We start from the raw sequence: 576,716 nt of genomic DNA, 5'->3' as shown, positions 1-576,716 counted from the left end.
GTGCTCTGAAGTTGCTCCCACCTAATCTTTAAAGTGACAAGCTCTGACCTTTGAGTTTCTGATAATCCCCATTTGTTTTGCTGATATCCAGCCAAACCTACCCAAGTTTTCACTTTGGGCCAGCTGACAGGACCTGGGTTAGGCTGTGGCTGGGGAGTTCTCAGACCTGTCAAGTCCTGTATTGAATAAGAGACTCCTCCTCATGGTCCCACTTTGTGTTACCCAGCAGCCTGGCTGGTGTAAATCTCTGTCCCAGCATTGTCCTGCTCTGCCCTGCAGCCATCCTGAGCCCCCAGATGATGGTGCAGAGCAGGGGGCAGCTCTGGGTGCAGCAGCTGGCAGGGCATGGTGCTCAGCAGAGCCTTTCTAAATGTTCATCCCTCCCCTGCTGCTGCTGAGATCCTCTCTGCATGCACAGCTGTGCCCTTCTGCCTTGCCTGCAGGAGAGTGGGATGGACAGCAGGAATGATCAGACATCCCTGAACACACGTTTTTTCCTCTGTGCTAGGGCTATTAAAAGCCCCAGGGAGCCCTGCTGAGGGAGAACCCAGCAGCTTGGCCAAAACCCCTCCCTTTCAGCCCCTCTGTGCAGCAATGTTTGCTATCCCTGCATCTCCCTCCCCTCCAAAGAGCAGAGACAAGGCTGATAATGCAGGGCTGTCCCTTCAGCCCTCTGCCCATGGCTGTCCTCCTTTCCACCTTGTTTCCTGGAATCTCCTCTTCAGCTCTTCCCAGACCACTCATTATCAGTCAGAATAACAACCTTTGATTTTGGTGAGGCTTTGGCACAGGTTCCCAGAGATGCTGTGGACTCCTCATCCCTGGAAGTGATCAAGGCCGGTCTGGATGGGGCTCTAAGCAAGCTGGCAGGTGTCCCTGACCATGGCAGGGGGCTGGAGCAAGATGACCTTTAAGGTCTTTTCTAAGCCAAACCATTCTATATTTGATGTTTTTGTGATTTTGCTCACAGTGCTCAAGCAGATCAGTCTCTATCATGACTATTTTCCGTGGTGTTGTAGCAATGAAAATCTAGAGAGAAATTCTGATTCCCAGGAAAGGTAGCTGAACTCTGGGCACAGGACACAAACCCTTCCTTCCTATAATCTTTTTTTCCCCCTGCCTTAGGTCACTGAATGAGTCTCACTTTGCATCAAGGCAAATCCTGAAGCCCTCAATTAATTTTTGAGCAGTTTTTATCCAGTAAGCTGAACTGTTTGCTTTAAAGACACATGAAAATGAATCTTCTCAACAGTCAACTTTGCACCTCATTAGGAGTAGTGCAAATCAGAAGGAAAAAGAGACAAAAAAAGGACAGCAAATTTTTATTTCCAAAATAGTACTCAGTGCTTTAATGGATTCATACACACAGCTCCAAAAACAAATGGTTGATTAAATTAAATCAGATTAAATAAACAAAAGAAGCAAAGGGAAAGCACAGATAAGAATTTGGCTCAGTGACTGGTATTATTAGGCGGGGAAAAACAGTTAATTTAAATTTTAAGAAGGATGCTGTTTGTCAGGGTGGTTTCATTTAAACAGATCTATTCTACCCATGACACATTGCCAGATTTTCTCTTTGTGAAGCCAACAGGGAAAATCAGTGTTATTTTGCCAGCCCTGTACTATGGAAAGTTTGGGATGTACTGACATGAAGTTTTCCTATCAGGTAGAACACTTTGGGCAGGATTTATTTCTGCTTTAAAGCATTTTGTGCATGGGCAGCCCACCAAAGCCTGCTGAAGCCACCTGTATCTTGGTGTCCATGTTCCAGAGCCAGGGATCTATCCCAGCACCAGTTCCCCAGCAGAGCTTTCACTGGTACCAGTGCAGGTCAGGGAACAATCAGGAATAAAGTGAAGCATCATCTGAGTCATACAGATTCACTCAACCTTACAATGCCTTTTTTTTTTTTTTCAGTATTCCTGGTTTAGTAATGTATCTTTACCATTTTCACATGATGACTCTGGGTTGTTTTTCCTCTTTTCTGGATGGAAACAGGGTCCAGCTGAAGGTTTTCATTGTATGTCCTTGATGATGATTTCTGGTTGGCAGTTCTGCCTTTCCCCCCTTAAACACTCAGCCATGGGGGAATGTTACCAGTGGCCCATTTTATTCTTTCTCCAGCTCATCAATATTAATTAAACAGGAATCTACCAGCATTGATTAGGAAAATGCTCCCATTAGCTGCACAAATGAGCACCAAAGGAAAACCAGCAGGGACATCCCTGTGGAGAGGATGCTACGGTCAACACAGGGATCAGTTCTGAGAAGGGAACAATGAATGCTCTTGCTAATCAGCCACCCAGATATTCATAGCAGCAGAATTAAAAGAAGACAGATTTTCTACAGAATTGTGAGCATAATATTTTGCAAACAATCCTGCCACCACATCCCCAGCTTTCCTCTCATGAACAGAACCCTCTCCTCCTACTGAGATGCAAGAAGGACCTTCCAACTCTCAGGTCTGGCAATGCATCAGCTTTGCAGATCTCTACATCTCCAGGCCTCCACAATCCTCAAACTCCCCAAATCCCTTCAGCTCATCCTCAGAGCCCCTGAACTCCCATCCACACTGTCTCCAGTGCCTCTCAGGTACCCTCATGATGAGTTTTTAAGGAAGCAGAAGAAGCAGCAACAGACACATAATGACTGATATGCCATCAGGGCAAGAGGAATGGGTCATTCTGATTTTCATGACAAGGCTAACAGATGAAGCCTTCTGTTCATTTCTAAGAGCAAATTATTGGGGATTTGAGTAATTCTTTCAGTCTCATTGAAACTGGCAAGCAGACAGAAACAGTTCTAGGAGGGGGAAGCAAGACTGACAGTCAGCTAAGACAGACGGACAGTTGCAGTGTGATCATGCTAAAAATGAAAATCAAGGTAAAAACCCATTTCTGAAATGTATCCAGAGGTTAAAGTACCTGTCACTCCATCCTGAAGTGCAGTTAAATGGTTTTGAATCAGTTAAACCTCCATTGGGATTGGCTGGTGTGATCCCTCCAGCTTCAGGCAGTGAAATGTGCAGCCCACTCCCACAGAAGGATCCTCTCAGCACATCTCAGGGGAAAGGAGGGATTAAAACAAAAGCAGCATTTCAAAGCTGGAAATCTTTCAGGTGGCCATTGGTCACCCAATGGTAGCATTTTTCATGGTGTCATATGAAAGAGGCCAGCCCAAGATGTCAAGTGCTCTCTGCTCTGGAGTCATTCCTGGCTGAGCTGTCTGAGGTCCCAGATCCAGATAAACATCTGATCAGCATTCCAGAAAACCTGGGGGTGAAAGCTGTCCTCTGGAATAGAGCTGTCAGGAACACCTCAGGAAACAGAGCAAGGCCAAATGCAAAGTTCTGTACCCAGGGCAGACCTCAGTATCAACACAGACTAAAAATGAATTGCTTGAGAGCAGCCCTGGAAAAAAAAGGATTTGGGGACACTGGTGGATGAAGCACTGGGCATGAGTTGGCAATGTGATATTTCAGTCTAGAAAGAAAATTGTAACCTGGGCTGTATCAAAAGAAACATGGGCAGCAGGTTGAGAGAGGGAATTCTGCCCTTCTACCCAGCCAGGAGTGCTGCATTCCAACATAAAAGAGATGTGGAGCTGTTGGAGCAAATCCAGATGAGGCCACAAATGTGATCAGAGGGATGGAGCATCTCTTATATGGAGACAGGCTGAGAGAGCTGGGATTGTTCAGCCTGGAGAAGAGAAGGTGGCAGGGAAAATTTAGACCCCTTCAAGTGCCTAAAGGAGCTCCAAGAGAGCTGGAGAGGGATATGGGCATGCAGGGATATGACAAAGGCTTTCTACTGAAGGAGCATGGGTTTAGATTATCAATTATTAGGAATGAATTCTTGACTGTGAGGGTGGTGAGGCCCTGGTACAGATTGCCCAGAGCAGCTGTGGCTGCCCCATCCCTGGAAATGTCCAAGGCCAGGTTGGATGGGGTTAGGAACAACCTGGGATGGTGGGAAATGTCCCTGCTTATGTCATGGAAGTTGGACAAGATGATCTTTGAAGGTCCCTTCCAACCCAAACCACTCAACCTTTCAATGTGAGTGAGTCACCTCGTGTTCCCCATGTAGGACTTGGAGTGTGGGGACAAATTGTTCCTACAGCTGCCTGTAACAGCTCAGGTCACTGATGAGCTTCCCCAGAATCCCTGATTCCTGCATGAGGAGCCTTGACCTGTCACTGATAGACAGACCAACATCCCAAACACAAAATATGGGATTTTATCACCTCTGCATGGACATGTTCAAACTCTTCAAACACTGGTGATAACCCAGAAGAGAACAGGTCCTCTGTAGGTTCTCTGTCACCTCTGTCACCCCTGTGAAGATCCCTTGGACACCCTGGGAACTCCCAGAGTGCAAAACTTCCAGGCATTTGCAAGCAAAGCCCAGCTCTGGATGTAGGTGAGATGCACCTCACATGTGGCACCCGAAGTTCTGATGGGTTACAGATGTTTTAGGCAGGGATAAACCCTCCCTGCACTTTGCACAGTGGGATATAAGTTGGGAATGCAGACCTGGCCACAGTATTTTTAGTTGTGATAATAATAATAATAATCACAAGGACTCAGATGTTTAAGTTCAGCCCTCGAGAGACTGTGACCACAGAAGTCTAACAGCAAGAAACAGCCCCATCTGCTTTCCCATCTGAAATTAGCTGGAAATAGTCTTGTTATCCACTCGGCCCAAGCATGTCATCCCAAAGCACTTCTCAGCATATGCTTTTCAAAATACATTAGCTTGGTTCTGCAGGGTTTTGGCAAAACATTTCCCATCATGGTTTGCAAAGTCATCAAAATCTCAGCCTTCCTGAGGAATGTGCTGATTTCATTTTGACGTTGCTTAAAACCAGCTTTTACATAATATATTTCAGCATTTAGTTGGTGCAGTTATTCCATTTGAAATATATATTTAGGATGCATTGTTTATTCTGATTTATTTTATGTTAGAAGCTTATTTATTATGTTCTCTTTTATTCAACATTTATCTTCACATTTAATTTTATATTCACTTTCTTATTATAATTCCATATTCCACAGCTTTATCTAGTAAAAATGAAATACTAGAAGTCAAACAAAAATAAATGTTGGAATAGTTTCAGTGATATATTCTCATTGACCAAAAAATGTGATGCTTTTTTAAATGCACGAGAAGCCAAAATCAAAATATAGCATTATATTACAGACTGCAATGAAAAAAAATATCAGAACTACTGAATTTCTCATAAAGCTGAGTCTCAATAACTCTCCTGGCTCACTATACATGCTGATATATTTATTCAATCATGCAAATATAAAAGACTCTTTTCCTAATACTGACATTACTTGTGTCATTAAAAATTGATTTACAAATATTTTTGTATTTCTGAATAAACACTCCCCTTGCTGTGATTTTTTTTTCTTTTTTTTTTGTTGAATTACATCATTATTATTCCTGCATATTTGACGTTGCTTGTTTACACTCGCTGGGTTTGGATCCTCTTCAATCTGACTCTAGATACATCCTGCTTCTCATTAGAAGAGCTAAAGAGCACACAGATCCTGCCTAAGCATATGTGGCATGTGCTATTCCTTATCCCCAGGCTGGAAACATTGATTTTCACAGTGAGGGACAAGCAGCAGAACAGTGCAGATCTTGCTAATTATCCCTACGCTGCAAATTCAGAAGGAGAAATAAAAATCTGAGAAGGACCAAGTCCTGAAAATTGTGTGAGATTTTCCTCTGCCTGTAATTCCTCAGCAAGTTTTCAGCTGACAAGTGCATTTGGTGAGAGCCAGGACTCACACATCACCGGTTTTTTAACCAAAATATGTGTGGTAAACCCATCTCCAGTTTATCTTTCCTCACCCTGCTCACAGCAAACACCTGAATCACAATAACCTTCCTTCCCCTCTCGCAGTGAACAGAGCATTAGGTAGAGATCTGCTTTTGTTTGTGATTGCTTCTTAATGTCTTTTCACTACAGCAGATAGGCCTGACATCATTAAGGCTGCTGTTGTTATCTTTTGAGAGGATTACTGAACACATAATTGATATCAGTTTCCTTTCCATTAGAGGTTTAGGAAGTTTGGTAGTATTTATACAACTGGGTTTGTTTAGTAAAAGTATCCTATGAGGCAAAAGAGCAAAAGTGTACGATTTCATGATGTTCCTCAGTGCTGAGGGGTTGTTTTGGGTTGCTTTGCGTTGATTTTTGCTTTCATTTTATGGATATTGAATGTTGTTTCATGTAACACTAAACTTTATGCAGATATTGAGAGGCCAATAAAGTTGAATGCTGAGAAGAACTGATGCAGAAAGATTGTCCAGGAAAGCAACTTCCAGCAGACAAGGGCTCTCCTGGTCTCACTCTTTTAATTTTTTTATGCATTAATAAATCCCCTGTTTATTTTCTTCCTTATGATGAAATTCATTATTCCTAAAATTGCTGAGTAGAGTAGCACCCAGTCAGTCCTCCAGTGAGGATCTCAGACAGTCAGAGAAGCACAGACAACCACCAGAGACATTTTGTAGGGCCTCACACAGGAATTGCACAGCTTTTTTATTGAGCCTAAACCAGTAGCAGCATCCAGAGCTGGAACTGATTTGTCTCAGCTCCTGCACCCACAGCATGGGGAAAGGGACTTTGTCTGACTCAGAGGATGAGCATGGGTTGGATGAGAGGGCAGAAGGAGGCTCTGATACACCCACAGTAAATCTCGGGCCATAACCAGACATTACTTTTCAGTTTCTCCAGCAAAGCCCAGCTTCCATGTAGGGTTTAACTTGTAACACTAAGCTGCCTCTGAAGTAGCCAAATCCAATTACAAAAATGCTCCTATTCTGCTTGATCTCTTCTTAAAGATATTTAGAAGGGGGTCTCTTCTATATTAGACAGAGAGAAAAATGGGAAAAGACAGAAAAAATCATAAAAAAACAAGCACCAATCCCTCAAGGCAGGAGTGAAATTGTACAGAACCAGATGTGCCCACTGCAGAAACACCTTTGCAGAGCTCCAAGGCTCATCAGAGGCTGTCTGAGAGAAGCAGCAGGAGGTTCCAGCAGCAGCAAGAACTGCTTAACGCAGAGGTTTATTTGTGTCTCCTCTTTCAATCTCACTTTTTGGCAGCCTGAGGAGTGAAGCCCCAAACGTGTTTGACGCATTTCCATTTCTCAAAGCCAATCTTTTCCTACCAGCTGCTCTTTGCTCCTCCTGATCCACTGGCAATATTTCCCCAGGGCAAACTGGAGTCACCTGTCCAAGGTAACCCAGGAGGAGTCCTCACAAAAGGCACTCAACTGTGCTTTAATTTGTGGGACTGCTCCCTTTGGTCCCAAGCTGGACCAGGCTGGTGCCCTGGACTATAAAAGACCAGAACAATTAACACTGATTTACATCCCCCCTCACCTTACAGAGTTGCCTTTCTCTTTGCCCCAGGATGGTGGAAATTTCTTGTGCTTTGAATCACATTGATCTATTTTTCCCAGGAAGACTGAACCTGCTTTTGAATTCACCACAGCGGTAATTTCATGGATTTTGTGGATTTGGTAGGTGGAGATCTTGGAGGTCTTTTCCAGCCTTAATGATTGTATGATTCTATGGTCCTTTAAGTGTTTCCATTGCACTGAGTTTATAAGAACACTTTTGCTGGTTCTTACCTCCTCCTTTGCTTTGGTTTCCCACACCTTTCAGAGTATTTGGATCAGGGACACAGCCAATCAATCTCTCAGAAATACTGAGCTTTCAGGTTACTCTGCAGTCCTGGTCCTTGAGGTGCAATTTGGATGCAGTCTTCTCCAAAGGAAATGGATTGGATAACAAGGCAAAAATCAAAGAATCATTTAGGTTGGAAAAGACCTTTAAATTCATCGAGTCCAACCCCAGCACTGCCTAGTCCACCACTAAGCCATGTCCCCAAGTGCCACATCTGCAGATCCTAAATACCTCCAGGGATTTAAGCCACTCTTCTGGACCACAGTGACCACAATGAGGTCCTAACCCAGCAGAGAGCAGGGACAGCCCCTAATACCTTTGGAAAAAGTAAAAATTCCCTGATGTGGTGTGCATACTGAGTTTTAAATCATATGAGTTGGGGACTTTTTCACAGCTCACCAGCTTCTAAAAAAGACCCCAAGTCATCCATTCAGTGCAGGAGAGTTTCATTCCTGAGGGGTGAAGCTACAAGTAAATCATCTGTTTAACCAGGGAGAGGATGCCTGTTTGAAAAAGGTGATAAATCATCCTGTGATTTAAAATCTGAATTTAATTTCAGACACATACAGCAGAAAAAAAAAAGGTGGAGGAGGGGAGATGGAGCATTAACAAACTGCTATTTTGTCTCTAAAGCAATTGAGCAACGTGTAATGAGGACCAGCAGGGACAGATATTCAAGGATGCAGCGTGGTTTCCTGAAACAAGAACAGATGGAAAGCATCTCCTGTGTGTTGCTGATGACTCCACCCAGATGCCTTTGTGCTGCTTCAGTGTTTCCACTTCCAAATTCACCATTTCCAGGGAAGGACTGATGCTGAAGCCCCATTTCATCACCTGGGAGAAGTTCTTGGAGGGAGATATTGCCTGAACTACATGTGGGAGGCAGCAGATGGGTTGTCTCCTGAGAGGAAAGTTATGGAATCATAAAATGGGTTGGAAGAGGCTTAAAGATCATGGAGTCACAACTTTCTGCCATGGGACACCTTCTGCTATCCCAGGTTGCTCCAAGCCCCATCCAGCCTGGCCATGGACACTCCCAGGGGTGGGTCAGCCACACCTCTCTGTGCCAGGGCCTCAGCACCCTCTGGGAGTACAGCAAGGTCTGGAGGTGTAAATCACCTGGGGTCATAGGATTCGTTCTCCCCTACCAAACTACTGAGCTCCCCAGTTTACTCCCAAGTCCTGATATCTCCAAATCTGTGCCAGCACCACCACAGATGAGCCAGGGGCAGGACTCAGATTGATTTTTCAGAAAGAAGATCTGCAGGTAGGTGAACATGGGCTCATGTATGAACTGAAGAGGTTTCCCCTGCCCTTGTCCTCAGAGGAGAAAGTACTGACCTTGAGAACAAGGACACTATAAAACTCTAACATCTTTACCTGTCTTTTTAATTCTTTTTTTTTTTTTTCCTGTGAGATGTAACATGAAACTGCTCGTATTATTATTTTTTTTTTCCTCCCAAAATACCCTCTCCCTGCCAAAGTGGACTGGAGAAGGCCAAGGCTGGAACAAATTGAAATCTCCATGTATCTAACAGTCATTTCAGCTTCTCCACATGATTCTTTGCGCTGCTGGGGTTTCTGCAGTCTGGTTGTTATTTCAGTTGACATCTCCAGTTATTTCTATTTCTTGAAGAAGTGGAAATGCTGAGCCCTGTATCCGATGGGTGCTGATCTGCAGTGCCATGAGAACAGGACCTGTCTGGGCAGCCTTTGGTGAGAAAGGCAAGACAACCACGAGCAAAATATTCCTTGAGAGTCATTTCTTTTTAACACATTTCAGTTTCCTGGCCCTACTGCTTCTGCATGAACTGCTTCCCCATGAGTAAATGACAAAATTCTAGTTCACGAATTACCACCGACTAGTGGATGGCTCCTGTGCTCAGCAGCTACCCACTCACATGATGTCTGAAGCTGTGTGTATATTATTCCCTGAAGTACCAGGAATGTTCTTATACATCTAAATTCAGCTCAAGATTTGCCGTGGTTTGTGCAGCGATTAATGGAAGGTCTGAGCTTATTTTGTGCTGCCGGCACTGTAATCAGTTTACTTGGGGATTCACGTCGGGGATTAACAATTTTGCAAAGATTGTTACATCAGATACAGTTCCCAGAGGTGAAAATGCCATTTTTGACATGATTAACTGAGTGAAGTTGCAGTTATAAATAGACATTCATGGGGCTGGCAGGAACCAAGAAACTGAGTTGCAAGGGGATGCTCAAAGCTGGTTTTTACCCCACCTGATGGTTTCTGTCACTCTTCATGAACACTGTGGTTCTTGGGCATTGCCCCATACCTGTTGAACTCCTGGGACCAGGTCTTTTGCCATTGTAAATTTAAATCTCTGCCCAGTTTGCATTGGGAAGGGCCAGTTGATGTCTTCACACCAAAATATTGCACGTTGCATTGCAAATTGCCCGACACTTAAAGCAGAGAAGAACTCCAACTTATTTCATTGCTGTTACACCCACTTTCATGTGGTGTGAAGTGCAGCAGATTTCAGGATATTTCAGTTTAAAGGACTGAATTTTAATGAGAGTATCTGTTAACCTCTCCAGTCCCAGCTATTTCAAACAGTCTGCAATTCAATGCAAACTCACTCTGACAACTATTTGGCCTCTTCAGAGAAATCCCTGCCTTTTGAGAGGTCTAAGAAGGCTGTAAAATGTCCTTCATTGTTCTTTAAGCACCATATAAAGGTGTCTTTGTCTGTTGCTTGCTGGATAACACTGTGCCCATGGGGATGGACCCAGGTTTTGGATTAGCTGGGAACATGGATCAAAGCCCCCTTGATCCAGCACATGTCCAGAGTGATCTCTCATCCTCCCAGAAATCTCCATGGATAGCTTTGGGATGGAAGGATTTATACCAATCCATTTTTGGGAGCCCTCTCTGTGACTAAAAAATAAAAAGTCCTCAGTCATTCTTTTATGAAAAACATGTCACACGATGGATCTGAGTGTTAGATGAGCTTCCTTGCTCTCCTGCAAACAAAAATAATGGCATCTTAAACACAGATAAAAGGAAATGTAGGGGTGAAGAAAGCTGCCCAGCCCCTGTTTGAGATCCAATAATTTCAGAGCCTTTCTTCTTGCTTTTTCACTTCCAGGTCGCTTCCTGGACCTTTACGCACATTTTCTTCCATCAGCTTTTGCTTCAGTCACTGAAAAGAAAATAAAAAAAACAAACAGAAACTCGATGGCCAAGGGTGATGCTGTTGAGCAGAGCCCGCCCTGCCAGCTTGCTATTTCTGGCTGGATCCTTTTAAACTTGTGGATGGCTCTGTAAGCCTTATTTACACTTATTTACCAAACTGCATCTGACAGAAAACACAGCAGCCTCCCTCCCCTCCTCTCCGTCGCTCTGCAGAAGGACTCACGCAGGCAGAGCCACAGTGCCCAGTGCATGGCAGAAAATGTGATGGGAATGGGTGTGAATCCTTGCTGCTACAGGAACAGAGGAGGAAAAGGAGCAAGAGAGACCTCTCTAAGTGACCCCTGCAGACTCAAACGAGGAGAGCAATGTTTCACACTGGGTGAATAAAACACCCTCTTCTGATTCAGGGTTTTTTGTATTTTTTTTTCCGAGAATGGAGGGAGGCCTGCTTAGATGTGGGACAGAGCAGCTGTTTAGCAACACAGAGCAACACCCAAAATCAGTTCCCGGCAGAAATTCTGCAGAGACATGAAATGCCTGGAAAAACTGAAGCAGGTAGGATGTGATTTCTTGGCAGTGTGTGATCACAGCACCTCCTGGAACAGCACTAATCCAGTTTAAAGCACCACCAGCTTTGCTGAGCTCAAGAGCACCCTCAGCATCATGGTGGGACCTTGGAGTGAAAATAACCTGAAGCTGCTGTACCTCCTAGAGCAGACCCCTCCAAACTCTGGGTTTTTCTCTGCAGAGTTCATCACACATGGGTGAGCTTCTGCAATATGGAAATCCATGTGTGATAAATTCTTCCAACCCATAGCAGGGATCATTTTTAGCCTTGAAAATAAAGTTAAATGAACATGGCCTAACCAAATCACTAGAAAAGGGACAAGTTGTGCTATCACTAAGTCTAGAACAGCCATGAATGAACCTGCAGAAGGATCATTAACATTTAAAAGCTGGGCTTTGGAACAAGATGATCTTTATGGTCTTTCCAACCCAAACCATTCTAAGATTTTATGATTCTATGATTCATGGGTTCATCAGCAATTTCCTTGCTAAAAATTCTTAGGTCTTTTCCTTTACAGATCAACATCATCTTCATAACTCTCCCACAAGGGTTTTAGGCTTCCTTGTTGCTTCAGGTGGGTGTAAACTCAGAGTAATGATTAGGGCAAGGAAAAGTCACAGGAGATTCTATGATTGACTCTTCTCTTCTCTTCTCTTCTCTTCTCTTCTCTTCTCTTCTCTTCTCTTCTCTTCTCTTCTCTTCTCTTCTCTTCTCTTCTCTTCTCTCTTCTCTTCTCTTCTCTTCTCTTCTCTTCTCTTCTCTTCTCTTCTCTTCTCTTCTCTTCTCTTCTCTTCTCTTCTCTTCTCTTCTCTTTTCTCTCTCTTCTCTTCTCTTTTCTCCCTCTTGCCTCCACAGCCTGATCATTGGAATTTCAGCCAGAGCTGGTACTTACCTGCATTTAAAACATGATTGCTTTTGGCATAAGGGGCTTTGGGAGTTTCAGAGCAACTTTTGAAATCAGAAAGATGCTCTTACTTTTATAGCAGAGTGACTTTCAAAGGGAAACAGTGGCTGGTGGATTTTGAAGCAGCTCCGCAGCACCACACACAAGGATGGGAGAGTTGATGATACACAGATACATTAACCAGTGCAGGGAAGGCTGGAGGACACTGAAAAATAATAATTATGGTCCCTGGCATGACTTATTCCCTCTCTAGAAACTCTAGGAACTCTTGCAACTACCTCAGCCCCTCGAAGGTCATTCCTTGCACATGGTGCTCTCTCTAGGAGACCGTGTGGGAGAAGGACTTGAAGGATCAGGAGCTCCCTCTGCTCTCCTGCTCTGCACCCACCTGGCCAAGCTGAAGGGCTTCAAACATGTCACAAATCATCTCCCTGGTGAGATCCCCAAGGAGAGCAGACAATTGATTTAATTTGAAAACACCATTGGATAACTTTTTTAATAACCAATAACTAACGAAAAGTGCACTGGCCAGGAAATCGTAAAATCACAGAAACCCCTGAAATGAATGAATAAATAAATAAATAAATAAATAAATAAATAAATAAATAAAAGCCCTGCTTTACTGGAAGTGTTTCTGTAGTGAAACCAACTGCAGTGAGACGAGGAACAATCTTGCCAGTAATGGATAACATTTATCACATTCACGGATTCATGGAGCCATTCTGCACACCTGAGGCTGCTAACAACGTGGGGGACGGGAGGGAGCTGCACTAAAGGCCAACATATGGCAGTAAATCTGGGACAGCTGAACACTGGGATAAATTCACAGCAATATTTCCAATTTTTTAGGGCCATGACTTCCCAGTTGCCCTGTAAAGAAATATCAGTGTAGGGGATTCAAAACATCTTTTCATCTGTGAGTTACATGGGGGAAAAAAAAAAGTGAAATTCAGTTTTAAGAGCAGATTTCCTGCAGCTAATTCCAATAATTTGGCATCTACTGTAAGGCAGGATTCTACAACAATCAGGAAAAATAGCCACCTCTGCACAGCACTTCCCACTTCACCTTCCACTGGGAGCCTTTTTCACCCATCACACAGGGAAACAAAGATGTGTGACCATCATGAGGCTGGAAAAGGACACAGGGTTTAAATTACCAGATCGCAGAAGAGAAAACTGATGTCTTAATTTTCATTTTACTGATTATTTGTACTGGCCCTCTGTTTGCCTTATTCCTGCAATTCTCAGAGGCATGTGAGGGAATAATTAAGGCATAATCTTTTTGCTTGGTAAAATATGGAGCAATAAATGGCTGCTCAGATTGATTAGGGGCTGAAGCAAAGCAAAAGCCTGCGGTAGATTTCACCTTGCTGTTTCTCAGGATGATGCAAAAGAAATTGAAGTTGAGCCTTTTGCAGGTAAATCACAGGCCCAAATTGAGAAAAAATAATCCCTGTGTACAGCTCCTTTCTTTGAGGTGACTGAATTGTTCTGTAGCATTTCTGCTTTTTCTTGTCCAGAAAAACTGGAGCAAAATCAGTTTCTTTGAATGGATGACCACACTTCAAAGGAAAATATACCTGAAAAGCCAGTGTGAAAACCACATATATAGGAATTTCTGAACCAGCTGAGATGCTGGAAAACAACTTCTCTCTTTCCCAAAGCATCACCAAAGCGTTGTGGGGCCAGGATTGATGCCAAAAATCAAAATTTAGGTTTAAATTCCGGGCTGAAGTGAAAGTGGGGCCATGAATAACCCAGGAGGATGCAGAGGACACAAGGACGCTTGCATGGGGCAGAAGTGGCTTCCCAAAAATGCAGAAGCAATCACTGAAAATGGGAAATCCCTTCTCTAGAAAGATGCTTTATCTTGCAGATTAACAATTAATGGTGCCCTAGAACCAAACTGACTTTTCCTCTTTTCCTTTTCCCTTTTATTTTAATTTTTCTTTCTATTCCTTTTGATTTTCCTTTTTCTATTTCCTATTTCTTTTCCATTTTCTTTCTCTCTTGATTTTCCCTTTTTCCTTTCTCATTTTCTTTATTTTTTCTTTTTCTTTTTTTTCCTTTTCCTTTTTTCTTTTTCTTTTTCTTTTTCTTTTTCTTTTTCTTTTTCTTTTTCTTTTTCTTTTTCTTTTTCTTTTTCTTTTTCTTTTTCTTTTTCTTTTTCTTTTTCTTTTTCTTTGTTTTAGTTTTCCATTTTTTTCCTCCTTTTTCCCTTTTTTTTGGTTCTGTTTTCCTTTTCTGCTTTAAGCAATTACAAAGTTATTTTAGAAAGTGGTCTATGTTAGCTCATCAGCTGTCTGCCCACATGGCTGAATACCTGCTTACCTGATTTCTCCTCCCACTCTTGGGTTGACTCTTGCTGCCCAGCTCCCTGCCTGAAGGCAAAAATGTAAATGACAAAGATTGAGGAGGTTGGCAAGCAAGGAACACCACTTCAATTTTTGCTGATAGACAAACAATGCTTTTGTTGCAAAAATAGGTGTAAGAAATGGTCACATGAAAAGTTTGATGTTAAAAACACAAAATGTTATTTTCATTAGAAAATCATTCCAGGTAAGTTTTTCCCCCATTGCATGGATAACAGGGAATGATTTGTCCTCTGGGCAGAGCCAACTGCAGGATTGGCTGAGGTTTGACTTAGATTTAGACTTAAAAATTAAATTTAGGGATAGAAGATGCAGGAGCTGAATCTGAGCATGGGCATGAGTGTGGCCGAGCATTCACAGTCCCCTCTTGGTGTCCACTGATGGCTCCACCCCTGGGTGCAGCTGAGTCAAGGATTTTGATATGATGATCCCCATTCTGTGATTTTGACCCCATGTGATCCACGAGTCAGAAATTTGGAAATGTAGGGACCAGTGAGGTGTAGAGTGAAAACAAACTCTGATCAAAGTCATGCTGGTAGAGCAATATTAGTGAGTGGCAGAGACCTACAGCTCTAAAAAGTCATCATGCAATAAATAGTGACACTCTGCTTTTGCCCTTCCTTGATCCCCCAACAACCATAAAATGTGCTCAGCTGAAATATTTAACCCTTTACTTGTGGATGGGATGATGCCCAAACCCAGGGAATATGGATGCTGTGGAAGGTGAACATTCCAAATGTCACTTATGGCTTCACACTTCCCTCCCTTATATTCTTGTCACATTTTCCTTCTTATCTGTAGGTCAAATATTAATATGAAACAATGAAGACAGAGGTAACTTCCTATTGATCTGGAAAATAAAGTGGGAGACACAAAGTGGAGAGAACAAAAAGCCTTGCTGCAGTCCTTTGAAAATTAACTCAGCATCTGTGTTTGAACCTCCTCCTGCAGATTGTGGCAAAGGAGGAAGCTGCAAGAAGAAAGATGTGCAAAAGTAACTTTAAATATGGTTTTGTCCCAGATCCAAAAGGATGAAGACACCAAAAAGAGGGAGTTTCATCTTGAAGCCTTCCTGGAGATTGATGGAAGCAATCTTTTTTAACACAAGGAAAGCACTTGGATTTGATCAGTGGCAACTTAGAGATCACCAAACTGAATCAAATCCCTTCAATTTTTGTGATTTTGACTTCCTTCTCCTCCACCTCCTCCCATTTCTGATTCCCAGGAGAAGCCCACCAGAAGCCCACCATGCTCCCTGGAGGGGAACATGACCTGAATTGTGAGATTGGGTTGCAAAATCTCCAACCAGAGGGGGAGGATCAGAATTCTGAGCTTGTGAATTTACTCCCTGAGAGGAGGGAAAAGCCTTGGTGAAGGGTATGGAGAGCTTATGGAGAGCTTTTTGTAACCTGTAGATTTCTACAGACTCCTGCCACACACATCTATGGCTCCACCTCACTGAACAGCATCATTTAAAAACTCTTAAGCTCAGGGGTTTTTTAGTCCATAAGGGGTGAAATTTAGCATTGACTTCCATTAACTTCCAGGGAGCTATACAAATTGTGCCAGCTGAGAGATCTCAGCCCTCAATTGTCCATTAGCCCCCTAACCCAGGCAGGAAAATATTCCTTTATCAGACCCACTGCCATCTCACTCCTCATCTGCCCTCCTTTTATGTAACACCACTTCCACCATGATGGATTGACACTGTTGTGCCAGAGGAAAAAAAAATCATCCCTCTACTTGAAAATCAGGATTTGTTTTCTCTCCTGCTTTTCTTTCCCTCAAAGCCCCAGCTCTATCCTGGCATTCTGAATTGTGGATGATAAAAACCAGTTCAGGTGTAGGGCACATGAGGAAAAGACAGCAAACCTGCAGAGTATCAAAGAGATCATTTCTCACAGAAGCATCCGCAGAAATGAGAAGTAATGAGCTGACACTCCTAAACAGCTTTTCAGAATGCAAAGCATTGGGCAGCTGGTCAGGTGGAGAAAAAGAAATAACCAACCAACCCTCTCTCTTCCTTTTTTTTTTCTCTTTCCTTTTCTTTTTAGCCAGAGGATGTGTTTAGTCCAGGGTGAAAATATCTGTCATGTTGGTGAGAATGTCCCCACCACAGCACCACTCTGAAGAGGACAGCTACTCCAAATGGGTCACTTCTGCCATCAACCACGGGGTGAGCACAGCAGTGGCTGATTAACAGCGTGGGGTAGAAGCCATGTAGGACAAGGATGAGGTGGAAACCTTGCTCTGGAATGAAGCTGTGGGAGAAATGAGGGGGTTTAGGTTGTAATCTTCCAGGAGCTTGCAGCAATGAGCCCTTGAGTTCACAGCTCTGGGTTGTTTTTATTCTGCTGCAACACTGGGCATATCTGCCCTAAGATAGTCCAGGCTTAGGCTCACAGCTGAGTTCAGTTAGCCTCTGAGGGTGGCAGGTGTTAGGATAGACAAGTGTCACTTGAATTGAGAGTCCTCAGAGAGAAGGGTGTCCCTGCAAAGGCCACTACACTGGAGATTGTTTCAGCCATATCCCAGCTGAGGGAGGAGTATCCACACCCACAAGTTTTAGATTTTCACCTCTATCATAGAATCATAGAATGGTTTGGTTTGGACAAAATCCTCTTATTCCAATCCTCTCACTAGATCAGGTTGCTCCAAGCCCTGTCCATCCTGAGATTGAAGTCTTCCAGGGATGGGGCATCCACAAATTCTCTGGGGAACCTGTTTCAGTTTCTTACCACCCTTTATTGACCTGAATCAACAGATTTTCAGTTTCCTTCTACACCTGACAGTGAGAAAGTGTAGGTGGGATTTGTCCTGCCTGTCTTCAGGTGTCTATGTCTGCATGGGATTTCTGGCTTTCTGTAAAAGTGGATGTCAAGTCACCAGAGTCAGTAATGTCACAGGTCTGCTCATGCTCAGACAGATTCCCAAATTCTGTCGGACAAATCATGCCCTGAACTTGTCTCAGTGAAGAGAACCTGGGGTGATTTGTTTAGATGGAGACACCTGTATTGAAGGTATCCATGCAGGTCAGATAGATTTCACCCAGAGGGGAGTGTTTGGTGAAGGTTTCTGTCTTGGATGTAATTTATTGGAGTTCACTCCAATGACTCTGGAGAAGACCTTGTGTGATCAGTTGGCTTCCTGTTCTGACCACAGGACTGTCATGCAGACATCAGTCAAAAATCAGAGCTCTTCTCACATCTGGTCTAGCACAGGCCATCAAAAACCTGTCAATAATGATTTTACTGGGAAAAATTATCACAGATCTCTCTTCGCAAATGGAAATGACAGTGCTGCCTAAATTTTGAGGCATCTGCCACAGCACCTTAAAAGTTTCCAGACTCACAAATCTGAAAGGGAAGACTTTTCCTCCTGAAATTAAGTTTTTTCTTTTCTCCTTAACAAGACATGCAATTTATTCCAGTATGACCCAACTACTCACCACACAAATGAGCAAGAGAGGAGTAAATATAATCATTCAAATGCAACTTTATGTAGATCAGTAAAAGAAAACCAAAGGAGAGATCCAATAGAAAACTAAACTCTGAAATTTGAAGTCTCATATGAATCTTGAGGTATCCTGGGACTAGATCTGCATGGATGGAGAGGATGATTTCAGCTTGCAGCCTTTATTTAGAACTGAGCCCTGATGTCCAGCCAGCGAGATGTGGATTCATGTTTACGAGCCGCCTGGCAAATACTTACGCACCTCCCACAAAAACCCTCTAATTAAATGTTAATTAAATGCAACACATTAGGCTTAGCAGACTCTCTGCTGCTGAGTTATATACATACACTGCAGACACTCTAATGAAATACTTGACTTTGATTTACGAACATGAATGCAGCTAGAACTGGGGCTTGCGCTGGTATCTAATTTTGCACAAAACAAAGGAGGCTGCCTTGCCTCTGCTAATGGCTCCAGCTTTTTAATGAATACTTCCAGCCATGATGTGATTACGCAGTGACTTACAGGCAGGGAAGAGACACAAGCAGAGAAATGCTTTGCATGGAGGGGACCTCCTCTCCTGGCAGTGGGGAAGGATTTTTCCGGGTCTCCAGCTGCAAAAGCCCTTCAAGCCACCACAGTGATCTCATTTCAGCCCTCATTGCTCTCGCTGCCATCACAAAGCCTTACTTGATCTGAAGGGATGGAAGCAGCAGGTGAGGCTCAGATTATGTCATGACTGTTACAGTCAAGATGATGAAGGGCCACGGGTGAAAATCATCAAGAGAAAATTAGAGGTGTCACTTCAGGAGTGAACTCGTTTATGCAGATGGCTCCTGATAGAGCTTCTCAATGCCGTATTCACTCGTTTCACATACAAAATAATCAACACATTGTTAACCTTTATTCAGCTTCAGAGTAAGAAAATTCCACAGAATCTTGAAATTCTGTGGTGGAAGGGACACTCAAGGATCATTGAGTCCAACTCTAAAGTGAATGGCCCATATAGGGTAAAACCTACAACCTTGGTATTGTCAGCACAGTGCTCTAACCAACCTAATTCTGGCCTGAGTATGGAGTTATCTCAAGTTTTCCTCCTTTTTATTTTTATTTTCCACCTGGCCCCCTACATTTCCAGTGCAGACACTGACTGGCAAATTTAGAAACAAATTCTTAAGTACTTCTTATTCTCAATAAGCAAGGTGCAGCCTGGCACACAGGACAACTGAAACTCTCTAGGATTTATAGTATTGTTCATTTTCTCCTAGGTTTTTTGGTAGAATTCTCCTTTTAGTGTCCAGAAATGGAGGCAGATCCTGTCATGCCATGTATTATAGCTCCTCAGTGGTGATCAGCACCTAGCACAGGGTATGAATCCATGTGGCATCCACAAAATACACTGGTAGAGGAACAATATTTTTTCAGTTTCCCCAGAGCTCTGAGACTACTGGAAAGTATCTTCCTACCAGGGAAATTTTCAGTCATCCTTCCCAAGGACTCTTCTTGGCTCTTGGGCAATGGCCCACCCAGCAAAAATGCAGATTAAATTGTCCCATGAAATTCTGAGGCTTTTAATGACCTCAGGCAGAGTTTGTGGTGCTTCCCTGATGTCAGTAGCTGGGTTGGAGACTTTTAATATTGGCTGAGATATCTCCTGCCTCCACTGTGACTGAGTTCTTTTTAAGCCCACCTCTATTTCTCCTTAAAAATGGGTAGATTATGTCTCAATGTGAAGAAAAGTATTCCTTCTCCAAGCAAACCAGCAATACAGAAAGAGAAACTTGAAAACAACAGCCCTTGCTGAAGTGGCAGAAGGCTGAAGTCACTTGTGTTGTGTAGTACTTTGAGATTCCCAGAATGGAAGACATGGCTGAAATGCACATTACTGTCTCAGGGACAAAAAAAGGAGAGATCAGATGAAATAATGATAAGAAAAGGCAAAATAAATGAGTTACTCACCTCCCTGAGGGCAGGCTGTGCCGGTTTTATGAATGTGAGAACCTATTCTTGTCCTTGCACAGGCATCTGTGAAAAATGTGCCACTGTTTTATCCCTCTGTGTACCCTGCCAGAAGGAGCGAGCGCGGCGGAATTCGCGCGCCTGGCGCGTCCCGCAGGAAGGCGCGAGGGACTGACCACGTCCTTCTGGAGGGCTCCGTGTGCACCACAGCTGACTAAAGGACCAGCAAGGTCAGAGACTACCTTGGATGCAGTCCTAGAAAACCATCCAGGCGCACTAAATAAAACAGAAGCCAGCAGGCATCTGGGGAGAAGTGATCTTAATGCGTTCGGATCAGAGATGTCGCTGGCAGAAGGCTCAAGCAGCAAAGCTCGAAGCATAAAGACCATGGGAAACTTTACCTTAAACAGAGGTCCTTACCTGTGAGGAAATAAAAACAGGTGCTTGAAACGACTCATTATTCCATATTGCTAAGTGGGAGCTTTCCTTTAGAAGTCCCAGACACGACAGAAGAGGCTGCTGTAGGAAGAAGCCAGAAAAAATGGACATTCAGGCACTTTATTTGTTAGCACAGAGCTGCAGAAGATCTGAACACTCCATACCCATGGAGAAAAATTATTTTAAAGATATCAGAAAAACCTGCTCTAGACATCTTCTCCAGGATGGAGAAGGTTCACACCAGGCAGTGCCACTACTCTGAGTTCAGAGTGCAGAGAAATTTTAGCCCTCAGTCCCTATAAATAACTTACTTTCTTTTTGGCAAGACCAGGGGGAATTTTAAGGACTTGTATTCTTCAAGGGACACCATATGCTACTTTTGGCTCCAAAAGAAGTACAGAATGTAATTTTGGGGGCTCAAAAGGCACCTTAATTAGCTATAGTCACCCAGGAGTGGAACATATCATTGAACTCAACTGATGGGCTACAAAAACCAAATGATGCTGGTGTTAACAAATTATGCTGTCTTTTGAGGAAATTGAATTCTTGTGTCAGCCTAGCCTTTGTGGGTTAAACTGTTCCCCAGCCACAGGAGCTGAAAACATTGAATGTAGCTGACATAGCTCCAATCTAAAACCTATGAATCCTGAATCTGTGCCTGTTTCAAAATATTCTTTGATTTTTGAGATTTTTTTCTGAATTTTCAGAAATTCCATTAAGTTTAGGTACTGTTTTTTCCCCCTAAAAATCATTAGATCTTTCCTTCTCTGCATGGAACAACTAGTAATTTTTTCCCTTTGAAAACATTATAATTTATCACTGGATCTCTGTCCTGGTTTCAGCCAGGGTAAGGTTAATTTCTTCTCAGTAGCTGTATCTCGGTGGCAGATTTTCCTTAAAAGACTTCAAGAGAGCAAGATAGAGTTTTAAAACAGGTTTTAAAACTGGCTTGTCCTCCTGTAGCCTGGACTGATGTACTTCCAGGGTGGAATGAACTGAGAGAAGCAATTAAGGGTGATAAAATCAAGTTAATTCTGATGAAACCCAAATGTTAAACACTGCAATGCAAGTAAATGCTGCTTATCTGTTGTTTGAGGGGGACAGTGAGAAGTTGAGCAGAAAACTACAAAACATGTAAGAAAATGGACAAGTGACTTGTCCACTCTGAATGAATCATGTGAACAAATCAATGGCCACCAGGACTTCAGGCTGGCCACCATGAAGTTAATTTTATAGCAGCAGCAGTGACCCCAACACAAAAGAGACAAGAGTTGGATTAGGCTGTCCCTGGCATGAGAGAACAGGGCAATGTGGATCTGTGGATCTGTGATCATGGTCTGTGATCCACAGGGAAGAGTAATGGTTCCAGGGGGTGGAAGTAGATGTTTTTTAAGGTCCTTTCCAATGCAAAACCTTCTATGATTCTTCTCCATGAAGAAAAAAGTGTATTTCATAAATGAGCAAACTCAAAACTTTGTATGAAGAGAAAGTCACTGGTCCCATGGATGTGGGAAATATTAAAACCCGGTTTCTTGGGAAACTTCATCTCACCCTGTCTGTAGAGGATTATACTAAAATTGTAGTTTGGATTCAACCCTATTGGATGTCAGACAGAAAGATTTTCTTAATGCCCAGCAGAAGGGAGCAGGAGGGAAAAAAAAAATAAAAATCACACTTTGATGTCTGCAATAGTCAGGACCATTCTCCCAGTGGAACCAGTCTTCGTCTCTTTACCTGGGAATCCAATCATTTTCACCCAAGCTTGTGGCAATTTAATATTTTCCTTCTCTCAGGTTTCACTTATATTAGCCACCAGACCCAAAAGTCATGAGTAAGGAACAACTGACAGGCTTAAGTGTGCAGCATCAGCTGACTAAGTCCACAGCTCATCAGTGCTGAGTTATGACATGCAGAGCGGCAGAGGTTGCCAAGCCAAGGGAGATGCACTGAGACAGAGCTCATATTTGGTAAAAGAAAAAATAAAACAGAAATATGTGTGTAAGTAGTTTGAAGTGCAGGGGAAGATCTGAAAAGGAGATAAGTTTGAAGAAGACACAACTGGGAGGAATGGCTGCTACCTCATGGGACAAGAAAGTCATGGGAATTTTTGTAGGTGTTAAAATTGTCTCTCCCATTTTAAGGGAGTAACTAGTGGTCTGCTCTAACAATAACACACTGAATCTTTCATATTGTCCACAACCAGTTATGCCCAGAACTGGGATCATTTTAATAACAGAGGTGTCAGCTGCCTGCAGACAACCTGTGATTATGCTTGGTTCTGCCGCACCTACCTAGAAATGGGCACCCACTAAACCTGCTGGCCTTGGCTCCTCCCTCAAGATCAGCACCTAGAGAGGTGACTCATCTTCCTCTCTCACCACACCTGATCCCCCTCCCAGACTATGGTGGGATGAATCACCCTATGGAGGTATCACTCAAGCCCTAATAGATATTGAGGAAATCTACTTCATTGTCTTAACAAATGGTACAATTCTTAGTTGGCTTAAAGTATAAATCCAGCCTACAGCATGTCTTGGTCACTGCTGTGGCTTCTCTCCCTCTGGGGCATGAGTTTTCTGGGTTTATGAGATGGGATTTCTCCATCACAGCAGTATTCCAGGTGGCAGGAGCAGCCTCCAATTCAAAGAGAGCCGCATCCCTGCAGGAGCAGCACAACTTTATCCAACTCCAGCTGGAAGCTCGCTGTCACAAATGATCAAATCTCTTTATATTGACAGGAAATCGTTTAGAGCTGCAGGAAAGAAAAAGCCATCAACATTTTCCCTGTGAAAGACACTGCTTGTTTTTCCAGTGGTTGCTGGTGTGTGTTATGTGGATATCAAACTTTGAGGAATGAGGGAAGACACGGATGACTTCGGAGACTCATCTTCACCGCAATTTGCTTATGATCTGCATGAACAAATTCCATTCAAATGACCTTGAGGAAAATATTAATAATATGATAATGGATCATTTGCATACACTGCTGAAAATGTTGTCAATTCAAACAGAAGTGTTTGTCCAGAGCTCTGTCAGCAAACAGAGAAACAGAACAAGTCACTCTGAGAGTAACTTCTGCTAAACCCCCAGTAAACCCCCCAGCTGATATCTGAAAATATTGGTCAGAAGCTTGACTTTTTGGTGAGATTTTTTGAATGCCAGATCACAGCCAGAGGCAATGGGACTTGGTATTTTAAAAATATTTCACATTGTTCAGAGCTTGATTTCACTCTGTTTTCATGTTTTGTCTCCTAATGATTTCTTACGTGCTACAGAATTCCCTAAACATCAGAAAAAATGTTACCTGACTGTAAGAAATGACAAATTCATTTCAGTTGTGCATTCCTTAAAATACATTTAAGTTTTAATCTAATTTTATCATCAACGAGTTATACACAAAGAACAAAACACGAAACCAGCCTTGCCCACACAGTTTTAGGTATTTTTACTGTGCTGTACCTTTCCCTGAAATAGAGCTCTGATAATTTCTTTTAGATGATTTAGAAACTTGAAAATTTCATCTCAAGTTGAAAAAAATCCATTCTGTGGACTTATCATTTTCATCTCCCTTCGTGGTGTAACTTTCCCCATGGTGATCACATTTATTATGGGCATGGAAAGGACAGTCTCACACATGAAATATGTGCTTTGTGTGCTAACAGGGTTCATCCTTCAAAGCTGAGAAAAATTTTGAGAGAAATTGACATAAGTATAGAGAGGAAATTGTGAATGAAAATTGAGAGTCTTTTAGGAATAATTTATTAGATGGCCCAAAGCCAAGCTTCTGCAATCAAGACAGGATAACTTTAACTAAAAAGCCATTAGAATTTCCTGATAAAGTGAAAGCCTCAAGTAGAAGTATCTATATATAGGCCTGTTATCTTTGTGGGCATTTATTATGGCTATTTGTTTCTTTACTTCTTCTGTATATACTGGTCTTTTTTTCATGCAGATGAAAAAATAAAAAGCTTTTTTTTTTTCATAGAATCAGAGAGTGGTTTGGGTTGGGAAAAAACCTCTAAGATCATTGAATCCAACTGTTAACACTGTCATCTTCACTACTAAACTGTGTCCTAGGTGCCACATCTGCATGGTTTTTGAACTATGAACAGAGACCATAATTTCACCACTTCCCTGGGCAGCCTGTTCCAATGTTTGACCACTCTTCCAGTGAAGAAATTTTTCCAAATATCCAACCTGAACCTCCCTTGGTGCAACTTGAGGCCTTTTCCTACTGTCTTATCACTTGTTACCTGGGACTTTGTTATCAGCTTGCTCTAAGTCTCAGCAAAGCTGGCTCTGAACCCTTCCCATGATGGGGCATCCCCAGCTTCTCCAGGCAGCCTGGCCCAGGGTTGCATTGTCCAAAGTTTCATCCACCAGTATCCCCACGTCCTGCTCCTCAGGGCTGCTCTCAATCCATTCATCCCCCATTCTTTATTGATAACACAACTGCAGTACCTTGCACTTGACTTTTTATGCACTTTTTTTTTTCATTATTTACTTGGTATTTCTGAGAAATCCCAGATGGGAGGGCAAACAGAAAAGGACAAAGTTTTAAGAAAGAACAAGTAAGGTGGGAAAACATCAAACTGTCAGAAAATTGAGATGAGAATGAAGCCAAGACTGTGAAAGGTCAAAAATTTAACTGTCTCCAGGTAATGCCATTATGGAATATCCTGAGCTGGAAGCGACCAACAAGGACCATCAAAGTCCAACTCCTGACCCTGCACAAGACACCCCCAGCAGTCCCACCATGAGCCAACACTATCCAAACACTTCTTGAACTCTGTCAGACTTGGAGCTGTGAGCTCTCTTTTCCCTGGAGAGCCATTCCAGTGCCTGACCACCCTCAGGGTGCAAAACCTTTTCCTGATATCCAGCCTAAACCTCCCTGACACAACTTCAGGCCATTCCCTTGAGTCCTGTCACTGGTCACCAGAGAAAAGATTGGTGTCTCGCCTCATGAGGATGTTGAAGACCACAATGAAGTCTCCCCTCAGTCTCGTCCTCTTCAGGCTGAACAACCCAAGTGACCTCAGCTGCCCCTAAAGCCTTGAATAAACATTTTTTTATTCTGTTTTAGGACATCTCAAAACTTGCGGAAATTTTCAGCCTTGGCAAGGTTAAGTTTCCATGCACCTGGGGATGCCAGAGACATTTCCAAAGGCAATTAGGGCAGAAGTCAGTAGGGGTTACAGCCACAGCTCTATCCCCCATATCATGGGGATGGAAAAGTCCTTTAGGACAACCTGGGCCAATTCCAGCAGCTTCATCCAGCCAAATGCCAAGAACAGGGAGCACGGCCTGCGCTCATGAAACAGAATGTGAATTTCCAGCTCACAGGGGTTTGCAAACAGGAATTTTGGAGCTGAATAGCAACCAGCCATGACCTCCCAACACAACATTGTGGCAAGAGCAGCCTTTGGCTGGCTGACCAAGAGAAGTGAGTGGGAGTGAAAAGCAATTCTCTATTTACAGAGAGAGTTGGTCAAGCTGGTATTGCTGAATTTGCGTCACTTTGTGGCTGATCTTTTCCAAAAGGTCATTGGAGGTTCTGGAAAATACTGCACTAGAAGTTAAGATGAAGAGAAAGTTTCCTTATCAAATGAGACATAAAGAGGTCATGCTGCTTATTGAAAAAAGAATGAAAACAAAAAAGCAGTGCCTAGGTTGTGGCACAGACCTACCTGCACCAGAGGAAATTGTGGCTGTTCAAGCTTTCAGTCTACCAGAGAAAGGCAAAACAAATACCACAAGCAGAAAACTGAAGGCAGAAAAATTCAAATTAGAGGAAAGACACACATTATTAACGGTGATTAATCACTGAAACAAACTATCCAGGGAGGAGAACAGAATCTCATCTCCTGATGTTTTCAGAGCAAATGTATTTGCTTTCTCAGGCAGGATGCTTTCAGTAAACATATGTTATTGATCTTGATACAGGAAGGACCAATAGAATTTAAGAAAGCATTCAAAAATGTGACTTAGTGACCCTTATTCTCTTATCTCTTCTTGTAAAGATTTTATGAGTCTATGAATTGTAGCTAATTAGCAATGTTCAGTCATTACAGAGATAATGAGAACACCCTGGTTACATCAGAACCATGATCATTTGCATAAAACACCTCCAAACAAGCACAAAAGTCTGCCAGACAGAAATTTACTATTAATTGACAATGAGAGGAGTGAAATAATCCTTTTTGTTTGCCCTATTGATCTTTATTCTCATTTTGTCTCAGGGAATTTGTTCTGGCCTGGAGATCTTTGGTGTGGGTGTTTCCATCCCTGTCATTTTGCTTGCAAACCTTTTTAAAAAATTGATATTGTCTCAAAATGTACAGTCTCCCCAGCTTGCTGGTTGTTGGAGAAGCTGAAGGCAATGCCTGAGTTCCTCTTCAGTCTGAGTGTTCAACACTGCTTAAAAACATCATTTAGGAGGTGTCCCATATGGCCACCCAAAAGTAGTGGATATTGAGATGACTAAAGGAAGAGAGTCATAGATTGGTATTTGATAACAGAACGAATATTAAGGGCTGTCATATAATGTCTGTGCAGGAGTTGGTTTATGTTAACATGATCTCAGAGAGAATTACACGGTCCAAAATTATAGCATCACTGTGTTATTATTGTTATGACATTATTAAAAAATGGCAAAATTAGCATTTTAAGCCATTTTCTTTCCTTAACTAGCTAATCTTCACCCAGAACAATGCCCTGTAACAAAATATAATACAAAGTCTATCAGGCTGGGAACAGAATGATTCTAGGAGCTGGAACATTAATTAGGAGTAACAGGATTCTGATTTATTCTATTCCCATTCATCAACACAGCTTGGGTCCTCTTTTTCTGATCTGGTTTCTGTTGTTTACCTGCTTTTCTTTGGCTTGTTAGTAAAGCATCAAGGATTCCCAAGCAGTCTCCCACCTAAATACTGCCAGACTTTGAAAGGGTTCATTTCCAAGAGGAGATGAAAGCAGCACAGTTGTTTCAAAATGGGCATAGGCCAAAACATTCAATGCTCACAGCCAACTGCTCATGAACTGTCTACACACCAAGAGTTATTGGCAGGCAGCGTATGGCAAATGTGCTGCTCTTCAGAAAACTGTGATCTCTTTGTGAGCCACTTTTAAGTAGATAAACGGACCAAATGGCTTGTTATGAATTATACACTCCATTTCTATATGTCACCAGATGTGTTTCAGTGTAAAACCACCGGTCTGCAATGATTAGTTATCAAGTTGGAGATGAGGAGAGCTTGGACAGGCATTTTTAGCTTGCTGGCTCTTAAACCCTTGCCAAGCTAAATCAAATTATGCCCAGATATCAAATTGTGCCTAATGAACTCCTGTGCTGATAATGAGCACCTGTGTTTTTCACTGCTATGTCCCAGTGTTGCAGCAAAGATTCATTGGGAAGAAGAATTGTTGTGTGTGGGCATAAAAGTGACCACTGCCATTGCTGCTGTAATTGCTGGCCACCACAATGTCATTGATGGCGAGTCAGATGAGGAAGAGTGGAAAAAGGTTTGTCCCTGTGCTAAATACAGATGTGGATTCACATCATCCCTTGCCATGCTTGGAGGGTATCCTTGCTCTTGTGATGGAACTTAGCTTTCCATCACAATACATTTCTGCAATTTTTTTTTTCTAGATTTGTGTTCTGTAATTCACTTCAGATCAAGTTTTACTCCTTCACTCTTGAATTCAGGGAAGTATCCTACAATTTAAGACTATGGATGAGCAGTCACACATACACTGTGAGCTTTTGTCAGCTTCTTTATGGAGCCTTCTCTCTCCAACAAAAATATTCATAGAATAGTTTAGATTGGAAAACTCATCTAAGATCATTGAGTCCAACCTTTCCACCAGCAATTCCAAACCATCCCTAAAGCATGTCCTCAAGTGCCACACACAGAGCTTTAAATCTCTCTGGGGAATGGGGGCTGTACCACCTCCCTGGGCAGCCTGTTCCAATGCTTGACAACACTTTCCATGAAAAAATATTTCTTAATGTCCAACCTAAACCTCCCCTGGTACAACTGAAGGCTGTTTCCTCTTGTCCTGTCCATTGCTCCCTCGGAGAAGAGATCAACCCCCAGCAGCTACACCCTTCTGGCTGGGAGTTGTGGAGGCTGAGGACTCCCTGAGCTCCTTTTCTCCCTTATCAGACTTGTGCTCCAGCCCCTTTCCCAGCTCTGTTCCCTTCTCTGGCCATGTTCCAGCACCTCAATGCCTTTCTTGTAGTGATGGGTCCAAAACTGACCCCAGGACTGGAGGTGTGCCCAGCAGAGAGGGACAGTCACTGCCCTGGTCCTGCTGGCCACATGAGTGCTGATCCAAGCCAGGTGCCCTTGGCCTTCTTGCCCACCTGGGCACACGCTGGCTCATGTTCAACCAAACCAGCATCTCCAGATCCTTCACCACCAGGAAGCTTTCCAGCCACAGGAGTCTTTAGACAAGGTTTATCTTGGAGGGGACTAAGTTCAAGCAAAACCTACCTGGGAAGTTCCTTTGGAAAGGGCAGTGTGGAACCCAGTCCCTGAAAAGCCTGCTGTATGGAGCACAAGAACATGTAAAAAACCCCATCCTTCCCTCTCTCCCATGCCATAATTTCTGCTTGAATAGCAGGCTGATTGATGCTGGGGTGCTCACCCAGGCTGGAAGGTGAACCTTGCCTTCGTGCTTACACAGCCTGATTTTAATTTAACGTTTCTCTTTCTCCCTTGTGGGTCCCTGTCCCTGCCCTGCTCTGCGAGTTCACAGGGTTTTATGAGTTATGTGCTAATCATTCTGCCAGGGCTGGGCTCATCCATCATCTGGGCTCCAGTGGATGGATGGAGCTGGGTGTCTGTCCTCCTCACTCCACACCCCAGAGCCCCAGCAGTCTGGAGGAACAGGCTGGTGGGAAGGGCTGGACCTGCTGGGAAAAGGAGAGGAGAAACTGCTTGGTGGAGTAGAAAGGTCAATGGGATGCCCATTCCTCTCCATCATCCTGGAAGTGGATCTCCTCTCTCCACACAACTTTTCCTCAAGACAAAACGATCCTCCAGAAGTCCAGTGTGAGGATGGGGTGTTGGGGAGCTCCAAAAACAGCATCAGTGTCAGTAAACCGTCAGGAACTAGCCTTGCTCATCACAGGGTTTGGGGAACTGCCAAGGACCCTACAGTAATTCAGGTGAGTTTCTTCCCTGCTAAATGAGTTTACAGTGATGAATAGTGTTTTCTGGGTAATTTAATAATATTAATGGGATCTCATTAGTCTGGCATTCATTAACATTCTTGAAGGTGTATCCCCTGCTGGCAGTCTTTGGGAAGACTGGGAAGGAAAGAGAAAGCCAATATCCTAATTCGTTCACATCCCTAAATACTTCCAATGAGGCAAAGGTTTTAAAGCACTTTATTGGTTTGGTTTATTTAATTTATGTCGCTCTTTGTGTACTGTGGTTTTATTTCCTATGCAGGCAGTAAAACCAATATTGTTTAGCTGAAAGTGCCCTCAAGAAAAATGATATTAGAATTAGAAATAGATCTCAAATGGCCAGAATTATTATTATGACCATTATGATGCAAGAATCAGATGATGGAAATGCAATAATTTACTCAAAATAATTCTGTCTTCAGAGCTCAAGTAACCTCTCTGTATGAGATAGCTGAGCTGATAGCACTGGTAGCTGTCATCTCTGCCACTGCTCCAGCTATTGAAAAGGGACTGGCAGAGAAAAAGTATTCACTGAGTTTGTTTTGATCTCTCAGAAGGAGATTGTCTCTTTGATTTGCATTAAATTACACCTCTCACTCTGTGGAACTCTCTTCTCTTTTTTTTTTTTGCTCTGCAGGACACACAAAGGTAACAATCACCACCAACAACAACCAGAATAACAGGATCAGGAAAAAGAATCATTCCAGAAATTAATGTACTGCCATGGTGCTCCAGGAGATCCATGGTGGCAAACTGAAAGGGAAATTTAGGTTAAAATTTATAATCAAAGAGGAATCTCTCAAAATATATTTCTGTGCTTCATGTTCTCAATGGCTAGATCATAACACTGGGTGCAGTTAATTTTTCTGAGCAGATGACAGTTTTCTGCAGAATTTTTGCTTGCAGACCAGTGCAGGAGATATTAAATTAAACTCATGTGCTCCCTGATATTCACCTTACTGAATTTCTTCCAAATTTTCCTATTCATATCATTTGTCAATACCTTTAAAGAAACCCTTATTCCAAGAAGCTCATACAGTCAATTGAAACATGCCTCAGCTTTGAGAGAAACTCTTATTTTCAGTAAATATTTACTTCTCTTTCTGAAAAAAACCTCAAACAACTCATCCTTTATAAAATGGAAATTTGAACTTTAAAATATTTTTATTTCTTTTTATGCTGTATGGCGATGAATATAATTTTGGATGGTGAAGATTTAAACAAGCTGTTTCTGTGTTAGAAAGCAAAAAAAAAAAAAGTGTAGACAAAAGAGGTGATATTTTTAATAAAATGTGTTATTCGATAAAAACTCTCCCACATTTTTCATCACAAATTTCAGATAGAATATTTTTTTTTTTTTTAATGCCAGCTGTAGTTTACCTCTGGTACCAGAATGAAATCCCTATCATGATAAAAGCCTCCAGATCCTCAGAGCTCATATTTCATGCCATTTTTGCACCAGAAGAGTGAATAATTCAGCAGATTGGAGTAATGAATCATTTTCTCATCCCAAGGTGGCTGCTGCTCACGATGATTAATACTGATTTATATATTACTCATGACAGTCTCAACCAGGTCAGGGCCTCGCTGTGTGACATCCTGGATGGGAGACACTGAATAAACACTTCCTGCCCCAAATTGCTCCCTGTGTAAGGTTTTGTTCTTTTGGGCCTCACCAGTGGGTGGCTGACCTCAGTGAGCAGCCAATCTTCACCCACACCAGCCTTGGAGAAGAGTGGGGAAGAGAGAAAAAGGGAGGGAAGAGAGGAAAGGAAAACGGAGAGGAGAGAAGAAGTAAAAGGGGAAAGGCTGTCTGATTGCATAAAAACCTTACCAGTTTATCCTACCTTTGATAAACACCAGTTGCTTGCTTTTTTCTTTTTTTTTTTTTTCCCAGCAGCTTTACCTCATGTCACCTGGAAAAAACTGGATGATGAGATGTTTTTGCTAAGAAGGTACCCAGAAAAAAGCATTTCCAGGCTTCCTGACAGTGTTGTTGGGAGTTGCAGTTACATTATTCAGCTCCCCATGCTGAGATGTGTTTAGGCTTTTTGACAGGCTGAAGTCCCTGGCCAGCAAGGGGCAGAGAGATGATACACAGGTTATGCACAGCTCCATTTCTGTGCCTTTATTAATCATTTTGAAGGAAAAAACCAATATATTTTCAACATAGCCATGCCACCAGTTATGTGATTGTGGCTCTGCACAGGTAGCAGGTTGCACCCAGAAGGAGAGGTGAGCACTGGACAACTGAGACACAATCACACAAGCATTGCATCTTCTCAAAATAGCAAAATGGACTGGACTTTCTGATAGCAGGCTCTCTAGACATTTAAAAAAGGGAATTAAAAAAAAAGAAAAGAAATCATATATTTGCTTGTAAGTGGAGATCATGGCTTAGGATTTCCCATTTTCTCACAAATATTGAAGAAACCTGTTGTTGTTGCTACTGTTATTATTATTGCTGTTGTTTAATGATTACTACTAGAAAATAATTGTGGTAATATTATTCAATTTAGTATTATTATTATTATTCTGTCCCAAGCACAGATTAAAAGGGCTATTTCCAAACAAAAAGGATAAAGATATAAAAAAGAGGAAGCCTGTCTCTGTCCCCTGCTTTGGTCCATGGCATGGGACTACCCTGCTCTCCCTGACATCCCTCCAGCCCCTCCAGATGCTGTTTCCACACTGAAACAGGAGAAGGATGGGGTGGTTGGTACCTTTTGAAAAAGTGCTGCTTCCCTTCTTATCCTTATACTGTGCTCAGCTTTATCCCTTAACTCATCCTGCCTCACACATGACACCTGGCAGTGCTGTACTCAGCAGTGTGTGATAGTTTTTAACCCAGAATCTCATCCCTCTGCCTTCTTTGACAGGTGTTTTTACCCAGTCAGCTTTGGAGGGGTAAAAATTAAGCTCATGTAAATTCAAGACAGTGGAGTTTACCCACAATTCTCTTTCTCATCCCTGTCACTCCACAGTGAGGAATGGGATTTCTCTTCAGGAATCCTCTGTGATTTTCTCCCTGAAGGGAAAAATTAACTCAAGGGAGCCTGACTCATACATGCCCATCTCAGATGTGAAGTGGTATCTGCAGGCTGGGATCAAGCCTCATCTATAAATAGGACAATGTGGCAGTGGAATAAACTCCTCTTATCTGTGGGTGATGCCCCTGTAAAGGCATCACCCTGGAGGAGTGAGATAACTTTGTGATTCAAGAGTATCTGTCCCAAAATATTCAGGAGCTGCAGCTGCAGGGCTACACCCGTGGTGCATCAATACCAGCAGTGTCTCCTCCACTGTTTCCTGCTCAAACAAACATCATTCATTATGTTGTCCTACACCAGGGAGGAACAACCCAGCACTGCAATTTCTTCCAGTCAGTGATTAGAATAACAGGGACATAATTTTTTTTTCTTAAAAAAAAAAGTAATCTCAACCTGCACCTTCTGCCAGAGAGTCCAAAAGCAGTGGTGTCAATTTATCCTGATCAATAATTTCTCCCCAAAAAAAGAACTGCTGTTCCAAGTTCATGTGCATATTGTAAACTTGGAAAGTCTCATACCTTTTGGGACTATTGGATAGGTCTGAGATTGCCTATTTGTTGTTCTTTATCATCTGTCTCCTTTCTTTGCACTGTTTACAGTGCAAACTTTGCAATTGCAAAGTTAAAATCTCTTCTGTTTTTGAAGATTTTGTTTCTTCTCAGTTTCTAGAATCTGATCTTAACTTCTGGGATTTTTTGTTTTGTTTTTTTTTTCTGGTAGTGGGTCTCCAGACCCCTTGTCACTGCTTTTCTCCAGGAAAATTAACCCACAGATGCACATTTATCCATAATTGTCATGTAAAGTTCCCATGAAAATACTCATCCTTGCCAGCTACATTCCAAATGAAAATCTCATCCTTTCTCCTTGACACTGACCCATAAATGTCCTGATGTCTGCTCAAATCAGCGCTGCAGACTGCCCCCTCTCAGTGGTTGGAACCAGATGACTTTTAGGATCCCTTCCAACCCAAACCACTCTATGTTTTTATGATTCTCTCCTTCCTTCCTCTCCCAAATGATCCAGATTAAAACTCAAAACACCAGCAAGCCAACACAGCGTTTTCTTTTGGCTCCTTCCTCGATACATTTCCTTGACTGCCCTACACACCCTGAATGCTCATCAGCTCCAGAATAGATTTGTCTCCGATCCACCCATCCAAATCATGCCTGGGTTTTGAAGATTCACCCTGGAAAATAACTCTACAACCTCCCCTTTCTGACCCCTCTGCCAAACCAGTGGGCTGAGGTCTTTTACATCTCCCCTGGGCATTTTTCTCTGCATCCCTCACAGGTAACATTGAGAAAGTCACTTCCCCAGGCTATTTTTACACATCTCTGTTGACTCCAGCAGTTCCCTGTGTACACAGAGGTACTGTGCAGTTTCTTAAACACTGTCTTGCTTCCCACCTCCCTGATCTTCTGCTGTCAAGGTGCAAAACCTTCCTTTTGGACAAGATTCCTCCCTACTCAGTAACCCTGTGCCCTTCCCTGGTGTGAGCACCAGCTCGAGAGCTCAGCAGACACAGAGCCCTGAGATTCAGGGCAGGTTTCATCTCACCAACCCTGCTAAGCCTATCACAGAAACACCTATACCACAGCTCCTTGCCTGGAAGTTCCCTGTACAGTCAGTGGGAAAAAAAGAAGAAGATACTCCAGGGTTCAGCTGACCCACTTTATTTTGGGATGACTGTTCCTAATGACAAAAGGCATTGTACACAGCTGTACAATGCTCTGCTGCCTGAATTGACTGGATCTCTCCCAGTTAGCTGAGGGCAGGTGTTTCCTGTGAAGATATCACACTTAGATGAAACCTGTTTATATTACCAAGTGTAAAAAGAATTTGCTGCTGTCAAGTGCACCACTTTTTTTTTTTATATTTTCCACAGCGAGGTGAAAGCATTTAGTTTCCTTGCAGGAACAAGCCACTGGCAAGGTGTAGGCTCTGAATACCAATCCAGAAATAACACTTAAAGAACTGACTGCTTCCTTGGGAATGAAAGTGCAGACGGAAAATTTATGGGCATTCAGCCTGGCCCTTTTATTCAGAATCTACTACAATTTCCACACAGGACATTTTGGGTTAATTAGGTCAGCTCAGATTAGTCACAGCTCTCCTAACGAATATTTTTAAATAGGTTTCCCTCCTTAGGGCTCTGTGGAATTAGTAAGAGTCTCGTCAAAATACAGGGACATAATAGCCTTTTCTGGGCTAGGGCTTCACAAAGTTTATTTAGAGAAAGCTATTTAAAAAATCCAAGTTCTAGTTCAGCTCCCTGTGAGCACGAGGAAATAAATAGTGTCCCTGTAGTGCAAAGATGTGTCCCTGGAAATAAACAAAATAAGGGATACTTGCCATCTCTGCCCTTTGACTTCAGAGCTCCAGACCAGACTGATGGCAGGTTGCCCACAGACTCAATAAAATGTGTCCATTATTGCAGTCTGTAAAGTAGAGCACTGAGGTCACACTGCCCTGCAGAAAATACTCAGAGGAAGGGAAAAAAAAAAAGGTCTCTTTTTTTTCGTTTTGGTTTGGTTTTTTCCATTTTTTGCTTTATGTGAATGCTGTTTGATGTCACCCATGCCAGCCTAGATCAGCCACCCGTTGTCCACAGCTGTCACATTGACCATTGCAACTCAGAAACCTCCTAACTGATGGAAAAGGTTTTGTGGGATGTTATAGGCCCATGTGTAGTGGTGATCTCTGTGTGTGTTCCCCAGTGCCATGGCCTGTAAATCTGGGATTCCAGCCACCACAAATCCCTTTGGAACCATCTCTAAGAGAGCTCCAGTGATCCCCACATCCATGGTTGGGCACGGACATGGTCGGGAACTATGGAATATCCTTCAAACCTGGCTGTTATCAAGCCTGCATCCATCAAATATTCTCAATTATAATGGTCCTCCTGCTGCTTGAGCTGTTCTTGAGGATGTTTCAGCATGGCCAGGAGTTTGCCAAGTGTGCACTAGGGCTGGGTGAGGTTGTTGTCCTCATGGTACACTCTCTTGTGGTGGCCACACCAGCTCTGGCCAGCCAGAACTCTGCCCTACCTTGCTGTGCTTTGTCTCACCCCCACAGACACACGAGCAGTGATGGCCAAGGCCATTCCAAGTGTAATTGATGTGCCTCCAAACATCTTGTGTATTATTTGGAGGAGAAAATGAGAAGGAATGGGGCTAAACGTGTGAAGCTTTGGACACTATTTAACCCAGTGCCCATTTCAGTTCCCTCTGACCCTTTGGGTCACCCATGTCTCTGACTCCTCTTTTTATCCTGCTAGAGATCCTCCAGATTCCATTCAGCCTGACATAAGAGATCCAGAAACTGCTCCCAGGGCTTTGCCCTTGTCCCTCAGCATTGGCCTGAGACAGTCTGGTCCATCTCATCCTCAGGGATGGAAATAGGACATGAGGCTGCTAATGCTTCCTGAGGTAGTGGTTGAGGAGACCATCAAACAATCCTCTCCCCTGGGGCCTGCCAGTCCACTCACAGTGGCAAAACACTCTAGGGAAGAAGATCCCTCAGCCTGAGAAGGAATTGTCAATCTTGGCCTCACTGTAGGTCTCCTTCTGATGTTTAACTCCAACCATGTGCTGGTTTCAACCTTTCCAAGACATTCCTTAATGTGTTCTCCTCCAGTAGCTGTGATCCTGTGAATATTTTTGTTCCCAAATGGAGAGGAGTAGAAAAGTATCCTTCTCCCAAATGCAGCCTGAATTACAACCTCATCTGATGGAAATGCTAGTGGAGGTGAATAAGAGAGATAAAGGTGTTGCCTTTACTGGGGAAATTTGAAGTGACTAAAGATGAACAAAGTCAGAACCACAATTTCTCAGGAACAAGAGATCCTTGGGATAGAGAGGGGGAAGTGCAAACCCTGAGTGCAGCTCTTCCCTGCTGCTTCCCTGTGGATGGACACCTGTGCATAACATCACAGGGAAAAAAAGCTCCAAGAATTATTTCTGCTTGGGGTCTCTCCCAGAGTAGAGTAGAAGCATTACTGAAACCATCACTGGGAATGATCCCTCTAGAGACTGATGTTCTGGGATTGTATAGCTCTAATCCCCAATATCTCCTAGCAGGAACACTTCAGACCCCCAGTGTTTATCTGAAGGTGATTTATAACATCCCAACCACTCCTGAATCCTGGAAGAGAGCTGGATGTGTCCCTTTCTCAAAACATTACAATGTTTTGAATGAGAGAGGGGAGTCTACCAAGAATTATGTCCCCTTCCAAATGGATCAATCCTTGTTCCATCCTCAGTCCATCCTTGAAAGAACACAAGGACAAATATCTGCCTTTAAATCAGCCTTTTTATATGGATTCATTGCAGCAGGGAAAGGAGCCCTCTGGAACTGTCACTGCTCCCAAATCCACTACACACCTCAGAGGTCATTTTCACAGGAGGGAGCCAAAGAATTCAGATATTTCCACTCCTTTGTGCTACAGGTGTGTTCAGCACAGTAAAACAACATAAAATAAAAAGAGAAAGTAAAATGCATAAATAAAATGCACAGAGATAACATGGTAAGAAGTGTTGTTTCAAAAATATGTGGCATCATTTATGCAGCCCTAAAATTTATGGGCACTGTTATTTTGAACTGAAGTGATTCTCTGAGTTTGTTTTACATCTGCCTTGTTTAATGGTGGCTACTCCTATTGCCTGCAGGTAATGGTGCTAAAACAGCTTGGGGGGAGTCCTGGGGAGCAGAGGGTGGGGAGAAAAGAGGGATATATCCAGAGGTACTGGAGTCTTTTGCCACTTTCTGGCAAACAGAAATGCTGTAACTTCTAAAATAAATTTCTGCTTGTCTCTCTGGATCATGCACTGACATGAAATTATACAAGTTTAGGGCAAAGCTGGGTAAACACAGACAAAATACCACAGCTCAGCAGCTGTGTGTGAATCCCTGGGCAATGGGCACACAGGTGTCCAGGAAAAGGCTTTTGGAGCAGCCCCCACCTGAGTGGTGCAAAGCCCGTCCAAGGTTCCTGAAGGGATCAGGCACTGTGTGCCTCATTCCAGCTCCTGTTGTGAATCTAACACTGCCCAGATCCTGTCTCAGACCTGGGTTTTCAGGGTGGGCTGCCACCAGGAATGACAGCTTTTCCCAAAGCTGAAAACTTTGGGAAACTGATTGGAAACATCTCAGGAGTGTATTTGTTAGCTGGGAAATTGGCCATGGGATTTACTGCTTGGAAGGCAAAGATGATGCCTTGAGAAGACTGACCTAGAACAGAGGCTGGACATACAGAGTTAAAGAATAAAGTAGGGATTTATTAAAAGGCCTCCATGGATACACCTTGGGCAGGAAAAGAGCCCAGCCAGGGCTACACACAATATCAACCTAAAATGGTCACAAAATGCATGACTGATCATGAGGTCTCACACTTTGAAAAGTTTTGGTCCATTTGCATTTTGGTGTAAATTGCCCAGTTACACCTCCAGATCATGATGTCCCATCCTTCTTGTTTTTCTCCTTTCAGCCCACATTGTTTATGCTTTTGGTCCTGAAACTTGTAATGGTTGTCCTTGGTCCCAAGCTAGAAAAGGAATTGTTTTGTCTCCCTATTCTGTGAACAGATCTTGCCAACACTTAAAATGAAACTCAGAATTTCACCTGGCAGAACAGAATCTGGAAAAGGTGAAAGCTAAAAGTTAAGACATCAAAGGAAGAATGGAAGCAGGGAGGAGAGAAAGTGGAATATGTCCTGGTATGGAAGTAACAGACAACAAATGATCATAATTTGGGTACCTGAGCCCTGATCCTGCATCTCAGCTTTAGCATCTTCCTCCCTTCTTGCATCAGCAGAAATGAGAAAAGTCTGAAGTGACCTTCAGGGCTGCTGGACAGAGAAATGGACATTTTGGGGAAGGATCTTTCGTCTCCTTAGATTCCCTCATATTCTCACTCTGAATTTTCCAGCAAGACTTCTGCAAAGGGGAGTTCCTTCGTGACTGTCAGTTGTAAAGGGAGTTTTTGAGATGGGGCCTGACCACTAAAGACCCTCCAGACACCAACATTTGGATGTTTCTGGCAAAGGACTGATGGGCTTTGAAGACCTGGAGGGCTTTACACAATGGAGTGAGGTGTCAGTCACCCAGAGAACAGCCAGAAGAGTTTGAGCCCCTCTTGGATGTGCATTGAATACTCTGAGGTCTCACATGTAGATGAAAGATAGGGAGAAACTCCTAAAAAATTATCTTGATACCAAGCTGGAATAAAACTTTGAGCTTGTTGTAAACTGAAAGTCCCTTGAAATGGCTTGATGACCTTAGAGATCTAATGGATTCAGGTCAGCCTAAATGATTCTGATTGTAATACAGGCAGTTTTTGGTGGGTGTTCACAGGGAGTGGCCCTGTCAGAAAACCAGTTTGGGGACCTATTTTAAGTGGTGGAATAAAGCCTGTGATGAAGACAAGACACAAGGACTGGTGGGGATAGCAAATGGTCCATGAGAGACACTTGGGAAAAAAGATTTACACTAAATGGAACTGCCAAAACCTCCTGTGAAAACTGGGTGTTTCTTGACTTTGAGAAAAAAAGCCCTGCCAGAGCCCTCTGTCTTCCTGTCTGCCTCCACTTCTACTTGGTTATTGATCACCCCTGGGGAGTTTGGGAAGTCTTCTGAACACCTGCACCTCAGGCAGAGAATTTCAGGGCTTTGCATGTTATAGAAAAGTGACAGGAGGGGTGTGAAAATGAGCCACACATGCTGTTTTCATGACTGAGACTTGATGTGCCTTGGATTCAGAAGCAGCTCCGATTAATACTCATCCTGCACCCAGCAAATTAAATCAGGCTGCTTAAAATTAAAAATACATATTTATTTTAGCCAGCCTGGGTATTCTGAATGAAGTGAAAAGGAAAAAGGACAGAATATTACAAATGAGACAATTAGGCAAAGTGAGCAGAAGAAATTGTATAAATTACAGTCCTGTGATGAACACAGGGCTTTGATGCAAGGGAGGGGAGCTGGCAATGATTTCAGAGAGGGAGAGTGGTGGGGATGGGTGGTGGGAAAGAACTGAAAGTAGAAAGAAAAAAAAGAAATTAACTCTGAGAAAATCCATTAGTATTGATTTAGGGAGGTAATCAAGGGGAAAGAGTCTCAAACAGGCAGGATGGAGTGTTAATGGTAACACATGAATGCTGTGATGCTCAGGGCCTCACACAGCTCCTTCATCTGCACATCAGCACTTCTGGGAGAGCCTTGATCCATCCCTGGCACCTCCTGACCTGGCTGGATTCCCAGCACCTGCCAGGGGAGATCAAGCTCCTAGGTGTGAAAAAGGATTAGATCAGAGCTGAAGCCTCTTCCCTTGGACAATGCACAGGATAGAACCAGGAGCAAGTGGAAAGGGAGGGAGGGAGGGTGGTTGCTGCAGTCAGAGGGAAGCCAATGGGAGAAGAGACAACTTCCAGAGCAGCATCTTGCCAAATTTTGATGGTTTTGGAACAAGTAAAATTCCCAAAAACTCTAGGAGAAGAAGACAAAGTTGGCCATGGATATAATTCACAGCTTGTTGGAAACTAGAGATGCTCAGCATATTGCAGAATCTGGTCCCAGGCAGGTGAACTCCTCCTGAATGCAGAGCAAACAAGATTTTCTAATGAATACACTGAAAATGTTTCCAGAGCACACAAATTTAATGATGTGAAGAGGATCCTGGTTAATGTGGCAGGGACACCTCCCACTAGGCCAGGTTATTTCAAGACCCATCCAAGCTAGCCTTGAACACTTCCAGCCACAGTTTCTGTGTGCCAGGGCCTCACCACCCTCACAGGGAAGGATTTGATTTCCATTGTATGTGTGTGGTTGTGCAATTTCTATGCATGTTTAAAATATAGGGTCTACATTTTTTTCCTTGAACAATTCAGCACAGTAATATTTTGGTCACAACCTAATCAAATCTCTTTGGGATTAGTTTTTCAAAGGGAAGAATAATTTCCATGCAGAGGCTTGGGCTGTCAGTGGGGGAGATTTAGAGACTGTTGAGTGAGGCATGAGCTGGGTTAAAGCAGTGAATGGGCCTTCCATACTGATTTTTACTTCATCCACGTGTCAAGCAGGCATTTTCACCTTTCACAAGACCTACTGTAGCTACAAAATCCTAAAATCACATTTTCCACTGCACCCAGTGGCTGCCCCATCCCTGCAGGTGTTCAAAGCCACATTGGAGGGGTTGGAGAGGCATGATCTAGTGGAAGGTGTGCCTGCCCATGGCAAAGAAGTTGAGATCTGATGGTCTTAAAGGTCTCTTCCAACCCCAACCATTCTATGATAGTCTTACAGAAACCCTTTTTAATCCTCCATATGAGTGTTTAGTGTTTGATTTTTGATTTTTTTTTTAATCTTGTGGATCACTGCCTTGGGTAGATCTGATTGACTCTGATTGTCTTAGGAATGAAGGGGAATTTAGGTGCTCCTTCAGTATCTCTTGGCCTGTGTTCCTTTCCAGAGCTGTTATCTGTACATCTGAGATCCAAGATCTGCTTGATCACTGAGTACCAGTGCTCTTGAATACAGCATTCACTTTCCTTGAGAGCTTCCTGCTAACCCCAGTTTAGCTACGTACTGCAGAATTATATATCTAAATACATCCATAACTACTATATAAATGCAAAGTGGTTATTATTAAGGGGAGAAGAGAATTGCTGTATCCATCTAAATAATGCGCTGGTAACTGTCAAAGAGCAAATACACTTTCTGCTAACAGGGTTTTCTAATTCTGAGAGAAAGAATAACAGGGCTGGAGGCTGGAAGACATTTAGCAGCAAATATGAAAATGGGTTTGTTTGTTCCCCTCCTTTGTTCTGCTAAATTCTCGGTGCTTTGCTGCCTGCCTGTTTTCCAAAGCTCCAAAGCACTTTCACCCTGCAGCAAGCTCTGAAAGCAATTTCCCATGGCCAGCAGAGCTGAAGGAGGGAGTGAAGGGGAAACAGATTGACTTTTCAATCCAAGAAAATGGAACAGGGCATGGAGAGAGACCTGAGAGACAGGCAGGTGTCATGAACCAAGACAGCAGCCACAGATCTGCATCTCATGAGGCCTGGCTTTCCCTCCCTTTAGCTGCTTTGTGCTGATATACATACATATATATATATATATGTTCATTTGGACATTTGGGTGTCTTTTGGGGACAAATACTTTGTGGAAGAAGCATTCTCCCATTCCAACTCCTTCCCCTGAGTCCAAGTCTGAGTCCTCAGCACAAGAAAGGTGTGGACTTGTTAGAGCAGGTCCAGAGGAGGCCATGAAGATGATCAGGGTTTTGGAGCTCCTCTGCTCTAAAGCCAGCCTGGGAGAGCTGGGGATGTTCACCTGGATAAGAGAAGGCTCCAGGGAGAGCTCAGAGCCCCTTCCAGTGCCTGAAGGGTCTCCAAGAGAGCTGGAGAAGGACTTGGGGCAAGGGATGGAGTGACAGGGTAAGGGACAACATTTTTAAACTGAAGGAGGAGAACAGGTTTAGATTAGATATTAGAAAGAAATTCTTCCCTGTGAGGGTGGTGAGGCCCTGGCACGGGTTTCCCTGAGAATTTTTGGATGCTCCCACAGATCCCTGAGAGGGTCAGGTTAGATGGAGCCTTGAGCAATCTGATCTAGGGAGTGGCATCCTGCCTGTGGCTGGGGATTTGAAATAAATGATCTTCAAGATGCCTCCCAACACAAACCATCCCACGATTTTATGACTCTATGGCAAGGGAATTATATTTGATGCAACAAACACCCCTTGTTGCTCAGGCAGGTTTCTGCCCACCCTACATGCCAACAGAAGGTAGAGGTTTTCCACACTGCTCTGTCTCCATCAGCTGAAAGCCACACAAGAAACCAGCTGAGACTTAAACTCTGCTCAACCTGATGAATGGCAATGTTTTCTTCAGGGTCTGCAGTGCACACTTCTATTTTTATATCAATTTTTTTCTGTTCAGAAAAATACATGGTGTTGATCAAGAGGGAGTTTATATAATTTTTAAAATACTTTTTTATTTTTATGCTTTACTTTTTTTTTTGTTGCTTTGGTGGAGTGTTCAGGAAGGAATAGGAAGCAGAACTGCAGTGGAGTGATGTGTGTTTACAGATTGAGGCAGATAAAAGGTGCTGTCAATCACTTTGCTTCATGAGCAACAGAAGGCTGAATGAGTGCTCAGGAGAATTTATGGGTGTTCTCTGTGATTAAATTGCCAGAGCTACGTAAGAGCACTAAAATGAAACAACAATAATGAGAAGGCACTCCAGAGATGTCCTGCTCAGATCCAGACATGGTCTAACACAAGTGGTCAGTATTGCACCTCATCTGACACCTCCTGGCCCTTCTTAGGCTGTTCTGTCCTCCTCACCACCTCTTCTTCCCCATGTTTCAGCACCTTCCTGCTGTTTCAGGCAGGGATATCCCAAAGGTGAAGAGTAAAAGGAAAGAATCAAATGTGACATCCTCTGACACATGCAGGACTTGTAGGGATGTCCAGTTTATATGGAAAAGAGAAGTTCCATGGGAGAACTGAGGTGCTGGGATGTGAGGATCTGCAAGGTCCCAGCTGGGGGTGATGCTCATATTTTGGATGTGGAGGATTTGCAGGATGATGATAACTGTCTCTAAAATGCAGCCAGTGAGGAGGGTTGTGGCTGAGAAATATTTCAAAGCTTTGTTTTGGACATATTAGACCAATTTGAGGTTAGCCACCAGGAGATGCCAGAGGGAGACTGCCTGTGTTACTGTTTTGGATATAAGGGTCAACATTCTTCTCATTTAACTTCAGATTTCTGTACTACAGACTTCCTTCCTCTCAGTTCAACACTGAGAATCCCAACAGCCACTGGAGAGACACAAATATTTCTCAGTGTTTTTCACCACATCTTTAGGGAGATCCTGAAGAACCATGTTCCAAAAGTACCTGTTAATTCCCATTAACTACAAAAAGAATTTTCATCAGTGGCTCAGATGCAGACGTGTCTCTTGTAGCTGTATAAAACCAGGCAAGAACAATCCCACCCCAGGAGACATCTGATGAAAGGGAAACTCTTGAAGCAGCTGCACAGGGATGGCAATTAAAGGGGCAGATGACACCAGGAGGGCCATGAGCTGGTGGGAATCCCCAGCCAGCTGGAGGATAAGGAGAATCCCTCATGAGTGCCATAGGAAGGGTAGCAGACACCAAGGATGGAAATTAAAAGAGAAAAAGGAGAGTCATGGTGAGTAAAGAGAAAATGGAGTGCTGATCTTAGCTTTGGCTTGGGAACAGCCATTGGAGATTTCTGAACGAGCAATTCCAGTGCTTGGGGCAGGCACTGAAATACAGATTAGCAGGTGGAATTGGCAGAGGGGAGATCCATACCTTGGAAGCAAATGCTCAGGGAGGTTAAAGAAGAGTGGTGACAAATGAAGTAACTTTTTCTTTTGATATAATAAATAAAATAAAACCTTCCAATCAATTATCACAAATGGTGAAATAAGTAAATAAATAAAAGTGGGGTCAGCTACGCATCATCTTTCTGTTCAGTAGCTCACCTTTTGAAAATCACTGATACCACACAAGAGGGACAAACTCTGGAATAATGGCTGGACATGAGCAAGGACCAGGCCCAAGTCTTGTCCATAAACTGGATTTTTCAAACTTTATCAGACAGCTTTGTTCATATGTCCCTAATGTGGGTGACATCAGTTGTGTCCCATCTCTGGGGGTGTTCAAGGCCAGGCTGGAGGGGGCACTGACCAACCAGGTCTAGTGGAAGGTGTCCCTGCCTGTGGCAGGAGGAACAAGAGGATCTCTACCTTCCCTCCCAGCACAAACTGTCCTGTGATTCTATGATTCTGTTTTAAATAGTTTGGGGAGACAGTTTTTAACAGTGTCCTTGTCATTGATGACCTTCTTCAAGAGCAAAATTATGAGAATCCACTCATTGACTCTGGCACCAATTCCCCCTGTAGAATCAGCTTAAATTTATCCAAAACCACCTGCCTCAGTTTCCAGTTGCTAAACAGGTGTAAAACTGTCCTCTGTCCTGCTTGCTCAGACTAGAATTGTTTTGGGTTACTTTTGGATGTACAGAAGTACAACCCTGACCTCTTCCGAGGTCCTGGAAGCACCTTATTACAGCCAACAACCATAATTTTTTGCAATTTTACTAAAAAGATTTTTACTCCTTCTGCCTGTCTCCATATCCATACACATGAATATTAATCCTGCCAAAAGAAAAGGGGGAGAAAAAAAAAAGGCAGAGAGAGGGGTGATAAAAATTCAGTACATCAAACTGACTCTTGTTGATTTACAGTGGGTAATTATCATTCTTCACACATGGCTGGTCTCCTGTTGTGGGAAAGCAGAGCAGGTGGAGCAGTGCTTGTCCAAATTCTTTCCTCCACCTGCAAACTCCCCACACGCCTGCAGCAGAGAGGAATTGTCAGGACCAGACAGAAGGACAGGTGGGAAAAATAGATGGAGGTAGATGTGCAAAGACATCTGGAAAAGTTGGGTTAGTCCATACTTGAAATCTTCCTAAACATCCACTTTTGCATTTAATGTGACATGGCAATGGTTCTGTCTTGTAACTGAGGGGGTAAAAAAAAATAGCAGTAAAATTAAAGGCCGTAAAGTAGCATGAAATGATAATTGGAATTATTCAGGTAATGGATTAAAACTATTCCAAGTACTCAGATCTAAATCTGAATGGTGAGGGAGGGGGGAAGAGGGGAGTAAACTAATAGAATTTGGAATTGATTTTCAAAGAATACAAAAAATTATTACTGGTAAAATTTACAAGCGCCGTAGATCACGCTTGCTGCTGCCTTGTTTGCAACAGAAATATCCAATTCCAAAATGAATTGGTCTCTGCTCAAACTAACTCTTGCTGATGGTGGCAAGTTGTTAATTAAATGACACTTTTGCACTGTTCGTTTTTAAAGTCAATGGAAAGATAACCTGAGGTTCTCAGTTTCAGAAATGAGGGGGAGAGGGAAGCAAGTGCAGACTTTTTAAAGACTTCAGGAGTAGGGGGAAAAAAAAATCCCTTCAGAGATATGCTCACCAGGACAGGATTTTATCACATAAACTCTCCATGGCAGGATTTTAGCACAGAGCTTGAGTTTGGCTCAGGCCATGTGGCTGTGGATGTCTACAGAATTGAGACTGAACATGTCAAAGCAAGTTGTCTCTATAATTAATGAAGAGATATAGGCACTTTTAAGCAGTGAGTCACCTGACCTTTTTTTATAAATCTGTTTCATGATCCAATGAATCATGTCCTAAATTCCACTGTCTGTGTTGACTAGCTGTCCATTTACTGACTCAATTTATTCCCCATTCATTTTGACAAATATGTTTATTTAATCAGATGTACTCCAAGCCAGGAAATGTAAGAAATTACCTCTCTATGACTCCCATTTCATGCTCTTAGCCTAACTGTTCATGAGATCCAGCTGTCACGGACAGGGGAGTGGGGCTGATGGATGGGCTGATCCACTGGAACAGGTCTGACAAACCTCTTTAAGTCATGTTTATGAGTAATTAGCTCAATTTCTACATAACGAGGTCTAGGGGAAGGTTCCCTGCCTATCGTAGGGAGTTTGGGATGAGGTGATCTCTAAAGTTTGTTCCAACCCAAACCATGCCATGATTTTGTGATTCACCACCAAGTCATCTACATTTAGAATCTGGAAATCTGATACTGTGCCAATGAAGAGACAATTCCATCTCTGTAGAGAAGCAGAGAAAAGGATCCCAGTTTCCATTTCCACAATTGCTCTCTCTCAATTCAAATCCAAACCAAAACTGTGCTCACAAATACCTCATCAAAGATATTCCACAGAACCATTGTGGAATCACAGAATCTTCAAGGTTGGAAAAGAGCTCCAAGATCATCAAGTCCCACCAATTCCCAACAGTAGCTGCAGGTTCCTGATGGGATGATCACATTGACTAAACTATCTCTACTCATTTTTCCCAAGAGCATGAGCAGAGCAAGGCCACCTATCCTGGAAGGCTTTACTGCAATTAGGATGAGTCTAGTGGGTGTTTTCTTCCCACTCTCTTTAGAGTCTGAGCCCAGGTTTTGGCAGCAGGAACATGTGGTCATTCACTCTGTGGGATAATCCCTCGTGGGAATCTCCACTTCAGATACTCTGCAGGTTTACTTTGATGTTCAAAGTGGAATTATAGAATTCTAGAATCATGGAGTCATTTGGGTTGGAAGGGACCTTCAAGATCATCTCATTCCAATCCCCTTCCGTGATTAGGGACAACTTCCACTAGACCAGAACCTGACCCAGCCTGGCCTTGAACACAAGTAGAATTGGAATGATCTTAGTGCATTTTCTAATGGTCACAACTCCTCATCCTTCAGAGGCCTTCCTTCCCCATCCAAACAGCCAAAAGAGCAGGAGAGCCAGCTCAGAGCAGAAAACTCCTTGGAATGTGGGACTGGGAAAGGAAGAAGGGGACAGTTTCACTCATAAACCTGACACCCTGAATATTTTGTGGCCAGGACCAGTCCAGCCGTTCTGTTGAGAGCCCCATGCACAGAAGTGTGGGGTGAGGAAAATAACGAGACACTACCAAATGTGCCACCTTTTGAGTGGTGAGCAGCAGGGGATGGATGCAAAAGGGTGAGAAGAATTACAGCATGAAAAATTGCTTTCTTTGACAGAATTATAAAATTATTGGGTGAAGGGAAATTTGCAGATTTAATATGCCAGTTAATGACTTGACATTTGAAACAGTCTCACACAAAGCACCGCTCATGATATTAATTGATACTGTCTGTGAGAGGACTGCTGAGTTTAAAATTGGTGGGAGCATAGAAAACAAAGGATAACCTTTATCCAGGCTGGTGTGCACCCACAGAGGGGTCTCAATAAACTTCAGTTTTGGTAAAAAGGACTAATAGTGTCTTTAATTAAGTACTAAAATCCAAGGGGTTCTTTTGCCTTTTTTTTTTTTTTTTTTTTTTTCAAACCAGATAGAAAAATCAAGATGCTGGGAACTTAAAGTAATTCACTGTACACAGTATTTGCAATATTTGTCCTCTCTTAGTGACTGAGGAAACAATCACAGCAGAAGATTGGTGGAGATCCCTCAACTCTGGTCCCTTTAGCTCTAGTGACTGGAGGAGATGCCTCACACAAGTACTTGGGATGACAAAAATTCATATTTGCCATTTCCTGAGAAATCACAGGATAACAAAATCTCTGTTTTTGTGATATACAAAATCAACTTCAGACTGGCAACCAGCTCAGCCAACCAGAGAGTCCTCAGTGTGGATATCTTCCTGTGGCCATAGGTAACACAGAGCCCATAGCAAATTAATTAGTACATCCTAAAAACTCGTCCTTGTCGGAGGGCAGTGACCTTGTGCATGCTGTACCAAAGGAGAAACAGTTCAAAGGAAATAGATCCCCTGTGCAAACACTGCAAGAAGATAAATGAGAGAGAGATGGACAAGAGCCAGACCTCCAAAATCCAAATCCAATGCTTTAATAGGAGCATGTCCTGCTTTGGGATATAAGGTACATGTGAGTCACAAGGAGCTGTCACTTGGATCACAATGTGAATCAATGTCAGATCAATCTGCTTAAAAGCCTTATTAGCAGTATGGAAGACAGAGTTGGAGAATCCTGATGGCTGCTGTGGATTGGAAACTGGTACAGAAATCAAGACCGCTCACAAGGGAAGAAGCACCAAAATGGGTTTAATTTCTCAGGAATTAAAGTCCTGTCATGAGGCCTGTTAGTGGAGGAGGTCATGGAATTGTAGGATCACAGAATGGTTAGGGTTGGAAGGGACCTTAAAGATCATTTAATTCCAATCCCCTGCCATGGGCAGGGACACCTTCCACTATGCCATGTTCTTCCAAGCTCTGTCCAAGCTGTCTTTGAACACTTCCAGGGATGGAGCTGTCACAGCTGCTCTGGACAACCTGTGCCAGGGACTCAACACCCTCACAAGGAAGAATTAATTCCTGATATCTAATCTAAATCCACCCTCTTTCAGCTTAAGGCAATTCCCCCTCGTCCTGTCACTCCAAGCCCTTGTGTTAAATCCCTCTTCAGCCTTTTTGGAGTCCTTTTAGGCATTGGAAGGAGCTCCAAGGTCTCCCTGCAGCCTTCTTTTCTCCAGCCCCTCTCCCAGCTTGCCTCCATAGCAAAGGTGCTCCAGCCCTGTGATCAACTTAGTGGCATCCCCTGGACTCATTCCAGGAGGCCCAAGTCTTTCTTGTGCTGGGGAAATGAAAAAAAAAAGTGAGAAAAACAAATCTCTGGTATTCTGCACAAGAGTTACGGGTGAGGTGTTGGGGTCATAGGGAAAAAGATCTCCAGGGAAGAGCCCACCTGGAGAGTCTTTGCAGAACATCCCCAGAACCTCTCTTTGGAGAAGGCAGAGGCAGCAATCCAGGAGAGACTGAGAGGCTGAACTGCAGGACAAGTCAGATAACAGCCTATTTTTTTTTTTCCTCCCAATGACACAGCATTGTAAAAGCCACTGCTATTGCACAAGATGTTCAGTAAAACACAATAAACCCCTCATAGTGAGAGACCTGAAAAATGCTGATTAGAGACTCAAAAGCAGTGTAATAACTTGTGATGAAAGAGGAAAGTGATAACAACTGGGCTGAATTATGATATCTGAAGTGCTGAGAAGCCATCCAGGAAAAATGAAGGCATCAATTAAAAGGCCATGCACTTGGGGATAGAAAGGGAAAAATAGCAGTTATATGTGACCCAATGATAGAGGGAGATGGCTTATGATGTCTAAGAAAGAGTGCACAGTGTTTCTTTATATCCCTTTGGAATAGCAATAACAGTGGAAAATTAATATCACCTTTGGGTGTCAAAGCCTTTGCAGTTGTTCAGAAACCAAGAGCATTGAAATGCATATCTGCTGACAGAAATACATTGGATGTATAGGCAGAGTGACCTGCACCCTGAAATTCTGAAATGCAGGGGCAAATGGCTGCTTTACATTTGGGGTCAGCCTTGGAGAAACCTTTAAATGTGGGAGAAAATGCAGAAAGCGTGAGAGTGTGGATGTCACATGGCTAATGAAGTGGAATTAAACTGATCTGGGGTTGCAAAGCTGCCTTGTGCATTCTTCTGCAGAGGAACAAACCTTCCCAAAGCATTTGATGTAGCAGTGATGACAAAAATAGCAAATGGAGATATTGGTAAAACACATGGCAAATAGAAGAAATTGATAATCAATAACAATTAATCCTCAGTGGGGAAAAAAGGAGTTTTAGAGGGATACAGCGAGGTGATTTCTTCACCTGATCTACACAACATGTACTCCACCAACAATGGCATTAGTAAAAATAGATAAACAACAGATAAATAATAACAAAATTACTCAGTGAAATGTTCCTTGAAGAAGAGCAGCCCAGCCCTGGAGATTGTTCCCTCCATGTCTGGATAAGACACTGACCATGAACTCCCAAAGCAGTACTGTGGCAAAAAGACTCAATTCAGTTCTTGCTTTTGGAGTGGTGAATATGAATAGGAATTTATTGATGTCTCGTTTCTTTCTTGCTCCTCTTTATTTTAATTTTTTTAATCTTTCATCACAGGCAAAAAAGGAATTCAGAAAGAAGGAAAGGATGGGTAAAATGCATATTGAATGCTGATGGATTTTTCAAAAGGTTTCACCAGATATCACTAAAACCAGGAAAATGTGAAACTTACAAACAGCCGTGTTTTGTGTTTGTTTAAGAAAAAAAGTAGTTTTTATCTAAAAGAAAACTTTAAAAGAAAATATTACAAATAGCTTTATTTAGGACTGTGTAAGCAAGAGTGAACTTAATGCCAAGGAAGGCTCTGTAGAAAGTAAATGAGGCACCAAAAGACTTTCTAGCTGCTCCATTAGCCCTCTTTCATCTTCTCCATCTATGACAAAGCCAACAGAGACACCCTGAGAGTCTCAGAGCAGGGTTTTTAGTGGCTTGCTGGGGGATGCTATCAACTAACTGTGGTACAAACCATCCAATTTGCACTGAACTCTCCCAGCCCAGTTAATTTCTGCTGTAATGGGACAGGCAGAAGCTTCAGAGAGATTTATCATTTCTTTCCTTCCATCCAGAAAAACACAGGAATGAAGGGCACAGAGCCACTGCCAAGAAGTTGGACGGTTGTCATTTAAAGTGTAATTCACCCAGAGCCACTGGAGAAGCATCAGCCTTGGTGGGCCTGGAGCTGCAGGATTAATGGAGCTGAAGCAGAGCTGAAGCTTTTTGCATGCAATTCAGGAAATGTCTAGACTTTGTGAGAAACCTGCTAAATTAGAGTGGCAGGATTTCGGGAACAGGGAAGCTCTTCTTGCTCTTGGCAGGAGGATCGGCTGCTGGAGGCGGGGGAAGCTGTAGGATTGATGGCTGGGGGGTGTCTGTGTTTGGAGAGTTGGCAAAGGGAGGCATTATCTGACTCAGGAATCCTGTCTCTAAATAAATTGGGGCATGCCCAGGAGGAAAATTTGGGGGCATCCCTTGTGAAAGTAATGGCCCCATGGATAAACTGCTGTGGAGCCCTGCAACAGCTGAGGAGTGAGGAAGGAGAACTGTTAAGGCTGATGGATCAGAGAAATCATTTTAAGGTTTCCTTTCCACAGGAAACCATCCTGCTTTATCTTAATTTCTGTTCAGGCTTTCTTCAGGTGAGATTTTCTAACAAGCAGCAGAAGTAGAAGTCCCCAGAAGCCATCTAGACCAAAACAGTGGTACAAAAGGCTGCCCTAGGAGATCTGGTGGTGGTTTCTATAAGAGAGCATGTGTAGTAACCTTCCAGGTGAACCTGGACAGGAATTTCTGCTGCTTCAGCCTGTGTTTGTTACTCGAATTCCCTCACTCTTTCCCCTCACCCCAGCTTATTTCCCAGACATGTGTTATTATCCTGGCTCCTGCATGAGCTCCAAATCTTCAGTTTATCAGAACCAATCATGTCAGTCAACTGCTGCTGTACTCCCAGGACATGGTGATGGGTCTTGGGAGCAGAGGAAAAGCAGCAGAGGTTATGAGCTGGCAGTAGAAAGGCTCTGGATAGTGTTTCACATGACTTTTTCCTCAGGAAGGCAAGGAAGCTGTTGAAGATGGACGTGGAACAGCTGGTACTGGCAGAGGGACGATGCTCGTCACGCTGTCACAGGGAATGTGTGCATCCAAGGGGAACCTGCAGGAACCTGCCAAGATATCCATGCAGGAACAAATCTTGCACAACTCACCCACTCAGCTTTGCCCACAGATTCCCATCCAGTTTTTGAGCCCTGGAAAGGTCTCTAAACCAGCCATGGCTCTGAGCATCTCACTCCAGAAAATGTGGAGCATGGCAAAGGCTGATTAGGGGAGAGCAGGGAGAAGAGAGAGGCCTTAGAGCACCTTCCAGTACCTAAAGGGGGCTTACAAGAAGGATGGAGAGGGACTTTCCTCAAGGTCATGTAGGGATAGGGATTTGAACTGAAAGAATGGAGATTTAGAATAGATATTAGGAAGAAATGATTTGTTATAAAGGTGGTGAAGTCAGCTTGGTCAGAGAGATTGTGGACTCCATGGAAATGCTCAAGGCTAGGCTGGATGCAACTTGGAGCAACCTGGTCTAGTGGAAATTGTCCCTGCCCATGGCAAGGAGGTGGAATGAGATGATCTTGAAGGTTCCTTCCCACCCAAAACCTTCTGTAATTCAATAAGAATTAAGTGCCATAAAATTGCCTTCAAGGTGTAGTGGCCATGTGATGCTTGGCCCTCTAACAGAGCGAAATGATGAACCTGAGATGACCCTGTGGTTGCCAGAGCTTCTTTTGTGGGGGTGGGAGAATAAAGTGAGAGGGAAGAGGATGGGAATGGGGGTTTCTGTGGAGCCTAAAAAAGAAGTGAAAGATGTCATCACACCCATTTTGGCTGCTTTGCACAATTTGTGCTCTGGCTGGGGGTGGGAGCCCAGGCAATGCAGAGATTAAAGCTGATATTCACAGGGAGGAGAACATCTGAGGGCCTGACAGACCCACATAGTCTCATCTACCACAGAAATTGGTCATTTCCTAAATCTTTTGTAGAAGACACCAGAGAATGGGTCTCTTTTTTTCACTGCCTGCTCTCATTCTGTCACTGCTCTTTTAATTTTCTTTATCTATAACATTAATAATCCTAAAGGTATTTTTAGTGGGTTCCCTAGGAGATATATCTCTTCCAGTCTATGTGTTTCCTTGAATACCAACAGTTGAATATCCTGATATCATAATTATCTGCTAAAAATGATCTAACGTTTTTTCCCTATAAAGAGTTTCCCACTAAAAATATCCAATAAAATTTGTTTTCTAAATTATCTCCATCCTGTGAAAGTGCCTGTGACAGAAAATAGTTTTTAAAATGTCATTTGTTGCTGCTAAATTTTCAAATTAACTGCAACTTTAATGAGAATTATTGCTCCAGACAATCCCATATGAGATCTTCCAAACTTTTATCTGTTGATATTTGCCAGCTACGATCATCTTTCATAAATCAGAGTGCAGAAGTATTCAGTAGTTTTAAGTGTGAAAGCTCATTTGCTTGTTTGTTTACCAAAAATATGTGAAGAAGAGCCTCTTTTTTTACTGAACAGGCATTTATTCAGCAAAGCATTCCAACCTTTGATGTTCTTTGCAGTTTTTTTCATCGAGCCCAGCTTGAGCAACTGCAGATTTTGTCACATTGCTGGTACCTATTTTTGCATCCATCTTCTTGAAGCCCACCCCTCGTTAACACAGCATTCACAGCTGGGCACACTCACAGCCAGAATCATAGAAGGGTTTGGCTTGGAAGGGACCAAGATGATTTGCCATGGGCAGGGACACCTTCCACTGTCCCAGGGTGCTCCAAGCTCCATCCAGCCTGGCCTTGGACTCTTCCAGGGATGGGGCAGCCACAGCTTCTCTGGGAAACCTGTGCCAGGGCCTTCCCACCATCCTAGGGAAGAATTTCTCCTCAATATCTAATCCAAGTCTATGCTTCTTCATTTTAAAGCCATTCCCCCTTCTCTTGTCACTCCACCCCTTGTCCAAAGTCCCTCTGCAGCTCTCCTGGAACCCCTTTAGGCCCTGGAGGGGGCTCTGAGGTCTCTCTGGAGCCTTCTCTTCTCCAGGTTGGACTCCACCAGCTTTCCCAGCCTGGCTCCATGGCAGATGTACTTTCTTAGGCATCTTTGATCCCATGGCAGGACCACAACTCCTCTTCCAAGGCCACACAAATTCTTAATAATCTCATGCATAACATTACCTCAAGGCTTCAGCCTTTTTTTTGGTAATCCAAATAAATTCACCAGGACTTCATCTCACAACCCTTTGAAATGTATTCTTGCTGATTATTGAGATAGGGCTTTCCTCTCCAGAAGACACTGTCTATTTTCTCTATTGCACCACTGCAACCAATTTTCCTTCTATGGAAATTATACCTTCCTGGACAGCTCCTTTGATACCATTTTTTAATGTGGTGTTTTTTTTTTTTTTTTTTATTCTGTATTTAATTTAAAAAAATTTGATACCAGGGTCATTTGATACCGTTATAAAGCTAAACCTTAATACTGAAGTTACACATTTCATAAAAACAGGAAATCATAGAATTAGAGAATGGTTTGTGTTGGAGGGGACCATAAGCATTATTCAGTACCAGCCTTCCTGCCATGGGCAGTGAACCTTCCACTGGACAATAATCTATGCCAGAATAACTACAATTAGTAATTCCAGGGGCAAACTGGAACCCAGAAACATTCTTTCAGTGTACTCTGCATGAAAAAAAGTCTATTGCCTCTCATTGCTATTATATTAATTCATTGCATTCAGACTGCAGCAGCATCCAGACACTATATCAACATCCTGCTAAAGGACAAACCCTTCCCCAAAGAGCTTAATACTGTACCAGTTTTATCATATTGCTGAACATCAATTATGCTCCAGCTGCTCTCTCCACAAAGGTAATAACTCTGTTCTTTACAGGCAGGGTCTCAGGCAACTTTCTCATATCTCAAATAAAAAGTCTTTAGAAAACCGATCTGATTCCAGATTATTACAGGACTGGGGAAACACTGACCTTGCACTTTTAAGTATATGGCTTAACTAGGAGTGTGAAATAACACCCAAACTTGTTGTCCAGGGAGAGATGATCTTTGCTCTTCCCTCACCCCCGTTCAACAAAGCTTTTCCCACCTGATATTTCCTGGGCAGGCAAAGACTTTCAGGAGAAGGAAGCAGGAGCAGGTAGCATGGGGGAGATAAGACAGCAGTGACATAAAATGAAGGTACAAGGTGCCCCCAGCCCTGCATAATCAATGCCCTAAATCAGCCAAAACATTCTGCCCAGGTTCAGAAAAAAGCAGCAGTTTCAGGAGCTGCTTTGTTTGCCTTCTGCTTGGCCAGAGAGAAATTTGACAGTTTGGAGCAGTAGCTCAAACTAACAAGTGTCTGTGTCCTCACTCTGCAGGAGAGGCAACAAGCAGGCAGTGAATTTATGTGCTGGTGAGAGGCACCTTATTATTTTCAGCAGTAAATTCGACTCTGCAGAGGAAGAGCTCGCACACTTTGGCCCACAAGCATCAATGCACACTTGCATGTCAGAGTGCAAACATGCCAATATTGAAATGTTTGCAGAACACCAGAGATAAGCCCTGAGAAGTGCATTTGTAGAAAGAGACACCATCAAGATCATCTTGTTCCAACTCCCTGCCATGGGCAGGGACACTTTCCACTGTCCCAGGGTGCTCCAAGCCCTCTCCAGCCTGGCCTGGGACATTTTCATGGATGGGGCAGCCACAGCTTCTCTGGGCAACCTCTGCCAGGGCCTTACCACCCTACAGAATTCAAGAATTCAGTTTCAGAAGTCGAGAATTTCTTCTTAATATCCAATCTGTAAATGTAAACCTGAACTCTTTTGGATTAAAGCCATTGCCTCTTGTCCTGTCATTCTCAAGGCCGTGTACAGTTAAGGGTAAATCCCTGGATAAACATGGAAATCGGTATTGCAAAATCTCAAACAACTGCAATGCAGCTGCCAGGCTGTGAGGAACCACCTTCTTCTAATAAAAATAACCCAACCAATGACTTCCTCAAAACAGGAGATTCGTTAAAATATGGGATGGTTTCTTTCAAGAAAAGTTATTATTTATTTCTCCTAATAACTATTCAGGCTTATTCCTTCAGATGTCTGCAAATTCCAGAACAAGAAACAAGATGCTCATGTCTGGACAGCAGTGGCTATGTCCTTCAACTCACATAATTAAAGGAAATGCTTATTTTCAGAAGCACAAGGCTCAGATCTGTGGCTCTTTCAGCACAGTCCCACCTGTCAGCTGGCTGTGGTAGCTATCAGACTGTATTGTTTCTGTGCTCACTGTGGCTCAATCACAGAAAATCCTAGTGGATTGGGCTGTGAACACACTTAAAACCACTCCCTGCAGCTGAGCTCTTGGGCTCTCTGCTCTGGGACCAGGCCTGCTCAGGGCCCTCTGCTATCTCAGATTCCTGCAGTGGTGGAGGAGATGCTGGAAGGAGACTCAGTAAAGGAATTGTTAATTTCCAAGCATACAGATTCCATTGTCTTCACCAGCACTCAACTCATTCAACAACGCCCAAACAGCCAAAAAGGAGTTGGTGGCTGCAGAAGGACATATTAGCATCAATATGTGTCTGTAACTGCTTTTTATGCTTTGTTTTGCACCAGAACAGCTTTCCTACATATGGCAGAGCTCATCCCAGTGATTGATCTGCCTCATTTGACTTCCCAGTTCCACAGCTGATGAAGATTTTGGGGAGGAAGTCCATGCAAGCATCAGAGAGAGGCAAATTGGGTTTTCATGGCCCCATGCTACTTTATCCAATTATGCTTCCCCATGCAAGGGCATCCCACTGGGGGCTCACCCTTGGATTCACTCTTCTTAATGACATTCAATCATTTTGTGCTGAAGACAGTCATTTTCATAGCTGCTTGCATAATAAATTCAGAGTTACATGCTCACTGGTTCTCTAATTACACCCCATTCCTGCAAAACAAAATGATTGAACTGAATTTTCACTGAAAAATTTGTGAGTCAGCACTTTTATTTTACTGATAAAGTTTGGCCATGTTTGTGTTTGATATTTTCTTCAGCAAATTGAAAGTTTGAATTAAAAGGTTAGAACATAGAAAAGGATTGGGCCAGTGGATAATCATTTATTGAGTTTGTAGGACATTCTGAATTTCGCTCCTGGCCTAAAATGACCTCAGTGACCTTGGGAAAGTTAACCTGCATTGAGTTTGGAGTTTGTGATACTGGGTTATGCAGAGACAGCAGGACTCATGTAAACTCAAGGAGTTTCAGACCTGGAGACACCAAAAAATATAAGGAAATCATTCAGTAACTGTCTGGTAGATAATGGAAAATGAACTATTCATCTATATTTAGATCAGTCCAATCACACACCTTGACATCAGAGAAGTAAATCTGGGAAGCTCCAGAGGAGGTGGTGGGAACCATCAGACCCACAATCACAGTGATTAGGCTTCTTCTATTTTAAGTAACCAGTGCTGAGGTGTGCAAGTGGCTGCTGGCTCAGAGCTTTTCTGGGCCTCTTGGGCTGGCAGATGTTATTGAAATTGACTCTGCAGTGGGTGATAATGTTGAGGATACAATTTTAGGTGTAAAACCACTGGAATTGGTCATCCCAGGTATTGATTGTGCCAACAAATTGCAAGGCGTGAGATTAACACAGTTCAGATTCTAAATACAGCTGATCATGGGAAAAAATAACAAAAGGGATGGGCACAAACAAGAAAGCTCCATAGGAGGGGCCTGCCAGCCTTCCTAATAAACTCCCCAACATCCTACAAGCCTTCTGGAAATGGCCCCAAAGCCTTCCAGCTCTGCTGGCTACAGGAGCTTGGAGATTTAGGATTGTGCCAATGGAGAAAATACTCCCATGACCTCGCTGTGGTCACCCAGCCAGTCCCTACCACTGCCCTCCTGTCATGCAAGGGAATATTTTCATTTAATTATTTGTGTACACAACCAAGAGACTAGAAAAAATAGAGGTGGATCTATAATTTAAAGGTTTTCCATACATAACCAAGTGATAGGTTTTCCTGTCCAACTCGAAAATTTTGGTTAAAACCACCTGAGCAATCAAAATTATAACTTTTCCCAGCCACAAGCCACACATGCCAACTATTTCAGATCAGAAAAACTTTTCCAAAACATCATTAAATTATCCCATGTGGCTACAGCCAGGAGTGTGTCTATGGTAACAGGGAGCTCAGTGAGGGGTTTATCTTCTAAAATCAATTTGGTTTTTCCAGAAAAAAATAATACTGCAGTGTCTGTACCTGAGCAAGACATTTTTGGTACAATCTGCTGCAAAGGCTTGGCCTGAGGTGGGATTAATCCCACCTGACACATGGGATGGTTTTGTTTGATCAAATAAAGGTAGAGATGAGATGATCAATGTCCTAAGCCCCTGGCTCTGCTGACTCACTCTTCCTTGCCCTTAAAGGGAGCACTGATGGTCTCAGACATTGGCACTTCCAGAACAGACACTTTACTCGCCCAAATCCTGCCCTAAGCAAGTCCAGCTCACTTCACCCAGCTTCTTTCCACACCCACACAGAACTTATCTTCCCTTACACATCCATTTTGCTTCCCTCAGCTCTGGCAAAGGTGTGGTTACATTGGTAGACATTAACATGGAAAAAACCACAAAAAATCCATCTCCTCCTCCTGCTGGCAGAGAGCTTGATCTCTACAATTGTCATCTGTGGACCCAGTGAGCATAAAGTGAGCTCAACAAGCCTGGCATAACTCAGGCAAATGGACCAAAATGCAGGAGGTTTTCTTCTAGAAGGGCAGTTGGTACACCTGCTCTCCAGGGGACATCACCCTGGGCTGCAGTTGGTGGTGGCTGCAATGCTGAAATGGTTTTGCTTGTCCCCTCTGTGTCACACTGCTGATCTCCTCCCCAAACCTCACACTCCCAGCTCCTTCATTTTTAAGGCCCTACTGGAAAGCTCTGTAGTCCTTGAGAGCATGTCAATAAAGGAACAAAGCGAGTGTGATCCTTGCTGTGTGGATGGAGGATTTATGCCACCACTGTTTGTTTCCTACTGCTGGATTCTGTCACCTCCCATCCCTCATCTTTGCTGCTTTCCGACGCGGTAAATTCTTCCCAGCACAGAACTTGCTCTCTAATTTTTCTGTTAAATGTCTACTCTACAAATGAGTCCCAGCCATCCTCATTAACAATACTTTGTACTTATTCCTTCATAAACTGATGGATGAAAAGCTCCATAAAAGCACAAAAAAAAAAAATTTATTTCCCCCAAGAGGAGGGTTTGCAAAGTCATTGCTCAAAGGAAGTCAGCAGACTTTCCCATCTAACTCAAATCCAACACAGCACAACTCTGTTGCCAGAAGCATATCTTGTTTTCCTTCCTTTTTTTTTTTTTTTTAATTTTACTTTATCTGTTGGTTGATTCACTTATGAAATTAAAGGAGATTATAATTTTAACTCTTTGGTTTTAGAGCCACGAGCAAGGAAAGCTACGAGAGCTGCCATCTGTAAATTGCAAGAGACATAAACCAGTGTAAAATAAAGGGAAAAATATGCATTTTCCACTTAGCAATATATTTCAGCAGAAGATTAATTTGCTGCCTGACACTTGATGCTTATTGTTTGCAAACTCCAGATCTGCAATTGCAAATCAAGCTGGAAAGCATCATCTAATCAAAGAGGGGATAATTTAGCAAGAAACCACTCAGAACTGTCTTCCTTCCAGGTTACCCATGTGCATGCACATGAAAACAGAGATCCTCTAACCTGGTGCATACCTGTGTCCCTGACAGCCTCCTTGGACAAACTGTGACTCACTGACCTTTATTTCAGGTGAGGGGAAGAGGTGCTGGTGCCCTTTCACAAAGACTCAAAAAAACACCCAGTCCTTGAGCTCTGCCAACTCACATTTCAGGGAGATGCATCCAAATGGAAACAGAAGAGAAAAATCTAAAAGAGGGAGCAAGTGAAAGCGAGATCCTTTACCTGGTTTTTAAGGTGGTTCAGGTGAGAAGTGACTCAGTGATCCAGGAAATTCCTCTTCCCCCACCTTTCCATACATGTAAGATGTTATTAGAAGTGTGAACCTGCAGTATAGCCTTGAGCACACTGCAGAAAAAGCACTTTAAAAAAAAAAAAATAGACTTGTTTGAACCCTATTAAATCTTTGCTTCACTGGTTCTAAGCCTGTCCAACTCAACCTGAATGATTATTGTTATTATTAACAGAGTGCAAAGTGGGAAAAGAGAGGATTTTTTATTTAAATAGGTTATTCTGCCTGCAGCTGGCTGTGCTGCAGAGGCCTGGCACCAGTTCATATTACAGGCATTACCAATTCCTTGGATCTTTTCATGGGAGAAGCTTGCTCTGACATTCTCATTGACTCTCCTCTCCCCTATTTATCACCCAGAGATTGGATGATGTCCTCTCACAGCAATATCTGCAGTTTTAGAAGCCATCTATGCACTTCTGTCCTCGTGTTGGGACTTTTCTGTGGGATTTCTGTTTCCTGCTGCTTACCAAATAAATAATTTTTGTGATTTCAATGAGACTTTCCTCTCCTTTCCTACCTAATAAAGTCAGCTGTGGCTATGTAAATCTGTAAAAATTCAGCAGGAAAACCTCAAATAAGAGTACACTAAAATAAAAATACTGTGTCTGATCAAAAAACAATTTCAGCCCATGTTTTGACTGAGAGTGGTTACAGAGTGCAGAAGAAAGGCAACCAGACTCTGAAACTAAACAGGGTGTGAAAAAACTTCAACAGATTTTTTTTTTTCCATTTTTGTTTCCCCTGGAAACAGCCCCATTCCATGGGAAGGAGTGCTACAGCTCAACCACACTGCCTGTGAAGAACCTGCTCCATTTCCCCATCCCTGCTCCACACCCATTGTGACTTCAGCCTGCAAAAAAAGCTCCTTAAAATGTCTTTTCCACGACTGAACTGTGCACATCTATTTAATCCTTTTCTGTGCTGCTGCAGCTGTTCCTTATCATCCTTCTGGCATCTTCTCAGAGCCTTTTCCAGGGCCACTAAAGCCTGTTGAGAGGGGACGACACGCACCAGACACAATATTCAAGCTGCAGGTCCAAAATGCATTTCTTCAGTGGCATTATGATGATTTCTGTTTGGTTTTCTATTCCCTCCTTAATAATCCTTAACATTCAATTTCCTCTTTTGATTGCTACAGAACAATGAGCTCATAATTTCATTCAACTGTTCATTATAAGACCCAAATGCCATTCCTGGGCAGCAATAATCAGCTCAGAGCCCATCACCATGCACGGAGTTGGAACTGTTGTTTTCCTTGTGTGCAATGCTTGGATTTAATGCCACTGAATTCCACCCAATGTTTTATTACCCAGCAATCAAAAATTCTTCATGGGTGGTGTCAGGAAGCTCCAAGTCTGGGCTGATCCACAAGGGAAGGAGGAATGAAACACAAGGGCAGCAGCAAGGCAAGGCAAGGAGTTCTCCATCAGGGTGAAGGAATTTTGTAGAATCATAGAATTATTGAGGTTGGAAAAGGCCTCTAAGTTCATTAATCAATCACTAAACCATGGCCCATCACTAAACCATGTCCCTAAACACCACACCTACACATATCCTGAACACTTCCAGGGATGGGGATTCCTCCACTTCTCAGGGCAGCCTGTTCCAATGCTTGACCATCCTTTCAGTGAAGAAATTACCCCCATTATTGAAATTAAACCTTCCCTGGAGCAAACTGAGGTCCTTTCCCTATATGTGAGATTTTCTGAACAGAATTCACTTCCCCCTCACTTCTCCCTTGGGGAGAGAGCTGGGGTATGATTCTGGTCCAACCATTCCTTCTTATTTTCTTTGCTAGTGCAGCTTTTTTTAAAGGTGGGTGTTTGAGCCTTGCAGCCTAATCGAGCAGTTTACAGCCTGCCCAGCTGACAGCAATAATTTGGCATCATAAGTTTGCAGCTCCTTGCAATGTGATGTACCAGATCCCAGAGTGTTTCTCCCAAAGTATCTCAGAGATACTTTCATATCAGAGAACGTTACAGAAAAAAAAACCCTGAGTGCTCACAACTCTTTAACCAAGACAAGTAGAAAATCCTCCCATGTAGCCAGCTAAAGTTATGTACAAATTTATTCCCTACAAATTCAACCACTTGAGGCAGGTTATATTAAGTCTTTTACAGTTTGGATTCCAGGAATCCTTGAAGGTAGGGCTATGCATGAAATCTTCTTTATGACATGACCAGAGGTCCAAATAAAATCTTCACTTGGAGCCAGAACCATCTGAAAAACTGGAAGGTGTGGTTGGTATGGATGCCAAAAGCGAGGTACAACCAAGACTTCCCTCAGGCTGCCCAGAGAGATTGTGGAGTCTCCCTCACTGGGCATATTCAAGAAGTTCCTGGATTCAATCCTGTGCCATTTGCTCTGGCATGACCATGTTTCAGCAGGGATGTTGGACCAGGTGACCCCACTGTGGTGCCTTCTAGCCTCACCCATTCTGTGATTCTCTGCTAACAGGAGCCCTCTCAGCTTTGGTGCAGGGATTTCAGACCAGCTCCACCACTCCAGACCAGCAGGAAAAAGCTTTAGCAAACAGAGGCACAAATAATGGTCAGAGCTTCTGCTATGGGAAAAAAAGTGCCAGTGAGATTTGCTTCTATAAAAACCTCATGGTGTTCCCACTTTAGTAATAACGCAAGGTTCACCCCAGGGGAAGCAGAACAACATTGCCCCAGCACTGTTTAAAGTGCTATTAAAATACTGTTTAAGGGCATTTGGGGGAACAGGTAGGGAAATTGTTCTTATCATAGGAATGTGCACAAGGAGATGGGCATTTGGAAATGTGCTGAAAGCTGGGTTATTGCAGTGCTGTTACTAATGACTACAATACATCATTTCAACTCGTTGACTTTTCTTTCTTTAATTTCCAGATTATCCGGCTGTTGCTTATCCTCCACCCATTCTGGGAGTAAACAGAGACATGTGCTTGAGCTGCAAAAAAGTTACTTTCAGCAGAAATTAACTTGTATGGGTTTTTCCTGTTTTTTCTGTTTGTTTGCTTGTTCTGTGGTTTGTTCATTGCTTGGTTTTTTAAAAGAAAATAAAATTTTTCAGCTTTACCTGTTGGTTTTACCTTTCCATTTTCTTTTTCAATTTTCTTTTGCAATTTCACCTTTGTAATATTTCAAGTATTTCAGAAAGTATTATATCTATTCTAGAAATACAAGAAATGCTGTCAAAGGGTAGTGAAATCTCTTGCATAAAATTCCAGGGGAAGTCTCTGAGAGGTCTCAGAGGAGAAGCTGCTGCTTGGGAGGTCCAGCTCAGAGCACTCAATGTGACTGAAATGATGGGTTCTGACCAGGTTCCAGCAAGAAGGGAGTTTTTTTTTCACACCTTACTGAGATCTCAGGCAGAGGAATCTTCTGGGATTGCTTTGGGAAATCTGACTTTCTTTTCCTTTAGAATCACAGAACAGTTTGTGTTAGCAGAGATCTCAAAGATCACCCAGCTCCCACCCCCTGCCATGGGCAGGGACACCTTCCACTATCCCAGGTTGCTCCAAGCCCCATCTGACCTGGCCTTGGACACTTCCAGGAATGGGGCAGCCACAGCTTCTCTGGGCAGTCTGTGCCAGACCCTCACCCCTCCCATAGGGAAGAATTTCTTCCTGTTAATTAATCTAAATCTACCCTTCTGGAAGGATCTTGAAGAAGCCCTGAAATGCACTGCCAACCTCAACTGCAATATCTGTGTGCAACACTTTTTCAGATGAATAGTTCAAGGAAAGATAAGAAAATCCCCCAGAAAATCCCTGTAAGAATCCAGTGGTCTTGGGGAGACTGCCCAAAGTTCCTCTGTGAACTATACAGAAAGTCTGGGTCTATCTGCTATTTTTTCCTTCTTTGCTTTGGAGGACGCCCCAGAGGGTTGAAGCAGGATGATCTTCAGGATTCCTTTCCATTCTATGATTTTGTGATTCTTTTTATCTCATAAGAGCTCTCACTTTTTTTTTTTTTCTTTTCCCAGGGAGCAGCTCTGTTTTGAAAGGGCCATGAATCACATCCATCAATCTTCAGGAGAAAAAAATAATCAACAGATGGTTATTTAAGATCACATGGTGCCACTCAGATCAGGAGATGCAGAAAGAAACAAACTCTCTTTCCCCCTTGCTTATACTTTACTGAAGTCTAGTGTTCAGTCATATCCAGCCTGGGAGGAAGCACATGAAACCAGCAGTGCTTTGTGTGTGGTACCAAAATCAGGCTACAAAGCTCCAGCCTCAATCAGAAAACAGATTCTACCCCTTCTAAGTAGAAGATGAAAGACAGGAGTGTTTTCAGACCACATTAAAGAAATGCTGGATTGCTGAGGAACAAATAGTTTGATCTCAATATTTGGTACAACCTGCAGCTGTTTCTTGGGCTGGCATCTTCCATTCCCATCAGCAAGGCCACATCCAATTTTAATGCCAACAGATGTGAGAGAGAATCCTCAAAATGCATATTAGATGTCTCTTATGAAGGTATTTAAAATTAGCTATTAGAAAAATTTTATTATATAATTTATGTTATTTTATTATTATTTATATATTGTATGTAACCATATTATATTTTTATATATTAATATTTATTTATAATACTATTTTAAGTTAGATATTAGGATGAAATCTTTCCCTGTGAGGATGGTGAGGCCCTGGCACAGGTTGCCCAGAGAAGCTGAGGCTGCCCCATCCCTGGCAGAGTCCAAGGCCAGGTTGGGTGGATCTTGAAACATTCTGGTCTAGTGGAAGGTGTCCCTGATCATGGCAGGATGTTGGAATGAGATGATCCTTAAGGTCTCTTTCAACCCAAACCATTCCATGTTTCCAGATATTTTTGTCTGAGCTTGAAGTGAGCCTCAGAGGTGCCAACAAACCACCAAGGGTGGTTAGAAAATGACTACATATTCTGACTATTTTTTCTTTGGACAGCTTATTTTTAAACCCCAGACCACTACAAAAGAGGGATTTTTTTTCCTTGGACATCTATTATCCTCCTTTGGTTTATGTTTATACAAAAACTGGAACTATCCAAGAGGGGAACCCAGGGCACAACAGAATTTTCTCCCTGCCTTGGAGCCAGCTGCAATTCAAGTTGCCAATGGGCCCTTGATGTCCTGGAGAAAAATGTTTTTGGGGTCTTTTCATGTCAGAGCATCCAAGTCCAGGCAAGTGAATTCATTCTCCATGACAACAAGAAGCCACTTGATGCTATTACAACAACTGAAAATTGAACTGTTCAAAAAGTGATGGTCCTTTGTTGAAAAACTCTTAAGCAGGTGGTAGGATTTGAGGTAAGCATTTTTGTCTCATTGGTGTTTGGGGTTTTTTTCTGGGAAAAATGGAACTGTAGCTAGAAAAATTTTCTCTCAAAGATATTTTTTCAAAGTTCTTTTCTGAGCTGATTTCTAAAGAAGGAAGAAGTTCATGACCTGGTAAACACAGACAAGGTCCTGTAAGAACATGTCACTGAAATGTTCTTAATGTTGCATGGAAAAATACAACAATTCTCCCCAACACACCCACCAAAACCCCCCAAAAAACCCAAACCAAACAAAAATACAGTATCTGGAAGACTAGAAGGAGATCTACAGAATTGCTTACTTGAGGGAAATCAAGAATGTTCAGGGGATATTTTTGAGCACTTTATTGGGAAAATAATCTTTTAATTTCCAGCAGATCTTAGAAATTTATGTATGTCCTGCAATTCCATGTCCTTCATTTGTTCCACTACTCACATGAAGGATGAGGAACACGTCCTGGGTACATTGTTGTGCCTTGGCCATTTGTTTCAGCCAGTTTCCTACCTGAGTATGGAAAACCTTCAAGTTTCACCTGTTTAACCCCAACCTGCCACCTGCTCTTCCCACAGCAGTGGGGTGAAGACTGAAATTGCAGAGTTCTTCAGAACTTTCCCACCATTTCCACCCTGCTCTTGTGAATGACGTTTTTGTTTCCTTCATGCTTTATCTCCACTCAGTGACCCTCTGCTTCAAAATGCACATTGGAACAGGACAAAAATTCATTCCAGACAATCACTCCCGGTTCCCAAAGCCCACCTGAATCACCCCAACATCAGTGTCTGTCATGAGTAATGCATGGGATGGAACCACACAGTCTGTTCCAGGCACTGAAACCATGGAAACGCTCCTGACGTGAGCTGCTCCTTGGGATCATCAGAGGAAATGGTGGCTCAAGGAAGTTTGTCTGGTCTGCCTCTGTTGCCCCAGGCCAGATCATTGTGAAATATGAAGGATTTCAGGTGTCAGAATTGAGCCCCACGAGGTTGTTGACAGTTTTGGTTAACAGAAAAATGTAAACAAGTCCAGAAATGGGCAACTGTGGAGTTTCCTCAATGAAATCCAAACACTTTGAAGAGGGAGCATGGATATTGGGACAAAATTCTTCTCTGTGAGGGTGGTGAGGTCCTGGCACAGGCTCTCCAGAGAAGCTGTGGCTGCCCCATCCCTGGAAGTGTTCAAGGCCAGGTTGGACGAGATGTGGAGTAATCCAGGCTGGTGGAAGGTGTCCCTGCCCATGGCGGGGGGCTGGAATGAGATGGTCTCTAAGGTTCTTTCCAACAGAAGCCATTCTGTGACTCTGTGATCTCTTGGTGTGACTCCATGGAACCAAACCACCCTCACAACCTTCAGCTGACCTTGGAGGCACAGGGAAGAAGTTCTTCCTCATGTCCTTGTAGAATTTCCTGGAGATCAGTTCCTGCCCATTCCTCTTGTCCCATTGCTGGGTCCCCCAGAGCAGAGCCTGGTCCCTCTCTGACCCCTCCCTGCAGACAGGGACAGACAGGGATGAGGGCTCCTCTCAATTGCCTCTTTTTAGGGCTCAAGAACTATGCTCATGATAATTAGACCAGTAACAAGTACAGCTTAGATTTAATATCCCATTCCTCAATGTCACACTCCCCCCCCCAGTCCCAAAATCAATCTTTCCATCCCTTAGGCATCATCTTTTCCATGTTTAGAGTAGAACACCCACTCCCAGTACACCTGATACCTCTCCTATCCACTTGGAAGTGTTTCCTCTGCCCCCTCTACTTTTGGGGCACATTTAAATGATCCAGAGCAGGCAGTGCATCTAAAATCTGCATGCTTTGGCTTGGAAGCAGCAGCTAAAATTAGTTCTGTACTGTGAAAGTGTAGAAAGGAGAGAATCTCAGGATAGATATCCAGTTATTTTACAGCTTCTCGAGTCATCCACGTGGAAGCAGCAGCAGCTGGGTGACACGGAGTGATGCAAACACTGCAGTGGAAAGACCCCAGTGCTAACAACAGCTCACATGTGTGAGGGTCTTTCACTATCCAACTTCAAAAGGTATCAAAAAGAAGTAAAGCAACTCCTTGGAGTGCTTCATCCACCCCTTAAGTGATGTGGAAGAAAGGTTGGATGGACAGATTCCCAAAACATTCCCAAACAGGCTTTGAAGGACTTTCCTACTCAACAGTGATGAAAGAAAACCTGGAGTGACACCAAAGCCTGAGTTGGTGAACTCTGGAGTAACTTTGCTCACCTGAATAGGTCCAGGAGAAGTTGAGACAGAGCTTTAAATAAATATATTTTTAAATGAGTGGCTTCCAAAACCTTCCTCAGCTATGCAGTCTGGTGATGTGTCTGAGCACAGCTGGGAATAGACCCAAAATCTGGATGTGAACCAGTGCCTGGTCAATATTCCTTGGTTATGTTTCATTTCTTACCTCTTTCTTTACCTTCTGTCATGAGAAGGTCATGTCTGGTGTTCATGAGCACAGCTCAACTTCTGATCTCACTCTAGCAAACAAATTATGCCAATTTTCAGTGTGTTAAACTTGAGATGAAGCAAAGCAAGACACAACCCTACTGAATAATAGGCATGTCTAGCAATCATCTGAAGTTTCTGCTCCTGTGTAGTTACCTAAAACCCAAAAATCTCCACAATTCTTCATTCAGGAGAGGCAGCCAAACAGTGCTGCAGGTTGCAAATTAGTCTAACACAAAGATGTTTTCTAGGTAATTACTGCTATTTAAATTACCCTGCATATACAGCATGAGTGGCAGATATTAAAATGAAGAGATGACTTAATAAGTTCTAGTTATCCAGATGTGTCATTCTTGTAATAGGATGAAAAAAACCACTGTGGTTATATTTCAGACTTACCAGGTGTACAGTAATTAAAATTAGTTTATTGTATTTCAAGATCCTCATAAGCAATATTGCCCCTGCTAGAATTAAGACAAATGGCACCAATAAAATAAGCAGATTAGGATATATTGGTTTTAGGTGTTGAATCAAAAGTGTGTGTAACTTGTTGACATGAACATTAAAATTGTTGTGAATGAAAAAATCAACTCCCATTAAAATCTAGTGGAGGGTCTCCCTGCCGTGGCAGGGGGGCTGGAACTAGGTGATTTTTAAGCTCCCTTCAACCCAAACCATTCTATGATTCTATGAAAATGAATGATTAAAGAGGGAAAATCACAGCAAATGAGAATTGGGCAGCTTTGAGATAATGGAGAAAAGAATTTCTGGTACCTGACTTTCTGTTGATGCTGCACAGCAAATATTTTTAAAACAGGGTTTTCAGCTGCTACTCAGATACACCATAGCTGATCCACTGATAGACCTCAAGCAAAGCAAAGACCCAGGGAGTAATGGCAATTTAAGACTCTCTCTTGCAGCTAGAGCTGAGAATTGATCTTTTTTGATCAGTCATGAACACAAGAAAAATAGGGGATTGCTCCTGTGCCTCACAGCTGAGGCTGAAGCTGGGGAATAACCAGACAAGCTGGGTTTATCCCAGTAAAATGTGCTTAGATTTGTTTCATTGCGAGGTCAGGTTTTAACAAACAATGACAACAATAGACAGGGAAGGGGATTGGGCCTTGCAAAACACATTCAGCCAGGCAAGCAGAGCCCTGCTGAAATGGGAAATGCAGTCTTGGATGTCTGGGCAGGAAAACCCTGAGTGAGGACAATTACTAGTGCACCCAGCTCTAAAGCACTGTGTTTACTCCTGCTGTTCCCCACTGCAGAAGAGGCTGAGAAACAGCAGTGGGCTCAGGCTGAGGGTCTTCACAGGCATGACCCCAAAAACTGGAGGGATCAAAGAGTTTGGAAGAAAAGAGGGATTGGATCATCCATGTTTGGGAATTGCAAGCAAACCTGCACTCCTCTTTCAGATGAGATGAAGAAATTGTTGTTTTTAGGCAGCTGAATGGGTTAGGCAAGACCTGTTGCCAGGCTGTGCATGTGTTTTAGGGATGGTTTGTTAGAACCATGGAAAGAATCAGAAGGGCGTCTGATTCAGCACATGGACATAAAAAGTGAGTTTATTTCTGCTTTCTCTGTCTTTTGATGCAATCATGAATGTCCGGACTAAGAACTTTTAATAGTTTCATTTGAAAAGCTGGATTTCCTCTTGAGTGGTATTGAAAAATCTTCATATACATCTTGCCCAGAGGGATTGTGGACTCCCCATCCACGGAAGTGTCCAAGGCCAGATTGGGTGGGGCTTGGAACAGCCTGATTGAGTGGAAGGTGTCCCTGTCCACGGAAGGGGGGGGCGGAACTGGATGATCTTTAAAGTTCCTTGCAATTCAAAGCAGTCTATGATTCTATAAATGTAATAGCAGTATCACTTCCACTTAATGCACTGGTTTAGAATATATATATATATATATATATATATATATATATATATATATATATGCAAATTATATTTTCACAAGATTTTTTTTATCTGAGAAAGTAAAGTTATAGAATATTAACTATTTTACTCTGGGAAAAAATAAGCAATTTTCCCCCAACTTTCTGTAACATTGTATTTGGCTTTTATTCAGCATTTTCAGGACTCTTTGGGTTCCCCTCTTTTCCAGAGCTGGCAGTTTGGGTTTCAGGCTCCTCAGAGAGCTTCTGACATGCTTGAAAAAGATTTAGAGGGAATCCCTTCACAACTTCCTCTAAACTGAGTGTGAGAGTTCCCATTCCACAGGAGATTAGAGTTTCATTCTATCTCAGAATAATTATCTCTAAAAAAGAAAACAGAGGGGATTTTTCAGTGGAATTCCCAGGGAGTTCCAGTTTTGAGCCAAATCTATAGATAGACTCAGTTTATTCCGTGACCAGAAATAAACTGTGAATCTCTCTAGCCAGTATGGAGAATCCCTCAAGACTCCGACTTCATACAGGAGTCCACAGAAATAGATGGGCTGCTCCTCTCAGTTAAATCCTTGGCAGAAATCCCACCCTTATTCCAAAAATGTTTGTAGTGAATCCACCCCTTTCTAGATCCCAGCCTTCTCACGAGGGCAGAGCAGATCTGGCTGACAAAAAGTATGTGTGTGTGTGAACACAACTTTCTTCCATTTTCAATGTATTTCTTGGTTTAACAAAGGGTGTCACCTCCACATGCAACTTATGCCTTGTCTACAACAAGGATGGCAATACTGGGATACCCCACTTGGGCAGGGAAGTGGCTGGATTTGAAATTTGGGGACTACAAGACATGGAGAAGAAAGAAGTCAAACTGAGCAGTGCCATCTGCTTCCCAAACTTAGCAAGAAAGAGAATAGAAGCTTAAAATCATTAAGGCTGAAAAGAACTCTGAGATCATCAAGTTCAACCATTGTGCTCGTAAACCGTCAAGACATTACAATTTAAAGATTTAAGCTTAAATAGGGTAGACTTAGGTTAGATATTGGGAAGAAATTTTTCACTGTGAAGGTGGTGAGAGACTGGAACAGGTTGTCCAGTGATGCTCTGGGCCCCCAATCCCACGAAGTGCTCAAGGCCAGGTTGGATTAGGATTGGAGCCTGGTTTAGTGTATGGTGTCCCTAACCTTGGCACAGGCGTTGTAGCAACGTGATGTTGAAGGTCGCTTCCAACCCAAACCATTCAATGTTCCTATAATTTTATGAATTAAAACCACCAATAATAAGCTCATGAACCCTAACACTTCTGTTCAGAGAGCTTTCTGGGTTGCTGGAGGTGGCTCTTCCACACAACCAGATTGTGTGGTGGAGGGAATAGAGCATGAGCTCTTTCTGCTTGTATTTGTAGTTGGTGGTGTAGCTGAAAACATCCTAGACCAGCACTGTATGTAAGTTTTGAGGCCCATCTCAGGAGATAAAGACCCAAGATTATGTAAAGCATCATGCTGGTGTGGCTCCATGCTCCTCTTCCCCGTGTTGCCTGTGTGTTGTATGAAAGTCTCCTTCTGTGTGAAGGCACTTCCTGGGACGGTTCAATTCATAGAATCACAGAATAAATAAATGCCTTGGTTGGAAGGGACTTTAAAGATCCTCTCATTCCATCCCCCTGACATGGGCAGGGACACTTTCCACTAGACCAGTTTGTTCAAAGCCCCATCCAACCTGGCCCTGAACACTGCCCCAGAGGGGAAGTCCACAACTTCAAATTCCTTTGAGTATCCTGCAGCCCTCAGCACTAAAATTATCACCTCAATGCCTTCAGTTGCTCAGCCCTTCTCTGAGGGCCTCCAGCCCATTTGTTGCCTCCTAGGGAGCTTATTTGTCTCTCTACCTCAGGCAACAACAACTTCTGCTCTCAGTGAAGCCTTGCTCCAGCTCTCAGGTTTCTTCAAAAAGGTCTTGGTAAGGGAAAACAGAGCAAATCAACAGGGCCTCAGTTCACCTCCACAAGAACCCCACCTGGCTGCTTCTCTCTGCATTAAAAAGTCATGGAATCTTAGAATCAAACCATTCTTTATTCCACGCAGGCAGCAGGCCTGAGTCACGCGGCCATGCCCGTCACGAGCGGCAGAGCCGGGATGGGATGCAGAGGCACAAACCATCCCTCTGTACTGTATGATAATCAACAAAAATTAGCTGCCTAAGGGAACCAGGAAACTCTGCCATGAATGCAGCAGTTAGAGACTGAGCCTATTTATTTAACAGGTGTCCCCTGAGCTGGGATGCCAGGCTCTGTTTGCCAAATTTGCAGAGAGGGGAAGACAGCTTGAATAAATACGGGCGAGAGGAGAACAGTCCTGAAGCCATTTTCTTTGTGGATTGTTGTGTTGTTCTGGGTTGTTTTTTTTTTTCCCCCGCAGCAACTTTTTATTGTAAGAAAGTCTATCCTAGTTCTTGGCTGGGAGTATTTAGACAGCAGGAGCTGTGCCAAAATCCAGTTTCTCTCCTCATAGTGGTGCAGAGTCCAGCTCAGCCACAAAGCAAAGTTAGCTCTGCTGGATGGCTTCGTGATTGGTTTGTTTGTTCAGTTTAATTAAAATACAGTATGGGGTACATTTTGGATGAGAACCCATCCCAGGCTGTCAGGGACCAAGAGCCAACAACAGCTGTGCTGAAATGATCTCCTTCCCCATTCCTGTGCAGTGGAAACACAAGTTTCTGTGTCTGGAGCTGCAGCACCGAGAGGCCTTGGATTGCATCCGATGTCACAGCATGAAACATTCCACACAGAGCATCTGGGTGGTCCTTGTTCAGTTTTTGGAGTGTTTTCACACAGTCTGGAGGAAAGGGATAGAGAAGGACATAGAGGAACTGTTTCAGGAATTAATTCCAGTATAAAGCCAAGCAACTCATAAATGGGTTTTCACAGAAGACACCAAATGGGTCAGGCTGGAAGGGACCAGAGTGGGGTTGTCTGGTTCAACTTCTGCTCAAGCAGGGCCATCCCAAGGCACAGGATTGTGTCTCCAGACAGTTCTGGAATGTCTCCACACCCTCTCTAGGGTCTGTCCAGTGCTTGGTCACTGCACAGGGAAGAAGTTCTGCCTCATGACCAGGTGGAAGTTCTTGGGCATCAGCTCCTGCCTGTTCCTCTTCTCCCATTTCTGGGCACCACAGAGCAGAGCCTGCTCTATTCTCTGACCCCTCCCTGTAGATATTTTAGGCATTGACAAGTTCCTCTCTCATTTGTCTTTTCTCAGGGCTGAACAAGCCCCACTCTCTCAGTCTGCACTCATCAGAGAGATGCTCCAGTCTTTTGGGGATGCTCAGGACCAAGTGAATCCTGACCCTCCTTCTGGCAGGTCTTCTCAGGGAACTATTTTCCCATATATTTCCTGTTGCCTTTCAGTCATGCCAGAAAGACAATGCAAGACAGAGGAATCAGCAGACTCATGGAGAGGGGCTTGCAGCAGCCCTGCCTGACAACACAAGCTGAAGGCAGTGAGTAGAGTAAACAATCTGCTCATCTGGCGAAAGATGCACATAGAACATCCCAGACAACCACACCAAAAACTCTGTGAGCAGCAGGGGAAAAAAAAAACTTTGTCCAACCAGATGTTTTGCATGAGAAAGGGAGAATTTCCAGACACTGTAGAAATTTTCACTGACTGCTCCTTGCAAGCTGTAGTAAATATTTGCTAGCTGCACTGAGAAATAATCTGATAAATAAACAAGATTACATTCTTTTCACTTAATTTTTGTATACAAGGCATTGCCCCAGCAATATCAGCTACATAAAGCACACAGATCTGGATGATCACAGCCATCTCCTTGCTGATTTCTATCATGGACAGGGCTGACATTTGCATCTTACACAGCCAGGTCAGACATCTGGGAGATGTTCATCCCCATGGTAAGACAGAGACGTGAAGGTCCTGCTCATTCCTCCATCCTCCAGCAGCTGTGAGCTGAATGGGCACCAGTGTGAGCCAAAATCTGCCTCAGGTGTCACTCGGTGGTGGCTGCAGTGATCAGGGTCTGACAGAGGGCAGCTCACTCCAACCCTGCACCACAAACTTTTGTGCCACCAGGTCACCCATGGCAAAAGGGGATTGAAAGGCATTTTCCATGGTATAAAATGAAGTAAGAGCAGATTTTGTCTTTCAGCTTTGATTGGGACACAAGCTTGAAGGACAGGGCTGGATCCCCTCTCTGGAGAGTTTGGAAAAGCCCAGTGCTGCTCTTTAGTGGCTGAGTTCATCCACACATCCATTTGTGCTGCCTCCCACGCTGTGTTGCTCTGAGCAACCTCTGCCACCACCTCTGTGGCAGAACCTCCTCCTCTCTAATCCCCCAAAACAGCTTCTCAGGGGTGACCATGAAATCTTTACCCACCCTGTTCTGGAAGGACTGAAGCCAGGAGAGGGAAACTGCACCCTGTGCTCCTGCCAGCTGTGATTAAAGAAATAAGGATTGAATTATTTGTGTTGCTCCTTCAATTTCTTCCCTGAAAACCCAGCAAAGCCTGAATTCTTCTTGAACCCTACTGCAGGGAAGAGAAATGAAGATGTCTCCATAGGAATAGAAAGCTAAAATAGCTGTGTTGCATGGACCTGGCTGGAATGACATTGCCAGTCCCAATCCACAATCTAGTAAAGGGCTCTGTAATTAATTCAAGACACCCAAAGTGTTTTCACAAAAAATTATCAAGCCTACGGGAGAGGTTTGTGACAGCATAACAAATTCATAGGTCTGGGAGAGAGCTCAAGAGGTTGCATAGTTTATTTTCCTGTCCCAAAGCAAGACACAGTATTTCTAGGTCACTGTTGATGGATCTTTGTTTAAACTTTTTTTTTTTTTCCACAAGGCTTCCCATGATGGAGATGTTGCAGGCAATTAATCTCAGTATTTTGCAGTCCTGACCATTGGAAAATCTCTCCTGATATCACAGAATCACAAAATTATTTAGATTGGAAAAGATCTCTGAGACTGATCCCAACTTTTGACCCATCCCCACCTCGTCACCCAGCCCAGAGCTCTGAGTGCCATGCCTGTTTGTCCCTTGGACACCTCCAAGGATGGGGACTCCTGGCAGCCCTTTCCAATGCTTAACAATCCTTTCCATGAAGAAATTCTTCCTGATATCCAACCTGAACCTCCCCTGGCACAATTTGTGGCTGTTTCCTCCTATTCCCTTGAAGCAGAGCCTGAGCCCCACCCTCAGCTGCCCCCTCCTGTCAGGAATTCTGCAGAGCCAGAAGGTCCCTCCTGAGCCTCCTTTTCTCCAGGCTGAGCCCCTCCACTTCACTCAGCTGCTCAAACAACCCAACACAGCCCAAAGCATCTTAAACTCTTCCCCTGGATTTCTTCTCCCATGATAAAAAATCCCTTTACATATTTGAACTGCACTACCTTGTTCCACTCAGGCCTTTGAAGGAGATAATTATTTCAATATTTCCCCACAGGTAGTTTTTCCCTGATGGCTACTCTCTTGGTTCCCACTAGGTACTCCTGAAGTAGGACAAATCTTTCTGGAAATGGAGTGCCCCACTTTACATAATCTCCTCCAAGTGAGGGCTCCCAGGGGCGAGCAGAGCATCTCTGGCAGGTTACACAGCCTAGAACTGTGTTCATCTTTCTCATGGCAGCCCAAGGTGTTGACTTAGGGCAGGTTGTGATTCATTACAGCCTCCAGATGTGGGTTTATTTATTTTTTATTTTTTTCTGAGAGCTGATGTCTGATCAGTTATTCCCAGCCCTGAAATTAATTAGGAAATTACTGAAGTAAAACTTCCTGACTAAGACCATGCTGGAATGAAACCAGGCTATAGGGTGAGTGTAGGAAGATTTGTTTCCTTGCTAAAAATTTTACCATCATGGTTAAGACCTGAATCTTCCTTGCCCAGTCACAGATCTACTGATAATGGGACTTTGGGGGAAAGCAAGAAAGAGGTTATCAAGGGAATTTCATCTTTTCTCAGTGTTTTTGCCAGATTATTCTCAATTAGTGACATTGTTTAACTCCAGCCAGCAATGAAACCCCACACTCATTTACTCCTCTCTGGTAGAAAGGGGTAGAGAATTGGAAAGACAAAAGTGAGAAAACTTGTGTGTTGGGATAAAGACAGTTTAAAAGTTAAAGCAAAAGCCACATACATGCAAGCAGAGCAAGAGAAGGAATTCATTCCTCACTTCCCATGGCCAGACAAGAGTTCAACCATGCTCAGGAGAGCAGGGCTCTGCACAAATCCAAACCATAGCCCCGCATCAGCTACTATGAAGAAAATTAAATTATTGACCTAAAGCAACACCTTCTCCGCCCATTATTCCATAGCATTTACAACATGCTCAGGTCCAACACAATCCAAGACATTGTGTTACCCTTCACTCCTTTTCCCATCACTTCATATAATACATAGATATCATTCCTCTAATCTATGGAACAATCCTGTAAAATGTTCATAAAATGCCCCTAAAACGTCCACAAATATCCACAAATGTCCACTGAGTTCACTGAGTCCATGACTTTGGGCTCCAGCTGTGATGGTGGTCACTCAGGAAGGGAAAGGTGATGTGTGGTGTGGAGTTTTTGTGCCCCAAACCCAATTCACTGCTGGACTTGCTGCTCATAAAGCTTGTCCACTGATTTGGGTGGTTCCTGACATAATTCCTAAAAACATGCAGCCCAAAACACAAGTCACAACAATTTTAAGGCATTTCCATTACAATCCCCATCCCTGGTCCCCTTAAGCCAAGTTACAGGGTTTAGTATTGAAATGAGCTCCTGCCTTTTGCTCTTAACCCTGCTTGGATTTATCCCCAGGCTGCAGCCTTTAGGAATGTACCTGCTCCAGTGGAACCTTATCCATGAGCTATAATCTCTCCATGGTATAGATTTATCCACACCACAGTCCCTTTGGACAAAAAACTGTTCCAGCACAGGCTGAGCTCCATCCAGGGATGTTTCTGCTCCATCATGGGCTTATCCATGGCCACAAGCTTTGAGGTGCTCCAGTGTGACCCCGTGCACAACCACTGATGCTTTGGGATGCTCCTTCTCCAGCCTTGAGGGTTTTTTTGGCCACAACCCTTTCAGAAATGTGGCACAGAAAAAAACCCTGCCTTGGACCCTTCAAGAAGAACCTGCTCTGGGGTGGCACAATCACAGCCACGGATGTTTCAGAGTGTTCTTTTCTCTCATGGACTCATCCACAGGTCGTGTTTCCTTTGGCTTGAATTCACTCTGGAAGTCCAGAGTGTCCAGTGAAGCAGCACAAGAGCAGCAGTGACTCCCTGGCCATCTGCTGGGGCAGGCACATCCCTGATGCTGTTATCAGAGCATTCCCAGGCACAGCACAGGCAGATAAGGAGCAGAGCAGTGCAAGAAAAGAGCAGCCCCTGACAAGCACCAGACTCAAACAGACACTCTGGCAAAAACAGGGGCTGCCAATTAACAGCTGAGCAGTAATAACAGCCATACATTTAGTTCAGCACATCCCAGTCAAATCTGGTGTTGTCTTGAACCCTTCCTTGGGTGCCACCCAGCCACTCACTCACTCTGCCCTGGTGGGAGAAGGCATCAGAAGGGTAAAAGTGAAAAAAAGAAAGGGTTGTGAAAAAAAGACAGCTTAACAGGTAAAGAAAAAGCCATGCATGCAAGGAAAGGAAAACAAGGAATTCATTCCCTGCTTTCCATGGGCAGGCAGGTGTTCAGGCATCTCCAGGAAATCTGGTCTCCAGAACACACAGCAGTGACTTGGGAAGGCAAGCTCCATCACTCTGAATGCCCCCCTTTCCCTGTTTTTCACCCCTTTATATGCTGAGCATGATGTCACAGGGTCTGGAATCTCCCTTAGCTCATTTGGGGTCAGCTGTCCTGGCTGTGTCCTCTCCCAAACACTTGTGGATCCCCAGCCCACTTGCTGGTGTGGTGAGGAGCAGAAAAGGCTGTGTAAGAATTGCTCAGCAATATCTAAAAATCTCTGTTACATCAACACTGTTTGCATCACAAATCCAAACCATAAGCCCATGAATGCTACTGTGAAGAAAATTAAGTGTATCTCAGTCAACACCAGCACAGTTTGGTCTTTAGTTGTTATTCCTGAGACTTTTCACTCCTGATTTTTCTAAAGACTTCCTGAAAAACATTGTATTTTTAACTCCCATGACAAGTTCCAGGATGTGTGTAAAGTTCTTTTTGTTTGCATTAAACCTGCTATCTGATCACTTCATTAGAGTCCCTGGGTTGTCATGGCATGAGAAATAATGAATAACTTTTCCTTACTCAGCCTTTTTGTGCTCCTCATCACTTTGTAGATGGCTGCTGGTGCACAGAATGACTCTCAGCTGCAATGAGAATTACTATTTAGCCATTCCTCCTATTAAAACTACTAAATTTCTCTGATCATCCTTCTTTTAACCTTTCCTAACTCTACTACCTGCTTTTTTAATATGGCATGAATGGAAGTCCACACAGTGCCCCAGATTTAGGTTCACCAGGGATTTATGTACACACACTCTTTTAAACAGGAGCTCTGTTTTCCATCTGTTTCCTAGTAAATTCTATGATTTTATTCACATATTTTGCTTGTGCTGACCACTGAGATAACACAAAAAAGCATTATCTGCAGTGACTTCAAGATCTCTTTCCTGAGAGGTCAGTGCTAATTTCAAGAAGATTATTGTGGATGCAGTTATCACCTTTTCATTTCCCTCCTGGCTGCTCCTTGGCATTAGCTCAGGCTCAGAGGGGTTGTAATAATGTTCTGAGTCACCAAACATCCTGGGTCCAACCCCAAAAAAGGTCTCATGCCCCCAGCTGGAGCTTCCTAGTTCATTATGTGGGCTCAGATTGAGCAGTTGAAAGGTAGACATATGCTGGGTGCTTATGTGCATCCTTTTTTCTGTCATTAATGGAAGGTGAAACCCAGAGACAAGAGAAGGTGCATCTGTCCACAGCCTGTGCCTCTTCAAGTCAAAACAGGATCAATTTGGATGATTTTCCACTGAGAGGTGGTACTTCTATTACCACTTTCTCCCAGAGATGGGAGAAATCCCACCATGCATCCTGTGCATTTTCTAGTCCAGAGGCCATTTCATACAACTGGGGAGCACAGCAGGAACAAGCACAGCAAAATTTCCATGACTCCGAATCACGCGGCTGGCGGGGATCTGCTTCTCCTGGCTCGCATCAAAAGAGGAAAAAAGCCTCAAGATGTATTCCCTCATTTCCTTACAGTGTCAGTCATAGCCTGCAGAGGTGAGAAACTGGCTGTTAGATATTATTCTGTCACCTCTGAGGAGGTAGGAGTGATGTGGAGGAAGAGGGAGCAAAGGAAAGGTCACATTTACCCAGCAGTCGCTCAGCCCCAGCCTGACAACTCAGAACCACTAACTCCTAGACAATTTCATCATCCCACTTTTTCCTCTGAATTCTCCCTCTCCTGTGAGGAATTCAAGATCAGATGGATACTTTTCTCAGCATTGAAAAGGTATCAGCCTTTTTGGCTTCAAAGTTCACCGAGTTTTTTCCTGAGCTCACCAAGTCCTGCAGCACAAGATTTGCTCCTTCCTGGAGGTTCATTAACCAGCCCCAGAGCAAGAAGCCAAATTAGTTGCCACTCCTGGGGATGTCTGTTCTCACAGACACCTCGTCACTAGCGCTGTGACATGATGCCCCTTACCAGCACAGCCTGGCCAAGCTCTTAAGTGACACCAAGGACATGGCAAGGGACACACTGAGATGGACATACAGGACCTCCACCAAGCCATGGAGCCATGAACCCCAAGACTGTTCTGGATGCACTGGGGTGAGATGACTGTCCAAGAAGTTCAGGTCTCTTTCCCAAGCTGTCAGAACTGGCATGTGAAAGGTCCCTTCCAACCACGTTCCAGTTTTAATGCTCATGCTACTGCATATTGCTGTCTTAAAGACAGCTCCTGGATCACTGATTCCTCTCTGTAGCTGCTGCCAAAAGTGGAAGAAGTTCCTTTCTCCATCCATCTCTTGATTGCATTTTTGGACCTTTTTGGAGTGGAGAAGTGAAGCTGAACTCCATCTGTGGTTGTTCTCTGGGACTCTGTGTCTCTGTGACTTTGGGTATTTTTGCCCATCCACCATGGGGAAAACAGTCAGTGTCTGATATTTCTACTTCTCTGAGAGCTGAGATCCACACCGTGAAGACAAATCTCAGACCTAGAACCTAGAACATGCTGTTGCTTTTTTAATAGTCATTTCTGTACTTTTGCAATGTTTTTTGCTTCTAATTGCAAACAGATGGGGAAAAAAAAAGTGTGTGTAATGCATGTACAGCAAAGCAATGAGTCCTGATAGAGCCAAGGTCTCCTCTCTTCAATTGTATGCACATCCCTAAAAGCATTTAGACAATGCTCTCAGGCACATAGTAACTCTTGAGGTGTAGGACCAGGAGCTGAGTTTTGATGATTCTTGTGGTTCAATTCCAAAGCAGGATATTCTATGATCCTACATTTGATTTTTTTTAAAGAAAAATCACCATGTTATTTCAATTTCTGAGCATAAGATCCAGCCATGAATTTTGAAATGCCAACACAAAATCTACCAGTGTTAAAAGGATGTTGAACATCCCTCACTGCCCTGGGTTTTTGTATGCTGAGAATCTCAGCTAGGATGTTAATGACCTCATTTGCTTTTGGAAATTGGGCCTTTTTAGCCAGAATCCCTGGAGCTCTGCAGAGATGCAGCAAGGATGTCCAGGGAAACAACTCTATTGTTTAGGAACAGAAAATTGTGTGATTCCTAGGATCAGAGAATCCCCTGAGTCAGAAGGGACCCATGAGGATCATCCAAGTCCAAATGCTGCACAGGACAATTCAAAAAATCCCACAATGAGCCTGAGAGTGTTGTACAAACACTTCTTGAGTTCAGGCTTGGTGCTCTGACCACTTCCCTGGGAAGAAGGGACAGCCTTCTGGGAGATGAACCTTTTCCAAATATCCAACCTAAACATTTCCTGACACAGCTCAGACCCTGCCACTGTTCAGCAGAGAGCAGAGATCTGTACCTGCCCCTCTGCTTCCCCCTCTGAGGGTGTTGAAGACTGCAGCGAGGTCTCCACTCAATCTCCTCTCTTCCAGGCTCAACAAACAAAGTGTCCTCAGCCACTTCTCGTATGCCTTCACCTGCAGACCCTTCACCATCTTCATAATCTCCTTCTGATGCTTTATGACAGCTTTATAGCCTTCTTTTATTGTGGTGTGGAATCCTAAAAGGTAACTTGGGTCCAAAACAGGATCCCTAGCTGGGAAAGAATGTGGACACATCACAGGATTGAATTCTGGGAGCAGATCAGAGCTCAGGGAAGAGAAAGTGACTGGAGTGTCCCAGAGAGACAGGAGGGGATAAAATTTGCAGAAGTACTTGAGTACCTGAGACAGGAAACTGCTAATGGGGAGATTAAGCATCTCCTCCTAACTCTTTCCTGGCAAGAGGCAGTGAGCATTAATCAGACACAGCATTCATCCCTCCTGTGCCTCTGCATCCCTGCCTGGCAAAAAGGATGGTGCTGGTCTTTTGGGGACCTCTGCTAGCTCACTTTTCCCCAGATGGAAAGCTCTGTCAACAGTCTCAATGTGAACCTGAGGGATCTCTTTTCCTTTTCAAACAGACAAGTTCTATTCTCTACCCAGACTGAAACATCACAGTGATATAAGACAGCAGCAGCACAGAAAATTAAGTTAATTTCCAGGCTGAATCCAAAGAAAAAACAGTTACAGCTGTGCAAACCTGAAGATGAGCTCCAGCTTGTGTGAAGACTCCGTTTTCTGGAGGTGAAAACTCCCCTGTGCAGAGCTTGCAAGCAGATTTGTATTTCTCACCTTTTCTCTGTCAACAAACACGGAGAAACCTACATCCAGATCTCTCAAAAAGTCAATTTTCCAGGGCTCCACATTACAAGAACCCAAGTGCATCTACCCGTGGGTGTGTGGACGTAGGTGGTAATTTAAGGGTCTCGCCATGATCAACTCTTCTGAGAAAATTTAAAATACCATCCTGCTGTGGGTGGGGATTGGAGGACCTTCTCCAAGCAAATTAGAAGCTTTTTTTTTTTCGATGCATGAGTGGGTGGTGAAACTGGGCTCACCTTTGGCAACTTTGATGCAAAAATAAAACTTGTAAGACACTTAAAATCTTCAGAGAGGATTTCAGACCTTCCTGCAGACAAATTAGCAATGAACATCTTATGCATATGTGGAATACACAGAGATACAGAGCTAACTATTATTAGCACAACATTAACATCTCTGGAGGTTCAAACTTAGACAGAGGTGTTGGCATGCAGGACATTGCAGATGCCATAAGTGGGATTAGCCAGTTTTTATTTTAATTTAATTTGGTTTTAGTTTTTTTATTTTACCTACTGATTGGCTTTTTGCTTATTCTTTGTCCCCATTACACATTGCCCCTCTCACTTTTGGTCACACTGGCAAGCTTTATAAATCTTGATCAAGGTTCCAGATCAATTTTAAGTAAAATAAATAAGTAAATTAGAAGATAATGAAACTGCCAATCTTCTGCTCAGCAGCTTGCTGGGAGGGGGAGGTCCTTGGGGTCTGGTCCTGGGGACATTTATTTCAGTAGAATTTCTTTAACTCTTGTGCTTGATGATGTAGACATGGCCCAAGTACAAACACAGAGCCCAGATGGTGGTAAGTTAGAAAGAAAATAGAGGAAATATTGAATCTATAAGCTGCAATTTTAAATAATAACTGAATTCAGTCATTACTGCATCACACACACCTAGGGTTAGTAAAGAATCCTTCTCCCATAAAACACTGTTATTGGAAGTTATTTTTCCATTTAAAAATTCCGAATTATTTGTATTTGAGTCATGGTGAAACAGGTGAATCACTTTTTGCGTGGCTCTGGTGCAGCTTCTTACTGACTAATTTTGGTATTTAAAGGTTTAGAATGATAATTTTGAAATATATCACTGATAAAAGTCATGGCTGAAAGTCATGGTAATCTGAAGAACACGGTAAAAGCAACGTTAATTAACGTTGATTTCAATAATAGGAAGTTGGCAGAACATGTTTTAGGAACCAGAATTGAATTATAGAAAGATATCCTTAAAGGGTTCAAATCAAAATTTCAAACCCAGCCTTCATTCTCCTTTTGGGGATTTTAAACTTTGGACTTAAACTTCCTATTGAAGATCCATTTGCAAAACCAGGAACAAATATTCCTCAGTCACTGGTCAAAATTTAATATGGCTCTAGATCAGTTCCTAAGTGTGGAATGTGTTATCCAGCACCCTGGATGAGACTCCCATGCAGTTTTACTATGTAGAAAATCCTATGAGAATTGAAAGCAATGCAATGCTGAAAACACAACCCACTCCTCCCTCCTAAGCACAAACCCTCTGCCCATAAAAGTGCAGAAATTCCTTTCTAGAAGAAAAAGCTCACCCAAGGCGGATGTTTGTGCAAAGAGAGGGCTGGGGGAAGAGGAGTGGGAAACCAAAGAGCTTGGATTGTGTTTTTGGAGACTTCAATCATAGAATGGTTTGGGTTGGAAGGGACCTTAAAGATTACCCAGTTCCATCTCCTGCCATGGTCAGGGACACCTTCCATTGTCCCAGGTTGCTCCAAGCTCCATCCAACCTTGCCTTGGACACTTTCAGAGATGAACAGCCACAGCTTCTCTGGGCAACCTGTGCCAAGGCCTCACCACCCTCACAGAAATTTCTTCCTAATATTCCATCTAAGTCTTCCCTCTTTCAGCTTAAAGCCATTCCCACTTGTCCTGTCACAGCAAGCCCTTGCAAAATAAATCCCCCTCCAGCTCTTGTAATGGAAGGGGCTCTAAGGTCTCCCCAGATGTTGGAACCCTGACTGCTGAGAATTTTATATTTTCTTTGCTGACAGGCACTGACCCCCAAGAGAACACTGCATTTGAACTGAGGCCACAGAGAGGGCTTCCAAAATTGAATGATAGAACTGAGATTATGTGTGCAGTATCACATGGTGGAAAACTTAGAGTTTAAGGTTTTAGACTATAGTAATATATATAAAACAAGATGGAGGTTTCAGGGCAGAGGCTGGTCCTTCTTCACCTTTTTCTCCATGGGTTTGGGTGGTTTTGTGTAATTGGATAAAAAAGTCCTCATTTTGGGCCACTGGTGGTTGGTTATTGGGTTAAAAGTAAAAATAATTTAGGTGTCATTTCTTAATTGGACAGTTTTTCCCTAAAAGGCCTTGTAGAAAGAGAGATAGGTCTCCATTTTTAGTTTTTTAGAGTGAAGTGCTGTAGAACTCATGGTTTGTGAGACTGTAATACAGATAAGAACTAATAAATCTCTGAACCTGAACAAGAAGTACTGTCTCACACATTTAATCCTGACCCTGGCAAAAAAAGAAGATAAAACTCAACACCCAGAACCTTCTCTTCTCCAGGCTGACCAATCCCAGCTCTCTCAGCCTGTCTCCAGAACAGAGGTGCTCCATCCCTCTGCCATTCTCATGACCTCTCTGGACTGATCCAAGATTTTCTCTGGGGGCCCCAGAGCTGAGCACAGCTCCAGGTGGGGTTTCACCAGGATAGAAGGGCAGAATCCTCTCCTTTGATCTGCTGGCCACTCTGTTTTAGATGCATCCAGGACACAGCTGGCAAATGACACCCTCAGATTTGTTGGCAGACTGCCTTTCCCAATTCCCAATTATCCCAAGGTTATTTCAGAAATGGAAATCTCTCAATGGCACAAGACCCAACATTCTCCACTGCCCAGAGACAATTTGGAAAGTTTAAACTCCACTCTCATTCTGGAGATCATCCTGTTGACCCCAGATGAAATTCCCCTTGGATAGACTGCTGTCAGTGCTTCTGCTTTATTTTGCATCAGCCCTTGCTGGGATTCCTCCAAACAGTCTTACATTCTTAACCAGCCACTCTTTTTTATTGTATTTTTTAAAGCTAAAGCAGACAGAGATGTTTTCCAGTGGGATTTGCAGTTTCTGATGAGTAGAAATGGGCAGGCAATGGGGCCCTTTAGTCTGCCCAACTCTTCTCCCTGAGCACACAAATGTCCTGTAGCTATGTGCTGAAGCTGAGTGCCTGAGTCTGGCTACCCAAGGTGACTCCCAGCTTTGTGAGGAGATCATTTCAAAGCAAAAGGCTTGCCTAACATTCCTGTGAACTCCAAAGTCTGAAGCCAGAAAGGAAAGGAAAGGCATTTCGTTGAATTTCAATGGACACTCTGCTAAGCTCCAGAGCTTATCCTGGAGGATTGTCAAGGTTTGCTGTGTCTTTGAGGTGCAGAAGAACGACAGTGCCTCAGCTTTGTCCCCATAATGTAGCTTCCAGTAAAATCAGTTTGAAATTCAGGCGTGCATGGCATGATAAGGTCTATTTCTCACCGTTTATTTTTCTTCCAGATACATTCCTGGCAAATACAATTAAATAAATCAGCTCCTCCCAACAAAGAGAAGTATCATTAATGAAGGCAGTTACGACAACTGTAGGAAAAAAATGGGATTTCAGAGGATTTACTTCATTGTTAAAAAACCAAACAAACAAACCTCAGAAAATACTGGCATAAACAATGTCTCAGCATTTGGGAAGGTGGGAGAAGGTAGGGAAGGAGGAAACAGAAGATGATATTGACTCTAGAGGACAATAACACAACTTGGAGCAGGAAATGAGGGACAATATGATAGTGCAGATGGCTTGAAAATTATAATTTTCATTAAGTTCCCTTAACTTTAGCTCTGTTATCCAGGTCTGCATTAAAAGCAGTGTGGGCAGGAGGCCAAGGGAGAGGATTCTGTCCCTCTGCTCTGTTCTGGTGACACCCCACCTGCAGAGCTGCCTCCAGCTCTGGGATACCAACACTGGAAGGACGTGGAGCTGCTGGAAAGAGTCCAGAGGAGGCACCAAGATGATCAGAGGGATGGAGCAGCTCTGCTGTGAGGAGAGGTTGGGAGAGAATTGGGAATGTTCAGCCTGGAAAAGAGAAGGTTTTGAGATGACTTAGTGCCAGCCTTCATGTACCCAAAGGGAGCTGACAGGGAAGAATGGTTTTGTCCTGTCACTCCAGGTTTTTCCAGAACCTGGAGTGACAGGACAAGGGGAAATGTCAGTGTAGGTGGGATAGTGGGAAGAAATTCTTCCCTGTGTGGGTGCTGAGGCCCTGGCACAGGTTGCCCAGAGAAGTTTTGGCTGCTCCATCCCTGGAAGTGTCCAAGGTCAGGTTGGACAGGGCTTGGAGCAGCCTGGGATAGTGGTAGATGTCCCTGCCCATGGCAGGGGGTGGAACTGGATGATCTTTAATCTCCCTTTTCCAAGCTATTCTATGATTCTAAGTATGAGCACCACTTAACCACTCCAATATTGTCATTGTCAGTCCCTATTCCTTGCTCTACTGGGCTGCTTGATTGTACAATTGTCTGTACAATCTGTTCTCATGCATCCAGATGAGAGACTCCTGAGGATCAGGATGGCTCTTCTATTTTTCTGAGCACGCCACTGCTTGTTTATCACATCCCTTACCTACCTGGTTTCCAGAAAAATGTCTGGAAAATGTTAATCAAAAACCCCAAAAGATGCTCAAGAGCTGTTATTTTCCATGACCTGTTACAGACAACTTGGCATCCAGTAAAATAGTTGAGCTTGTTTGTTAAAAAAGAAAAAGGATTTATTTGTGCCTACTAAGATAAGCCAAAATTGGATAAAAAATAGGTATTGAAAAGAATTTGAATTATATTGCTAAGTATGTAAATCACTTTTGAGGCCCCATGCTCCTAAACCAGCATCAATTTAGGATACTTCACATAAGTCAGCCACCTAAACAGTGAGCTGTTCCAAAAAAAATCAGCATTTTTTAAATTATTGAAAATCCCTTGGACAACCCAGTATAAGTCAAAGTTAGAAGCAGGGGAGATAGCAGGGAGTTTGTTCAGGACAAAAGATGAGGTTCAGGCAGAAGAAATGAGGAGCACAATTCATTAATATTTCCTAGGACACAGAACACTCTTCAGAAGTCAATCTATAACAAAAATATTTTGTTTTCATGTGTTGGCAACTTGTTTCTTGTCACGAGTCTGTCCTGTTACACAACAACCTCTTCCACAGGTTTTCCTTCTCCAGGATTTCTGACCAACTCCTTTCTACTCCAAACTTGTTTATCCCTTCATGTTCCCTTGTTTTATTTTTATATTCTGGAGAACCAGATGTTTGGAGAGAGAGCTGAAGTGTCTGCAGTGCTGCATCATCTCATCTCACCTCCACAGGCTTTTTTGTCTCAGGAGAGTTTTCCCATTAAAAACCCCAGAGTTTTCCTCTCCTTCTTCTTCTCACCATTTTATGAACCCGATGTGCACAAGCTCCAGTGAACGAGGAGCCTCTGCCCAGTTCAGTCTCAGAGCATCATCCCAGTTAACCCTGGGTAAGGAATGGCCCCAGTGCTCCTGATGTGGCAGCCAAGGTGTTAAGATGGAATCATGGAAATGATTTTCCAATCATTTAGATTGGAAAAGTCCTTTAAGATCACCAAACCCAATCATTTACCCATCACTGCCAAGACCACCACCAACCCATGGTTCCACATCCATGGAGTTTTAAATTTTAAGTCCCTCCAGGGATGGTGACACCACAACAAGTTTGGACAGCATGTTCTAACATCTGACAACACTTTCAGGGAAGGATTGCTTCTTAAGATCCAATCTAACCCTCCTCTGGAGCAGTCTGAGGCCATTTCCTCCTGTCCTATCTCCTGTTATTTGTGTATGGAAAATAAAAACCCCACTGCACCCACCTGGAGGATTTTACGGAGCTGCTCCTCAGGTACCCCCTCCCTTCCTAATTTGCATATTTGTGTGTGAACTATTGGTCCCAACTTCTGTGGAGCCTGTTTAGAATAATGAGTTCAGCAAAACTTGTCTGTAATTACATGTTCTAATCAATGCTCCAGACAAACTTTGAGCATAAAGGACGATGCTTTGTTACAAGAGGTATTTTAGCAGTTTTACAAAACTGCTTCTGTTAAAGTATCAGGTATTTTCCTCTAAAGTGAACCTTATATTGCCCTGAAATAGACCACTGAATGATTACAAGCTTCACTTTTCTAAATAACAAAAGGTCTGTAAGATACTTCATAAAACATTAATTTCAGAACCTATTATAATTTTTTTTTACAGAAATGATGGATTTAACTTTAATAGAATATGTATTTATCAGCTTCAGGAACTTGTTTTCTTGCACAAAGAAAAGATGCTTTTCGTAGCTGCTGTGAATAAATCAAATTCCACAATATTTAAAAAAATGGGAAAAAAGGTTATTTGAAGAAAAAACATTATTATTTCTGAGTGGATGTTTCTTGAGGCATGTAAACACACTCCACTTGATCTTTCACTTCATTCTATCCTTTTGCTGATCCCACTTATTTCATAATGTTTATGACATACTGAAACAGCAAACGTTTTTTCTTTAAAAAACATCAATAAATTAGGTTAAGAACATAGTGTTCCATGAAAAATAAACAGTGGGTATTTCAGAAGTAGTTTATGTTGTTGAATAAAACTTTATTTATTTATTTCCTGTTTGGCTATCACAATCACTGCAGGTAAGATACAAATATATGACCAATTTTTCAGAATAATTCCTAAGTTTTCTTTTAGTTCCCATGTTCTGTCTGAACTTCAGTGCAATTCTAAGCTTTAATGTTGAATTATAAAACTCAGACAGATTTTTAACACATTTCAAAAGACACATTAAGAGGGACTATGATCAAGCCCGTCCTCACTTTTATCTTCTTTAAAGAACTTAGAAAATTAAATTAAGCAACTTTACCCTAACACACAAAAAAGGGGGTTTATGGCAGGCAGCACATTGAAATGTATTGTAAATAATGAAAAAAACTCATTTTGTGGATGTATGTAAATGTTTTCCTGGTTTCAAGAACCACACGATGAAATATGTCCTGTAAATTTTAAACTGCTTTTGAAGAATTGAGAAAGGTCATTAAGAAATCCTGTTCAACATTCAAGGCCAGGTCGATGTGATTGAAAATTAAGTGATATGGGACATTGCTGATAACTGAAAAAAGCTGATCTAATAAATCACCAAAAGTAAGTAAAACACAGCAACAACAATAGATACTATAATGAGGAAAATATTAGAAAGTATAAGTCACTCCAAGTCACTCTTCTCTTTGGAAAAATCAAGGAGTTCAACAGGAAGGGCAAAGTGTGATTGAGGGCCCTAATTGCCTTCTATGACAGAATTGGATGGCTGGTGGGTGAAAGAAGATTGGTAAATGTCATGTCTTGTGCTTAATATGACTTTAGATATCACCTCCCACTGCATTCTCCTTCGGAGGCAGTGGTGGAAGAACAGGCTGTCAAGTAGGTTGAAAATTGGCTGGATCACCTTGTTCAAAGGACAGGGATCAAGGGCTGAGTGTCTGTCAGGCAGCTCATAACAAGAGCAGACAGGGCTGATGTCATCCTTCCCCTTCCTCAGTGTCCCTGGTGGTGGCACACTGCACCCTCAGCAAATTTAAGGATGGCACTGAACTAAGAAAATCATTAAATGGTTTGGGTTGGAAGGAACCTTAAAGATCACCCAGTTCCAACCCCTCTGCCACGGGCAGGGACACCTTCCACTATCCCAGGTTGCTCTAAGCCCCATCCAACCTGGCCTTGGACACTTCCAGAAATGGGTCAGCCACAGAATTCCTGTACAGAATGTGCCAGGGTCTCACCACCCTCACTGGGAAGAATTTCTTCCTAATATCCCACCTAAACCTACCCTGCTTCAGCTTAAAGCAATTCCCTCTTGTCCTATCACTGCATGGCCCTCACTAAACCCCAAATTAACCATGGGATGCCTTGAGAAGGCTGACCTAGAACAGAGGCTAGACAGAGCTAAAGAATAAAGTAGGGATTTATTAGAAGGCTTTAATGGATGCACCTTGGGCAGTACAAGAGCCCAGCCAGGGCTACACCCAAGATTAACCCAAAAAGGCCACAAAATGGATGACCAGTCAGGGATCTCACACTTTTATAAGTTTTGGTCCATTAAAATATTGGAGTTAATTGTCCAATTACAGCTTTAGCCCATGAAGTCCCATCCTTCTTGTTTTTCTCTCTGCAGTCCACGTTGTTTGTGCTCTTGGGCCTGAGATTTGGATTGGTTATCCTTGGTTCCCAGCTAGAGAAGGAATTATTTTGTCTCCCTGCTCTGTGCAGAGAGCTCACCATCCCCTAATATGAAGCTCAGACCCACACACTAAAGCAGCACAGAATCTGAAAAATATAAAAGCTAAAACTTGAGGCATCACCTGCACTAAAAAAGCACAGAACCTGTTTGCTAGAGAGGTCAGTGAAGTAAGATCTGACTGTGAGAAGTCATTGGTGACTTGATCTAATGTTGTCAACAGCCCTGTTCAGGCAGGAGGCTGCATTAAATGCCTTCCATGAGTGTTCTCCAAGCAACATTCATGTGAAATTCTCTGGCAATCCAAGACTAAAATGAAGGTGAGAGCCTTAAAAACCAATGTTTTCCCAAAAAACTAACCTAGGGATAAATTTCACAAGTGTGGCTGGTAATGCTGTTGAATATTCACTTGACATATCATACTAATTGCTGTCTCTATCTTCAGAAGTTTCACTGTGTAGGAATTTTCTAGAACTCAACCTTCAGCATTTTCCATGAATTAGGAACACCCTCTCCACATGTCCTGGAAATGCCAACCACTTTATGATCTGTCCTGCTTTCCACATCACTCTGGTTCCACTGACACTTCCAAGATTTTCATCCCAAAATAGGTTAAAAATAAACAAATTGAACTTTGAATAATGATTCCCTCCTTTTATTGAGCTTGGCAGGCTTCTGATTCTACTCTCAATTTGAAGGCTTGGTGCACAAAAAGCTCATGGTTTTTGTTTCTTTAGTTTTTTTTTTTTTCCTCATTTACATCACAGAATCACAGAATCATTAAAAGACCTTTAAAATCATCAATTCCAGCTGCCAACCCAGCAGCACCATGTTCAGCACTAAACCATGGCCTCAAGTGCATGTTTTGAACATGCATTTCCAGGGAACACTCCACCACTTGCCTGGGCAGCCTATTCCAATTTTTTTACAACTCTTCCAGTGAAACATTCTTCCTAATATCCAGTCTAAACCTCCCCTGGAGTAACTTGAGATTGTTTTCTCTCATCCTGTCCCTTGTTCCCTGGGAGCAGAGCATGACTCCCACCTGGCTCCATCCTCCCATCAGGGAGTTGTGCAGAGCCAGAAGGTCCCTCCTGATCCTCCTTTTCTCCAGGCTGAGCCTCCCCAGCTCCCTCAGCCATTCCTGGTGCTCCAGACCCTTCCCCATTCCCTTCTCTGGACACTCTCCAGCCCCTCAAAGACTTTCTTGCAGTGAGGGGCAGAAAAAATACCAGCTTGTCTAAGAAGAGATTTTGCCTCTGACTAAGAACTTTGTTTATTTCAGATTTCCCTATGACCAAGGACCAACAGCAGCACTCATTCCATGGAAATCTGCGTGAGCTTTGTCATCCACAAACGACGACACGTTGTGAAGCCAATTAACTCTAATACACTTCTTGCAATTTCAAGCATTTCTAATGAATTTTTACTCTGTTATTAAAAATAATTAAGCAGACAATAAATCACTTCTCTTTCTCCTGTATAGGAATGAGCATCTGCCAGGAGCATTTTACCATTTCCATGGTTTAAAGCACCAGTGGCCACAGAGGAAAATACACCCTTTTCAACCAAGCCTTTAATGATTCTTTTGATTGAAAATGGAGCTAGCATATCACTTGAAACAGGCAATGCTTTTATTCTGCCAAGATATATTATTTAACAATGGGTGAATTTTTCAGAAGAACTCGTTTTAATTTGTTCTTTCAATCTAATGACCCATAGGAATGATGGTAGATACAACTGTATCACACTAGCTGCTCCTGTCAAAGTGAGAATGTGCAATTTTCTTCACATCTTCATTAGGGAAAACATTTCAAGTGTTTCAGCCCCATACAAAAATTGTTTATAAGTTGGTTTGTTTTCATGTTGCCTTATTTATGATGGTCAAGTAAGGAGAATTTTCTCAGTCACAGGAACACGGAACCATTAAGGTTGGAAAAGACTTTTTAGATCATCAAGTACAGATATCAACCCAGCACCATCACCATGTTCACCACTGAATTGTGTCCTCAAGGGCCACATCCACACATTTTTTTTAACACATCCAGGGATGTTAACTCCACCACTCCTTTGAACAGCCTGTTCCAATACTTTACAACCCTTTTCATGAGAAAACAAACAAACAAAAAAATTATAATAGTTTATCTAAACCTTTTCTGGTACAACTTGAGGCTATTTCCTCTCATCTTGTCACTTGTTCCCTGGGAGAAGAGACAAACCTGGCTACACCCTCCTCCCAGGGAGTTGTAGAAAGCAATAAAGTCCCTGAGATTCTTTTTCTCCAGGCTGAGCCCCATCCCCAACTTCTTCAGCTCAGAGTTGTGTTCTAGAGTCTTCCCCAGCCTTGCTGCCCTTCTCAAATTGTTCATGCCAGACCTTCTGTCCAGACTTTCTCTGATATTTGAACCAAGATCACTTCTTGATGTAGTTCAGAGATGTTCCTGCTGATCCAGGCTGGAGTCAGACACATCTTAAGTTGCATCCACACTGGAATGAAGACCCAGAAGCTTCTGGGCTAGGGAAGGATGTTCTCACACACAGCACCCATCAGAAAGATCTCACTTGCCATCACCTCTGGAGGCTTTAACCCACAGATAACCTCACTGCAGCCCTGCAAAGGGACTGATCTGCACCTCTGGTGAGCATCTGCTGCCTGCTGAGCTGTTAATGGGCCTTCCACAGATCTGCTTCCTTGCGTGCAATTTCTCTACTTGACTAAGAAGTGAAAAGGAGGAGTTTTTATGGGGTAATAGCTCATTTTGACAGGCAAAGTCCATTATTTTTATTTCAAGTGTGTAATTCAGGATTACTGAGGGCAACATGAATGGGCTTTTCTGAAAACTAATTTGTCCAGGCTTGGGCTCACTTTTGTTAAAAGGTTTCTCAAGGCAGGTTTTGCACTGAAAAGTGCCATAAATGGCCACTCTGCTTCAGTTCTGTCCTGCAAAAATGTGGTTGATGATTTAGCTGATTTTTTACTAGCCTAGAAGAAATGGATGAAATAGAAGCTTTCCCTGCCCATGGAACTAGAAATTCTTTAAGTTTTCTTCCAACACAAACCATTCTGTGATTCCATGATTTTTTCAACAAAGGAAGAGATTGTCATGTTTAGATTTTTCAGAAATAAGGGATAACCACTTAAAAACAGGATAGTTAGTCAAGTTAATGTCTTTCCCCTTACTAAAGTCTCCCTAAACCTGTAACAAAGTCTTTTATTCTCAAATACCATCTGTCTTGGAGGAGTAGCAGAAGGCTCACAGCCTGTGTGATGTTTTGTACCCACATGTTTCTCACAAGAGTCCCACCTCAGGGGGCATTCCATAGTTGAAAATATAGAATCACAGAATCATGGAATGGTTTGGGTTGGAAGGGAGCTTGAAGGCCACCTCATTCCATCCACTTCCACTGTCCCAGGTTGCTCAGAGCTCCATCCAACCTAGCCTTGGACACTTCCAGGGATGGGGCAGCCACAGCTTTTCTGGGTAACCTGTGCCAGGGCCTCACCACCCTCACAGGGAAGAATTTATTCCTAATATCCAATCTAAACCTTCTCCCTTTCAGCTTAAAATCATTTCCCTTTCAAATATCGTGCTCTTGTTAAAAGTCCCTTTCCAGCTTTCTTAGAGTCCCTTTAGATACTAAGAGGCTTCAACGAGGTCTCTCTGGACCCTTCTCAACTCCACTTTGAATAATCCCAATCTCCTCAGCCTTTCCTCATAGGAGAGGTGCTCCCTTTCATCATCTTTGTGGCCCCGACCATCACAGTTCACAGCTTCTCTGGGAGGGCTTTGAGGATGCAGATTCTCCTTAAGCCCTCCTCTTCATCAGCAGCTTCCCACAGATCCCTTGAAGCATCAGGGAAGCCATGGAGCCTCTCAGTAAGGCCCTAATTCCCACTGATGCCTCAGGTTTTAGCTTTTTTATTTTTCAGATTCTGTGCTGCTTTAGTGTGTGTGTCTGGGCTTCATATTAGGGGATGGTGAGCTCTCTGCACAAAGTAGGGAGACAAAACAATTCCTTCTCTAGCTGGGAACAAAGGACAACCAATCCAAATTTCAGGCCCAAGAGCACAAACATGGACTGCAGAGAGAAAAACAAGAAGATGGGACTTCATGGGCTAAAGCTGTAATTGGACAATTAACTCCAATATGTTAATGGACCAAAACTTATAAAAATGTGAGACCCCATGACCGGTTGTGCATTTTGTGACCATTTTGGGCTCATCTTGGGTGTAGCCCTGGCTGGGCTCTTGTGCTGCCCAAGGTGCATCCATTGAGGAGATACTTTTATTCTTTAGCTCTGTCTAGCCTCTGTTCTAGGTCAGCCCTCACAAGGCATCACCAGATGCAGCCCTGGCTGTGTCTGTCTTGGCAGTTCCTGCTCTGTTTGGGAGCCCCTGGCTCCACTGGCGTGGGATGAGATCATCTCTGTGCCTTTGCCATATTCCAGAGTGCCTTGCAGACCACCTACACTCATTGCCAAGTTCTTCCAGTGACTGATCTGTAGAGGAAGGCACTGAGGAACCCTGGGATGACTAGAAACATTTTGATTTCCATCCAACAGGACTAAAAACCTCTGATAAAAGGAGCAACAAAAATAAACCTTCTTCAGCTTCTGGGTTTTTTTTTTCCCTTTAGATTAATTCAGGTCCCACCTTCCAGCCTCTTTCGCTCACAATTAAAATTACTGGTTTTGTTTTTATTTTATTCAATAGAAGCTGAGTATGTAATAATTTGGTTTTGAATCTCACAAGAGGCAGCATTTTATCTCGACAATTGGCAATGTTTTTATAATAAAAGCCCCTGTGCTCAATGGGGTTTGGATCTGATTCACAAATAAGATGGAGGATGTGAACATTTAAATTACAGGGCATCTAAACTTTAAGTATATTAATAATATAACAGGCTCAAATGAGCTGATAAACAGTAGTTTGGTCCTTGTTCTTCTAATCAGTATAAAAATATATTTTTGAAAAAAATGATAAAATCTGAATGACTTCTTTATATTGGAGCTAATTAATATTGTAGGTGGAATGGTTTGGCTTGGCTTGATGTTTTTTTTTTCCCTCCTTCTGTCAACAAACCAGCTCATATGCCAACTATGATTCCCTTTAACAAACTAAAATAGAAGCAAATGCATTGGTATCATAAACTATTCCGTTCTGAACATGAATAACATAGCCTTTAATCTGGGGGTGTTTAAAATCTCTCATGGACAAAAAAGATCACACAAATAACCCAAACATTGTCACTTTAATCCCCCTTGTAGTTGGCACAAGAATGTGCCATTCTTGACCCTCCTGGATCTCAAATTTGGGTGGAAATTCCTCACTTTGGATAAAAGAGATCCAACAGGTTGGTGTTGTGGTGGTAGCAGCTGGATTTGGACAGGTCCTTCCTGGGTCAAGATTTCCACAGCTGATGAAATGATCAGGAATGAATCCAAGCAGGGCAATGGAAAGTTTAATGTGTGAGGCATTGGGCCTGGCAGAAATGTGCAGTCACGCCCCAGATAAAGCTGATACCCATGTGGAAAATAATCATGATGAGAAATAAAAATATTGTCAGGTGTTAAAAAGCCATGTTTTTATAGGAGGGAATCGATCTAATGCTAACATTTAAGATCAGCAAATACTGCACGAGCAGAGAGACAATGTGAGTTAGAAAGATGAAAATATGTGTTTCACAAGTTTTTTTTTTCTTAACTGATATCATCTTACCACTGAGTAAGTCATTCTGATATACATCAGTGCCTATATGTGCTCTCTGAAATGAAAATTTTCTAGACACCCTAAAGAGATTAACATCTTGTAAAAAAAGAAAGGAAAAATGAATTTCAAGTATAAGTTCAGTTTCCTTTGGATTTCCAGGAAACTAATTAACTTACATGGAAAATGAGAGCCTGGACTGGAGGGTCAAAAGTGATGGATTGGTGTGGTAACACTTATTAATATGAGCCAAGGCCAGTGGCACAATGGGATAACCTTAAACTGAAGAGACCTTTGCTTTTTATTGCATTTGACCACTGCAGTTTCAAAATACTTTTTTTTTTTCTTGATATGAGTTTGCCAGAACAGTATAAATATGAAATTTCTGTGGCTGGGGAAGCTGGAAATAGATGATCTTTAAGGCCTCTTCCAACTCAAACCATTCTAGGATTTTGTGATTCTGTAAATTAACTGACCAGACTTTTATTTGGTGACTTCAGATGACAGAGGGGGTGTCAAAAATAAAAAACCAAAAAACCCACCAGAATGAGGATGACAGTGCTTGAATTGGCAGGAAATGGCATGTGCTGGCATGAAATTCTCTTTGCTCGAGTTGTAAAGATGAAGATGAGGTTGGGACAGCATTTTTGGATGGCTGTGTAACACTATATTGAACTGTCTGGGAACATCCTCAGACAGCAGAACATGATCCATCCAGCTCAGCAAAAATTTGGAGAGGCCCTTGGAGTGCCTTTGTGGCTCTCCAAATCCCTCCCAGGCCCCACTCCAGCCTCAGTGCATCCCAGGGTTCAGGCCCACTTGGCACTTTGCATCTCAACAAGTTCCTAGCACAGAGGCAGCTCGGGAGGTGCCAGCTGCCCTCATTGCACAGGAAATTTTCCAAGTACATTCAATTTTCGAGCACAGACAGAGTCTCCCAGGAAGAAGAGCACATTGCATCTGCAGCTTCTGCCTCTGCAAACCAAGGGGAATTTCTGTTCTTGCTTTGCTGGTTGCAAATATCTGCAAGGGGCCCTAATTCAGGAAAGCCTCTGTTTATGTGCAGCATTAAACCCCAGCCCAGAGCTCGTACAGGTTAAAGCTCTCAGGCATAGCCTAACCTTTTTCTACATATTAATGGCAACCTGAATTATTTTTCCCCCTGCAAGAGCCAACAGTAAAACTTGAGGCGTGAGAATCACAGAATCATGGAATGGCTTGTGTTAGAAGGGAGATGAAGGCCATGTTTTTACAAACCCCCAGCCATGGGCAGGGAAAAGTTCCACTAGACCAGGTTGTTCCAAGGCCTCTTTAGTCTGGGCTTAAACACTTCCAGGGATGAAGCATCCACAGCTTCTCCAGGCAACCTGTGCCAGGGCCTCACCACCCTCACATGGAAGAATTTTTTTCCTAGTATCCAACCTAAACCTACTCTCTGTCAGTTCAAAGCTGTTCCCCCCTGTCCTACCACTCCAGGCTCCTGTGAACAGTCCCACCACATCTTTCTTGCAGGCTCTCTTGAGGTCCTGAAAGGACACAATGAAGTACTCCAAAGCCTTTTCTTTCCCAGGTTGGAAAAACCCAATTCTCTCAGCCTTTCCTCACAGGAGAACTTCCCCATCCCTTTAATCATCTTGGTGGTTTCCTCTAGAAGTGTTCCAACAGTTCCATGTCCTTCAGAAGGCTGAGGATGGTGGGTACAAGGGACACTTGCAGACACACCTTTTACTTTACTTATTTTGCTTATTTTACTTATTTTACTTCTTATTTTACTTATTTATTTATTTATCTTGCTTTACTTATTTTACTAATTTTACTTATTTAATTTCCTCCAGTGTATCACAATTAGAAAGGGTCAAATCCCAACACTATCCTGGGGTTGAGCAGGACTTTAATTATTTCCACAAGACTTCTAGGAATAAAAAGCACCATTCAGTGCTGCATGCAGCTAAAATAAAGCACAGGTGTGTCTGACCCAGAGCAGTGGTACTGAAACTTCTTCAGAGGTAGACAATCAGCTTTATGAGAGGCCAAGGCTGTGGTTTCCATCCTGGCAGAGCCCTGCACGTGCCAGCTGTGACTGACACACACAGTGGGTTACAGGACTTCCTCTGAAAAGAGAAGCTGAGGTTTCCCAGCCTGCAGTGGCAACCCACCCAAACTAATGAGGGAGATTTGCTCAGCATGTGTAACATTTCTTGTTCTGTGATTAAAGGAATGATTTGGCAGTAAATGTGCTGTGAATGAGCTGACAAGGCTCTGAACCAACCAGCAAATGACTGCAATATGCCGTTTTTATTAGAGCATGCGTCAGCCAGCAATATTTATTTAGAAGTGAATTTCCAAGGGATGCAATGGACATAAAGGTCATCGACTCCCGAAGCTTTTGGACTTTTTAATTCTGAGCTATCCTGCTTTTCTAGAGTAGATGAGTAACCTCTCTGCTTCACTCTTCTTCCCAAATTCCCTTGAAAATTATTTTGTTCTAGTCTGGCTGTTTGCATTGGTTAAAAGAAAGGAGGCTGGAGGTGGCGTATGTTTGTTTTTCTTCCTACGGCTTCAAAAATAGAGGCTTTGGGCATAGAAGCAGCAAGAAATAAGGCTGAAAGTTATTTTCTGGGGCTTCTCACCTTGTCAGGTACCTTCTTCTTCCCCAAATTGTGAACCTCTGTCCTAACCCCCTCCTCTGCACCAAGGCAGAATCAAGGACACCTACACCACTCCACAGCTTATGTGCCTCAGGTCTCCTGGTAAACATCCAAGGAGTTTTCACAGCCTCTCCAGACAACATTCACTCTTCATTTTCTTTTATGGCATTTAATTTCTTTTCTTTGCTGGAAGTGGAACAGATTTCATGTTGTTTTAGTCACCAAGGGCACAGAACTATTGATCTTCATAGCCGCCCTCTCCTTTGTTGGAAGAACACACACCTGGCTTCCTTTAGGTTTCTCTTTTCTAGGCTAAACAAATCCAACTGTTTCACTTTCTCTTCACGTTGTTTTTACATCCTCTTCTCATTTTCGCTGTTATTCTCCAGAGGTTTCTGAGTACCTGTGGACTCTGTATTTGTACTGTGCCTTTTCAGCCACTGCTGAAATTCATCAGCTTACTGAAGTCTGTGGCTTTTCCATTATCCAGTGAAAGGAGCAAAAAAAGGCCTACTGACCTCCAGGGAATTCTGAAGCTTAATTCCTAGAAATCACCTCTAAGGAAAGAGAAGATGATTCCATCTCACTGGCCTAATTGAGCTGGAAGGGACACACAAGGGTCATTGAGTTCAGCTCCTGGCTCTGCACAGGACAGCCCCAAGAGCCCCACCATGGGCTTAAGAGTGCTGTCCAAACACTTCTTGAACTCTGGCAGACTTAATGCCATGACCACCTCCCTGGGAAATATGGAAATTAGGTTGAGACTGCAGAGAAAAGAACCTCTAAACTCCTAAAAACTCAAGCTGTCCCATCTGCTTAGCTCAAGAGTCTTGGGGAAATTCCTTGCCCCTCTCCAGCAAGGAAGCAAAGCAAAGCTGGGATGTGGGCAGAGTTACCCCCACTGCCCAGTGCCCATCATGAATTCTCCCAGTGTCCTCTGTGCCCAGTGAGTAGGATGGAAATTCTGACCCTCCTCCTGGTTCTGCCCTTCAAGGTCTCTGTGTAGAGACTTTTTTGCCTTGAAAAAGGTCTTCTTTGCTGAGGGACTCACAGGAATTACTAAGCCAATGACCTGAGGTCTTTGGTGGGTCTCATGTGAAATAGAACAGCTATCTGGGCCATCAGGTCAGGTAGTGCAAGGAATTATTCTGCATTTTGATGACCAGGTCCATAGCTGCACTGAGGCAGAGATATCAGTCTCTGTGGCATTTGTCCAAATTTGAAGATTCTCTTCTTGGCAGCAGCAAAATCTGGGTAGAAAGTAGAGTTACTTGGCACTCCAGCCTGCATCCACTTCTGCTTCTAGACCCAGGAGGCAGCCCACAACCCATGGGAGAAAAAGCTGATGCTTTGCCTGTTTGAAGGACTTTAAAGGGGAAAAGCCAACTACAATCTCATCCTGCCACTGTCAAACCCAGCCACACCTGTGCCCATTGCCCCGGTACCAACAGAAGCCTCATCTCACAGTGGGTTCAGACAAGCTGGAATGACAGGAAATGAGAATTTTTTTCTTAGTAATCCAGGTTTAGAAGAAATCTTTAGGGGAATAAAAGAAAATGTTGAGGATAAAAAAAAGAAGACAATTATTTTTTCCAAGACAGGCATCTTTTCTAGAACATCCTGTATGGTACTGCCTTTGAGATATAATGGAAGAGTATCCATTTAAAGTTAAAGCCCTGAACACCTTTTGCTGGTTGTTGGCTCAAGCCCACCCCTTGTATTCAGTGTCTTTTTTGAGTTATAACCATCTATGTAAGAGGAGGTCAGTTTTAGAAGGGAGATTTTCAAATCCCATCCCTACCTTGAGGGGGAAAAAAAAAATAAAGAAAAACAGCTTGACAGAAAAACCTGACCATGAGTGGCATGAAGATTTTCTTCAACCATCTGGAAAAAAGAAAAAAAAATCAGGTGTGCCAGCTGTTTTAAAGTATCAGTCTAGCATGATGCTATTTACAGCACTGAAGACAGTCTTCCTAAAACTTCTCTCAGATGCTGACACTGAGCAACATTAATAGAATTCCTTGCCCAGATAATTTTTCTTTGATTTCCTCCAACCTGACACAATATTTCTTCTTATTAAGTGCCTCAGAAGTGAGTGCTATTATCCAGGTAAAGTCAGCCTTGAGGTATGGAGAGGAGGAAAAGCTGTTCATGGAGCTGTTGGTACAGGCAGTGAACCATGATGGAGATGTTGTGTGCCAAAGTCTGAGATATTTATTATTCTTCTAATTAAATCCAGATATGCTCTGCAGATACCATTTTCTTCCTCTGATTACTGGACACAGATTTGTGTCACAGGCATCAGGCAGCACTAAGGGGGGGATGGTTTCCAGCACAGCCATTTAAGCCAGCAGGGAACATCTGGATCATGAAAGTTTTAGGGAGATAAAGATCATGAAAAGTGACAGAGTTGGAAAATAAGTGTACATCCCAAATTCAGAGATGACAAGCCCCAGTCACAGCCCAGGGCTGTGATTCACAGAGATGCAGGGATTTAACCTCCTTCTCTCCACACAGCACAGGGCAGTGGGGCTACTCAGGTCTGGAGGTTATGGAGGTACTACAAGTAAGGGACAAAAAAAAAAAGGAAAAGAAAAAAAAAATAGAAGAAAAACCACCACATTTTTAGGAGTTATCCATAAAATGTCTCTTTAAAAAATTGGGGTGTATCTGCATCTGGTATAAAATTCCTGTTCATTCATTAATGGCTTTGCTAATGGGTTTAAACTGAAAGAGGGTAAGTTTAGATCAGATATTAGGGAGAAATTCTTCCCTGTGGGAGTGGTGAGGCCCTGGCACAGGTTACCCAGAGAAGCTGTGGCTGCCCCATCCCTGGAGGAATTCTAGGACAGGTTGGATGGGGCTTGGAGCAACTTGGGAAAGCAGAAATCCATGGCAGAAGATTGGACCTGGATGGTCTTTAAAGTCCATTCCAATCCCAAACCACTCTATAATTCTATGAATAATTCTGAATAAGAAGTGATGTCTTACTTATGTGAGACATCTTATGTGATGTCCATCAGTCACCTGAGCTCTCAAATGCTTCTCCCAGTTTTTGTGGCAATTCCTACAAAATCCTTTCCCAGAAACAAGAGCTGTATTCCAAGTTAGAGAAGTTAGTTTCTTTTTGGAGAACTTGGACTGAGCTGTAAACTTTTAATGGGAATCTAGAAACAACCTAAAAGGGGAACTGATAAGATTGCTGTTCTGGGAAAACTTTCTACTCACCTTATAATTAAAAAAAAACTCAAAAAACCAAAACCCAAAAAACCCAAAAAAGAGCACAATTGAAGTCAAGCAGTTCTGCCCCCTTACGGAGCACGGAGGACGCTGTTATTATAATGAAAGATGAAGTCTTAAGCTTTCCAGCAAACATATAATAAATCAATGTCCTTTCCCTTGTTTTAATTTCTCACACAAGATTTATGAACCTGTATATTTAGACTGCTTATTTAGAGCTCTGGCATGCAGGCTACTCTTGGCACAATAAGAGAGCTTTCTCTGAATGGATTCTCAGAAGCTGCTTTGATTTGGCTTTATTTTAATGATTTAAATTTAAGAATCCATCACTGCTTCCAATGATCAGCTCAAAGTTACCAAGGGCATAGGCATGTTTTGTGTCAGTCTCAATTCTGCTGCAGCATCATGTTTGAGCTATATTATGCTATGAATGGAAAAATCTCTCCTTTCTTCACCACATCCCTCTGTTTCTTCACTAAATCTCAGACCTCTGTTGGTCTTGATCCCCTCCCTACCCTTTGCTCTTTTTTCTCCTCTTCTGCAGAGAATTCTTGGCTTGCAACCAGGTGCCACCTTGGAGATGAACCAGGAGAAAACAGAGTTGAGCTCTTCAAGTCCTCCCACCAAAGAGCATCTCTCACCAAAATCAGAGTTTGACTCACCAAAACGAGAATAAATATAGATGTGTGGACAGTTTTTGAATCACTTTTGAATTTCTATCATTCCCTTTAAATTACTAAAACTCTCTGATAGTGGCTCTCAGCATTTTGTGTATCATGAACGTTCCTTGCTCACACACACCATGGATACCAGCAAAGGCTGTCCTCTCCCTCTGTCACTATGGGAATACGAGGCAGTTATGACGGTTTTGTCCTCCACAAACCTTCTCCTCCAAACAAGGGCTGATATTCCTCATTGTTTCCAGCCCCACTGCTCAGTGGATCACTTCTTTCCATGTGACATGTCCCAAATACAGGCTGTATTAATATCACCAACTGTCACTTGAGTGTGGGCTTCTAAAAAAAAAAATAAATTGATAATTTCTAAATAAGGAGTAAAATTTATTATTTTCCCTTTTAGCGTTTTTCTGTTTTGCACTCCACGTTAAAAATACATCCTGATTTTTTTTTTTGGCTGCTCCTTAAACCCTTCTCAGATCTTCCCAGGATAACTGTGCTATCACTCTCCCACTTCACTCCCCCATGGCTGTGTCTGTCAGGTCACAGTGACCTGGCAGCACCCGGCTTGCAGAAGCTACAAGAGAGATAATTCCCCTCAAGAAGCCTCAGGTAACACGGCAGAGTATTCATTAACATGAGTCAAAAAGTGACACTTTGATTTCTGTAACAGGGGGAAGCCTCCTCCTTTCTCACAGCTGATCCCACACAAGGAGGACTCCTCGACTGGGATGAACTGTCAAGAGCAAGGAACAGCACATTGCTCTTAACTAACCTGTGGAATATATCTTTGATGTGGATAAGACACTGCAGTGTAAGGAGGCATACATTTTAATGATCTAAAAGAGAAAAAGAAGTTTCTTTTATAAAAATTCTGTGCTATTGTTACATTTTACTGTTGAGCAAACTCTCAGAGCCTTAAAGAAATGTGTTTTCCCTTTATCATTGCAGGGATTTTTGTAATTTCAGGAGGGCAATAAGGAGCTTTGTATTTGGTTCTAGGTGAGATATTTAACCTTCTATTGTATTTCACTCACTCAGTAAACTGTGTAAATTATCCTTTACAAGAAGCAGAGAGCAATGTCACTGCTGAGTAAGGTGTCCTGCCTGGTTGTGAACATTTCTTGGGATACATGGTGTGAGCGAGCATGTAAATGGTTTTGTGCAAGTACAGCAGGTTGGCCTTGTACTGAGAAACTTTGTGTTCTGCTAAAACATTTACTCAGAGGAGCAGTGAAAGGACAGCTCGATAAGGACATGTCCTTCCCTCTCGACACACAAATGTCCCTTCCAGTTGCAACTGCAGTCCTGTAATGCTTTGTCTCAATTCAGCAGGTAGAAATGCACAGTACAGAGAGATTTTTTTCTCCTTCCTTACACAGGCCTGGTCTGGTCATTATTGATAAAATCATGGAATGGTTTGGATGGGGGGGACATTATTGGTCCAGCCCCTGACCCCCTGCCATGGGCAAGGACACCTTCCACTATCCCAGGTTGCTCCAAGGCCCATCCATTCTGCCCTTGGACACTTCCAAGGAAAGGGTAGCCCCAGATTCTCTGGGCAACCTCTGCCAGGCCCTCACTGCCCTCCCAAGGAAGAATTTATCCCATAAATCTGTATCTACTCTCCTTTATTTTAAAGACGTTCCCCGTTGTCCTGTTGCTCTGCGCCCTTGTGAAAAATCCCTCTCACACTTTCTTGCAGCCCCTTTAGGTACCAGATGGGGCTCCAAGGTCTGCCTGGAATCTTCTCCAGACTGAACAACTCCAACTGTCTCAGCCTGTGTTCATGGCAGAACTTCTCCAGCCCTCATGGTCTCCTCTGGACTTGCTCCAGCAGATCCACACCCTTCTTACTGTGGATCTCAGGCCTGGATGCTGTGCTCCAGGTGTGGTCTCAGAAGAGAACAGTACAGGGACAGAATTCTCTCTTCACCTACTGCCCACACTGCTTTGGAAGCAGCCCAGGACAAGGCTGACTTTCTGGGCACAATTGCCAGGTCATGTTTAGATCCTCATCAACCAAGATATCCAAGTTGTTTTCCTCCCGAGTGGCTTTGATTCATCCTTGCTCCCTTTTGGCCTGAAGGTAGTCTTTAAACAAAAATAGGAAGCATTCTGGGCTCCCAAGTTTCTCCACACAGAAAAAGATTCGTCTTGAGAGCATGGCTTAGCTCATTTAACCTCAGGATTATCTCCTTTACCTAAAGGTGGGAAGAAAAACCCTTGATGCCAGGAGCCAGCAGTAGACCTCAAAGTCTCACTCAAGACTCATCTAAGATGGGTTTGCACCATGCAACAGAGAACAACAAAAAGGCCCCAGGTCTGCCAGAGTGCAGGAAACATTTGGACAAAGCTCTCAGAAACAGGGTGCGATTCTTGGGGTGTCCTGTGCAGGGACAGGAGCTGCACTCATGACCCTTGTGGGTCCCTCCCAACTCAGGATATTTTTTGATTCTGTGATATCAGAGACACATAACTGTCAGTGCAGCATCTTCCTATTTTGGGACTGAGGGTGACACAGCTGAGCTCAGAGCATCCAGGCTTTTTTCTGGGCAATCAAAGCTCATTCTGTTACAACAGCTGGTGATATCTTCCAGTTTCTGCCTCATAAATCTACCTGTAAGTAAGGTCTTTTGTTTCCATTATTGGCATTAGGACACTGTCCCAGACCCTTCCATCTTAATTCTTAAGACTTCCCAGAATAAATTAATCCATGTCCAATATATAACAATTTATCCTTGCATCACTCTTGCACCATTCTTGCATAAGGGCTCTGAGCATCCTGATCTGTGGATGGCATCCCTGCCCATGGATGGGGTTTGGAACTTCAACATCACTTCCAACCCAAGCCGTTCTATGATTGTATGGTTCTAAAATCGCAGTTCTCCCTCTGCTTAAAGAATCCTTCTTTGTTCCTGGAGTTCACTTTTATTAAAGTATAGCCATATTCCGTCTTAGCTGCCCCCACCCCAGGCTGTAGAAAGCACACACACTCCAAGATTTTCCTACCTGGTGACCTCAGCATGCCGCTGGTGGTTGGTCCTTCAGGATCATCTTGAAGTCACATTTGTCGTTTGTGGGAGCCAAGGATTTTGTACCCTCTAAGAGGCCTCATTTCAGTCTCTCCAAAGGCCTCTCCTGAGACCCCCTACACTCAGGCAGCCCTGGGATGTTTGCTTTTCCAGGGCTGTATCATTCTGTGATCAGCAAACACAACGTGCCCTTTTTACTCCCTCATTTTCCACTGCTCCAGCTTCAGAGCTGATTATCTTGTTATTAATCCCTACACACACGACCTTACTCTTTGTCCCATTATATTTTTCAGTTCTCCATCCAATTCACCTCACTAATACTCCAATCCTCTCCTGAATTGCCTGTACCTCCCAGCTTTGTGCTGTCTACAAAAGTCATTAGTAAAGCTCTATTTTTAAGGCAGGGTCACCAATGGCAACGTTAAATAAGATTAGTCTGAAGACAGAGCATTGTGAAACTCCACTAAAAACTGCCCTGCAAACTACAAGTTTTCCTCTCCAGAATCCCAGGTCATTTCTCTTTAGTAGTTACTTACTACATTAGTATTTTGGAAATGATCCATATTTTCTCCAGTTAATAATATCCCATGTGGCACAATATTGATATTCATTGAAGTCTAAGTGGATTATGTCTAAAGCATTTTTCTCATCCATAAGAATTGGTTATCCTTTTTAAGGAAAGATATCAGACACAAACAGCCTTTGATAAATCTGTATTTCCTCCCATCTTGATTTATTTTCACCTCCTCTGGTCGTGCCTTTTCTTTAATTATTCATTCATTTTTGTTTTCGGGAAGATTTATTCTAAAGCTTGCACATTTCTGGGTCTGGGTGGTTGCTTTTCTGCACTCATATGTATGGACGCTATATTTATTATTTGACACACAGATGGAGCCACCCCCAAATTCATACATTTATTAAAGAGCTTTGAGATGGAGCACTGATTTCCTGAGCCAGCTCTTTCAAATATCAAGGATGCTGATTACCCAGCTCCGTATCTCCTCCCTTCTCCCTGGCTAAATGAAACTAGTTTAGAGAGTTTTGTTTCCACTTCGGTAATAGAAATTTCCATGTCCACAGTCTTCTTCCCATTAATCATCTTGTCTTGTCTTAGCAGGTTCCACAGCAGAGTCCTTACAGAAAACAGAGCTGAAGTAGACCTCAAACTGCATGGTCATATTTCCATTATCTTCAATGTCTATCCTGTATGTCTTATTCCATGTTTTCTTTCTGGTTTCATGTTTAAGTGCTGAAGAATTCTTGTTCCATGTTTTAATTCTCCTTGTGAGGATTAATCTGAATTAACTTTTAGGAATGCTTGTGCTATCCCTGCACTTCTGAGCTCTAAAATGCAGTTTCCTCTTCTGAGCTTTTTGCTTTTTGTAAGGTCTCTGTTTAATTCCACTTCTCTATTAAGGTGACTTCAGAAGAAGCAGTTCCCCTTTTGAGGAGCCAAATAAATCTCATCTTTGCCAAACACAGGTTGCAAAACACCTGTGGTGGTTTTTGTTTTTTTTTTCTACTTGCTAGGAAACAGATTTTGCTGAACCTTGAAATTGTTGCCTAAAGGACACATCTCCATCCTCTCCTATTATATTATCCCTTAGATTTCACTAAAGTCTTATTCAAATGTTTAAAATAGAATCAAAGAATATCCTGAGTTGGAAAGGGACCCACAAGGATCATCAAGTCCAACACCTGGCCCTGCACAGGACACCCCAAGGATCCCATCCTGCTCCTGAGAGCATTGTCCACATGCTTCTTAAGCTCTGTCGGGCTTGGGGCTGTGACCACTTATTTGGGGAACCTATTCCAGTGCCCAATCACCCTCTGAAGAACTTTTTCCTGATATCCAACCTAAGCCTCCCCTCGGTCAGCTTCAGGCCATTTCTTCAGGCCCTGTCCCTGGTTCCTCGTCCAAGCTGAACAAGCCAAGTGACCTCAGCCACTCTTCATATGGCTTCACCTCCAGACCCTTCACCATCTTCATTGCCAATGAATTATTTCAGAAGTAGGAATCACCTTGAAGACAAAAAGAAAGCAATCACCGTTTTTTACTTATGAAAGTATCATTTTTTATTTTCCCTGAAATAAATTACCACTGAACCACACAGGATTTCCTAATTCATGAAGTTTCCATAACGACATGGGGCTATGGTGCCATTCAGAGTTCAGGTTTCATGTCACTCTCACTGGGTCCAGCTCCAGGCTGCTGCTGGAAGTGATTCCCGTCCTTTCTGCTGGCCCCCCCTACAGAACTATCCAGACAAACATGGGAAGGCACAGGAATGTGCAGCCAGGGCCAGCTGGAAAAGGGAAGGAGCAGGACCAGCTGCACTTGTGGTGGCAGCCCACGCTGAGATCAGAGTGTAACACAGATCTGAACACAAAGTCAGGGGCATTTAAAACACTCCCAGGTATTGTATTTGCTGGGTGCCCCGCGGCAGGAAGGAATGATGAATCTGACTCCATGTTCTCAGAAGGCTAACTGATTATTTTATGATACTATATTATATTAAAGAATACTAAACCAAACTATACTAAAGAATAGAGAAAGGATACTTTCAGAAAGCTAAAAAGATTATAATGAAAACTCGTGACTCCTTCCAGAGTCCTGACACAGCTTGACCCTGATTGGCCAATAAGTCAAAACAATGCACATGAAACCAATGAAACAACCACCTGTTGGTAAACAATGTCCAAACATATTCCAAAGGAACAAAACACAGGAGAAGCAAATGAGATAATTATTGTTTTCATTTTCCTCTGAGGCTTCTCAGCTTCCCATGAGAAAAATCCTGAGCGAAGGGATTTTTCAGAAAATATAAATGTGACACCCAGCCATATTGTGGGAGTCTTGGTGTCCCATGCAGGGCCAGGAGATCGACTCAATGTTCCTTTCTGCTCAGGGTCCCTTTTACTCAGGATATTCTATGATTCTATGATATTCTATACAACCAATAAATGTATTTAGTTGCCCACATTTAATTCTGTTGTGTTTGAAATTATATCACTTTAAGATTAAGAGGTCTGGCTCATTTAAGCACCAATTCATTAATATCTTAAGCTAGTAGACTATGAAACACATTTTCCAAAGTTAATCATTCTCCTTTTTTCCATTTATCATACTGATGAATGCAGGTATCCTCTCTCCATTTCTCTAGCCCAGCACTGTATTATCTCAATGGCCTGCAGGTGTGCAGATTTGTATCTCATTTTATCAAATCTGTCTGAGAAAAATAAAAAGAATACACTAACTCATTAAAATTAGAGTGCCGGCCTCACTCTGATTTCACATTCTTTAATCAGGCTGATCAATAGACTTCAGCTCCAATCTCCAAACAGATAAATAACCAAGTAAAACTATTTCCAAAAAAAGTTTTATTCTGATGATATGCAAGTAAATGAAAACACTAATTTCGATTTTATATAAAGCCTTCAGGATACATTATTCAAAAGCACTTTGTGAACTGACATAGGAAATTGATCCAGGGATTATTGACTCAGTAGGAGTTCTTCCATTGACTTCACATTAACTCTGGACCAGGATTGGAATGCAGCTGATCCTGGACTGAGATGAGCCAATTCTGATCCAGGGTGGAGGTGCTACCCAACAGCATAACAACAATTGCTCGGTAAAATTTTGGGGTGTGTTGTGTTAATGAGTTATGTTGTGATTTGAATTCTTGGTGAAATTTACGTGGGCAGAATAAAACTCTTTAGCTTGTCACTCAGCCTAAGACTAAGACTAAAATGTCCATTCTCAACTCTCCTCATCTGTTCTACTGACTGTCAGTGAATATAGAATAGTTTGGGTTGGAAGGGACCTTAAAATCTTCCAGTTCCAACCATGGTCAGGGACACCTTCCACCAGACCTGGTTACCAAATCCCCATCCAGACTGGCCTTGAACAATTCCAGGGATGGGGCAGCTTCTCTGGGCACCCTGTGCCAGGGCCTCACCTCCCTCACAGGGAAGGATTTCTTCCAAATATCCCATCTAACCCTGCCCTCTGACAGTGGGAAGCCATTTCCCTTGTCCTGGCACTCCATGCCTTGTTCACACCAGCCCTTTTGTAGCCCCTTTAGCTACCGAAGGGTGCTCTAAGGTCACCCCAGAGCCTGGAGGGGTGGAAGAAAGGTGTTTTTAAGATTTGGGGTTTTTTCTCATTATCATACTCTGATTTCATTGGTAATAAATTCAATTTTTTTTTTCCAAGTTGAGTCTGTTTTGCCCATGATGGCCTTTGGTGAGTGTTTTTTCTCTGACCTTATCTCACAGCATGAGTCATTGCATTTTATCTCCCCTGCCCAGTTAAAGAGGGGAAGTGACACAGGGACTTTGGTGGGAACCTGGTGTCCACCCAGGGTCAACAGAGTGCTCTAGATGGGGTCTCACCAGAGCAGAGAGGGAGAATCACCTCCCTCGACCAGCTGGCCATGCTGCTTTAGACAGAGGGAACTTTAACTGATTTGGGATCCAGGGATTGCCTTTAATGCAGCATCCTTCCAGCCATAAACTGCAACATCTGTTGAAAGAGAAAGCTTTACCTTGTGGATGCCTCTTTTGCACCATCCAGCCTCTTCCTTGGAGATCTGCCATCAATGACAGCTTTGAAATGGCTGAATAACCAGGATATTTTAAGGAAGTAAACGTACTGAAGGTGGGGATGAGGCACTAAAGATGCTCAGAGACCACAGCACAGACCCAGGTGTAATGTGCCAGTCTCAGTGCTGCTCTGTGTCCTCTCCAGTCAGAAGCACTTCACAGACCTGTGCTCATCTCTCCCACTCACATAACACAAAGAACAAAGCTGTCCTAATGAGAGCAGGGTTTAGTTGCACTTAGCATTTATTTCCTTTTAGAAAAAGGATGCTCAGGCTGAAAAGAATCAGTGATAAAACCTCTCCTCTGAAACATACAGCTGTAGCTCTCTACAATAGTTAGTAAAAGCTCATTTTTAAGAAGAAAGGCAAAGTAATTTTCCAATCCCTGGGCAATCTATTTGAGAGTAGGGATGAGGCTCAACAACATTACAAAGGCCATCCACTGAGGGAGGTAAGCTCTATTATTTCATCGGACACCCTCTAGGAAAAAGCTCTTCCATATGAGGATTAGGGAAATTCAAACTAATTCCCTCTTCTTTACCACATCAGACATGAGTGTTTTGTTTAACCTTAAAGGTCCTCTGCAGTATATTTTTTACACCCTTTTGATGCTCTCCCCCAAGAGGTTGCCTAGGATCCCCTCTTTCATGAGCTGCAATGTCATGTTGCTTTTTTGGCTGTTCCTTCATTGGCTTTATGGAGCTTTAGGGCCCTTTTTCCACACAAAAGCACAGCTTTGCCTAGCAGGATAGAAAGCAGCTTTAACCCAGCTGCATGATTAGCACATTTTTCTAGGACATGGGAATGGTGGATTGGAAACTTCCCAATCTGCGAGACTTGAGTCCAAACCACCCACTTCCAAAGCAAGGAAGATAATCTCTATTACACTGCAAAAAGGACAGATTTTGCATTACCAGACAGTCAGGACTGTGTCATTGGCGATCATTACATGCACCCAGAACATGAGTTTGAGATGAGCTTTCCCGGGGTGTTGGAGAAGAGAACCAGAGTCCTGAATCTCATGAAGGGCTGGGAAGGAACTGCTCAGCTCTGCAGAGCGAGCAGCACCTCTGGATAGGCACTAGAGAAAATTGTAGATATCAAACATTTAAAACTTCCCATTCCTGGAATCCCTGTCCCTGGGACTGTGTAAGATCAGGCTGGATGGGGCTCTGAGTAATCTGGTTTAGTGGAAGGTAGCCCTGCCCATGGATGATCTTTATGGTCTTTATACCCCCTAAATGAGATGATCTTTAAGGTGTCTGTAGAAGCCTAGAAGATAAAGGGGGCTAATGTTTTTCCCTCCAACACCAATAGATGCACAGCAGTGGAGCCAGCCAAGGATTTTTGTGGCTGGAAGAAGGGGCTAAATGGAGGTAGGGAAGCACTTTTGGGGACAAACATCCTTGTTCTGGGTCCTGGAAATCAGCACAACGCAGTAAAGCCCAAGCACAGGAATGAGGTTGAGAATTGGTAGGAGGACCAAGACCATCCAAGATCCCAGAAGCCGCTAACCCATTTCCAGATAGGTCTAGAAGAACAGGCTGTGGATGACAACTGATTTGCATAGAAAGTGAGAAATTTCTCTTCAATATGGGGAAAATTTATCTATAAAAATGTACCCTCATGAAGCCTGAGACCATGGGCACCCCAGGACTCTGGCCATCCTATCAGCTTGATCAGTGCTAAAGACAGGACTGATAATTTCCTTCCTTCCTTCCTTCCTTCCTTCCTTCCTTCCTTCCTTCCTTCCTTCCTTCCTTCCTTCCTTCCTTCCTTCCTTCCTTCCTTCCTTCCTTCCTTCCTTCCTTCCTTCCTTCCGCCACTTCCTTCCTTCCTTCCTTCCGCCACTTCCTTCCTTCCTTCCTTCCTTCCTTCCTTCCTTCCTTCCTTCCTTCCTTCCTTCCTTCCTTCCTTCCTTCCTTCCTTCCTTCCTTCCGCCACTTCCTTCCGCCACTTCCTTCCTTCCTTCCGCCACTTCCTTCCGCCACTTCCTTCCGCCACTTCCTTCCGCCACTTCCTTCCTTCCTTCTGCCACTTCCTTCCACCACTTCATTCCGCCACTTCCGCCACTTCCTTCCGCCACTTCCTTCCTTTCCTCCTCCTTCCCTTCCACTCTACCCATTTATCCAGAACCCACTGCCAGTGATTACACAGGAGGCCAGGGAGTAATTTATATCAATTTCCACACCAAGTCTGCAATTTACCTCTAAAACTTTGTAAACTTTGTGTGACTATTGCTGTTCCTTTTGCCCAGGAGCATCTACAAACACTGAGTCAGTGCTCCCTTTCCCTTAAGGATGAGATGTCACAGTTCCTTCCAACATTAAACCTTATACAATTCTAATAGGAAAAGCATTGGCATTTATGGACACAGGTGCCTAAAAAAATCCTTGAGAAATATTTTCTCAGATAGTTTTGCAGAGTAACCATCCCAACCTTCTTCATGAAACAGGACCTAATTGCTAAAATTTCTTCATTTGGATCTCATTTCCAGTGTTAGAAAGCAAGCAGAGATCCAATCAGTATTGGCAACCTGTACTACAATCACCTTGTTAGCCAAAGTGCCTCGTGTGGGTCTGGGTGATAACTTGTTGTCTGATTTCTTGCTCCCACTATTGCTATATGCAGTCACGACACTGAGAAATTTTAGGAGGAATTTTAGCAATGTAAATAAGGGCAAAGGAAAGCATATTTTCCTGATCACAGACTATCTGCCAGCCATTCAGATGGGAGGGGAGGAGCTGATTTAGGCTGCTAAATTTAATTAAAGCATATGTTCTTGGGCTCTGCAGTGGGATATCCTCAAATCTCCCTTACCTTGTCTCCTTTACAGGTCAGTAAAAAGTTTAAATCACATTGAAAGGTTCTTGTTTCACTACAATACAATATTTTTTTTCTCTACTTCTTCCAGAGAAATCATACAGAAACCCCTAGCAATAAGATATTAAGACCATTTGCAAGACGACAGCAAAATTAAGATGCTTGTAGGAACAATCAGGAAAGCAGTTATCACTTATTAAAGGTATTAAGAAATATAAGATGATGCCATTTATCGTTAGAAGTCATAAAGGTAGATGGTAGATTAGAAGAGACACACAAGGAACAGCCTGCGGCCACAGCCCAAATGGGCATCAATGACACAGGTAAGGGAGGTCCCGTGTGTGGAAACAAAAATTAGAAACCAAAAGGAAGGTGATGTTCTATGAAGTGCCTCCTTATCTCTTGCAGGTCCAGAGAGACTGGTGGAGAGGCAGAGTATGAATGTAAGGCAATTTCAGGCTCAAATGACATGTGTAGAGTGTCAAAATCCAGCACAGGAGAGACATAATTCACCTAAGGCATGGTCATTTAAAATCAGGGAGGCTGTGATGGAGCTTTTAGAGTGGGGAGTGATAGAAGTCAAACCAGAGCATACGGCTTGGGATGACATTTCTAAAGATGAAGACACAAATGTAGGTGCCTCTCAATGAAGAATAGGTCATGGGAAGTAAGTACTCAAACAGAAAATGGAAAACAAAATGTTTGACATTTGAAAAGGTTGTCAAGACAGGAGCTAACGTGACAGTAGGTGTTTTACTATGTAAATGCTGGAAACCTCAGAAATGCAGGTGATGGAGCTGGCCTTTCTGAGCCTGAATGAGGAGATGGATATACACGGATCAAAAACTTGGTGGAGGGAAAACAATCAAAGGGACACTGTATTAAATAAGCCAGATGCTGGCAGGAGAGTGGAAAACAGATCAACAAGAACCTCTATGAACTGAAACTCCAGGCCAAGATGGAACAACACACCTTTGGGCCAAAAAACCTTCCTACACACATGTACAGTGGTACTGACTGATGTCAAAAAACCAAAAATGTAGGAATGGCAGGAAGGGGAATCATAAAATCATAGAATGGGTCGGGTTGCAAGGATCATCACATTCAATCCCTTTGCCATGGGCAGGGACTATCTTCTACTGTCTCAGGTTGCTCCAAGCCCTGTCCAACCTGGTCTTCAACACTTCCAGGGATGGGGCAGCCATAACTTCTCTGGGAAACCTGTGCCAGCGCCTCCCCACCTTCACAGGAAGAATTTCTTCCAAAAATACAGTCTAAATGTCTCATCTTTTAGTTAAAAAGATTCTACCACCATGGGCCCTGGTAAAAACTCTTTCCCATGAGCCCCTTTAGGTACTGAAAAGGGCTCTAAGGTTTCACGAGAGGCTTCTTTGCTCAGCTGGGCTGAACAATCCCAACTCTCTCAACAGCAGAGGTGCTTCAGCTCTCTGGGCATCATCAGGTCCACATCCTTCTTATCTCAGGGTCCCAAGAGCTGGAATCAGAAGTCCAGGTAGGGTCTCACCAGAGCTGGGTAGAGAGATAGAATCCCATCTGTTGACAATCCAGCCACACTTCTTCTGCTGCAGCCCAGGACATGGCCTCTCATCCACGAGCATTCTGGGTGATTTCAGGTCTCTCCATGGAGACCGAGCAAAGATCACATCTGAGACTAAAGCAGCAGCTGGTGACTGATCCCAGAAGAAGATACACAGCCCCTGGGCTGCTATAAAAATCTAGTTCAAAATCTCTTCATGAAGTCAGCATCCTGCAGCAAATTCCACTACATACCTTGCATCAACATCCCATCGGGAGAAAATGGGCTGAGCATCCACCAAAGCTCTGCTCAAATCCAGCAGCAGGACTGAGTAGAAAAAAAGCTCTTAAAGAAAAGTTTAAAAAGGGAAGTTAAAGGAATTAAATCCTTACAGGTGCTGACAGTACCATCAGAGTGTTGAGCAGGAAACAAGTCACTGGCACGCTACTGGTTTGCTCCTGGAGAAAAAATTGAGTGAGCATGGTTGAACAGGAGGGTAAAACTGATATTAGAAATAAGAGAGAAATATAGAAGAAACAGGGCTGATAAACATCCCAGACCTGCTTTAAAAGGATGCCTGAAAAAAAGAAATTTGGATTAAAAAGACAGAATAACCACAGACAAAACAGCAGGGCTGGATATATTTACCCAAGAGTTTTAGAGCAAATAAAAAATTAAATATCTGAATTATTAACAACAATGTGCAATGTTTCACTTAAAGTGTCCCTGGTATGTGAAGACTGGAGAGGATCCAGGACAGATCCAGGGAACTGCAAACTTATAAACCTGACATCTGAACCTGACAAATTATCTGAAACTTTGATGAAGGAAGGTAAAAAGGCTTCACTTCTGGTTAATTGCACCTTAAAGAATTCTTGTTTTTTTAAAATGGATTAACAGGGTGTCAATAATCCAGAAAATAAAATTATTTTGGATGTCCAAAAAAAGTTTTAATAAAAAGTATTTAAAGGAAATAAGCAGACTTGGGATAAGATCATCCTCTTATCTGGTTTTGAGTGATATAAATAATCTTTTAGAGGCAGGATTCAAAGGGTGGGAGCAACAATTTGGTTTATTTTGGTTCAAGGACTTGTGTCTTTAAATAAAGGTAATGGAAATTAAATCAAAACAAAGAACATTCTTCAAGGAGCAGGTGTCAGTCACGAAAAATATAAATGGATATTTTTATGGGCTAAAATCTGTGTGGGAGCTGGAGGAAGGAATTAGCAAGGATCACAATAGGGCCAGGAAATCTCAGAACTGAAAGTGGCTGGAGATTGGCAGAGTGGTTATAAGAATCATCCTGTGCTCTTTCAGGACCCACTTTTGATGAGGGGAGAAGAGGGATTAAATGTACATGGGTCCAAAACAACACTGATTTTTTAAAAAAGGGTTTATTTTAAAACAGAATGTGTTTGAATTTCTTATGGGCCCTAATCTACCCAACCCATCCCACTGAAGAGGGAATTGATTGTCCAACAGAATAGATTGTCCTACAGAATAAAGAGGCTTCAGGAGACTGTTTGGTCCATCCCCAAATCATCTCAACCATCACAAAAAAAAACACTTTCCACCGGTGATTTGTGATTTATTCTGGTTTTGAAAACTTTCAACAGCCAAAATTCCAGGCCATCCCAGGTATTTTGTACAAGTGCTTTACAAACCTTAATACCAGATAGTGGCTTATCATTTCTAAATTAAATCTTCTCCCACCAATCCAAGCCAATTTAAGCCAATGGCTTCTTGACCTGCCCTCAGTGGGCATGGAGAACAGTTTTTCTGTTTCTTTTACCAGCAAGGCTTCATGTATTAGAGAAGTTATTCCCATTTCCCCAGATCTTCAATTTTCTAGATTCACCAAGCTCATATCTTTCAATTTTTGTAAGTAATTACATTGTCTAGATCTTGGATCATTCTTGCTGTTGTTCTTTGTACTTTCACTGTCTTATAGTGTGGACAGAAACTTCAACATAAGTTCTACTCAGGCCTTATAAACACTGGAAAAGGCACTTTTGCTTTTGGCATTGAGTTCCCAATACTCTGTTTTTGTCTTCAGGCATTTTTAAAATTTTCTTTAGGAAATGGAAGATTTTCTCACACGTCTCAGACCAGTGTTACTATTTAAAAATGATTCTGCAGTGGCATATGCAGTTTGAACAGAGTTATAATCTGTTGTGAGACATGTATAAAATCACAGAATCATTAAGGTTGGAAAAGACCTCCAAGATCATAGAGTCCAAGCTTCGAGCCAGCATTGCCATGTCCATCACTAAACCATGTCCTTAAGGGCTCCATTATGTAGCACAAATGTGTAGAAAACCTTTTACCTTTGAAAATGTGTAATTCAGGGGAAAAAAACTATTAACTGGACGAGAGCAGAGGCAGGAAGAACAATTCCTGACTAATGAGTGATAGTAACTGCAGCTTTAATACCAGTAACCAAATAGAGACTTGATTCCAGTAGAGGTAATTCAGCCTTAAAACCAGATGATTAATTAAAGCAGAATTAGATGTTTTAAATCCAGATGTCTTTCTTAATTTTTTTTCTCTATTTTCTTATTTTCTTATAGACCCATTTATATTTCAGGTGTTCCTTTTTCATTATTTCACAAGTGCAGCACAAAAGGAGGTTTTCAGTTATGCTCTGGATACTTTAGATGCCCCAGTGTCACTATAGGACATGAAACAACACGACACACACTGTTGTTCTCAAGGCAAAAAAGGGAAGTTTATTTTCTGACTCTAACATTTATAGATTTCTAAAAGTGACAGTGGATTGGAGGGTGAAAGTGCCACCTCTCCAATGACACTGGACAATCTATCAGTCTATCAAATTTCTCTTCTTCTATAAAAGAATGCAAAATATTAAGTTATTTAAAGAAAGTGTGTGAGAAAGTTTGTTACAAGAATAGAAACATAAGAAGGCTTAGAAAATCTTAAAAAATCAGGGCAATACCCCAGAATGGTTTGGGTTGAAAGGGACCTTAATATTATCCCATTCCACCCCCTCTCCCATGGGCAGGGACACCTTCCACTAGACCAGGTTGCTCAAAGCCACATCCAGCCCAGCCTTGGGGAAGAATTGTCACAGGGAAGGAGGAGGCACTGAGATTTTCAGAGCTGAAATCTCCCTCCATTCACTCTTTGTAGTGCTTTCCTTGCCTCCTTCATACCTGCAGCTCCTGGGCCACAGCTCCTCTGTTCTTTCCAATTTTTCCTCCTGATTATCCAGGTGCAGCACTGCTGAACCGAGCGAAAGATCACCGGTGTTGTGTCATGGAGTTAAGTGGAGTGAGGGATTTGTTCCGACCTCTGAGTTTTCCTCGCCACCAGCCCGGCTGAGCCCCGTTCCCTCACTGTTGTGTTACATCTGTTGCTCTCAGCATGGACTCCTTTAGCTCTGTCAACATCACTTTCAGTTGCCACTTGTCATCCCTGCTCCGAGCTCAATTTAATATCTCCAGCTTCCATAAGCAAAACTGATCACCAGGATTACTGAGAGTATTGGACACGCTTTATTGATGAGGTGATTGACTTATCACTGCCTCGGAGACAAAGTTTTTTACATTGCCTTGTGGCTTTTATTTTCCTAATTCAGATGCAGTCAGATGTCTCCAGAAAAGGAAGGGTCAGATGTAGCAACGCACAGATAAATCCAAGTGAAATGCTACTAAAATCCACAGCTATTGCAGCTATAACCAGATGTAACTGATGCAGGAATACACAAAGTATTGAAAATCATTCCTTCATGGCTCGTGATTCTTCCTTGTGATGTACCAGACCTGCCAGGTGGTCACTAGCTTGGGACATGTAGTGCTGTCACTGCAGTACTTGATGAAAACATCTGTTTTATGCCAGATTTTGCTCGGTCCTGGAATTTGAGTCTCTCTTGGACTTTAAATAGACTGAAATAAGGTTGTTCAGGGATTAGCTGGCTTTTTCCAGACTCCTTTTATTGTTGCTATAATATCGTTTTTATTAAATTGCTCACAGGTAGCAACATGCGGATGTGCTGTGATAAGCTCTCTGAGCTGTGCTGTTTTCAGGGAATCTTAGGTCACTGCATCAGTGTCTGGAAATAGGAAACAGGAGTCAGCCTTGGCTTTGTGAAGCATTCAGGCCGACTTGTGTTTGTTGCTGTGCTCCTTGCAGTTGACCGGCTTCGTGTATAAAGCATTTGAGTGGAAAACAGCATTTTTATCAAAGAAAAAAGTGCTTTTCTAACTGTGTGGTTGAACAATTAATTCAGCATTGAAAAGCTGAGCACTGCTAAAAAAACATTTTTTTTTTTTCTAGCAGTCTTCAGGAAAGCCACAAGCCCAGCCTAATAGCTGAAAAAAAGCAGGAAAAAAGAGTAAAAGAAAGTAGGAATCTGGGGAAAGAAGAGAAGAATAATTTCTTGTTTAAATCTGAAAAGAAACTGGACCAAACAAAGAGAGAAACTTCTGAAAAGAAGTTTAGTGGGGTTTTGTTTGGGTTTTTGTTTGTTTGTTTTGTTTGGTTGGCTTTTGTTGTTGTTTTGGAGGGTTTTGTTTGTTTGCTTGGGGTGGGGGTTTTGTTGGTTTTGCTTGGTTTCTTGTTTGTTTGCTTTTTTTTAAGAGGAGACTCCTTAAGCACAAATGTAAAACTATCCTAAATAAATAATTCCTAGAATATTTTAAAATCTAGAAAAATTTATTTGTACCTACTCTGGACAAATATCCAGGCTTTCTCCTTCATGTGATTGCAATGATAAGTAGTTGCTTTTTCTTCCCCGATGGTTTTGCTGCCGTGTTTACTTTTGTGTCCTAATGGGATAAATTAGGCACTAACTGATACTTTCTTGTGACATATTTTTTATTTACCTCACTCTTCCTGAATTTATCAACACTTCTAGTCAATCCAATACGGGAGAGAAGTAAATAGCACCTTAGACTATATACCTGGTGTTAAGAACATAATCCAAATTATAACCTAAACCCCACACTTTATTTAATGCAAGCTATTTGTCTGGGTTCTCCTCCTTTGTAGAAAAGTCCTGTAGTATAGGAATGAAACCCCAGGGAGTTATTTGTAAGGATGTAATAAGGTGTAATACAAATTGTTACAGGGAAGCCAAATCCACACAGTTTAGGAGAAAAGTAACCAATAGGACAATTGGATTACCTTTCCATAAATACTTCAATAACCCAGCTATTAAGAGGTTATGATTTAAGATGATTCACAAAAGAAACCTGTGAGCCAAAAGGAAACTCCTTCCAAGGAGTGGAAGAAATCCCCTAAAGACACAGCCAGCCTTAGTGGGTAATCATCCCAGCAGGGATGAGGTGAAAGCATCACAGCTGAGTTTATTTAAATGCTGTTAGAGATCCTCCATTTCATCTTCATGGAGGAATAGGGGAAGTTTTCCAAAGGAGAAACACACAGACAACTTCACCCCCAAGTCACATTTCCCCAACCCCTCCAGGTTCAGGGTCTGATCTCCAGGAGTTCTGTTCATGTGGAATGAAATCGCTGCTTCCACCTTGGGAAAGGCAACACAGCATCTGCAAAACGGGCACCTTCCTCCCACTCAAAGATGAGGAACATGAAGATTAAGCTGTTTTAATAAAATTTTGGCCCCTGGAGCTTTCGGTTTCCATACAGCTGACTGTATATTTCTCAGATTTATAGATGTTATCACTGTGGGATGGAACAAAGCTGTTAATTATATGGGTTTTTTCCCTGAATTTAGAGAAAGCAACATCTTAATGACGCACAACGCCTTGCTTATGTAAAAGACCTGACTTCCACACCGTGCCAAAAACCCACCCTCGGCCTTTCTAAAAGCTGTTACAGATCAATAAGCAGCTGTTAATAACAAGGACCAGCCCTGCTGCACACAATGAGAAGGTTTGCAACAGCTCAAATTCCTCAGAAGAAAAATGTCCCAAGAGAATGTGCAGCATTATTATTGTATGAATAACGCACGTATTGATTAAGCAGTATTTCTCCAGCTCCAAAATGCAAAACCAGCAAGATGCAGCCTGCAAACCAAAGCAGTCATATGAGATTTATCCCCCTGTAATTTTTATGATTGCTGTCCCTTGGAATACTTGGGCTGTTTTATATTGGCACGTGTTTATATATTTCTTTTCTTATTTACTTTCATGAGGCTCACGCTGGAGGTAAATATGATTTGTACTGAAAATTACTGCAAAATTTTCACAGTGGTTTTTGAAATGTAATCCATGCTTCTTGCAGGATTAACTCTCTCTTCCTCCCCCCTCAAAATACCCACCCGGCAAGACACAGGGCTTTGCACATGTAGCTGTAGTCAGAGGATTTTGCAGACAACAAGCAGACAGCTGTATTTCGTTATCAGTATATTTTTATGTCCCTTCTCCTAAGGGATTTTCCTCAGAGTCCACACAAATAAATGATTATCAATGCAGCAAAAGATGGAGGCAACTGCTCCGATAGCAGCTCGGTGCTGTAAAACCCTGAAGTTTATGGAGGCTCAGGTGGCCCTTCAGCCCTTTTAAAGCTTTTTTTAGCAGGGCTACTGGTGCAGAACTCCATTTCTGAACAGGCAGCTGGCTTGTCAGTCCCTTGTTAAAATGAATTGTTGGTTAAAGGCCCTATCAAGAAAAATCCTCTTTATAACTCCTTTTGCAAGCCAGCCACCACGTAAAGCTGCTGTCACTTGGCAAATAAAAAGCAAACTCCTCGCAGGTATAGTTGTACTCCAGACTGCTCTATCAAAGCACTTGGGCTGGGTGAACCTTCAGTCTCGGGCTGCAATTTGTGGTGGTTTGGAGAGAATTAGTGGCTTTAGTAGCAGTGGGTTGGTTGGGTTTATTAATTTATTTCTGTAGCAGTGCCCTGGGCACTGTGAGGCTATGAAGGAGGGCATGGACCTGTCAGGGAATCACAGAATCATTAAGGTTGGAAAAGACCTGAAGGATCACTGGGTCCAACCATTCACCCAGGACTGCCAAACTCACCACTAAACCCTGTCCCCAAGCACCACATCTATACTTTATTTGAGCATTTCCAGGGAAAAGGTGAATCTACTACTTGCCCTTTAGAATGCTTGACCAGCCTTCCAGTGAATAATTTTTCTTAGTATCCTACTTGAATCTCCCCTGGTGCAACCTGAGGTCGTTTCCTTTTAGGCTATCTCTTATTATTTGGGAAAAGAGACCGACCCCGTCCTGGCTACACTCTCCTGTCAGGGAGCTGTAGAATGATGAGGAGCCCCCTCAGACCCCACTCTACAAAATAAGCACCCCCAGCTCCTTCAGCTGCTCCTGAGGAGGGGGAAGGTGAGGATGAGGAGGGTGTGGAACAGAAAATATGCCCCGGAGCGGCAGCAGGCGGGCAGCGGCTCCTGAGGGGCGGCCCCGGGCCGCGCCCTGAACAGGGAGGTGCTCAGAGGTGGGCGGGGCCCCCTCGGGCCATCACCTCCGCCGATTGGTTGCCGGGTGAAGGGGCCGGGACGCCGCGTCGCGGTGCGCTCTGGGAGTTGTAGTCCAAAGGGGGGGAGCGGCAGGCGGCATCAGCAGGATAAGGACTACAACGATGGGGGGAGGAAAGGACACGTGGTTGTGGTGGGCGGGGCCGCAGCGGTCACGTGATGTTTGGGTGCCGGCGGTGACGGGTGCGCGGCGGCAGGTGAGGGGCGCGCGGCGGTCCCGCTGTGGGGACAGGGGGGTGACACGGGCTGGGAGCGTGAGACAGGGCTGGCACTGGGGCTGTGTGACACGGGAACCGGGCTGGGCTGGCACTGGGGGTTTGTGTGGCACGGGGACAGGTGTGTGTTTGTGTGACATGGGGACAGGGATGGCCTGGCACTGTGTGTGGGCGTGCGACATAAGGACAGCGCTGGCCTGGCACAGGTTGGATGGGGCGGGCGTGTACATGGGGATGGGGCTGGGCTGGCACTTTGGCACTTTGCGTGTGTGTGACATGGGGATAGAGCTGGGCTGGGTGTGTGTGACACGGGCACAGGTGTGAGTGTGTGTGTGTGTGTGTGTGTGTGTGTGTGTGTGTGTGTGTGTGTGTGTGTGTGTGCGCCTTGTGGACACAGCTGGCCTGGCACAGGGAGTGTGTGACATGGTGACATGGGAACAGGGCTGGCACAGGGGGTATGTGTGTGACATGGGGACAGGGCTGGCCTGGCACAGGGGGTGTGTGACATGGTGACATGGTGACAGGGCTGGCACAAGGGGTATGTGTGTGACATGGGGACAGGGCTGGACTGGCACAGGGGGTGTGTGACATGATGACATGGGGACAGGGCTGGACTGGGACAGGGGGTGTGTGACATCGGGACATGGTGACAAGGCATGGCACAGGGGGTATGTGTGTGACATGGGGACAGGTCTGGCCTGGCATAGTTTGGGGTGTGCATGTGACATGAGGACAGGGCTAGCACAGGAGTTTGGGGTGTGTATGTGACATGGGGACAGGGCTAGCACAGGAGTTTGGGTTGTGTATGTGACATGGGGACAGGGCTAGCACAGAGGGATGTGACAGGGGACAGGAGTGCCCTGGCACAGGGGGCAGTGTGTAACATGGGGACAGAGCGGGGCTGGCACAAGCTGGGGGGGTGTGTGACATAGGGACGGGGATGGCACAGAGTCTCTGGGTGGCAGTTGGGGGCTGTGGCTGCTGTTTCACAGCATTTTTTGTGTGTAATGAGTGATTTGGGGACAGAGCAGGGAGGAACGCTTGTGAGGGTGCTGTGGACCACGCCTGTGTCCCATGTCACCGGTGACTGGGTGAGGATGGGATGTTCCTGCGCCCAGTTTGCCACTGTCCCACAGCTGCTCAGGGAGAAACCCCCTTTTATCAATTTCCAGCACAATGACAACGCTGGGAACTGCTCCTGGCTTGTTACCTGCCAGGTTTTTGCTCAATTTTAACCTCACAGAGGGCATGATGTTGTTTATTTATCACTTTTTCCTCCTTCCAGGCTAATTCAGCAGCTTGAGGCAGTGGGTTGGCTTTGGAAGTACAAGGAGAGGAAATAAAATCACTTTTAAATGTACAAAGCGCTGCTTTCTGCGGTGGCCCTCGGCTGACTGCAGAAACTTTTTTTTGGGTTGCTTTTGTACTTGGAAAAGTGTTTGTGGTTTGAAGCTTTTAATAAAAGCTCCCCCGAGCTGTGGGGTACAATTAACCTCCGGCATCTGGCGCTGGAGTGGACTTTGCTGGGGAAACCTCGCGTTCCCATGGAAGTGCTCGGTGTCTTTGTGTGCATATCAAAAGCAGAGCGTTTGGAAAGCTGAAAGCACGTTTCATTCTGCCACCAGCATGCTGAATACGCCCTGCAGAACCCTCTTCTTGTTAGCATTTGAAGTTGTCTGTGACATTTTGGAGCTTGAGGTGCATCCTTGTGTCTGGGAGTGTTGCAAACAAGGAGATGTTTGTTTGCAAACCCTTGCGTGGGGTGGTGGCTCTAAGTTTTGCTTTGTGCTTTATTCTGCACAGAGGATTTAGGATTCAGCAGACTGAATACTAAATTTTTACTGGCTGTGTGCTGTGGAGTGGGAAGGATTGATTAAAATATGAGGGTTTTTCCCCACCCCCTTTTTTTTTTTTTTTTTTTTTTTTTAGCAATAAGGTTTATACTTTATCAAGCATTTATCCCTTTTTCCAGGCTGATTTTTTCCCTTTGCAGTAGGGCTGTGAAAATACAGTGCTCAGTCCTCCTCTGCTGGCCTCTGCTGTGGTCCAGATGTGCCTGTCCAGGTGTTTCTGGTCTTAAAGTCACCACTGACTCAGCCCAGATGCTGTCTGACCCCTTGATGCCCTCCTGCTCTGCTGTCTGCTCCAGCTGTGATGCCCTTTTCTGTCTCATTTCCAGGCTGAGTTCTGGGAGTGTTAATCATAGAATCATGGAATGAGTTGGGTTGGAAGGAACCTTAAACACCATCCAGTTCCACCCCCCTGCCATGGGCAGGGACACCTTCCTCTGTCCCAGGTTGCTCCAAACCCCATCCAACCTGGCCTTGGGCACTTCCAGGGATGGGGCAGCCATGGCTTCTCTGGGCAACCTGTGCCAGGGCCTCACCACTGTGTCAATAAGGAATTTCTTCCTAAAATTTAATCTAAATCTGCCCTCATTTAGCTCAATGATATTCCCCCTTATCCTATAACCCCATGCCCTTCTGGAAAATCCCTCTTCTTTGTGATGATGCAAATTCAGGTTTTTAAATCCCTGATGTGTCAGGGCATTGCTGTCTGACCCCTTGCTGCCCTCCTGCTCTGCCATCTCTGCCAGCTGCAACATCCTTTTCCCTTTCATCCTCAGTCTGGTTTCTGGACTTCTTCTAGAGTGTTAATTAAATGCACTGATTCCCACTTTCCAATGGTCATCCATGCAACAAATCACCCTCCTTGATCTCTCCAAGGCCTCCCACCTTCCTGATTTGCTTTTGTTTAATAATGCAACTAAAAATTAGCTTGACCACTAATGCAGCTTTGATGGATGTGGGAGAGGCTGATCAGTGCAGCCACGTGTCCTGCCTCATCTAGGCTTCTGATTCAGATTCCATCCCTGTTTCCTTCTGTTATTGTGTCTAAAGCAAGAGTTACAGGGTAGTGAGGCAGTGAACCAGGTTACCCAGAGAAGCTGTGGATGCCCCATCCCTGAAAATGTTCGGGGCTGGGTTGGATGGGACTTGGAGCAGCCTGGGATAGTGGAAGGTGTCCCTGCCCATGGCAGGGGTTGGAACTGGATGAACCTAAAAGTCCCTTCCACTCCAAAGTGTTTTGTGACTCTGTAAGTTATTTAGTTGAGATTGGCTAAAAGAGACTGGTAGAACAGAGATTTCAATATTACAATATGTTATTCCCACCCTCTCTTGTGCAAGCAGCCTCATTCATTTTCTCACAGCTGTATTGATTTATTGGTTAATTTATTTATTTATTTATTTTAAATATTTTAAACTTCTTATCATTTACTCCTCATCACACAACCCTCTGGTGTGACCAGGTCTCCCTGCCTGCTCTGGGTCTGGAGAATCTTTACCAGAAGTGGCGGAAAAATAAATATTCAGTGTCTTGATAAATTTGCACATTGATATTACAGCCCTTAAAATGTAATTGAAAAGAAAAATAAAAGAGGGAAGCTGAAAATGAATGAGTCTGTGCCTCCCCTTCCATATATATATATATATATATATATATATATATATACATATATGTATATAAAATGGTATTTTGAATTGTTGGTTCTTCTGGGATTTCAGGAATACTTAAATACCAAGTGTGAAAGGGCAAATAATATCAAGATAAAAATAACACTTTTGATTCCGTGCCTGTACCATAAACACATTCTGCTTGATGAAAGTGTTAAAAACTTGTAATTTGCTTTCCCATCTTTATTATCCTCATTCCTACAGTTTACCTGCTTTGTGCAGTGGGATGAGCTGGGTGACTCTCATTTGGGTTTTGATGGACCTTCCAAGGGTTGCTGGTGCTTCAGAGGACTGGAAATTGATGACACCTGAGGGTTTTAGGTGGACAGGAGGAGCCTCTGTTTTATTTAGGGTTGGAGTTGTCATTGTCAGGGCAAAGGCTGATTGCACTGGAAAGGAATTGTGTGTCCAGGTTTGGTCCCAGTGAGGATGGATGGATGGATGGATGGATGGATGGATGGATGGATGGATGGATGAATCTTTCCACCCAGGGCATGGATGGTCTTGTGTTTCCACCTCTGGTGACTGGGCTGGGGGATGAACAGATTGAAGGCAGTTCTGTGGAGAAGGACTTGGGGGTGCTGGTGGATGAGAGGCTGGACATGACCCAGCCACTGCACTTGGAGCCCAGAAATCCGAGTGTGTTGTCCAGGGCTGCATCCAAAGCTGGGTGGGCAGCAGCTGAGGGGGTTGTTCTGCCTCTCTGCTCCTCTCAGGTGAGACCCCACCTGCAGAGCACAGGAAGGACTTGGGGCTGTTGGAGCAAGTCCAGAGGAGGCCACCAAGGGGATCAGAGGGATGGAGCCCCTCTGCTCTGGAGCCAGGCTGGGAGAACTGGGATGTTCAGCCTGGAGAAGAGAAGGATTCAGGGAGGCTATAAAGTCCCTTAAAGTGCCTAAAAGGGCTCCAAGAGACTGGAGAGAGACTTTGGACAAGGGCCTGGAGTGATACAACAGGGGGGAATGTCTTCCCACTGATAGCAGATTTAGATTCAATATTAAAAAGAAATTCCTTATTGTGAAGGTGGAGAGGCCCTGGCATAAGTTTTCCAGAGAAGCTGTGGCTGCCCCATCCCTGGAAATGTTCAAGGCCAGTTTGGATGGGGCATGGGCACTTGGGATAGTGGAAGGTGTCCCTGCCCATGGAAAGGGGGTAGGAACTGGATGATCTTTAATGTCCCTTCAGCCCAAACCATTCCGTGACTCCTGACCATTAGAATGTGTGTGTTTTCTTATGACATGATCCCCTCAAGTCTAAATTTAATCCAGCTATTTAAGCATGAGCCTAACTCCCAACTGGAGTATCAGTGTACCTACATGATGGTGTTTGTGGGGGAAATGCTGCAAAACATCTTCCTCAGCAGCATCACCAACCTTTCAAAGTGCATTGTATTTTGCAGAACACTTTTTGCCATGTGCAAATCCAAAGTGTGGCTCCAAACTGGCGTTGGTGTTTTTGGCACTGCCACTGGGCACCACAAGGCTGGAGGAAAGCTCTGCCCTTCACTTGATGCTGAGTGAACAGAAAGCTTCATAAAATATTGGTGCTTTTTTCCTACTGCAAAATAGCCAGAAGTTTCTGTATTTTGCTGTCAGAAAGGCTATTTGTGGTTTTTAATAATGCACTGTATTTCCCAAAGAATATGGTCAAGATAAGAATCCTACTCCCTATTTTTTTTTTCTGCTTGCCTTGCAAATGGTGGCGTCTAAGATTAAATAAAGCAAGAGTTAAATTAATCTGATTTAACACTTGCAGGGAGGTTTCTATTTAAAACTCTTTTTCTTCAAAGTGTCACTAGTCAGGAAATTCAGTAGGCAGGTGCCATCTCTTTGTTGCAGTGCATGGGCACATCTCTGCAGTGTTTCTGATGATGGAAAAAATAGCATTTAACTAAAATAAAAAAGAGGCAGGATGGATTATCTTTTTTATTTTTTTATGTCCATTTTGTGTGTCCATTAGAAAAGCAAAGATTGCACTGATAATCAGTTGCTTTTTAAATATATCCTGAAGATTGGTACAAAATAAGAAGAAATGGTGTATCAGCAGGTGGTTTTGAATTTTTTTTTTCTGAGATGCAGAGCTGTGGGGAAAAGCTCTCTCAAGGGCCATTTAGGTGTGTTGTCAGTTCATCTGCTGGGATGCTGCAAGAAAAATCTGGAAAATATTTTCCAGCTACTCCTTGAATGAAGTCAAACTTGGCTGCAATACCTATACTTACTATTTTTATTTTTTGTAAAATGCCTTTTTTTTGGAAGTAAATACTGATGTTGGGTTAGGTGATGATCTCTTCACTCTGTCATCTCTTTCTTAAATAAAAGCAGAAAATAACTGCAAAATGTTTGATGCTCTTCATTGTGTAGCATTTGTTTTGTTCTTGCTCTGCTGTCCCCCCTGCTGCAAAGCCAGGCATTGCAAAAATTAGATTTTTTGAGGTTATTAAGGACTTTATTAGTCCTCCTTCTCCTCTCTGCATACATTTATTGTCATTCTGGTCTTGAATAACTTGGCCATGTATTTTTTTTCCCCTTGTAGGACTCCTCCATCATCTGGTGCATGGAGTAAAGGAGTGCAGGAGACAGCCGTGCTGTAGGATTTTATTCCAGAGCTGTTGCCATAGTTCTTATTTCTGTAAAATAAAACATTTTCTTCTTCCACGAGAGACTTTGATCATGCTCATTGCTGAAACCTGTTGCTTTTTTTTTCATTTTTAATGAATCTTCTTGTGATGCTTCTGCGTGGAGGAGGGAGGTACCTCCTTTATTTTTCTACATGTGAAAACCAGGCAGATTTGGAGGTGTTATGACCCAGATTTTTGGATTAACCCATTTCTGGGCTGTGTGAGATGCCAGAGACTCAAATATGGTATGAGGGAACTCCCAAACTTGCTATTAATGGCTGCTTTGTAAAAAAATCCCATACAAAGCCAGGAATTCTGTTTTCTTCATCCTTCTTCCCCCACTTTAAAATTCCCTTATTTTTTGTGATAGGAAAAGAGGGAATGGCTTTAAGCTGAAGAAGCTGAGCTACCTGCTCTAGTGGAAAGTGTCCCTGCCCATTGCAGGGGTTTGGAATGAACTGATTTGTAAGGTCCCTTCCAACCCAAACCATTCTGTGATTCTGTGATTTACTGACGTGTGACATCTCATGACTGTCACTACAATCCTCATGCAGTGCTGCTGCCTGCCCAGCTTGTGTGCCCCAGTTTTTGGGGTGTCTTAGAGGAACAAAATCCTCCTGGGTTGTTCAGGGAAGATTTGGATGATGTCTCACTGGGTCTACAAGTTGTGGAATAGTCACTTCAGTTTTAGATTCATTGGACCATAGAATGGTTTGGGTTAGAAGAGGCCTTCAGGATCATCTCATTCCAGCCCCTGCTATGGGCAGGGACACCTTCCACCAGACCAGGCTGCTCAGAGCTCCATCCAGCCTGGCTGTGGACGCTCCAGGGATGGGAAATGCTCAGGATCACAGGTACCAGTGGTTGCAATTCACTGTAGGTAATTGCAATTTGGTTTGAGCTGAATTATTAGCAAATGCTTTGCAGCATCCTGTATCCCAGCACAGAGATGTGCACCGTGCTCCAAGTTCTTCTGATTTTGGAGATAAAAATGTGGCTGTGCATCTGGAGATGGGGGAGGTTGATGAGGCTGCAGAAGTGCTGGGTAGCACCTTGTTTCATATAACCCTGTATGTGACAGAAATTCTTGTTAGAAGCTGCAGGGCTTTAGATTTTCCTTTGTGTCAACTGTATCAAGAGCTAAACCTTAATACAGCTTTTTACTATATTTTTCCCCACAAAAACAATTGATTTGTGATCCTTTGTGACACTATTCACTTTCTAGACTCTCATGAGAATCTCCTAATTTCTAAATACCTGATTTATACAAATTTAGACATAGTGTTACATAGCTTGAGATGTGATTTACCTTCCCCAAGTGTATTGATGTCTTCTGTTGTGTGCCTGGTAATCTCCAGCTGCTCCCTTACCCAAGGGTCTGTCGCTGCTGCTGTGACCCTGATGTCTGTCCCATCAAATATTCTCCTGCACGTTCTGGATGCTCAGGGGAAAAGTATGAAAAATTAAGCTTACAAATATACATATGTTATTAAATTAACAACTAATTCTTGTAATATAATGCATAAGACCATATATATAAAACTCAAATATATATAATAATACTGGATGTGGTTTTGTTTGCTTTTTTGTTCTGTTTTTTTTGGCCTTTGTTTTAAGAAATTTAAAATTTTAGTCTTTTCTCTGCCAAAAGTGCTGTGGGATTGATGTGGGCAGGATGAGGCCATGGTGAATACTTACAGCTGTGATCAGGAAAGTTTGTCCAACTTCCTGATCCTCCCCATCCTCTTGCAGACCCTCCCATGCTGGTTTTAAAGCGATCCAGAGCTGTAGTGATGGTGAAAAATCAAGTCCTTTTACTAAATCTACTTTTACTAAATATAAATATGGTAAAACTCTAAAATAATTAAAATAGTGGTGCTTAAACTGTGTTGAGGTTACTGCATGTTAGATGTTCAATTTCTCAGTGTCAAGGACCTCCAGCTTCCATTAACAGCAAGTGCTCAAAGATGGTAGTAGGTGGCAAAATGTGGGTGTGGAAGCCTGAGAAATGCTGTCCAAAGCTTTTTGACACTTCTCTTTTGGAGAACAACTGTGTGCTTTCCAAAGCCCTTCCATGTTTTGATCATGCACCATAGGGAGGTTTCATAGCTACGGGTTGGTTTTCTAAAAATGTAATGGATTCTGTCCTAGCCAAGTGCCCAAACCAAGCCCTTCGAGAGACGTCTTAGCAAGTGGTGAAAACAGGATTGCAATATTTGTGTAAAACGGGGCACCTTTGAATTTGAAAAAGCAAACTGAGAGTTTCACTACAGATATTTTCCTGTTGATCATCTTCAGAGCTGAAGCAGGTGGGTTTCATAGGATCCTAGAATGGTTTGGGTTGGAAGGGTCTTACTTCCAATCCCCTGCCATGGGAAGGAACACCTCTCACTATCCCAGGTTGCTCCAAACCCCATCCAACCTGGCCTTGAACACTTCCAGGGATGAGACATCCACAGCTTCTCTGGTTTTCTCTCATTTGTTCCAAACAGGACAATCATGAGACTCATATTCTGGTGGGTTGGGATTTTTTTCCCTCTTAAGAGAATACTGGCAAATTAATTGTCAAAATCCTCTTCCCTGTGCATTGAAACCAAGGTCTGCTTTTTAATTTTCTTTTTTGAATTTCTATTTCTTTGCACACTGTTCAGGTGTACCTTTGTTTCCTTTCTTATATAAAGATATCCCACAGGCTCTGAAGTCTTCAGGCTTGCTCTTCTCTCTTTGGCCAGTTCTTTTCCTACTGCCCTGTGTTTGCCTTCCATATAAACAATTATTATAATTTAGGTATAATCTCAGAAACAGAGTTGTGCATCCTAGTCCTGTTTGTGAGGCATTTGAGCACAGAATATAAAGAGTGTGCAGAAAATAGCCTGGAGATCCTGCTATCCCCAGGGGCACACACTGCCTCTCTGCGTGTACTTCCTGAATTTGGCCATCTCTTTTTGTTTCCTTCCTGGTGAGACAAAGAAGACTTTTTGAATTTTCCTCGGTCGCTGTTTTGTGGGTTTGCTCCTTCAGCCCCATCAGGGTGTGAGATCCTCCTGCTGGGACAGTTTGGCTTTGGCTTCTTTCTTCCACCAGCAGAAAGGAAATTACTTTTCAAAATTTGTGGTTCTTCCTGGGTTGGGACAGTAATCCTTGGAAGCAATTGGTGGCCTGCAGGGTAAGGGGGTGAGTGGTCTCCACTGGTCATTTACATGCAGATCATAGAAGGGTTTGGGTTGGAAGGGACCTTCAAGATCATCTTGTTCCAATCCCTTTGCTGTGAGAAGGGACACCTTCCACTAGACCAAGCTCCATCCAATATGGCCTGGAACTGTTCCAGGCAGGTGAGTCCCTTGGCTGCTTTCCTCTGCAACAACTTGGACAAGGGACACTTCTGGACTTGATGTCCTCCTTGCTCCTCTCCCACACCTCAGAGAGGCAGTTAGTTGTCATGAGTGGATGTCATCTCGATGGACATCATCTCAAAGCATCATGATAAATCCCTTGTTATTGGCTGAAGCAATGTTCTCTGGTGGTTCTCCACCCTCTGTTTCGATTAACTCACCATCCTGGGCAGACTGAGCCTGGATATTTTGCCTGTCTGTCTGAAAATCACTTTGTAAAGTTCTCCTGAGCAGACCAGGGTGACCTTGCGCTCACTGATTTGGTAGCCGGGCTCCGATGCCAATTCCCTGCGTGGCATCTCATAAATAGCTCCAGTTTTCAGTTTCATCTCCCAGACCTGTTTACACCTTGCCAGAAATAATTACAACCTCTGAGCCTGAGGTTTGCTGGGCGAGGGGGAGGAGGGCAAGGAGAAAAACCTGCAATCCATGTTTTTTCATGCGTTGTCGTCAACCTGGTGCTGCCAGCGGGATTGGGATCTCCCTTCTGGGGCATGAATCAGGCTGTGCTCGCGTCCGCCCGGCATCGCTCCCCTTCTGTGCTTGAGAATTCTTCCCCTTCCTCTGTTCAGCATCATCTTAAATTCATATCCCAGGCGGTGCCTCCCTCACCTGCTTTATTACCTCTGAATGTGTTTTCCCAAGAATGTCTCGCACGCAGATAAACCTCTCCTGCTGCCCTTGTAAAACCAGTTCTTTCTGCACTCTTCCTCCTCCAGAGCCTGTGCATTTTTCCTCCATCCATGCAGAGCTACTTTTCTTCTTCTTGCCATGTTTTTTTGAGCACCTTGGAGCCTGAGCATCCTCCTGGAGAGGCGGGTGGATGCCATCACTGCCGGCTTTGCATCCGAGCCGGCGCTCGCTGTGGTCATGTGTGGAGCCGGTGGGGAAGGCAGGAATATTTTTAGCCTGCACTTCTGTGAGCTGCTCAGGGGGCCGCCCACAGCAGAGTATTAAAATAATAGCGGGGACATTGGGTAAGCTCTGCAGCAAAATGTTGATATGCAAATTGCCATCTTAAGAGCAAACCTCAAGGCGATTTTTGGCAATGCATGCAAGGCTCCAGAGCGGTGTGTTTTGAATAAAGATTACAGCAAAGGGATTTTGCCTGGAGGCCACGCTCGTCTCGTTTATTCTGAAGCTTAGCAGAGCTGGTAATTCAGTGTTGGAAGCCAACAGGGTGAAACGTATGCACCTTTAAAAAGGTATTAGATTAGCATTGGTGAAACAAAATGTCATGTCACCTCTGTAACTGAAATTTCCAGGCTTGCAGAAGCAATAAATTTGGTTGGATTTCATTTGCGAGCAGTTCCTGGGCGCTGTCCAAGGAAGAGGAGGCTCTGATGGCAGCAGAGTTGGTTTGGGAGGTTTCGAGGCATTACCTGGTTAAAAAATGAGCTTGTGCCAGCTGATTCCACACTGCTTTGACTTTTCTCTTCAACTTGGTGATGGATGGCTTGGCTGTTGGAAACCTTGCAGTAAGAAATCAGATCACACATGAATTCCTTATTTTTGTTGGGGTTTTTTTTATTTTCTTGGCTGTTGAGTTCGTGTTGGCACAACTAGGAAGGAAACAGCAGTAAATTTGTAGTATATTAGAACAGTTTGATTTGGAAGGGATCTGAAAGATCATTTTGTTCTGACCCTCTGCTGTGGGCAGGGATGCCTTCCAGTAGACCAGGTTGTTCCAAGCCCTGTCCAGCCTGGCTTTGGACACTTCCAGGGATGGAGCAGCCACATTGCCATTTATAATGTCATGTCAAGCTTCCCATCCACCAATATCCTCAAGTCCTTCCTCTCCTCAGGGCTCTTCTCAACAGAGGATTTGAATGCTTTCATTTATTCCAGTTCTTGAGGAGCAAGGATGAAATTGTAGGTGTTTTCATTATTCTTTGTTTCCTTCACCCATCAGTGCCTGGGCATTGATAGCTAAAGAAAAGGTTCATATTGTAACAAATATATTGCTCTAGAATTGAAAAGAGGCAGTAAATTAAATAACATGTGAATTTTGGGGTTTGTTTGGAATTCTTTAATTCTTGAAGACTGTTACAAATCCATCCCTTTTTAGAGGCAGGAGAGGGATGATTTTGAGTGGGATTAAAAGTAGTTGGTAGCTAATTTTTCTCACTTTGAATGAAGCATGGAAGAACCAGGTGGCTGAGACTCTGTGGGAACACATTCTGACTTTGATACAAGTTTGTGTTGATCAGATCTTAGTTCACTTGTATCCTTTTACTTTAATTACATGTTCCAACATCATGAGACTTTTAAATATCAGATTTTGAGAATGTTCTCTGCCAGAACTGCATGCTTTAAGTGCAGATCCTTTTGGCAGGCATCTCAGGAGCTGTTGACTTCCCTCTTTTGTAGCCTCATCCTCTCTTGCTGAGTTTTTTTCTCCTTAAAATTCTAACATCATTTTATAAAATAGCAAAGCTCATAGGTGTGTAGCCCTGTAAAGATCATTGTGTCCTGCTTGCATCCCAACAGAGCCAACTGAGAACAAGAAAAAAGTCTTCTGAGTTTGGTTAAGGCACATCTTGGATCTTGTTTGTGTCTGTCCTTTGGTGCATCCTGCTTCTCCCTGGCCTTAAACACAAGATTCTGGTTTAGTCTTCTCATGCTGCCTCGTGCCTTGATGACGTATTGATTCTTCGCTCCAAGGTGATGAAACTCCTGACTTTGAAATGCTCCAGGTCTTCACCTCTCCATTATTCTTCCTTCTTGATTATTTCATTTATAGGAATGTTCTTAATTTCCCCCGAAGCTTGTTTTTTGGTGATGTATCAGGGAACATCACAGCTGACTGTCATGCCAGTGTTTTTGTCTTTCCAGATTGTGTTTCCTGAAATTTCCCATCAAATCTGTGTTCAACTCCTGCGTTCAGTCTCCTATTTTAAAGTCTTTATTGCAGGAATTATCTCCGTAGTCTGTATTTATACAACATTTCATGTGATGCAGATGTGATTCCAAAGTGGAGCCTTTGATAATAGCTTTAAAATTGTTGTCTTAGTAGTTAACAATCTTGAGAATGATGTCATCTTATATAAGCATTTTTATTTATATAGGTCAGAGACAAAAAATAAGACAAATTAAGACATTGTAGATGTTAATACTTTAAAATCAAATACAAACAATTAAAATATACATGTATTTTTTTTCTGGCCCTACCTTAGTTCCTTGGGTAGCTACGACATCAGCTGCTTTCTGTGGGGCAGCTGGAATGCTGAACTCTGATCTCAGCAGATAAGAAATATTTTTGTAAAGCTGTGCATTTAGACTAATTCTGTCTGCCGTAGAATGTGCTGAGGATTTGTGATCCTCAGCAAGCATTTGACAGATCTTAACTAGTTCTGCTCTGTCTTGTCAATCAAAATTAAACGCCCACCTCACTCCTTCCTACTTTCTCTCTCTTCCAGCCTTTTTATTTAGGTTGGTCATTAAAATTGCTCATAACCATAGAAACGAGGAAAACCCGCCCCTTACTTTCCAGAGCCTCAGTGTGATATTCCTGTACTGACATCATGTGAGTTACATACACGATGGCTTAAAAAAAACCCCCAAATCTGCAGGTGGGCAGAGTTGTCATTAATTCCTCCCTATAACGGAGTTGTCCCAGGGGATGCCAACCAAGGATCACATCCCTCTATTCCTGTATGGAGAATGCAAGAGGGACACAAAGGAGAGGCCCTGCTGTGGAGAAACCACCAGAAAAAGATTGAATTGAAGAAGAAAACATTAATTCATGGGATGGAACTGGTGGGACAATGAGATGAGGAGAAGATGGATGGGCAAGAAGTCTCATGTGCAATGTGGTGTGGATTTGATCATTCCAGTATTGGTTTTTGTCCTCCTAGGGCTGCCCTAGGTGCTCTGGGAGATGGGCATAATGATATTTCTGGGAAATTGGACCACCAGGTTTCTACAGTTAAGAACCTGAACCCCCACTTGGCAGGATGGGGTGTGCCATGGTTTAGCTTGTGCTGAAAAATTGAAATTACCACTGTTTTTTTGCTTGTACAGGCAGTTTAAAAATGCTTGTCCCAAAGCTACATGAGGTTGATAAAAACTCCTACCTTAGCATCCAAGAACTTCCTGAAATTTCAGTGCTGGACTTTGTGTGCTGCACAAATAATTCTGTTTTCAATTGGAGCAGGACTGCCTGTTTGAGACAATTTTTTTCATTTATTTCTCCCTGCCTTCAATTGCAATAAATCATATGTAGGAAAGTCTCCAGGATGGAGATGTGGATTGTTCCTGAATTAGTTGGATGTAAAAGTTTCACCACTCTTTTAATCTGAAGGCTTGTCTCTTGGGAAGAGGAATTTTGACCTTTGGCCAGAGAAATAACAAGGAAGAAGTGTTGTGTGATGTGGCATGACAAGGTGCTGCTGAGCAGCGTCTTAAAATTTAAAGGTCTTCCTTATTTACCCTGTCTTTGAAAGCTGGTTCTGGGTACTGTACTTTAACTTAAAGGCTCCTAATCATTATTTTGTCCCCATGTTTTGGAGGTGTTGGCTTTTGAGGGTGTTGAAGTCGACTGTGTAATCAAAGAGGAAGAAAGGGTAATTGGATGGTTTTTCTAAGGGTAGAAAAACTCAAGGCAGGAGCTCCTTTGGCATCCTTTGCTGCTCTCTTTGGCCCCGATGTCATCCCATGTGATTTTACTTTCCCCACCATCCCATCGTAAGGAGGGATTAGAAGGCTTTCATGGTTAGTCTGGAAGGCTGTCTCCTGTGTGGTGATGCTCCTCCTGCTTAAAACAAGCCCAAAGTATCAGCATTTTCATTAAAACACTTTCTTTGAGGATTAATTGCTGTAAAAAGTCTGTAATATTTTTATTTCCATACTTTGCCCAGTGTATAAGTGCCTCTACCTGAGTTGCCTAAGCCATTCTTTTTCTTCTTTTCTCTTTCATTTTTTTATTAAAGCATAATAGACTGCATTAAAAGTGTCTTAAATTCCTTCTGGAGCATTGGTTTCCAAATTTGGGCAAAAAACCCCACAAACAGTTGTGAAAATGTGTGTGGGAAATGAGTTTATGATATCATTACAGTCTCCAGAGTTATCTGAGTTTCTGGATCCTTATAGATGCTGTTCCTGATGAGAGGAAATGGCCTCAAGTTGCACCAGGCGAGGTTTGGATTGGATCTAGGAAAAATTTTGTCACTGAAAGCGTGGTCAAGCATTGTACAGAGTGCTGAGGAAAGTGATGGAATCACATCCCTGAAAATGTTTAAAAGTCCAGTGCTGGGTCCACTTGGTTGTCTCAGTGGTGTGGTTCTCTCTCAGCAATCCCTATATTTGCAGGGGCTTTCTATTTGTTGGAAATGTAGTAAAAATGTAGTGAAAACATAATAAAACCAGTTTAACTGGCTAACACTGACTATGAAACATGACATGGCTAAACAGGGGGAAATGACAATAATGTGAAATCACAAATTGCAGAAAATGAAAATTACTTGCTGTGTTTCACTAGACATCCCCTAATGTTTGCACCCTGAAATGAAAGGGAAGAAGTGTTCTTTTGTTTCCTTTTTTTTTGTCTGTGTATTCCATTGTCAACAGACATTGTGTAGGCCAAAAGCAAAGCTTTCCTAATGTATGGATATGTTTAACAAATTCACAGGGTGTGAAAACTCCCAGTTGAATCTAAAGATACAGCTAAAACCTCAGTCTTGGGAATCCCTGAGCTTCAGACTGAGGGAAACAGAGCAGATAAAAGCCTGTTTGTGCTTTTCACATCTGATTTTCTTTTTATTTTCCCTTTTATCTAAACAGGAACAATACTGCTGAGCTGGGCCTTGGGTCCATTGGGTTATTGCTGCCAAGTTCCCAAAAAGTGGCTCCACAGTGCAGCAGAATAAAATTGTGGGTGAGGTAATTTTTGCTGTTTCTTTCCCTGATAATCCTTCTCATTTCATTTTTTTTTCTTTGATTTTGGTTGGCTTTCTCCATATCCTTTCAGCTCATTGGAGGTGATGCTGCATGTTGTGGAGGAGGCTCTGGAGCTGGGGTGTAGGAATGCTGTGGGCTTTCATCTTGCAGATGTTCACCTTTGGATCACATTTTCTGCTCTTGCAGTAGTTTCTTTGTTTTAACTGGTTACCACTGGGTGATCTCCATCCAAATTTTCCCTCTGACATCTGATCTTGGCTGTACATTAAGCTCTGGGATGTCCCCTGCTCATGCTATGTTGACTTTGAGTTGGGCTTTCTGGCCAAAGCCAGAGTTGCTGGGTGTTCTCTGCTAGGAACAGATGGTCAGTGAAAGTTCCATTTTTCAAGGTGCAACAGACTGTGTCTGTAAAACCTATGGAGTTCTTTAACAGCAATAACAGTTTTCTTAAACTGCATCTGGTTTTCCCACCTGGAATATCGTTAACAGTAATTTGTATCATGGCTGGAATAGTTGTTTCATGGGCTCCAGCTTAATAGGAGGAAATAAGTATTTTCTTAGGTATTTTTGGTTTAGTGTCTGTTTTTTCCCTGTTAAAATGTTATTATAGAATTAGTAAAATGGATGGATTCTGATATATCTAAAATGATATATCTAAAACGATTCTGATATATCTAAAATGGATATATTTATCTGAATTGATTGGTTATCTTTCACGAAGAAAATGAAGATACTGAAGAAATTTGAAACAAATCCTAAAAAGGTTTCCTAAATTTTTAAAATATTTTTCATTTCTCTACTTCCATTTTCCACATCACTTAGAGCACTGGCTTGTTCCAGCCCCGATTGATACACAGAGCTGAAGAGATTTGTAACATTCAGTAAATAATATACATAAATTGTGCCTATTTACATTCTGAGTAATTACCAACAACAGAGTAAATATGAGGTTAATGAGATTAATGGGGCAGAGGAAGGAAAGCTCTGAGTGCCCCTCCCGGTTGCCCCGTTTCTGTTGACGAGCCCAGCACGGCTGGAGCTGCAGCAGTGATTTTGCTGCTGTTCCCCATGCAGAGCCTAAGGAGTTCCTACTGCTGGCATTCTGCTTTAAATGCTGTATAATATTATTAAATCCTACTCCTTGTGAGGGTTGTTTTTAATAGTTGTGTTTAGTAGTTTTGTTTTTTCCCCTGTTTGCTCTGGTTCTGGGGCCCAGTCATAAGGTGCCTGGTTAGCTCTAGTTCTCTGACATCTTCTCCCAGACATCTGGTACCCTCCTGGATGTCTCCTCAAAGCCACTAGAGGAATTGGCCAAAGTCTTTCATGTTACTGTCAGAATATTGAACTTGGAAGTACTTTGAGATTAACCCTTATTTTCTTATCCTAAGATCCATCCTGGCTTGATTTCATTTGTCCTATGCCTTTATCCCTCTAAGAGCTCTTCATTACATGCACTCCAGCAAGTCTTGCAGGGACAGAAAGTCCAATTTCCAAACCAGACATGATCATTTTTCTACTCTAGTATCTCTCAAGCCCTCTCTCTTTTCCAGGTTAGTGGGTTTTCCGCTCTCTGTCCATCATCTTCCAGCATCCTCTGGCAGTCTTCAATGTTTTATAAATGTCACTACCTCAGAATTGTTTATTTGAGTTTTCTCCACCCAAAACTGCATCTGCGTGGTTCCCTCAAAGCTCTGGGCACCGACTCCCCTTGCTGGTCACGTCACAAACTGCAACCTATTTTTTTCCTGTTTTAAATGAAAATGCCTTACCCAGAGACCTATTTCGTTTATTCAAGATTATTAAATGTTGTACTTATGACTCTGGTTTTTCTTATTCCGGCAATTCTGATTAAACCATGAACTTTCCATGTAAACAATTCAGGTAGAATAGTGGCACTGCACATTGCCTAAATGAATTATTCACCTCTTAGCTTTTGTTTTCATTTCTTGGATATTTGTTTTTCTTTTTCATGTGGGCTAATTTTGTAGATTTATTTTATATTGCAAGTTGTTCTCCTCCTGTTTCAATTGTGTAGAGCAGTGATTTTTCTGTCCTCTCAATTCTTTCATGTTTTGTTATGAGGTTGACTGGATAAGGGATCAGGAACACACATAGTGTTCTCCTCTACCCTTTCAGTTGTAGGGAATGATGAGGAGGAGCCAGGAAGATTCAAAAGACCAATACCTGGCCCTGAGCCTGGTGTCACCAGCAGATTTTTGGGTTTTCTTGTAATGGGATGCTGTGTGAGTGAGGCCCTTTGTTCTGCTGTCTCAGTGGAGGTAGGGGATGGAGATTCCTGCAGCAGCAAAGGCACCAGGGTTATTGATCTGTTTGAAACCATGAGAATGGCCATGTAGGAATTAGGGCTCCTTCTCCAAAAAGAGGTGGTGGGAACAATAGCCCAACTGAAGTGCATCTGCACCTGTGCCACAGCATGGGCAACAAACAGGGGGAGCTGGAAGCCCCTGTGCATCTGGAAAAATATGGCACAGTTGCCATGAGGGGAACATGGTGGAATGAGTCCCACAGCTGGCGGGACAGGGAGCAGAACGAAGCCCCCATAATCCAAGGGGAAATGGTCAGTGACCTGCTGTGCCACTTAGGCCACTACAAGTCTCTGGGGCCAGATAGGGTCACAGAATCATAGAATAGCTTGGGTTGGAAGGAATCTTAAAGATCATCCAGTTGCAGCCCCCCTGCCATGGGCAGGGACATCTCCCACTGTCCCAGGTTGCTCCAAGCCCCATCCTGGCCTTGAACACTTTCAGGGATGGGCCATCCACAACTTCTCTGGTCACCCTGTGCCAATGTTTCTCCCCCCTCAGTATAAAATATTTCTTCCTTAGAACCTATGATGATGAGGTTTTGATGGGAACAGTTCCTCCCTTGCCCTGTGCAGACATGATAAAGGGCATTGTGAGGGAGAGTAAAGTAGATCTTGAGTGTTTTTGGTGAGGTGATTTCTCTCCCTGTTCCCCTGCTCCCCACTGGTAACTGGGTGAGCAGTTGGTCTGAGTGTTGTCTCTCCGTGCCAAGGCTGTGGCCATGATTCCCATTGCTGCTCAGCCTGTGGGGAAATTGTGCTGGTACTTCCAGATGTTGCAATGCAGCTGGACAGAGAGGTTGCTGAGTTCCAGGACAGCGAGACCTCCATAAGGCAAGGAAGGTGTTAAATCATAACATCTTAAACGCTCGTAATTTTATTGGGTTATTTTTGCAAAGAGAAAAGTGATGGAAACAGCAAATGTGTGTGTGTGAGTGCAAGGGAGGGACTTGCACATATTTCTGTGTGAGGGCAGGGGAAACAACTCAGCTTGCTGCAGCTTGTTGCTAATATTTGTGTCTGAGCACTTAAAATTTCACAAGAGATATTAAGACTTGAGAAATGTGTTTTGCTGCCTTGTAAGTGTATGATTAAACCTTCATCATTTTCTTCTTTTTCACTGTGGGAATCTTTAAGTCGTTACACTTGTTTTCTTCAGGCATCATATTGAAAGCAAAGAGTGGCATTGTTATTTATTTATTTTTTGGAACGTGCTCCTCTCTGCCTGTTTTATGCAAAAGCACTTTAATTGATCTTGCAGACAGTGGAGAAGAGGACAAAGAAGAAAATATTTGATGCAGCATAGAATTCTTTCTGGTTTTGCCTCAAAATAAAAAGGCACTTTTCAAGGATTTATGTATCTAAACACATTTTATGTAGACGGAACAGCTACATTTTATCTGCCTACTGCAGGAGGCTGATGCAAAGAATGCCTTGATCAAGGGTATGAGCTGGTTCTGGGTAACTCCCAAACTGTTCCAGTGGTGAGCACATTGCCAGTTTCTTGCCACCTGCATTGCAATTGTTGTATTTTTTCTTTATTTGTGATTTTTTGGACTGTTTTAATTTAATCTTCTTGAATGTTAAGAATGAAAATTATGCAGGTCCATTCCTTGCTGTGCTGTACTGAAGCACAGTAACATCCCATTCAACCAGGAGTCCCTCCTATTCATTTTGCAGCTCCAGGATGCTTTGGATGAGGTGAGAGGACTGTGGCTTCTTTAATTCTCCTACTGCATCCAGAGCTTAGTCAAGTCTGGCAGTTGAGCACAGATTGGCTGAACTGCAAAGCATCACTTCAGGTGTCAACTTCTGTCCCTCCCTTCTGTCTCTTTAAGGTGAAACAACTGCAGGGATTCGATGCTGTTGTTTGCTTCCCTTCAAGGTTTGAAGGCTGAACATCTTCAGTGCTGGTGGAGTCAGGAATATTTATGGGCTGGAGTCGCCTTGCTTTGGCTCTGTCATAGTCAAAGGTCAAATTAAATAGTGTGTGTCAGGTCCTGTTCTGTGTTGGTGATTCGTTGTGGCTGAGATGTGGAATGCACACATGAGTTAATGCACACTCCTGTGGTTTGTTCCTTCAATACTAAAGATTTCTGGGCATATCTGGACATGGCCTGCAAGAGTCAGCTGAGAGACTGCCTGAAAGCTCTCCCTGAAACAGTGAGCTTTGGAAAGCCCTCTGTAGCCTGGGAAGACTGAAATGTGGACCATGGTTTTGTTGTCACCTTCATGTGCTGGAGATTTTGTCAATTTAATTGAGTTAAAATACTTGGAAGAGATTAATCTTTTTAGAAGTTGTGTCAATGCCTTGAATGTCTCTAGTAAGTGAAAATCCCTTATTGAAATAGCTTTTTGGTAGTTTGGAGGTTTTCATCTGCATTCATTTGAAATGTGCCTTGTGCCATGACTTAAGAGGGCATTTTAAATATATTTTTGGGTTTCTTTTATTTAATATTGAGCTTGAGAAAGAACAGCCCCTGTCAGTCACCCTCCCCCCAAAAAGAAGGACGAGTAAAAGCAGGAAATAAGCAAGAGGAGCTTGTCATTAAACCTAAATCCACTTACAAACATCTAGTAAAAAGGCATCTTTAGAGGCTCATTCTGTACTTTTATTGCAAGGATGGTGTTATACTGCTGTATATATCAGGGAACTGGGTAACAGCACGTCCTCTGTCCTCAACAATTGCTCAGAGCTGAAGGTTTTTGTGCTCAAGCCAATGAATATTTTAGCTTGATGTCTCCAAGAGTAAAATGAAGGAGTAACTGTTCTGAGGGATTAATACAGAGTGAATTAGATGTTTGTAAAAGGCATTAAAAGTTGCAGTGGCTGTATTGAATCCCGGCATTGGAAATGCGAGGCGAGATGCTGTGGTGCATCCCCCTGTTGCAGAGGGACATCCATCTGGATTGCAGGATGAAGACATATGTTTTTTTGTTAAGTGGTGCTTAGATGACATGAAGAAAGGAGAAAAAAAAAACTTACTCCCCACTCCCTTTCCTCTTTCCCAGCATTAATCATAAAAATAGTTGTAAGAAACCTCGGGGATGTTGCTTCTCTTTTCCCTCACAGTTTCAGCCAGCACCACAAGCTGAGTGCTTGTGGGTACTACAAGGATGATGTTTCTTGACCCCAGAAGCTGCATCCCAGCTTTTTCTCCCTGTCTACCAGCTACAAGGCAGGAATAACATAGCCCAGTGGTCAAGGAGATGCCCAAGGAATAGCTCACAATAGTGGATGGTGGTGTCCTCTGAATGTCCTGCTCCTACAGCATCACCAGGATGTGAGCCAGGCACCATTTTTGACACAGGTAAACCCTAACTGTGGTTATTGAGACCTGTTTTCCCACTGCCAGGGTTATTCTGGAGCCCCAGCAATGCTTGGAGCAGCTCAGCCTTTGTTCTGCTGGTTGGACTCGGGGCTGTTTATTTTGCCACCTTCTCAGAAATCACTGTCAACTCAGCTCGCTTTTTTTAGAAATGTGCTTTCATCATTTGTGATCCAAAAGGCTCTCCTGCAATGGAGGAGGTTTGGGCTGTTATTTTTAACTGAATGTTTCATTGATCTGATTTATAGCACTAGCTGCTGTTCCCTGTATTAGCAAGAGAGCAGAGAGGCAGCCGTGGTGTGGGGCAGGGAGGGAGCACTGTGGGGAGGTCTTGAGTTCCCTCCCTTGTCAGAGCTAATTCATCACAGAGCTGCAGCCTAGAGATGCCTTTTTGCATGGTTTTAGGCCACTAAAAGTCAGGGCTCCACTCTCTTGGAAGTGGATTCATGGATTTCAGCCCCATCCAGCATTTTGGCCTTGGTGTCTTAACCCAACATCAGAGTCTAATGCGTTGCAAACAAGACCCTACCAAGAATAATTTTTAAAAAATGCTTAGATTTTCATAACAGTTTCAACTGTTGTGAAGCAGCTTGTGCTTTCTCTTGGGTTAAATTAATCTTTCTGCATTCCCAGCTGAAGGGCCTGAGTTTCAGCCACTGGGACATGGTGGGACCTTGGCTGATGTGGCAGGATGGAGGGTGGTTTCTTCTGGGCAGTGTAATTCTCTCCTGGAGAAATGGAGGCTCACCTTATCACTCTCTACAACTGCCTGGAAAGAGGTTGTGGTGAGGTGGGTGTCAGTCTCTTCTCCCACATGACAAGTGACAGGATGAGAGGAAAAGGCCTAAAGTTGAGCCAGGAGAGGTTTAGATTGGATTTTAGGAAAAGCTTCTTCTCTGCCAGGGTTGTTAAGCTTTAGCAAAGGTTGCACAGGGAAGTGGTAGAGTTGCCATCCCTGGAAGTGTTCAAAAAATGTGGATATGACACTTGAGGATGTGTCTTAGTGGTGAACGTGGTGGTGGTGCTGGGTTAATGGTTGGAATTGATGATCTTGGAGGTCTTTCTCAACCTTAATGGGTCTCTGGTTATCTGTGTTGTGAAGAGCAAAGCCTTCATGGAGTGTAAATGGGAGCTGGGAGCACCTGAAACCTTCAATGACAGGTTTGAGTGTTCAGCTCAGTCCTAACCAAGTGTGTAAATAAAGCTGAAAGCCTCAGGAGTGGGTTATTTTTCTACTTGACGAGCCAGAAAATTAAATACAAACAGAATATTTGGGGCAAAAAAGTGAGAGCAGATGAGCACCACTGGGTTGTTCACAGATTTTTTTTTTTTTTTTACTTTTTTGATAGTTTGAAGTACTCTCTCTCACTTCCTTTAAGGCTTTCTTCTGTCGGTGTCTTGTCTTCCTCTTCCGCTGAAGTAGGTTGGTTGAGTTAATCACATCAGAGGGAAAAAATACAGTTCACTGATTTTCTCCTCCACCCAACCATCAATGTATGTATTCACCAAGCACATAAGGACTTAATATCTCAGTGTCCTCAAGGAAAACTCAGGCAAATTCACTGACTCTCTGTTTTTTTGGTATCATGCAGTCAATCAGTTCACATGTGTCCCGGTCTAGATTACCCATGTGGGTTGTTTGCTGCCTCTCTGGATGCTTTGGAGAACAAATTGAGGCATGGATGGGTCCTGAAGCTGAGGACGGGGAGTGTCCGTGGATACAGGGAGGGTGTGGAGAGGTTGTGACAGATTCCTTGGGGATTTGGAGTAGGGGAACATGGCAGGAAGCTTTTTGTCGGGGACATAGGTGGGGATTCACTATTTCTGCAGTACTCAGTGCTATACACGACAAAGATGTGTAGGTTTATCACTGCTAAGCCTTGTGTTGACCAAAAAAAGAGTAGAAGGGATGTCTTTTTTTTCAATAAGTTCTGAAAGTCGGGCATTTAGGACATTGTCCATAATCTTCCTGATGCAAAATAACTGATTTGACATTCCATATATTTGGTGTATGCCCTCTCCTCCCCTGGCTCTGATGAGAATGTTAAGGAACTTGATTGTGAAAGGTCAGGGTTGCTACCTGTGTTTTAGAGATCCTAGGTGTTTCAAGGCAAGTGTGTCCGTGTGGATAATCCAAATTTAGAAAGGAAAGAAGGATGAGATTCAGCCTGTCCTGCTAGGTTGAGTTTCTTCATATATTCACAGAATCACAGAATCTTCAAGGTTGGAAGGGACCTCTGGAGTTCATCCAATCTAACCCCCTGCCAAGGCAAGGTGACACAGAAGCACATTCAGGTGGATTTGGAATGTCTCCAGAGAGGGAGGATCCATGCGCTCCCTGGGCTGCTGTTCCACCCTCCGTGAAAAGAAGTTCTTCCTCAGGTTGAGGTGGAACTTGCTGTGTTTTAGTTTGTGGCCATTGACCTTGTCCTGTGTCTGAGCACCATAAAAAGAGCCTGGCACCATCCTCTTGACTCCTCTCTTGGAGATATTTGTGTGGATTGATGAGATTCCCCTCTCTGTCTTCTCCAGACTAACCAGGCCTGGTTCCCACAGTGTCCCTCGCAAGAAAGACCTTTCTCCCTGCTGGACTTTGAACCACGGAGAATCCACTGAAGCCATTGTGTGTCAGATGTCTGCTGATGACATAAAATCATGGAATCATGGAATGGTTTTGGTTGGAATAGACATCAAAGACCATCCCATTCCAACCCACAGCCATGGGCAGGGAACCTTCCACTAGACCAGGCTACAGGCAGTGCAGACTTCCATCGTGTTCTTCCAGAAAAACAACTTAAAGAGCCTTTCCTTTACTTGAGAAACTGTGTTTTCATCAGATGGTAGTGTTCAGGAGGGAAGAAGTGAACTCTTTACATTGCTTATCTCCTGTATCTCAGTGCTTATCTCCTGGAGCATTCACAAAAAGGCTGAAAGCTGAAGTGTAGCCAGCTCAGGGCAGCAATCCCCTGCACTCTGCTGCAGGGAGATCCTGGCTCCCCAGACTTCTGCACCAACAGGAATGAGCCATCTGGGAGGCAGGAGATGACTCCAGACTGTTCTGTTGGTATGGATGACTTTGCCAAGGAGGAGGTTCCTGTCACACTGGGTGCTACTACTGATGGCACTGATGCAGATCTTGTGTTCTCCATGATGAGCACTGGAGATGAGCTCACTCCTCTGCCTGGAGTGAGGAAGGCTCTTTGCACACCCAGACTTCCTCTCTGGTTGCTCTTTACCCTAAATGGCAAAATAAGCACATTTTTTCATCTTGAAATATTGTTTGTAAACTTTTCTCTTATCTTCTGCTGTCTTCAATTTACTAATGACCTTTCCTGCAGCCTGAATGCAGTGCTCCTGATACTGTGAGCAATGTAAACTGTCTTAAATTATACCCCTTGTCCTCCATCCATCTCAGTTTGGTTTTTCAGGGAGATTGTGCATTGTTACTTGGAATTTGCTTTCAGGATTGAGGATGATGATAAATAAATGCTGCTGGTAGCAATGGGAGAACGTGGACTGCTTTAACCAGCTCAATTTGTGGAAAAGAAAGAAGAAGGGCTTTTTAATTTTATTTATTTTTCCTTCATGCATGTCTTGTATAGAACTCTGTATCTTCTTCAGCCTAGGTTTTCTAGGGTTATAGGCAAAGATGCTCCTGTCAGCTGATTTTCCTGCCTCACATCTGGAAATGCCAATTAGGGTCATTGCAATAAAGGCAGCTGCACTAATGCCAACTCTGCTATCTGTGCCTTCCTTTGCATGCTTCCTCTGCACCTGGAATTGTTTCCCTCTCCATGAAATAACTTTTGATTGGACACCTACAGGTGTGTTGCTGAATTTTCCTTGGTAATCTCTGACACTCCCCTGATTTTTACACGGCAGTTTAGCGGAAGAGCTGTTGAGATCCAGCTGTGTTGGCATTCATCAGTTTTGCTCTGACTTGACTGCAAACAAGACCCTATGCTTTGTTTGCAGTCAAGATGGTGAAAAATCCTTAAAATAGAAAGGCAAATTCATGCAATGAATGATATAGATCTAATTTTTGGATTAAAGTGACTAAAATCAGGCCACTGTTTAACTGAAGGACACTTTTCTGTTAATTATGGTCCAAATTTCTTCAACAATGTTTAACTGAAGGACACTTTTCTGTTAATTATGGTCCAAATTTCTTCAACAATGGGAGAGTAACGTGGCAGATCCATTTGTTGGAGCACAACAGATTTATGTTGGAAGCAAACTGTGGCATTTGCTGGCTGGGCACAGGATACTTAGGAAGCAAGAACTGAGTCTTTGGGCCTCTGGTTGTGGGACACCTGCTTCTCACAGGGGGTTTTGGGATGCAGTACATTGATATTCTGGTGCTTGACAGAGTATGTATATAAAAGTTGGGGAATCACAGAATGGCTTGGGTTGGAAGGGACCTTAAAAATCATCTTGTTCCAACCCCTTGCCATGGGCAGGGACACCTTCCACTAGACCAGATTCCTTCAAGCCCTGTCCAGCCTGGCCTTGAACACTCCCAGGTTGTGGCAGCCACAGCTTCTCTGGACAGCCGGTGCCAGGGCCTTACCACCCTCGCAGGGAAGAATTTTTCCTTCCAAATACCTAATCTAAACCTGCTCTTTTTAAGTTTGAAGCCATTCCTCTTTGTTCTATCACTACATGTCCCTCTCCAGCTCTCTTGCAGACCCCCCCTTCATGTACTGAAAGGCCACAATTTAGGTCACCCTGAAGCATTTGCTTCTCCAGGCTGAACAATCCAGATTCTCTCAGTGTTTCCTGACAGGGCAGGTGTTCCATCCCTCCTCATGGCCCAGTTCAGAATTATAGAATCATTTTGGTTGGAAAAGACCTTTAAGGTCATCAAGTCCAACCCTTAACATTGTTCTGCCAAATGAAAGTGACTGGAGAACTGGAGCATTAGTGGTTGACTCCATTACTTTTGATTATCACCAAGACTGGCCTTGCTGTTAATGGGGACACCAGCCAGGATGTAACAGAAGAAATGGCTAAAACACGATCCTGAGAAGAAACATCTCCATCTGCTCTCCACACTCCATCTGCTGAAGAGCAAGTGGAAGGCCCCTCATTTTCCACAGAAATGCCTTTCACCTGGCACTTCATCTACCACTTGCTGTGTCTACTTGCCCTTCCACCTCAGGAGAAACCATAAACCTGGTTGGTTTCCCATTTGTTTACTCATAGATAATCCACTTACTGGGTATTTGCTGCAAGTGTAGTGCTTTGGTCTATTTTTCCACCCTGGTGTTTAATTATCTTTCTTTCCTTGATTCATAGAATCTCAGAATAACCTGGTTTGGAAGGGACCTTAAAGACCATTTTATGTTCCAAACCCCTGCCATGGGCAGGGACACCTTCCACTATCCCAGGTTGCTTCAGCCCCATTCAGTCTGGTCTTGGATGCTTCCAGAGGCATCCACAGCTTCTCTGGGAAATCTGTGCCAGGACCTCACCACTCTCACAAAGAGGAATTTCTTCCTAATAACGAATCTAAACCCACTCTCCTTCAATTTAATTAATTTTCCCTGTGTCCTATCACTTCATGCCCCTGTGAAAAGTCCCTCTCCACCCTTCCTGTAGGCCCCTTTTAGGTATTGGGAGAGGCTCTAAGGTCTTCTGGAGCCTTCTCTTCTCCAGACTGATCAGCCCCAACTGTCTCAGCCTGTCTTGATAGCAGAAGTGTTCCTACCTTTGATATTTCTCTTGATTTTTAGGCTGATACTATGATTTAGGATTTTTTAAAATTTATTTTTCTTTTTTCTCTGATTTGTTTAAGCTTTCCAACAGCTTTGAGTTACAGCAGCAGCTGAAAAGGCAGGAAGATGGGACCAGTAAAAGGGAAGTTCAGCACAGGCCTCTGATGATTCTTGTATCACTGTCATTCTTTGTGATGATCATCACCATGTTGCTGGAAAAGGCTGAAAAAGTGGCATCTGTCACTCCACAGCCATGGGGCCATTTTGTTTAAACATATCAGAAAATTACAGGATGAGTGTCTGGAGGCAATGCCATGGGAACAAGTAATAAGGGCTTCTCTCTCAGCTCAAGAAGATCTCTTTCCTGGAGGGCAATGTCAAGAAATGCTTCTCCTGTGACTTCTGCATCCCTTGTGACACAGCATCTCTCTTGACTTTTGGTAGCCTATTTGTGGAAGTATTCAGAGAACATATTCTCCTACATATTCTCCCATCTGTCTTTTTCCCAAACTCACTGGCCTTGGTGGATGCTTAAGAATAGATGTGCTTTCTGCGTTATGTTGAGAAGGCAGTTAAGAATTTATTTTTTGACCTTTCTGTGTTTAGATGATAATATTTTTAGTATCTTCTATGATGGCTGCTTCTGAGTTTATTTGGACTCTCTTTTACCATTTAAATGCAGAGGAGAAAACTTGATCAGTGTCTTAATCCAAAGGATATTTTGGGTTGTTCTGCCACCTGGGCCAGGCTGTGCAAGAAACCTTTTCATAGCCCTGAATTGTTTTTTTACATTGTCTATAAAACTCTTCTTTGGGAATGGATGAACTGTGCTTGTAGCATTTACCAGTTCCCAAGAATGTGCAGTTCCTTGGCTGTACAGACCCTGAATAAACATGCAAAAAAAGGGAGCCCAAAATATCATCCAACCATCAAAAAAGTGTGAAATAGGAAGGAAGGAATTGTTTCTCCATGTAAACGTTATAATTTTTTTTTAATTGGCTTCCTCACCACATCAATGTCTTTTTTCTTCTGTTTGCCACTTACCTCATCTTAAGCTTGCAGGCAGATGACTCTGGATGGTCTTTTCTAAAGAAAAGGGATAATACAGGCGAGAAACTCTCAAAGGATCTTAAGACTGTGAAATATGGAAAAAGCTTTCTATAAAATGACATCTGTTGGGGATGTGATGTATCTCTTGAATTCAGTGTAATTAGACCCCGCTCAGCTGTGTAACTTTTGACATGGATTGGCATCTGCTTCTCTGAAGGCTTAATGGTGCCTTTAATTATAAGTAGTCTAGGAATTGCCTAGAGAGCCACAGGCTTCATTTAGTTCAAGAATCTCTCTTTTGGATGGTGATCAGTAATAATGTGCTGAAAAAAAAGAGCAAGCAGAGTCCTTATATGCAAATGTGGTGATGAATCCTCCCTGGGTTTCTCCTGATGGTAAATCATTAAGTCTTGGCTTCAGCATTTCATGTTGCAACTTAGTTATGACAACTTTGGCTGGTCTCATTATGTGCTTCCCCGTGCCTTTGGATCCTGGAGTTCTTGGCCTCTAAAACCTGTGCTGTATGTCAATTATTCAAAACATTCACTTATCTCTTGAGTATTTCCTGACTTCTTCTTTTTTTCTTGAGGGAGATTTCCTCTTTTTTTTTTTTTTTTTTTCCTAGTATGTTGTAGGAAGCTGACAGATTCTTCTCTAAACTGTTCCTTGTTGAGGCTTTTTCTGCTGTGTTTGGTGCAGTTTCCAAATCAAACTCACTCCTTCAGTGCATCTCCTTTCTTCTCCCCAGTCTCCATGGGGCAAGAAGCATTTCAGGTCTTCATCTCTCAACATTTTCTGAACTGTTTCTCTCTTAAAAAGATTAAGAATCAAAATAAACTGAACAACCAATTTTACCTTACAATTTTCATAGAATTCTACAGTGATTTGGCTTGGAAGGGACATGAGTATCACCTATTTCCAAAGCCTCTGCAACCTTCCAGGTTGCTCCATGCCCCATCCAACCTGGCCTTGGACACTTCCAGGGATGAGACAGCCACAGCTTCCCTGGGCAGCCTGTGCCAGGGCCTCACCACTCTCCAGGTGGTGAATTTTATGTTAGAGTGATCTATAATAATTCTATTTTTCCTTAAAATAATCTTGTTATTATTCTGTCTCCTTTCCTATGCATCCCATTGCTCACCTGAAAGGATTAGCTTTAGGCAAAGTTTCCTTTTGAGGTGCTAGGGGTGACATTCACTTCCATTCATTGGCTTCAGCTTCTGTTAGGAGTGTTCTTGCTGCAGCACTTCCTCTCCATCTTTGTTTCATATTTATTGGGCCTGGTGTACATAATTCTAAGCCATATTGAAGTAAAATTCCTGAATAAGAGAAAAAAAAATCAACTTGCATGCTCCAGAAGGCAGCGAGTTGGAATTTTGGGGACCATGAGCTGCTGTGAGGGTCTTAAGGTGTCGTTCCCCTTCTTTGCCCATCAGTTGATGTCCCCATGATCACAGCATCACAGAGTGCTTTGGGTTGGAAGGGACCTTAAAGGTCATCTAGATCCAAACCCCTGCCGTGGGCAGGGACACCTCACACGAGACCAGCTTGCTGATCCTGGTTTTGTTAATTTGTGTGGTCAGACAGTGACAACAGCAGTCCCAAAGGACTTGAAGAAGTTCCTGGAGACCTGTGACTCCTTCCATGGTCAGGGGAGCACCTTTGGGCTGGCTCTGGTCCCTTGGCTGTAGAGCTGGATTCATAGAAATGACACTTCAGTTACATGGGTGAACTTGGCTTTTTCTCCCTTCCCTGTTCTCTAACACATTCAGGGAATTCAAATTGAATCCATGTTAGTGTTTACCATTTTCAGATGTGCTCAACTCAGCACTCTGGCTGCTGTTCATACCCCTGCAAGCCTCTTCTTGCACATCCCAATCCTCTGAACGATTGGAAAATCTTTGATAAAGTATTTATTTCGGTGTGTTACAGCCTCACTGCCCAGACTTGGCAATATTTGTGATTCTGCTTGTGTTTGCTTCCTCCCTAAGTCATGACTGGAGAAAAGACAGCCATGATTCCCAGTCAAAGCTCACTGGACCTGGGATCCCTCTGAGCTCATGCATCACCTATCTGTTTTGAGCTTTCATCTCTTGCTGTTCATGGTGTTTTTACCACAGTAGAGAAACTGAGGTGAAATTTTTCCACCACTGGAAGCCCTAAAATCGAAGCAGAAGCATTAACTGCATTCAAAGTTATGACTCAGAGCAGGTTGCCATTGTTTTAAATCTTGTGTATTTAATTCTTTTGCAGAAACATCCCCTTGGTCGGTAATTCCCAGCCCAGATCCCACCTAGAAGGGATCCACTTTGGGACAAACATTGGGATTGTCACTTGAAGGATCCTCCTTGTTTCTTTGGTGCCCTTTACTTTGATCCAGGAGCACTTTTTTTTTTTATTCAGCCTCCTGGCATCTTTGCAAGGGAGGGAGGTATTGAGAGAAAATAATTTACAGGGCTTGGTGGCATGGTGCCATTTTGTTACAGTGTAATCACGCTTGAAATATTCAATAGAACATCGTTCTGGAGTTAATGGGGGAGATTGTTGTTGGATTATATCCCATGTGATTTTTCTTTCTGTGTGTGGAGAGGTTTCTTGCTGCAAATGAGATAAATAAAGGATTATATCTACATTTTTAATAGCTGGTATCAGAAGTGAAGCGCTTCCAATAAAGTGTTCCTATATTTTCTTCCCACATAAGACTGTTTTACAAGCTTATGTCCTTCTATTTTTTTACCCACTTTAAATAATCTTAAAACCAGGTTAGAAACTGTTTCCCTTTGCCCAAACTCTGGCTAAAACATTCTTCACAAAAATAGCAGAATGATGTTGCATTTTATTTGTTGCAGGAAGAAAAGCAGTGAGTTGGAGGTGAATAGAAGAGTGAAGGTTCTTTGGGAAGATGGGAATTGCTTTTCCTCTTTTCCTATGTTTTGGTGGTGGTTTTCAGATCTGCAGCAGTGACCTGGTGATGCTGTGCAGGTGGCAGCTGCTGGAGGGACAATAGACAGAGGGCTGTAAGAGCATCAGCAGAGTATTTCTGGGTGTCAGGAGGCTGCAGGATTCATCTTCCCATCAAAGCAGGGCTGAGAGAAATTGAGGCCCTTTAGAGAACCATTTCAGGTCATTTTCAGTATCAGTCTGGAAAAATCAAAATGTCCTTCCATATGGGCAAGATAAAATAAAGATAATTCAAGGCAGCTTGAATCTCTGTTTTTCTCAGAGGCTTTCAGAAGATATTGGGATCCTAGGGTGGTTTGGGTTGGAAGGGAACTTTAGGACCATCCATTTCCAACCCCCTGTCATGGGCAGGGTCAGGACCAGGTTACTCAAAGCCTTGCCCAACCTGTTCTGTTTTTAAAACTGGTGATCTTCATGGTTTTCTTTGGAGATGTGTGTACAGCACCCACTGCACTGTTACTCTCAGATTTAGTATTGGCAGCAGTTTCTTCTTCAGTGTGTTGTTCCTTGTCCTATTTTCTAGGGAAGAAAGTATTCTTGACAGTCACAAAGGACACTGGAGTAGATAAAGTGTTATTGTATGGTAATTCCTGTACTCCAAAGTTACAAGGAACCTTTGATCAGTCCTCTGCATGATTATCTTAATATCATGAAGGCTGATAATGTAAATGGAGATTTCAAGCTTGACCTGATTCATAAATAGGATAAGTTAAAATGATGAACGTGATTGAGTTATTTGCTGCAGCTGCTTCCAGGGCTGGATTGATTTGAATTTCTGCTGACAAGGCATTGAGACCTCTGGGAAGGTCATCCCTGAGTTTATTAGCAGAGTGCTGGGAAAGGAGGAGTTTTGGGGATGTGGAGAGTGGGTTGACTGGGCTCTGAAGCCTTGGGCTGATAGTGAAGTCTTTTGTAATAATTCTGTCGGGTTTTAGCAACTTTATATAATAATTTTAATGGAATGGTGTGTTCCTGGTACTGCCAGTGCAGTCAGTGTATCTCAGTGATGGTTCTTGTTTTGCCTGGTACTGTGGGCTCCTGATTGTTGCTGATTTGGAGTTTGGGCATTTAAACAAATCCTGACTTGTTGATCAGGGGTTCTGTTCTGGTAAAAGCTTCTAATGGCAAAAGATGCTCTGTTCCTTGTTGAGATTTTGTCTCAGAAGCTGTGAAATCAGTGGGGTGAAGGACCCAGGCCAGATCTGTGCTTTGAAAATATCTCTTCTGCAGCATCTCAGTTGCTTTATCTGAAGGTCAGTCTCAAATCAGTTTTTCTTCCTCTGTCATAAGATTTCACCTGTGTATAACTTCCATCAGAGTTTAAATTGGGTCTGTAACCTTAGACATACAGAAATTTCTGGTTGTGGATCTGTCTATAGAGTTTCTTGCCTCCTGGCTCTTGATGAAGAAGGAGCATCTCAGTGGTGTCACTGTAGCACTTCCCACTAAAGACTTGAGGCAAAAAAATCATGGAGTTCAGCCTGGAGAAGAGAAAGATCCAGAGAGAGCTCAGAGTCCTTTCCTGAACCTAAAGGGGCTCCAAGAGAGCTGGAGAGGGACTTGGGGCAAGGCACAGAGTAACAGGGCAGGAGACAATTGCTTTAAATTGAGGGCAGACTCAGATGGGGTATTGGGAAGGAATTCTTCCCTGGGAGGGTAGTGAGGCCCTGGCACAGGTTGCCCCATCCCTAAAAGTGTCCAAGGCCAGGTTGGACAGGGCTTGGAACAACCTGGGGCAGTGAAAGGTGTTCCTGCCCACGGCAGAGGGTGGAACTGGATGATCTTGATTCTCACCCTTCTGCATATCCTGGGTGTGGGCAGGGAGCTGGCTGTGTACTCTCCTGTGCTCTCACATCTCCATCTGGGATGTGTTTGCTCTCTAGATATTCACCCCTAACCACATATCTCATCTACCAACTCTCCTTTACTTTACCTGTAGAGATTTAAGGCACTTAATGGCTGGAGGCTTTGGCAGTTTTGGCAGCTTTTGAATTGAGAGCCTTTTATAAATCAGTGTTTGGTGGTCTTCACCTCTCTGTTTAAAGGTAAAAAGTGACTGTGTCTCCTCCTCCTGCTGCTTTAGGGCTCTGTCCTTGTGTTAAATCCTCCTTCTTACTGTTTTTCCTCTGTAAATCCTGCAGGTTGTAACAATCTCCTAAATCTTGCAGATTGCTGTAGAAAATATCTTCTGTGTTTACTTGTTTGTTAGTTTTAAGAGAGTCATTTGTATTTGGCCAGCTTTACATAACTCTCTCTCTCTGTGTATATATATACATGTACATAATATTTCATTCCTTGCACAAATCCCTATATAGATTATATTTTTTAAAAAATTCTAAAGTGCTGGGTTAACTTCCTCAACCTGTTGTGAAGTGATGGCTTTTTTATATGCGAGTCAAGATCTCAGTGCACAGCAGATGACCCCACAGAGGCACTGCAATACCTGTTCCCATTTCTGCACCTCATTTATACAGCACCTGAGATCATCTTATTGTCTTTAACTTCTCCCACATCCCAGCAAACCTGGTGTTGGCAAATGCAGCAACTCAGCTGATGTGCACTGATTTTAAAAATAAAAAAAAAAAATAGGTTTTCCTGGTGCTTTAGCTTTGGGAAGGGGATTTTAGTGCATCTGCATTTCTACAGGCATCTGAATTATAGGCCCCTTTTATATTTTGCTGTTTTCTCTACGTTTTTCTCCAGCTCTGCTGCTTTTTATGGAACTTTTTAAAAACAAAAATAGTGATTTTTTTTTTTCCCTACTCAAAAATCAGTGTCTGGTGCTAGAAAGAGCTTTTAGAAATGCAGCACAGTGCTGCTGCTGGGAACAGCCTCCCATAACAACCTTCAGCTGAAAGCTGAAATCACATCCCCCCATACGACAGCTTTATTATTAGATTGGCATGGGAACCCTTTGGAAGGGGTCTAGGTGGCAGCAAAAAAGTTCCTCTAGATTCTGTATTTAGGAGGATTCCTAATTTATTTTAGATTTTGTGGGGGCTTTTGTCACTCTTCAGTTTTGCTTTTGTTTTTTTTTTTTTTTTTTTTTCTGGTTTAAATTTTGTTTTTCTCAGATTGAATAAATGCTAGAAAAGTGAGAGACACCATTCTAGGGAAGATAGAGGATCTCTGCCATGGGGAAAGACACATGATCATGGCTGTCATGATCATATGCGTGAGCAATTTCACAGAAAAATAGAATCATAGAATAATTTGGGTTGGAAGGGACCTTAAAGATCAACTCATTTCATCCTCTGCCATGGGCAGGGGCACCTTCCACTATCCCAGGGTGCTCTAAGCCCTGTCCAACCTGGCCTTGAACACTTCCAGGGATGAGGCAGCCACAGCTTCTCTGGGCAATGTGTGCCAGGGTCTCACCAGCCTCACAGAGAAGAATTTCCCCAATATCTATTTTGTCCTAGTATTTATTTCAAGTTTTCTACTTCTGCACAGGGACAAGATGGGAGTCCTTGCTGGAAAGCTGGCAGCAGTGGATTTGGGGTCAGGTTGTGCTTGTTTGGGATTTGTGTTTATTGCAGTGACAATTCCATGTGCCCTTCCTGTTGTTCAGCCACTTTGCAGACTTGTGTCACACCTCTGTGCTGGCTTTGCTTCCTCAGCACTTATGGTGGGATGGCTCAAAGGCCCTGGAAAGCCAGGGGAAACTCCTGACAGTAGCTGGGAGACCAAACCAGGATATTCCAGATCCAGTCTGAGATGAGACTGATGATGGGAGAGTTTTTCTCCTGAGCTTGGCATGTCTGATGTGATTGATTGGAAAGACTCTTTCCTCTCCACTGGAAATCCAGATTGGGTGGAGCTTCGAGCAACCTGGTTTAGGGAAAGGTCTCCTGCCCACGACAGGTGACTTGGTACCAGATGATCTTTAAGGTCCCTTCCCACACAAACCCTTCTGTGTTTCTGTGAGTCTCAGAAAAACAACTGCAGAATAAATCTGAGCTGGAGGCTGCTGGGGCTTCTCTGGCTGCCAGGGTGAGAACCATAAAATGCCCTGTGCTGTTGATGATTCCAACTGGTATAAATCTCCCCGATCATACTTCACTGGTGCAGGGAAAGCCACATCCACACTTTTGATCCAACAGGTCCATGAGAGGAGCAGCATCGCTCCTGCTTCAGGTTTCTCATCCCAAGCTCTTCTGGGGAGGAAGAAAGCTCCGTGGAGGAGAGGGGGTGGTTTTCTGTGCTGGCTGAGAGCAGGAGACAGCCAGGCTTAGACCCTGGGAAAGCTCTGGGGATAGAGAAAAGGGTTTGGGGTCCATGTGAGGAGTTGCCTCTCTATCTGCCATTCCTTCAAAAGCCTTTCAAGCTTTTCTAACAGGCTTTGTGAGTGTCTCCATCCTCCATTTAAATCCTATTCCTTTCCATCCCTTTGCACTTCATAGAGAAGCAAGAAGTGACTCATTACACAGCCTACGAGGAAGCCTTAATGAATAAATGCATTTAAGAAAAAGAAGAAAAGAAAAAATAGAGTTCTGTCTGGGGCAGACTGGTGCTTTTGCTGTCTTGAACCCTGAAATAATAAGTTAGGCTGCTTCTTTTTATTTGCTTTTAATTAATTGAGTCACTTTTGTGCTGTTGTTAAGACTAATAGGACTTTGTTGGGACTAGAGCTGTGGGTTTGTGGGTTGCTTTTTCTATTTTGGGGTTTATTTGGTCTTAATTTGCTTGAAACATCAAAAGCAAAATTTGCAAATCTCCCAAGCTTCTTTCTTTTCACTTTCCCTTCTCTTTCAAACCTTGTTGCTGGCAGCATTGCATGGGGAGAGGAGCAGTGAAGTGCCCTGTGGTGCTTTCTGCTCATCTTTGGCACTAATTGGGGCACAACAGTGTTTTTTGAGGCACCTGCAGTGTTTTGGAGGTTGGTGGGCTCCCCTTGCCTTGCTGTGCTTTCCTGCCAAGTCCCTGAAACAATTCTGTTTATTTACCTTTCTTCCTTCCTTCCTTTGCTGCTCCGATGGAAAGAACCTTGGTGACACTTTTTGCTTTTTCTCCATCAATAAAATCACCACACAGACCTGCAGTTTTAAAGCTAGAACTTGTGCTTCCCCTTTTTTGCTTCTAAATGTTCTGTTCAGGCTGGAATCTCTGCTCGGGATTCCTGAACAGAGCAGGACACAATGTTTATATATGTCCTGCATTGCATGAATTAAAAATAAAGATTAAAAAAATATAAAATGTATGTAATTCATTCAATGCATGAATTTTGGAGCAACAGGGGCAGTTGGCTGGGTCTGGTGGTTGTAACTGGGAATTGCTCCTGTTTTTATTTAAAACAAGTGAAAAATGTCCCTGCCCTTGCCAGAGGGGCTGGACCAAAATGATCTTTAAGGTCCTTTCCAACCTAAACAATTCTTTGATTCCATGATTCTGTGATTCTTCATTTTGAAGACTCTTCTTGAATTCAAAAGCCAATTAGGGCTCCTCTTCTCTATGAGCTCCAAATCTGGGCTGGTTTGTTTTTTTTTTTCCCTATTGTTTAAATACAGCAAAGCAATGTTTCCAAAGGGAAGGGAGAGAGTGAGAAAGAAGTGTGGGTGCTCCTCGGAGATCGAGCCGATCCATTTTTGTCTTGTTATATATCATTTTAACTTAATGCTGTTATATTATTTCAGCTGTGCTTGGTTTTCAGATTGGGTGCAGATATGAAGTTGCTATAACAACATGATGATTCATACAATGAGAGCAACAATCTGCCTGGATTTATTTTTCTATCATGACGACTTAGATGTTTTTGATGGGGATTTCTGTCTATTTTCAGATAGGCCACACCATTATCTCTGCAGTGATTTGTGTTGGATTGCCTGGACTTGAGGTGGTAACACCTGAGCTTGTGTAACAGACCCAGAGGTCTTAAAGCACTGCCCAAAGGTCAGGGCTGTGGTGCAAGATTTAGGGTGGGAGATGGAGGCATGGAGCTGCATGGAGGTGTGGTCCACAGCACCTGGCACCTTGTACCTGTGCTCAGGTGGTTTTCCATCTCACTTCTTGCAGTGATAGAGCTGCCAAACTGGTGATTTCTGAGAGCCCTCTGATCCTGTTGTTTAGAAAGAGAAGCAAAATTAAGGTATTTTGAATTTCTCCTAGAAACATTTTGTCAATGCTTCTGTTGCCACCTAAAGGTCCTCTAAAATCACTGGAGAGTTCAGGGGTAGATCCAAAAATCATTAATGGAATCACAGAATGGTTTGGGTTTGAAGGGACCTTAAAGATCATCCAGTTCCACACACTGCTGTGGGCAGGGAAACCTTCCACTATCCCAGGTTACTCCAAGCCCTGTCCAGCTTGGCCTTGGACACTTCCAGGGATGGAACAGCCACAGCTTCTCTGGGCAACCTGTGCTGGGGCCATCCTCAGGGTAAAGAATTTCTTCCTAAATCTAATCCAAATCTTTCTGCTTTCAGCTTAAAGCCATTTCCCCTTGTCCTGTCACTCCAGGCCCTTGTACCAAGTCCCTCTCCAGCTCTCTCAGAGTTCTTTTAGGACTGAAAGGGTGCTCTGAGTTCTGCCTGGAGCCTTCTCCAGGCTGAACATCACCAGCTCTCTCATCCTGTCTTCATAGCAGAGATGCTCCAGAAGATTTAATTAATAAATCTGTTTATTTTTAATTTTTTTTTCAAGTGCAGTCTGCAATAACAGAAATGCTTTATTTAGGTATTTTAATAGAAAAAAAAATAAATACCTAGAATTAGGGATGATTGATTTTCTGTGAAAGATGACAAATTATATAGAACTATCTACTTCCTGCCAATTTCACAATTCTTCTCCTTTGAAAGAGCAATCATAATGGGAAGTGTTTCAAGGTGCCTCCAGACACTTTTTCAGCTTCTCAGTTTTGAACCTTGAGCAATGGAAATGAAAGCCTTGAGCTTCCAGAAGCCTCACACTGAGAGCTTTCTCCTTTTCTCTCTCCTCTCTCTTTTCTGTCCTGATGTTGGGAGTTTCAGATAACACAGAGAATCACAGAATCATGGAATGGTTTGGGTGGACAGGCACCTTAAAAATCATCTTATTCCAGCCCTACTGCCATGAGCAGGGACACCTTCCACTACCCCAGATTGCTCCAAGCCCTGTCCAACCTGGCCCTGAACACTTTTAGGGTTGGGGAGTCCTCAGCCTCTCTGTGCAACCTGTTCCAGAGCCTCACCATACTTACAGTAAAGAATTTCTTCTTAATAGCTGATCCAAACCTGCCTTCCTTCATTTACTTCCTGCTTTATTTACATCTGTAAATGGAGCAATGTACCCTGCTCAAGCAAATTTCTTGGAGTTTTGGTTTTCTCCAGTTTCAAAGATGAGGTTTTTTAAAAATTAATTCTTAATTTGTATGTTCTTGCTAACAAACACAGGATTACTTGATTTTTTTTTTGGCAATTTTTTTCCCCCTTGTAGAGCTGTAGCAGGGCTTGATGCCTTTTGGAAAAAGGCTCTTCCTCCTTGCACTGTCCTGTGCTGATCTGAAAACCATCCAGAGATGAAAACAGGCTTTTGTCCAGCCTGCCTGTTGAGCTGGTGTCTCTTTATTTCCCCTGACAACTGGAATGCAGTTGATCCTGTAAAATGTCTGGGCTTTCTCTCCTGCCTAATTGTGTTAAGCTGCATTTGCATCCTAAAGAGAGCGGCTGCGAGAGGATGTTGAAGCCTTATATACATTTTTAAACTCATAAATGCCATCAGTGAAGTCTAAAACATCAGATAACTGACTCTGAAGGCCTTGCTGAAATGCACTGATGCCTTTATGAGTTGTCTTCCCCTGCACAGAGTCTCCAGATCCTACACGTGTTGCTGTCAGCTGTATTAGGGATAAGGAGGAACCATAACTGTGAAAACAGCCCTGGGGGCTGTAAATATCTGCACACCATCAAGTGAATTTTGCAGTTTTGCAGGGGATCACGTTCTTGTTCCTATGGCAAGACTTTTGTTGCAGTTCAAGAAGCTGTTTCAGACCTCTCTTCCTGTGTCAGAGGAGCAGTCTCTTCTCCTGGTGTTTCGCAGTGTGTGCCCTGCCAACCCTCACTCCACCTTTTCAGCATTTAAATATCTGGGCACCACAATAAAAATGAAGCAAAAGTGGAGACAATGGAAAATATATTCCAGTCAATCACAGCTTTTTCTGGAGGTGTGTTCCAAAAGTTTAAAGCACGTGAAGAAGGAAAGTCAGCATGGTAGATGAGAAACTGTGGGCACCACAGTGTTGTTGCTTTCATTTTGCTCCTGGGCATGGTTTTTATCCCTTGACCACATTGATCATCCTGACCTGATCCCTCACAGCCTCTTCCATGCAGAAAGTTGTAGATTTCTCCTCCTGTGACCTCCACTGCACATGGGATGAGGACTTTCATGTTCAGCTTGGTGATTTCTTGGAGGAAACCTCTTTCTGTTCATCATGGCCCTGCAATTTTAGCCTCTGACTCTTGGTGCTGTTGTTTCTTCTCTTGCCTGTGTTTTCTTCTGGGCACGTGACAGAGCTTTGCCAGTCTGATACCATGGCCTGGGACAAAAGACTGTGTCTCACCCAGCTCCTTGTGTGCATGTGAGCATTTCTGTGATGGGTAGAAGATGATTCTCCCTCTGAGTCATGCAATTACTGTTTTCTTCTCTAAGAAATCTGGTAAAATCAGTAGAAGTAAGGGGAGGGAAGAAATGGAAAGTGTCTCTGCGTTTCAAGAGAAAAAGCAACAGCTCCCCCAGGGTGGTTGTTTTGGCAGCAATCTGCATCTCAATTTCAACCCCAAAATTGCCATCAAGGGCAGGCAGCTGTGTTTGCTCTCCCAAAAGGTGTCTGAGAGTGTGTCAAGTTTTCTTGCTGTGGTCCTGATGGTGTGATGAGCCCTGAAGGAAATATCAGCCACATGCATGAGGAAAAGAAAAATCATTTGGGGTTTGCAGCAGGACCTTGGGAATGTCTTGCCATGTCAGTGCCTGGCTGCTGAATGGGGTTTTCACAATGATTTCAGGGCTGTGAGTCAGTGTCTGTCCCTCTGATAGAACTGCTCATTTGAGCTGGAGTTGCAGTGTAAGACCAGCTGTAGCTCAGATATCAGGGGCTTGCCCTGGCCTGGTAGTTCAGTGTTAGGTCTTTGCCCCAAACCTCTCTGTTGATGTTGCATTGAGGGTAGAGATGTTTCTCCAGGTGTTTCAGATGGAGGGCCACTAATCTGATCATCGGACTGGAGTTATGGAGACAGGCTGAGGGAGTTGGGGCTGTTCAGCCTGAGGACAAGAAGGCTCCAGGGAAAGCTGAGAGCCCCTTCCAGTGCCTAAAAGGATTCCAAGAGAGCTGGAGAGGGAGTTTGGACAAGGGCATGGAGTAAGGTAACAAGAGGGAATGGCTTCAGACTGAAAAGAGGGCATGTTTGTATTAGATATCAAGAATAAATTTTTCCATGTGAGGGTTGGGAGCACTGGAACATATTTCCCAAAACCACTGTGGATTTCCCATCACTGGAAGTGATCAAGGCCATGTTGTACAGGGCTTGAGCAACCTGCTCTGTTGTCCCTGCCCATGGCAGGGGCTTGGACCAAGATGTTCTTTAAGGTCCCTTCTAACCCAAACCATTCTGTGATTCACAGAAGCTTTTTCTCCTTAGGGATGCCCAGCCTCATGAGGTGTCATTGTGGGGTTGTCCCTGAACTTTGTGTTTGCTCCCACCTGTCCCCTGAGATTTTTGCAGAGTTTGAATGAATTTTCTTCTGGTTTCTGTTTTTTACCTCTCTCATGTCAGTGTGATGGCACAGCCAGAACACTCATGAGCTCTTCAGCAATTTTTTTCCTGAGAAAATCTCATGGTTACCTTTTCCTTCTCCAAAACATCTGGAAACCACCATTCCCCTGGTTCTCTCATAGCCATTTTTAATGGAGGATGATTGTCAGCCCAGTGATGGAGGAAGCTGCTTTAAAAGCAGCTTTGCTTTGTCTCAGGCAGGGGTAGGTCTGCTGGAACAGATGTGGTGGTGGGGCTGGAATCCTGCTCTGAAGTCTGGTAGCAGCTGGAAATGCAGTTTTCCATTAACCCCTTCAGCTGTCAGAGTCTCTTGACGTGACACAGCGAAGATTTTGCCTGGTAGATTTCAGGGAGTGAGGCAAGGGTGGGTGTACATTTTAATTTTAGTTTTGCATGATGGAAGATGCTTGAAAGCCCATCATACTAATTTCAAAACTCTTCAGGACTGTGCTTCTTTTGCTGTAATAGTGCAGTGGGTTGGGTGGGGAATAAGCAAGCAAAGCAGGAATTTGGGGAATGGTAAAACCAATCATGCAGACATGAGTTAGTCTGCACAGCCTCTCAGTAACCACCTGCATGTCTTCCTTGGCCCTGTTCCTACCCCTAGGAAAAAGGTTCTGACCCTGAAGGATCTTTGCCTCTTCTGTCTTTTGGGTGGGTGTTACTGGATTGGAAGGACTCCAGTTGTCCAGTTCAGCCATCTTCCACTGGTCCCATCTGCTCATTCATCCTCCAGGAGAAGCAGGGTGGATGTGATGCCAGCAGGAACTGTCATCAACTATCTTCATGTCTAGAGCCTGGGCATGGAAGAGGGGAGGGCATGGAGAATTCCCAAAAAGGAGCTGAGTAATGGAAGGTGATGGCTCCAGCTGGAGCAGAGGTATCTCCACAAAAAGGCTGCTCTTTCTCCTCTCTATTTTCCTTGCAACTGAACTTTGACAGCATTAAAACCTCAGGTGACCTCCATGTGAAAGCCTTTGGATGCTCAAAAAGTGGGAGCTGGTTGCAATCCAGGGATGCCATTTTTGGGCTGGGAGGAGGAATGGTGCAGGACCATGGGTATGGATAGGAGGTGGCTCAGCAGCAGGGAGTGAGGATGCCTGGATTAATCTCTCCATATCAAAAATACTGGTACAACAGAGGTGTTCAGAGGAGTGTTTTTGTTGGTTTGGTTTGGTACTGTCCTGGTTTCCACCGCAGAGGCTCTTTAGATGTTTGGAATATTGGGTACATCATGGTTGTGATGGAGTTTGGGGATATTCCTGGAGAACCCAGGAGAACCCAGCAGGGAAATTCCTCCAGACAGCAGTTGATTGTACATTGTAAATCTGAGATGCAATCTGTGCCTCCACCTCATGAGTTGTGTTGTTGCTATTTTTATTTTTTTTAATAAATACTGTGTTTGTGCACTTGGATGACATTTCCCATTCAGAAATGGAGGGGAGGAAGGAATGTGTCACCCACACCCAAGGTGCCAGGCACATAACTCAGGAGAATTACTCATAAAGCCACAACCTCATTATCCAGCTATGAAGGATTTCTGCCACCAATTTCCTCAGTCTGGCCACAATCCTGAAATTAATCTCACCTAAACAGTCAGGAGTGTTTCCTCTCTCAGTGCAGGCAGAGATTGTTTTGTCCCATGGTTAAATGCTTCAAACAAACACGAAAATAGGAAAACCCCCCCCAAAATGGCTAAAGTGTAATAATTAAGCTGGTGCATTTAGGGTGTTAGAAAAGGATGCTCCCATCCCAGTTCCAAGCAGATGATGGAGTGCACACCATAGATGGAGCAGGCTGGGGAAGACTCAGAGCACCAGCTGGGAAGTTGAGGTGGTTTTCTGTAAGATTGATCTCGGAGTTTTCCCCTTGTAAACATCTCGAGAGAAGGGATAACTTCTTCTTTTGGGGAGCAGATGGGATCTGGAATTTCAGTGTCCTTGTGGGCACTGGTAGGATGAGCTGGTTTTTGGTTCTTCTGAAGTACCTACTGCTGTATTTCTTTCTCCTGCTGGAATCACCTGGTTTTTGGCTACTCTGAGTGATATCCTGCAGGAAACAAGGACAGTGAGCTTGTGATGGTTAAAATCCAGACCTAAATACACCTCTTGCATGCTCCTCATCATACTCTTCCTTTTTTTTTTTTTTTTTTTTTTCTGGAGCAGAAAAGAATGGCCTGTGAAGTCACAATTCCCAGCTCTCAGCCCCTTGGTTTTTTGTTTTTTTCCTAAAGAAACAGTGAAGGAAAGGGGTGCTGGGATGTCCAGGAGAAAAGGCATCCTTATGACCAGGGCAGTGATGGGGTGGCTCAACAGGAAACTGGAACCAGGATATCCTGGGCCAAACAAGGGGACTGGCAGGCTGCACATCACCATGTCCTGCCCACTCTTCCCAAGCAGCAAGTGACAGGACAAGAGGAAACAGTCTCAGTTTGCACCGGGGAGTTTTAGATTTGATCTAAGCAAACATTTCCTCACTGAAATGTTTTTCAAGCGTTGGAAGAGGCTACCCAGGGACATGGTTGAGTCACCATTCCTGGAGGTATTTAAAGATGTGTGGATGTGGCACTTGTGGACATGGGTTAGTGTGGCCTTGGCAGTACTTAGTAGTTGAACTAATGGATCTGAAAGGTCTTTTCTAACCTAAATTATTCTGTAATAACTTTGTTGAAGCTGAGAGCGTATCTTCTGTCAGCTGCTGGCTATGACTGGTGGCTTTAAAAAGTTTTTTTTTGCCTTTTATCTTGCCAAAGGACATGGAGGTGCTGCTGGGCACGTCCCAAGTGTGAGACACTGAAGGATGACGTGGATTAGCACTCATCTGCTGACAGAGACCACAGCAAACAAGAAGGGATGGAGTGGGAGGATTGAGCTGAGTTGCCCCGTGGTGATTTCCATAGGTTAAACAGGCAGGTCAGTGGGAATTACATCCTCCAGATGTAACAACTCCATAAGATCAGTGTTTACAAAACCCCTCACACAACTGGATCCAAATTTTGATTAAACCTCGAGGCTGGTTGTCCCCAGCCTGCTCAGTAGCACACACTCACTAGTTGCACTACCTTTAGATGTTTCTCACTCTGAACAGCAAGAAGCTGCAGCTCTGGGAGGGGAAAATCCTCTGTCACAGTGTGTAATTGGCTTGGTGTGGTTGCACGGAGGTCACCAAGGGCTGGGATTGCTGCTCTGCTCCTCTGGGCAGATATAAATCAGTGCTGCAATTTTATCTCTGAATTTTTCTCTCTGGGGAAATTGCTTCTTTTTTTTTAGATTTTTTTTTCTTAACTGAGCTTTCTGTAGACAGCATGCATGTAGGAAGTATAAGGCATTTGTATAGGAAGTATTTATAAATGCAAAGGGATTTTTAAAGTGTTCAGCCCACAGTGACCAGAGCTGAAGGAGCTGAAGGCAGTGTGTGAAGGGCTTCCTCAGTGGTGTTAATTGAGCAAAGCAAGTAGGAGTATTAATTAAAAGGCCTTTTGTGAGCTCTTGAGAGCTGCCTGGTGCTAGTCTAATGCAGGACCTGCCCCTTGGGGTTCTACCAGTGCTTTTTCCTGGCAGCAGAATTGGCTGCTTTTGTAAGCAGGGGGTGTTGTTTCTAGAATAAAAGCTAAAATTGGAAATTTTTGGAAGGTAGGAGTGTGTGTACGTGTTTGAAGGCCAGCAGGAGAGAGAAACAAGCAGCTGGTGAGAAATGCCAAGACCTTGATTCAGCAGGGTTCTCCCTCTTCTTTCAAATCTGACACACTGAAATGCTTAATTGGATTGTGGCCAGAGTGCTCCTCCCACAGCAGGTCTGGGATCTTAAAGAAGACAGGACACTTAAACAAGTGATTCTCCTTTTCCGTTGAAGGTTTTGATTTGTTATTTATTAATTTTGCAGGTGTTCTGCAAACAATTACAACTCCCTACTTTTGTACTGTTGGTAATCTGGAAGTATTGAAACCTTCTAGGAATTTTAAAGATTCATATCAGCTTTCTTTGGAAAAGGAGGTGCTGTTCCCCATGCTCAGCAGTGATGTTTCGAGGAACCAACAGTTGCTTTTGTACCTGTTCCTACAGCTCAGTTCAGGATGTGCCTGGATATCAGAGCTCTTGTGTGCTGATGGTTGCCATGTCCTTAACCATGAAAGTGAAATAGGTTTTTTTCCCAGTACTTACCAGTTGTCTTGCTTTTTCTTCCAGATTAGAAGAAAGTTTTGTGTGCCCAGGAGAGCAGGACTTGGGAAGCACCTGGTAAGAGCATCTCTTCAGGAGAGGGTCACCTGAATGTGGAATTATGGGGCTCAGGCCGATGCAAATAAAATTTTACCCTTGAGAAACTTTTTTTTCCCAGTGACTTTGATTTTATAGGAGTTTCACTCCTTTTTGGAATGAGTTGCCAAAAAGGAAGAGCTGGTTTATGGAAGTTTTTGCTGGTGAGGCTGGGGAGGGAATGCTTTATCTTCACTCCTTATCCAAGCAACCTTATCCATGAGTTTTCTCAGAACTTTGGCCATATTTTCATGTTCTCCCTGTGTTCTCATTGTGCTGATCCTTTGCTGGTTCCATGTTTTTGATCTCTAGAGCAAACCATGCACAGGAATAAAATAAACACGGAGAATGCAGTGCTTTGACACTTGGGTGCTTAAGGATGCCAGGCTGAATTTGAATTATGGAATAGGCTGGGTTGGGAGTAACTTTTAAAGGTCATCAAATACAATCCCCTTCAATGAGCAGTGAGATGTCCAATGATGGGACATCTCCATCTGGTTGCTCAGAGCCTCATCCCACCTGACCTTGAATCTTTCCAGGCATGGGGTACCTGCCACCTCTGTGGGCCACATTTTTGTGTCTTACCAAAATCTTTTATCTCACACGAACCCCTACCCTCATTCAGTTTGAAACCATTACCCTGAAACTACAAGCCCTACTAAACAGTCCATCCCCAAATTCCCTGAAATCACTGAGAACTGTACTGTTCTCTAGGTCTTCAGGTTTAACTTTATGTTCCCTGTCTTGGAAACTCCTGCCAGGGTGGTAAAGCCTTGTTGGTCTCCTGGGCAGTGTGAAAAGCAAGCAGGGCAGTGCTGGTCCATGTCACACTGGTGGGATGTTCATGTGTCCCTTGGATGCTCAGTGGATCCCTCCCAGGGAAAGTGTTTCTTGCTCCAGCAGCAGATCCAGCTGTGGCATCTCCATTCGTGGGCAGCACAGCCACAGCCAAATTCCACTGGCTTTTTCTGGGATTATTCTGTCCATCCCACCTGCTTTCCCTCCCCTTGGAGGACTAGGGAGATTTATAGGACTCCTTGGTGACCCTGGAGACAGAAACTGATTCATCCCCTGCAAGGCTCGTGTTTGGGGAGGGAACAGTGCTTTGTGTAATTTTCCTGTCACCTGTGGCAGCCCTGGTGCTGAAGCAGTGTGATGGGTGTCCCCTTTGATACAGGTGGTGTTTCCCTAAATACCAGTGCTCATTCCCCTGGATCTCCTCGCTGCAGGACTGAGCAGAGAGCTTTAGTGGTGTTACTGCTGTCCTGAATAGTCCCCTAGCACCACGTCTGGCAAGAGAGAGAGAACACAAATTGTCCTCCCACGAGGGTCTGGGCTGAAAACCAGAGGATTTGGCTTTCAGTACCAGCTAGTCATGCCTTAAAACAAATATTGCCAAGGGCATCTTTTCTCAGCTTTATGGCTTTCCCTTCCCATCTCTTACTTTCATGTGCAATTTCTTTTGTGTGGCAGAAAGGAGTAGGTGCATGGGAGTGTGGCCTCTGGGAGCAACCTGGACCGATGGGTTAGAAAGCTGTAATCATCCAGGTGATGGAGCAGATTGTTTCAGCAGTGAGGGGGGAGATAACTTTTGTGGCATCTCTGTGTCTGAGACTAGTCTTGCTCATGCTGGACCTGGAGTCATCCAGTACAGGGCATTGGTGGTGGTGGAGTGAATTGTAAAGAACAGCAAGTGTGATGAATGTGAAAGTCCTGTGGTGTTTTGGGAGCTGCACTGATGGTGTCAGCCAAGCTGGGCTCTGGATCTCTCTCCCCAGCTGACATGTGGTCCTTGGCTGTATTGACAACATTTTTAGCCCCTGTCAATTTGTTGACCTGTCAGTCCTGTCACTGTCCCTGTGTTGAATTTGTGCCCTTGCACACTTGTTGATTGTCCTCTCCCCACCCCATGTGTACCAGGGGTCTGTTGCTCTCACTGCCTATCTGCTGCATGATGAGAAAAGTGGATGGAAACCCTTTGGAAGAGTCACACACTATAAGTCAGGTGTGGAATGCTCTTGAAAATCTCGCTCTTTGTTAGCCACTTGTGGTGCTTTGGGAGCAAAGCTATAGAAGGACATCATTGCAGCAGAGAGTCCAAATCTCTCCATGCTCAGATTTGTTCTTCTTCACCTCCTGATACCCTGGAAGTCCAGGCAGTGGTGTTGTTTTTCGCTTTTTCATGGTCTGTGCTGAGTGAGCAGTGGTGAAGGCACTTTTGCTGGAAGGGCTGCACAGGGCACAAGCACAAGGTGCTCCCTGGCCCCAGCCCTTCATCCACATGACCAAAAGTTTGCCAGAGGCTGCTGAGGTCTGGAGAGGCCACTCCTTGCTAAATGGACCAGTAGGTTCCCCCTGGGGACTTTGTTCGACTGGGCTGACCCATGCTTCAGCCATTCAGGTGATGCAGGTAAGAGGCTGATTGGGGCTAAGCTTGTGCCTGGATTTGTGTCCAGCATCAGCTTCACTGCTCAAACATTTCAGTGTGTCACTGAGTGGTTTTCTGTCTTTGTCTCTGGCTGGTCATTGTTGCTTTCAGTTACAGGCACAGTAATTGGACAGGTTGTGTTTTTATCAGTCATAAATGTACATCTGTGTGCACACAACTATCCATAAAATAACACTTTAAAACAAATGGAGATGTAACATCCATGTGTTGATGACCTCATTGTGCCCAGGTCCTTGCTAGATCTCATTGCATTTTCTCCTTGTCCCCATCCTTCTGGTCTTTTCAGGTGTCAGTGCTGAACCTCACAAATGCTGCTTTTCATGAACTGTTCCATCACATGCTGATTTTGTCTTCAGGGGTGTGAAGGACCTGGGTGCTTTGTTTGCCCAAGGGCACATAGAAGGGCTCAAAGTTGGTGATGGGACGAGGAAATGGCCTCAAGTGGTGCAAGGGTGTGGTATTTTCTGAGTTCCCCAGACGGAGGAGGAATTGAGAATCTGACTCCATGTTCAGGCTAATTTATTGTTTTATGATCTATATTATATTAAAGAATGCTATACTAAACTCTACTAAAGAATAGAGAAAGGATACAGACAGTAGGCTAAAAGATAATAATAAAAAACTCTTTACTCTTTCCAGAGCCTTGACACAGCTTGACCGTGATTGGTCATTAAGTCAAAACAATTCACATGAAACCAATCAAACAATGACCAGTTGGTAAACAATGTCCAAACCACATTCCAAAGCAGCAAAATACAGGAGAAGCAAATCAGATAATTATTGTTTTCATTTTTCTCTGAGGCGTCTCACTTCCCAGAAGAAATCCTGGCAAAAGGATTGTTCAGAAAATATGATGGTGACACAAGGGGAGCTTTAGATTTGATATTAGGAATAATTTCTTCACCAAAAGAGTTGTCAAGCTACCCAAGAGTTGAACAGGCTACCCAAGGAAGTGTCGGAGAGATTTAACAGGTGTGCAGATGTGGCATGTGGGGACGTGGCATAGTGGTGGCCTTTGCAGTCAATGCTCAGTTAATGGTGGAACTTGGTGATGTTAAAGATCTTTTCCAACCTAAACAATTCCACGATTCTTTGTGAACTCCTGATGGACTTGGCTCGCAGTGAGCTGCTCCGTGTGCTCACCACACACGGATCCCTGGTTGTGACACTGCTCTGTGGGATGTCACTGAGTGTTTGTGGAAAGGAAAAAGAGCCATTATGCAACACCCTCGTGTGGCTCTCCCAGCTGCCAGCATGTGATGTGAGCACTGTGGTGACCCAAAATCCCTTCTCCCTGGGTGGTGGGTTAATCTGATAACTACCCACGCCTGCCTTCATTGGGGTGTCCTGGCATTCAGTGCACCCCTCCTCACAGCAATGGGCAGTGTCATCAGGCTGCTGGCACATTTTGTGTTTTCTCAAACCACTTTCTTGGCCAGCATTCCAGTGCTGGGGTGGTTTCTGGCTGGAATTCCTCCATGTGGTGGTCCCTGCTCAGTGAGCAGAGCTGGCTTCGCCTCCACAAAGCCTGCGGCTCCCGTCTTGCCGCTTTTCCCCTGCATCTCAGTCCTTGCATTCCTGCAAGGGAACAAGATAATCTCTGTGCTGGTTTTGTAGCAAACTCTCCTCAAAGTGACAGCCGTGGGCAAGGCTGTGTGGCTGTGATGTGCTGGGATTGCTGATTCCCTGGGCCGCCGTCCTAATCTCCTTAGCACTGAGAGTTGCTGCTCTGGGCTCCCTCAGTTGTCTTCCTTGAGAAATGCTGCCTCCAAGTAACCAGGGATCTGCACAAATTCCCTGGCCTTCCCTGAACAAGTAGGGAGGTGCTCTCCCACTTGAGCAGCGTGCTTTGTTTTTGGCAGAGCCGAGCATGCAAATAGAGGGAAAGTTTCCGTTGTTGGATGCCAACACTGCTGTCGGGCTGTGGGAGGTGTCTGCTGTGCACCACATGGGAAGAGGGCTTCTTGTGATTTGGGAGTGCTCCTCAGATGGGGAAAACCTGGATGTTGAGGAAGGATTTCTAATCAGAAGGCTGGAGCACCTCTCCTAGGAAGATAGGATGGAAGAGCTGGGGCTGTTCTGCCCGGAGAAGAGAAAGCTCCGGGGAGACCTCAGAGCCCCTTCCAGTGCCAAAAGGGGCTCCAGGAGAGCTGGAGAGGGACTTGGGACAAGGGATGGAGGGACAGGACAAGAGGGAATGGCTTTAAATTAACAGAAGGGAGATTTAGATTAGAGATTAGGAAGAAATTCTTCCCTGTGAGGGTGGTGAGACTCTGGCACAGGTTGCCCAGAGAAGCTGTGGCTGCTCCATCCCTTAAAGTGTCCAAGGCTGGATGGGGCTTGGAGCAACCTGGATAGTGGAAGGTGTCCCTGCCCATGGCAGGAGGTGGAACTGGGTGATCTTTAAGGTCCTTTCCAAACCAAACCCTTGTATGATTTTATAATTTTATGATTCTTTTTTTTTTTTTTCTATGTGATGTAGGGGAATACAGGGAAGTGAAATTACAGTTATTGCAGTAGCTAAGGGCAGCTCCTGGATGTTTGTAATATTCAAAAAATGAGATTAATTTCCACTGCATATTAAGGGATTGATGGAAGCTTTCCTGTGCTGTGCAGGTGTTTGGATCAAGCACCAGCACCTGAAAACACATGGATATAGAAATTAATGAGACATTCCCACGTCTCTCACTATGGCAGCAGCTCAAGTGACTTCTCTTCCAGCTTAAAAATATTCTCTTTTTCTTCTAAAGTATGGTGGGGGAAAGATGAAACTGTCCTTGCCCTCCCTCTATCAAATGGCTGCCAGTTTATGGTTGGGATTCTGTGGTAGAGTTGAGGATTTAATTTGACTTATTTATGCATCAAGTTTTTAAAGGATGGGGATTAAATTTTCTCTTTTGACCTGGACTTTACAGAAACTCAGGTCCCAAAATCCAGAGCATGTGCCTTGTTGTCTTAGGGCAGAGACATCTGTGAAGCCACCTCCATTTCTGCAGAGAGCTGCCAGTGGATCTGTCCTGTGTCAGGCCAGACCTTTTGGCTGCAGCCTCCATTCTGCAGGGCATGTCAGTATATTTTGAATTATCTGCATCCTTGGGCCTTGCAGCTTTCTGTTTGCTGCCTGTTGCCAGATTTGGATTTTTTTGGTATTTATTAAAAACATCTCCCCCTCACACACGCAGGTTCCTGTGCTGGTTTGGGATGACAGCCTAGAGCTGGTGTTGTGCAGGGTACCAGCAAAAGAGGTAAATCCAGATGTCCCTGTATTTTCCTGAGCAGAAAGGAAGAAGCTGATGTGAATTACTTCTGCCTTTAGAGATCCAAAAAGCTGAATGTATTTCTATTTCAGCTGAATGAAATGGCAGCCCTCCAGCTTGCTTTCTGCAAAATTGAGGGTATTTTATGGAGCCATGGTTGGGATCTTTCCTCTTTTTCCCTGTCCTCTCACAGTATTTAAAGATGGGGATGCTGTGTAAGGGGTGGTGTTAGAGCAGCCAGTCTGGGAATCACAGAATCCATGAAATGCCTTGGGTTGGAAGGGACATTACAGACATTACAGATCTTCTTGTTCCAACAACAAAATGCTCTTCCAGACCTACACACAGTTCAACATTGTGATCAGCATCCCTTGGAGATGGATCACAATGTTGAGCTGTGTGTAGGTTTGGAAGAGGATTGTGTTGGCAGCTACAGAGCAGAGGGAAGGCAAACAAGCAATGATTGCACAGGAATGATCTCCAGAGCCCAAAAAAATACTCACCCAGCATGAAACAGTAAGAGGAGGAAACCCTGTGGTACTATCCAAATCTGTTGCATGAATTCCAAGGGAAAGGACATCACTCTCTTCTAAAATGACAGGTTTTCTATAAAATTTGAAATGTTGATGAAATTTTGAAATTCTTCGTGACTTCCCAATTCAGTTCTGCTTCCCACTCTCATTTTCCAGATAGCTACAACCTATAGCAGGGCAGGAGAGGTCATAAAGTCAAGGAAGGTCAGGATAATGAAGGGCAGAGGCCTTGGCACAGTGCCTGTCACTTAGGGAGAGCATTTCAGCATTTTGAGATGTTTTGAATCAATGTTTGTGTTTTAAAGTTGTTTCTGCAGGTTGGTTTATGTCATCAATCCCAGTCTCCTCAGCAATGTAATTGCCTGAGATGATCTGCTCTGGCTCAAGCTGGCCAGGCAGGAAGGATCTTGTCCTGGGAACTTTGGAGTTAGGACTGTATTTTAAGTTAGAAAAAAGTTTCTCAGTCTGTTTAGAAAGAGCAGCTGGGAAGCAGATAAAGAAATCTATCAATTTTGTTTTTTAAACAGAACATGAAAATAAATAAATGCAGAAATAAATAAAGGAAACCTGCAAGCAGAGAATTGAAAAAGTTCAACTTCAGTGCTGTTCTGTGTGAATATTATTCCAAAGGATCAGAGCACCTTTGCCAAATGAAAAATAATGTCAGTGCCTGCTGGCATTGCTCATTCCCAATAAGGTGCAGTTGTTCAGTAAGTGGTTACAATTTTGGGGGTGAAATATCTAGAAGTGATTAAAAAGCAATTTAAAATATCTGTGCTTTCCCATTAAGCTGTTGCCAGGGGCATTGAACAGTCTGTATCCTCCCCTGCACTTAGAACCAGCCTTTTGTCACAGTGGAGGCATTTTTATAATAAAAATACATGAAATTACATCGTGTATTGACCAAAGCTCAGTTAACTTGAGCACATGCAGGGCCTCTATTAGGAAACAAAAACCAGAGGCTGGGGACATTGATTTTTGTAGGAATTAGTAAATTTGGCATATCACTGTATTTTTAAATAGCTCCATACCCTCCCATTGCCAGTTGGGGAAAGATGGTATTTCCATTTTTTCTCTGACCCTTAAATTGGACAAGAAAAACTCTGTGTGTTTTCTCTTTGCCTCTTCCATTCCTCATCCATTTCCCTGTCCTTTCCCTTCCTTTTCCTGTTCTTTTCTTTTCCTTTCCCTCGTTGTCTACAGATTTGTCTTTTTTTTTTCCCTTTTCCTTTCTTCCTGCCCTTCCATTTTTCTTTTTTTCCCCTTCCTTTTCCTTGCCCTACTGTGTCTACAATGAAAGCTGGCTAAACAAAGAAGCTCAATGCTGGAAATCTTTACAAGACACAAATCATGGAACAGTCCAGGTTATAAGATGTTAAAGGTCACCTAGTCCAATGATCAGGGACATCCTCAACCAGATCCCCTTGCTCAGAGCCCCATCCAACCTTACCTGGAATGTTTCCAGGGATAGGTATCCACCATCTTTTCCAGTGTTTACCACCAATACTGTAAAAAATGTTGTCCTAATATCTAATCTTAATCATCCTTATTTTAGCTTAAAGCCATTCCCCCCTGTCCTATTGCAACAAGCCCTGCTGAAAAGTTTTCCCCACATTTCTTTTCAAGAAAGTGGGGGATTTTCAGAAAAAAGGGGTTCTTAGATTGTTCAAGAGCTCTGAGCAGCTTGGCCTGGTGGAAGGGGTTCCTGCCCATAGCAGGGGGTTGGAACTGGATGATCTTGAAGGTTGCTTCCAGCCCAAACCTTCCATGGTTCTAAGTGCTGTTCCTTGGCTGAGGTGAAGTTTTCCCAGACCTGCCCTGCAGAGGCTGTTGGCCTTGACTGGACTAAGTGTTTTGTTTTCTCTCACAAATGACATTTCTTATAAACAGCTCAAATTGCCTTTTAAGAATTAAAATTCTGTATTTATAATACATTACATAGTCTCTGCTGCTGCTATAGGGTAGCCATAATTCAAAGGAAAACTTTACTGTCTAATTTAGCAGATACTTAAATATGGTGAGAGATGGACATGGGTGGGGGGAGGACATTCTACAGGCTGATGGGATATTTGCAATGTACTCTAAAATTTTGTGTTTATAATTATTTATTAGGCAACAAGGGGAGGAAAAAAGTTGGGTAGTAGAGAAGTTGACTCATGATATTGAAGTGATAAACAATTTTCTCCTTAAAAAACCCAAAAGACTGTGTTTTGCAATAGCTTTTGAAAGTTAATATTTACAGGACTGGAAGTTGATAGACTTTCTCTTATGTCTTAACTGATTTTGATGGGGGAGAGATTTCTGACTCTGTCACTCCCAGTTAGATCAGCTTTGGCAATGCTCTGACAGGGTTTGCAAGGATCTGATGTTATCCAAGGAGAAGTGCACTGGCACAGACATGAGCTGTGAACCCACCCATAATTTTTCCACGGTTTCTGCAGTAGCATTTCCCTCTAATGAGGGCAAAACAAACAAAATCCCAACTTTTGGAAAGTCCTGACCTGGATAAAACTAACCTTGACTTTTCTGTCTTTTATGATTAAATTCTTCTGTGGCTTTTTTTGTCCTGTTTCTGCATGCAGATGTTCTGAAGAAATCCTTAGCTTTGGTATAAAACACAACTCTGTGTTTTAAAAGCTCTACCTCTTTTTACTTAAAGTAATTGCACCTTTGTTTTAAGACAATAAATATCTATATGTCCTGCAGACCTTCAGAAAACATAATAGTTTTACTGGTGGCAATTAATCTCATTTCTGAGCTGAGGTGTAGCTACAGGGCTGCTTTGTTTGTACATGAACTTGGTTGTATGAGCTTTTCAATCCTGCTGCTCAAATGGAAAATTGGGAGGGTTTGTCCTCCATGGAAGGAAACCAAGGAGCATGTGAGTCAGAAAAAGGAATTTGTGAGATTTAGTGAGTACCCACTTTTATTTTTTAGTTGGCAAGAATTTGGCACTGTTTGGAATTGCGGTTGGGGAATTTTTTAAGTTGTTGGCAAAGTCTCAATTTCCCGCGTGTCCTCAGCCAGCACCTTGGATATCCTGTAGTGGGGTTATGATGAAGAGAGAGCTATTTCAGCTTATGCTGGTGGGGCTGCATCTCCAGCTCCAGATCTTCATATCTTTCTTTTTGGTTTAGCCCAGCTCATGGGAAATAATTGGGCTCTTAATCACAGAATGGTTTGGATTGGGAGGGGCCTTGGAGACTGATCTTGTTCTGCCTGTTTTTTTGTGGCAAAAAGTTATTTAAGAGCTCCTTTGCCTTTGGCTTGTGGCATTGAAATTTGCTTAGCCTCTGCCATATGTTGGCTCCATATCAGGAGTTTTTCATCTCCTCCACCTGAGGAAGAATAGGCTGAGTGAAGTGATTGGAGGTGCTGAGGGAGATGCTCCAAGCTGGACATGCAGTTGGACACCCAGGAATCTTTCCAGTGCCTGCTGGAGCCAGGAAAGACTGCCCAGCCCTAATTCTTTCCTTCAGACACAGGCACAGTGCACAGTGGTGTCTTACTGGCTCAATTTCCTCCTGCATATCACAATTTGGCCACTTCTGCCTTGCAGCTGGACACAACATAAATTTGTACAGAGAAGGGAAGAACTCAACTCCTGCGGGAGGTCTGAGGCTGTGGATTTTTCTTTTTCTGAACAAATTCCTGGTTTGCAATCCTCTAACCACTGTCCAGTCTTCCCTGTGGGCTCAGCAGAGATGTCTGGACCACAGCCTTGTTTTTCTTGGCTCTTCCCTCAGAGTAATTGAGGAAGTAATATGAGTCTCTAGGGTGTCTGGGAAAGAGAAGATGGAAGCTGCTACCCTAACTCTCAGTGCTGGCTTTTTAGGACTGGTGTGTGTGTGTTCAAGAATGCTACAATACATCTGTAGGCACGCAGTGGGATCCTTGGAGTGTCCTGTGCAGTGCAAGGAGATGGATGTTGATGATCCTTGTGGGTCCCTTCCAACTCAGGATATTCTGTGATTCTGTGGTTCTATTGCTGTGGCTGTTGATTGTGTGGCCCAACCTCCCCATCCTTAATTTCCTTTATATCCCATTGGTTTAATGTGGAATTTGCTCTTCCCCTTGAGTTGGGGTATGGGGGTTTGCTGACCCATTACACATGGGAGTGCCTGCAGCAGAATTGTTCCAGGATATCAGGTGATTGTTCATGGTTGGGTGTTTCTCTGGCTATTAATAGGATGAGCTTTGGTGTTTAATCCTGCTTGAGCCCTATTTGAGACCTTTCTGAAGGACTTTGGTCCTTTGGTCAAGCCAAGGGTGTAGCTTTGCTGCTCTCGTTGTGCCACACAGCTCTACTGTCAGTTGTTGATGCAGCACCTTTTGAAATATTCCCATTTAATGGCATGGCTGAGCTCTGAAATGCCATGGAGAACCAAAGGAGTGGAAATAGATTGGCAGCAGAGCTTAACACTTTTTGGCTTTTGTTTGTGTTGAGCTATCTGGGTTTTGTGCATTGACTGATCTGCTTGCTTGGGCTGCTGACATTCATCTCTCTTGACTGTCAAATTCAGTGTAGTGGAAATGTTAATCTGGCCACATCCACAATGCAAAGAAGCATCTTCAGGTGAAAACACACATAGAAGCCTTCTTAGGAATCTGTTTAGGTCTGAAGAACAAATCTGTACATGATGCTGGTCATGTTTGCTCATGTTGTGCAGTGAAGTCCCATCCCAGCAGCCTGTGGAAGCTGCTTGGTGATGTCTCCTGCTGCACAAGACAAATTCAGGGATCCTCCTCTTTCTTAGTTCGTGGAACTGGGCTCCCACTGGGATCAAGAGGGTGTTAATGGTGCATATCCTACCACATCTCCAGTCTGGGCTAACCCACATCCCAATATTTAACTGTGCCGAAGGCCATAAACCTCTTTGAGATTCTGCTCAAAACTTTGGAATATGGAGATGTCCTTTATTTCCAGGCCATACCTGTGTAGGATTTAAGCCATAATCACAATCCTTTGAAGTTTTAAGCTTCTGTCTCCTTCTGTCTGATCTCCTCTCTGTGCTGTCACATCTGCCTGTCAGGCTGTCTCCTGCTGAACTGGGGTTCATGTTGATACAAGATTTTGAGGTCCCCTTTCAAAACACCTCATCTCCTTCTCCCTTTGCCATTTGCATGAAATTAAAGTTATTTCTTTTTTTGGTGGATTTCCTGGAAGCTTGGACTCTCCTTTGTTGTTCTCTCAAGTACAATTCACACTGGGTAAGGCAGACCTGGAGGCAAAGTTGCTGTTGGTTTCTGAATTTTTTGTCCTTTTTATCTAAGACATGTTTGTAAATGGTGGCATTCTGATGGCTTCATGCTATAGAGAGAGCACCAGAGCTGTTCTGCCTGGGGGATTGTCCATGAAAATTTAGCTAGATAAATGATACTGGCATCATTTATCTGTTCAAAGCAGTTTGGGAATCACTGTGTGGTCCACAGGGCAGGACTTTGCTGGAGGAGAAAAGTCTCAATGCTGCAGAGATTCCTATGCCAGAGGTGAGCATGGAGTGTCCAAAAGGACAAAAGCCCAACCAGCATCTTGCAGGATGGTTTTTCTCTTGGTGCATCTGGTGGGGGTGCAGGGAATGTTTTTGGTTGTTTAAGTGAGGGACCATTCTGGTGAGTTTCTGCCATAGGGAGGGGAACAGGGGCTTGACCTGCAATATCATCCAGGGTGGAACTTTATTTTTTTCCCTTGCATTTTTTTTACTGCTTTTTGGATGGATGGGCTGGAGGACAATGAGTCAATGGATACTGTGTGCTTGGAACACTACATTAAGTTTGGATATCTAATTGGGAAATTAAATTCTTCCAGTCCCAGGACCCATTCGTGCTGCTCTAGTTGGGTGATGATCTGACTCCCAGGTGATGCTCCAACTCTGGTTCTATCCCAGAGAGGTCACAGCCTATAAAACTGTCTCAGCTGCTCTGGATGGCGCCTGAGCACGTTGGAATAAAGCTTTCCCCCCCAGGGAAAGCATGCCAGGCTCATGGTGGCACATTTGATGTGTGTGTGGGACATTGAGCATCCGACCTCTGCTGCTCTTCTGCAGAAATATTTTGTCAGGATTTCTCCCCCTCCCTTTGTTTGTTGAACAGTGTGTGAAATTCAGCACATTTGATGGAATGATAAGATTTACCTCTGAAATGGAGCTTTTGTGTATGAACAAACCTGTGTGGGGATAGATGGAAGGAAAGCTCATAATACCACCAAAATCTTTAAAAGCTACGAGCCTGAGCCTGCTGTCCTCTCTTCACCTCAATTTCTCAGGTGTGACAAGCTTGAAAGCCAGAAACCTGTCTTTGACTGCACACTAGGCATGACACAGTGAGTATATTTTTGGAAAATGAAGAACAATTGGTGTTACTGAAGGAAAAATACAACTGATGCTACTTTACTGGAGGAAATCCCACTGCTGCCTCTTTTTTTCTTTTTTTCCCCCGTGGAAGCTACAGAATTTACTACACTGTTTATGTGCTGAAAGAAAAAGGTGATAAATTAGTCCCTGTAGCCAATCCTATTTGTACCACAGAAATAGTTGTATTTATGGAAGTGGTCAAACATGCAGTAGTGTCCAGAGATGTATGGCAATGTTTACCCCAGACCACAGTGCTGTGTGATTTATCCCAGGGCACAGAGGAGGCCGTAATGTGTGTCCTAATTAGTGTAATGTACCTTGTAATAGCTGTGAAATAAATTCTGCACCAAAGCTTTCGGCCCAAAACCACAGGATCTGATGCAGATTCCATGAAGATAAAAGGGGAAAAAGAAATGACCTACTGCTCTAAAGGCCTTTGGGTGAAGTCTGAAGTACATCTGTACATAACATAGAATCACAGAACGATTTGGGTTTCAGAAGGGATTTTAAAGACCATCCAGTTCCAACCCCCTGCCATGGGCAGAATCACCTTCCACTGGACCAGGTTTCTTCAAGCTCCATCCAACCTGGCCTTGAACATTCCCAGGTTGGATGGGGCTTGGAGCAATATGTAGGTCTCAAGTTTGTGGGCAAAATGTGTGTTAACCTTGTTATTAAATGTGTTAACATAAAAATGTGTGTTAACCTTGTTATTAAATGTGTGTTAACATAAAAATGTGTGTTAACCTTGCATTGCTAACCCTTTTCCTTCCATGACACAGAGCTTTCCTCTGTCCCATGGGCTCATTCTCCCTCTGTCAGCCCAAGCAGGACTGGGAATTGTTTATTGATTAATGAATTAATCAGCCCCACATCTTTGCTTGCACCCTCTTGCTGTGGCTCTTTTTAGCAGTTGGTAGTTTTAGAGAGAGAGGATGACTGATGATCGTGTTTTGAAGCTCTGTGAGTGTCTTCCAGTTCCTTATCTCTCTTGCAGATGGTATTTAAGTGTGCTGCAAAACATAATTCTCATGTGGGAGTGGATCTCCACATGGACTTGTAGGATTTCTTCTGGTGTATTGCTGAATGATGCAACCAAAATCAGCTTTTTTTTTCCTTTTTTTTTTTTTTTTCTCATGGAGCTCCTGGAGGACTGTCAAGTACTGATGTTACCAATTCATGGAGAAGGAAACTGGCTCCCCAAGGATTTTTGCTGTGAAGTGCTGTCAGAAGGACTGAGCTGCGACCTTTGAGCTTTGCTTCCCAGCTGAGATGCCCTCCAAGGGCTTGGGGAAACAGAGTTTCTTAGTTGGTGTAGGATGAAATTTCCTTAATTACTTGCTATCTCCCTATCTAGTGTAAAGGCTTTTTTTCTTATTTTTATGTTTGTAAAGAACTTTCATTATTCAGGTCTTTATTAGGACAGATTTTTGTTTTTGGGGCTGGTGCTGAGGTGGATTTTTTTTTCTTTTCAGTTCTCTTTCTGTTCTCCCCTTATCTGTTTTTTCTCTGTAGATCATGAGTATTTGATTGAGGGTGGAAGAGTCAAACCAACACAAATTTATTTGCTCTGTCAAACTTCCTCTTTGTAATATTCTTCTCTGTGTAAAAGATGACACAAAATCAATCTCCTGGTTGGCGTCGTCATTCCTCTTCTGGCAGCTTTTGCTCAGTGATCATTATTTTTTGTTTGGCTGCATTTTATTCTTTAATGTGTTTTCAAATACATCATCAGATAACAATTGTTGAGATCCTCCCTCCCTTTGAAGGTCTGAGTGCAGATGGGAATTTGTGTGGCCTTTTCCTACCCGTCTGTGATCATGTCATGCTGTTCTGTTTTAGAAGGGATACCAGGGGAAGGAATTGAGTGCCAGTCAAGAATGAAGAATGAGGATATTTTGTTGTGGAATGGGATGTGACTTCCATGATCTTTTTCAAACAATGCATTTGTGGAAATTTCTTCCAAATATTTTTTTTTTTTGGTGCTCCGATTCTCTCAACTCTTCTCCCCCATCATGCTGCTCTTCACTTTTTCAGGTTCTCCATCATTTTTGTGGGTGACTGTGAAAGCAGCTGCCTGATTTTAAGTGAAGTGAACCAAAATATGGATTTTTAAAACTACTATTCCGGTGGTGAAATTATTTTTCTTCCTGAATACTTTAATTCCATACAAGTTCTTTCATACTCTATTTTTTTTTTTTGTTTCAATAGACTTTTTTTAGAACCTTTATATGTGTAGAATTCTGGATTCAGAGGGGGAAAAAAAAGAATATAAAAACATATGGACACAGTTGAGCTTCTAATCTGAATTGAATGAACTTTTAATATTTTTTTTAGTCAAAACTTTGCAAGGCTTTCTCTTTCCTCCCTCCCACACAATAAAGATGATTTATGAGTTTCATGATCTGAGGAACTGGTCTGTAAAGACTGGGGAAAGTTATTGTTGTTGAGAGAGTATTGAGGATGGCAAAGAGTGATGACCAGGAGGACTCAGAGCCAAGGTGAGCCCCAGCAGTGAGAGGACAGAGGCTGGTGATTTAACCTCCAGCTGATTTACTGGGGGAGCATTCTTTGCCCAAAACTCCACACTGGAGAAATTTTAAATCCAAATTTAGTGATGAATGTAAATAGAAATCTGAATGTGATTCTCTTTGAGTTTGTCTTATCCTAGGGGAGAATGTCAGGGAGTTCCTTCCTACCCCATGAAGTGGATCTGCACAGATTTACCCCGTGTTCAGTAGGAAATTGCAGGTCTCCAGAACACCTCTGATGGCAACTGTGAAATTACCCTTGCAGTTCTGCCATTAAGCTGCTGAAGAGATTTATTTCTTGAACAGCTGTTCTCAGATGGGAATTTTCATTTCTTTAAGTAGGATTGGAAGCTGGGAAGAAAATTTGGCTGTTAGGTTGATGAGGCAACAGTCAGAAAATTATGAACAAAAAAGGAGATGTTTTATTCCAAGAGTTTTGCAGTAAAATTATCTTTAATGCTGTCTTCAGTTGTGTCCCATTGATCTTTTTGGTGAAAGCTGTTTGACACATTTGAATTTATCTGTCTAAACAGTTTCTTTTAATGGTTTGTTGGGTTTTTGTTTTGTTTTTCCCTAACACAAAAGAGTGACAGCAGTTTCTCTAAAAAGACAAGCTAAAATCTTGTAAGTTACCATTTTTTCAAGATGTCTCAGCTCCTGAGGAGACAAACTGCTCTCCTAAAGGTGTTACAACTCATTTCTGAAACCTCAAGATTTTCCTAAGATGCCTCCCTTCTCCAGCAGTGAATAATTGCTGCTCCTGTAACCCAGTGGATGGAGTGGCCTGGTATAAATCCAGACACATGGAGACCTTTGCTCAGCTTTAATCATCTGCTGTCCAGTGCCTCAGTGGAATAAATTATTATTGTTGTTATAAAAGCTGCAATTTATATTTGATCAGGCCTCATGGCTAAATTTTTATTTTGTCTTCCTTGAGGCTTGGTAGATTTTTAAATTTTTTTAATGTCTACCAATATAAATGAAATTAAGAGCATTTTAATATCTATCAATATAAATGAAATTAAGAGTATTTGCAGAGGTACTGTGGCCACACAGTCACTGCTCATCACAATCTGATTGCAGTGATTTCTCTTCAAACTGACCCAGAATAACTCTGGGTGTGTTTCCTTCTGCTCTTGAATATTTGATTCCCAGGCACACAGTCCTCCTTTCCCTTCCTCACATCACTTCACTTGATGCATTGGCAAGGGCTGGGTAGAACAAACAGGTATTTTGTCCTCATGAGATATTTGGCAGCTCTTTATTGGCTTTCTCAGCGCCGTTCTCCTGATGTGAGCCGAGGATCAGAAGCTGGGTTTATTTTAGGCGACTTATAAGACAAAATATAAGCTGCTTCAGCTCCTTTTCTTCCTCTGTGTAGGCACAGGCTACACTGTGGGAGCCACTGGAATTATATCTCTGAACAATGCAGCCTTTCATCTTTCTCAGACTGCAGTATATATATATAATCCGACTGGTTGGTTTATTACATTTTCATTGCTGTCAAATTTTTCTGAAGATTAGACTGGGAGGAAAAAATGCCTTCAGAGTGAGATCTATGGAAGTGTGAAATGGCCTCTGAGGAGGGGCACTGGGAGCACCACAGCTTGAGTTATTGCCAGGCAGGCAGTCCAGAGGATGGGACAATCACCCCTGGAGGTGATGATGCCTGGGTGACCTGGCTGGGATGGATTAGCCCATGCTGGGGGTCACCTTTCCACAGGGTGGGTGGGTCCTGCTGGGAGCAGAATTGGCTGCTCCCTATGAGTCTGTGGGATTTAAAACATCTCTGAGATGCATTTCCAATGAAACAGCCAAAGTTTCTGTGTGTTACTGGACTGCAGACTGTGTTTCTTCATACTGATGGCTTCTGAATGGTTAATTCCAGGTATTTTCTCACTTGTTTAAAGCTTTAATTGCCCTCCCCTTTATTGGGGCCTTTCAGTACCTAAAGGGAGTTTATAAAAAGGGGATGAGGGATGCATATTGTTAGGAGAAGGGGTAATGGATTTAGATTAAAGGAAGGTAGACTTAGACTAGAGATTAAGAATTTCTAGTCTCCTTTATGCTGAGGCTGGTGATGCCCTGGCACAGGTTGCCCAGAGAAACTGTGGCCTCCCTCTCCCTGGAAACATTCAAGGTGAGATTGGACAGGGCTCTGAGCAAACTGCTCTGGTTGAGGATGTCCCTGCTTCATACAGGGGACTGAAACTAGGTGACCTTTAAAGGATCTTTCCAGCCCAACCTTTTCTATGATTCTGTGATTTCATTTTTAGGTCTGAATAGGACTTCTGAAGAAATACAAAGGGTTGAACAGGTGGTGGTCTTATGGCTGAAATGAAAAAAGGACCAAATGCTGATTGGTGCAATAGAGCGCTTGAAATCAAGAGCTGATGGTTATTTTCACATTTTGAAAGCTTTCTTGATGGACCTGCTATCTTTATCTCAATTTTTTCCTAAATTTTTTTTTTTTGGTAATCTGTGCAGTCACACTCCCATTCTGATTACAAAGCCCCCATCCTGCAAAGATTGACTTTCCATACCCATTTTGGAGGAAAGAATGTCTTTTCATAGGCAGTGGGAATGTGGGGAGGAACTGCTGCAGCAGAAGATTTGAAAACTTGTCTCTATAAATGGTAAGGGCAAATTCAGCATTTTGAAAAGAAATAATAATTTTAATGTACATCTTGGTGGAGGCTTGAGCTTCATTTGCGTGGCTGTACGAATGCAAGCAACAAACCAAGTTATTTCTAAAATACTGAGCAGCCCAACTTTGATTTTTCCCCTAGAAAAGCTAGATACATTGTGCAGTGTGCAAGACCTTTTCTTCTCTCCACTAGGGAAATTGCTGTTCTTTTTACATTCCTCCATTTTACCACACAGGGCTTCCTTTGAATCACCCAAGACCTGAATAATTCCTTATCCCATATAGATGTGAATCCTGGCTGGATCAGCTCATCCTTGTATTTTAAGCTAATCATTTGAGCTCCATGCAGGTTATCTCTTGGGGTTCTTCCAGAGAAGAACCTTGCCACCTAAAGAAGTTCATTTTGCTTTTTGTGATTATTAAAACATGTGAGGCACCATTTGCAAGAGTATGTCCTGAATACTTTTTAGAAACCTATTTTCAAAAAAAAAAGAAAAATATTTTCCAGCTCTCTGTATTATTTGATCCCTTATCTGTTACCTTCACTGTATAAAGTGCCTTGCTGCATTTCAGTGATAACCTTATTGCTTTGTATCTGAGGTAGTGTTTAGGTTTCTGTAGTGCCTTTCATTGTGGCATCTCCAGAAGCTTTGCAAGTGTGCTGGAAAGTAGGTCAGTGTTATCCTCGTTTATAAAATAGAGGCTGAGTCTTTAGGTTTCTCTGTAACCAATTTTTTGTTGCTCACAAGTGGTTCTGGCTGTGGAGAAGTTGCTGACTTTTCCTCTTCACTTTGCAGTTCTGAACCTCCCCCTCCTTTCCCTGTACAGCTACAAAACCACTTCTGGGATTTTGAGAAAGATCTGCCAGCATTGCTCATCCCAAACTTCCATGTTGAGCTTTCCTTCCACCCATAGAATGGTTTGCGTTGGAAAAGACCTTAAAGCTCATCTCATTCCAGCCCCCTGCCATGGGCAAGGACACCTTCCACTGTCCCAGGTTTCTCTAAACCCCATCCAACCTGGCCTTGAACAAATCCAGGCACTGAGCAGCCAGAAATTTTCTGGGCAACCCTTCCAGTGCCTCACCACCCTCATTTTTGTCCTTTCCAAAATCCCTTTGTCTGTGTCTCCAGGAAAGCTCAGCACTGCACACAGTGGGAAGATGAATGTGAAAATTTATCTCCGGTACAGTAATTCAACTTGACCTTTTCTTGTGTTTTAGTTTAGCATTTTACAATTATTTTTTATTTTACAATACCATTATTATTAGTTTAGCTTTTTCCAGTTATTTTTTTGAGTTCTTAGAGTTTCCCAGGAGAGGCTGATCCAAGAGTAGGAGGCAAAAAACCATCAGTCCCTGTTATGCTCTTATTGAATTCATTGCCTTTAACAAAGTGTTCCAAAAAATAATTTTGGAGGGTTTACCTAGAAGCTTTCTGCTTCCCTCACGTTCACACCTTGAGGTGCTCTTGTCACAGAGTCATGGAATTGTTTGGGTTGGAAGAGACCTTCAAGGTCTTGTCAGTCCAACCTCCCTGCCATGGTCAGGGACACCTCCCATCAGACCTGGTCATCCTTTGAGTGGTCTGCTGCTAAATTCAGGTGTTCCCCTATGTCTCTCCATCCATGAAGTAAACCAGTAATTGCCTTTCCTTGGAGATCACAAGTGAAATATTGGAAAATAACATTCTTGTGGCAGATACCATCCCTGAAGGCTTGGTGTTCTTGAATTTCTCTTGGATCCCTGCAGCTTCTGTGATCCCTGAATGTTTTTTAATCCTAATGGATGTGTGTAGGAGGGCTTTGGTTTATTGAAATATGAGGTTTGTGGTGCACTCTGCAGTGGTCTCTGGGATGAGCAACTGGAAAACAGCATTTTTGGTGTATTTGGCATTTGGCTAAGCAAAATACATGGTGTTTTGAGGAGTAGTTTTGAGTGGTCCTTGACTATGCAGACAGAAAGACTTCCAAGCAATTTGTAGCAGCTTAGTCTGATTTTTGTAGCAGATTTGGGTCATTGTATCCCATTTTAATCTCCTTTTATGACATTTTGTAGACATTTGATGACTTTCTATAAGAGCCATCCACAATATCATCTACTTCTGTGGCTCTACACTCATTCTGTCCTTTTCCCACCCACTAAATGCTACAAACCACCCAGTTACCCTGAGAAAGGAATGCCAAGAGCATTTCTAAGGGTCCCATGGTTTTGTGATAACAGATTTTGTTAGATGAAGGTGTTCAGGTGAATTTAGAACATGGGTTGTGCAATCAGCCCACCCATCTCACACTGTCTGTGAAGGGTCTGACTCCAAATCTGGCAGCCAGAGAGGATTTATACCTTTGGATACCACCACTCTTCTGTGATTGAACTTGGGATGGGATCTAGAGGAGCTGTGTGGAACTCCCTTGGAGTCCATGATGCCTTTAAAATGTCATGTTTGGCAAAAAAACCTCAGGGTTGTGATGTCCTCAGTAAAAGTCAAAGTCCTCCATAGGCTACAGGCAGGAAAATGCTGAGCAGGAGGAATTGGAAATGAAGGGGAAAGCATCAAGTGCTCTCAGTAAATTTTGGTGTAGGCCCCTGGTGCCTGTAAATAACTCTGTGCCACTGCTTGCAGCAAGGTTGGGAAGTTGGGCTCCTGAGAAGCAATCTGCTTTATTTTCCAGCCAGAAGACATCAACATCTAATCCATTTCTGGTCCATTTCTGCTGCTCCTAGAAACAGTGATGATGTGTTGATTCCCACAGCTTATATTTACTGTGGATTCCAAAGGTGTGACATCTATTGATGCATCAAAATGTCCCCGTTAAGCATTAAAATGTGCTTTGTTTGGATGTGTGCATTAAATTTGGTCTTCTCCCCTTTTCCCTCAATATCAAAAAGCTTCAGGGAGTAGCAGAGTTGTAAACAGCTACAACTCTGTTCATGAATTAAATGACAAATAATTAATTCTAGAGAAGTTTGCTTTTCTATGCCACAGAGTTGTACTTGCTTTTGGAGTGGGAGCTGCCAGCAATGTAAATTAAGAAGTTTCCAGTTATCCTTAAATTGTTTTGCAAATTAATGCATGAAAATAAAAAATTAGAAGCATCAGACTCTTTTGAGGTGGGAACTACCCACAGTCCTCTCCTTCTATGGTGCGGAGTTACAGTTTTGGTTGGGAAAAGTTGTCCAGAGTGGTAGATCTCAGCAACAAGGCTAGAAGAGATGTTTAATGAATGTAATATTATATGTGTGAAGGTCAGCAGTGCTGCACTGAAAAGAATTCAGGTCATGCTGTTTCGAGGGGCTGAAAGAGATGTTGCAACCTACAAGCTAGGATTTATTCCTCTGAAAATAATTATCATCCTTGCAGGCAAGAGAAGGTGCCTGCAGAGAGCTTTGTCCATGGCAAATGTGCTGTTTAAAAGACTCTGCACTCATCTCAAATAACATCATTCCATGCCAAAAAGCTACTGCTCTTAGGTAGTTCAAAAGTTGATTTTATTTTTACCTCTTTTTTTAATCAATTAGCAGAATAAAAATGTCACTGCTATATCTGGGCTGTAGAAAGTTAATGTTACTTTTTGACAGGATGCTCTTGTAGGAGAGCACAACTGAGGAACACAGCTATGGATGCTGAGCTGCCTGTTGGAAATAGCACAATTCAGCTTTTGATCATTATTTTTCACCATATTACGTCATTTCTCCACAAAATTCAATTTCTCTGTCTTTTGTATGCTGCAGATTGTCACTGGATTTAAATAGCATCCACTTTGTGCTTGGGGAAAGGGGGAGGTTGAGAGAGACCCTTTGAGTTGTTTCTCTTTTTTAGAGCAGGGATGTCTGTCAGGAGGGAGGTGGGTGTGGTGGCTGACTATAGTATATTTTAATTATAATATATTTATTTTTAAATTGGTAATACAAAAGGCTTGTTCCTCCAGTTAAACACGTGGGGTTTTGGCAGTTTTGGTGTGACAGAAGGCAAATAAACCTCGAGGGTAGGTAGTGAGGCTTTACTGCAAACAGATGCTGCTCTCAACTCCCCAGAATGTTCTCATCCTGCAAAAAATAATGGAATCACAGAACAGTTTGGATTGGATGGGATCTTAAACACCATCCAGTTTCAAACCCCTGCCATGGGCAGGGACACCTTTCAGTGGACCAGGCTGTTCAGCTCATTCCAACCTGGCCTTGGACACTTCCAGGGATGGGGCAGCCACAGCTCCTCTGGACAACCTGTGCTGGGGCCTCACTACCCTCTCATAAAGAAATACAGAATTTCTTTCTAATATCCAATCTAAATCTCCCCTCTGTCAGTTTCAAGCCATTCCCCCTTTTCCTGTCACTCCACCCCTTGTCCAAAGTCCCTCTCCAGCTCTCTTGGAGCTGCTTTAGGCACTGTAAGGATCTCTAAGATCTCTCCAGAGCCTTCCCTTCTCCAGGCTGAACAGCCCCAGCCCTCCCAGCCTGGCTCCAGAGCAGGAGGGCTCCAGCCCTTGGAGCATCTCTGTGGCTTCCTGTGGACTGAAATTTCACTTGTACTCAAAATGTGATCCTGGGTCTGTGGGTGTTCACATGGGGAAGGTTTTGTTTCCCACTTGGAAATTAGATATCAAATTGGTAATGGATGGGCTTTGGGAGATGCAGCTCTTGAGCCCTTCACCTGCTATTCCACCACTCCTTTGCCTTGTCCCTTTTTTCCTTTGTCTTTTTTTTTTTTTTTTTAATATCCACGAGTAAATAAATATAAAAATGGGAAATAAGTAAAACGGTTTACTGGAGCATAGCCAGCTGTTCTCCACAGCAGAAGGGATTAAAGTGCATCTAGCTCTTACCCCCTCTATGGTCTGGAAAATGATTCCTTTTATTCTAAAGCAGATACCCTAAATAAGGTGCTTGACTCCATCAAAGGTTGCAACCAGTGGAATCAAGCAAGGAAAGCATGATTTAAACTACCTGATACTATTCACCTTCTACTCTAATGTTTCTATATTTTTTGTGCTGAGTGGTGCACGTGAGGGGTTATTCTGTGAAATAGTTCCTTGATAGAAGGAGAAAAAATGTCTGCAAAAAGAATGTGCTAACGCTGTTTCCATGTAGGATATTTTTGTTTATCCCACCCCTATCAGCACACACACACATGCAGAGCCCCAGTGAACAACCAAAACAAATGATTTTCAGCTTAAAAGTCAATGTGGCATTTATCAACTCTTTAGGGAATAAGGAATCTGAAGTTCTGGTTTTGGGCGTTCCTATTGCATCAGTATCCTTGTTACCCCAGAGATAAAATCCAAGTGGAATTCACCTTGAGGAAGAAAAATAGAAAACGAGTTTTCAGTTTATGTTTTTTAGGTGGTATAACTGCTGCCTTGCTGGGAAAAGGATCTCAACTCCAGGGCATCCATTCCAAGTCAAAATATTTCTGATGGAAATAGGATTGAGGCCAAGCATGTGTCCTCTGATTGCCATGACTTTCCAGCTGGGTGGTGCTCAGGGACATCAGCTTTTCTCTCAGGGAGATTCCAGCTTGGTTTCTGCTGCCTGTGGGCAGTTTGGTAACCATCAGCTGTGATGGTGCCACTGCTGTTCTCACCTGGTGGAGCTGTTGAATGGCCCCTGGGGTAAATTTTGTCCAGGGAGAAGAGTCTTGAGATGGAATTGTAGAATCGTGGAATCATTAAGGTTGGAAAGGACCTTTAAGATTGTCAAAGTCCAACCTTTGAACAACCACCACACCCCCTAAACCATATGGTAAAGTGGCACATCTGCTCATTTTTGAACACTTCCAGGTATGATGACTCCGCTGCTTCTCTGTTCCAATGCTTTACCCCTCTTCAGAGAGGAAATTTTCCTTTTCTCCATCCTGAACCTCCTCTGGCATGACTTAAGGCAAGTACCCCTTGTCCTGTCACTGGAAGCCTGGGAAAAGAGGCTGACTCTCACTTCACCACAGCCTCCATTCAGGTTGTTCTAGAGAGAAATTAAGTCTCCCCTGAGCCTTCTTTCCAATTTAGACACCAGCAAGATGATGGTGATTGCTGGAGGTCAACATCATGAGCTTTCTTCAAGTCAAAATAGGGACAAGTAGTGCATATGATTGGCTGGGTGTATTTATTAAGTTATGGTTTGTTTGTTGTTTTCCTGAGTGTGAATTGGCAGGATTTTTCTTTAAGCCCTTTTTGAACTTGGTTATCCTCAATTGCTTCCTCTAAGAATTTCTCTGAGCTCATATCATGATCCATTATTTGTGAGCGCTTCACTGCTGGTAGCAGATATCTGAAAAAGGAAACATTTTGCCTGGAAATGAGAGTGATGCTGCACACTTGTGTTGCCTGGCTGGACAGACAGGAATTGCAGTTCTAGGTTGCTCTTGACCTTGTGGTAGGATGTGCTTTGCTGTTTACTGAACCTGGGTGCTGCCATGCATGACCCCGCTACTAAATGAATTTGGGAGAGTGTAGCAGGAGGCAGGGTGGCAGGAAGGTTTCCAGAGTAAGGCAGCAGCCCTTGGGGATATTTGCTGAGAAATTTTGTCCTTGCCTTGCTTTTGTTGTTGACTTGTTTGGTGTGTGTTTTTATTTCACTCAGAGTTCATTGAAGGCTTTGCTGGAAGAGCCCCTTCAGCCACAACCTTTAAAGCTGCCACGTGAAGTACAGTGGCAGTCAGAAAAGCCTCTCTCTGGAAGTGACACAGTCAAGGATTTCACCCCTCTCCCTTCTTTTATTGTGCAATAAAAATCTGAATTTGATTTGTAATTTCCCCACTCCTTTCTATAATGTCAGTGCTCCACATCCCTCCTGAGATCTTGGGGCTTCTTCCCATGAAGTTCCAGGCAAAGCACCTGGAACTTCCCATCTCCTTTGTGGCATTCACTTTTTTCCTGCCTTTTTTTTTTTTTTTTTCTCCAAAGGAAAAGTTAATTTCTCTGTCTCAGAGGAGGGGCAAGTGCAGTTGGTAAATATGTTTTACACAGCCTTGCCTTTGGTCACATGATTTGAGTGGCAGCAGCATCCAACCAGCCCTAAATCCTGCAAAACTCACCTCGGTGTGTTTATCAGTTCTTCTCTGATTGTAGCTTGGCTCTGCTTCATCTGCATCTCTCTTGGCCAGGGGGAGCAGGACATCTTTCCATGGTCCAGTCAGATGGATGCTCAGGACAGGCAGCTCCTGCTCCTGGTGCTGGAGGTGTTGGAGGCTGGAGCTGAGCTGGTGAAGCCCTCAGGAGCAACAGGAATTATTCACGACAGGATCTCTCTGTCCTTGTTCCCTGCAGCTCTGTAATAGATTGGTTTAGGTGTTGTAATTGCATTACACCTCCCTGCCCCTTCTTCAGGGTTTAATTTATGCAAGCTCTGCTGCAAAGGAAACTCAGAATAAAAAAAAAAAAAAAAAAAAAAAAAAAAAAAAAAAAAAAAAAAAAGTAGTGATAGAAACAGGAAGGGAATCCCATTGCTCTTTGCATCATTTCCACCCATATTTTGAGAAAGGATGTAAAATCTTGCAGTTAACCTTGCTGATTTTAGCTGCAGAGCAGAGCTGTCTAAATGCAGCCAGTGAATGGGGTAGGAAGAGAGCTGGGATGTTCCCTTGCTCCATGGGAACATCCCAGGTGACCAAGGATGAAGAGGAGTGGGGAGCAAGGATCTGATCAACCTGGTTCTCAACCCATCAAACCAAACATGTTCAATTGGAAGTTAGCAAATTATGTATTTCTATTTGCAGACATTTTATTTGTTATATATAGGGTATCATAGAGTGGTTTGAGTTGGAAGGGACCTTAAAGACCATCAGATTCCAGCCCCTGCTATGGGAAGAAGTGCCATGCACTAAATCAGGTTGCTCAGAGCCTCATCCAACCTGTCCTTGAACACTTAAAGGGATGAGGCATCCACAACCTCTCTGGGTAGTAACATGGCTTGCATTGTTTCTTCTGTCTCGTCAGCAGGTTTTTAATTAATGTGGAAGAGGTCCTAAATGATGCTTTTATCTTTTTTTTTTTTTTTCTTTCACACTCCCCATTTGTCAAACTAAAACTGGTGAAAGCTTCAGGCCATGAAAAACACCCAGATAGGGTGTTTGGGATAGCAGCAGGGCCAGGGATGGGAGCTACCTCTTTATTTACCTCTTTTCCATCTCCAATCTTTTGCATGTTGGTCCAGCACCTTTAAGAAAATTCTGCGGCAGTGTGTTTATTATTTAACTCAGAATAACCTTTAATAATCTCTATCATTTTATATTTATGTGCTACATTTTATCTGGCAGCATCCTGCAACTCACGTATCACATACAGAAAGGGTGATTTTTGTCACGGAAAGAAACAACACACCAAAAATTGGATTTTCTTTTTAATTGAGGTGTCTAACCTTAATTACAGCAGGCTGTTGGTCCAGCAAAGTTTTTGCTTGAGGAAGAAATCCATCGACAGCATTTTCACCTCATTGAAAGACATAAAAATGAAACCCTGGATATTTTGTTCTTGTTTGCTAATGCAGAAAAATAACAACTTGGAGTATGAATAATGTAAAAGGCATGCAGTAATTTGTGGGAGAAGTGAGTCAGTTCTGCTTGCTGAAGAAGGCTGGAAGTTCACCCAGAAAGAAGCACCTCTTGCTATGAATGAATGAAGGAAAAAGTGTTTGGAGGTTATTTTTAATAACAGACGTGACATTTTTGAGCTCCTGGATGGCCATGTGGGAATCCAAGGCTGACAGAGACTGTGAAATTGAGCTGTTCAGTAGTAAAAAGCAGTAGTAGAGGTGGTCTGAAGTTCTGGAGAGGTTCTTATGGAAATGAAATTGGGAGATTTTGCTTTTTTTTTTTTTCTGGTTATACTGCTTCTGCATCTTCCCACCAAATACAGTGGGTTGGTTGGATTTTTTTCCTGGGTAACCAGGGTACGATACATAGAAAGGCTGATAGTTTTATAAAACCTTAATTTATTGAGTATGACTAAAACTTGTGATTTTTTCAGGGACAGAGAGGAAAGAGGGATGGTGCAGTGACAACCGGGGGAGACTGGAAGGTTGTTCTTTCTCTTTTTCCTTTTCCTTTTCCTTTTCCTTTTCCTTTTCCTTTTCCTTTTCCTTTTCCTTTTCCTTTTCCTTTTCCTTTTCCTTTTCCTTTTCCTTTTCCTTTTCCTTTTCCTTTTCCTTTTCCTTTTCCTTTTCTTCTCCTTCTCCTTCTCCTTCTCCTTCTCCTCCTCCTCCTCCTCCTCCTCCTCCTCCTCCTCCTCCTCCTCCTCCTCCTCCTTCTCCTTCTCTTCCCCTGTTCTGGAGTGCTTAATCCAAGTGAAAGCCTTTCTACAGATTTAAACCATTCACTTTAGCTGAACATTTAACTTCCACAGTGCTGTCTTGGGTTTCTTTAGAGCATTAAAGGATGCTAAAACTACTAATTTTTATGCATGTGCTTAATTTTTTTAACTTCTGCAGTTAAATTAGTTTTGATTGAAATGTTGTTGTACATGTGGTGTTGTTTGGTGGCATCTTCATAATCAGAGTTAACGTTAAATCCCCTTTTCCTTCCCGTGCTCTGAGACCTGGTTGGTGGCTCTGGGATGGAGACAGACAATGTTTGTAGGGCCAAGTGGGAGAGTAGATAAATATTGTCAGGGGGATTTCATCCTGCTTTTATTTTCCGTTTCCCTTTCTCTTTTGTTCTTCTTTCCTCCATGGGAAGCCAGATGTAGACGGAGAAGGCTGTGCACTTATAAGCTCTTGGTTTATGTGACATTGGATGGAGCCATGTGTCACACATCCGTCAAGCAAAAAGGAGAGAGGAAACAGCCTCAAGTTCTGCCAGGAAACATTTCTATTGCATATTAAGGAAAAAAATCTTCATAAAAAGCCTTGGAAGAGGCTGCCCAGGGAAGTGGTGGAGCCGCCATCCCTGGAGGAATTTCAAAGACACCTGGATGTGGCACATGGGGATGTGGTTCAGTGGTGTTTAATGGCATTGCTGGTTTAATGGTTGGCTTGATGATCCTAAAGGTCTTTTCCAACCTAAATGATTCCATGGTGTGTCTGTCATGCTGTGGTGGTGTATGGAGGCTCAATGTGGGGAAGAGGAGGAATTGGGGAATCCTATTTTGACAAGGAATTTGGGAGGATTGGTGTTAATGGATGAAACTCCTGATGGGGATGTTAAAACCACTGCACTCATTTACTCAGCACAGAGTAAGCTGATAAAAGGTGAGTGGAAGTTACCAGGTGTCAGAGAAATCAGAATTTTTAATGGAGTCTGTGCTGAAAATTGCAAGGTTTTGGTTGCTATGAGCTGGGTTTTTCAACCTTCCCCTTACGCTCTTTCCCATCTGGAGATTGCTGAGGACAGGGAAGTCAAAACAGGCGATGAAGATTTTTTGTGGTGTGCAAGAAAACAAACAAACAAACAAACCAAAACATCCAAAAAACCCTTCTCCAACCAGTCAGCAAAAAAAAAAAAAAAAAAAAAAACAAACCCAACCCAAAAAATTATCTTCTTGTAGCCAATAATAATTTTCAGTGGTTTTTGCAGACTGTAGGCTACCACATTTAATAGGGAAAATGTGTTACAACCCACACATGTAATCATGTGCTTCCTCATGCTAGAGACATAATCAAAGCATAAAATTACACAGAAATATGGATTCAGAAAAATAAAAAAAGGTGATGGTGGTATCTTGGAACAAGAAGACAATAAATTGCCAGGAGAGAAAGGTATGTGTGTATCTCCAGCAAAGGACATGAAAACCAGTAGGACAAATTGCAGGAGGAATGAATGGATTCAGTAATTCCTGGTACTCTTGCATGGACATGGACATTTCTTTGGGAGATACCTTGTGGTCACATAAATGAGTTATTGACAGTAAATGGGAATTTGACACCTTTTTGATGTTCTAGAAGAGAAGAAACTTAGTTCTTTGTTTTAAATTCATGAAATTCTGGAGTTTAAATGCCTGGACTTACTTCTCTGGAGCAAAGGACATTTCCTGCACATAGCTAAAATGGCACTTGAATAACTTGTTAAATGTCCATGTCTTAAGAATCCAAAGTGGTGATTTTGTGTGCATTTGTATCATGGCCCATATCATCACTTACAGGTAAATGTAACTGAGATGAATAGATGAATAATAACATTTTTCTCATTAGCTTCCTATTTAAGGTGAGTGAGTCTGAACTTGAGCAATTTGCAGCACAGCAGATCTGAGCAGTCATCATTTCCACATTAATAGCTGAAATCAAAGCTGGGGTGAATGCAGATTGGTGGAATTAATTTCATTGTTTATCATATCTCTGCTGGTTTCTGCTGTTACAGTCTTTCAGGGGTTGGTTTTTTTTTTTTTTTTTTTTTTTTTTGGTGTCCAATTCTTTGTAGCTCCATTTTGCCATATATATTTTTTTAATAGGCAACTTGGGGATCCCAGGTGATGCACAAACACAGAGAAAAAAGAATAGAAACAGGTTCCATGTGGAATTATTAATTTCAGATTGTGGAGGAATGTTTTAAAGGATGCTCATCTGTTGAATATTTTGGTGTAGCAAGAGAGGAAAGGATAGGTTGGAAAATAGCTCTGCAAGAGGGAAATACTGTCCTGTAAGGAAATGTGGAACAAGTGGAAGAACAGCAGTGTCAAATCTCAGGATAAAGGAAAAACTCCATGAATGTGTGAGGCCAGGAGCAGGTCAGGAGAAGAGTTATAGGAACAGGGCTAATCCTTTGGATGTGGTTGAACCTGAACTTTCTAATTTCGCTTTTGAGCTGCAGTGTTTTACACCTCTTGCTGCCTGGGGTGGATCAGCCTCTGCAAACCCACCCAGCTGCTCATTCCCCCCTTTCCCAGCTGCATGGGAGGGGAAAAATGGGATAAGGGAGCTGGTGGGTCAAGATACAGACAGGGAGATCACTGACTAATCACCCTCATGGGCAAAACAGACTCGACTCGAGGAAAATTAATTTATTGCAAATTAAAATGCATTTGGGTAGTGAGAAATAAAGATGAAGTTAAACCCACACTTTCCTTCCATATCCCAGATTTTTTCCCGTAATGAAGAAACCCAGGAGCTGTTTAAAAAACCATGATCTAGAATAAATCTATCTTTCCAAATTTTATTATTTTCTATAGATGTAAATCTCCTATTCTAAGATCTTGGTTTGGGGTTTTTTTTGTGGTTGGTTTTTTTTTATAATTTTTTTTCTTTTCCCTCCAAGTGCTCTATTTACTTCACTACATAATGTTAATGGTCTTGTGTATTCTTGCCTTAAATATATTTCTTTGTAGTTCTGCTTTCCTGGAAGAAGTACCCTCCTAGGTGAGATATTTTGAACTCCCATTATCAAACAAAATTTTGTGCAAAGACAAGAAATGAATGTTTGTAATACAATAATTTAGGCAGAGCAGCACTAATGCAAAGTTGAGCATGGTTGTTTCCTTGCATTCTTTTTCTAAATTTAAAAAAAAAAAGATCAAACAGCAAAAAAAAAACCATAAACAAACAAAAAATTCCTTTTAATATTTAATGGAGAAGGGTAAGGCTGTGATGTATCTGTATAATTTAAACACTTCCACAGAGAGAGAAACAAAAATGGAATGTAAATAGCTCCTGGGGAAGAGGATGATTCTTTTTTTAAGGATCTCAAACAGCAAAGCTGTGGTGTTGGTGACACTGCTGTGGACTCCAACCACTGGGTCAGGACAAGCCTCCAGATGAGAGGTTATTGATCCAGGGAGGATGGCTTGGAAATCCTGAGAACCTCAGTGCCAAAAGAGAATTTTTTTCCCTGGATTCATGTGATAAAAACTCATCATTTTCTGCTGACATCAGTTTTTCTCTTAAATTGTCTTTGGTGCTGCTTTCTTTCAGGAGGTTCAGTTTTTGCATGCCAAGGGAGCAAGTTCTAAGGATCATGGAATGTTTTGGGTTGGAAGAGACCTCAAAGATCATCCAGTTCCATCCCCTGCCATGGGCAGGGACACCTTCCACTATTCCAGGTTGCTCCAAGCCCTGTCCAACCTGACCTTAGGCATTTCCAGGGATGGGGCAGCCACAGCTTCTCTGGGCAACCTGTGCCAGGGCCTCCCCACCCTCACAGGGAAGAATTTCCCCCTAATATCCAATCTAAACCTTCCCTCCTTCAGTTTGAAGCCATTCCCCCTTGCCCTGTGGCACTTTTCCAAAGTCCTCCCCCATCTCTCCTGTAGGCCCTCTTTCCTCTGGGCTCTCTTTTGATGCTTTGTTAGTGTTTCATCAAACCTGGCAGTAGAGTAGAGGGCAGACTATTCCAATGCCTAATCTATCCCTGTTGGAGTGTTTTGGACACTCACCCCACCTCTGGAATTGCCTTTCATGTAATTATAGCCTGATTCCTTGTGGTGGCTGAGTTTTTTAACTCTGGGACATATCCATTTTCTTTGGTGACTCAAGGTGATGCTCTGTCCCACAGGTTTCATGTCATCCGTGTGGCATGGTTTTGTGGATGAAAACATTTCCTGAGGTTCAATAAGCCACAGTTTCCATAAATCCATACTGATTTGAATTTTTAATAGCTGTCTCTCATGGCTGAGGCTTCCAACAGATGAAGAACCAATACATTGAGCTGTCCCTTCCTTGCTGGTGAGAAAGGAAGTGTTAAATTGCCCATTGCAGCCCAAAATTAAATAATTCTTCTTTAATAATTTAGTCCAACATCAGCTGTTTCTTCTTCTTTTTCATCTTTCCTTTCATTTATTTTTTCCTCTTCTTCTCCTGGATTTGTTGTTGGGCTGGCAGCCCATTAATGAGGCCAGCATTGCCTGCTTTACCCTTTTACTTTGATTCCACGTTAGCTTTTTTTCTGGAATCCCCTTGATTCTCTCCAAATGGTGTCACAAATCAGCACTAATGAGCCAAATCGCTGCTTGCCCTGCTCTTTCACAGTGTTTGGTGCTTGTGTTACCCAGGCTTGCTGGATTTAATCACATCTGAGCTGCTATTTTGGGCTTTCCTGAGCAACCGATGGGGTGGACTTTAATTTCCACTGAGTTCCAGGGAAATTTTGTGTTTGGATGTTTTTCAAATATTTTCCAAAGGTGGAAATAATTTACAAACATTCCTGATTTATCTGAATTGTTCCCGAGTTCAGTCTCCTGTCCTGTACCAGCTCCACTGTGAAAATTAATTTTTGCCTCCACCTTTTTTTCTTTTTTCTTAGTTTTTTGGGGTTTTTTTTGACTGTAGATTTCTTGTTTGTTTTTTTGTTTTTTAGTTTTTTTTTTTTTTTTTTGGTGGAGACAGGGTAAGATTTTTCTGGATTTTTTCTCTAGTGGATTTGTTTTCATTTTTTTTCCCCCAAGTACATATGCAAACATAAAGTTTTGGAGTGTTTTATACAGTTCTTTACCCCCTGTAGGAAGGGCTGCCATCTTCCCTAGCTGAGAATTGTGGATATCCAGGAAGGGATACCTTTGAAATTCCTACATGTTGTTGTTTTTATCATCTCTTACACCCTTCTATTTTTATAATTAAATACCTTTTTAAAACAGGCCTTTTAAAACCAGCAAGGTTCTAGACTTAATTCTTCTTTAATAGTTTTCGAGGTTTTTTGTTTTTGTTTTTGTTTTAAGTGAATGAGTCATGATTACCCAAGCAGCCACTAATTTTCAGTTCTTTGATCAATTCCTCTGTATCAAGATGAAGTCTATCACAAAATTCCCTGGAGTGAAGAACAACCTTTCTGAGGTAGGAGACTTGTCAGCTGTAATGTTTAATAATTCCAGGGGTGTTTCAGCACTGACAGCAGGAGGCTACAAGCAGATGCCACTTAGACTGAGGTCCCTCAAGAAAGAATTTTTCTTTACATTTAACAAATAAGTGCTGGTCTTTGGTGTGTTTGTCAGTGGTGTGGAAGTGCTGTCATGTGTGGGTTTTGATTCTCTTGCTTTGTTGGTCACTCTTGAAGAGGTTAAAATATGGAAAAGTCATATCCCAAGTATGCAAAGGCCTCTAGGGGTTTTCAGGCATGCAATTATTGAATGGTTTGGGTTGGAAAGAACCTTAAGGACCATCTTACCCAACCCCCACCATGGCAGGAACACCTTTTTTGGTGGTATCCTTCCATATGTGGCAATAATGTGAAGACTTTGAATATTTTGACCACCAAATGCTTTTTGAGAAGCTGGTGGTGAAATAACTCCCGTCAGAAAGGCTGGCACTGATACACTGAACTTTTTATGAAATTCTTTGCTTTTCTGGTGGTTGTACTGAGCTGTAATGAAGTTTACATCCCTGTCTTCCTCACTGCCTGAAAAAGTCTGGGTTGATTTGGTCATGAAATGCATCAAAGAATTATTCAAATGCTATTAAATTTTACTTCATTAAGTATAAAAGTTTGACAGGTTTCTGCAAAGGTTGGTGAATGTGGTTTCTGGGCTTTCCCATGGGTAAAACAGCATGAGAGGCTGGGCTGGACTGTGATAGTCAAGAGTTCTGACAGATTTAGGAAAGGAAGAAGCTCTCCTGAGACCACAGCTTGAAATTACTGATTGGTGTTCACCCTCTCCAGAGGATTTGGGTTGAGGTTGATGGTCCTTATCTTTATTTGAGAATCTGGTGCCTCTGTTTGGTTAATTACAACTTGTTTTAGAGAGGATCAAATAACATGGAATTACATATTGAGACTCACTTGACAAATCCATGTATTTTAAAGAGATTCTAGAAGGTGTGCAATCTTTGAGTTATTTTAAAAGCTAATTAAAATATAGAATTGAAATTACTGTAAAGGGTGTATGTTGTAATTTTCATGGAATCACAAAATGGTTTGGGTTGGAAGGGATCTTAAAGATCATGTAATCCCAACCCCCCCTTTCCTTGGGAAGGGACACCTTCCACTATCCCAGGTTGCTCCGAGCCTCATCCAGCCTGGCCTCGGACACTTGCAGGGATGGGGCATGAATTTAAAATACAGAGACTGACATACAAAACTGAAATGGTTTTTTGCTGACAAAGAAACCTCTGTGTGCAGAACTCCTGGAGAAGAGCTAGAGAATGAAATGGCTGAAAACCCATCAGGTCTTCTTGCAGGAAATGCAGCTTTCTCTTTTTTCTCCTTTTCTTCTTCTTGCAGGAAATGCAGCTCTCTCTTTTTCCTCCTTTTCTTCTCCTTGCAGGAAATGCAGCTCTCTCTTTTTTTTTCCTTTTCTTCTTCTTGCAGGAAGTGCAGCTTCCCCTCTCTGCTCCACCCTTGTGAGACCCTCTTGAGTAATTTATCCAGGTCCAAGGTCCCCAACATAAGAAAGACATGGACTTGTTATGTGAGTCCAGAGGAGAACATGGAGATGCTCCAAGGGCTGGAGCCCCTCTGCTCTGGAGCAAGGCTGGGAGAGCTGGGAATATTCAGCCTGGAGAAGGGAAGGCTCCAGGGGGACCTCAGAGCCCCTTCCAGTGCCTAAAGGGGCTCCAAGAGAGCTGGAGAGGGACTTGGGACAAGGGCCTGGAGTACCAGGACAAGGGCAAATGACTTCAAACTGAAATTGGGGAGATTTAGATTGACTACTGGAAAGAAACTTTTCCCTGTGAGGGTGGTGAGGCCCTGGCACAGGTTGCCTAGAGGAGCTGTGGCTGCCCCATCCCTGGAATTGTCCAAGGCCAGTTTGGATGGGGCTTGAAGCACCCTGGGATAGTGGAAGGTGTCCCTGCCCATGGCAGGGAGGGCAGCGCTAGATTTCCAACCCAAACTATCCTATGCTTTTGAGGCTTTGTTGTTTGGTTGGTTTTTTCCCTTTGTTTGTGTTTGGGTTTGTGGATTTTGTAGTTTTTAATAACTTTTGAGGCTTTAACTTGCAGAACCATCAGCTGAGCTTGAAGAGTCTTCTATGTATCCATCAGGCACTGTTAGCTCTTATACCTGTTTTTGGTAATTAAACACACACTGAAGGAAGGCTGTGCACACTCTTGTGAACCACTGTCTGTAACACACAAAATATCTTGTTCTTGTATTCTTGCTCGGACCAGCATCGAAAGAAACACCTTGAGGGTTTATCTGTGTTCTCTTTATTCCTCTATATTTATAAATACATACACGACTGGGAAGACAGAAAGAAAGAGGAGATTTTTTTCCAGGGAGTGAACTAAATCACAGAGTAACAACACCAGGGAGGAACATGAGCAGAAGCAGCAAGGGTCAGCCTGCCTTAATGAAATTACACCGTTTGAGGTTGTTATTTTAAGAGCTTTTCCATCTCGCTGTACCTTGGCACCAGTGTCATGCTGTTAAATCCGGGAGGCTGAATTGCTTCAGTGTGCTCTGGGACAATGTCCTGATACAGGAGGGAGGCTGTAATGGTTCAGGTTAACTCATATCTGCTGTGTTTGACAGCTGAAGTGCTGTTCCCCATGCATGTCCTTCCCTTGCATGGGGGAATATCAGGAGCTGTGGGTCTGTGGTGGGGATGTTCTGATTATTGCTGTGCTTTACAGTGGCTGTTGTGTCTGGGCATGAACCAGAGTGTGCCCAGGTGGGCACAAAGGCCAAGGGCATCCTGGATTGTATAAAAATAGTCTGGCCAGAAGGACTAGGGCAGTGATTGTCCATCTGTGCTGGCCACTGGTGAGGCCACGCATAGAGTGTTGTGTCCAGTTCTGAGCCCCTCACTTCAAGAAAGACACTGAGGAGCTGGAGCATGTCCAGAGAAGGGAAGGGTGCTGGAAAAGGGTCTAAAGAGTAGGTCCTATAAAGAACAGCTGAGGGAACTGGGGTGGGCTCAGCCTGGAGAAAAGGAGGCTCAGGGGTGACCTCCTTTCTCTCCACAACTCCCTGACAGGAGGGGCTTCCAGGTGGGTGTTGGTCTCTCCTCCCAGGGAACAAGGAACAGGATGAGAGGAAATGACCTTGAGTTGCATCAGAGCAGGTTCAGGTTGGACAGCAGGAGGAATTTCTTCATGGAAAAGATTGTTAACTGCTGGAAGCGGCTGCCCAGGAAAGTGGTGGAATCCGTATCCCTGGAGGTGTCCAGAAGCAACTGGACATGGCACTCAGTGCTCTGGTCTGGTTGACAAGGTGGAGATCAGTCAAAGATTGGACCTGATGATCTTAGAGGTCTTTTCCCACCTAAATGATTCATTGATCCTGTGAATTATGTTGTTCATAAAGTACTTAGTTAAACTTTCTGCTATATTTTTCCTCCCCCCACCACTGCTTTTTTTTTTTTTTTTCCTCTCTGAGTAAGTGATGGATTTGAATAAGTGCACTTGAATTTGGTTGCCATGGCATGTGCCTGAAATCTGGTACAGCTCCTAGAAAGCGCAGGCTTGACGTTGAGAGTGGATGTCACAGCTGAGATCCTGGGTGGCTGATTACAGTCTGCATCTGCCTGGAGCATCCCTGGGAGCAGGATGCTCTCCTGAGGACATGGTGCACTCCAGAATGGGATAAAGGATATCTCTGTGCCTTCCTGAGGAAAGCCAGCACGGGGAGACATCTCTATCTCTGTGTAATGCCTTCCTCAAGATAAAGGCCATGGAAAGCCAGCAGTGCTGGATGAATTTGCTCTGCCATATGCTTGTGGAGGAGTGTTTTTCTGAAGCTTTTATGTATGACTGGTAATCATAGATTGGTTTAGAGAGACATTTCTGAAAGTGTGAAGGGAAAGGAAGGGCACCATGGTAATTTGAATTAATTGTAGTGTTTATCAAGTCAACATCCAGTGGAGACCAAATCATTATGTAGTCTCTTATTCTGCTTATAAAAAGCATAATAACTGAGTAATGAATCCAAGGTCAGATTGAAAAAAAGGGATACACCTCCAACATCTAAAACATTTTAAGTTCTTATCTCATAATACGTGAAATGGCTTTGGAAGCAGACCACAGTGGGGTGGGTTTTGCTTGTTTGCTTGTTTTTCCCTTTTAATCTGCAAATAGATATGTGGAGATAGTTCTTTGTGCTGCACTGAGCTGAAAACAGCCAACAAAGACAGAAATTTTGGGCTAGCACATGCACCAGGAAAAATTTCTTCACTGAAAGAGCTGACAGGCATTGGAACAGGCTGGCCAGGGCAGTGGTGGTGTCAGCATCCCTGGAAGGATTTAAAAGATGTGTAGATGTGGCACGTGGGGACATGGGCTAGTGGTGGCCTTGGCAGTGCTGGGTGAACGGTTGGACTCAATGACCTCAGAGGGCCTTTCTAACCTAAGAAAATTTATGATTCTGTGATTGTTGTGGTAGAAATTCAAGTTTTAAGACCTTTGGCTTCCTTTCTGGTGGTAGGGAGAAGAGCAAAGATGCAGAGCCTTGAGCAGGAAATCTGAGAGCCATGACCTGGACCTTCATCCCCCTGGTTTCAGCCCATTGTTATTTTTAACATCAAATCCAGACCTACCAATCCGTGCCTGGATCCACACCCTGAAACAAAGGAGTTGAGTTGCTGGTGTTCAGTCACATCCTTCTCCAAAAATCCTGCCAGGACTGATGGGATAATTGGCAGTTTAAAGGATTGCTCTGTTTCCCTCTGCTCCATCACCTATGGGACCACAGCGAACAGAAAGTCAATCAGCATGTCATGTACATATAAACTGCCCCCTCCTCCTCAGGGAGCTGAGCTCTGTCAGTCTGGCTGCTGGAAAATGGAATGTACAGATTTAGGAGCAGAAAATTTGGCTGGTCTGAAATGAAAAAGTGGGTATTTTATCCCTATGACACATGATGAAGTATCTTTTGGTATCTAGAGACAGCACTGTCAGGGGACTAGGCTGTTAATTTATTATGTGAATGATGGTGGTATTGGGCTGTGCTTATCCAAGCTAAGCCTATTTTAATGATCAAAACCTTGAACCTGGAATTTAGAGAAAAATTTTGGACTAAATTAAGCAAAAGGACAATCTCTCTTTCGTATAGGATTTATAGAATCAACATTGATTAATTGGAGTTGCAGTAATTATCCACTGATTAAAGTCAGTTGGGTTTTGGTAGTTTATTTTGTTTGTCTTGGGTTGTTTTTTTTTGGTGTTTGGTTTTGTTTTGGTTTTTGTTTTTTTTTTCCTAAATAACTTTATTATATCTTCCATGAGAGTTTAAAACCAAAAAATAAAAATAAGACAGGTGGAGAGCCTTTGGCTTCCACCTCATCAAAAAGAAACGTAAGTTTTGGTGACAGAAGATCTGTAAATATTTTATAGAATTCAGACGGGAATCCATCTGGACCAGATTTCTTTTTTTAGCGTTTCATTCTCTTATAATTTGTCTTAATTTTATCTGCAGAGAGCAGCTACCTCAACTTTTTGAATTTAGTGTTTGAAGATGGATTTTAAAATGTTTCCCTGCAAAATAATGTCCTGGAAGAGGCATGTGTTTCCTGAGAGCAATTTAAAGTGGGACTACCCCTCCCTGCTGGGGCTGTACAACCCTCTGTTTTTGCAGTGAAATGATTTATTCTGAAAGATCTGCAATGTGTACAGTGCCTGGCAAAATTTAGTTGATGCAGTTTATGACACCTACTTGAAATAACAGCAATACCTTCTGATTTTTATGGGCATGTGATCATTAGGGGTCAGATTCTCATCTTTTTCACGGAAAACATTTAATCCTTGGATTAAAGCAGCACAAAGAAGCAGGCACTGGTCAATTTGAATAAATATTTCTGGTCTTGTTGTGGAACCATTAGACACAGCTCCCTGCACCCTCCCAGTGCTCCCATGATCTTAATTGCCTGAATTGTTTGTGATTTTATTTGACCTTAAACTATTTCTTTTATGCTCCAGTTGCAGTGTTTTTATTTTCCTCTTAATAGTTAAATTAGTGGTTGATTTGAAAGGTACAACAGAAAAGCTTTTCTATCTTCTTTAAATTTAAAGACAGTTTGCATTTTTACATAGCTGATGTGATTTTTGAGCATTATTTTTTTTTTTCAAGTTAAATGTCACTTAATCAGGTTATTTACCAAGGGGAATGCAAATTATGGAATGGTTCTGTTTGGGTTAAAAACTCATCCAGTTCCAACTCCCTTGCCACAAAAAGGGACATTTTCCACTGGACCAGGTTGCTCAGAGCTCCATCCAACCTGGCCCTTGGACACTTCCAGGGATGGGGCATCCCCAGCTTTTCTGGGTAACCTGTGCCAGTGCCTCACCACCCTCAGAGGGAAGAATTTATTCCTAATATCCAATCTAAACCTGCCTCCTTCAGTTTGGAGCCTTTCCCCCTTTGCCTCTCACTACATGTCCTTGTAAAAATGTTGCAGAGGAGTCATGAGCTTGTGAGTGGTTTTGGGAATAGAGAGGTGTCCTTAGACTTCCCGTGATTTTTCTTCTTCTTCTTCAGAGCTTTATGTGCTCAGGGATTTAGCAGCCATCACATCCCCTCCCCTCATCTCTCCTAGACCCCTTGGATCCTCCAGTGACATAGGAGGGGAAGCAAAAACCTCTGGACAGGACAAAAATTCCTCCAGTTTTGTCCAACTAATTTTTGCACAGGGCTTCTTTCACTGTCTTTGTGACTTTATTTTTTGGAAGTGACTAATCTCCTCAGTTCACCCTTTATGTTTTGGACATTTTTCTTCCTCCATAAGCTGTTTCATGCTTTTCACCTCATCCTTCAATCTTCAGTTTCATTTTCCCCATCAAAACACTTTTTGCTGCCCCTGGCACCTTGCAGCTGTAATTTCCATGGATTATTTTGTGCCTTTGCAGGTTTGGATGGCTTCCCAAAATTCTGGATGTAGCAGAAGTAAATGGTGCAATAGAACATCTGAAATACAAGTTCTTTTGGTCTATGTCCCAACTCCATTACAGAGGTCTCCTTCCTTTTGGGTTTTATTTATTTTCAGAATGGCGCTTTCTTCAAGCTGAAAAAGGTTTTTGAGTCAAAAAATATCAGTTAAAAACCTGGCTGATGGCTATAAAGGGCAGGAGGAAACAATTCTCAAATGTGGATCCTGTTGTTTATGTAGAGTCAAGTGGCTAAAACCACCACCAAACAATAAAATAATGGGACCAGTGAGATTTGACATATGTGGATAGAGGATATAAAAAATCAAGTGTGGGTGTCTGCATTTCTGCTCAATATTGCCTCTCTGTGTAATGATGTTGGAACAGGAATTCCTGGGTGGTAGAAGTTCTGTAGGAATTGCTGTCACCAGCTGAGAGCAGGTACAGCAGAGCAGAGTTTGTCTCTCACCTCACCTCACCTTATTGGGACTTAAATATTTTTATACCTTATAACCACCTTAATTCACATTCATCCCTAACAGGGATGCAATTATATGACATAATTGCAGTTCTCCTGTACAGAGCAGTAAAATGAAGCAGAGCACAGATGCATCTTTTGCTTTTCATCAGGTGTGAACTTGGCAGCAGTTAGTTCCTTGTGCCCATTCCTGCCTTTAGTCTCCAAAATGTGTTTACCTTCATAAACTCACAGATGGATTTGGATTTGATCTGCCTGGACACAGAAGGATGCTCAGCCATGAGCCCTTGGTATGTGACAGGCCTCTGTCAATGCTCTTCCTTTCTCCTTTCTTTCCTCTCTTGGGTGATGGAGATCTGGTTATCTTCACACCTGGCTCTTGGGGCTGGGTCTAACCTTGTTTAATAGTCAAGACTTCTACCAGTGTTTTCCCATGTTCTTCAGTCAGAGGTGGTACATTTAATACCACACAATGTATTTTTGTTCTCCCTTTCTTCCTTCCTTCTTTTCATAGTCCATTTGTATTTTTAAGCCTGTGTAAGGTTTCAGGATGCACAACAGCTTGTGGCATGAAGTTCTTGCTCAATTAGACTTTACATGAGGGTTATCTTCCTTCTTACTTTCATTCCTGTCTCCTCCTGGATTTACTTCATTACCCCACAGTTCTTGCACTGGAAAAAAAAAAAAAAAAAGGGGGGGAGGTTTGCTTTTTCCAGGTGAATCAGGAATTCATGGGGTGTTATTTTATGGGAATTCCCTGCACTCCAATATTCTTTTCCCAGTCTGATGAGACATTACATTTTTAGTTCTTCTACTGTATTGGGAAGTAAGTGGTAGAATTGGATAAAACATTGAAAAGACTGATGAAAATGATACATTTAAAGGTAAATTTTCAGGGATTTAAAAAATCTGTTATATATTTAAGGTTCCCAGGAGCTGCAGGCTTCCTCCACTCCCTCTTTCTACTGAAAAGCAGGCACCTCCTGTGTATTTTCACTGGGTCTCCACTCTTCACTGGCTGTACTGACCTAAGTCTCTCCCAGTAGCTCTGGGGGCACACTGAGAAGTGAGGGTCAGTCTCTTCTCCCAGGTAACAAGGGAAAGGAAAAGAGGAAATAACCTCAAATTGTGCCACGGGAGGTTTAGATTGGCTAAAAGAGAAAATTTCTTCACCAAAAGGCTTGTCAAGCATTGAAAAAGGGTTTCCCAGAGTAGTGGTGGATTCAACTTTCCTGGAAGAACTTGATAGACATGTAAATGTGACACCTGGGGACATGATTTAGTGGTAGCCTTGGCAGTGTCTGGTTGGACTCAATGGTCTTAAAGGTCTTTTCCAATCCAAAAAATTCCATGATTTAGGTGCCTTAATTTTCAGCTTTTTCCCACTCTTCTGCCAGCCCAGCGGGCTGTGCCTCACCAGCCAGGTGTCCCAGCCCTACCCCAGCCTCACAGGACATCTGAGACAGTATCTGGCACCATCATTTTGACAAATGCACCTCGCACTGCGCGTCCTGTCTTCACCAGGATCTTACATACAGTTCACAGTGTAAAAATACACCCTCTTTCTTGGTGGAAAAAACAACAGTCTGCATTTTTAAGGGCAACTCTTCTCTCCTGTGCAGGGTTTGCCACTGAGCTGTTTTGCCTCGTCTCGCTCGGGGCTTGGCGTTTCTCTGGCATGAGTCACGCACTGGAGCCGAGCTGCTTTTCCTCCTTGATACTTGCTCTCGGTTCCCTTTGGTGCCATCATGTGCTACAAGAGCTCCTCAACAGGAAGGAGAAGTCCTCCAGTGCCTGCTGAACTGTGAAATTGGCTGAAATGGGGCTTTTTAGGGTCTCTGGTTCATAACTGATTAGAGGTTGTGTCAGAGCAGACCTGACCGATGCTTTTTCCATCATGAGGGTGAATGTACTCCAAAATATCTGTCTGTCTCAGTTTGAAATGACAGGTGTCTGCTGAGAAGGCAGGAACCTCCCTTGAAATGGAAAATTTAAAACCCCCTCCCTCCAAATTATTATAACTTCAAAATTAAGAGACTCTCAGGCAAAGATATGGGAATAGGAATAACAGTTCTTTGCTAGCAAAACTAAAAATACAAATGCAATAGTAAAAAAAAAAAAAAAAACAAAAAAAAACCACTGACAGTCAGGATACAGCCTGACACCCTGTGGGTCAGGGTGGTGGCACAGTCCCATTAAATGGTGGCTCCAGCCCTCCTGCAGTGCCAGCTGTGGTTCTCTTGGAGCAGGGATCCTGGAGAAGGGTGCAGTTTTCTTCTGAAGGTCCAGGGGTGGCGTAAATGGGCCAGGTCTTCCTCTGGGAATCCAGTGGAGAAGAAAGCTGCTCCTCTGGGAATCCAGTGGGAAAAGGCTGCTCTGTTGCACCAAATCTCTGATTATATCCAGGTAGGAATGCTTGGCTCCTCCCCCTGGGCCGAGCATCTCCCAATGTGATGATGGGCTTTTATCAGCCATGCAGTGACACTCACTGGCCATGAACAGCAGATATCTCCTGGAGGGAGGATTGGTTAGAAGAGATAAAGAGATAAAGAAAAATGTCACTGACATGTTTTATGAAAAATCTTTTTCTTAGGTTTTTTCCTCCTGAGAAGCTGAAAGGCCTCAGGAACAAAATGTAAACAATGGTTATCTGTTGCTGTGGAATGCAACAGGTGGATCTGGGATTGGTCTTTTTTGGTTGTTTCTAATTAATGGCCAATCACAGTCCAGCTGTCCAGACTGTCTCAGTCAGAGACAAACCTTTGTTATGCATTCCTTTTCTGTTCTTAGCAAGCTTTCTGATGAAATCCTTTCTTCTATTCTTTTAGTATAGTTTTAATATAATATATCATAAAATAATAAATCAAGCCTTCTGAAACATGGAGTCCAGATTCTCGTCTCTTCCCTCATCCTAAGACCCCTGCGAACATCGTCACAGAAAACTGCCCAGTTAACAAAGATAACTGCCCCACCTCTAACAGATGGCAATAGAACACACACCCCCAGCCACATCTTTCAACCTAAGACACTGTCATTAGGGTGAAAGGATGATGGGAAAGGGATGAATTTAGCTCTCCACAGACTGCCTCAGGCTGGTAGCTGTCTCTGCTGTCTCACAAATGCTTTGTGAGTGCAGCTGGTCTGGAGAAGACGAGCTCCTTTGACAGCACATATTTACACGTCCAGATGTTCTGTGTTCGCTGTCTTGTCATCCTGGCCTGTAACACCTTCAAATGAGGTGAAATCTCTTTTCTCTTGCTGTGCTACTACTGTGCTCTCCTACCATGTTCTGCTGGAAGCAGGAGATGTGGCAGGAGGCTCAGCTCCATTACAGAGCATCCCCAGCTTATGAGGGTTGGTTGTTAGTGTGATTTCCAAGGATTTGTTGCTGTGTTTTTCTGCTTTGTCCCTCTGGTGAATGTCTGTGGTGAAAAACATCTCTACTGCTCGTTCCTCTTCAGTCCATGTTAATACTCATCCTGTTGCCTTGCTGCAAAAAACCCTAGCAATTCCTTGCCTCCCTGTGACTTTCCTTCTGCTGTGGAGCATTTATTTAGTTTACAAAAAAAATTGTAAAAAGTTTTTTGTTTGAGGAGAGGGAAAGTTGAAATAATCATGGTGCTCACCTTCCCCCCTGGCTCAGAGAGATTGTGTTGTGGTTTAAAAGCACAGGCAGAAAGTCTTTTTGTGAAGATCAGATTGATGGAATATTAAGAACCACTTGAAATAATTAAGGGATCAACCACGTTCTTTGACAGGGAGAGGTTGTGGCAAAACTGAATGAGTTGGGAAATTGACCATGGTTGTGTTTCCTCAAATATGTGCAATGGCACGTTCACTGTAAGTTTTTTAGCAAACTCACCTTAGTCTGGTAGGAAAATTGGCTCACAGCCACTGCTGACTCTGGGCTATGGTTCATGAAAATTTCTTCACCAATAGAGTAGTCAGGCACTGGAGCAGGCTGCTCGAGGAGGTGGTGTAATCACCAACCAGGGAAATGTTCAAAAGGCTTGTGGAAGTGGCCCTTGGGGGTTTGAACACCATGGTGTTGGGTTAATGGTTGGACTCAATGATCTTAGAAGTCTTTTCCATCCATATCCTGTGATCTGTTGATTAGATTTACACTGGACATAACTGACTTCAATCTTCTCCCATGGTCTTGGTAGGAAACCTGAAGTGAAGATACCAAGTTTTTTTTTGTTTCTTGATGAATCACAGCCAAAGGTAGAAGTAGATTCTTTATTTCCCACTGGGCACTGTGTCCTCAGCAGACCATGCTGCTTCTCATTTACTCTTCTGCAAGGTTTATTTATAATGTGACTGCTAGTAAGCACTGGTGGAGGTGAGAGCATATTCTGATTGTGTGTATTGAATAACGATATTTCTTCTTTGGGAAGTGGAAATGAGTTATGTTTGTTGATGGGGGAGCAGGATCCTGGGATTTAGGAATCTATTACTTTATTAATTCACCCATTTTGCCCTGCATCTTCCTTCCCTAAGCAATTGCAGCTCTGTCTATCAAGATGTTCCCGAGAACTCAGAATTTGTTGCCATCCTCAGATGCATTTTTCATTATTCTGTTGAAATCCAATATAAATTTATAAATGCCATTTCTAATTTTGTTAAGCTGACCTAGTGTGGTGCAGTTGGTTTCTGTCCATTCGTGCGTGTACATGTTTTATAATTAATAAGTTTACTCTAACGTCAGAGTAGCAAACTAGACACCAGTTCCTTCTTTCCTGTGTTCTTCATCCCTGTTTTTTATTACAGCAAATATACATTAATATTCATCTTTTGTAACCAGTGAAAAGGCGGATGAAACCTGGATTTTGAACTGACTGGAAATTTAATTTTGCTGTTCAGTGAAATATGTAATACTTCTGTGTTTGTCTAGCGTATGGATAGATTGAGACTGTTCTACATGCAAGGTTCACAAGAAATAGACAGCATAGCACAAAACAGCAAGTAGAAGAAGGCAATATAGGTAAAAAATAGAAAGAAAACCTTTGAGGTAGAAGCAACAGAGTTTTGGAGCATTTGTACTCAGGCAGTCCAGGGTTTGAAACTGTCTAGATCATCTTCTGCAGGAGCCAGAAGAAATGTTTAACTGTTGTATTAATGTCAGTTTAAAAAATAGGAAGGGTGACATCACATCTTGATCAAAATGAGCTCAGAGTGACCTGGCACTAAGTCATGAAAGCACTGCCATGGTATGGCCTGGAACAGCAGAGAACATTACACACAGCTCAGTGCCCAAAAGACTCAGGAGGCTCCTTTTCTCTTGATCTGAATTCCTCAGTATCAGGAGAGCCTGATTGCTTCTCCAACAGTAAAGATATTTGTGTCCTGAGGGCTGGCCTTGCCTGTACCATCACGCTGTCATTTATCACCCTCATCTGCTGCTTTGGGGAACCAAACTGTCTCAGGGTGTGCTGCCTTGTGCTCTGAGGGTGGAAGGCATCCTTCTTTCCACAGCATCTGTAATCCTTTTGATGGAAGACTTTTTCTAGCAGGTAGTTTTGCTCTCCAGAAGTTTACATACCTTAAGCGGGGGGGGGAGGAGTGGGAGGGTCTATGAATCTGAGATTCCCAAGGTAAACAAAACATATTCAGCCCTTTTTCTTGGCATTTGCCTAAGGCCAGCCTGTCTCTGGTGCAGGATTTGAAGCCTGTCTTCTGTTCTCTTGTGAGAAGATGTGAAGATAGGTAGATGTGGAAGGAGAGTCTGTTTATTGAAGTGGCAGCTGGGACTGACATGAAAGGAGGACAGCAAACTTCCAGATTGCTTTCCTTGCCTCTGTTCTTTGTGTCTGATGTGCAGACATTGGTGCAATGTGAAATGTGTGCAGACAACTTGCATCCACCCCTTCTAAACTCTATTGCATGTGGTTTCCTTCTGCTTTATGTTTCATGTCAGTCCATCAGATCTGAAGCCCTCTGACATCAACAGGAGGTCCTGAGTGAAAGAAATCCAGAGCTTGCTGGGGTTGGAGGTGCCGTCTGATGGCAGGAAAGAGTCTGTTCTACCTGATGGGTGCTGCTATGGCTGAAAATCTTGGGGATGATTGAGTGATGAAAGAAGGGGCTAGACAGGAACTGTTCCTGTTGGCTTTGCGTGGTGTTGCTGAGCTGAGTGAAAAATGAGCTTGAGCAAAGGCTGCAATCAGATGTGCTGAGAACAGCCAGAGCTTTTGAGGCACAGTGAACCAGCTGTCTCTGCTTGTGGCTCGGTGTATATCTCCATAAAATGTCATGGGTGTCTTATCTCGCTGCCTCTGACTTCGCAGCCTGTCCTGATCCTATCTGTTCCCGGGACAAAATGCTCTGCTCCTGGAGACATCTACAGTGGCAGCTGGGAAGAGAAATCAAATCCATTGGGAAGCAATCAGGTGCTTTCCTCAAATAAGGACTTTGATGAGGAAGAACGCAAAAAGAGAATTTTTGTCATTCTTTCTGAGGAAATCAAGAGATGAGCAGGAACAGCTCATTCCTGAGATAATCTCTGCTGGTTTTACTCTGCATCTACTCCACGATGCCTCCGGGCCGTGGGCGTTCGCGTTGCTCTGTCGTGCGCTTCAGTGGAGGAGGGGAGACAAGAGCACAGTTCAAGGGATTGAGTCAGGCTGTTCACAGTCATTGGTGATGTCACGCCAGTCAAGTACCACAGAAGTGTCTCTAGAAGCTTCTGGAAGCCTGTTTAATTTGTACAAGATTATGGATATGATGCCCTGGGGGTTTTGTTGTTGTTGTTGTTGTTTTTTTTGTTGTCGTATTTTGTGTCTTGTCAACCTAGGCTAGACAGTGAGGTCCTCAGGCTTTGGGGACAGAGATGACTTCACTCTCCAAGGACCTTCCATCAGCTTTAGAATTCAGCTGGGAAGCAAAGCGTGAGGAAATATCTGCACTGCTGCACTCCCAGCCCTGCTGCAGGCTAGGCATTGCTCCTGACCACCCTCCTGCCTGGCATTTCTGCAGCTCCTGAGCACTGGTCTCCTCTCCTTGCCTGCCCAAAGCCATCCAGGGACATTACACTAATATTACAAACTACACAGAAGATCCAGAAGGGAATAAATTGCCTCAAAGGCCCAGGGTGACAAAGAAGAAAGTCATCCCCTCCATCTACTCTGATTGACCTCTGACAGTTGTGTTATGAGGCACCTGGGGATTTGTGCAATGACACCAACTCAATGCTAAAACCATTGAGTAAAAACCCAACAAAACAAAACAAGGTGATCCAACAGCAGAGCTTGTTCATAAGTTCAGGCTCTGGGAGAAAGAGGAAAAGACATTTTTCCAAGTAAATTCCAGGTTTACCAAGTTTTGGTTTTTAATAATTGAGAAAAAAATCTAAGAAAATAATCTGAAAAGCAGTACATCTATGTCATAAGTGACAGAGTCAATCCTAATCAGAAGGCTTTGCAAATATGCCCTCTGATCTCATGACTTCAAAAAAACCTTCATATTAACCAAGTTATTCCTGGCTGAAGATGTCCCTCCTCATTGCAGGAGGGTTGTTCTAGAGCTTTAAAAGGTACTTTCCAACCCAAATTATTCTGTGAGCCTCTGATACTCTGCCAACAGGAGAGCTCTGCATCTGTCCATCCATTTTGCAGGTGGGGAAGTGGAGGCAGCTGTATGGAAACCAAGGAAATGCTGAGTATTCTTCCTTGTGGATCCTGTGTAAAAAAATCTCCCAGTGAGAAATGAAAGGAGGTCAATCTGTTTAGTGCATCTGAGGGGGGGTTTAAAAGTAAAAGAGAGATCAGCAGCAAAGTTCAAGAGTTCAGAAGACACAGCTCTCTTAACACAGTGGCTGGGGATGGTCCTTCATTAGCTGGAGCCTCAGGGAGGCTTTTATGGAAAGAGTGACCTGGACTGACCAGAGGCTGTAGGGGTTGATGTGTAAAGATGATCATGTGAAATTATCTGCTAGCTCTTTATGAAGGTCAGGCCAGTTGGTCAAAGGATTTTATCTGGTTGAAGAACCTCATAAAAATATGTCTCAAGTGGGTCATCCAGAAATAGAGGTGTCATCATCATGAACGAGTTCTGAAGCCCCCAGTGAAGGCACTTCTCCATCAGCAAGGTGGTGTTAGAGCTGGGAATGGAGCACCTGGACAGGACAGGGAGGTGGGGCTGTGTGAACCCAATGAAGGTCAACAAGTGTGAGATCCTGCACCTGGGTCAGGACAATCCCAAACACAAGCACAGGCTGGGCAGAGAATGGATTGAGAGCAGCCCTGAGGAGAAGGACTTGGGGGTGTTGGTGGATGAGAAGCTCAATGTGACCCAGCAATGGTGCTCTGGCAGCCCAGGAAGCCAAACCTGTCCTGGGCTGCACTGAAAGCAGGGTGGGCAGCAGGTGAGGGAGGGGATTCTGCCCCTCTGGTGTGCTCTGGTGAGAGCACACCAGAGGGGCAGAATCCCCTGGAGCTCTGGGACCCTCAACATAAGAAGGATGTGGATGTGCCTGAGTGAGTCCAGAGGAGGATCAGAGAGCTGGAGCAGCTGTGGAAAGAGGCTGAGAGAGCTAGGGCTGTTCAGCCTGGAGAAGAAAAGGCTCCAGGCAGACCTCAGAGCCCCTTCCAGAGCCTAAGGGGGCTCCAGGAGAGCTGGAGGGAGACTTTGGACAAGGGCTGAAGGGACAGGACTAGGAGTGATCGCTTCAAACTGAAAGAGAGCTGTCTTAGATTTAATATTAGGAGGAAATTTTATATTCAGAGGGTGGTGAAGCCCTGGCACAGGTTTTTCAGAGAATTTGTGGCTGTCCCATCCCTGGAAGTGCCCACATGCAGGCTGGATTGGGCTTGGAGCCACTCCTCTGAGTGTGATGGGACAGGCAAACTTGCTGAGGATACACTGCCCCATCATTCAGGTCATCAATGAAGATGTTAAACAGGACTGGAGCCGGTGTTGAGTGATTTTACCACCTCCAGGTGCAGAAGACCTTTCTCCATGGTGCCTGTTCCCAGAGGTGCTCTATCCTTCCTCCTAGGCTCTCCCAATGTCTCAGTTCATCTTTCCAGCTTTGGTTTAGATTCATTCCCCTGTCTTGCCCAAAAGGAATGAAAAGAAATGTTTTCCTCCCTGTCTCTTTGCAGCAGCCTTGCAGAATTGAAGGACTGAGTCTTCCCATCAATCTTCACTTCTGTAGGAAAAGCAACCCCATTTACTCAATCTTTCCTATCAGGCTATGTTTTCTTGACCTGTTGTCATTCTCCGAGTTCCCTCCAGACTCTCTTCAGTCACTGACAAAAAAATCTTTGCAGCAGCTTGTTGCTTACAGCTGAGGAGCCACAGTGTGGGGTCAAGCAGAAGGTTTGCTTCTCTTGTTGAGAAGATTGTAATCCTATTTACACATCCTGTGTTACAGGAAATGTCACTGCAGATCCGTGTTCAGCTGGAAGCCTGTGGCATCCCTCCATCCATCCCTCTCTGCAGCACTGGCCAGCTCCCCATCCCCTGCTGGTGCTCTCCTTTGCTCTGTTTAAATTCAGGCCCCTGCAGTTGACCTGGATTGTGCAGAGCCTCATTTTCTTTGTTGAACATTACTTCTGGTTTGTTAAGATTGTTCTGGAGGCTGGAGCTGTCATCTAACTCCCCTGTTGGGTGCTGTGTGTGTGTTGGATGAGGATAATTCCTGTTCCATCACCCAGCTCACTGCTCAAAATGCACTTGGAGAGAGCAGAGCTTGATGGACACCACCCAGATTGTTCTTTGGGTATGGCAAAAATCCACTGGGAGTGTTTAACGGTGGAAGAGAGAAGGTTTAGATTCGGTATTAGAAAGAAATTCTTTACAGTGAGGGAGCAGAGGCTCTGGCACAGGTTGCCCAGAGAAGCTGTGGCTGCCCCATCCCTGGAATTGTTCAAGGCCAGGTTGGATGGAGCTTGGAGCAACCTGGTCCAGTGGAAGACATCCCTGCCCATGGGAAGGGGTTGGAAGTAGAGGATTTTTAGGGCCCTTCCAACCATTCTGTGATTCTATGATTTTTCTAATTAAAAAAAAAAAAAAAAATCACTGCAGCTTTTATCAATTCCTTTGGCCCTGCAAACATGAGACCATAACAGGTACCCACTGCCTGCTAACTTCTATAAAGAGTTGAAGCTTGGTTTGATATGACTTCTTGCCAGCTGCATAGTGGCTGTCAATTCTTGTTTTCACCATACTTTCAGTGGCTTTATTCAGCTGTCTTTACAGGAAATTGGAAAAAAAACCTGGTGGGTTTGCAATTTTATTACTCTTTTCTCCACCTCTTTAGTAAATAGGCACAGTAAGGGCCCTCCAGTCTGCCAAGAGGGCCATCAATGGCTCTGATACTGTTTCAGGCATCACAGGAGGAAAATTGCAGAATCCCACAGGTAGGAAAGAACATCTGAAGGTCATCTTGACCAGCTCCCTCCTGAGAGCAGAGCCACCTGGAACAGGTTTCTCAGGCACATGGTCAGTCAGGGCTTGCATATCCCCAAGGATTGGGACCCCACAGCCTTTCTGTGCAGCCTGTACTGATGTTTGATGACTCTCACCATAAAAAAAAACCTACAAAATAAGCAAAAAAGACACTCCAACCCCAAAACAGGCAGGTTTTTCTTTTCTTTTTTTTTTTTTTTTTTTTAAGTGGAATTTCCTGTATTCCAATCCCTCTTGCCTCTTGTACTGTCACTGAACACCACCAGGAAGAGTCTGGCTCCATCATGTTTGTTTTCACTCAGATATTGAGACACCTTAGTACCACCACATTCTTCTCTTCTCCAGGGTGAAGAGCCCCAGCTCCCTCAGCCTTTCCTCATCCCATCCTTTGACCATCTTTATGGTCCCTCAGTAGATTCTCTCCAATATGTCCATGTCTGTCCTTCTCTCCCACTTTTTTCCAGTATTGTCTGGAAAGAAATGTTCCAGCTCATGTCTTTCTCAGCCAATCTCAACTTTAAATATAAATAAATTGTCTAAAGTGCTGTCGTGGTTGAATTCCAGCTGGCAAATAAGTTCCACACAGCCACTCCCTCACAGTCCCCAGGAGGTTGATGGAAATGAAGTGGATGAGTAAAAGTGAGAAAACTTGTGGGTTTAAATAAGAACAGTTTAATGATTGAGATGTAATAGTACAACAACAACAACAATAATAACAACAATAATAAACAACCTATTTCTTCCATGCTGAAATCTCAGCTTTCATTCCCACCACTAATGCTGCCCACCCAGGTGTCTCTAAATGGAGACTGATGGGTTTAGATCTCTAAAATTTAATTTTGCCTGCATGGTTTTACTTGCCAATATCTTTCCCAGTCCAAGAGCTATGGACCAACTCTTCCCTTGAGATTCTACATTCTGCTATTCTAGTCAGGCATGATTGGCTTGTACAAGATATACAAAGCAAGCACTTGATTTCATTAAAATACAAATCCATGCTCCTTTTAGTCTGGCTTGGATGTGGTTATTTTTTTATTTCTATTTCAGGTGATGAGGATAAAGCTGTGATAAAATGTTTTTTTCTTCTTTCTTATTCTTTTTTCTTCTGTGTCTAGTAGGTTAGGAAATGCTTGTTCCAATTTGTACAAACTGCCTTCACAGTAAATTGGACAAGTTTCCCTGAGGAGCAGTAGACAAAAGACTTGGGAAGTGCCATGGGGATGGGGAGGGAAATGCTTTTATTGCCAATCAAATTAAAGGCATTTAGATCTGCTCTTAAATTTTCCTGTAAATATATTACCGTGGGGTAAGAATTTGGCTCCAGAGCTGTATGAATAAGGGATATTTCAATAGCTTGGTAGGATGGGGTGGGAGGTGGCTGCTGCTAAAAAGGTTTGGTTAAGCTACAACAAAATATTTCATTTTCAATTCTTTCTATTTTTCCTCCCTTACAAGGAGAAAAAGCGTTAAAATGGAAACACGTCCTGAAAATGATAAATCAACATTAAACACTTGGAGTGCTCCAAAAGCCCCCTTCTCTCCCCCTTTCACACCACTCTGTTGGAGAAAAAACAGATGCATTCACTGTTTGCCAAAACAACACTTGCCCAGTTGTAATCAAGGCATTTTTACAACAGGGTGGAGGCTTTCACTCCATGTTTGTTGTCTGTGGCCTTGGGGAAGTCATGGCAAGAAATGTTTCCACTTGCTTATCTCCGAAGAGAGAGGGTGGGTCAGGGAAAATCTCTGTACAGAGCCTGTTTTCAAGCTCTTTGGTTGTCCAAAATCCTTGCAGTGGTCTTAAACTGTGGGAGATAAAGAAAATAATTCTTTATCTCTGCCCAAAGACTTTCTGGTAACTGTCTTCAATGTGCCCATATTTTCCCAGGTAAATTTTGGATCTTGAGTTGCATTTTGTAGTGAAGCTTGTGCTGGTAGTTCTGAGCTCACCTGAGACCTGGGAGAGCTGAGCTTTGTTCCCAAGTCCATCACAGACTTCCCAGCTGAATCTTCAGCTGAATCTTGTAGGTTTTAGTGGTTGTGATCAAGAATTTCCACCAAGACACCACAGAATCACAGAATGGTTTGGGTAGGGAGGGACATTAAAGATCCTCTTGTTCCAGCCCCCTGCCATGGGGGGTTCACCTTCCACTATCCCAGGGTGCTCCAACCTTGCCTTGGACACTTGCAGGGATGGGAGAGCCACAACCTCTCTGGAAAACCTGATTCAGGGCCTCACCACCCTCTGAATATATAGTTTCTTCCAAATAACCAATCTAAACCTTCTCTCTTCCAGTTCAAAGCCATTACTCTTTGTCCCACCACTCCATGCCCTACTAAAAAGTCCCTCTCTACCTCTCTTGCAGGCCCTTCTGAGCTACTGGAAGTTGCTCTAAGGTTTCCTGGGAGAAAGTACAATTGTAGGTTGTATTTCCCTGTAGCTCATGGTTTTGCAGTTCTGCACAGCTGACACGATGAATTGTTTTGCTGTTGAGTGTCTTGGTTTACAAATTTGCCCCTTGCTTCCTCTTGTTTGCTCCATTTTCTGTCTCCTTGAAGCGCACTCCAACCTTCACCTTTTCTCTGGCTGCTCAGGCCATCACAGCTCAACTTCCATAAGTTTGGGCTGAAGGCTGTTTCCCTAAAATGAAGGATTTCTGCCCTGGGGGCACCTGCAGCCTGGGATACCAATTATGTGTGTACGTGGTACACTGAGGCTGGCAGGGGAAGCTGCACTCTGGATTTTCTCCACTTTAAATGGATTTAGCTCCCAACCATTGCTCTGTCAAGGCAGTTGCACTTTCATCCTCTTTCATGTGTCTGGCCCAATTAAGGGAGGATGGTGAGTGATTTCTTTTGGTCCTGGAGTTCTGCTGTCTGGTGAATCTCAGCACTGATTTTTTTTTTTTTCCCCTCAGTTTTGAAACTCTGAAAGAAAAAAAAAGGAGAATGAAGTACAACAGGTGCCTGAGGCCATCAGGCTGTTCCCAGTACAGTGCAGAACTGGGATTTTCTGGTGCTTTGCTTTGCAAGGAGGACAAACCAAAAGAATAGCTGCAAGTGTCAGTGTCAGTGTCAGTGCACCCCAAAAGAGACTTTTCCTGAGATATCTGTCAATTAGGACATCATGTGCCACAGAAAGTGGAGGCCATTGCCAGCTCTCTGTCAGAGGGATAATGTCTGGTCCAGAACATGAGAAATTTGAATATCCAAGCCCAGAATGAAGCATCACAGCTCATGTCATCCAGCCTAACACCCCAACATCTTTCCCAGTACAAGAAAGACATGGAACAGTTGGAGCAGGACCAGAGGAGGCCACAAAATGATCAGAAAGATGAACCAGCTCTGCTGTGAAGAAAGGCTGTAGAGCTGGGGTGGTTCAGCCTGGAGAGGAGAAGGCTCTGGGGATTCCTTAATGAGGCCTTTCAATACTTAGTATAAGAAAGATAAGGACAGACTTTTTAGCAGCACCTGTAGTGACAGGACAATGGTTTTAAACTAAGAAAAAGAGTAGATACAGAGTAGCTATAATGAAGAATTGTTTATGGTAAGGTGAGTAAAACACTAGGCCAGGATGCCCCATCACTAGAAATATTTCAGGCCAAGGAGGTTGGACTAGATGACCTTTAAGGGTCCCTGCCAAGCCAAACCATTCTGATTTTGCCATCACACCAAAAGTGTTGCTATTCTTGCAGGACTGTAACTTTTTTTTGTGGTAGAAACACCAGTCTGGGGTGATTTTTTCACAGCCTTGGTGTAAGAAAGCAGCAGCTGGGTTTGGTCCTGTATAATCTCCCAGCTCATGCAACACCTTTACCTTCTCTCTTCCTTTGCTGCCATCATCTCCATGCCTTTGAGCTGAACTATTTTGATACCAAAGCCCTGGACGCCGTTGGAATGCTGGAGGATGTCTGGGTGAAGCAATTCTGTGGATAAGGAGGAAGTTGTCTTTCTATGACTGCTGCATTTATTTCATTCTGCTTCTGCTACCTCAGGCCTTGCAGATTTTTAATTTTTTTTTATTATTATTTTTTTAGCCAGCAAGGCAAAATAAATCTGGCTCCAGTATTCCTGCTGGAGGCCCAGGAGCTTATAACAGCAAACTGTCTCTTTTGAGAGCTCATCAGGGCTGCAGTGTGATGGATAAACTCCAGCCAGCTGTGTACTGGTGTAGTTCCAGAAGACAGCATCACCTTTTTTTTTGATTGAGTGCTTAAGTCTTTACCTTCCAGCTCAGGATCTCAAAGCACTTTGTGAACAGTGAGGAATTAAAAGTTGCCCTTTATCAGTGGAAAAAATGAGACACAAGGAGGTCAAATGACTTGCTTGCCCTCAAAACCATTTGTAGTCCAGAACACCTGGATTTTAGTGCTTTCAATTTTTTTGCAGGTGGGCATCCTGAAGTCTGGAGATTGCCCTGTGTCTTTTATTTTCCTTCTCAGTCCTTTATTTTTCTTCAGCTACTTGGGTTTAACTGACTTTTAACAGGGCTGTGCCTGTCTTTTTTTTTTTTTCTGTTTTTTAGGTTTGAAGTGTAATCCAGCATCCATCACTATCCAGAAAATGTCTTATGGATCCATTGATGGGAGTGGATTTGGGAGCAGGAACCCATTTGGAGGCCCTTCCAGACAAGGCTATCAACCTCTAGGTGAAGTATTGATCCCCTGCTGTAATTTATTCCACCTGGCTCCCCGAGGGCTGAGGTTTAACTTGCTCAGGTTCACTGTGCCTGCTGTGTAAATATCACACCCTCTCCAGGGGTCATTCCTGACACTGATTTTCAAAGGTGAAACCCAAACTTTTGCAGTTTGATTTGCGTGATTGAGGCCCAACATCTTACCAATCTTATCATGCTCAGCACTAATGAGGGTTTTGGAGGAATTTTGAGGAACCAGGAGAAATGCAGAATATTCCCTAAAGTGTCTTGTGTCTTTTGTCATCTCCCCATCACCTTTACAAGAAGTTTGTCTCAATGGTTATTCTAAGGCAGGAAGATGGAGGGAGTAGATGAGAGGATGTGCAAAATGCAGTGGGCTGTGCTTTCCCAGAGGATAACTTTGCTGTGGAAGCTGCTTGAATTTGGGAAACATGCTTGGATGTGGCAAACAGGATCAAAAACTCACTCAGGAAATGCTGAAACCTTAAACAGTAGCTTGAAAATGGCTGTGGATTTTCTCTTTGTGTCGTTTTTTTAAGCAGAGGCCAGACCAGCCCTAGGGCTGATCTGGGCTTATCTAGTCTGGCTTTGAGCAAGTCTTTTCATCTGGAACACATCCTTCATTTTGTTCCCAGACCTGGCTTGCTCTGGTAACATGGCAAAGGGATCTCTTTTCCTTTTTTCACCAGGGAGGAACGTCACCACTCCCTCCACTTGCCTTTGGTTTCAATATTCACTAACACAGCCTGATTTGGTGTTCATGTTCTGAGGATTGCAAATGTTCTTTGGGAAGCATTTTTTTTGTTTCACAATTAGTGATTCTCCCTGGATGGAAAAAAATACATATTAAAAAAAAAAAAAAGACAAAAAGCAGAGGTTTCTCTCTTCTTAGAAATTTGGGTTTAATTTTGATTTTTTTTTCTTTGAATAGGAAGAAGGTATTGAAGTAAGTACAAGTTGTCTGTTCAGTTGTAAATACTGATTTTTAGGCTGTTCTGCAAGGCAAAATAAAAAGCATAAAAGCAAGAAAAAATGGGGTACTTGGGCACAATCAAAGAACCATAAGAAAAGATAATTGAAATGTGGATTATACAAAAAATGGATCTCAATGCATTGCAGCTTAGATTAAAAAACAATTAAAAAAGAATATTTATTGTGCTGTATGAAAGAACCCCTGTTTTTAATGCAAGTTCACAGAATAACTCAAGACACTTGAAATCTCTAAATATTTGAAGAGATCCCTTATTGTGCCCAGCTTGCCTGTGGCTTGGCCTTTGGAGCTGTGATGCTGAAGCCACCCTCTGTGGATGGCAAAGAGGAGCTGGTGTGGAAAATTCAATTATTTTGAAATGCCATGGTGTGTTGGAGGCCTAGCAGAGCCTGTTGATGCTCTGGGTTATGGCTTAGACTTGAGTGTTGGTTTCCCCTGCAGGCTTGCACACATCCTGTCTGGTGGCATTGCCATGGATACATCTCCAGGGTTCTCCAGCATGGATTTTCCCAGCCAGCCAAAATTGGTTGGTCCCTTAGCTAAGCATCCCTGTGGAAAAGATTGCAAGGGGAGGGACCTGTTTGCATTGGCCAAGGCACCTTGGAGAAGTTTCCTTTCTCTGTGTCTCAGTCAGAGGTGGGATTGTTCAACCTTGAGAAAAGAAGGTTTAGGGGAGACCTTTTCATTTGTTTCCAGCATTTAAAGGGTGGCCACAAATGACTCTCTTTTCACATGGCAAAGATGTGAGGTTTTGGGTGCAAGTTACTCCTGGGGAGATTATCAGAGACTCAGACAAGAGGAAAATGTTTTGCAATGAGAAGAATCAGCCTTTAGAATAACCTCCCCAGAGAAGTGGTGGATTCCAGAATGTTGAACAATTTTAAAGTTCATCTGGATGGAGTGCTGGGCCATCTTGTCCAGGCTGTGCTTTTTCCAAGAGAGGTTGGATCTGATGATCCTTGAGGTTCCTTTCCAGCTTGGCATTCTGTGATTCTGTTCTGTGCTCATCTGAACCTGTGTCCCTTTGCCACAGAAGATGGACACTTTGGATGCCTTTTGTCACAGCATCCCCAAATATTCCATTAATTAAGTGCCAGGAGAGGGTAATGCAGCACTAATTATCTGCCTCCTGCTTCTGGACAATGGATGACTGGCTTGCTAAGAAAAATTGCCTTTTGTATTAGATCATGGTGTGGCTGGAACAAAGGAGCGTGGCCTTCCCACCAGCATTTGTGTCTCTGCTCTCAGCAGGGACAGACCTTAATGGGAATGTTCTGTGTGTGCTTTAAACCTCTCCCTCTCTTTGTAGATAATAAATAAATAAAACCAGGTATCCCTGCAGATAAATGTCCAGCAGTGGTCCAGTGGTAATATTCAACATCCCACAGAAAACCCTGAGATACAGCAGCAATAAAGGTGTTGGGGGTGGAACTGCTTCATCTGTAATACAGAGAGAAAAAAAGAAGGGAGGGCTCAGGTTTAGTTTGGTTTTGTTTAATGAGGGGTGATACTGCCATGGGGGTTTCCTCTGTGCTTATGCATCTGTTTGCCTTGGCTCTGTTTCCTCCATGCTCGATCCAAATGTGCAGCCAGGATGGAAAAGTTTAATTACTTGATGGTGATTCCCTTGGCTCTGGGCTGATGTGATGATGGATGGACTCAGAGCCCGTCCTCAGGCCATGTGGAGGTTAATGTTGCTGACCAGCCTAATTAGGGAGATCCACAAACTCCATCTGCAGAGTTTGGGGAGGATCCTGAGGCGGTGTTTTCAGAAATCTGGTTTGCCCTGGTCACCTTGGTGAAAACTAGTTCAGACTCTGGTTTTGATGGTGGATATACAGGATTTTTTGGGGAAAAACAAAAACAATTATTTTTTTATTATTATTATTGTTATTTTAATATTGGCAGGTTTTAGGAGGAGGGAGAGAGAAGCTCAGCAGAACTCAGATGTTCTGTGGCCTTAACCAAGGAGCACCCTGAGGTGTGTCACAAGCAGGATCACCAGGATTACCTGGACTAGAGCACTTTGGGAGTTTGGTTGTCCCACAGCCACTGAGGGACAGCCAGGAGTGGCAGGTGGAGGCATAAGCCATGTCTCTGCTTTGCAGCTGGGAGTTACAACCTCCTCCAGCAACATCTGCTTCTCATATCCTCATTCTGATCCCCAAAATCATTGTAAACTGAAGTGTTACACTGTTTCTTTGTAGGAGCTTATTTGGGCTTCATCTGGGAATTGGTATTGCATGGACAAATTAGAAAGCAGGTAGTAGAAAGTTATTGTTTTGTTTTGGGTTTTTTTTTCTTTTTGTTTAAAGTTTAAACCTGAGAAATGGAAAAGATTTATTTCAAAAATACTATTTTTTAAGTAATGTGATATGTCTAAGATAAACAGAGAGCAAACACTGTATAGCAGTAGGGAACTCTGGATCCTACAGTGTGCAACCTGCACTCTCTACCGTGCTCAACCTACCTTCCCAAAACCATCTCTTTGTGGGGAAAATGAACAAAACCTGCCTTACACAAGGAGGCATATAGGTCAGGGAATTTAAATAGCTTGGATTAAAATGCTACAAGACAGGAGATTTTTAACACTGCTTTTATTAACCTTACTGTAACCTGGACATTAAATGCCAGCTCTGAAAAGGTAAGGTTAATTTCATATTCCAGCAGTGCATTGCTTCCAGGTGAGCTCAAGGGACTGCTGGGTCAGTGCTTGATTTGGCTGTGACTTCATTTAGACCATTTCCCCCTCAGTTTCTCCTGAAGATTTTGTGTGGGACTCTGGCCAAGGTTGTACTCAAGATCTATCACATGTGAGTGTTTATCCTGGTTGGATAAGGTTGGTTATCTTGTCACTGAACAAAATGAGATTGGTCCTGCAAGTTGTCCTTGGCAGTGTTCTCTGGTTGTAAATCACCTAATTACCATTTCAATACTTAGCAATTGTTAAATGATTTTTTTCTACCTTTTTTTTTTCCTGGAATCTGGTCTATAATTTTCTTTGCCCTCCCATCTCTACCACTCACCTGCCTCTGTGCTGCACCAACCAGCCCTTGGGTGGAAAGTCATTTGCCAGAGCTGGCAGTGCTGTCACTGACCTGTCATGGAATTTTTTAGGTGGGAAAAGCCCTCTGAGATCCTCAAGTCCAGCCATTAATTCAACACTGCCAGGTCTACAACTAAACCAAGTCCCCAAGTGCCACATCTACACACCTTGTAAATCCCTGCAGGGATGGGGACTCAGCCACTTCCCTGGGCAGCCTGTTCCAGGGCTTGAAAACCCTTTCAGTGAAGAGTTTTTCCCAAATATCCAATATTCCTTACAGATGAACCACCCTTCTGTCCTCTCCAATCCTATTTTCCTCCTTTCCATCAGTTCAGGGAAGTGATTTAAAAACACACCATGGAGTTCATGGTTGCCTCCAAGTTTGGCAGACTCACAGAGCTCCTGTGCTCCATGGGAGGGAGATGTTCAGATGGTGGTGACCCCTTTGGTGGGATGAGGCTGGCAGAAACTCCCTTTTCTGGGCAAAACTCACTCAAAAGCTTGGGTGCAAACCAGCACCATGGCCATATGGGAAATAGTGAAGGTAAGAAGTTTTCTAGAAAGGTGGTCAATAAGCAGCAAAGTTAAGAGAGTTTCTTTGTGGTTGCACCAAGAGGAGGAAATGTGGGAAATAGTAAAGGTAAGAAGATTTCCAGAATGCTGTAAAAGCAGGCCTTAGAAACAAAGAACAGAAAACTTAGAGCTAGCTGCACCTGCAAAGTCTGAAAGTAGAAAAAGTTACAGTAATACAGCAAGCAAGGCCATGAAACAATAGCTTGAGTTTTAGGCTTGGCTAAGGTAGACCTTAAGACTGCAGAAAAATATATTTAGCAAGATAGTAGACAGTTTTAAGCTTAATAATGAAATATTGTGAATTGTTCATAGAAAGCAGACAAGCAAGCATTGTGTGAAACAGGTGTATGTGTACTTTTAGTGATTGGCTACAACAATTGTCTGTAGGCTTTAGCAATATGCTGTTGGCTGGAAAGTTTTTAAAATGCTCTGTAACAAAGGAATCTTTGGCTGCTGCTGGCAGGATGTGAACTGCTGCCATCTTTCAATAGTCTCAACCATGTTGTGAGGCTGATGCTGCAATAAAGCTCAAGGAAGGTGTCCCAACAGTCCCATCCCATTGTGAAAAACCCCAACACACCTCACCACCCTGTGGCCTCACTCAGCCCCAAGTCTGGTGTCAAACCATGGGAAGGAATCCACTGCCAGCCCCACATCTTGAGGCTGCAAGAGCTGAAGCACAGAACAAACTCCTGAGTACACAGGGAGTCCCCCTGGGGTTGATTAACACTGAGCAGGTGGGTAATTCTGCTGCTCTTTTGGGGTCTGAGCACTGCTTTGGTTTTTCTGGCTTCTTAAATTAATTGCAGTACTTGGAATACTGGAATTTGCTGAAGGGAAGTTGAAACCCATGGTGGTTGCAGTGCAGGGCATTGTCCAGAGGGGCTGGTGGGAGGTCCAGGTCTGGTTATGGCAGCTATTCCTCACTGGGGCAGTGAGGAGCACTGTCCATAGTCATGCATTTAAATGTCCTCAGGAAAGAGTGCTAGAAAGACATAAAAACAGTGAAAGAAAGCAAGAACAAAATTGTTGATTTTCTGGGGGATGTTCAAAGCTACTATGCAATATTAAGAGTGGTTTTTTCAAAGGCTGAAGTCTCAAACTGAAGGGCTGGACCAGATCACATTCAGTAATTTAAACAAACTGCTTTTGGGATGGAGTCCTGTCAAGTGTGGAATTACAGAATCATTACAGTTCAAAAAGACCTCCAAGATCATCAAGTCCAAGGTTCAAAGGAGGGAGGACTGAAGATGTGACCTCCTGTAGCAGCTTTTCTCTGTCATGCTTAGGTGGGTTCACAAATATTGCTCCAAGGTTTCCTCCTGGACTTGTCTCTAATTTAGAAAGCTCTAAACAATAATGTGGCTTGTCAAGTGCTGTGTAAAACATTTCTGAGAGTCTTAATGATTGATTTTGGCTTCTAGGTCTTGGGTTTCATCATATTTTCTTAAATTTATGGTCCCACAGAAGTTGAGGAGTTGGGTGTCATATTTAATAAGTCACTAGTAAAGTGCAAGTTAAAGTCTAAGTGCAAACAAAAAATCATAATAAGATTATCTCTCTCACTAGACAACCCCCAAAACATTCTTGTGGCATCTGCAGAATTATTTCATATTGTTTCTCTGCTATTGTGCAAAACTTCCAAAAGTTATATATTTATTTTCTTAGTCCATTTTCACTAGATTTAGAAGATCTTCTCTTCCTTACATCCAGTTCTTGGAGATCTTAGCAATGATTTAATGAATTAATAAGACTAAACTTAAGAAAACATATTAAATAATAATGAACAACATGTTCTATAGCAAAAGGAATTGCCAGGAGAATTAACTTTCAAACACAAATTGACTTTGAAACTGTTTGTTTTGAAAACCTCTGCCCTATCCCTTTTGGCATTTTTAACATTATAATGAATGTTTTGCTATAATTTCAGTATTTCAGGAATTGGAAGTGGTTATGCATTTATTTCTATTGCTAGCAAAACCAGAAGACACCATTGGAATAAATAAGTATTTTATTGAAATATGTGATGGTGAGCTGACAACTTCTTAGCAGGAAGAAAAAAAAAGCAACAAAACCAACAAACCAATACAAAAACTTCTTGGGTAAAAATAAGCTTTTTTTTTTTTTCTTTACCGATTTTATTTGCTATTCCTGATTATCCAAAGCAATTTTAATACAAACATATAAAACTCATGCTGGCAGTCCCAGTCTTTGACAGAAAATCAGAAATCAAAGACACTCACCTTTCCTTAGGCATTTCAGCTGGAAATGCATTTAAATATCAGAACAGCTCAGAACAGCTTGCTTCATTTTCCACTCAATTACAGTGGAATTAGAAGTAGTTTAAGAAGATCCTCTGCCCAGAGCTGGCTTGTTGTGTGCTAGAGGTGCCTTGGTAGGGAAAGCAGAACAGAATTAATGTTGCTGGTGGAAACTGTCCAGTGGAAAGTGTCCCTGCCCATTGCAGATGTTTGGAACCAGATGTTTTTTTAGGTCCAGCCCAGGCCATTCTGTGATTCTGTGATTCCATGAATGTGTTTGTGTTCCTTTACTTTCCCAATGTGTGCCCAGACCTGGGGCTGCCCTTCTGGGATGTCTTCCCACATGAGTGTATTTCCTAGAGGAGAAGAGACTGTGCTTTAGTTTCAGTTCCTGAAATGAATTTAGCCCAATGTCTTTTCCCTTCTGGCTGCTCTTTCAAAGGCTTTTCTTCGTCTTGCAGGCAGAGGAAAGAAAGGTTTTATTAACAAAATAAAACTCAGCTACTGGCTCATTCAAACTTTCTACCAGCTCTTGTCTGAGCTGTTCAGACCTGGACAAGACATCAGTGATTTTAAAATGAAAGAGAGAAGATTTAGATGAGATGTGAGGAAGGAATTCTTCCCTGTGAGGGTGGTCAGACCCTGGCACAGGGTGCCAAGAGAAGCTGTGGATGCCCCATCCCTGGAGGTATTTAAGGCCAGGTTGGATGGGGCTTGGAACAACCTGGGATGGTGGAAGGTGTACCTGCCCATGGCAGGGAGCTGGAACAGGATGATCTTTCAGGTCCCTTCCAACCCAAACCATTGGAAGGGACCCGAATCAATGCTTCCAAGATTTTTTAATTCTGTACATTGAATCCAGTTGTGTGGTTTTGAAAATTTGAAAATTGAAAAGTTTCTCAAGAGCACTTTTCTGGTCAGGAGAGCAGAGTGCCCCCCCAACGAGCCGTAAGGGAGTGCTTGGCTCTGTTATGAAATTCCTGCAAGTGCTGCAAGTCTTCTTCAACATTTTCTACACCACTGGGCTTCCACCCTGTGCTTTGCATCCTGTTCTTTCCATCCTGGCACTACCCAATGCTCGGATAGGATCTGCAGCCTGTTTTTCTTGATCTGTGCCTGCAAAAAAGTCCACCTGAAACAAGATACAGCTGAAATTGAGCAGTGGGATTGCTGCATGACCTTGTGTGAACATCTGTCCATGTTTGCTGAATGGGGATCCATGGGAAATAGGATGAGGCTGGAGCAACCCTTCTGCAGCTGTTTGATTTTCCATCAGAGCTGTCTCCACCTGCACATCCCAGTGCTCCCCAGTGTCCTGCTGTGCCAGGCAGATGTGCTGCTAGGATGGTTTCATTCTTAAATTGGGGTAGAGCACATCAGAGCTTATTCCAGGTTTGCTGGAATATTTCCAGTGTCTGGAGTGGTGGCTGCATCCCAGTTGGGTTCATCGAGCTGTCTCCCCAGGGAGGAAGCAGAATCAGCATCCAGACAGGCTAAATACTCCAGCCAGCATTATTTCCTGAGGTTCTGCAACTCCTTTCCTGCAATATGAGTGGAAGAAATCCCAAACTTCACTGGAAAAGGTGGTGTCCAGGAACAGACTGCCATTTCTAACACAGCTTTATCTACTCCATGTTGTATTTCCTTCTTGTGAAGGTGCTGACACTTTTTATTGCCATTATGGCTGCTAAAAGGTCTTTTTTTTTCCTATTGCTTTCTTGGCTTTTTTATTAATGTGCTCATCAGGAAACCAAATGAGGTTGAAATTGAATTCAGCCTGATCCGTCCTAGTTTGGATATCCATGTACAGTGATGCTCTGTCTCCTGCACTATTGCTGTAATAACCCCAGGAAATTTGGGAGTGGACATTCCTGGGCATTGGAAGAAGAGCTGCAATTCTGGCAGGAATTTGCTTTGTCCCAGGCATTGCCCAGGTGTGAATCAGACACTGACACAGCTCAGATTCTTAGCCCAGGTGAGACTGTGCTACCTCACCCTGATCTTTGGCTGCAAACCAAACTTGATATTAACTGAATTGCTCCAGAATTGGGGTTTTTTGGTTTTTTTTTCTGCTGCAGAATTTCCACTTGGGTTTTGGCTGTGAAAGGGAACCAATCCAAAAAGTCTAAAACCTGGGATAAAGTTTAGGAAGGAAAAATATCTTTGTTGCCTGTGCTGTTGTGGTATGGACAGTGGGTGCTGCAGGACCTGCTGGGTGAGATGGAACTCTGCGTGTTTGAGATGTTAATGTATTATTTGTATATAAACTATTAATATTTAAAGTCATAATATATAAGCTTACAAAATCTCTGTGCATGAATGCAGCTGGTAGCCTACCAAGTGTCTGATCTTTTGGAGAGCACATCCATGTCTTGGTTCCTCTGTTACTACTCCGTGGTGTGGCCAGGTGCAAATATCTTAACTTCCCTGTTTTCTTGTTTCCTTCCCCTCCTAGACTTAGTATTATCCAATTAATTAAATTTTTGAGGACATCGAATTTCTTAATTGAAATAGTTTTCTAATTAGAAATAAAAGAATTTAGCATCCTCTGTGTGTGAGTGAATTTTCCTTTTTCTCTTTGAAAATGCAAATGGAGCTTTATGGCATTACCTTCTGCCAAGAAAATGGGGATGGAGATTTATAGAGATACTGAAAAAAAACACATATTTTGGTTTGGGACAAATTTGGAAGAGAACTTTTAAAGGGATGATTTTTTTAAAAGGCAAAATTTAGTAGCCTTTACTTTCACTTCTTTGAGAGAAAAAGATTTCTTTTGGGAGAAGTGTAAAAAAACTGTTTATTTAAAAAGCATTCATAAGCATTAAAAAATAAATGATATTAAACAATAAAACCTTTTGTTGTTTTGAAGAGATGGAAAATTCAGAAAGTCTTTTTGTGGATTGGAGAGAGAGTTCTTTTTGAGTGTGTAAAGCAAAGGAGAGCTCCTTTTCTTTCCCCTTGCTTTTGGAACCAGTCTTAAAGGTGCAGGACTTAATATCCAGCATAGACAGAACAGATGAGTGTGGATACAAGCATCATAAAGTCACCCTGGGACAATACAGTTGTGGATTTCTGTTCTGCAGCCCCACTCTGAGGATGTATTTATTTGCAGAACTCACACAAATCTCACTTCTGTACATAATGGAGGGGTAGACACAGCTGACCCAAATCCGTATGACACAAACAGAATTTGAGTGGAGGAGGGAAAAAAAAAAAAAAAAAAAAAAGAAGTAAAGCTTTTATCCACGCTGTCAGCCCAGAAATATTATTTGTGAATATCTCTTCTTCCAGGTGATGTTGGCTTGGAGACTGACAATGGCAGCTAGAAGTGGGCAGGGATTAAAGATCAGCAGGGGAAGGACTTGACAGATGTAAGCAGGTAGATTGGGGATTAGGGTGAATTAGTGTGGATGGAAAGCATTTAGGAGCAAGGAGGGGTTTTAAATTGGATGTTAGGATGTATACACTGCAGATCTTCCCCAAATTTCTCTGTTAAACTTGGATAATAATGGCTGGGATTTATGAACACGTTCAGTGGCTGTTGGTGTGGCTGAAGGTGGTGGTGCTGCAGTGGTTGGGTGGAAGAAGCAGCTTCAAGAGGTTCTGAGATGCACAAGTGGTTGTGTAGGTGTTTGTAAAACCAATTTCCCATTATTTCTTAATCCCAAACTGGAAAAATGTTTTGGGCATATCTCTGTGTTTCTCACCTTTTTTTCTGGCTGCTGAGGGCTGCAATGGGATGATGATACTATTATTTTTTCTATATGAGCACATGCTAAGTACATCAAAAATTCTTTAATTCCTTCTTCTGAAGCCAATATTTTTAGTGGAAGTCAAGCTTGACTTGGTAGGCAGGTGATTTTTGGGATACAGTACCAGGATTAAAATATTCCCAATGGACTTTTTTACACTTTATGTCCTATTTTCAGAATCTCTCTAAGGTCTGACCTCAGAGATCTCCAGATACCTGATGATGCAGCCGTGGGTGTGGAAGTGGATCATCCAAGGTTCCCCTTTCTGCTCTGGAAGGTTTTTAAGAATTTCTTGAAATTTCAACCAATGTGGCTTTGTTTTTTTGGTTGGTTGGTTTTCTTTTGCTTTGGTTTTCTTTTTGTTGTTGTTGGGGTTTTGTTTGTTTGGTTTTGTTTGTTTGGTTTTTTTTACAGCCAGTCAAACCTGATTGCTCTTAAATCCCTTGGTGCCCAGCAATGTGCTAAAGTGGAATATTTCCCATGGATACTTCTGTGTTTGGCCATTCCTTGCTTTGAAACCTTCACTCAGAGATTTGGGAGTGGATTTTCAGAGAGACCAAGAATATTCCATACATGTGAATGCACAGAGCATTATTTGGTTAGGTGGGGAAATGTATTTTATTTTCTTTTCTCTAAATGCTCTTCTCAGGTCCTTAGTGGAGAGCAGAAGAATGAAGAGCTGATCACAACCATGCTGCATAAAACACAATGCTCTCTGTTCCTTCTCCTCTACTAACAGAGATACAGAAATGGAAACAGGGATACAGCTGGCAAAGTAGAGGGACAAAGTTATGTAAAGAAGGTTTCTTTAAGTCATAAATCCCTCTGAGGATTTTTAAAGTCATAAATCCATCTTTTAGGGCTGGAAATAGCACTGGACTTGAACTTGGCGTGTAAAACAGGTCTGTTGCATATGGAGCTGTGTGGAAGCAAGACCACTGGGAACCATCCCATTCTCCCCTATAAAAGAACTTTTGAAGGGAAAAACCAGTCTTGAGAGTCTGGAAATTTCAGACCTCCTATACTTTTTCACCTGTGTGGAGGCAACCAAAGTAAAGGGCTGAGCAAAGTAAGATTTTTGTATCACTTTCTCCCACCTGTTCCTCTGAGTTCTTTTTTATTAATAATTTCACTTCTGCAAGATGGTGTAAAGCAGAGATTTAGAAAGGGATTGCTGTAAAATATAGTTTGTAAAGAACTTGGGTTTATGACAAAATGCAGCAAAAAAAAACCCTTTTACTGCACTCCTGTAGTAGTCTTTTTCTTTTAGGTTTGTTTCAGGTACTGCAGGAGTTAACCAGGTGGGGTAGGAGGAGATGTCAGCTGATTTTCCTGAAATGCTTTACCAGCCAGACTGTACCAGATGGCTGGGACTTTGAACAATACACAGATAATTCCAAGCCAGGATCTAACAACAATAAAATCACTAAAAAAATACAGGATATGTGTACCTGAGGGGAATGGATGTGCAGTGTGGGTGTATATGTTTTTTGAAATACAATTTGGAGCTTTCTGTCATATTGTCATTTCATGCCTCTCCTTTTATAGTCTTACTGCTCAACCAAAGTGCTGTTGATTCATACTTTTAAATTTTGCATCTGTTAACACAATTTCAGTATTTTCAGGTTTGTTTTTTTTTATTTTCAATGGGTTTTTCACATTAATTGCTCGTTAGTGAAGAAGAAACCTGGCCATATTTACATCTTGACAGGGAGAAAAAGTTCATGTTTATGTACAATAGGAAAATAGCCACCACTGTAGCAAACAAGACCTTCCTTTTGGGAGACTGAAATTCCTGGAGATAGAGAGGTTGGACCACTTTGTATTTGGGGAATACCTGGAGCCCTCTGCTCCCACAAGATGAGGGATTTTAACTGACTTGTTAGTGTGTCTTAATGTCAGTGCTTCTTTTTCCCTCCAAAAGCTCAGATTTGACTTGGTATGAATCCAGCTTATTTTATTTTATTTTATTTTATTTTATTTTATTTTATTTTATTTTATTTTATTTTATTTTATTTTATTTTATTTTATTTTATTTTATTTTGATGATGTCTAGTTGGTTGGCAGAGGGCTGCTTGTCTTGCTGCTGCTCTCCAACTCTTTTGTTTCTGGTAGATCCTGTCTTTTTTGGTCTGAATGGACCATTCCCCCTGATTTTTCTTTTTCTTTTTTTTTTTTTTTTTTTAATTGCTGTGTTTTACTTTTTCCAGGAATGTCTGAGATGTCCTCGGAACTGAGAGAGAGGGGTTGAGGACAAGGCCAGCATTCCAGCATCATCCTAGATAGTGGCAGTAGAAAACCTTAGAAAAACTCCTAATAGCATCTCTTCTCCTTGGCATTTGCATCGGGAGGGCTGTGAGTCAGGCAGGAGAGGTTTCACTGCTGGAACACCCTGTGAATTCCTCTTTTGGCTGAAAATAAAAGCCAGCCTTGCTTTTGGGAAAGAAATGTTGGGTATTCCACTTGATTTGCTCTATTTCCTATTTCTAAAAATCCCACCCCCTCCATATCCAATGGTTTAGACACAACAGGAATTCAGCTTTATTCCCCTTGCCATCTTTTTCTTTCTGTGTTCTCCCCAGTTCTTTTCATCCTTCATCTCTCAGTCCCTCTCTTGCTCCTGCTGCTTTCCTTGACCAGGTTTCCCAAAGCGAAGGCAATGCCATTGTTTATTCCTTTTTTTTTTTTGTGCTGTATAAATACTTTTCCTAGTTTGGCACAAGCATATTTAAATCCACATCCTGGTCAGTGCAGACTGAGGAATGGCTTTGTACTAAAACCCAGCTCTCACCCTGAAATTCCCTCGAGCTCCAGCTCTGATCTGCATGGGAACCATGGGCACACCTCTCAACCACTTTGCTGGGCATTCTGTTTCAATGCTTGACAACTATTTTGGTGAAGAAATTTTTCCTAAAATCAAATCTAAACTTCCCCTGGGGTTACATGGGGCTGTTTCCTCTTGGCTTGTTCCTTGTTCCCTGGGAGCAGAGCCCAGACCCCGCCAGGTTCCTCCCTCCTGCCAGGGAGTTGTAGAGAGTGAGAGGGCTCCCCATGAGCCTTCTTTTCCCCAGGCTGAACTTTCCCCTCTCATCCAGATCATCAATAAAGATATTAAATAGGACTGTCCCCAATACTGACCACTTGTGATCAGCCACCACCTAGATTTAACCACATTCACCACCACCTGGATTTAACCCCATTCACCACCACCTGGATTTAACTCCATGCACTACCAGCCAGTTTTTTACCCAGAAAACCTGTCCAATCCCTGAACATCCAGTTCCTCCAGGAGAATATTGTGGGAAACAATGCCAAAGGCTTTTCTGAAGGATCCTCATGTGTGTCTTGCTTCCTTGACATGGAAGAGGGGAGGGAGGAGAGTATTATCACCCCTTCCTTGGAAGGTTTCCTTTCTTGCCCAGCCTGCAGACAGGACAGCACTCAGGAGACCAACTCAGGAGTCAGGATAATTTTTCTTCTGTTAAATTTCTTCTCCTGTTGTTTTCTAAGTCATATTTATTCACCCAGGATGAGTTTTGGGAGCTGATTTGCATTTCAGCAATGACTGTGTCAGATCTAAGTGAGGCAGGAAAGGAGGGGAAACCTCTACAGTGTGTCAGAAAATGAAGATGATTTAGTGGCTGCCAGTCCTAAAGGATTTTAATGCAGAGGGCCTGAGAAATCCTTAAAGGAGAGATGTCAGATTCCAGCATGAGAAGTAGCTCAGTTCCTGGGAGGAGGCTCTAACAGGCCTTTTAATGACCCCCAGTGGCCGAGATCAGTTTCATCTGCAGCTTGGCAGAAGCACATGCCCACGGAGGAAAGGCTCTGCAGCGAAAGTCGTGCACAGACCTTGGCCAGGCGCCGGGGAATGAAGTCGTGATTAACCCAAGCCTGGGACCCAACTGGAGTTTCCTTGTGGCAGGGCTGGTTCCTGGGCTGCAGCATGTAAATGCTTCCCCCTGGACTCCAGCTTGGCTTCCTCTGGCTGTGCTTGCATTTAGAAGATCAAAAAATAGATCAGAATATTGGCTTTGCCTTCTGGGAGGAGCACCACCAGGTTTGAAGATGAATCATTTAAAAATAAACAAATTTGTGTGGGTGTGCTCTAATGCAGGAGCTGCTCTGCACCTTTTTTTTTTTCTTTTTCCTTTTCATTTCCCTTTTTTTAATATACTTGATAACTGGCCTTCAAACTTCAGTACTTCACAGGAAGAATAAATGTAATTCTCCATTTGGATGTTTTGGTGGGCTAAATACTTTGCTTTTTTTAGAGAGGATGTTTCTATTTCTAGATTTAAATTTAGAAAAGGTAAAATGCTTATTGATATCAAACTTGTGACTGCTCTGCTCACAGATAACTTGTAAAACTTGCTGCTTCAGTACTGAAACTACATTTGAGCTGGAGCATGGAGGCTTGAGAAACAGATCAAGCACTTGAGTGTGTTTGTAGAAACCTTGATTTTCCTTCATAGTTTGCACTGATGAGGGTGCTTAGAACACAAGGCTCTGTAACCATGTATTTTGATTCTAAGCTGTGTGGATAGCTTAGATTTTATGCTTTGGCATATAGAATTAGGGAGTTTTTTTGATTGGTTGCTCCAAAGTTGGTCCAGCTACCCATCAGTGAGTGAAAGTTGCTGTGGGAAGGCATCACCATGGCCAAAAATTCATCTGAGCAAAAGAGGGACCAATTATTTCTGTGACCCCAAAGCATATACACAGCTCTAATGGTTGTGGTAAAGGGTAAGGAGATTAAACCCTTCTCCTTTTAATTATAAAAACCTCCTAAAAAATGAATGCTTTGACAGACCATTCCCTTGTGGGTTATCTTTCCATTCTGTAACTTCTCCATAGGTCCTGGAAGCTGGTGTTGAAACATCAATTTCTGTCCTGATCCATTGGCTCAGGTCTTGTCTAATATCTGTGCTTGCCTTGGGAAAAAAATTATTTGGAGAAAAGTCTCCTGAATTTTCTGCTGGAAGAAGTTTTGGAAGGGAGGGAGTATAAAGAGGATAAAGAATCAGTTGATGTCTATAGAACAGCACTGTATAAATTTAGAGAGATGAAGGATAAGGCAAAAAAACCCCAAAATCTCTTACAGGTGTGGTTACAGTATCTGGTTGGGACTTTATGATTCAATGAACAGATTCATAGAATCTATAGAATAGTTTGGGCTGAAAGGGACCTCAAAGATCATCCAGTTCCACCACCCAGCCATGGGCAGGGACACCTTCCACTATCCCAGATTACTCCAAGCCCTGTCCAACCTGGCTTTGAACACTTCCTGGGATGGGCAGCCACAGCTTCTCTGGGCAACCTGGCCAAGATGAGACTCATTGCTGTCCTCAGAAGGAGGTTTTGGAAGGATTTCACATCACTGCTGCGTGCGGGAGTGGAAACAAGTGGGGAAGGAGGAGAGAGATGGAGAGAATGGGTGTGGCAATCCCACATGGCAGAGCAGTCCTAAGTTCTTCACTCAGAGAGTGGTGAGGCCCTGGCACAGGTTACCCAGAGAAACTGTGGAATTCCTATTCCTGGAAGTGTCCAAGGCCAGGCTGGACAGGGCTTGGGGCAACCTGGGATAGTGGAAGGTATCCCTGCCCATGGCAGGGGGGTGGAAGGAGTTGATCTTGAAGGTTCCTTCCAGTCCAAACCATTCTGTGATTCCATGATAAGACTCAGGAAATGGGGCTGCCATCCTCAGGGCAGAAGAAATGGAGAACAGCAGGTTGCCCCATCTGCATATTTCGATTTCTTCCAAGTAATTGGGGACAGGCCAAGGTAAAGCTGCAACCCCACTTGAGTAAAAGTAACTTTCCTGGTGGAACTCTTCAAACATTGCCCAGTGTTAGTGTGAGATCAGAGGAGAAATGTTTTGTGCACGGTGAGTTTCCCACTCCTGAGACTGGAGCAAGGATATGTCGCTGACTTTGTTAATAGGAAAACAAGATCATGGTGGAACAGAGCAGAGTGCTCACTTGGACACGATCTCCTGACATTCCTGGTGATTGCATTTTATGCAGGATCAAATACTGACTGTCTTTTGAAGCTTTCATGGTAATTCTTCAAGGTCAGCTTCTTGTGTTCCAGAAAGGACCCAGGTGAATGGTAAATTCTGCCTGATTGAAATCTGCAAGGCAGAACCCGGGTCCTTGCCTCTGCAGTGACATAATTTTGCTCTGGGATTTTGGAGCAGGCACACACAAATGGATTGTAATATAGCAGGCATGTTTGATGTCCTGTCTTAAATCCCAAACTATTAACTTAATTAATGTTGTAGGCTCTTAACACCTTTCCCTACTTGTGAGCTACCTTGTGTGAGACTGGAAGATGACACTGCTTCACCTTTCCTGGCCTTGTTGAGGCAGAAATTTGTGCTTTTTGGTCTGCATTATTCATTTCCCTCTCAAGGTCCTGATCAGTCTTTGATGGAGAGCTCCATGTGGGCTTTTAGCTCTGGGGTTAAGAAGCTCTCTCACCTCATGCCAGGGGCAGGTGCACTTAGCCAGTTTGTGTAAGGGTACATTTGTAGGTACACAAACCAAATTCCACTTTCTTAGTATTTCAGGGGTATTTTAAGGGGCAAATGAGCTTCTTTTCCCCACTGTAAAGGTGGATAATATAAATATGAACTCTTTTTATCTCCCGTAGTACTGTCCACTGACACAACCAGCCTAGTATTGTGCAAGTGTTTGTTCTTTTAGGGGTATACTGGTGCAGAAAAAGGTGCAGAATTTTTCTATTTGATTTGCTGTTTGTGTGGACAAAGGGGAGGATGAGATGGTTTAGCTGCCATCCAATGTGGACAGTAAATTCTGTTTGAGCAGTGCAGTGATGTGTCACTGAAAATAAACTATTTGGAATGGGTGATTCCTTAATCAGATGCTTTTAGGTATTTCCAAAGTGTTCAGATTAGATCTGAAGCTTTTCTGAAAATAAATGGGGCCCAGAAGTCCCCCAATTTTTCAACAAGAAGGTCTCCACCTTTCTTCCATAGGAAGAAGGGATGTGGGAATTGTAGGAACTTGTTTTTTCCTAGTGTTCGGGACAAGACTGAAGATTTGGATACCCCAAGGGCTTACCTCAGACCTGATACTGATTCCATCAACTTTTCTGGGCAAAATCTGACACTGCACTTCTTTCTGTAATGATGTTGATAATTGTGTTACATGTTGTTCTTTCCTTTGTAATTTTGAAGCATTTTGAGGATCTTGCTGTGATTACAGAAATTGCAAAGAAATAACTTTTTGTTTCCAAGCTGTCAGACTGGGCAGCAAGGAAGGTGGAAAAATCTTTCCCTCTTCTTCTTAGGGATCAAAATGCTGGTAAAGGATGGGGAAAAGCTGGGGTGTCCAGTGTCCTTCCAGACAATTTGCCTCATGTTAATTCCCTCACTCCCGAGTGCATTTCATCATCGTAAAAGTCTCATTGCAGATTTTGCTTTGAGTGCTAAAAGCTTTGCTCCCCTCTGCCTTCCTCTGTGATTTAAAAGCCCCAGATGCTGATACATCTCCGAGGCAGAATCTATTACACTTCTCCTGCCAAGCAGAGCTCTGGCTCTTGCTTTATTTCCCTCCTCCTAACACTCAATTTGCTCTTTGTCAGTGCTCAGCTGGCCCCATTGCTGAGCATCAGCAGGGCTCCCTCCATGCACTGCTTCCCATTGGCTGTCTCCTTCTTAATTTAATTATCCATTTCTAATGGATATTTAATGTCTGAGCTGAATTTACAGCACCAAGGTCTTCCTGCACCTTCTGTTTCTCCAGGAGTGTTTTGGAGAGGACATGACTGACCATCCACCACCTGTGCCAGAGAGAAGAGCTGTTCTCCAGGGTGGGAAAGGCCTTTATCAGTGTTTTGTTTTCTTTTTTTTTCTGGAATGTGGATGCTTGTGAATTCACTTGTGTGTACTGAGCTTCCTGCCACTTTGTAGGAATTGCCAATGTTCCTGCTTTCTTCACAAATTATGAGATGTGTTGAGAATGTCTTTGTCCACTTGGATCTATTCAGGTGTAAGGTTGCCCAAAGAGGATTTCCAGGTTGCCCAGAGAAGTTGTGGACTCCCCATCCCTAAAGGTGTTCAAGACCAGGCTGGATGGGGCTTGGAGCAACCTGGTCTGGTGAATGACATCCCTATCCATGGCAGGGGGTGGAATGAGATCTTTAAGGTTCCTTCCAATCCAAACCATTCTGTGATTCAGTGATTGTTGTATGGCATGGTGCAGGGATAACTTGGTCTGGGATTCGTAATGGAAGACAGAAAAACCTTCAGATTTCTGAAAAAGAGATAAAGACAGCAAGACCTCTTGCTGCTGGCCTTCTAACAGGTACCAATTGCAGTGCATCATTTCTTCCCTCTCTCATCTTTTGTCCCACATGAAGTGAAATGAATGGCAAAGATGTAATTTCTCAGGCATGAAACCTTGTGTGGGTATGTTCTATAGGGTAAAAACAAACAAAATCACAAATGAAAAGTGTGAGCTATTTGCTTTCTGGGAAATTTCTTGCTTTTGCATCACAGCTTCAGCTGGGAAATTCAGGTGTAGTTCAAAAGTGGAAAAATAATTTCCTCAGAGGGGTATCTGCCATAAGGTGGGAAACTAGTAAATGAAAACTGTTAATATTTATGTGAATATCACTTCCAAAAGCTAATGGAGAGGGATCAGTATTCTTTCCCTGGAAAATAGGGATTAAATCTGTCTCTGTCATCCAGTTTCAGCTGTGGTTCTGGTGCATTTATTCAATGCTTAATATTCTCAGAAAAACTTACACTTCCAAGTTGTGTTTTCCCACCACAGAGGGACAGGCAGTGCAAATAGAGTAGGACAGGTGGTGCTGTCTTTTGGGAAGGCAAGGACAGAAAACATCTTGCTGATGCTTAAGGTGTGCTGTTGTGACCCTGGGGTTTGGGAAAGCAAAGCCTGGGAATGCAATATGTGTGATCTGTTCCACCAGGTATTTCTTGGACCATAGAGTGGATTTAGCTGAATTCCTCTGGAGGGAATTACTGTTTCTCTCTCCCAGTATAACTGATCCTCGTGTACTGAAAATAAGTCTTCCTCCTTTTCAAGGACAGCTGCAGTAAAGAGAGCTTAGGGATGAATTTACTCTTCTATCACCTCCAGTGCTGCTCCATAGCAAGAGGAGATAGAAGGGTATTTTTTTTTTCTGCTTTTCAAACACTATTTATGTGGGCTGTAAATATGTTCAGCAGAATTTTTTTAACTCTTAAGAAAACCAGGGGTTTTAAGCACTCCACCAGAGCAAGGCACTGTGTTGCAAATGCATCTCTCCCTCTGGAGAGAAGGGAACAGGGCAGTAAGTGGCTTTGTGAGAAGCCATCTCAAGTCACTTTGTGCACTTTGCTGGAGGGTTGCTGTAAGAAATGGCAGAGCCTACAGCCCTCACTCTTTTTTTTTTGTGTTTTTAGCCACTGGAGAGGATAATTCAATACATTCTCCTGAAGGGGCACAAGGCTCTGTGAGCCACCAGCTCGGCTGACAGTTTAGGATGGCTGGATTTAGTTTAGTGCTGCTCCTAAGCTGATAGTGGCAGGGCTATTTAGCTCAGACACCCTGTCCTGGTGTGGCTGCCAGCCTTCAATCTGTGCCTGGCAGGCTTTGGTCTCTTGGGCTCTCTGGCCTAGTGGAAGGTGTCTCATAGTGGAATGAGATGATCTTGAAGATCCTTTCCAACTCAAACCATTCTGTGACTCTGTGATTTTTTTTATAATCTAAAGAAAGAAGGGATGGGGTAAGAAAAGTGACCAGACAGCTTCCTCACAATCTGTGCCAGAGCTGACAATTCAATTCTTGCCCTTGAAGCCTCCAGAGGATTCCTTAGAGCTGGGCAGGGTTCTCTCCCATGCTTCTGCAATGCAAAAAAATGGTTAGACACTAATCACAGGAATCTGAAAAAAAAATAAAAATACAAGAGTCCAGAAGAACAGCTATTTTTTTTAAATTTATTTTCAGCACTGGGGGAGGAAAATTTGCTGCTACTTGCAATTTGCCCACATCTGACAAATGCAAATAAATATATGTAGCTGTAGAATCATAGAGTGGTTTTTGGGTTGGAAGGGACCTTAAAAATCATCCAGTTCCACCCCCCTGACATGGACAGGGACACCTTCCATTACACCAGCTTTTTTAGAGCTCCATCCATGGAGCCTTGGACATTTCCAGGGATGTAGCAACCACAGCTTCTTTGGCCAACCTGTGCCAGGGCCTCACCACCCTCACAGGGAAGAATTCCTTCCTAATACCTAACCTGAATCTCTCCTCTTTTAGTTTAAAACATTAATTCCTTGCCCTGTCACTGTCTGCACGTGTAAAAAGTTCCTCTCCCTCTTTTCTGTAATCCTCCTTTGATGCTGAATGCACATATTTGGGTCTATCAGATGTAAGTATAATGTTTACCAAGCTCTGTTCTTTGCTCAGAAGGACTGGTAGGACTTAAATCTGCTAAGAATAGAGAAGGTCTCTCCCTTCTTCCAAACCGTGTTTTCCCGGTTGTATATGTCTCCTGCCCAAGGACACCAGTGTGGTGTGAGCATAATTTCCATTTTGAGACAGCAGGATTCATGGGCTGGATGGAAAAGACAGGCCTGGCTGCCTGAAAGGAATGAACACCACAGTGCTGAACTCCTGCCTTTCATCCCATCCCCTGTTTTGGGGCTCCAGCCCTGCTTCACACTCCAGCAAGCTGGTTGTTCTTGGAGGGGCTGTTAATAGACACATGTCTGTGGGATCAGGCCCACCCCTAATGAGCAGATTTAATTAATTAATATGCCTGGCAAGTTCATGTCCTGGGCTTGAACAAAGAAACGTCCAGAGTGGGCTCTTGTGGGGAGGAAGGGTTTAATCGTGCGTGTACACGTGATGGAATGTCAGGGAGCAATTCACTCCCAGCAGAGGTGCAGAAATGGTGATTAATAAAATTATAACTGTTTATCCTACTAATTCTAGGGTTTAACCAGGCTGGTGGTGCCTTTCCCTGATTCTGGAGATGGTGCAATTATTTTCATTTATGCAAAACTTGGATAATGTGATAGCTCGAGTGCTTACTCCGATATAATTATATGAAATGTCAGTTTAAGAAATACTTGGGGAAACCCCTACCTCTGTCAACCAGGAATATACCAAATGTTTCAGAAAACAACTTGTTCCTTGCTATTAAAAAAAAATCAGGGCAGAAAGCAGCACTGTGTGCTGTGTAATGTATCTTGAATAATATAGTAAATCTTGAGTATTATAGTAAAGTTGAAACAGTAGATGTGACTTTCCTTTAAAATTTGGAAAGATGAATAAAACAGCTTTGTGTAGTTCCTGGTGTGACTCACAGATGCCTTTTTATTCTGCTGAGTCTCAAATATGGTGAATAAAGGTAGAATAAAGGTTGGGGGGGAAAGGTGTAGTTAACTCTTACAGTGTGGATCCTCTGCCTCAAGGAAATAGACTTCTGATTTAGAAGGAAGGCCTGGGTGAATATAAGGAATGGATGAGCTCTTAGCTGAGATCAAAGAGTGTGGGATTTTATCCCCTTGAAGGCTTTGAGGCACAGAGAAGCCACATCAGTGTAACAAGTTGCCGTGGTTTGTCCAGTGAACCTGACACAAATGTGAGATAAATCCCACACACTTCAATCTTTCACATGGGTGTAAGAAGGGCAGATTTATCTTGGTGTGTTGTTGACTGAGAGCACATTGGTTTCATGGTCTCAGTGCTGTGGTTTGGTTGTGCATCGCCGTCATCGAAGCAGTGACACCAATCACTCTCACTTCTCACCAAGAATTCAGTCTAAAAGTGCAAAATGCAAACATCCCCGCTGAATCTGATTGACCAGGAGTGATTATTAAATTTCAGACGTGTGTTTTTGGTGGGATTACTAAATTTCAGATGTGTTTTATGCTTGGATATATCCTTGTTCAAAATGTGGATTGCGCATCCTTCTGCAAGAGCCAGGAGATTCCAGCAGCCTTCAGAAGTTTTCTTTTGATGCAAACTACTTTTGAGATGCAAAATATTTGGAAATCTTTTTTGAACATAAGGCTGGATTTAGCAACAGCCTTGTGGCATTATTGGATCAACAAGCACTTTTTTCGCCAGTGTCATAAGAGTGTTTGAAGAAATAATTGGCTGCTATTTTGGGGTGCAGCTTAAGTAGAAAAATATGAATACAAAGTGAGGAACTTTGTCTGTATTTAAGAAATACTCTGCTAGACTTGGGAAGATAAGTGTCGTGTTTAGAAGAACAGACAATAGCTCCTTCTACTAATTATGGACAAAGACTGCCTGAATTTTAAGGAAGCTATCTAGAAAAAGGAAAAAAAAAACTTTTACATAGGCATTGAGAGTATTTTGGGTAGTCTTTGAATAACAATTTTTCTTCCTTGGTAGTTTTCTGCAAGACCAGTAATGTCTGTATGGGGACTAAATATAAGGAATAGCTGCAACTTGATTAATGGTGGAATTCTGCATATGTCCTGATACAACATCCAGCCAAGGTTAGATGGGGCCCTGAGAAACCTGATCCAGTCAATGACATCCTGCCCATGGCAGTGGGCTGGAACCGGGTGGTCTCTAAGCTCCTTTCCAACCCAAACCATTCCATGATTCAGCTCCTCTCTTAGGCAAAGGTGGTTACAAGGCTTGTCAGTGTGCAGGGATGTTCTTTACATGGTATTGTAGACCCTAAGACCAGTTCTAGGTGGATCTTGGAGGTCTTTTCCAACCTTAATGATTCTATGATATTCCATTCCAGTCAAACCTCTGGATGAGATGTTACAAATTCTACTGGTAAGGGAAGAAGTGTGTTTTTTATAATAAGCTACTGGTACTATTGCTGCTCCTCTGAAGCCTCAGATTTATTTTTGGGAGCTGAGAAGCCCAAGTTTCTTTTTCTCAGATTTTTGATAGACATCCAAATTCAATCTTCCAGGTCCTAAATGGGGTCTACAAGACAGCTGAAGAGGGACTTTTTACAAGCATGTGTGGTGATAGGACAAGAGAGGTGGTTTGAAACTGAGAGAAGCCAGGTTTAGATTGGTTATTAGGAAGAAATTCTTCCCTGTGAGGGTGGTGAGGCCCTGGCACAGGTTGCCCAGAGAAGCTGTGGCTGCCCCTGGAGGTGTTCAAGGCCAGGTTGGACAGGGCTTGGAGCAGCCTGGGATAGTGGAAGGTGTCCCTGCCCATGGCAGGGGGTTGGAATTACGCAATTTTTAAAGTCTCTTCCAACCCAAACCAGTCAGTGCTTTATCCTATTTAATAAATTCTGAAAAATGTTGCAATAGAAAGGATCAAGAGTCTCTTCTGGTTTAAAATATTGGGTTCTTCATCATAACAAAGAAATTTAAGGTGAGTTGTTTAAGACTCTGTAATAAGAATGAATTTGTCTTCCTGGACTTGTGCAGGAGTTTGAGTGGGAACTTCAGTTCTGTAAATCAGGGTTAATTTGACCCATTTATGAGAAAGTAAGTTATTTGTAGGAGCACAATACCCATCCCTCTTGTTTCTGCCAGCAAAAGATGTTCCCAGCAGAGAAGGTGCCTTTTGCAGGTCTGGTCTCAAGTGGAGCTTGATTTACTTGTTGTTGAGAACTGCTGGGGACATTTCTGCTGCTGGGTCGGTCTGTCTGTCTGTCTGTGTGAGATGTTGCTGTTCTCCCTCTCCTTACAGTTCTTAAATCATGAACAAACAGCTCTTTTTGGTGATTATCTCCTTTAATATGTGTAAGGTGCTCCCAGTGAATCAGTTCCCAAAACTGACACTGCAGAGCATTTCTGTGGCTATATAATTCTGTGTCATGCATATATGATTTTTTCCCCTTTGTCATACATTTTCTGGTTTTGTGAATTTTTTTAGGTGCAATTCCTTGGAACACTGTATAAAGGCTCCTGTTTTTAGTCCTGCAGACCCTGGCAGGACTTTGATTGGGCTGAGTCATCCTCCCAGCCTGTGCCTATGTCCAGCACCATGGAATTCAGCCTATTTGTACAGGCAGCTTCAGGGAGATAAAAACTGCTCTACAGCAGAAAAGAAAAAAGAAAAAAAAAAGTCTGAGGTGATAGGCAAACCTATCAAAAATGTGCTTTTCAGCTCTGAAGTAATATGAAATCCTTTGAAAAAAATCAAAGTATCTTTTTATGCTTAGGCTATACCTACATAATTATTTCATAGGTAATCACCTGAGTTCAATCAATGAAGCACAAAAGAAACTCTACAACTTCTATTAACTACTTTCCCTCAGAGCTCTTTCACTCCTTTTCCCATCAGGTCAGTTTTCTTGGTAGCTGAGCACATGGTTAATAACTTTAGATATTTCAAGCCACATTTGGGGATCTGTGTGTGTGTCAAACACCTCTGCTCCCACAGCCATGGACATTCCCAATTTTGCTTTTGTTCTGCCACTTGGAGAATTCATGGTAGGCACTTCCATAGGCTTGAAGTACATTTGGGATAGGCCTGCAAACCCTTGGAGGAGCCTGGAAATTTGGTGTGCTCATCACTGCCATGCTCCATAATTAATTGAATGACTCCCAAATGATGTAATTTTGAGCTTGACTGACCTCAGAGAAATTTTGCCCTGATTTCATGCAGAAGTCCAGCTCAGATCTGGAGGTTGCTCTCTCCCAGGTGAGCACTGTAACCTGTGTTATCCTAAAGGACCAATAAAAAAGAGTTTATATTAATATTTTTGTCAATGAATGGCATCACCCATCAGCCCGGGGGAAAACCAGTCTGTGCTCCTGCCACTGTTTGATTTAGTCCTGGTGAGTCAGAGCCTTTAATTCTCTCTGCTACAGCTCCCTCTGTAAATTGAGGATAATTATTGCCTTCCTCAAAATTCTGAGGTATATTGGAAAGTGAGGTTTGGAAATATATTTTGTTTTTCAGACATGGATGTGTTAAGATTAGACTTCCACCTACTTTTTGTCATCATTCCTGCAATTATATGTGTTGCATTTTCTGATAATCCACCCTGGCAGTGTCTGTGGGTTTTGTTGTTTGGGGAAGGGTATCTTCATTAAATGGAGGAATTTATGGGAAGGTTTTGGGCAGAATCTGATGTGGAAAGCCTGCTCTCATGTTCCTGGGATGGTGGTAGCATCACAGAATGGTTTGGGTTGGAAGGGACATTAAAGATCATCTCACTCCAACCCCCTGCCATGGCCAGGGACAGCTTCCACCATCCCAGGTTTCTCCACGCCCCATCCAACCTGGGCTTGGACACTTCCAGGGATGGGGCAGCCACAGCTTCCCTGGGCAACCTGTGCCAGGGCTTCACCACCCTGACAGGAAATTCAGTTTATTCTAAAATCTAATCTAAGCCTCTGCTCTTTTTTTTTTTTGTTGTTGTTTTTTAGTTTCTGGCTTTTAATTTATGGCTAAAAACATAGGCACACTGATAAAGATGAGGTGGTGATTCTCTCTGCCTTGGTGATTTCAAACATTTAATTAATCAATTTAATTGCTTTTAAATTCTTTAATAATGATAGAGAGAAATAAAGCTTTCCTTGCTGTTACTGCAGTTATTCTCTTGTGGTAGCAGAACCTTCACTTTGTCTACTATATATATTTATTTTATTTTATTTTATTATTATTATTTATTATTAATACTTGTTCTTTGGATCCAGCCTTACAGCAGCAGAGTTCACCTTCATGTGTCAGGTGCAGATCCCTCTGGGGGGACCAAGTCAGGAAGAAGATTCCCTGCCAGTGTCTGAGGAATTCAGCAGGGGTGAGCTGGCTCCAGCAGATCCCTTTCAGCAGGCAGCAGCACCTCCAGTCCTGCAGAGCTGTCTGTCCTCGAAGTGGAAATTTAATGTTCCACAGCACTTTCCATTGCATTAAGCACAGCCCATAAAGGTACTGGAGTGCTACTGGCTGGGATGGTTGACATTGGCTGGATGCCAGGCTCCCACCAAACCTCCTTCTCACTCCCCTCTTCAGGTGGGAAGGGGAGGAAAAAAATATTAAATACTTTTGGTTTGATATAAGGGCAAGGAGAGAATTTCTGATATAGGCAAAACAGTCTCAACTTAGGCTAAATGAATTTAGCTTTGCTGTTCAAGAGTCAGGTAAGGGTAATGAGAAATAAAAACAAATCTTAGAACACCTTCCCACCACCCCTCCCTTCCTCAGCACTTTTATTACCTCCTCCCCTCCAGTGGTGTGGGATCTCAGGGAATGGGGCTTATGGTCAGTTCATCACAGGTTGTCTCTGCTGCTCCTCCTCAAGGCTTGGGCTTTTTACACTGTGGTATTTTCTGGGGTCCCCCGTGGCAGGAAGGAAATGATGAATCTGACTCCATGTTCATAGAAGGCTAATTTATTATTTTATGATATTATATTATAGAATGATTTTTTATTTTAATATAATATAATAAAGAATGCTATACTAAGCTATACTAGAGAATAGAGAAAAAATTCTTACAGAAAGTTTAACAAGATACTAATGAAAAACTCTTGACTCTCCAGAGCCTCGACACAGCTGGACCATGATTGGTCATCAAGTCAAAACAATTCACATGAAACCAATCTAACAATGACCAGTTGGTAAACAATGTCCAACCACATTCCAAAGCAGCAAAACACAGGAGAAGCAGATCAGATTGTTATTGTTTTCATTTTTCTCTGAGGTGTCTCAGCTTCCCAGGAGAAGAAATCCTGGCAAAAGGATTTTTCAGAAAATATGATGGTGACATTACACTCTTCCCCTGCTCCTCCATGAACATATCCAACACCAGTCCTTCCCATGGGCTACAGTTTTCATGAACTGCTCCAAGGTGGGTCCCTCCCATGGAATGCAGCCCTTCAGGAAGAGCTGCTCCAGCGAGGATCTCTCATGGGATCACAATTCCTGCCAGCCATCCTGCTCCTGGGCTTCCCATGGATTCCAGCCCCCTTCAGGCCTGTCCCAGAACCACTGTGGGATTCTCCATGGGCTGCAGGTGGATCTCTGCTCCCCCCTGTATTTGCAGGAGGACAGCTGCCTCACCATGGTGACGATCAACATCTGAGAGATGCTCTGCTGAGGAGTAAAGCTGAGCCCTGCTGATCTGCATCTGGTGACCGCTGAGGGTGGCATTGTGATCTGATAATATGATTTTATCAGTAAGGAGCCACTAGACAAAGCGTGAACAGAAGACCAGCTCCAAATAATGCCATGGTGCAGAGTTTGATTTTCCTTTTGCTTTCAGCTTTTCTCCGCCACCCACTCAGTGTCCTTCGAGCTCTGAGTGCTGGGAGCTGAGTAATGCTCTGGTGTTTATCCTTCATTATGTCATAATGAAAAGTGGCTTTGGTTCTATGAATGTGTAATTTAAGTTCTCATCAGAGACCTGAGTGGTCTCAGCCTCCCCCAAAGTCCTCTCATTTGCACCATCTCATGCTCAGGTGTTGGTTTTAATAAATAGACAATATTTCACAACACAGGGAGGATGTAAAGCTATTGACAGGAATCTAAATGAGAGCTGCACAGATGGGGAAGTGTCTGGAGGTGAAGCCATATGAAGCATAGCTGAGGTCACTTGGTGTGTTCAGCCTGAAGAGGAGACTGAGGGGAGACCTCATTGTGGTCTTCAGCACCCTTGTGAGAGGAAGAGGAGGGGCAGGCACTGATCCCTGCTCTGTGTGACAGGGACAGGACCTGAGGGAACGGCCTTGAGTTGTGTTGGGGAGGTTTAGGTTGGATTTCAGGGAAAGGTTCTTCCCCCAGAGGGTGGTTGGACACTGGAGCAGCTCCCCAGGGCAGTGGTCACAGAGCCAAGCCTGACAGAGCTCAGGCAGAGGGTGGGATTGATCAGGGCCAGGAGTTGGGCTTGGTCCTGTAGGTTCCTTCCAACTCAGGATATTCTATGATTCCATGATTCTCTTCTGGGCAGCCTCCAGTAAGGTTATTTGTTGCCATTTTTACACAGGCACTGCTGTTTTGCAATACGATGACAGGGGTGGGATGGGATAAAGTGGCTCAGACAGCTCAGAAAAGGAGGATTAGTTTTGCAGAATGCTTATTATTTGATTATTTAGCCAGGCAAGAATTGTCATTTGGAGAGAGAGAGATGAGAGAGATGGTATCAACAAAACTGACTGGATTTTTTTACTTTTATGCTCTCCTCTGTCAGAATAAAATGAATGTCTTTCCTTGAAGAAATATGTATTTTTTTTTATTTCTAGAGGATAAACTTGAAGTTTAATTATATTCAGCAATGCAGTATTACTTCTCATCTTCTGATCACTTTAATTAAATTATTGCAAGGATTGCAAAGTATTAATCTAGTGGTTGGAAAAGTGAGCAAGAGCTTGGGAAGTTTTGTGCAGTGATTCTTACCTTGAAGCAAATTCTCTGTAACCATGTATGGCTCCATAATTCTGTTTTCCTTCCTAATAATCTGCTAATAATCTGTTTCCCTGGCTTATTCAGAAGATGGTGTAATACCTAGAAGTGCATGAAACATGTAAGACATTATGGAAATTATGTTCTACATTCATCAGAATGACGTGTACATTAAAACCTCAACAATTTCATTAACAGCACACTTCAAATTTTCATGAGAAATTTGGAGGTTTTAGCAAAGATTTAATAGCAGGTGCTTTTAATGTTCTTGCCTTGTAGGACATCTCTAGAAAATATTTACATTGGAACAGAAATATGCTATAAAATGTGTTTTATGTGCATCTATAGCCATATCACATCTATCTAAATACTGTAAGGGGAAGAATTATCACTAATATTCTAATGGTAACAAATGTACAGAGGAATTTAGATTTTTTTTATTTATTTACCTGCTTTGACATTCATAAAATAAAGTGTTTGGTTGGTTTTAGGAGGGTCTTTGATATTTTTTCATGTGTTTATTTTGGTTGTGGGCTGGAGGTTTTTTTTGTTTATTTGTTTTTTCCTTTTAAGCAGCAAGGGATGAACAAGTGCCTACTTCATAGTGGTAAAGTTTCAGTCTATATGGCTGAATATTCTTATGATGCATCCTGCTGTGGAATGTGTCCTGTATGTATTAAATCCACTGAAACTAATGGCAGTATCTCCAGGGATTTCCAGGTTTATCACAGTATAGAGCCTGAGAGCCTGTGCAATGCCTGCCTGTGTGCTCACCCAAACCAATTTGCCACGGGTTTCTTTTCAGCCCTTCACAGATTCTTGTGCATATTTGGTAGGGCACACCAGTAGGGCAATGGTGTAATGCAGAATTCTATTTTATAGGTTCCATGTAATGCAAAATGATGCATCTTGGTTACAATAATAATAATAATAATAATAATAATAATAATAATAATGCATTTTTGGTGGATTTTCTCTCTTGATATATTTTCTGCTGAACTCAAATTCCCATAGTTTCACTTGCTTTCCCTCATGTCTTACAAGCAGCACTGTGTTGTGTTAGAGGCAGATTTTGTCCCTCCCAAAGGAAGCTGTAGCTCACCAAAAAAAAAATCTTCTCTTGTCTCAGTGAAAGAGAGCTGCACCTGTAAATGAATTATTTTATATCTATTGATGTCAGATGCCAGGAAAAATTTATTAGTATTGATTTGGACTAAACACATCTCCAAGGGCTGTTCCCTCAGAGCCCTTTGCTGTTTCCCACTGGCAGGTTCCATGGACATCCTTCCCTCACTGATGTGCAGCCAGGTGGGAATGACAGGCTGTGAGACAGCACTGGGAAGTTTTCCTCTCTCTGCGGTAGCTGTAATTAGCTCATTCCCTTGAACAGGTTGCCTGACAGTGAATTTCCTACATGGGCTTGCCTCCTGAGCTGTGTTCATGTGGACATGATGGACAGACTGGCTTGGCACAGCAGCACCTTCCCAGCAAAGTCCTGGGTTGGGCTGTGCAGCCTCATTGAGGTGTAGGCTGAGGAGGATGTGTTGTCCATGAGGGAAACTGCCTAATTTAGGAAGAGCATGGATGGGATCTTTACTTAATACTCTGTTGGCACACAAAGGACCATTTCCCTGCCCACGTGGCAGTGGGGCAGTGGCCTTTCCTCTGTCCCCACCCCAAGGGCTCCTGGCAGGGCTGGGAGCTCCTCTCAGACAGATTGATTGCTCTGTCCCATCCTCAAATCAGGCTCGAGTCAAAGTTGCTTTATTGACTTAACCATAATGTAAGTGTTGCCAAATCTAATACGTGGGAATTAAATGGCAATTATCCATTTATTTGAGCTGGCTTCTTCCTCCCTGTGTGTTTCAGCTCTCTCTCAGCTTGCAGGGAGCTCTCCTAATTGAATGCTGCTCAGTGCAGTGCTGCCAGCTCTGGCTGGGTGAAGGGATGGGGGCAACTCTTGATCCCCTGGGAGAGGGGAAAGGCTGGCCAGACCAAGTTGGAGCACTTCCAGACCCAAATCTGGTGTGAACATCCTGACTCAGGAAGATTTCCCTTGTACTGCTTTCCACAGCTCAGGTGTGTCTTCCATCCCCTGATGGGGATCCCCTCCATCCCCATCCTCCATCCTTGTCTGAGGTGAGCTGTGTCTGCAAGAAAATTGCCCTCCATGAGATGGGTGAAGAGGTGGAGCAGTCAGATGGGAGTTTAGCAAGGAACAGAAAATATTTGCAGGCTTTTTAGGGTTTTCTCTATAAAACCAGTAGGTTTTGTAGAGAAATCCCTATAGGTTTTCTCTTAGAAAACCAGTATTTGATGCTCATATTTGTGTGGGCTGTACCAGGTCTCTGCATTTAGGCTGTCCAACACTGGCACAGCTAAGATCTGACCTGGGTTCAGATCCCAGCAGGGGTTACAGAGACCTTCTGTGTCACTGGGTATCTCAGAGCTCACCAGCTGCCAGGAGTTGTTTTCTAGCACACCCAAAATGCACCAGGGCATGGGGGAACTGTGTCTCCTTCATACATGGAGCAAATGTTTTTTTTTAAATTGTAAAATCCTAGAATGACCTGGGATTTTAAATATCATCCAGTTCCAACCCCTTGCCATGGGTAGGGACATATTCCACTATCCCAGGTTGCTCCAAGCCCTGTCCAGCCTGGCCTTGGACACTTCCAGGATGGGGTAGCCATGACTTTTCTGGGCAACCTATTCATACCCAATGACCAATATCATAGAATCATAGATTTTTTAAAATTGGAAAAGACCTTCAAGTCCAGTTATAAACCCAACCCTGTCAAATCCACCACAAATGCCCCAAAGTATCATCTTAGTGTACTTTCAATAGGGAAACAGGGTAAGAACAAAACAGTCTTCAAAAACTCTGTATATTGCAACCTTCTGAGTAAAAACCTACATTTTGATGAAAGAGAAAAAGGATGCTAATGAATTATTAACAAGATGAATCTTGCTAATGTCCTTTGAGCTTTGTTCTTTAAACAGGCCAACTATTGTTTGAGAGATGGAAGCCTCCAACTTTTTAATGGCAGCACAAGAATTTTAAATTTCCATGTCTGTGAAGCTTGTTTTTTTAAATTTTTTATTTTTACAATATTTCAAGACAATGGCATGGAAGTCCCCAGACATATTTCCAGCCCATTTAGACAGAGAGTGCTTTTAGTGATGCAAAGATGCTCCTTTTAAAAGTGTTGTTTTCCACCTACTCAGTCTATAGGTGCAAAACTTCACTGGAAGTTTTGAAATTCTGTTATTTAGCCATCTCGGGTGAAAATACATCTAACCTTGGCATTAAGAGTTAAGTAGCATTATATATTTTTTTTTCTGGCATGCCTTTCAGCTCTCACAATCATGGATTTTAAAGCTGGAAGGGATCATGAGATTATTTTGTCAGTCTTTTTGAATTACCTGTATGCGAAGAACTTCCTGCAGTATTATTTGATGTATATTCAGCTCCTTGCATCATCTTGGAGACTGAGACCCAAAGTTGCCATTTCCCCTCAGTCTTGCAGGCAGGATCACAGAGATTTTCCATAGAAATAGGGGACAGAGTTCCAGTGGAGAAGGGAGAGAGCTTCAGATGTTGCAAGGTCAGGACCAGGACTCAGGACCATTCCCCTGCTCTTGCCCCCAGCCTGCACAGACCATGGCCCACAGTCTGGTAAGGTCTTGTGCTCCTCCTGTTTGCAAAAATAACCCAAAATCTCTTGTGTGGTGGCCCAGAGACCGGGGTGGTTCTGCTTAATTGTGCTGTGGGTGCCTGCTGTGGGTCTGTGGGGAGGGAAGGGGACACAAAAGGAGCCACAATGACTCAGGTGAGACCCCAGTCAGGGCTGTACAGGTGATTTTTAGCTGCACCAAACCAGCCAACAGCCTTGGGTTGGCTGTGGGTGGGAACATTTTCATGGGGTCATAGAACCATGGAATCCATAAGGCTGGAAAAGACCTCAAAGATGATCAAGTCCAACCTTTGACCAAATACCACCATGGCCACACTGACACCTTTTTTTTTAATCTTTTTGATCATGGTGGACTCCTCCACTGCCCTGGGCAGCCTGTTCCAATGCTTAACCACTCTTTCAGTGAATAAATGTTTTGTAATATCTGATATGAACCCTTTTTGGTGATCCTTGAGGCAGTTTCCCATTTTTCTATCATGAGTTTCCTGGGAGTCTAACCCCACCTGACCACCACACCTGCCTCCAGGCAGTTGTAGAGAGCAGTGAGGTCTCCCCTGAGCCCCCTTTTCTCCAGACTGAACATCCCCAGTACCCAGCAGCAGTTGGAATATTTGGGAACAGAAGTGGTGTGGGATTTGGTGGACCAAAATGCTCTTGCTCTGGATCAACACCAATACCAGCATGGTGCAAAGCACCACATACTCTGCTGTTATAGATCTCAACCTGTATAGATTTACCCCAGGTTTGTTCCTGTAGGTCTTGTGCCATTGCACTGCAAACAGACCCACAGGCACAGTGCTCAGCATGTTGTCTGATTTTTTGGTTATTTTGTGTGCATCTCATCTTTGACTAAGCACAGGTGACTGAGGGGTGTGTGCAAGTTTTCACCTGTGTGTGCCTATGTGGGGTTTTGTTTCTTTTTTTATGACTTGGGACTATTACACAGTGAGAAAAAAACCCCAAACAATTAGCTTTGTAGCTAATGTCTAGTGGGCACCAGTACAGAGGATTTCCTCCTGAATATTCAAGCTTTTCCCCCCAGACATGCAGGCAGCACCTTTCTGAGAAAGACACATTTTAGAGATGGAATTCTCCTTACAAACTGCTTTTCTCTCTCGGTGTGCTCTAATTATAGAAGCCTCCACGGCGCTTGTGCACGCACCGAGGTTGCAGCAGGAATTTCTGATAAAATCAACTTGCTCAAAGGAGCTGCTGCTAACTGCTCAGGCTGCTGGGTAAAATGAACTGGAGGAGAAGTGCTGATTGACCTCCTCACGTCTCTGGGGGAGGTTAAACCATCTCAAGTGTGGAATTAGCACAGCACAGGGAGTGGGATGGGAGAATGAGTGAGGCTGCCAAGCTCCTGTTTCCACCTGTTTTGGGAGAATTCACCTCATGCTGAACTTTCCAACCAGGCTTTGAACTTGTTGGAACTGGATGGGTGTTAGGGGGTGATCTCCCCCTTCTTGACAAGCCTTCAAGATGTCTTTTCTTTGTGTCCAGTGGGAGATATTTTCTGTTTTCAGGAGGAATTGGCTACCATGACTTTTACATACCCAGTGTGGCTTTCTCGGTGTTCTCCTTTACTTCATTCCTCCGGTGCAGACCAGCAGTGGAGAATTTGACCTGCAAAGCATCTCCTTCCCCACTAGATCTATGTGTCCCACCTGGTCTGCCTGATCTTTCTTGTGATTGCCCAGCTGGGATAACACCTGGGAGCTGCAATATGACAGGAAACCTGTGGGAGGCAATTTCTGACCACTTAAGGATCAATGGTTGCCCCTAAAAAGCTCCACTTTACCTGTTTCAGCAGCAGTGCAGCACATTTCCTGCAGGTTGTTTTGCTGCCCAGTGCCAGTCCCCTCTGAAGAGGGATTTGGAAATAAGAAAGGCAGGATATGACCACAAAAGAATCACAGAATCATCAAGCTTGGGAAGGACCTTTGAGATCATCAAATTCAACCTTAGACTAGAAAATCATGGCACTCCTGCTCCTTGGATCTTCATCACTGTTTATTTTAAGGAAGAAGAGGAATGGTCTGTTGAGGAGGTATAGAATGAGGGAATGTTGGGAGGAACCTCTGGAGTTCATCAAGTCCAAGATCTCTGCTCAAGCAGGACCAGGTTGGATGGGCTGAAGTTTGTTGCTGATGAACACAATCCCTGGGGATGCACCATCCTGGCAACAGAGATGGAGGCAGTTTTGGGCACCCCTTAGTTTCAACCTTCTCTTCCTAAGAAGCAGCAAGGAAGGAATTTTTCCCAGGGAGGAATGTGACACATCTCAGTCTCCCTGAGCTGCTTTGTGAGCTCTGCATGGCAGCAGCTGCTGCTGACTTCCAAAGTGGTGGGTGGGAAAAGCAAGTGAGAGGCTGAGGGAATGAAGAAAATAAAAAGGAGGCAAAAAGAGGTAAAAAGACAAATAGAATAGGTTGGATTTGAAGAAACTTTAAAGATTATCTGATTCCAGTCCCCTGCTTTTGACAGGGACTCCTTCCACTAGACCAGGTTGCTCAGAGCCCCATCCAGCTGCCTGTGAACACATCCAAGGATGGGACACCCACAACTTCCAGGAATGGGATATCCCCAGACTCACATCCAGGACAGCTCCCCATTAGGTGGCCACTATTGGCTCATGTGTGAGTGAGTCCCCTGTCCCAGCCAGAGGCTGTCCCCACCTTTTGACCTCACCATTTAATGCTGGTGGATGCAAAACCAGCACAAGGGAAGGTGGTGGAGCAGGGATTTGGCAGCAGTCCTGTTCCTTCTGCTGGAACATTATATTTTCTCATTGCAATCCCAACGCCGACAAAAATCCAGAGAGCCATTGCTGGCAACACCCTGCTCACATGTTCACATTTGCTATTTATAGAGGTGTGCACTGAAGGGAACGTTTGTAGGTGTGCTGGAAGTCAGGTGTTAACCCTTTTATGGGCATTTGATAGGGAATCGTGTGGGAAAGGGTTTTCCTTGACCTCAGCTGCAGCAACATGTTCAGAAAAGTCTTGGCTTCCATCCCTGGAAGTGTCCAAGGCCAGGTTGGATGAAACTTGGAGCAACCTGGTCTGGTGGAAGGTGTCTCTGTGCATGGCAGAGGGCTGGAACTGGATGAGCTTTAAGGTCCCTTCCAGCCCAAACCATTCTGTGATTCTGTGGTTTTTGTGATTCTGTGATTTGTTATGGAAAAAGTGTCGGAAAATTCCTGTAGCACTTGGCGAGAATGTTTGAAGAGAGGCTACAGGAGGAAAAGAGACATGAAATAGTTCAAAATGGCATTTCTTGGATTCTTTGACAGAATTACTTCCCTGACCCTTAAATGATTATTTGCCTTGGGATTCCATGGCATTTTCCAAAGGGACTAAAGGATTCCTTCCTGTGGGGTTGTACATCTGCCCAAGCTTTGCTTTTGGAGCCAAAACCTTCAGAAATATTTTGGTTTCACCTCTTTGCTACGTCTTGTACATGCATTTATGCATTTTTCTCTGCATGAGCAATGGTGCTGGTACACAGGGGGGTGATGCAAATGATTTTTATTTACTTGTTAAGCTTTTCATCCTTATGGCTGCCAATTATGTTTAGAACTTATCTGCAAATGAAAAAAAAAAAAAAAAGAAAGGAGACTTGCACTAACTGAAGTATTTGGGGGAAACAGTTTTTTTTTTTTCTAATTTTCTTGCTATTTCATTTTTTTTTAAATATGGGCAAATCATGAGAACACAGTATTTCAGTTCAAAATGTCAAAACATTTCCCTTTGAAAGCTTGTAAGGGTATGGTAAAGGGAGGAAGAAAAAAAAAAACTTTCAGCTGAAACCAGCTTACCGGGTTTGGCATTTGTATCTGTTGATCTAAACCAGAATGCTTCAGCTAATAAACCAGTTGTCTAAAAAATTTACCTCAGCCTTTTCTTCATCAGTTTCCTGTCACTTCCACTTTCTCATACTCATCAGTATCACAGTGCCGTGGAATTTTTTTTTTTTTTTTAGGCAAATACTTCAAGCCACGTCTCAGTTTTGTTTTGAAAGAAAGGGAGAAAGTCTGCGTTCAAGTACATAATAGAGTCTTTTCAATTAAGATGGAGAGCAAAATCTGTTCTGCAGATATTTAATGACTCCTGCTGAGAATGAGGAACAGAACAAAGTTCTGCTGAATTAAACAGCAAAAAAGCCACTTTTTGTCTTGGAGATGAAGGCACAGTTGACCCTGAGGATGGATCAGTCCTCCTGACCATGGGGCTGAGCCCCAGTGCACTGCAAATGCTACTGGTCTATCCATGAGGAAGGGAGATTTTTGCTTTACAAAGGTGCAGAGAGCACTATAATAATGTCTAATTAATGCTACTGCCTATACAGTCCTTTTCTTTGATGTACAAGTGTCAGGGTTAAAGTTCATTGTCCAAATCACATCACACATGGAGAAACTCCATTTCTGCTGTAACTTTGCATAAACTTCCAATGAACTTCTCTTTTACTTGAATTTTATGTTTAGCTCTGTCCTCTTAGGGCTGTGTTGCTGTGCTGGGTTAGAGGTAACAGGTCTGTGAGATTGCTTCTAATAAGGGTGTGTAGAGGACGAGGGAGAATGGATTTAGATTAGATATGAGTAAGAAATTCTTTCCTGGGAGGGTGGGGAGGCACAGGGTGCCCAGAGCAGCTGTGGCTTCCCCATTCCTGGAAATGGCCAAGGCCAGGACTTGGAGCAACCTGGGACATTGAAAAGTGTCCCTGCCTATAGCAATGGTTTGAAGAAGATGATTTTTGTCATCCTCTCCAACCCAAACCATTCTACAACTCAATATTTATACCTGAAATTGTCTGTGGAACCACAAAGTAATTTTTTTCTGTGTAATACATGGCAGTCAGAGGATGTTCTCCTCTACTCCTCCCTTGGTAGATGGGGACACTCTGTTCCTGAGTAAATGTGTACAAAAAATAAATGACTAATCCTGTAATGTTTCCCCACATTGACCATTTCACTGTGAGGAACAATAAAAGGGCTTGCCAGTAGCAGGCTCAGGGTCTGAGAAATCAAGATTTGGTCCATGTGAATCCCAGGGAGAGGCAGCTGAGCTGGTGCCTTCTGTGCCAGTCCTCCTTTCCAGGGACTAACTACAGCAGGAGCTGTGCAACAAGAAACAGGACATTTTATGGCCACTGCTACAACCTCTGCTGACCAGCTGCAGATTTCATAAGCTGTGGGTGACCAGATCCACATAAAATGTCCCACAGAAACAAGCCCAGGAGACTTCCAGAAGCTCTAGCAGATGGCACTTCATCTTTCTGAACGACGTTTGGGGTCTGGTACATATGGATTATAAAACCCTGTATAGGTTTTATGATTTCTTCCAAAAGAGCTGATTCTTGGAGCCAGATGGTTTCTATTATGGTTAATCTTAAGCAAACAAAAGTAATTTTCCTTCCTCTGTTCAGTAATGCTGAGAAGGTATATAAAGTATGATGCATAAATTAGCAGTATAGTTTTCTTATTTAAACATGATAAAGATTCCCAATAAATGGCAAGGGATCTATTAACATTTTTAATTTCTTTCTAGAATGTCTAATAAATCACATTGCTCCTTTTTTTTTTTTTTTTTTCTTTGATGGAGAGTTGAAGCTCTCCAGAAGAGGAGGGTGCATCAGTTGGAACTTTTACTCTGAGTTGGGAATTCTACTCCAGCATTTACAACACTACCCATGCACAAACCTCTTTTTCCCATAGATCGGTGCCAGCTGTTGCATTGCTCCATTGCTATTTTCCATTGCATCCACTTTGTCTCTGTTTCAGTAATTTCTGCTGTCCTGTCATCCCAGATCTCACTTCATATCTCCAGGGCTTTTAGTTTGTAAAAACTCTTCATGCAGGTCTCAAGTACTTTGCAAGGTCTTTCTGAGATTTTTGTTTTACTTACTGTGGGAGCAGTTTTTCTTCTGTGTCCTTGAAATGGCCTGAATTTTGAGTTATGAAGAAAGTTATGAAGAGGAAGAAAATGGGAAGAAAAGGCATTTTCTACAGTTGAAATTCTACAGCCTCATGCTGCAACAAGTGTTGGCTCTGGAACAAGCTTGAGAATCCAGCATCACATTTACAAGGAATGTAGAAATATCCATTTACCTGGATCATGGAATGGTTTGGATTGGAAAGGAATGTAAATCATCCAGTTCCAATCCTGCCATGGGCAAGGACACCTTCCACTGTCCCAGGCTGCTCCAAGCTCTGTCCAACCTGGCCTTGGACACTTCCAGGGACGGAGCATTCACAGTGTCCCATCCCTATGGGATGTCATTGTTCAACTGGAAAGTCGTGGCAAGGAAATACTTTATAGGGTTTCTCTCTTTTGTTCATAGGGATGTTTTTTTCTGCTACCACTCACTTGCATCACATGGACTTAATCAGGAGAAAAAACCATCTCCATCTTGTCATTAATAGCCTGAATCTTTAAAAAGATGTTTTCTAAGCCAATTAGTGCTGAGTTCATTAATAAGACCAGTGAAGAGGCTGATTAAGTACCAGTTTAAAAATAAAAACAGTATTTTGTGATTTATATCACCAATAAATTTTTAAATAACGACATTTCAAAAATATTTGGATTCTTCATCTTTTTTGCTGGCTGTTTTCACATTACATTCCCAACAGCTCGGGCAGTAAGTGTAAGATTAACAATTTCCACTTTTCTATTCCAGTCAATTCCTTTACATTTTCTCATCCTATTGGTGCTGTTGTTTGTGCTTGCATTAACACAGGACTGCAGATATCCCAGGAATATGGCAGTACAAACAAAACTTGCTTTCACTCAGGTTTTGTTTATATCCTTATACAGCATCAATATTAAAAAATGAAACAAACTGTCAAATACCTTAACTTGCCTTTTTTTGTTTTTTTAATGACTTAGGTATTCTTTAAAAAATACAGGCAGACACTGCCTTAATGCTAGCTTTTGCCACTGCTTTGGAGCATGAAGGAGGGAACACGATAAGACTTTCCATCTTGGAAAGCAAGAAGCAATAGGATTTGATAGGGATGTTTTAAAAATTAATTGGTATTTTCCAGTACATTGATTAATTTCAATCAAAAATGAATTGTCCTTTTAACTCTATCCTAATCCACTACCAGCAAAAATAATAAAAAAAAGAAAAACCAAAACCAAAAACAAAGTGGGTTTTTTTAATTTAGAAGGGACTTAATTGCATCTTGGAGACACATCAGAATTATGCAAAATCTTTTAAAGTTTGTCTCCCCGCTTAAAAATGGAGAAAAACTCTTAATTGTAAAACTGCCCAACCAAAACCACACCACCAAAATTAGCAGCTTCTAAATTCACTACCCAGCTCTTCTCTGCATTTATTCTTCATAAAATTTTGCTTAAAATCCAAAGTCTATTTTGCATTTAACCACCACAGAAAATCAACTTTTTCCCCTAATTCTCCTGTCTGGAGAAGAGCGCCGCAGCCTGTGTGGACTCCTGTGGTGAAAGTGGGAGTTCTCTGAATTATTTTGTTCATTTTACAGAGGTTTGAGCAGGTGGAACAGGGCTGAGGACCCCACCAGCTCCTTTCCCATGGGCTGCCAACCTCCCCTGACCTTCAAATCACTTTTAGCCATTGTGCTGCCCCCATGAAGTGATGGGCTCTTTATTTTAGTAACAGCCTCGTGAGTCTTTGACATTTCCTTCTACTAAATCAACAAGAGCTGCTGTTTTTTCTTAGAAATAGAAGGCAGTGTGTTTGTTTGTTTGTTTGTTTTCCATGCTGGTTTGGGTTTTTTTTTTTTTTGCTTTTAGTTTTTTTTTCCCTGCTGCCTAAGCAGGAGCATAGGATGAGAACAGGTTTCTCTGGCAGCATTAATGCAGATGCAGGGAATATCAGGTTTTGTACTGATGTTGCTGCTCTCTGACATCTTTAACAAGCTTGGGAAGAAAAGAGTGAGAAGCACAAACTGTCACTTGCTGCTGGGGAAAAAAAATCTGATATATTTTTTGTGGTTTTTGAAAAGCAGGGAACTTATTAATAATAAATTGAAATAAACTGTTAGGGTAGTAAAGTAGCAAAGTTTGTTGGTTGGTTGGAACTTTTTTTTTGAGTTTTGTTGGGTGTTTTCCTCCCCATCATGAGTTGGAAGGAGCATGTCTGCTTTATCCAGCACTTTGCTTTTACAGCAGAGCGTAGCTCATCTTCTGAGTGACACCTTGTGCCATCAACTTTCTCTTGTTTCTGATCCTCTCTGGGAGTTCTCTGCACCTTGTCAAGACTGTACTTGCTGACTTTCCAGGATTTTGGTCATGGATTTGCCGTTCACTTGCAAAATCCACCTCCAGAAATGGAGGAAATTGGGGCAGGGCTGCTAATTGCTCACTCTGGGTACATGGAACATGTGATGCTCCCCAAGGAGGAGCCTCTCCACTTGGCCAAGAGTCAGTGCATGGTCTGGCAGAGTGTCTCAGGGCTGGCTTCAGGAACAGCCTCTCTTTGTGGACAGTTTGGATATTTCTCTTTATTCCCTTAGTAGCATATGGGTGGATTTGGGAGGCTGTTTGTGACTACTGCTGCTGTGAGAAAGTTGGAGATGCACCCTCAGGTTTGGCAAAACTGAACAGTGAGTTGTTGACACATTTCTCCAGCCATGGCAGGGCGGTTGGAACTGGATGATCTTTAAGGTCACTTCCAACTCAAACCATTCTATGATTTCTATGATTTCAACAGTTGTGGATTTCCTTGGCCACACTCCTACCTGAGCTGAGACTCTGGCACTGTCTGTGCTGTCCTGGACACACCAGCTGAGGTGCAATTCACTAGAGAGTCTTTTCCTTTCTTATTCAGCAGTTTGTTATTAGCATCTTTGCTAAACAAGGATACCAAAGTGAACAAAAACACCTTAACCAGAAGCAATGCAAAGCAAATCTGATTGAGTCTTGATTGCACTGTAGAAAGAGAATTAATCATAGAACTATGGAATCTTCTGAGTTTAATGGGACCTTCAAAATCATCTTGTTCCAACCCACCTTCCACTACAACGGGTTGCTCAGGGTCCCATCCAACTTTTTCTTGAACACTTCTATGGCTGACACGTCCACAGCTTCTCCTGGCAACTTGTGCTGGTGCCTTATGGATCTCTGATGTTTCCTAATGTTTCCTTTTCTCTTTGAACCAGCTCTTGGGGACACAAAGATTTGTATTTTTGTGGCTGAGGACTTGGTGCTGTGTTTGGAATAGCATGGGGCTGTTTCCCTCACGGGAGTGATGGGAATATGGCAAAGCACTCCTGGGTTTAATGCTCCTTCCAAGTGGCTTAGGACAAAAATCATCTCTTGGCTGACTTCAATGGAAGTGCAGGAATTGTGTGCAGCCTTTTTCCTCAGCTAGGTTGTGGAGGACAGACTTTCTAAATTCTGTATCATCTTTAATTTCTGAAGTTTAATTTTACTGCTAATTAATGCTCGCCCTTTACCTTCTTTAATTCCATAAGGGATAATTCTCCATGGCTGGAGTGTCCCTTGCAGTGCCTGCTGTGCCACCAAGGGCACAGACACTTGCCAAGCTGCCGAGTTTTGATCCCACTTCCCTAGGCCTCACTGACATGAGAAACTTTTGCCTGAATAGCCTTTTTCCTCGGCTTCCTAGACTTCCCTTGGGATAGGCAATGTATTTACTATTTCTCTCAGAAATATGTATTGTATCTGTATTCAAGGCTTCTTTTTTATTTTATTTGCTAGGCTTTTCCTAAGAAAGAACCATGCTGAGCTCTAGTTAAAACTTGCAAGCTCTACCAGCAGCATTTGTTCTGGGGACACTGCACTAACTTCTCTGGGAACGTGTTAATTAAGTGTAAATTTAGAGGCTTGGAAAAGGTTTAGGTATTGAAACTGTTTCAGAGAGCCCAAGACAAAAAAGGGACCCGAGGTAGGGTCCTTACCAACCTGAAATGATTCTCCCTGCCTCCTTGTTGAATTCCTCCTTATCCACTTGTTGAATTTAGGCCCTGAATTTAATTTGGTTTAGAGATTGTGAAACCTCTGTCTCCTCTGGCCAACTTGCTGTAGCTGTGGTAGGACTTTTAAAGTAAAAAAAAAAAAAAAAAAAAAAAAAAAAAAAAAAAAAAAAAAAAAAAAAAAAAATTCTGTTCTGTGGAAGCAAATGTGTTGGTTTTACTTTCATTTTCTCTCTAATTTTTCTGGGAGTGTTACCTGGTGGGGAAGTGAGGTGGGAGCAACGTCCTTGAAAAGGAAGGGCAGGCACTGATCTCTGCTGTCTGGTGACCAGTGACAGGACCTGAGGGAATGGCCTGAAATTGTGTCAGGGGAGGTTTATTGGATATTAGGAAAAATTTCTTCACCCAGGGGGTGGCTGGGCTCTGGAACAGCTCCCCAGGGCAGTGGTCACAGCACCAAGCCTGTCTGAGGTGAAGTTTTTGGACAATGCTCTCAGACATATGATGTAATTCTTGGGATTGTCCTGTTCAGGGCCAGGAGTTGGACTTCAATGGTCCTCGTGGGTCTCTTCTAACTCAACCAATTCTGATTCTTGGTTTTCCCTTAGGGAGAGGAGGAGAAGGCAGGTACTTCACTACCTAACTCCTCTCCCTTTTAGATGGGTGGGATGAAATGTGTTCTTCCAGCTGAGAAGAATTTTACCTTCAGGTAAAACTTCATTTCTAAAACCAGGAAAAATGTATTTTTCCAGGAAAAATGTGTTTTGTACGTTCAGGAGAACTTGGACAAATCAGAAAGCTAATTAAAAAGTAAAAAAAACAAAAAAAAAGAAAAAAAAAAAAGAGATAACAGGAGTTTATAATTGTTAATGCAAACAGAGACCTTGAGTAAACCCGTAGGGAATTGAGTTCTTGAACACACTGTCCCTGCTGTGTGAGGAGGGCTTTGAGGAAGGATTGGTGCAAACACCAGCTTCATCCCAATTTTCACACCTATAATTCCAAAGGTGCTCCCTCTTTGTGCTGTGGCCGTGCTGAGGAGACCCAGGCCCTTTTGGACAAATCTGTAGCATTGAGCCTCAGAGCTTGTCCATGTGAAACAGCCTCACATTTTACAGCACTGATGAAAATCACATTGCCTGATGAGTGTGATTTTTGCTTACATTTCCCTTTATCACTTATTTCACTCAAATTTCATCAGCAGGAAATAAAAACCTCCCCAGCTTGCACGCCAGGAGCAACTTCACAGTACACATGATTCTTTCTTTCTCTTCCATCTCCTTTTCTATTTTAAGCTCTCTGTTTTGAGGAAAGGAACTTTGTTCAAACACGTCCTTGGCCAATCTTTTCTGTCCTGGTGTTTGTTGAAGCTTTTTTTGACCAGCGTCAACAGGAGAGCAGAGGTGATGAGGAGAATCAAGGTTCCTGTGTTTTGTATGAAAGGGGAAGGCAGTGGAAGACCAAAACAGTGTTCTAGGAGTGGAAGAAACCAAGGTCTGTGTGGAACATGGGATCAGACACCAGAGAACCCACAGGGTAGAACACCCTGGGAAGCTTTTGAGTGCTGGGGACTAAAGGACTTGTCTGGGATGGGTGTAGGTGTCCCTGCCCCCACCACTTCTTGCCTTTTGCATTTTCTTCCTTACATGACAATTGGCTTCTTTCTCTTTACTCTTTCTTGTCCTTGGCCTCCTTCATCTTCTTCCACCTTTTCACTTCAATGCCAACTCTTGGGGAAAAACTAAAATAAAGACATGAATTTTCCATTTTTTTCCAGAGCAAATCTCTTTTCCTCTCTGGCTAGCTGCCAAAAATCAATCTCTTCCTCTCCCTGAAGTTCATTTCATGCCTCTCATTGTGGATCTCAGTCTTCAACGAGGAATTAGCCTCTTGGATAATGGTGTGAAAAGGGGGAACTGAAGCTTTGCAATGGCTTGAGTGGCCCTGGAGGAGGAACAAGGTGCTGGATGGGTGAGACTCCTCCACTCAGCTCAGCTGTAAAAGGGTTAAGCCACAGGGCTGGGTGTGGTGAGACTTAATCCATACTGCTGGAGGCAAAGTGAGGATTTGGGGTGGATGGTTTGAGATCAGAGTGAGCAGGTTGTTTTCTGCCTGCTTTTTTTACACCTTGCAGGTGTTTCTTGGCAGGAGAGAGGAGTCTGGAGACCAAGTAACTTTATGTGGGAATTTCTTCAGCAAAGGATGATGTTGTAACCTCAGTTAAAGCTTTCAAAGGAGAGGAGCTGCAGGAAATCTGTGACTTTCTTTAACAGACCACAGATGGAATTCTTGGTGGTGCTTTGGGGATAAATCCATGGGAATTTGAGGTGCTGAGTTGCTTTGCTGCAGCCACATTAGGTATTTAAGTAGAAAGATCAAATTCTTGTCCTGTTTTTCTTCTTTTCCCCCATTTTACCCCAGTTACTTTAATTACTGCCGCTTCTTCTCTGCAACCTTCAGGTTATTTTGAGTTTGCTGCAAAATTGAGTTCAGGGAGGGAATTGACTTCACCTGGCTGAAGAAAAGCCATTAGGAGCTCCAAATTAGTGTGAAATAATTAACAGGAAAGGAAGATTAACATGGCAAACATGGGTGCTTTTCATTACCATTAGGTGAAAGGATGTTCCTGTAGGTTCCTTTTCCATGAGTGTTGTCCTGGACCTCCAGCAATTCCCTTTTACATTAATTTTATCCAGCTCACTCGAGACAAGACCTTATAAGCCTGGTCAAGCATCATATTTGGCTTGTCCTGAAGAGGAACTGAAATAAATTCCTGCTGGGATTTCTCCTTCCCTACCAAAGCTGCTGGTGGTGGTGCTTGGAGCTGTTGATTGTCCCAGCACCTGAGAGCCCCAGGGATGGCCAGGTGCAGCAGAATTATTTTCTCCCTCCTGAGCAAGACTGGGGGAAGCAGCACAGGAGTCCTTGGGTTCTGTTTTGCTCCAAGCACAGACACCACATCCCTCCACTGGCCAGTCCTCATCCACAGTTGTCTCCTGTAGACAGAATTGTGATGAATTAAAAGATTATAATTGCTCTGGATCGTGGAAAGTGATGCACTCTGAGTGTTCTCTGAAACAGAGGCTGCAAAAATCATGTGTAAGGCTTGCATGGATTTTTAAGCTTCTCAACCACTCCTTACATTTCCCTGGAGGGATATTGCAGCCAGGCTGGGGTCTGTCACTTGTCCCAAGTAGGAAGTGGTAGAAAAAGAGGAAATGGCCTCAAGATTCAGCAGGTGGGGTTTGTATTGGATGTTAGGAACAATTTCTTCAATGAAAGGGTCATCAGTCATGGGAACAGGATGTCAGGGGAAGTGACTGAGTCACCATCCCTGGAGATATTTCAAAGATGTGTAGAAGTGCCACTCAAGGCACACAGTTTAGTGGTGGATTTGGCAGTGCTTGGTTAATGGTTGGATTCAGATGTTTTTTCCAACCTCAGTGATTCCATGATTCAGTTTTCTTTTTCTTTCCTTTTTTGTTTTTTTCTTTTCTTTCTCCTTTTTTGCATTGATCCAGAGTGTGACAGGTAACACAGAGGTCTCAGGCCCAACCCCTGCACAGCAGATGAGTGTGAGGTGATGTTGCATGGCTGGATTTAAGCTTGCTGCAGCCTCACAGATTTTTGCCCAGAGGAAGCAATTTCTGAGCTAACACTCCACTCCCAAGTCACAAAGTTCCTCAAGGTCCCACTCACAGCTGAGGTCTCCCCCTGCAGAGTGTGCAGTGACACACTTTGCTTTGGCAAAGTAGGTATTAAAAAGCTCTTTTTTCCATCTGTTGCATCTACCTGGGTGCCCGTGGGGCTTTTCAGGCAAAGGAGAGAAGAATTAAATAGGCAAATATCAGAAATGCCATTGTTTGCTGCTGCTTTAGGAGTTGGTTGGTGGGGGTTTGAGTGACCTGGTTTGGTGGAAGGTGTCCCTGCCCATGGTGGCAGGACCAGGTGGTATTTAGGGTCCCTTCCAACCCCAAGCATTCTATGACTTCTATGAATACAAATAAAAAAACAGCAATAAATATAGCAGGAAATCACCATATGCTAGGCAAGGAGGAGGCTGAACTGATAGCAGAGGAAGTTGGGTCTTCCTGGGGTCCAAGGGGATTTTCCTGGAAAAATAAATGGAAACAGTACAAATGTTTTTTTTTTTTTTTTGCAAATGTCCAGTTAAAGAAATGAAGGAGAAACTATTTGCATCTGGGATTCTGTAACACATCCACTGCAAAACCTTCTCAGTCTTGAAGGCCCACAGTGTAAATAAAACTCATTTTTTCCCAGCTGTGGCCCTGAACTCTGTTAGTGTCAGTATTTAATGCATGACATCATTTAATGCATATCAGAAACCTCCTAATCCTTCTTGGGAAATCATAATATTTAAGTGCTCACTTGATGTAATCAAAGAAGTTTAATTTTTTATCTGACTTCACATCCACTTCTCAGTCTGGGTTTTTCTTCCTTGGCATGGTAGTACAGAGGCAGTTTGGCTTTGCTTTCTGCTGCTGTTTTTAAATTGTTCTGCTTGTCTGCTTGAACTGCTGCATCCTCCATGAATAGTTACAACATCTCGGCTTGATGTGTTGAAGCTTGAAATTGGAGTAGTTAAAACAGCCTCCTTGTTACTATTTTCTTTTCTTTTGCAAAATAAAAGCCAGAACTGGCAGCATGCTGTGATGTGAAATAAAAAGTCTAGGGGCAGGAAACTGCAAGCCAGATACAGTGCCATTTTCTCAGAAAAAAACATTCTCCTTGAATTGCATTTTCAAAGTAATTGTTTGGAAATTTTGGACAAAGGCTTCATTTGCCTTGGTTTTTTGTTATTTTTTTAGATTTAATTTGCTTTTTTTTTTTAGGTGTGAGGGTGATTGTGGGTGCTGCTAGGTAAATGTGGACTGAGAGGCCTTTTGAGAGGAGTTTATAACTTCACAGTCCTCTTCCATTTATATAATTTTGACTACGATGAATATGTGGAAGAAAAAATGAATTATTTCCATGATTTCTGAGTATGATCCACATTCATTGTCTCTTTCCCATCAGGGAATTGTGGCACAGGGTGAGAAAACTGGTCTCCAACCAATAAATAGAAATAAATCTCACCCTCCCAAATTAGCACCTGAATTTTTGGGTAGTTTTAAACTTCATGGAACAACTCTGGGCTCTCAGTGTTGCTCTGTGTTTTCTTCTCAGTGAAATTTGTGCTTCTCCTGCCTTTTGCAATCTTTGGGGTATTTCATCTTGACTCTTGGTGTGACTTTGGCATTTGGAGTGACTCCTCAGAGGTACCTGCTGGAGGCTGTGCAGGAGTGTCCCCGTGTTGGAGTGCACTGGAATCTGCAGTCTGGATTATTTGGGGATTTGAAGCAGTGCTGTTCCCAGCTGGGTGATTCCAATTCATCTCCCAGCCCTTGGTTTGGTTGCTTCATGGTTCATCTGAGGCTTTATTCAGTACCTCAGTGCCTCAGGATCACTGGGCCAGGACAAAAATCTTTTGAGGCAAATTTAGTGATTCTAAGGAAAAAATAAAAAAAAGAAGTTAACACCCCCCACCCCCACCTATCCAAAATTACTTCTGTCCCAAAATGTGCGGATGAGTTCTGAAGCATGAAACTCCAAGAAGAAACGCCTAAGATGAGGGTAACAACACTCTGTATAAATCTGAAAATCTTTTCCTGTGCTGCTCTTTTGCCAGTGATTTCATGAGAGCTGGACTTTGTTAGTAACAAGTGAAATTCCTGGGGGACAGGGGAGCCCAGACTAATTTCTGCTCATCTGTAGCCTCCCCTGTAGAACAAAGGAAAAGAGTGTCTGGGACAGTTGATTTAGGAGAAACTGCAGGAAGAGAAGAGTGGGAAAATCTCCAGCAATGAGGCTCTGTGCATTTGGATTAAACAGCAGGATTTGTGTCATCCCGACAGGCTGATCCATGACTTTATTTACAGCTGTTACAAGCCTGAACCATCTCAATGAGTGTGAGGAGCAGTGGAAATTCAGCTCTCTGGATATGCAGCTGCTCCTCCAGCACTGGGAGATACATCCTCAGCCCTAACCTGAGCAGTGCATCCAGCAGGCTTCTTGTTTTGCCCAATTTTCCTCATTTTTGCCTTGCTCCACCATTATCTTTCTGCTCTGCCAAGCACAGGTTGGGTGTGTGGTGCTTTAGCAGCTTAGGAAAATCTGGTGAAAGGATGAAGAGTAGGTCAGAGTTCCAGCCTGCTGACTTGCAGAAATGAATCTCAGCTCCTGTTTGAGTCTGAGATGTTTCACCTCAGAGGTGATAGCAGGGGCTGTTGGACTCTGCTGGGTGGAAAAGCCCTGGGGTGCTTCAGGATGTGACCAAAGTTTCAGGTGAAGCAGCCTCTTGGAAAGCTTACACAGGTGGGAGGCAGAATAAAAAAATAATCTGCTGGAAAGCTGCTGCCATAAAACTGGTGACAAAGACATCATTACAAATGAGTTTCTCTGGTGACTGTGATCAATTAAAATTGAAATGCCTGGTTAAAGCTTATTTACATGATGTATCCTTACTCTGTGAGATGGACTCAATACAGCCATAATTAATGGTGTAAAGCTGAAGGAAGGCAGATTTAGATAGGATATTAGGAAGTAATTCTTCCCTATGAGGATGGTAAGGCCCTGGCACAGGTTGTCCAGAGAAACTGTGAATTCCCCATCCCTGGAAGTGTCCAAGGCCAGGCTGGATGGAGCTTGGAGCAACCTGGGACAGTGGAAGGTGTCCCTGCCCGTGGCAGGGGGATGGAACTGGATGATCTTTAAGATCCTTTCCATCCCAAAATATTCTGTGGTTCTGTGATTCTCTAGTGTAGCTCATCACTCCTCTGGGGATGACGAAACTCTGGAGAAGCTGGGGACAGTTTCAGGGATTTTAAAGTTGGGAAATTAGGCTAAAAAACCAAACCAAAACAACAATAAACAAACCCCCTAAACAGACAAACAAAACAACAACAAAACAAAACCAAATGAAGCAAAACACAAACAACAACATAAAACAAATTTTAAAAAAAACAACCAACCAACAAAACCCCCACAAAACCTGAAACCCCAAAATGTTCAAACCCTCACTTCAGTGTTCTCCTTTTAGGGCAGATTTGAGCACTTTGGCTAAAGTGGGGGCTTTGGGAATGAAGTTGTGAAAATTTTTCTGTGCACCAGCAGTAGAAATTCCTGGCACTGACTCATTGTCCCTTGCATTTGAGCTGTCAGGAAGGAATGGGAAGAAGAGGAACCTCTCTTGGGGGTCAGGAGAGGAATGTGTGGAGATCCCACTGAGCTCCCACCTCCCTCCTGCCCCAAAAGCTTTGACCCCACAGAGCAGGTGCCCTCTGCTCACTGCTTTTTCCATAGACATGACCCTGTATGGGCTCTCCTGCTCTGGAAAGTGCTGGTTGGCCATCACTTGGCACCGTGGTTTCTCCTTCAGTCGTGGTTCTGATACTCCCACTTGGTAAATGAGGTGGAGTTATTTGTATTCAGGTTGCTGATAATCCCTACAAATGCCATCTCAGTCCATGTGGGCTGTATCCACTGTGTTGCAGCAGCATCTTCACTGTCCTGGTGCTGGATTTGTCTGTCCAGTGCAAGTTCCACCACCAGGCCCTGTGTAAATCTGCATCAGACCACCCTACCTGGGCTAAATTTCTGCAGCAAGCAGGAATCTACATCCCCTTTCAAACCACCATCCCCCTTTCAAGGTGATTGGTGGTGTCCAGTTTTAACACTCTTTTTTTTCTCTGTTTTTCTCTTCACAGCCACCCAGATTGATCCCAGTGAACTGCAGGAACTTTTTCAGGAGACTTCAGCCAATGTCTTCCGAATTAACTCCAATGGTGAGTTAAATGAGAGCTTTCCTGGTGCCTTCTGTGCTGTCCTGCTGATGATTCCTGTGCATGGCCACGGCCCCTGGCAGCTCCTCTTGTCAGGGGGCAAATATTAATGCAGCTTTTCTGCTGCTGCATCTCACGAGCAGCAGCACATGTCCAACACACAGCTCCTTAAAAGATGTAAAAATATTCCACCATATGTTCCATCCAACAGGCACAGATACATTCCAATCCTTGCTGAGACCACATCCTTTTTTTCTATTTTTAATTGTGTCATCTGTTACAATAGAGAGCTAGAGCTCAGAAAGGTGGAACAAACCAAGCTCGTTTTCAAATCTGTTGCAGCACTACTGTGTTCAGAGCCTGTCACATGAGCTTGCAAAACATCTATCTCCCTTGGAAAAACACCAAAATTCTGCTTTTCTTCACTCTCTAGGTTGGGCAGGGGTATCTCCCCAGTCCCTAGAGATGCAGAGTCCTCCCTCCTTTGAAACAAGCTCTGGCTCATCAGTTTTGTTGGGTGAGGCTGGAGGAATTTATCTTGCAGACAAATATAAACTAAAATTGCTGATTGGAAGGCAATGCCATCGTACCCCAGTTCTAAAACATACCAGTGGGATCTGAAATTATCAGTGCTGATTTTACAGTAGACCTTGAAATTACTTTGGAATCATCTGGACAACTTCTGTGTCTGTTCTTTCTGTGTCTTGGATGACAGAGAGACCTGGCCTAGGTGTAGGAAAAGTATTTTAGTGCCTCCTTATTTGTGTAATTCTTCCTCAGTGTGTCCTAGGGGTACAGCTCTGGTTGCTGTAGCAAGGAATCCTTCTTAGAACAGGGATGGGAATTAAAAACTTCTAAAATGTAGTTGTCTCTACTTTTGATGAGTTGTGTATGCTCCATCTGCCAGGAAAATTCAAGCATCAATTTTTCTGTAACTACAGGGGATTGGTGACCCTTGAATTGGTGACATACATCCCATATAAAAAAGGGATTTTGGCCACTATGGGAGCTTGAACCTCCCAGCTGTGATACTTGGCTTTCAAGTGGGTGAACAATCACACCATAACACACAGAAATACCTGCATTAGGACCAGTTTTGGCTGCTCCAGCACCAATAGTTTTAATTTGACCATGCTAGTGATGAGTGGTAACAGCACTTCTCCTTCCAAACTGAAAGCTCAGACTGAAGTTGTGCAACCTTCTCATGAGTCTGTGTGTGTTGTTCCTGTCCAAACTGGCCAGATTAGGGCTGACTTGATGTGCCCCTGTGCCTCAATCACCATTACCTCCACAGTGGAGTTTTATCCTGAGAAAACCTAAAGGTGAATGGCACATCACTTTCGAAATACCACAACCCAACTTCTGTTTTTGTTCTTTGTTAGAATTGCCTTAACCATTTCAATTTGTGTTTGACAACCACTGTTGTTGTTATTTCTCCTCTTGAGATGGTGATGATGTGTTTCCTCTTAAGAGTTGCCTGAACTGAGAGTGCTCTGTGAAGCAGATAATGACAATGCCTGCACTTAAAACTTTTTTGCAAAAATGGAGAGGGTGCAGAGAAAAGCCAAAACTATTTGATGTCTAAAAACCAGACTTGAAAATTTGTGCCATCCAAATTTCTGTTTGAGACATCCAAGAGGACTCAGTCTTGGTGTGTAAGTACCTCTCTAGCAAGAAAGACATCAAATAGATAGCAAGGGGCTCCTCAATCTATTGTTCTCATGTAGGAGGAGATCAGGAGATCAGAGTTAAAGCCAGACAAATTCAATCCTTCTGTATGAGGGTAACCAGCCATTAGAACTTCTTGTGGAGGGGGCTTGATGGATTTGGCTTTGCCAGGAACCTTTAAATCAAGATTCAAATGTCTTTTTTATAAGATATACTTTAGTGCAGCTGCAGTCCCCAGTCTTGATGGGGATTGGGGAGTGATGGGACAAAATTTTATGGGAGGAAATCAGGTTGGATAATCAGAATTGCTCTCTCTGGCTTTTAAAATCTATGAATCAATGAATCTGTAATGCCTTTTAAAGTGCTCTCAGGTTGAAGACATGCCCATGAGATACTCTATGGTTGTTGCTCTGTTCACTTTCCGTATTATTTTTGGTCTGGCAAAATCAGTTTCATTCAGTTTATTTTTTATAGTCTTTCCCCCAAAAAGTGGTTAGAGATTTACAGGAGAAGGATGCTGAGTGTAGTGCTGAGATTTGACAGAGCTAATTCTCTTTAGGTTAAGAACTTTTTAGGCTTAGAAAACGGGGAAGAATGCCTATAATTCTTTCTGTAGCATAAAAGCTCTTCAGGAAACTCAGGAAGCTCTGACCTGGAGCATGGAAAATAAGTCAGTGATGTTGTTTGTGGCTGAGCAAGGAAGAGGCAGCTGCATTACAGATGCTCACCAGGTGATGGTTTTACTCCTTTTGTGCTGGGCATGGTGTGCTGAACATCCTACAAATTGCATAAATCCTATCACAGCTCCTCTTTCCTTCCTTTTCCTGGCATGCTGCAACCTCTCTGGGGTTTTTCAGGTTCCCCGTTGTGTTTGGAGATCTAACTGTGCACCTGAAATGTTCTTGTCCCATTTGGGGTGCTGAAGATCATAGAATTGTGGAGTCATACAATCACTAAGGTTAGAAAAGACCTCCAAAATCTCCAAGTCCAAGCTTTGACTGAATACTACCAAGGCCACTAAAGCTTGACAAGTGCCTTGGTTTATTTTTCAGCACTCCCAGGGGTTGTGACTTCACCCCTTCCCTGGCCAGGCTGTTCCAAGCTGTCAGGAGTTGGCCATGTTATGATTTTGTTGTTTAGATTCTAAAAATCCCAGGTAGAGGCCAATCTCAGCAAAACCTTTTATGTCTTTGGGGAATGACTGTTTTTAATGAAACAAGGAGTCAACTTTGTACCAGGATTTTAAAGCACCATTGAATTTTATTGAGTAGCACTGCAGAAGTAATAAACACAATGTGCTTTGTCCCTCTTTGCTGTCCTTATTCTTTTTACTGAATTCTTAGCCTTTGGGGTGATTTAAATTCCTCTTGGGCACTTCAGGACTTGCTTCCTGACCAAGGGGGATTTGATAGCTCTGAGTTGATTGTGATTATTCTCACCTCTAAATGCTTCCTGCTCCCTTTTTTGCCATGAAAATGGAAATCTTCCTCGTTTGTTAAATACAAATTTTAGCCAGGACAGCTGGTTCTTTTTATATGCTGCTGGATCACTCTCCTGCCAGGTTGTGAGCTTATAGACTTCTTTTAATGCCATCTATTATAGAAGTATGAAAGGGTAGAGGGAGATTTTTCCTAATCTTTGCTCCTCCTTTCTTTCTCTTAATCTCTTGGGGCTGTCCCTGCTGAAAATAAGGAAGGTTCATAGAATCATAGAATAGTTTGGGTTGGAAGGGACTTTAAAGGTCATTTTGTTCCTACCCCCTGCCATGGGCAGGGACACCTTCCAATAGACCAGGTTGTCACATGGTGCCTTGACTTTTGCAACTTTCATGTTTTGCAGTTTTTTAAATTTAGTTGATTTTCCTATCAGCACACAAAAAGGAGCTCAAATACTGCTGGAATTTGTCTCATTTATGGCATTTTTTTTTTTTTTATCATTATACTTTTATTGAGACCTTGCATCTTTTTTCATGTGCAGATTTTAGCTGCCTCTTAGTAAGTATCTTATAAGTACAATAAATAACACTCCTAAATGGAGTTGCTCTGGTGCATCTTGGCTGGTCAGTGGAGGATATACTGGAGGAATCAGGTCTGTGCTGGCCAGATGGAGAACCTGAACTCTCTAATGGGTCTCTTGCCTCTCTAATTTCCTGCTCCTCACTCTTTAATGACTGCCCATAACTGGTTGGTGCCATGTGCAGTTCCATTACCTCAATCTTAAATGCTGAGAAAAGGATTTTCCTGTATCCCTCAAGTGTGATAGAGTCTCCATTGCCATCTCAGGATGGTTTCTCATCCTCCATTGATTTAAGGATTGCAATTGCACAGGCAACTGGGAGCCAAGCTCTCTGTGTAGTAAATCAGTGCAGCACCCACATCACTGATGCCTTGTGAATGTGCCTCATTCTGGGGGTCTTGGGCATGCCTTTTAATAATGAAAATAACAAGACTTTTGAAATAAGATTCCTGTTCTAAGAGTGGCTTCACACATCCCTCCAGCAGAGCTTGATGTTTTGCTTCTCTGGTCAAATTACTGCTCACATGACCAGAACTGGAACATTGAGAGAGATTTTCCACATTCAGCACGGGAGCTGCAGGGATTTTGATAAATTCATTCTTGGTTGAAGCAAGTTAGATTTAGACCAGAGTAGCTCAGATTTAATTATAGATTCATAAAATGGCTTGGGTTGGAAAGAGCCTTAAAGATCACTTTGTTCCAACCCCCTGCCATGGGCAGGGACACCTTCCACTGGACCAGGTTGCTCAAAGCCTCATCCAACCTGGCCTTGGATACTTCCAGGGATGGGGCAGCCACAGCTTCTCTGGGAAACCTGTGCCAGGACCTCACCACCCTCACAGGGAAGAATTTCTTCCTAATATACAATCTGAACCTGTAAACCCTCTCCCTCTTGTCCTATCACTTCATGCCCTTGTCCAGAGTTCCTCTCCAGTTCTCTTGGAGCCACTTTAGGCACTGGAAGGTGCTCTAAGTCCTCTCTGGAGCTTTCTCTTCTCCAGGCTGAATAAACCCAGCTGTCTCAGCCTAGCTTCAGAGCAGAGCTGCTCCAGCCCTGTGGTCATCTCCATGGCCACCTGGATTTTCTTCAACAGGTCATCATCCTTCTGGATGGGGGCCCCAGAGCTTGATGCAGTCAAGGTGGATCTCCTGGGAGGAGATTAGAGGGGGAGAATCAACTCCACTGAGCTTCTGGCCACTCCTCTTTTGATGCAGGGTTCTTTTGGCTTTCTTGAGATTTAGGAAAGTCATGTTGGAGTTTTAGTCCTGCTGTTTTCCACAAAAGAGCTACTAAATGATAGCCTTTGGCTCCTCCAGAGTGCATATCTTGTCATTTTGGGACAACTGACATTTATTTAGTTTTTTAAATACTGTGTTTGAATTGGAATATTAGGTAAAATTATTGGATAAGAACCTAATCACAGATCACTTTTTCATCTAACTGATGAACGCTTTCCTCACCTCTCACGTTCATGTCTCATATTCTTTTCACCTTTTTGTAGGTTTTCCAAAATTCTGAACAAATCTGACAGCTCCTGGGTTTGCCTCAGTGTAAAATTGATTGAGAGTGAAGTCTTGAAGTGTTTTGTTCAGTAGCAAAACTGCTTCCAACTCCAGTCTTCTTCAAAGCAGGTGGCAGTAAAACTCACTTTGAATTGTCCTTATTTTTGCAGGTCAGGTTAGAAAGGTTCAGGGAGGCTGTAGCTGCTGGTTTTGTTCTGGAATTGCACACATGACATTAACTTGTTCTTACAAATTCAGTGTCCACACAAGTCCTTTATTTACCTTGGCTTGCTGTCCTTTCTCCAAGGACCACACTCTGCTTTGTTCCAAAGGGTTGATGGGCCCAAAAGTATTTTTAGTTGATGCAAAATTTTGTATTTCAACTGAACAGTATGTGGATTCCAAGGGAAATTGATTTGTTAGGATTGTGGAGAGGAAAAGAGGGAATTATAGTATTCATGAGATCTCTGCAGGGTCAGTGGTGTCCTTCTACAGAAGCAAATGGTTATTAGTGAAAACTTCCAATTTATTCCTTAGAACACTGTGCTTCCAGCAAAGAAAAATAATTATTAGCTCAGTTACAGACAATTCCTTGAGGCTTTATCTTACCGAATCTCCAAACTCTGCAGTAAAATCTGTTATTGAAAACTAGCATTGACAGAAATATATGGTGGTATTCAAAGATTTTTTGAATATTCATGTAGTTCAGGCACATTAGTTACTTTTTATGCTGTTTAGTGACTTTTGGTGTCAAGCCAGCAGAGCCCAGAAGAGAAGAGAGGATTTTGTCTGACAGTGGAAATATAATTAAGTGACTTGTTCAAAATTACAGGCCAAGTCCAAGTCTGCAGAGTCATTAAAACAGAGGATTTCTTAAATTTCTGCAGAAATAATTGAGCCATGTTTTTAATCTGGTCTTCTTTCTATCCTTAAATATTGAAGCGTGACTGATAACGGGTTATGGGTTTTTACAATTGGAAATGTCCTGAAAGAAATCCCACATGTAAATATCAAGAATGTAATTTATTTAGCATGTTCCATTGTGGGAAATCTTGAAGTGCTTTGCTTGTTGGCTGTGCTAAATCCAAAAGTAGTGACCTGTTGTTAGTTTGAAAGTAAATTGAGACAGTGAAATTAAAGGGTGGAAAAAGACAGCAGTACTCCTATATTTCTGTTTCTATATACACAAACATCTATATAGATATTTCTTAAATCTGAAGTAATTGCAAATTACAAAGCAAACCATGTTTCCACCTTCCAGCTGCTTTTAGTGTATTTTCTTCTCCTGATGGAAAAGCCCAAGAAATTGTGAGCACAAACACAGGAGATGATCACATCTCCATTTTTTCTGAGCCAAAAGATAGAAAACATTTTGAGTTTAAGCATCTCGAACAAGAAGATGGAAGATATCAGAGTAGACATCAGTGTTCTGCCTCTTAATTATAATTCAGAGCAATAAACATTTATTATGCAATTTCTTGCCTCTTCACCAGGGGCACATTTCCAGCTGGAAATGCTCAGTGCACAATTCCGTGTTACCTCAAGGCTGGAAGAGTCAGAGATCTGTGCAAAGTCCTTGGAACTGAGGTTTTTCTGACAAGGGGTCATATTCCATCATGTCATAGCATGCTATACATGGGTTCACCATTTAAGCTTCAAAAGAACCCAATTTATCATTCTGTGGCAGTGGCCACTGGTAGATGTGGTCCCCTTTCTCTCATAGCTGGCTTGTTCAGATACTTAATTATATTTTTAAAAAAATAAAATTAAATTAAAAGACAAATATCTGAACTAAGATCCAGTAATTTTTTTTCTCTGAAAAGGTGTGCTGCTTCTTTATCTTTTCTTTCTGTGCTGTTGACAGTGACCTCTCTGGAAAGAAGTCTTCGATCCCTGGGGACCTCAAACGATACTCAAGAGCTGCAGGATGGACTGTGAGTTTATTTTAAATTGTTGCAGATCTTTCTTTGTCCCAGCCTTTTCATTTTTTCCCCTCATCTATCCTCACCTTTTTTTCAATCCTTTTATTATAGCTGGACACCTTTTTTGTCAGGATTACTTTGGTTTTTTCCGTTCCTGTTGGTGATTAATGGTGGTAGGATGTGCATTGATCATATAAAGCTTTGCTTGTGTGGTCTGATGTGGCAGAGAATGGTGTGGAGATAACACAGAAAAGATGGCCCGTGGTGGAAGAGGGCATTCTGTAGGTTTTGAAGGAGTTTTTTTTTTGTTTTTTTTTTTTTTTTTTTTTTTTTTTTTTTTGTTGTTGCTTTTTTGTTGTTGAGGATGGTGGTTGTTTATTTTTAAAGTGAAGATGGAGTAGGAAACTGTGCTGGTTTTGGCTGGGATGGAGATAGTTTTCTTCACAGTAGCCAGTATGAGGCTGTGTTTTGGATTTTTAATGAAAGCAATGCTGATAGTCCAGGGATATTTTAGCTGCTGCTGAGCAGTTCTTACACAGAGTCAAGGCCTTTCCTGCTTCTCACCCCACCCCACCAGTGAGTAAGGAGTGAATGAGCAGCTGTGGGAGGTTAGCTGCTGGCTGGAGTCAAACCAAAACAGATGTTTCTGTAACTTTTTCTTGTTCCTTTCCTTTTATCCCCCAGTTCTACTTGGACAAGGTCTATGGACCCAAAAGGAAAGAGAAAAGAGACTTGAGACAGAGACATGTAGTGACAGAACAAGGGGGAATGGCTTCAAACTGAAAAACAGTAGATGTAGATTGGATATTAAGAAGGAATTCTTCCCTATGAGGTGGTGAGGCCCTGGCACAGGTTGCCCAGAGAAGCTGTGGCTGCCCCATCCCTGGAAGTGACCAAGGCCAGGTTGGAGGGGGATTGGAGCAACCTGGGACAGTGGAAAGTGGCCATGGCAGGAGAATTGTAACCAAGTGATCTTTAAGGAACCTTCCAACACAAACCATTCCATGATCCTATGAAAAAATAAAAGAGGGAGAGTATATTTTATAGGAGGAAAAGTATGTTGTGGTGTTGGAAGCTGCATCACAGCATCACGTGGCACAGCACTGACAAAATGAAACTTGATTTGCAGTTGCAGGAGACACAGTTCATTAAACTCCCTCTTCCAGGGCTGTGTACACACAAACACGCACAGTTAGCTCTCCTTGTATGTCTGCTAATTACAGAATCCAAATGACTTCTCCAAATGTAGCACAATTTATTAAAGGTGCCTCCCTTCAAGCAGCTTGCAGGCAAAAATCAACTGGTTAGGATATGTCTCTGATTTCACGTGTGTGACTGCTGTTCCTGCTGAGATTTGGCTGTGAAGAAAGAGGAGAATTTTGGGTTTATTTCTTTATTTGCCTGATGGACTTGAGTGACCTTCTCTATGCAATATAAGCTCTCAGACCTGTTTGCAATGTCTCTCCTTTTCCCTCCAATCCATTGCTTTCATCAGGGCATCAGATCTGCCCTAATTCACATGTACTGTTTTGCAAACCAGAGGATTAAAATTAGTAATAGTCAGAAGATTTGAAAGTAAATTTAGGAGATTGGAGAGGATGCAAGAGTAAAAAGTCAGCCTGTGGAGATTGATGTGATCAGGAAAGATGTTTACACGTACAAAATTATTTGCAGCACAAAGCACCTTAATAACTGCTGGAGATCCTTAACCCAGAAAAGACTCTGTATAATGCAGATATTGTGTTTGCTCTCCTAAACAATTTTTAAAAATAAATTTTACCTAAAGAATCAATTCCTCGACTCTTCAGAGCACTCTAGAAACATGCCTAGATAATTTTCCTCTTTCCTGAGCAGTTACATAAATAGTTGCATAAGGCACTAATTGCACTAATTATTTTTTGATCTCGGAATTATTGTTGATTGTCCAGATAGTTAAATGCATTTTTTTAAAATTTTAACTGTGCTTCCCTACCCCTGTCACCAGCCCCAGAATTCTTCCAGCTGTCTCCTGCTTCATCCCCTCTCCCCATGGTCTAATGGCTCTCCCACTTCTCCCATTTGGCTTCTTGTAGCTCCATACAGAGCAGTACCAGGGTGCTCTGCTGAGGAGGACCAGCAGCTCCCTTCCCTTCAGTCCTCCCTGTCTGTCATCCTGCCCTAACACTGACGTGTCCTTCCACTGCCCCCCTTTCTCACCACCAGGCAAACCAGCCTCGAGTGCTCTACAAGAACTTCTGCCTGTCTCTCCTGAGAGCTGCACCAGCAAAAAAGCAGCGTGCCATGAATCACTAGAGCTGGCAGGGCTGCATAGATCTCTGCTCAGGAGGGTCAGCTCTTCAGGTGAGACCTTTGGGGCAGTGCTTTCTGCTTCCATGGCTGCAAATCATGGCTTAATCTTCCTCCTCTGCCACTTGACCCCTCTCCTTCAGAGGCTGATGCATGTCTCTCCTTGAACATCCTCTAGCTTTGAAGATGGGAGCAGTGAGGGAACATTTGGCAGGTTTATAGCCCTGGCTGTTAGGAGAAGGATAATGGGTTTGGGTATCTAAGTAGTAAAATTGCCACAATTTCTGCTTTCTTGTTAAGTGGCTGTCACTCTGCCTAAAATGAGGCTGCCTAAAATTAGGCAGATGAGGGAAGGCAGAGTGTTTGGGAATAGGGATTAATGGTGAATTGTTCTGCCACACAGGACATTCAGCTGCTTTGGACTGTACACTGCAGAAGTGTTTGCTTACCTTGCTGCAGGGTCCTGATAAAACAGAAAAAAAACCCCAAAGTTACCTGCTTCCTTGCCAAATTCAGGCAGACTTTCTGCCTCTTAAGCACAGGACTCACAAAGGCATCAGATGAGGGCAGGATTTTTACTGTCAGCTTGGTCTCTTCCCTTTTCTGAAATGGTTTCTCTGCTTTTGAGAGCTGAGTCTTTCAGAATAAGGATTGTATCTGTGGCAAGTAAATTTGGGAGAGTTCATCCCACAAGGAGTGCCAGCTCTAGTCAGTGAGACAGACTTGGCTGCTGCTGTGAGCAGGGTATATATCAGACCCAAAGTGAATAATCCTGGTCGAGGCTCTTCCCAGAGCCAGCACAAATATTTGTGGGCTGCATGCTTGGAGCTGGATGTGCTGGCAAGTGAAATGTAAATGTCCATACAAAGCTCTTGGCTGAATGCAACTGACCCTGGATTAATTGGAAAGGGAGTGGGAGCAAAGGGAAAAAAGGTGGATGGAGCTGGGATGAGGAGCTAAGGCCAGGAGGCAAAGCTGAGGCTTTCTCCAATGATGCAGGAAAAATCGACTGATTTGTTTTCTCTCTGACCTTTGGTTTAATAATCCAGGCTTCCAAGACATTTATCTGCTTCCTTAGCCAGAGTGTGTGGGATGAAGGGGTTCTCCAATGTTAGGCACTGAAAGTAATGAGTTTTTAATTTAGGCAAATCAAATTAAACACCCAGGTGGAGCACTGTCTCCAAAAGACAGTGAAAACCAGTCTCCTTTCTTTTGACTGGTGCAGCTCTTTGGTCTCCCAACATCTTCCACAAAGTGGAAATGAAAATGAAAGCCTCCCTCTAACCTGGACAATGCTGTCTGAGAGGTGTGTTAGAAGAAAAAAAAAATTTAAAAGTCTTTAATTTTCACACAACCTGACCCTGTCTTATTGTGAACTCAAGAAAAGCAAAGTGGCCATGCAGAAAGTGGCCATGCAGGATGCAAGAGGCATTTGCTGACTACCTGGAAGCCATGAAACTGAGCTTGAAGTGGCAGTGAAAGGTCCTTGATGTCCTTTCCTTGGAGGCTGGGTGGCTGCAGAAGTGATCCAGGCTTTCCAAACCAGGCTCCTGCACTGCTCACCCCAGAGAGGAGTTTGTCACCTTATGGGACATTTGACCTTGTGTCATTGCAAGGTCAAGAGGAATGAGAGCATTGAGTCACAAACACAGCTTTTTACCATTTTCAGGTGTGTCTGGGATGTAGCCCATGAGTCTTCACTCCTTGAAGGATTTTTGCATCCTTCACTCGTCACTAGCAGAAGAATTTACCTGTTTAAGAAGGACTTATAAGAAGGATATTTTTGGGGCTTTTAGCACTGATGAGATTTTAGTACTGATAAGATTTACTAAAAGAAGTGTTGGTTTCTCCTGATTTGAGGGAAAAAAAAAAAGATTTTTAGCTTTCACCTCACTTTTCCCACTGGCATTATTTTTTTTTTTTTTTGAAGTGCTAATTGTTGAAATATGTAGGATTTTTTCTTGCACCTGACAGAAGGCTCAGCTCTACATCTGTACAGTGTGAGAGAACAAACCTGCTTTTCTGATTGAACTGATACAATTCTTGGTTAAGATGGTGCATGGCAGATAATTCCTATGGCCACAAAGGAGTTCCAAAGCATTTTCCAAGTGGGGAAGCTGAGTTTGAGATCTGAACTGCTTCATGGTGGGACAACTCAGCAGTCCTGGAAGAGACTGAAAGTGCAGCTTTTGCATTGCTGCACTTACCTGTTTTTGGGTCAAATATTGACTTCACTGAGCATCTCTTTTCCTTGGGCATGCATACATAGATTGCTATATTCTTTACTGGGATTGAAGGGAATTCCATCTTCCTCACCCTTCCCCAGGAAATTTGCATCCTTATCAGCAGAATTTTTATGTAGCAGTAAAATAAATTAATCAGTTTATTTTGCCACCCTAAAACTGATGGAAACCTAGGGTGAAGTATTGTCAGTTTGGGATGCTTTTGGGAGGAGAGGCATCCCTGTCAAAGACTGAAGCCACGAGCTCTTCAGGGCTTTCAGGCTCAGTCTGAGGTGCTTTGCTGGATTTGTAGAAGCATTTTTGACACATGTGTTGACATTCAGGATAGGATCAGTAAGTTTGTGACAGATTGGACTCATCTGTGGGTCTTGCCTGGCACAGGTTGTTGCACCCTCTTATGGATAAGAACCTAAAGGTGGTTTCCTACATTTTCTTGGTCTCTGGACTCTGTCAAGGTTCAGCTCATCCTGGCAAGCATGAGACTCATGGAATGGTTTGGGTTGGAAGGGACCTTGAAGGCTGTGTAGTTCCAGCACTCCCCTTTCCTGGACAAAGACACCTTCCAGTAGATCAGGTTGCTCAAAGTCTTATCCAGCCTGGCCTTGAACACTTCCAGGGATGGGGCAGCCACAGCTTCTCTGGGCAGCCTCTGCCAGGGTCTCAGCACCTTCACAGCCAAGGATTTCTTCCCAATGTCCAACTTCTCACTTCAAAGTTATTCCCCCTTGTCCTGTCCCTCCATCCCTTCTCCAAAGTCCCTGCCAGCTTTCCTGGAGCCTCTTTAGGCTCTGGAAGGGGCTCTGAGCTCTCCCTGGAGCCTTCTCTTCTCCAGATGAACACTCAGCTCTCCCAGCCTGGCTTCAGAGCAGAGGAGCTCCACCCCTCAGAGCATCTTTGTGGTCTTCTCTGGGCTCACTCCAATAGCTCCACATCCTCCTGGTGTTGGTGACCCCAGAGCTGGACACAGCACTGCAGGTGGGGTCTCACGAGGTCATAGCAGAGGGGAACAATCCCTCCCTTGACCTTCTGGCCACACTTTCTCATGATGCAGCCCAGGATGTGATTGGTGACTCTTGGAGCTGTTGAGGTGCCCCAGGGTGTCTGAGGCTGGAAATTTTGGCACAAGACTTAGGTGTGGTGGCACACTGGGACATCTCAAGTGACACTCCCTGATCCAAAGGAGGGAACTGGCACTGGTATTTCCCCTTCAGGGTGAATGATTGAGGTAACTCAGTTTTTGTTCCCACCCAACTCATATTGCACTGAGAAATGCAATAACCCTTTTTGGGGGGAGCTGTGGGGTCATTTGTACCTTAGCTGGACCAAAGGGCCCTTTGGACATTCCCCTGTTCCTCTGGATGCTCCGGGGAGGCTGAATAGTTCTCCTCATGGCTTGAAGCCTCACCAACCTGCTGCAGAGGTGGGTGGATCCATGCCCTTCAGCTTTTCTGAATTGACATGACCTTTTTTCCTCAGTTACTTTTATCATTTATGTGTATTGTTTCCTTCTTCTTGTTTCACCATTATGATTGATAAGTTAGAGGTATAGCTTAATTTTTTTTTTTTTTAAAGCATCTGTAAAAAAGATTTTAATTCCTCTGGAATACAGATTCATTTAGAGCAGAATGATGTTTTAAAGTCATAATTTACAGAAAGAAGATTTGTTAAAGTAAATCAGACAGAAGCTTTAAAGTGTCAGCATGTTTAATTAAGGGTAGAATTTAATAATGTTTTATAAGGTTTTGTTATACCGCTTGTAGAAGCTTTGAAAAAAAAAAAAAAGATTTCCATAAATATTTTGAAATGTCGTTTTGATTCTGTTAATATGTTAAACCCTTCAAAGTAATACCTTCCCTGTTCAACTCAAAGCAGTCGGATTAACTTTATCTATCCCCCATTTATCGCTACTGGCATCAATTTCTGACAGGAAAAACCTTCTAGGTTTTGGCAGTAAAAATGGGTTGCCAGATTGCAACATTTGCATTTAACTGTATAATACACTCGCTGCCTTAATAACTGTATTTATGTGACAGATCTCACCCTTAAGAATCCCAGAGCTCCAGATATGTGACATCCCTGTGATAAATTACAAAAGCTGGTGATGAACTGCAGAATCCTCCAATGATGATAAATTCATACACTTTTGAACTGCCTGCCCTGCTTAGAGAGGTCCTTGGAGTATCCCTTCACATGCTCGAGCAGTTCCTAATGGCCACTACAAATCAATCTGTCAGCAAAGTTTTGCTTTTCAATGTTTTTCTCCCAAAATTGTCCTTGCCAGAGTTCTGAGGTGGCCAGAAACCTTGGTCAAAGCAAAAGTGACTTCCCACATCAAGATGGGTTGTGGATGTAGGCTGGGAATTTTAAACCCTTTAGTAAAGGATGAATGAATTTTTGTGGCAAGGGATGGATCCTCCTGGAGATGACAAGGAATGGTGGCATCTGGGGAATAAACAATAATCTCTTAAAGGTCTCTTACTGCTGCTGCTGTTTATGTAATCTTTTTATGCTTTCATGTCTCAGCTTATGGTTTCTGTCCTCTCCTCAGTGCAGTGGTGGGTCAGAGAACCACAGAAAATCCCAGCCTGAGTGAGGCTGGAAGGCACCACAGTGAGTTGTGTTGTTCTTCCTTGTGTTCAGGTGGAACTTCCTGGGCATCAGTCCCTGCCTGTTCCTCTTGTCCCACTGCTGGGCCCCCCAGAGCTGAGCCTGATCCATGCTCTGACACCTCACTGCAGACACTGATAGAACCTCATTTCCAGCTGCCTTTTCTTGAGGCTGAACAAGCCCACCTCCCTCAGCCTTTCCTTGTAAGAAAGATGCTCCAGTCCCTTGATTGTTTTTATGGCCCTGCACTGGACCCACTCCAGGAGCTCCCCACGTCCTGAAAAGCCCAGAACTGGACAGGGCACCCCAGATGTGCCTCACAGGACTGAGCAGGGGGGCAGGATCACCTCCCTTGACCTGCTGGCCATGCTCTTCCCTCTGCACCCCAGGATCCCATTGGCCTTCCTGGCCACAAGGGCATTGCTGGTTCATGGACAGCTTCTTGTCCACCAGGATCCCCTGGTTTTCCTTCTCAGAGCCCTGCAGAGTCAAGGGAGGAACAGCACACTCCATGCTGGTGAAAACTGCATTGATTGCAGCCCAAGCCTTCCCACATATCCTTGTTCCCATCTCCAGGTTGCAGATTTGCCCACTGGCTCTAGGTCTAGCTGGTTGAACACAAGGGCTGTGAGGTCTCCAAGGGGGATGAGGAGCAGGAGAAGTTACCATTGTGTGAGCCCATGTCCTTGCACATCTGCTCCAAGGATCTGCAGCAGTGTCCCATGGTCTTTGTGCCATCTGTAGCACAGATCTGGGTAAACAATGGGATGATTTTTTGTCTTCTGCCAGTGATTAGATACTGTAAAAATAATTCTTCTCCTCACCCCATTCCCCCCTTTGGTGCCCCAGGTAAAAAATGTTTGTTCTCATGGCATCCCACCCTTTAGGGGAAGGGAACATCTGAGATTTGTGGATACTTGTGGTCAAAAGGAATGGCAAAAGTCAGACAAGCTTAAAGATTCCTTAGTAAATTGCACATTTAGCATGGAAATCAGGATAAATTAGTCCCTGGCCTCCTGTCTAAGCAAAAGGCAGTGTGTTTGGATAAGGGGGTGGGTGAAAAGGAAGAGAGAGAGATGGAATAAACATAGGGAGAAAGAGAAGGAGAAACACAGACCACCAATCCTGGCTCCAGTGTTGATCCAGCTGATGGGATGTCCACGGTCCTGGGGTGTGTCCTAGCTCAGGTTTCACGGAATTACCTTTTATAGATAAGTTTTCCCTGCTATTTTCTCTCTTTCCATGCAAATCAGTTGTCTGAACATGCACAGCCTGTTCTTCTAGACCTGTCAGAGCCTTCAGGGATCTTGGATGGTCTTGATCCCTCCTACAATTTGTCCCCCATTCCCAACCTCATTTCTGTGCCTGCACTGTGCTGAGTTGTGCTGATCTCCAGGAGCCAAAGCCAGGATATTTTTCCCAGAAAAATGCTGCCCTACCTCTGCATGGCCCCTTCTGTGGCCACATCCTTTTCTTTCTCCCAGCATATTTTTACCAACAATGCTTGCTTGGCTCCACGACCATCCAGCTATCAGTTTTTGAGACATTCTCATTATCCCCCTTATCTTCTGTGCTCCTCTGTTTTGCATTTTGGAAGCCAACTGCATCCCCCAGTGAGCACTCTATTTGTAGCTTGAAAATTTTACGTTACCAGAAGTGTGGCTAGATATTGCAATGTGTAAAAATATTGTCATGTTTGGGGATTTTTCATAAATTTATTCTTAGATGTTTATCTGGGAAAAGCTGATTTCACACTGATGTTGTTTTTATTTTTTTGTTCTCTGAGTGACAGAAGGACGAAGAAATAAATAGAATAAAATGTTCCTTCTCATCTCTTGGGCCACCACAATAGTTTTGCTAATTTTTCAGAAGCCTTTCTGAGATGAATCATTAAAAAGTGTGCAAATTTCCCTGCTTAATATTACCAAAATAGTAGCTTTTTAATTTGGAGTAGACATCTTTTGATATTTTCATGTATTAGCAATGAAATGTGGGATATGATTAGGTTAAAAATTTGTGTTTCAAGGAACAGAGAAAAATTCATCCTCCCTCACCTTGAAAAACAAACCAACTTCAGATATTTTGCCTCTCTCCTCCTGCAAAGTTGTAGAAAGTGCAAGACAAGATCACATTCTGTTAGCATAGCCTGCAGAGGGCAAAAAAATTTATATTTGGGTTGAAATATCCACAGGCAGGGAGTTTATCTTTTGAGATCCTGATTGGAGCCACTTCCCTCTGGTTAAGTATTTACAAGTTTTGTAATTTAAAAAAAAAAAAAAAATCTTGGAGGGGGGATAGAACAACTGCATCTTTATGGTGGGTTTAATGCCATCAGTTCCAAATTGAACCACACAGTTCATGTGGATTGGCCAGAGGGACCTGTGGGATGAGGTTTGTTTGGGAATTCCCATGTGGAGTGAGCAGTTGTCAGGGCTGAGAATTTCCAGGGGCTCCTCCAGGGCTCTGGCACAGCAACCCAGACATCCCAATGATTGTTGGAATCCTTCTGTTGGCTTTGGGTAATAATGGTTGCTGGGATCCTTCTGCTGGTTTTGTGTAAGGTCTGGTTTATCCTTGAGCCTGGTGCTGCCCACAGAGCTGGGAGCAATGGGAGAGTGATGTCTGTTGTGACCCATGGCTCCAGCTGAGCCATCCCACATTTCTGCAGGATGTCTTTTGGAGCAATTGGCATCCTCTGGATGGTCTGCTGGGCTTGAGGGGGAAGAGAGAGAGAGAGAGAAAGAGAGACAGAAAAAAAGGGAGAAAGGGAGAAAAAGAAAGGAAGGAAAGAAAGGAAAGAAAGGAAAGAAAGGAAAGAAAGGAAGAAAGAAAGAAAGAAAGAAAGAAAGAAAGAAAGAAAGAAAGAAAGAAAGAAAGAAAGAAAGAAAGAAAGAAAGAAAGAAAGAAAGAAAAAGAAAAAGAAAGAAAGAAAGAAAGAAAGAAAGAAAGAAAGAAAGAAAGAGAAAGAAAGAGAGAAAGAGAGAAAGAGAGAAAGAGAGAAAGAAAGAAAGAAAGAAAGAAAGAAAGAAAGAAAGAAAGAAAGAAAGAAAGAAAGAAAGAAAGAAAGAAAGAAAGAAAGAAAGAAAGAAAAAAGAAAAAGAAAATATACTCCAATCTCAGAGCAGAGTACAAGGATTTGCCAATCTGTTGCTGGTTGGGGAAGTCCCTCTGGGATGAATATCTGCATTTTTTCTGCAGTGATTTAATGGGTGACTCCTTTCACACTCTGCTCCATCAGGAATAAACCCCAGGAGCAGACACCCCCCTCATCTGCCCACTGCAGGAGGCACACCAGGGGTTAGGCAGATTTTGTGTTCTTTGTGTGGACATTGGGTGCTTAAACCAAGTAAGCAGGTGGGGTTTTTAGCAAATAACACTTCCAGGTTCAGCACTACTGTGAGATCAGAGGAAAATCCACAGAATGGCTTGGGTGGGAAGGGACCTTAAAGATCATCCAGATCCAACCCCCTGCCCTGGGCAGGGACACCTTGCACTAGGGTTAGAAACTCACAGGGGATTTGGTTTAAACCCCTTTTCCTGACTTGTTTGAAGTGAAACTGGGTAAGGCACATAAGGATGGTCCTTGGGAAAATGTCTTGGAGAAATAGAAGTGGATAATGCCAGGTGAAAACAGAAAAAAAAAGAAGAAAAGAGGAAAAGAGAATGAAAAAAAGGAAAAGAAAGGAGAAAGGAAAAGGAAAAGGAAAAGGAAAAGGAAAAGGAAAAGGAAAAGGAAAAGGAAAAGGAAAAGGAAAAGGAAAAGGAAAAGGAAAAGGAAAAGGAAAAGGAAAAGGAAAAGGAAGGGAAGGAAAGGATTTTAATGCAATATTGACTGGTTGTTACTAATGGCACAGCTTTTTGTCATATAACATGTGAATTAACAGATTTACTCCAGAAAATAATTGTGATCAGCCATGGGTCCACAACATCTTGAATAACAAAGCTGAAGGTCAAGTGTTCAACAAGCAAATGTGTTTTATTTTGAAATAATTGAAACCTCAAGGGGATTATATCTGTTTACCAGGGTATTTTATATTGCTGTCTGCTTATGTTCTTTGTTCACAAAACACAGATGCAATTTGTGTGAGACTTTCCCTGCTTGCATCTTGTGATCTTCATGCATTCAGCCTTGCAGAATAATGAACAAATAATGTCAGGCTTCTTTCCTAGATTGCAGTGTCAAAAAATGGGAATTTTCTTTCTAGATTGAAGATAATGAATGGGAGAAAAAAATTCTTACTTCCCCAGTGTACATCCTTAGGGATTTCACTAGCTGAGGGAGAATTTTCAACCTCTTTTTGAAGATATTTTTTTAGTATTGATACAGTAAACAGTTACAGAGGGTTCAAACTGCATACTTGAATCCCTGCTCTTTGCAGCAGTAAACAGTTCCATGAAGTTTGAGTGGTTTTGAGTTTTGAGTGCCATGAGTGCTCTGCCACTTGGTCCCATGGCAACAATGATGCTATGAAAGGTGCAGACAAAGCAAACTTGCTACAACATTCAACAGTGTTTTGTTTCAGCTGAATTTCTCCTTTTCTTTCCTTTAAGCTGCAGGAAATGTTAACTCTGTGAGCCAAAGTCTTGTCTAACACCCTTTTGGAGGGTGTTATAAATTATAATATACCCCCTTTTGGGCAAAAAATGGAAAAATCTGTTGCCTTGAGAGGAGGTGATTATGGCTGGAGTCCAGTCTTGCTTCTTGGAGGCAAAACCTGGGGAGAAATACAAACACAGCAGCAGGAGATGGAGCAGCAGCTTTTGTTTCTGGTGCTGAATCCCAGGAGGTGCAAACTGAAAAATCCTGGCTGTGGCCAAAAATAGAATGTTGCTGATCTGGTGAGCTTGTACCACCCTTGAGTCAAAATTCTCCTCCTAGATGTGTTTCTGAGCATGGCTTTGTGCAGGACCTCAGGGTTCCAGAGGAGGCTGATGGAGGGGACTGACCAAAAGGTGTAAAAGAAAAAGGGGTGGCACAAGCTGCTGTTTGATCAACACAAAGGATGCTGCCTGTGGGATGGGGGGAGGTAAATTGGTGTCACTTTTTCAGGTGAATTTGTCCCTGGTGGAAAGAAGGGGATGAGAGCAGAATGAGAGCCTTGCACTGCAGGTTGCAGGCACAGATGCAGATTCCACAAATTCTGGGTTTATTTCTGAGTCCTTCACAACAAGAAGGACATTGAAGGGCTGGGATGTGTCCAGGGAGGAGCTGGAGAAGGCTCTGGAGCAACTGAGGGAGCTGGAGGACCTCAGCCCAGAGAAAAGGAGGCTCAGAGCATATCTTGTCTCTCCACAACTCCCTGGCAGGAGGTTGTAAACAGGGGAGAGATCTCTTCTCCCAGATAGCAAGCCACAGGATAAGGGGAAACAGCCTCAAGTTGTGCCAGGGGAGGTTTTGATTGAATATTGGGAAAAATATTGTGCATTATCAAGAATTGGAACAGGCTGCCCAGGACAGTGGCCTTGTGGGGATGTAAAGGACACACAGATGTGGCACTTGGGAATTTGGTTTGGTGGTGGGCCTGGCAGTGCTGGGTTAAGAGTTGGAGTTGATTATTTAAGGGATCTTTTCCAACTTGAATTCTGTGATTCTGCAGCCCTGACAATGCAAAGCCCTCTGAAGCAGGAGAAGCTGGGCTTGTACTGCAGAGAGCAGAGCTGACTGGGGCAGAGCAGAGTTTAACTGATTGTCTGTGGATGAGCTCCCAAGAACTGAAATTTTTCTGAAATCACCACTTTGGGTGCTTCCTGTTCAATGCAGGATTGCAGTGATTTTCCTGCATGCAGCTCTCTGTGCACTTTATTTTTCCTTTCAGTGAATTACCCTGTAGCAAAGGCTTGTGCCTGAAATTTTGGCTATGTCCATGGTACTGCACACGAGTGCAGTTGTGTTATTGTACAGCCAAGTTAGAGACAAAATCACCTCAACTATTTCAGTTGGTGCTGATGGATCATTTCTTTATAGACCACTGAACCTTCTGAGGTAGCAGATTGCAAATGGGATTTAATATGGGTTGGTATTAACTGCTGGGATGTTTGAGAAGGTGGGCAAGACAGCTGAGTTATTTGCCAAAAAGCAGGTGACAGCAGCAAGTTGACAGGAGATTTAGATTATAACATTGATGAAGCTCCTCAGTCTCTCCTGCTTGATTTGCCACTGGAGTATGAAGGAAAATCCAGCTATGTCACATTGTCTGGAGAGCAGAAATGAAAGCAAGTGAGATTATTGAATTGCTGAGCATGGAAAATTCCCCCAAGCCTTAGAGAATAATGTATTTTAGTGATGCTGTACAGTTTATAAAGGTCAGTTTGCACTTCAATTACAAATCCAGGTTTAAAGGTTTTAAAGGACACCAGAAAAAATAGTGATTTTTTTTATTCTTTTGTAATTACCTCTTGGATACTGGTAATATTTCAGACTCATTTGTAAAAAGATTTCACAGCACTATAGCAACAGGCATTTTAAAAGCCTCAGTAGAAATGTTGAAAATCTAGGTCCTAGTTTTATTTCTTCATTTTACAGATGGAGAAAGAAACCTTGTGAATTTTTAAGGTTCTACAGTGAATTAATCACAGAGTTGGGGAGCAGTCTGTTATGAAAGGTTCAAAGTCAGATACCAAACCAAGTTTAAATAAAAGGAAGCCCTGATCCTTTTAATATTTTATTTTTTTTACCAGCATTCTGGTTGTTAATCATCTTTATTGAATATGATTTCACTCAGACCTGGGAGTGCAGGCTCTTTGCATCCTGGTTAATTCTAGAGTTGACTGAGCTGACAAGAGAAAAGGTTTCCTGCAATGAGCAAATGACAAGGGTGAAAAAAAAAAAAAAAAAAAAAGCAATAACCTTTTCTCCTGCATAGAAATGCTCTGAATCGAGTAAGAAATGTTAGTTTTAGGTAGGTGAGGAAATGCACTTTACCCAGGCACTCCCATCCCTGGGTGGCAGCAGTCCCATGGCTCCATATGAACCTGCTTTTCTTGGCTGTGCCTGAGTGACCACACTGCTAACAAGCCATAAAAAGAGACAGCAGGGTCACAGGGTAAAGGTTGCTGCATTACAGGGCCAGAACATGCTAATTACGGCCCTGAAAAGTGAATTTGAGTGGATCTCTGTAAATTACTACATTCTCAGGCTGGGAGAGGGAGATTTTTTCCCCTCTCGCCACAGCTGAGGAAAGCTGCCTCCCTTGACACGTGTGCTGCAGCCTATTTTATGTGTTTCTTCGTTCCACCAATTATGCCTGTGAGATGGACAATTAAAAAAACATCTGTTTTTACAGCAGAGCACGGCTGCCTCTGGCATTTTATGTGCCATAGCGGGTCTGTACCTAGGGGAGGAAGATGAGGGATGGAAAACGTGGTCATAAGGAAATAAAAAAGGAAAAGAAATCTTTGAAAGGGCTCTTCTCCAAGTTGTTGGCTGGGTGTGCACCCCCTGAGCTGCCTGGCTGGTTTTAACACAGCAAAATGCTGGGCAAAGGGGTGGACAGCAGGGCTGGTGGGAAGCAGGTCCATTTGGGACTGGTGCTCTTGGGATAAGAGGTGGGGTCGTGGCACTGGAAATGTTTCTGGGCACCAGACCAGGCAGGTGTCACCCAACACAGTTCCTGTAACAGGCACACAGCCTGAGGAGGGAAAGGATCCTTTCAGCCCTGGAGAAGCAAGGGCTGAATTGATGCTTTAGATAGAGGTGGTGCAATTCAGGGCGATGTGCTGCATTGTAGGAAATTCCACATTGGAAATGGCTCATTGCTATGGAAGGAAAGAGAAGCTAAAATATACAGGACAATATTTGTTGAGTATTTTCATGTGTCCAAGCCTTTGGGCTGGGGGGTGGCACATGAGGCACCCTAATTCCAGGAGCTGATCTCAGCTTTATCTGACTCCCCACAAAATTCATTCCCAAACCCACCCACTTCCAATAATGCATCACTTCCCACCATGACTTCTTCTGCATAGGCAGGTGTGGGCTTTTGGATCACAGCTCTTCCCAAATCTGAGCTCACTTTGCATGCTGAGCCAGGAGGATTTGGGAGATGGGCTGTGGTGCTGGCACCCAGTAATCCCAGTCACACTCAGAGCCTTGGCCCCTGCCTGAGGGAGAAGTGCCCCAGTACACGTCACTTCTGCTGCTCTGAGCTTATTAGTCACAGCCAAGGAAATGTCAGCTATGTTTCATCCTAATTTTTATGAAGCCACTGGGGCTCATTTTCTTTCTGCTCAAGCAGTGCAACCAACAAGAATTAGTTTAGCATTTACCTGTTTTTTTTTTTCCCAGATATATAATTATCGATACGTTTTTTGTGTAGGGGTGTACATATATATGTGTGTCTAAATACACTACACAGACATTCTTAAATAAATATGTAGGACATCTTGTTATCCATATAAAATAATAACTTTGTTGTTGGGTTTTTTTTTCTGTTTTTTTTTCAAGTGTCTTGTGTGTTGGTGTGTCTGTTAGAAAGACACATAAATTGAGGCATGGAAAAAGATGAAGTGAAAAAAAGATTGGGATTTTCATTTATCTGAACCCCCATTCAGGGACACAGTTTTGTGGCCAACAGAGCACTTGTAGTTCCTGGTGCTGCTGCAGCAGTTCTTGCTCCCACTGAAAGGTTTCCTCCTGCTCCAGCTTTCAACACAGAGATAACAGATGTAAGAATACAACCTGCTCTAGTGGAAGGTTCCCTTCCCGTGGCAGGAAGGTTGGAAGTAAACAATCATTAAATCCTTTTCAACCCAAACTATTCCATGATTCTACGGAAGAGATAATTAATCAGTTATACACCTCTATTTCTATTTCTAGTATGTAAAGTTCATTAAATATTGAATATTTTAGTATTGGACTCTTCTCTCATTCAAGACTGCTGACCAGTTTTTTTTCTTCATTGTTTAGAAGTGAAATGAGTATGTAGTGAGTACTCTTCTCACACTTGTCAACTGGCAAAATGATGAATAAAGAGGAAAAAAAGGAATGCTTGGTCTTGTCAGTGACACTTATATTCTGTTGAAAGAAAGCCATATTATATTTTCTTGTGAAGATATTCTTGAATCCAGCTTCTAGACCACAGAGTCATTGTGTAGTAGGAAAAAAATTAAAATTAGTGTATGTATATTAATTATCATTATGGTTATACTCAGAAATCCAGAGCATCTCTTTAATGCCGTTGCCCAGATTTCCTTTTCAGAGAAAGAGCTTTTTCCCTAGACTGGTCCAAGCAATTTTCCCAACCTACCCATCCAAATAATATACACAAAACCACAGCAGCACCTGCTTCCCTCTCTGCATTCAGCAGGGGCTGCCACATGGAGAGGGCTGGGAAGATCTGGTTTATGCATGAGCTGCTGTGCCTGCTCAGCAAAAGGAGATTATTCCTGTGCAGATGGGTAGTGCTCCTGAAAAATGCACCTTGGTGGATTGCCTCTCTCATCCCTCCCTTTCCACCTCAAGGCAGGTGACAGCTACCCAGGATAAAAGTCATTTATTGCTGGTAATTGCACAGAGTGTGGTTCCATTATTTACAGGTCTGCTGCTTATGGGGGATTTTGCCTTGGACTGTGTTCAAGTGGATCTTTTCCCTAGATTTTGGAGGGAATTGGTCAAAATCAAGGTGTAGTTCTTTATTGCTCAGCTCTAACTTCTTATTATTTTCTAAAGCATTAAGAAATTATTCAATGCTGATTAGGCTTAAAAAAAGAAACAACAACAAGCTGTGAGAATAAATCTGTGGTGCAAAGAGCTGTTCCCTTTGTTGTATAAAGCAGGATTCTCTGAATAGTTCACCAGGAACCCTCCTGGCTGGACCATGGCCAAATCTGCTGCTTTTGCATGGTGATTAACACCTGGACAGGAGAATTTATGGAGGGATATTGGAACTAGATGATCTTCCAACCCAAACCATTCTGTGAGAGGCTCCAGAGCTGCTGGTGTGACATCCCTCTGTGAAGTTTCTCTGTACAGAGTCCTATTAACATCAGCAGGAGCTGTTGGACCTATGGAGAAAATGTGGTAGCTTAATAAATGATGATCCGGGCAGCCTTTTATTCGTAAATGATGGTGCAGATGAGGGCACAAAGAGGGGAGTAGGAGCTGAAGGAGGCATTAAATCTGGCATTTGTAGAGTGGGAAAATCATCAGCATGAGGGGGAGCTGGAACATGATGGACTGTTTATTGTGAGAGAGGAGAGATTTATGATGAGCGTGTGAATGGCTCACTGTTTTCCCCATTGCCTTCTGTTTTTGTGGAGGGATAGAGTTTCTAGCTGAAATCAAAGTTTGCCTAAGCAGGAGCAAAACAGTGTTCAGAGAAACCAGGGAAAAAAATAAATAACATGAGTAAAGAACCTCATATGACATCTTAAACTACCCTTGGCACAGTGTAGGATGATTGTAAAATTGCAAAGATGCCTAGAAAACACAAACTCAGAATAATTCCTGGGTGAAACAAGAACAGGATTGGCTTCAAAAGAATGCTGTACATAATGAAGTCAGATAAACCACAGAGAGCTGACACCATCCTTTTGTTTGTACCCATAAGCATCATATTTGCTCTTTTCAGACCCTTCCCTCTCTCATCAATGGGGTTAATAAAAATCACTCCCTTCTTTCATGACCTTTCCTATGGCTTTTATAGCTCAATTCCTTCCAGGCTGGTGGATGCAGCAGCAGATTTACACTCTGGCTTACTTGCTGGTATCCTGTGCATCCTTATTTATTGTGCCTGTGAGTTTGCTGTGTTTTCTGGGGCACTCTTCTGAATATTTTGCTGGCTCAAAGATTTGGTCTCATGAGAAGCAGCTGAAGGAGTTGGGAGGGTTTAGCCTGGAGGAAATGAGGTTCAGGAGAGACCTTACTGCTCGCTACAATTAACTAAGGAGGTTGTGGTGAGGTGGGTGGCAAACTCTTATCCCAGGTGGCGAGAGGAAATGGCCTCAAGTTGCACCAGGGGAGGTTTAGGTTGGGTATTAGGAAAAAATTCATCATGTAAGGGGTTGTCAAGCATTGGAAAAGGCTGCTCAGGGAAGTGGTGAGGTCACCATCCTTGGAAGTGTCCAAAAAGCAGGGGATGTGGCACTTGAGGACATGGTTTAATGGTGAACATTATGGTGGTGCTGGTTGATTAATGATCTTAAAGGTCCTTTCCAACATTAAAGATTCACTAGTTCTGTGATCTAATATAACCAGATGTTATGACTTCCTTAATTAAATGCTGATTTCATGGACACTTCAGTTCCTTGTGACAACAGATGACTGGTTTTATAAATTGTTCCTTGAGTGGAGCTGTAAGATCTTAGCACACACCCATAGGCAGGAGTCTGCTCACCTGGGGATTGTCTGATGTTTCTATGTAGATAATTGTATATTTTTTTTCAGCATTTAAAGAGGTGCTGCTTGATACATAAATGTCTGAGGGCTTGGGGAAGGTGCACTGCATTTGTGATGATTTGTATTTTCCTTCAGTAGTGGGTTCAGGCTATTTTGTTTGTAGGGGCTTTTTAGGGACTGGAGTGATTTTTAATTCAATTTACTTGTCACAGCTGTAATTACTCAATATGCAAAATAACAATGAACAGATTATTTTTAATCCTTTTAAAATAATTTTGCCTGCTTTAGTTTTTTGCTATTAACATGTGTCTGTGCAGTCTGAGCTGTGTCTATGGTGGAGCACGGAACATTAAACTCTGGATTTTGAAATTCACTTTGGTAAGAATAAGGACAGACAAGAAAAAAAAAAAATATAATCTTTTATTTCCTATAAAGCCTTAAGACTGGCTCCACAGCCGTCCCAATCCCAATTTTATTCAGAGGAGAGGCTTTAAGAAAAAAGTGTTTTGTACATCCATGGTACTGGAATGTGGTAAAACAATTCCTCTGAAATTTTTTCACCTCATGCTTCACATATAACCCAGAGTTATTTTATTATTAAACAATTTGTTGCAATATCTTCAGGGTGCAGTAATGCAGAATGACTAATTTGGTTTTCAAAGGGTGAAACAGAGGAGCCCTGAGCACCCCATGCCCCTAACAAAGTATGTGACATGGACAATATTTGAGGCTTTAAGCTTTTAGATGATGTTGGCACATGTCTTTTTAAAGATCTAGGAACAACTGCCCAAGGTATTTTAGCCTTCCAGTCTCCAAGCACCTGTGTAAAAGGAAAACAGGTATGCTTGGATAAAAAGGATGTGTCAAGCCTGTTGTCCACCCCCCTGCTCATTCCCAGTCTCCAGGTTTGTCCTCTGACAGAAGCATTGCTGCACTTCCTGGGTGTAGAGCATTCCTTAATGGGGTAATTAGGGGATGCCTGATTTAAACACACTAAAAAAGGCCTGCTGAAATTTATTTACTTTTTGTTATTCATTTCTTTGCTTTGATAAATAACCTGACTTGTTTGAAAATGCATAAACTTAAAGCTTGTATTTCTGCAGCCCTCCTGGGGTGTCATTGTCCCATTATGGTTCTTATTGGTTTTATTCCTCAGATAAAAACCTCTGTTATTGCCAAATAGTTTGTTCTGTAAATCTACATTTCTGCAAGAAACAAACAAAATAAATTATATTATAACATGACAACAAATGTTCTATAAAATTAATTTCGTTTACCCTTCACCCTGGGGAAGTAGCCAGGCTTAAATTTGCTCTTTGACTTGAGTTCTTGACTGAAGCCAATGTTTCTGGGTAAAATATTACAAGTGAAGTTCCAGGCTTAATGTAATTTTTCACAGCCTGAGCATTTGGTTTGGCACACACCTAAATTTATCTCCACGCTGCCTCCATTGCAGGGATGTCCGAGCTGCTGGTATTTACTGTGGTTTTAGTCAGCAGTTCATTGAACAGCAAAACAAGGTGTGCAAAACTCCCCCAGTGCTTGCTGTGCTGGGGCAGCAGCTGTGCCAGAAGCAGCTGTGGCAGTGGTGAGGATGAGAGAGGTTGCAGGGAGGTGTTTGGTCACTGCCAGGATCAGTGTTTCACTTCCAAAGCAGGGCTGTGTCTCAGGGCAGGTCTGTAGCAGTGGTCTGGGGACTGGAGGATCCAGCAGGTCAATCCCATCCATTTTTCTTGCAGTTTTCTTGACATCTTCCAGTCATCCCAACCTTGCAGCACCACAGGATGGTGCATTTTGTTATTCCCCAAAACTTGTTGGGGTCAAAAGGGAGCACAATGGTTTTACTCTTAGTCCAGTTTTATTGTTAATCTGATGAATTTTTTTTCACACTCTTATTGTCCAAATTATCTAATTTCTACAGCTGATTAATTAACAATAGAGTTAAAATTGTTATTGCTGGTACTTTTGGTTTGTTGGTTCCCAGTTATTCAGGTTTTTTGTCCTTTTTTATCCATAAAAAGTCGTTACCTTCCCCAAAGTTCTTACCTGGTTCACAGGGCAGTGCTGCTGTGTTACAGACTGGGATTGCTGCTATTCCCCTCTGCTTGCACTCAGCCACACCTCATTTTAATCCAGGCTTTACACAGAGCAGCCACCTGTTATTTCTGTGAGCTGACACAAAACCAGAACAAGTTTGGTCAGTGGCAATCATCCCGACCATTGCTACTGCAGCTGAAATAAGCCCAGATGAGCTCAGGTCAAGACAAGTTCAGTCCTTGAGGCCCTGCACTATCAGGTCAGGCTAAAAACTGTGATTTTTTGCTAAATGATGGAAAATCATATTTTCTGACTACTTTTCTGGTCACACCAGCAAGCAGAAACAACAAATTTTGATGTGACTAATAATTTAAAAAATGTGACCACTCATGCTGTCCCAGGAAACAGGATTGAGGCTCGTTTTGAAATGTGTTAAGATCTAAGGTCACTGTGAGAAATGACCCTGTGTTATGCCCAGTCCTTCCAGATTTGGGAAATTATTTTGGAATAGGGAATGAATGATGCTGAGGGACCTTAATTAGAAATTACTTTTGAGGACCAAGCATCACAGTTGTAAAAAGGTGCAATTCTGGTGACAGGTCTGGAGTGCAGCCCCTCTTTTCTAGGATTGCTCACTTAATCTGAGGGCAAGCAACAAATGGTACTTAATATTCAACGTGTAGCACAAGCTACCCAGAGGTCTTCTATAAGTTTTTATGTGGGCAAAAAACTCCTCTTCTTCTTCAAGTGAGTATAAAGAATGCTGAATATTTGCACAGGTGTGTGTCCCTGAACAAAAAGAAAGATGTGCTCTAGAGAAAGACTGTTGAGGACTTGCATAGTTTAATTAAAGCTGGATTTATTTTTGTTTTTTTAATTCATGGTGCAGGCAATGGCCACTATTTTTTCATGCCTGATAAATTCGAAATTACTCCCATTAAAGGGAAATATCAAACAGAAAACATCAGCTTCTTTTTCCATGCAAAGAGTCTCTTCATCCTGCCTGTTCTCCTCTTAATAAAAGATTTTCCTCCCCAAAGGATTATGCTGCTCATGTGCAGCTTTCAGCAACACAGATTTAACTTGGTTTATCCCCACCCCTTTGTTGTGGATTCAGTTTTGTGCTTTTGTGTGTTTTGTCCCATCTTCCCACACTGGGTTTTGCCTTTGCTTTTGTGAGTGGTAAACAGACACAAAGTGGTGGAGATGATTGATGGGGGTGTCAGGGTTTTGGGAAGGATAATGCTCCCCTTCCTTTCACAGCTTCTAATCCACCCCCTTTTTGTGGGGGGGGGGGGGTTGTGTTGGGGTTTTTTTGGGTTTTTTTTCATCGGTTTTGTTTGGTTGGTTTTGGTTTTTTTGTTTTCTTGTTTGTTTTTTGTTGTTTTGCTTTCATTGGTTTGTTGGTTTTTTCGTTTGGTTTGGTTTGGTTTTGTTTATTACCTTCTGGGAGTCTCCTGGAATTTCCTTCTTTTTTTTTCATGCTTCTTCCAATTCCTCCTGCATTTCTTGATTTGCCTCAAAAGACCTTCCATTGTTCTGTCCTAAGCCTTTTGCTTGCCCTGGCACTGAACTGAACTATTTGGTGATAATTAAACTAACGAGAGTTAAAACATTTTGTCTTTCTCTGCCTGGCAGGGTGGTATTCCAACTCCCTATTATCATCTGAATCTTAAATTCAATATAAAAGCACAATTTGTTAATTAAACTTTCTCCGTCACGAACATTGGATTGATGCTGGTGGCTCATTACTGTCTGAGGACAGCCTGGGTGGTGATCAATCACTTTGGGATGTGCAGATGGGTTTGTTGGGGCTGACCTCCACAATCCAGTCTTTGAGGGAGATGGGAGGAAAAGGTTTATTTTTTTTTTTCCCCAGGGGCTACTTCAATACAAGTGTGAATTAATGTGGTGTTGAAATGGGAGCTCTGGTGTTTTCACAGGAGACAAAGAGCATGGGGCTGATCTCTGAGGAGGAGGGAAGAGGGACACTCCTGCAACCCAGTGAGTCACTGTTTTCATCCCATGAAAATGTCTCCTAGGAAACCATGGATTGAAAACAGCCAGCTCCAGCCATGGGAATTCTGTTTTTTACCTCAACAAGCCCTGGGGGCTGAACACAGCTCTTGGTTGAGCAAAGCTCTTTTGATTTGAGGATGGTGCTGAGGATTCAGAGTGGTCAATACAGCAAAGAAAAATCAGCAGGGCTCAAGCAACCAACCATTCCCTCCTCACATTCCCAGGCTGTCTCAAAACATCTCTCACCATCTCCCACTTCCTCCAAGGCTGTGACAAGCCAGCAGGGGTGGACATAAATTTCATGGCTCATCCGGAATGCCGAGGTTTTGTGGCCTTGCCTTGTGGCTCTGCCTTTCAGAGACCAAATTAGAGGTCCCCAGCCTGCTGTGCCCCTTCCTCCCCTCCACACATGGCTGTGACATCCCTGTGGCCACCTCCTCCTACACAGGGGACAAGGCAATGAGGGTGACCTGCCAGTTTTGCAGATGAGTTTCCTCTGATGAGCCTCAAATTAGAGGTGGCTTTTCTTTTTCCTTTAATTTTCTTGTATTAACAGTAAGGAAAAGAAGATTTGTGATGCAGCCTTGCAAAACAAGTCAGAAAAGCAGCACTTTTTGTCTGGGGCTATAAAATGAGAAGGAGGAGGGTGTATGAGCAGACCCAGCTTAGACTTTGCCTTGTTAAGACAGGTTTTTCAGCACTGTGCTACTCAGAGAAAACCTGGCCTGGCTCAGTCTGGGTGTTAAAGAGTTGGCATCTTTTATTAGACCAAGTGTTAGTGTTGTAAAAATAAATAAGTTTCCTTCAGCTGTACAGGGACTCATTTGTAGGCCTAAAGCTTCTTCCAGCTCTACCACTTGTTTTGATGAAAAAAGGTTACCTCTGCCCAAAAATGTCCTACATTTGTTCTCAGACCAGAACAACTACAGCAATTTACTCTCTGTTACCTGGGGAAAGGAGGAAAGTTGTCCAGAGCACACTGGAAGAAAAAACTCCTTTTTCTGCAGGAGGTTGGGGCTGCTGTGGTTCCTGGATGGGACTGGATTGCAGTGCAGGAACTTGCAAACTGCTCTGCAGAGACATCCCTTTACTTGAAAATGCAACTTAAAGGGTGGAAAATCTAAGCAAATTTTAGATTTTAAGGCTGTCAGCTGAAGCACTGTCTGCCTCTCTCCTTTGGCACTAGGTGGTTGAAGCCAAGAGGAGTAGGACAATAAATTACTGGGGAGCAGGGGTTACTAGAGGGAGAAAAGGGAGATGGTCTCATGTTAAATGACAGAGGGGAAAAAAAAGAAGCAGCTGAACCTTGTTTTGTTGAGCAGAGACAGCTGAGGTGTGTTTACAGGGAGTGGTGACAATTGTAATAAGCAGTTGGAGGTATGAGTCCTTCAGTCCAGCATCACCAGGATATTGAATAGTGTAAGAAATAATAATAACCATAGAATGTCATCATGTACATCCCTTCCCTTCCCTTCCCTTCCCTTCCCTTCCCTTCCCTTCCCTTCCCTTCCCTTCCCTTCCCTTCCCTTCCCTTCCCTTCCCTTCCCTTCCCTTCCCTTCCCTTCCCTTCCCTTCCCTTCCCCTCTCCATAACAATGTGGAACTGAAAACCAAAACCCAAAACATCTGGTATTGGTTTAAGACCAAATACCAAAACCAAACAAACCAAACCCCAAACCTCTACATCTGGAATTGCACTTTCCCTGATGCCTCCCACCCCATTTCCATTCAAAAGCTCTCAGGAATGTCTCAAAGCCATCCCAGCTCTCCTGAGGCACCATCTGATGGGAGGAGCACTTTGCAATGGTCCTGGAATTGAGCAGGAAATCTCTGGCTGAAGGCTCCGTGTGGGTTGGTGTGGGAAGTTCAGGCTCTTTCTTGCTCCAAGGTCAATGTGAATAAAACTCAGGAGATGTTATTTTTGAAGTCCCACTCTGAAGTTTATTATCCTTATCTATTGCCAACTCACGAGATGTGAGGTCTAACAAGTCAAGAAAGTGAGCTAAAATGGGGTCTGTTCAAGGCTATTTAAGTCCCAATTATCCAATTAACAGTTGACATCTATATTATTCATGCTTCTAACCCAATTATTATCACCCAAAACCCTCAATGCAGACATCTTTCACCCAATTAGAGAAAACTGCCCAGATTCATGAAGAGAAAAGAAGGTGCAGAAAAGACATCTAATCCACACCAAAAATTCTCCATCTTGGCTCCCATATATCACCATACACTAAAACCTCAAATCTAAGTTTTTTCACCCTGTGAGATCACACAATACTATCTACACATACACACACACACACACACACACACACACAGTTTCCATGCTATCACTTAATTTCTGAATCCTTTTCCAAGGTCTCAGGTCAAATGAGGTGTTTACTTAAAAGTTTACTTAAATTCAGAAAGCTCAAACTTTTCAGCCATCGGAGTTCCAACAAGTTGTCAGGTCAGGAATGTGAGCAGAGGTGGCTCTTCTGTGGGCAGCCATTGCCAGCATAAAAGGAAGACTGGATGACACAAAATCTTGGTTTTGAGCTGGCAAAATGTGGAGGTTTAGAGAAACAGTAAAAGAATCAAATTGGAGAATTTGGAGTTGGAATTGGAGAATTGGAGTTGTGCTTGGAAATATGGAAAAACTGGAAGTGTTTGTGTTTAGTAGCTTGTATTTCCTTGAGTTCTCCAAAGGACTTCTTCAAACAAAGGATTTGGTGGTTTTGGGCCCCCAGGACAAGAAGGACTTGTAACTGTTGGAGCAAGTTCAGAAGAGACCACAAAGGTTCTCCAAGGGCTGGAAAACCTCTGCTTTTAGACAAGCTGGGGGAGCTGGGGGTGTTCACTATTATTTTAATTATCTCTTATATCTGAATCCTGGAAATATTTCTCTCTCTCACCCCTCACAACCTTCCAGAGGAGAGTGCAAGGGACAGGCAGAGCCATGAACAAGAGGAACTCATGGAGCTGATAAGTCTGGTTTGTTCCTCACTCTCCATCTGTTTACTTCCATTATCCCATATCACATTTTATGTACCTGTTGCCAATTTTAACTTTTATTGTGGGAAATTCCATGGGTAGTATTTGCCTGGTTTGTGTAAGAACGTCAAAACATGAAGAGTCTCTAAAATACTGTATTTGCTTAAAATAAGCAACCTAAAAAAAAAAAAAATTAAAAAAATTCAACAGAGGAGTTGTGTGGGGGATTGAGAAACCCTACTGATGTTGCCAAAGCTATTTTAAGCTATGAGAACACAATACATTTGAAAGTTTAATTGCTTGCTGAATAATGTAAACTGTCAAAATAAATACTCAAGGTCTTGCATAAAGGAGAACATTAGGGGGAAAAAATAAAAAAAAAGACAAAGCAGAAATGTGAAGTCAGTCAGAAGTGGAATCACACTTCACCCCAGCGTTAGTAGCACCTTTATTTCAGCACTCAGTAATTGCAGCAACAAAAAGCCAGCACGGGTTCCAGGGGTAACACTCTGTTTTCTAGAGTATTTAGAAATATGTGGCTGGGTCCCACAAGTGCAACTGCTCAGAGATAATCTCCCTCTCCCAAAGCTGATGGGATTCAGGCTGCTTTTTCCTCTGACTAACCAGAAGGAGCAGTTAAGCTCCATTATGCAGCTGATAGAAGCTCTCACCCTGCAGAATGCAGAGGAACTGGACTGGAGGGGTGGCTGGGGGAGCACTGGGATGGACAGGGGGCTTTAGAATCACAGAGCTTCCCAGAGGGACAGCTTGAAAAAAACCTGCTGCTTGGTTTAGTATTATTTGTTGGTGCATTCTTTCTTCATTTTACTGAACTTGAGGATCAGGTCTTTGTGCGTTTTCTTTCTAATCAACAGGATTACATCAGCAGCACGGGAGTTCTTCAAACCATCCCTTTTCAGAAAGAAGAATAAGGAAACACTTTCCCTGTCCCTGCAAAATCCAGGGAAACACAGACATTCCCTCAAGGGGAGGTTTTGTGTGGGTTTTTTTGACAGATCACTCCAATTTTGGCTGAGGTTGGTGAAGAAGCCAAGCAAAGTTGGCAGGGATTGATACTCTCAGCTAATGGGAAGTTGAGCTCAGAAACATTTAGCATAAAAAACTCAGAATTAATGAAGCTTTTTCACCACTGTTCTGCAGGTGGATTTTAATACCTAAGGTTTTGAGTGGCATTAATTAAGATTCTTAAATTGCTTTAATTGGGTTGAGCTGGTGATCCATGGTAGCAGTTTTTAAACAGTGAGCTGTGCACTATGAGATGTGTTGTGTGTTCTCATGTCCTGGTGTTGCCCACAGCAGACACTTCCACTTTCTTCATTAGTGCCAGGAATGATAATTTGTCTGTGGAGGGGACAAAGAGCCAATGCTCCTCACTGCCAGCTGCAGGTGAAGATGCATTGTCAAGGTGTTAGTCCCTGGCTCCTGTGGAGGCAGAAGATGATTTCTGTGAAACTGAGCCCTGCTGAAGGATGTTCAGCCAATCACACCTGGGCAGAGTCATTTCAGGGCTGAGAGGGCATTTGAGCCTCATGGTGAAATGTGTGTCAGGAGCTGGCATGGATTGTACAGGTGTGATGTTACAGAGTCAAACAGTTCAGAGAGCAAAAGAGATTTTATAATATCAAACCCAGCTGCCAATCCAGCATCACCACCACGGTCACCACGTCCTCAAGTGCCACATCCTCCTCTGAGGTGGTCACTCCACCACTGCTCTGGGATGCTTTTACCAAAGAAAACCCTTCTGGTTAAGAAATTGTTCCTGATACCCAATCTAAATCTTTACTGAAACAATTTGAGGCTGTTTCCTCTCATCCTGTCACTTGTTACCTGGGAACAGAGCCTGACTCCCACCTGGCTGCATCCTCCTATCAGGGAGTTGTAGAGAGGGATAAGGTCCCCCCTGAGCTTCCTTTTTTGCAGGATGAGCCCCTTTCCCAGCTCCCTCAGCTGCTCCTGGTGCTCCAGACCCTTCTCCATCTCCTTTGCCCCTCTCTGGGCACATTCCAGCCCCTCAGTGTCCTTCTTGTCATGAGGGGCCCAGAACTGCACACCGCTCTCGAGCTGTGCCCTGGTCCTGGAGCCACACATTGGTGACACAGAATTCCAGGGATGTGGCTGGGATATCCTGTGTCTCCTCTGGCTTATACAACCTGCTTCACTTTTCAAGGAAGAGGATACTCGAGGGAGGAGGATGGATGCCCAGGTCTCACTCTGATGAAGAACTAACCGCTCCCTTGTCACCTAAACCATCATTTTTGTTACCCAAATCTCTCTGCTCTTCTCCCAGCACAGGCACACCTAAGAGGAGTTTTCCTCCTCGGTTTACTGAGTCTGAAAGGCAGGATAAGGAGTGTGACAGCTCTCTGCAAAGTTAACTGGAATCAAAACTGAGCGTTTCTAATGGGTTTTCTCTGTGCTTGCTATCAGGCCTGATCCTCATAAGTGATTTCTCTTGTCAGCACTAAGTGGCTGTGAAAATATTTCCACTGGAATTCAGAGCTGGAACAAAGACCAGGGAAGTCTGGAGGAGCTGAGTTAGGCTGAGTCCTGCCCAGCAGCACATTCCTGTAGAGCCAGGCACAAAGTTATTCCAAAAAGGAAATTATCTGAACCATTTTTAAAACAGAGATTCACGTTGCAAAGCACTCAGCAGGAATTCCCAGGAATGGCATTCCCAGGTTTGACCTTTTAACAAGTCAGTTTGGGGAAGGAAAAGGAATTTTTTGTCTCTGTTTATAACTCAGGAATTATGCAACAGGACAGAGTGGAATATTTTCAGTGTTCACAATTTGTGGTTAAAGTATAAAAAAGGATCCTCAGAAAACAAAGCCATAATCGAGATCTATTAAAAAAAAAAAAAAAAAAAAAAAAAAGGTGTTTCTCAGTGAACCGTGTAACTGTCTGTTTTTTTTGGGTTTTTTTAACTTTTTTTTTTTTTAATAGGCTGAGAAGTGACTTGTTACAGAGCACAAGCCCCTTCAAGGGGAGAAAGTTCTTAAATCTATCAGGGAAAAGAGTGACAAGAAGAGAGGGTAAGAGGTTGACACCAGAAAATAATTAAAGAAAAAAATACAATTAACAAATAGACTTGAGTGTGTTTAACTGGGGAAACCCATCACCAAGGTTTTGCTGTGCATGTTTGACTCCACTTGTGGAATGAGAGAGAGGCTGAGCAGGTGTCTCAAAGCCTTTTGAACTGTATTTTTCTGAGGAGATGCTCCCAGAACAGGTGGAAATGCTCCCACCCTGTGAAGATGGGCAGAGGCTGGAGGTGAGAAGGTCTCCTCTCCTCCTGAGAGGGATTCTCACCTTGCAGCAGAGGTGTTTTCACTGAGCTGGTCACACAAAAATGCTCTGTAGTCAGCCAAGACATAGAGCTGCCTGTACTTAATTGGAATATTCCCATTTGGTGACTGCATCCAGATATATTCATTCCTTTTTTTTTTTATTCCTCCACTTTCTTTTTAATTTGCAAAATCTATCCACCACTACATTCCTGAATAATTTAGTATTATTTACAGTGTGTGGGCTAAATAATGTTCTTTGATGATGAACTGAAAGCCTTTTTCCCACCTCTCACTTTGTGATCACCCACCAAATCAACAATTATGGTTTCCCACCTGGACTGAACTAAAAACTGGATAGTGTCAAATGTCTCTTTATGTTTCTGCTACTTCACAAATTATCTGCAACTCCTCTTTGGATCTTCCTTTTGTTAGTCACAAGGTGGGTCATGGGAAGCTGTATTTAAAGGACAGAACACAAATTTCAGGAGGATAAAGGAGAGGCTGTAGGCAGGGAGCAGCTGGAAAAGAGTAAGAAAATTTGTAAAGAGGCCAGAAAGGTGCATTCTGGAGAACTCTGCCCCCTTTTGTTCTCAGACATCTGGGTTTATAAATAGGAGATAATGGAATGCAAAGTCCTGCAGAAACCGTGAATAATGAGATGGATGATGTACAAGAGCAAGTGGAGGTCACAGAGATAAACTGTAATAATGCCTGAATTTATTGGGGAGGGGAAAATGAGTTGGAAATGACTTTGGCTGGCTTCTTGTTTTAAATGGTAGGAAAACAAGATCTATAAATCCTGAAAAGCAAAAGTTCAATTCAAGACACCGGTGCAAATCGAGAGTAATTCCATTAAAGGTAATGGAATTACGTCAGGGTAGGACCGGAGGGAAGTTCAGACCCAATTACATCTTGGTCCTAAAATGAGATTTCAATATTGTTTGCCAGCATTTGTAGTGCAGTGAGAGCCCAAATGAGAGCATCACTTTGCTGTGCTGGGTGAACCTCCCAGCCCCATGGACAAGGCACAGAAAACAGGAGAAAAGAAGCAGAAATTAGTTCTGAGTACAACAGAAAGGAGAACTGAAGCAGGAAAGAAGCCAAAATGTTAAAACAGAAGTAACCTGGCTCATTAATGCATTTTAAAAATAGTGCTGTAAAAGGAAAAGCAAGTGCTGTGCTCTCTGTGGGAGCAGTGTGCACCTGGCCAGTGCTTTCAGCACGGAGGAAAAATTGTCCTTGGAGTCAATTGTGGAATAAAAAACAAAGCAAAACAAAAAGTTTTGAACAGGGCAGCTGATGTGAGACAGTTGGATTGTTTGGCTGGAAAGGAGCAGTCTTGGGTGACCTCTGTTTTTTGATCTTAGCAGGAAAAAATAAGAGACAATCCAACAGAAAATGCGGGGTGGAAAACATCTCCTTTTTAAGGTTATTTCCCCAAGCTTTTAAAAGTCTTTTTGCTCCTCCAGTCAACATCCGAACAAATATCAGCTAGTGCAGTCACAATGTTAAATTTCATCTTCTTGTGCAGGGAAGGATTAGTTATTTTCTTCAACAACAAAAGGAAAAATTGATTCTGCTGAACAGGAAACATGGAAAAAGGCAGCATATATGAAGTAGGCTTTGGTATGGTCAGTGCTTTCTCCTGAATGCACAGTTTTATTAGTTTTTTATTATTATGACTTAGCATCTGTGTGGTTTCAGAGATGGCTTCTAAGCTGCTTTGAATTTTTAACAATTAACTGAAATACCTTGGATTTTCCCCAACCATCCCATCTGCAAACAGATTTTCTCAAGAGACAACAGCTGTTACTGAACTGCTGGGCTCTTCTAACAAGGCATGTTGTCTAAACTCTGGTAAACTTTTTATTATCTCCAATTTACTGTCCTGGGCAGTGCCAGGCTGGTTGGGAAATAGTAAAGGAGTGTTAAAAATCAGCTCTCCAGGGAGGGAGGGCAGAAGGGAAGAAGGATATTTCTGCAATATTTTCTTTCTATTAAGATGAAAGTTCCCTGATCTGATTCTGGATGTGACCTGACAAGCATCCAGGCATTTGACAATTTGATTTTCTATCATTGTTAGAAAGATGCTGCTATGGATTGCTGGTTTTATTTTCTGTTCTCAGTGAGACATCACCAAAGACCTTTCTTTGTAATTATCTCTGACATCTTCCAGCTTCCAAAATAATAATAAAGCACACTTCTAAAGTAGCATTAAATTAATACATTTATGCAAGAGATTGATGTGGAGTAATCAAAGGAATACAGCTGACTCAGCAAGTTCCTTTATGGGAGTTTTTAGGGTAGATAAGATCCTGCACCGATTGAGATTTTTTTATCTTCTGTCGGAAATAGTAAGAGAGTATGGCACAAAATTTTATCTCACCAAGGGTGTAAAATCTGCTGAAATCTTGCTGAACTGAAGCTGTGGCTGCCTGTGACAGGGACAGGCAGGGCTGGCAATGGCTGCAGCCATGCCAGGACCATTGTGGGCACTCTGGTATGATGGAGCTGCTTAGAGAACCCCAAAATACCCAGCTAAATGTTGGTCTAATGGGGTGGAACGTATGGGCAGAAAATTTCTGTTTGGCAATGCAGCTAAAAGTATCAGCAGTTCTCTTAGCTGTTCCACCCAGTGATGACTTAATTTCTTATATTTTTTTGTCATTAATGAGGAAAAGTAGATCATCAGGAAGCAGTAGTTTTATTTTAAAATTTTATTTTATTTAAATTCTGTGGATGCTTCAGGGCTTTCCAAACGTTTTGATAAACTCTTGGATTTTTTTGACCAGAGATATCCTTCACCCTTGGAGTGAAGTGGTGAAAAGAAAAGGGTGATAAATTCTGGGGAAAATCATCAATCCAGTAATCTGAGCAGAGCTAAACACATCACAAAATTGTGATGGTTGGGATGGTTTTCTGGTTGTCACCCGGGAACAAGGCCAACTCTGATCGGGCTTTTGGCAGCCTCAGGTGACTGTAGACCTCAGTTAAGGGAGATGGTGGGACTCATTTCTGTCTTACCACTTACCCATGCTGACTTCAGGCCTCCAGCTTGCTTATCTTTGTACCTCCTCAGCAATTTTGGGATAAGAGGAAGGGATCCAGCAGAATGCTCCGGCCAGAAGCCAGAGCACAACCTGTGGGGTGACAGCAGAACTGATTTGTGGCGTTCTCTGTGCAGAAATCATCAGCCTGGAGAGCAAAAGAGCTTTAAGGAAAGGAAATCTGCCAGTCTCCAGGGAGCTGGTGTTTTTAAACCCATGGAAGGAACAGACATTCAATCCTACAGGTTTTTGAGTAACTAGAGAGCCACACTCTGTGTTTTGGTGCCTCCAGGGTGGTGCAGTCCTGAGAGGAGGTGGTTGGAAGGGTGGCTTGGATGTCACATGCATCAGTAGTGATGGGTCTGGATCTCACCCAGTGTTTGTGATTTGTTCAGCTGGGAGAAGTCCTGAAACAAAAAACCAAACCAAGAATTGCTTTGGGATGTGGGATATTGGATACTGACTGTTTTTTTTCAATTAAAGAATTAGCAATGGCTAGTAAGGGATCCCTTTCCAGCCACTCTGCTCCTAGCCTGCAGCACTGCAGGGAATTGTTATGACCCAAGGGCAGGACTCTACATATAATAAATTATCCCAAAATTTTAATTCCAATGGTTTCATTCAAAAAATTATTGATTCAAATCAAACAGGGTTATTGATTCAAATCACTCAAAAGCAGCTCAGAAGTTTGGAGTTGATGTGTGCCTTCTCTTGCTACCGCAGTACACATCAACAAAGAGATTTTACTGAGCTGACAAGGAGGGGAAAATCTCTTTCTGCCCTGTAATAGCTGATCCATCATCATTTATCCAAGAACTCATGTGTCTGAAATTCCCCAGATTTTCACTGTACTCCAGAAGTCCATTTTCAGGTGAACAAACTCTTCTGTTCATTCAGGAAGGAAAAGGAAAAAATTATATTTAGGATTACTCCCTTTAGCTTCTTGCATTTCAACCTGACCCTGTTTTGATGTAAAATCCTTTTATTTTGAAAAGGAAGGTCAGTCACATGCTTCAGTAGCATCTCTCCTGTGGTGCTTTGGTCCTTCAATGGATATTGCTGCTGAATTCATTTAGGGAACTTGTCAGCTGGATCCATGTGCTCGACTCTTTGGCAGCTGTTGCATAAACTTAGCACACTTACCCATTTTGTATGAAAGGCTGTTTTTAAGCACTGAGGCTGCAAGGAAACACATTTGGGCTGCTCCATCTGGTTTTACAGTGCACTGAGTGTAACTTTCTCTGTTTTCTTCTCTTTTTGGGTCCCTATCTGCACAAATGAAATGTGATTTTCAACACGTGATTTTAAATATGTAATTTCCTACCCTGGTTACATTTACAATGGCTCATGTTGAAGCAAGGGAATAGAGATTCAGTCTCTGGAATTTTTTATTCTGCACATGAGCCTCAATTCAGGGAGAGGAGAAACATTATTGATCTTTCATCAGGTAATTTTCTTTTAAGCACCTGCATTGGACTCTTAACAGTGGTTCTTAAGCTGAATCCATTTTCCCCCTAGAGAACAAATTTGCTATCAGCAGCAGAGGTTTCTGATAATGGGGCTCAGGGTTTTCACATATGAATGGATTGGAAAGCTTGGATATTTCCCTTGGCCCTCCCTGTAAACAGAGAGTTGCTGTATCTGAGTTCATTAAATGCTTCTGCCAGCAGAAAGAGAGTCTTGCCTTACCTGAAACAAACCTCAGAGCCTGGTGATTTGTAATAGACTTCCTCAGGTCTTTTAGTCTGTTTGTTTATCCTTTTATTATCTATTTGCACTCGTTTCTTACTAGGGCAGGGTCTTTTTGAAGTTTAATTTTTGGACAACCAGCGGTGCATTTTAATTGTTGTGGAGGCACAAATCATCCTGGCCACAGTCTGAGGGTTTTTTGTCATGGACCAGGGATGGTGATTTGCACAACTCCTGTAATAACAGTGCCTTTTGGGTGCTGGTGCAAAATTTATTGCCCCACAAAATGGGGTCTTCATTCACATGGCTGCTCTAGCGGGTGTTTTATGGGCCAATAAAGTGCCTTGTGTTTTTGTAATCTAAGTGCTCGTCTGCTTTATGGTCTGATGTCACTTGCAGGGTGGTGGGGAAGAGTGACTTCTGGCACGCTGGAAATTATGCATTATTGTCACCTGAGAGCCTGAAGGATCTTTAAAGTAATGAAATGTGGGGCTGATGAGCAGAGGAGTCTCACCAGTGGCATTTCTTTGAAGATTTTTGCCTGTTTTGGAAAGGTAATCATTCCTGAAAAGACAGATACATCTATCTGCCTGCTAAATTAAAGTGTTGCTCGAAAAGCACTGCCAGGCAGAGAGAAATGTAAGGTGAATGGAAAGGACAGTGAAGGAGAAAGAAAAGTATTTGGAGATTTAGACTCTGTGTTTTGAGTGCATTGCACTCTGTGCGGGATAAATATATTAATTTGCCTTGTACTTCACAGCTTGCCCTTATGCTCAGAAAGTTGCAGAGATGTCAGATTTAAAGAGGCATATGAAGTATAAGGGATAGAGCAATAGGTGGCAAGTAGGCTGCTGAGATCCATTTCTCTTCCCAGCACAATTCCTTCCAGTTATCTCTGTGCTTTTGAGAATAAAGTGCGATATGAAAACAAATAAAACCACAACAAAAAAATCCTGCTCTCAAGCAAACATATTTTAAAGCTGATTCCTGCCTTATATTATGTTCACATTTTTCTGTTCTCCTGTCTTCTGCTCAAAAAAAAAAACCCCAAAATCAGAAAAAATAGATCCTGGCACAAGTGCCTCAAGGGAGTGTGTTCAGAAAGTGCCAGCATTGTTACCAACATCGACTTTTACGCTTCACTTTGTACTTTAAAATGTCTCTTTCCTCCCGCTGACCTCCCTCTCTGCATAGCACTGTACTCCAAATCCCCTTCCAGCAGAGGAGGAGGTGGAGGAGAGAGAAGAAACAAAGTTGTGGAGCATTTGGTGTTTGCTCTTGCTGTGGAGTTGAGGGAGCTGCTCAGGAAGGCACAACAGGTTCAGAGCGGGCAGAAATGGCTCTGGTGTGAGCAGAGAGCCCCAGCCCACAAGACATGGAGCAGTTAAAGTCATTCTCAGCAGCAGTGGAAGTGATCACCTTCAGAAGGAGTCAGAAGGTAATTTTTGATCTGTCTGAAGCAGCAGCAGTTTGCAGCTTCCCATTCTGGTCCCAATATTTTTGCACCAGGCAGGCTGAGAGCTTCAGGTCTGGCTCAGGACATGGTGGTGTGGGATGAATTTTAGGTGGGTGAGGAAGTGGTTTGGACATCCCTTATCTGGGAAAATGTGACCAGAGGACCAGAGTGAGAAGTCCTGGTATCTTTCCTCAGTTTCTGGAGCGGGACAGGTGAGAGTGGGAAGTGGCTGTGCTTTATAAAAGTGTGGAGATGTCATGGGGCAGGAGGTCCTGTCCTGGCTCAGGTGGTGTGGCTGGGGAAATGTTTTGGAAATGCAGAATCCCAGGATGGGTCAGGCTGGAAGGCACCACAGTCGGGTCATCTGGTGCCACCTCCCTGTTCCAGCAGGGCCATCCCAGAGCACAGGCACAGGATTGTGTCCAGAGGGCTCTGGAATATCTCCAGTGAGGGAGACTCCACACCTCTCTGGATGATCAATTCCGTGCTCAGAAAGAAGTTCTTCCTCTTGTTCTGGGGGAACTTTCTGGGATCAGTTCCTGCCCGTTCCTCTTGCCCCATTGCTGGGAGCACTGAGCAGAGCCTGGTCTCTGCTCTGAGCCCTCCCTGCAGACACTGGCAGGGATGAGGTCTCCTCTCAGTTCTCTTTTCTTGAGGCTGAACAGCCCCAGCTCCTTCAGCATTTTCTTATCAGTGATGCTCCAGTCCCCAAATCACCCTCATTACCCTTCACTGGCCCCATTCCAGGAGCTCCACGACTTTCCTGTACTGAGGAGCCCAGAACTGGACACAGCACTTGAGATGTGCCTCACCTCCTCACCACTGCTGAGGAAATTTACCCAGGAATTTGGAATTGAGCATCTGAGTTTAGGGAGATTGATATAAAAAAAAAAGTTTTGGTGAAGTTCATATTTTTGGGAGTGTGGAAATGATACAGAGAGAAAATTTAGTTCCTTCTCTGTAGGACATGTGAGAGAGAGGGTTGGGACCAGGGAGGTGAAATGTGGGACATAATTAAGCAGAGTAAGACTGTTTTTTGGGGAACAGAAAGGGGTCTGTCTGTGTAATGAGAGGTCCAGAAGATGCTTTCCTGTTTAGAAGGATATGGACTCCATGGATGAGCCATATCTGAAGCAGGACTTGTTTGTGAAGTTGCATTTAAATCCTGGATGAATAAACCCAAAATCATCTTGTCCCACCTGAATGGATTTTCCAGATGGAGAAGAAAGAGATGCAAGGAGAAATCCAACAGGTGGGATCCATAAACATCTCTTGGAAGCCAAAAGCTGTGCCATTGCCTCTGCCAGTGGTGGTACCACAGCAAAACAAATAGAGCAGGAGTTGGCTAAATATTGGATATCTTTGCATGTTGTGTCACTGTTAGTGGAGTTTGCATCATCTTCAACGCCTGTTGTAAATGCCAATCCATTTGCATTGCACAGACAGCTTGAATAATTTATATTTACACTGCACTATTTATTATCATCAGTGTGGAGCTTTATGAAGCCTTTTTATAATGCCTAAAAAGCGTATTTCTAACAAACCTGTTGTCCCCAGTGCTGTTGTTTTGAAACATTGTCTTCATATTCTCCATCAAGAAAACCAGTGTTAATCAAACCTTCCTCCAGTTTGGTCTGTGAACTTTATGGGGACATTTCCTTCATTTATAACCTGGGATGAAATTGGGGATCAGGGCAACAAATGTGTTTCCCTTGCTGAGCTGCTTCCTCCTGAACCCCTCATTCCTGCCAGGGCTGTGCACGAAGCCACCGTGTCCCTGCAGTGCTGCAGGGCTCTGGATATTTGTCTGCTGCTTCTGAAAGCTGACTTTCTTGGAGATGATAAACCACCTGGCTTTGCTCTTTGGACTGCAGAAGAATTGCTTGGTCATTGCCTTTCTGTTTAGATTTCCTGCTAGTCCAAGGGTGGACATTTTTCACAGCTGTATGAGACAGGCTGTTTGCTCCACACTGACAATTCCAGGGGCACAATTGCTGCTAATGCCTTTTTCTTCTCACTTAAATCCTGTTGGAGGAACTGGGTTTGGGCACATCACTTAATTTAAGCATACACAAAGGAGCATTTGTGCTTTAATGCCCCTAACTAGAAATACGCAAATAACCACAGCCAGCTGAAAAGTGCCTCAAGCTGTTTGTTTGCCTTTGATTTCTTGCTCACTTCACGAAATAACAAAACTCATCGCAGTCATTTGAGTGAAATGGATTCATTTTTCAATTAAAATTGCCTGGGTTTAAGCAAAGTTGTTGTTTTTTTTTTTTTTAAGGAAACATGTATTTTCTGGGATGAAAATGCCTACATCTCAGAAATTGATGTGATTTGTTCCCTTTTTGCAGATGTTTGCTCTGCATGCTCTCGCCACTGAAAAAAATTGGTGGCAAGAAAACACATGAACCAGCAAAAGCAACTTTTAAAATTGAAATAAAGCCTTAAAAAATCTACATCTCTCTTTACCAAAACTTTTCATCCTCCAAGTACTGGCTCTTTTATTAATGATGGTTCCATTGTGATTTCTCAAGGAGAGCTGAAGCAATCATTCATTCACATCAGTAAAGAACCCTTCATCTTTGCTTTTCACAGTGCCCTGTCGAGTATTGAATGCATGTTAAATGCTAAAACCAAGAGAGGGAGTGTGGAAAGTATAATAGACTCCATTAATCTGCAGTGTAATTTATCTCCTGTCCATTTGTCTTTCCCACATACGTGTCTGTGTTTGTGTGCAGATTTGTGCACCCTCAAAGCAATATTTGTGGTTCCATGCTGAAGCACACAAGCTAACCCACAGGAGCATGAATTATGACTAGAATTGTTTCAAAGTCATCATTTTTATCTTCATGAAGTCCTTAGGATTTGTTATATTTTGGATTTTGAGTCAGTAGCTTCCAGCCCACTTTCTGCAATAAGTATGTTGTTAAGAGGGAGTTTGCATTTTTTGGAGTCCACACACAAACAGATTTGAGGATGAAATTAAGACAACATCCACATCTCTGCCATTCCAGGGCAGGGAGATTTTTCATCACAGAGTCATTAAATGGTTTGGGTTGGAAGGGACCATAAAATCACATAGCTCCAACCCCCCTGATGTGGGCCAGGGACACCTTCCGCCAGTTTCTAAAACTCTTTTACCATATGTAATTTTTTCTCTGTTTTTCTGGACTACAAGCAGGACTCAGAAAGTCTTTAGTTCTCCCCTTCAAGTTGACTTAACTCTTTCTACAGAGCCCTAAAAGAGGCGATCCCGAGCTTTCCCTGCTCAGAATCGGAATCACCAAATCATAGAATGTCTTGGGCTGGAAGCAACCCTAAAGATCATCCTGAAAAACCTGGAAAGGCAGCTCCAATCCAAGCTTCAGCAAGGAGCTGCAGCAAATCACAGAAAGGAAGGCGTGATAACAGCTCTGTAGGTTGAGTGTCGCTCAGCTGCTTTCGATGATTGCTGCAGGCACCGCCGGCTCTGCCGCTGAGAAATGCTGCAGGAACACATCCCCGCATCCCGGTGACCTCCCCGTGACAGATGTTGAGCTGCTGTTCCCTGGTTAATGCAGGAATGTGAAAGGCAGGACAGAATTAGAGAGCACAGGCAAAGCAATCAGAGCGGTCGCAGCCTTGGTGCCGTTTATCCCGGGGCGCTAAAAGGATTTTCGGGGCAATTTCAGAACTTTGGGTGAATATTTAGAGCTCACAGAGGGCAGCTGAGGTCCTTGGGCTGGGAAGGGAGGGATCTGTTTGCTTTTTGCAGAAATACGGTGCAGGAGGATGGTTTACCTCAGCATAAGCGAAGTTGCAAGAATAGGTAAAAATAAATAAGTAGTTTATCAGCACCTGGAGGGGAAAAAAAAATATAACTATCATGATCAGTAGGCATCAGGGTTCACCAAAATGAAATTATGACAAATTAAATTAATTTCTGCCTCTCATAAGCTAAGAGGCTTACTGCATAATGAGGGAGAGGGAGGTGTAATATATCTCAAGTGCTAGCAGGGTGGTTACAAAGGATTCAAGGGGCTCTCCCATTGGGAAAGAAGGTTAGGAACTTTTAAAATTAAAACTTCCTTGGGAATAGTATGGGTGGGAGAAAGAAAAACAGCGTGAGAGGTGACTAATGGCAGTGACATTGCTGAGCTGCTTCCCGTGGGGTCCTTTTTGAGAGCTGTCAGCAATGACTTGACAGATGGAGTCTGAGGCGGTGCTGAACTAATCTGTAGGTGATGCAGGGTTAAGGGGGTGTCTCATAAACTGTTTGGCAGATAATTTCATTGAAAAGCACAAATCTGAATTGCTGGTAGTGGTTAATGAGTAACTAGCTGCCTGCAGCTGGTCAAATCCCGCAGGGGAGCAAGCGTTCTCCTTATTTCAGTAATAACTGCTTCTTTATTTATGATTATTTAATTTTAAGAGGCCATGATAAAAAAGGTATTTAAAAATAGGTATTGAAAAAGCCATGAAAAATTTTGCTAAGGTTTGCCCTTCTGTGATGAAATTTGTGAGGGCTGCTGACAGAAATTCCTGCCTTTTAATGCAGAACCACTGAACAGCAGAACTGCAAACCGTGTTCCTCTCTAGACATGGTATTTCACCCGTGTCAGGTGGGTGTGAAATACCTCCCCTCCTTTTCCCACACAGCCACAGACCATCCCCTAAGCTCCTGTAAGAAAAATAGTGCCACGTCTCCTAATACTTTCAAGTGACAGGTAAATTGGAAATCCATGATGCTTTTATTTTAGAATATTGTGTGGCTTGAAACCTGGAAGTAGCAGTCCATATTTCTCCTGACTTTTACTCTACTGGATGATTTACACCTATGCAAAAGGGTTTGCTGACAGATCAGAATTAGAGCTCTTATTTTGCTCTGTTGTAAACTATTCCTCAAAATGCACAATTAGGCCTTGAAGAAGAAAAAGTGGGGGGAAAAAAACAGCTGAGAAAGTCAGTTTGGAGCCAGAATAAGTAGATTTAACTGTTCTTCCTTTGATGATTGTAACAACACAGTAAATGTACTTCAGGGCTTGGTGAGAATTAGTGCAACAACTTAGGCCAGGTTGGATGGGGCTCTGAGGATCCTGATCTGATGGGAGTCATCCCTGCCCATGGCACAGGGTTTGATCTCTGAGGTTGCTTTCAACCCAAACCATCCTGTGGGACTGTGACTCTGTGATTCTAAAAAATAACCTTTCCTCCTAGTTTGTCTTCCTGCTTGTTTACATCTGCAATAAATGCTTAGAGGTGAGAGATGGCCCCTGCATTTATCATGCAGAAACAGAGCCTCAAGTCCTGGATAGGGAACGTGTGTGCTAATGTCTTTACAAACAGTTCCATAGATGAGAGGATAGATGTTAATGGCTTTGGAATGGGTCTTAATGTCTCTATTAACTTCAAGGATTGCTACAGAACTGTGACACTGACTCCTGAAACAAGTGGGTTAGCACAAGCCTGAGTTTCTGAGTTTTGGGGTAAAGTGCCAGGTTCAAGGGAGAATATGGGGTAGGTGGTTTGGGAAGGCTGCACCTTCCTGGTACCTCAGGCAATGGGGAAAGGAGGTATCATGTGGCCAGGAGTTTGGGATGAAAGGAGGCTGCACCCTCCAAAACCCTGAAAGAGAGAAAACCCCACAGGTGTGCTCCTGTGGACTCTCTCCCTTCATTTGAATAAATTTGCAGGACTCCTCTGTCACCTTTTCACAGTGTGATTTTCCATACATCCTGGCATTTCTGTGATTCTGTAAAGTGCAGTGATCTAAGGCAGAAAACATTTCCATCCTATGGATGAGTGTTTCATCTTCCTCATGATGGGAAGAGGGGAGGCAGACACTGATCTCACTGGTGACCAGTGACAGGACCCAAGGGAATGGCTGGAGCTGTGTCAGGGGAGGCTTAGGCTGGGTATCAGGAAAAGGTTCTTCCCCCAAAATGTCACTGAGCACTGAACAGGCTCCCCAAGGACTTGTCATGGCCCCAAGACTGCCAGAGCTCAAGGAGCATTTGGACAATTCTCTCAGGGTCAGAGTGGGATTGTTGGGATTGTCCTGTGCAGGGCCAGGAGTTGGGCTGGGATGATCCATGTGGGTCCCTTCCAACCCAGGATATTCTCTGATTCTCTGGTTCTGCTGTGGGATCTTCCTGGCTGTGTAGGATACCCTGCAAGGCTGGGCCACCTCTCCAGTGAGGATTCTCTGCATCATTTTGGAGGTGCTGTTGAAGGTTGGATTGGGAGCTTCAGACAAGGTTTGAGAAGCTCCCATTGAGTCACGAGGTGCAGAGAGGATCTCTTTGCTTTCTAAACTCCTCAGAGAGGAGCCTGGGGCAGCTGGATTCAGGCTTATCCCCAGACTTTGTCAACAGTCTAACTTTTACAACTTTGTCCCTCAGATTTTAATGGTGGCAAATCAGATATATGTCTATGAAAATGGATTATTTCTTATGATAAATGATTAGAACAAAGTAACTCAATCAGATTTATTTACTACACAGAATAAAAGCTAAAAACTACTTACTGTATCAGACAGGATAGTGCACTAAATCAAAGAAATATTAAAGAAATCATGTTAAAGCTACCAAAACAAACAATTATTAGAGATTGATGTAACTCACCCAGGCCAATGACTGGAGGCAAATCTTTTTCACACAGCCTTGAGGGACGTCCTTGGGGCACATCCTTTACCCAAAGGATGAATGTCCACACATACTCCAAAGAAGAATATGTTAGAAAAACCCACCCTGTGAAAACTGGACCGGACTTTTGTAGTTTGGAGGGGCTGACTGCCAGTCATGTGCCAAATCTCTGCCTCACTATCAGGGCTTTGGTTTGAGGCTGGTGTGCCAGATGGGTTTTAATGCAATTCAACACCAAAACCCAGCACACGGTGCCCCTCTCAGCCCACCACTAATAGCTTGGACAATAGAGCATTGTGTAAGGTTTTTGGCCACATTCCAGGGCAGAACTTTGTGCTACAGGTGCCCCCATCTCCACAAACCACAAAGAATCTGTGTTGGATTTTCTCTGTAGTTAAACAGCTTTATTAGGTGGAGAAATGGGAATAGAATCCTTAGGATCCATTCCTGTCCATGTGGGCAATGCATGAAGTTTTATCTACCTGTATTTGAGGTTAGCTGGGGGCTATCAGTTCCCACAGCCACCAGTCCTTCACAGAATCCATCTGTATGATAGGAAGGAGATATCCTGTGGTGCCAATCTCCCTCTGCATATTTGATACTCCCTTTTGCATCTCTGTCTCCAGCAGCAATGGAATAAATGTAAATGCAGCTGCTCAACCTACTTCTGCTTAAGCCACAGATCCTGCAGCTCAGTGCTCTGCTCAAAGTCCTCTGATTTTTACGTCTTTTTGGATAAGAAAACTGCAGTAAATTTTATAGCAGCTTGTGAAAAAGACAAGTTTTGAGTTATGCTGAGCTATCTGGTTTAATTCTTGCCAATCCTACTTGACCACTCTTAAGTGCAAAAACGACTCCATTGCTGTGCAGCTGCCCTGTGCTAAAAAAGGGGATTCTGAATCTAACTATATTCAAACCACTCCAGCAAAGGTATCTTTGATCTGTACCCAAAAAACCACATTATTGCTCTTCCATTAGGGATCAGATGAAAATAAAATGAGCTGTATCTTGTTTTATGAGTGGAAATGGCATTTCCTGATGGAGCTGGAAAACGAAGCTCTTTGGGATCATTGTAAGTATCGTCAGGCACGGTGAGGCAGAGAGAACTCCCTCCCTTGCTGGTGTTTGCTGTTGCACTTGGGGTCTGATTATTTTTCCACTGACTTGGCCATTCATCAAGTGTCTCAAAGAAGCAGCAGAGGCAGAAGTTCAGCTCCTTCCCGGTGTCCCTGTGGATGGAGGGGAGCAGCCGCCGCCGCATCTGCCTCTTGGCAGAGCTCCTTTTAAAACTGAATAAATAAATTAGAGAGATGATCATTCAAAGAACAAACTGTGAGCAGCTGGGGATCAGGGATTCACTGGACCATGCTCCTCCAGCAGAGGAAACAGCAGCCACGGGGAACTCGTAGGCAGCAGTTTGGCATCCCCTGGATTATTTAGTGCTTTGTCTTTGCAGCGTTTGTGCACGCAGAGATGCTCAGCAAGGGATGTTACCCCTCCTAAGAGATGCCCTGTCTGGGGTTCACCCTGCCAGGGTTTGTTTTCAGAGCAGAGCTGTAGACAGGTAAATCTTTTACTGAATTTCTATTTTAGGTACTTGGCAGCTCCACAGATGGAGTATAAACTTGCTGCTGTGTGGAGGACTCTTTTGAGAAGGAAATTTTATTCAGGAGAGACACCCCTTTAATTAACTTCCACACTTCCATGGGGAGCAGAATATAAAGACAGATAATAATACTAATAATGCTGTTAATACTACTAATAAAAACAACAACAACATATCTTGTTACCATTACAAATTAAAATAAAATACTGCAGGAAGTAATGTTTTGAGATGGCTTTTTTTAAAATTGAGATCTTAATAGCATTTAATGTAAATTAAATACAATCATTGTCTGATTCCTGAGCGCATCTCTCAGACTGAAGAATAAGAAGTTAATTGTGCTGACAACATAGCGGGAAGTGCCAAAATCAAGCACCAGCAAGTTGTTTAAAGTACATTTTGAATTAAGAGGTAGAACTTTTATTGTTTGTACTCTTGCTTCCACTTATTTTTCCAGCAAAGTTCATGCCCAGCACGAATTTATTACGTAAGATATCTAACATAAAATTTACATTACAATGCAAATGAAGAAGGCTTTATCTAACTTTAGAGATTGGGAAGGATCAGATGCAAGAGCCTAACAAGCCATTTTACTTTGGGGATGGGGAATTAGTGGTATGTAAATCCCTGAGTTATTCTGTGGGCAGATAATTTCATGAGGTCTGCAAAATGGATGTCAACTCCAGCATCTTGCTTTCCATTAAGAGGAATTAGGTATAGAAATCTGAGATTTGAATCTGCTGCTTGTAGAATTCATGCATTTGGTGGCAAGATATACTTGATTAAGAGACTGGGGATCAGACTGACTGTGCACTCCTCAATGTTAGCAGCGTGACAGGATTCAATTCCCAGCTCCTTCTCTTGCAATGGCACTGAGGAATATGTGTCTGTGATAGATATGACCTCTTCCATCTCAAATCAAAAGTGATGTTTTTGCTCAGCTGACGTGGCGAGTCCTGGGATCATCAGTAAATGAAGTGCATTTTGATGAATTAACACAGAAATTGTATCTTAATTTGTATCTTAAATAGAGGTAATAACTTGTTATTGGATATGGTTTTGTCTTTATATGGGATTATTTCTCCTTCTTGCATGGTGCCAGAGGAGTCCATACCTTCTCTATGTGTGTTCAACCCTTGACACACACCTGAATTCCTATTCTGCAACTAAGAGATGTTCTCTTCATGTGTACTAAGCTTTCACTTGCAGGTACCTTGTATGAACTCAAGTGTAATTTTATTTACTTGTGAGGCCCTGGCACAGGTTGCCCAGAGAAGCTGTGGCTGCCCCATCCCTGGAAGTGTCCAAGGCCAGGTTGGATGGGGCTTGGAGAAACTTGGTCCACTGGAAGGTGTCCTTGTCCATGGCAGGGGGTTGGAAATGGATGATCTTGGAGGTCCTTTCCATCCCAGGCCATCCCATGGTTCCATGATCCTAAACAGCTTTCCCAGCTGAGCTGTTTGCACAAAAATATCAAAGTGGGGAAAAAACTGCAGAACTTTGGACTAAGATCTTAACAAGAGAGGTCTCAATGTTTTTGTAGTTAAGGTTGTGTTTGATAAAAGCTGTTTGTGGAGTGGCCTTAATCTTTAAAGGAGGTGCTGCAAGAGCTGACCCAGCTCTCAATAGAAGTGCTCTCCATCTGAACTGACAGAAAAAAAGGAAGGAGCTGGAGAGACAAGCCATGGGTCTTCAGGACTAAAGGACCATGAATAGACATTTTGGCATTTTTTTAATCAAAGAACCTCCATTCACTTCAAATCTCACCACTCTAAAAAAAAAAAAAACAACCACTGACAAATGAGTCTTTTTGATACAACTGTGGCTCATGCTTATGTGTGTCCTCTAAGGGAGAAAAACATCATTTTCTCCAGGTCTTTTCCAGGTATTTCTTGAGGTTTTGAATGAAACCTCATGGAAAACCACTTCTTTCTGACTGAAAGGATATGAAGTGCTCTCTGGAGAAGCTTAGAAGCTGAGAGTGCTCTGTTGACCTTAGAAAGCTTGAGAACTACTGGACTGAGCTAATGAATACCTTTGGGAAGCATTTATGTCTCTTCCCATTCATTTGTATGGTCCCAAAGAGCAAGGCCAGCAACCAGTGCTTATGAGGAATAATGGTGCTGGAATTTAGGGTGTAAAAGGGAGGGACACCTATGACTGGAGGGGTGACTGGTTTGGCTCCATTCCTGGCTGTTTCAGTGCTGGTGAAGCAGCTCTGCACCTTCACATGCCCAGTGCTTTCCTGCAGATACTGTGTCATTGAGGGGTAGATGACCAGGGTAAGTAAATTTGTCCTGCTCAATTGCAGATTTCTTTCCTGAGAGCAATATTTTTCCTGTGCAAGCCATCAGGCAACTCCCCAGTCCTGTCTCCTTTTGCTGTACAGCCTTCTTTGAAAATTTGCAGTACCAACCATCTGTGATGGCCTTGTTCCCTGTCCACCCTCCTGTTTTCACCCCATCACTTCCCTTTGAATGGCTCACAGGCATTGTCTTTGTGCTGACAGCAGGAAGAATATTTTGGGCAGCTCCTTCCCAGTATTTCCTTCTGGCTTCCATTGCTGGTCAACACCCAGGACTCCTGCAGCCCTCCTGAGCCTCCATGTGCTGCTGATGTTGTGTTGTCTCAATTGCTCCGCAGCTTGATAGATTTCTCCAAGTGTCTCATTATGCAATTAATTTCAATTGCAATTCCCATCATCTCTTCTCTTCTGCAGGCATGCCACCCAGCAGGAGACTAATAAAACCATCACGACTAGCACCAAAGCCATCAAGCAGCTGTCTGAGGTTGTCAGAGGCTCATCCAGGGTATGTGTCAGTCAAGATGCTGTTGGGGGAGAATGATGGGTTTTGTGGAAGGAGGAATAATGAAAATAAAAGTGGTGGTGGGTGCTCTAAAGCTGCTAAGCTCTGTGTCTTGCTATAACTTCCTTTCCTCTCAAACTAGTGTAGTTTTCACTTATAAATGACCCAGGGGAAAGCAGCTGCAGACACCAGTTCCCCTACCAAAACTGGATTGTGTTGAATTGGAAATCAAGAATTCAGCAGCAAAGCCTGTGGCCAGTTCATATCTATCTCAGGGTCTCAGTTTGGGTGAAAATATTGCAGAAATCATCTGAGTCACATCACATGAGTTTGGCATAGGTTAAAGACTCAGTTCTGGGGTGCAGGTGAGTTTGGGAGGGTGTTAAGTGTCTGGAGAGGCCAAAGCCATGGAATAAATCTGGATATGATGCTGATTCAGTGCTGTGTGCTAGTGCAAAGGCAGCTTTGGGGGTAGATAAATACAGGCTGTGGCCAGATCAGAGCAGGATTTTAAATTAGAATGTACTCCACTCTGAATTCCAGTTTATCCCAGAAAATCCCATCTGTTTTGTGTGCTGACTGGGCCGTCATCTCTAGGTTCAACTCAGCATCAGTGTCACAGGGTAGGAATGATCCCCATCCCATTGTTCCCAGTGCAAGGACTGGACAAACAGAAGGTTTTGGACCTTCCAAAAATGATTTTAAACCCCAGATGTTAGAGCTGACTTGGCCCATGATGTGCATTGTGGCAAGAACACAAGCAAACACTGGGGACCAGAATCCAGATAATGTGAGAGTTAAAGGAGAATTTTCACCCACATAACATTCAGCACCTGAAATGAAAATAAGGACAATCCTACTTGATTTCTCTTACACTCTTGCTTCCAGAATCCATATGGTTTCTAAGTCAGGAACTTTCCTGAGTTCATGTTTTATACTCACTCACTACCTGCTGTTTTCCAAAGTCCTGTATTACTTCACCTCTGTTCTCACTGCCCTTCCATCTAGAAATAAGGCTGCTCTAAACACACAACTCATCTCTGACCAAGTGGATTTTACAGCCTGGATTTATGGCACTTGCCAGCAGGCAGTTGGGATAAGGATTTAAAACTTGGATCACCCAAGGCCGCCTTGGTAACCTGTGAAGGACCATGGGCAATTCAGCCTGCATAAAAAAAAAAATCAATGGGTGATGGGCTACTCCAGAGGATGGGGAGGGAAGCCTGGAATGACTGTTTCCACATGTAGATATTAAGATTAATACAAAAATAATTTTAACATATTGCTTTGAATAGTGATGGATGGCAAGGACTGGTTTTTTTTTTTTTGTTTTGTTTTCTTGCATAATTACATCTGAGCTTGATGAAACAGAAGATGCTGCCTTGGAGATATGGGGATCTGGGCTTTTTGGTTTTTTTTTTCTTTTTTGTGCTGATCTCCAGGCTCTATTTTGTGACATAAATTGGGTCCAAAGGGGAATCAGGCAAGGTCACATTAAACTCAATTACAGTGCCACACAAGAATGTCATTATTTGGCCTTGAAGCCCATGGGGACTCTCAGGAGAAGAGGTTTTACTGTCATGGGGAGGAAAATGGAAAGTTGAAGGGAAAGTATTTAAGAGCTAAGGAAATAGACACATAAATAATTTCAGTAATATGAGGAATAAACTTGCTGATCTCTTTTACATTGTATAATAACTTTTTTCTGCTCACTGGTCAATTAATTTCTTTTTTTAAAATTTTTCTTTTTAACAGTAGAGTTTTAGTAATTAAACCTACACATTTTGATAGAAAGCCTGTAGCCACTGTCCCTTACACAGAAGAAATTGTTCTGGTGGATATTGGCTGCTGGTCAGTAAGTCCCTCATGGGAATCTGGGTAGCACTGCAAACTCTCCTCCCATAAAATTACTCACAGCATGAAAAGCCTTACAGAATTTTATAGTTAGTCCTCACCAATCCATTTTTCTGTGGACTGCTTTGCATCCACACACAGAAAAAAAAAAAAAATAAGGTTTTTTTTCCCCCTTTCTTCTTATTTTCCACCAGTAACACACTGCCAATGAGATGCAATATGGGACTTTCTCTGGCTTCCCATAAATCTCCAAGTGCTGCTGGAGATATTGGAGTCAGGATGCCCAGCTGAGCAAATTGATAGTATTGCAGGAGCAAAGATGCTGCTCTAAGTGGATCAGTGTGCCACAAGGCAGGAGACTGATGGAAAAAGGCTCTGTTAGGGCTTCATTCCAAACTAACCTCAAAGGATGTAAATAGAGAGGTAGAGCTGGAATTCCATTTTTTGGAAGGGTGAGTGCTGGAGCATAAGATCTGCTCTCCAGGGTGACAATCTTATCTTATTTTGCATGTGGAACAAACATAAGGTTTATGGACCTTTATCTGTAGAATGGGTATAATGACACTTGCCCTGCTCTAAAATGGTTTTAAATCTTTAGATGAAGAACTGGGATGTTCTTCTGTGTGTGAAAATACTGCCATTAAAATTAAAAATGTTTATCCCATGTTTTATAAAATCTACTTTTCTAATCCCAAGCAGTTTTCTGAAACAGCTGAAATGGCTGGAAAGTGAACATTTCTGTTCAGTAGTAGCTTTAGTGTAGATTGGGTTTTGCTTTCCACTTGTTCTTTAAAGTGACATCCCACATCCTTGCAGCATTTCCCTCTGTAAAAGCTGGCCATGTGAGCTCCTGCATATGTGAAATCTGAAATCCAGGGTGTAGAACACCCAATCTGAACCCACCAGGAGCACTGTTTGGGTTTGGTCATTCCCTCTGAGAGCAGAGATTTGGAAGCATGTTGGATACTTACATCAGGCTGTGCTCTTCCTTCCAAGAACAGGGGTTCTAGCACTGAGGGGGTTTTTAAACATAGATTAAAACCTTGCTGGAGCAAGCTCCAGGCATAGAGGCAGTGACTTTTGGGTTCATCTTTTGGAAAACATGAAGATAAGCTGGTTTCTCACAGTCAGACCAAGGAGAGAGGATGCTGTGGCTGTTTGACTTTTCAAGTCCTGTAAATTTCCCAGATGAGGTGATCAACTCCATCATGATTTATCCTGTGGAAAAAGAACTTTTTATGGAAAGATTCCTTCAGATATTTTCTCCAGTGCTATCTTGAATATCCAAAGTGGCAATTTTTAATTTAACCTGGCCTGGAAGACCAAAGCATCACATTTTCTAAAATAAAATCTTAGTGCATCTGGCTGCCCTGGTGTGACTGATTCTTTTAGGATACTATTGGTGCCCACCTTATTTGTTTGGTGTCTCCCACCAGGACAATTTCCCATGGTCACAGACAGAGCCTACTACAGGATTTATCTCTGACAGACCTGCTAATGAGCCTTCTGTTTTTTTCCCAATACAGCAAGAAAGGCTTCAGCTGGACAGGCTGAAGAACCAACTCTCAGATGCCATCCAGAGATACGGAGCTGTGCAGAAAGTGAGTGTCCCTCCTGCTTCCTCTGCCCCATCTGGGAATCTGGGAATGTGTTAAGTGCAATTCCTCAGAGCCTGGAGCATCTCCACAGAGCTGCTAATGAATGGTTTCCTCCCTCTTTTCTTTCCTTGTCAGTCAAGCAATCATAGTGTCATAGAATTTAGGCTAAAAAAACTTTTAAGATCATGAATCCAACCATCAACCCAGCAGCACCTGATCCATGTCCTTAAGGGCCATATCCACTCATTTACTCAACACTTGCAGGGATGGTGTCTCCACCACTTCCCTGGGCAGCCTGTTCCAGTGCTTGACAAGCTTTTCTCTGCAGAAATGTTCCCAAATATCCAATCTAAACCTCCCCTATGCAGCTTGAGGCCATTTCTTCTTGTCCTGTCCCTTGTTCCCTGGGAATGGACATTGACCCTCACCTGGTTACACCCTCTTGTCAGGGAGTTGTAGAGACTGAGATCTCCCTTGAGCCTCCTTTTCTCCAGGCTGAGCCCCCCCAGCTCCCTCAGCTACTCCTCATCAGATCTTCCTCAGCTCCATTCTCTCCTCCAGCCCCTCAATGCCCTTCTCCTTGTGGGTGGCCCAAAACTGACCCCAGGATTTGAGGTGTGGCCTCCCCAGTGCTGAGTTGAGGGGGAAGTATTTCCCCTGGCTAAGCCATGACATTATTTTGGTGTTCCTCCCCTCTCAGGGGAGAGGGGATTGCCCAGTTCCCCTTTTCTGCTTGCAGAAAATGTGCAGGCAGCACGGATAATTCAAGTGTTACCCCACCTTCTCTCTCTGCTTTGCTGTTTGGCTGTGCCAGAAAGTTTCCAGGCACATCTTGTGGTTGGGATCTGTTGGAATTTTATGGAAGATTTTTTCCAACAGGGATCTGTCACCAAGATCAAGCTGTTTAATAAAACAAACAAAACCTGAACTCCAGTTCCTTCATTTGCTTCTTGCTCACCCTCCTTACCCTGGGGAGGCTCTGCTGATGAGCAGATTTGCTTTGCTTTTAAACACTGTAGTAATGACTTGAATTTAGCATCCCCAAACTGCCTCCCTCCCTGGCAGAGCACAGGAGATATATCTGGATTAATGAAAATACAACCTGGGCAAACTCTGGTGGCTTTGGTATATCACTGTAATGAGTCTGACGCATGCCTGCAACAATGGGAAGGATATATTGTAATTATAGAGGTGTAATGAAATTTGGCTGGCAGCATGCACTTAATAATGTGTCTCTATTAGAAACACTCTGGACTGATTGATTTCCCAGCACTTGCTGCCTGTGCCTTAAAAATTAAATAAATAAATAGGTGTACATGAAATTGCAGTTCAACAGCATGTCTGTTGTGTAATGGAATTGCATCATCTCTAGTGCTGCCTCATATTTTAAATTATTTACCTGTTCTATTCAAGCAACTGAGTGTGGGGTCTTTAAATAAAATTATTTTATGTGTTAAATGAGAAGTTGGAATTATTTGGGTAAAGAGCTCCACCCACATGCACACACACACACACACACACACACACACACAGACACACACACACACACACATCTTTTTTATGCTTTTTTTCCCCCCTAATGTTCATGAGTACAATAATGTTCATCTGAACTGTACAGGATTGGATTTCTTTTATTTTAAAAACTGTCATCAATTCAGGAGTGCCAAAATTAACCACTGCAGTTTGTGAATGCCCGGCTGCCTCAGGAAAACAATCTGAGTGATAAATTGCTACTTATCCACGTCCTGGCTGTCATTCCCTAAATGCCTGTTTCAGTTTTGATAACCTTGTCATTCTGGAAGCTTTGAAGACTTTTAATGCCTGCAAGACTGAAGTTTTCAATGCTTTTATACTGCCTTGTTTTTTCTAAAGAGTAAGAGCTTTCTCTTTGTCCTTTTCTTTAGAAAGTGGAAGAAAATAGCCTCATATGACTCCTTCCCTAAATATTTGGACTCTTCTCAGCCATTTTCCCTCTTTTTTTTTTTTTTTCTTTTCCTTTTAACAGAAAATAGCAGAGAAATCCAAATCTTTGCTTCCTACTGGGCAGAGAAGCACCAAACAGGTGAGTTCACATGTGTGTCTGTGTTTGAAGGTAAGTACAGTGCTAAAAAAAAGCTGTTTTCTAACCCCACGAATGATGCTGAAGAGCTTGGAGCTCCTCCACTGCCCACACTGGAGCCAGGGAGGTGATTTTCCAATAGAGATGTGTGATGTCTTTGGAGGGGGAAGATAACAGGACTCAGGAAGAAAGACTTATGTAAGACCTGTTTAATTATTCTCTGCTTTTCTGTCCTCGTGGGACTGTTTTTCCTTTCTTGAGGGGAGTTTTGTCTGCTATGAAATATATCAAAAAGCAGTCCTACACCCCCTTTTCCTGGAAGCTGGGCTTGTAGGTGTGGTGAAATCACATCCCAAGGACAATTTTATAGAAGAAATTAAGAAGAGTTTTTATCAAACCTGTCCCCAGTTTTAAGAGGGATTAGGTATTCTGCTTTCTTTGGTTATACTGCACTGTGGTTAACTACTATATGCATTTGCAAATTGAGCCTTTTTCTTCTTTTTAGCCCATATTAGGAAATTTTTCAATGAACAAATACTAAATAGAATCAGAGTATATGTATTTATTCTAATTTGTGTGTACATGTTCATATATACCCTGATTATCCATATATGATGCAACTATTCAGTTTCATATGTATATGCGTGTGAATATATATAAAAATATAATTAGATGCATCTGTGCCAGTGAACATATGCAAATTATTAAGACTATAAAGATATTTTAATGTAAATGTATATGTATATATACAGAAAAATGTGTAGTCTTTCATAAATAGTAATGCAAAATACTATAGATTTATTATCTATAGTATGTGTGTATGTGTTTAAGAAATCTCCACAGATTTCCAAGAGGGTTTTGATGCCAGGAGATCCTTTGGCTGAAGAAAGGGTTCAACAGAGATTAGTTTGGCCTCTTAAATCTTACATGCTAAAAAACTTGTAGGCATTTGCAGCTGAAAGTGTGCCACCAAAACCCAGAACACTGTCTAATTTCAGTGATTATTTCTGATATTTTTGATACTTTTTATCATTTAAGGGACAGTCAGCAGGTTGTCTGCTTTCCTAATGAGTTTTCTCTCCCTACCTTGTGCCACCTGGTTTTCTTAACTTCTTCTTAACAACTTCCTTTAATGTATGTAAGAAATAGTTGTACTTTGTAACTTTGAATTTTTGATTCTCTGTAAAAAAGAGTGAAATGGTGCCACTGAAAACCTCATCATTAGTGCAGATCAATGGACCAAAGCTTTAATATTAACTACGTTTCAGGCAATTACAATTCTGCCTTAGACCTTGTTGCTTAGTAGGTGTCAGTGAAATGAAATTTAGGTACCAAAGGGCTGATGAATTCCTTCATCCAGAGTGAGGGTTCCCTCTGCTACCTGTGGAGAGATTGTGCACAGATGTTGCTTTTCAGCTCTGTGTTTATAAAAATTAACAGTCTGGTTTTGTCCACCAGCTGGTGATCTGTGCTGAGCAGGGGCATAAATAACACATCTTGTAACTGTGGTCAAATCCTACATACAATAAACATTTATTGGGTCATTTTGTGCTAATTAACTTTGATTTGTTTTCATGCCATCTGTATTGCATCACTTCTTGGGCTTTTAACCAGTTTTGTTTGACAGCTGTTGGTGGAGTGGGTTGCAGGGAAGGGAACAGCTCTGTTCCTGCCTGGACTACCATGGCTGGAACTACCATGGCCATGGCTGCTCCACAGGATGTGGGACACTGCTGGCCATTAACCAGTGCAAACAGAATGAAAAATGGTAATTACTGCCAGTTGTTGGCACTGGGAGCAAGCCTGGATGAAACCAGCTGGTTTGGTGCGTTGAAATTTCTCGATGACTCCAAAACCAACTTTCTTTTGAAGCAAACAGAGTTTTAATATGGGAAAAAAAAATAGGATGGCAGACAAAAAATACTCAAATCTTTATGTCACTAATGGTGGGGTTGGGGAAAAAGGAGGTGGAGGAAGAATGGGACAGAGACAACCCACTTTGCCTAAACCAGGTAGGAATGCAACCACTGGGAGCTTGTAGCAGGATCAGTTTGTGGGGGTCAGGCAGAATGAGTAGAAATTGGGTTGAAGTGGATCAGCTCAGGTTGTTTCTCCTTGTAGCTGTCGCTTGCAGGTGAAGTGGTTTTGGTGCATTATGAAAAGGAGGTTGTAGCATGTCCTGGCTGAGAGGGTTCTGACTCAGAAAAAGGCTTGATCACACCCAAGAGCAAATCTTTTTCATGCAGTGGCATTTTCTTGGGCTGGGGACACATGAGCCTTCATGCAAAAAAGGGATGAAAATTAATTCTCATCTGCTTCAGCTTCCCTGTATGTCTGCAGCTTCACACATCTTCTCTTCTTCCTCCCTCAAGTACAGAAATGAGAAAAATGAAAGGTATAAAACCTGCTGAAGGCAATGTGGTTCTGTGGATAGTTTTAACTTATTATTATTATTTTTCCAGCAGCAGATTGGCCAGGACATACAAATATATTGTTCCCACAGGAACTGTAACCTGACCACTATGTGAATATATTAAGGCATTAAAGTTAACACCCTATAGAGTAATGCAAAATACTACATATGTTCAGGAGAGCTGATTTATGAGCCTTGTGAAGCTGCATAGTGACTTGGTGCAGATCCAGCCTTGATTCAAACACTGCTTGCCTGCAGGGCTTTGTTCTCTTTTATTTATACTTTAATTTATTACAGAAAATTGTAAGAGGTCTGAAGAATACCCGTTTTCCTGGATGCCTGTCCCTGTACTTTTCTCCCACTGGTGAGTGGGAAAGGTGAGATGTTGAGTAACACAAGCCCTAATAATTTCCCTTTAGGGAGTAATTGATTCCCTAGACCCATGTAACAGGTAAAAATTGCCATGGCAAGCCTTGGGAAAATTAGTTTCCTGCCCATTGTGGCTTGTTGTAAGTACTCTTTAATTGAGTTTATTTGTTTATAAAGGCAAAATAAAGGCATTGATCCAAAACTCCTTGAAGCCTGAAGTTATATAAATTCTTAATCAAATATATGTTTGTAGGAATGTGTTTGTGTATAGACAAATCAATGGAGTTCTATAGGTGCATATATTGGAAGACATATTTTTTTACTACACTAAATGATGATTGTTGAATGTGTCTTGGGGCAACAATTAATAAAAAAAGGAAAAAAAGCCCTTTCCCTTGAATCTGTGAGAGTAATCTCAAATTTTCATCTACTGGTGACAAAAGGAGACCACAAAAGGCTCATTAAGGGGAATTTTGAAAGCTAGTTTCCAATTTATGGGAATTGCTGGTGCAGCCTACAGCAGAGACAGGATGTGGGGATATGGTTGCCTCTGCTCCTGGTTATTTTTGGGGCAGATGGGATTCAAATGCCACTTCTTCTCCTGAACAGATGCACCAAGGTGCAAACTCCTCCTCCCAGGCAGAGCCCAGTGTAGGAGTGTGAGGATTTCAGGTGTCCCCTGGAGCCTGGGACAGTGTGGTCAGTGAGGGAGAGGCTGGACAGCTGACCAGACATGTCCTCTAGGGTGAAACCCATCCCACAGTGCAACAACTGGATATAATATGGAAATCTAATAACACAGAATTGATTATCCATAGAATTAAAATGATTTATGGTAGACTGTGAAAAATCCACAACAGAGCAAATAATGTCTCTGAGCACAGGAGATGAAAAGAATCCTTGGTTTTAAATTTTTAAAAATATAGCTATTGTGCATCCAACATCATCTGCTTCAGATAAAATCTGGTTTTGTGCCCATGGTTGAGCAAGTTCAAGTGATGGGGCTTGGAGCAACCTGGGGTAGGGGAAGGTGGCCCTGCCCATGGCAGGGGTTGGACAAGATGATCTTGAAGGTCCCTTCCAACCCAACCCATTCTGTGATTCTCTGCAATTCTCTCTTCTCACTAATGGGGAGGAAAGTGGGTTTTTCTCACCCTGCAGACTTTGTGGGTGGCTCCCCCAAGTGAGTGGGAGGAGGGGAAGCATAGCTCTGTGTTAGCTGGGGAATGAGTTTTTATCTAAAACCACATCAAAATTCTGAACAGATTTTTTTTTTTTTTGAGGAAACTTTCCTAGCAATATTTAGAAATTAAAATTACAGTAATTGTCATGGTGTAATGGCATCCCTCTTCATTTCCTGCTGCTCATGGAGGGAGGAAAGGATAATTACTACTTTGGAACATGGCAGTTGCCAAAAAGATGCCTTTGTTTCTTATTCTATGGGCCTATTTGACCCATCTCTCAAAGGTCAGTAAATTATATTTCTTAGGAGTAGAGAAATGGGTAATAAATGTCTATTTGCATATACAAGTTGTTTTTTTTTTTTTTTCTTTTCCTCCTGACTGCATTTATTTTGTCTTTAAATGGACTTCCTTCCCACAAGAAGCATCATTTCTCCCTTTCTTCCTGTGTTTATGAAGTTGTTCTTTTTATGTGATTAGAGTAAAATTCTCATTTTGGGGGCAGCAAGATCCAGTCCTTGGCTTTATGGAAGAATAACTTTTTTTGGCAGTAATGTCTGCATAAGCTGCATATATCTATGTGAGTGTGTAATGACTTTGGTTATTTGGGCTTCTATTTTTACCAGGCCCTTGTCATGGTAGGTGTTGTATAAGCACAGCTACAAGACTGTGCCACCTTGAGGATCTCTCAGGCTAAGCCAACACCAACAGCTTATTTTGAACAATAATTAATGACGAGTTTTTAAATAGATGCTGCTGATGCTCCTCATGTTTGAAACCAGCTTCCACATTTGTGAGAGGACGTGGTGTGTATTTCCCTGAAATGCAAAATCTAATTTCTCACGATTGAAATACAGCTTTTGCCCCAACAAATGGAGCTTTTTATTTACACATTTGTCTTATTGACTCTACCATCTTATCTCAGAACTCATCCCAGTTCCTAATGTTCCAGTCTGGCTGCTGTATCTCAGGAAATCAAGCCTTAGCTTTGGTGATAATTTATCTTGCATGTGTGGTAGTAATTGCTGTGTCTTTTCAAGGTCGTTTGGGATGCAGCTACTTCTGTAAAAAGTGTTATTTCAATAATGTCAACTTTGTTTTAAATGACTGTGCATCCTTTAAAAGCCATATTGTAATCAACCCACTCCCCTGTTCCTAGGGTTGTCAATATGGAGCATTTAAATCACACAGTTATTTTTTTCTTGACTTTACTCAAGTGTGGGCTTTTGTTTGGTTTTAAAGGGTTTGGGTTTTTTTAAGGCAGTCATTAAAGCAATTTTCTTAAGAAAATTTAAGTATTTTCTTTTCTTTTTCTGCCTCTTTGGGGGTAGATAAATAGATTCTCATAAAGGGATTTAATAAGTGGATGGAAATAGATTCACACATAATCTTTTAATTTGTTCCCTGTATTTTCAAGGGAGGTGGAATCTATTCTGAATGTCCCAAAGTATTCTTGCTCTGCTTCCAGTGTGTCTGGGAAGGGAAGGTCTTTTCTTCTCATCATGCCTACGATCTTGAAAAAAATTTCCAGTGGGCTGTTTAGGCACAGAACTTCTCTAAGTAACCATTAAACTCCCCTTTTGTCAGAGAGGCAGCATTTTTGAGCTGTAAAACTTAAAATGAAGAATCCTGCTCCAGAGCCCTTGGGAAAACACTCGGGTTCTGGATGCTGGTGGTGCCGGGTTTTATGGGACACCAGGAATGCTCTGGGCTTCAGTAAACACATGTAAGAGCCACCCCAAATGCTACTGCAGCTTTACTTGAAGGAATTGTCAAAAGCTGGAGGTATGAGCTTCCAGTAGCATTCCAATCTCCTTATCCTACAAGAGAAGAAAAGTGAGAAAAGACAAAACCTTTTTAAATAAAGGAATATATATCATCAGGCTTGGGGGGAGCTTGCCATTTCCTAAATTGCCTGAACAACATGAACATTGTGGATTTTCCTTGGCAATCCTCAACCAAGTGCCTTTCAAGGGACCAGCCCACTTTGCCTGTGTCTGCTGATAGAACCAGAGACTGCAGCTGCCCCTATCAGCACACAGGCAAAGAACTGAGTTTTCACTAGCTGGGTTTTGGTTAGTTAAGGGTTTTTTTTTTTTCAGTTTGTTTGTTCCCCTGTGTGTTTTTCTTCTTTTCATTTTTTTTTTTTTTTTCCTTTTGTGTGAGTGAGAAAGGACAGAGGCTTCTGTGTGGGCAGAGGATGAAGGAGAGGGAAGGGGCTCTTTTGTACCAAGCCTCCTCCAGAGCAGCTCCGCTGGCTCCTCTAGCCCAGCTCTGACTCACTGCTGGAGCCACAAACCAAAGCCTTGTTTTGTCTGGAATGTGCCAGCCTCGCCCCCAGCCCTGCAACCACTTGCTTTTATGCTCCCAAATCCTGGCAGACACTTTGCTGTCACCCCTCGCTGGCACAGCCCCTGCTGGGAGGGCTCTGCTGGGGGAACGGTGACACCGGGGTCGCGTGGAGGCGTTTGGGGCCACACGGTGAAAACACAGCCATGAGCCAGCCTTGCTGATGGGAGAGAGCACTTTGACAGGGAAAAAAATCCATATTGTGCCCAGGGGCTGGGACAGATCACTCAGCTGGTGCCCGTGTTGCTGCTCTTCCGTAGCCAGAGACAGCTCTATAATGTATTTTTCCCCACTGCGTGAGGTGGCTGCCTGAGTGGTTGCTGTGCTTGTGTCTCCTGGAGTAACAGAATGGTTTGGACTGGAAGGAACATTAAAAATCATCTGTTTAAAACCCCCTGCCACGGGCAGGAACAACTTCCACCAGCCCAGGTTGCTCCAAGCTCCATCCAATCTGGCCTGGAACGTTTCCAGGGATGGGGCAGCCACAGCTTCTCTGGGCAACCTGTGCCAGGGCCTCCCCCACCCTCACAGGGAGGAATTTCTTCCAAATATCCAATCTAAATCTACCCTTCTTCAGCTTAAAGCCATTCCCCCATGTCTTACCACTCCATACCCTTGCAAAAAATCCCTCTCCAGCCTTTCTACCCCCTTAAGTACCGTCAGCCCCTAAATTTAAAGAATGCTGCAAATGCACATCTCCTGCCACATCAGGTTCATTCAAAAAAAAGCATTTCTCACCCATTATATGAGATTCAGACGTGGTCTCAAGGAATTCTCAATCCTCTTTCCTCCTGAGCATTGCTTTTTACCCAGTGAGTGTGGGCAGTTCATGGTTGCAGTCAGCACTGCTGGCACAGATTTGTCTATCTATAAATATATATGTGTACTGATGTATGCTTACATCAATATAAATAAATACAAATAAAAAAATAAAATTAAATATAACTGTAAATGCAGTGGCAGCTGGATGGACACTCACCTTGCTCAGAGAGCTTTGTCCTTGCATGCAGCTTTTCTGGGCAGTGAGGGTCACCTCTGGCAGCTCTGTCAGATCTGTGTGACAGCAGCTGGAGAGGAGAGCAAGCACAGGCCAAGATCCCAGAGCTGATGAAAATTAGGCTGGATCTGCAGGACATGCATGGCCACCATGGCAGTACTATAATTATTAAAAAAATGAATTAAAAGCTTGAATTTTGTTCACTTTATGGGCTTGACTCCCTTGTATATGACTTTTTTTTTTAAGAAGCATAATTATATAGTTCTGCCCAGTGGAAGTGGTTTCTGCTGGAGTGAGGGGGCTGCTCATGTAACCCCATCCACCTCCCTTCCTTCAACCCCACCCTCCCTAAGGTGCACTGCAAGAGTCTAAATTGACTTTTGCCTTGGCAAAGATCACATGCAGCAACTGGAGTAACAAATGTGAAATCTTACTGAGTGTGTCACCTTGCTCCAAAGTGAGTGCAGTGTTATTTAATACATTTAAACCCCCCTGTGGAGATGAATTATTGAAAGGAAGGAAATTGTATTCTTCTAAACCCACTTTGATGGCTGCATTTATCACATGATTAAATGGGGACAGCAATGGTATTTTCCCACTAAAAAATGTGTTTGGAAATAGATTAACCCTTGCTGCACCAGGGTGAAGACAACAAGGATATTTATTGACCTTTCTAGGGCACATCTTATTAGTTTTCAAGGTCTAAATAAACAAAGTTATATTCACTATAAAACCAAATAATATAAACCCCTTTTCCTCCTATGTAGAAGGCAGTGATGTTGCCTCCCCTATACCTCATCTCACCAATGGAATCTTAGACTCATGGATTTATTTGAGTGGGAAGGGACCTTAAAAACCATATTATTCCAACCTCCTGCCATGGACAGGGACATCTTTCACCAGACCAAGTTGCTCAGGCTCTTTGAATTGGTCACAAATATTTCTGGTTTATGAAAACATGAGGAAACACAGAATCACACTTTTAATTCTGATTCTTTATTCTGTTCCTTAGCTGAAAACTGTAACCCAAATTTGTGGGTTTTTTGCCAAGTGATGTACTTCCAGTGACGTGCTGGTTTGTTATAGAGTTTCATCCTCACTTTTAATGATAATCCAGGAAATTCCTTTGGAGCTAACTCATAAAGCTGGACATACATCAGAGACATCATTTATATATAGTGTCATTATAAAACACAACAGGTTCTGTAGGATAAGCCATGTGGTGCAGATAACATTTCAAGTATTATTTCTGAGCTGATAGCAACAGCCTGTGTGATAAATAAAATAAATGTGTTCACCTAAACACAGATGGAGGTTCTCCACTGCAATCTCACAGACTTGTTGATTTGAGAAGATGCCTCTAAAGCAAACAATTCCCTTAGATTTAAGAGACTTTTTCACCCAATTGTCCCAAAAATGAAATGAGATGATGGTTCAGAGCCATGAGCAAACCCTGATGAAAATTCCCTGATATGCTTTTGTGGATAAGAATGGCAAGGTGTTGGACTTGATGGTCCTCAGGGCTCCTCTCTAATTTGAGTTATTCTGTGGTTTCTATGAATGAAAAAACTGAGTTATGAGTGTTGCTCGTCACAGCCACTGTTGGGAGCAGATCCAGCTTGTGTGGTTGGTACCTGCTGAGCATCACCCTTGTCCCAGCTCATCCCTGTAAGCTCTTAATTAATCCTGGGGGAAGTGTTGCAGCCATGCCACCACAGATCTTCTCCTCCTGTGGGTGCTCAGATGGGCAGTTTGTCACTTCAGCAGTGACTTGACAGGACTGCATCTCGCTGTGGCCCCTGCAGTAAAACACAGTAAAGCTTTGCAGTGTTCCCTTCGTTAATCTGCTTTAATTAAAGCTGTGCTACCACGTGGTACCCTGGGATGAGCATTAGGTCACTCCAGTGGATTAATTTGGTTTGGTGCAAGAGGGCTTTTTCCCTGCTAAGGTCTCAATCTCACCTCTTGTCTCACTCCTCTCTTCTCCAGATGCTGGAAGGGAGCTGGGAATGGTAGAGCAAGGAAAGTTCTTCCCCATGGGAAATGGAAGTTGATCTTCTGCTCTGTTTTGTGCAGCTTCCCAAGTTGTTAGCCAGACTCACAGATAAGGGGTTCCCAAGTTCTTCCTTGGCACGAAGACTGCCATGGAGAATCCTACAGTGGCAGTGTGGAAAAACTGGATGGAACTGTGAATGTTTCTTTCCATGAACCCAGTTTTCCATGGGGCAAAGCCAGAGATCATTTCCAATCCATGCAAGCCCTGGATTTTTTGTGAGCTGTGGTTTGCACACCTCACTTGGCTGAAATGAAAAGTCTCAGTGTTTTGTTTTCTACCTTCACTGAGTCTGCAAAGTCCTGAATGAGGTGATTCCTGAAACCTTAACTCAATATTACACTTGAAGCAATTGAATCTCTTAATCTGCTACATTTCTTGCTTTAAAAAGGATTTTCCCTTCCCTTTCTCCTTTCTGTATTGGGTTACATTCACATGCAGAGCTCAGCAGTGATGTGCTGAGAAACACAGATGATTGCCCTAAAAAAACCCAAAAAAACATCCAGCAAACAAAATTTAAAAAAAAATAAAACCATCTTCTTGTTTATTTCTCGTGAGTAAGGAAATCACAGTTGATTTCTGGTGAGTGAGGAAGGTGTTTTCTCCCTTTCTGTGCCCAGCAGTTTGTAACTGGTTAGATGATTTAAGGAAAGAGAATGGGAATGTGGCTTTTATGTGCAGCAGGACATAGTGACCTCTTCTGGAAGCTGATCACTGGGAAGTTTCATGGCCCTGTGGCGGGAGCTCCTAACTTGACCCCTCTTTTTAAACATGATTAAAAACACCACTGAAGAGCCAGGCACGGGGAAAAAAAACCAAAAGAGCACCTTTTCCAGCAGCTGCTGGGAGTGGGGTGAGGGAGGCTGTGGATGCTGCACGCTTTGGAGTGCCATCTGCTGGCACAGGACTGGTCGGATGCAGGAGCTGGGTTTTACACTGCTCGGATGAAAACGGTGTCAGGGAAGCCCTGATGAATCACTGAGATGAGAACAGACTCTGTAAAGAGTTGGGGTGAAACAGGATGTTTTGTGTGTCTGTTGAAGAGAGAATACCTTGCTCAGTTGTGGAAATTTGTTCCACGTCCCCTTCTCTGTACTAAGGAGAACAAACATTAAATAGAATTTAAATAAGTATATTATTAATATAATATTAATGATTTTGTGTATAAATTTTGTGTATAACTTCTGAGGTTCCTAGGGAGGAGGAATTTGAGTTTTAGGTCACATCTGCTGTGATTTTGGCAGGTTTTAGTCTGGTTTTGATCTTTAGTAAAGTCCACAGAGCTGTGCAGGTCCTCTCCCTACCCAGTTCATGTAATTTTGGCACCCAAAGGTGAGCACAGGTCTTGCTCATCAGCACATCTGCCTTAGGCCCAGTAGGGTCTGGAAGGCCATCTATAAATAAATGGCAGAGGGTGACCCACTTCTGGTGTAGCATGGGGTAGTGTTAATTTGCTATTTTGGAGTTTAAAAGGTTCAAAATTATTTAAATGAACAAGAAACCTCAGCTCATGGGTGAGAGCAGGTCAAGGTGATAGCAAATGGTGGAGATCTGTTGGACACCTGCCTGCCCGGTCAGAGCTGCCAGGCAGTCCCAGCCTGGAAAAAGTGGGGTATGAGAGAGAGTTTTTCATTATAGACAACTGTATTTTTTATTTAAATATTTTGGCATCTGCCTTTAATTTTTTTTAAATATGTTTTTATATGTTTCTACCCAAAGGGACTCATTTTACCGAGATGCGTTCTTCGTATATGGGATGTCATTTGTTTCCTTGTCCTACACCAATCCTGTTTATTTTGAGGTGCATTTTATTTTGAGCTTGATGACATCCAGTGTTAGAAAAACCTTTTTCTTCTCCTTACACTGCTTGTTGCTTCCAAGCCTGCAGGCACTGACCCATTGTAGACTTGAGTTCACACAAAATCCCTTTAATCATCCTTTTGCCTTCTTGACTCTCCCCCTGTGCCCTCTTCAGTCCCAGAGCTCACCAGTGCTGTTTTTTCCTCTTCTAAGCTGTGAGGAGCTGGAAAACATTGCAAATTATTAACTGACCACCAAAACAAAGGTTTTTGAAAGTGTTGAATGGAGCTGTGTGGGCTATTTTTGGAACTGCTTTATTTGGAATTGCTTCTTTGTTTACAAACTGGTGATTGTACATAAGGCTTGAAATAGGAGGTGAGTTGGGAAACCTCACAACGCTGAATTTTAGTAGATGCCCCTGCAGATCACAAACATTTTGCAAACTGAGGTGTTTCTGTCTATAGGGGAAAGAACCCATCCCCATTTGTGGCATGTTGCCCCTGGCTTGATAGCAGTGCCCACCAAAGCTGCTCTGTCACCCCCTCAGCTGATCAGGGGACACAAAATGTAGTGAAAGGCTTTTGGGTCAAGATAAGGACAAGAAGAAATCACTCACCAGTTACTGTCACAGGCAAAGCAGGCTCAATGTGGAGAAATTAGTTTAATTTCTTACCAATTAAATCAGAGTAGGATAATGAGAAATAAAACTGGATCTTAAAACATCTCTCCCGTACCCCTCCCTTCTTCCCAGGAAAACCCACTCCTGAATTCTCCACCTCCTCCCCACCAGCATCATGGGGGGAAGGGGGAGGGAAGTGGGACCAGTTCATCACAAGTTGTCTCTGCTTCTCTTTTCTTCCTCATCCTCCTCCAGAGTGGGGCCCTTCCACGGGGTCTGTCACACCAGTAAAACTGATCCAGCACAGGTTCATCTCTCCACAGTTCCACAGCTCCTGCCAGGGCTCTCTGTCTTCCTCTGTCTTGGGGTTTTTGTTCTGTTTTTTCTTTCGTTCTAATTTTTTTCATGATTCTCAGAAGGAAATGGAAATTGGTGGTTCTGGGTGTGTTTATGAGGAGGAATAGGTTGAGTAGCTGCCAAGTGCAAGGACTTTTTGCATGCAGAATTGATGTGTTTCCTGGGTTTGTTTGTCCACTGTTCATCATGGAATATGGGCTATGGGACTGGGAGTAGACCAGGCAAGTGAAGTCGGACACTTTTGTGCAGCCCCTCAGTGAGTTTGAACACTCCTGTCTCTGAGGAGAGGAATTGGGCCAGGGTGTCTTCACAGTGGGGGGATCTGGGGAGCATCCTGTTTCTTTCAATAAGTTTGTGTTGTCATTTTCCTCACTTATAGAGCAGGAAAGGTGGAAGGGAGAATGAAAGTATTTCAGGGAGATTTCCTCTTCAAGAGAGTCGTGTAGTCATTGCCGAGGCTGACAGGAAGTCATTTTGCAAAAGGAGTGATGTGGCACCTTCCTCTGTTCATTTCCCTGAGTTTCTACTGAAAAGCCAAGGAATTGGTGGGATATTTCATATTTATCCACATCATTACATTTAACACCTCAGAGCTTTCCTTTTGATATCCTCTGTTAATTCCCAGCATCACAGCAGGAAACAAATCAATCTCCTCGTTCTCTGCTGCAAATATTTGGTGATGAGGTTACTGATAAGCTCTAAATTAGTTTTCATAGTTTCAGAATGCAAAGTTGTAGATGTTATAGCCTTACATACCATGGCAACTGGTTCCTCTTGGCAGGTTGCTCCACTGCCTATGATAAAGATGACTTTGGCTTCATTTCAGGACCAGTGATGTGAGAAGACTGCTTGTCTGCAAAATCTTTTCCATCAAGAAAATTCCTTGTGCTATGATTCACTCATACCATATGTGGAGGAATTTAATGCTGGGTGAGACGCATGAAGGAAACCCCATGGGAGGAGAAATGATTTGACAGCTGATCCATAGAGCTCTTTCAGCCACCTCTAAAGAAAATGCTGTGATGCCAGTATGAGTTTCATTACACATCTGGGTTTGACTCATCCACTACAGTGAAAGAAGAAAGAAACCCAAAGAAATAATTAAAGCTCATTATTGAGTGTATATGAAATAGCATTATTAAAGTATCTCCCTCACATTTATTTATAACCCTTCTTCCTGACAGAGCCTGACGTGTTTCGCAAACACCACTGAATGATTATATGTTCTTTGCCCAAAATCTGAGGATGTTGCTCTGAATTCTATTCATCACTTGCTCAGTCAAAATTTATGTTCCCGCACAATCTGTACGTTTCTGAGATCTCTTTGTGTAGGTGCATTACTCATGAGACCTACCAGGCATATTTAAAATAAGTCAGGGTGGAAGGGCTCAAATTTCTTTCAGAGACAGCCAAGTTCTTCTGAGGAGTGTTGGACTGGGCACTGTCACTGCATGACAGGATGAGACTGGAAGAGAAGAATATCTCCATCCTCACAATCCACACATTTTGGTTGGCAGGATGGAGTTGCCAATGATGACACATATCCAGGACAACTGAGCCATGATAGCTCCTCTTGGAAAAATGCCTGTGACTTCAGGATGTGTGCAATGCTCACAACCTTTTGTAAAACTCAGCCAAATGTAGTTTCTCTTTTTGACCATGGCAGTGATTGTTCCTCTGTACTCAGCACTGGTGAGGCCATGCCTCAAGTGCTGTGTCCAGTTCTGGGTCCCTCAGATCAGGAGGGGTTGGAGCATGTCCAGGGAAGTTCACCAGAGCTGGAGAAGGGTTTAAGGAGTCAGTCCTTGAGGAAAGGCTGAGAAAAGGCTGGGGGTGTTTAGCCTGGAGGAAAGGATGCTCAGGAGGGACCTTCTTGCTCTCTACAATCCCCTGGCAGGAGATTGTAACCAGGTGGGGGTTGCTCTCTTTTCCAAGGGAACAAGGGACAGGATGAGAAGAGATGGCCTCAAGCTGTTCCAAGGGAGGCTCAGGTTGGACATCAGGAAGAATTTCTTCATGGAAAGGATGGTTAAGCATTGGAAGGGGCTGCACAGAGAGGTGGTGGAGTCACCATCCCTGGGAGTGTTCAAGAAGCGACTGAACATGGCACTTGGTGCTCTGGTCTGGTTGACAAGCTGGTGATTGTTCCACATTTGGACTCCATGATCTTGGAGGTCTTTTCCAACCTCAATGATTGGAAAACATTGAGGTTGGAAAAGACAACCTTTCTCACAAAACTAAAGCTTGATCAGTGTCCTTGGGAGACTTGGCCAGGACACACCTCAAGGGCTTGTTTCTCCTCTGTGTTCCCACTGGTCTCCCCCCGTTCCATTTGCCAAATGAGACCTGAAAATAGATCAGAGAGGTATGGATTAGCTGTGTGGCTTTGGTGTATTAGCACAGCTGTGTTTGAGCTGAGCAGCAGCAGGGGTAAAAGCACAGGCAGAGGATGCAAATAAAAGGACTCCAGCAGAAAGGTAATGTAAACTCATCAGGGACTTTAAAATGCTGAGCCAGATCGATGCTCCTTTGCTGATGGAAAGTGTCACCTCCCTCAGCAGGCAGTGTCAGTGGCTCAGGGAGAGCTTTTCATGGAGAAGGCTGGTGTGCAGCCTCATGATTATGATAAAATATGCAGGGATATTGTGGACTCAGTCACCTTCCACAATTTGGTGTGGAAAATATATGTCCAGCACTAACTGTGCCAACAGTTTCTTCACTCAGTCTGATCTCAGATAAATGCAGGGTTTAGTATTTATCTGGAAAAGCATTTTTTTCCAATTCTTCTTCTTTTTTTTTTTTTTTTTTACCTATTTTGTCTTTATTATTAGAAGTGCCCTGTGTTCAATTCTTTTCCAGAATGTGGGCAGAATGTTTCTTATCTTCAGAAATTATTGACAAATATTTCTTCAAGAGAAGATAGATATTTTTGTCTAAAACTGAGATTTCCTTCTCCCCAGTAGTTGGTCTGTGTATGATAATGAAGGAGAAACAACAGGAAAGTGTAGATTTTTATAATGGCTATTCTGTTTTTGGAAAGATTTTCTGCCTTCCTTCTCTCACCCTTCCTGCTGAAATATATCAGCAGTAGTGAGGGTTCCAGTCCTTGTGAGGGTCCTGTCTCAGCTCCTGTCATACCTGACTGGGAGATCTGTGCATTTTAGGTAACCTGGATCTGCCTTTGGCTTCCTTTCAATTCACTTCCAAGCTTTCTTCCCTCTTTTTCCCCTTTCTGAGCACATCTTGTGTTCTTCTTTCACTCTTGACAGTCCCTGCTCTATTTGTTTGGGTGTCCCTCTTCCTTTGTCACCTTCTCTTATTTCCCCCCGTATTTTGTTCATGTCATTCCCCTCTGTAAAATTCTTGACAAAACACGTGAGAGCAAACAGCACTGAAGCCATTTCCTTGTGACGTGTTCCCCTTCTATAGCATATGATATGATCAGTTACATTTCTGCCCATAACCATAGGATTGATATTTAAATTGTGCTTATTGACATAATGATACCCACTGTGAGGCTAACAATATAAATATGCTGGAGGAACAGCTAGGAAAACAAGATAAGAGAGTCTCAATGCCCAGGGGACATTCACAAGGTGGAGAGTAATAGGGGAGCATTATGTATTTTGCTCATCAACAATTTTACAATGAAAGAGGATTTAAAAACTGCTGCAGTTTTCTGCATATTAAGAGTGTGAGGTGAATTGGGATTAGCTTTTGTAGTGACTCAGTGTTGGAACAAACTACTTGTGACTCCAGCTTAGTTTGTGAGGTTCCTCACCTCCCTGGAGCCTGTGGAAGTCCAAGGTGTCCTCAGCAAATATTGCTCTCTTCTTATTTGAAAATTTGAAGAGATGTGAAACGGGGTTGATCCAGTTTTGGGAGTTTGAATGGTTAAAAAAAGTCTGTTTCTGCCTGATTTCTGCACTGCCCTTTAGAGTTCTCCTTGGAGAGGAGAGTAGGGATCTTCATAACTCAGAAGTACAGTGTCCTCCTGGAAAGTAACCATCTGAAATGAAACAAATGCGTTCAGTACAGGTGTCACTGGATAATTAAATACCAAAAGCCAAATAGAGGTAGAAATAACTTTTGACAAGACATCATGGGAAAATAAAGGATCAAAAAAGACAGCATTGATAGACAGGAAAATTTTGCTATAACCTTCACTAGGATCAAAATTCTACCCTCATCACAAAATCCCAGGAATTACAACTCTTTTCTTGATGATATTCTATCTCTTGGTCTGGGTCCCTCCTTGTAACATGAAAGCTCAGCCAGAAGTTTGGTAGAAAACAGTGGGTTTTATGAGGAAGCAAACTTTTTACACAGTGGTTTCATCACTGCAGTACATCCTTCTGGGTCTATCTTGGGCCTCCCTTGATTGATTTAAATTGACCTTCAGGATTCTTCTTGCTCCTGAGCACTAAATCCTGGAGAAGCAGAGACCTCCTGTCTGGCCTGAGCCCATTTCATGGATTATCTCTGTGTCTGTTCTCTAAACTCTGTAGCATCTTCAACAGACACAGCACCGAGCGTCTGCTTCCTCCTCTCTCCCCACCACTGGTTTGTTTCTAATGAAATATTTATTAAGTGAATGATATTTGCAGTCAGAGAAGGAGATAATTCATGCAAGCAATCAGCTCTGGGTTAACTGGAGAATGAAAATGTCTTGGACCGTAGCAAAAACTCATAATCAAAGGGCTCCCCAGCTATCCATCAAACAATCAATTACTGTATCCATTAGTCCCCTTTCACCACACATTAGAACAATTTACTAGACATGCTAATGTCCAGGTCATTGCTCCTTAAGGATGAGCAAACAGCAGGGGCATCTATCAAAGTTTTGATGCAGTCTGATCTCATTCAATGTGAATATATAGCTTAGATCACTTCATATTCTCATGGTGTTAAGTCTGTTAAAGACCTGGTCTATGAGGGAGATGCCTCCTGTTAGTTGTCTCCTGTTCTCACCAGCTGAGGGAAACTCGTCAGAAGAAGCCGAACTTTTCACATGATTCTGCCTTCTGTGTGGCAGATGAATAAACAAACTGCACATCAGTAAACCAGAGGTGGTTTTGTCATTTCTTTGTCACACTGGTCAGGTAATTGCAAACATGTTTCTGCTCTTACATGTGCCATGTGGGAGAAAACAGGATTTCTTCATGAAGAGGGAATCCAAGAGGCAGCTTCTAGGGCAGCACCCCAGACCTGTCTTGCCTCTCTGTCCTCACCTAGTTCCTGGGAATGCAAACCATGCATGCTGAAGGAATCTCTGTTAATTCCTCCACAGTGTAGACTTCTATCTCTGAAGGCAACAAGACTCTTTCTACAGGTAGCTGGGAGAAACAAACACATCTTAATGTACTTAGCTGAGCTAAGTATGATATATTGTTTTCAGTAAAAAGAAAAAAAATTTATGTGGCTTTTGGACACGGTTTTTTGGGGAAAAAAAAAAATCTATGTGGCTTTTGGTCAGGGTGTTATGAAAAAAAAAAATTATGTGGTTTTTTTCATGTTGTTTTGGATTGTTTGGGGTTTCTTCCCCATAGTCTCCCTTGGCCACAGCTGAGCATGTGTAGTGTAAATCTCTACTTCTGAGCCTGACATTCAAGGCTCCCTTTATAGTCTATGGCACAGTCTTGTGTTAAGTAGCTGTCAATCTTTTTTATCTGGAGAGCAGGGCTCTTATCTCCATTGACTTTATTGACCATGTCTCCATTGATTATAGTGGGAGTCTTAATCAGGAGCTCGAGGTCAGTGCCTCCACTGTGGGTGTGCAAAGTTGGAGAGGTGGATTTCTGGCAGTTCAATTTGCCTGATCAATTCAAACAGAGATATCCACTGTGCAAACATCTCAAATTGATGTTAAGAGGGATCCCACTTACGTGTCAATACCACCAGTCCTGAACCAGCATCTGCCTAATTTATCCCTCCTTCTCTGAATGACACTTGATATCTGATGGAACAAAGTGGCAGCTCTGTTAACAGGGTAAAGCTCCTTGTCTCTATTGCCAGTTGGGAGAAAAGGCCAAAAAATGAAGGGCAGAACTTTATTGGATTGAATCTCCCACTAGAGAAACCCACTTCTCAGTTTTGAGTAGACAAGGAAAAGAAGGAAAATTCCCTGCAAACACCCTTCCTGTAGTTCACCCTTTTTCCCTCCAGAATTCATGGGTTCAGTGACAGTCTGCACCCATTTGTGTTAGCAAGAAGCTTCTAGTGCAGTGAAAACCTGGGTTTGTGTGATAAAAATCTCAGTTTCAAGCACACAAATTTTCAGAAGAATGGCAGAAAACTGTTGCCTTTCCACGGAGAGCATCCTGCTCCAATGTGGGCTTGCAGACAGATGTCTCTTTCAGGGAATGAAATATGATTTTAATTCAGTGAGTGTGCCCCAGCCTTTCAGAATCAGTTCATTACTTTTTTATTACTGTAGGGGTGGAAAATTATCAGATTTGAGTCCTTTGGGAGTGGGTCAGATAGTTAGGAAAATTATCAAGATGCAACAAGTCAACCAATCAAAGCCCCATGCAGCAGTTTTGAGAGTGGACTTGAACATGTGACAAAATTTCTCCTGTGTTTGGGTGGAAGTTTCCAACAGAAGTATGATTTTATGGCACAAGCAATGAAATCTTGGGGTTTATGGCTTGAAAAAAGCTTTGGTATGTACAGAGAGAGTAAAAAAGAGCATGAACAGGGCAAGTAAAATAGCGTGAGGTATATAGCCTATAAATATCAGATGAGAAAATGAGGGAGCTAAATTAAATAGTCTTGAAGAAAGTATCAATAGAGACATGATTATATGTCTATAAATATTTTCAAGGTGAAAATACAAGTGAAGACCAGGTGAATTATTCAGATTTAAATGATAGAAGCCAGGATATTCTAATAGTAGGAAAGAAACATGTTGGTTAAGTGCCAAAACTAATAAAGAACACTTGTGTGGATGGTTAAACCCCCATCAGTTCGCAAAGTCAATAGCACAGTTAAGACAGAAGTAAAATAAATAATAATGATAGTGCAATAAAAATCTGTGGTAGAAATTATCTGAATGTTTATCTGTGGCCTCTCCTGCCTGTGACACAGTTAAGATATTGTCCTGATATTAACTGGAAAAATGGGCAGATTATGGATGATTTTGTTACATGTCACGTTCTGGAGGCACTGAGTTGAAAACCTTTCAGCGTTTTTTTTATCTTAATCCTTTTGCTGAATGCTTTATTTTGGAAACAGTTTAGGTAGCTTTTCAATCCTCATGAAAGCCTGTATGCTAATGGGGTGGTGTGGGACTGAATGAGGAAAGGTTAACATCTCTGTGAGTGTATATCACCGAGACAGCACCGAGCACCTGAGGATAATAAAGCTGCTCTGCACCACTTCCCTTCCTGAAACTTTCTATTTCTTGTCACCATTTGGAAGGTTAAATTCACTTCATCCTGCTCTGTAAAGAACTCATACAGGATAAATTAGCAAACTGCCAAATTCTCCCTATTTCATTCTCCCTGGACAAACTCAGAGCAAGATTTTGTTCCCTTTAGCAATGTTTACACTTCATATTTTCATTATTTCACTTTGCAGGCACTTTGGTGCCAAATACACCTCTGTGTCCTAATTTCCCTAATAGTGTTAGTTTCTCTTCCCCAAGACATTGCCTAGATCTGTAATAACTCTATCACTATTCTTGAGGAAGAATATAATTTTCTTTCTGCTGTTCTTGTGTTTTTCTATAAACCAGTAAATGTTCTGACTTGATTTGACTTGAAATTCAACTTGTCACTCTTCATTTTTTCTGAAGATTGAAGCTCACATCCTCTGAATAAGGTTGTCTGTTGTTAAATATTTCCAGTAAAACAGTGTCCTCTTGTCCATGTCAGTCCTTGCTGTCAGAGCACACAGAAATCAGGGCACGCATTTCCTTCCCTTCAGTTAAACTCATATTTTAAGATTGTTTGCAGGTCAGGAGATTAGACAGAGATGGAATTATCACTGGCCAGGAGAAAGAGCCATCAACCCCTCCTGTATAGACAGGTGGGCACTGGGAAAGTTCTACTGATGTTTTGGGGCTTCAGTGGGAACACTTAGCAGGACAGAAGCCATTTCACCAATTTAGTTGAAAATGTGATCTCTGTTTCTCTGAATGTATCTCTTTAGGAGCAAATGCTACAGAACCTTTTAACTGTAGAAGTTCCTGTCTAACTGGGCTCTGCTGTGCAGTGCTCTTCCATAATTGTACACTTAAAAAGACAACACTTTAATCAAATCCAAATTTCCAAGTGTCTTTATTTCATCCCAGGATTGCCACTTGGATGATCATGTCCCTTGAGCTGCAACATCTGATGTTTGGAGGAAAAGGGAAAAAAAAAAGGTTGGTTTGAAGCAGGGGAAGATTATAACAGGAAATCAGTTGTGTGTCCCCCCAACATGAAAAGGTCATGGATAATTTTTAGTGAGTCCCCAGGAGGCCACGAAGATGCTCAGGAAGTTGGAATACTTTTGCTCTGGAGACAGGCTGGGAGAGCTGGAGGTGTCCAGTCTGGAGAAAAGAAGAATCCAGGGAGACCTTAGAGCCCCTTCCAGTTCCTAAAGAGACTCCAAAAGAGCTGGAGAGAGACTTTGGACGAGGGTCTGAAGTGCCAGGAAATGGGCAAATGACCTCAAACTGAAGAAGGGGAGATTGAGATTGGATATTAGAAAGAAATTTTTAGTATGAGACTGGTGAGGCCCTGGCCCAGGTTGCCCAGAGAAGCTGTGGCTGCCCCATCCCTGGAAGTTTTCCAGGCCAGGTTGGACAGGGCTTAGAGCAACCTGGGGTAGTGGAAGGTGTCCCTGCTCATGGCAGGGGTTGGATTCAGATGTTCTTTAAGGTCCCTTTCAACCCAAACCTTACTCTGGTTCTATGGGTATTGAAAATGAGACTCTTTTGTGGATGGTGCCAAAAGTTGTGGGGGGATGACAAAGTGTTGTCCCATCCTGCTGCTCAGAGCTCAGCTCCTGCTTTCATCTTTCTCTCCCACAAAGAGGGAACCTGACTCTCACAGGGAGGAACTTTGTCACTTTGTCACTTTGTCACTTTGTCACTTTGTCACTTTGTCACTTTGTCACTTTGTCACTTTGTCCTGTGTCCCCAGCCCCATTCCCATCCCCTGACCTCCCACCCCCCGCAAGGCTCTTGCAGATGTGTGGTGACAACATTACTCAGATTTTTGTCCTAACTTGGGATCAGGCTTTTGGGCAGTAACAGAATCATCCTGGCAGTGCAGGGTCTGTAAAATGGGCAGATATTTTTTAAAGAGTCACTAAATGAGAGTGATTCTCAAGATCAGGCTCTGAGTATTTGCTTGGACACTGAACAGTCCTCTGAAATCCTGCCAAAGGCCAGGAACAAAGAGAGATTAAAAAATTGTTGCCAGTGGAGTTTTGTGGAAGTCAAACATGTTTCTAAAAATAAAACTGGCTGAGCAATCCAAAACCAAAATGCAAAATACAAAAGCAGTCTTTTTTTTTTTTTTGAAAGAAAGGGACATATTTTCATTTCCAGCAGCTTTCTGCTTTTCTACTGCTCCAGAGTGGCACTGTGCCTGTGCTAGGGGTTGTCTCTGCTGCAGGAAATCAAGCTGAATTTGGTTCTTGACTCTGTGTGAACGCAGGAAAAAAAAAAAGACTCCTCACTATTTTAATTTTTTTGGTACTAGATGGGTGTTAATGGCTTAGCCAGTGACTCATTCTCCCTCTTGTTTGCCTTTCTAGCAGGAACCTGCTCACCAGCTGTGCAGCACATATGTTGGGAGGCAGAGACAACACGATACTTTCTAGAGAGTCTTGAAGTGTCTGTGAGCTCTTTCAAGCAGGAGCCAGTTCCACAAATGCTGGGGGTTTCAGCTGCTCAGAGAGGGAGCTGCGAGCAGGGGGTCTCTGCCTTGCATCAGGATCCAGGGACAAAGCAGAGCTCAGCTCTCAGACAGCTCTGCCAGCCAAAACGTGGTGCCAGCAGAGATGTGCAGAGACAGAGAATGCTGAGAATACAACACAGACAGCTAGGAAAGGGCAGGAACAGCTTGAGGAATGTGTTGTGATGCTATAAAAACACCAGTGGATGCCCTCCTTCCTGACAGCCTCAAAGGAATGTTTATCCACTTGCTCTGTGTGTATGGAGATGCCACCTGAAGGTGGTGGCAGCCCAGGCAGGTGGCTGTGGGGAGGATGGGTGCAGTCAGGCTGAAGTCATTCAGTGAAATGGGTTTGAAAAGCAGAGCATGTTGGGTTACAGAGAGGGGAGATGTGTGCCTCTCTTCACTGATGCTGTTTTCTTTCACTCACATCGCCGTGGGAATGTCTATTTGCATGGTAGATAAAGTTGCCAAATCAAGAGGAAAAAAAAGAAGGAGAAGGACTGGAAATAGGAACAGAACAAGCTGCTCCTTCCTTCAATCAGACAGGGTGAAAGTACATGGCAAAACGTAGCCCTCATGATCAACTGAAGTTTGACCTAGAAGCTGATGATCTCCACAAGCAAAATGTGAGTGTCAGCCCCACCATCTAAGCCTGGTAGGAAGGGCATTCCTCCTAAATTTGGTCTTCACTGTGGGGAGAAATGTGCTGTGCTTCTTAAAAGCACATCAGTTATCAGAGAGCTAAACCTCGGGCCCCTGGCTTATTTTCTTTTTCTTCATCTACCACAGACAGGTCATTTAATTCTCCCACCCTGAGTACAGTAAGATCGACTCTGAACTCAAGCAGCCCTGGGTGATGAGGTCAGGATTGCTTAGAATGAATTTGGTGAAGTAATAAAGTCTTGAAGGCAAGCTAAAGAAGAGGAAAACAGTAGGAGGTAGGAACTAGGTACTCTGTTACTAAGTCTCTTCCAGTTCCAGGAAACTGAAAAGATTTTCTCAGTCCTCATGACTGCAGAGACCTGAATGAGTAAATTTAAAAATGCTGATAAGCAAAGTAGCAAAATACTTTCTGTTAATACATTTTCCCTAAAATTAATAATTTCTTGCAGATTCTGTAGTAGGAAACTGGTGGAAAGGGTGGTTTTCTTACTCAATTTCACATTCCTTTCATTCAAAAGCAAACACCTTGATTAAGAGTGAAGACAGAAACACATGAAGGATTCTAGTTAATTTAAATAAAAATGCACTTCAGCCCTTCCCATTATGCTGATTTCCCCATCCTGGTTTTTCTCATGCTACATTGGTGCAGAGTAATCAAATTTGCATAAGTTGAAGAAAATGCTGAATCCATTTCTGTATTTGCCCGTGTCAGTGATGCATGCAGGAAGGGTTCGATACATTTCACTTGAAAGTTGTCCTGGTTGTGGTAGTTTTAAATTTGGCCTTTTTTGAGTGAAAAGGAAGAGCAGGGGATGGTTAATTTGTGATTTCTTGTGATGCATTTCTTTCCCAGTTGTTGTGGGAAGCTCCTCTCCTAAGACAACAGAGCTCAGATTACGAATCACTGCTGTGATCTTCCGTGTGAAAGATAATGCCAAATTGTAATATCACTGTTTCTCTCCTCTAAAAGATTTAGAAGTCCCAGGCTGCTTATTCTGTGCCTGCCTGAGGCCTTTCTACCTGTAATTGCTTTGGGCTTTTGCTTGGCATGGCACAGCTCTAAATTTCATTGAGCCTGCAAGGTTAGTTGTTTTGGAAGGATGGTTTGAGTGACATCATTTAATCCAATTTATCTGCCAGCCTTTACCTGGCTGTATTTTGGGGATAGTTGGGCCAAACTGGCTGCTCTGTGTCATTTTTGTCCCAGGCAGCTTTGCAGTGCCAACCTGCCATTAAAAATGTGTCAGGCAGAGTAACTCCAGCAGTGCTCTGCACTGTGGCCCTCTCTGCATGGTGTTTTATTGATCTCTAATGCAGACACTCCAGCCTCATTATTCTACACGCAATAAAATGTGAATCTCTGAGCCTGGATGCTGCTGAGAATAGGAGATCCTCATAAAGGCTGTTTATGTGTCTGTGTGTACTAAAAAGCGAGAGATAAACATCTCTGCATTTGCATTCAGTTTGAAAGCCAGAGCCAAACGTCACCCAAGGAGATGTGAGAGCTGGCAGGAGCTGTGGGAGGTGTAGTGGTTGCTGCTGGAGCTGGCCATATCCCTGCTAGAGGTGCAGGAGGCTTCTGGAGGTTGGGGAAGATAGAGCAGCCTTCCTTGGTTTGCTCCCCGAGTCATGTAAAAGCTCTGAAATGCTCTTTTTTCATGGTTCCACAAGATTTCCTTCCTTGGAACTGCCTGCAGTCTGAAGTACAAAATTAGCTCAGACAAGTGAGGCTGGTTTTACCTGTGCTCATATAAACTGGGAGTTAACAAGAACTTGTGAATGGTGCTGTGCTTATCAAAGGCATCTCCAGGGCCTTACAGCCCCTCCATGCTCCAGATGCCTGAAATGTGCATGTGAATGGAGCAGTGGTCAGAGAAAAAGGAACTTGTGCTCCTTCTTATTCTCCAGAATTAGTTTTTCAGTCCAGGTGGGGGACTGCTGGCTCAGACTGAACTTGCTGTCAACCAGGAGCCCCATATCCCTTTCCAAGGACTGCTTTCCAGCCTCTTGTTCTGCTTCCCCACTCTGACAGCTCTGCCACATCCATCCCAAGACACTGTGTTTGTATCATCTTCCCAAACCTTCACACACAGAAATTAAACCCTCCTCCCCAGGACACAATTCTGGTAGAGTTTGGAGTGGAAGTGGAAGGAGGTAGAAATGGGTTTATGTTTTCTCATTCCAGGCTTAAACAAGTTCCCTTCTCAACTGTCTCCATGCTGAGGTTGAAAGGAGAATTTGTGAGTGTCTTCCTCAGCCCTTCATTCTCCTGTCCCCGTGGTGTCACTCACCTGGTGGGCAGTCTGTAAATCCAGCTGAAATAAATCTTGGTATTTACATCAATCCTTGCAGTTATTTTTGACAAGATTGTGAGAGGCCCACCTTATTTCTCACCTTTATTATCCATCTTGTACTAACCTGAAGGGACAAACTCCCTGGAGGGAGTTGTTTTTTGTCCTCTGTTGTATAATTTTTTGTCTACATCCTCAGGTTTTGGGGGGGGATTGGAGAAGAAATTTTCCTTTGAAATCACTAAACATTTCTCTGTCACTTAAAGACACTTCTCATCAGACTCCAGTCAATATTTTATGCCCTGAATTTATGGGAAGGGAACAGTTCTTGTAACTGGCAATCAGGAATGTCATCATTGAAGTTAGTGATGTAAAAAAGAGCTGCAGGAGGTGCCAGGACACTCTCACTGCTTCAGAAGACTCCCAGCTCTCTGCAGATGGACTGTGAGGGCTGGCTGGTGTCATGTTAGCTGGAGTTCCCATCACATTTCTGCTTCTCTGTGGAATAAAGACCATATGGGAGCCAGAAGAGAGGTCATTTCAATGCCTTGCTTGGTGATTTTGTGTGACAAGAGTTGTCAAATTTGTGATATTCTGTCCCTTCTGATAGACAAATGGGGAGTGAGGCAGGACCAAGGTTGGGAGGGGGTTATTTTTGGAGGGGTCTCAGACATGCAACTTCTGAGGCAACGATTTTACTGCTGATAAAGTACAGGCACTGACAGAAGCTGTCACCATCCAGATAAAACCTTTTTTTTTTCCCCCTATCAGCAGCTGCATATAGCATCTCCCCATTGGTAGAATAAATCTGATAAAAAAATGTAGTTGTAAGCAGCAACGATTTTATCCTGGTGAAAAGATTTTATCCGACAAGAAAAATGTTGTGCCTGGGCATAATTTTTTAGATATGATGAACAACAGCATGGTATGACCCTCAGTCCTAAGGATTTTGTGTTAAAAGAACTACTGAGCGTATCAGATATACTCAACTTTTTCCTCTGCTATAATTTTTTTTTTTTCATTGGCAGAGCTCAGTTTATAGATACATCTTGACAAAAGTCTGCCAGAGGCAAATTTCAACAAAAGAACAACTTCAAACACATCCAATTAACAATTTATGAAAGGAAATCCAACATAAAATTACACAGAGGTTCACAGGGCATAAAATCTGGCACTAAATCAAATTTATTGTGGAAATGCCTGTACAGGGAGTTATGGCCCCTTCTAGTGCAGTGTCAAAGGGAACTTTATCTGTGGAGGCTCAGCGAGTGCCCTCCATCTGATCTTCTCTTGCTATAAATAAAATGTTTTGTCAGACATGGCAATGAACATAACTCAGAAGGGAATGAAGAGCACTGATAAGCCAGCTATATGCAGCTTTCAATCAGAAGCATTAGAAGTGATTCGATTTCTTAAGAGTTTCAGATTTAACATTTTTTCACTTTATCACAGAAATGATTGGCTCAGTACCATGGACAGTGCAAAAAAAAAAATTCGCTTTTATTTGTTAGCACAGCATACAGACCATGATAGCAGCTCATGGTGACTGTATTTAACATTATTATGGAGCCATTTTTATGTCTGGAAGGAAATATCAGTCCCTCTGCATCCTGTTGTTTTACTGATCTACTCATTCAGCGCCGTGGTTGGATTTTTTCAGAAGATATTAAGGATGCAAACACATGTAATTGCCTTCAGCAGCTCTGAAATTAACTTAGGTCACTACTTTGTTTAGAGAAAAAGATCTGTGTCTAGACCTTTACCTATTTAAACATGTGGGTAGCTGGTTTTCTTCTAAAAGATGACTGAGCAGCAGCCCTTGCATTGTGTTTTGTGAGTAATTTGCAGGACTATTTACAGATACCAGACCCAGCCAGTGAAGATGACAAATAAAGTTGACACAGGCCAAGATAAGTCATATTTGTGGTACAGCTGTGTTATTCCATGGACTAACCTAATATGAAGAGCTGGTTGCTGCCTCCCCTGTTTTCTCTGTGCTCCCACATCAGAACAGGAAATATTTGAGCACTTGTAAATTTGTCATCTTCCCCTGAAATTCAGACCTGCATAGGACAAGCATGGCTTCGAGTGTCCATTCGTGGGCATTGAGGTCCTTGGTGCAGTGTCCTTGCTGTGACCAGAGTACACAAATTTCTTCAGAACACTTCTCCTGTGTCTCCATAAGGAAGATTCTTGGGATCTTCCAGCCCACTTGGCCATGTGCAGTTTGCCTCTGCTCATCTGAGCCCCCTGGTGAAGATGAGAGGACACCTCTGCCACTAAATGAAGTATTAGAATACCCCAAGGGTTTTTTCCAGAGTTCATTAATACACTCTTTTGGCACTGAAACACTCTACCAGGAAAGTTAGTGTCCAAGGCACGTAATAATTAGTGAATAAAACACCCCCAGAGTATCTTAATCCTATTAAAATATGTCTTATAAAGTGTAAATTAATCTTTAACCTAATTTTAAATGATGATTTTCTTCCTGTAACACACCCTTTCTCAGTAGATCCCTGGAAAGCAGAAGGTGAAACAATGTAAGACATTAATGTCAAAGCTTTTCATCATCTGCTCGTATTTTGGAAGATACTTGACTATTTGATGCTGATTTTCCTATTTCCTTCCACTTCTTCCATCACCCCACTTCCTTCACCACGTTGTGTTATTTCCTTGTCTCCAACGAGGTATGTTATAATAATAACGAATTAATTTCATAAGACAAAGCCTAAGTGTAGGCAAATGCAAAAATTCTTTTGTTTCTAAATACAGGAATTGCATACTTTTAAAGAGTTGGAGAAGAGTTAGAGAGCTAAATAAACATTTCCAGACTCAAATCTTCCCAGTCCTTCCAGTTCTCCGGTCCTGTGCCCTTTCTTCTAAATGCCCCATGGCCTCACTTCCTGTTCACACTGTGGGAATTCAAGGGAATTAATACTTTTGACAGCAAAGGCTTTTATTTTTTGAGCATCACTCCCAGTGTTTTGGCTTCAGATAAACCCAAATTCAGAGAACTGACAATCCCCCTGAGTACTTATTTTCTCCTGTAGCTTTCAGAGGCGTTGGGGATGTTTAGGTCAAGGAGGTGCTGTGGCCACTGCCATTTCTTCTTTCAACTTCAGAGCATCAGAAGCACTTGATTTGCTTTTTTTATTGTAACTTTTGGTTAGGAGTCAAAGCTCAGCTCAAGACCAAGTTAGAGGACCATGAACATTGTTTGGAGTGGAATCCTCATGCAGTTGTAAGGTTGGAGCCTTCAACAGCTCCTCTTAGTTTAGAACTTGAGCTCAGCCTAGAAACCAACCTTGACTCAGTTCATTCTCCAAGTCCAGTCAGGACTGAACCTGACACAGGCTCAGAACCCAAAGGCTGTGTGGAAAAGACCTTGTTAAACCTCTGCCCTACTTTTTGGGGAGATACAACTGGTTCTTAAACAAGGTTTTAAAATCTGGACCTGAATATAAGTGCAGCTCCCAAAATAGAAGAAAATGGTATCTTGGGGCTTATAAAACAAGTTAGGGCCATAAAAAGAACAAAAGGGAGAGAAGCCTATTAAACAGACAGATAGGCCATGGGTGGATGATTTTAAACTGAAAGAGGAGATATTTAGATTAGATATTAGGAAGAATTTCTTCCCTCAGAGCATAGTGAGGCGCTGGAATGGGGTGCCCAGAGAAGCTGTGGCTGCCCCATCCCTGGAAGTGCTCCAGACCAGGTTGAGATGATCTTTAAGGTCTTTTCAGCCCCAACCATGCTGTGACTCTAACTGTGATCAGGTATGTCAGAAAAACCAGGAAAACTCCGCAGAATGAACACCATGAACCTGTGAGGTGCTCAAGCTGATCACTCTGCACTCACATCACTGCGGCGATTTCCTCCTTTTTAAGCTGTGCTGTTTATCTCATAAATGGAGAAGATTGGAACTTTTGTAGTTTGAATGTTGCAAGTTGGATCATAAAGTCTTCAATACAAATGATTAGGATTTCTTTGTGCCCAAGAAAGTGTCTAATTCAGGAAGAATTTTCAGGGAAATTAAACAAGGTAAATGTGTTATTTTTTTCAGCTGCACATTGGTGTTTTGTTCTGTCAGAACTGTGGAAAATTGAATTTGGTTACTGGGGCCCTAAAGTAGCTCAGGAGATCTGACTTCAAGTCCTGACATTTCCTTTGAGACTTGAAATGTTTCCTCTCATGTAATTTACTTTTCTCCTCTTCACCTTTCTGCCACTGTTTATGCCGTCTCTTATATCAATATTTCCTTTCCCCACACTAAAGCTGGAAAACATTTACACTTCCTTTGCTTTCTTTCCATTCTCCCATCTCAGCAGAGCCCTAAGGCCCCCTTCTCTGACCTGCCTGATGATGAGAAGATCTTTAATGGAGGCGATGGCGTGTGGCAGAACCAGGGCCAGGACCAAGCCTTGCTCTCGGAAATCACGGAGGAGGATTTGGAAGCCATCCGCCAGCGGGAAGAGGCCATCCAGCAGATTGAGGTCAGTAACCTCCTCCCACCACCAGGTTTTGTGAGCTGGAAGTGCAGAATCCTACATTGTGCCTTGCTCAACATGAAGGAAATCCTGATTTACGTCTCTGCCAGTACGGCGTTGCTAAAAACGGGGGAGGTTAGCAAGAATTTCTAAACATGGGATTGGGTGATAAATGGAAAAGTTGGAAATCTGTGTGATTTGTAATGAAAATGACAAGAGTTAATTTCTGCTCATGGGTTGATGGTTGGGTTCTTCCCAGTGAGTCTTCCACGGCAGAGTCTGTGGTGAGGTGCTTTAATTGAGCTGGGTTCTGCAGCAAAACAATTTCAACAACTTCAACTGGAATTTGTCACAGGCAAAAACACTCAGCTTTACCATTAGAGAGAATAATGGGGAGACAAAAGGAAATAACTTGTTAACCTTTTCAAATTATTCAGTATTTTGCAGTGTCAAAGTATTTGGACATTCTTTTCGTAGTTAAAAGAGGACATACTATTTTTATTCCCCTTTTTTTTTTTTTTGAAAGCCCTGTAAAAATATGCAATAAAAGGAACAAAAAGAGGCCTGAATAAGTTAAGCATCCCACATTTTTCTTTTTATACTTTCCTTTTTACGCTTTTGGGAAACTCTTGTTAGTTAAATTTAAGCGATAAACGGGTAAAACAAGAACATGTTAAACCTTCCTAATTTGTATGCTTTTACAGACCTAAACTCAAGATGAACCAAAAAAAAAGAGGGCTTCAGAATAATCAGAGCATTTAATTAAGGGCTATACTTTGTCCTTTAATTGGATTGGGCTAATTTTATCAGGATAGATTTTGGGTTGCAGTACAGCAGGAACCGTGATTGAGTTAACAGTGCCAAAAGGGGACAAAAGTTCCTGCTGGGGGCTGGTGCTTTGAGGTTGGGACCTCTGTTTGCAAACAGGGATGGCCACATATGACTCAGCTCTCCAAGTCCGAAATTTTGACAGTTTTAAGGGAGAAGGTGGAGGTCAGTGTTTTTCTAATTTCTGTTGTGGTTCACTCAGCAGAGATGAATGAGCTTTGTGGACTTGTGTCCATTACTAAGGGTGAAACTGTCGATGAATATTGTCACACTGAGTATATTTGGCCATGATTTGTCATTTTGCACTTTGAGGGATCTCAGTGCATCCAGCAGGACAAACTGTAGGGAACTTTGTTGCAAAGAAAATGCATGTTTTTGGGGTGTTCCTGCACTTTGATGCTCAGGAGGGATGGTAGGAAATGTATTTCTGAAATTATCTTGTGAGCAGCACCACCGGCTCACTGGAGATATGTGAGAACAGTCTGAGTAGAATCTTGTGCTGAGCTGTATGGGATGACCCTGCTTGAGCAGGGATGTTGGACCAGATGACCCCACTGCGGTTCCTCAGCCATTCTGTGGTTCTGTGATTTTGTGATCCCTTTTGTTTCAAATATAATCTGAGCCTTTTCTAGTTTGTCTTTACATTGCCCCTGTCCTCCTCAGGGAAAAAAACCCACAGTTAGTAGTTGTCCATTAGGCAGTGGGGAATGAAAACCCCCAAGGCTGCCTCAAGCCCACCAGCTTTTAAAATCAAGACATGCAGTTGTGTCTCCTTGGAGAGATCTTTATTTATTTTGCTGGTTAAATCCCATTTCTGTGCCACAATTTGATGTCTTTGCACCAAGTTGCAGAGGACCATGTGACCATAGTGAGGTAATTGAGGAGGTGAAGTGAACCCAATCACAATTCTAAACAACTTAAAAAAAAATCTACGTTCATGTATTGTACAGGGTTTGTATCTATTGATTTGATTCTGGATAGCTTTCTGCCTAATATGAATTTATATCTGAATAGTTTAGTTTATGTAATTAATGATTCAGTCAGCTTAAGCAGTTAATGATGTTTAGGCTTTTGCTTCCTGAGAATTACCCATTTTTTCCCCATCTCCTCTATCCATTTTGCTTTGTTCTCAAAGATCCCTGTTCATCCTCTAACGAGGGCTGCATTCCACAAACATTATTTCAAATGTAGTTTAAATATTTCTCCTCGGGGGGAAAATATTTAAGACCGATGGTATTTTGTTTAACATCTCTTTTGAAAGAAATATAATGAAAATGAGTTTTTTTGGACAGCATTGTTCCTCTCCCCAGCTGTATTTGAATAAGCAGATGGTGCTTTTAAATAATTTTCACTGTGTTTTGTTTTTCTGTTTGTTGACCCACACGAGCATATTTCTTGTGAAAGGACTCATCTTGCACATTAAAACTTCCCTGTTTTCAGCAGAAATTGTGGGTACACAGAGGATTCCTTGAGCTCACAGTCACCACAACAGCTTTTTTCCAGTATATTTTCCCAACCAGTGAGTAGCCAAGAAGGTTAAAATGACACATTATTCCTAACTGTCAAACATAACTAATAAACCAGATTTATTGCCAATTTGATGTATAGCATTTGTTGTCCTTTGTTCTTTGGGGACCAGAATGAAGAACAGAGTTGTGCAAGAATTGTTTTGTGCAAGTAGATTGGTCTCACTGGGATTTCCATGTTGCTGCATATCCAGCACCAGAAACATGCAGATTTTGAGCAGCACAGGAGACATTGAAAGAACATCACATCTTCTGGTTACACATGACTTTAGAGAAGCTCATGGTGCTGGTACCAGTCATGGGACTTTTGTTTAGAGACACTGAATTCACCCTTTTTGCAAGAAAAGCCTTCTTAGTTGCTGAAGAAATAAAAAAATAAATTCTCTTTTCATTTTGTGTCCTGAAAAACAGATATAAAATTGTGCCTATAATAGACATTTTCTTAATGTTCCAATGACTTTTTCCCACTTGTGTGTTTTCCAAAGTCTCTTCAGAGGTTTGGGTTAATGGGACATTGTTCTCTGTCAGGAACATCCCTGGAGGCACTTTGCAGTTCACAGTTTCCACCTAGACAGATAACAGCCAAGTCAAAAGTTCACCTGGCTGTTCATTTTATTTAAATGTGCTCCTTTTGCTATTGCTTGCAGATTAAAACCAGAGACGTCTGCAAGGGAGATGTCTCGCCAAAACCTTACATTTTGGAGAAAGATCTTTATTGCTTGGAAATGTCAAAATCTGGTAGGACACAGCAGCCTTGACACAAGTGTTATTTCTTAAAATATTGCTTTGAACTGTTATATAAAACCTATTTTAACTTGAACTGTATTGGCAGTGAATAATAGATGCCATAACAGCTTTATATATAGCACTGTAAAATGTGCCATCAGAAATACATGAGCTGAGCTGTAATGTGCATTGTCAGTGCTCAGTGCTGGCACAAGCTCTGTCATAGCATATATATATATATAATATATGTAATTTACCATCTCATACCTTTCATTTGCACCTGTGGTCATCTGAAAAATGGGTGGAGATAAAAGTTTGAGAAGAAATGGATGAGCACTGAATGGGGAACTTCACAGAATTTCAGCTGGAAAGACCTATTAAAAAAAAAAGATATTAAATGCTGTATTGATTCAGAGAGCCTCCCGTGATCCCCCACATGCAGACAGCTTCCCCAGGGGTGATGAGAAAGGAAAATGAGGAAAACCTCCCCCAAGGTGGTCCACCAACCCTTTTCCTTTCTCACAGCAGTTTCCCATCCCCATGCTCTGCTTCCAGAGTGGGCATTCTCCTCCCTTGGAGAGTGGGAAGTGTTCCTTCCCATGGCACAGGGGTTGGAACAAAATTATCTTTAAGGTCCATTCCAATCCAAACCACTTTATGATTCCATGATATCCTGAGGAAAGCAAAACACATCCCAGGAACTGCATTTCAGTTGATGCATCCCTTGGCAAAAAAGAAGGAGAGATGGATAGGTTGTGGCAACAGGTGTGAGGAAAATGCTTTTATTTTTAGGAGAGGTTGTTCCCTCTGGGTCGTTGTTGAGGAATGTTGATGTTTATTCCCTGTCTGTTTTGAAGAGAAGTGATAGATGCCAGCCTCCACGCCTGTCACTCAAGCCTTTGTAGGCAGACAGAAAATGAAGCACAATAAAAATAAAACAAAAGAAAGCCCCACAGAGTCTGGCAGAGTGTGTTTGTTAGTTCAGACATGTTCCTTGTTCCCTCATTACTACGTATCATTTCTTGCTGAGGGCTGTTTTTGGTAAAATCTCTCACCGATGGTTGCAGTTTAGAGAGTTTAGTGCAAGCTATTTTATACCTTTCATCAGCTTCAATAGTCCAGGGCTTTGACTTATGAGGGCTCTGCCTGTCTCTTCACTGAGGCTTTTTTGATTCAGAGTAATGTATAAATAACACAAGATCATGACAAGCACCATCCGTGAACGATCTGGCGCCGTGTGAGTGTCAAGCTCTCCTCATGACAGCATTGGGGACCCTAATTATCCTGAGCTGCAGAGCTGCCTGCCAGGTTGACATGGCCATCCCTGGGACTGGTATTGAGTTGTTCCCTAAAGAACCAGCTCCAGTATGCTGCCCAGTCTAATTTAAAATGACCTGAGCTGCAGGACTGCTACCGTTTATTTCGGGAGACTATTTCACGGTCCGGCAGGCTTTGGTGTTGATGAAATGCTTCCCTCTGTTCTTGCTAAAGATCCTTTTCTCATTCTCAACTCTTTACACCTAGTGAAACTCTGCTGGACCCTGCAAATAATTCTTCTTCCCCTTTGGCTTTTAAACTCTTCAAATGCTAGCAGTTATCCTCTTCTTCACAAGTTGGTGTCCCTGGATTTTCAGTCACTTCAGCTCTCTCTTCTCAATTATTTCCCATTTGTCAGTTCTTTGCTCCTGCAGCAGCAGACTGTATACAGGATTTTGGGGTTGTGCCAGAGCTGAACAGAAGAAATGTGTAAAAAGCCCCATGGAAGAAGTTCAGAGATTACAAGTCCTGATGGAAAATTTCTAGATAATTCCTGCACTAGTAAATTATACTCAGCAAAGACACTAGAATGTGTTCATTACACTTTTTAATTGTTAAGAATGTCCTGACAGACTTTTGACCCAGATTAGCCAGTACTTACCCAGTTACTGACACAGTCTGAGCAGTAATATTTTCTTAGAGGCAGTTTTGGTGCAGCCACACTGTTCAGAGGGTAAGGGGATTTAATGATGTGCCTGCAGTTAAGTGCAGTTTAAGTGCCTGAGAATTGGCATTTTCCATGTCCTTGCACAGCTACAGCCCTATTGATTTATGAGTTGATCACAAAAATTTCCTCTAGCCCTCACTGACATTTAAGAAAGAGGAAGAGCAAGGCGAATTAAGGGTGAATTTTGTGGGAAACTGTGCAAGCCTGAGGGCGAAATGAGGTGTAGTGAAAATAGCAGCTGGCCTCTTTGAAAATGTGGAGAAGCCTTAGCAAGTCTTGAGAACAAAGAGCAGCCCATCCCAGTGGAATCCTGCAGTGGCCATTTCCATTGAATATTGATTTGACTGTGCCTCTCTCTCTGTGCCCCTGTGGCCTCCAACACTCCTGCATTGCTGTAAGAGACTTCCCTTCATGTCAAAACCACTCAATCTGCACATCTTTAGCATGTTGCTTTCAAACTGCCACCGTCATGCCAGGCAGATCTGAAAAGTTTCATTCTTTTTAGATTCAGGGTTTTATCAGGCTCACAGAATATCCTGAGCTGGAAGGGACCCACAAGGATCACTTAGTCCAGCTCCTGGCCCTGCACAGGACACCCCAAGAATGCCCCTGAGAGCTTCTCCCAAAAAAAAAGTGGGGATTTTTTGAACTCTGTCAGGCTGGTGCTGTGACCACTGCCCTGGGGAGCTGTTCCAGTGCCCCACCACCCTCTGGGGGAAGAACCTTTCTCCTAATATCCCACCTAAACCTCCCCTGGCACAGCTCCAGACTGCTCCCTCAGGTCCTACCACTAAAACAGCAAACACATCCCATGCTGTATTTTCTTCTCTTTCCATTTTCCACTCTTTATTAAGTGCTACTGTTACAAATATATTGATACACATCCATCTATTCTGTAATCCCAGCACATCCAAGAGAGGCAAGAGATGAAATACCACTGGGTAACACATTGTGAAGATTCTCTCATCCTCTCCTTTCTGCTCACACATCACTTTTGCTACAACTGCATGCAAAAGTCCAAACTTTTTATTCTTGCCTGGCTAAAACTGTATTTCTTCCTCTCATGGAAATGATTAGAGCTTGTATATTTTTGCAATCAGTGTTTCATCAGGGATACGTGTACAGCCTTGGATATCCCTTTGCAAGACAGAGAGGTTTCAGGAATATATCACAAATCTTTTTTAGCCCAAGGCAATGTCTCATGTCTCAGGTGTAACCTTATGACTAAACTGTGTGTAGTGAAATTTTTTTAACTAAATTGGAGAGGTTTCCACTGTGTGCTAGAGATAATTTTCCTTTTCTCACTTACATTCCCAGTGCCTTATCCAAAGCCTGTTAGTGTCAGGAAGTCTTGCCCCAAACCCTTTCCTTCATGCCCTATTCCTTCAGTGAGCTTGCATGAAGAAGGCAGTAATGAAAACCTGGATTCAGCAAATCCCTTATGTGTGTCTTAAAAGCTTTGCTGAATAGGGATGGACTTTAGAACCTACTAAAAGTGAAGTATTTCCTCTGCAGAAGGAGAAAATAGTGCTGACACACACATAATTTGCTAACAATCTGAATTTTAGGAAGACACATCTGCATTTTTATATCCACAGAAACTGAGCTGAGTTAAAGTCCGACCTGTCAATGTGCATTGATAAGGCAGAGAGCTGGAAAGAGAGAGATCTCCAGTGCTGGTGGTGAAATATTGTTTTTCTTCTGCAAATCCTCCTGCTTAAGTGTTAATATTTCTTTGATGAAAAGAATCTGTCACTTTCCTCCTCCATTTACTGCACTTTTGCCAAAGTTTTCGCCACCAGATAATGACTGTCTCAAAAAAGGCAACGTCTTGCCCCTATTTCTGTTAGCACAGAGAGTACAAACATCAAATGCCTCATCCACACAGGAATTTTTGTGGCTGTGATTTGCTGCCTCAAAGGGGAATTACCCTCTCACCTATCAGGTTAGAGTGGTTCACTCTAGTTCTCTGATGCTAATTAATAACAATCTACATCAATAGCCCATAAGCCAGCTGAGATTCCTTAGCAGTGCTCAAAAGAGCTGTCCCAGCAGGTTTGGCTTCTTACCTTCCTGACTTGAGTGCTGTGCTTTATTTATTAATTATTTTGGGTGGGGAAATCAAGTCAAGACCGGGGTGGGGAGGGGAATAACAGCAGGTGAGTCTTAAGTCATGGAAATATAAAAGTTCCTGTTGGCAAAGCCCTGAAGCATCTCAAGAACCCACTGGAGAGTGAGTCAGCCCTCCCTCATTAGAGCTCAGCAGAGAGAGAAGTGAACCAAGGATATTGAAAAGACCCCACAGAGGTAACAAGGGAAGAGATGACTGAGAAGGACAATGAAATCCACATTTCACAGCAAGACCTGTTCCCATTCCCTCCTATTTACCAAAAGGTGCCTGGTCCTTTATAAATTATCCTTGACAGGAATATTCTCCCACATCCTCACAGAAATTAGACTGAAAATCACATTCTTAACATTGTTAACAATGAATGTCAAATTTTAGAGGCTGATGACAAAGACAGTATTAGTTTATGCCCTCTTCACTGTGCAGGCTCATTTAATTCAGGTGTTCTTAAATGCTTTTAATTGCTTCTTTATGAAAGAGGATATTACAGAACTGCCTATCCCCACCACCCTGTCCACCATTTATCTACCCAGAGTGTCTCCTCTGGTTGTCATTTCCTTCTCTGCACTGAAGTCACCTCTTCCCATCTGTATTGAGGCTCTCAGATGACTCACTTGAGGCAGAAAGACTATTAGACTCACCTAGGAGCCATGGAGAATTGCAAATTTTAGTGTTATAATATATTTCCTTCAGTGCAAATTTTTAGCCAGACCCCTGAGCAGCCTGGTTTGACCTCAGAGTTGGTCCTGCTGCGAGTGAGAGGCTGGACTTGAGCTCTCCTGTGGCCTTTTCAAACCTGAATTATCCTGTGATCTCATGATCTCATTATCTCTGCACCTCCTTTGACTGCACCACTGAGGGCTACCAAAAGTTCATGTGTTAATCTTGCTTCAGTCTAAAGACAAAACATCTCTATTTCCCTGTCTGTGTGAGCTCCTGAGTGAGGCTCATTCTCCCTCCTCTTCCATCCTTTGTCACCACAGGCAGGAGTTCATGCTTTGCTGCTCTGTTCATACCACATTTGCCATTTATTTGGGGAAATAATTAGGATATTTTACCCATCAGAAAGGTGGGTGTCCCTGGAAGAGAAGTCCTCTGAGGTGACCCTGTGCCCAGTGGGTCTGTGTGCCATCAGAGGGTTTGCCCAGAGAAGCTTTGGCTGCCCCATCCCTGGAAGTGTTCAAGGCCAGGCTGGATGGGGCTTGGAGAAACCTGGGACAGTGGAAGATATCCCTGCTCATGGCAAGGGGTTGGAACAAGATGATCTTAAAGGCCCTTTCCAACCCAAACCATTCTGTGATTTTTATGCAGAGATGTAACCAGAGTCATGTTTCAGGAGAATTCATAATTCTCTTGTCCAGCAGTAACTGGAATGCAGATGTGGTTTGGCCATGCTGGCATCAAAATCTGCATTTTTAAAAATATGGACTCTTATTGAGATAAGAAAAAAGTTGCAGTGTCTTCTAATTTAAGGCTAAGGGATTGCTGTTGAAGGATGTGTGATAGAAGGGTTTTAGATCCAAGATCAACACATGTCCAGATGTTTTTTTGTAATTTTATTCTTAATATCTTCTACTAAGCTGTCAGGACTAAAAGGATTTTCTGGATCACTCAAAGTGTTCCTGTGAATGCCTAAGACTTCTTTCTTTCCAGGTTTTAAACTGTTCCATGGCTTTTAACTGAAAAACAGCAGGTTTAGATCAGATATTAGGAAAAATCTCTTCCCTGTGAGGGTGCTGGGGCCCTGGCACAGATTACCCAGATAAGCTGTGGCTGCTCCATCCCTGGAAGTGTCCAAGGCCAGGCTGGATGGAGCTTGGAGCAACCTGGGATGGTGAAAAGTGTCCCTGCCCATGGCAGGGGTTGAAATAAAAGGAACTTTAAGGTCTTTGACAACCAAAACTATCTCACGATTCTCTGCTGTATCTACAGCAACAAACATCTGCTTATTTTTAACTCCACCTTTGGAGCTGTTGATTTTTGGAACAAATATTCCTGAATTTCATCTTTCCTTGTCAGTTCTCCCAAGAGGGATAAAAGCTGCCAAGGATTTCTCACCGTGCTCCTATTCCCACTTCACAGCTGGAGAAACTGAGACATTATGGATTGTTTCTCTGCCAGTGGAGCTCCACAGAAATGTAAATGCCTTGCTTAAGACCTGGGAAAGGGTCAGGATCAGTGCCAGGATTAAAATGCTGCTTGTTCTGTACTTCCATACCCAATTCTCTTCAGACTGTGCTGGGATGAGAGATCCAAATACAAGATCTGGCATATTTAGCTTCTAATTTTTCTTCCTGTTTGAATTGTGAGGCAGAAGGAACGTGCTCCTGTTCAGAAAACACAGTGTCATCCACTCAGCTTGGATCAAGCTCAAGGAAAACACTGATCCTGATTTGTAACTGAAGGAAGATCTTCCTTGCAGGGGGGGAATTGTTGGGGTATGAAGTTTCACCCATGATACCGTGACTTTATCAGGAGATGCTGAACAGCAGCTTCTCTGCAAGCACAGATTGCTCTGTCAGAGACAGAGAACCTCTGAAAAATCTTCAGATGTGAAGATGAGGCTGCAGGAGTGAGGACAGGGGGGAAAGATCTGCTCTGTGCTTGTAGACATGAAACACACCTGAGGGAAAGCCCACAGGTGAATGTCAGTTGTGTCAGACAAGGTGGTGTTGAGGGATTAAAGATGAGTTTCTGTTGTGGGCTGGAGACAGATGAGCTCAAGGGATTCCATGCTTAGAGCTGAGTGCTGGAGTGTCACCCTGATTTTTTAAGTTTTTCTAAGCCTTCTGATGTTTACATTCTTGTAACTAACTTTCTCACACACTTTATGTAAATAACTTAGTGGTTTGCATTCTCTTATAGAAGAAGAGAAATTTAATAGACTGTTAGTTTGTCCAGCGTCATTGGAGAGGGGGCACTGTCACCCTCCAATCCACTGTCACTTTTGAAAATCTACAGAGTCAAAAATTAAAAGTTCTTTTTTTACCATCAGAGAGCTGCATGTCTGCGTAGTGTTATTTCATAACCTATAGTGACCCTGGAGACTTCGATCAGCATGTGCTGATTTTCTGAACTACGCTTTGTTGCAAAGGGAATCTTTGCTCATTTTGCCCCACTCATGGTTCTTGGCAGACCCTTTTCTCTCCTGGAAGTGGTGAGAGCCCAGATAGCTGTTGGTGTTGAGGAGGAGCAACTTTGAATCTCATCCAGCACTGAGAGCTCTTACACGAGCAGCTCTTTGAAAAGGCTGCTAGTTCCTCATGCAGGACAAAACTCACTTCATCTGACAGTGGTTGGAGGTAGCAGCTACTCCCTCTTTGCCTATCCAGTTTTAGGAACTGGCCACAAATCCAGTGAGTTTGAGGAATTACAGAATCAAAGAATTGCTTTGGTTGGAAAAGACCTTTAAGATCATCAATCAAACCATTGATCTGACTGCCAAACTCACCACTGCACCATGTCCCCAAGTGCCACATCTAAACCTCTTTTAAATCCCCCACGGAGGATGTCTCTACCACTGTCCTGGGCAACTGTGCCAGGACCTGACAACCCTTTTGGGAATTTATTTTTTTTAATATTCAGCCTAAACCTTCCCTGGCGTAACTTTAGGCCAATTCCTCTTGTCCATTGCTTGTTACCTGGGAGAAGAGACCAAACCCCACCTCACTGCAGCCTCCTGGGAGGACAGAGGACAACACTGCTTGTGCTCCTGATCCCTTAATCAGTCATCCCAAGCCCTGAAGTCTCTTGATTGTCCTTTTTATTGCAACTTCATTGCTACCTAGCAGGAAAAAAAATCAATAAGAGACAATAATCTGAGGGTTGTAGCAGGATAGGAAGTTTTCACATCTTTAGCCCAGAGCAGCAGTGGACTGCTCTTAGAAGTGGGTCTGGTCTGCACATTGGACTTTATTTTCCCTTCAGGAAGAAGCCTTTTCATCTGCTCTGTCATTGGTACCAAACAGGTGAACCAAAGTACCTTCAGAAAACTTCAATTTAACAAAGATTTCATCAATTTGATGGTTCAGTCTCAGACAAGAAAACACCTGCCCAGAATCACTGCAGCTGAAGGGGGTTGCACAAAGTAACTCAAATGCTCTTCCCACTGCCCAAAACAGACACAACTACTCCTGGAGAGTCTCCCTCCTGTGGTTTCCAGGGATTTGTGTCTTCCTCAACAAAATTCAGGTGACAGCAGAAGTGACTCCTTATTTTTGGTATTTTTAGCATGGGGTGGGGACAGTGGGGAGTGGGAGACCAGTAAAGAGGCAAAGTGAAGGATGTCTTGATCAGCAATGATTCAGCAGAATTTCATATTTAGTCTTGTTCTGACAGTCTCTATAAAAATCCTGCAAATTGCTGCAAACTTCAGTCCTTCAGCCTGATTTGATTACTGGGTGCTGTTAGCAGCCCAGATCAAAAAGTCACTCTGTAAACACCAGCCCCTCTTTTTGGCATGACCCTTTAAAACAGTCCTTAAAAATGAATTTTCTGGAGGATTTCAGTTGTCACACAAGGTATTTCTCCCATTCTCCTTTTCCTTGCTAAATGCATCCAAAAAATGTAAAGTGGGGGTGGGAGGGGTGGACGGAAGGAAATTGAGAGCAAACCCCATGACTCCTCTGCCTCCCTGATTTCAGCTCATACTTATATATACAAGTCTCAGCATTGGGATGCAAGGAATTTTGGGATTAAGTCCTTCTATCCTGAGTGTATCTGGAGGAAATAAAAGGAAATCCTGCACCTTTGCATGTTGGTGCTGGTTGCTTAGGAGGGAGTCACCTCCAGCTGAAGTCTGACAGGGCTAAGTCGTGTTCCCTCAGTTCCTTCTCCCTGATGTTCTTTCCAATTTATATCACTGAGAAGGGTTAAGGAAGGTGACTTCAGGTGTTGCCATTAGAAAGTCAAATTGCAAAAATAAAGCATTAAAAATAAATGCCGCAGCGGAATTGCTGAGCCAGGGAATAAAGAGCTTTAAATGCAAGCAGGGAACTGGCTGTGCATTTCTCCACCAGTCACCTGTCTCCCTATCTGAGGATTAAGGACTCTGTGTCTTTTAGTCCTGCATCTTCCCATTCAGCTCCAGGTGTTGCTGAATGTCACAGTTTTTACAGCTTGCCCATTAAGATTTAGAGGAACTTCCTTCTTTTTATTTGGATGGCAGGAGGATGATTATTGCTTGTTCTGAGTCACTTCATAGGAGAGACCCAAGGAGAGTCTCTCATAGATTTTAAATATAGGTGGTATTCCCTAAATAAACTTCATGAATTTGGTGAGTGGGTAATTTGCTTATAGGGTGGATCCCCAGCTATGGGGAATTGCTATAGATCCACTGACTTCCATGCTGTCAATGAACTGGTCCCTCCTTTTGAATGACTTTCAAACTCCTCCAGAGAAAAGCATGAACAGCATTTCTGTCATGCACAGCTTTCCTCTCCCCTGGGTGTTTTTGCAGGAGCACGAGGTATTTTACAGCCACACTCAAACAGATCTTGCCACACTAGATCATCTTTCAATGTTTTTCTGTCCTTGTCCCTCCCTCAAGGTATCATGTTATCCCCTAAATCTCAGGGTGCAGTGGTTCTTTCTTGTTTACCCTGGACCTTTGCTGAGGCTAGAAAGCAGTCAGATGGAATATTTTCAGGATTCCTTGCTGCTGTGTGCTCCCAGAGCTGGGAAGACCTCATGGGATCATGAGCAATCACCATCATTGCTGCAGGCAGAGGGCAGTCCGGAAGGATTTTAGGGCTGGAATCTGTGCAACACAGAGAAGGTCTGGAGCAGGCTGAGGGGCAAGATGACAATATCCAATATCCCAGTAGCAGCATCATCTCCTAACTGGGGACAGTGCCATATCAGGAGTTTTTACAGCTCTGATGTCCCCAGGGCACCAGTTCATCACCACCAACCCATGCAGTTGTTACACCATGGGGAACAGTCTAGGCTTCAAATCTAGCTCCATCTGAGCTCTCTTCTCTTCTTCTCCATCCCTCCACACCCCCTGAACCTGGTGTCGATGAATTTTGCAGCACTCTGTGTGGGAGCAGTGAGGTTTGGGTTAGAGACTATTACATAAATACATCTTGCTGGTTTTTTTTCTCCCAGTTCCTATGGAGTTAGAGCACCTATTGTTGTGTGCCATCAAAAAGGCTGCCACAATAGCTTGGGAGGAGCTGTGAGGAACCAGCATGTTGTTTTCCAGGTGGATTTTCTCTGCTGGGTTGAGTGGGTGGCTGAGCAGATGGCTCAGCCATCTCAGATGGTGCTGAAGGCTCTCTGATGCTTGGTGACCTCCAAGGGGGATAGAATGTAAGAAAATGAAGATAGTGCAGAAGCTAATCTCACCTCTGAGGAGTTGCAGCTGTACTAATCACCAAAGATTAGGAACAGGCCTGCCCTTAACAGGCCACAGCTGTGTTCAGTGAGGATGGGTGCTATAAAAGAGTGGGTCAGCTGCTTGAGGAGTGAGTTGGATTTGTTGGCTGTGCTGTGAGGAGTTGCTCATAAAACATCAACAAGAAGTTATGGACCTTTAGCAATAAGATGACAACAGATCCCTTCCTCTGAAATCTGGGGTCAGGAGTGCCATGGAGTTCTACCTGCCTCAGCCACATGGTTCCTGTCAGCCATCAAGGTGCTGGCACTTGCTGGCTGTGTTGCTTTAGCACAGGGATAAATGAATCCTCTCCTCCTGAGTGAGGCTGGAGCTGGGAAGTGCTGCCAGACTGCCAGCCCTGTGTAATTTAGTGCCTGGTGCATTGTGTGTCCTCATACCTTGTTTGCTGTTCTGGAAGGCACCAGAGCATCTAGCAGTGGTTTTCTTTAGGCTGCTCAATTCTCTCTGCTTGACTTGTGTGCCAAATGTGGAGTCATAGGAGCTGCAGGAGGAATTTTCATTTCCCCCTCTCACAGTTGCATTCATCAGTGTTGAACAACATTCACAGTTGAATTATTGAAAGTGCTGAGCACCTTCTGATGTTTGCAACAGCCCTGCCCAGTCTTGATGAGCCTGACTACAGAAATGCAGTCTGGTTCTGCCCTGTGATTGCCCCCAGGCATTGTCTTCTACATCTTTTGTGTACCAAGTCTGTGGTATTTTTGGAGTACCCAGGATGAAGGAGGAATTGATGAATCTGACTCCATGCTCTTAGAAGGCAAATTTATTATTTTATGTTATTATAGTAAAACTATACTAAAGAATAGAGAAAGGATACTTACAGAAGGCTTAACAAGATACTAATTAAAAACTTGTGACTGCTTCCAGAGTCCCGACACAGGCTGACTGTGATTGGTCACTAAGTAAAAACAATTCACATGAAACCAATCAAACCACAACCGGTTGGATAAAGAATCTCCAACCATGTGCCAAAGCAGCAAAACACTGGAGAAGCCATCAGATAATTATGATTTTCATTTTTCTCTGAGGTTTCTTAGCTTCCCAGGAGAAGAATCCTGGGCAAAGAGATTTTTCCAGAAAATATGACAGTGACACCAAGTCCATGCAATCCATTATTCCATCCATTCCAGACAATGTCTTCTTATACCCTGCACACTGGGCATTGCTCTGGATGCAGCCTGGCATTAACATCCAGCTGGCACATCCTACAAGGTCCAAACTCAGGTGCCTAAATTCAGTCTGGTTGGATTTGGGCACCTCTTATGGTATTTTGAGACCTGGGGGTGTTTAGCCAGGTCCTCCCTGGGTTTTGGGGACACCCTACTTCTCACCAGGCAGCCAGACTCAGCATCATGTTCCATTTTTCCTGGCAGATTTTTCCATCCTCCAGTCTCAAGGCTTGCCTGGAGATTTTGGCTTTACCTGTAACCCCTGTGTCCCTGAATAACTGTGTCTGCTCCACCTGTGTAGCCTCCAGATGAGACTGTTCAAGTGGTCCTGTGTTTGTTGATAATTCTGTGTCCAATTCTGCCCCAAGGGAGATCACCCAAGTCTTCTGCACCTGAATGGAGCTTTCATGCTAACATGGAATTTGCAGGATTATCATGATGACAGATTGAGATGGTTTTGGTCTTCTTTTTTGGGATTTTTTTTTATTTGCCTCTCCTCATCACTGATTCACCTTCCTGGATCACTTATATATATATTTGACAATGTGGCATCAAGCAAGATGCCTAGAGGAAGCTGGCTGTTAACCTTTTGTCAGGATGAAAACTGACCTACTTTTAATTTTGGGTTGGTTTTTTTGTTTGGTTTTTATTACTTTTTTTTCCTTTCTTCTTTCTCCTGACCTGCTTTTGCATTTGACATTGCTTTGTACCTCTCTCCATGGTAGTTACCTTCTGTAGTCACCTAAGGAGTGACAACATCACAGACCTCTGCAGTCTGAAAAAATAAAATTAAAGCAGCTGGTTTACACTTTCTTTTTCATTTCCACTGAGTTATCAACTTGTTTAAAGAATAGTGAGGGCTAAGTGAGCTGTGATTTTCCTTACAAGGACCAGGCTATCACAGCCTTGCATGTGCTTTGTTGTTTTGCTGTGTTTTAGCCATTTTACCACGATGTGTAAGGTTTTATTACTCTATTCATCATTCAAACAGCCAGGACTTTTTGTAAAGCTCAGTTGTTTGTAACTGGCAATCTGCAACAGGGCTTGTTCCTAAACAGGGATTAGATGTTCCTGTTAGCAACCCAGGGGGATTCTGCAGGTCATTAGGATTTTTTGTCACCCAGAGCAAGGTACTTCTCCCATAACTGGAGGTTTCCAGGGTGTAGATGTCTCTGCCTGACTTTAAAGTCTTAAAATAATCAATGGAAACACACATTTAGAACACAGTCCATCCACTATGATTTTAGACATCTGTTCTGTCATGAGCTGACCCATGATCATCTTTCTCTTAATGCACTGTATAGAATCTCCTGTTATTTATCTCAAGACCTCAAACATCCATCCATAATCACTGATACCTGTAGGCTGGTTCTTCACCAGACTGTTTGGACAAAATATTTTGTGGATTTTTTTTCTTTGGCAGTGATGCATCCCAGTTTCTGTCACCCCCATGTCTTAGAGCACTTGCTCCCTTTGTATCTAAGTTGAGAAGAATTTGTCACCTGAACTTTTTTAAATTGGAGCTTGCATCTATAGAATCATAAAAATCAGAAAATAATAGAAAAGTTTGGGTTGGAAGGGACCTTAAAGATAATTTAATTCCAACCCCCCTGCCCCCCAGAAGGATTCCACCCACTAGACCAGGTTTCTTGGAGCCCTCTTCAACCTGAGCCTGAATAATTCCAGGGATGGGGCACCCCTGGAAGTATTCAAGGAAATAACAGGTATTTGTTTTTCAAAGACCATTTTTGACTTACTTGTTTTGTGCTTCCTCTTCAAAGTATGGCAGAACCAGATGGTTTCTAGGGTGGCTTCTAACCCAAACCTTTCTGACTCAGCTCTCTTGATAATCACAGACTGATGATCCCCTGAGTAAATGCATTTATAAGCCATCAGTCTGGTTAATGAAATCAGAGAAAAAACAATGTCCTGATTTTGATGTGTACTTTTAATTGAACAGATGAAAAGCCTTCCATTTAAGCATGCCAGGGTTATCTAAGTAATATTCTGGCACGTTGCCCTTTTTCACCAACGTGACTGTACATTCCAGCAACAATATGGGCAAAAAATCGATTCCATTGGAAGAAAATCCCAGTAATTGAATCTCGTGTTAATTGCAGCTCAGAAGAAGAAAATTGGTTTTACTATTTCATAAAACTAAGTGAAAATTCGAGTAAGAGAATGGTTGGCCCATGTCAAGGTGTAAATTTTTCTTTTGGTCTTGCAGAATGATGCAAGACCACTTTGATAGGACCTTGAAGACCAGTGGCAGTATCTTCACCCAGGCCAACATTTCTGGTGCTGGCAAAAGATTATTTTTGCTCTAGAGGGGAAGCCATACAAGGAGAGACTGAGGCAAGTTGTTCACCCTGGAGGAGAGTGAGGGGAGACCTCGCTGCAGTTACAATTTCCTTGTGAGGGGAAGAGGAGAGGCAGGCACTGATCTCTTCTCTGGTGATCAGTGACAAGACCTGAGGAAATGGCCTGAAATTGTGTCAGGGAAGGTTTAGGTTGGGTATTAGCAAATATTGGCTCCTGTGAAGTTTTCTTGCTATTTAAAATTCTCCTTGCTGGAACACTGAGCAAACTGGGAACTACCATTGGGCAAGCTCAGACTGAGACCCTAAAAATTTTCCTTGGATGGTCATGGATAGACTGATGTGGGGGTCAGTCTCTTCTCCAAAGGAACAAATGAACAAGAGGAGATGCCCTCAAGCTGTGCCAGGGGAGGTTTAGATCAGATATCAGGAAATAAAACTCTTCACAGAGGTGTTGTCAAGCACTGGAACAGGGAAGGGGTTGTGTCACCATTCCTGGAGCTATTAAAAAATGTGTTGATGTGGCACTTGGGGACATGGGTTTAGTGGTGGACTTGGAAGTTCTGGGTTAATGGTTGGACTCAATAGTCCTAAAGTTTTTTTTATCCTAAATTATTCTATGGTTTTATGAAATACAAGTGTTGTGGCAAGAAGGGAGCTGTCTCAAGGAGGTATGAAAAGCATTCCTTGAGTAAAATTTCTCTCCTCCTGTGCTTTGATCTGGGCTGTAGCCTATTCTAGTTTGATTTAGGTTTTTCTGGATGGCAGGAGGATCACAGCAATCGAGAACACAAAGTACTTTCCCTGGGAGATGAACAGTCCAATTTCTGCATACCAAGGGAGCAGGGAAATTTTATCCCAGGAGCATTAATGGAGAATTTGTCAGAAAAAAAAAGGTGAAAAGTCCAATAGTCAAGTGAAATGCAGCTGAACTCCCCTGAATTTTAACTTTTCCTTGCTAACACACTTCACATTATGGGATTATTATGGGATTATAATGTCTCTGTGTTAAAGGGGAGAGGAAATCCTCAGTGTTCATTGCACTCATCTAACTCCCTTTTCTTCTGGAAATAAAGGGCAAGATAGGGAAAGGGACTGAGGGCAAAGAAAAGGAAAAGAAGAAAATTAAGATTGGAATGAAGCCTTGAAATTGGCAGTTGTCAGCAGCCCTCAGGACAAGTGATAAAATGCTGCATTAAAGTAGCTGCAGTGTGAAATGCCATTGACAGAATAACGAGGATGGGAAATCACTTTATAAATGTGCTTACCAGGATAAACAGATGGGACTGAGGGCAACTCCACTCTGTCACTAAACACTTGAAAGGGCAAAATTTATGGCAATCTATTTTCTGTTAAAAAAAAAAGAAAAAGCCACAATGAAGAGATACAAACCTAAACTCAGAGAGGCTTCAGACAGAGGTGAGGGTTCAGTGCACGTGTAAAGGTGGGAATCAGGGCAGGAACACTCTCCTGTAATAAACCATTTTGAGAGCCCAATAAATCACAATGTGGCAGGGTGTGATGATGCTGAGGGGGGGAGGGGGCTGGTTCCTGACATTTCACACTTTGCAAAGGCAGGAGCCACTCTGCAGGCATGGCTTGGGGTCTTTCATGGGCAAAAGATGCAAAGGGATGTTGGTTCAGTTTTCTGCTGAGCTGAGGCTGGCTGGACATGATGGTGGCCCAAATTTAAAAGATCAAGGAGCCTTTAGACAGTGCTCTCAGGCAGATGATGTGAGTCTTGGGGCTGTCCTGTGCAGGGCCAGGAGTTGGATTCATGATCCTCATGGGTCCCTCCCAACTCAGGATGTTCTATTATTCTATGTTTTTTTGGGTTTGGTTATGGTAACTGAAACTTTATTCCATTTCTGTTCTAAATTGCCTCCTCATATTACCATGCTGCAGTTGTGATTGGTGAGGACTGGACAGAGAGGGAAATCTGGAATTTATACCAAAGAGTCATCAAACAGTGAGAACTTATTGTCACCAGCCAAAACCCCAAAAAATGGCCATTTCCTCTTGCTTTTAGAAGTGTTTGAACTACTTCAGTGACTTTTCAGCATTGTTCATTAAGGCCTGATAAAAGTATTTTTATGTAACTGAGTATTAAAAAAAAATTCAAATACATATGTGGCCTCAAGTTGCACCAGAGGAAGTTCAGGTTGGATATTACGAAAAAATTCTTCAATGAAGGAGTGATAAGACATTGGACTCCATTAGATCCCTAGCTTTCTAGGGATCTAATGGAGTCACCACCCCCAGAAGTGTTCAAAAAATGAATAGATGTGGCATTTCATGATGTGGTTTTGGGGACATGGTAGTATTTGGTCAAAGATTGAACTTGATCTTTGCCTTTTTCCAGCCTTAAAGATTCTATGATTCTCTATCATACTCTATGACAAATCACAATGTGAGGTATGACAGGTCTAAAGTCCTCTGTGCTGGACAATTATTTACTTTGACAATCTGAAATTCCTTGAATGGAAAAATCTAGAATGAATTACCTGCAGTGTTAACAGTAAGCAGCAGTCTTTTCAAGGTATGTTCAGTCTGAAAGCAGCTCCCCAGTTCCTCCAGTTCTCACCCCACCCCTTAGATCCACCCAGCTGTTCCAAGTGCTTTATCCTTTGAGCCAGAGACACTGGAAAGGAGCTGAGCTGGGAATGAGCTGAGCCATCCCCCCTCCCAGTCTAGACTCTCACCTGCCTCATTTGCAAATTAAAACAAAATTAAAATAGCCCATTGAAAGCTAATCTGAACTCAGGGAGCACAAGCTGAGCATGATTGAATATAAATGCTTAAAACTTTCTAATAAACTGGAGGGCTGAATCCAAATTCTCCTAAATTAGCATTTCCTTGGGGAAGGGGCAGTGCAGGTGGGAAGGAAGGCAGGATAACTCACTTCTCTGCTAAGTGACTGGTGGGTTTATAAGTGCAGGAGTATCTCCTCTGTCACTGTAGATGTGCTTGATGGTTTCTAAATGCAGCCCCTGGGACAGGGGCTGGCTCTGGTTTGTTGTCACACACAGCTGATAGATGGCACACTGTTGTCAGGATTCCCTGCTGCAGATGCTCCTGTTCCTTGCTGTTATCTGATTGTTATCTGCTGCTATTTAATGGCAGAAAGTGTCTTTGTGGCTATTGATAAGTTGGTTAATGCTTATTGAGCTTCACCTTTTGTTTTTTTGTGGACGAGGATGTTTAACAGAGCAGAGATTTGCTGAATTTGTCTTAACTCTGAAAGGCTGGGGGAGAGGTGCATGATTTAATCAGTTTAGTGGCTGGAGCTGATGGGGAGTTTGTGGCTGCATTCTGAAACAGTCCCTCTCTCTTTCTGATTCCCAAGGTTTGTATTGATTGCATTGAATATTGGACAAGTGGAGTAAAGAGCAATCTTTAAACATCATCAAGTCCTTTTCTCAGCTCTAAGACATGATCAACAACCTGAATCATTAACTTCTTATATAGATGTCTCCTGTTGCAGTTTCAGTCCATGAATTTCTGTCATGAGGAGGGGGAATGTGGAGAACAGGTTATTCCCTTTCCATTTGCAACAGATCCACTTGTCAGAAAAGCATTATCACATCTTTTGTGTCCCCCCTACCTCTCCAACCCCACACATCCTGCTTTTTCTACACTGAAAACCACACTAATTCCTATTTTTTTCCTATCAGGCTGTGTTTCTAACACTTTTGATCATTCCTATGGCTTCTCTGTGAGCTGTCTCCAGGTGGTCCCCCTGAGATTTGTTGCTCAAAATTGGACACAATATTGTATCTCAAAAGTGCTGTCTTTGTCCCCAGCACCCCTCAGCACCTTTTCTTGTTTGTTTATTTCCTTTTTAAGGACTTTTGCCCAGGAAATTGCCTACTATTCTTTATGTCTAACTGTAGAACTTCATAATTCGTTATTTGGCTTCATCCTTTTTCCTTACAGTGTTTCCCCATTTTAACAAGATCCCTTTGAATTCTAATCATATCTTCTTCCCATTCCTGCAAAATATTGGTTAGCCCTGGATCCAGGAAAAATCACATGAACTCAAGGTATGATAAAATCCCCTCCCTCACCTGCTGCTCACTCTGGTTTTGATGCAGCCCAGGACATGGGTGGCTTTCTGGGCTTTGAGTGCAAATGGCCAGATCATGTCCATTTTTCATCCACCAGCTATTCCCACATCCTTCTCTGCAAGACTGCTCCCATTCCATCTCCCAGTCTGTTCAGGATTCTGGGAATTGTCCCAGTCTGGGAGCAGAGCCTTGTATTTGTCCTCACTGAACTGTGTGATGCTGAAATCCTTTCCATGCATCCTTCCAGTCCATTACCAAAGAGAATTTACCAATGAAAAAAAATAGTTTTAAACTACAATTTCTGAGCCACTTTTACAGTATTTTCACCTAGACTTCATTTGCTCTACTTGTGTATTTGTCATCTGCTGCTTTTCCCCCTCCTCAGGTGTTGTCCTGTCCTAGAAAGGTACCAGGTAACCTTTGACAAATGCACACTTCTTGCTGCTCATTCTCCTGCTGTGTTTGGTGCAACAACAAATCATACACTGGATTATTTCCCCCATCATCTGTAAAACTGGGGCAGCACAGGGCTGGCATTTAGATATCTGGCCTCTAATTCCCAGACTTTGGATTTTGCACTGTTCACTGTCTTTCTTCTGATTCCCCATGAATTTTCAGTTTAGAGCTCTAAGGTTGTCTCACTATTTCTCTAAAAATTTCACCTTAGTATTTATGAGTCCCAGACAGTTTGAAAATACCTCACCCTTAATGTGAGCTCCACAATCCCAGTGTTGGCTCCCCATTGACTCTGAAGTGAGCCAGGGCAAATTGCTGAGCAGTAAATGTAGAAGACATCAACATATAATTCACCAACTCTACACTATAAATAATTCCTTCTTTCTCTAGAGATTAAAATGACCCAGACTTTGTTGTCTGGGAGCATCTCCCCCATCTGCCAGTGACACGTAAGCAAAACTGTCAAAATAAAATGGATGATTAATTGTTTGTATTATATATCCTTTGATCAGAGAGTGAACTGCTTGTTGTTCAGACCCATCATTTTAATTAGTGGATGGAATTGAAATCCACAATTTTGATCTGAGAAAGAACACAAGATTTCTGGATTTGGGGTGGCAGACAGCAGCTGGCATTGTACTGTTTCTGCAAACATAAGAGCTCCAATGGCCACAGCATGAGCAACAAACAGGAGGAGCTGGAAGCCATGGTGCCACTGGAAAGCTGTGATTGGAAATGGGGTGGGATGGCTCACACAGCCAGAGCGCTGCAATGGGTCTCTGTAAACTCTTCAGAAGAGACAGCAAAGGAGGAGAGGCAGCAGAGTAAGCCTTGTGTCAATAGGGCTGAGTGTTCATGGGTCGGGATAATGGGGAAGGCAGCAAAGCAGACAGAAATCCTGGTGGGAATCTCTTATAGACCACCCAGCCAGGATGAAGAGATGCATTAATTTCTCTAGAAGTAGCAGGGAGAAGCCTCATGATCACTGGCCTTTGTCCCCATGGAGGAATTCAATTTAACCAGGTGTCTGCTGGAAATACAACACAGCCAAGAGGAAGCAGTCCTGGATGTTCCTGGAGTGTGTAGCAGATAAATTTCTGATACAACTGGTGAGTGAGCCAACTAAAGAAGCTGTACCACTGGACCTGTTGGGTACTTTTAACCAGAAATTGGAAATTTTCAACTGGATACTGAGCACAGACAATTGGAAAATAAAGTGAACTGTCACACAGCCTTTAGTGTCTGCCCTAGACTTTGGCACCTTTTGTATGATAAGGAGGTGTGTGAGAAATGAGAGCATTTTGGCCTGCTTTTTCTATTAGAAATTTGGAGGTGATCCAGAAGGAAATAAATGAGAAAGAAGTATTAAGTATAATTTATGAAGAGAGATTACAGGAATTTACCAATTGCAGGCTCAGAAAGTGCAGCAGTGATTAGTTGAGCCATGATGACTGTGTAGAAATACTTGATGTGTAATAGCATTGAAAAAAAGGGTACAATAATTTAAAATATTAAGGTTGATGGTAGTAACAAATTACCAAGTACTAACTAAGGACAGAGAGAAATAAATTAAACATTAAGAAAAAAATCCATGAATAATGAGATGAATCATTTTGGATATAATGGATATTTTTAAAAGAGGCAGTCTCTCCTGTATGGAGTGGAGAATAAAACCATGTGAGGGTGTTTGGGAGAGTCAGCTTGCAGGAGGTGATACCCATCAACCTTATTTTGCAAGCCTTTTAGCTGCAGTCGTAATTAATTGTCCTCAGATACTTTAACTCAGCATTTGTGCCTTTTAAATAACCTGCATTATTGACTGGGAACATGTAAGAAAAGTGTCAACAGTAGAGTCTGCAGTCCACAGGACCAAAATCTGGAAGAGCCTACAAAGACCACAGCGTTTGGCTGTGAAATGCACAGGGAAATGGAGGGCAGAGAGGGGTTTTGGTTTTTTTAATTGTGTGGAACATGTATGTCCTTTTTGCCCAAATTGTACCATGGAGGAGAAGGTGAACCTTGAGCAGACTGGAGTTACTGATGGAGCTGGGGCTCTGTGGAGCACTTGATGGCCTGAACAGCCATACCCCTTTTTTTTGGCTGTGCCTCTTCAGTCTCCTGAAGGAAGAGGACAAGATCTCTCCTCTTGAGAGACCCCACCTGGACCTCTGGGACCCCCAACACAAGAGAGATGTTGACCACTTCAAACAAGTCCAGAGGAGGCCACTAAGCCAATCAAAGGGCTGGAGAGCCTTTGCTCTGGAGCCAGGCTGGGAAAGCTGGGATGTCCAGCCTGGAGAAGAGAAGGCTCCAGAGAGTGCTCAGAGCCCCTTTCAGAGCCTAAAAGGGCTCCAAGAGAGCTGGAGAGGGACTTGGGACATGGGATGGAGGGACAGGAGAAGGGGCAATGGCCTTGAGCTGAGGGGAGGGTAGGTTTAGTTTATGTATTAGGAGGAAATTCCCTTCTACAAGAGTGGTGAGGCACTGCAAGAGGTTGTCCAGAGAAGCTGTGAATGCTCAATCTGTGGAGGTGCTCAGGGTCAGGCTGGACTGGGCTTTGATTAACCTGGTTTAGGTGCCCTGCCCCTGGCAGGAGGTTGGAACCAGATGGTCTGTAAGGTCTGATCCAGCCCAAACCTTCTATGATTTTATGATTCCAACCTTCAATGACCTCTGTAAGAGGATGTGGCTCCCTTTGTCTCGTGCACCAAACCTAGAACTCCATTTGTAATAAGGACTGAGTTGTCTCCAGTCTCTGTACAGGGTACAGCAGCTTCAGCCATTTCTAAACAGAGGATTGGCAGCATAGCAGTGTGAGTTGTAAGGAGATGCTGTGCATTTCCCTTGTCCCTTTGTCTCTTTCTATTCAATTAGATATTCTTTTTTAAATTGTCAAGAATAAATAGTGCACCTAAATGAATCACCCTGTTGATAGCTGCAGATCAGACTCTGCAATCAGTGTTTTATTTAAGTAAAATAGTTGAGCAGCGATTGATAATACATGACAGCTTAAGATTGCTCTAATTGCTTGGCTTCCCAGAACACTCCTAAAAAGAAAATGAATTCCTCCATTGTATTTTTTTTTTCTGGCTGCATGACCCTCATGGAAATAAATCCAGAGTGGAGAATTAATAGTGCTGCAAACAAAGTGTAGAAAGTGTTGAAGTTTTTGTCATAATCTTTGCACGGTTTCTATTTTTGAAGATAACATACCACCTGCAATAAACTGCCTTTCCTGGGGCTGGTATCAGTCAGGGTGATAGATTACAACTACTTCCCTCACTGCTGCTATTAGTTTATACATTGCAGCCTGGGGCAGGAAGCAGGAGATGCTAAAGGAAAAGTCAGCATGGAACAAACTGAGTTTGGAATTTGCTGACGGATTTCCATATCTTCGGTGACTTGGTACTCAGGAGACCTCTTTCTTCTGAGCAGCTGCAAAAAAGAGGATCTGTAAATATTAAATGCATTTTATTTTCTTATTTTAAAAAGACCAAGTGCCCCCAACAAGCATTTTTATTGCATATAAAAATAATAACTTTTTTTTCATAGGTTGCTGTAAGAACTCGTATATCTCACTTTCTGCAGTTGAGACCAACGGCTCCTTGGAGCTGTTGGAGAACAAAATAAATGTGCAATACAGACAAATAGTTCCTGTAGGACAGGTACCCACCACATGAAACACTCTGTGACAATTGCATCAAATCACTGTGGTTACTGCTCAGCTCTTGCAGAAAGATAAGGGATCTGTTGCCCATAAAAGCCTTTTCTTGGACTACGCTGTGGATTATTGTTGGTGGGCAATTCTGCTCTGGTTTGCATGGCTTTTATGTTTACCTTTTGTATTGTATTTAATTTTTGCTTTTGGGGTGTCAGGCCAGCAAATTTTACAAACCCTCAGCTACAATCTATATTTGAAATACAAATGGATTTCCTCTACTGGGAGAACCTTCATCTTCACTGAGTATTTTTATTCCTGGTCTACAAAGGCCACAATGTCAGGCATTTCATTATCTCTGTTCATTTTGGGTCCTTCATGTAATTACTTTTGTGCCATTTGATTAGCCTATATACATATGTGAATTAACTCAGAAGGAGCTCCTTAATTCAACTCCAGGGAGCTGGGAAAGGTGAGAAGGCAGAAAATCCCACAAAAACCTTTCTAGCATATCAGAAAACAGAAGCAATATTTCTGATCTGTGAGTCTCTTTCATATCCAGCCCAAGGGTTTGTTGAAAAGCAAAGATATTAATCTTTCTTTAGTGGTAAAGTAGATAGAAACTTGGCTGCAGGAGAGCAAAAGTTTGGATTCATAGTGAGGGTGCAGAAACTTTCTTCTGCAAGCAGGAGACAATAGATCATGGAATCATAGACTGGTTTGGGTTGGGACCTCAAAGATCTCCCAGTTTCAACCCTGCTGCTATGGCTCAGGTTGCTCGGGGTTATTGCTTCCAAATATTCATTGTAACATCCCAGAGTCCTCTTCCAGCGGTGCTAAGGTACAGGAACATCAGACATCCAGTAAAGAGAAATAAAATTGAGGCGCATTCCCATTTGGAGAGCAGAGCTGATGTTCACTCTGGAGAGTAATGGAGTCACTTCCCCCTTGGTTTCCTTAGTTTGTGCATCTCCCTTCCTCTTTCACTCTTTGCTGGCTTTATGAGTGTCTGGTGGAAGAGGAGAGTGGTGGGGATGAAGGAAGGGCAGGGCCCTGCACAATATGTAAATTCACACACTCTTCTCCATGTGGGTGAAATTTGAAACGTTCTCCATTTGTTCTGCACCTCAAATTTGTAGCATAATTATTTTATTTTCCATAAATAAAATAATTATGCTACAAATAGAGGGTCCCCTCTGACCCTCTTTTCCATGCTTGTGAAGCCTCACCTGGAGCACTGATTCCAGCTCTGGAGTGCTCAAGGCCAGGTTGGATGGGGCTTGGAGCAGCCTGGTGCAGTGGAAGGTTTCCCTGCTCATGGCAGGGGTTGGAACTGGGTGATCTGTGAAGTCCCCCCAAACCCAAACTATTCTGTGACTTGATGATTCTGATTTCATGGTGACACAACTGTTGCATCTCAGTTTTCTGATGTGACCCATCGCTCCTGCTCTCACTGATATCAAAACTTTCACAGCATTAACTTGAAGACAAAATGGAATCAACACAGCTTTTTTTTTTTTTTTTTGTTTAAAACGAAGCAAGGCAAATTTTTCTTTTCTTTTCTTTTTTTTTGTTTACTTGCCTGTTATCAGATCATATCAGTGTTCATGCTTATTTTACATCAGAATGTTTAGCCAGGAAAAAGAAGCCTGAGATTTAAGGTCTGCTTTCTGCTACTGTAGACAGAAATAGGCTATGTTTATATCTCTGCAATCTGCTAAGCCTCAAATGTTCATTTAACACCTGGTGTATGTTCAGGGCAAGTTAATCTTAAAATTATTAGTGTCTGTCTCTATGCAGTGGCTGTTTGTACAGGTGGGAGTGTTTGTGGTACATGAGAATGCGTGCATTTATGTGCCTGTATAAATACCCACATGTACATACATAAGGGAATTCACAGACCTTTACAAACTGATGAACTTAAATGAAATTTAGGGTGTTAATTATTTCAACATCAGAATCAAAGTCGGTAAAAAGAATGCTTTATGTGATCTTTGATGCTTTATCATATTTCCACAATATAAAGTGAGGATATCTACATAAAACCAGAAGTATTGATGACCTCCTCCATTAACACATCTCCTATTTCCAGATCCAAAATGTTTTTAAAAGTCAAACTATCTCATCCTATGTTTGTGTTATTATATTTCCCTTAGACATTCCTGACAAGGGGGAATGACTTTAAACCAGTAGAAGGCACTTTAGATTGGATATTAGGAAGAAATTCTTCCCTGTGAGGGTGGGGAGGCCCTGGCACAGGCTGCCCAGAGAAGCTGTGGCTGCTCCATCCCTGGAAGTGTCCATGGCCAGGTTGGATGGGGCTTGGAGTAACTTGGAATAGGGGAAGGTGTCCCTGTCCATGGCAGGGGATTGGAGTGAGGTGATCTTTAAGGTGCCTCAACCCAAACCATTCTGTGATTTCATGATCCTGATTCTGTGATGATAGAACTGGGAGGATTTGTGACCCGGTGGGGGATCCACTTGGAGAACTGCAGCCCCTGGGAAGGATCCAGGTTGGAGGGGTTTGTGGGGGACTGTCTGCCTTGAGAGGGACCCCACAATGGAGCTGGGGAAGAGTGTGAGGAGTAAGAAATGTGTGACAAACTGACCACAGCCCCCACTCCCTATTCCTCTGTGCCACAGCAGTGGAGGAGGGGGAGAACATGGAAGTGAATCCAGGAAGAAGGGAAGGCTGGGGAGAAGTGTTTTAAGGTTTGATATTATTTTTCATTGCCCTACTCTGATTTTGATTGGTAACAAATTAAACTGATTTACCCAAATCAAGTCTATTTTGCCTGTGACAGTAACTGATGACTGGTCTCTCCCTGTCCTTATCTCAGCCCAAGAGCCTTTTGTCGTATTTCCTCTCCCCTGTCCAGCTGAGGAAGGGAGTGACAGAGCAGCTTTGGTGGGCATGTGACATCCAGCCAGGGGCAGAATGAATAAAACACCAGCTGGCAGCTGGCAGGATCTCTATTCTCATCCCTGTTGAGGTGCCCTCTGTGGTGGCCTCAGCTCTCTCTGATGAGCTCCAGGCATCTCACCTCCCACAGCCTCTCCATTTGGATTTGGTGGGCAGGAACCCCCTTCCTGTTGTGTTTCCTGGGCTGGTGTCCTCAGGTAGGTGCTGGACTGGCATCCCCAAGCTCAGCATGACTACTTCAATCATGCAGCATGGCTTTACACTCCCTGAGATGACACAGACCTCTAAGACAGCAAAAGAGAGAGGAAACGTGTGCAGGCAAGAGAGGGAGAGAGAAACTCCACACTCTGGCTGTTGTTGGGTCCCAGAGGAGATCTAACTCAGTCTGTAATTGCTGTTCTGAATGGCTTCTGCCCTCAAAACAATTTTCTGCTGGTCTGTTGTTGCTTAGGCTGAATCAGGTTGATTTATTGAATGTCATTTTTTTCTCCCCAGCCACAGACAAGAGAAAAATATTTGTTGAGAGGCTGCTGCAGCAAGATTTAGTTTCTGCCTATCTTGCATCAGAAGCTTGCTCATGTTTTATATTTTTTTTTTCCTTTTCCTTTCCTTCCCCTGCCTCTCAGAAAGGAATGAGGACAGACAAACACCATGCTTTGATTTGTTTTTCCATGTCCATACATGGTGGACCACAGGGTAGCAGATGCCCCACGGCTGTTGCAGAAGGGACAACACACAAGGAACATCTCAGCATCTCGTTGGTAAAACATGACAGACACTACAAAGGGCTGTTGGTTGATTTTTTTTTTTTTTTCTTGTTTCTTTATTTTTTTCCCCCCAAAGATAACAAGAACAAGGGGTTTGTTTTGCTTTATTGTGTTTTGGAGTGCTTCCATGCGCAGAAATGCACACATGGGCCTCCTAGGACATCTTTCAGGATCTCCTTGGGGTTTCTTTTATAGCTCTCCTGGCTGCTTGCTGCAGAATAAATGACGGGTCAGAATGTGACCTCCCTTGTAAAAATACAGCAGCTCCTGAATATTGAGGCAGCAATTAATTTAAATGCTAATTTATAGTCCTTTAAAAATGGATGGCTGGTTTGTGAGTAAACACATGTGCTAAATAGGATAGACCACTGATACTTTTGATCCCATTTTTATACAACCTAAGGCAAACATTCCTAGAAATGAGTGTTCCTTCCCTTGAGGACCTGAGCTGACACTGATAGAGGAGGCTGGGATCTGTCTCCAAGTGAGAGAGGAATTATTGACTACACAGATTTGTTCTGTGTCCTTCTGAGGAGAACATGTTCCCCTCTCTGGTTTATTTAACACCAGTCCCATGTCTGGAATACAACAGTGTCCTTAGGATATCATTAAGGGCAGGGTACTGTTGGAAGTTTTCAGTGTGAATAAACCTTCACCCCACAAAGCATGAGAGTGGGAGAGGAGAGGTTTGCTTATTTTCTGTCTTGGAAATACTTCAGTAATGCTCATTCTGTGGGGAAATGGGCTGCTGGGATTTATTGTTCCCACACTGGTGACAATGTCTGGGTTTTATAACCTGACTTGCTCGCAAATTAATTTCAAAAATATTGAAACTTTTATCTTGCTAAATCAAAAAATGGGAAATTGACATTTCTGGTTTATCTGCAAAATCATATTTCCAACCATTTTTGTGTCAGGTTTGGAAATTCAATTTTTTTCCCGAAATCTCAGCACTATGCAGTGACATTATTCCCTTATTGAGTCAGGTTAAGTGACTCAAATAGTCCTGCCATTTTAACCTAGCACTTTCTGTTAAGAGCTTCCCAAACTAATTTTCCCTAGTAGGAGTTAATCCTCTGGAACTTAAGGGCCTCATTCTTTTGCATCTCTGCTTTTCTCCTCTATCACTTCTCTGCTTTTTTGGCCATCTTTAGCTGCTGCCATTTCATTTTATTGTTGACTAGTTTAATTCTTTTTGTTCCAGAATGGGTGATATTAAATCCTGCCTACTAATCTGAACAATGGATTTCTCCTTTTTGAGGAGAGAAAAAAAAAAAATAAAAAAAGAAAAGAGGGTTTATTTGGAGCCGTTTAAATCTGTCTCCCTCTTGCTACAGAATATAGTGAATGAATTGTTGCCAGCCAGGAAAGACTGGTGTTAATTAAAACTCAGGGATCCCCAGTCTAGTTAGCTGGCAGGGAGACAGAATTTAGGGAATGGTGGTGGCTGCTGCACTCCTGGGTTCTGTGGAGTCAGAGATTTATGAGGAGCTTTATTTCTTTGTGAATTCTGCAAAGTGTGTGCAAACACGGGGTACCAAAGGCAATCTGATTTTCCTAACAAACTCTGATGCCTGGCAAGTTCAGAGGTACTTGGGGATGGAGCAGACCTGGCAAGAAGGAGCAGGAGAGTAGCTCCGAGGCATATTCCATTATGGAAGGTCTCTATTTCTGGGTATTTTTCTTTCTTCTATTTCTTCCTTTGTTTTCCTTACATATATCAAGGACTTTGAAACTTCACATTGCCAGGTTAAATTATTCAACAGATTTCTTGCTTCAGGTCAGATTGTTTTTGTGCTCTTTCTTTATAGCTCACCCCTGTTTGTTTTTCCTCAAGTGCAGTAGTCGCAGTTTTTCCTTCCTCGCAACTGAGCGCTGGCTCTCACTGATGCATATTTGCTAAACAGTAATTTTAAGTGTTATTGCAACATTATGGGAAGGATCTATGCTCTGCAGCTGGTTGGTTTCAAGTACCTGAATACAAATGTCAAAGCTGCACCAGCACCATTTGCACACAATGTTGAATTTTCTTTCACGTTCTTCTCTACCTCGTGCAATATCTGGGCATCAGGGCACACACAGCCCAACTCCTCATGGCCAAATTAGCTGGGAAGGACCCTCTAAGAAGTCAGTGTATCATCTGTTTTATTCCAGTGGAAATGCTTGGGGTGGGTGGGGGCATGTGTAATTCAATACATTTGCAATAAGCTCTAAGCAAATGTACATGCAACAACATATTTGTGAGTTTTAAGCCACCTTCACCTAAAGTGCTGAAAAAGAAGCACAGCAAAATAAAGCAGATTGAAGTGTTGAAAGGATTGTGGTTATATTGCAAGGAACAGACACAAAAAATTATGTCAGTGGCAATTTAGCCAAGAGAGAAAAATTAGCATTATGGGCTTTTTTAGCATTTTTTTTTGTTTGTTTTTATTTTCCTTAATCATCAAAGCAGTTAAACAAGAGCAGATCAAGACATTAAAGTTAATTCTCAGTTCTTCACATTTTGCTAAACTTTAACTTTCTCCCTTAGAATATTTTTACAAAAAGCTCAGAAAACTTCCCTACACAAAAAAAAAAAAAAAAAAAGATCACCACTAATTTCTCCTCATTTCCCAGTAATGATTTACTAACACACTGCTCAAGTACAATCCCAAATTACTTAAACTTCATTGTTTTGCAAAATATTCTGCAGTATTTGCAAGTTAGGAATAATACCATCTATAATTAAAGCTTCATTATGCTTGACAAATGAAGGAATGAAGCACATTTTGTGGTGCATTACCCAGTCTTTGGTTGGGGGAGTGGTTTTTTGCTTTATTATGATTTCTCAGAGCTTTTTCAATCTTTTGCTTTTCCTCCATCTTCAGTTATTCAACAATTTGGTCTATTCTAGCACTCACAGTGGGACTCCCAGACCTCATTTTAAATTGATGCAGTTCTATTGCATTATGTGTTGAAGTGTTGTGCCAGTTATATTCTCATAGCAAACTTCAGTAGGAGGACATGGATTCATTTTGCACCATTTTCTAAACTTGTTAGTGGGGAAATGGAGTTCTTTAAAAAGCATGCTGGAGGCAGTTGGATCTTTTGGGATGAACATGGAGTTCCAGAGTGGGCCAGGCTGCAAGGGACAACAGTGGAGCCATCTGGTCCCACCTCCCTGCTCCAGCCATCCCAGAGCACAGGCACAGGATTGTGTCCAGGCAGCTCTGAGACTTCTCATTATCCTGCTCTGATTTTGCTAGCAATAAATTCAATTAATATCTGTCTGTTTTGCCCATGATGGTATTTGGAGGGTGAGGTGTCTTGGTCCTTGATTTATGAACCCTTCATTATATTTTCAGTCCCCTGTTTATTTAAAGAGGGGAGTGCTAGAGCAGATTTGGTTGGTGCCTGTCATCCAGCCATGCTCAAACAACGCACAGGGCTCCATGGACTTACAGTTTGCCAGACAGTCTGTGGAATCTCCATCCTTGGAGGCACACAAAACCATGCCCTGAGCACCCTACTTTAGTTGTCTGCTCTGAGAAGGGCTGTTGGCCTGAATAATTTCCAAAGGTTCCTGCCCATTTCAATGTTTCTGTGATTCTCTGATTTGTAAGGCTGAAAAAATATATACATCCATTTTTAGTGTCTTTTTTTCTGCTCTGGTAGTGCTGCCTTACTGGTAGTGCATTTAGCAGTGTCTATATTATTATGTCTATTATTGCTAAACTAATGCTTTTGACAAGAGACAGTGTCATATGATGTCAACATATGCTCACATTTGCTCTTTTATATGGTAAGTGTTCAGAAATGAAGGAAACAAACTCATGGGTAATTTGCTATGTTTTCACAGAGAAGATTTCAGAGCTGAATGCAGTTACTTTTTTTTTTTTAACTACTTGAAAACATATAAATGTATCTGTTCATCAAGCAGCTCTTCCTTTATTGCCCTACCAATAAGGTAATTTCAAATTCAGGCAGTTTTTGGTTGTATCCATTGGTTTATGAATAGCATCAGATGGATGCTGTGCTGAGAGATGGCCTTTTTCTGTGTAGAGATAACAGTCTGGGAGGAATGGCCTGCATCACCAATAACTTTTCTAGAAAGAGAAGTGTTTGCCACTGCTGTTCTTATTGTTTTTCCTCAGTCCTCCACAATTCTGAAAAGCAAGCATAAAATGTGATCATTCCACTTGCTCCTCTCACAAAGCTTGAGTCAGCTGCCTTAGATCCAGCAAACCATGGCTCTGAGGGAATTTTTTTACTATGGGATCATTATAACTTTCCCTTTTACTTCTACACCACTGAAGATTTCTTGGTTTGTGTTTTTCTTTGCCAAGCTGGACCATGGAATGTGCCTTTTGTACTTGGATATTCCCCATTCCTGGGTAATGTTAGGATTTCTTTCTTTACAGAGTGACATGTTGGATGTGAACCAGATCATCAAAGACCTGGCCTCCATGGTGCACGAGCAAGGAGATACAATAGGTAGGTGCCACATAAAAATTATGGGCTTTATTACCCTCTCCCACCATTCCAATGTGATCTTGTCCCTCACAAGCAGCCCTTTGTTGGTGCTGTGATCATTTTCCCTGTGTTTGAGCATTTTGTACATCCAGAGATGTCTGGATTTGACAAGCTGCTCTGTGCAATAAGGTTCTTATGTTATGGACAGTTTGCTGGTATATTTAGCATAAAATAGAATTCACAGGGAGACAAATCCATTCCCTTTTGACTGCAAAAAAGGAAGCTGGGGAATATATAACATTAACTGGAAAGGGATTCAATTCTTTCTTTTCTGCCTGGAACTGTAATTAAAAAAACAATAGTAGTGGCAATTATTATGATAATTATTGATGAAATTAGAGAAAATTGGGGAGCTTTTTGTTTCCAAATATAATTTTCATTCCCCATAGCAGGGTGTGTCTAATTAAATTTACAGAAGCCTGACATCAAGATGTGCCCATATAAAGTCTGAAGTTTCTGCCCATTAGTTGATCTGCTCTTGTTCTGCAGCTACCAATGACTAGGAAAAAACTGGGTGGAGAAAACTGGGGAAAGAGATGAGAGCAGCTGCTAGTCCTGTCTTTGGGAGCAGGCCATCACTGGGAGCCACCAGTTTTTGTGAACAGAGAGAGAAGACACTTTAGATCAGCTCTCTCTGACTTTTGTCCCTGCTCTTTTCTGCTGATGTGAAGAAAAATCAGACTTTTTTTCTCTATCTCTTGTTTTTTATATGCACAATAATAATATGTGGTACTTCTGAAACAACTGTCCACTTCCAAAACTGGGAGCTAATTGTCCTAAAGGCTGGTTGAGGGACCTAAACTCCAGAGCAGCAGGATTTGTGGGGATATTTCTCACCTAAAGGCTCAGCTGGGATTCTCCCTGGTGCTCCTGAGAGCAGGAGCAAGTCCTGAGACAGCCATATGCAGATTTTAAAAGCAGAAACTCTTCTCTGCTGCTTATCAATAACTCTGGATTTCTTTGCCAAGCTCATATCTCTGCAAATTTCCACTACCATAAGGTACTTCCTTTCACACTGAAATGAGTGGTCTATACCCCTCTGAGAAACACCACTCAGGTTCATAGGGGCAGCAAAAAAAAATTAAAATAATGTTTAAAATCAGTTTTTTAGTATATTTTTTTTTCTTCTTCTTTTCTTTCTTTTCTATTTTTTTTTCTCTTGATACTGTTTTGAAAACTTATTTTTTTGCATGGATAACTCTGGAGCCTGATTCATCTCTAAAAGCACATCAGATGCTAATGCCTTGAGGGACATGACAACATACATCAGCTAGCTTCAAGATCCTCACAACCCCTTTTCTTAAGGCAATATTTATTACTTTAAGACTTTACCCATGCATAGAAGCCACCCCAGTATTAACTTCCCTGTGAGAAGCTGTTAGACTAAGTAGGACATTTTGTCTTTGAGCCAGCATAAGGTTTTTGTGGGTTTTTTTGTTGTTCCTCTTACACTCCAGCAGATTTTTAACAGGTTTTTTAAGGACTATCTTTTAATCCTGACAGGCAATCGAGGTATCTTCCCAAGCAATTGCTGAAGGGTCCCACTGTTTATCTTGTGACATTCCTATTACACAAAAGTAAGGGAGATAAAGAATCAGGAGGCAAGAGATGCTGAAACCCCCACAGTGAAAATTCCATGATGACAAGAGACAGCTCTCTTGGCACTTGTTTTATTTTGTTTTTTAGTCTATTCCTTTGACATGCATGGAATGAAAGCTCTGTGTGTGCTTGTCTAGGAAAGCCAGGGAAAATTCAAAACCAGGGAACAGGAGATGAGCCCCTCAGCAAAATGCTCCCAGAGAAAGCCCCTCTTTGGTTCAGCTGAGCTGGGGAGAATTGTGGGGAGAGTTTGTGTGGTCTGTGCATGGCACAGGCAAAGTAACTCTTGCTTCTTACAAAAATCTAAAAGGAATTTTCTGGCATGTGGGCCAGCTCCTTAATGAACACTCAGATAACACTCCCTAGGGGAGGAAGCAATTTCTGTCATGCAGGGAAGAAATACTATGCAGGCTTGGGAGAGGATATCTCTGTAATTTTGTGTCTTCTGCAAACAAATTTCCTGGTCATGGCATCTCTGATACAAATATTTAATTATAAATTACCATATCAGTGAGCCCAAGCCTTTGAAACCAAAACAAGCCAATGGCCTGGGTTAGGTGGGAATCAGCAGAGTCTTCCCAGCAGAATCCTGCAGGAGCTCTTGGCAAAAACATCCCAGTGCAGCTTCATCACATGGGCTGCTGGTGAGGGGAAAGAGGGCAAGGAGGAGGAGACTAATAGGAGAAAACCATAATTGGCTGTAGAATTGGTGTTGGTGACATGGTTTGGGGTTCAGTGGGACCCTGTGGGGGGATTTGCAGCTGCTTTGGAGGGATGGGATCCACCACATAAGGAGAATTTTAGTTATGGTGGGAGAGGGAGGGTGTGACCAGCAGTCCTGTGGGAGCAGAGGACAGAATTGCTGGAAAAAGCAAATAGGGTGGTGTGGCAGGAAAGGTTCCCAAAGCCACCAAAATGAGGTGTGGGCAGGGAAGTGCCTACCAGGCACCACCATCATGGACAAAAATCCCAAATCCTCTGGAGGAGCTGAGCACTCTGAGGTGCTAAATGCACAAAGTATCAGGAATAAACATGAGTTGTTAGAGATCTGTGTGAAGTTGCAGGGCTACAGTTTTTCTGGGATCATGGAGATGTGGTGGGTTGGCCCCTTGATGAAGTGTTGCCTTGGTGGGATGAAGGCTCTTTTAGGAAAGGCAGGGTAGGAAAATGAGGAGGAAGAGTTGTCCTTTATAGAGAGAGCTGCTGGAGTGCATAGGATGCTGTCTGGGGATGGGTGAGAAGCTGATGGAAAATTTATGGGTCAGGATTAAAAGGAGGACAGGCAGAGTGGATGAGGCCCTCTGCAGACAGACAGACAGACAGACAGGAACAGCCTCACCTTTGCAGGCTCTGGTCCTCATGGGGGATTTCAACCACCCCAGTATCAACTGGAAGGACAACCCAGCTGGGCATAAATATTCCAGGAGGTTCTGGCATGAACTGGGGACAGCTTTGGGGATCTGATGTACAAATGGCAAGATCTCCAGATGGCCAGAAGAGGTTCATCTCCAATAAATTTTACTGTCATGGCCGCAGAAGGATTCTGAAGCCAAAGCATCCAGGGATTCAAGACTTGGCACTGTGAGAAGTAAATTCTGTTGGAGGTGATTGCAACAGCAACAATCACTCCTTTCCATACTCATAGATGGCCACTCAGCTGAGCTGTAAGTTCTCCAAAAGTCTGAAATATTCCCAGTATTTCACACTGAGCATCTCTATTTTATAATTGTGAGCTTGTGCTTTGATTGGTGGCACTGGGATGTGGATGCAAACTTCCATGGAATCAGTTTTGTGTCTGCTCTTAGGGAGAAGAGAATCCTTAAATCCTCACTTCCTCTGAAGAAAGTGTCAACAACACAGCTGCTAATATTTGTATTGGAACCTGATGAAAGCAAGTGCATATTTGTCCAGTTGGTAGGCTTCTGTTTGTCTTGTAAGTGAGAAGGAAGTTGACCTGAATAGGAGTTAGTGCTCTCTTTTTATTTTTGCCCATGGCAAAAGTAAATTATCTGTATTTTAGAAAAGCTGTTTTTCCATGCTACCTCTGAATGGAACCTTAATAGTTATGCCAGAATAACATTCAAAACCTGCAGCCCTTATCTGCTGCTCCAATTCAACTCCCACCACTTCTATACCTGTTTACAGCTCCATTGCATTTCACAAAGCCACAAGGAAAGACCCTCATTGTTCTGAAAACATTTCACACTTTTGAAAGCATCACATTTCTGACTCTTTTGAGCAGTTTTGGTACCAAGCTTTGTGTATCTGTATCATTCCCTAAAATGGGAAAAGATCCAAAGCTCATACAGTGGCCACCTATTTTAATATCACAAGAGTAGCAACGCAGGGAGGAATTTACCAGTTCTTAGAGGAATTTACCTCTTTGTCCAGAATGAATGTACTCAAATCTGTCTGTGCACAGAAAATCTCATTGGCTGAAAGAACCATGGAATCATAGGAGAACTTGGGTTGGAAGGGACCTTAAAGATCAACCACTTCCAACCCCCTGCCATGGACAGGAACATCTTCCACTATCCCAGGTTCCTCCAAGCCACATCCAGCCTGGCCTTGGACAATTCCAGGGATGGGACTTCTTTGGGAAACCACAAATTCTCTAGGAAACTTGTGCCAGGGCCTCCCCACCCTCACAAGGAAGAATTTCTTCCAACTAAACCTACTCTATTTCAATTTTAATCCATTCCCTCCTGTCCTGTCACTCCAGGCTCTTGTAAATAATCTCTCTCCATCTTTCTTGCAGGCTCCTTTCAGGTATTTGAAGGACACTATGAGATTACCAAAACCCTTCTCTCTTCCAGTTTGAACAGTTCCAGTTGTCTCAGCCTTTCCTCTTAGGAGAGGTTAATTAACCTCTAATTAATCTCTAATTAACTTGGTGGCCTTCTCAGAACAGATCAATGTCCTACTGTGTCAAGCTTAAGACTTCCTCAGACTTTTTTTTTAGACCAACACTTATGCAGACTGAGATGCTGGTGCTACTTGGCTTTCACTTCACTTCACTCTTGAAGTCTGGACTTTTTATATCTAAGAATAACTGGTGAAAAAAAATTCTTAACATGATCTAAAGTCTCTGGTCCTTCACTTAACAAACATCTCTGCCTGGTATCTGTCAGGCTGGAGCCCAGAGACCTGGTAAAAGAAGTAAGGACATGGCAGCTGCTGGTTTCCTTCAGTCAGGAGGAACTTCTTGATGGGCCAGTGTGTTCAGTCCTCGAGTGATGCTGCCCTTCCCTGAAGTGCCACATTGTCACTTATTACCAGTGATGGTAACAATGGCAATGAACTTCTTTCAAAGGAAAAGGTATTTGCATGAATGCAAATGGGTTGCTTATTTTGGAAGCGCTGGAATACATAAAGGATTTTTCAGTTTGGAGTTTGCTTTTCTTTTTTAATTTTTTTTTGTTTGTTTTTTTTTCCTGTGAAATCAATTCCAGTCAGGCCTTTCTGACCTGGAGGCTGGTTTGACATGTAAACACTGTCAAGAGGGCCCATCAGCACGTCCTCCTCCAGTCTGACTGCCTGGATAGCACAGCCAGGAGTCTCTTGTCAGACTGCAAACTGAGCTGGGAAATCATTCAACTGGAGCCTTAACTAAACCCTCCCAAGTTATGTGCCTCAGTTGTGACATCTGCAGAAAATGAGCACATCTCGAGAACAGTCCCCAAATACCAGAATGTAGCAGCTTTAATATCTCTGATCAGTTGAATGTGGCCTGCAAAGTCTCTCATTTGGTTGAGATCCCTAAGTGATCTCAGAGGAGGCTGTTATGGGAATGTGTACATTTATGTTCTTATTGGTTCCTGATGGATTGGGAAATCTCTTGGCTGTGTTGTTTTCAGCCACTTGGTAAGACCCAGAGTAATGTGGCAGTAGAGAGCAGAGCCCATGAAGGAAGGGTACACTGTGGTGTTCCTGAATCTATTCCTCTTCCCACCTCTTTGTCCACCTTCAGTTTATGCCCTGTCATCAGTTGTGCTTCTTCTAGTCTAACAAAGCTTAATTGCAAACCACCCCAGCTGCTGAAATTGTATGGTTTTATTATCCTTATGGTGTTATTATCCTTAATTGCCTTGTAGGCAACAATTTGAAGGACATGGTCAGTGGGTCACTGGCACAGAGTGACAATTTGAAGGACGTGGTCAGTGGGTCACTGGCACAGAGTGACAATCTGAAGGATGTGGTCAGTGGGTCACTGGCACAGGTTGCCACACAGAGTGACAATTTGAAGGATATGGTCAGTGGCTCACTGGCACAGGTTGCCCAGAGAAGCTGTGGCTGCCCCACCCACTCCAGGCCAGGTTGGATGGGTTTCTGATCAACCTGGTCTAGTGTAAGTTGTCCCATGGCAGAGGGTTAGAACAATATGATCTCTAAGGTATCTTCTAAGCCAAATCATTCTGTTATTCCATGGTGTGTTCTATTCCACTCACCTTTCCCTCTCTGTCTGGACTGCAGCCGTGGTGGCCTCCACTGACAGCTCTCTGGACAGGGCTGGACACCCTCAGTCTCATGTGAGGCACTGCTGGTGACCTCTGCTGTGACAGAGTTGTTGGAGCCACCTGTGGGCTACTGTGATCTCTGACCGACTCATTTTATTGCAGATAACCAGCAACACAAAAATTGCATGAGCTTTTGAGTTTCTCTCCTCCTCCTGCTCTCTGTGAGTGTGATTTTTGTGTCATCCCTTGCAGGGGGACTCTCACACTCAGTTCTCGTGCTGGCAGGGCTGGTAAGACAGCCCATGCTGGTTTACAAGGAGAAGAGTGATGGGCAACTCTACACTTGCAAATTTCCTAACGCCTAAAGATCTGTCTGCTGTGTTTATTTCTGTGTTTGACCCTCATAATGTGATTGGGCTGGTATAATTACAGTTAATGAGCCAGCTAATTTTGTACAAGAAACAAGGCTCTTCCTTCCACGAGGTTTATTGCCACCCGTAGGATTCTTCTCACATCAATTTATCCAAAGCAGTTTTTGGGGAAGTTAGAACTGCCATGGTCTCAGTTTCTAATAATGCTGCAATTGAGCAGTAAATGTCAGAAAGGCAGAAGCTGCTCAGGTGGGTGGTTTATTTCTGCTGGGAGGTGCAATTCTCTGCCAGACTGTTTGGGAAACGTGGCTTGAGCAGTTTAAGTAAATCAAACGAGCCATGTAAAGCAAAAGAGGTCAAGCAAGTTGTAAATATCAGTGACCTTACTTGGTAGGTAAAATATATGATCTTTCCAAGACAGCAAGCAGAAATAAAATATATTTATTTCTATGAATCCACACCCCTACCAACCTTATGATTCTGGTGACAAACTGAGACTACTTTCATCAGCAATAGGACTTGATAACTCAACTCTGTGATGGCAAGTGAGCTTTGTGTTAATTATAGACGAAAAAAGACTTCTGAAAAATGCTGCACACAAATGAAATGAAGAGATTTATTCAAACTGTTTCAATTCACAAGCTGGAGTTGGAAAAAAATTGGTATTTACTTCTTTTTTATTTGTAAATTTAAAGAAACATGTTTTATTTTTCTTTAATTTGGATGTCTTACAGAATTTAAAAAAAAAATTGTATTGAGTGTAAATCACAAGGGAAAGTTTGCCAGAGAAGTTATGAACTCCCCATCCCTGCAAGAGTTCAAGGCCAGGTTGGACAGGGCTTGGAGAAACCTGGACCAGTGGAAGGTGTCCCTGCCCATGGCAGGGGGTTGCAACAAGATGATTTTAAGGCCCCTTCCAATTCCAACCAGTCCATGATTCTCTAATTCTGTGGAAAGAAAGGGTGTGCTGCAGGCAACTCTCTGGTATTTCCCATTCAAAGCTATTTGAGCTGTTTTGCCCTGTAAATTACATTCAGAGATTATTTGAGGAATAAAAAAAAATCTGACACACCCCTAAATTACTTTAAAAAAAAAAAAACGAACCCTTCTTGTTGAAATAACATTTTTTAATCAGAAAAGGAAGGAAATAGGGAGAAAAAATTAATCAGGTCTGTTGTGATGTAATGTCCTCAGATGTGCTAATTTTGTGGGTTTAAAGGATTGATTATCCCAGGCCACCTGAGAGCATCATGTGGGACTTGAGGAGCCCTTGGGTGGGTGACTGAGAGTGTGCAGTGGTCACTGGGTCCAGGACATGCACCCTCACGACACTCTTCATATGCTGACCCTTCTGTGGCAAACATCTGGAATTTGAGGCTGCTTGTCTCTGCAAGAAAGAGCAGTAAATTGCTTTGCAGATGCCAAAGTGATAATATTTCTGCCCTCTGCCTTTTAGCACCAAGCAGGTGATAGGAGGTGCCTCATTCTCTTACAGGACGTGTTGGTTTCCAACAGATACACACAGGAAAACGTTTGAATTTGAAATCCCTGGGAGATGTATCCTGGCAGGCATGGCAAACCCCTGGCAGGGCAGTACCAATTTTTTTTTTTTTTTCAGCACATCCATATGCAGCAGATACTTGACATTTCCAAGATGCATTTCAAGGACAGTATAAATCATTCAGGAGAAAAAGTGCTGTGAATTTATGCTGGTGTTTGGCCATTGCCCTGTAGCCCCTTTTATTCATTCAGACCAAGGGGTTTGGGCTGTTGGCTGAAGAAAACCAACAGGAAGAGCTGGTTATGACATTTTAGGGTACTTTAAATACTCTTTCCAGGCCTGCCTGGAAAATGGTGCTGAGTGGTTGTTCAGTGCCTCAGTCTTTGCCTCTGAGGGCTGTGATGTGTTGTGTGGAAGAATTAGAGCTCTGCTTAAATCAGATGGGAAGGTAAGTTCTATCTGCCTTTTTTTGGAAGCAATAACCACAGCTCCTGATGACTCACAGTGCTGAAAATTGTATTTTCTTGCACCAATCTAAGCCAGTGTGACCCATTTAGCCTGAATTTAACATATGAGCACGATTATTTTATAAATCCTCTCGTGTGCAGAATTTACAACTCGATGTTTACATTGAAGTTTGCAAATGACTAACTCTAAGCCATTTTAAATTTTGCTCTGGAAGAATTGTCAGGGTTTTCTTTCCCTTTAACATCCACAGTTCTGTCTTCACTAAGCCTGAGGGCCTTTTGTTCGTGGAATGGCACTTAAAACTTTCCAAGTACACGGCAATTCGAATGGGCAAAATTCATTTTCATGCTGAAAGCAATTTTCCTCCAAACTTGGCCTTTAATTAGGAAAGAAACCTCTATGCATTACCAAAATACTCCTTTCCTAAATTTTTTCCTTCTTCTTTTTATTGTGCCTCTCAGTGTGCTATATTGATTATTTTTAGCCAGAAGTTGTAGCCATAAAAGAGGGTTAAGCTTATTAAAGTGCTAAAAATAAAAGCATACTATGAAAACCTGAAGGGGCCCATTTTGGTTTCTGCCAAGTGGGAGCATTTAAAAATTCTCATTCATGAGCTCACTTTCCTGTCTTTCAAGTGATTTAGCTGAAATTCTGCCTTGTGAAACCAATCCATTGTTGCTGCTGTAAAAATCCAGGCCATGTGAGTGATTCCTTGAAAGATTAGGGCAAAACCCCCCACTCCAGCCACTGTCAATCCAGTGATTTCCCATATAAGAATCCTGTTGGTCATTAGAAGGGCTTGATCTCAGGACACTGATAAATAGCTGGAACTGAAAGATACCTCTTGGGGTCATCCTTATTTCCATCTCTGTGTGATAAATGTGTCATGAAATCATAAAAAATTGAATCTAAAGCCTGGCTAGCTCTGTCACCTTCACTAGTCCTATTGCAAGACTGTGTTTGAGATGAAAAAATATAAATATTTTCCTAATTCTGTGATGTATTTGTTTGCAAGCACCATCTGCTTTGGTGCAGCCCTATCCCTGAGTTTATCAAAATGTCGACTGCACGCCCTTGGGATTTTTGTTCTCAAATTTTGCAATAAATTTGTCAGCAGAGTCTGAAGGCAGAAAGCTGTTGTGGGATTCAGTTTCTTTGAGAAATTCCGGACCCAAGGCTGGATTATCTCATCTGTTTGGGAACAAACTCACTGTCCCTTCATGCCAGATCCCTCCAGCAGGTTTTTTCTGTCCACTGAGGACCCTTGTCCTCCACCCTTGTCTCTCCATCCCCAAGTGAGAGGCACCTTGGGAAGGAGCCTGAAAGTGGCCAGGGTGAGGCTGTGAACCACCACTTGTTCAGCAGAGATTCACAAAGAAATGCCTGTCAGTAGCATATTCATCATTGATTTATTACCATCATTGAATTATTGCTTATTTCTCTGTGATTTGAGCCAAATTGTCTTTCCTCTCCTTGCTTCCCTGTGTTAATCAGCAGAAATTTCTGCTTAAATTGCTTTACATATTTATGTCTCATTATTGTAGAGTTTTGGAGCTGGTTTGGTGGGGTTTTTTTTTTTCTTAGTTTCTCCCCTGTGCCTCAGGATTACAAGTTGCTTCAAAAAATAGAATTTAAATGGGAGCTTCACTTATTCCAAGGCTGGTATTCCCCCACTGGCCAAAGGAGTGAGCAGAAAAAGTTCCACCAGGGCCCAGGCTCCCTCTGTGAGCTGCCATCAACTCACCCAGGACATGGAGCACGTCCTTCTAACCTGGGAACGCCTGTGCTGGAAAAACAGAGATGATGTTCTCAAAAGCTCTGCCCAAGGTGTGATTCTCCCATTCCAGGGAGCACTAAAGGGGTGTACACAGTGTTTAATTTTATCTAACAAAGGCAAATCTCCTCAGGCCTCCCTGCAGGCAGAGGAAAGTGTTGGGTTCCTCTGGAGGGCCTTTAAAGGGAGCTAAATTAAGCTGCTTCTATGATTTCCTTCTTCCCCAGGAGAAGTGCAGACAGATTACTCTTGTTTTAGAAGGATATATTTAATACATTTCTTCTCTGTAGCTCCTCTCTGCCTAAATGATTCATTTTCTGAGGCCAATCAGCCTTTTAGAGATGTTGAGCAGTGAAGGGTGTCTGCACTAAGATCCCAAGGAACTTCATCCATGACCAAGTTCTGTTACATTGATTAGGCACTGGAGGTTTTCCTCTTTTTCTCTTTTGTTTGTGGGGCTTTTTTTCCTTTTCTTTGCTTTGCTAAAAATGTATTTTATTTTGAGTTATAAGTGCATAATTACCTTAACAGACTTTAACAGACTTTAACACTGTTTCATTTAAAAATGGCAAAAATGTGAATGCAAGCGCTTTCCACAAATTATCTGCAAACCCTCATTTCTTTGTCCACCACAAAAGTGGCAAGATTAATTCCTGTTCTTTCCTTTAGAACCTTAAAGAATAAATTACTTTAATCTTTTGTGGCATGTCTTAATCCAACTCCTTATACTATTAATTGAAGAATTTCTGTTGATTTTGTTAAGGATTAGAGAAATCCCTGGAACTTTGTTCTCCAATTTCTACCTGAGGCTGAGTTCTCCTGATTGAGTTCATGCACTCTCTGGTGTTTTTTGTGTTCAAAACCACCCATTTGATCAAGAAACAGACCAAGGGCACATCCTCTTCCACTGTGAGCAGAAATTATCGGTTGCACATCTCCTGGGGGTCGAGATTTCCAAAATTTCTGCTGGAAAAACAAAATCTTTTTTGCAGGTTTCATATCATAGCTGTCAGGAGTCAAAGTTAATATTTGATTGTGATGGAAGTGGAGACCCAGTTGTAATGGGTAGCTGATAATCTTTCTTTTCCAGTCTCATTTTGATTCCTTCTTGTTCATCCAGGCTTCCCCCAGTGCCAAACATAGCAATGTAGGGTGAGTTTCTTCTCATTTCATTGTAGATGCCAGCATTTTTCCTTAATCTGAGCCATTTTACAGACCTCCACAGCAGCTTGGAAACGTGGTCCAGGAGTTTGGATTGTGGTTTGTTTAATCTGATTGACTCCTGGAAAGTGGGAGGAACTGCACACCTTGGATTTGCTCCCTGTGATATTGTCTGAGATGATTATAACCCATGTGGACCCACATGAATCTTGTCCCTGAGCTCTAATAATGAGATTATTTCAGGTGACATGTCCCTTCTGTGATTTACTCCAGTAAATTTGTCAGTCTTGAGCCACTTTCTGTTGAATTCCCTGTTGCTCTTCCCATTGATTTCAGAAGGTATGGGATGAGAGGCAACGTCCATCCTGTGAGAGGAGAGCTGTCAGTCATCCTGCCTCTGATTGATGGGTTGGATGTCCATCAAAATGGGTGTTGGTCCTACTTCCCTGCAGAAATGCAGGTCACAAGCAAGAGGCTGCTCCTCTCTTTATGCCCATGAGTAAATTGCTGTTGGTGTAAAACCTTTGTTTTTTGGTTTATTTTGTCATTTGTAATTTTTGTTTTTAATTTGGCTTAATTACCCTGTAATTATCTTCTTTTAATTTGCAGATAGCATTGAAGCCAACATTGAGGCCTCTTCTTCCAACGTAGAATCAGCCAATGAGCAGTTGGCAAAAGCAAGTCAGCACCAAGTAAGTGGGACTAAAAAAACACTACAAATGCTTTCAGTGAGAGTATTTACAATAAACAGAACACCTGGCAGCTGTGAACCACTGGGCACATGGATTTGTTCTGCCTGGAAAGATGATAAAGCATAGCCTAAGTATTCTTAACTTTTTTTATATATAAAAATAGATATATATATATATATATATATATATGATTAGATTACCATAGCACAGACAATTTGCTTTAGAGTAGTCATTAAGAAATCTGCATATTAAACAGACATTTGCCAGTAGGAAAGTCAACAATTAGCTACTGTTGTTCTTGGAAAGACACCATAAAAAGCACATCATTTAATTCCATATGTGCTTCTGTTTGGTGTGTTTCCCTATAATCAGGAAACAGTACTTTGGGAAAACGAGTTGAGTTGTCAAACAACATGATGTGGTTGGTGAATAATGGCTCTGGTGGTGGTGTTCAGCACTTTTCAAAAGCAATTTGAGGGATTTTTTTTTTTTTCTTCTTGGAGCAGGAATAAAACATACACACAGACACACATACAAACCTTAATATTTTTTGAAAATAGCTTGCCTAGAAAGAACTCTTTGATGGTTATAGTTAGTACTTTCTAGGGGGATGAAGGGGGGTGGGGGAATGAACAATCAAAAAATTATCAATTGCATTGTGACTGACAGAAGAAAAACCTGCTAGTTTTCTTTTTTCTCAAGCATAAATTGGTGATTTTCATGTGTCTGGAGTTTTGACAAAATGTAGCTGAGACCCCTGAGAGCACATGGTGCCTGTGAGCTTCCAGACCAAAGGAGAAAGACTCACAGGCATTCTAGTCTGATGCAATGGAGTGACGTGATTTTAAAATTATCTACGGCTCATTTCCAGGTGAAACACATTGTCCCCATTTTGGGTAATAAGAGTGAGTTTTGTAGAACTTTGATATTGCAGAAAATAAGCGCTGTCTTCAGCTCCATGTTGGTTTTTAATGTATATATCTTTAAGATAATGTGTGTCGCCCTGCATGTAATCCTGCATTCACTTTGAAAATAACTTGTTACATGGAGTCTAAAATGAAACTGGAATGGATTTAATACTTGACCTGACTGTAGAGCTGATTGCAAAGCTGTAAATGAGTTAATGATGACTTTGGCTAAGAAGGTCAAAGAGGAGTCAGCCAGAAAATGAATGCAGCACAGTCTAAAGGCTCAGCTTCCTTCAGCCAGCAGGAGCTGCTGAAATAGCCTGCCCAGACAGGAGGCCCTTTTTCCTCAGATATGTTCATCAGGATAAAGATAAAACCAGTTTTAGCGAGGCGACCCCTGCCAAGGGCATAAATATGAACTGATTGGTGTACACGAGAAAACAGAGTCTCTCTTGCACTTGAAACAAGCCTATAATGACAAATATCACTTTAAAAACTTTGGCTGCTAAAGGAAATGTGCAATCCAGATCTCCTGTGGAGCACAGGGAACTGTCCTGTGCCCTACTGGATGTGGATCACCAGAAAAATATGTGTAAACCTGTGGAGTCTTTGCTTCTTTTTTGCCAGGGTCAGGATGAAATGCGTGAGATGGTATTTCTTGTTCTGACTAAGATGTTTATTAGTTCTTATCTGTATTATGTCTCACAAACCCTGAGTTCTACAGCACTTTAACAAACTGAAAATGGAGACCCCTCTCTCTTTCTACAAGGCCTTTTAAGGATAAACTGTCCAATTAAGAAATGACACCTACATTTTTTTTTTTACTTTTAACCCAATAACCAACCACCTGTTCAACAATTTTTTATTCAATTGCACAAAACCACCCAAACCCATGGAGAAGGTGAAGAAGAAGGTGAAGAAGAAGGACCAGCCTCCTCCATCTTGTTTATATATATTACTATATTCTAAAACCTTAAACTCTAAGTTTTCCACCTTAGAAAGGTGTGTGATATTGCACACTTAAACTCCACACCCACAAGCCCAGTTGTATCATTCAATTTTGGAAGCCTTCTCCAGACCCTCACATCAAATGCAGTGTTCTCGTCAGTGCCTGTCAGCACAGGAAGACTAAAATTCTCAGTAACCAGGGTTTCAACATAAACCCAGCTCACTCTGTCACCATGAACAGAAAATGAGGTGGCATTTTTGTATTTCCACTGCTGGCCTGGGGCTGGTCAAGATGCATGTTATGCCTCATCTGTTGTGTGCCACAAAATCTGCTCTTCTTACACCCAAAGAGGCACGGTCCCCATGGTGGGACAGGAAGGGCCCTGGTGCCACAGCCCTCAGGGATGCTGTAGGGAGGAAGGCTGATGCCCCCTGCAGACATTTGGATAATGCAGTGTGAGTGCAGGTCGTCCTTCCTGGTGGTTTGCCTGGTTTTGGATGCTTTGGAAATATCTGGGATGGGTTTGGGAGAGCCATCAGCCAGATGGCCCTGTGGGTGAGCTGCTTTTAAGGGACCTGCCAGAGCTTTACATGCTCCAAATTCCATCTGGCTCATCTGTGCTGCCCAGGGACCAAAGGCACAAACTGTTTCTTAAATCTTACCTAGCAGTTTTCCTTCTTATGTTAAACTGCTAATTCATGAGTATGTTTGCTTGTTACTTATGTTACAGTGTGATCATCCTGTAAATGCAGGCTGGCTTACAAGCATTTGTTATTTATTGCTGTTTATATGTATATAAACGTGTGTGTGTGTGTGTGTGTGTGTGTGTGTATGCAGTTTTTTTATTAGTCAGTGTAGTGTTTTTATTAGTCTACCAACAAATGCATACATAAATTGAGAAATCAGAAATGTCAACACCACTGAAACATTTGAGTTTAAGACCTTCTGTAGAACTTAATGGAGGGATTTCTGTCAGGAATAATGATTCAGTGGCTGGTTATTTAGCACAATATTTGCATGTAACCCATGCAGTCACTTCAACAATACAGCTTGGAGAACCAGTCCCAACCTGCACATTAACATAACAAAGAACCAGTAAATAGTTTTTACTTAGCTACTAGAAAATAAGACATTTAGTTTCCCTGAAATTATAGAAATGTTTAAAAAAGAAGTAAATATCTTCACAAGAAGCTCCTTTGCATTTTAAATTTGGTAAGGTGCTCCTTCCTCTTGAGATGTGTGTGCTAAAAGCAGTGTTTTATTACTCTGAGTGAATTCTCATGTGCCCCATCTAAACTCTAAAAGATTAGTGGGAGCTGTCAGAGCTTTGGAATATAGATATAAAAGCAGATTTTTTTTTCTTTCATTTTAAATTATAATTGGAAAATAATTGTTTCTGCCTAAACTTTTTTTTACTACAAGTCACAGTTAAGCTGCCTCAGTGCACTATCTGTGGGAACACACAGGGTCAAAAAGCAGATGAAAGCAATAAGAGTTGAATTTTGATACCAGAAGGAAGCCTTTTTTCCATATGAAAACCTTGCTGCTCATAGAAATGTGTTAATTTTGACTTTTTTTATACTACTTTCAGTAGAAAATCTCAGTTTGAAAAATGGCTGAGAGGCAGACAAATGTTGCAGGGAGAAGCCACTCAAAGTTCTCTCCTGTGCTGGTCCTGCTTCTGTGCCTCTCTTTTCAGTGAGGGTCTCATTTCTCTTGGGCCTTGAGCAGGAGTGATGACTCCTGCCATTAATACCAACAGCCCAGATTTGCCTCTTGAAATTTCCTTTTCTCTGCCCCCAGAGAAAATGATTCATCCCACCCATCTCAAAACACCAATTATAACTTGGGTCAAACTGCTCTCTGGAGGAGAGGGATCTATTGGACCAGATATGAGTGGTTTTGGTGGTGATTAAGTGTCTCCTATCCATGATACATGAGAAGGAATTGCTTTCAGCACATCTTGTCTCATCCCACAGGAGATGTCTGACATAGGAAGGTCTGCTGGCTGCCTCCTAGGACAAGTTTGTTCTCTCCTTTGGCCATTAAATTGAGATTATATCAATTATACTACAAATATCCCATAGAAAATTAATCCCATGTCCATCACCTGTCTCTTTATTGGGCAAAAGAGAATATCTAGACACCCAACCTGCCCCTGAAGTTAGTTTAGGTGGGCTGGACATCACACTAAAGGGGTGGCTGTGTAGAGATGTGCACTTTTACTTTGCTCACTTTGCTCAGAGCTTCCTGCAGATGGATTGAGAGGAAGAGAAGAAACCAGCACAGACTCCACGAGTGCACATTAAACCAGTTGCTCTTTTTTTTATGCAAAGTTTGGCCTAAGTTCAGCTTGGCCTCACTTACTGAGGACTCTGTGTGCTGACTGCTGAAGCTAATTTGTTTTGGAAGAGCTGCTTGTGTTGCTCTGATTCCTGCTGGTTGCTTTCCTTCCCTATACCCTCTGTGGAAGTCAAGCTAATTTGGATTCCCTGGCATTGCAAAGGCAAACAGCAGTTCAGTGACCCACGTGTGGAGTCTAAGAACAATGAGGTTTTTTTCCAATAATGAAGCAATTCCTGGGTCTGGCTTTCATGGGTACACAGAGGGGCACTTTGAAGGCTGGAGCTCTGAGGAAAAAAAGCCTCATAAATCTGTGATATTTGCAGAGATCTTATTGCCTGGAGGCCACTGATAAGGGACTGTCTTCAACTTTCACTCAAATAACTCATTGTTATTTTAACAACAAAAGAAAATTTGAGTTTCAAAAATCACCTTCTCAGAGTCATTGAAATTTTTTGGCATGGTAGCCTCTGAAAGCACTTGTTGCTTATAAATATTGTGACAATGAAGATCATCTCCTCCTCTTCACTGTGGATATGCTCTAAGACCTTGTCTTTAGCTGCCACTAAATAATTTTAACCTTAGTTTTATCATTAAGAGCCAACTGGCACCATGATTGCACCCTGACCTGTGCAGCAGTCATGCAGCAAGTTCAAAGCCATGGGGGACCAGCATGGTTGGACTATCTTGATGCAAATTGAGGCCATTTCCCCTTAACCTGTCACTTTGTACCTGGGAGAAGAGACTGAGACCCACCTGGCTACTCCCTTTCAGGGAGCTGCAGAGAGTAAGAAGGTTCTCCCTGAGCCTCTTTTTCTCCAAGCTGAGCTCCCCCAGCTCCCTCATCTGCTCTGCATCATGATGCCTCAGGTTTTAGCTTTTATATTTTTCAGATTCTGTACTGCTTTAGTGCATAATTCTGAGCTTCATATTAGGGGACGGTGAGCTCTCTTCACAGAGTTGGTAGACAAAACAATTCCTTCTCTAGCTGGGGACCAAGGACAGGACAAAGGATCCAAATTTCAGGCCCAAGAGCATAAACAGCAGCAGAATGAAGAAAGAAAAACAAGAAGGATGGGACTTCATGGGCTGGAGCTGGAATTGGACAATTAACTCCAATATGCAAATGGACCAGAGGTATAAGAGTGAGACCCCGTAAGCAATTGGGCATTTTGTGACCATTTTGGTTCATCTGGGTGTAGCCCTGGCTGGGCTCTTGTGCTGCCCAAGGTGGATCTGTTAAGGCTTTCTAATAAATTCCTACTTTATTCTTTAGCTCTATCCAGTCTCTGTTCTAGTTCAGCCTTCACAAGGCATCAATCAGACTCGTGCTCCAGACCCTTCACCTGCAGCAGCTGGTTGCAATAAAACTTCTGCCTCCTTTTTTCCTTGCTCACTGGCTCCCAATAAACAGCAGGCTGAGTTTTCAGATTGTAGAGTGCTTTATTTTGAAGAAGCTTCTGCCTTTGCCTGCTTTTTTACTGTATTTTAATGCAGCCGTTTACAAAACAGCTGCTTTCTGTGGGAAGTGGTGTTCGAGTCAGCGCCAGTCCGTGTGATAAATGAACTGTGAGAATCCAGCAGCTTAACCTCAGCAAGGTCTGAGCCACATTTATTTAAAACTCTCCTTGTTTTCTGTAAATAATGGATCTGTGTGATCAAATATTTATTAAGAAAGGGGTTGTTTAGAGCTTTTGGTTGTCATGTGTTCCTGTGTGTAAAGGTAAAATCTTTCAGGCCGTTTTCAATCACAGCAGATCATCTCTTCATTTGTACCATCCAAAAGGGGCAGATGCCTGATCCAGGTAGTAGCTTAGTCTTTTTTTTTTTTTTTTTCCCTTTATTATACAACACCAGCTGTGAAATTTTTGGAAGAAAAAAACCAAATTATCCACTGTGAGCTCATTTTTTATTTAAGCACAAGCCATTCAAGGAGGAAGCAGAAGGGGCATGAGTGGAGAAGGGAAGGAATCCAAAGGAGGCCATGAACATGATTTGAGGGATGGAGCACCTCTTCTGTGAGGAAAGGATGAGAGAATTGTGATTGTTCAACCTGGAGAAGGGAGGACTCCAGGGTAAACTTATTGTGGCCTTTGAGGTACCTGGAGGGGGATACAACAAATGTGGAGAGGAACTTTTACAGGGGCAAAGTGATAAGACAATGGGGAATGGCTTTAAACTGACAGATTGCGTGTTTAGATTGGATATTTGGAAGAAATTCTTCCCTATGAGGGTGGTGAGGCCCTGGCACAGGTTGCCCAGAGAAGCTGTGGCTGCTCCATCCCTGGAATTGTCCAAGGCCAGGTTGGATGGGGTTTGGAGCAATCTGGGATAGTGGAAAGTGTCCCTGTCCGTGGCAGGAAGTTGGAACTGGATGATCTTTAAGGTTCCACATGACCCAAACTATTCTGTGATTTTGTGTGATATGAAAGACTTGGGAGCAAGTTTAGTGGTGAGCCATTGGTGATCAATCTGTTTTCTCTGGTGAGAAGATGAGTAGGTAGACCCAGATTTTACTGACTGTTCACCTTAGTATATGCAGCTCTGGGGCTGTTCCAAGTCAAGAATATTCTTATTTTAAAACTATCAGTTTCACTGATTGTGGTGGCCTGCATTTCATATTTCAAAGGCAAGAATTTTCTCTTTGAAAGCTCTGAACAAGTCTGATTTGTGATGAGTCAGAGATGGCAGAAGGAAATCACAGACTGTCTTTTGTTTTTCTAATTCATTTGTTTAACAGAATCTCTTTCCAGGGTACAATTTCATTTTGAGGGGTCAGAGATTAAAAAGCAATTTTCCCTTGCTAGCAGCAGAATAAACTAGTGAGTTACATTTCTCTTAATGGCCTCATTTAACAGAGGAGTGAATGGAAATCCTTGGTTACTGACTGGAAAACCACACTTAGACTCATCTTTGTGCCCAGTGGCAGCAGATATAATAAATTGCCCTGCTCAAAGGTCAAAGCTTTGAAAAATTGTATTAAACTTACCTCCTAATGGGCTAGAGACACTAAGGAGTTAGGAATGTTATCACTGGAGATGCATACCTATCTGGGATCCATGGAAATGAGGAACAGAATTTAAGTATCCTTGAGTCCCAGCTGTGTAGCCTGAAGTGTTATTGCACTGGGCTGTGAGCTTGTCACATCTCATCAAGCAGCAAAATGGTCAAGCTTGGTCAGTGTTTGCACTGGAAACCTCTGCTGAAAATCTGCACATGCAGGCAGCAGGGTTCTCCTGCTCAGTTTTCCTGTCTGGTGCAGGGACTCTGTCTAGGCAGTGTCACCATTCCTCAAGAATTCCATGTAAAGTCACTCATAGCCACATTTCTCCTCACAAGGAAAAGCAAGGCAATCTTCCCAAGAATATTTCTGGGATTCACATTCTCTGAACCTCAGAGAATGATCAAAACAATTCCTGTCTTATTTGCTGTGCCTACATTTGTGCCAAAGTAGAATGCAATTTGGAGATTGTTTACCCAAAGCTGTGGTGTTTTGTTTCCTTGGCCTATTGGGGCCAAGCGTGTGTGTGTGTGTCGGGACTGTTGGCTGAGAGTCACAGGATGTTGTGCAATAAAGTGCAGTTGAGTGCTTAGCAAATTCAGTTTAAATGTAATGTAACAAAGTGTAATATAATAGAGAATAACATAGTATAATTAAGTAATTAATTAGCCTTCTGATGAGATAGATGCATCATTCCTCTCCCCTCGTCGGGACGAAAATGTCATCGAATGTCACTGAAGTGTCAGTGAGTCAGAGGAGGTCACAAAGATGCTCAGAGGGTTGGAGACCCTCTGCTCTGGAGCCAGGCTAGCACAGCTGGGGGTGTCCAGCCTGGAGAACAGGAGGCTCTGGGGAGACCTTAGAGCCCCTTCCAGTGCCTAAAGGGAACGGACAGGAAACCTGGAGAGGGAATTTTAAGAAGAGTTGGAGCAGCAAGACGAGGGGCCATGGCTTTAAACTGAAAAAGAGTCAACTTCAATTGGATGTAAGGATGAAATTCTTCACTAGGAGAGTGAAGGCCCTGGCACATATCACCCAGAGGAGCTGTGGCTGTCCCATCCCTGGAAGTGTACAAGGCCAGGTTGGATGGGGCTTGGAGCAACCTGGGATGGCAGAAGGTGTCCCTGCCCATGGTGGGGGGTTTGGAATGAGATGATCTTTGAAGTCCCTCCCAAGCTAAGCCATTGGGTGACTCTAAAAGATGCCAGATTGGTTTTCAAAGCCACAGTGAAACTAATAGTTGAATTCTACTATGGGGATTTATATTCCAGTTTCTGTGTCTTGATTTTTAACTTGATTTGTTTGATGAGCACCAGTTTAACAGTCCCCCTTTCCATAGGGATGGTGTAAGGGATCTGCCATCAGTACGGCATCATCTAATCAGACTTCCTTTCCCATGCCTCTGGAAGATTGCTCATCCTGTTTCTCTTGGATATTGTACCTCAGTCTGTGATGAACAGTGCCCAGGAGGAAAGAACCTTTGAAAAACCACTTTACTAGACAGTGAGAGTTTGACATTTTTGCCTAAAACTAATATTTAGTATCCTTTTGTGCTTGGTAGGGAATCCTGCTGCCCTTCTGGCTTCTGCTATGGAAGGCTGTTGTTCCTCCCCAAATCACTTTCACCTGTGCTAGCTGTGTTTAAATGCTGCAAAGAACCTGGGACATCTCCAATGGTCAGGAAGTAGCTGGGAAAGTAAATGCTAATTCCCCTGGTGTGCTTTAATAACTGTATTGATCATGAAGGGAAAATGATGTGTAAGGAGAAAAAAGCTACAGAAAATGAAATTGCTTTTATTTCCATTTTGACAAAGCCTGGGAGCACTTTAATCAAAGGTGTTTTCCATATTCCTGAAAGAAATCACAGGCCTGGTAGGACACCTTTGTAGCACAGCTCTGGGGTCGTGGCCGGGCACTATCAGAAGTGGAGAATGGGAATTGTTAAGTTCAACTTGTGCTCAAGAGGAGAAAAGAGAGTCAATTATAGCCTTTCTAAATCTGACTTCAGCAACACACAAAGCTCTTGGAAACATTTTGAAATGAGGAATAAAAAGCAAGGAGTTCTGTGCAGGGTGGGACAATTTGGGATTTCATTTCACTTTGAAAGGGTCATTGCATATCTCTCTTTGTGAGGAGAAAGGGTCTCCTTAGACAAAGAGCCTTCCTGGTCTTCAGAGAAATATTTTCTATAACTCTATCACATGAGGATTGTCCTTGTTTAGAAGATTTGCAGGAGAAACTTGTTCTTCTCTGGCTGGCTCTGATGTATCTTAATTTTGTTCTATCTCACACCCTGTTATGAGTTCAGGATTGTCAGCTCAAGCCTTTGACAAGATTCAGTCATTCCTAAATTCCCTGCTGGGGAATGAAGGGCTTAAAGTTTTCTGTGGAATGAATTTAGGAGACTAGGAAACATCCACAGGAACCTGTTCCTCTTCCTAAAGCACAACTTCATTTTTACTTTTTTTTAAGGTGACTCTAGGAAAAACAATTTACAAGGTGGGTAGAAAATTCATTATGATTTTTATGTTACAGTAAGTGCTGCATTTGATCCATTTTTAGTGGGCTGGGGTATATTCTTCATAGTTTTTTGGGTTTTGGTTAGTGAGCCACAACGTGTCATTCTTCCTTTTTACAGACAGCAGTGCTGTCCATTTACAAGACACAATTCTTGCATCAGTTCTTTTTACTGTAGAAGACATTTTTCTTACACAGACTTGAAGCATATAAAAAGTAAAATAAACTCTATTAGTGTTTATCTTTCCCCTTTAGAGTCCATCCCAGTGGATATTACCTTTTTTCTGAAACATTTTTTTTTTGTTAAGAGTTTAAAGAAAAGGGAATAATCTGTAACTTCAGGCTTTCACTGATGTCAAAGGCACATTAATGGAAGGAGAATAGAGCTTTATCCACTGTACAGATCACATTTGCTGATTTAATAGTACTGGGGAGAATTCATGAGTGTGAAGGTAAGTTTATTTTTTTCTAAGCAGAGAAATCTTAAATTCTACTCACAGTCTCCAAGCTTTCCCTGACTCTTCCCAGCTGTGCCTTTAAAAGGGTTTATTACTGAATATTGAGTAGTATAAAGATGCTAATCTTGCTCTAGTTTGAGAGATTGCAGTCTTGTTAATACTAGGCCATGTTTCTCCCTATCCAGGCAAGATTTAAATAGATCTGAAACTAGTGAAGAAACAATTAAACCTAATTTTTGGTGACTATCAGCATGGTTTCCTTGCATCTCAAGAAGAAGAAAATCCAAGTTCTGCTTTTCTCTGCCATGAGCAGTGAGCATGAACATGGAATTCATTGCAGCTCAGCTGAGGCATAAGGTGGGATCCATCTTAACTAACTTTGGGTGTATCCAAACCAGGAATTAATCACTGGCTGTGCTGCCCAGGTGCCCTACACCCTCACTGGAGATCTGGAAAGCATTTTGATTTCATATGGCTGCTGGGAGATGGGATCAGTGATGCCATAGGGTCCCCCAGACTATGGGGTCTGTACCAGCCCCAAATGGCCTGTGCTGCATCCCTCAGGTCTGTGGGGATGTGCCAGACCCCACAGGGCAGCTCAGATCCAGATGTTTGCCTTTGGGTGGGAGTGAGCCACACTGAGCTGGGGAGATCCCATTGCAGGGCAGTTTATTCTGCCTGGGCTGAGAACACAAGCTTTCGTTTCCTCGCAAAAATAATTCTCTAATTAATTTTACTTTAATGCGGCTTTAATTAATTTAATTCTCTATTAAATTAATTAATCCTAATGTGGTTTTTGTGTGAGTCTTCATCACATTAGAATAGGGCACTTTAATCTTCTTTCTGGTGCTGGGCACTCCCTTTGAGGCACGGGGCAGTTACTGAGGGCATGGGAAAGCAGCAGGAGGGATCCAAGAGCTGCTGAGCCAGGCTGCAGAGGAAAGATTACAAAAAGAGTTGTTTAAACTAAAAAAGAAAAGATAGAATTGAAGATACAGGTCTCTTGGTACATAAAAGTCTGCTGCATAGAGGAAAAGAATAATCACTGCTTTTTTTTTTTTTTGTTTATTACAGTTGGGAAGAACAAGAAGTAATAGACTTAAGCTGCAGCAGGAAAGAATCAGGGCTGATATTAAGAAAAGCTGTTTAATGATAAGGAGATTGAAATACTTCCTGGGGAGATGTTGAGTCTCTAGCACTGGATATCTGTAACAATATCTAGTGAAACATATTTCAGGAATGGTGTTTGTATAATTGCTTTTACTGTTGCCTGTCAGATCACGCTGCAAGGTCCAGTGTAAACAGGACATGTTCATATTGTATCACAAAGCATCATTATCTAATCAGAAAATGCTGCAGCCATGAATCATTCTTTGATTTTCATTCTCATCCTCTCCTCCTCCCCTGCCTTCTCCTCTCCAAAGTTCTTGTTTGGAAACTGCTTTAGGGGCCAAAATTGCTGATTTAGTTTGACAAAGGCGATGAGATTCAGCATTTTCTGTCAGCTCTGCTTAGACTGGGTGCTAGGGACGAATCATAGAATCATGGAATGGCTTTGGTTGGAAGGGACCTGGGAAATCACCCAGCTCCAAATCCCTGCCGTGGTCAGAACACCTTCACTATCCCAGGTTGCTCCAAGCCCTATCCAACCTGGCATTGAACACTTCCAGGGATAAGGAAGCCACAGCAGCAGCCTGTGCCAGGTCCTCACTACTCTCACCCACCACAGGGAAGAATATTTTCCTAACATCTCATCTACATCTACCCTCCTTCAACTTAAAGCTATTAAATCCCATAAATCACTTTATCCCAGTATTTTCTACGTGTCTTCCAGGTGTCCCAGGTTTGTTGTCCAAATGATTTCCACAGAAGTGTAGTCAATAAAGTCATGGTGGGTGTCCTCAGCAGTCCTTTGGATGAGGCAGCTGAGCCACACAGGCATTGATTTGACATTTGTGGGAGCTGGCATTGTGGTCTCTTTTAAGGGTAACAGATAATCACCACGTTTCACTTTAACAAGCTGTTGGAATTCTGAGGTCTGGTTATGTTTGATTAGCATCAGGGCTGGAAATAAGGAGGATTTATAGGAAGAGGGAAAATGAATGTGATGGTAGGACTCAGGAGGGAATGTATCCCTACTGCTGAATTAAATAAGGCCGGGGGCTGTCCTGGGAATCCAAGGCCTGGTTATGTCCTCATGATTAAATTATGAACTAGAAACATGGAATGGTTTGGGTTGAAAGTGACCTTTAAACATCACCTAATCCAACCCCCTGCAATGAGCAGGGACATCTCTGGAGCAGAAAGGGACAGCATCCAAACACTCCACTGGGAATGGTCCCTGCCACGTGCTACACACGACCTGGGAAATTCCTGGGAAGAACAGGACCAAGCTGCACCCAACAGAATGTATGGATGATGAAGAGCCACCATTTGTGCCTCTGCCTCACCCCTCTGAGTTATGAGTACAGAAGCAGGTGCTTGGTGCCAAACCTTGTGCACAGACACTCTTTGCTTATTTTCCCCTTGCCCCAGGGTTTTGTGTGACCATAATTTAGGGCAGGTCTGAGACACACCCCTCTGCATCCTTGGAGATGCTTCCATGGGAGCAGCACCTCTTTACCTGGGAGATAAACTGAAATTCAGTCCCTTGCTCTTGGTCCCTGCATGAGCTGTGCCATTACTCTGTTCTTCTTGCCCATGCACTGTGCTGAACCCAACTCACCCATTTGTCTCTCTGTCTTGGCCTTGGATCTCCTTTATTTCCTCTCTGGAGGTCCCTGACCCTTGGGTTGACTCTGATTTTTGTCACTGGACCTGCTCTGCTCTTGCTGTGGGACTGCTTGGTGGTGAGGGTGCTGCCCCAGCTCCCCTTCCTGTCCTCCCCTTTCCTGGTTTGCCCTGCCTGGAAGAGCAGCTTGGGCTTGCAGCTCCCTGGAAACTCAAAAATTCTCTCAGGGGTGCATACACTTACTCACTTTGAATGGTTTTTGAGAAAGCTGAGCCACATGTTCACCAGCTCCAGTTGTTGTGCTGTGAGTCACAAGAAACCTAAATTTTATTTCTGATTTCCAGTCAGAGATGAACTTGGTGTGCTCTTTGTTCAATTCAGTGCTTTTTTGTTTTGGCTTTTTCTGTTGTTTGGTTGTTTTTGTTTTTTTTTTTTTTTTATTTGGGGGGGGATGTATTTATAAACAGAAGAAACATTTTTTGACCCATAGATTTTGAAATAGCTGTGTTGTGATCAGTGAGGATATTGAATAGCTGTTTTACTACTGATGCTACTTTTCCAGGGCCAAAAGAAATTCTTAATTTGATAAGACAGGGGGTTTTTTTGGTGCTAAAAGAGATAATAGAGTCAAAATGAGGAGGGGACTGAAGCTCTACTTAGAGCCTTGGGCTCTGATAGAGACTAATCCCAAATAACACATGGAAACAAATCTTTTCCACCATGATCTCAAAGATGGTCATTAATTGGCTGAAAGCCTCTATAAATGGCAACTAGAATTCACAGCTTTTAGGAGCAGACATGCTGGAGGACAAAGGAGAAATGACATATTTCTGTATCAACCTGGAAAGTCACTGTAGAGAGAAAAAGAATGCTGAATATAGGTACTGCTTGCATAAAGCTGGATTGTGTTGGCAGGGAAGACATTGAATTCTGGGTATTGCTTTTAGAGAGGATTTAAACATAGCAGAGGATCAGCAGCAAGCCATAAAGTAAGACCTGAAAGTCCAAGGATTTGGAAATGAGAGCAGCATGCCCAAGACCAGGCAGCAGATTGATCCATGCAGCAGGAAATGAGAGCACAGGGAAATACAAAGCAGCAAAACGATATGGGAGACAAAGTCGAGCTTACTTTTAAATATTTTTTTTTTAATTTAAGTTGCTCTCTAAATACTTGGAGTGCTTTCCAGCATGCAGCAAAAGAGCCACCAAACCATATCCTGCTTTGGGTGCCATTGCCTTGAATCTGGATAATCATTGGAATTGGGACAGGAGTAATCTGGCAGAAAGAAAGCAGAATACAGCCCCCACTCTGACCATGCTGCTTCTGCACCAGCTGAGGGATGTTTTTTGCTCTCCCCCAGCCCCAGGGGTTGTGAAATGCCTGCTGTGCCTGCTGGCTGTGGCACTCAGTCTGCTGCATCCATGGCCATTGCCACCAACACCCAGTGGACACCAGGAATTGGATTCCATCTCCAGTCTTTTTCAGCTGCACTGCCTTCAGTGACAGGCAGAGTGGGTGTTGTTTCATTGCTTTTCCCTGGTCTTCCTTGCACTTTAGTATACAAAGCTAATTAGGATTGAACAGAAAGAAGTTGTTGAATTGGTTCTCCAGCAGATCAAACAATCCTGGTGTACCTGCTTTGTTTACACAAATGAATAAATATTGGCCCCTGTGTAGCCATCCACAGATGGATCTTCAGAGAGAAACAGGCAGAAACTTGTAAAGCTTTGCCTCATGGCTGGGGTTTTTGTGGTCCATCTTCTAAATGCAGTTCCATTCCCTGAAGACCAGGTAAGGAGTCAGAAGAATTTCTTCATAATAAAATCAAAATAAAATAATTTCAGATCTATTGATGGAGAACAATAAGAAAATGACTCACATCCAGAAGGTGGAAGGGAAGAATTATTTTTCACAGAATTGCAGAATCATTGAGGTTGGAAAAGACCTCCAAGATCACAGAGTCCAGCCTTTGAATGATCACCCCCTTGCTCACTAAAACCTATCAGAAAGTGCCACATCTGTTCGTCTTTTGAACCCTTCCAGGGATGGTGCCCTCACCACTTTCCTGGGCAGCTTGTTCCAATACTTAACCACTCTCTCTGTGAAGACTTTTTTCCTAATATCCAACCTAAATTTTCTCCGGCATGACTTGAGGCTGTTTTCATTGTCCTGTCCCTAACTGCCTGGGAGAAAGGGCTGATCCCAAGTTGTTGAACTTACCTGGAGCAAGATGAAAGAGGGGGACGGATATGTAAGGGGTAGAGCAGCAACAGGAAAAGACCTGAGTAGCCTGAAAAATTTCAGTAACTTCAACTGTAACAACACACCAGACAACAACTTGTATTAGAAGAGATTCAGCACAAGTCCCCAAAACTCCCCAACCTCAGAATCACAAAATTAAATAGGATGGAAAAGACCTCTGAGATTCTCAAATCCAGCTGATCACAAAACATCACCTTGTGTTTTCTCAACCAGATGATGGCACTGAGTGACACATTCAGCCTTTCCTTTAACATTTTCTGGGATGGTGACTCCACCACCTCCCTGGGCAGCCCCTTCCAATGTCTGATCACCCTTTCAGTGAAGAAATTCTCCTGATGTCCTCCCCTACTGCAGCTTAAGACCATGTCCCCTTGTCCTCTGGTTGCCTAGGAGAAGAGACCAGCCCCAGCTGGCTAGATCCTCATTTCAGGGGGTTGTGGAGAGTGGTAAGATCCCCCCCGAGCCTCTTTTCCCCCAGGATAAGGCCTTTGTAGCTCCCTGCAGGTTCATTAAGTCTGTCAGCACGCTGAGTGCATTTATGTGCAGTTAAGCTGCACCCTGAGCTGGCTCTGGCTTGACACCTTGCTAACAAAATATGCTGGCCCTTGAAAGCACTGTCAGATGTCAACCTGGGAAAAGCTGCAGATCGATCCAGCCCTGCTGTGGCAGTGCAATACATTATTTTTTTCCCAGTGTGGATGTCCCTGCTGGCAGTGACTGCTGGCAAAACAGAGGCTGCAGCACTAAATGTATAAATGGATACCTACATCTACTCCCCAAAGGTGGCAGGTGGAGGGAAGTTCCTACTGCTCCTGTGTTGCCATGGAATGTCCATGCTGGATGTGATTGACAGTCAAGAACGCAGGATTTTTAACCAAAAGCAAGATTTATTTTAATTGCATTTTTTCTCTGTTCCCTTCCAATCACCAAAAATGTTTAATTTCAAACTTCCTGGGACTTTCCTTGTGATAATCATAGAATGGTTTAGGTTGGAAGGGACCATAAGGATCACCTAGTTTCAGTCCCCCTGACCTCAGCACTGTCTTACTCACTCTATTTTAGATTTTATTTGTATTTATGCTCTATTCTGCAGCTGGCTGGAGAGGATTCTGCTGCAAAGCCCATCACCCATCCCACCAACATCTGGGAAAGCCCTGTGTCACCTCCAGCTGGCAATGGTTCAGCAGCACTCCTGTATTTCTGTTGGCCTCATTCTTCTTTCATTTTTTGTTGATTTGTTTTTTTCCATGTTTTAATGAAAAATATGAGGATTTTCTATACTCCTGTGAGGATTATTCTCACTCCTGTCAGACTGATCATGTGTTTGAGTGGCTTTTTGAGAGTGGTTTTTTTATTTTTTGGGAAGCACTAAATATCCCCTGCCATGAAGTTAGTCTAACACATTTGGTTTGATTTCACTAACTACTAAAAAAATATCCTTTTTTAATGAGTTTTTTTTTGCTATTTATTAATTAACCTGTCTCCCCAGGCCATATTTTCTCACAGTCTTTTCCTAAACATTCTACCTGTAGCTGATTTTTTTTTACCAACCTTAACATAGGTGTGGATGCTCCCCTCCAAACTCATTTGTCTCCATGCAAAGCAAATCAGTCTGTGACCCATTGATGCTCAAAATGAAAGCAGAAGGAATTATGGTGACCTTCTTGCATTTACATTAATTTTGTACATCAAGGTTTAGCCCTCTCTACCTTCACCAGGACAAGGGAGGAAAGCAGGACTAACTTTGCAAGAACTCTTCCTTTATTTGAGGAGAATTTTTCATTGCTCAGCTGTCAGCATTTCGTGGGTTGCCTGAAATAAGCAAATACATTCAATTCCTTTATGGAATTCTTTAGGGGTTTTGTTTTGTTTTGAGGGTTTTTTTGTGGTTTTACGGGTTTTTTATGTTTATTTTTGGACTAATGCATGAAAATCCAGTGAGATTCAGATGTGCACATCCATGGCCTGTGGTGAGGATGTCTTCATGACCTCAGCTGGTGAGCATCTGGTACCCAGAAGCACCGAGTGTGAGGTCGCCCTGTAATTCTTGTTCTGCAGATGCTGCTCTTGACAACAAGCCATTCTTCCATTGAATCTCACTCCTGTTTGTTTGTTTTATATTCCTTTTATTTCTCCTCCATAGCATTCTCCATCAGAGCGCATCTGTGATTCATTTACATTTTTTCTTTCCCAGGTCTGTGAGGTCTCTTACACTGAACTTGTACATAGCTTTATTTCATTTATTACAAAGCACTTTTCTTTCTTTCTTGTGTTTTGTTTTTTTTTTTTTTCTTTTTCCAAGCCAAACAGTAAATTTTTCTTCAAGGTGAAAGGCTGCCTTCCCCTCATGCTTTTTCTCTTAATCTACCTCAAACTGAGGAATGAACAGAATAAGTCAATGGTAAAATAAGTCTTTTTGAAGCTCTTGGGAAAAAAGGAAGCACCTTGATGTTTCATCACTTAAGCTTTTTTTTTTTCCCCCTCATTCACAATCAACATTTCCTGTTTTTTTTATTTGTTAAGTTCTACAGATATTTACCCCATATTCAGGGAGAGTTCAGAGGTGATAATGTGAAAGTCAACATTTCACATTTGAAATCCCATTTTTAATCTTACAGGAAAATCCTAGTCAGGAGATTCCAGTTCTCCTGGAAATATACCATGAAAAAGTTAAGGACACCATGAAAAGTACACCATGAAAAGTTAGGGATACCTTTCACCAAATGATGTCCAGAGTACCAAAATTACTTAGGAATTGAAAAGGTGTTTTCTGTGGATTTTGGGTGGTTTTAGGATTTTCATGAACCTAGGATGGATCCAGGCTGAATTATTCCCTCCCCCTGCACAGTTGCCTTATTTTTTCCAAAGTCCAAGGTTTGGCAGTGAGCTTCACAAACAAATATTCTACATTTCCTCCTGACCTTCCTGAGAGTTTCACTGAGCAAAACAAACACCTGCCTTCTCTTTAAGGTGCCCATTGCTCCTTCATCCCATAACACCAATCCTGGCCACAGCCATCATTCCCCAGAATGAGTTCACTGTATCAAGGCTGGGTTTTCAACCCTCAAAAATCTTCTTTCCTGTCCCTCAAACAGGAAAACATAAAAATGATTCCCCTGTTTGCTTTGCAGCCTCTTAACAAAAGAACACCGAGGGCGTTTGTTTTACCACAAATGAAGAAATCTGAACTTGGGATACATCCTACCTATATCCCTGTTCCACAAGTCTAAATCCCTTAGGCCCAAATTATTAAAATTATGAAAAGAAAATTAATTCCAGCTGGATAAATGGGACAGAAGGATTGTACTGCCAGTGCCAGCCTCGATGTCATATCTGGTATGCTAAAGGGTGGTACCACAGGGAGAAGTGCCTTGGAGTAAAGCAGCTTGAAACATGGCCTAATTGAAATGTGTTTCTTTAATTGCGTTAATCAGGCCCTTAATAGGATTAAAACAATTGCTCCTTTCACTTATATCCTGTAGCTCCTTTCTTTCTTCATGGAAATTCCATATTTATGGCTGTTTGTGATTCTTCGCATTTCAATTCATGTCTTAAAAACAGTCTCTGCTTCCAGCTGAGCTCACCTCCTCACAAAGAATGGTCCAGAAAATCTAACTTAGAATAGATTTCAGTCTCTGTATCTGAAAAGGTATTTGCTGTTGTGTGTTCAGATCAAGTGACCAAACCAAATAACAGATGGTTTCTGTGGTTATATTTGGAGCTGAAGAAAGGTAAATTTCAGTCTCAGTTTTCCAAGTTTCACTGTGGGATAACTCCAGGTAACCAGACTACGTTGTTAATTTGTTTTGCTTTGCTCCTTTTCTTTTTTTTTTTTTTTCTTCTGTTTATGGATTTTTGGAGGTTTAAATTAAAGTTTTATTAAAAAATATTTACTCCAACTTACTCCACTGTAAACTCGTCTAAGTGCTGAAATCAGAACTTTGTCCAAGTGTATTTTCAGGGCTGTGAAAGCAGAACTTCACTTATTGTTACCAGCAGCAGCCACCCCCCAGAAGTGCTTACATTTCTAATTTTCAGGTGCATCAAACTAAATTATAAGGAAGCATATTTCACAAAAATCTACAATAGGCTTTAACAAATCAGAACTCCCCTGAAAGAAGCATTTTTGCAAATGTCATTCAGCTGATCAGATTTTTATAAATTTGTACTTTTGTGGCATTATGTTCCATCCCTGCTGTGCTTATGAGAACTGCACATGTAATTATTGATTTTTCCCCTCTTTAAAAGCAGAGGGCTGGTTTCCTGTCAAGTCTCTTCAAATCTCCCTGCCTTTGTCCCCCTGGCTTCAGAGGCAGTGGTTGATTTGTTTCTGTTATATGCAAATGTTAATGCAAAATATGAAAATGACCTTGAAAAAATTTTAATCAGTGTGTTCTTTCACAGTAACTATAAGGATGGGGTAGAAAGGAAAAATTTGAGCTATTGCAAAATATCTAAATGCAAAAAGAGGTATTTCCAAGTTAAATGTGAATGCATTGTACATAATTTTTCAACCTTTTATCCCACCAGCCTGAGAATTGCACATATAGGTATAGATATATTTCCTTAAACATTCATAATAACTGCATAAATATGGAATAATCTGAAGGAAGTCACTGTCACTCGATTTATTTTGTTTCTCACTCATCCTGTACTTGGATACCAATCACATTATCCTACAGCATACAGCTGAAATGAAAAAAACAAAACAAAACCAACCAAGCAAGCCAATATCCTAAAAAGCAGCAATATTCTTTCCCTGGCTCTAAGGAGTGTGAGGGAGGCTTGGCTGGCTACAAGGATCTCTTTCTGAACCTGTGCTAAACCAATTCTCAAGCTCTGCTTCATCAAGACTTGAGAAAGATCAGTGCCTGTAGAAGATCCTCCCCCTTTCAAAAGATCTAATTCAGGATTCAGTGACTTACCCTGGCTGTTTGACCACCTGGCATTTACATTTTTAATGCCAAATTAGTTGAACCTTACACACTGAACCTTCTGGTTCCTAGCCCAAAGTGCTCCCGAACCAGAGGTACCTCAACAGACACTCCATGCTATGACCAAAATAATCAGGTTTAATCCTGGTCAGATTTTTGCCCTGAAGAGCTGAAACAGGAGATGGTGGGGAATGAAGGAATGTTGTGAGTATACATCTTTCCTCATAGCCCAACAGGACTAAGTGCAGAAGTTGTAAATTTTTTTCTCTTTCAGAAGAGGGTCACGAGTGTGGTCAGGACTGAGAATCACTGAGTTTATTTTTCATGGATTTACTGGCAAAATGACTGACAAACTTTAAGGAAAAGCAGATTTTCATAGTGACCACCAGCATAATTTTTATTTCCAGTCTTTCATGGGTCTTATATAAGATGAATAACTCTGGCTTGTCTCCTAAGATTTCCATAGAAATCGATTGGTCCTTGAATTTTTCAAGAGCTTTGCGCTGATGAATATTGAGTTTTGCTGATGACCACTGAGTTTTTATAATTAGTCTCAGTTGCCAAACTCCAACCAAGCATTTAAAACATTGACAAAGACTTTGTCCTCTGACCACTTAAAATTCTTGCCACATGGACCATGCTCTCAAACAGTGGCACAAAAATATCAATTTTTTTAAACTATGCTCTGAGTTTGAAAAAAAGTATTATTTTGTTCATAGCTGTTTTCAGTTGTAACAGTTGCCACTACCCTATTTCCATTATTTGCTTCCAAGTTATTAGGGCTGTTATTTAGTTAATTTGGGGTTTTTTGTTTGCTTCTTTGACTACAAACAGGTCTATCTGCAGTAGGGCACTCACTGATTTCTACATAGGCTCAAGAATAATGACCCTGAGTGGCATTATTGTATTGAAAAACTCTTTTAACACAAATCAGCTCTACATTCCCAAGGATAAATATAGCAGCCAGTTCCCCAAAAAGGTTGTGAGGAGAATTAAATTCAAGAAAGAATAAGTTTGTGAGCAGTTCAGAGGTTATAGGCAGAGGATTCATATAAAGAATGTTCAATAGACTGCCATGTCCTTCTCCTCTTGGGAAGTGTTTGTGCATCATTTTCAAGAAATAAATGGCATTTTGTATAGAAATGCTTTAGCAAAATCGGTTTCCTTTTGATGTATGTGAAGTCATAATCTTGTAGGGGCCTTTTCTGTGATTCAGCTGCTCCATGTGACATTCAGCTCTTTTTATGTATCTGGCTTGCAGAAGGAAATGCATGTATCTATTCCACTAAGAATGGATGTTTTAGCAGGTGTCAGGTCATAAAATCACTTTATACCACTTCTTGGAGCAGTTTATGATCACTGGATATTGTATCTCTGGTCCATGATATGGGGCATTGCCATATTGATTAAATGCCTTAGGCTGTTGCAGGGGAAAAAAATAAGGATATTTAATCAATAGACCTGTGCTTTAGTTACTGTTCCTGTCAGGCTGGAACAGAAATAGCTCAAGAAAGGGGCAGCTTCTCAGACAATCTGAGGGAGTTAAAGTTTGAAGAAAGCTAAATAATGCCTTTGCAGACCTGTGAGGGAAGATAATCAACTTAGCAATTGCAAGAGCAGAGATTGAGTTACCAGATCAATCTTGCTTAAGGGTTCAAAAGGGCTGAGAAAGGGACTTTGGGACTTAAAAGGGAGCCCCAGTGAAACAGTGGCTTAAACATGAGTGGAATAAATTCTTCTGGTTGCCAGTGATGTGTCCTGATCCTGAATGTTGCATGTGTGAGGATTAATTACTGCTCAGCTAAAGCACCTCCTTCAGTGAGAGACTTCAGGGCCAAGTCTCTCTGTGTCCATGATGTTGTAAAAGGGAAGAATAAGTTTTCCCAAGATTCCTCAACACTGTTATTGAATCTCATGGTTGTGGTGTTTTCTTGCCATTTTTTTAATCTGTTGTTACATTACTTTAACTTCAGACCTGTATCTTTAGATAGAATCCTCTGAGTACTCTCAAGTGGCCCTTCCACCCAGTAGAAATCCAGAACAGGTGAGTCTCCCTGAGGAAGTAGGAGAATGATTTAATTCTGCATTGAATGGTCAAAAATAGGCATCTCTTTCTGCCACATTTCTAAAAGGATATGGAAAAATCCCAAGTTGAAATGAATAGCATGTATGAAAAAACTAGAAGTGTGTATAGATTATTGGAATGAAGACTTAGAGCAAAGTTTATTGCACTGTACATGCACTGTGCTTGCAGGAGAATACTGAGCATTCAGGGCTCTGAAATGTAGCAGAGAGAAAACACAACAAGAATCAATGCCTAGAAGCTGGAGCTGGCACTTTATTCTTTACTTCATTATTTCTAACAGAAAGGGTAATAGAAAACTGGTGGAGATTACTGAAAGAGGAGAAGGTTTTTCATCTTCTGCTGCATTGCAATCCACTCTCCTTGCCTTGCTCAGTGTGGCTTTTTCTCTGAGGGAATTATTTGTACCTGATGCTTGTGAAGCCCTGTCACAGGGAGAGTGACAGCCCTGCCTTGAACTCAAATTTTCGCAACACTTTAGGGAATCGCTCTGGCCCACAAGTTCTAAAGATGGAAATTTGGATCTATTTGTAAAAAATATTATTTATTCAGCAGATAAGAGATAATGGATGGAAGAACTTAATCAGAGTTACTGCACAGTATAAACTAAAAGAACTTCTGGTAGATCACAGTATAGCATAAAACAGTGCACTACATCAAGGTGCACTATAATAAAGCCAGGAATAAAAATAGTATTTATTAGGAGTTGAATGTAACTCACAACACAATGATGATAATGTACAGATTCCTTCACTCTACCCCTGGGAGTAACCACAAAGCAATGTCCCCCACTCAGAGAAAAAACTCCATGCATTTCCATGGACATGTATAGAAGATTTCTACTTTGTGAAAGTTTGGTGTGGCTTTTAAAATTGTCAAGAGGTTGTCTGTCAGTCAGAAATCCAGCTTAATTTGCCAGATCTCCCTTCAAAAGCAAGATGTTTATTGGCAGCTGGGAGATACCAGGCCAGTGGTTACCCCAAGGCACCAAAATTATTCCCTACAAGACACCTTGTCCTGCTTGAGTTATCTGGCAGGATAACAATCAGCAGATAAGGTTTTGTGGGGGCTGAGACACCCTGCCACAGCCTGAATTAATGAAGGTGACATAATTGCTCTCCTCATCCCCAGCCTGTGGGAACTCATGGGATAAAACCCCTGCCTTTGCTGCCTGCCTTTTCCCATTTTGGCAGAGAGGAAGAAAGGGACTGGCTCCCCAGCAGGGCTCCTGGAGCTGGGTACACTGAGTCATTACTGCTCGGGGTGGAAAGGACTGCTGCACGTATTCAAGAACAAATACAGCTTGACAGCCTACAAGCTGTTAAGACAACCTGACCTTTGTGTGTCTACTCCAAGAACAGTAAGTTCAATTAGCTGTAATGCTTCCAGGTCCTGTACCACCATTAAGAAATGCCTTATTCAGCTAAAGCTGAGCATTTTTTTTTTTTTTTTTTTTTTTTTTTGGTCAGTATAAAAAGCATTAAACATACTGTTGTAAGTACTGCCAGCAATAAGGGGAAGAGTCTCATATTCAGCAAGGTCTAAAAAATTAATTAGCTTTATTCCTTAAATACAAAATAAATATATTCTGTCATAGGCAAAAGCTTCAGGGCTGAGTTTTAGCCAGCTGGGTTCAAGCCAAGATGACAGCTCTGGCAGCTGTTGGAAACATTTTGGAGTAGAGTTTGGGCTGGTCCCTGTCAGTTTAGAGATCAGCTGAAATCACCAAGTCCTTCTACAAAGACAAGAGGAGTGTTTATAACAAAGGCCAATAAGTGAAGAGTGAATCTGTTGAGACTACTGAGTCTATCAGTAGTTCACATGTCCTCAGATGTCATTTAATTGCCTCAGTTTACCCCTTCTGAAGGGGTGCTGTGATCCCTGGTGATCTTTTGTATTGTAAGTGGTTAAGTGAGGGCTTTGACATCACCTCAGCATTTCCAGAGGCTTCCAGTGTCCAGGGGACAAGAAGCAAAGATAAAGTGTTTGCTTTCCTTGAAGCAGAAGGGAGAACTACAGTGAAAACAAAATCATTTCCTATGAGGTTTTGAGGGATTGTCAGATGAATTAGCTTAGATATTGGAGTTCTGAGGCTTCCTGGAGTGAGAGTCCACATAAAGCTCTCTATGATTTTGATGCAGGATGTTTTTGAGATTCCTGGGAGCTATGTACCTTTGAGGAGCTGAGGAACAACAGTGTTTACCTGCTGTCCACATCACACCATACAAGAAATGCTTCTTTTCTCACCATTTCTTACATGGCATTATATGTTAGTGCCTCTGAAACTAATCTGGACCTCCATCATGACAGATGTATCACAAAAGAAAATCTTCTCCTGAGGGAACCCACAGTTTAAATAGACTCTCCTGGGCATAGAGCACCAAGGAATGATTCTGAAAAATTTTTAGTCCTGCTTGTGATGTTTCAGTGCCTTCAAGACACCCCAAATTAAATCTCCTGTTTCATGTGAGATACAGGAACAGGACAAACTCATTCTGGGCCCTTCTGGATCAGCTGAAGGCTCTGTGGAATGCCCCAAAGTTTTCAAATGGCACTAGGCTCTGAGACACCTGAACTGAGGTCCCAAATTAAAATCCTGCTTCTTTTCTTCTTGCTCCTGCCTGAAGAGCTGCCTACCCAGATTTGTGCTCTTCCCTGCCACTCCACAAATACCTCACTAAGGAAACACCTTGCATTGATGCTCTGGTGGCCCACTTTTAATGGCATAGATAGTTACTTTCTCATGTACTGCATTCCAGATGTTTGGAATTGCTTTCCCTGTATCCATCATACAATTTTTAAATACTTATTTTTCTTCAGCTGGCACCCAAATACCTTTTGAAGTCCTGGCTTAGGGTGGCATCATAGCTTCTCAGTAGGGGGAAGAGAAGAGACATTAATCCAGTTTTAAGAGCTGTTCCTCTGTCTCTCTGCATTGATTTGTGTGCAACTGTCCTTTTAACTCTCTTTCCTGTCTGACTTCTCATTGCCTTCTGAGGAAAGCCAGTCTGAAAGTGCAGGGTTGGATTTACATCGATTATTCCCTTTGTTGTCTTTCTGTGACCCTTTCTGAACTATGAACTTGGAGTTGTGGCTTGGTCATGAAGGGCTTTTATTCCTATCACACTGACTATAAATATGGATTAACAGCTGAATGTGACAGGCGTCTTAGCTTGTTTCTCTGAACAAGGAAAAAAAAACCTTTTCACCCTGTATTAAACTGCAGTTTGTTCCTAAGAGAGGAGCATATTGGAAAAACCAACAGCAACATCAAACTCTGCATTTAGAGTCTTTGGGATGAGAGGGACCAGCGAAAAATTCATGTGCCTTGCTACCATTAGGCATTGTAAAGTTAATCTTTACAGAGAACAATCTTTACAAAAGGGCAATTTTAATTAGCTTTGTTTTCTTAGTAAGTACCTTGTTCATCTGTTTAATACATTTTTGGAAGATACACAAAGTGTTAATTTATCTATTAGTCTTTCCTTTGGAACACAAATAGTAAGTACTAATAATGTGTGCCTAAATGCAATTACAGCTAATAAACCCAGGATCGGTTTTCTCAGGTTTTATATACCTGCTATTTTCCCCTGGATTTTTGTCTCTTTTATTCCTTTTTCTTTGCCTGTCTCCTCACAAGTATATTTTCTGGCTACACCAGAAATCTTTGGAAATTTCCTCTTTGAATAAAATACATCTTTCCATATACCAGCAACAAATCAAGGTACAGCACGTAGTATCAGTTTTCAACAGTTACTAGAGCAAGTTATCAGGTTATAAAAAATCCCCCAGCCTTTATCTACTCTTCTTAGCAGTAGAATAATTCATATGTGTCATTTAGTAAATCTTTGGAAGACCAGCAGGATGCAGCCAGGATTGTATTATATGACCTTCATCAGTAAACAAAAAAAGTGTATTTTTTTGTTATTAACTGTTTTTGAATAGAGATTGTCAGTGGATTTTTTGGGGGGAGAGGGAAAAATTTTAGATAATTACACTTTTGTTTTATAATTGAGTACCCAGCCCGGAATTTATTCCTTTGACCTTTAGAAGTGATACATCATCACACAAGGGTCTGAGCCAGGGTCATGGATCCATGTGGCCATCTCTCTTTGGAGAGGTTTAAATCCAAAATTGTTCCCTGCTCCATAAAGCATCAGAATCATTTTATTGATTCAAACTCAGTCAGGCTCCAAGAGAATGAAAAATAAATGCAGGTATAAACACAGTGTTTTGACAACTACTGTTTTCCATTGTTGTCTTTTGCATCATGTGAAATGCATGATGTGATCAGCTGGTCCATCTGCACATAACCACAGGCTGTTTGGAGAGGCCTGCCAGGAAAACCCCAGTCATTTCCACCAGCTCCTCTTCATCTGGACTTCACTGCTGGGAGAATTATTTTCTGTGGCCATCACAAGGGCTGTTGGACTGGTGCCACAGTATCCAGCTTGCTTCTGCCAGTGGGGACAGACTGTGGAGCTATGGTGAGGTCATTACTACTGCTGGAGCTCCTCCTTTCTGCTCAAAGCCCTGTCCATCCCCCAGGCTTACCCCAGTGAGAGTTCCACTGCCTCTCTTTCCCTCTTTCCCTCTGCATTCCATAATATTGATGGCAGAAAAACAGGAGAGAGATTGAAAAATCTGAAAAGCATCAAATGGTCAAGGATGATGGTTGCCATTATCACAGGGGCACAGGGCTTTTTTAAACAAATTATTGTAGAATCATGGAATTGTTTAGGTTGGAAAAGACCCTGAAGATCACCAAGCCCAGCTGTTTGCCCAGCACTGCCAAGGCCACCACTGAACAATGTCCCAGGTGCCACATCTGAATGTCCTTTAAATCCCCCTAAGGATGGTGACTCCACCACTGCCTTGGGCACACTCTTCTAATGCTGGACCATCTTTTCTGTGATTAACTTTTTTTCCTAATATCCAATCTAAACCTCCACTGGTGCAACTTGAGGCAATCTCCTCTTGTCCTGTTGCTGCACAGGAAAAGAGACCAACTCCCACCTGCCAACCTCCTATCAAGAGAGGCTCCTATCCCCTTCATAGAAAGTGAATGTAGAAATGGTTTCAGCAATTCCTTCTGGTCCGTGCTGAGGGAAGTGAAAATTTAAATATACCAGAAATAGTGTATGTACACTATAGAATGCAGACATATAAATGCCCACTTGTATTTTGATCAGTTGGTAACAGTTATGCTTTAAAAATACATAAGTAACATATGGTGATTATGGCAACATTGATTTAATGAAGCTTTAATTGAAGTGATTTGCTGTACTGTGAAGAGAAAGGGTAACCAGCAAGATCAAATGAGCACAAAGGGAAACCAAACCAGAGTTCCTGAAGGTCTGTATTTTACCAGTACAGCTAGAGACACCAGAAGAGTTTTAAATGACAGCTTTAATTTTCAAGGAAAAATAAGTCTAGGATTTTCAACTTTTCAAATAGATTTAAGCAAATGAAGAAGCACGTCAGATTTGACATCCTCGTCCCTGCGCCTTCATACTTAATGAAGTGTCACTAGAGTCCATAAGATAAAGCAATATTTAATCCAATATCTGAAGCTTCCTCCCCTTGGACTGTGTTTTCAGCTGCAAAACTTGGCAAAGCCCCAGCCTGTGGCACTACATCAACTTCCACCTCTTGCCAGTCTTGTCCTTTGTGACGTTGACTCTGATGGATTTTACTGAAACACATTAGTTTTCATCTCACTCGTTTTTTGGCAGACTGATGGGGCTACAGCAGGGTGGCTGTTGTGGTGCTCTGCCTCGTGCATCAACAACAACACAGTCATTTAATACTTTTCTACAATCTCTGTGAATGATGAGGATGAGCAAAGGAGAAAGGACGGACATCTTGATAATCAAATCCCCGGTGAAGTTTGAAACATTGGTTCTCAGAAATAAACTTCTGGCGTACACACTGATGGAATTCACACTAGGAGAAGAGAGAAATGTGGAAAGTGAAATGATTAATATTCACAGTCACTTTTTTGATCGCAACAGCAATAAGAGAGCAAGAGAAAACTACTAAAAATAACATTCTGCACAGAAAATCAGTCTAAGCAGAGCCAAATATGTGATGCATTGCTTTTTCAGACACACTGAACAGGCACTTTAGTCCATCAGGTGTGGAATGAATCTCTTAACACTTTGATGTGACTACTGTTCAATCTGTGTAGCAGTAAACAATAAGTCCACTAAAGCATCCCTATTTTGTAAAAGGGAAAGGAGAATAATCATAGAATCATGGAATCATAGAAGGACTTGGGTTGGAAAGGTTTAAAGATCTTCTCATTTCAACTCCCCCTGCCATGGGCAGGGACACCTTCCATGAGACCAGGGGGTTCCAAGCTCCTTCCAGCCTGGTCTTGAGCACTTCCAGGGATGGGCAGCCACAGCTTCTCTGGGCAACATTTGCAGTTACTCACCACCCTCTGAGTAAAGAATTTCTTTCTAGTATCTTATCTAAATCTCTCCTATTTTAGTTTAAAGCTCTTCCCCCTGATATAACTATCTGCCTGTTTAAAAAGCTGCTCTCCCCGTTTTTCATAAAACCCCTTCAAGTACAAGAGGGTCACAGCGAGGTCTCCCCAGAGACTTCTCCAGGCTGAACAACCCCAAACACTAAAAATCATCATCCCCTTTTGTCTGAGTGTAAATAAGCAAGGTATGAAAGATTCCTCGATTCTAACATTGAGTTTGATCTCATAGTCCCACACTAGAAAATACTAACTTTGCATTGTCAAAAAATGAAATCCCAAAACAACAATGCATTGTTTATTCTCATATTTAATGCTGCCAGGTGTTGGGAAAACCAGAGCTTTTTTCAAACCCTTTCATTTGTGGGATACTTCAGGCAGGATGTTATTCCTGTACAAGTTAGCTGGGTTGTCCCACTGTAATTCTCTAGGGAATAATGGCAAAATAAACATCCTCAGAGAGGTGAGGAGAAGTTCAGCCTTTCATCGCTCCTTTGAGAAATGACCACAGGAGTTTTTTTTTCCTTTTTCTCCACTGAATGAAACTCCCTCCACATGTCCACAGAATTCACTGGATAGAGATCCCTTAATCCCCATGGCCAAGGCAAGGTTTCAAAGGGGTAGGGTCAGACCTCTCTCCCAATTTGTTTTCCAACAACTTGGCTTTGGATTTGAATTTTTAGAAACCAGGATGGTTCTTTTTCTTTTAAACCTCCCTTCCTCTCCTTTCCACTTTATCTGCAGACTTGTTGTTTCCAAGCATTTGCCATTTGTGGGTCTTGGCATCTGCGTGTCCTCTCTGTTCTGCATAAATTTACAATCATTCAGCTGGTTTCTATCAAGTTGACCAAAGCAGAAATCTTCAATTTACATTCCTACAAAATTTTGGAAAAACCTCTACCCAGGTAGAGGAGAAATACTATTAATAACTCCACCAGGGGAATGGGTACAGGGCAGGTTCATTCCCTGCTAGATGTGAAATACCCTACACAACAGAAGGCTTGAGAAAAACAACTTTGGCAGTGTTGGTGCTCTCTGAGTTATTAAATTTTGTAGTAAACTTCAAAAGGATTCACCATTTCTACAACAGAGAGCATGGAACAAATGGACTGTCTGCGTTTGTGGTGCTCTGAGATAAAAATCCAACAGGATTTGTAGTGAAGATTATGTTTTTTATTAGACTGACCCAGATATCTGGGAAAAAACAAAACCAGAGATTCTCTTAGGAGTACAGACTTTGGAGTCACCTGAAGAATGACTCATGTCCTTATAAGTTTTCTGCCTCTTTCCTCAATTATTTCCTTTCTCTAATAAAGGATTTATTCTCCTCCTGCAAAGCTTTTTTGAGTGACATCACACTGATCTAAATTAGCTGCAACTCCTCCATGGCAGCAGGATTGGAACTAGATGAGCTCTAAGGTCCCTTCCAACCAGACAATTCTGTGATTCAGTGATATTATGAAGTGAAGAAACAGTGTCCAGACAAGGAAAGATTAAAAAAAATAATAATGATAAGAAAAAAGTTATCTAGTTATTAGAGAATCAAGCCCTGAAAATCTGTTTGTCTGGGGCTTTTGTAATGTTTAAATCTCAGATTACAATGCTGTTGCATGCAGCATGGACAGACACAGACAGCTTTTAGCTACAAGAATCTTCAATTTTATGGCCATAATTTTCCCCCTCACTTGCAAAAAGTCCTGTGCCCTCTGACTGAGCACACACACAAATCAAAACCATACAAATGAGGAGGTGGCTGCCGTGGTTATGTGTAGGTACCAAGAGATTTTCCATTTAATAGAGCCCAACACCTGGCTATTTAATAGAGGTCACCAGCTAAATCAGTTAGAAACGGCTTAGGCAGGCATGTGGAAGCAGGGCTGAATTGGAAATAAGTGAATCCTAGCTTTGGCCACAAATGTGTGGAAAATGAAACTAAATTAAGTTGCTTCAGCCCTTTCACTGGCACAAACTGATATAAATTGGTTTCATTAAAAAACCCTAATATATTTTAAGGCTGCAGTCCTAACCTATTACGTTTTGTGTGGTTGCCGAGAGCAAGTAGTTTAGTGGCATTTTATGTAGCAAATGAGCAAGGGACAAATAGAATTTTATTGCTTTGTAAATGAAAAGGCTGGGAAGTTTTTGAATAAAATTGATTTTCACATCTGGAAAAGTTTGCCTTATCATTAGTGCTGCGCTTGCTCTCTCTCTCTTACTCGACTTATTTTTCACTCCATTGTTTTCCACTTATTTTGCAAGGCAACCATGTAATTTCCATTCTCATTCATTCATGTTCCCAAATTGTGTTTTTCTTTTCCGAGCTCAGTGTTTGAAAATGTTTGCACAGGGGCTGCTCAGCTGAACTGTTCCTTGGATCCAGTGGGATGCATGTTGGTCTCTGCCTTTTTTCATCTCAGACCTCTGGGGATAATATTTCCAAAAGTGGTTTTGAAGCATTTTCAGAAACACTGACTGTGTTTAATGGAGTTTTCATAAACTCCATAATCCACTGGTCTTCCCAACTTTTCTGTGTGCCATGAGGAAAATGCACCCGTGGTATTATGCAGCATTATATGGAAATACAGGAGCAAACTGAGCAACTGAACTACTGTGGGAACACCACAAATATTTGGAAGGGTTTATTAGCTCAGCTTTCAGCTTTTGGAGGAGCTGGGTGGCTTGGCATCTCTTCACAGACTGACTTTTGCCACTTACATGAGACACTTCAGAAGCTCATCTGAAGATCACTGTTTTTCCCATATTTAATCTCTTTTTAGAAACCACAGGTGCTCTGTTTGGCAGTGGCGATTTGGCTGAAAAGAGAACTGTGTATCATTGTGCCAAACAGTATTTTTTGTAAATTGGAAGTGACAGTTTAGTAAGGAAAGGGCTAAGGCTCCATTCCACATATCCCATAATTTGCAACCTGTTCTCTGTGCTACAGGATGATGCAATTTCCCATCCCACAACAGAGACAGCCCAAGGTTGCTGGATGTGTCTCACACTTCTTTTCATAGAACCAAACAATTGTTTATGTTGGAAAAGACTTCTGAAATCATCAACTGCAACTGTCAACCCAGCATCACCATTGTGCTCACCCCTAAACCCTGTCCTCATGTGCCAGAGCCACACATTTTGGAAGCCAACACTTCCAGGAGTGGTAAATTAGATACTAGGAAGAAATTCTTCCTTGGGTGGGTGGTGAGGGCCTGGCACAAGTTGCCCAGAGAAGCTGTGGCTGCCCCATCCCTGGAATCTTTCAAGCCCAGGTTGTGTATTGGTTTTAGCAACCTAGTGTAATGGGAAGTGTCCTGGATCTTGGCAGGAGAGTTGGAAATAGGTGATCTTTAAGGTTTCTTCAACCCAAACCATTCTATGATTCTGTAATTTTATCCTTGGACATTATCCTTCTGTGTTACAGAAAAGTTTGCAGGAGCCTCTACTGCCCCTGCCCATTGCACTGGTTCTGTGCTTACTTTTATTAATTTCTTTCTTATTAAGAGTCACAAATTCTTCACTCAATCACAAAAAAAAAAAAAATCTTATCACAACAGTCAGCTGTGAGTTTGGGTTAGTGATTACAAAGTGTCTTGGTTGTTTTATGGCCTTCTAGATAGATTAAAACCTGGAAACTTCCACACCTTCCCTTTTGCTTTGGTTTGCTAAGTCCCATGAGGCACAGGTGATTTTCCTAGTGAAGATCTGCTTCTCAGAAGTTTTGCCTCCAGTGATGTCAGCTGGTCACCTTTTCCTGGCACTGAATGCAATTTAGAGTGAATAAATTCAGGAAGATTTTTGCCAAGAATTACTCAGCTCTTCATGCTGAAATATTAATTGATAACACCTCTTAAAATTTCTCTTCACTCCAATCATTTTTATAGTATTGCAATTTACTGCATGGAAAGCAGGGTAGTAAAAGATAGAAAAACCAGCTGTTAAGTCACATTATTATTAATATTTATCTGTCATTTACAGAGTCCCAAAAGGTGTTCACAGCACTTTTGTATTGCTCAGCAAGTCAGACAACACAACAGCTTTCCCAAGGACTGCAGCTGTAAATATGTAAATACAGGACAAAGAGTTATTCTAATCAGAGAAATGCCTTCAAACAATCCCATGGAACTTTCTGCCCAGAATGTCCTGACAAACCTTTTTGGGCTTTTAAAATGTGGATGGGAGGAGCACATGCAAATTGCATGTGTAAAAACACAATTCTTAATCTCAGACTTTGAGCAAAGGAAAATTCATTTAGCCATGAAAAAGAAGATAAAGTTATGTAGAGGTATTTGTAGGACAGAGGAGTCTGATTTAGAGGCAGGAGGTATTTTATTTTGGTTTGGTTTAGTTCTGTTTCTCCCCTGGAAACCTTCCAATATTTAATTTCTTATCCCAAATTTGCTCTGGAGTAAATTAAAATATTTATGGGGTTTCTTCCTATTTTACTGCAATGAATAGACCAGCTGGGCAAAAACACTTTTCTCAACACCAGAATGCTGAAGAGGCCCATGCTCAGAACACTCTTACATGGGCTCAGGTCATCCAGGGTCTTCTCATTTCTTCCCATTTCTGTGTATCCCAAGAGAAAAGCCTGATCATTAGAGCTGGTTACACCAGGGAGAGGTTTTGGTAAAGAATTAAATACTCTCTTTTGGTAAAGAATTAAATTACTCTTTAATTAATAAAGAATTAATTACATACTCACTGGTGATGGATAGAATCTCCCTCAGCCTCAGAGCTGCACTTCTGGAAGGTGTTGGAGAGGAAGACAAAGAGCTCCCCCAGAGCAGCCTCAAGCTGCTGGTGAGAAATTCATGGGGTTCCATCAGTTCAAGGCTCAGGGCTGGACTGAGGACAGGGATATTTACAGCACATTCCTCAGGGGATTTTGTTTTATTGAAACCTTTTCCTTGTGTTGCTCTGTTAGGTCATGATGCAGGACATCCACACCTGCTTGGGCTGCAGAGCAGCTCACCAGAGGTTGAATCAGTTACAGACCCTTCAGGATGGTATTAGATGTGGTGTGCACTGAAGAGGATTGAGTAGGAGAGGTAGAAGCGTTATTTGTAAAGGGAAAACAGAGCATGGTGGCATATTTTAAAATGTCACCTTGAGGAAGGTCATAGAATCATGGAATTGTAGTTATAAAATGGTTTGTGTTGGAAGGGACCTTTTAAGATCATCTCATTCCAACCCCCTGCCATGGGCAGGGACACCTTCCACTATCCCAGATTGCTCCAAACCCCATCCAACCTGGCCTTGGACACTTCCAGGGATGGGAAGTCCAGAACCTCTCTTGAGAGGTCCTCTTTGTGGGAAATGAATTTGAAGAGAATTTTCAAAGCCCGACAGAAGGCTCACCTAGAATGTATCTGTATGTAAACGTTGAGATAAGAAATGTTGACCTAGAAATGTTATAGAATAAGATAGATATTGTTAAGAGAAAAATAGAGCTAGAGACAAGCTTCAAAAGATAGCTTTACAAATAAGACTAGATACTTTGGAGAAACAAAACTATAAAAGATACGTTGTAGTAAGATTTACAAAGGGTAATTTTAGATTATTGGCTTTAAGACATTTATAGTATGGTGTAGCAAAAGCTGATAGACTAAGAAATGCTTAAAATGTATTGTAATTAAGAAATAGTTAGCATATGATAGTAATATACCATCTGTATTATCTCATCCTCCACGTGACATTGAAAATAGAATAAAAGTTTTTAAAATGACTCTCAGTTACCCCATCTCTAAGTCAAAAAAAGCTTAACCCAGCACTCTTGATTGGCCCATCTGTGGAATCAATGTGGGACTGTGCTCCTCAGCACCATTCCCTACTGAACTTGAATTAATAAATAGGGACACTGCTCACAATATTTCTTCCCACATCCTGCCCAGTAATTGAGAGAATTGCACTCAGTCCTGGAAGAGCTGTGTGTTTCAGCTTAGGGCAATTCTGGTTTGAGAGGTCGGAAGGAAGAGCAGAGTTCAGGCTTCAGTGGTTTTCAGACATTGGAAACAGCACAAAAGCGTTTTTATAACCAAGGTTCCAAAGAGTGGTAATTACACTGATTATGCAGTGAAGGTCTTGTTTTCGTGTTTTATTAATCCTTTATTCCTTCACCATTGTGAGTGGATGGGAGGGTTGGCTTTTCTCTGATAAAAAGTATAAGAATAGAATTCCATTAGTTACTATCTGTGAGCAGCAGCAGGAAAGGAATGTCAGTGCAGTTTTGCTTTCCTAAGAAAATCACAATATCACATCCTGAAAGAAAGTATAGCAGTATCCAGTGTCCAGACACTGGAAGTGAAGGCTTGATAGATAAGTACCACCTTGGAAATGCCAGTGGGTCTTGGTCTTCCCAGGCTGCACTTTAAGAGCTTTTCAGTGGTTTAGTGACATCCACTTTTCCCAAACACACAAATTGTATTGTGAGCTTTGACAGGTATTTCAGTAACAGCAAGATTTTAGACAAGACAATTTCTCTCTTTACCTCTCCATATTACCTATCCATCCTTTAAAACTGTCATGGTTTGATGAAGATAAGATTTATTTATTTTTTAAAATCCTAAGACGGAGTATATACTGCTGACCTTTGAGAAATATTTGGAAGAACTTTGTTTGCATCCACGTTTTTTTTCTGAATTCACGCTTTTGCAAACCATGGTACATTGCAACAACAAAAAAAATTCTTAATGCTGAAGGAAAGATTCCAACAGTCACACTGGATCAGCTACTCTCCCACAGAGGGGGCAATATGAGAAGTGTTTTCAGGACACTGTTTAGTCACAGTTGGAGCTGGGTTTAAAATAAGAAGGCACAATCTTGCACTTGATCCCTTCTCCAGTTTGAGAGTTTTCCTTACTGCTGCTTGCACAGCTCATTCCTGCCCTTGCTGGAATAAAAGCTGATTTCTACTGGGGTGAGACAAGTGCATGAAGAGAGGGCCCGTGTCTCTTGGGAAGAAGGATCAACATTTCAATGTCAGAGTCTGAAGAAAAAGTATTTCAATCTTAAATTGGGCTCCTGGGACATTTGACACCATCTGTGCACTGGGCTCATAATACATTTCCTATGTAAATTGGAAACATTGGGATCATCTCAAACAACAAGGATGTGAGGTAAGGAGAAGTGGGTGAAGAAAAATGGTGAGTGCACACTCTTGCCAATAAAAACCCCAACCAACCAAATCACAAAGAGGAGGCTGCAGGCAGAGCCCAGGACCCTGAAGAGAAGAAACTCAGGTCTCTTTCTTTCTGCCCTTGTGAGTGCAGGCTCTGAACCTGTTCCCTAAGGCACAAGTGGGACATCACTTCTTGGCCTCACCTCTCACCAGTTTCCTTGAGGGTGGCCAGTGAAGCAGGTGCCATTTGCCTCTGCAGTTTGGAGGGCCTTAAATTACTTTGTAAGGAGTCTTAGATTGCTTCTGAAATCCTGAAGAAAATGTAAGAAAGTGGATTTCTGTGAGTAAATTGTGAATGAGTAGTTTTCTCTGAGCGGTTGTTTAATTGAGCTGCAGCTGGTGCTGATTATGTTTGTTTTTCCTTCAGTGTCTCTCATTTCCTTTAGTTTCTGTTAATTCCTGCTTTCATTGGGTAACTGTTGCTGTACAAGATTTTAAGAGTGGTAAAAAAAACAAAAAAAAAAAACAAAACAAGAAATAAAAAAATGCATATTTTAGGATTTTTTTACGACAGTTGTTCCTGGAGACACCTGTAAACTTTTGAGCTGAATTGGGCTGCAGCTGCTGCTGATGACTTGGGGTGTGAAGGAGAAGGGGTGTGACTCATTCTTCTGGTTGTTCCACCACCCTGTCCCATGGCTGGGCCTGCTGAGATGGATGTCAGGCCATGTGTGCTGAGATGTCTGTTCATGGGGGTCTCTGGGTCAAGAAAACTCTAAACTGACTGCCAGAGGCTGGAATGGGAGGATGATGGAGGGGAAACGCAGTCAAATCACAGAACATCCTGAGCTTGAAGGGACCCACAAGGATCATCAAGTCCAGCTCCTGGCCCTGCACAGGACCAACCCCAGGAATCACTCTCCTTTCAGCTTGGAGAGGGACAGGACATTGGTATGGACAGAGGTCACGTGTTGTGGTAGCTCAGGTGGCATCTCTGCCCTGCTCAGGTGAGACCCCACCTGCAGAGCTGCCTCCAGCTCTGTGGACCAGCACAGGAAGGACGTGGAGCTGTTGGAGCAAGTCCAGAGGAGGCACCAAGGTGATGAGAGCCACTCTATGATTCTGTGATTCTCTGATATCACTGCTGTAGGTGAGAAGTCAAACTGCCGCGTGTCCTGCACAGACAGTGACCTGGGTGGATGGATAATGAATTCTTTGATTTTTTCTTTTTAATCTACATGAGCAAAAAGCAGAGATGGTCAAGATGGGCTGACCATCCTCATCAACCTCATGAACTTGAACAAGAAGTATTAAAACCTGTACAAGGGCCTGAGTAAGTGGCCCTGGGTAGTCTTGTTTGGACAGGGGGTTTGAACCAGATGACTTCCAAAGGTCCCTTGTAACTTCAAACATTTTGTGATTTTGTGACATTTCTCTGTCAGTGGGGAGGATTTTAGTACTTTCCTTCTTTTTTCTGTGGACTGTCTCTTCTCTCTTTGCTTATGCTGTAGAACAGATCCTGTGGAAAGAACTCACGTTCCACTGGAACTGCAGGGGCTGCCAGGTCAGGTTTTCCATAGAATGTTCTCCCAAGAAAGATTAATATCAGAAAACAGAGGTCATGTTGTGGTTTCCTACAGGGCAACACATCTTATCCTTGAAGGTTAAGTTAATTCACTTTTTCAACCCCTTTTTGATTCCATGTCCATTTACTATCTGTGACATTCAGGACCATGTGACCAGTCAAAACCTGCATTTCCTGTGAGCGTAGTAGTTTTGTAAAGAAAGAGAGAAATCCTCCAGAGACCTTTTGGAGGCATGACTAGATCAAGATTCTGGCTGATCTGAAATAAATAAACAAAGATAGATAGATAGATGTTTACAGTCTCTAAGTAATTTGTTCCCCTTCACACGGAGCAAAAGTTTTGTCTGGAGAGTAAAATCCATTGTTCAGGAATTCTGCATCACTTTGCTTCTCCACCAAGACCATTTCTTCTTGGTATCTGCTGACTTCTGAGGACCACAGTCAGCTTCTTGTGCTGCTTAACTATATTTATGCAGAGAGACAAATGTGGAAGCCTTTGCTACTTTCTTTTGTGTAGGGTGGTTCATTTCCAACTCTAGAAGTTCCTTTTTGTCTCTTCTGTTTGAAACATCCCAGTTGTCTGGATCTGTTCTCGATCTCCAGCCTCTGGACATCACTCTGTGATACCTTTGGCTTTCCTCTTGACATTCCTGTGAGTGACTTCTCAAGGTCACCACTATGCAAGGCAGTCATGTGGCCATTCTTGTGTTATTTTCCTTATTAACAGCTGTTTCTTAACAACTCCAGGGTCACTGAACACATAAAACCCAATTGAGCTTACTTTCCTCCTGGGATTTTGTCAATCCTGTTTTTCTCAGTCATGCAATGCTAGAGAGAAATTCAGGGTTTATGGTCTATCACCATGCCACATCACCACAGGAAAAGAGCTCCTATTTTAGCGTTGAAACTGGGACTACATGCCCCATCTTTTCATCCATTTAAAAGTTTTTTGTGCAACTAACTGAGAGCCACTAAAAGATTTTGGTCTCATTTACAGGCAGAAATTTGAGGAGAAGCAGTTAAGGAGCAAGTCACCACAAATTATTCAAGGTCAAATTTCTTTCCTTTGGGACCATATATCCCAATTTCCTGCATAGCTCCGTGGAAGCTTTTACAAACTGAACTTGTCCCCAGTGGCTGATGTTTTTAAAAAGTTCCTTTGGACAGGGTCCCTTTCTTTCCTTCAATGTGTGGTTGCATAAACTGTGCTGCCTTTTAATAGCAGTGAATTCATAATTTTGAATTACAGAATCACAGACGGGGACAGGTTGAAAGGGATCAGAGTGGATCACCTGGTACCACCTCCCTGCTCAAGCAGGGCCATCCCAGAGCACATGGCACAGGATTTTGCCAGACACAGGATTTTTGTGTCCAGACACTTCTGGAATTATCTCCCATTTCCAAACCATATTTTCCAGTAATTTTGCCTGAGCATTTCGATGCAGAAGAGGATAAGGTTCCCTTACCCCTGCGTTTAAGGCAAATTTCCATCTTAAAGGCAGTTTCCTGCCACTCAGCAGATATCCCCTGTAGAGTATTGCTGACTTTTGCATGGCATTGCAAAATTAAAGGCAGAATTTGCCTTCAAATTTGAAGCAACCAGAATTGAAGCAAATGGACTTGCTAGCCTGTCCCTTCAGTAGCAGATTGCCTCATGCACAAGGTGTGTTCTGTGGGATCGTGACAATGACCATGTTTCAGAGCAAACCCTTTTAAACATCACCTACTGACTGTCACAGCAGTGCAAACAAATTGGCAACTCCAAGGAAAAAAAGCCTGGTTTAAAATGTCCCTTGGGGAGCCAGAAACAGGCAGGGTTAATTTGTGTTTTCTGCCTGTGCTGGAGCAAAATCTTGTTTAGTTTTCTTTACGAGAGAGAAGCCGGTGCATCAATCCCCAGCACCTCCTGGTCTGCTTGACATCCTGCTTTTCTGGAATGAATACATTTCCTGCATTGCTGCATGCTTCTCCCAGTGTAGATATCTATGATTAATATGCCTTGTCTTTTATAAACAAACCTAATGCAAAGCCAATAATGTCAGTCCCATTTCTTTACTGCCAGCCCACAGCTCGGCTTTGTTTGGGTATATATGTAAAGGAAGAAAGATGAATGTTCACTCAAGCATGGGAGCTGGAGCCATAACAAATTTATGGGATGGAAAACACACATCAGTGTGAAGCAAATACAGCCTGGGAAGGCCTGATTGGCTTCCTCCTTTAATTTTGCTTTTTAGTAACAACAATACTGTGCTGTGCACCCAGTGAACATATGTTGCACTAAGTACATTGCAGGGGGAGCAAATGTGTGGAAGTACCAGGAAGCTTTTATCAGTTACTGGATTCAGTCATGGTAGCCTAAATGATGAAAGCAGAGGGAACTGCAGTGATCACATGAAGTGACCCTTAGCCAGTGAATTTCACCCAAATCAGTTTTGACTTCCTCTAGTTCGCTTTGGAGACAAGAGACATAGAGGGAGGAATTACAGTTTGAAATTTTGAATGATGAGAGGCCTGACCATAACCTGCATTCTGCTTCTCTGATGGAAATTCCCTCCAGTGCTCAAAACCCATGCTGGATTCCCAAAGTGAATTTGTCCATCTAATGAGTCCTACCATGGTATTTTACTTTTCCCTTACATCATCTATCAAAGCCCTCATTAACAAAGTCATATTCCCCAAACAACCATATCCTGGTGCCACGAGAGGCTGCCATTTCTCTTTGGTAAGGACAGTTTGTACAATTTCCTGATCCCATTCCCTTCATGTGGGCTTTGGGTTTTTATTTGTTTCTTTGTTTGCTTGGCTTTATTTTATTTTTTTTTTTTCTTTCCTTTGAGGGTAGGACTGTTTAGTTTTTATCACTTGAATTTTGCTGGACTTTTTCTTATTTTTCAAAACCTTTCATAGCTTGTGAATCCCAGATGTGGATCTCAGCACTTCAATAATGAGTGCTGAAAATGAGCTCTTCTCATTCCTGCTGGGGAGTCCCACATTCCAGGATCCCAAATCCTTTTTTAATCCATGTCTGAATTTCCATTTGCCCCCACTGGCTGCTTTGATCTTATGGACTTCCTTTGATACCTGTGTAACGAGGATCCTGCAATAATCTCTCTAAAGTGATAGATTTGTCATGTTGCTGATAGAAATACTCAGTTTGTCTGAAGGGAAACCACGTCAACACTTTCTTGTGGGATATTTTCCTGGTTACAGGGACAGCCAGAGACCAGAGTGCTTGACCATCCTTTGTTTGGAATAATTTGTGTCCTGAGGATTCATTGCACCAGTCCAGACATTAATTTTACATAATTAGCTTCATCACACCAATTTGTCCTATATCTTCACCAACAGGGACATAACATTTATTTAATGAAGTCTCTTCTCCAGAAGTCAGTGATGATTGATACAGATTTATATTAATTTTCTTAAATTCTTTATTAATAAGAGTCCTATATCAGTTGCACCACTATTTTGACTGAGATCAATGCTAGATTGACAGGCCTTTAATTACCTGACTCATCCCTTATTTTGATCTGCCTACATCATCTGGCTTCTTCACAAAGACTGGACCAATATGTCAGTGAATTTGTTCACCTTTCTTTTTTTTTTTTTTTTCCCTCAGCTCTATTATTGATACTCTTGCATTTCACTTGCAGTAATAGATTCAAGCTTAGGATGGTTTTGGTTTGTCTTTTTTCTCGTATATGGAAAATTCTTCTTTATTTTCCCTACTATTGCCAGTCACAGTTTTTGTCATGTGCCCTGTAGTTCACCTGATGAATTTTCTTCATTTCCTATCCTCTGATTTATAACACATTCCTTTTTTTTTTTTTCCCTGTTTGCAAAATATCTGGAGATTTTTATTGATCAAACCCTACAGAAGAGACTGGCAAAGGAAATAAGTCCTCTAGAGCATAGATGCCAAATGACAATTTGGTATAAAATGCAATTTAGTTACAATTTATGCTCCTAAATTCAATAATAAATTTTAGGAAAATCTAGGTTACATGCTTAGCTGCCACTGCTTGTTTTCTTTTCAGAACTTTTCAGAGTTTTGTATTGTAACCATTTTATTTCAGAATCAGATCTTTTACATTCCAGTGTTGAATTTTCTGATTTGCAACTCTATGAAGAATTATCATTAATTCTTATGACTTTTCGACTGGCATCTAACTCAGATCCAGACAACAATAGTTTACACAGAAAACTGAATGAGTAGTGCCAGTGTGGAAATATTCATTCCTTTACCGTGGAGAACTTTCCACTTCTGATGAGATTCTAAGTTCATCTCTCTTCTGATTTAGACAGAAGGAAATAATAAGAGTTTATAACTGAATTAACCAAGAGACTGGACAGTAAATCATTTGCAGAGTTGGGCTGGAAACCTGATTTCTCCCTGTCTGCAAGGCTACATTTCTTGCTGAGGATGAAAATTTCACATAGGAAGAGGTGTTGCCTGCAGTTAATGTCTTTTCTTTGCACTTAGTCAAAATTTTGGGTTAAAAATACATTTCCTTAACCAATAGTGTGTGATGCTTTTGGAGAGTCTTTTCTGAAATAGGGAAGCTCATGGCTGATTTGGGGGGGGTTATCTTAAAGGGTTGAGTTTACAGTGACTTGGAGTGGTTATTCTGGAAATGTTGGAAATATGTGTCAAATTACATATATTCTGGGTTTGTAAGGAAAAATAGGCTTTTAGAGGGAGGAAGAATGGAAATAGAAGACAGTTTATATATAATGTGGACAAGTATGCTGATGATATGGGAGAAATGGGAATTATTGAAATTTATTACTTATTAAATGCTTCTATAGTGCTTGCAAGCTGTCAGTTCTTGAAAACTCCCTATCTGGAGGAGATTCTATTATTTAAATGAAAAAAACATGGGTGTTAGGGTAGGAATTTTTTTTTTTTTTTCTGAAAGAGTTGGGAAAATGTTGATATGTGTGATGACATTCTAGATTTCTTACAAGGATCCTTGCAAAAAAAAAAAAAAAAAGAACCTTTCTGAAGTTTCCATTGAAGGATGAATTCCACATGTTTGACTTAAGGCAGGACATTTTAGGACATTTTGGGGTGGAGTTGCATCCTTTGACTTTATGCATTTCATTGAGGTACCCGAATTAGGGCTTGGACCTTTGAAGGGTCACATCATCTACTGGAGTATCACAGAGCCATAGAAATATCCTGAACTGGAAGAGGCCCACTAGGATCATCAAAGCCCAACTCCTGGCCCTGCAGAAGACAGTAATTATTCCTTTTCTTTTAGGTCTGAGAAGGATTTGCTTGGTAAGTGTACATCTAATTAAGACGGTTGATTTTTATTCCTGAGGTTAAGAAGTGTGATTTGCTCTTCAGTCAGGCCAACAGGAAACACAGAAGAGGAATTCCCCTGAGGGGATGAGGGTTTCAGCTGGACAGAAGGGACTCTCATCCTATAAGGAACAGAGCAGAGGGGATCCAAAATTCAGGGAGGCACTGGCAGATGAGTGTGGAGAAGCAGCGAATGCAGACCTTAGAGAGCAACAAGAAGGAATTTTGCCTGGGCGTTCTGAGGAAGGTCTTAAAAGAAGAAGTCAGGATGGTCAAAAACATCAAGAGTGGAATCTGAGCATTGCTTTGCCCCTGGGAATCAGAGAACTGTCTGAGAAGCAGAGAAGTGTTTGCAGTAGCTGAAACAGAAGAGGGTTATTTACCCAATCTCTCCCATTATAACAAATGTTCAAACCCTTTTGTAATTCTTGTTGCTCCACCAGGACTATTACCAGGGGATATCTACAGTTTGTGAAGTGTAGAGTCCACAATCAGCTGCAGCTCTTGACCCTGCTGGCACTGAGATCCCTTGAAAAGCCTGCTCTGCCTGACTGATAATGTTCCATCAAGGCATTCTCAAAGGAGTTCTGCTCTTCTTGTACAACATCACGCTGTTGCTTTATAGGGAGTTCAAGATCCCCTTTCAGCACCAGAATTGTGTCTGATATCCTGCCAAACATTTTTACATTTGTGCTTTTTGCCCAGAAAAGCTGTGAGGATGTGGATACCCCATCCCTGAAAGTATTCAGTGCCACCTTGGATGGGTCTTGGAGTAACCTGGTCTGATAGAAGTTGTCCCTGCCCATGGCAGGGGGTTGGAACTGAATGGTCATTAACCCAAGCCATTTTATGGTTCTGTGATTTAACTTCTTCATCCTTGGCATAGCATATTGTATGTCTGCAAATTAATTTTTTTCCTCCTAAATTCGCATCTCTCCATTTTTTTCAAGACCATTTTAGATTCCACCTCTGTGATCACTGAAATGTTTCTACATATACCCCACCCTGTTGATATTCACAAGAATTTAGTTTTTGTTTTTTTTTTTTACTAAAACAAGTCAGTGGTTGTATTTGAAGCAGGTCTAAAAAAACATCACCAAGGTATCTCATTTAAGATCCCCTTCTATTCTGATACTAAGAAGCTTCTGACAATTACTCTTCAAAAGTGATTTGCCAATTATCCCTTCCTCACTACAATTGGTTCTTCTTAACCTTACTGTTGAAAACTTTTTCTAGCCTCATGTAGCATCTTATTTTGCCATCTTTCTCTCATCTGGCTTTTTCTAAGTGAGGATTTAAATTAGGTTTTTTTGGAATTATTTCCTATAGTACATTTGCATTTTATTTATTGGTCTTTAAGAAGGTGATTATCTTCTCAGCATGTGCAGATGATTGCTTAATAATTTCTTCTAGCATCTGCCAACAAATTGAAGTTAGGCCTAGCAGTCTGTAATTTCTCAGTCATCAACTCTGCTTTTTGCAGGCAGGTTCTATATTTGTCCCTCTTCAGTCCTCTGGTACTTCTGAATCCTCCTCCAACTCTTGAAGATAATCACTAATGACTCAGTTTGCTTTAGCTGGTTTCCTGCAAAATCTTCAAGACCCAACTGATTCAAACATCTCTGGCATGATGAAATACTTCAAACCCACTCTTCCTGTGACCCAACCTCCATCCAGTCTCACGTGGTAAGAATAACTCTGTCAGCATCTACTCACAGGTTACCATCCTTGCCAAGACAAGCAAAACATCCCTGGAGCACCTCAGCTCTCTCTGCACCCTTATTAAGCATCACAATTTTATTTATGATTTCTAGAAGCATTATTGTCTTTTTGATGGTGGAGCTGAAGCTCAGGAGTTGCTTTCTCTCTTTGGAAATGGGATTCTCCTGTGTATTCTTGGTCATTAAAATAAGCAATTAAGTGGCAAAGTGGCCTCATCTCTATTGTGCTGTAGGAGTTGCACTTTGATCACGCTAAAACCATGCTGGGAAAATAATCCAGGTGTTTTTTTACAAGGAAAGTAATAAGCCAGAAAGAAATTTATAGTTTTCCCCACCGCCATGTGGTGATTTCATGAATTCTTTCAGAGCATGTGCACATCACAGAATGATCAAGGCTGGATGAAACCTTCAAGGTCATTGAGTCCAACCCTGAGTGTAGCACCACCATGATCAGCCCTAAACCACATCCTCAAGTGCCACATCCTGACACCTCTTGAATACTTCCAGAGGCAGTGACTCCACCACCTCCCTCAAAAGCTCATTCCAATGCCAATTTCTCTGTCAGTAGAAAAAGGGAACAAAAATAATCTAAACATCCCCTGGCACAACTTGAGATCATTTCCTCTTTCATCTGAGACATATCAGAAGAGATCAAATCTCCCCTTACTCCAACCTCCTTCCAGATAAGCACAGCAGGGTGTAGTTTCATGTGACCACGATATCATCTGTAAAAGGGTGAGGACACATTTCCCTTTTCCCAAAATCTCATGCTTCACCTTGCTTTGTACTGGCTCTGGTGTCTGCCCACCGCTGTGGAGAACCAGTTCAGTTTATTCACCTAGCAGGGAAATTCCTCAAAAGCAGAAAGGAGCTGCAGTTCTCAGTCCAGGACTGGAGCTGGCACACCCTGGCACTTTGGGTGGGTGAGGAGGGACAGGAGTTAAAGAACAGGACACACATTTCTTGAGAAATGTGTTTTTACATCATCTCAGCCAGGTGACAAAGCTTCACCCTGAGGGGACAGTGAGCCCCAGTGCCTTGACAGAGAGGGACCACTGGGAACCTCTTCCCAACCAGACAAAACCTCTGTTCTGACTGTCACTCCAGTAGGTGCTTTCTTTTAGACTTTACTAATCTTTGGATCAGCCTTTGGGACACAGCAGCCAGTTTGCTCAACCTTCTGTAATCTTCCTTTCCACGTAATGCTCCAGCTGTAGCATTCCTTAGAACATAATGTCATTATTATTATTAATGATGGAAAGAGCTTTGCAAAGAATCTCAGGAGGAAGCTCATTCACTTTCCTGCGTACCCGCCCCCCCAAACCCTTTTATCCCCTTAAATATTAAAGATTCCATTCAATGTAAGCATCAAGAGCCTGATTTTCAGCAGTGCTGAGCTCCCATTGTCTTCAGCAGGAGTCAAGGCTGCTCAGCAGTTCTGAAAATCAGCCTCTCAGTGATCAGCATACTGCAGAAATATTTAACACCTACCTCTTTCCTATCCATTCCTTTTCATTCTCAAGCCAACAAAACTCCTAATCCCACACCCTGTCCCCTAAAAAGGGCCACTTTTTTCCCTCTGTGCCTTCACATGGCCCCTTCACCTGGCACCTTGCAGGTGATGCTCTTCACCTGGAGCACGTTTGGTGGGAGCTGTCTCATCAGCTGTGATTTTCTGCACTGTGGGTGGCAGTATCTGGGCAAGTTGCCCTGAATTCTGCTCTCAGTCAGTGGAGGGTGAGTCAGCAGAGTCAATGGAGCTTAGGGTGTGATTTCCCATCCCAAAATAGGCACCCACCCCATTTGGCCAGATGACTCACATTGAACTTCATTAACTACATTTTCTGTACCTCCAGTGTCTTCAATGGGAGCCAAGAGACTCAGGTGGGACACCCCTATCAGATCCTTAAAGTGAAATTAAATTAATCCCACCCCTTCTGTGAACCATACATGATTTGCTGCATAAATCACACTCACCTCCTTCCTTGGGAATTTCTGTGTTGATGTCTACAGGGAATGAATCAGGTAATAAAGAGTAGTGAAGTAGAAAGATAATGGTAGGTCATAGCAGAAAGTCAGGCTGAATCATAGGTTGGATAAAGTGGAGCAGATTTATTGAATCCTGTGGAGTTTTTCTCCTTCATATAAGAATTTTGCTCAATAGAATTAAAAAAAAAAAAGAAAAAAATGAAAAATAAACAAGAGCTAAGTGTGACAGTGAATTATTCAGGTGTACTTTAGCCATTTTCTTTCCATGTGAATTTATGGTTCATACTATTTTTCTTCCAACTTCGCTATTACTCTTTATATTAGGAAATTTTCACCAGGGGCAGGCAATTTCTCCTCCTGGCCCTTCCTGTGTGCTGTGTAATGCTCCAGGACCTCACTGATTCCTGCTCTAAGGGCTGATAGAATCTATTGGGATCTGTAGGACAGGCTTCAACCCCTCCCAGTGTGAGATCACCCATTAAATACCCCCAAAAAATACCTCCTTTGCAATACAAACTATACAATATTTTTTGTTTGCAATACAAACTCACCTTTATCCTCAACTGTGTGCCCCAACTAGAGACATTAAACTTTGTTTCCTTCTAATTTCAACATTCATTTAGGATTTGGGAAGTTCCCTGAGGACTGTCAGATTTCTGTTGGCAGGAACCAGCAGTTAATTTCCAATCTGAATGTTTACCCCAAACAAAGAGGCTTTACCTGGTGCATCCTGGAAACTCCAAATGCTTGTCAGTGCAGTTTAGGAAGCAGCACAGCAGGAGGAGCCTAGTTATGAAACAGATATGTAATAATCAGTATGAAACACAGAGAAATAGAGAGTAATAATAATAAATTGAATTTAATTAGTTTTCCTCTGGTCTTCATTACCATTATCCACATCTTTTGCTGTTGCAGTTCATCAAAGGTAAGCACAGATGCTATTTCCACTTTCCACATATTTAAAAGACAAAGTCCACACTCTTCTCTCTTAGATATTTAACTCCCTCATTCATGACACTCTCCAGTTTAAAATGATCCTTCTGTGTTATAAAACCCTCCACAGAGGCACACCAGCCTCTGCCACAACTGCCCTCTCTGTCATTATCAGCAGGCATTTCCTGGGTTATTTCTGCTGTCAGTGTCTTCCCTACAGCTCTGACTTTATCCTCGTGTCCCTTTGTTCTGACTCATTTCAAACAGAAGTTGAAAACAGCTCATCTCTCCCTGGCTCCTGCCTGTTAATTTCTCCTTCCCTCACTTATAATTTAGCTGTAATGATCTTATTTAACTCAAGACAATTTCGTGGGTGCAATTGGTGTGAGAGGTTCTGCATATCATAGGAGGTAGGCAGTTTGTCATGGGCTGCATCAGCTAATGAGCACTTTGGATCTGATTGGGCTGAGCTGCTGAGGGCAGGCTGTGTTACCAAACCTCTTTTTTATGAAGATTGAACAACATGCTCCATTATTACATGGCATAAAATGCTGAAGAAACCAAACTGTCACATTGTCTTTCTTTCTCTTGTCTCTGCATGCAGATTTGTGAGTGTGTAGCACCTACTGACACACAAATCACTGAACAATATAAAAATCTTCCATAATGAAGCCCTGAGATCTGTCGCTGGTGAAGGTTGTAGTGTCACTCAGGGACTCGTTGACAAGTTTTGAGGAAAGAGATGGATTCCCAGGAATGAAAGAGCTAACATCTATCAGCCATAATTGAGCAAATTAATAGCTTTGAGAAGTCTCTTTTTTTGGTTAGGATCTCATGAAATGACAATAAATGTGGCAGAGTTTCTCTAGCAGCTTCCTCTTGCTTTTTTATTTTTTTCTTTCTGCTGTTGTGTACAACACATAATTACTCTGAAACAAAAGGAACCTCTACAGAACCAGCAGCAATTTTAGCAATGAAACACAGGTGTAAAAGGTAAAGACTGAAGCGTGTTTCTCTCCCCTCTAAAGGAGGGAGAGAGGGAGGAAATTTGAAGGAGGATTTCTTTGCATTTGGATATCAGTTTTGCCACAAATATTTTATCAGTCACAGGAGGAATCAGTAAGGAGCCAGCAATGGGACCTGGAAGTTCTGTCTTAGAATCACAGAATCATTGAGGCTGGAAAAGACCTCCAAGATCATCAAGCCCAACCTCTGACCAAAGACCACCACACCCACTAAACCATACCCCAAAGTTCCATGTCCACTCCTTTTTAGATCACTTCCAGGGATGGTGACTCCAGCACCTCCCTGGAGAGCCTGTTCCAATCCTTCTCCACTCTTTCAACAAAGAAATTTTTCCCATATATTTGACCTGAAATTTTTCCTATATATTTGACCTGAATTTTCCTATATATTTGGTGCTACTTGAGGCTGTTTCCCTTTACCCCATAACAAGCTGCCTGGAAGAAGAGCCCTACCCCCACCTCACCACAACCTCCTTTCAGGTAATTTGGTTATCTGCCACTTCCCCATCACTGGGCAGGAACTTTAGGGCTCTTTTCTTCCCACTTCTCCACATACAAACCATCAATGGCTGTACTGCTGCACTTTGCTGCTGAAACAAGCACTGCCAAGTTTTCCTTGAGACATGGACTTTGCTCTGTGCTTGCAACCAGAAGAATAAAATCTTAGGAAGAAAGTCTAGAGGAATAAAAACCTGGGAAGAAAGTTTAGTAGCCTCCACTGGAGAAAAGGAGGCTGAGGGGAGACCCTATTGCTCACTACAAATACATGAAATAAAGTCATAGCAAGGTGAGGGTCAGTCTCTTCTCCAAAGTTACAAATGACAGGACATGAGGAAATGGCTTGGAGAAGTTTGGGTTAGATATTAGGAGTAATTTCTTTATGGCAAGGGCTGTAAATCACTGAACCAGCTGCCCATGGAAGTGGTGGAATCACCTTCCCTGGAAGTGTTTAAAAACCACGTGGATATGGCACTGGAGGACACAGCTTAGGGGTGAACATAGTGGTGTGGTGGGTTGATGGTTGGGCTTCATCATCTTAAAGGTCTATTCCAATTTTAATGAGTCTGTCATTTTATGCTTCTAAGAACCAGCAAATGGGTGATTTACATTCCCATTATCAGTGGAAACGAAAAAAAAAAAAAAAACCAACAGTTTGGGTCTCTGTAATTATTGTCAGTTCTCTATGTTTTGGAGAACTCACTGCTCTTGCTTTGTTTGTTTCTGAAGTGTAACAATGGTAGAAAATTGTTGGCATCAATGGCTTTATACAGGACAAAGAAACTTTGGATACAGCCAGGGAGAAGCTGCTGCTGCAGGATCAAGTTGTTGTTATTTGGACCAAACCAGTACATCTCAGTACTCACCCAGCTGGGTTTTACAAGTAAACACAAATAAGAAAACAGGGCCTGAATTCAGCTCCAGATGCCCTAATACCCAGTGTGGCACAATATTCTGTCACAGTCCCAGGCTCATGCCTTAACCTGTTCTCATTTTTTGTATAAAAGAGAAAGCTATCCTAAGAAGTCAATTATATCTTCGACTCCTTAAAGCTTTTCCTTCAGCTTTAAAATAATATTTGCTAATTTCTCCCACCCACGGTTTAGTTTTCCTTTACTTTTGCCTTTTTTTCCCTGAAAGACAGCAGGTTTCCAGTATTTCTCTCATTACACCATTTACAGAGTAAAACGAGGTTGTGCTATTTACTTTTATTTTTCTAGTCTCTGAAATATCTCAGGTCTTCCAGATCTATTAGAAATAAACCTAAGTGGGTCAGTCTTCTTCTTAGAAAATTCCTTTTTGTGGAACTTGCCTGGATTGGTTTTTAAAGCCTTTCTTCTGAAGTATAAAACGCAGGAAGAAAGGATCTCAATTTCTCAGTGTTTTCCCAACAGAACCAAATATCTCTCACATGTCAGTCACATGTCACTGGGTCTGATCTGTGAACACTGTGTAGTTTGTTAAATGCTCTCAGTTCCAAGTTGTAAGGACAGATGAAACATTCACAGTCAGGGCTTCAGGGACATGCAATCCCTGTGCTTGGTGGCTTTCTTTGCAGTCCAGCTCCTAATTCTTCTGGGGTTGGAGGATGGTTCGTTCTCTGATTTTTTTCTAGGTGCTTTCATTGTTTCTGTTTTGTTTTCTTCAGCTCAGATTTATAATTTATGTGAGTATTTATTTATTGATTCTCTGGGGGAAGAAAAACAGGAAAATGCATCAATTTAAAACACGGAACTGTCCTTGACTCCCCAAAGTTTGTGTGCTAACAGGGAGAAGAGAGCTGGTAGATACTTAGTGCATGCAACCAGCATTATTTATTCATTATTTAGGAATATAAATGCATCAGTTTCTATCTTGGTATTATCAGTTTGTTCCTTCCCACATCACTTCCCACTCTGGCTGTTCCAGAGCTTCACAACTCTTATGTTGACAGCCTTCTAATTTTTAGTCTCCATGTCTTTGTGGCTAGTTTGCAAAAATTTGTCATTATGACAGCTTTTTCAGTTGCTTTAGGTAGCTTGTCTCCCTCCCTGATGTTGATTCTCCTGTTTTATTCAGAGGTTGGTCATCCCCTTCCTCAGCCTTTGTTGTCCTGGTCTGAACCAAGCACAGATAGTGTGAAAACACACACACACCCAAAATGAAACACACAATCATCAAAACAACTCTCACGGGATTTGAACTTGATTTTGTTGGAACTAACAACCTCGTCCAAACCTCCCCAGCCACAGAGCAGATGTAAGGCCTTACAGTTCTACTTTTTCAGAGTAACATTGCTCCTTTCAGGCTTTCAGAACCAGTAGTGACTTTTAAAGAGTTAATTGGAACACTTTCTCCTGACATCAGACAGTAAGATCCAGTTCCTCTGTGGAAAATATCATTAATGTGCAGAAATATGAGGAATTTATGGGTTAAACCCTAGAGCAGGGTGTCATACAGGATCTGACTGATTTTTCCTTGTGTATGGGATATGTTAGGAGAATTTTGGGCTTAGCACAGGAGATAAAAGGATGTAATGTGGCAGACATTTATCCACTGCTGTCCTCCTCCACTGTCCTGTCATCCATTGTCACAGCACTGATTCCTGTGTTGGGGAATTGCATTAGGAAAGTTACAGGGCTAGTTACCCAATTGTCTGGCTAGGGGCTGTGCCATGTAAGAGGACTGGAGCAGCTCTTCTATGGAGACCTCTTCTATGGGAGGAATGGGGTTGTTCAGCCCAGAGAAGAGAAAGCTCCAGGGAGACCTCAGAGCCCCTTCCCGTCCCTAAAGGGGCTCCAGGAAAGCTGGAGAGGGATTTGGGACAAGAGTCTGGAGGGATGGGACAGTGGCCAATGACTTCAAAGTGACAAAGGGTAGGTTTAAATTGCATATTAGGAAGAAATTCTCCCATGTGAGAGTGGTGAGGCTCTGGCACAGGGTGCCCAGAGAAGCTGTGGCTGCCCCATCCCTGAAAGTGTTCAAGAACAAGTTGGATGGGGCTTGGAGCAGACTGGGATAGTGGAAGGTGTCCCTACCCATGGCAGGGGGCCAGAACAAGATGATCCTGAAGGTCCCTTCAAACCAGAACCATTTGGTGATTCTCTGGTTCTGATATTGGCCCTGAATGATTTCCTTATCCTGTGCATTCCCCAGCCATCCCTTCCAGAGGAATTCCACTGCTCATTCTCCTGTGGGTCTCAGATCTGTGCACTCACAGTTCAAAGACAAGGTGAAACTCAGATATAATTCCCTACAGCGGTCCCAAGGAAGAGGAATTCTGGACTACTCTGGCCTTCCACATTTAACTAACATTCCACTTAGCTACTCTCTGTAAGCTGGGGCTAAGCTGCAGGCCATCGTTTCCTCTGAAACCTGAGAAGCTTCTGCTGTTCTCTCAGCTTCCCTGTCAGCTTGCTCTTGGCAAAGTTAGAGTGCATGAAGAAGAAAAAAACCTGCCAATTATATCCTCACTGTCTGCTGCTCAGGGGGCAAACACATGTCTTATACATTATGATTCAGAATCCTTCTTGCACATGGGGTTTTTTTTTGCCAGCTTCTGAATTCTCTGTATTGATCTGACAGCTAAAGGAAAAACAAAAACGATGTGAATGAGGAGTATGGAAAAATGCAAATGATGTTTGGGTGGTAATTCAGGGTAAAAACTTACTCCCACAAAAGGGCAAGAAAGCTTCCTAGCAGCCTTCCTTCCCAGCAGATCCAGTTTTGTCCTCATGAGGAAAAGCCATTCAAGAATTTTGGTGACTAAAAATTAGGTGATTGCAAAATTAAGTTTTATTATTTATGTATATATTAATTTATTTATATTAGGTTTTATTTGAAAGTGGCTTTCTCTTGACTCAAAATCAGAAGAAAAATCCATTTTCATTTGACTTAGATTCATTGTTTGCTTCTGGCCTCCAAATATAGCTCACTGAGTCCATAACTCAGGGAAGGTGACATTCCAGAATCTGGCAGAAACTCCTGAGTCAACATAACCTTTCCTTGGTATGAAACCCTCCCAAAACACTTTTCTGTGTTTATTTTTAATACCTCCTTTAGGAAACAACTCCCAGTGTGATGCCCATCCCCACTCTCTGCATAGGGCAGACAAATCCAAACAATCATCTGGAATCTCACCAGTGGGAAGGGACCAGTTACTTGTGGCTTGGGAGTGAACCCAGCAGTATGGGCAGTGTCAGGAAACATGGGGATGAATCCTAAAATGATGGTTGCTGCACTCCCAGGGAGATGCTGACACTGCTGGAAGAACAGCAGGGCTCTGTTTTGTCACACTCCCATTCGTCCCTTCCTTAGCAGATTTCCTATGTCAAGCTAGGAGCAGTCATCTGGCACTAGAGCTGTATAAATGGCAGAGAAATTCCCCATCAGCTATTTCTGGGAAAAATCAATTCTCTCTGTATTCAGGAAGCTCTGAGCTTGCTAAGCTCCCTACCTTTTAACTGCAAATAACTCTACATATTTTTCCCTTATCATCAATACAGCATAGGGAAGCAAATCTAGTTTGAAGCTGAGCTGGTAAATTTTCAAGCCAGTTGAAGCCAGGTGTTTTATTAATTGATCTTTACCTATGTGTGCAAAACATGAGTATTGAAAGCCATGGAAGTCCTGCTTTGATGCTCAAAATGGTCTAGACCAAACCATCTGGTGAGGATTTATGTGAGCTACTGTATCCTTGGGAAGGGATGGATGCTGGAACTCCTGCCAGATGCTCTAAAAACCTAAAAACAAGTAGCCATGAAGTTGGTGGCCATTAGGTAAACACAGAGAGGCAGGGCAAGGAGTTAGAGGTTTCAAATCCAAACCTGAGCAACTTGTGAGGAATGAGGCCAAAAAGTGCTCCAAAAATTCTTTGTAATCAGTGGGCACAATATGGATGCTCAGTTTGTTCAACCTGGACCAAATTTTGCAGACTCATAGAATCTCAGAGTGGCTTGGAAAGGACCTTAAAGTTTATTCAGTTACAACTCTCTACCATGAGCAGGGACACCTCCCAGATTCTTCAAAGCTTCGTCCAGCCTGGCCTTAAACACTTCCAGGGATGGGCAGCCCACAACCTCTCTGTGCAAGAATTTCACCCCACAGGGGTGCATCTCCAGGGGAATGGATGTAGCAGAGGAAAGCACCAGGATCTGCTGCTGCCAGCCCCATCAAGCAGGCTTTGTACAACCTTCTCAGCATGGTACAAGGCCCAAAATGTCTTGTCTTCGAACTGCTGTTGTAATTTCTGTCAGAACCATGCTTCTGACTTTACACACTGTGCTCTACACAATTTATGACAATATTTCTCCCTCAATAGCTTTTTGCAGAATGGGTACAACCTATTCTGCAGACTGCTGGTTTCCTTACTTAACATCTATTTTATGGGCTGCATTTTAAATTCCTTTAAGTGCAAGCAGTTGAGGAATAAGTTTCTGAGAGAGAGAGAGAGAGAGAGATCACTACTCAGCCCCAATTCCCTCATGCACAGTCTGTATATTCTTTATGGGCCAAAAACCTTCTCCTCCAGAGACTGCAGCATTTCAGGAGCAGACAGAGCAATCCCAGCCTATGTAAATCACTTAAAATTATAAAGTCCTGGGAGATTCTTCCATCTATAAGATGGAATGTTGGTATTGATATGACAGTAATTTTTCGCTGAAATCGCAGACCTCCCATACCAGGCATTACCCAAATCCATGGGGAAAACTTGTTCCTGCTTCAGGAACCTTAAGTTGCAAACATCAGTATGAGATAAAGGATGGAGGAATAAACAAAGGCTACAGCAGAAGATGCATCTACACTGTCAAATGACTCCCACACCCTGGTCCTCTGTCGTCCACGTTCCATAAATATTAATCCTCTGGGTTCATTTTTTTTATTTGTGTGAATCAAATAGTCCACACCAAAGTGAGACCTGGATGATTTTGGGATAAATCCCCTTTGTGTGAATGGAAACACTCCAGGTTTAGCTTCTTGCCCCATCCAGAGCACTCCAACACTTCACTGTGAGCCTCCAATATCCTCATGCAATCATGGTGGGTAGCAGCGAAGCTTTCAAGTATTTCAGGCAGCTTTGACGTGAAAAACCCCCCAAAAACAACAAAATACCTAAACATAAAACTTGATAATTATTTCCCACTGTACTCAGCACTGGTGAGGCCCCACCTTGAAACCTGGGATCAGTTTTGGGCACATCACTACAACAACAAAGACTTGGAGGTGCTGGAGCGTGTCCAGGGAAGGACAATGGAGCTGGAGAAGGGGCTGGAGCACAAGGCTGATGAGAGCAGCTGAGGGAGCTGTGGGGCTCAGCCTGGAGAAGAGGAGGCTCAGGGGGGACCTTCCCACTTCCTAAAACCACCTGGCAGAAGCCAGGTGGGATCAATCTCTTCTCCCAGGTAATAAGTGAGTTGCACCAGGGAAGGTTTAGACTGGATATCAGGAAAAATTTCTACACCAAGAGGGTGGTCAGGCATTGGAACAGGCTGCCCAGGGAGGTGGTGGAATCACCCTCTTTTGGAGTCTTCAAAAGGCCTGCAGATGTGGTGCTTGGGGGCTGATTTCAATGGTGGACATGGCAGAGTTGGGTTAATGGTTGACCTTGATCATCTTGGAGGTCTTTTCCAGCCTTAAAGATTCTATGATCCCATATCTTGGAGCTGTGAAGGCATCTCAGCTAGACCTGATCCATTCCAGAGGAGCCAATCCAGGATGAGGTGCATAAAGCTACTCTGCCCTTTGCAGTCAGAGTCCCAGAGCAGACATTTTGCAGCAGTGTAAATATAAACAGGAGACAATCCTGTGACAGAAGAGTTAATTCAACTCCCAGAGCCTTTCTCCCAGCTCCAGCTTCCTTGCCACTGAGCCCAGCTTTGGGAAAAGGGTTTGAGTGGAAGATTTAAGTCTAACCTCTTTCCAAGGGGTGATCACAACGTGATCAGAGCACGTTGAGCAGTGAGTGGTGACAGGAGCAGTGGGAACATGGAAACACCAGAAGGAAAAATGAGCCTGCTTTTCCACATCCCATATATGCTCCCAGCCCCAAAGCCATATAATTCTGTGTGCATTTAGGGTAAGGTGTTCACTTCTGATCAGATGGTCTTCTGCAAAGCCCAGGAATTACTCAAAACCCCCCAAAATCCTCTGTGATACAGCAGGTTACCTGGCCCTCTGTACCCAGCAGCTTGCTGTAGATCCTGGCTGAAGACTTTAAGGGCTTTAGTGGCTGTTCTGGGATGGGATGATCTGTACTGTGGGAGGTCTTGATTTAAACTCTTGAAATGCTGTAAAAGGCTGCACCAGCAAAGGATAAAACTTGGCTGGATGGCTCAGGAAGACAGATTTTTCTGATTCTTATGGAAGCCAAATAGGAAATCTGGGATTTTTTTGTGGCTAGAAGAGTTAATTATGTGCCTCATGGTGCTGTATTATTATTATTTGTAAGAAAACTTCATTTCACATGTATGTGAACCATGTAGTCATGGCCATGAGACAGATGCTTCTCTTCCTTGCTGTTAATCTCATTTAATTAAATAAATTTTATTTCATTAATTTCATTTGGCTTTTCTTACAAGAAGAATTCATGCTTGTAAAACAACTTTCATCTGTCTCACCTGCTTATTTAAGATGCAGATGTTTTTAACCCTTCACAAAACAAAAGCATAAGTTGCAATTCAGGAAATCTACTCAGTAATCCATGGCACAAAATGCTTATCTCTTCTTTTCTGTCTCCTGTCCTATTCTCACAGGGCTGTGCTGTAGTAGTTTTCCCAGATTCCCTTCCCTCATCTTTTCCCTCTCTCACTTGCCTGGCTTTCCTTGTGCCAATCACAATTCTGCTGTGTGGATGAAATTCTCTTCTCTTCTCTTCTCTTCTCTTCTCTTCTCTTCTCTTCTCTTCTCTTCTCTTCTCTTCTCTTCTCTTCTCTTCTCTTCTCTTCTCTTCTCTTCTCTTCTCTTCTCTTCTCTTCTCTTCTCTCTCTCTCCTCTCCTCTCCTCTCCTCTCCTCTCCTCTCCTCTCCTCTCCTCTCCTCTCCTCTCCTCTCCTCTCCTCTCCTCTCCTCTCCTCTCCTCTCCTCTCCTCTCCTCTCCTCTCCTCTCCTCTCCTCTCCTCTCCTCTCCTCTCCTCTCCTCTCCTCTCCTCTCCTCTCCTCTCCTCTCCTCTCCTCTCCTCTCCTCTCCTCTCCTCTCCTCTCCTCTCCTCTCCTCTCCTCTCCTCTCCTCTCCTCTCCTCTCCTCTCCTCTCCTCTCCTCTCCTCTCCTCTCCTCTCCTCTCCTCTCCTCTCCTCTCCTCTCCTCTCCTCTCCTCTCCTCTCCTCTCCTCTCCTCTCCTCTCCTCTCCTCTCCTCTCCTCTCCTCTCCTCTCCTCTCCTCTCCTCTCCTCTCCTCTCCTCTCCTCTCCTCTCCTCTCCTCTCCTCTCTCCTCTCTCCTCTCTCCTCTCTCCAAGTTCTCCCAAGCTTCTGATCATTTTCTTTACCTCTTCCAGCCTCCTCCTCCCCTTCTACCCACTATGTTTTATGCCATGGCCCTTCATTTCATTTAACTTAATTTCAATTTTGAGGCAGTACAGTGAAACTTGAGCACAATATTCCAGGTGAGGGCAACTCATTAAATGCTATAATGGTGCCACTTTCACTGTTATTCTCAATTCCATGCTTTCTGCACAATAGGATTTTCTTTTCTTTTGCAAGTGCCATTGTGGATGTGGCAAATATATTCATGGAAATATCCATATTTGGACTCTGAATGGAAGAATTGAGAGTCCCACAGAGGTTACTGGAGGCATCTGTACTGCAAGCTCAGAGATACAGCTCAGCAGGCAAACTCTTCACTTATTTTCCAAAGTAACTTTTGTCTGGCTGTAAAGAAATCTTAGGCTGAATTGCTTTGGTTTGTTTTGTTTTCATTGTAGAGGAGGTGGAGGTCTAGGGAAGGAAGTTTCCTTTTCACTACAAAAATAATTTGGATCTGAGTTCATGTCAGTTCTTGACAGAGAAAAATAATGAAGAAGATCTTTTGTCTCACTAAGTTTTTATTCTCCACCAATAAAACAGCATTTTCTAATCTAACTTCTTATTCACTGGGGTGGAAACTCTCTGGAACTTGGAAGAGGTATTTCTTAAATACTCATCAACTTCCCTGAGCCTCTCTTTTCTCAGTGAGACTCCTCCCAGAAGATCTTTGACTTTTTCCCTCTTCAGTGCCTTAGGATTTCTGTCCTGTGTTGTAGGCAGTGCAGGGTGGATGTGGTGTGAGCACAGTGGAGGCATCTTGGGCTCCAGCAGTGAGAAAATGAACAGGACCTTACCAAGGGATCTGGTCTGGGTCTGGCCTCAGAAGCAACCACTCTGTGAGAAAAGATTTGTTAATCTCTTCTTCTGGGTTAGGGAAGTTGGAGACAGGAACTGATTTTGCAGTCAAGACTAAATAAATCTTCATGAACTTCCAGTGTTGCCCATGCAAAAGATGTTTTCTGGGAAGATGAGCAGGAGCATGCTGAGTTCTGTTCAGCATCGTGGGCTGCTGCAAAGAAAGTCAGGGTTCCCAAGAATTCCATGGTCCAGTGGGAGCAGAGATGACAGTCTGGGCATTCTGGGACAGAAAGGTCTAGAACTGCTGTGTGCAGAAGCCTGTACTCACACTGTATTCCCTGTACTCAAAGTGACTTTTTCAGCATGCAAAGGCACTTTCCTGCCGGCCATACACCTGGCAGGCAGATCAGTTCTCCTCGCAGGAGCTTTGGGTTATATTTACTTCTTGCAAGTGGCATAGGGAGCCCCTGGCACCATGTCAGTGTGGATATTTTCATATTTAAGCACTTAGGCTCTTCAGATCTTTTCCTTCATCCAGCCTCCTCTATACCTTCCCTCTTACTCTGTTCCCACAGCAGTTTCCCAGTTCCAGCATCAGTTTTATCCCAGCTGGCACATGCAGTTAATCCTAAGCACAGACTATGAATTTTTTTCTTCACAGAGCCTTCCTGGCTACTTAAACCATTTGAGAACAAAATTTATAGAAGAAAGTTCCCTTTGTCTCTTCTATTCCTTGCTACATATGTTAGGTGGGTTTTTTTGGTGTTTTGTATTGTGTTGATCAAAACACAGTGATACAAAAATATGACAGACTTGGAAAAAAAATTAGAGCAGTGAATTTCTTGTTTTCCAGTGTTAGCAGATTTCAGAATGCTGATATTATGGAAATATCATGGAATCATAGAATCACAGAATGGTTTGTGTGGGCAAGGTTCTTACACATCACCCAGTCCCAATGCCCTGCCATGGGACAGGAATCAACAGTGTTCTTTTGGCTCTTTGAGAGGAGGGGAAGTTTTGAATGAAATAACCTTTTAATTTCAATATTCTACTGTAAATCAGTAGAGTAAGAGAAAATATTTATCCATATCTATAAATTTAGAGATTCTGTTTAACTGTGGGGAATAACTCTGTGCAAGTCAAGTATCTCCTGCACCTTATCCCTTCATTCACCAGAGCCATTTGTTAAGTGTGGAATATCTGCAGGCAAAAATATTTATCTTGATCACCTGCAACGTGGGAGTGTTCTCCTGACTGAGTCTTTGTCCTCCACTGTCCCAAAGGCTGGAATTTAGATCCTTCTCTGTGGGAAAAGGCTGGGATAAGGTTTCCTTTTTTCTCATTAGGAGGACAGTCAGATTAAGGAGGGAAATGTATTTGAGCAGCAGCCAGAGTTACACACAATTAGAGGCAAAGTCAAGTGTTTGCCTCAGAGCTGCCCAGCAGTCCTTGGCCTCTGATCTTCCCTCATCTGCTCCTGTTATTCCTGTTATTCATCAGAGTCCTTGGCCTCTGATCTTCCTCATCTTCCCTATTTCTGATTCCTCCCTACCTCTGCACCTCCTTTTGTCCCAGCTGTGTAAAACTGGATCTTATCTGATGAGGTATTTTGCCAAGTAAACTTATTTTTAGAGTACTGTGGGCTATTGGGTACGATGTGAAAATGCAGAGAATGGAGGGTATAAGGCAGCAAAAAAGTGATAAAGCATCATCCTTTTTATTCAGTTCCTGCTGGAATTGCCATCTTTGGGTCCCATTAGAAGTTCACCAGTTTATATAGGAAAAGAAATGCTAAAAGGAAAGTGGCTGTCAAACCACAGGTTGCTTCACTCGCTGGTTTCTTGTCTTGATCTCCATTTAGCTCTGAAAAAATGTGTTTTTTCTAACTTCTTTGAGATCCTGTTTAATGCTCAACCTCAGCCCAAACCCTTAATTTTTACAAGATATAAAAGTTGTTTTATACCCAACTGCTTACACATTTAAGCCTCTGAATCCCTCAGCTGTTTTAAATGCCACTCTGACAATGGAAAGGGCTAATTCAAGATCTGTTCTTACGTTTATAGCATCATAAAGAATGTTCAGAGTAAAGAATTCATTTGCATACATCATAAAAATAAACAAAATAATTTGCATAAAAGTCTGTGCATGGAGCAGTGTTTTGGCTGAGTGAGGAATATTGGGAAATATATTTGTAAGATGAGAAAGAGATGAGGGAGAGGAAAATTACTTTCCAGACATAGGAAGATGTTCATGGAATGTGATGCTCAGCTTCTTCAGGTTGCTAAATCCTTGGATATTTACATTTTTGAGGCAGACATAGGCTATAAAAATCCCTGGGAAGCCCTTGAAAGGTGTTAGTTGGCAGCTTCTCTGGGTTGGGAGTGATGATTGGTGGTGTTCCCAGTCAAGTCCAGGATTCTACTGGTCTGGTCAAAGCTCAGGTGAAATCCCAGTGGTTGGTTATGAATATTTATCACACATCATTTTCCATCTGTGTCGGCATCCTGGGTTTCTCTGTGGTGTGATTCAATATTGCTGGAGTCAGTAGCCTGCACTGGAACTGCACTGATTTCTTCTGCAAGATGAGAACCTGGGACAGTGGCATGATGTGGTGCCTGTTAAGGATTTTCTGGAATTTCACACCCACAGCATGGAAAATAAGACTGAAAGCCTCCTCTGATGGTGTTCATCTTGGCCATGGTTGCATCATTTTTTACTACCATATCTGCTTTTTTTTTTTTTTTTTTTTTTTAAAGAAAATAAATAATTTTGATTTTTGTTTTCATGACTTCTGTTTGGAAGGGTTGGCCTTCATGGGGCTCTGCTTGGAGAAAATTTGAAGCCAGAGGAGTATGAATTTAAAAGGTACTGAGGAAAACCAGCTTCCTACAATCTTTAAATAGTGCTTGGCCACTTTCCTTTTTTGGGGGTTTTGAATGTATTATTTCTGACCTTCCCAGCTCCCCAGTTCTTTCAGATAGAATGGTTTGGGTTGGAAGGGACTTTAAAGATCATTTCATTCCAGCTCCTGGCATTGACACCTCCCACTATCCCAGGTTGCTCCAAGCCCTGTCCAACCTGGCCTTGGACACTTCCAGGGATGGGGCAGCCACAGCTTCTCTGGGCAGCCTGTGCCAGGGCCTCACTACCCACACAATAAAGAATTTATTCCCAATATCCAATCTGATATCTGTGACTCTTCCCTGTAAAATCATTTTCAGAGACTGTGCTGCACTCAGCCTAAAAGGTGCCCTGCAAAGAGTACAAAAATAAAGGTCTTGAGAGCTAAGTGAAGTATCCTAAAGAGTTGTGTGACAGCTTGTGGCTGTCCTGAGGTCTCCTCTTATCCAACTAATGAATGTAAATCAAAATTGCTACTGGGATGGAAGAGCCTCAGGAAATATTTGAGTCCTGTGCTTGAGTAGTTGTGTGTAAAACTGGGGTGATTAGCTGGTGCTGTGGGGAAAATGGCTCAGTACACATTAGGATTCCACAGCCACCTCTCCTCCTGCCTAATGTAGAGGTTACTGGCTCCAGGAGCTGCTGGAGCACAGAGAACTTACCCAGGGAACCTACTGACAAGGCAGCCCACGAGGAATCCAGGTCTAGTGCCTGTCTGTCCACCAGGCCAGGGCATCTCTGTGGAATCAGGGGAGGGAAAACTGCTGCCTGCATCATCATTAGCTGAAAATATCCACCTGCATTTCACAGACTTAATTATTAATGAAATCTGTGTTTGCCTCGTCACATTTCAGTGCTTGCAGAAGACACTGTGTTATTAGAAATCCCACAGAAAGCAATTTGCAAGATTTCAAGTTTCTACTTGTCTTGGCCCAAATCTTCATGCAAAGACCCCTCCTTGCCACCCTTTGCCTTGCAATCTAAATGACAAGGAATGTGCCACACTTCACAGGCTGGGAAAGTGCCCTGCCAGCTCCACACAGACACAGGAACAGCCTCATTTCAACAAAGAAATAAAAAATATAAGGCTTGACATCCAGCTTTAACAAAGTAGCTCAGTTTTGGTTTCAGTAACTGGTATCTTCTAAAACTGGAGGAGCATTTTGAACTAATGGGGTGTTGTCACCTGCTTCTGCTCCCCAGCATCAAACAGGTTTGGGTGCCAGGTCCCCCAAAAGAGACCAAGTCCAAGCTCTGGGTCTCTGAGTTCCTTGCCTGACCTGTGGTTTCTTCCTGCTTTGAACACCTGAGATCTTGGTGCTGTTGAGAGGAATCTCCATGAAGAATATGGCCAAAACCCAAAGGGGTGAAAGCAGGGGAGGCTGCAAAGGGCACTTTGATTTTGTGGGCTCTGTGGATTTTTAAGGCTTGGGATAAAATTTTAAGCCATGCATATCAAATTATTCATAGACTCATAGAATCTTTGAGGCTGGAAAAGACCTTAAAATCAACAAGTCTAGCACCACCACCATGTTCACCCCTAACCCATGTCCTCAAATGCCACATTCACATTTTATAAATACTTCCAGGGATTGTGAATCTACCTCTTCCCTGGGCACTCTATTCTTCTAGGGCTTTACAAACCTTTCCAGGAAGAAATTTTTCCTAATATCCAACACAAACCTCCCCTGGTGTAACTTGAGGCCATTTCCTCTCATCGTGCCACTTGTTACCTAGAAGAGGAGACTTGGTTCCCTCTCTGGCACGTACAACATTCAGGCCATAAATGCAGTGGCCATAAATGGAAATCAAAATGTTGCACATATTTTGGATTTTTTTTTTTTTTTTTTTTGGCCAGGAGTGGTATCTTTTCAGCTCCAAAGCAGAATCCCCTGCACGATGAGCAGGGCAGGCAGTTTGGGTGTGTGCTGGCCACACCAGGCATTAATTTATCCCCTATTGCACGGCAGGGCAGCAGCAGCTAATGAAGAGCTGCCTAAGTAAATACTCATTTGTGTGGCTCGCGTTAAAGCTCTGGAAGCGTTTCCAGCTGAGCACGAGGCGCTAATGGATCTCATTATTACAAACTGCCGGGCAGAGCCAGGTGCACGGGGAGGCTTTGCCGTCAGCCCTGCGCAGCCACAAACCCTGGAGCTGTAATTTAGCCTGGCCAGGGCTCCCATCGAGAGGAGGGATTCCCAGACAGACACAGCATCCCTCCCTCCTCTGCTCTCTGTCTGTCAGCCTCAATATTTGCAGCCTCTGGTCTTCCTCTCATCCTTTCCAACCTCATTTTTACCACTGCACTCCCTCCAGTATTAGTTCTTTAATTATATTTTTAACTCTTCTTTATTTTTATTTTATTATTTCTCTTTATTTCTTCTTTCTTTTTCTTTCTGACCACCCTGGTCTAGTGGAAGATGTCTCGTGGTAGATGATTTTAAGATCTTTCCTAACACAAACCATTCTATGATTCCATGATGTCTAATTTTTAATTTTTTCTCCCCCTTGTTCTCCATTTCTGCTTAACCATACCACAGAATCAGAAAACAAGAATATCCAGAATAATAGAGATCATTCTTTGTCCAGTTCTTCTGGCTCTTTTCCTAGAGATAATGCAGGAAAAATCAAGCCAAATAAGATCAGTCTGTGAGGTTTCTATCACTTTTATTCCACTCTTCTTCACCTTATTAATATTGCAGCTGTCTCACTCTATAATCTCATGCATTAGCTTCACCCAGGCACGCAGCTCTGTGTTGATTCGTTTATTTTAATCAAAGTTTCGTCTCCTGATATTTTTCCCTGTCCAGGCTGGAACGGAGAAAATGAAATTTCAATAGAAAACACACACACAAATCATTAATATTTGACCTCTGAAAAGAACTCATTTATTAAACTTTTTTTTTTCATCCCTTCAGGGTATTCAGAGACATAGTTTCTTTGTGTGTTACTTTGACAGTAATACTGGAGCATTTCCCTTGGGCTTCTCTAAGTGATCTCAAGTGTGCACTAATAGCCCTTTGCCTTTGGCTTCTATGAGTATAACACACACTTAGTCACAGGATCCCCTTTGGGTCATGTGGGTTGGTTTTCTTTTTTTAAGTATGGGGATTTTGTCTTCTTGGGGGTTTTTTTCTTTTTTTTTTTTTTTGTTCTTTTTTTTGTTTTGTTTTTTGGTTTTTTTTTTTTTGGAGGGGGCTTTTGGGTTTTTTAATTTTTTTCATTTTTGGGGGTTTTACTCTTGGTTTGATTTTGGTTGGTTTTTTTTGGTGATAATTTACAAGGAGAAGATTGGTTATGTTTCAATGAGATATAGGATCCTTCTGCTGGAGCTCTGGGGTTTTAACAGATGGAGAATATCAAACCTATAAACACACACACACACACACACACACACACACACACATATATATATATATATATATATATATATATATATATATATGTGTGTGTGTGTGTGTGTGTATTTGAGTGTATAAAAAGGATGGATTACCACTGAGCAAGATGCTAGATGCTGGTTGCTGGTTTTCCTCATCCTGAAGCATGTTCTCCTCCTGATGGTAAGTGGCTCCAGAAAGATGTTAACCAATTGATCATCTACTCATCTCATTCTGGGTGCCAGATGCCCTTAGAGACAAATTACAGATTGAAGGGCTTGGAAGAACATGTTAAAGAAAATTAAAAATCCAATCAAAACAACACAGTAAAATCAAGAACCAAAACTGCAGTTGCTACACTGAGCACTAAATCTTGTCTGGGGGTGTTTCAGCAAGTTGTTGGTCAGAGTTTAACAGGAGAAATCTTCTCCACACTGAGGTGGAAAATGGGGTGTTTCTGGTGAAGGAGGACATAGGATCATGTTGGGACATGGTGTTGGTGGCATCACTTGGTAGAATTGAAGAGTTTCTGCGTCAGTGGGAATTTAAATATGTTAGAATTGTCACTTTCCACAGCTTGAGGATGAAGCAATGACTGTGGAGCAGAACCTGGTGTTCAAAGCAGCATAGGATGTAGGACATTGTCAGTCCTCAGATGTTAGATTATGTAAATAGACTTTTTCTTTTGGAGTAGGCAAAGATCTGGGACTGTGGGGGAGGGCCGGATGGTTTGGTCACAGACTCAGATGATCAGAGGGGATTAGAATATGCTCAGTTTGAATGGACCCACAAAAATGAACCAAGTCCAGCTCCTGGCCCTGCACAGAACAACCCCAAGAGTCCCACCATGTGCCTGAGAGCATTGTCTGAACATTTCTTGAGCTCTGCCAGTCTTGGTGCTGTGACCACTTCCCTGGGGATCCTGTTCCAGTGCCCAACCACCATCTGGGTGAAGAACCTTCCCCTAACATCCAACATTCCCCTAAATCTCCCCTGCACAATTTTAGGCCATTCTCTCAGGTCCTGTCACTGGTCACCAGAGAGATCACCACAGATCTGTGCCTGCCCCTGCTCTTCCCCTGACAAAAATATTGCCAACCCCACTGAGGTCTCTCCTCATTCTCCTCTTCTCCAGGCTGAACAAACCAAGTGGCCTCAGCTGCTCCTCTTACATCCCCTCCAAACCCTTCACCATATTCACAGCCCTCCTTTGGACAATCTCTAATAACTTTATATTCTTCTGATCTAGTGGTACCCAAAAATGTGCCCAGTGCTCAAGGTGAGGCTGCTCCAGTGCAGAGCAGAGCAAGGCAATCACCAGTTCATCCTGGTATGGATTCATATCCTCTCCTCTGCTCCTCCCAAAAGCTCTTTGTTTTCATTGTGTGAAGTACCTGAACAAGCTGTAGGCAGATCAGACCCAGGGAATCTGCATTTACCCCTGCGAGGGGCCAACTTCTCACCTTGTGCCACTTCCCAGATAAAACCCCAAACTCAGCCCAGCTCTCCTGCAAGACCAACACTCAGCTTGCACTGCCTGGGTCATGGGGCAATTCCTGGGAGCTGGAGTCATTGGTTTTCCCATTCCAGAGCTGCCCAGCCACCCACATGTCCTGTCCTTCAGGGGAACAAATCTGTGTGCAGCACTGAGCCCCTGAAGCAGAAATTAGCAACAATTCCTGAGTTTTCTTGGTTAAACTCTCATTGTATCTCACCAGCCCACTCCTTCCTTCCACCCCATCCCTCCACAGCCAGTTCCTTCTCGAGATCTATTAATACCCTGTGATTTACCTACACACAAAGAATGTTACTTTCTGATTCCCACCGGGCATATGGAACAGATGTCTCTTTTCAAGGGGTTTATCAGCAATTGCAAATAATGCAGTGTAAATAAGTTTTCTAAGACCTTCAATTATGCTCATTAGCTTGATGCTAATGAGAGATGGGATCAAATATAAATCCAGCAGCCTATAAATTTGGGGATGAAGAGGCTTGCTTAGGTCCACAGCTTTAACAACTGAATGTGAAGCCAGCACAACAAGGCACTGAAGATATTTGAGGCAGTGCTCCTCAGGATTTTACTGTGAGCTTTGCATGAACGAGGATCGTGACTGAAGCTCTCATATTTTTACCCTGGACATTACATAACTTAGTCTTGCTTGTACCTTTAAAGGGGCTGCTATTTTAGACCCTCAGGGGAGTAAAGCCTTCGAGGAAAACCCTTTTTCAAGGGAAACCAGGGGGTAACACAAATGTTAAGGTTTCACTTCTGAGGAGAGAGGAGATTTTTAGCTGTTGGGTACTCAGGTATTTTTAGCTGCACATGCATGAAGTACTTTAGACCTGGGGACTGCAAATCAAATTTCTCATTACAGTCCTTCTGGTTAGAGTTTTGGGGGAAAAGCCACAACAAACCAATAAAACCACAAAATCCACATCAAAACAAGCCAAAAGGCTTGTCTGGGGTTTTTTTTGTTTGTTTGTTTGTTTGTTTTTTGTGGCACTGCTTTGATTTGGACCATTCTTTCAAGCTGATCCTTGCAATGCTATTTCTTCTTCACAGGAAAATCTCAAAATCATGTCATTTATACCCACATCCATGGTAACTTCTACCATGGATGTTGTTTTGATGTAAAGATTAGAAATAGTGCAACAGAGCAGTTTCCTCTGCGTCTGGTTTTTAGTAGGAACAAGGTAGAAGAAAGGGATGATGGGCAGAGAAATGTGTCAGCCTTCACAACTTCACATTCTCAGGGAGAACATGTCCAGTGGTCCAGCCCAAATGTGTCTCAGGGATCCTCAGTATAACTGACATGTATTTAATATGCTGATTTTCTGTTGTTGGATCTTTGCTGGAGCTAAAAAGATGAGGCAGAATTAAATACATCCCAGAGAGATAAAAAAGGTATGTCTGGTGCAGGAATGTGAAGCAGCCTTTGAAGTCCGTGGGAGGTATGCCTGCTTCCTCCAGCTCAGGATTTGCATCAGACTATTGAATGCTTTTCAGAACTGTACATTAACAGATATTTTTAATAGTGCAGCTTAAAGCGAGTCAATGAGCAGTCTGTGGCAGAACTACTGTGTCACACTTTTGCTCTCTGTGTCAAGATCAATAATAAATCACCAACTCTACTCCTCAGTGTAAAGGGAAAGTACATTTCTCCCAGAAAATGATCTAACAGAGGAAACCTTTCTTTTCCTCCTCCCTTGATATATATTTAGAATAGATAGATAGGTACATTCTATTTTAGTAGAATTAAGTCTCCCCATACGTCCATAATAGATATAAAAGTTAGGAAAGGGTTGTTAATTCAGGAGGATATTCTGTGACCACATCCAACAATGAAAAGCATCCTGGAAAATTCCAAAATGTGTTTTTAAATATCATCATCCAGCACGAGGTGCCCAAATTGACTTTAGAAGTACATTGTTGTTATTAGGAGTTGCTATAATAAGCAGAATCAACCAGCAGCTATTTCCTGATGGGGTTTTATAATTGCTTGTTGGGTATTTCTGGGTTTTGGCTCAGAGCCTTTTATTCTTGTTGTTAACAGAAAAAAAAAGTGTAATAACCAGTAGCTGCAGCCTACTGTGGAGGACACCATCCAAGTTAGGAGAATATGTAATGAGCAGCTTTGATTCACATTCTCTTACTCTTTAGAAAATAATTCTAGTCTTTAAAAGGCTCCATGCACCACTTAACTCAGTAATTGGCAAGAGGGGATGGAAATACAACATTCTGCAAGCAAAGTTGCACATTTCAGATTACTCTGTGAGGAGAGCAGGCACTTTTTTGTCATTTATTCATAACTTCTCTCCAGCACTCAGTAACCATCTGATATCAGGCTGTTGGTTGGGTCTAGCTCTGCCTTGCATGGACAGATGCTGCCTTTGTGATTTCTGGGGTATTTTACAGGCACAGACACTGGGGGTGCTTCCATGCCATATTTTAAGAGACTGGGCAGGAATTTAATGATTTCATGGCAGGGTAATGGAGATAATAAAAGAATGACATGGAGCTCTTGGAGCAGGTCCTGTGGAGAGCAAATGGGGTTAGGGAATGGAGCATCACTCTGATAAGGAAAAGCTGAGGGAGCTGGGGCTGTTCAGCCTTAAAAAGAGAAAACTGAGAGGGGACCTCATCCCTGTCAGTGTCTGCAAGGAGGGCTCAGAGCAGGGACCAGGCTCTGCTCAGTGTGCCCAGCAATGGACAGGAGGAACAGGCAGGAACTGATCCCAGGAAGTTCCACCTGAAGGAAGAGAGAAATTCTTCCAAGAGGAACAATTTTCTGAGCACTGGAATAGATCATCCAGAGAGGGTGTGGAGTCTCCCTCCCTGCAGATATTCCAGAGTCATCTGGACACAATCCTGTGGTCTGGGATGGCCCTGCTGGAACAGGGAGGTGGCATCAGATGACCCCACTGTGGTCCCTTCCAGCCTGACCCATCCTGGGATTCTGTGAGTCTGGGAAGTGGCAAAGAACAGGAGGAAATGTGGATGAGAGAGATCCTTCCAAAATAAAAAAGGAAAGCATTTCAGTGTAGAAGGTTTGGGAAGGGAAGGTTTGGGAAGGGAAGGTTTGGGAAGGAAAGGTTTGGGAAGGTTTGGGAAGGTTTGGGAAGGTTAGGGAAGGTTTGGGAAGGGAAGGTTTGGGAAGGAAAGGTTTGGGAAGGTTTGGGAAGGTTTGGGAAGGTTAGGGAAGGTTTGGGAAGGGAAGGTTTGGGAAGGAAAGGTTTGGGAAGGTTTGGGAAGGTTTGGGAAGGGAAGGTTTGGGAAGGTTTGGGAAGGTTTGGGAAGGTTTGGGAAGGTAAGGGAAGGGAAGGGAAGGTTTGGGAAGGTTTGGGAAGGTTTGGGAAGGTTTGGGAAGGGAAGGTTTGGGAAGGTTTGGGAAGGGAAGGTTTGGGAAGGTTTGGGAAGGTTTGGGAAGGTTTGGGAAGGTTTGGGAAGGGAAGGTTTGGGAAGAGAAGGTTTGGGAAGGGAAGGTTTGGGAAGGTTTGGGAAGGGAAGGTTTTTTCCTTTCAAGGAAATTTCAAGGAAATTTCAAGGAAATTTGAAAGGAAAAAGGAAAGGAAAGGAAAGGAAAGGAAAGGAAAGGAAAGGAAAGGAAAGGAAAGGAAAGGAAAGGAAAGGAAAGGAAAGGAAAGGAAAGGAAAGGAAAGGAAAGGAAAGGAAAGGAAAGGAAAGGAAAGGAAAGGAAAGGAAAGGAAAGGAAAGGAAAGGAAAGGAAAGGAAAGGAAAGGAAAGGAAAGGAAAGGAAAGGAAAGGAAAGGAAAGGAAAGGAAAGGAAAGGAAAGGAAAGGAAAGGAAAGGAAAGGAGATATCATGCAGTGTAGATTTAGTTGTCACTTTTTTTTTCTCACAGACATAGGATTTCACACCAAAATGCAAAGCACAGTAGATCCTCATTCATGTTGCTTTCTACTTTTTTCAGCAAGGCTAAAATTCAAAGGGAATCATCTGACCTTATCACCAATCTCAGTAGTCTGTTTTCAGTAGAACTCCCAGGTACTGAAAGCAAAGCTCTCCCTAGCACTGAGAGTCTCTCTCAATTTACTTAACCTTCCACAGTCCTCCAGGAGTCTGGGCTCCAACAAGAGCATTCTTAAGGTACAAAATTTTGCTTTCTAGTTCACTGAACACACAGAGAGCCATGTGTTGACATTATGTGCCCTGTATCTTCAGGGGAGACAGCAAGTCATGAGTGGAGAGGTTTGTGAAATTCACTTCCAAAGTCAGGGAAGCAAACAAGCAGAGAGATAAAACATTCCTGACAGGACTAAGTTCAGTATTACAAAACAGAGAGGGGAAAAAATATCAGAGAAAATAAATGCATGGTGAGATTTAAAGCTAGAATTAAATAAATTAATTTTTCCAATACTTGTATGTTCTTTATGAAGAGTTTAATTATGGTGGGATTATTAATTTGTTAAATGATTAATATAGGATTATATTAGAACAGACAGATTTCTCATTACAAATTTCTTGGTTTATCTCATCCCTGCAAATTACAGTACCAAATCTTGGAATGTTTAAATTCTGTTCTTCCTAAAGGAAAGGGGAGTTTTTTCTTCCAGAAAAACATGCAATATTTGCTTGAAAGCACACTTGGATACATGGACTACAATTTGGACACTGGTATTCTGTTTTCCATTGTTGAAAGATGTCACTTATGTCCAGTGAATCTTGTGAAAAATTCTTTACTTTTGTGTTGTTCAAATATTTTCTGTGCAAATTGAAGATGCAATTCATCTGATTCACTCTGTTTGCTCTTTAATTAAACTGTAATTTCTTTGGGGGAGGTGTGACAAGATGACACTTTGTTAAGAAAAAAAAAGTATGTAAATTCATGTTAGACTTAGTTAGCATACAAAGCAGAAATCAAACAAAATCTGAGTGTTTTTCCTCTTGTTTTTTGACAGCAGAATAACATGAGTGATGGAATTGTATTTGCTGCTTGGTTTAGTCTAATTAAGCCTCAAAAATCTTGTGGCAAATTATGATCTGAACTAAGACAGAATAGGAGAATTTTTGCCAACCAAAATTCAGCCCATCTTCTTTAACAAATGATGGTCCACAGACTGACTGCCTCCCGAGTGAAATCCATGGCTAGGCTTTGCAGGAAAACTCCATGAATTCCCATTTCCCAGATTGTCACAGACTCATTTAAATGTCAGGATTTCCCCCATCAGGAAGTGCCCAATCTCAGCACTGATGTGTTGAGACCTGAGGAAGCAAAAGGTAAAAGCATTTTCATCATTATCATGTTGTAACCCAAATGCAAGAAACACCTGAAACACCATCTGGGTGATGCCAAAGCTTTGTCTTTAGGGGCAGACATTTTCCTGAGCCTGGTTTGGGATTTGGAAGCCACAGTTTTTAATGCAGGCAATCCTAGGTAATTTTAGCAACCTTTCTAAGGAAATATCTGTATCTTAATTTGTGCTGCTTTGCAGAGGTACTTGAGAAGACTTGGGTAAGAGAAGTAGCCCTTTCTCTGGTGCAGGAGAACTCACTCACCTTTGGCCAGGTCAAAGGAGAAAATTCAGAGACCAAGAGGAGAATCCATAAGGCAATCTTAACCTAAACATGGGAAGCAGTTGGGAAAATGTTCCTGTGGTTCTGTCCATTTTTCACTGGCCCATACTGGTGTGGATTCCCATCTTCATGATCTGATCTATTTCCTGTGTAGAATTAAAGAATTGTTTAGGTTGGAAAAGACCCTGAAGATCCTTGAATCCAACTGTTAACCCAGCCCTGCCAGGTCCACCACTAACCCACGTCCCCAGGTGCCACATCTACACATCTTTTAAATCCCTCCAGGGCTGGGGACTCAGCCAGTTCCGTGAGCAGCCTGTGGCAATGCTTGACAACCCCTTTTGTGAAGGAATTATTCCTTATACCCAATCTAAATTTCTCCTGGTACAACTGGAAATCATTTCTGTCTTGTTGCCTGTTATTTGAGAGAAGAGCCTGACCCTCACCTGGCTCCACCCTCCTGTCAGGGAGTTGTTAAGAGTGAGAAGGTCCTTCCTGAGCCTCCTTTTCTCCAGGCTGAGCCCCCCCCAGCTCTCTCAGCCTCTCCTGGTGCTCCAGACCATTCCCCAGCTCAGTTCCCTTCTCTGGACATGCTCCAGCCCCTAAAAGTCTTTTTTATCATTGGAGGCCCAAATCTGTCTCCAGGTTTCAAGGTGTGCCCTCACTCACCAGTGCCCAGCACAAAGAGACAATCCCTGCCCTGGTCCTGCTGGCCACACTATTGCTGATCCAAGCCATCATATCCATTTGAAGAATTACTTCACTTTCCATGCACTTTAATGTCTTAAAAACTGGCCAAATTCCTCAGTGATCTGTGTGTTTAAGCTGCCTGCATAAGAGGAAAAAAAAAAAAAAAAAGGAAGGAATAAATGTAATAACCCTTGAGTGGATTATTTTCAGCCTCTAATATGGCATTGATTTAAGCCTCACAATGAAAACATAAGTGAAGAAACACAAATGAATTTGCTTACATAAAATCCGCTTATTAAAAGCGATAAGCAAGGCTTGAGAGAAACATTTCTGCCATTCCTCTTCTTTGATCACTTCTTGCCTGGCTGGGCAGGACATCTTGGAAGTGCCTGCCAGAGCCTCAGCAGCCTGGCAGTGGGGGATGGCAGGAAGAGGGTGGGCATGCTGTGGGAGGCAGGTCCACATGTCCACCCCAGGTCTGAGCCCTGCCTGGCACAGAGAGTGGAAAAGGCATCTCCAGAGCCTGGTTCATTTTCTGTCCTGGCACTGGGACTCCCACCAGATGGGAGATGAAGATTTTTCTTCCCCTTTGCTGTCCCACACCCCAGTCTGACCTCTGGCACTCTGCTGATTTCACCTATTCCGTGGCAACCACTCCAGCTCCAATCCTTTATTAAAGGACTGATGGTATTGAGAGCCAGAGGACACAGTCTCAAGCTGCACCAAGGGAAATTTAGGTTTGGATATTAGGAAAAAGTTTTTTATGGAAAGAGTGATAAAATTCTGGAATGACCTGCCTGGGGAGGTCATGGAGTCACCCTCCCTGGATGTGTTAAAACAGCCTGGATGTGGCACTGGGTGCCATGGTTTAGTTGAGGTGTTAGGGCTGGGTTGGATTTGATGATCTTGAAGGTCTCTTCTAACCCAGTGATTCTCTGTGTGTGAATTTGTACCATGCCTGGTACTCCAGGCCCCCTTTTAAGTACTGCCATAAGCATGATTAACAGTATTTATTAGAAGTGCACATTATAGGGCTTCTGCACATCCACAGTCTTTAAAACATGGATTCCAACTACAATTCCACCTATTCCAAAACAACATGAGACTTGGTAAACTGCAAAACAAACAAAAAAAAATTCAATAACACTTTATTATCTGCAGATGGAGTCACAAGAAAATTCTTTATTTGGCTACAACTGTTTTCACTATAATTTCCCCCTCATCTCTCTTTCAGGGATCATATTCAGATTGTATGTGCAAGGATTACAGTCCTTGCTGGGGTATGCAGGCAATGCATGGAGTGAAAATCAGAAGCTTTTAATTCATGGGCTTTTCCATATTGGAATTACCAGACTAGACACTAGAAACTATAGATCAAAACCATGTAGGGATATGTTATCTCTATTTTTCTGTGTAATCTGTTTTTAGAGACCAACATCCATTTGCAAAATCAGCCACAAAAATATTTATTTTTATGATAACATTCAAGAGTTTCAAGATAAGGAAATTAAGCTGATGGCATGCATGTAAAAATTCAGTGAGCTCTTTGATATATTATCACTTGGAAAGTGAATACTTAATTTGTAAAAGCTGGAGATTACAGGAAACACTTAGAAGTGGATAAAGCACTGGTTTAAGGGGAGATGCTGAGATATGATCAGTAGCTGCTGGATTTGAATTGGCAGTGCAGACTGGGACTGATCTTGTTCAGGATTTTCATGTTATCCTAGCCTGGTGCTCAGTCAGGAGGTATTGGGAGTTAAGGGAAGAAAAGGATATCACAGGGAATACTTCTACCCCTGCTAGTGAAGCTGCAAATACATTTCCTAACAGAAAGTGACAGGTTATTCACTTAGGAACTAATAATTTTCAGTGTAAAATGGGATCATATCAGCTGAAATTGAGAAAGAAAAAAGCTTGTACATTCCGGGGGGGGGGGGGGGGGGGGGGGGTGATAAATTATTAATGAACAGGTTCCTGAAAAGACATATGTGGCCATAAGATGTGTTAGACAAGATATTTCTGGTCCTAAGAGAGGCTGTTGCCACTGCAGCAGACACTGTGGGGATTTCAGTGAGAGGATTGTGGGTCATTCTGAGCAAAAAAACCGGAGTTCAGGCAAGAGCAGAGGGGACATGATGGGGAGAGGGGGGGGTGTTACCTCAATAAAGGCATTTTTACCTGCTGCAGTCTGCAGCTCAGCACTGAAATGTGCTGGCTGGCTCTGCACGGGCTTGCTCAGATATTGCAAACTCTGGCAGTGCATGGACGAAGTTCCAGCATGGAAATTCAGCTTTTTATCTCCCAAACCACAAACCCAGAGCTCCTGACACTTCAGTGAAGTCACTCAGAGCTGAGTTGGTCTCTATGGGACACTACAGGACAGCTAATGAAGGGCTGAGGGGAGCTGTTTATCCCTCAGATCACTAATACTGGGAGAACAAACACTTACACCATACCCATGAGAAAATTCATGCTAAATTTGGATTGAGACTTTCCAGGCAAGACAATCTGACTCAGGTTTAGGTGTATTCTGATCAGTTACAGGGGTCAGGGCACCAATGCAGATGCCTGATCCAGTATATGCTCCAAAAAAAAAAAAAATTCATAGTAATGAGCACATTTCAGGAAAAGTTCTGCAGGCTCCCCTCAGCAGTTCTTAATTCAGGACTCTACAGTGCTCCTGTGCTCCTCATCTCACAGAATCATAGAGTCATTAAGGTTGGAAAAAACCTCCAAGATCATAAAGCCCAACCTTTAACTTAGTTTTAGTGGTACCTGGGACCTGTTGTGGAACTATTTCTTACCACTTTAATTCCTTTATATGCCTTTAAAGTAATAACGTTGCATTATTTTAAGTGCAGTGAAATAGCCAAGTATGATTACATGACATAGTTCTCTTCAAGAAGAGGAGATTGTGCCTAAAAATTTAGGAAAGCGCCTTCTTCTTCTTCATATTTTAGTTTTAACTGTTCACAGCTCCTGAGAATTGTGAATCTGTTCTGCCACCAGCTGTTCTTGAACCAGCCTAGAGAAAACACAGCTCATATCCACGAGCTTTAGATTATGTCTGGTCTGTTTCTTTGCCTGATCCAAACCCAGCACTTCTTGTAAAATAATCAGACACCTTTTTTTTCTTTGCATAGTTTGTTCCTTTGAAAATTCATCTTACTTTCCTGGCTGTCATCTCTGTGTTGTTTTTGTTTAGGATGTTTCTCTCTGTGCTTTCCCAACTCCCTTGTGCTCAGTTTTTTTTCAGATTTCAGTGCATCTCACTTGTGCATTGGATTCCATGGGTACTACTTCAGAGAGGGCCATTTGTTTTATTTAATGATGCAATTAAAAAGGGATGGTGTTTATTACATTAGTGCACACATCCATGTCAGACTTGTCTCCAGGAGAATTGGGATCATTTGTCTCATTTGGGACCAGTAACTTCACACCTCAATTATTCTGTGCTGTTGCATAAGTAACATTGCCAGGATCTCTATTAGATGGGGACACCAGGTGACTTAAGGAAATTTAATACCCTGGCATTTTCAGCTGCACAGCACTTGGTCCTGTTATTAATCAAGGCTCCAGAGCCTTATTCATCTCCTGATTAAAGATTTCAGCAGAAGGGAATCACGCAAGCTTTAAGTACAGTATTTTTAATTAGGGACAAGTTCAGGGTATCACTATGCATTACTTCTTTAGTAGGTGTAATTAAAGAGCTGATCTGTAACGAGCCCACTTGGAAAAAATACCTGTCTTTAAATCCTAGCAGCCTGCTCTGGAAAAGAAAAAAACTGACCAAAAGAAATGGGATAATAAATCTATCCCTCAGAAATACAGATGGGAAATTTCCTGTGGTTATTGTGACCACCTTAAGGCTAAATATCTTCAAGGAAGGCAGGTCCAGACACAGGGCACAGTATGCAAAGCACACTCAGCCTTCACACATGCAAGAAGAGAGTGGAGAGTTACTTCAGTTTAAAAAACAGTTTATGAATTGTCTGTAAAAGGCATCAGGATTTGCTGTAACTAATTTACACCATCCAAATATGATTTGCCTGCTTTAAACTAAGTCATCTGGGCTCCTAGTGGGGAAAGAAAGACTCCTTCAATAAGGACTTCATCCTGCCCATGATAAGTGTTTGAGATTGGTTATCACTGCCGACTGTGGTGCAGCACACAGGCTTTAGAAACTTGGGAAAGAAATTTGTTCCACCTGCCATCAGAAGCCCCTCTGGCTTGAATATATTAATAATTTCTGCTGCAGTGGCTGCTGCAGCTTTCTTTGGGCTGAAGCTTCCCTCAGATTTCCATTTTCTCTTCACAAGCTTCTTCCACTGTAAAAAAAAAAAAAAAAAAAAAAATAAATAAACCTCTTCAAAATGAACCACGTTGGGTTTGTAAAGCTTCCATGGTCATAGAACACAACTGCAAACAAAGGGTGTGTGATACAGTGATACAGGACAGAGATGGGAAATTTCCCCAAAGGGATATGGATTTAAGTGGAGATAACATATTTAAAAATAAATATCCCATTATTGTGGGAAGCAAATGCACCAAACCCAAAATAATGTTATCTACTGTTTCATACCAGAGATTCATTTCCCATAATCTGTTTGGAGCTGACCTTGAGTTCTAGGAGCCATCAGGGAGTTCTGAGTCCTTCCCAATTCTTAGTTCAAAGGTTGTCCAGTGCTAGAGGAAATACAAGTTTAATCTAATCTTGCAGTCAGGTTAGAGCAGCTGAAAAACCTCCACACCTCAACTTCCAATTAACACCTTTCAGATGAGCTGCTATGAATGAACACTCAGTGTTCCCAGGCTGTTCCAGCAGGAAGAGTAGCAGGGACAGCATCTTGGCTGAGGAGGCTCCAAGTAGGACCCAAGCAACGATAAACTCCCATTTTTTAATGAAAAGGAGGTATCTAACCTCAGATGTAACTGCTTTCATGGATGCTCACGGCGTAGCTGAGGTGTCTGAAGGTGCTGGCTCATGGAGAATGGTGGACAATGCCAGACTGGCTCTGTTGGATACACCCTGGGAGTGAATCCACATCATGGAAAAGCTTATCTGGGAATTCACCACTGCTTTTGTTACAGTTGTTATCTGCAGTCAGTCACTGGAAGCAAAACTAATACATCCATGAGCGTCAAAAAAAAGATTTTTTTTTTTAATTAAAAAGCTCATGAGGCTCTGAAATTTGTGATTTGAATGACTAATAATGAATTTAAAATGCTGCATCAGTGCAATGTAATGTGCTGATTGTCTAAAGGCATTGATCAGGCTAAAATCTGTTCAAGCTGGCTGGAGTAGCCTGCCATGACAGACTGTAGGTCAGCCAGGGGTTGTATTAAGTTCCTATTAATTTTCTGTAAAAGCAAATACCACGTGAAGATGCAGCCTGAACTCTGTTTTACTGAATAATTCAACAGAAACATGATGTCCCGTTCAAATTTGATCATTGGCTGGTGATTTCACAGAATCACAGAATAATTAAGGTTGGAAAAGATTTCTAAGATCGTTAATCCCAGTACCAACCCAGCACCACCACCATGGTCACTGTTAAACCATGTCCTCAAGTGCCACATCCATACATTTTTTGAACACTTCCAGGGACTGTGATTCCACTGTGTTTTAATTCAGATTTCATCTTTAGGGCTGCAGGATCATAGTCTGATTTTCTGTCCTCATCAATGGCAAAAGGGATTGTGCTGGGAGGCTAAAGGGCACGTTGAGTGTTACTGCAGACATCAAGGCACAGTTACAGGCACAAATCAGCTTAATTTCCTTGAGAAAATTGTCCTTACTGGTGTGGAAAATAATAATTTAATTTATTGCCCTTTTTTTTTCAATTATAAAAAGGTGTATAATTAAAATGAACTAAATTTTTAAACAAAATCCAATGGCACGTTAAGGGAAAAACATTATTTACCTCGCTGGGAAGAGTGCCTTCAATGGCAATCATTCCTTTTCAATTAACCAAAATTACCTTAGGGAATTAGTATGACAGCTGCAGGAAATAAAACGAGAATGAGAATGTACTGAGAGAGTACAGCTGGAGATCAGGACCTGCTTCAGATTTGGTTGGTTTGAGTAGGGTTTCTGCATAGAACATGCATGACCATGTTTTGAAAAAGTTACTTTCTTCATAATTTCAGTGGGGAGAGCAGCAGGGATGGACATGTAATGATCCATCCCTGACACCACTTTCCCCTGCTCAGGCATTTTCTTAACCATGCTAACCATGTGCTTAATACTCTTTGATGGAAATATACTAATTTTTTTCCATTATTTTCCCACTCCGTCTTGCAACCTGCTCTAGTGGAAGGTGTCACTGCCTTTAGCAAGAGGGTTAGAACTAGATGGCTTTTTAAGGTCCTTTCTATCCCAAACTGCTGTATGATTCTATGTTTTTACTCATATTTTGTAACCATGAAGATATTTAGCATCTACTCTCTTGTGTAGGAATAATTTCTACAGTCTGGATTATTATGACAGGGAAAAAATAAAATCCTTCATTGTGTTTCAGAGTTGCCATATGATATTTTCATGTGAAGGTCTGATTTTCTTGTATAAATGATCTGAGTGGAGGGAAAAATAAACCACCAAAAAAAAAAAATCTTCCCCAAAATCCCTACAACGCCAGCAGATTAAAGGAGGGGGTTCTGCCCCTCTGCTCCACTCAGGTGAAACCCCACCTGCAGAGCTGCCCCAGCCCTGGGGCCCTGCACAGGAGGGATGTGGAGCTGCTGGAGGAATCCAGAGGAGGCACCAAAAGGAGCAGAGTGATGGAGCAGCCCCACTGCAAGGAAAAGCTGAGGGAATTGGGATTGTTCAGCCTGGAGAAGAGAAGGATTTGGGGTGATTTAATTGCAGCCTTTCAGTACATGAAGGAGATGGCAAGATGTAGAGGGGCTATTTACAAAGGCCTGGAGTGACAGGACAAAGGGGGAATGGCTTCAAACTGACCAAGAGTGAGTTTAGATTAGTTTTTAAAACAAAAATTCTTTACTTTGAGGGTGGTGAGGCCCTGGCACAGGTTGCCCTCACAAGCTGTGGCGGCTCCATCTCTGGAAGTGTTCAAGACCAGGTTGGCTGGAGTTCTGAGCGACCTGGGACAGTGCCAGGTGTCCCTGCCCATGGCAGGGGGTTAGAATGAGATGAGCTTTATGATCCTTCACACCCCAAACCATTCTGTGATTCTGTGATCACCACCACCCCCAATTTATCTAAAGAATTATGGAAAGAAGATGATCCTCTCACTTATTTTGGGGGTGCAAAAGGTATTGGGGTAAATGAGCCTGCACCCCTCCTTGTGAAGTTGAGGTATCAGAAGAGGAATAGCAAAGAGCTGCATATGATGGAGTTTCTGTCTGTGAACCATCAGTAAGGTTATCAGTAACTAACTCCCTTAGAGACCTGGGGTTTCCTATGCCTGCTCAAAGGTGCATGCCCGAATTTTGCTCTTTTTATCCGTGGATAACATGGCCAAGTCCATTATCCCAGTGCAGAAATGGGAGCTAGGCCATGGGTGCTACCAAGGTTTCCTCATGATAAAACGCAGGAGGAAATATCAGCACGGAAGGAGAGGGAGAAAGAAATAAGTGATCCTGAGGACAACAAAGAAGTGAAATGTAATATTCCACATCATGCATTTGGGGATGAATATTAAAGAAAATGATCCTACTATCTTGTAATTTAGCCTATATTATCAGAGACAGCAAGAGGGATATGAGCCAAGGATTAGGTTGCTGAAGAGCTGAACTCCAATCTTGGCTCTGCAAATGGTTTGATGTATGCCCTTAGGCAAATTCTCTACCTTCTCTCTTACAGCTTCTCTTTCTGCATTAACAGGATAATAATATTTAGATGAGCTTTGCAAGGACTAATTAGTTAATGATTATAAAGTGCCTGAATATGTAAAGTGCAATGCAAGTGCAAGGGATTATTATCATCTTTGAAATAATGAAGAATGTTTATTAGTTAGTTATTGTGATTATTTCTTTTAAACCTCTTTATTGCTAAGTGCATAAGAGGCTGTCAGCCATAAAGTGGGTTTTACAAAGGGATTTAAAAGGGAGGGGTGGAGGAATGGTTTGGAGGCACAGATGTGGTTTTAACAGGGAGTTTTAACACTGTTACCATGCCAGTTCCTACCTTAATATGACAGCTGGTAGCCCAGATTGGAGAGCAGTGAAGAGCAGCATCTGCAGCCTCTGGATGGTGTTTTTCTTGCCACGTGGGTTCTGTGACCTTGCACTGGCTGCTTTTTGGGTAGCACTGCTCTTTAACTGTGCAGTGCTCTTCTTACTGCTCTCTGCAGGCAGTTAAGGGTTCTCTGGGACACTGTAATGAGAGGAAAGAGGAGGGGCAAAGCAAAACAGACTGTTTGGTCAGGGCTGAGAAGTCCATGTCTGTCTGGGAGCTGGCTAGGAATGCACTGACAGAATCACAGAATAATTTGATTTGTGGCATCTCTGGAGAAAGCATCATCCAGGCCTCTTCTCAAAGTAGGGTCAGCCTGAGCAGGTTTCTCAGGGCTGTGTTCAGCTGAGGTTTGAATATCTCCAAGGATGGAGACTCCTCTGCCCCTCTAGGCAAGCTGTTCCCATGTTTGATCACCTTCACAAAACAAGAAGAGTGTTAAATCCTGTGTTTAAATGAAATTTCTTCTATTTTAATTTAAGAGGCCCGTTGCCTCTTGTTGTCTCACCTGGCACCCTTTAGGGCTTCCCTTCAGGTACCAATACACATGGATAAAACACACCTGAGACTTTTCTAGGCTGAAAAATCCCATCTCTCAGCCCATGCTGGTGTGTGGGACTATTCCTCCCCAGATGTTAGACTGCAGACCTGGGACACACAAATCCAGAATTGTGAGTGAAAGGGTTCATTTCCGTAATTTTCCACATTGTTTAGCTCGTGGTTTGGGTTTGGTAGGTGATGGTTTTTTCCAGGGGAATGCATAAGATTGGTTGATAATTCAGGCTGAAAGGGACCTCAACAGCTCTGCAGTTCAAACTCTAGCTCAAAACCTGCTGCCTCTGCCCTCTGAGTCCTCCCTTTGTGCATTGGAGCCTGTCAGGAATTTTCTTCATAGCCAAACTCGTGTTCTGATATGTCTGATTGTATTTTGAGTGTTGGGATACCCCATTTTCACCATTCTTGTGCTTAGAGGATGCTGTCTTTAAAACTCTCATAAATTTTCTGAACTCCATTGCCCTTCAGAGTAGCCTCACATGAGATCCACTGACTGGTTCCCTCAGCAAATCAAAGCATGTTTTCTTAAAGTCTGGGTCTTAAACCTTTCAGGATCTTGAGCTACACTAACTGGGGCTCACTACAGCCAAGACTCCCTGTGATTATGACCTGTTTGCTTCATCCAGCTAAGTCCACCTGCACCACACCTGGAGCTAAAAGTGGGCTAAAAGTTGCCCATTGAGGTGGCTGGACACTGGACACTTTGAGTCTGCAAACCTGCTTCCAGAGTGTTTAGGGAAAAGCCAATTTATGGTGGTTTTCTTTACTGGGTGCTTTAGCAGGAGTGACAGTCTAAGTTCCACACAGCATCACAATGAGGAGGTTTATTCTCACCAGCCCAGGATCTGTGCAGCTCTTTCTGCATGGTGCAGACGTGTTCTACATTTTCCCTGGGATCCTAATCCTCCTTGAGCACTTTGCTATCAAATCCCCTAAAAGTATGTTAATGCTTAACCTGTAAAAGCTCTGCTAATCTTTCTCCTGCCCTCCCACTACCCCAAACAGAAAACTGCTGACAAGTCTCAGGGTGAGATAAACTGGCTCATGAGGGTGAGGAGATGGAAAGAGACTTAAGCTGACAGGCTTGATCTCCTCCTGCCACCCTTTTCCTCCAGCCAGCCCCTCAGAGCTCCAGCACAAACTGCACGTGGAACAACTTGTACATGACAGCACTGCTCCATCCCTCCCCATGAGCTTCTTAGGGAAGAAACTGGATTTATTCCCATTTCCCTGAACTTCTCTTCTGTGCAGTGCAGCCCATCCCTGTGCTCTCACTGTCAGATGGTGACAGTGTGATCTATAGGCAGCTTCTGAGGTGGAAACTAAGCTTATAAGTGCCTTAAAATTTCACATGGAGATGGGTTTTCCATTGTAATAAGAGCTGACGGTACCTTTTTGTAATCAAAATGCAAACTCCCTTCCACTGCTCAGTGCTCAGGAGCACAATTGAGAGTGACAGAATTCATTACACAACAGAGACAGATGGAGTACTTTAAAAAGAACCATACATCAAGAGCGGAGGTCTGTGAGTGTGTAGATAGTGGGCAAAAAAGCTTAAAAACTTCAATCCCCTCCATACTGCTGAAAATTACCAATCTTCTTATCTTGGCAAAACCTTATTATGCAAATAGTTGTCAAGTGGAACACTCAAATTGGCAAAATTGCTTTATTGTGGTACTTTTTACACTCCTTCCAAGAGAAGTCTGTTTTGCTGGTGTGATAAGTAAATGATTGATTACCCATGCTGGTCTGGAATAGCAGAGTGGAAAATGATGTAGTAACACCGTCAGTGGCACAAACTCCATTTAAAAAAGGAACACTACCATTTTTGAAAGGAGTGCACCACTTGAAAATTGCCAAGTCAGTACCTCTTCCTTCTCCTACTTAAACTGAAAAAAAGTGAGTAAACAGATTTTTTTTTTTAGACACCAGATGATTCAATCCTTGTTCTTGAACCATTGTGAACTTGGGTTGTTTTTAAACAAAATATAGAACTTGCCAGCAGTTCTTCCCTTCCAGAAGTAGTAGAGATTTTAGGTTTTTTCCTTCCTCTCAAGAGTTTTTCTGTGTGTACAGCATGGGATCCTTCAGTCTCACAGCTGTGATGAATTGTGTTCATTACCTTGATATAAAAAGAATTATTTCATTGGATTTTTCTTGAGAAGGCAAGAACTGGAAATGGCTAATGGAGCAGAACTGCAAGCTCCCTCTCTCCAGAAGTGTTCAGCTCTTCTCTCCAGTGCTGGTTGAAACCAGCTGTTGAATTGTGGCACAATATTGCCAGGTACACTGTGGTCAGATGTAGCCAGCACTTGGCTTAGCCCTGAATAATAAATGGCACTGGAGAAGAACCAGATGAAACAGAAAACTATTTGATATGGTTATGGCATTATCAAAGTGATTGTGTATCATAAAATCATAGAATGGTTCGGGTTGGAAGGGACTTCTGAAGGCAATCTAGCTCAGTCTCCTTGCCATGGACAGGGACACCTTCCACTAGACCAGGTTCCTAAAACCCCCATCCAATGAGGCCTTGACCTCCAGGGGTGGGACATCCACAATTTCTTTGCACACCCAGTTCCTGTGTCTTGCCAGTCTCATTGCAAAAAAGTTTCTTCTTTATGTCAGACCTAAATGCACCCTCATTTAATTTGAAACCATTGTCCCTTGTATTACTACAGTGACACCAAAAGTCTGTCCCCATCTTTCTCTAAGTCCCCTTTAGGCACTGGAAGGCTCCAAAAAGGTCTCCCTGGAGCTTTATCTTCTCCAGGCTGAACAACACAGCTTCTTTCTTCATAGGAGAGATGTTTTCATCCTTCTGGTCATTTTTGTGGCTCTCCTCTGGACCCACTCCAACGGGTCCAAATCTTCCAAGTGTTGGGGACCACAGAGCTGGGTCTCACCAGACAGAGCAGAGGGGCAGAATCACCCCCTCTCCTGCTGCCCCCCCTGCTTTTGTTGCAGTCCCTATCATGGTGGAGTAGGAACTTCAAAGTTTTTTAAAGAAGCCCTGAGGCTGAGTCACCAGGTGCTAAAAAGACCCTCTGGCTTTCAAAACCCTTCTCAGAGGAGTTTAGGGACAACTGGATCCAATCTTAACCTCAACAGTTTAAGTCTTGAAACTTTGTCCTGCAATTTTAATGATGATAAATCAGTTATATTTATGAAAGATGATTCATTTATTAAAACAAATGAACAGACAGAAGATCTGAATTGGAATAACTGCACAGTACAAATGCTAAAAACAACAATTGACTATAACATTAAAGGGCAAAGTGCACTATATTAAAGGAATAACATTAAAGCAGTCATATATTAAAACTACCAAAAAAACATTAAAAAGAGGGTGATGTATGTCACCACTCCCCCTTCATTTTTGGGGTGCTTCTCCCACTTCCTCTCAATCCCTGGGAAGCAACCATGAAGAATTGTCCCAGGGAAAAGCTCCATGTTCTTTGAGGCATCTGTGGAAGAGTCTGACAGTATGGAAGGCATTCTGGACTTACAGGGGAACAGAGCTGCCAGTCACATCCCTTTTGGGCAGTTAGCTTATTGACAAGCCTCACCTCAGAGGGACAGATGTGTGCTTGAAATCAATCAGCCAGAGTGGCTTTTCAGCAGATTCAACACCAAAAAATCCCCACTGGTGCCTCACGTAGCTCACCACAGACAGCTTGTACTGTGTCTATCTCCTGACTAGGTTCCAAGCCAAGCAGGTAAGATTTTTCATCCTGCCACACCTACAGAACCATTGACAGCAGCTTCACCCTGCTGGGTCCTGGCCAGCTTTCCATTCACCAGCATCCCCAAGTCCTTCTCTGCTCTCAAACTTCCATCCCCAGTCTCGTGACACTGGGGGTTGTTCAACCCAGGTGCAGAACTTTGCCCGTGGCCTTGTTGAGGTTTGTGTGGGCCCCCACCTCATTTATTTATTGGATATGGGAGAGAATTCTTGGAAGAAGAGCTGTGCTGCTCACAACAGGTGGTCCTGCAGATGGGGAATGCTAATGATGTATTTCCAGGCAGATCCCACCTGCCTTCTCGTAAGCATTCCTGGTGATGGTGTTGGGAACAATCTGGAGTGCAGATCACTGGAGTTTGCAGGGGCCTGTGTCTCTCCTTACCTCCCACCTCAGCTGTAGTAGGTGACACTAAAATGAGTGAAAAAGAAATCACACCATTCTTTCTCAGAGTAGGGAATGCAATAGCAATTGAAAAATGTGCCTGTGGCTTGACACTATAGAAGCTTTTTGAAGGGCAAGTAGTGATAATTTCCAGGAGCACAGAAGTACTCTAGAACTTTATAGACATAATTTAGATATTTTCACAGAGTTCTTCATAACTACAAAGACCATAAAGAACATTTAAGCCTCATGAAGATGCCTTGTTGCACCCTAGGTGACAAAAGCTTTTCTTCTTGGATATCATTGTATGGTTTGGGTTGGAAGGGACATTAAAGATCATTTAGTTCCAACCCCTCTGGTATGGGGAGGGATGTCACCCACTAGGTATGTGACAAGGAACTGTGGTTCTGGGTCTTCACCAAAGCCAGGGAAGGTTGGTGTGATGAAACTCTTTACCAGTTATTCATGAGATCAATACTTTGCCTTCAAAGAAAACAGTGTGGTGTTAGCTGCCTTTACCAGAGAACTAATAAATGCTTTTTGTAATTCTAATTTCTCAGCAGATTTGTTGTTTACACATCCACATGTTTTGGTACCCTTTTTTTGTCTCTCCCCAGTGCAATGCACTCTTTTATTAAATGCAGCATTGTAGACAGCACCACTTAAGAAATAAATACATTCCACCTGGATCTATCTAAATGGTGTGTTCCTAGAGTAGTTTACCTGACATGTGGTCTAAATATAAACAAATTATCCTGAATGACATATTTTATGGATATATTTACATAGAATGCATTTACACAGTTTTGATAATTCTGTTTGGAAATGGTGCAGCTCATGTTCAGGGCAAGTGCAACATCTAGGCAATACAGATGCTTTCCACTTAGCAGAAGCACACAACCTTGCTGCACCAAATTTTCCTTTTTTTGAGTTAAAGTGGTGACGTTTATACTTCTGAAACTTCACAAAATTTATGTGTAGGTCATTGATGATGCATTGATTTTCAGAAGTAATTAGAAGATCTGTCTGATTGCTTGTATCCCAGCTCAATTACTTGTCCATTGAATCTCATAACTGTGTTTTTTAAAAGTATTTTATTTATTTAAAACTATTTATTACTCCAACGTGTTCAGGCTTAACCAGCAAACCAGGTTCAGAAATTAGACCATTTGTTCCAGTGGTTAATCAACCTCCCAAGCACCACACCTTGCTTCTAATTAGAATTTAATTGATGTTTCCAATTACACTAATTTTGTTGTCTTTTCCATTAGCTTAAAGAATCTTTTAATAGATGGCTTTTGTTTTTCTGTCCCTGGATTTATTTAAAGGGTTTAATGTTCTGGTTTTTGCTGAAAAAGAGTTTTATAAGCCTTAAATAACATTTGTCTTCTGACCCATGTCATGTTACTTAGCATCCATTTTAACCCAGTACTGAAATGTGTTGAACATTTTAGTTCCAATCTCTTCAGTGTCTCACAGCCATGAAATCAGCCAAGGTTTGCATCAGACCTGTGGCCACATGACTGCACCAAGAGCTCATCTCAGCTGTTATCTGCTTTGACTCCTAAATCCTCTGCACTCTCTACATATTAAAATACATTTTCCCATTTCCAGTGTGGATATTTGCAATTCTCAGATGTTTAGATTTACATTTATCTGCATTGAAATGCTTTAATTTGTTTGACTGGGTCTCTGTCATCATCTCTATTGCCCTGTGTTCATTGCAGCACTTTGAGTACTGGTGCAAAGATCAGAAATGTCAGATCCAGTGGTTGCTTCAGAAAACCACCTTAGAACTTGTTCTGTTCAGTAAGTTCCTCAACAACAGCATGAAAAATTGGGAAGATTTGTGGATAAGACCATGTCCTAGGAAATGGATCATTTATGGTCTCAGATTTTCCTTTCCTTTCCTGAACTTAATTCTTTAATGATGTCTACACAGGTAATATGCCCACATCTTAATTTGAAATGAAAATGTTTTAGTGGTGGCCCTGCCCATGACAGGGGGTTGGAACAAGATGATCTTTAAAGTTCTTTCCAACCTAAGCCATTCTATGATTCCATGGAAATTCCTCAGTGCTGCATTTTCCATCAGAGTGTTCTGGGCTGTGGAAGTCAAGGACCTCCTACTTGACAACTGGATTATTAATCACCTTCAGCAGTCAGGGTTTTTTGTTTGTTTGCTTTCCCTAATTTCAGAATGCAAAGCAATTAATCCTGATAAATAATGTTTTAAAAACTTTAAATATTTATATACATATCTATTGTTTAGTTCTGGTCCAGCCTTACACTTGAATTCATTCCCAGTTGGGTCCTGTGTTGTTGCATTATTTTGGGGTCAAACAGCACATTGTAGTTACTTGTCTCATGGCTCTTGTGTTTCTTTTCTTTCATTATGTCCCAGATCCCCAAAATTTTTTTTTTTTAGCCAGGCCAGGAATTGTTTGTACTGCTGCTTTTAGCTTCTCTTTGTAATTTGTGGCTGACCTTACAACCTTTTTATAGTACATTTATATTTTTAAGCTCCATCTCTTAAGGAAATGAGGTGCATTCAATCAATCTCTTCACAATCTGTCATCACTGAGACTTGGGGATATCAGAGTAAGGTGGGATTTGAGTGTCCTTCGTGGGGATTCCAGACCATGGATATGCCATTTGTGGCATCATTGTAAGAGAATTAAAGAGCCTTGGAATGGTTTGGGTTGAGGGGACCTTAAAGATCCTTCAGTTCCAAGAGCTGCTGTCACTACTGCAGGGACATTTCCAGTCTGGATGTAGAACTAGAGGATTGCAGAGGACATTCCTCCCCCATTCACAGGACAAATCCTTCAACTTCTAGTTGCTGCCCAAAATTTATCACTGAATCAGAATGAGGTTTTAGCTAAAACTCAAATTTTTGGTGTGAGATCAAGGCATCCTCACCAGTTAATGGGCTGTTCTTTTGAGCACACTCAATTTTCCTTCTTATTTTCCTATTTACATGGTTTCTGCTGTGATTGTTTTTCTCAGAACTTTCTCAGTTTCAGGAGATGTGCCCTTTAGAGGCACCAATTACATACATAAGATGGTACTGATTGAGAATTGATTCTGTTTTTCATCTTGAACGTAATCAAATCATGATCACTCATCCCTGGGTGCCTACAGATTTCCAACCCAGTAAGTAATTCATCTGTATCCCTCATAATCAGGTGCAACCAAGTCATTTTGCTGTGGCTACAGTAGACTAAAATAAGAAGTAGCAGCTGCTGGTTTTATACATTAATAGTGACTCTTTGCAACCTTAATCATATTCCTTACAAACTGAAATTTTGCTTCCCAACATAGATTCTGGTTTTAATTTTTTAACCTTCTCTCATCAACAGGCAGGTGCTTAAGGAGTAACTTCATTTTCACTGTTTTATTTGATAGTTATAACAAATCCCCTCATCTGTGTCTGCTCCTGGGCTTTACTTAGTAGGACTGAATTTCAGAAATGTGAATTATTTTGCATTAGTGGCTCAGAAAGAAAATTCTTAATTGGTAATAATTATTTAATAAAAAGCAATATCTTTGATGAAAAGTTCTTATTGCTGTCTTCTCCACCCCTCTCACCTTTTTGAGTCTTTTTAAATAAGTACTAAACATCAGAAGTGGTTTGTTTGACTTTCTGAGACAGCTGAGGAGGTGAACATCCCAAAATGTGCTTCCAAACTGCCAGGCAGAGATTAAATCCACTGCCCTCCTCTCCTCATGGGCTGCTTCCTCACCTTCCAAAGACAGGGCTCAGCATCTGCCAAGGTGCAGAACTGTGAATCCCCATACCAGAAATGCCTGTACACACATCACACACAGCAGTGTCAGCTCTGCTGTGAGACCTCAGACATGTCCTTCAATTTACATGAATCTCTGTCACCCACTGAGAAGCATTTTAGAATTCAGCAGTGTCTTACAGCTGTTGTATCTCAAATTATCTCAGCTGAGCTGCTGGGGAACAGCTGGAATCAAACAGGAAAAAGGGGGAAAGGGCCTTGAGTTGCACCAAGGGAGTTCACATTTGATATTAGGAAAAATTTCTTCACTGAAAGAGTGGTCAAGAATTGAACAGGCTCCTTAGAGGAGTGATGGAGTCACCTTCTCTAGAAGTATTTAAAAAATGAGTCCATGTCTCACTTCTTATAATTTGGTGGGTGTGGTGGTTTTGGGTCAAAGGCTGGACTTCATGATCTGAGAGGGTTTTTTCCAGCCTTAATTTTGTATGATTTTACAAAAGATCAAGTCAGTTTCTTAACCAGAAAAATCTGGTCAAGAAGAGCATCTTCATTGACTGTCCTGGTGAAGATGGAGTGTTGAACAGGCCATGAGCTCAGAAAACCTCTCCTTTGAGGTGTCATTCTCTTGCAAAGCCACTCCAAAGTGTCACAAGAGATGAGGGATAGGGGAAAATGCTCTTCATGTATTGTGGGGCTTTTCTTCTGAACTACTTGGATTTTTGGAGCCTGCTTACCCAGAACTTCTATGCTCTTAAAAAAATAATTATAATATTTGAATCATCCACTGAATGGAGATTCAAATAATAAAATGAGGAGGTCTAAGAAAAAGAGAAACCTCCTTTAAAAGCCACACAATTTCTCACTTCTCTCTCACCACCATACCCACACAGTCATTAATCCACAGCAGTTACAAGTTGACAATCAACAGATCAACACCTGAGCCCAGCTAATGAGATTAGCAGAACTAATTACAGAGAGATGGAAATTATTGCAGTTCCACTACTTTGAACATCATAGGCTGATGCATCCAAAAAGGCTTCAGTTGCAGGGATTTTACAAACTATGTGAATTTGGCAAATTCAAAAAATGCCACGTACGAGATCCCCACCCACCTCCCCTTGTAAGCTGCTGTTCCAACAGGAGGTTAAAAGGAAGGACCTGTTTTTATCTTTTAATTAACACCCAGGTGCAGGTACTGCTAAACTTGAGAGGTAAAATTACCTTTTTTGTTAAAGAATAAGCTCCATCAGATGGTATTTCTACATCAGCATCCAAGGAGGAACACCTTGGCTTTTTCTGCAGTTTTTAGACCTAAAAGCTGTGAGGTCTTTGTGATCTGTTATTAATGGCAACGTGCTCTGAGGGATTAAGCTACTTGTTCAGACAATTATCAAGACCCCAAAATATTCCAATATGATGTTTAGCTGTGTGAAACAAACAGATCATGAATAATTTTCCCCACAAATCTTTTGATATAATTTCTGTCCATTGAACAGGTGGAACAAAAAAAGACATAGATTTTTTTTTTTTTTTATTCTTGGAAACATTATCTTTGTGTCTTTCCAAGATGAAAAAAATAACAGTACTACATTCACCTGCCTGCCATATGGATTGTTTTCTGAGCCTTATTTAAAAAAAAAATAAAAAGGAAAAAAAATCCAGTTCCAAGATGAAGAGAAGAGAGAAGGGAGAAGGGAGAAGTTTTGGCAAGGAACAAGGTTTAGAGCTTAATGCCCAGAGCATTATTGAAGCCACAGCTCCAACATCCCTGGCTACTCCTTTCTCCCACCCCTTGGCACCAGTGACAACTTGTAGAGATGACAACACTTGGCAATATTGTCATGGCCTCAATGTTACTTGCAGGATGAGATATCAGATGTTAGTGAACAGCTGGAAGGCAACAGCAGTCCCAAATTTACAGCTCCCTAACATCCTTAATGGCCATTCACCATCAGCTTCACTCTGACACTGCTGGGGCAGACTCCCAAGGTTCACATTACAGGTGCAGCTGAGCTCTCCTGGTTGCTTAGGCTTTACCTCCTGTTTTTCACATTTTTAGTAACTGGAGAGCTCCCGAAGGAGGGTGGGCTGAGACTACAAAGCAGAAAATTTCTTATTCAAGAGCAAAACCTCCAGGGAAGAAACAGTTGCCTTTGAAGACAACCTTTGCTTCCACCATGGTTCATTTCTTTTATTAAATGTGGAGATGTGAGCATAGGCTAAAGTTCATGATCAGCTCATCTTTGGCCTTACTACTAAAAGTCTGGGAGCAGTGTTTGTTCTTGCTCTCATTAGAATTTTCTCTGCCTGCTTCAGAGGCATGGCTGCTGTTTCCTGCTTTGTCAGGTTTTTTGGCTGGAGAAATTATTTGAGACCAGATCCAAAAGAGAACTTTGCCTTATAAAGAGAAAAGAGCACAAAAATGGAATTATTATTCTATTGTATCTTTGCCTGTGACAGATTATTCCTCAAATAGAATCACAGACTCAAAGAAAATCCTGAGTTGGGAAGGACCCACTAGGATCACCCTGCCCAAATATTGCCATGATGATCTGCAGGATCTGCAGAGGGATCCACAGACTGCAGCTGTCATGGGGAGCAGGACATCACATTTCACTGAAACTCTAGGACAGAAACCCAAGTTTTTCTCCAAAGAGCAGAATTAATAATTCCTAATTTGCAGTCAGCTGTGGCCATTCTCACCCTAATTTTCTCTTTTTCTTGTGTTTTGCCCCTCTATACTCCACTGTCTATAAATTGTACAAATTTGGTATTTCCAGAAACTGCATTATTTGCTGTTTAAGCAAACAACTTCTGCCTAACCAAGGAATGAAGTGTCTTCTCTACAGGGCAGCAAGTATCCTGAGAACAGAAGTACTTTAGATGCTTCATTTCTCTCTCAGATGTGATTGAATTTGGCAAAGAAGTTTTGGAGCACTTGGGAGCAGGAAAAGGACTGACAAACAGAATACCTGCTTTCCTGCAAATTACAGGCTACTGACAGAGCACATCAATCCTGCTTTGAAAGGATGTGTGTAGAAGGACAAAAAAAAAAGATTTAAAAAACATGTAGCTTCAGATTCAATTTTTTATCTGTCAGCAGTGATCCCACAGATAATCTGATCAGCATCAACTGTTTGCAACATTCACTTGTACAGAAGCATTTTGGGCTATTTATTCAGGGACTCTCTGATTAGAGAAGTAATTTACTTCCACAATTTAATAAGGAATTTTGATAAGATTTAGCAGGATTATGGATTTAAAAAAACCCCAACAACTCAACAGTGAACTAAGCAGAGCAGTTCATTGACATTCCCAATCACTCATCCTTTAAATGGCAGCCAGCTACTGCATGGTTTGAATCAGAGACACAGAATCCCAGAATCCCATGGTTTGTGTTGGAAGAGACTTAAAAAATCATCCAGTTCCATCCCTGCCATGGCCAGGGATATCTTCCACTATCCCAGGTTGCTCCATCCAGCCCAGCCTTGGACAGTTCCAGGGATGGAGCACCCACAGCTTTTCTGGGCAACCTGTGCCAGGGCCTCACCACCCTCACTGTAAACAATTTCTTCCTAAATATGCTAAAGATCTCCTCTTTCAGTTAAAAAACATCCCCCCTTGTCTGATCTACCTGTCCATTTCAAAAGTCCCTCTCCCTCCTTTTTGAAAGCCCCCTTAATGCACTGGAATGAGATTTCCCTAAAGCCTTCTCTTCTCCTAGCTGAATAACCCCAATTCTCACAACCTATCTCCACAGCAGAGGTGCTTCAGTCTTCAGAGAATATTTCTGGCCTCCTCTGGGCTTACTCCAAGAAGTCCAAACCTTTCTTGTGCTCAGGAGCCCAGAGCTGGACACAGTGTTCCAGGTGGGATCTCACAAGGAGCAGAATCACCTCCCTTGATGTGCTGGGTCATGCGAAACACAAAAAACACAAAAAAATTTAGATGGTTTTTCCTATTGTTCAGGCTAGGTTGGATTTCATCAAGGATTTTTCCTAGCTTCCAACTGACTGCTTGTTTGCATCCTGACAGAGAAGCATGCTGTAAACCCAGGAATTTCCCAAAAAAATAAGGTAAAGGAAACAATCAGGTCTTGGCTATACAAAACACTGGAGAATTTCACTGAATTGAAACCCCCAGAAGGTGAAAACCTCCTGTGTGCTGCTCTATTGTACCTACAGCAGTGCCAGACCCATTTTGGAGAGAAGTCACAATTAATGGCTTCTTCTGCCCATCTTTGGTTAACGGTTGCTTTTGCCTCATCAGACTTCTCTGACAGCAAGAAAATATCTCCAAAATGGGAATTTGTGCTCTGCTGAGCAGTGCACATGATCTTTTTTTTTTTTTCCAATATTTTGCTAAAAAGGAGGGAGCCAAATTCATCAGCCATGGTGTCAAATTTTCCTTTAGAAATTTGATTCTGTGTACACCATCCATCTTGAACTGGTTTCTGGCAGTTACACAATAAATTCATCATATTTCTGATGGAAAATTTTCTCCGTCCAGCTGTCAAAGTAGTGTTGCCACTTCTGGTATGATTTTTTAGCACTCTGTCATGAATAACCTAAAATTGTACTTTACTTTTAAATATATATGTATATTTTCCCCTTTGGGGAATAATTATGTAGTCTAATAGAACTTGGGGCTAAAGCTTTTTCTTTCCTCAAGTTTAAATTGCGTTTTTTTTTTTTTTTTTTTTTCTTCAGAGGCATAATGTATTCCGATTACCCCTCATGGAACACTCTAAACTATTTTCAGCTTACACTTTCATTTCTAGCTCCCCCCCCCGCTTCCCCACAACAATTTTATCACCTTTTTTTTTCCCCTTTTTTTTGCTTCAAGTTATTAACAAATAAAGACTTGGCTCCATCAGTTCCTTGACATTTTTTGCAGACATTCTGACAACGGATTGAATAAATTATATTATCCAGTGTTAGCCAGAGCAATGGTCTATTATGAATGGAGAAAAGCAACGCCAGATGAAGGCTGGCATTTCTGCTCCTGCAGCACGTGAATGGGTGTTTTATTGACTCCTGTGCTGCTGCAGCAAGAGCCAAACAATCCCTGAGTGCCTGAAGGTGGTGGAACTTGTCCATCCCTCTGACTTTTGCTGTGCTGTTTCCATGGGAAGGGCTCTTCCTTTGTCCAGCCCCCTCTTTTTATCACCAGCTCAACACCTCCTGCAGCACATTTTGGGTCTCGGTATGCAATGGAAGCACAATAATCTCTCCAAAGGAATCCAGATTTCCCCTTCCCCAGGCCTGCAGCTATCACCAACTTTGTCAAGCGTCACCACACTGTCAGCTGTCAACCAGTGCCATCAAATAAAGTCATCCATGATTAATTACTCTTAAATGACAGCAGCATATTGAAACAAGCTGATAGCTGCTGACAGTGGAAATCCAATTAACCTGAATTACTATCTTGATTGTGGCCCAATTAATGTCAGCTGTGCCATGTCAGAAGTAAAGGCTTGGCTAATATAATTGTTTCATTAATTGGTTGCAGAGATTGGATGATGTGGGACTGCCTTTACACTGCTTTTCTTATTTTCTCCCCTCCCCCTGTGAACATTAAATTTGAGGGAAAAGCATAAACAGCTTGTTATATATAGCTCTTTGCTTGAAGTGGATAAATGGAGTTCTATCTTAAATCTAGTTTGAAAGCTCACAGAGGGTACAGGGGAGCTTTTAAACTTCTGCAAAAGTCTATCATGGCCCTTTGTTTCAGTGAGTTTCACTGTGCCCCTTTGCTGAGATCCAAAGGGATTATGAGGAATTTCTTTGATGCATTCAAACTGGGATATGATGTAGTTATGAATTCATGATTTCTCTGGCTGTTAAAGCACAGCTAGTGAGCAGCAGGGAGGGTGGTAATGGTGATGGGTATTTATTTGTCTTTAGAAATAGAAACTTGAGTCAGAGGTGGCTGGGGGTTTGTTGCTCATGGTGTAATATCTGCCTGCTGCCTTGAGATTAGTTTATCTTCTGAGACCTCTTTGTCCTGCATGACAAATAAAAGAGCTTTAAGAAATGCATTATGACTAATTTTAGGAATGACTCAGGAAGGAAAAGGGTCTGTTGGTGGCTCCTCCAGTTGGAGCTCATTACAGTAGCTATTACCACCATCTTTGCCACATCCATTTCCATTCCTCCATCTCTCCTCTGGTCAGTTTTCAACAGCCATAATGCATTTAAAAGTAACATTTCCATTCATAATGGTTGTAACTCAATGATTCTTGAGGGGATTTTCAGCCTAAATAGTTCTATGATAATATGGTTGTATAAAGGATGAGATAGAAGTGCAAAAAACTGACTGTGGAGTAAGTGTTGCACTGAACCACTTACTAAAAATAAGTTGGAGTTTGTGAAGTAGAGACAGAGAAAACTTCCCTTGATCTTCACCAGAAACTTTTAAATATTCTCAAAAAATACAGACAGGCTCAGACTGATTACCAAATAAGAGGATTATAATGAGAAATGGATCTCTAATGACTTAAAGGAGCTAGCATTAAAAAGTTAAACTTGGTAAATTAATATGTTAAGTACAGAGGCTCTGACAAGCAGTGAGGGGAAAATATACACACATCCTTACAGATATCTATATGGGCTTTTCCCCACGTGGAGCTCAACTGTTTAAGCTCTTGTCATAGATGCCAGGAGAAAAGGGATGGAGAGTTAAAAGCTTTGATCAGCTGCCTGTAAAAAAAGCTGGGACACTTCACAAGTTCAGAGGTTCCCTTCACTTCTTCAGACTCTTCAAAAATATCTGGTTACTTCAATGTCAACCTCAAAAAAATTCTGTAAGCGGGACCTCCCTGGAGATGTCTGTCTTTGAGTTGTTCTCCAAATAGCACCAGGGCATAATCTCCCATGGAGGTTTCAGTTTAGGTGGAAGTGCTCAGAACTACTTTAGAAACTTTCTCAGAGCTTCAAACCACTCATTCAGTCTAGTTTTCAGGACTTTGGGAGAATTTGTCAATAAGTTTGGGAGGATTTTCAGATCAGCCTTATCCTAAAAAGTGATTAATGCCCTCATGCTCTCAGCAGTGTAGGAGAACCACTCAGCATGTTTTAAGAAAACTATGTCATAACAAACTGAACTACATTAACTCCTTTCTTTTTAACTTAGTTGGCAGTTTATTAATGTGCTCTCTGTGCGCCTCTAAGAATATTTTCTTTAGATGGTGTGTAACTCAAATTTGTTCTTCTTGGCTAAAAGTTAATTATGGTTGAGTGACACATGGCCTTTTGGCTGCATGTCTTGTGTTCTGCCATTCTGGAGAATCCCATCTCTCTGCTGTTCTGTTAATTGGAGGAAATGTTTGCAGGTTGTTTCTTCCTTACCCAGCATAACTGGATGGAGTAGATGAGCTTTCTAATGTGAATCTGGCTCCAAACTGGCACCATGACAGAAACCACAAACACAAAGATTTGTTGGATTTAATACAGTTCATTGCTTTCTGCCCCTTTCCATGCTTGCAATGACATAAAACTCAAACATGAGGACTGATTTCACTTCCACCCTTACAGACCCGTGGTTTAACTGAATTCATTCTCTTCCAGCCTGTCCTCTCATTGCTGTGAGGGATTGATATGCTCTGTAGGACAGCCTGTTGGCACTGTGCTCTGTGACATTCCCAGAGCTCTATTATGTTGTCTATCACAGTCCAGTTATTCCTACACTCTTCACGTAAGGAGCCCTTTGTGCTGGCAGAGCTGACAAGACTCTGCCTAGACACAGGAGCTGTGATTCTGACCAGCAAGGTCAGGCTCCAAGGCCATTTGTGAAGCAATGCTGATATTCCATTGTTTGTTACAATCATCTCTTTCATTCAGAATCCGTTGCAATTTGCAATTACTCGGTGATTTTGACACAGAGGCAGGAAACTCTCAGCTTTGATGGCAGTGAATAATTCAGGATGCTCTGAATGCTGTCTCATTGCCAGGGGCTGAGGAACAGTGAAACGTTTTGACTTCTGGTCATTCTCAGCTTTCATATTCATTGTCCCCTTCAGCTCAGATCAGACCAAGCTCCACTTTAGGATGTATTTAAGGATGCTGCCAAGAGCTTAGAATGGTTGTTTGAGAGATGAAGGAAGGGACAAAAATGTATTCCTCTGTAATATGAGCTCCATTGTCATATCCATAACTCTATTGTGTGACTACATAATTAAAGAGAAATGCTTTCATCCCAGAAGATTTTAAAGGTTTTAAGTGAGGAATGGCTCAAACAGTTTACCTAAAACAAAACCAAAAAAAAAAACCCATCCCTAAAAAAACAGATATTTTTTTAAAATGGTGTTTGTGTGTTTTGGCAAGTAATGGCTCCATGATCCAGGGATCACTATTTTTGCTCTGTTTATTTAATGAAGTCACATCCCTCACGTTACAACATGGAAAATGAGGAATGAAGAAGTTAAATGACTTATAAATAGCCACATAACAATTTAATGAGAAAAGGATGGATAGTGCTATATCTCTCTGTACAGTTCCCCTCACTGCCTGCTCTTTTCAGATTTATTTTTGGTATTTATATTTAAATGCTCTTCTTACAAGTCCTGAACTCTGCTCTTTGACTTTCTCTGAATCTGCATCTGTTAATCTGAGTAGCAAACCTCAGGAGAATATTGTCTCACACAAGATTTTCCAATACTTGGTGTTTTCCCCTGGAGTCAGAAGTTCAGTATCAACTCAGTCTACCTCCTGCCATTTGTGCATTTAATCCACCAGAAAAATGAAAATGAAAAACCAATAGAGAGTCAAAATACTCTTCAAACCTTGAAGAAGTTCTTTGGGTTTAAACAAAGGCTTAGATCAGGTATTTTGACAGCCTGACCAGTTCTCCATGGCTTCTAGAGAAAACCAAGCAGCATCAAATTTAATTCTTTGCCACCCAATAAAATGATATGAAGGCTCTATTTCTGCATAGTTTTACTGGTGCTACACTAGATGAGACTTTATCCACTTCTGTGACAGACATATAAGTAAGTAATAAAATGGAAATATCCTTCTGTCGTTTTGCAATTATTTAAGATTCTCAGCTTTTATGTCTCGGCTCTGCTTTGAAGAGGTGAAGACTCACGTTTGTAAAGGTATACATGGGTTTAAGAAGCAGTAAAATGGATTTCAGTCTGCATTAGGCAAGATGTGAGATTTGCATTCCTTAAGTTCCTAGCAACTTGTCACTTTTCAAAAGGAGGGTTTTCATGCCTGGTCTCCATGTAATTTTCTCACTTTTCCTTAGCCCTCTGCTCACAGGTATCCTGAGAAGGAGCAGCAGGGACATAGTGGGTGCTTGTAAATATTTCCTGCACTCTTTGGATTTCCCTACCAGGAAAAAAAACCCAACAATAAGAGGTCTATTTAAAATTCAGTTGAGCACAAGTTCAGCTCTGTTCTATGATGTTACAAAATAATGCAGGGTAGTTTGTGCCTGTCAACCACTGTTTGACATGCTAATGACAGGAGTATTTTAGTAGTAGTACAGGTAGTAGTGATGCTAGTGATAGTGGTGAGCAAAGTTTGTAGGAAGCAATGTTCTGTATGAAATCAATGGACACAGTAAAAAAAAAAATCCCAAATGGTATCAATAAATTTAATGAAAACACAGACACTAGACACTGCCTGTTATGGTTCTGTGACATCATTGCTCTGGAGATCCATCAGCTCCTAACACTGACATTCTGAGGCATTAATGGCATGGTACTCCATGGAACCACTTCCAAAATTTGGTTTTTACATGTAATTTCTGGGGCTGGGAGGAGCTTCTTGTGTATCAGTTCCTGAAATGGACTGATTTTCATTGAGGTACCTTCTGGTAGGGTCAGACCAGCTTGGACTTTCAGGTTGTTGTGTGGTGCCTGAAAACTTCCACTGAGGATAATTTATCTTTATTACTGGTGAGATTTGAAGACAAGTTTAGATTCAAGTGCCTTGAAGACTGAAAACCTTTCTTTCAGTCCCAGCATGAGCAATATTGGTGTACCACAAGAGGTAACAGCCTCGAATTGCACCAGAGGAGGTTTAGGTTGGATATAAGGAAAAAATTCAGCACTAAAAGGGTTGCCAAGCCCTGGAAAAGGCTGCCCAGTGAAGTGTTGGAGTCACCATCCCTGGCAGGGTTTAAAATGTGTAAATGGGACATGGCTTAGTGGTGGCCTTGGCAGTGCTGTTTGGACTTGATGGTCCTAGAGGTCTTTCTCAGCCAAATTCTTCTGTGATTCTTTTTTTACTACCCCCTACAAGTACCTTTGTTTTCTTTATTTTCTTTGTGTTTGAGGATGTTCAAAAGATCCTTCATGGCTGATGTTGCACTCTTTTGTAAAGCATTTTATCTTTATTAGAATTTTCATCTATATTCTTTTTTACACCTGTATACAGGGTAGTGAGGAGAAATTCTTAAATTATTTGGACCAGAGTCTCCTCAGAGTACACTGGAGTTAAGCCAGACTAAATGCTTTTTTTGGCTCTGATCCTTTTAAGATTCTGCAAAGTTTGACTTGGTTGCTGTTGGCAAAAGGAGCCGTTCTGGGGAGGGCTTAAGTGGTTTTGGGAGCAGAGACTGAGCTGGTTCAAGAATTAAGACTTTCTGCCCTGAAAGAGAAACTGAGGATGTACAGACCAGAAAAGTGAGGTTGGTCAAAATCTGGATGAACCGATAGGCTCAAAATGCTGATTGGCAGCACAATGAGCCAAAATCTGTCATTTGCAATCCTTCCAAGCAGTCCCATTCATAAAATATTATAATCTAGCTGATCAACACAGCTCAGCAGGAAGGTTTTCTTCAAGCACGGCACAGCTTCAATGTGGTCAAATCATTCTCTCTCTGCTCTGCTCCCTTGCAGTGTTTCTGGGTTTGAATGGTTGGGGGGAGTTAAGTTCTCTCTGAATCTGCCTGTGTGGGGCTTTTAAGCATCTCAGGGTGGTTTCTACAAAAGTGTAAGCGTTTGTTTTGCTACTCTGGGTGAGTTCTGATTTGGGAAATGCAGTCTCTGGTGTTTCAGGTGCACACACCAGTCATTACCTGCTTTAAATTGCTGGCTGGCTCTGCTGTGTGGAACTCAAGCAGCTGCCAGAGGTAGGTGGCTTCATTCCAGAGCTGGTAAAAAGATAATCCTCTTTATAGTGAATTTGTAAATCACGTTGGAGGTTTGCTGCCTTGAAAGGCGTGCTAGAAATGTAAGCCATTATCATGTGTTATTACAAATGATGTCTCAGCCATTAGAAAAACAAGTGTATTAGGAGAATATTAAGATTGCTAATTCAAGCATTCAGAAGGTAGAAAATGCAGCAATTAAATCTGTGTGTACAGGCTCAACATCAGCCCCTGTCAGCTTTTAGGCAAGCCAGAACAGAGAGCACTGTGCTGCCATCCTCATCCTGATAGATGTGGCAGATGGTGAAAATTATCTCAAATTTTGAACTAGTCGAGAGTGTACATGAACAAGGGTTTGAAAGAAGTCATATCTTTCCTAAACTGAGCCAAATTTCCCAGAAACACTGAAATGAGGAGCCTCATCAAAGGGTCAATCCCCTTTCTGCCTATTCTTCCTTACACAGGACAAGGGAAAATGGCTTCGAGTTGCACCAGGGGAGGTTCAGGTTGGATGTCAGGGAAAATTTATTCACTGAAAGAGTGGTCAAGCATTGGAACAGGCTAGGGACAGAGTGGACTCAACATCCCTGCAAGTGTTCAAAAAACAAGCAGATGAGGCACTTCTCCATATGGTTTAGTGGGCAAGGTGGTGATCGGCCAAAGGTTGGACTTGTTGATCTTGGAGGTCTTCTCCAACCTCAATGATTCTGTGATTTTTTCTCAAAGCAGGGAGAGACTAGAGAAAATATTTTCATTATCTTTTTCAGGATGGAATACTTGGAAATTTTTAAAATAGTTTTTTCCTTTGATTTGGGTGGCATATTTTCATTTAAAAGAAATAGCTTGGGGTAGATTCCAGGCATGGAAAATCCAATCCTGGATGGTTGTCCCTAGCTAGTGGGAGAAAATGCAGTCTTGCAGTAGGCTGTGCTGAGGAATCATACCTGTAGATGGCACTTGGCTTCACCTGAGTTATAGCATAGAAACATCTGGAATCATGGAATAATTTGAGTTGGAAAAGGCCTTAAATATCATCCAGTTCATCCCCTCAGCCATGGGCACACTTTCCCGTAGACCAAGTTGCTGAGGGCCCCATCCAATCTGTCCTTGAACACTTCCAGAGATGCATGCAAAGAAAATTAATTAATGAGGGGAGGATCATGAAGAGACTTATGGGGAATGGGAGAACAGCACAGAATTAGTGGAAAACAGCAAATACATGGACACATCATAAAGGAAAATGTGGAATCAGCCCAAATGACATGCAAGTGAAGGCCCAAAAACAATATGTCAAAGCCAAGTGATCTATTTCCTTGCTGCTGTGGGCTGGCCTTTCTCTGTTGCTCTCATATCTTCTGGGTTTTATTCATATGTAACTTGTCTACTTTGTTCTCATTTAAAAACACTCTAAGTGCTTAATAATATTCCTGGCCTTTTCTAGCCTTGCCTGCAGAAGCAGTGATATTTGATGGCAAATTCATTGTAGCTCTATAAGGAAGCCATACCATAAAGGTCAACAAATTTGGTCAGTGCATTTTAATTTGTACACACGTTAAAGGTCACGTTCCTCCTTTCCACTGCAATAACTCAGAGTGTTTACTCTCTTATCAGAGCTGATTGTCTATGGCTTGGCTGAGGGATCTTGTCAATGCAAATGGAATATGATGATGATGATGATGATGATGATTTGATGATTAATAATAATAATAATAATAATAATAATAATAATATTGCTGTTGCAAGTGTAGGGGGATTTTTTCCCCTCTGTTTCTTTACATAATTCTTGGAGGTAACCACTTGTCTACAAGGTCTGACTTTCCTCTGTGTAGCTCCAATATTTTCTTTTCCTCTCCCATGAGAACTCCCCAGCCTTCAGCAGAGCTTCTGCTATTGTCCACTGGAATGACAGCAGTTCCAGATTTATAATATCAGCTCTGTATAAACACGTCCAAACATAATTAAGAACCTGGGCTCTCGATCCAGCAGACCTCAAATTAGCTTTCAAAATGCATATTAAGAGCACAGACAAATGCTTTCATGAAATTCCAAATGACCTCTGAGGTCAGGGTGAACAAAATTGTATGAACCTCTTTAATGTCACAAAACTCTCTACAGAGATTTGCATATAAAATGAACCATTTTATGTCAAACAGATTTGTTAATCTTACAATAAAGGAAGCAGCTCTTGAAAATTAATCAGGGTGGGTTTTCATTGCCCAACAGAGGCCCTTAAAAGGACCTGACCTGATAACTGGAGGCTGTTATTGTGTGGTTGCTAAAATTAATAATTTGTGGTTTTTATCCGCTGAATGGGTTTGCAGGAAATAAATTTCCAGAGCAGATTAGTCTGCAATGTTTTCTTTGCACCAGTAGTGGAATTGCACTTTCAGAAGTTCTTGCATTCCTGGTTCTGTTCAAAGATGCTTCATGAATTGTCCTTTATTTTAAAATTGTGTTTGAAACATGGGGAAGCATTTCTGTAAGTAAAATGGATTGTCTTATTGAGTCTGTTGGCATTGAGTACATGGGTAGATTTTTGCTTGCTGACCATAATAATCTGAGAAATTATAATAGAAAACTGATCCTTTTCCACTAGGAGACAGATTCTTGCCCATACAACCCAACTGAAAAGCTCAGGATATTTCCAGACCTGTTCCTAGTCCTCACTCCTAAGCTTTGGAAGCATTGGAAGAGGCTGCCCAGGGAAGTGTTTAGAAACCTGTGGATATGAAACTTGAGGACAGGGTTTAAGGGTGAGCGTGGTGGTGGTTGCTGGGTTGAAGACTGGACTTGGTGATCTTAGAGGTCCTTTCCAGCCTCAGCAATCCCATTTTTCTATGAATGTTTCTATTATTTAACATTACAGGAGGGAGAGACAGAGTCAGGTGTTCTTGGGTTAACTAGGGCAAATCTCTTTGGTTACTGTCTTCATCCTTATCCCCATGCCAGGGCTGAGACCTGGGAGTGATGGAACAAAGACGGGATACTGGAGAGATTAATTTAATCAATTTCTAATGAAAGTAACCTGCCCAATTTTGTCCTGCAGAAGACCTAGAAAACTCTCCACCATGGAGTTGTAGGGTGTGACTCTGCTCTGAAGTGGTGTCATATGCTCTGATGTTCCCAGAATAGAGCAGCTGCTCTCGTACAAATCCCTGCCTGAACTAAAATTCCTGTTTCTAGGGATTTTCACCTCCTTTGTGGAGGCAGTTGAGAAATCTCAACTCCTGCCTTACAATCCATAACTGCCTTACTCCTCCCTGCCTTGCACTCCATAATGTAATCAATCCACAAAGGGTGGAGAAGCCCAGTGCTGCTTTTCTATATGTGAATCAAGTGGTTTTTTGTTTGTTTTTCTGCATTGAATATAAATGCAGGAAAAATAGTTTCCTTTAGCCTCCTCTATTATTTATGGTTGGCCTCAGCTAGTTTTTGACTCCTTAGCAAGAAAGCATTTTTTTCCTCCTTGTAAATGTGTTTGCTTAGGAATTTCCAAGATGAAACTTACTTTTCTGGGCCCGGGGCCGTAATGGGCTTTAATTGGTTTTAATTACTTAACTATCTGTTGTGACATAATTAAAATATTTTTCAGCATTTCACCCCCAAGAAATAAATATCTTCTAGGCTGTAAAATATGACTTGCAGCTTAATTTTCTGAAAGGATGAGGGAAAGGTTTCTTCCAGGCTCAGTCACATCCAGTTTGCCTGTCAATATAAAGTGCTTCTCAGCTGTGTCCCTAAATAGCCTTGCTCATTCCTTCCCTGCTTTTCACTCCTATTTCACATGTGTGTTTAAAGAGCCTCTGTCAGGATTAAAATATATCTTTCCTTATTTTGCTAAAAAACCCTGAGAGCCCAGAAAAAATAACTGTAAAAAGCCATTACATCTTGCTAAAGGATTAGAATTTTTTTGGTCCCATGTTGCATTCTTTTCATCCTGGGAAAATGTGTACAATGAAAATAGATTAGCTCCAATTTAATCAACAATTTCTAGGTGTTATGGGAAATGGACTTACAACAGGTTGGGACAGAGCTATAAAACCAGAGCAGTGCTGCAGCATAGCATTCAAGGTTTAGAATAAGCTAAGATAATTAAAATGAAATCAGATAGTGGGCTTATAATTATTTCTCATGCATTTTCCAGCAGAAGATAATCTTGTATCTTTGAACTTTTCCCAAATTCAGCCTGAAATTGTTTGTTGCGTTGATTTCTCTATCTCTATTTAAATACTCATTTTAACAGCTAGTTAAAGGGAGTCAGTGCTGTCCAAGGTGGAGTTCCAGGACAAATTTCCCTGGGAGAAATATGGGTTTTGGGAGGTTTTGTTAAATTCCAGCAGCTCCTATATGTGGACAGGGCTTTGCAATGTAACAGGAAAAAATATGGAGAAAGCAGGCATAGATTTTTGTGACCTCCAGGAGTGTTTGGCAAAACCTCCACGTCTCGGGAAAAAAAACCAACAAAACAATTATTCCCTCAGGTTTTCTGGATATTTTGTGAAGTTGAGGTGAGGACCATCCAAGTTTAGTTTGTACCAAAAATGCCCTTCAGCTGTTGATCCATCGGCTGTGCCAATGATCCTGGGTATGTCTTGTCTGCAAACATCTAACTCCAAGAGCAGGTGGAAGGTTCTGGGTAAAATGGCCTTAAAATTGCTCCTGTGAGCAGTCATGGGTGTAGTTGTAGGAACTGAGAGGAGGTCATGTTGCCTCAGAGCTTCCAGGAAAGTCAAGGAAGACAGGGAATAGGAATAATGCAGAGGGTGAGGGAAGGAGCCTCAGCAGCTGAGGGGAGAAATTGCTGGGGAAAGATGAGTGAAATCCACTGTGTATTCATGGGAATGCTGCAAAAATGCAAAGCTCCCTGAAGAATTATGCTCTAAAATAAATGATTCATTTTGCAGCTGGTTTGGCTTCTTGTGGGTTGTTTCAGTTTTGTATTTTTAAAATTTTTCCTCACCTTTTCGATGGCTGGGATTCTGTTATGCTGACACTACCAAAATTATGGCAGAAACTTCCAAGTGTCTGTCTCGGACAGTAAGGAACTTGTCCTGGTGAGAAATCCTGTTTGGAAAGTGTTTGGAAACTGTCTTCCATTTCCATGTAAGTGTAGATTAACTTTGATGCAATCATGAAGCACATTTGCTTTTTATTCTTTTTTTTTTTTTTTTTTTTTTATTCTTTGAGAAAACTGTAACTCTCTTGAGATCAGCTGTACTTTCACCCAAGGAATGTGTCTCTACTTCCTCCACTTAAAATGGATATAACCCAATCATTGCTTCGATGTTTGGGATGGAAAGAATTAATTATATGATTCTGCTGTCATGGAAACCCCTTGAAAAAAATCAGGATCTTTACATTAAGTGAGAGCTTTGCGTGGTCTCATGTGAACATGACTTTAGATAGATGTCCTAAGAAAACCTGAGTAGATAAGTAAAATTTCTAAACATGTATGATGTACACAGAATAATAATTATTCCCTTCCTGAATGAGGCAGAAATCCTACTTTAGAGAGAGGCAAAGATTGCTCCCTGTACATGCATACATGGAAAACACAAACTCAGGGATTTCTTCACTGCTCAGTGCTTACATTTCTGAGGTGGCTGTGCTTCCAGTGTGCAATGTTACCTCGAGGTTTTTAAAAAAACTCTTTGAAAAACTCAGTAAAAGGGATGTGTTTGTTTTTGTCTCTCAATGCCCTTCAAGAATGGCAGTGGGGCATTATGACACCATTTGTAATCTCAGTTTGGCAACCAGACTCTGTTAACCTAAACTAGGGATGATAGCAGAGTTAGTTAGATGTATTATTATTATTTATGTTGTTTATTAGTGAAGATTTATGTAATATTTAAGTGAGGGTGCCCATAGCACTGATCAGATCCTGTCTGGGGAAGAGAATCTTCAACACATTCTATGCTTGCATCTTTCTCCTCTGATAAAGGCAGGAAAGGGGTCCCAAGAGCTCACAGAAATTCAGGCTGGTGCTCTCCACAGGACAGGCTTGGTGAGCTCCATGGGGTAGCATAAAATCATAGAATATTAAGGTTGGAAAAGACCTCTAAGGTCATCAAATCCAATCTTCATGCCAAGTCTCATTGAAGTGATTCTTTCAAGGTCCTTCCTGAAGCAGGGTGTGCACTTGTCCAGTGAAGGGACTTGCTGCTTTTGCTCACATATCAGTATTTTTCTAACTAAGGGACAAACCCCTGGGGTGCTGGTATCCTGCCACTCTTCCTCAGGATCTGTAGGAAAGGTGGTGTGTCCAGGAAGGGATCAGAAGCTGCTTCCAGCTTGTACAATCTGTACATGCTGCTCCACCAGCATGTACAGATTTATGGCTGGAGACTAAAGCAACTCAAAGAATTCAACATTTTCCTTATTGAAATGTAAAATAAGGAAAAAAAAAAAAAAGCCAAAACTAGGAATAGACAGGAGAATCCTGCCATTGGTTTATGGCTTTGAAGGACAGTTATACTTAATATGCTAGGAGATATTTTAAAGGGCAGGAATCATTGCCCTGACTTGCCAGCCAGGACAAGATCATAAAATGTGAACCAAATCCCAGGATGCAGACTGGGCTGCAGCTCTCCTGTTCTCTGATCAGTCTCAGTCTGTTTATGGTTTGGTTGTTTAAAAGCAAGGAAAAAGGGAAGGGAGAAGAGACTCTGAAAATCCAAAATAAAACTGACTTGGACTTTGTAATGCTGGAAAAGAGGAAAAGAAGAGAATCTCACTGCAAAGGGATGATGGAAAAGCCAACTGAAGCGATAACTATTCACTCTTTGGGGCTCTTAATGGACTATTTGAGAATTCTGCTTGAAGCTAAATGACCCATTAGCATCCTCTGCTGACCAAACACAGGCTCTGACTTTAGAAGTGGACAAGGACACCCAAGTGCCTTTGAAAGTCTGCAGTTTGAAGCAGGGGTTTCCTGGTTTGACTTGGAAATAATGAAGGTTAAAATTAAAGGGGAAGCAGTAGCATGTCTGTTGTCTCATGGGCTGAGCTTTCAGGATGCATGGCAGTTTCTTCTGAAGAAATTGAAGTGTTAGGTGAGGATCTGCTATGAAGAAACCTCCTCTTGTGTGTGGAAAAAAAAAAAAAAGTTAAAGAAAATCAGAGAATCACAGAATGTTTTAGGTTGGAAGATTCCTTACAAACAATCTCATTCCACCCCCTGCCATGGGCAGGGACACCTTCCACTGTCCCAGGTTGCTCCAAGCCCCATCCAACCTGGCCTTGGACACTTCCAGGGATGGGGCATCCACAGCTTCTTTGGGCAGCCTGTGCCAGGGCCTCACCTCAATCACAATAATTTCTGTGGGCCTTTACCCACTCATATTCTCCCTCACAGTCACAGTAAACTGATGGAAAAGCATGAAAAAAATCTGTGCTCCAAAGTAGGGGTTTTGGGAAGTGGAATTGTGTCCCCTCACACACTCCCTCCTAGCATGCCTGACAAGAATATCCCTCTTCACAAATGCACATAGAATGATATATTTTAAACTTTTTTTTGTTTTTCTCATCCAAATCAAAGAAAACCTATCTGTTTGAGTGATTGAAAAGCTGATGGAGAGCCACGATGATTCACTGATTATCTGCTGGGGAGGCAGGACAGTACAGCATTTTAAGGTGAAAAAAATAGTAATCTGCAAATCCACACTTTTATAAAACCACAGTTTGTTTGGTGGTTGATTCTGAAAGAGAGAACAGGTCATGTATCACTGCTCCCTGCTGGAAGTGCTTCTCCAGCTTGTTGGGCACTGAGAGAGAATGAAGGACAGGATTTGGAACACCAATGGAAGAGAGGAGTCCCCTTTGCAATGTAGGAGATCAAAACATCCCAGAACAGAACAGTGCAGCTGGGGAGCAATGGCTCTGTGGGAAATGCAGTGCAGAGTGATGTAAAGCACTTAGAGAAGGATCCAAGGCAGACTGGGAGACCTGATTGCAGCAGTTAGGGAAAGAAGGAAAAGTGGCTAACAGCAGTAACATTAACACCATCTCTCCTGTGAGAGTGTTGCTTCAGTTGTAAGGAAGGTAAAGGACTCAGGAATAAAGCAAATGGTTTGTCACATCAAGGTGATGCTATCAGCTCTGATGGCTGGAGGACTGGTTGATCTGGTCTCAAGGAAAATGTCAAAGTTAAGGATTTCTCTGAAGTTACTTTTTTCTGTGTGTATTGGATAACAGGACTCCTTACACTGTGGGATCATGGAAACACCCTTCCTCAAATCCATCTACAAAGGACACAGGGGAATTGAATTATCTGCAAACATTTTAAATGGGAAGAAACAACATAATGTCCACAGAGGTCATTAGGAAGACTGATGGGTTGAAGTAGAAACAGACATCAAAATTAAAATTCCACAGAATCTCTTTTATCATATTTGAAAGTGAATGAGGTCAGGGTGGTTAGCACTGGAAGCACATTTGCCTGCCCTGTGAACAGCCCATGTCAGTGCTTGTCTCAGTTTTGTTGCACAGCAGAATGGAGAGGGAACTTTTTCTCTTACAGGGGACAGTTTTCTCCTGGCAGCCAGATGCAGCTCCAATACCCCCAGACCAAAACCAAACTGAGTGGCCTTACCCAAGTTCAGCCCTCCAAGCAGAGCCTGGAAATTTAGTGTGACACAATGATTAAAGCAGGAAGAAAGTACTGTAGAAAAGGGGATTGTATCCAGGAGGAGAAATCTGGATTTATTCAGAAAGATAAGCCATTCCAAAAAAATAGAGAAATTCTCTACATTGCTTCAATTTGTTCCAAACCATTCTTTCAATGGAAAATAAATACCATTTCTTAGCGGGTTTAATCACCATGAATTAATTTCCTTGTCTGTCTCCCCTCAGCTACGAGCCAGGAAGATGAAGTGCTGCCTCCTCTCCATCGCCTTGGCTGTTCTGCTGCTCGTTGTCATCATCATCGCGGTCTCCGTCAAGCGTTGACCTGGCTGAGCTTTGCACAGGTAAAACCCTTGGGCCAAATCTTTGATCATACTCTGTAAGGTGCCTGAAAGACAGTTTAGGAAGCTGATCACGGTAAGAAAAAAAATATCTTCACCTGCAGAGTCAGGTCTGGCATACTAAAATATTTTATTTTAAAGGGTGTTAGAGATATTCTTAATGGATCCTTAAAATTAAGCCAAGGTGTTATTCCAACAAAACAGCCTATGACCCTTTCCTCTGCTGTTTGTGTCGTGTTTGATTTTACAGGAGTCTCATAGCAATGCTAACCAATGGATCCTAATTATTAGGATTAGGAGTTAGAGATGCAGAAGCAGTTTTAAAGACTCCAGGCTGGAGCAGGGTCAGGGGCAATCCAAGCCCAGAGGTGCTCCCAAGTGCTTTTGTCTTCTGAGACGTTCCAGAGACCCTCCTGAGGAGCAGGAAGACAAACAACTGGAGATGTCAGTAGGGATGAAAAATAGAAATGAATTTTTGGTGATCTTTGCTCTGGATCTACACCTAGAAGGAAGATTGGTCTCTAGTAGGAGGATCGGGGTGTAGCCTTAGGAATATAGGTGAGATATCAAAGCAACTTCATCCTGTTAGTGAACTTTCACCTATAGCATGTTTACTTTGTAAAAAAAATGTACTTTAAATGTAAAGGATAAGACACAAAAAAGAAAAAAAATTTCCTTTCTTGTCCCTCATTGCCCTGGGAGAATAACTCATCAATTATTTGTGATATTCTCTTTCTGATGCAAAGCATGTCTGGGTTTCTCCTTCCTTAGAATGGAGAATGCCAGGCCATTGTTCAAGGAGAGGATATCACATTTACAGATTTTCTACCCCCCAAAGGGGGGCTGTATGCCTGCTGTGAGGGCAGGGGTCCCATCTGGTAAAGCTAGAACCCAGAGGCAGCAATGGGACTTTTCCTGCAGACAGCAACTCTCCTTTGAAATTATCCTTGGGAAAACCAAAGGATTGAGAGATTTTGGTAATTCTTTTGTTTAGCAAGGGTCCAGTTAAAAATGCTCTCCTTCCACATGAGACTGAGGCTTCTAAAGTTCCTTCTTTCCATGGAAGCTAAAAGGAGCTGGTTCAAAACCATCACAGAAAGACCATTCTTCACACTTCTTGAGCTTTGGCACTTCTTCTGCCATGACATTGTGGTCATCAAAATTTTGGTACAAGAAGGAATTGTACAAATGAAAAAAAGAGAAAAAAATTTGTTGAAGGATTTCAAGAACCATCTCACTGGTTTGGATGAGGATGATCACAAGCCCTACATCATTGCTAGGAGAAATGGGTAGAAATATTTTGCTACACTTGAATCTTTACTTTTGGCTAGCCCTGAAGCAAGGATGATATTGGTGAAATGGACCTTTAATTGACTGAATATTGATGTTCTTACAGCATATCTATCTATCATCTATCTATCTATCTATCTATCTATCTATCTATCTATCTATCTATCTATCTATCTATCTATCCATCTATCATTTCTATATATATTTTTTTATCCCATTTTATAGAAGAGACACTGCTTATGGGTGCAAACAGGAATATGTCCTGGTAATTTAAATCTAGAGCAACTACAACAATTTTAATTGCATCACTCTGCTTTTACTCTGCATTGGTTTGGAAATTTGTTCCATCAGGATAATCTCTAATATAACACAATTTCTTTTAGTGTAGTTAAATATTCCTATCTGCTGGAAATTACAAATCTTATCATCAGTTTGCTACGTCTAGGCACATTTTAATCAAAATCCCTTTAGTGGAGAAAGTCAGAGAACAAAATAATCTTACAATAAAGCTCCATTGGAAAACTAAAATTAATCTCCTGTTATGAGATCCATGTCTTCAGGGAAGTGAACCTAGAGATACTAATGAAAGCCCCAGGAAAAATATCATGCTCTACTTTTCATCATCAGTTGTGAAACTAATTACTGAGCTTCTAAAACAAGAGTTACCAGAACTGGAGGCAGGACCTGCATTGGATTATACTGGAACAACAATGATTTCTGATCTTTATACATGGTTCTAAGTGTTTATAAGTGGTTCTAAGTGGTGAGCAGCAGATTTCATATTTTTGCTTTGAGAACTTCTAAACCAGGATGTTTTCAGAGTTTCTCTGTATTTCATCTAGAGGTAGATGAAATTCTATTCTGAATTTTAATGCAAACAGATTGTTTAAAAATCCACGGTTTTTAAAATATCAGTGTATATAAAGATTACCTCAAGAAACAGGTTCCTATAAAGCTCTCTTAAACACTTTAGGGAGATAAGGAACAGCTGGGTTTTAATGTGTAACAGCTCTGCATGACTTCAGACAAAATAAAGGGAGGAAAGCAAGTGAGGGAACTAATTGCTAAATACTCTGGCTGGCTCAGGACATGTCACTAAATAAAATCCAAAGTTTGTTTAAGAATGGCAAGAACTTCCACTTAACATCTCCTCAAAATGTTTGTTCCATGCTGGATGAGTAAGGGGCCAGAATAAAAAGCCTCAGCCACTCCATTCCAGGGGTTTAAATCCCATTTGCAGGATATTAAAGTTAGGCTTCTTTAACTTTCATGGCTGGTGAGAAGAAATATGAAGGTCACTATTCAGTGATTAAAAAAATTATGCCATTAATATCTATGATTAGTAGTTATTGTTTTGATCATTAGCAGGTTTTTTTTAATTGCTTGATGTTTCTGCTTTATCAATAATGATACTGAATCAAGAGCTCTTCTCAAAAGAAGAATTTTTTCCCCACACCAGGAATCAGACATGGCTTGGACAGACAAGCCCATTCCTTCCAGAGGGGAGATCACTTGATGAATCTTGCCAAGTGAAAAGCAGTTTTCCCTGTGAGTTTCCCAAGCAGTTGTGCCATCACTGGCTGCTGGCTCAGAGAGAGAGCAGCTGCTCAGGAGAGCTCCCAGCCCTGGCTTTGCCTGTCGAGGGCCCTGCCATAAGTGTGTCACTGCTCCCTTGGGGCAGTTTTGTCTGGCAGAGAGAGAGGAAAGTGTCTACAGTGAATGCAGGGGAACTCCTGAGGACTTGTGTCTGTACATTTGTTTGCTGACACCTTAGGAAAATAGCCCAGGAACTTTTGGGTCACACTGTGTGCATCTTGGAGAAACACTGCAGCTGCTCTTTTTTTGCTGTTCCATCAACATCAGTGACCATTCAAAAGGACAGGATTGCAGGAGCAGTCTGAAAGAAGCTTTTTTGGGTAGTGTCAATATTTCAGCTAGACAGACCTTCTGTGCCCTTCTTTTGACTCATTTGCCTGAGTGCACACTTATCCAAAGTGACAATCAAGACTGTTGGAATCCTAGGTTTTAAGTCTTCTTTATAAGAAAACAGAGGTGACAAACTTTGAGAAAGATGCTGCATGTATGTGACAGCTGGAAAATATGTTGTTCAATGACAACTTCATAATCTCAGTCCTGTTGGCCAAAGAAAGAGAGAATCAATGATGGCTTGACTGAGCCCTGTTCTTGGAAGCAGCAGAAGGTGTCTTCACCCTTACCAAGACACATTTCTGTCAGACAAAGGGTACTGGACTGAGCACACACATTTTACCATGTAGATTCCTTAAATCCTGTGGGCTGTGACTCAGCAGATTCTCCCAGCATTCAGCAGCTTGAAGCTCAAAGCCCTCCTGATACAGGAGACAGGTTATTAAATCTTTAATGGACATTGATTCATTCCTTTTTTGATAATTTGACCATTTGGACTTTGAACCATCCTAAACTTGTAAAATACTAACTATCCTGAGTGAGGAGTTGTATTCTGATTACACTCTCCCTGTAATCTTGAATGTACAGACATAAAATCCTTAGAATCACAGAATGCTCTGTGTTTAGATGGTATCTTAAAGTTCGTCCAGTTCCAATGCCCCTGCCATGGGCAGGGGCTCATTCTTCTATCCCAGGTAGCTCCAAGCCCTGTCCAACCTGGCCTTGGATGCTTCCAGGGATGGGGCAGCCACAGCTTCTCCAGGAATTCCATTCCAGGGCCTCACCACTCTCACTGTAAAGATTTTCTTTCTAATATCTCACTTAATATCTTGGACAGTGTCTCCTGAATTGGGCTGTAGTCCATGTAGAATGTAATAATCAGGCTCCAAGCATGTGTTTCCCAAATACACAACTGTCTTGTTTTGTGTTTAAATTAAATTATCATAGAAAAATAGAAAATATTGGTTTAGTTTGGATTATTTTTCCCCTCCCCCACAGTTACAGCTTTCCTTGCATAATTCATTTATGGGTTTCTAATGTGGTTAAGTGTTTTATGTAACCTGATCAATGAGGATGAGGTTCAGACAGCTGATTTTACACAGCCCATCCTTGGCGTTTGTTTTTCTTTCAGACCTTTTGCTTTTTCAGCTGGCTGGATTATTTTAGAGCCTCGTGCACTACACTGTCCCTGTGTGCTGTTCCTCTTGCCACCAACAAATGCAGTCACAGCATCACAACCCTGTGTGGGGGTCATGAGGGTCAGGGTGGCAGAGAGGGAGAGATTGACAAGTGGCTTTGTGGCACCTGGCATGTGCAGGTCTGTTGTTCCTTCCGAGCAGGAGACAAATCTGGGCACCCTCTCCTGACACGCACAGCAGAAATTCTGACTTTGCCCATTTCATCTCCCCCTGGCTATGTCAGGCTGCTAAAGCACAGCAGTTTCTACTCAGTGTTGAACAGAGAAATAATTTAACCTAAGGAACTTTGTAAATAAAGGCAAAGCACAGAGAGTTTTGTTTCATGGTATTGCTTTTGCTTTTAAAATTGTTATCACAGGGCTTTTCTTGGTGTCTCTGTTTTCACCACGCGTCTATATGTGGCTTAATGTGTGAGTGGCTGAATTTTCAACCTTGTTTCAATCTTTCAAGCTCTGTAAGGGTCATAATACTTTTGGCAGCTGTCATTGAAATCCTAAAATAATTCACCCTCTGCCCTGGCTGTGGCACTGCTGCCGTGTTTGCTGTGCAGCACAATCAGGAATCAATAGCTCTGTAATTTTTTTTTTCCCCTGTATCCTATTACTTTGAAAAAGTTCCTACATTTAGAGTCAGGTGTCAATTCTTGTCATTTCAGTTCTTGTCTTTTAGCCTATAATTAATTGCTCAGATCCTGGCATCCCTGCTCAATTGTTGCTCTGACAAGAAGGCTGAGGTACATCCTCATTCTGCAGTAACTTTTTGCTTCAAATTTAAGATCTGAGAAATGAGACCTGGATTTTCACTGGATAATATATAATGGGCCTGGGTTTATGATTTGGCCCAATTTCTTAAATTAGGCTAACATTTGTATTCTTTAAGACTTTCCTGATTCCAATGGCCACATCTCCACTTCTCTCCGCTGTATTATTTCCCTGACAGCACAATAAAAATGTGCTGCCACAAATGTACAGAAGAAAGAAATTATTATTCGTAGAAAAAGAAATTTTAAGAGACAAGAGTCTGCTTTGTGAAAAAAAATCCCTCAAAATAACAGGACAAGAAAGGCAGAAGTGCCAGGAAATAGGCAGGTTCATTTCTAAGAATTTCTCTGAGTTTTTACCATTGAGACAAACCTCCAAACAGATTAATGTTTTGATGGGACATCACACAATCAGGATACTGTGTTTTAATGTATTTCAGATTATGGCTGTTGCCCATCTTGTGGTCTTTGACCTTTGTAAGTATCACATAATGCCAGGTCATTAACTCTGTGACAAGTGAAGGGGGGATGTATGACATTACCTTGCCTAAGAGTCGATGTGCAGGCAGTTCCTGCAGCTCAATTATCTTGAGTTCATTGATCTGATTCCAAAGTCAGGAGGACTTTGGAACAGCCAGCAGCTTTCTCCATCCCATCTCAGGTTTCTTTGCCATCAGTAGGAAAATGGGATACTCCCACTGAATGCACAAAGCTGACCTTTCTGATGGATGCTGAGTCTGTGATCTGAGCTTCCCAAAGCACTCTGAAGACACTAATTATTTATGCTTTGTAACTCCTTTAAACTTAAACCATCCTGACACACCTCTAAGGATCTGGCAGAAGAGGGTGATTTTCAGCACATTCAGTTTGAACTGTGAAACAGCACAAAAATGGATGCACTGTTCAGACCAATGGTTATTCTCTCACTTTCTGTCCCTTTCACAGATGTTTAAGGAAATAACAGGTGAAAAGCTGATATTTCAGCTAGAATTATGGACAACACCAGCCCAAGTGTGGCTTTAGATGGCTAAAATTTCAGTTTTGACTTGGAAAAGATTGTTATGAGTGTAAGTCTAAAATATTTGAATGAGTTATTGCCAAGTGACCTCTTCCCTATGGGTAGTCTCATTCCCTCAGGAGCAGTGGTGTCTGAGGGAGCAGTTGGTGCTCAGCTCAGGGAGCAGTTGCACTGATTAATGGCTCAGGAGGGCTCTCTGAGGCAGAAATCAGTAGCCCCAGGAGAAGGGAGGACTAAACTCTTTATAGGAACAACACAAAGTCAGAAACTGCTCTCACATCACTGCTGCATTATCAGCTGATATTTTCAGCTGTCAATGCTGGAATTATCTGTCTCATAGAGTCCTAAAAATGCAGCAAGCTTGTGCTGTTGTGGGGAACAAGAACAAAGATCAGCACAAGGGAGTCCCTCATTCATCCTGGTGCCCATGGACTGTGGAGTGAGTGGACTTGCAGTGAAGTCAGCATGGGAAGGTTTGTGGCTCTTTCTGATAAAGCTAAAGCAGTGAATTCATCTGTGGAGAGCAATTCCTCTTGTCCTGGGTGGGGTGGGGACATTGATGATGTTGCTGCCACTGGGTGCAGAGCTTGGTGTTTGGGGGTCAGGGGTGGCCAGTTCTGTTCTAGCTTGTATTGATACAACAAAGCCCACAAATTCTGTGTTTTGTCATCATTCCAGTTATCTCAACTGGCTGGACATTGCCTGTAGATGGAAAGCAGAGAATAAATTTCCTGTTTTCGTTTATTTCCATGTGCAGCCTCCACTTCTGCCTTATTTAACTGCCTTTATCTTGTTCAAATGTTTCTTTTGTTCAGTCTTATTTTTTCCACCCACACCACTGCAATCCTGTTGAGGAGGGAAGAGACAGAGCAGCTTGGTGATCACCTGGTGTCCAGTCAAGGTCAACCCACCACAGAGTCTCAGAGGTTTTCTTGGGAATAGGGCAGCACAGAGTTCATCAGAGCCATTCCCTACATGGCAGGGCCTGATTCCTGTTGTTATCCAAGCTCCTTGAAAGTGTTACTGCACTGTTATCCTTGGTGGTGGTGTCAAAGCAAGGTAATTTTGGATCAGTATTGTCTGGAAGAAAACCTGAAAATCAGCCCAGGAGGTTTTCTTTGGTAAAAGTCTGTTAACAAATAAATATTCTGTCAGTTTAGCTGGAAAATTTCATGTCCCAGCAGGGCAGACTCTTAGAAAGGCAATAAATCTGTGATTATCTCTTTGTGAAGAAGGATGTTGGAGGGGACAGTGTGTCTGGTGTTGAGACCCTCAGAGTGAGGTAGATGGGAAGACTGTTCTGTTTCTTCAGTTCCAAAATTTGAGAGCTGTCTCGAGGATGTTCAACAGGTTGGAAAGTGTCTTAGTGTCACAGGAAAATCACTGCAAGTGATTAAATGTATTTTTTGAATTGCTGTCCTTTGTCCCAGCCATTTCCTGGGAAGCCCTGGTGCTGGTCAACCTTTTTCTGGGACATGGCCTTATCCCAGGATGTGCTGCAGGTTGTTAAATTCTCCCTTGGAGCCATGTGACAATTTCCAAGCCACCACGATGATCTGGGAGCTGTCCTTTAAAACTGAGAGTGAAATCAGGGCTTCTTCTTTGGTGGCCTCCTTTTCTTCTTAGGAAATAAAAAAAAAATAAAGTTATAAAAATTATAAAAATAAAAAAATAGGATAAAAATTCTTCAACTCCCACTTTGCTACATTCTTTTTAATGTAGTGGTAACCAGATCCTTGTTAGCTCTCCACCTCCTCAGGCAGAACTAGAAATGTCCACATTTTGGTAATAGATCAATGAATATGATATATGAATATATAATATATTCAATATGTAGATTGTAACCTCCTAATTGCAATCATCTTTCTGATGTGAGATTCCTCAAACCAACTTTAAAAAGAGAATTATAATTCCATCCTACTCAGTGAATTTTCTGAAATATTCCTTGTAGCTTCATCAGGCTTTACAAGGAGTTGGAATCTGCTTCACAACGATCACTCATTTACAGAATGTTCTTCAGCTCCCAAAATAGACTTTTAAGGTGTATCTGGAAAAGGAGACTTTTGACTTCAGTCTTTGTTTCCTAAAAAACTGCTGGAGAAATGCTTTTTTACTTTTGACTTTGGTAAGGACGTTCCTTGAGCTTTTACAGATTCTTAATTCCTCAACAGCCATATTTTGACACTGAAATGGGATTTTTTTTTTCACATTACAGTATTGCTGCATAGTCCATAAACCATTTAATTCCTCTCACAAGTAGGTCACCAGAAATCACTGCATTTGTGGGTCTTGTCCAAAGAGCCACCACATTTACAGCTGTGCACCTCACATGGATCTCATCCTCCCAGCCCAGAAGGTGGGCAAAGCTCCTTGTTACTGAAACAACCAGCAAGGTGGAGTGCAGGGAGATGACTTCAATTAGCAATTACTGATGTTGATTGAATTACCTCTCGTAAGCTGAACTGCCTGGCTGTCCATGCACAGCCTGCTGAGAGTGCAGGGAGAAATGCATTAGTCCTGATGTCATGTCATCAAAACCTTCCAAGAATAACATCCCAGCCATTGCTGCCTCTCAGCTGACAAGCAGTAACTCATTAAACTTCATTTGATCCCTTTGCATTGTCTGCCTCCTCTCAAGAAAAAAATAAAAAAATCTGTATTGTCTGTAGAATATTTTCAAGGCATCTGCCTTTTCATAAAATCCTATCCAATGAACAAGAGTTTCTTTCTTTAGCCAAAAATGGAATTTCCTCTCCTTCAATTCCTGCAAGGATTGGTGGGTTTTGGGGTTTTTTTGGGTTTTTTTTTGATGTATAATACTGTGTCTGGTAGGAGTTTGCTCTGTGAAGAGCCACTCTTGTTGATTATTTGGAACAAAATTGTTCTCAGTTTTACAACTGCCATTTGTATTATGTTTACAATATGCAATTAAGGACTCCTATTTAATGTTCTTACAAGGCAGATCCCAGTGACCAATGTTTATTTACATTTTTTCCAGAGCACAGTACTGAAAAGACAATAGAGAAGAAATGTAATGCAAGAGAGGAGCTATAAAACCTCCATTTCAGCTTGTTGAACAAATTTGGGCATTCACTGGCCTAGGAAATCTTCTCTTCTGATGCTCAAATATTTCTGTGGAGTGATAGGCACAAAAATTTCCTGGAATCCCTTTGATTTGTAACAACTTCTCCTTTACTGAATTACATTATTTCAAAGAATATCTTGTTAATGACCAGTATATGGCAAATGATTTTTCCAAGCTTATTAGTACAGAAATAATTGCAAGTGGCTGCTATAGTTCATTAAGGCTTATTTATTTTATAGTTCATAAAGGCTAATTTTATCAGTACAAAATATATTTTAATAGCCAGTTTTGCTTCTTTTTTTAATGTTTCTCTGCCATCTACTGCTAGCAATAATTTCTGATTTTCTTCTTTGTTCCTGGATAATTTTCCACTGTATTTACTGTGAACTACTTAGTGGTGGCTTTTAATCAACAGTTTTTCTGGGCAGTAGCAAATGCTAATCTTGAGTCAGGCATATATTAATTTACATCTGTGTTTTTCCTGGGTTAAAAAGGGCTGGTATATTTTATTGTTTAATATAAACAAAGACTATCACATTAGCTTGACATGCAGCTAAACTCACCAATTTTCCAGAGATAATTGGAGAGCCAATTTTCCAGGCTGGATTTGAGTTAAATATTTATTGTTTTGTTGTTTGTAATGAGCTGTGATATGGAAAACTGAGTTTCTTTGTGCCTTTTGCTCAGTGTCTGGCTGAGACAGAGGGTACCTCATCCATGGCACATCTGGGTTTGACATCTGCCAGAGAGAGGCAGATTTTTCATGGCTCAGTTTTTCCAAGAGATCACCAGGGAAGGTTCTCCATCTCTTATGCATTCTTGATTTTGATCTGAAGAGAAACTAAAGAGTAACTCTACCTTAAATCCAATCAAATTATCTCAGAGACAGAATGATGCTCAATTTGGTAAAGACAACTCACATCAGCTCAGACATGGGAGAGAGAGGGAGAAATCAATTTCTTTTCCTTACATCTTTTCCACTTTCAATGAGTACTTAAATATTTATTGATTAAAAGACCAGAATTTGAGGACACTGCCCCTCCTTCCTGTCTTTGCCATCAAGCAATGGGACTGGGCCTGTTTAATGTCTGTCTCAGCAGTCATTTATACTTTAGGAACAGTGAAGCAGCTACAAAACAGATTAAATGGTGACCTCTCCTGCATGTCTCATTCCCTCCTGGTGTATGGCAGGGATCCAGTTCAAATCCTTACTCAGGGTTTAAGGCAAGATCTAGGTCTGAACTCTCATTTAACCCTATAAATCTAAAGCTAGAAGGAATAATATGCAGAGCCCTTAACTGTTCTCCTTCTCCTTCCTGTGGAATTAAAGGAGCCAATGTGACAGCATTCAGGAGTACCCAAAGGCAGAGCCATTCCTGTCCTTCATTCTCACAGGGATAAAGTGAAATTTGAGTCTCATACAACTGTTGAAAAATGTGCGTGAGGAAAGGCCATGGCCTTAGGATTTCTTCTCTAAGACTGTGGATATACTGAATTTTAGGACCTGCAGGCATTTTGGTGTGGCAATTTCAGAACAATTATCTGTTGTGGTTGAGCTTTTTTTAGGTGAACTCAATGTTATTTTTTTTTTGCTAGAGCACACACAGATGTGTATGCACGCACACATACACCTGGAATCTGGGGTTATCAGCAACACTAAAAAAATCCTAAACTAGGTGTGTGGAAAAAACTCAAGAAATTATTGCAGTCAGGGATAAAAGTAAAGATTGCTCCAGTTATGAAGAGGAACGAGAGTGCAAGAGGTTGACACACAGTCAGCTTTCCCTTCCATTTTCTTGGAGCTGAAGGAAAAAGTACATGTGTGTGTGTGTGTGTTTTTCTGTTCATATCTGTGTCAGACAGACAGACACGGGGTTGTTCAGCCTGGAGAAGAAAAGGTTCTGGGAAAATCTTAGAGCACCTTCCAGTACCTTAAGGGGGCTGATAAAAAGAAGGGAGGGACTTTTTTCATACAGGGACAAGGGAAGGTGGTTTGAAACTGACAGAGAGCAGGTTTAGATGAGATGTTCAGAAGAAATTCTCTACTCAGAGGATGGTAAAGCACTGGCACAGGTTTCCCAGAGAAGTTGTGGCTGCCCCATCCCTGGAAGTGTTCAGAGCCAGGTTGGATGGGGCTCTGAGCAGCCTGATCCAGTGAGTGACATCCTTGCCCATGACAGGGGGTTGGAGTGTGGTGATCTTAAAGGTCCCTTCCAACCCATGCCATTCTGATTGTATGATCACTTTCTCTGCTAAAACCAATTTAGTTTCATTTCATTTGCACTATGAAATATCACACAAATTGGATACTGTTGGTTTCAATTGTTTCAATACAAAACAAAGGGCTTTAAGATTACTCTCCATTTCTGTGAATAAGCACTGAATGCTTTCCTCTTGAAATGTTTTTCTAAGTCAAAAAGGTGGCCATTCTTTCTTTTGTGTTGTTTATAATGAGTGGGCATGAGGGCTGTTTTTGTCTAAACACCAGGGAAGTTAATGAGCTTACTTCCATGGGAACAGAAAATCCTGCTACAAGTCCATGTAATGCCTTTTTCCTGGTGAGATCTTGGTGCATACAGGCACCAAGTGGAGAAAAGCTGCAGTAGCCAGGAAAGCAGATTTTTCATCTTCCAGGGCACTGCACCACTTTTTTTCTCTCATTCACTGTGAACCTGAAATTGAAGGGACCTTTGAGACCATCTCGTTCACGCCTCCCACCATGGGTGGGGACACCTTCCTCCAGACCAGGTTGCTCAAAGCCCCATCCAGCCTGGCCTTGAACCCTTCCAGAGAATTTCAGTGCCTCACCACCCTCACAGTAAAGAATTTCTTCCTGGTATTCAGACAAAACCTGCTCTCTGGCAGTGGGAAGCCATTCCCTCCTGTCCTGTCCCTCCACGTCCTTGGAAAAGGTCCCTCTCCAGCTCTCTTGGAGCCTCTTTAGGCACTGGAAGGGGTTCTGAGGTCTCTGCAATTCCATGTAGGGCACACTTTGGTTTTGTAAGACTCCCCTGTTCATGAGAATTCTTTCTCCTGCCAGCCTAAATACGAGTTCTTTGTCCAACCCCTGCCACAAAATAATCAGCCCAAGATTTACCCTTGATGCTGCAGCACAGAGAACCAAATCCCTTGCTGAAACATGCTGAGAAAGTTTAGGCCTGCCAGAAATATTTTGTGAGCCTGTCTTGGGCTTTTCAGTGAAAGGCAGGGTTTTAGGTTTTACTCTCTGTCAGATTTTGATTTTTAATCTCCTTTTGATGAGCTTCTTTCTTATTGGGTTTTTAGCTACTTACAGTAGAAAGTTAATTTTTTAATTGTGGTTTTCAACAACAACAAAAAAAAAACCTGCAAAAAAACCCCTCATCGCTTCAGAGTCCTTGCTTTCATTTTTCCTGCTGTTGCTTTTACTCTTGACATTCAGCCTCCTCAAGTCCTGATATGACACTCCATAAAATCTTTATCCTGTCAAAGCCCTGCTGTGAGCATTGCCCAGTGCTTCCAGAATTTGCATTTAGCATCCATTCCTATGACTCTGTTGGTGGGGCTCTCTTATCACTGAGTAGCCCTCCAGCTTTATATGAAAGGGCACAAAGTTAATGAAACCAGCATTAAAACTCAATTAGCATTTAGTGAGATCACTAAGACTTGTTCTGAACTTAATAGTTTCCAAATTTTTTTTCTTTTTTAACTCACAGTATCCAAAAGCAGAGACAGCAGAAACAGTTCCATCAAAGAGCCTGTTTTTCAGGTGAGGATGTTATGTCAGAAGGAAGGGAAGGCTTTGATTTTTAAGGGGGTTGTTTCAGGGTTAGGGGAAATTTTATGTGTTATTTCATCCTTTTGTCTTTTGACAGAAGAGCCACTCATTGGAACTGATGTCTTTTCTGTACATTTTGAAATGAATCCTAGAGGGAAGAAGATCTCTTGAAAATGTCACAATATACTCAACTTATTTCAGAGTGTTAATGAGGATTTTTCTCCAGACACAAACTTTGCTTGCTGTTGCTTTTCTTGGGGGAGAAGAGTTGAAAAACTCAGTGTAATGGTGGTACAGACAAAAAAATTGCCTGCCATGCCAGTGAAAAGCAGACTAAACGATGCTTGAGTATAAACATTTGTGTACACTCCATTCACAGCCCTTTCTCTAGCTCAGGCCAGGGCCTCAGGTGTATTGCTGATTTTAAAAATACCAAGAATATTTCTCTGGCGTCAGGGCTAAAGTACAAGTCTTTGTTACTTTGGCAAATCCTGCAGCTCCACTGTGTAGGGTAGCATCTCATATTCCTAAATTCTGAGTCTTCCCTGGGTCCTGTGTGGTTCTTTTATGGTCCTAAGACATTTTTATGCATTTTTTGCTGTGTTTCAGTCTCTGGAAGTACCTACACTGTTACACTTTACTGATAAGGATGAGCTCTTGAGCTAAGAAGTGCCACAGAATTTGCCACAAGAGGTGTAGAGATTTTTTTATCTTTGCCTGGGAAAAGTTTTGGAATAACTGTGGTAGATTGTGCCTAAAACTTCTGTGTTTGAGTCATCTCCAGAGACACAGCAAGGAGAGGTGGGTTTGTGGTAAGGTTTCTCAAAGGTGTAGGGGTGTTCAGCAAAGGGAGAGGATAGAATTATTGGAATGGAATGGAATGGAATGGAATGGAATGGAATGGAATGGAATGGAATGGAATGGAATGGAATGGAATGGAATGGCCTTGAGTCATCCACCCCTAGGAAGACCCTTGGGCAGAAGGAAAGTGGTGTGTTCTGCCTGAGAATGGCAGTTCTATCAGAGAGAAACCATCACGTAGCACAGATTTTAAATATTTGACTGCTCTGATGTTGTTGGGGACCTGAGTGAGACACAGACATTGGCAAAAGTGAAAATGCTTCTGCAAGAAAAGCAACTCCAGCTGAGGGACTTCAGCCTTTCTCTTTCTACAGAAGAAACCCCCAGAAACAATCAAACAAGTAGGTTCCAGAATGCACAAAACCTATATTTTATTTTCATTCTTTGGACTGAAGGACAATTTGATGACTGATAAGGAACCGGACGATCCCAACTTAAATCTCGGTTTTGATGTGTCCCTTTCCATGAGAAATCATCCCATTTTTGTGCTCATTTCTCTTTCCCAGATTTGGACAGTGTCATTTGGACCAATTGTTTCAATTATTTGGGTCATTTGGGTCAGTCCTTCTTCTAAAAATGGGTGTAAATCTCTGACCTAAAGGTGTGTTTTTAAGTCAAATCACTGAGAATTCCTCACAGATAATACAGGAACGTTAAGAGAGGTCACATAAGGACTTAGGCTGATAAAAGGACCTAAGAAGAAGAGCTGGACAGGATAATCTGTCATGTGTTGAGTCAGCTAATAAAAAAGGTAGTTACTTAAAATGTCCACAGGCACCAAAGCGTAGCAGAAGTCTTAGACAAAGGAAAATAATTGAAATTACTATGGACATAATGAGAAATGCACTATCAGGTTTTGCAAAGGCCGAGACCAAGGGCTTGATTCCTGAGCAAGAGGCAGCAGAATTGCAATGTAGCCAAGTGTAAAAAAAATAATAAATTAAGAATGGATTTATAAAAGGACATTGTGGAGGCTGGCATTAAGTGAGCCCAGGTTGTCAGTTCTGAACTTCAACAAGAATCCAGGAACTCTTTTTGCTAGAATGAATAGAAATTGAAGCATTTAGAGCTGAACAGTGTTGTTTGCCTCACATTCTTTCAATAATGGACTGTAAACCTGTGTGCTGAACTGAAGATGTGTAACACAAATGTAAATAAAAGCCCTGCATGCCTTTCATCCAGCAGGTCTCAGCTTACCCTCCGAGCACCCCTCTGAGGGGCAGAACTTTCAATATTCTTGTTCTAATGGCAGCAAAACTGAGATGTAAAGAGATTAAGTCACTTGCTGGAGGCTGTTTGAGAAGCACAGTTGTGTCAGCTGCTCCCGAGCTCTCGCCATTCAGGCTCAAAGAGATTTTACTTACACCACGCTCTTTACAAAGTATGTGTTTAGATAAGTGAAAGGAAAATATCTGTGGCATAAATCTGGTGATTTCAGCAGAAGTGCTTTGGGGATTAATTTGATCTGCTCATTTCTGGGTAGGTACCAGGAATTTTGCTGTGTGTATTTAAAGCACACTGGTCCCACCTATTGGGGCTGTTGGGGAATTCATTTTATTGGATTACAGTAGGTCATTTATCTTCATGCTGATAATTTTGTTTGCCTTTAGTAGTCTTTCATTATTTTCCACTCTCTCCAGTGCATTTTTCACCATCTAAGGGATTTCAGGTGTAAGTTTATTCCCCCACCACCAACCTCTGCTAATAATTTGACTGCTGTCTTTGGGTCAAGTATTGATTGTGACCCCTGCATGAGGAAGGTGTTGATATTTAACATCAAATTTTCTTTCTTATACCTCATTTCATGCAAAAAAGAAAAAAAAAATCCCTATGAGAGCCAGCTGTAAGGATTCCTAAGGAAAGGCAGCAGACTGAAGTCAAATGAAGAAAGTCAGATTCATCATCTCGAACTTGTCCATTTTAAAGTTGTATTTTCAGCCTCAGTGAGCTCTCTGAACTCTCCTTTGGACAGCCAAAATTGTAGCTATAAATAGAGGCTGAGCCATCCTGCCTCTCTTGATGTTATCTCAGATGATGAAACAGCTTTTGGAGCTGCCTTCTCCCTCCTGATGGCTTTGCACAGATCTGGGTAAATGTCCTTTGAAAATTAAGGGGAGGAGAGGAAAGAGGAGAAGAGGAAGAGGAAGAGGAAGAGGAAGAGGAAGAGGAAGAGGAAGAGGAAGAGAAGAGAAGAGAAGAGAAGAGAAGAGAAGAGAAGAGAAGAGAAGAGAAGAGAAGAGAAGAGAAGAGAAGAGAAGAGAAGAGAATTTAGACAGAAGTCCATCCAGTCCACAGCCATGATTTTTGACAGGACCTATTTAGGGACACTGAAGAAAATAGATGAGAAAAAAAAAAAAAAAACAAAAAAAAAAAAAACAAAAAAAAAAAAAACAAGAAGCATTTAAAGAAGCCAACTAGAGCATTGCTAAGTTAAAAAAAAAAATCCACCATGGAGTTTATCTCAACTTTTTCTGCTTACTTGCTCTGATTCACCCCACTAGACAGTGAGGATGGTGAAGTGCATAGAGCTGTATCCCACGAGTTTGGGAAGAGCCCATGGCTAAAACTGAGGACAAAATACAGAGTAGGACAAACTGGTCATGAGTTTAGGCAAGGGTACAGTTCAATCTCAAATAACAAAAGTTTATATTTAGTTTATTGCTATTTCCAAACTATTGGAAATAACAGCCCTGGTGTTATAGTCAGGACATCCAGTGAATAAAAATCATTAATTACTTCAAAATAGTCCTCAAAAAACTTGCAACATGCCAGAGTGAAGTTCAGATTTCTGGCCTGTTTTATTCCAACTCTTCCAGCGCTTTGTGTTCATTTCTTTTTGGCTTTGCTAAAAAAACAGAGAGTAGGAACAGCATTTTAGTACCTTCCAAAATGACTTAATCTTTACTGAAGCCTAAATATTTTAAAGAATCCAGCTCCATTTTCAGGGAGCCTGTACCTGGAACTAGGACTGCTGCATTTTTTTTTTATTGTAATGTGATTCATAGGCACAATCTGCTCAATAAAATGGACAGAACTCCACAAAAAGAACGTGGTGCTTTTGCAGAAAAATAGTTTTATTTTCTCCTTTGTATATGAAAGATAAAAATAAGGCAAATATTAGAATAAGGTGTCTAAAACTAAGTTCTTGTTAATGCTTCAGACCTTTTTCTTTGAAATTTACCTTGAAAATGTAGCTCCAATGACATCATATAAAATTTGCCTTCAGCTACCGGAAGCAGAGTATTGTATCTTCTGATAATGCTTTCTTTTTTTTGAATAATCTAAAATTCAAAATAATTCTTATATTCAGGTGAGGTACTAGTTATGCTCTTATTTTATGGCTTGAATGATTCCAGAAATAGCTTTCTATTTTCCTTTCTAAATGATACTGGAAACTACAGGGGAGGAAACAACCCTGGTTTTGTCCTTTTTTTCCCCTGTAATAATATTAATAATAATAATAATAATAATAATAATAATCAAAAGCAGAAGCATTCTGTCTGCTGTGCAGCACAATTTCTCATCTGGAGACCTCGAAATGCTTTTGAAAGCATTTGATATTAACTCTGCTTTAGTGACTGAGGAAACAGCAGCACACAATTTAGCAATTTTTCCAGGATCACACTGAAAATCCACAATAAAGAACTTCAAAGCACAAGACCCTAATTCCTCCTGTTTTATTGCCACATGGTTATTTCAACAGCATCATCTTCTCCATCCTCTGTCAGTTGAATTTCCTGCACCCAGCTGTGCTTGGTTAGATGTGATTTAATGATAAGTTCATCTTTTAATTGTTACTCTGATGACAGGAGAGAAGGAACCTCTTCCTTTCCAAACTGATCATTGTTGGGATGCAGTCTGCTCACTTAGGAGTTGCTTGAGACTCAGAGATGAATAAATAACAAATTATTTATTTGTTTATTTATCTATTTATTTTTAAATAATTGATAATTCTGATGGGGTTCCTGTGCTGTGCTCATCCCTGAGGTTTCTCAGCACGTGGAGTTTCATAGGAGACTTTTCTTGCTGGAAGGCTCATGTTTGAGGGGCTACAAATGAGATATGGCTCTGAATGCTGTAGGACATTAAAATGCTGACAATAACGAGGCCAGGACCAATGAAGGATGCCCAACATCACAGTGAATGTTTTCTCTCACGACACTATGTAGGGCCCAAACTCAGAGCAGATGCAGCTGAGTTACTCCTGATGAGTATCACCACCTGCTACACATGAAGTATTGAAAATCTAGAAATTTAGTGAAAAGGAAAAAAAAAAAATTCACCATTAATTCCATGGTAAAGAAGTATTAGGAAAACTGCTTCATGCTGATTTTCATAACATTAAGATGTACAGACCATTCCTAAGTTTGACTGGAGACCTCCTACAGAAGTCCAGCTGCCAATTAGACAGGTTTCAAGTGTCATGAGATTAAGTTCTGAGCTCCACCTTCCCTAGAGTAGTCTGGTATTTAACTGATGGACTGCTTTAATCCTTTTGGCTGCCTAAAGCCTCTGCTGGAAGAAACTGTGAGTTAATATCACTGGAAAACAGGCCTGGAGAATTAACTGTAGCACCAATGATTTTAATTCTTGGTGGCCAGCCTTACAAATCCCTTATTATTCATTCATGGAAGTGTCATATTTAAAATGCAAATTCCTTCCCATTGTCCTCCCCCATCTCAATGCATTTCCTTTGAAGTATCCCTGGAGCTTTCCAGGGGCCACCCACAATGGGATCACTGTGATCAGCCAGCTTGCAAAAGAGTGCCCTGCACCAGCTCAGGTGAATTCAGCTGGGTCCTGCTTAGCAGTCCCAGCTTTCAAAAAGCATCCAGACTTTGTTTAAGAGGAAGGAAAAAAATGGTAAAATAAAGGATATCAGGCCAGGTATTTTTACCAAGCCTTTTTAGCAAGGTTGCCTCTCCTGAGACACATCACAGCCCCGTGTCTGCCACCACCACATGGCACTGAGGTCAATAATAGAAACAGATCTGGTTTGTCTTGCCCATGTTCTGCTGATTTTGGAAGAACAGAGCTCTCTTATGACATCCATTGCAGAAAAAGGTGTCAAGGCTCAGCTGGCAGAGTTCCTGTATCCATGTAGGGAATTGTCCTTGGTCCTTGCTACCATTCAGCCACAGTTACAAGTTCTTCTGGGCAGGAGTAGCTGACCCAGGCCAAAATTGTGATAGAAATAATTCTATGAATGGGGAAAGGCCACTCTGGTCCACTGCAGGAGCTATGGCTGCAGGATGCTTGGGGAACATATTGGAGGGAATTATTGTGTTTTCAGGTGAAGTTCAGGCTAGTGAATGCATTGTCTGATTCAACCTTCCAGGAGCAACATAAATACTGATAATAATGACCTTAATAGCAAGGTAAATTATATTATCAGTAATGGCTAAATAGTTTAATAGTCTTCATCAAATGACTGAGTACTTTACCCAGCAATGAGACTTGCTGGCTCCTGTGTGCTAATGCAGCCAGTACTTAAAACTGGAACCAATGTATTTTTGAGTAAAGACTGCACTACTTGAATTAAAAACCTATTTTCATCAGTTTCATGTGGTTTGTGGGGAGAGTTCATGCACATTAAGTTCATGCACATTAAGTTTGAAACTTGTGTCCAGAAAGTTGTAGTTTAAAATTTATCAAATTTTACATAATATTAATGGGGTCCTGGAAGAATAATGTCAAATTATCAATTCATTTCCCACTATGAGTGCAGAAAGATGTGGCATTATTTGTCAACAGCATTTTCCTGAACTGATAGATGAAAACTACAAATACACTGCTGAAAATTCATGCGTTGTGAATTTATGTTGATTTGATGGCGTGGAGAAAAGGCAGCTTCTGAGTGACCTTATTCTCACCTTCAGGTACCTGAAGAGCCTACAGGAAGGCTGCAGAGAGACTTTTGACAAGGGCCTGTAGTGATAGGACAAAGGCAGTGGTTTTAAGCTGACACAGGGCAGGGTTATATTAGATTTTAGGAAGAAAATCTTTGCTCAGAGGGTGGTGAAGCCCTGCACAGGTTGCCCAGAGAAGCTGTGGCTGCCCCATCCCTGGAAATGTCCATGGCCAGGCTGGAATAGGGCTTGGAGAAACTTGATCTAATGTAATGTGTCCCTTCCCATAGCCAGAGGTGGAACTATGTGATCTTTAAGGTCCCTTCCAACCCAAGCCATTCCCTAATTCTATAACATGATTCTCTGATTGGTAATGATCCACATCCATAAACCAGCCATCCTGGTGTCTCCCTTGGTTCAACACTTGTCCCACTCAGCTTGATGTCCTCACAAGGTTGAGCACTTTGTGTTACTGCCCAGTCTGGAACTCAAGTTCTGCATCTTTCCTACTTTTTAAGCAAGGTCTGGATGCCCTTAAGAGAAATGTTGATGCTTTCAGAAAAAAAAATGATCCTACCACTAATGAAAAACTCTCTGGAAAGTTCTGTGGAAAATGCCCTGAAGGTGCTGCTCAACAGGAAGATGAGCAGATGCCAGCAGCAGGACCTTGCTGCAAAGGCAGCAGAGGGAATCCTCAGCTGCACTGGGTGTATTACCAGGTGAGGGAGGTGATCTTTACCTCTACTCAGCACTTCCAAGCCACACCTGAAGTGCTGTTCCCAGTTCTGGGCTCCTCAGTACAAAGGACACATGGACATAATGGAGAGAGCCCAGCAAAAGAGGACACGAAGAGGAATCAGGGTTTGGAGAATCTCTTCCAGAGCTGGGACTGGTCAGCCTGGGGGAGGAAAGCTGAAGGGGGATCTTATTAATTCCCAAAATATGGGAAGGGAGGGAGCAAAGATGGAGCCAGGCTCTTTCCAGTGGGTGCCCAGTGACAGGATCAGAGGCAATGGGCACAAACTGAAGCACAAGAGGCTCCCTGTGGACATCAACCCTTTCAACCTCAGCCATTCCAAGACTCTCTGATTCCAGGTGCTGATAATTAGAGAAAACTGGGAACACTGTTGCCTGGAAAAGCCAAACATCCTCAAACAATGGTGTGATCAAGTTTGCAGCTTCTAAAATTTCATTAGCAAGTAGGTAGTGAGTGACATGAACTTCCTTGACCAAATCCCCTTAGCTCTGTTTGGATTTTGTGCTTTGTATTTGGCTCCATGGATGTCTGGGAGACCTACTGCTGTTTTTATATGTGATTTGTGGATTTATTAAATGGATTTGGTAGTTAATTGTGTTGGGATGGTCCTGCCTGCCAACAGGAAACCAGGGCAGCATTTTCAATGCCCTTCAGTCCGCATAATCTAAATAAATTCATGAATGCACAGAAATTATTCTACCTTGTTCCTTTTGCCCAGCAGAATGTGTTGGCTCAAAGAGCTCAGATTTGCTGTAATCGCCTTTTCCTCCCCAGTAATTCCTTAGGAGTCAGCCATATCCATCAGAGAAAGGCACAACTGACACCAAATCTAATTATTTCAGATTTTGTTTCTTTTTATGAACTTTTGGGCATATTTTGTAGAAGGCTGAGAGAGTAATCAGTAACTTTTGAGTGAGAGAATCACAGGAGCACAAATGTTGGGAGGACACACTCCTCAATGATAGATCTGCTGAAGTCAGGACTGCTTTGAAATTACGTCATTAATTCTTAGTAGTTTAAGAAATTAATCTCTTAAATGGGTTTATCAGAGAAACAGGATTTTGGGACTCAAAAATAAACCTGTAAAGGGACAAAATTTAGATTTTGAAAGGGTGAGAACAGATTATTTTTTGTATTACCAAAATGTTCCCCCTTTTTTTTTTTCCGCTGAGAAACAGTGAAAACTATGTAAACTTAAATACCCTTATAATCTTTCTATATACTGTGTTGTTCTTAAAAAAATGCATTTCCAGATAAGGTATTTTTACTGCACTAGATGTTCCATTACTTAAAAGTTATCTTTACACAACCCTGTTCTGGAAAGGCATCAGAGGTGAAAAAAAAGAACATCTGTTACATTACACTCTAAAATAAAAGGTTGTTTTTACTCTCTATTTAGTTCTGTTTTACAAGAACAAGCCAAAGAGGGCTGAAATGTTTCTGTTAAGAGATAATTCCTTGCTCCTGCCTGATGAAGCATTTAACATTTGTCCTCATATATTATCTGGTCTTTTTGTTTTATCATTGCTATTCTGTCAGAGCAGTCAGCACAGGGCTCCCTTCTCCTGTGGAAAAGTTATGGATTTTGGTCTTGGAACATCAAAGATTAATTTTTATTACATTTCCACGAAGATTTTGGATTTTTTTTTTTCCTTTATGTGTGACTAGGAACACTCATCTTTACTTATTTATTAGGAATTTCATCAATACTTCTAGAATTATTGTGAAAAAGAACATCAGTTTCTGGCTCACTTCAGATTTAGTGAGATCTCAGTGCTGTTTCTTGGAATGTAAGAAAACAGATTGTTCCTTTGTTAATATCTTCTCTCCTGCTTCTGGGATCTGTGACAAGCATTTGTTTGCATGGTGGTCATCTGCATATTCTGAAATAGTTGCAGCTGTGCAGCAGATGCATTCTGTAGGGCCTTTTATCTTCCCTACCTTTAGAAAACACATGTGGATCTCTCCTATTTCACATAAAGACATCAGATTCTTCTGGAAGAGAGAGAGAAAACAGGTTTTTACTCTCTGTCAATTCCAATTTACTGTTTTTTATTGATTAAAGGACATAGAATAAAGAAAATAAAAATCATAGAATCATAAAATGGTTTGGGTTGTAGGGAACCTCAAAATCATCTCATGCCAGACCCCTGCAATGGGCAGGGACACCTTCCACTGTCCCAGGTTGCTCCAAGCCCCATCCAACCTGGCCTTGAATTTTCCAGAGATGGGGCATCCACAGCTTCTCTGGGCAACCTGTGCCAGGGCCTCCCCACCCTCACAAGGAAGAATTTTTTCCTAATATCTAATCTAAATCTCTCATCTTTTAGCTTAAAATATTTTAAAATATTCCTCTTCTTTAAGATTGCATCAGAACTTCAAGATTACTGGACATTTAGCATTTCTGTTGGCCATTCCTGCTCACAAGAGCAGTTGTTTCTTCAATTCTACAATGAGTGCAACATGACAATGCAGTGAAATCCAAAGATAGAACATCTCCAGTGGAAACAGAAAGGGAAATCACTCCTACAAAATGAACTGACATTTCTACATGTCAGCTGAAAGTTTTGTTTTTCGATACAGACCAGATCATGCCTGGGATGTGACAATCCCCCTATTCTTTCTGAATCACCTATCATTGCTAATAGCACACTCTGTCACAGATACTCAGGCAAAATATAGAGTGCATTATATAGGAGGCAGAGTAGAACCCATCTCATTTCCCTCACAGTGATAGTTTAGAGAAACAAAACTGATTTTCACCAGCAAAGAGCAGAGGCACTCAGGGAAATGATGCCACTTCTTTCTTCATCCAGGGACTTGGCTGATTGGAGGGTGAGGCATTGATGTGGGATGTTCAGGAGTCCTTTTTCAATTCATCCGTTTCCAGGTGGGACACACAAACAATTATGGCATTGCACAGGCAGTGACAGGATTTCCCTCTGGAATACAACACATATTTATGGCTAAGAAATCTAAATTCAAAATGGGAAGGTGGAGCAGAGGGAGAAGCAGTTACTGCTTAGTGATTCACAGATTCCCAGAATCATTAGGGCTTAAAATACCTCCAAGATCATTTAGCCCAATTGTCACATTTAGTCCAATTGTCATCCCAATACCACCACACCCACTAAACCATACCACAAAGTTTCTCATCTGCTTATTTTTTGAACACTTCCAGGGGTGGTGACTCCATCACTTCCCTGAACAGTCAGTTCCAATGTCTGACCACCTAATTCTTCCTAATAGTAACCTTTTCTGGCACAGCTTAAAGCCATTTCCCATTGGCCTGTCACTTGTTACCTGGGAGAAGACATCAACCCCTACCTTGCTCCAGCCTCCTTTCAGGGAGCTGGAGAGAGAGTTAAGGTCCCTTCTGAGCCTTCTTTTCTCCAGGCTGAGCCCCTGCAAAGCTCCCTCAGCTGCTTCTCTTCAGACATATGCTCCAGACCCTTCCCCAGCTGTGTTTCCTTCTCTGGATACACTCCAAACCCCAAATGTCTCTCTGGTGAGGGGCTCAAAACTGACCCAAGAATTCGAGGTGTGGCCTCCCCAGTGCCCAGCTCAGAGAGACAATCCCTGCCCTGGTCCTGCTGGCCACACTGGCTCTGACACAGAAGGTCAGGAGGTCACCTGGGCACACTCTGGCTCATGTTTGGCCACTCTTGGCCAGCACCCCCAGGGCCTTTCCTGCTGGGCAGCTTTCCAGACACTCTGGAAATACCCCTGGAGCACTGCAGGGGCTTGTTCTGACAACAAGGAGGAGACCTTGTCTTACAGAAGGCATTAATGAGGTTGTACTGATCAGCTGAGCTCTAGAGAAGCCCCACTCAGCTCGGCTTGGCCATGAGCAGGGCTGTATTTCATTCCTGGGCCGGGGCACTTGATCCTATTTAGAGGTAGTGGAGGTCACTTGCAATGGTTTTCCCAATTTACCATGAGTTCTCCTTCAGCACTCCCATGTTCCTGTGTGCAGTGAAATGTGACAGAGCCCACAAAGGGCTTGTGCTGCTTCTTTTTGCAAAAGGGAATCTGGAGTGGATGCAGCCCCTAGCTATAAATCCATCACAATAATCCAGCTAAGAAATATTCACAGATCCAGTTTTTAAAACTGTGAATAAATCAATGCATTGTCCCAAAGTTCTCATTTGTATTTATTTTTTCCTCCTTTCCCTTTCATGTGCCTGTTACAGATCAGTAGAGAGTTTAGAAGTCTGCATTCAAACAGACTGCTATTTTTTAGGAGTTTTTTGTTTCCATTCAGTCCTGTTTCAAAAATGCTGACTGAGACTAACAAAGGGTTAAACCATCTTGTAGTGGGCAGTGAGACACACACAGATTAGGAAGGATTAAATCTCTAAATGTCAAAGGGAGAGAAAGGAAGAGTCTGTCCTGCAATCTTGACTGAGCATCCCATCATTCCCCAGCTCTAATGCTGGGGAAACAGAGATTAGAAAATCTTCTGCACAGCTAAGTGCAGACTGCAGCTCGGAGATAAGTGAACCAGAATATCTACTCTGGGCTCATTTGTTCAGCTTCACTCATCCAGAGCCTTTCTGATGGGGAAACACAGATCTCAATACAAAATTCAGAGCTTGTTCAGCTCTGCTGTCACTTCCTGAGCCACTCTCACTTCCCAAACCTCTGTCACTGTCACTTTCCAAACCATTCCCGCAAGTGAAGATCTATCCTCTGCCCTGCTGAAGGCTCCCAAGGATGGGATCTTGGGTTCAAGCACTCAGCTGGGATCCACACCAGGGATTTAATCAATTAGATAATATTTTTTTTGTTTCTTGCTGCTGTTTGCCAGGAAGCCTTGAGAAGAATGGATGGAAGAGTCTTGGTTTATTTTCAAAATACAGTCTCCTTCCTTCTGAATCAATATAAAATGGGTATTCTCAGGAAAAACATATTTTGCAGATTCTGTTGTCAAACTGTTTGTCATTAAGAGGCTCCAGCAGATTTTCCCAGTGGTCCAATTTGGGGACAGATCATTCTATTCTATTTTAATTTTCTTTCATTTAGAACTTTAAAAAAAATTTCATTTAACTTCTGTGATATGATCCAATCCCCTGAGGGGGAGAAAATATACAGATAAGTCAAATCTGGCCTGATAAATTGAAGAGTAAACAGTAAATTTTACTTATAGAAAAGTATAAAAAATATCTGAGACACCAGCTGATTTGGGGATATGACTGAAGATGAAGTTAAAGGAAAAAAAAAATCACACAGACTGTATAATATTATCCTTTATTCCTCTATTCCACTAGGAAAGGGAGTTTTTTTAGCTATCAGCAGAGTGGCATTCTGGATACAGTTTGACAGTGATGATTAATTGATAGCCTTGGGTTTTAAAACACTGAGAAAATACCTCAGGCCCTGAAGTACCAGCTCCTTTCCCATCCAGGTTTGGTTTCAAAATTGCTCTGGAGATGCTTTGCAGTTGAGATGATTTTGGCACAGAATTGAGTAATGCATTTGGAAGTGTAAGATAAGGGGTCATTTAATTTATTTTTTGGTATTTTTCAGTGTCTTCCTGGGTATTTTTGTGTTTTCCAGCATAAGAAGGTGAGGATTACTGGGTAATGCCATCAGCACACTGGTTTCAAGGGTGATAGGAGACAAGGAAAAACAATTTAGGAGTTAGTGTAAAAGTAAAACAGCAATCAACCATCCAGAAACCAAAACCCTTGTGTTTCAAGGATGATTAAAAAAAAAATGTTTCTAGGCCTTAGGAAATGCAATTTGCTAATAGACTGTAGTGCAACGATTAAGGGGAAGCGATTGTAATTGTAAATTACCCTGTGCCACGTGGAAGGCACTAATACACTTAAAATACAATAGTGCATACATCTATGACTGGTAATGAAGGTGATAATCACCTTATATTCACAAAGGAAATGATGTAATAAATCCTATATAATGCAGTTTACAGGTTACCTTGGCAAGGGCACTTGAATCGACAGGCAGAGAACAGGCCCTCCACGAGCTGCAGTATATATTATAATTAGGGGCATAAAATTCTAATGAAATGTTGTCCTAAGTGATATTGATTCCAATTTGGCAGACTAGGAGCTCGGTGATGTCATGATATTAACGTTGGTTGGTGCACCAAGGAATTCAAGGAGCACCCGTACTCCCCTTGATGGGGCCCTTTCCAGCTTTTCCTTCAGTAAAACTTGTTTTCTGACTCCAAAATAAAAAGGAGAGAAAAGATCCTGCAAACACTCCATTGCAGCAAAAGCCATTTTCCAGCTTTAATTAACATAAGTGTAACATTCTATGCAAAATAAAATGGGGCTGCAGAGCGTACAGGCTGAACAAACCCTCCCCAAAGTGTTCTTAATTTCACATCAATCTCACTTTGTATGGGGGGCTGGAGATGTTTGCAAGGAGAGTTTCATGGTAAAGCGGCCCTGTAAGGCAAGGGAGAGATCCACATGGTGTGAGAAATTGTGGAAGTGAATCAAGGGCAGCTTTCTGGGATCAGGATGGAAGTCTGGATAAAAAAGGCTCCAATAATGGTAGGAGATTGGCAGAGGTGCCAACACGAGCAGCACAATATCAAATATAATCTTATTTTTATTATAACTATTATACAAATGGAAAAATAATAAGAAAAATAGCAGGGAAAGACTGGAGGAGTTAGACCTGCTCTTCCTGGAGAGGAAAAGGCTCTTTATGGTATTCTAGAACTTAAAGGGTGGCTACAAAGAGGGCAGAGACTCTCATCACAAGGAGGAATATTGGCAAGACAAGATGGACCAGGCAAGGTTTCATCTTGAGAGAAGAAAAAAATTTTTTACAGTGAGAACAGCCAGTCACTGGGTAAACTTCCCAAGGGATGTGGCAGAGTCCCTGTCCCTGGAAGGTTTCAATCTGTGGCCTGACAGAGTCCCAAATGGAGTCACCAAGGCTCCCTTCCCCAGAAAAGTTTGGACCAGATGATGCTTTGAGGTTCCTTCTAGCTTGGGCTGTTCTATGAGGCAGCGAGTCCAATGACACATGAAAATGATTTCTAGTTGTTGATTTAGACCTGTAACAAAAATATTATTTTTGAGGCATTATAATTGCTAAAAACTTCTAAATAATTTCACATAAATTGCTTTTATACCAACTTTGTCTGAGTATTGCCCATCCCAGGGTAAAAACCATATGATACTCAAGTTTTGAAATGGCAACTGAACACAGCTGCAAACACAACAAATTCTGAAATTCCATTGCGGACTTTTCCATTTCCACAGTAGTCCCATAGATCTAATAAATGTATTAAAATAGCAGAGAGCTGGAGGTGCAGGTAATTATCATGTGTTTGTTGTCAAAGAGAGTTCAGAAGTTCTATTCAAGTTTTTATTTTTCCTTACACATGCCTTACACTTGTTCATGTTATGGCAAGAAGTAAAAGCCTCCTAAGAAAGCCTGAGGCCCATTTCTCTGAAGTTGATGGTTGCCTCTGAAAATGAAGATTACCCTTATTTTTAATCAGAGAAAATGTCTGACATAGGAAACAGCAAGATACACGGGTGTCTTTTTTAGCCAGGTACACAAACTTCCCAGATTTTGAACACCCAGGAAGAAAGCAATTTGTATTTTTTGCCCCCTTTATTTATAGTACTGTACCTTCAGTACAATTATTTTCCTTCAGTAGGAAAATAACAGCCCTGTACTCATGAAAACTCAAATTAAAACATTTTGGAAGTGAAAGCAGATGCTTTTAGGAATGAAGGAGAGCAGAGTTTAATTCTCAGTGACTTCCCTTTCAAGTGATGAGTCCTACATTGATTGCCATTGTGCCCTATTGAAATTCTTATTATTCTATCATTGATAGCAGTGAGGCAAAGGGAATATCTCACTGACCCAGTCAGTCCCCATAACTCAGCTTGTTAGACTTCCAAAGGGGCTCCTGCCCAGCAGACAAATAAACTCAGCTTGATGTTATAAAACCCGTCAGATGTTTTAGGGCAAGACTGGGACGAGCAAAACAATGTATTTTTCAGACAGCTGGGTGTGCAGTGTAAGCAGAATGGACTGCAGAACTGGAGATCATATCCTTGGAGATTTACTGGAAATGCATCCTTGCCTGTTTATCTGGTTTTATATCAGCACAAGTTTGCAATTCCATATGCTGTTTGTTATCTGGGGTTTTGTCATGGCCTCTGCTTCGCTCTTATTCTGTCTGTGCCTGTTCTCCTGTGGTGAGTCTCTCCCAGCCTGGCTGGTGCAATTTCAGTGTTACAAACTTTAAATGACAATCCAGCAGGATAATGCCTCAAAGGAATCTTCAGCACTGCCGGGTAAGTGAAGCACAGCAAAAAAACAAAGGTTATTAAAAAAAAAACAAAACTGAGCAGAGGGTCAGATGCAGAGAGTCAGAGCTCAGAATGCACAGGCAAGAAAAAGTGGTCAGCACAGGGGGCTTTGTTTCCCACAGAGTCCTGCACCAAGGAAAATGCCTCCATACCCACATTTAAAGAAGCTGTCACGATGTAAGAGAGAAGGCTGATTACTAACGGTGAGAAAAAGATCAGAAACAAAAGAGATCAGAAACAAGGTGATTAATTTTCATGGCGGAGGAAATTATGAACAGGAGCCTTGGCTGTGCTGTGCATAATGCTCTTTCAAGAAGTGAGGTAATGATCTGGTAAAATTACTGCTGACTGAGAGTTATTCAGGTTATTTAGAGCTAAAGAGTCTTCAAATTATCTCAATGACTGCACAAAGGAATAAAATTCACTGTTGACAAAAACAAAAATGGGTGCATAGGAAAAAAAATGGAAACAGTGTGTAATTATTGTCAGAAATCAAATTATCTATTCCAGCTTGGGGGAGAAATTGTTAAGTCATCACCTGAAAAAGCCAGCTCAGTGGCAGCCAAAAGGGCAATTATAATGACAGGAATTATTTGAAAACTGTTTGAGAACAAACCAGAAAACATCATTAAGCTGGCCTGTAAAAATTCACAGGATGCACTGATAGAGAAGCTGCATGCCAGGCTAATTGCTCTGCCTCTGGAAGTTATAGAAACATGGAACAAAATATCGAGGAAGGCAATGATGCTGATCACAGATATGAAATGATTCTCATGAAAAACCTTTTGATTGTGGAGCTGCTTGCTCAGATTCAGGCCTGGGAACAGCTGCTCTCCACAGGCACCACCTGGAATACAACACAGAGGTGTGTTATGCAGAGAAAATAGGAGAGTGGCTTTGTCACTGCAGCATGTGTTGGAGTGAAATAGGAGGATGTGGAAGTAGAATTAACTGCAGGATTGGTTGGTTTCTTGATTCCTTTTATAGCTGCACATTTTTTTTATCCTTCTTCAAGTAAAACAGAAAGGGACAAAATAGAAATGTCCCTCTTAGTTCAGGAAAACTGCCAGTGCTCAGATCCTTGCTGGGAAAAATGCCAGCACTCCACTCATGCAATATCTTTCTCACTTTAAGCACGCTCTTTAAGAATTGGGGGAAGAGTGCAAACCAATGAAACCTCAATACAGGATGTGTATTTTCTTTATGCATAGAGAGAAAAAAAAAAAAGCACCTAAAATCATGAATTTTCAGTCTACTAAGCTGTTCAGGGGAACTCTTTTATTTCTCCAGGATTATGGCTTTTGCAAGTGCTCTCTTCACAGAACTTTGTAGCTCTCCATCATTGGTTATTGCTGCTGTGCTGCCTGCAGAGCTGCTTAAGTTCAGAAATACCTCAGGTAGGAACAGAGGGAATGGAAATCTGGAAGGGTATTGCAGCCCAAAAGGTGTTGGGGTTCAGGAGGCATCTCACAATCTTTTTCCCTCTCAGTCTGAAGCTGATGCATTTACCTCCATGCTGTTTGAGTTATGCTGGTGGTTTCAAGTTATCATATGGAGTTCCAGTTATTTTGGAAGATGCATAATCGTGGGCTTGTGTAACCATGTGGATTTCTTATGAGTTTCTGTGCTTGTTTGGGTAAATGATCTACACAGAATGAGTCATCAGGAATATATTTTTTTAATGGAGAAAAAAGAGAACTTCAAAGGTCCAAATCAAGTGTAAAATGTTATAACTCATTGGTGTACAGTGAGAAGGAGACTTGTGCTTTTGTACTTTTGAAAATCTTCCTCCCAACACCTAAATGCCACCATCATTGCCCTCAGCTGATCCTCGTTTTGGTTGGAAACTATTAGAGTTTGGAATATCTGTGGGAATAGGTGAGCCTCTCACATTTGTCTGAAATCATTCACATTTCAGCTGAAGACTACCCATGGAACAGCTCAAACATGGTTTCATTGCCATCACCTGCCCTAGATTATCTCATATGTAAAAAAGGAGAACAAAACAAACAACAACAACAAAAAAACAGACAAAAAAAAACCAAAACAAAAGCAAAACAACTAAACAAAAAAATTTCTCACTGGTGTCTGGAAATTAAACCCAACAGGTTTAACATTTTGGGAGAAGACCTAGAAATGCCATAATTTTAGGACACCGTAGTTTTTTCCAGTGTTAGAGCAGATCCATGACTGTGTAGACAATATATAGTGAAGTTCACCAGCCAAACCACTTGGTGGTGGAATCTCCATCCCTGGAAGTGCTCAAAAACATCTGGCTGTGGCATTGAGGACATTGCTTAATGGTGATCATGGTGGAGGTGCTGGGTTGAGAGTTGGATCTGATCATCTTAAAGGTCTTTTCCAGCTTTAATGATTCTCTGATTCTCTTCCATTAACTTGATTGATCCTGTAGCTCCCTGTTCTGTCTGCAGACAACAGGGTGAAAATTTGACACTTTAACTTTCATTGTGTATCTACCTGTTTAAAAGTGCACTCACTTAGCAGAATAGATTGTTCAGCTCTTTCCCCTTCTCCATTCTCTCAAAAGAGGACAGAGCAGGAGGGGATGTAAGCTGGGACATCAGGAGAGGCAGAGCTATGAGGTTAATTAAGACTGTAAGCTGTCATACTAAATGGATTTAAGCATTGCATTCTAATAGACTTTACAAACACCTCCAAGATAAATCAGAAAGGGAGATAGAACAAGAAGAATCAAAAATTACTTTTGTCTTTATTACCTTGGGCTTACATTTCTGCCCACAAACACCTCATGCTGTGGTGTGGAGGTGTGGTATGATTTTAGTGGGAAGCTGTGCTGGGATCCTTCACCCAGCACATGGGAGGACCCCACACCTTGCAAAACCCATCCCTGAGCACAGTGGGAGCACCTGAAGTCACCCCAGTCTCTTTTGCACAGACACAGAGCTGGCTGAAGTGATGGGTTATGAGAAATGCTACATAAAAAGGAGGGGAAAATAAAAAATGAGGAGGAAGGACATCATTCATGGTGGAGAGAAATGTTTTGCTCCAGATCCCTGTTCAATGTATGAATGGTGTGTCTTATTTCACATGCTCAGTCATATCCTCCCCATTTCACATCCTGAATTTGATCTGCTATGTAGTTTGGGTAAAATTACCTACATACATAGGCATATAGAAGTACATATATTTCATCTGTGAGGAAGAAAGTGTTATCAAAGCTCAAGAAATTCAGGAGGGATTAAGTTCTCACCTAAGGTCGTACAAGACTTTGTGCTGTCTCTCAAAGTCACTAAAACCTTTGAGAGGCACAAAGAATTTATCCCCTGGCACCTCTCCAGACAATATCAGCAGCACAGCAACAGTCACTGGTACCTTTAACCATCAAGGCCTTCCAGGAATGGGGATGAGGCCACTGATTTGCTTTGGAGCAGCTGCAAAGTGACTGCCACCAAATTGAACCTTCCAGCACTGAGAAGCTGAGACCATTTTCATGTCAATCTCTGCAGCGAGGCTCCTGTTGAGCATCTTTAGAAAAAAGTGCTGCTAAGTTTCTCCTAACCTGCTTCCCTGGCAGGGGACAGATGAAAGAACCATCTCTTTATATGAAGACATCTTTGAAGGCTTTTGTTAGCTGGTGGGACCTCCCGTTGGTGGCAGGGTCCTGGCCGCTGTGCTCCCAAACTCTGCTGCAATGGATTCACTTTTATAGGGATTTTCTCACAGTTTGTCCTGGCTTGAGTTGTCCTTTTTGTGAGAGCTGTAATGGATGAGACAGTCTGAGAGCAGAGCCTGTGTGGTCCTTGGTAGTCAGCAGTGCTCCCTTGAAGATGCTGGTAGGTCCAATTCTAGAGGTCACAAGAACAGCAGAATGGTTTGGGGTTGAAGGGATCTCAAAGATCATCCAGTTCCAATCCCTGCCATGGGCAGGGACACCTTCCACCAGACCAGGTTGCCCAGAGCCCCATCCAGCCTGGACTCAAACACTTTCCACTCCTTGAGCTCAGTCAGGTTGCTGCCATGACCACTGTTGCAGTGCCCATCAACCCTCTGAGTGATATTTTCCTAATATCCCACCTAAATCTCCCTGACACAACTTAAGGACATTCCCTCAGGTCCTGTCACTGATCACCAGAGAGAAGAGATCAGTGAGAAAGCTGCAGACCACAGCTGGGCAGCATCAGTCTTAAACAACCTAAGACCACCAATCTTAAGTGACACCTGGACCACAATAATCCATGAAAAGAGCAAGGAAGCCCCTTTGCTCTGGCTCTCAGTCAGTGACACTGTGAGCAGCCACTGCACAATGCTCCTGCTGTCCCTGCCCAGGGAGGAGAGGCCAGAGCACTGACAGGGAAGCACCAGGCCAATAATGAGTCCTGCATTAAGCAATTAAATTCAATGAAATGTGAACAGTGATATTGAAATCACAGGGAGCCTCCTGCAAACATCAAAGGGAAGTGGCGATGGGTGTGAAAGGCACCTCAGCCTCTCCACACAAAGGGAGGGATTGGTTTATTTTTAACATGGCCTTGACAAAATGAATATACTGGAATCTCTGACCTCCACTGGCAACTGGCTCCTCCAACAGGGAGTAAAGAACCCCCTAAAGGAACATCCCATGGAGTTATATCTGACACCCAGGGAGAGGCAATGAGCCTTCAGCAGCCAGGCTGCAAAGCAAGATGAGCCCCATAAAAGGGGAACAGACAGCTGTGCTGTTAGGGCTAATCCTAATTGGAGCCTAACAGGAGAGGAATTCTTTGGCGTTTGGATTTAGATAGGCTGTCCCCAAAAAATGTGTGGCATGGTGTGGCAAAGCACCTAAAAAAGAGACCAAGAGAACTGTCATGTCTGAATGAAGGATTTTGATTTCAGTGCTTGACTTTCAGTGTTGTCTGGTGGTATTTTAAAATGAAACAACACTTGCCATGTATAGATTACCACTTTTCCCCATATATTCACCTCAAATTTAATCTGTTAAGAAAAAATAATCACATGATTCAGCAACAAAGCAGGAGCATGTTTTATGTGAAATGAGTATAAACTATTTATGCAAAGATATAGAACTTTAAAAGGAGTAAAATAGTTTTAAATTAACTATTGTTAGCAAAGTTAAAAATGAATATTGCTTCTATAATTTATTTCAGCTCTCTTTTGTATATATTCTGGTATGATATAAATTTCACTCATCTAAGGAACATGGCATTAGGCACAGAATGGTGAATGGCCAGTGAACAATCACTTCTCCCTCTCATTTTTACCATGTGGTCACAGATCTAATTTACTTAAACCGAAAATATAAAGTTTATCTCTTCTTTGGGAGCATCCATGTCTCACTTAACCACTGCATCTCAAGAGCACCCCTTTTATGTAGGATCACCCTTTTTTGATCAGATTTATGAATGAGGACCCAAAGTGCAGAGATGTTTTTGTCAAAAGTGACTGGTGGCATTTGGATGCTGAATTATTCACAATTACAGCTTGTTTTATTCTGAGAGCTGAGCCACAGGACAGCCTGTGGGTTCACAACAGGTCTTATCAGCAGGTGTGCATTCCCAGAAGTCTTGCAGATACCCAAACCTTTGGATGGTTGTTTCCCTGTGAGTGAAAGTCAAGGGAAGCATGGAAGAAGCATTGCCTTTGTCTGCACTTCCTGAGAGCCTGTGGGATGAAGACAGGAGCAGGATGGATCATGCAGGTGACATTTCTAAAGAATTCTAAATTTCTGAAGATTTTAGAAGTGGACACCCTTATGCTTATAGTAAACATAGGCAAATCCAGCCCTGTATCTATTTTTCACATGAATGACCAAAGCAATATTCTGGGTGCCACTGCCAGTATCAGTCCCCTGTTTGAAAAATGGCTGCATTAGAAATTCTCAGCAAGGCATCTGAAGAATGTTTTAGGGCTGTGGATAAAAAAAGAGCAAAGTTTAATCAGTTTACTGAGTTTGCCTCGCTGTATGAGGTGATCTGTGGTAATCAGCAAGCAAAAAATGGCCCTCATTGAAAGGGAGGCAGAGATGCACAGGATGTTTCAAGCATTTCTGGCAGCGAGTCATTCTGGGTAAGCTCATTTAAATGGTTATGTGCCCCCTTATGGCCTCATCAATGAGGCTATTAAAGCTAAGGTTATTTCCAGCAATGGATACACTTGCACATTGCAAACTTGGGAGAAAAAGAGAATAATAAAAAAAAAAAAAGTCAGCAAAACAGAGAGAAAAAGAAGTAGGGAAAAAAAAAAACCCAACAAAACCAACCAGGATTTTGACAAAGCCAATTCTTTCGTACTGCTGTTCAGAGATAACCAGTGATGAAACATTCACAATAAACTGTGTGACAATGGAGATAAATCCTTGGGGAGCGGAAATTAAAGCTTGAAAGAAATGTGGGCGACTGCAGCATAGAAAGGTGGGAACACTGTGCTGTCTAATTATAGGATAAATACATGCAAAACAAATGGTACTAAAGCACATGGGTCACTGTCTTCAACAGCTGTTGCAGTAGAATTTTGAGCTTTATATTATCCACTTCCATGATGAAAAGTGAATTCTGTCATCTGCTCATCTTACAGCTCTTGGTGAGCCATTTGAACCCCTTGTGGCTCAAGATGCCTTTAAGGAGTCTTAAATTCAGTTTTACATTCACCATCTGATACCCAAAGCACAACAAAATTCCCCTGGGATGAAAGCTTGAGTATGTAATTCCCTAAATCAAGCCAAGTTTTATTAACAGCTCACTGTACCTGGAATGAGACATTGGTCATGGGAGCAGGAGTGTGGCAGAGTCCTTCTGGCCTCTGTTGAAACAGAGGCTGTTATTCCTAGATTTAAGAATTTTGCCTTTCCAAACTCCTTTAATCATTAAAATAGTTGAATGTGCAGCTTTTCCTTATGCTGTGACTCCCATTCTGTGTTGAGAATGATTTTATGTAATTTCTGAATCGCTCAGGCCTGCATCAAATCTTGTGAGAGCCAGGTATAAGGGTGAATGCAGAAAACCAATCCTTTAAAATAAGAATATATACAAACTTCCCGAGAAGTTTGCACCTCTTGAAGGGGCAAAATGATCTTTAAGGCCATCATGCTGCCGCAGTGCAGTTGGGATGTTGGGGAGAGAGGTTCCTGTCTGGCTGAGGTGCTGTGGTGAAGTAATTTGTCTGGTTTTGTTATAAATGTATCTCACTTCAAGACTTTCACCTCTCCCCTCTTCCTAGAATGTTATTGATTTCTTCTGCTCTTACTTTTCAGCCCATAGCCTCCTTGGCTTGAGTCAGGCTGGAATCACAGGAGAGGAGCATCCCTGAGCTCTCATGCAAAAATTTGGGATAAAATGCAGATTACTTTAAATACAAGATGAAAAAGCTTCCTCTCTCATTTTGACCAAACTGTACTTTCATGCTAATTTTTAATTCCCAAAGTAGGGGTTTAAAACTATTAATAATGAAAGAATATCCTCTCAATTTTTAAAAATATTTTGGGATGAAGTTTGATAGCATTATTATCCACACCTCTAGGAATTGCTCTACTAGAACCTGAAATGCATCACAGACCAGTGGATTTCACAGTCCAGATGTGAGTTTATGTGTAGAATTTGTCAGTCATTTGGAATACAGCTTTTCAATTTATTCCTAGTCCATAATTCTATATAATTCTGGACCAAGTCTGAGTTATAAATCGACTTTGGTAAAATGTGTTTATTTTACATGCTTTTAACTACATTACCATGTCATTGCATTTGCATAATAAGCCTCCCAATCTTTTCCTCTTGTTTGGGAGAATATTTTCCTCTTACCAGTCATTCCATTCTCACCATCTCTTCACCTCATTCTGGTTTAGACTCAAAATGTTCGACCTGTCACTTCTAATTCTATATTTGCCATTGTTGCAAATTCTCACCATATTCCAAAATCACTAAGGAAAATTAAATACATTAAATTTTAATGTTTCTTCCCATGAGGCAGTCCTTCAGTTTTGCTTCAGTACTTGTTGTCCTTGCTTTGACTTTTGTGTATCTACTTTTTTTGGTAAAGAAAGTGATCTGAACTTTAAAATAAATCCCTTGGGCTGGATGGTCATGGTAGGCTCATTCCTATTGAACTATTCTATTCTATTCTATTCTATTCTATTCTATTCTATTCTATTCTATTCTATTCTATTCCATTCCATTCCATTCCATTCCATTCCATTCCATTCCATTCCATTCCATTCCCTTCCGTTCCATTTTTTAATATGTCATTATCTTTCCAAGTGAAACTTCTCTCTCAGTCTTGGATTGGCCTCACAAATAAAAGTTGGTGTGAGGTTTTTACTGATGTGGAGCTGTAAAGCAGTCATGGAATGGCTGATTTGCTTTCTTAATCTTAACAAATTGCAGGAATTTCTCCTACTGACATTCTCCTGTGTGTCGTGGCTTCAAGAACCGATGGCAAAATTCCTTCCTTTCTTCTTAACCTTTTGTGATGCTCCAATGCCTTGAGTGTTGAGCACCACAACTTCAGCTGATTTGTAGTGCTCTGGGCTAATTTGTGGCCATTTGTCATTTATGGACAGCTTTTCAACTGAGTAAAGTATTCCAAAGAAATCCTGAATCTTTCATATTTTTGGGAAGTTTGCTCAGGTCTACACTTGGTGCTTTAGGTTCCAAAGTACCTTGGGAAACTTTACCTTTAGCAAGATTTCTGCTGAAAACTGATGTGTTAGCTGGTACATAACCCCACGGCTGAGTGCTCACAGTATATCAAGGCAACTTCAAAAGCCCCAGCCCTGAAAAAAAAAAAAAAAAAAACAGCTGAAAGCAATTAGATGAAAGGAATTTCAAAACTTTTCTATGACAACAACCTTTGGTATTCTTAGTACATTTTTATTTTGAGCAGTGAGTCACAGAAATGCAGCGAGAAACAACAAAGAGGACGTCAAGTTCCATTACTGTAGCTCGATGGTGGATGACAAGGGCATCTGCTTGATAAAACAGAACAGAAAATTGCACTTTGTCTGGCAATTAGGGGAACAAAACGGAAAAAATTGTCACTGTCTTATTTCTGTTTAACTTCAAAAAGTACATATAATTCTGCCTGGGGAAGTTCTGTAGGTGGCTGCTTGCCTTGTAGTCCTGCTGAAACATCGATTTGTGTTCAAAGTGGAGAAGTAAACTGGGCGATGAAATATTCATCTGACTAAATTTCTGACTTTTTTGTTGTTGTTGTTTTACTTTAAAAAAAAATAGGAAAAAAGAAAAAAGTCCCATTGCTGACTGGCTTCAGCTTGGCTTTTGATGTAACCATTCATGACAGAATATTGTTTTTTAATGAACTTTGCAGCTGGTTGTTGTTTGGTGCCAGAAGAACTGGGTGATGCTATGGACAAAAGAAACAAACTCCTTTTTTTTTTTTCCAGAGCTGAAATCAAAAGCTGAACTTGTGTGCATCTTCTGAAACATCTAAAACAACCTAGAGATCCCTGTCCTGTGCTCCACTAAGGCTGATCACACTACCTGCAGTCCTGAGTCTTTCATATTTTTGGGAAGTTTGCTCAGGTCTGCACTTGGTGCTTTAGGTGCCAATGTACCTAAAGCTAAAGTATCTGCAGCTACCAGAATAGGGATAAAAAATATAGTAATTTTGTGACATATTTTCCCCATCTTTACAAGATTACTGGCTCAAAAGTCAAAAGGGAATTTGAATGAGTTATCCCAAAAAATTTCATTTCAAGTTGTAAATAATGTTTTTTGTTCTCTCTTTTTTCTTGGTTTTTTTTTTTGGGGGGTGATTTTGAAAAAAATGTGACTTTCTTCTCTGAGCACAGACAAATCCAGCCCATTATCAACTGGATTTAATAATAAAATCCAAGGTTTTTATTTATTCCCAAAAAGGGAGTTGAATTCCAAGGTCTTGCTCACTGTGCCAAGGTGGAGGTCACAGGGAGCACAGTCTGCTGTGATGAAGCTACACAGAGCAGTAGCAGCAGCAGAACTGGGTGAATTGGGACCCAAATTACGTAGATTATACATTTCCTGTACTTTCTCAGATTTCTAATTTCATTATTAAAATGCTCAGCATTATCTCTTAATTGTTCCTAATGACTTCATACATAACAAGCCACTGTTAAAATGGAAAATATGACTGTCTGTTCTCTCCGCCTTCCAAATGTTTTATGAAAAGAAGAGGAAAGCACCCCACAATTTGCATTTATTTTTAGCCTTTAAGGAAAACCAGTGAGCCACACCAAATCTTCATCCAGCAGGATTGGAAGGTTTTCCATTAGGATAAAAGACATTTTCAGATTGTTCAGTGGGAGGGAGGTCAGTTGCTGAACTCAGCAGGATAGTGGTCCTGGCACCAAGTCTGTCAGACTTCAAGGAAGGTATGGACAAATCTTTTAGTCAGATGGTTTAGTTTTAGTATGGGTCCCTTCCAAATTGAGATAGCCTATGATCCTAAATCAATTTTGGGGTCAGTACCTCTTGGCAGAACCTCACTAAAGCTTTTTGATCATTCTAAGAGCTTCATATTGTATAACACTTAAGTGAGACCTGGACTTTCCAGTTTGTCACTTCAGACTCCATGAGGTCCTTCTGCATTTTGTTGCCCATCCTATCCTATCCCATCCCATCCCATCCCATCCCATCCCATCCCATCCCATCCCATCCCATCCCATCCCATCCCATCCCATCCCATCCCATCCCATCCCATCCCAAAAACAAGAGTATCAAGATAGGGAGTTCTATTCCTCAGAGATAAGGCAAGAGCGCAACTTCCCAGTGAGTTTTCATTTATGTTTGGGCATGGTTTGTATAATTTGTAGAAGATGTGGTTTCAAACTGAGACAGTAGGTTTGGATTAAATAGGGAAAAAATTCTTTACTCAGAGGGTGGTGAAGGCCCTGGCACAGTTTTCCCAGAGAATCTGTGGCTTCCACATCCCTGGAAGTGTCCAAGGCCAGGCTGGATGGGGCTTGGTGTACCCTGGGACAGTGGAAGGTGTCCCTGGCCATGGTAGGGGATGGAATGAGATGATCTTTCAGATCCTTTCCAACCCAAACCATTCTTATTCTTGTATTCTGTGAACATGGTTCATATTTAGAGTCCATGAGCTAAAAAATGCAAGGGTTCAAGGCTTCATGGCACAGAGTGAGCAGGGCTAGAAAGCAAGAGAAAGTAGCAGAACCAGGACTGTCCCCTTGAAATGAGCTATCACCTCTTCAAAGGCACTCCTGGCATGTGCCACCAGGGCCTGTGACAGAGGTTTCTCTTTCAAGCCATCTCTTCTGGGGTCTCATCCCCAAATATATGAAGGAACTGCAGTAGAAGACTTTTAAATACAAACAGGAGAAGGGAAATGGCATATGGCAGAAGGAGATGGGTGTGCTAGTGATGGAATATTTAGGATTTTTTCCTAGAATCTTTTATTGTTATGTTGAAATGTGATGTTCTGCTGATGTTGAGTGTAGCCCATGTGGTTCTAAAATTTTCAAGGGATAATTTGCTTCAGCAAACTGTCCTTTTTTCTCTTTCCTTTATGTTAAGAAGTGTGATTTTTTTAGAGTTTGGAAATTCCTCAATTCCCTCTAGAAACAAATTCTACAAAGTGTAGATCTTCCACTGGCAGTCCTTTAAAACAAAACAAGGAAACAAGAATCCAAAGAGAAAAGCATTCAGCAAAAAGATTGGCATTAATAGGAATTTCTGTCCTCCTGATTGCAAAGTTTAGAAAATGAGAATCCACAAAATTACACAAACATCTTTTGCATTTCCGGAGCTAATTAGTGCGTACTGGAGGGGAGAAAATTACGCCAACTTCTAAACAGAAATGTTAATTATCAGCCTTTGTTTTTCAAGGCAGTAAGGGTACCCTGGCATTTCTGCCTCCTTGATCCCTGCATAGGGAAAGAGAAGGAAATCTATTTCCCCATTCATCTTCAAGTCCTTTATTAAGACATTCTCTGTAATGACTACCCCAAAAAAAAAAAAAATAGCCTGAGCTACAAATTATATTTATGTGTGTTTTGATTTCAAACTCTGTGAGCAATGAGTCAGAATTCCTTGAGTTTCCAAAACACATACTCCTGTTTTATGTTAAAGGATTATATTCAAGCCTTTGTGTGGTTTCCTGGACTATACTTCTAAGTATTTTGGAGGTGAGATTTTGAATTTGACCTTTTCTTTACTGGATTTGAGATTGCTATGTGTACTTATTTAGTTACCTAGAAGAAACCTCAAGCCTGGAGCATATAATTTTGTCAATGAGGTTTGCAGAGATTCCCATGAGACATATTTTCTCACATTTTCAGTTATCCCAAATTTAAATAGTCTATGTAAAAAATGTTTCTTCAACAGGATTTCTATACCATAAAGACACGAACCATGAATATCTATGAAATTTCAACAAACAAGAGAACTTAGGTTCATGTGAAGAAAATAACATCTCCTTTGCCATGTCATTTGAATATTGTTCTCTGTCTTAGATGGTTTTCAGGACACTGAACTCCATTTCCAAGAAATATTCTGAACATCTGCATTAAATCATAGAATCAAAGAATCATTACAGTTGGAAAAACCCTCAAAGATAATCAGGTCCAACCTCTGACTGGATCCCATGTGCCACATCTTTTAAATACTCCAGGGATGGTGACTCCACCAATTCCCTGGGCAACCTGTTCCAATTTTAACCCCTATTCCAGTCAAGGAATTTTTCCAAATATCCAACCTGAATCTCCTGTGGCACAACTTGAGGCCTTTTCCCCTTGTCTTATCAATTATAAAGGTTTAATCTCCTTTTGTTTTATCAATTATAAAGGTTTAATCTCCTGAGTTTTGCCTTTAAATAATGTATGACTGTAAATATACTTCAAAGTTTTTTTGTTTGTTTTGTTTTATATAAAAATGATCAATTTTAGTGAGTAAATGCAAAGAGTATCTGCATGGATTGCAATTTTTTTTTTTTTTTTTTGTAGTCGTACAGATTTTTCCTCCTAAAAAGAACAGTCTTGATGCATTTGTATTCTTGGATTTCTGGGATATTTCTCTCCTGCCTCATAAAAATATAACACCACTGCAAAACACAGTTCTGAGAGTACCTCAGAGATCTGAATATTTGTTAAAATATAACTGAAACTATGAAATATCAGAAATTTGTGAATTCTTTTTTAATGCTTTCCTTTGGGCACCAACCAATTTCAGAGAAAGACAAATACCACCATAATAATAAACAAAATCCCTACATAAGCAGAAACAGTGAGTTTCATAACAAACAGTCAGATGGCTCCCAAGTCATTAAAAGTGTTATTATATTTGAAGGTAAAGGAAATCTCTGTTTCTCTTTTCCCAAAGCATTTGTTTCATGCAAGGGCAAATATTTTCTGTCAGCATTTTGAAACTTATTCACGATACACTATTTACATTTATCATTGTTATCTTTGCATCATTTTTTACTCACTGAAGAAATGTGAAATGAGGCTCATGAAAACTTTTACCTTTGAATAAAATGTTTAGGGTTTTAAATGATTGAAAGACATGGATTTATAGAAAGTGCTGTATCCACATCTACATTTAAAAGGCCAAATTAATTCTACTTGTAATTAAATCAGGGATTAGGCTCAGTATCAAATGTTGCAGTGCATTTCTCTTGGATGGATGGATGGATGGATGGATGGATGGATGGATGGATGGATGGATGGATGGATGGATGGATGTGACCCAAGTTTTTTATTTATATTGTCTCTGTGCTGACTTTTAAACATTGCTATAAAACAACAGAAGTAATTCTAAACACTGTAGAAAGCAAATATTAGACTCCCTAGGCCTAATTCTCATTAACTTTAACAACAATTCACCCAACTCTTGCAGTGCACTGGGGCCATAAACTGAATTACATTAAACATAAAATGTTTCTAATGTGAGAACCAGAACCAGTGTGTTTGCAGCAGCTTTACAACCAACTTCCCAAAGATGGTGCAACCCTTTCCAGTTCCCTAACAGTGGGATCATCATGGCTGTTTTCTCACTTTCGAGTTGGAAGGGCTTCTTCCTTTCAGTGTACACAGTTTTGGATTAGCTAGAAAAGTTAAAAAAAAAAAATTTAAAAATTTTTTAAAAATCCCCCTCCCAGAAAAAATATAAAAATGCATTGCTGAAGCTCTGTTATTGACTGCACAAACCCTGTGCTGGACTTAGAATATATCAGCTGTACACCTCTGTGTACAGCTGATCCATGACAATTACTTCTCAAATATTGGGTAGAACTTGACCAAAAGAGGCCTGGCCACATAGGAAGAAACAAACAAACAAAAACCCCTAAATATATAAACCAGGTCATTCCAGTTAAAAGTCTCAAGTGTTTTAAATAAAAGGAAAATTTAATATAAGAATTGAAAATGTTCTAAGAATAAAGTTTGATGTCATGGCTGGCATGACCTGCTAGGCCCATCAAAAAACTTCCAGTGTGGCAGCCATGAGTAGATCTAATTTTCTCACACAGACATTCAAATCTGACATAGATCTACAGATAGTTTGGGAAACACAATTTGAAATGCACATAAACATTTAAACACATTTCCATTTATTATTCCTTGCAGTTAAAATTCAGTAGAAATCCAATATGAAATCTGTGCTTTGTTGGAAACATCCAGTTCTGCCTTTTTAAAATACTGAACTATTGCAGAGAGTGATGAATAATAATGAAAATAAAAACTCTACATTAATTATAATTTTCTTCATAAGGAATTCAGATGGAGGATTAAAATAACAAGAGATTTTCTCAATAAAGGAATTAATGCTCTGAGAACACATTCACAGAACATTGTTTTTTATGGTATACCAATGGACACTGGGAGATAGAACAAATAGAGGAAAATCACTGATTAAATAAATATTTAATACATTTAATGGATTCACAGTTTTTGTAGAACAAGGTGATACACAGAGTGTTTTATCAAGAGCACACATTAAATATTTTGCACGTTGTGTACACTTGCAGAAGTAAAACTGAGCTGCTGCAGGTGCTTCACCCTGGGTGATGCAGTCCCAGAACTGGTGCAGGAATATCAGCAGACAGAATTATCTGCAGTGCCACATGGAATGATGCAGCTACTCTGCATCAGAGCTCCCTAGAATGGGGTCCCTATCAATCCCCAGAGGGTGAAAACTTGCCACAGGCCTTTTGGGACAAATTAAACTTACCCTGTGAAGTGGAAAGCAAATGAATGGGATTGAAGGAATGGTATTTATGGAAGAATAGTCAAGGAAAGACAGGAAGGTGAGATAGGAATCGCACAATGTTTTGGGTAAGGCAACAAAGCTACGCAATGGCAGCCATCCAGACTGATTTGGGAAACATCAAACCATGTAACAGCTTCAGTGTAAATGGAATAATGATCCTTTAGCCCTGTGGTCCCTTTGGCTGATAGTCTTATTTGCTGAATGCAATTGCTGCAGTTAAAACCATAATCTTCCCAGATCACACAGAATCACAGAATGGGTCAGGCTGGAAGGGACCACAGTGAGGTCACCTGGTGCCACCTCCCTGCTCCAGCAGGGCCATCCCAGAGCACAGACACAGGATTGTGTCCAGACAGTTCTGGAATAGCTCCAGGGAGGGAGACTCCACACCCTCTCTGGGCAATCTGGCCAGTGCGCAGTCACTGAAAGGGAAAAAGTTCTCCCTCATGTCCAGGTGGAACTTTGTGGGATCAGTTCCTGCCGTTTCCTCTTGTGCCATTGCTGGGCCCCCAGAGCAGAGCCTGGGCCCTGCTCTGAGCTCTCCCTGCAGGCAGGGACAGACAGGGATGGGGTCCCCTCTCAGTTCTCTTTTTAAGGCTGAACAGCCCCAGCTCCCTCCATCTCTCCTTATCACAGATGCTCCAGTCCCTTCATCATCTTCATCACCCTTCCCTGGACCTGCTCCAGGACTCCATTGCCCCCCTAGTCCTTAGGAGCCCAGAGCTGGATAGAGCATTCCAGATGTGCCTCACCAGGGCTGAGCAGAGGGGCAGGATCACTTCCCTCAGTCTGCTGGCAATGCTCTTCCTGATGCATCCCAGGATCCCATTGATCTTCTTGGCCACAAGATCAGGATCTATCTGAAAGCTAAATGTGTCAATAAATCAGTTATTTTCAAATAGGCCTCCCATTTCTGACTCTTTTCTTGGATTCTCTTTACCCTGTTTCCCCAGCAACGTGTCTGCACTGACTTTCCCTTCTGAGGTCTTCTAGTAATTCTCTGATACAGCCCAAACTTGTTGAGACTGTGATATACAGGGACACAGGTACAGCAGAGGAAACACTATAAAAGTTTCAATCCTATTCCTTAACCCATGCAAGTATTTGTTGAAATCAGCAGTGTTATTTCATCTGCGAGGACAATGCCTCACATGGTAGATCTGCTGTGAAATGGTTTGTGATCAGTGAGTCTGAGTCCAAAGGGTTTGGAAACAACAGAAGCTCCTTCTAGGAAAGAACCAAGACCTCAAGCTGTTTCAAGCAGAAGTGGAAGAGTTCAATATGAATTCATTATTTGAACTTTGTCTTTTTCTTTATTCTTTTTCCTTACATTTCCTTTCATTCTGCCCTCTGCTCCAACCCAGTAGCTTGCACCCATCTGTTAAAATATAAAAAGGGCTCCCTCTGCTAGTGCCTATTAAAGTGCCATATGGCTGAGGTATAGCCTGAGGTGCTGAGCATCACAGAGAGCAGCTCTGCAGAATAAAGATTCCTGCTCTTGAGGTTTAATTAGGTAAGTGCTTTTTAAGTAGCATCGCTGTTCCCCCTTAAAATATTTACTACTCCTCACCAAAGAACAAAGATGAAGCTGGTCTAAATCACAGCCTGACATGTTTCAATGAGTGATCCCCTCCTTCTCATGATGATTCACTTCTCCTTCATCCTCAGAGCTCAGGATAACAGGCAAAGTGGTCTCCCAAATGTGTGTGATCCCTCCTACTGTGGAGGAATCTTTTCAACCTCATCGCTGCTGCTGCTGCTGCAGACAAGGGTGTGCTCTGGGCTCCACCTGCTGCAGAGGAGGAGGGAGTTCTTTCTTTCCAAATGCAGCTGCAGTAAAGCTTTATTGAGGGGGAAATACAGAGAGGAATTGTGTGCTTTGAGGTGTCACTTCCAGTGATGGGCTGGGGTGTGGTGCTGCAGGAATCTGCCACCTCCAAAGAAGGAATTTCAAACTGGAAACCCAGTGCAGAGAAGGCAAAAACATCTAAAGAAACACTTGGCAAGGTCTACTTTGAGATTATTCTGATTCTTCCAGCTGCTGCCAGCTGCAGGTGAAGAACAATAAATATTGTTACTTTTTTTATTTTTTAGTTTGATTGTTTGCTTGGTTTTTCAGTGTTGCTGGTATTCTTGTTAAGAGGAAAGTTCAGTATCTGGGGGGAAAGGATCTCCACTTTCCTGGTGCATGTGAGGTGTAGGCTTTTGTTCAGACCTGTTAAATATGATGTGCAGTAAAAGCCCTCTGAAAAAGTCAATGGGAAGTCCCAAAATTCATTGCTAAATACCATTGTCTTGGAGATCTAGGTTGTGCTGGACAGAGAAGGCTTTGCATCAACTACCAAAATTATTCTGCTTTTCAAACAACTACAGAGACATAAAGAAAACTCAAAAATCTCTTTCCATTCCACGGATTCACAGTAACTCCCTGGAATTTCCTATCTTGTATTTTGTCTACACTAGGTTTTCACTTTTGTGTTAAGCACCTCAGTCACTGTAGTACACAAGATCTGTTAAAAAAGATATCCTTTTTTTTTTTTTTTTTTTGTTCCTTTGCCTCTTGTTTAATAGACTTGAGCTGTAAAAAGGCTTTTTTGATACCCAAAAGCTCTCTCTGTGTCTACTGGAGCCTTCAAATACTTCACCTTCCCTCTTTTCTCTCTTAATCCTTTATAGCTCTACATGCTAAGGAGTAAGTAAAATCTTAATCATTTCTGCTCCCAGAAATGGAACCAGAGGCACGATGCAGAATATAGAATGTATAGCTGACTCTTCAGTGATTACTCATGATTATCCTCCCTCCCCGACAAACTTCTGTTTCTTTCCAAAAGAAAATGGAGACACTTCTGGAACTCTACATAATCCCTTTAGTGCTGCTCTTCCCAGCAGGGATCATCAACAGGGAGGAGTTAAATGGATGCAGCACCCTGATAAATCTGACACAGCTGGTTTGGGGAGTTTTAGGACACCCAGCCTGGCCAGAACAAATTATTTCCCCCCTTCACTGTCTCCAGCAGTATCCATGAACAGACACTCAAGGAAGAGTAATAACAAATTATGTACATAAAACATTCCCCGGGCACTGTCCAAGCTTCTGATTATTTCCTGCTCAGGGAGTTCTGACATTGTTTCTTGCTCAGTAACTCAGAGATCTTTCTTTGAAATATTTTTCTATTCTTCCCTTCAACCTGTGTGTTTTATTTTATTCATTTTTGGTGAGTATGGCAGGAGAACATACATATTGGAGGATAGGATTGCTTTTCTGTGCATGAGGAACATTATGTGGAAAACAAGACGTGAGCTGTATCCATGCAGTAACTAAAGAATTTATAAGGGTTTAATTAGGTGGGTCCCAGTAAGATCTAACATGAGAGTTGATACTTATGCTTATTTCCAATAATGCTACCCAAGAAAATGAAGATAATCTGTATTCCATATGGAAATGGGAACATTTTGTGTGTACATTAAAAAAAAGAAGAAGGGAGGGAGGGAAGGAGGGAAGGAGGGAAGGAGGGAAGGAAGGAAGGAAGGAAGGAAGGAAGGAAGGAAGGAAGGAAGGAAGGAAGGAAGGAAGGAAGGAAGGAAGGAAGGAAGGAAGGAAGGAAGGAAGGAAGGAAGGAAGGAAGGAAGGAAGGACAGGGCACATTATGAATAAAAGCATCTTTCTGATCCTAGTGGTTGCAACACTCATTTATCTGGTCACTGAAAATTTGTTCATAGAAAAAATACACAAGGTAAAGCATAAAAACCTGTGAACAGAATAAGGTATTACAGAAATATTTGGTCCAGAATTAGAATATTAAAAAAAAGAGTAAGATGATATTAGTGTCACTGAAGTTTGGACAACTAAACCTGAATTTGTTACTTGATGTTCCCTTTCAGGCTAATGCATAGATTTTTTTTTCAGCTATTGAATGGATTCATTAAAGTTGAGCCAGATTGTCCTCTTTCCTCTCTAAAGAGAAATGAGAGTGATTTGTGTTGAACTGGAACATTTGAATTTGAATGAAAAGAATCTCATCCATAATATTCCATTTTGACTAATCTGGAGCAGTAGAAAAGGGAATGAACATCCATTAGGCAGGATATTTCGCCCACCTACACTGGAAGAATGGTGGAACAGATCAAAAGGAAAATCAACTCAGCTGTTTTCACCCTTATTTATGAACAGCCCACTAAGGTCCAAATAAGGAGGTGTCCAAAAGATTTACCAAGGTTATCTACAAATATCAGAGTGAGATCCCTGACATATGTGCATTTTCCTGCCATAAGCAGGGATCAACTGCATTAATCTCCCTGGTGTATATAAAATATCTCTTTTCTGATGGGATTAGGGTTTGCATTAATCCACTACTGACTGCTAGAGTTTAAGCAAAGCAAACATGTGAGGCTTCTCTCCATCCAGTGCCTCAGCCCTGGCACCATCTGTAGGAATAACACCAGCAAATGTATGTAAAACCAGCATTACCCAGAGTTAACAACAGCCAGAGCCCAGATGGATGAAAAAAATGCATTATATTTACATCTGTAGAATTTATTAGTTCTTTTTTAATTAGCTCTCTATGCAGCAATTTATTTCCAGTGCTGTTCTTAATGAAAACTTTGTAATTTACAGTTCTATTTCCAATGTTAAGAGTTTTGTCCATTCCATCTCTGTCCTCAGTTTTGCTTCCTTCATAGTTAAATAGTCTTTAAAAAAATTATCTGAGGAAGGTACTTCTTGTGTTTAAATATGCATTGCTGCTGCTCTGAAAACACCCATCAGTGTGTGAGACAGCAACTCTTGCTATGCAAGTGTGTTTTTCTTTCCTGATAGGGAACATTTTCAGCTCTCATTTTCCCTAGTTCTGCACAAACCACATTATTCTGCCACCAGCTCCCTTTCAGCAGAACTGGAGCATACAGTTCCTGCTCCCTTAGCTGGAATAGTTTAATGCCAACCATTTTGTGTGTCTTCCGAGGGCTTTTTTAAGGTTTATTTCCAGTAACACGTGAATGAGAATTTAAGGGTTTCTGTCACCTTTTACAGCTGTGATTTGCTTGCTCTGTAGTTAAAAGCAGCTGCAAGGTGAAAGCCTGGTATTTCCCCATGGCAGGTTCTCAGGGATGGTGGGACAGTAACGAGGCACTGGATGGCCACTGAGAGATTTGCATCCTTGTCAGCCTTGGCTGTGTACTCCAGTGCTTAGCATTCATCTCCTTGAATCTGTCCTGCAACCAGACACATTTTAACATAAGTCAGCATTTTTCCTCCTGATACTTAATCCAAGATGAAAGTCAAATGCCAGTAACTCTGCTTGTTCCCAAAAAAATCACAAGATTTGCCACACTGGTGCAAATGGATGAGTTGCCAGGTCTGCTATCTAATCTCTCTTAGTGTCTCAGCTGGCCAGTGTTTTATGTCTCTGGTTTTTACATTATCCTGAGTGCTTCCCAGAATAATTCCACATATTCATGAAGCTGCTTTTCTCTCTCCTTCCTCCCTCCACACTGCAGGAGTTGCCAAATGTGAGTCAGGGAGCCCTCTCCTGATAGGGAAAGGCAGTGGCTACTCAGACCAGAAGAGATGTGGCCTCTTTCACAGAACCATCTTGCAACTGAGCAAAATTACTGCAGTTTAAATTGCAAAGTGAGGCCATGGATGAAGACCAAACAATGACATTTTCTTGGTCATTCAGTCACTTAGATTTGGATCACACATTGCTGGAAATTTTACCTTTCTTGTCAAGGCAATAAAATAAACTTGTAGCCCTCCTCTGTAACTCGAGCCTCACTCTTCTGAGTTTCAGCCCTCAGAAAAAGATGATTCCAGATAAATTTATTTTGTTTGTTATTGGGATGTTGTGAAGGAAATCCCAAATTACAAGGGAGTTTTTTTTGAGAAATAGAATCATAGAATCTTTGAGGTTCCAAAGGACCTCTAAGGTCATTGAGTTGAACTCTCCTCCTACCACCACCACCACCAAGTTCACCACTGATCCAAGTCCTCAGGTGCATGACCACACATTTTTTTTCCACTTCCAAGGAGGGTGACTTGACCACTTCCATGGGCAGCCTGCTCCATTGTTTTACAACCATTTCCATGAAAGAAATCCTCTTAATATCAACTCTAAATCTTCTCTGGCACAACCTGAGACAATTTCCTCTTCTCCTGTCTTTTGTTACCTGGGAGAAGAGAGTGACACCCACCTCACTATTACTTCCTTGAAGGTACTTGTAGAAAGCAATAAGGTCACCCCTTTTCCTCCAGGCTAACAGGGTGACAATGCTTCTACAAGAAAAGTAATATGAAGAGAAAATGAGTACACATTCCTTTGGAGGAAGCATCTCCTGTGTCTTGTGACCTTGAGAAGAAGCAAGGCCTTGTTATTACTTGGGTTTGGTTCTTTCTCTTTCCTGACTTGCTATAGTACAGGAATGAAGTTTGTGTTTCAGTAGCTGCTGAGGTTTCCTGTCAGAACTTTCTGTGAAAACTTGTTAGAACCCCAATTTTAAACTTCACACAACCTCAAAAAATGCATTCAGAACTTATATCAACTGTATCACTCAAAAAAAAAAAAAAAAAGTTGCTGAAGGTTGAAAAAGAACTTTTTCTTGTATTAAACATTGTCGTGTTAAAGAACTATGCAATGACTTTTCAATCATACCGAACTCTGCCACGCACAGCAGGCTATGAGAGAAAAAATGAGGTCAGCTCACTCATAAATAGATTTTCCCCTTGTTTTAATGTGATAAGACAATGCTGCTGTGATTCGCTCTTCACTTGCCATTTAATCAGAGCTGAGTTTGCAATGTCATTACCCGATGTTTCACATATTCAACACCAGGTAATTTAAAAATCTTTATGCAAATGGCCCTGCTACTTCTATAACAGCATTTGTTTTTAACAGGTTGGGCAAAATTACTCTAATTCATTACGTGTCACCTCCCAGGCACTGGGCATTCCACCTTTGTGAAATGAATTTTCTCATGATCCCCGAAGTTCAGCTAGCAATATTCACTTCTGAAATGTGATATCACCCATTGTATTTCTTGCCATTATTATGTCATCTTCTGCAGCTTTGCCTCCCAGGTGCAAATTCTGAGCTGCTGCAGACCTCTTTTGCATGTTTGTATGAGTACCAGTAGCATGTTACTTAAAGGCTTTGCCATGTACTGTGCACTGCTAAGACAAATCTTGAGGGGTCAGACTGAAATGCACAGGGGTAAATTCCTGCTGGGAACATGACTAAACATGAAGATGGAAAAGATTTGGGATTTCTTTCAGTGTAGTGAATCCCAAGGAACTGACTTGGATAGACAACACCCTTCTTGGACCCCCAAACAGTGCCTGGACTGTGGGCTTGGGATTTGTTGCTGGGATTTTGTTTTGGTTTGTTTTGTTCCCAGTATCATCTAATTCCTTGTTTTAGTTTTGCTTTAGGGTTAACCCATACTCTCCACAAAACACACCTATGCTTTTGTGGTGGTCCCTGACAGATACCCATGCACTTGCATTAATATCTTTATCCAAAACTCCTATTTTAACAATGATCTGCAGCTGCCAAATTTGAAGAACTTCATATCAGGGCCAAAAGTACCCTAGACTTCCAAAGGGCCTGGATTTCTACTGGGCCATCTTTCTAAACAGAAAAAGAAATTATTTCAGTGAAGTTAATCAAAGGTGGCTTCTGGGAACCATTGATGCAATTAAGAGAAAGCACAGGGGAAATAAAAGTGTAAGTGAATATTAAGCCATATTGCACAGGGTATATCATCACCCTGCCATCTCATTTTTTTCTGACAGAAGGCTCTTGGGTTATTAGGTCTGTCCTATTTTAAGAAGCTGCTGTTAGAACTCCAGTATAAGCAGAAATGACCAGAGTGGCTGAATAAGAGCAGCAGCTTTCCTGCTGTGGGCAGTCGTGCACTGAGGAAATTCTGTAATGAAAAGTGGACATCGTTTGCTTCCTTAGAAAATTAGTGGGAAGGATTCTTTAAAGAGATGAACTTTAACTGATGAAACAAAAGTCTTTACTGAAGGCAAAATCTCATCATTGTGTACTACACTTGAAAAAAGGCCCAGCTAAAGGCCTGGAAGGTTTAGAATGTCAGAAATGTAATTCTCAGACTAATCTGCTATCTGATTAACTTCAGCTTCAAAGAGGCAGGAAACACCATAGGTTTTCCTAGTATTGTGACCTTTTCCTTCCTTTCCTTGTATTTTCTTTATTTTCTTTATTTTCCTGAAAATACATCATTAAAATTTAAGTATAAAATAAAGCTGTTATATCAAGCCCATTTTGAAACCTTCATCAAAGTGATCAGGAAGGGTTTTCAGAGGCCATTCCCTGCCACCACAGATGGAAGAGATTAATTTCAAATTTGTTAAGCCATGAATTGCACCCCAACTGCAGAGAAAGGTTATCTGACTTAGGATAAATTTGATGTTGATGTCCAAAGCTGGTGATCTGTTGAATCCTAAACACAGAAGCAAAGTATATTTACCATATTGTTAGGAAATGAAAATCAGAACATTAGCAGCTACAAGGAACTAGAGCCAGAAAAATGTAAACAACCATAGATTTCCTGCTTTCCCTCTAATACTCCCTTAGGGGTTTCAGAAATAGAAAATTTAGATCCTCGTGTTATAAGATGCTGTCTCTGCTATCAGCCTCACAGATTAATTTAGGTTCTACATGCACATCAAGAATGAGATGATGTCACAGGATTTCAGCTTTGTGGTATTTGGAAGGTACTTTGCAGTGTGCATCTGAAACTATAAAGGATGCAGCAGTGTCAGAGAAAAGCAGATAAAGTGTGTTTTGACATGGATTTAATTAGTGTAAATTTGCATATGGGAAGGTTTGAGTTTGAAAATATCAAAAGACAGTAGTGCCTTGGAAACAGCTTCACCAGAACACTCAAAATCAAAATCAAAATAAGAGAAAACAAAACTGAAATAAACAAAATAATGGCAAGATCAGGTCAAAGGCTTAACATTTCCTTTCTGTGGGCTGCAACCCAAGATACCTGTGCTGAGGGTCCAGCACTGGCACAGGCTCCCTCCCTGCCTGAGTCTGACACGTTGGGAAGGACCTTTAAATAACTCTGAAGAGCTGTTTTCATGTCCATGTTTTCAGTGCTCACCTCCAAAATCCATCTGTTCATTCTATGACTTTGCAGAGCAGCTGCAAGACCTTTCCTATGGCCCTGATGCAAGGCTGGATAAAGTCAGTGAGAGTGTTTGCATGGACTTTAATCAGATTTGGGTCATCTCTCCCCTTTCACTGAGGCAGAATTCCACTTGGGAATTTCATGGGCCACCTTCACTCACCTCAATCAGCTTCTAATGATTGTAATGATTGTCATTGTTTGACACTTTTAAAGAAACATTCAACCACCCAAAAGCTCTGCATATATAATGGTCACCTACTATTAATAGTGGGCTGTGGTTTATCTGGATGAGCCTTTTCCAACAGAGAAGTCCTTTGAGATTTGTATCTATGAGAAAGTCTTAAATCCATATAAATTTGCAAATGTCAAAGGTTGTTTTATCACAGCTTATTTACACAGTGTGAGACACATCCTCATATTTGCCCAGAGATGTCACTTGATTTGGAACAACAGCAGGTAGGGACAAATTATTATTTATTACTCTGAATAATTTATCTTCCCATGAGACCACCTCTTTAATTCACAGCCAGAACAACCCAGACTAAATAAATGAGCAGAGACTACACTGTGAAAAGAGGGGAAAGATTCTTCTCTGAGCTAAGGAGGGCTGGAGGATGGATCCTTACCTCAGGTTCCTGTTGCAGCTTAGAGCTACCACATGTCTGGAGCAGCTCTTTACAGTCTGCTTTTACAGTTCTCAGTAAAGAGATCTGTCAGCCTATAGAAGCATAATTTTAGCAACCTGATAGCAGCAGGGTCTTTTTTTTGTTTGCATTCTTGTTTTATGCATGGAGAAAAAAAAATCAAGATAAATATATCTGTTTTCTTTTAATGATTATGAAAGTAATCACAGGAATATAGACAGACAAAGCCTCAAATCAGACATGTTTATACCAGTTAAGTTCCCAAGACATTAAAGAAAACCTAGGATGTATTCCAGCATAATTTTAATTTATTTCCCTCTAAAGATTGTTATTTAGTTCTCTATTTGTATAGTAACTAAGAAAAGATTGCATAGGCCATGAGTAGAACTGCTAAACAGCATAATTATTGCTACCCAAAAAGTAAAAAACCATCTTAAATCAAAACCTAAGAGTATGACAGAACTCAAACTCTCTCTCAGTAACTTAAATTCATATTTATCCCCAAGCAAACCTGAAAGGTATATGAAGTCTTTTGGGTTTTTGACCCAGAATATCTTTCAGCCAGTTTGTGTCTGGAGAATCTCTCTTGCTGCACTCCAAGCCTGTAGATTACCTATTTCTCATTCACATGGCTTTTGCATTTTAAATATTTAAATTTAAATAGATATTTTCCCTGCCTGCAGATGAAAATTCAGAATCCCCAGCAGCTGCAGAGCCTGCTAAGAGCAATGGGCCATGCTGGACATTGGGTTTGGTTTCATGTCCAGCTCATAGTGCTCTTCATCCCAGTGCTTGGAGAATTCTGTGCGAGCTCCAGAGGTTCTGTGCTCTTATTCTCCTGGACACAGGCATGTGTGTACGTGCAGAGGAGATCTCTGACATGAGGAGAGGCTGAGAGAGCTGGGACTGCAGCCTGGGGTAGGGAAGGCTCTGGAGGATCTTTCCCATCTATAAATATGTGAGGTAGGGGGATGAAGAAGGTAGAAGCAGGCTCTTCTCAGTGGTTTCTGCTGACAGGTCAAAAGGCAGTGATCACAACCTGAAAAATATAAAAAGTTTTTTGAGCATATGAAAACACTTTTTTTTTTTTAATATAAGATTGACCAAATGGGGAAATTGGTTGCTAAGAGCTGTGGTAGCTTTGGAGCTATTCAAAATCCAACTGGACACAGCCCTGCTCACCCTGCTTCATCTCCAGAATCTGTGAATTTCTGTGATTCTGTAACTTGAGCAGGCAGTGAATGTTGTTGACTGGCACCTGCAGAAATAGGATAGGATTCTATAATGCCATAAAATGGTTTGGGTTGGAAGAGACCTCCAAGGTTCACCTTAGAGCCTTTCCTCTTTAAAAAGTGCTGGGAAATATTAAATAAGCAGAAAAGTGAGAATAGTTCCCAAGAGGAAGGAAAGGTTAAAAGATTAGTGGTGTCCATCCCCTTTCCAGAGCTTTTTTACTTGTGTGAGCGACTTGAGCAACTCCTCTTGTGACATTAAAAAGACTTTGGCTGCTGAATTTGTGCAGCTAAATTTAGATGTCAACAGTGAACCTCTCTGCATCTGAGAAAGTCATCCTGAAGATCCCTTTGCAGTTAGCATGAGTCAATACCAGCCAGTGAAATTTAGGTCAATATGGAGTTGATTACTTTATTCAAATGATCCCCATCCTAAAAACCCTAAAAATCTTTGGCTGTATTGATTAGATCTGTAATTACTGTAATAGGAGCCTGGATCCTGGAAGTCATTCTACTCACATGGAGGTGCTTAGACCTTAAAATAGCTGGGGTGAATGTCATCTTCAGAAGGGCACCATTCCCATCAGAGTATTTCTATTGCCTCTTGGAAGTGTTTATGTGAACACAATGAACACAAGGAACCCTCATCTCTGCTTTGTATCTGCAGCACAGCACATAACGGACATCTGGTTTCAAAAATATTACCTGAACAATCTTATAATGAGCAGTTTAAAAATTAGCATAAATGAAAATATGTTTGTGTCTGTATTTGGCTGCTTTGTGTCTGATCATGGTCTATTTTAACACCTTGTTGGTTTGCAGTAAAGCATAATGAAAACAGTGTTTCTGAGGCTTTCATCTGTATTAAAAAGAATTAGAAAAAAAGAAAAGAAGTTGTTATTAGTTATGTCTTCAGTAATAATAATGACAATCCAGCTTTTCATTCCTTTCCTCACCCTGGATAACAAGTCTAACTAGATTTTCTTAGACTGCATGTGTACCCAAGCACAGTCACTGAGGAAATAGAGGTAGAATAAACACAAACACTACAAAATCCTGCTGATATATTTCATAGTGATGCTTCTTACAAACACTCAGGGCTGTTTCATAGGTGGTGAGTGCAAAAATACAATCTGTGTAACCTCAGAAGTGCAAAGTGCTGATCTTGTTGGAGGTGCTATCCTGCTGCTGATGTCATTCTTAAGAAGTTTTTTACAGTAATTGGAATGAAACAGACTCTTTGATCAAAAATTGACTCTCTTTTTTTTTATTCCATTAACTTGTCTACATGAATAGTGTAAACATTTTAGGGTTTAGATCTACATGTTTTTGATCTCTAATTACACATCTACAAGGTTTAATGAGTTGTTCCTAGTCAGAGGAAGTGCCTAAGGTTTTCATTTTTTCATGGCGTGGAAAAATGGGAAATAATACAATTTCTCAGCTATATTCTGACCAGCAAAGTGCACCAGTGCCATGCTCTGCCTTCTATTCTTTGTCCATTTTGCAGAAAACTGTTTTTTTAAAACTAAATGCACTTTTCTCCAGGTATGGGAATTGCTGGCATTGAAGAAAACACAAAATTTACTTTTTTTCTTGCTACAGCAGGTTATGTGCTGTATTTTCTTGATGAATTTGGGTTTTTTTCTATATTCTCAGTCATGGAACCACAGAGCCATGGAAGAAGTTTGGGTTGGAAGGTACCTTAAAGATGATCTCATTTCAGCCTCTCTGCCATGGGCAGGGAATCGTTCCTGGTTATTCACAGCCCCTTCCAACCTGGTTTTGAACATCTCCAGGCATGAGAAGCCTTTGTGGGTAATCTGTCCCAGTCTTTTTACCCGTTCCACTTCCACGATCACCTTAGCCTGGAATCAGTGAAAATACACTTTCCTGAGCTTGATCTGCTTTGTGGTTGTCTGTGCCTTTTGGGAGCAGCCACCCTTCCCTCAGTGACACCTCTGCACCAGAAACTCTCTGGGGGTCCTGTGAATACTCACCAGCTGTTCTTGGTTTTACAGAGCCTGTGGTCACCCTGGAAAGTGGAATGGATTCTCAAGGCACTGCACATTCAGGCCCCACGTCCGTGTCTGCATTTCTGATCGCGTCATATTAAACCTGCTATAACCAACAAGCACTAATTGTATCAAAGAAAAGCTAAGTTTTATACTGTGTGTTGGCATCATTGTGAATAATTTTGCCTATTTTTTCCCCCTCTTCATCATAGGCATGTTTTACCTTATGTTACAGATTTTAATTATACCTCCTCTATCTGGGGAATTCTATTTCTTTGCCTCCAGATTTGCTATACAATGTGCTGTAAGACAAGTAGCTGTTAATTCATCTCTGTTGTTTGTGTTCTTAACATGCTCCTGATCTCCAATTCTGCTCATTTAAAACCGTGAAAGTCAAGATGTTTGTCTGGTTCTTTTTTTTTTTTTGTTACTCTTTTTGTATGTTTAAAAATTAATTTAGCTCAGATTCCCCTACTGTGCACTGCTGCTTTAGAATTTGCTCTGCTGGATCTGAGCTAAGCACTTCCACAATTTCATGTGCCGTTTCCAACACATCAATTAGATGCTTATTTGATCCCACTTTATGCACAGAACACCATATTTATTCATGAGAAACATCACTGAAAGAGCAGGACAAATAAACAAAACATTATATTATGATTTTTTTTGTGGCCTTTAAAAAAACACCAAGCAAGATATCTCATGAAAAATGCCAAATCTTACTTTAGACTTCATTTAATAGGTTTCAATGCAACCAACATTTGTGAGTTTGTTCCATTTTCATCCATAATGTTTTTTCCTGACAACATGATTGAAAATGCCATTTAAATTCATCTTTAAATGTGTCGTGTGTTATAAATGCAGTTTTCCTCCAGTAAATAAAGCATTTCAAAAACGGTTTTAATTAAAATGCCATAGGAATTATTGAAGAGAATTTACCAAAATTATATATTTTTTACTGTTTGGGAAAATCAAAATCTTTTGACAAAAATATTTCCTACCAGGAAAACAAAAAAAAAAGAGAAAAAAAAAGTTATTTCTATATGTTATGGGGGTTGGATGCTGTGAAGATTTAGAAAAGAATAACAAATATTAAGCTGGATTCTCACCTGCACTGATATCAGTTACATGCTCCCTTTCCAAAGAGCTGACACAGTCTTTCATCAGTAAAGGCTGAGCACAGAAAATGCTCAGAGAAATCTTGCAGGTGCTTAAGCTCACTCAGGGTCAAAACTGTGAAACTTCTTAAATCAGCACAGTCAGGTTTGGAGAAGAAACACAAGTCACAGTTTCTGGTGGTTTTTCTTTAGATTTATAAAATCTACCTAACTGGATTGATATATGTTACATTAAATATTCATTAATTGCTACTAAGAAAAGCTGATGAATAGAGTGACACTCTTCTTCTTTTTCTCCAGCCAAGCTTCGTGCTGGCATGAAATTAGAAATTATGACACCTACAGCTTTACCTTACAACAGAGAGTTTACTTCTGAACTAGAACTCGCCTTTTCTGTCCACCACAAACTGCAGACTGCCTCCATCAGCACATTTGGCAAATCCTGCAGAGATGAAAATAATTTTCATCTAGTTAGTGAGAGCTGAAACCAACCCAGCTCGTAGCTGATTGCAAGCAAATATTTTGAGAGCTTCGAGCTGCATTTGAACAAGAGATCCAGAACAAACAATCCTTGCCCAGTCACTAATCCCATTCATTAGGAGCTCAGTGATTGCCTCATTAGTATGATTGAGCTTTCCCTGGGTCAGCTCACACAGCAGATCATTTGGCATTGATGACCCAAGTAAAGAATTTCTCTGCTGAAACTACAGAGGTTGCCTGGCTTCAAGCAAGGAGGAAATCATGTGGCAACAAAGATAGGCTGTTGTGCATTATAGACTTGGTTTAATGGTAAATGTCATTAAAAAACCCAAACAATTCATGAGGTCATTATAAAACAACATATTCATGCTAAAGAATAGAATTAGAAAATGGTTTGGTTGGCAGGGACCTTCAAGGATTATGTAGTCCAAGTCCCTGCCACAGGGACCTTCCTCTAAACCAGGTTGCTCCAAGCCCTTTCCCAGCCTGGCTTTGAACACTTCCAGGGATGGGGCAGCCACAGCTTCTCTGGGCAACCTGTGCCAGGGCCTCCCCACCCTCACTATAAACAATTTGTTCCTTATGTCTAACCTAAATCTCTTCTCTCTCAGTTTAAGACCATTGCCTCTTCTCCTGTCACTACACCCTGGTGAAAGGAAGCTCTGTCTTTCTTATAAGCTCCCTTCACAAACTGAGATGGTGAAATGAGGTCTGTGCAGAGCCTTTTCCTCTCCAGGCTGAGCACTGGAACACCAGCAGCACTCAGAGGAGTGAGAATGTGTGAGAACAGCTCTGCAGACAGCCAGGTCAGGGCAGAAGGAGGGGCAGGAGCTGCTCCAGGAGCTGCAGCAGAGATTCCCCTGCACCCCTTGGTGAGGGAGCCGAGCCCCTGCAGCTCTTGGGGGTCCACAGGCTCCTGGCAGGACCTGTGACCCTGCAGAGAGAGGAGCCCATGCTGGAGCAGGTTTGATTGTTCCCACAAGCAGCCCAGAAAGACTCAGCCTGCTCCTGAAGGACTGCCCCCCATAGAAGGGACCACATTGGAGCAGTTTGTGAAGAAGTGCAGCCCATGGGAAGGACTCACACTGGAGAAGTTCCTGGAAAACTCTCATGTGGAAGGGACCCCAGACTGGAGCAAGAGAGGAATGTGAGGAGACTTCCCCCTGAAGAAGAAGGATCAGCAAAGATGGGTGAGGAAGTGACTGCAAGCCCATTCCATGTCCCTCTGCCCCACTGAGGGGGATCAGACAAAAGACTGAGAAGTCAAACTCAGGGAGGAGTGGGGGGAAGGTGTTTTAAAATTTGGGTTTATTTCTCGTCATCTTGCTCGGATTCCATTGGTAACACATTAAACTAATTTCCCCAAGTGAGTGTTTTGCCCAGGGCAGGAACTGCTGAGGGATCTCACCTGATGGGGTGCAGGACTTTGCTCTTGGCCTTGTTCAGCTTCACACAACTCACATTTCCCAGGCCTGTCAAAGCCCCCCTGCCCAGCATCCTTTCCTTCTGGTGTATCCTTCACAAACCTGCAGAAGGCTGCACTCAGTCCTGGTGTCTGTGTCATTTATAATGATATTAAATCGTGCTGGCTCCACAGGGACACAACTTGTTACCAATCCCCATTTGGACAATGAGCCATTGACTGCAACTGCAAGTGAAGATTTATTTTCTATTTCTTTAGTCACTTCATGGGTACATTTTCCTTTGCCCTCCTCATGGAAAACAGAATATCTAACAATGTCATTAAGCAGCTGTTTTTGTTACTGATGCTTTGGGAGAAAATACAGGCACAGTTTCTTCCTCTTTACAATATCTCTGGCAGAGACACAGAGCCCAAAGATTTCCAACAGCAGGCAGTTCAGTTTGGCAGATCCTGCAAACCACCATGGTGTAGAGGGTTAATTGGTAACAAATAGGTGAGAATGGGATATGACAGGGGAAAATTCTAATAAAACCTCTTTGCAAAGGCATTACGAGGAGTGAGAGCATGCTGGCAACAGTGGAAGAGAAGTTAAAAAGACCCTGACAAAATCAATTAAAAGGAGGCACATCAGAGACATGGTGAGCTAAGTACCCAGTTCAATTATTAAGTTGTCAGGTCCTCTTAGTCTGGAGTGGAATAGGAAACAGTTTTTTCTCTGGTGCCTTTAGGATAAATGTGAACGTGAGAAAAGAAACCTGTTTGGGTGCCTCGTGCTGCTGCTGACAAGCCATGCAGGAGCCAGGGAAATTTCTCAAATTCTGAGACCTTTAAGAATGACTGCCAAAACTGAGTCCACAAAAGAAGACACATCTCAAAACTGAGAGTGTTGCACATACCATCAACTCTTCAACAACTTCTTGACTTTTTCTCCCCTTTTAGGACACACATGAAAAATTTTACTGTATGTACAATTCCAAGAGTCAGACTTTGATGAAACTTGTAGGTCCCTTCCAACTCAGCATATTCTATGATTCTGAGAAATCTTCTGTACTGGGAAAACAGCTGCTTGAACTAAGCAGGAGGAAATCTTGAGGAGCCTTCTATGCCTTCATCAGCAAAAGGTAGGACACAAGGACAATTCTGCTGCCTCAGCTCAATGCTACACATCACTCAGTATTCTGTCCCCAGCACTAACAAAAACCAAGTGTCATAGAATGGGAGTCTACCCAGTGGGAGACAGAAAAAAGTTCCTTTGATCTTTTCTCCCTAATAATCTCAGAGTCTTCAATCTTAATTTTTCCATTGAGGGGATTTCCAGGTGATGGTGTGGCTTGAAAACAAATTTCAAAGATCTACTACCAACAGGGAAAAAAAAAAGAAATCCCCCAAATCCCATTGTTTGTTTTTGTTGTTTATTTTTTTTCTCATTTAATTTGTCTTCAACTACTATAATTTTATATCCGTTATTTCCTTCCATTGACAAAAGGTGTTGGCAGTCTGTCTCAATACACCCTTTCCAACTCTTCATAGTTTCATAGCCTGCTAAACAGAGGATATAAAACCCCAAAGAGTCAGGATTTACATTAGATATTAGGAAGAAATTATTTCAAGGGGTGGTCAGGCCCTGGCACAGGCTGCCCAGAGAAGCTGTGGCTGCCCCATCCCTGGAAGCGTCCATGGCCAGGTTGGAATAATCTGGTCTACAGGAAGATGACCCTGCCCATTGCAGGGGGTTGGAACAGGATGATTTTTAAGGTTCCTTCCAACCCAAACCACTCTCTGATTCTGTGATATGCTGACTTTTAGACAGCCCCCTCCAGCTGAAAGGAGTTCAGCCTTTATCCTGAGCCGTTATGTGCTAGCAGGGGAGCTGTTATCTCCTGTGCATCCTGCATTTTGATCCAAAGCCAACTGAACTTATTGAACATGTCAAGCATTTTGTTTTTCTCTTTCACCTATTTTCGTAATTTCTTAGTCAAAAATGAGAGAAAGCCACAAAAGTGAAAATGCAGTGATTGACACATTCCTACACTTTAGCGTTTCGCGCCTCCAAGAGCGGATGGAGTGAGAGCGAAGAACGATGGAGCGGGTCAGCAGATCACTCTCTAACAACTTATTAATCTGCAGTTCTGTCAGTCCAAGGGGACTTGAAACACTGAAAGTGGCTGCAATTCATCCATTTAGTTTAAGTGTGTTAACCCACATAATGAGGTGCAGTTCTCTTCCAAGGCAGCAGCCCAGAGCATATTAATGATCCCTCACATGGAGTCTGGGCTGTGCTTCTCGTGTGCTCACTCATTACAGGCTTCCACACTGTGGAACTGAGCTGAACCTAATTAGACCACAAAGAAATATGGGTGTAATTGGTCTGGGGCAGCTCAGCA

General features: G+C 42.3%; 1 protein-coding gene across 5 annotated transcripts; it reads left to right on the top strand.

Moving 5' to 3' along the window:
- Window positions 1-121,547: 121,547 nt before the first annotated feature.
- On the top strand, window positions 121,548-571,708 carry TSNARE1 (t-SNARE domain containing 1). 5 transcript variants are annotated; one of them, XM_059867827.1, is made up of 14 exons: window positions 121,548-121,611; window positions 136,935-137,024; window positions 166,359-166,409; window positions 221,254-221,376; window positions 271,731-271,808; window positions 278,857-278,926; window positions 324,862-324,952; window positions 328,330-328,404; window positions 330,407-330,463; window positions 359,768-359,935; window positions 393,280-393,352; window positions 405,332-405,414; window positions 514,147-514,262; window positions 571,318-571,708. In XM_059867827.1, the coding sequence occupies exons 4-13, from the start codon at window positions 221,292-221,294 to the stop codon at window positions 514,240-514,242; spliced, it is 876 nt and encodes a 291-aa protein (XP_059723810.1). In that variant the 5' UTR covers window positions 121,548-121,611; window positions 136,935-137,024; window positions 166,359-166,409; window positions 221,254-221,291; the 3' UTR covers window positions 514,243-514,262; window positions 571,318-571,708. The 5 variants fall into 5 exon arrangements, with proteins under 5 accessions (XP_059723810.1, XP_059723819.1, XP_059723784.1 ...); XM_059867836.1 differs by having other exon boundaries at window positions 136,935-137,028; window positions 359,771-359,935; XM_059867801.1 differs by having other exon boundaries at window positions 136,935-137,028.
- Window positions 571,709-576,716: the final 5,008 nt, after the last annotated feature.

This window comes from Haemorhous mexicanus, chromosome 1 (assembly GCF_027477595.1).
Source record: "Haemorhous mexicanus isolate bHaeMex1 chromosome 1, bHaeMex1.pri, whole genome shotgun sequence".
Lineage (NCBI taxonomy): Eukaryota > Metazoa > Chordata > Aves > Passeriformes > Fringillidae > Haemorhous > Haemorhous mexicanus.
Note: the sequence above shows the minus strand (reverse complement) of the source record. Positions and strands in the feature narration are given on the sequence as shown.

Bases quoted from the DNA above. Each gene is read 5' to 3' on its own strand.
- TSNARE1 (XM_059867827.1), top strand. From the start codon at position 221,292: ATGTCTTATGGATCCATTGATGGGAGTGGATTTGGGAGCAGGAACCCA. The intron at 278,927-324,861 runs GTGAGTTTATTT...TCTCTTCTGCAG, and splicing joins CAAGAGCTGCAGGATGGACT to GCATGCCACCCAGCAGGAGA. The intron at 359,936-393,279 runs GTCAGTAACCTC...CTTTCTTTACAG, and splicing joins AGGCCATCCAGCAGATTGAG to AGTGACATGTTGGATGTGAA.